Source organism: Lissotriton vulgaris, chromosome 9 (genome assembly GCF_964263255.1).
Source record: "Lissotriton vulgaris chromosome 9, aLisVul1.2, whole genome shotgun sequence".
In the NCBI taxonomy this organism is placed as follows: Eukaryota; Metazoa; Chordata; class Amphibia; order Caudata; family Salamandridae; genus Lissotriton; species Lissotriton vulgaris.
Genome location: NC_141697.1, coordinates 70258443 through 70835158, shown reverse-complemented (window position 1 = coordinate 70835158; position 576716 = coordinate 70258443). Strand labels below are relative to the sequence as shown.

The 576716-nt window shown below is 46.9% G+C and overlaps 2 protein-coding genes across 2 annotated transcripts; one reads left to right on the top strand and one right to left on the bottom strand.

Annotated features, from left to right (window-relative positions):
• Positions 1-6482: 6482 nt before the first annotated feature.
• Positions 6483-7459, top strand: LOC147689620 (large ribosomal subunit protein eL42-like). Its single transcript, XM_086939429.1, has 2 exons — positions 6483-6501; positions 7155-7459. The coding sequence occupies exons 1-2, from the start codon at positions 6483-6485 to the stop codon at positions 7442-7444; spliced, it is 309 nt and encodes a 102-aa protein (XP_086795555.1). The 3' UTR covers positions 7445-7459.
• A 108665-nt stretch (positions 7460-116124) lies between these two features.
• Positions 116125-451027, bottom strand: DCAF5 (DDB1 and CUL4 associated factor 5). The gene is made up of 9 exons (XM_086937046.1): positions 450311-451027; positions 386649-386792; positions 332707-332743; positions 331724-331863; positions 300943-301072; positions 235111-235324; positions 167758-167824; positions 123509-123636; positions 116125-118656 (listed from the first exon to the last, which is right to left on the bottom strand). Exons 1-9 carry the CDS (start codon positions 450516-450518, stop codon positions 116824-116826), a joined length of 2901 nt encoding a protein of 966 aa, XP_086793172.1. The 5' UTR covers positions 450519-451027; the 3' UTR covers positions 116125-116823.
• Positions 451028-576716: the final 125689 nt, after the last annotated feature.

Sequence of the window (576716 nt, the reverse complement as noted above, 5' to 3'; positions counted from 1 at the left end):
AAACACTGTTTCGCCTTGGGGATACATTTGAATTTAATTATGTTGACATGCGTTATCCCCAAGCTGTCAAAACATGGGGGCTCATCACAGAAAACACAACGTTTAACAATGTAAGAATTAACGTGTGTTTCCATGGTTATTGCTTAAAATGGGTCAGAAATCTTCAGACGTGAAGTTTAAATGAGGATAGGGGCCCAGAGGAAACCTGCTCAGCCTTAGGAGACAGACAGCATCAAAACAGCGGGTTTGAAATGGAATCCCAAGATGGCGCCCGTAGGACATGAAGCCAGCTGAGGACGTGTGGGCAGGCTCCCTTTGAACATGGGGTGGTCCCACTACTCTATGTACATACAAACCACCTTGGTGTGTGTATGGCATGACTGGACCTCTATTTATGGGGCGGCCTCACTATACATATAAACCAGCTCCCTATATGCATTGAGCGGCATTCGCATATTTATGGTATGGCCCTTTAGTATGTATGGAAGTACCTTGCAGTACATATTAACTAGCTCTGTCTATTTATAGGATATGTCTGTACCCAGGGGATGGCATCCCTTTATTAATGGGACAGCTTCACTCTACATATAAACTCTGCCTTCCTAAATCTAAAGGCTGGTGTCCCTTTATCTCTAGGACAGCGTTACTGTACATAGGAGCCGACCACTAGAAAGTAAGTAACCAAGTAAGTCTATATAATATATATATATATATATATATATATATATATATACTAATATAATAAAGAGAGAGCCCAAACCTTTGAGGTGGGTAATCACAGGAACCATAGCACCAATCACAACACCCAATACAGCGTTGGAAAGGGCAGTTGCAGCAGAAGGACATAGCTATGCAGACGCCCACCATATACATTTAAAAGGTAAAAGAACCGTGCCAGCAAAGTAGTCCCTTGTGGTCGTGTCTGCGTTGTGCTGTGGTCGTGTGTTGGGGGCGTGACAAATGCTGGGGGCGTGTGGTACGTTCCGCGCTTCATGCCAAGTCTCATATCATGTGCTAATCCCACCCTGCTCCCTTTAAATACCCCTGCACCCCATAAACATAACCCACCCTTTCTCCTTAAAATACCCCAACACCCTAAAACACTAACCCATCTGAACCCTATAAATATATCCTGTACCCCAAAACCCAAACCTATCCCTAAACCCTAAAAATACCCCTGTACCCCAAAACCCAAACCTAGCCCTGAACCCTATAAATACCCCTGTACCTCAAAACCCAAACCTACTCCTGAACCGTAAAAATACCCCTGTACCCCAAAACCTAAACCTAGCCCTGAACCCTAAAAATACCACTGTAACCCAAACCTACCCCTGAACCCTAAAATACCCCCTGGACCCCCAAACCTAGCCCTGAACCCCTAAAATACCCCTGTACCCCAAAACCCAAACCTACCCCAGAACCCTAAAAATACCCCTGTACCCCAAAACACAAACCTAGCCCTGAACCCTAAAAATAACCCTGTACCACAAACCCCAAACCTACCCTGAACCCTAAAAATAACCCTGTACCCCAAAACCCAAACCTACCCTGAACCCTAAAATACCCCTGTACCCCAAAACCCAAACCTAGCCATGAACACTAAAAATACCCCGTACCCCAAAACCCAAACCTAGCCATGAACCCTAAAAATAACCCTGTACCCCAAAACCCAAACCTACCCCTGAACCCTAAAAATACCCCTATACCCCAAAACCCAAACCTAGCCCTAAACCCTAAAAATACCCCTGTACCCCAAAACCCATACCTATCCCTAAACCCTAAAACTACCCCTGTACCCCATAACCCAAAACTATATCTGAACCCTTAAAATACACAAACACCCCAAAACAACTTCCCTTTAACACCCCTAAATCTAGTATTTAGGTGGCACCCCCAGACCCTAAAGACAGATTCCAATGACTTACAAAGAAGAGGACAAAGAAGAGCCATGCAGCAGCGAAGACTGAAGACATCAGTTGACTTGACCCCAGTCCTACCGGCTTGTCTGCAGCCCTCAAAGACCCTGCTGAAGAAGATCAACTCGTCCCGCAGACCAGCGACCTCCAAAGCTCTGGGAGGAATGCCTCTAATAAAGATCATGATCTTCCATGGACAGCGGACCGGTCTGGAAGAAACCATCTGCAAAGAAAAAGAACTCTGCCCTGAGGAACCGCAAACTCGCCTTCGGATCCACCTCTGCACCAGACGCCCTGGCCCGAGTCCAAGAGGCCAGCCGGTCCTGTGAAGGTTCCTCAACGCTTCTGAGCCAGAGTCTACAGTGGGCTGACCCTTGCCGGACTCCACCTCGACACCTTCAGCAACGCTGTGTTGGTACTCTGCACCTGGCCGCTCATGTGCCGCTGAGGGTGTAAGTTTGGTGCTGCCTTGTGGCACCCCCGTACTTACCTTAACTCCAGGAGATCAACCCCTGACACCACTTTACTCACCTGTGAGCAACGCAACTTCGTGTACCCCCAGTCTCCATGATTAACATTGAGTCCCTGACCTTGAATTCGCCCTGTGCACCCGGCCGCCCCTGTGGCACTGGTGGTGCACTCATGGTACTGATTTGAACCCTGCCTGGTTTTGATCAAAGACCTAAAAAACTGAAATTGTAAGTCGAGCACTTACCTGCAAAAACTGGATGTGTGTTTTCCTCCCATAGGTTCACGTTGCAAAGCCTGAAAATTGGACTGTGTCTACTTTTTAAAGTGTAAAGTATTTTTCCTGAAAAACGTACTTACCTTTTTGCGAACATCTTGGTCCTAAAATAAATCTTGAAAGAAGCTTATTTTTCTAAAATTGGTGTGGATTCTCCAGTTACAAATAGGTGTCACCCACATGATGGTGCACAGGGGTGACTGATGGAGGCCCTCAGTAGCTCTATGCAAATGTTAAAAAGAAAAACAAATGAAGGGTGGCATGCCTAAATGTATCTCAAAATTATATATTATTTTGTGGTCCTAAGCATTTGACACCACTGATGCACAATTTGTGTCAGACAAAGTTTTTAAACAAATAGAGCTAATATCAAACAGTAATAAAAAGAGAGAGCAATAGCAGGGTGTATGGAAAAGTTCTGTTTGTTTTAATTATTCACAAAACAAAAATAAAATATACATGGGTATACCATTTGTTGCAAAAGCTACAATAGGAGAAAATATCAATAAAACAGCCTTTGCAGCAATTGTTGTAGCTTATCCACCTATTTACAAGTTATATCATTAAAAGCAGTGGAATAAGCGCAGTCGACGTTTCGGTCTCTAGACTTGCGTTATGGAGACCATCCTCAGGACAGACAAATCAAATCATGAATACCCTAAAAAACAGTAAAAACGATAATTAAAAAACTGTTTTATTCCCATTCAAGGGATTTGCATATATTATCCAAAAAACCCTAAGCTCTCTACATGATTTAATAACAAACTATATTGCTTTTTGATTCATAATATTTCATTCAATGACACCTTAATACTCAGAAGAAAGGAGATTGTCAACATAATTCAAGACATATTGCGGCATCATTATCTTTTGTACAGATTTCATTATTATTTTTTCATTCTTGATGGTATTGTCAGTTAACCAACAACATTGTTCGGTTATACATTGTAACACTCGATTCATCATATAGTGGATATGGTCTGCATAGAAACACAAAACAATCCAATTGCAATTAAGAAATAAAATTCTAATCCATTTAACCTGGTCACAATTAGTAGATTCGGCGGAAACTTTTACCTTTCTTATAGATAAATGAAGCTCATGGAGTTTTAATGGGCCTCAAATTCAAGTAGATGGTAGCGATGAGTACAATCATCTGTTTTCAGAAAAGCAAAAATAAACCATAAGTTGTTTATAGAGCATATATTATATGTAACCCTTGTTCATGGTAGAACAAATATCAGGATAGACTAATTAATGCATTCATATCGATCCTTTAATTGAAGTGTAACTTGAATGCATTATTTGAAGATTAGGGCCAAACTATTGCTGATAAAAAGTTATTTTATTTTTATTAAAGTTGAATGAAGGAATCAACACATTAGATTCTCAAAAAAATCATATTCTTGGCCTTATTTTCTATTTACTGCAACAAGGGTATGGCTACCTCTTGACATTATCATGTGTGTTTGGTCGACCATATATTACATTCTGGTCCAAAGGATCTTCAATATTTGTCACATCTGTTTGTTATGGTGGGCAAACTGATTACATATCTGTATACATATATGAAACAACAGTGTTGTTGCTGTAAGAGATGCAGAGATTCTCAACTGACACATACGGCTCACATTAAAAATTATCATGTCAGCCATTAATTATATCAGCCACGACATGGGGAACAAAGGTTTACCTGTAAAGACAGGAATCGACTGATTTTATATCTCCCTGTGTGACTTTGGAAGTGGCGCTGCTGATGAAAACGCACAGATAGTCTATACTTCAGTTTTCTAATGTAGATAAATCAAGGAGAACTTGTCACATATCATTTCAACTAAGACTTTTTATCTCAAATGTTAAAGTTACCACATACGGAAAACTAGCCTAGTAAGATATCGATGTTAGAGGACTAACATACCTGTGTATTTAAGCGATTTGCAGGCCCTTGATCACTTTTAAATGAAATTCACTTAAAACGGGGGGGGGGGTGGAGGGGGGGAGTCGACAGACGACGGAATAGGTTTTATTTATTTAACTTTACCAATTACTTCCCCTCCTTTCTACCCCGCCCCGCTTACCTGCACTGGCCGCCGCTAAAAGGTAACTTACACTTTTAAGTAAGTTTACACGTTTGAGTAAATTTACAGGAATAAGTTAACACTTTTGAGTAAGTTTACACTCTGGAGTAAGTTTACACTTTGGAGTAAGTTTAGTACTTTTTAGTATTCACAACCTGCACTTTTGCTTTATAGGCACTTTTGCAATCAGCCCAGCATTACACACACACCATTAGTACTTCAACACTCTTCCATAGAAAGTTGTTGCAATGGAATATCAGTAGATGTAACGGGGGTAAGGCCTTAGTACAACAGTATAATTTGCTACTAAAGTGCAGTTTGCGAATAGCGCTTTGTAGTGGGTTCTGTAGCGCTACTCTATACATGTGAAACACCGGCCTCACGTCTCCATCATGCCCACATTTTACGCACGCCAGCCTATTACGCTGTGATGATCGGCAGCACGCGCGCGTTGCTCGCCACAATACCCACAGCCTCTCAACAGAGCCATCCGCATGGATGGGGCGCAGCATTTCATCCGTCTCCGAACGTGTCGCACGAGTGAACGCGGCCGCACAAATCACACCGAGCCAGGGGTCTGGACAGGACACATATGCCCCGCTCTACACCTCCAGCATAAATAAACTCTTTAATTCCAGCCGGATTCCCAGACAATCACACTGTCACCATCAATCGCGCGCACACAGAAAGTGGGCGGGTCCTCGGCGACCTGCTGCCCTTTGCTCTTCTCCAATAGCACTAAAAAGAAGGGATGCATATGGTCGGGGTTCAAAGGTCAGGAATGGATGCTCTGGCGCGGCGCTGCTCGGAGGGGCCTCAGCTGGTGAAAGGCTGCGTGTTTACGGCGCAGCCACCTTAAAGAGGGGTTTAGGGGTGTGAGGCGCGAGCTGCGGTGACGTCTCCATCAGCACCAACTACATCCCTGACGTCGAACGCATTATGAAACTCACGAAATCATTTATTTGTATATATTACATGAATATTTCGCCACAGTTGACATATAGAAAGATGTTCTCTTTTCAAACAGGATATTTACTGGAAACAGAGAGTTGAATGCTGGCCTATGCTGATAGCTTGTCCATGTTTAAACAAGCATTGGCAATGATCACCTATTTATTGCAAACGCCTGCTGGTCACAATGATTTGAGAGCAAGAGCAGGATTCTTGAATCAGAGCGAGAAGAGTTCCGGCCATGTGATTCGCTGCACAATAAAATGTAATGTAATTTGTACTTGTAAAGCGCACTAAAACCCCAACTGGGGTGTCCTGGGGCTGTAACGCATACCCCTGTGGAACCCTTCCTGGCTTTTCCCTGTGAGGCACCCCCAAGGCCAGGCATCCTCAGCGTTGTGGGGGCCGTTGTGGAGATTAAGCAAGCTATTGCCCAGAGTTGCAGAGTGGCACAGAGGCGAGAACTATCAGGTCCGAGGAAATTGAGCCCAAGACCCTGCCGCGTCGGGAATTGAACCCTGGTCCCGGGCCAGACCACTGCATCAGGGTCTGCCGCTCTAACCATTGAGCCGCACTTCTCCAATCAAGTGTATTGTGATAAAGAGTTATTTGTGCTGGAAGCCTGCTCAGTCAAATGTGCTGAAACTGAACTGGTGTGGCGTCCCAAAGCGAGATGTCTTGCAGAAGATTGCTGTTTCCGTCTTGTTTGAGTTACACTTGGGCAGGGCTTTAAGTGGGATGAAAAAACAGGCATTGATGCATTTTGTTGCACAGAATGGAAACATTGCCGCCATGGTGCACTGCATCAGAAGTCTGAGACCATTTTTTTCAGATTGCTGTGGAGCAGTTACAAGGACACAAAGCTGCTGTTCACATTATTCCTGACACGTGAAATAACGATTTACTTGACTGTATATTGGACTTGAAAATCAAAAGCAAACCCGAAATGCTGAGCCATGCTTGTTCTTTGGCCTGGAAATTAATTAAGAAAAATCCACAGATTTCCTACTGGAATGCATTGGAAAAAGTGAAAGATAAGTTCATGTGTCTTAGTTTGGCCTGGGGAGAAACGCGGCCTTTTTAAACATGTACACGTTTCCTAAGTTGCCTTCTCTTTCACACGATGACTTTTAACACACATTTACATACGTGGGTGACAGTGCAGGAATAGTTTCTCTGAAACCACATTGCTTACAAATTCAACTTTGTAGGAACACTATCCCGACACCTTGAACATCCCGTGCAAGGTCTGAACATACATTGTACAAATGCAGTTGCTTGTTATTCGTCCATGAGGCAATGCAGCTATCAATAGATCATAAACAATGGCGGCCTCGGGGCATAGCAAGAATGCTTTTTGATTTAACTAAACAAGCATTTCCGGGTTGGGGCAGAGGAGCACTTGGCGCCATTGCAAAGTCACTGCACACTGACACCTCAGCCCAGCTATACTCCGATCCACAGAGAGGAATGTAATCCAGGATAGAGGTCCCCACAAAGTAACTCAGTACAAGAAGGGAAAGGATTCACTCTATGCCCAGGGAAAGAGAAGATACGATCGTAAGCAGAGCGGTTATGGTGGTCAAACGAAGCCCATTTTCCGTAAGAAGGCTAAGACCACGAAAAAGATTGTATTGAGATTGGAGTGCGTTGAGTCGAACTGCAGGTCCAAGAGGATGCTGGCCATCAAAAGATGTAAACACTTTGAATTGGGCGGAGACAAGAAGAGAAAGGGCCAAGTTATCCAGTTCTAAGTTCCGTCTTTGTTCTCTGTGCAATAAAATAACTTAAAAAAATAAATAAATAAATAAATTAAAAAAAAAAAGTAATCCAGGATAGAATCCTCTCCAACTCCCGCAACTCCATGGAACTCTTCCACATCATACAAGAATTCACCAGATCCCACAGTCAAACCTCTGTTGTCCCTCCCTCCAGGACCTCTGCAACAAACTCGGCTCCTTCTTCCATCACAAGATCAGGACTCTCTACGACAACTTCAACGAACAGAACCAATGCACCGACCCAACACCGGCCACCAGCAACGCCATCCAGCCGACCATCACCACCTGGATCCCTGTCACCACAGAAGACACAGATAAAATTATGAGGAGTATACACTCCGGGGCTCCCACCGACCCCTGCCCGTGGCACATCTTCCACAGGGCCGCCTCCGCCATAGCACCTGAACTACGAAGAACAATCAACTGCACCCTCGAAACTGGCACTTTCCCCGATATATATATATATATATAGTTTTTATGTCCCTGCGTATACACATTGCCTTAGCAAGATGGTGGAACTGTTCATTCTGTTCACTCTCCTTATATTGCTAATCACTTTTATCTGCTTCATCACAGCACATATATTCCATACAAGAATTATGATGGTTCAATAAATAGTGAAAATGCCCTCTGTGTACTTCTTGTATATTTCTTCAAGAGAGCACGAGTGACTGAGCGAAAGGATTCTAGATCTGTTACCACGATTCCAGGGTGGAACCGGGGAGTCAGGGTGGTCATGTTCATGTTCAGTTGTTGCCAAAGCCATTTGCCACCTGTCTAGACGTAGGGGTGCTTATGGTGGCCCTGTGAGCTACCTGGTTTCTAGGACAACATATCCTGCGGGGTGCTTGGAATCAATCCGGCACCATCTCTTCGTTTATGTTGCCCAAGAAACGTGCAGTTCCTGCTTGTAAGTGGAAACTACATGACAATATTCCGACTCCGGCTGACGATTATTGGAGAGAAACAGGAGCATGAATGTACTTGGTAAAACGAGGGACATTTACTGTTCCTGGCTCCCACAGAGGCACAGTGGGAACAACGAGGACACGTGCAGGCTCGCCATTGACAAGCAATGGAGCATCTTCAAATTCCGACTGAGCTGCATCACGTGCAACAAGGTGACCTATTGGCTTCTCTTTAAACTCAGGTGCTTTGTTTAACTGTTGGATAAGATCAGATGTGCCCAAGATCACACAGAGAGTCCAGAGATTTGGACACCAAGCGCTGTCACTGCTTTTGTTCATACACTCGCTTGAAGTTGTTCCCGAGATATCCGTGCGATAGTCATTTATAAACATATTTAAGTTGTAATTCATCACCTAATAAAATGTCCCTCATTCCGGGAAACTGAAACTGTGCTAATTTTAAACTCCTAAAACTAACAAGTTTCACTTCTTTGCCCCACAAAACACACGTCTTTGCTAATTTTAACTTGGCACCAAAAGTTATTGTTTGGAAAATTTGAGCTGGACAGTAAAATGGTGGATCGGGGCACGAAAGGCTTCCTGTAAACCAGAGCGCTAGCGCCTCGCATCACTATATAAATATTTAACAGAACCCCTGGGGGCTGTCATACACAGCATAAGTCTCTTTGGCAGCCATAGAAACAAGTTGTAAATCACTGTCGAGTGATGGCCAAGGATGCATGTGCGTCTCAATGTTGGAAAATATAGGGATCTTTGCAGCTGGGGTGCTTTGCAAGGAGACCTTTGGATTGGAGTGAAATGGGGTGGGGCCAGGGACTGGAGGAGTGGGGGTCTGTGTATTGGTCTGGAGCAATGATCATTCCTGTTAGTGGAGCATTCCCAGAGGTCATGAAAGGTCACCACATACAAGATGGACTCCTCATCAGAGGTGGGCCAGCCTACAGGAAAACTTCCAGGCCGGCCTCTGTGTGTGGCAGGGCTGGAGCAGAGCCAGTCACATGTAAGGCGGAGCTTGAAATGAGGCCCCAGCATTTGGAGAAATCATCCAACTTACAATGCAAAAATCAAACTACGTATAAAGTATTAGATGCCCAGGGGCATTCGACAGGCGGATACATAGAAGCAATGCTCGAGTCAGGGTACCACGAGGGTGGACGGCGCCCCCTACTTATTTTACGGGGTTTTTACAGGGTGGACGCCTTACCCCCCTGCCCAAAAGCTGGACTTCACTCTTTGGCCTCTCTGGGGCAAGATCGGAGCTGATTCAGAACGTCTGTCTACCTGTATTCACTGCGGGGGGATTAAACGCAGGCACCGGCAGCCCCCGCGAGGCAGGGTGCAGACCACCTTTCATCTAAAGGCATATTAATACATATGAGATTCCTGCCGTGATGTCACTTCCGGTGACAGCATCCCCCCACTTCTTTTGTAAGGACTTGTGCCCTGCATAGAAGTGCTAACAGAGCAGGATGGCCCCCAGCAACTTAAAGAAAAGTAGTGTTTTCATTCTATGCCAGCAGTGCAGGCCTGATCCGAGTAGGCAATACATGGAATCCACCATCCATACTTTTTGGGTAGTCACTGGAGGAGGCCAGGCCTCAAAATTCACAGAGAGTGCCACGCCGTAGCTGCCCAGAGGTGTGACCTATTGCAAAGAGCACAGCCACTGAAAATCTGTTTGAACTGTGACTGATGACAGGCAAATATATTGTAAGAATATTTCAAAGTTAAAAAAAAATCTTGACATGTGTGTTTCAATGTGGTACCTAACTGTTAGACGGACCGGGAGGGTCGGCCGAGGATAAGGGGAGAGGTCTCCGGGGAGAGCCGTCTCCAGCGATCGTACAGACAAGTAACTTCCCCCCCACAGACGGACACCACACAAGGGTAAAGTTCAACAAGACTTTATAGGCAATTCTTTAAGTACGATGGAATGGTACAAGGAGGTCTGGACTCCGGGGTCCCCTCGATTCTGGTCTCTGGTTTGGGAAAAGGGTAGCGGGACAGTCTTGTTACCAAAAAGGTGGAAATAGCTCTCAATCCTCGAGCTCGGCGTTCTAGATGATCGGGCCGCGGCGGAGCCAGCAGGTCCCGAGATGGACGAAGGAAACGACGGTCCGCGGCGGAGCCAGCAGGTCCCGATGAGATGATGGTTGCAAACGGTCCGCGGCCACGCCAGCAGGTCCCGACGACGATGATGAAGGATCGGAAGGTTACGAAGGTTGCGGCAGCGCCAGCAGGCAGGACGAAGGTGCACAAGGCAGAGCTACGGCAGCGCCAGTAGTCCGTCAAGGATGAGTTCTTCTTTGCGTCTCTCGACTCCAAGATACAACTGCCCTCCTGCTCTGGAGCTGCCCCAGTTATAGGGCTGATGTTCTTTGATGTCCGGACCCTCGCACCTGGAGGTCGGGAGGTCCGGGATGAGGGAGTCCCGACACCCAGCAGGGGGGTGGAGCCAGCGCCCGGGGAGGCGATGGCCGAGCGGCACTTGGCGGGGGAGAGCCATCGACACCTCTTTCTCCCATTGACTTGCCAAGTAGCCCGCTCACCTCCTGGGTGGATGGTGGTGCCGGGATGTCTGAGGCCTGGCTAGGCCCAGGGTTGAGGTCGATCGGGGGCCAGGCGGCCTCGTGGTGGAGTGTCCAAGATGGCGCCCTGGATGGGCGCGCGGGCCAGCAGTGGATCGGGCCCACGAGGTCGATATGTTCGAAGGCAGGGGTCCCTGAGGGGACGGAGGACGTGCAATGGTGGTGTGTGGTACTTGCGTGACCGGGCTCGGGCCTGGTCGGGCCGGGGGAGAGCGGCCCTTCATGTGGCCTGTCCAACATGCGTCCCCCCCAGCTGAAGGCGGGGAGAGTTACCCATCCTCTTGGGGACTCTCCTCGTCGAGGCGGAAAAACCGGGACAGGCCATCCGCGTTGGCGTGATCTGGCCCAGGCCGGTGTTCAACAGTGAAGTCCATCCCTTGTAGGGAGATGGACCAACGTAGTAACTTCGGGTTTTCCCCCCGCATTTGCATCAGCCACTGCAGGGGTCGGTGGTCGGTCTGCACCCGAAAGTGTGTGCCAAAGAGGTAGGGCCGGAGCTTCTTGAGGGCCCATACCACAGCGAAGGCCTCCCTCTCTATGGTGCTCCAGCGTTGTTCTCGTGGTAGGAGTCGTCTGCTAATGAAGGCCACTGGCTGATCAAGGCCTTCGGTGTTCACTTGAGACAGGACTGCCCCAATGCCATGGTCGGAGGCATCCGTCTGGACGACGAACTCCCTGCTGTAGTCGGGGGCCTGGAGCACAGGGGCGGAACACATGGCGGCTTTCAATTGTTCGAATGCTGTTTGACAATCTGCGGTCCAGTTGACTTTCTTGGGTTGACTCTTGGACGTGAGTTTGGTGAGGGGCCCCACTATAGTACCATAGTCTTTCACAAACCTTCGGTAATAGCCCGTGAGGCCCAGGAAGGCTCGTACCTCGGTCTGGGTGATGGGGGGCTGCCAGGACTGGATGGCGGCAATTTTGAGCTGCAGAGGGGCCACCAGGCCGCTTCCCACCTGGTGTCCGAGGTAGGTTACCGACCCTTGACCAATTTGACATTTGCTGGCCTTGATCGTGAGGCCAGCTTGCTGAAGGGCTTGTAGCACTGCCCGGAGGTGGTGGAGGTGCTCGGGCCAATGGTGGCTGTATACAGCGATGTCGTCTAGGTAGGCGGCGCTGAACCCTTCGAGCCCCGCCAGGACCTGATTGACGAGCCGCTGAAATGTTGCGGGAGCATTCTTCATGCCGAAGGGCATGACCTTGAAATGGTAATGGCCATCGGGGGTGGAAAAGGCAGAACGTTCTTGGGCCCGGGGTGTGAGGCCGATTTGCCAGTAGCCCGCCGTCAGGTCGAAAATACTGAGGTAGCGGGCAGCTCCCATGCGGTCAATTAGTTCATCTGCCCGGGGGATGGGATGTGCGTCTGTTCGGGTGACCGCATTCAAGCCCCGGTAGTCAACGCAGAACCGGAGCTCCGGTGTGGTGCCTGGGGCGGCCGCTTTGGGGACCAGTACTACAGGGCTGGCCCAGGGGCTGTCTGAGGGCTCGATGACCCCGAGCGTGAGCATTTTTGCTACCTCTTCCTGGACGCAGGCCCGTACCCGATCTGGCACGCGGTAGGCCCGGTGGCGGATAGGGGGGCTGTCCCCCGTGTCCACATCGTGCACACACCAGGAAGTGACACCTGGGGTGAGGGAGAACAGGCTGGCGAACTGTGACAGGAGGACTCGACACTCCTGGCGTTGCTCTCGGGTGAGGGCCTCTGAGAGTCGGACCCCCTCCACGGAGCCGTCTTTCTCCCGAGTCCGTAGGAGGTCAGGGAGGGGCTCGGAGTCTTCTTCAGCCCCATTGTCTGTGGCCATCAGGAGGCTGAGTTCTGAACGCACAAAGTGGGGCTTCAGTCTGTTAGCGTGGAGGACCCGGAGGGGGTTCCGGGAAGATTCCATGTCGATGAGATAGGTGGCAGGACCCTTGCGCTCGACCACTTTGAAGGGCCCCGTCCACTTGTCTTGCAGGGCGCAGGGTTCGGTGGGGGACATCACCCATACCTGTTGCCCAGGTTCAAATTCGATGGAGGAGGCATTCCGGTCATACCACTTTTTCATGTCCTCTTGACTGGCCTCTAGGTTGGCTTTTGCCAGCTCTCTGAACCGCCGGGTCTGGTTGCGGAGGGTTAGGAGGTACCGGAAGACATCTGGTGGGTTCTTGAGAGGGGGCATCTCCCAGCCTTCCTTGACTAGGCTGAGCGGCCCCCGTACTGGGTGTCCATACAGCAGTTCAAACGGGCTGAAGCCCAGGGACTTCTGGGGGACCTCTCGATATGCGAAGAGGAGGCACGGCAGCAGCACATCCCACTGGCGACGGAGGGGCTCTTCCAACCCCCCGATCATCCCTTTGAGCGTGCGGTTGAACCGCTCAACGAGTCCGTTTCCTTGAGGGTGATAGGGGGTCGTGAATCGGTAGGTAACCCCGCACTGTTGCCAGAGGGACTTCATATATTTAGAAATAAAGTTCGTGCCTCTGTCGCTGACGACTTCTCGGGGGAAGCCCACACGGGAGAAGATCCCCATTAGAGCCCGGCCGACTACCGGGGCTGTCACAGTTCGCAGGGGAACAGCCTCGGGGTAGCGGGTGGCGTGGTCCACTAGCACCAGGATGAATCGATGGCCTTGTTTTGTACGCGGGTCCAGGGGCCCCACGATGTCGATCCCGACCCTCTCGAACGGGGTGGTGACCACGGGAAAAGGTTGCAGGGGGGCTTTTAGTTTGCGGCCGCTCTTTCCACTGGCTTGGCACGTGGGGCAAGATCGGCAATGCTGGTGTACATCGTCCCTCATTTTGGGCCAGAAGAAGTGGGTCACCAGACGACTGTAGGTTTTATCTTGACCCAGGTGTCCCGCCAGGGGGACATCGTGGGCCAGGTTTAGCAGAAAGTGTGGAATTTTGACTTGCGATCTGAACATCATCTGCGCCAGCTTGTCACCTATGTACTACATGCACGGCAGCTATTCTAGGCCACCTATGTATTACGTGCATGGCAGCCATTTTAGGTATCATGGTCTCCCTGTCCACGATCGATCGCCAGCACGTCCCTCTGACTCAGCAAGCATCCTCCGCGCACCCCGGCTCCCCCTCCCTCCTCCTCCTTACGAGCAGGACCCTTCTGCATGACCCTGTCCTTGGGAGTCACGCTAGCGCCTGACCAACACCTCCTCTCCTCCCATGAATGCCCCTCTGTTGACAACCCTCCCTCCTGCGCTGGATTGTCCACGCGGCATGAATACCACTCCATTGATAGCCCCTCACCCCGTGTCCGACTGTCCACACAGGTCCGAGGCCATTGCCTAAGCCGGGAGATATCATTTACTGCCCTTTATTGTATGAGGTCGCTCTCCTTCAAAGGACCCTCTATTGATCCAGGCCTCCCCACCCCCTGTGATATGATCAGGCGCACACATCCTAAGACTCGACGGAACCCTCAGCTGCGTGATGGTCCCCTCCTCTTATCAGCAGGTTGAGAAACTCTATTGTGAAGGTATATGGGGGTGGGATTGACACTAGGATTACGGGGATGTCCTTTTCTTGCCTCACAAGGATCTGATTGTATCAAAAGAAGGTCACATGCCATAAACCAGTGTATAAGAGGCCAGGCCTCCGAGAGGCTGTTAGAGCACCTCAACATGATACCTTGTTGTCTGATCTGATGTGTTCTGCTCCGTCGGAATAAACTTCTGTTTCCTGCCTTCTGGTCTCCGGCGCCTGCCTCATTGCTTGGTAAACTTGAATGGTACAAGGGCGGTTAGCGCCGGGCAAATCTTGAGAAAGGTCCTAGCCCTACCTTTTTCTACAATTTGGCGTCCCAAAGCGTGGGGCCCATCAGCGACACGTGGATCCAGTGGGAGAGGTCCCGATGACAGAGTGAACGACTGCAACGATCGGGAAGAGCTCGTGTCCGATAGACCCTCGTCTGACAGCCGATCATCCGACCTTCACTAGTTCTGAACAGACCTCTCTCGAGTGATCTACGGTCCTGACTGGGAACCATCAGGAGTGCCGCGAACAACACGAAGGAGAGAGGACGATCGGGCGCTGGATCCAGAGGACAGGAAACCGTCCATGCGGTCCGGGTAAGGTCGTGTAAACACGACGAATTGAGGAAATTGTTTTTGGATAATACTAGTATTACGCTTTGTTGAAACCCTCTGGAGATTCACTGTCTGCAAACGGGGAAAAACAAACAGGCTCTCTCTTTGCAAGCAGTGAAGGATAGGTAACGCAGACTTTTGTCCCCATTGTAATCCGTCGTACCTATCTTCCTCCCCCACTGTTTCCCGAACTATCGTTCGTGGATTATTGTCTGGAGATTCTTTGTCTGCAAACAGGGAAGAACAAGGCCTCTCTTTGCAGGTAGAGAAAGAGTGGGTAGCGATAATTTTTCGTGCCCACTTATTCTCCCCACTGGATTGTTTGATTGGCCGATTATTCGGTATTGGTTCTTTTGAGGTATTCACGGCCTCCAAACAACGTAGAATAGAAATATTCTGTCTAGTCTTTGTCCGCCGTGATAAGATAGGTAGTGCAGACTTTTGTCCCCGGTGTAATCCGTCATGCCTGTCTTCTCCCCACTGGTTGGTAGCCTGTTTAGCCTGGACCGCTTATTAGAGATGAACCATCCAGCTCCACTGGAGGGCACCCCTAATAAGGACATGTTCACTAAGTATGGACTAGTCGCTATAGCTTACACTAAACTATGGCATAAATATACGAAAAAGAACCTTGAAAGTCAGTGGCCACTGATAGGTTCCTTTGACGAAAATAAAATAAAAACATTAGAAATAGCGCTCCAGAAGAATAAGACCACGCCCACTATGCTCGACAGTATCGGCATGTGGCGCAAAGAAACGGAACAACGAAAGAAAAGAGAAGAAGCAAAAATAGGGAAAGAATTACGAAAGGCAGCCCACCTAGCCGCAAAGCAACTAGAAGAAGAAATAAAAGAAAGAAAGGAAACTATGCAAAACCAAGAATCAGGGTCGACAGGCCAATGTCCTGTTAGGACCCCCTCTGCGCTCTACCCTGAATTGCCCTCCAAACAACGAGCGAACGACGAGCTACTACTAGGTCCCCCAACCATCTACATGCCCCCTCCATATGCCCCTGCCGACAAAGCTTCCACGCTCCGAGTGTGAGCGAAAGCGATCTCAGCGCTAGTGCACCAGCCCTCACGGCCTTTGCACCAGCCACATTAACAACCTCATCAGACGACCCCGAGTCTAGCAAACAATCATCGGCCAGACTAAATAGGTTGAGCAAAGATGAGCGGGATGGGATCGACAAAATAGCAAAGACCTTAGTAGAACGAAGGGAGAGCGAAGATTATACAATGAGCGTATATAATTCACATGCCGACAGTCACAGACGGCATTTCATCTTGCGATTCAGCTACTACACCCTGAACGCGTATGAAGATAGGTATCAGAGTAAGGGACCCGCTAAATTAACAACGCTGTATAGGAAAATTGATGTTGGAGATGGGACTGAACGTGAGGCGACGGAGCTCTTCATGCAAATGCTTGAGGTCCTCCGCCACCTCACGGAACAGAAACCAGAAGCCAAGGTTACGGTCCCTGAAGCAAGGTTGGCAGAAGTAGCCAATACTATGATGCCTATCAGAGAAGCGGCTCCTTACTGGATCCCGCCACGGGGCCAGGGAACGAGCGATGATATTAATAATGAAAATGCAAAGGGAAGGGTTGTGTACAATTGGGTATACCAACCATGGGACCGACAAGATATCCTAACCTTTAAGCAAACCCTGCCCGACTTAAGAAAGAACCCGACAGCATTTTATACCGAATTAGGCACAGCCTTGGGTTCGACAATAATGACTTTAGCAGATATTGACTTGTTCTTTGGGCTATGTCTGCCAGCCGACGTGTGGAAGCAAATCCGGAAGGCTGACCACACGGATCTGTTTGGACATACCTGGGACCAACTCGGTAAACTAGACAGACAGCGAGAGCCAGGGAGTAAACCAGTGAAGGACATACTGGAACTCCCAGATAAAATAGTTCAGAAATTAAAAACGCTGGTCCCGGAAAGAAAAGTAGACTGGTCGATAGTCACGGCCTGTCGGCAGAAACCCCAGGAAGATGTGTCAGAATACTTCTCCCGATTTGAGACAGTGTTCTCCGACTACAGTGGCCAGGACATGACCACCGCAACCGGACAGCACCTGTTTGTGCAAAATTATGTAAAAGGACTAACTCAAGAAGTCTCCCAAAAACTACAGACAAGTGAGAGTAGTTGGGGGGCCTCCAAACCCGCAGCTATCCTTCAGATGGCTCAGTATTACGAGCACCAAAAGAATGAGAATGATAGGGCGTCCGAGAAAAAGAAGAAAGATTTGAAGGAAAGGGTAATGATAGCCCAGATACAGGGTATAGCTCTGGGACGGGAACATCAAAGGGGGAACTACCAATCAAACGCCCCCAGAGATCTACCTCCTAAGGATCACACCCCGACATCCCACCCTGGACGGAGAGACGTTAGCAATGACCAATGCGCTTTCTGCAAAGGACTCGGCCATTGGAAATTCCAGTGTCCGGTTTTGCTAGAGATGAATAGAAATAGGGATTCCAGGGATGTGGCAGGTGGTCCGAGGAATAGAGTACAGGGACGAGGGAACTCCAACGACACTAACAATGACAGATCAGGAAGACTGAATACATTTGACCGTCCCCGACAGAATCAATATCAGCTATCCGAAGGTGAAAATGCCCCTGATTTTGCATAGGACTGCCAGGGGCAAGGGAGGGATCCAGTCGAGCTCTGTGTTGACCAGCAAGGTCCTTATGTCACCGCTAAGGTCTTGGGTACAGAGTCTCCATTCTTGGTAGACACTGGGGCGACACGTAGTGTGTTATCAAAACGACTGATTCCAAGGGCACCCTTGTCTGGCTCACACATAACGTCGATAGGTTTCGATGGGACGCCCTCCACTAACCCCCTGTCCGTACCTATTACCTTTGACCTAGAAAGCAACACTACTGACGCGACATTTCTACTCTCCTCCAACTCCCCTGACGCCATTATGGGCATTGACTTACTGAAACATTTTCGAGCTACCATTAGGTGTTCCCCAGACGGAATACGAGTCATTCTGTACGACAACCCAGACATGCCCAGATCCCGTCCCCCACGACACATGTGCCCCATAACTGACGCTGACATGTCCTTGCTTGACACCCTGCCTCCGTACCTGTGGGCCAAAAATGACTCTGATGTGGGGCGAATGATGATTGACCCTATTCATATAACTGTAAGACAGGACGCTATGCTCCCGAAACTCCCGCAATATCGGATATCCCCAGAGGGTGAGAAGGCACTGGTAGCGATCATTCAGTCTCTGGTAGATGCAGGAGTGGTTGAAGAAGTGGTTAGCAACGTCTGCAACAGCCCAATCCTACCTATTGTTAAGAAACAAGGTGAAGGAGATGAGAAAGCGTACCGCTTCATCATCGACTTACGAGAGATTAACAAAGTGGTTGTACCCCAATATCCTGTGGTCTCTGATATCACCACCATTCTGACCCTCATCCCGTCCACTGCCACCACCTTCTCTGTTATCGACCTTAAAAATGCATTTTTCTCTATCCCCATCCACCCAGACAGCCGTTATCTTTTCGGCTTCACTTTAAAATCTCGCTCGTACCGATTTTGTAGAGCTCCCCAGGGGTACACTGAAAGTCCCAGCATTTACAGCCAGGCTCTCAAAAGACAGCTGGATGCCTTCCAGCTACCAGCGGGAGTGGTGTTGATCCAATATGTCGATGATATCCTTTTGGCGGCCGACACCACCCCGCTTGCAACGACAGCCACCGTCCAACTCCTACACTTCCTTGCAGAAAATGGCCATAAAGTCTCCAAAAAGAAACTACAGTTCTGCCAGCCACAAGTAACTTACCTAGGCCATCTTCTGTCCAAGGAAGGGAGGAAACTTACCCCTGACCGAATCCAAACTATCCTAGACACCCCCATCCCAAAAACGCAAAAGCAGGTCCGCTCTTTGGTTGGCCTAACCTCTTTTTGCAGACAGTGGTTGCCTAATTACAGCCTCATTGTGAAACCATTACTTGCCCTGCTGACCAAAGATGTCCCCTCCCCGCTTCCTTGGACCACTGAGTGTCAAGCCTCCTTTAAGGAATTACGGGATGCACTCTGCTCAGCACCCGTCCTCGGAACGCCGGATTACTCCAAACCCTTCTCCCTCTTCACCCACGAAAGGGAGGGATGTGCATTGTCTGTCCTGACTCAATCGATTGGCCCTAAGCAGCGCCCTTGTGCCTACTTCTCCGCCACTCTTGATCCTGTAGCCAGAGCCTTACCTGCCTGCCTTCGAGCAGTAGCTGCCGCTGCTGTTTCCATCCGTCAGAGCGAGGGAATCGTACTTTCCAACTCCCTCACTGTATTAGTGCCCCATGCAGTTGACACCCTTTTGAACCAGACAAAGACCCAACACCTGACTAGCGCACGACTGACAGGGTACGAGTTGACTCTGCTTGCACCCCACATCACACTTAAGAGATGCACGACTTTGAATCCTGCCACATTGTTACCCTTGCCTGAAAACGACCCCGACGTTCCTCCCATACACGACTGTGTGACCCTCACAGACGAACAGACTAGGAGTAGGGTTGACCTCCGAGACACTGCTTTTCCTGACCCCGATGGAGAGCTATGGGTAGACGGCTCATGCATCAAACTCCCAGATGGCACCACTTCAGCTGCCTATGCAGTAACGACAGCCCAAACAGTAGTTGAGACAGCCTGCATCACACAACGATCTGCCCAGGCAGCGGAGCTGATAGCCCTCACCCGAGCATGCATCATAGCCGCAGGGACCACCGCGAACGTATATACGGACAGCCAGTATGCCTTCGGGGTGGTCCACCATTTTGGGCTCCTGTGGAGGGAGAGGGGATTCCTGACGTCCCACGGCACCCCAATCCTCCACGGAGATTTAGTGTCCGCTCTGATTGAGGCAGTTCTCCTCCCCAAACGATTAGCGGTGATCAAATGTCAGGCACACAAAAGAGTGACAGACTTAGTCGGACAAGGGAATGCATTAGCCGACATCACCGCACGAACCACAGCTGAGAATAGGACAGTGACACGCATATATGTGACTAGGTCACAAGCAGAAAAATGGAGTGACACAAGGGAAATGATCAAAGACATACAGTCGGCCAGCACCCCTCACGAATTGACTAAATGGGCAAGGGTGGGTTTGAAGGACGAAGAGGGTTGCTGGCGAACAAAAGATGCAAACAAATGGTTGCTGCCCGACTCATATCTGATTCCCATACTGACAATGGCTCACTCCCCCGCACACATAGGATCTGCACCCATGATCGAACTCATTTCCAAAGTCTGGCATAACGACAAAATCCCCGACTCGGCCAGACGCCTAGTTCAGCAGTGCCTCATCTGTCTGCAACACAACCCCGGGAAAGGGACTGTAGTACCCCGGGGAGGGTTCGGGACCCCCAATCACCCCTTTGAGGTCCTTCAGATGGATTACATCCAGCTAGAGAGATGCCAAAACCTGAAGTATGTACTAGTCATTGTGTGTGCCTTCAGCAAATGGGTGGAAGCCTATCCAACCCGTGACAACACTGCCATGACTACTGCCAAAGTACTACTGAAGGAATTCTTCCCTCGCTATGGCCTTTGTCGAATTTTATGGAGCGACAATGGCCCCCACTTCATAGCTGAGGTTATCCAATTAATCCTAAAAGGGTTGGGGGTGAAGCAACGATTTCATGCGGTCTTCCACCCCCAATCCGCTGGTCTAGTGGAACGCCATAATGCCACCCTGAAGCTGAAACTGGCAAAAATAGTGGCCACCACTGGACTTAACTGGCCGGATGCCCTCCCACTGGCCTTGTTATCAATGCGCTCCACTCCCACCAAGCACCATTTGACCCCCTACGAGGTCGTGTTTGGGCGTCCGATGAATCTCTGGACTGCTCCCAAACCGACCTCCATACATGACGTCCCGGACGTCCTACTATCTGATTATTTGTGCAAGTTAACTAAAACATTGTCTGTCATCCATCAACAGGTGCAGCAGGCTATCCCCGATGCTTCCAGGGGCCCCGGCCATGACATCCAACCGGGAGATTTCGTGCTGATACGAAATTTCCAGCGAACCAAGAGTCTGGAACCTCGGTGGACGGGCCCCTGGCAAGTGCTGATCACCACCCGAACGGCACTCCGAGTGGAGGGGAAGAGGCATTGGCTGCATGCGCATCATTGCCGAAAAGTCTCTGCAAACCTGGCCACGACAGAAAACGTCAGCACCCAAGAAGAGCTCCTGAGCAAAGACCGACCGATATTGGACTGTTATCCCGATACTGGGGCACTCGAACTTGCAAAATTCTCCGATCCCACTGTGCCGTCCAGAGAAGGGTATTTCCTGCGTCGAAAGGGGGGAGTTTCGGCTAAGTAGGCCACGGACTAAGTTAAATCTCAGAACGGTGACCTAAACACAACCAAAGGTTGCCGGGAGAGAAGCTAAACGAAGTCTGTGGTTCTGCCCGCTACCGAGCTCCCTTGAAGGTGATGGAAGCGCCAGATAAGAAGATGATGGAAGCGCCAGATAAGAAGATGATGGAAGCAACAGGAAATACCCAGTATAGAAATCCAAAGACTGATAACTTGCACAAATCAAAGACAATCGCACTCTTCATTGTCTTCCTCTTCTGCCTCCTCCTCATGACCTCCTTCTGGATTCTGGAAGAAAGCACACCGGCTCATGAGGCATTGCTACCTACTGTGCAGCCGACCCCCCTGAAAGAACATCACCTAATCTCTCTGTCGCCTCAGCTCCGAGAAAGGCGCAGGGAATTCTGGAACAATTCCTTTGTGCAACTGTTGCACCAACACAACATTGCTGCCAATGCTACGAACTGTTGGATCTGCGGGTTGCTCCCGCATGCCACCGGACACTCTATTCCCTTCATCCCTACACCCTTCTCAGTTCACGGCTCTTGCCTCGCCTGGCTGATCCTCATGCAAGAGAGCCACAAGGATAACGCCACCTCTGGCCGGACAGTGTCACACTTCTACTCTGGGTTCTGGCTGAACAGAACCGGAAAGACTCCTGCTGCCCTGTGTCCTGCGCTCACAGGCGCCACCTTCATCAAAAACATTCCAGCCAAAGAACGAGTCGAAGTACAGGTGCTCCACAATCCAGCCAGGACCACCTTTTCTCATCTACAAAAACAAACTACCGCGACACTGACTGTGGCTCTGTCTGTCATCAATGTCACAGGTCTTGTGTGTCTCGAAGGCCGTGGAACACAGCTGGTGGGTCACAGCGCCTGCCAGACCACCAGAACATTGGACTCAGCTGACCCTCCTTCCTTTGTTGCTTCTCCAAACATGTACTTTGTGTGTGGCACCAAGGCCTACACCTGGCTCCCGAAGGGTTGGAAGGGTACCTGTTACATTGCCTTCGTTCTCCCACCCACATATGTAGCCCCTGCCAACCATCACAGGCAGAGGCGTGCAGATGACCTTGGGCAAGCCGACTCCACCGGAGCACAGTTCCTAGATGCAGCAAAGGGACTTGTTCCTCTGTGGGGCCCAATGGCAAACAGCCGTGCTATCCGGCACCTGACCCAGGCAGTAGAAACAACGATCAACATCACTGCCGGTATCCTCGCCAACAACACTGCAGAACTTCAGGCAGTCCGCCTCGTGACCCTCCAAAATAGACTTGTCCTAGACGTGGTCCTAGCCGACCGAGGAGGAGCATGCCGCATCATCGGATCCAGCTGCTGCACATACGTGCCTGACAACTCGCCTTCAGTCTACAAAGCCATTGAACACCTCCACAGACTTTCCTCGGAGGTTCACCAAGAACAAGAAGGATGGTCGCTTGGGAACTGGTTTTGGGACACTTTGAAGAATTGGGGTTGGAAGTTGTTTTCCTTCGTGCTGATACCTGTTGTGATCTTATGTGGGTGTTGTTTAGGTATCCAATGTCTGCCACCTTTGTGCGGCCTTGTTTCTAACTGTATGTGCCCAAAGACTTTGGACTTCCGAAATGAGCACATGAGCCCCCTCTATGAAGTAGAAATACGTGGCCTTATGGGGATAAATTCAAACTGACAAGTTGGCGAGATATGTTAAAAGGGAGGACTGTGGAATTTTGACTTGCGATCTGAACATCATCTGCGCCAGCTTGTCACCTATGTACTACATGCACGGCAGCTATTCTAGGCCACCTATGTATTACGTGCATGGCAGCCATTTTAGGTATCATGGTCTCCCTGTCCACGATCGATCGCCAGCACGTCCCTCTGACTCAGCAAGCATCCTCCGCGCACCCCGGCTCCCCCTCCCTCCTCCTCCTTACGAGCAGGACCCTTCTGCATGACCCTGTCCTTGGGAGTCACGCTAGCGCCTGACCAACACCTCCTCTCCTCCCATGAATGCCCCTCTGTTGACAACCCTCCCTCCTGCGCTGGATTGTCCACGCGGCATGAATACCACTCCATTGATAGCCCCTCACCCCGTGTCCGACTGTCCACACAGGTCCGAGGCCATTGCCTAAGCCGGGAGATATCATTTACTGCCCTTTATTGTATGAGGTCGCTCTCCTTCAAAGGACCCTCTATTGATCCAGGCCTCCCCACCCCCTGTGATATGATCAGGCGCACACATCCTAAGACTCGACGGAACCCTCAGCTGCGTGATGGTCCCCTCCTCTTATCAGCAGGTTGAGAAACTCTATTGTGAAGGTATATGGGGGTGGGATTGACACTAGGATTACGGGGATGTCCTTTTCTTGCCTCACAAGGATCTGATTGTATCAAAAGAAGGTCACATGCCATAAACCAGTGTATAAGAGGCCAGGCCTCCGAGAGGCTGTTAGAGCACCTCGACATGATACCTTGTTGTCTGATCTGATGTGTTCTGCTCCGTCGGAATAAACTTCTGTTTCCTGCCTTCTGGTCTCCGGCGCCTGCCTCATTGCTTGGTAAACTTGAATGGTACAAGGGCGGTTAGCGCCGGGCAAATCTTGAGAAAGGTCCTAGCCCTACCTTTTTCTACAAAAGTCTCTAAAACGGAGGGGCACCACTAGTACTCGGCTGGCCCCCAGCTCCGCGATTCTTTGCTCACTGTACAGCAGATCATTGTCCCAGTAGATCCAGTGTGTTCCGGAGGTATCCCCTGCGCTTTGGGCGAGCGCTTGCTGGCGGAGTCCCTCGAGGGAGGGACAGGTCTTCTGTTCTTGGCGAAATTGTTCTTGCGTGGGCCCCCCCTCTTGAGGCCACTGGTCGAGGTTAGCGAGGTCTGGAGGTTGAGCTGGTTCTGGGGGGACGTCACGGTCGGTGGTTTCGGCCGGGGCGACCGGAGGCGGCGGCGCCGGCCATTCGGGTTCCTCTGGGCGGGGGTTGGCACGGGCGGCCATGGACCGGGTGGTGACACACGCCCAGTCCGGGACGCCTAACATCCCCAGGTGTTCTCTTCGTTCTACGGCTGCCCACGGAGAGCTTTCAAGGTCATTCCCCAGGAGGCAGTCTACGGGGGCATCGTCTCGGACCGTTACCTTCAACATGCCGGCGACCCCTCCCCATTCGAAGGGGACGCAGGCCATCCGGCACAGACTTTCCGAGTTATCGGTGGAACGTACAGGGCAGAGAATGTTTGGTAGATACTGTTCGGGGGTCACCAGGTGACAGCGGACGGCTGTTACACTGGCCCCGGTGTCACGAAGGGCTTCGGCCCGGCGTCCATTGATGCTCACCCATTGGCTGTACTTCTGGGTGTTAGCGGGTAGGGGGACCCGCGGGACCATGTCTTTCCCCCCTAAGCAGGCTAGAGCCATGGCGGCTGGCTCCCATTCTTGATGTTCCTGTTCATATTCCTCTTGTTCCTCTGAGATCTGTTCCTCCCCCAGAGCAGCAGCGGCTACTTGGCGGGGTCTTGGGCTCTGGTACTGGGGGCAGTTTGGGTCGTTTGCATAGTGGCCGACTCGTTGGCATCGATGGCACGTAACATTGGCTCGGTATCCCGGTCGCGCCGGGGTGCTGGCCCGGTGGCCGGGGGGGTGGTGCTGGTAGCGGGGGCGACCGGGGCGTTGTCTCTTCCTCGTCCTTGGCCCCCTCCTCCTCCTCGGGGACGGTGCTGACCATTGTTGTTCCGGTTCTGTTCGTAGGACCCATTCCGGCCCACTCTGGTGATTTCCCACCGGTCAGCTTCGGCTGCGAGCTGCCGGGGATCCGTTAACTTGCTGTCGAGGAGGTGCTGGCGGAGTTCAATGAAGCAATTGTTCGACAGGTGCTCCCATACCATAAGATTGAACAGTTGTTCGTAGGTTGTGACCTTGCTTCCTTTGATCCAGCCCTCGAAGGCTCGGCTAAAGTAGTTTACATAGTCCACCCAAGTTGTACCCGGGATGCGGGTGCAGTCTCGGAACCTCTGACGGTACATCTCGGGTGTGAGGCCATAGCGAGTGAGGAGTGCAGCTTTCATATGGTCATAGGAGGTCATCTGGTGGTCCGGGAGCTGTAGCAGGGCGTCGCGGCCCTCATTGAGGAATCTCCCCCATAGACCGGCTCCCCAATCGCTTCTATCGATCCGGTGTGCAGTCATAGCGATTTCATAGGCTTTAAACCATTGCTGGATGTCGTCCTCTCGGAAGTATTCTCGAACGACATCCTTAGGAATGTGTACCTTTTTCTCTGTTGCCCCTGGGGTGTGGGGTTGCTCGGACACCCCTACTTCTTTATTCTGCTTGCGTAAGTCGATCTCAGCTAGTTTTCGCTCGTGTTCATATGCCAGCTTCTTTTCCTCGAGCTCCCTTTGTCTCTGTTTCTCCTCTCTTTCTTCTCGGAGACGCAGGTGCTCTAAGTTGATTTTTTGTTCGGCCAACTTAAGTTCAATGTCCATTTTGAGCCGGGCCATTTCTAGCTCGTGTAGTCGGGTTTTTTCTCGTTCCTGGATCTCGTCTTGCGAGAGACCCGTTCTTTGCTCTTCAGGGGCCGTGGTGGTTTTTGCTGCGATGCTTTGATCGGGGGTTCCGGCAGCCCCGGTTTCTGCCCAAGATTCTAAGGCATGCTTAAAATCGTCTTTGGTACTTAGTCCGGTGGTAGCGATACCAAGTTCGATGCAGAATTGTTTTAGTTCACGATGGCTGTACTCGTCCAATTTCTCCATCTGGAATTTCTCGGTTGCTCCGCTTTCTTTAGTTGTCATCGTGATTTCGTCGTGGGGTGAGCTACTCTCTGTACGATTATGCGGTGATTCGGATCGCGCCGCTGGCCACCAATGTTAGACGGACCGGGAGGGTCGGCCGAGGATAAGGGGAGAGGTCTCCGGGGAGAGCCGTCTCCAGCGATCGTACAGACAAGTAACTTCCCCCCCACAGACGGACACCACACAAGAGTAAAGTTCAACGAGACTTTATAGGCAATTCTTTAAGTACGATGGAATGGTACAAGGAGGTCTGGACTCCGGGGTCCCCTCGATTCTGGTCTCTGGTTTGGGAAAAGGGTAGCGGGACAGTCTTGTTACCAAAAAGGTGGAAATAGCTCTCAATCCTCGAGCTCGGCGTTCTAGATGATCGGGCCGCGGCGGAGCCAGCAGGTCCCGAGATGGACGAAGGAAACGACGGTCCGCGGCGGAGCCAGCAGGTCCCGATGAGATGATGGTTGCAAACGGTCCGCGGCCACGCCAGCAGGTCCCGACGACGATGATGAAGGATCGGAAGGTTACGAAGGTTACGAAGGTTGCGGCAGCGCCAGCAGGCAGGACGAAGGTGCACAAGGCAGAGCTACGGCAGCGCCAGTAGTCCGTCAAGGATGAGTTCTTCTTTGCGTCTCTCGACTCCAAGATACAACTGCCCTCCTGCTCTGGAGCTGCCCCAGTTATAGGGCTGATGTTCTTTGATGTCCGGACCCTCGCACCTGGAGGTCGGGAGGTCCGGGATGAGGGAGTCCCGACACCCAGCAGGGGGGTGGAGCCAGCGCCCGGGGAGGCGATGGCCGAGCGGCACTTGGCGGGGGAGAGCCATCGACACCTCTTTCTCCCATTGACTTGCCAAGTAGCCCGCTCACCTCCTGGGTGGATGGTGGTGCCGGGATGTCTGAGGCCTGGCTAGGCCCAGGGTTGAGGTCGATCGGGGGCCAGGCGGCCTCGTGGTGGAGTGTCCAAGATGGCGCCCTGGATGGGCGCGCGGGCCAGCAGTGGATCGGGCCCACGAGGTCGATATGTTCGAAGGCAGGGGTCCCTGAGGGGACGGAGGACGTGCAATGGTGGTGTGTGGTACTTGCGTGACCGGGCTCGGGCCTGGTCGGGCCGGGGGAGAGCGGCCCTTCATGTGGCCTGTCCAACACTAACCTTTGATTACGTTAGGGCATTGAGAAACGTATTAAAATTCATAAGTTTTAGAAATTAACTTCGAGTCATCAAGTGATCTTTGCAGTAAGCCAAGAGATAGTGTTGTAGTTTCTCCTTTAATAATGCACATTCCCTGCCTAGAATGTGCCTATGTCATTGCTATAGAATGTGTTGTGTGGGAGTTAAGTCAGTTATTCCCTGGTCGCTGTTTGATCAACTTGCCTCCCTGTTGGGTCCCAATAAACCTCTACTTCAACATCTGCTGTGTCTCTGACTTTACATCACTGGCGACGATGGACCCAACAGGTATTAAAGAACCCTGCATGATTTTTTTTTAAAGAACTTCTTTTGTGGAGAATTTTGTCAAAACGATCTAAACCTTATTCTAATTGGATTTGACTATTGTGCGAGCGCAACGAGAGAAGTAACATCATCCACTGAGCTACGAAACCACTCCTCGGCAAACCACTCCTCGGCAAGTATTTTCTTTCTCTAAAGTTTATTTCTGCCCAGTGAGTGTCTTGCTGCATTTTTCAAATACCCCGCGAGCTACCTCGAGCGCTCTGTGACGCATTGTACCTTGAGCGCTGTGTGACGTGAAGCTGAAGCGGTGCTTTACGTGAGCCGATGTACTCTTCCTTTGTTTTGCTGACGCGCTGAACTGTGACGCGCACGCAGCTCACGAAACGACATTTGTGACACGCTGGAAGCTGGCGCATATGCACACGACGTTCCTGTCTCCACGCGCATGCCCAAGAGTGACGCGCATGCCGTTTTACACGCATTCAGCGTGTATTTGTTAATGTTCTTTCGTTTTTGTTTATCTGAGGCAAGTTTCTGGATGTTCCTGCGCATTTTCGACCAACGAAACGGAAAGTGTGGAAAAAGGATTAACTTTGAGGTATGCAGAATTTAAAGAAGAAGGAAATACAAATTATTTTTTCTAAAATTTTGTAGGAATCAGTACTGTGTGCCAAGAAAAGAAGTACTACGGATCTGAGACTATTTATTTGGTATTTAACAAAAACAGACTCCATTTCTTTATTTTTCCTTCATTATTTTAGTTTGTTGTGTTAGCTTGTTTAGTTAATTTTTTCCTTTTCAGGATGTCGTCTTCTGCAAGTGGGATGAACCAACCACCTCAGTTTTTGAGTGAACAGGGTGAACCAATTTTGCCATTGAAGAAATGGAAGCCAATTTTTGACTCTTATCTATTAGCTATTGGTGGTGAAAAGTTTTCCGCAGTCAGAAAACAAGCTGTTCTGTTAAACAATTTAGGTATTGAAGGAAGGAATATCTATGATAGTTTGGATCCCATACCTATAGGTAGAGGTGCTGGTGAACCGCCTGATGTATATGAAATGAGTGTACTACTTTTGAAAAACCATTTTGGTGCTCGAATGAATGTTGTCATGGAGAGACACAAGTTTTTTATGCGCATTCAAGGAAAGACTGAAAGAGTAGGAAATGACGTTGCTGCTCTTAAGTCTCTTGCACAAACTTGTGAATTTGAATTGTTAACTGACTCTCTCATCCGGGACCAACTGGTTCGTTGCACCAATGATTTGAAGATTCAGGAAAAACTTTTGTCTAAAAATCCTAATTTGAAGGAGGCCATACTTATCGTTGAGAGTATTGAGCACACTTCCACTTGGGTCAAAGAGATTAGAAAAGGTCCTACTCAGTCTGATCCTGTTTCTAATATTAATAACGAAAATCGACAAATTGTTCAACCTGAAATGAGTGTGGCTGCTGTAAGTAAAACTCCTTCAAAGCTGGAGAAACCATCTTTTAAGACTGAGAAGCCCAGACAAAACTTCAATTCGAATAGAGAAAATAAATTTAGATGTCCAAGATGTGGAAGTGAGAGACATGGACCTAATTACCCAAACTGTTTCGCTAAAAGTACTGTTTGTAGAAATTGTGGTAAGAAAGGTCATTTTGCTAGGATGTGTAAGAACAGCAAAGTCAATTTTGTAGACGAAGATGAAGAATACTCTCAGGATTCTATTCATTGTATTACTGATTCACAAGATGATGTTGTTAACGGAGTGAATCTAGTTGATGATGATATTGTTGTCATGCCCTCTTGTAACGTTCACATTGCCAACAAAGTTGCTCCTGTGCTGGCTGATTCTGGTTCTTTATAAACTCTTATAAGTGATACATTCTCGTTCTCTAATTTTGATGGGAACAAGATCAAGCTTTTAACCCCTGACATTAATCCTGTGGGGTATGCTAAACAAAAGATTGAGTTGATTGGTTACTCCATCCAGACCATTGCTTTCAAGGGTAGAGAAACAGTTGGTAAAGTCTATGTTCCAAAGAGGGGGGATAATCTTTTGGGTTGGCGTCATCAAAGGAACCTGGGTATCACCTTAAATCCCAATGCTCCAGAACAAGTTATGTTAGTATCTCAACTTGGAGATTTTTCTGACATTTTTGAAAAATTTCCAGAAGTGTTCAGTGATGATTTGGTTCTTCTTAAGGGATTCAAGCATAAGATTATTTTGAAAGGGAATGCAAAACCTGTTGTGCACAAAGTTAGGAAAGTGCCTAACCTCATGATAAAACCCCTCCAAGATGAAATTCACAGATTGTTGAAGTTGGGCGTGGTGGAGGAAATTGAATGCTCAGAATGGCTCGCACCAATTGTTTTGGCACCTAAGGACAAGGGTACCAAGATTAGGATGTGTGTGGACCTCAGGAGTCTAAATGGTTCAATTTGGGTGGACAGGCAACCTTTGCCAAACATTAACGAGATCTTGACTAGATTAGGTGGTGCTACTATTTTTAGCGTAATGGATTTGTCTGCGGCGTATCACCAAGTTTTGTTAGATGAAGGTTCCAGACATCTAACGTCGTTTGTTACTCCCATTGGTGCTTATAGATTTATCAGGATGCCTTTTGGGTTAGCCAGTGCTGCTGCTTGCTTTCAGCGGGTCATGAAGAATGTCTTATTGGGAATTGATTCTGTTTTATTCTTCCAGGATGACATTCTTGTGTATGGTAGTGATATTGTCAGACATGATGATGTTCTATTTTGTGTTTTGACAAGACTCAAGAAATCAGGCCTGACTTTAAAACGTGAAAAATGTAAATTCAGGGTCAAATCTGTATCCTACTTAGGGCACAATATATCGGGGGAAGGTATCAGTCCTAAAATTGATTTGGCGGAGGCCATTCTTGAAGCCCAAACCCCCACTAACAAAGATCAAGTAAAGACTTTTAAGGGTTTGTCTGAGTATTCCTCTAAATTTATCCCTAATTTTGCTAGTGTTATGCAGCCTATTAGACTACTTTTAAAGAAGGGCGCAGTTTTCAATTGGGACAATGAATGCTCATCAGCATTTGAAACAGTTAAGTCTCAGATTGCAAAGATGCCTACTTTGGGGCATTTTGATGTACACAAGAAAACGATCCTGTCCACTGATGCGAGCTTACGTGGTTTGGGGGCTGTTCTTTCTCAACTGGTGGATGGTTCAGAGAAGGTCATTGGTTTTGCCTCCCGTTCTCTGAAGGGCGCTAAAGGAACGCGATTCTGTTATAGAACGTGAAGCCCTTGCTTGTTTTTGGGCTATCAGGCATTTCAGGTTCTACTAATGGGGTTTACCTTTTGTTGTCAGGTCTGACCACAAACCCCTTGTGCAGTTATTCTCTTGTAGGAATGTAGAATGTACCACTCCAAGGATTAGGAGATGGGTTGAAGGACTTATGGAATACAATTTTTGTGTGGAGTATTTACCTGGACTCAAAAACATCCCTGCTGATTTCCTCTCTAGGTCACTCCTTGATAAGTTAGCTTTGTGTGATCCTGAGGCTCCTGTTGTTTCATGGGTGAGAGAATCTGCGTTGAATGAAGCAGAATGGAAAGAGAGTTTTTTGTGTGACCCGGCCAGAGATTTTGTAATGGAATTCACGGTCAATGGTTGGCCTACTTTGAAGGAGGTTCCTGAAACTGCCAAGGGGTATTGGAATGTGAGGGACGAATTAAACATTGTCCATTGTGAGTTGTTCAGAGGTGACAGGTTGGTTCCTCCGCTTGGAATGAGAGAGAAGATTATACATTTGGCACATGAGGGACATCTTGGTCGTAGCCTCACCAAGGCTAGAGTCAGAGAAACTTATTGGTGGCCTGAGTTAGACCGAGAGGTTGAAACAGTTGCAAAGGATTGTAGTATTTGTGCTGGCAATGATAAGTCTAGGAAAGTCAGTGTTGCTCCTCTCTCCCCTGTTGCTATTCCTGAACGTCCTTGGTCTAAAGTAGCTGTGGACATCATTGGACCTTTTGAGAATTTGGCTCCTTCAGAAAGGTTTGTGGTTGTCCTGGTTGATTACACATCGAAATGGTTATCTGCTTCGTGCATGAATTCTGTTTTGAGTAGAAATGTTATTGAATTTTTAAAAGATGCCTTTACCTGTGAAGGTGTTCCCGACATTTTAGTTTCGGATAACGGTGTTCAGTTCACCTCTCAGGAAATGTCCGATTTCCTAAAGGATTTATCTATCACTCATCATAGGACTACTCTTTATTCTCCGCAGGCTAATGGTCTTGTTGAGAGCATGAATAGGCTTATTAGAGCTTGTGCTCAGTCTGCCTTGGAGAGAAGGCTTCCGCTGAAACCTATCCTCAGGGAAAAACTATGGGCGCACAGGAACACTCCTAATAGCGTGACTGGTGTTTCGCCTTTCAAGAAACTGAAAGGTAGAATTGCTGGTTCTAAACTGAATCCTTTGTGGCTTTCGGTTAAGGACAGAGGTTGTGTGCTTAAGGATGTAAGAGTGGAGAGTTACCAGGAGGAATACAAACAAAGATTTGATTCCTTAAAAGGTGCAAAGAGTGTTTCCTGGAAAGTTGGTGATTTTGTTTACATTAAAAAAGCGATTTGGTCACCCAAGGGTGAATCAAAGTATTTTGGGCCTAGACGAATTGTTAAGGTCATGAAAAATGTTGTTATGCTTGCTGGTGGAGATGTTTGGAGTATGTCTCGTTTATCGAGGTGTGCAGAGGGGGATGGTATTGTGGAATCTGGTTCTAGCGGATCTGCTGGCGGATCTTTTCCTTCCACAAGTTCCTCTTCCTGTCACTCTCCTCAGAATGTTTCTTCCAATTTCTTAACTCAAAATGTTTCCTCCCGCAGCACAAGTACAAGAGTTAGAAGGTCTCCCCTGTATCTTCGAGATTACTGTTCAAAGTGATTTGTTTTATCTTACCATCTTTTTGCTTTGTACTTTTTGCCTTTTTCTTGTTTTGCATTCTTTGTTTTCCTTTGTTTCCTTTCTTTGTTTTTGTTATTATAATAAGGGAGATGTGTTGTAGTTTCTCCTTTAATAATGCACATTCCCTGCCTAGAATGTGCCTATATCATTGCTATAGAATGTGTTGTGTGGGAGTTAAGTCAGTTATTCCCTGGTCGCTGTTTGATCAACTTGCTTCCCTGTTGGGTCCCAATAAACCTCTACTTCAACATCTACTGTGTCTCTGACTTTACATCAGATAGTTTCATATTTAGTGCACAGTGTAGAGAGAGTAAAAAATGTGCGTGAAACATAACAGTCTAACTCACGTTTTAACGAATTGTGTTTTTGTAACATAGTCCATGAAGAGAATTATCTTTGACTGCCCGCAAACATTTCAAGAAATAAAATGAGGACAGTGCCAATAAGTGAGTTTCCCAGGAGAAGTCAGTCTGGCCAAGTTGGAAAGAGGGATTTGAGCCCTGGTTTCCGGTCAGGTGACCTGGACTTCGGTCACGTGGCCTCCTCTCCTCGCCTCTGTAGTTTCCCAGGCAGGGCCAATGCTATAGGCAAGATTGTGTTTCATGAATTTGCAGCATCTACAAGTTTCATCATAAACTACCTGCACTAAATAAGAAACCTAGAAACAGAGTGGGACTCGAGCACAAAACGATCAAGAGCTAAAAAGTGAATAATTCTTTGAAAAATCAGGCTACGCAGTCCATCCCAGCGGCGCAGCCTGGGTTGCCAGCGACTGGGGCAAGGCAAGTATCCTTCCCCTTTTCTTTTAAAATGTTGCACCCCTATTCAAATTTTGCACCCTTAAAAATGCCCCTATGAATTTTGCACCCGGGGCAACCACCAATGTGGCCCCGACCCCCACGCTACACCACTGGTCCATACCTACTACATGCGTGTTGTTCCCCATCATATAAAAACAAATGTAAGCAAAAAGGAACCGTTGTTCATGTGTTGATGTCCCCAGCGTCCCCATACCTAACAAACAAAGCTATTTCCAAAGGAGAACTGCCCTTCAAGAGCGGCACTAATAAATCGCACCCTGCTTTTGCGATACTTGCTCGCACTAGCTCGGGTCTGTTAAGGTCAGTTTGGCGGCAGACATTTTCACTTCTCTGTTTATGATTGTTTTTTAAACTGTAATCTTAGTGGAAGCAGAAACAAGCACATCTCATATTTGATTTACACATATAATGCATTATAAGTCTGCCCTGCAAGTACCAGGATGCTGGTGGCCTCTTCTCAAAACTACATTAACCCCTTCCATGCGGCCGCAATTCTGCGCCTGTGCGGCAGAATCGCGAGTCGGCGGGTTTATGACGGCCCCCAGCAGTCATCAGCACACGAGCACCGTAGTGCATGACGGCTGGGGGCAGTCATAAGCATGCAAGGGGTTAAGGAAGAGAAAGAGAGGGCAACATGAACTCGGTCCTAGCTCGTCATTCAAGTGAGACCCAAGGTTGGACTGGGACAGAAAACAGGGCCCAAGTCCAAAATAGAAGTGGCCACCATTATTGAACTAGATACCTAAAAAGGTGGCCCATGTTTGCAAGTTGGGGAAGTTTTAATCACTCTTTATAAGTGTTTTGCAAGGTATTTGCTGCAGGCGATGTTTGCTTTTATATCGGGGAAATCAACAGTAAAAACCAGCCCATCTGGCCATTAAACAGGCCCACAAACTGCCCCAAAACGTCCCCACAATGATCTGTCAGACCAACTCATAGTGCGCTGCCTGATTGCCGCACCGGCCAATCTAACTTGATGTCCAGCCTGATGGGACCCTGAGCCGTGCCAATGCTAGACAGCTGCCCCTTTGGGGTTGACTTTGCTAGCCTGCGTCCAATGGTCAGTGTGCTTGTTCAGGGACAAAGATCAGGCGTTTCCTTTCAAAACAGGCTTTCACTAAGCCCAAAAGGGCTGGTTTTTATGTTCAGATACAAGCCACCTATTGGTTTTGCCAGAGCCTCATTTTTAGGTCTCGCCTAGGGAGTGCTTGCGCTGTCTCTTTGAGACATGTTACATTCAGAATATGGGCTTTAAGCTCTGCCCAGCACTTCTGGTTGGTTGGTTGCCCGGCCTTTTGAAAATTCCTTCACTGTGGTTGGTCAATAGTGTTCATCTGTACAGCCTTTGGGTGTTTGGTTCCTTCCCACAGGCTATCACCGATTGTTTCTTTTGGTTGGCCATTTCTGGCCACCTTGCCTCCTGCCTCGCAGAAACACCCCCTCCCTCCCTTTATTGCTGCCTTCCTTTCTGGTTTTCGACGCACATTTTTTCCGATTTATTGACTTTTGTGGCAATGGAAGCACGTTGCGCTTTTGCTTTAACCATGTAAAGCTAAAGCGGGGCGTGCGCCATTGGTACAAATGTCAATAAATAAAAAAACAAAGGCGGGTGGACGCTGCACTTGTATTTACTTTTATAGCAATCGCAGCACGCCACGCTTTACTTTTAAACATATTAAGGTAAAGCACGGTGTGCCGCAATTGCTACCAAAGTAAATAAATAGAAAAAAATACAGCAGCTACACAACTTTTTTTTCTAATGATTAACTTTTGTGGCAATGGCGATACACCATGCTTTAGCTTTAAACATCTAAAGGTAAAGCGCGGCGTGCCGCCATTGCTACAAAAGTAAAAAAAAACACAAAGGCAGGCGGACGGGCGGGCGCTGCATTTCTTTTCAATTTACTTATATAGCAATCGTGGTACACCGCGCTTTACTTTTAAACATATAAAGCTAAAGCATGGCCTGTCATGATTGTTACTATATTAAAAAAATTGAAAAAAAAAGGACGCACAACAATTTTTTTTGTATTTATTAACTTTTGTAGCAAGGGCGGCACGCCGCGCTTTAGCTTTAAACATCTAAAGCTAAAACGCAGCATGCCGCCATTTCTACAATTGTCAATAAATACCAAAACAAAGAGAGGAGGACACAGCATTTCTTTTTTATTTGTAAAGCCAATAGCTCTACATTTAACCAAGGCGAGACCTATTGCATTGCAAATGCTTGTTTCTATTTTTTCACTGCAACTCACATAGGTTCACTTTATAGCAAATCTAATGAATTCCTAGTCCCCTAACTGTTTCAATTTGACTCTCTGGCGTCCCTAGCACCCTCATTCTGACGTTAATAGGATTCAGCTTTCCTGCACCACCCTGCTCCTGTTGCTGACAACTGCTGATGTACAACTTCAAAGTGCCTGGAGGCTCAGGCAAAACCAATGGGTGGCTTGTAACTGAACATGTACACCAGACCTAATGGGCTTTGTGAAATGTGAGGAAGTGTTCAGACAAAGGAACCTTGCCAGCGAGGGCGGTATGTGTTTAACATCTAAAGAGGGACAGTACTACTGGTGGGGGTGGACTAGGTGACATGCACAGTACAGGGACCCCTTCCAGGAGACAGTAGCTAAGCGGAGGCTGCTCACTTGCTGCCCCTTGTGGGTCACCCACTCAAGGGCACTCAAAGCAACCACTTTCGTTTACATAGTAAGACAATTAGAAATCCCCTCCTGTTTTTTAAACTTCACAAACTTTGTACTTTGTTTGCAAAAAATGATGAGAAAATTACAACGTTTTCTGGTTCTCATGTTATTTTATGTTGAGTGCAGGGAGTGCAGCAGCAGCCCCCCCCCCCCCCCACATTTTTTATTTTTAATGTCAGCAAACGTTTCTTGGCCATTGAATGTATGACCTCCCAGGAGTTGTTACCCATTATTTTAAAGCCTTTCGAAGTTGGAGATTTGTACTCTCAGGATCTGGAGTGTTGGGACCCTTTATGGCGGGTACTATGGCTGCATTATGTGGCCTGTCGATTGTGAAGAAAGACTTTAACACACATACTGTATTGAAATCAAATGCTTTATTGATTAACATGGGTATTCAACAATAAACGTTTACCTTTACAAGGAATGCTTATGACTGGTAGTACTGTTTCACTTCATTTAAATGGTGGTGTCTTATTGAAACCTGATATGTGTCTGATTTTATTAGTATGATGACACCCCGATAAAGTCAATGGGGCTGCCTTATACATACTATTCTATTTGACAGACGTATAAAGGGAATGGCTACCCTACCGTGGCTTTCCAGCTTTGTCTCGACTAGCAAGAGTATGACTTCCTGAGGAGACTGAAGGAAAAGATTGGTTTGTAACATCTTTCTAAAGCTCAGGAAGTTCTCTTCCACTCTCAGGTTGATGGGCAAAGCATTCCAGAGTTTGGAAACAAGAAAAGAGAAGGAACGACCGCCACTCTGTAGAAAGTAAAACGACAAATATGAACATTGCCAGCGCCATCTTACTTAGTAAGGGCCTTTACATGCGCGTAAGCAGCAACCATTTTAGACATCACGGCCATTTCATACTCTGCTGGTCACTTGTGAATCACCCCGACCTCGCTATCATCCCCCTGCGCTCTGACCAAGCCTGAACACATGTACCAGGGCCGTAAAACCTTGTCAGCATGACAATGCCCCGGAGTCACTTCCCTGCACCTGGCCACTCAATCCGGTCCTAGGCACTAACCGACCCCTGTGGACATAGTTTATTACCCGCACACGGCAGGGCTTGTTTCACCAACAAAGGGGCCTGATCTAATCAAAGACACGAACCCTTAGATCTGACCGATCCCACATACTTTTAGATCCTGTCGGAATGTCCAGCTGCAGGATAGCGATCATCTGTTAGATCTGGGTGGGGACGATTGCTGCTGGGTTTGTGTGGGAACTATCTTGAGGCGGGGATTCCAAGGATCTTTGACTATGCAATAAACTGATGCCAGGAATGTTTGACCATGTAATATACTGACGAAAAAGCATATGGAAGGCCATGCCACAGAGATGCAGTTAGAGCACCTCCTGACGATAGCCCCGGTGTCTGATGTGATGTACTCTCCTCTAGAGAAATAAACCTATTCTTCGCCTTCCAGTTTCCAGGGCATGCCTCGTTATTTTGATCACTAAATCTTAAGGTGAATTAGAGGTGGTTTGCACCAAGTGGCATCGAAAGTCTTGGGAGTCACGCTGCTTTTCATCAACTCCAAGCTCTTCTAACCCTAGGAACTGTAAGAAGGTCCCAATTATTAGACCTCTGAGCTTTATTGGTCGAGTGGGTGCTGATCAGCTGCTGCAGAATCTGTGGGCCGCCTTTACATTTTGCTTGATGTGTGCCTTGAATTGTACTCTACGGTTAATTGGAAACCAAGGAAGAGACCCAAAGGCTGCTCTAGCTGATCTCATTTTAGGAATCCCCAATGGTATCCGAGCAGCCTCGTTCTAAATGACCTGGAGTTTTTGTAACTAATGTTTGTCTGTCCAAGTAGGGTGAGTTCCCATAGTCAAGGCGCGAAAGGATCATCGCTCAAATAACAATTCTTCGATGCTCCATCGGGAGCCATTTCAAGGTCTTTTTCAAAGCTCCCCATATAATATTTTACAGTGATAAAGTATAACGTGGTTATTTATATTAATGTGGTGACCCGATGAATAAAGCCGAAGGCTTCCTTATTTAAAATAACACACCTTCATATTATGTTGCATCTGGTATAGGTAGTGGGTATTGTGTTTCTGGGGTCAGGACCAATATGGGTGTAATATGATATGACAATAATAGTGAATGTTGTTGTTGTGTGCCAGCGAATTGGGATTGCTAGCCCACACTACCTCCGCAGAGCCAGCCTTGGACGCTGTGCTGTGCTATCCTGAGAGAGTCAAGTGCTACAATGGGGTACTTGATTCCCAGTAACAAGACAACTATGGACATCTTACTTGTGGAGGACGTACATCCTGCTCAAGTAACAACCCAATTTCTGACAGTGATATAAGAAACAATTATTTGATACTCTTCCATTTCACATTTAATATCTCACTATCCTTCCATTTAACCAGGTGCTCTGGATTTTTATTTTCACATGTAAAAATAACTTATGTTTTCCTAAGTTCCCTCTTATACAATAATAACTCTATGCACTCTCGGGGTGTGGCTGTTGCTTACCTGGGTAGGCTTGGTATGCCATTGCACAGCGGATGAATCTGTGATCAACTCTTCACCCATCACTAATGAGCTAGAAGTGAATTATCAATTGTGGGTCGCAATTCCCTTTTTGCTGATGGATGCGTGATAAAGGTGACCCTCTGTAGGCGCCACACTACCATCCTTCAGGATTCCTGGATGGACAGAGGAGAGCTGGTGAATAAGGTACTAAAGAAAAAATAGGAAACTTTGTAGAAAATATAATCTGTGTGAACAAAGCAATAGACACACGTAGGAGAGGAGAAAGCAAGAATGGATAAAGAACCTCTCACAAAAACAAATAAAAGACAAATTAACATCATGAAAGTGGCTAATTGGATAGGAACTACCAATAATACCAAAAACATATAAGAAAAAAAATGAAATCACAAATATGAATTCCTGAACAGAACAGATATTTAGGACTGCGGGAGAAAAGGGCGTGTAACACAACAAACCCTCCACAAAACAAGAAGAGACACCCTTCTCTGCCGAAAGGGACAGGGTAAGTATAATACTAAAAACACAATTCTTTCCCTTTTGTGCCATGACTTTACTGGAGCACAAGACTGCTAATAATCAAAGATATGAAGAAACACTAATCAATGATATAAAACATGAAAAATGCCTAAATCCGAACAGGTCATGTCAAATATTCTTTATTCGGCTCTTTTTGCAACCATAAAAGAGAACATCAAAAGTTAAGACAAGAAAAACAATATATAATAACATTCATAATAGGCAGTGTCAACTAGAAAATAAGATGGTATTTCATCACGTAGCAGCAAATCACAAATTTCCAAATGTGGACAAAAGTTAAAATGTTGTAACAATGATCATAAGTCAGTATACATACAATACAAATATAAATGCTAAAAATAGCGCTGTGTCCTCATAAGTTCAAAAGCTGGAGATGATACAAGGCCGGCCTGCACTTCCTGATATTTAGAAATCTTAGTAGGGGATAATAAAATCCCTTCTCGGTTTAGTGTAAAGTCGACAGAAGAACAAAAAGTGCAACATGTTCTGGATTGATTTTGAGTCACACGGACATGGTTCAAGTTCGGCATCACAATAAACTTTACGAGGATAAGAGACCAAGAAATGGGTGATTCTGAACCAAAATCTACTAAGTTAAAACCTTTTAGAGTGACAAAGGAAAAAGGAGAGATAGGGCTCTACACATGGAGAGCAGACTAAAGGCAAATATTCCAAAACTCTCTTCTTCCCAATCTCCAGATGCTCACTGGACGTCTTTAAGAAAGATAAAAGATCCTGTTTCAACTGTTTTTTAGAAGTCTTGGCAATGTGTTCAGGGTTATAAAAACCAATCTACCATCCCCACTGTCTCCAGCAGCCTTTTTATGTAGCTTACCCATGGTATCTTCTGCATATGATCCGGCTCATCTTTTGACAATACCGAGTTCCCTAGCAAGGTTGGAGCAATTTGTATACAGTGGCTTAGAGGAGCCAGCCCTAGTTCCTTGTGACAAAGAATAATTGGGAGACTGCTAGGGGCCGTTAGTAATCATCTGAGGGAAATATTCTCAACTGCCTAAAGGCGAGACAGATTGCAAAAACCCCAGACTCCAGCCCAACGGAAGGTTACAGAGCACGAGCGAGCCTTAAAGATGTTAATAATTGAACCAATAGGTCTGGATCCTAATTTCTTTGTAAACCGGAATAATGCCTCCAGATTGGTTGAAACTAGGGTTATTAGTTTCAATCGCAAACGATGCCAGGAACCAGTGCTTAATTTGTAAAATATGAATTGCAGGTGTTCACAGTCTTTAACGAGGCCACACCCACTTCCCGAGCTCCACCCACTCCCTCCAGTGGCCCCACCCACTTCCCTTTTTGGCTCCACCCACATCCACAAGCCTCAACACATGGGAGTCACCTCCTCCCTTATTGAGTTCCGCAAGAAGATGAAGGGCTGGCTCTTCACAAAAGTAACTCAGGCACCTCACACCTACACACCTGCCCAAATCCCTGGATACCCTCCTGGGTGATTAGTGCGCTATACAAATCAATATATCATAATTTAACATATTGGAAGCCTATGACAAAAACTTAAAAGTGAACTCAAATTAGAGAAAGGTCATTTGCGGACTTGAGGAAGCTTTGCAAACAAAAGAAAATGTGCTTGCAATGCGCTGTTTAAAAGAAAGAAAAGAATGAAGGAAGGAATACATTAAAGAAGGCAGTAACACATGCAGGCAGGAAGCGGAGCATTGGAGTAAGGAGTAAGGAAATAAATAAGTAATGGATGAAAGAAGGAGGAAATAAGAAAAGAATGTGAAAGTAAGAAATGAAGGGCTAGAGGGAGAAACACACCCTGTATGTTTGTAAAGCACATATTCACTGGAGGGGGCCTTGACACCAAATTAAAAATGGTGTGATCCAGCACAATTGCACTCATTTTATCTACAGATGAAAGGCTGAGTGGCCACACCAAGATTTCAATTTATGACCCCGAGATAGAACACAGATTCCTGGAGTAGATGTAAACATTTGTGCAAGAAGGAAAAAATGAAAAGGGAGAGTGAGGGAGGAGGAGAGGTCTAAAGGCAAAGATAGATGCAGTAGACAATGTGAAGAGAAATGTGGAAAGCAGAGTTTGGGATTGCTAGATTGGAGTGGAACGAAATGAACAGTGTGTAGCGTGTGAGAGTAGAGTGGAAGGGAAAGATGGAAAGGTGAACAATGAAAAGCATTTAATGATGGGAGGTGGCGATTAAGAGAAAACGCAGATGTAGGGCAAAAAGTGAAGTAAGATTGAAGAGAAGTGAATGTGTGAAGTGTGAAGGGGAGGAAGAAAAGCAGAAACTGGATAGAGCAAGCAAAGAGTACACCTCTGCTTTATTAAATATACAGTCATTAATTATGTAAAGTTGAAAGGTGACATGAGTATCATTCTTGGCCTGTCTCATCAATGCACAGCAGTGTTGTCCAAGACACACAATAGCGATTCTTTAACTGTGTTAAGTTTTAAGCCATAAAAAGATGTTTGGTTACGTCACAATAGGTTTTCCTGATAAAACATAAAAAAGTGTCAGTTATACCATTGGGATTACGCCTTGATGGAGAACCACACTCCATGCTTCAAATAAATAGTTCTATTACATGATCAGACTATAAATCACAAAATCCCACTGCCACCTATTTTCAAATGAAGTCAGACATTCAACTCCATTCAGACAGGCTTCCACGCATACTTTTTAACTAATAAAGCACAAAATTCAACTGAGTCTGTCGCCTGTGCTATGTTAGGAATGTAATTTATGATCAGCGAGTAACAAAAGGCCGTCTGTGACAAAAAACAGAAACCCACTGAGCTATTCACATAATATTGTTACCCTTCTGTGCCACAGTCAAAACTTCAACTAGACAAAACTCTGATCTCTCTCCAACAGGGACATGAGGCTGTAAGTATGCAGCAGGGGTTTACGGGACATGGGTCTTTGGAGGTGAAGAGAAGGTGTGGGCCGGTAGATCTCAGTAGGCTTGTGGGGGTGGGGGGGATGTACAGAGCGCCCAACACAGCCTAGCCCCTCTGATAGCACGTTTCGAATCAATGCTATTTTTCTGTAGGTCAAAGCTGAGAAATTCCCTGGGTATCCTCTCGCTGGTTAGGGGGTAATTGGGAAAGCCTCCTGGTTCAAGTGGCCAAGACTGGGAAGGGCTTCGGGGTCTCAGGTGCAAACTCAAAGTATGGATACTCAGGTCCCAGTGCATGCTTTATCACGAAGCGATGGTGGGGAGGGGTGCTCTGAGAGTGAGGGAGGGAGCCAAGGGGTACTGTAACAGTAGTGAGCGAGTGTTGTTGCAGGGAGGGGCATTGTGATACAGAGGGGAAGGGGACTGTAAGCAGAGGGGCACTGAGATACAGGTGAGAAAGGCACTGTGGAGAGAGGGACACTGGGATAGTGGGTTAAGGCCACTGTGGAGAGAGGGGCACTGTCGGAGGTAGCGGTGGGGCACAGTCCCAGTGGCAGGGATGGGAGGTGTTCTTCAAGGTGCTTGTATCGATGGTGTCCCACGGCCAAGCACTATTCTGTCACCTGTAGGATAACAGTTGTGTGTAAAATAACGCACACACAACTCACCTAACCTTGCTGCTTTGGCTACACTGGAAAGCGCAGACTGCTGGGTAGCGCAGCTGAAATTATGCTCCCAGTTCATTGTTTGTGCAGTTTATACTGCGCATGACACAACACACCTGCCCTTCCCCCACCCTGAGGACCAGGCAATGGTGCGCGCCAAAGCAAGCACACTAGCAGCATGCACCAAATCTGAACGTACAGCTGCACAAGCCTCACTCGAGGCTGGGGCTATAACCTCTGCACAGTGCTGACTGTGCATGGGAGAAAAATTCAATAGATCCGGCCCTGAGAAATAGGTTTTGGTGCTCAGCACCTGAAAGCACCTGCACAAATTAAGCACTGCCAGGAACCTTTTTGGTCAAAGGGGACACCCAAGTATGAAAACATTGGAACATAAGACATCCTCTCATCATTGATAAAACATGATTTTAAAAGGAGGGGTTACCTACCACCATGGTAAAAGATTTGGCCGTATTGGTCATTAAATCTAGTAACAAGCGTTTGCAGGCCCACACCAGTTCTAGACATCAACACACAATCATTGGCATAGAGTAACGCCAGAGGATTTCTAGTACCTATCTTGGGTACGTCAACATGCCCTTGGTTAATAAAACTTTCCAAATCATTAATATAAAGACAAAATAAAAAAGGGGCAAGCACACACCTTTGGCGTACTCCGCGGTTCATTTTAATGGGAGAGGTAAGGTCCCCATGCGCCCCCATACCTGACCCTTCCAGTCACATCCTGATGCATCTGTGCTAGGAAATGAACTAGAGATGTGTCAATGCCCAAATCCAGAATTTTTGTTCCATAGTTTCCCCCTCTCCACCCAGTCAAATGCCGATGTACGGTCCATAAAAAGCAGATAAAGGGAACCGTTCTGAACTGTTGTGTACTTGCTTATGACCAGGTGGAGGTTGATACACTGATCGACAGTTCCTAGGCCCCTCCTGAAGCCAATCTGTATATTGTAGAACTTCCCACTTTCAGTTACCCGGGACTCCAGGCGGTCACATGTGCAATCAATTAATGAGATTGGGCGGTAGCACCTCGGGTCAGACCTGTTTCCTTTTTTAAAGATGGGTACTATGATCATAGTGGCCCACGTTTTGCAGGGCCCTGGGAAGCTATACAGCATAACATATTGGCCAAATGTGGGAGCCAAAGGACAGGATTGACCAGGAAGAGGTCGCCGGGGATGCCATTCGGGCCATCAGCCTTGTTCTTTATGGTTTGATTTAAGGCTTTTTTAACTTCCTCAAGAGTCGGAGCCGCCAGCTCTGAAGGCCCGCACCTATTTGCTTGTCACTGTGTTTTAAAGTACAATAGTGCTCACCCTCATTGCTAAATAGGCTAGAGGAATGTTGAACCCATGCATCAGGCATAATTGTAGCATCAATGCTACTATTGTGGCAACTTTGAAAAAAATTAGAATTTACAGTTTTCCAAAAGAGTTGAGGGTCTTTATTGAGATAAGCTTCATGCAGTTGTTCCCACGCCTTATTTTTTATGGCCATTTCAGGTTTCAGGATAGCCTGTTTATATTAATCTCGGAGGTGTCTCACGACTAAGGTATCTCTAGGTTTTTCTTTTAGCGCTTTGATGATGTTGCTGTGAGATCGTGAGCAATCACTGATAAGCCATTTATGGGGCCTAAGGAGTCTCAATTTCCTATCCCCTCATAATACAACATGAATTGTCTCAGTTATTTCAGCAAAAGCCATTAACAAAGACGGTGGATGTATTCAGCTTTCTAGACACTCCAAAATGTGTGCCTTATTGGCAATCAAAATCTGTTGAAGGACAGAGTCTGGGTCCATCAAGGCCCACTTGCTCAGGAGACCCTCATTTTTATTGTAAGTTAAGGGATGTAGTTTTGATTTCCCAAGGGAATGACCAACCTGGGTCTTCAGACGAATGGCTAAGGGGAAGTATTCGCCGAAACAGACCTTTAGGATAGAAAAAAACACTGAATGATGTTTATAATATTCAGAGAGGGCAATAAAGTCAATGAGGGTACTTTGGCCTCTGCCCGTATAGGAACATGGTCTGATCCCACTTAATTAATGAGATCTACTGTTAAAAAAAGAGAGAATTTGTAAAGTAAAGAGCTAAAAATGTTCCCACAAGGGTTATGCTCAAAGTGACAGCCACCATCATCATTATTCCCACCTTCCAGGCTGCTTGCATGCAGACTGCTTTGATAAAGCGCATCGTCTACAGTTAAAATCCACCCCAAAGTAGGACAAAATCTGTGTTGAGTCCCTGTAAGTCATGAAAACAACAGAGGAGTGTATCAACAATAAAAAGAAGAAGAGCAAGCACGTATCCACATTCACGGTAAAAGTTACATGTGAGTGAAACCAATTTAGGTTATTCAGAAGGCCCTCACTCACCAACCTAGTTGGTGACATGCTTCATCATCGGGCCCACCCAGGAGTGGCCAAATGCCACCCTAGTGTGCTGCAATGCCAGTTTACTGCGGAGCTGGTTAGGTGATTTGTGAAGTGTGAAATAAGTGAATTTAAAAATGTCCAAATTGTGTCAAAAAATATATAGTTTATTGGTTTTGCCAATTAGACATGAATAAAAACAAAAGTGTAGGATAAAGGACCAAATTAAATGTCCAGTCTTTATCCCGGAGGTGTGGTCAACATGTTTCTGCCTATATATGAGCAATTTGTCAGGCTTTCGTCAGGACCAGTGTAGTGTAGTGATGAACCCCGGCTATATGGGCGCGCTAAGGCCCACCCTAACCAATGGTTACTAGTGTTAAAAGAGTATTATAAACACTATGTGGATTCCTTCAAATTGGAGCGGAACCGAGTTTATAAAGAGGTGCAAACAGTCAATGCACCATGGGTCATCGGGGTCAGGTAAAGTGAGGGAGTTTCCCAGGTTCCGAACGGGTGCCTAGCGTAAAGGGCGGTGTGCCAAATCGCTACCATCCCCCTCCTGAGACCCATGGTGGTGATAGTAGCAGTTAATGGACGATCCTTGGTGGGAGGCATGACAGACTTTCACTTCCCTATCTTCTTACCTTATGTTGGACAGGCCACATGAAGGGCCGCTCTCCCCCGGCCCGACCAGGCCCGAGCCCGGTCACGCAAGTGCCACACACCACCACTACACGTCCCCCGTCCCCTCCGGGACCCCTGCCCTCGAACATATCGACCTCGTGGGCCCGATCCACTACTGGCCCGTGCGCCCAGCCTGGGCGCCATCTTGGACACTCCACCACGAGGCCGCCTGGCCCCCGATCGACCTCAACCCTGGGCCTAGCCAGGCCTCAGACATCCCGGCACCACCATCCACCCAGGAGGTGAGCGGGCTACTTGGCAAGTCAATGGGAGAAAGAGGTGTCGATGGCTCTCCCCCGCCAAGTGCCGCTCGCCCATCGCCTCCCCGGGCGCTGGCTCCACCCCCCTGCTGGGTGTCTGGACTCCCTCATCCCGGACCTCCCGACCTCCAAGTGCGAGGGTCCGGACATCAAAGGGCACCAGCCCTATAACTGGGGCAGCTCCAGAGCAGGAAGGCAGTTGTATCTTGGAGTCGAGAGACGCAAAGAAGAACTCATCCTTGACGGACTACTGGCGCTGTCGTAGCTCTGCCTTGTGCACCATCGTCCTGCCTGCTGGCGCTGCCGCAACCTTCGTAACCTTCGTAATCCTTCATCGTCGTCGGGACCTGCTGGCGTGGCCGCGGACCGTTTGCAACCATCATCTTCATCGGGACCTGCTGGCTCCGCCGCGGACCGTCGCTTCCTTCGTCCATCTCGGGACCTGCTGGCTCCGCCGCGGCCCGATCATCTAGAACGCCGAGCTCGAGGATTGAGAGCTATTTCCATCTTTTGGTAACAAGACTGTCCCGCTACCCTTTTCCCAAACCAGAGACCAGAATCGAGGGGACCCCTGAGTCCAGACCTCCTTGTACCATTCTATCGTACTTAAAGAATTGCCTATAAAGTATCGTTGAACTTTACCCTTGTGTGGTGTCCGTCTGTGGGGGGGAAGTTACTTGTCTGTACGATCGCTGGAGACGGCTCTCCCCGGAGACCTCTCCCCTTATCCTCGGCCGACCCTCCCGGTCCGTCTAACATTGGTGGCCAGCGGCGCGATCCGAATCACCGCATAATCGTACAGAGAGTAGCTCACCCCACGACGAAATCACGATGACAACTAAAGAAAGCGGATCCACCGAGAAATTCCAGATGGAGAAATTGGACGAGTACAGCCATCGTGAACTAAAACAATTCTGCATCGAACTAGGTATCGCTACCACCGGACTAAGTACCAAAGACGATTTCAAGCATGCCCTAGAATCTTGGGCAGAAACCGGGGCTGCCGGAACCCCCGATCAAAGCATCGCAGCAAAAACCACCACGGCCCCTGAAGAACGAAGAACGGGTCTCTCGCAAGACGAGATCCAGGAACGAGAAAAAACCCGACTACACGAGCTAGAAATGGCCCGGCTCAAAATGGATGTTGAACTTAAGTTGGCCGAACAAAAAATCAACTTAGAGCACCTGCGTCTCCGAGAAGAAAGAGAGGAGAAACAGAGACAAAGGGAGCTCGAGGAAAAGAAACTGGCATATGAACACGAGCGAAAATTAGCTGAGATCGACTTACGCAAGCAGAATAAAGAAGTAGGGGTGTCCGAGCAACCCCACCCCCCAGGGGCAACAGAGAAAAAGGTACACATCCCCAAGGATGTCGTTCGAGAATACTTCCGAGAGGACGACATCCAGCAATGGTTTAAGGCCTACGAAATCGCTATGACTGCACACCGGATCGATAGAAGCGACTGGGGAGCCGGTCTATGGGGGAGATTCCTCAATGAGGGCCGCGACGCCCTGTTACAGCTCCCGGACCACCAGATGACCTCCTATGACCATATGAAAGCTGCACTCCTCACCCGCTATGGCCTCATACCCGAAATGTACCGTCAGAGGTTCCGAGACTGCACCCGCATCCCGGGTACAACTTGGGTGGACTATGTAAACTACTTTAGCCGAGCCTTCGAGGGCTGGATCAAAGGAAGCAAGGTCACGACTTACGAACAACTGTTCAATCTCATGGTATGGGAGCATCTATCGAACAATTGCTTCATTGAACTCCGCCAGCACCTCCTCGACAGCAAATTAACTGATCCCCGGCAGCTCGCAGCCGAAGCTGACCGGTGGGAAATCACCAGAGTGGGCCGGAATGGGTCCTATGAACAGAACCGGAACAACAATGGTCAGCACCGTCCCCGAGGAGGAGGAGGAGGCCAAGGACGCGGAAGAGACAAAGCTCCGGCCGCCCCCGCTACCAGCACCACCCCCCCGGCCAACCGGGGCAGCACCCCGGCACGACCGGGATACCGAGCCAATGTTACGTGCCATCGATGCCAACGAGTCGGCCACTATGCAAACGACCCAAACTGCCCCCAGTACCAGAGCCCAAGACCCCGCCAAGTAGCCGCTGCTGCTCTGGGGGAGGAACAGATCTCAGAGGAACAAGAAGAATATGAGCAGGAGCATCAAGAATGGGAGCCAGCCGCCATGGCTCTAGCATGCTTAGGGGGGAAAGACATGGTCCCGCGGGTCCCCCTACCCGCTAACACCCAGAAGTACAGCCAATGGGTGAGCATCAATGGACGCCGGGCCGAAGCCCTTCGTGACACCGGGGCCAGTGTAACAGCCGTCCGCTGTCACCTGGTGACCCCAGAACAGTATCTACCAAACATTCTCTGCCCTGTACGTTCAGCCGATAACTCGGAAAGTCTGTGTCGGATGGCCTGCGTCCCTTTCGAATGGGGAGGGGTCTCCGGCATGTTGAAAGTAACGGTCCGAGACGATGCCCCCGTAGACTGCCTCCTGGGGAATGACCTTGAAAGCTCTCCGTGGGCAGCCGTAGAACGAAGAGAACACCTGGGGATGTTAGGCGTCCCGGACTGGGCGTGCGTCACCACCCGGTCCATGGCCGCCCGTGCCAACCCCCGACCAGAGGAACCCGAATGGCCGGCGCCGCCGCCTCCGGTCGCCCCAGCCGAAACCACCGACCGTGACGTCCCCCCAGAACTAGCTCAACCTCCAGACCTCGCTAACCTCGACCAGTGGCCTCAAGAGGGGGGGCCCACGCAAGAACAATTTCGCCAAGAACAGAAGACCTGTCCCTCCCTCGAGGGACTCCGCCAGCAAGCCCTCGCCCAGAGCGCAGGGGATACCTCCGGAACACATTGGATCTACTGGGACAATGATCTGCTGTACAGTGAACAAAGAATCGCGGAGTTGGGGGCCAGCCGAGTGCTAGTGGTGCCCCTCCGTTTTAGAGACTTTCTGCTAAACCTGGCCCACGATGTCCCCCTGGCCGGACACCTGGGTCAAGATAAAACCTACAGTCGTCTGGTGACCCACTTCTTTTGGCCCAAAATGAGGAACGATGTACACCAGCATTGCCGATCTTGCCCCACGTGCCAAGCCAGTGGAAAGAGCGGCCGCAAACTAAAAGCCCCCCTGCAACCTTTTCCCGTGGTCACCACCCCGTTCGAGAGGGTCGGAATAGACATTGTGGGGCCCCTGGACCCGCGTACAAAACAAGGCCATCGGTTCATCCTGGTGCTAGTGGACCACGCCACCCGCTACCCCGAGGCTGTTCCCCTGCAAACTGTGACAGCCCCGGTAGTCGGCCGGGCTCTGATGGGGATCTTCTCCCGTGTGGGCTTCCCCCGAGAAGTCGTCAGCGACAGAGGCACGAACTTTATTTCTAAATATATGAAGTCCCTCTGGCAACAGTGTGGGGTTACCTACCGATTCACGACCCCCAATCACCCTCAAGGAAACGGACTCGTTGAGCGGTTCAACCGCACGCTCAAAGGGATGATCGGGGGGTTGGAAGAGCCCCTCCGTCGCCAGTGGGATGTGCTGCTGCCGTGCCTCCTCTTCGCATATCGAGAGGTCCCCCAGAAGTCCCTCGGCTTCAGCCCGTTTGAACTGCTGTATGGACATCCAGTACGAGGGCCGCTCAGCCTAGTCAAGGAAGGCTGGGAGATGCCCCCTCTAAAGAACCCACCAGATGTCTTCAGGTACCTCCTAACCCTCCGCAACCAGACCCGGCGGTTCAGAGAGCTGGCGAAAGCCAACCTAGAAGCCAGTCAAGAGGACATGAAAAAGTGGTATGACCGGAATGCCTCCTCCATCGAATTTGAACCTGGGCAACAGGTATGGGTGATGTCCCCCACCGAACCCTGCGCCCTGCAAGACAAGTGGACGGGGCCCTTCAAAGTAGTCGAGCGCAAGGGTCCTGCCACCTATCTCATCGACATGGAATCTTCCCGGAACCCCCTCCGGGTCCTCCACGCTAACAGACTGAAACCCCACTTTGTGCGTTCAGAACTCAGCCTCCTGATGGCCACAGACAATGGGGCCGAAGAGGACTCCGAGCCCCTCCCTGACCTCCTACGGACTCGGGAGAAAGACGGCTCCGTGGATGGGGTCCGACTCTCGGAGGCCCTCACCCGGGAACAACGCCAGGAGTGTCGAGACCTTCTGTTACAGTTCGCCAGCCTGTTCTCCCTCACCCCAGGTGTCACTTCCTGGTGTGTGCACGATGTGGACACGGGGGACAGCCCCCCTATCCGCCACCGGGCCTACCGCGTGCCAGATCGGGTACGGGCCTGCATCCAGGAAGAAGTAACCAAAATGCTCACGCTCGGGGTCATCGAGCCCTCAGACAGCCCCTGGGCCAGCCCTGTAGTGCTGGTCCCCAAAGCGGCCGCCCCCGGCGCCACACCAGAACTCCGGTTCTGCGTCGACTACCGGGGCCTGAATGCGGTCACCAGGACAGACGCCCATCCCATCCCCCGGGCAGACGAACTAATCGACCGCATGGGAGCTGCCCGCTACCTCAGTATTTTCGACCTGACGGCGGGCTACTGGCAGATCGGCCTCACACCCCGGGCCCAAGAACGTTCTGCCTTTTCCACCCCTGATGGCCATTACCATTTCAAGGTCATGCCCTTCGGCATGAAGAATGCTCCAGCAACATTTCAGCGGCTCGTCAATCAGGTCCTGGCGGGGCTCGAAGGGTTCAGCGCCGCCTACCTAGACGACATCGCTGTATACAGCCACCATTGGCCCGAGCACCTCCACCACCTCCGAGCGGTGCTACAGGCTCTTCAGCGGGCTGGCCTCACGATCAAGGCCAGCAAATGCCAAATTGGTCAGGGGTCCGTAACCTACCTCGGACACCAGGTGGGAAGCGGCCTGGTGGCCCCTCTGCAGCTCAAAATTGCCGCCATCCAGTCCTGGCAGCCCCCCATCACCCAGACCGAGGTACGCGCCTTCCTGGGCCTCACGGGCTATTACCGAAGGTTCGTGAAAGACTATGGTACCATAGTGGGGCCCCTCACAGAACTCACGTCCAAAAATCAACCCAAGAAAGTCAACTGGACCCCAGATTGTCAAACAGCATTCGAACAATTGAAAGCCGCCATGTGCTCCGCCCCTGTGCTCCAGGCCCCCGACTACAGCCGGGAGTTCGTCGTCCAGACAGATGCCTCCGACCATGGCATTGGGGCAGTCCTGTCTCAAGTGAACACCGAAGGCCTTGATCAGCCAGTGGCCTTCATCAGCAGACGACTCCTACCACGAGAACAACGCTGGAGCACCATAGAGAGGGAGGCCTTCGCTGTGGTATGGGCCCTCAAAAAGCTCCGGCCCTACCTCTTTGGCACACACTTTCGGGTGCAGACCGACCATCGACCCCTGCAGTGGCTGATGCAGATGCGGGGGGAAAACCCGAAATTGCTACGTTGGTCCATCTCCCTACAAGGGATGGACTTCACTGTTGAGCACCGGCCTGGGCCAGATCACGCCAACGCGGATGGCCTGTCCCGGTTTTTCCGCCTCGACGAGGAGAGTCCCCAAGAGGATGGGTGACTCTCCCCGCCTTCAGCTGGGGGGGACGCATGTTGGACAGGCCACATGAAGGGCCGCTCTCCCCCGGCCCGACCAGGCCCGAGCCCGGTCACGCAAGTGCCACACACCACCACTACACGTCCCCCGTCCCCTCCGGGACCCCTGCCCTCGAACATATCGACCTCGTGGGCCCGATCCACTACTGGCCCGCGCGCCCAGCCTGGGCGCCATCTTGGACACTCCACCACGAGGCCGCCTGGCCCCCGATCGACCTCAACCCTGGGCCTAGCCAGGCCTCAGACATCCCGGCACCACCATCCACCCAGGAGGTGAGCGGGCTACTTGGCAAGTCAATGGGAGAAAGAGGTGTCGATGGCTCTCCCCCGCCAAGTGCCGCTCGCCCATCGCCTCCCCGGGCGCTGGCTCCACCCCCCTGCTGGGTGTCTGGACTCCCTCATCCCGGACCTCCCGACCTCCAAGTGCGAGGGTCCGGACATCAAAGGGCACCAGCCCTATAACTGGGGCAGCTCCAGAGCAGGAAGGCAGTTGTATCTTGGAGTCGAGAGACGCAAAGAAGAACTCATCCTTGACGGGCTACTGGCGCTGCCGTAGCTCTGCCTTGTGCACCATCGTCCTGCCTGCTGGCGCTGCCGCAACCTTCGTAACCTTCGTAATCCTTCATCGTCGTCGGGACCTGCTGGCGTGGCCCCGGACCGTTTGCAACCATCATCTTCATCGGGACCTGCTGGCTCCGCCGCGGACCGTCGCTTCCTTCGTCCATCTCGGGACCTGCTGGCTCCGCCGCGGCCCGATCATCTAGAACGCCGAGCTCGAGGATTGAGAGCTATTTCCATCTTTTGGTAACAAGACTGTCCCGCTACCCTTTTCCCAAACCAGAGACCAGAATCGAGGGGACCCCTGAGTCCAGACCTCCTTGTACCATTCTATCGTACTTAAAGAATTGCCTATAAAGTATCGTTGAACTTTACCCTTGTGTGGTGTCCGTCTGTGGGGGGGAAGTTACTTGTCTGTACGATCGCTGGAGACGGCTCTCCCCGGAGACCTCTCCCCTTATCCTCGGCCGACCCTCCCGGTCCGTCTAACACCTTATCTGCTGGCTGTATTTTGCAGGAGAACCAGGGCCGCAATGCAAAGCCAAGAGATAGGGCCCAGCCCAGCCTTGTATGGCAGCTCGCAGATAGGCCCGCCCTTGGCCTGGGCTTTGCCTGGGTACACCCATGCACATCCCGCTCTGCTAAAGAGTGCCTCTGTGTGCGAACTGATGTGGTCCCATGCAGCCGCGGGTATTGCTGGGGCTTGTAAGCTCCTTCCACTTGCCAAACACCAAAAGAACTGGGCTACTCACGCTGCAGAAGACCAATGCAGCTAGAGAGCGCCTCTGGGCATGAAGTGACGTGGTTCTGTGCGGCAGCGGCCACGGGCGTTGCTGGGGCTTGCAGGTTCATGCCCCCTCACCAAACACCAAAAGTACTGGGCTCCACGCGTTGCGTTGGAGACCCACGCTGCTAAAGAGCTCCTACGGGCACGAAGTGACGTGGTCCCGTGCGGCGTTGCTGGGGCTTGTAGGCTCCTGCCCCCTCATCAAACACCAAAAGTACTGGGCGCCCTAAATCCGAACAATTATTCGCAGTTCTTAAGAATTACAACATGTTTCACTGCATGTATTAAATACATTCAATTTGTATTTATTACTATCAATTAAAACATATCCTTTTTTATGTAAACATTATTATGTATATAGTAACAAATTCACATTTAATACACAGTCCACATAACATTCATTAAAAGATCTTCTTGTAACCAAATGTTTACAACACACTATTAATATTAATTTCTCACAAACACATATTAAAAACACTTATAAAAAATGTTTTTTCTGTTGATGAGGCGTTTTGGTGGTACATAGAATAGTTCACCCCACCTTCTTGAGGACATATTACTACATATTGTCAAATATCTAAAAGACCAAAAAGCCAGATTCACTATTTTTCCACCTATATTTCACATCCTTATAAATCCAACTGTATATATACATTTTCATTCAGTGCAAATTCTATCACCTCATGATTATATTAGAGACATTGTGTGTGTTCAAAGATATACCCAATTCATGATTCCACGTTTGCAATTATTTGAAACCCGGTACCCTTTATTTAAAAAAATACTCAGGTATCCATTTTATATTTATTCTTATTAAATACTCCCTTTTCAAGATCTCTCAATTAAGGGTTTAAGAAACCTAACTTGTCATGGGACTATGTTGAGGCTTTTTGTTGTGCAGACATATCCCCACAGGTTTCAGATCCTAAATAAAGTAACCAAATTGGATACTACATCTACATTAATAGTTTTGGAGCATCTCACACTCTAAGTATCATGCGCAAGTTTATGCCACTAGAGCTCCATATAATTGGGAAAATATTTTGGAAACAAAAAGTACAGACACTTAATTCAGATATCACCATCAAGGAATCATGTTTTATTTATATCAATATCCACTTACCATCTCTTTATATAGAGTCACCGCAAACCCAGGAAGTTGCAACTCAATAGTTTTGGTGGAATTAAAGAAGGTATTCCTGAACTTTGCAGGACAGGTTTCAATTAAAACTGCAAGAGAACCACAAAACAACGGGTCGTGTGGTTCTTATTTCGAATGCCCGTATTTTATCAAAAACATCTACTCCCCATTTGTATTCATCCTCTTACATCCATCTACTTTCCGCTTCCTATATTGGCGGCTCATGGATTAAGTCAATATTCATTTGTTATGCTCTATGTATATGCCATAACAATAGGATTTTTTTTTTTAATTGTATCCTGGTACCTCATTATATGCGGTTCAAGTATTGCTTTTTGTATGCAGAGCAAACTGGATTTATATACTTTTTTATGTCATCTTATTACTCATGTGACCCCCATCTTTTTGTTTTTATGTATATTCCATTTGGCACAACGTAAATCTCTTATTTTCCTTATCAACTACTGGTGCCTCACTTCAAGTTACATCAATGAGGGTGTTCACCATTCTTCCGTGGTCAAGCTGGATACTTATATTCCACGTGACGGCAAACTATTTTAACTCCCCGGGTCGGCTCGATCAATGCGGGCTGTCCCTATCTTCACTTAACATTTCGACCTGTCATTCGCTTTAACATGCAGCGTTTCCACACTCTCCTCACCTCAAATCTGCATATTCCATCAGTCAAATTCGAGCTGGAAAGCCTCCATCTACATTGTTCCACCTTTATATGCATGTCAATTGCTCCGCATGTGTGTACCCATTTGTCGTCAGCGGAGGCGATATTATCATCAGGCAAACAGTGATGTTCTATAAAAACCCTGCTTTCAAACCCCGAGTATTCAGGTGTTCATTTACTAAGATCATTTTCCATACTACTATTCATATTAGGGATACCTTCTGCTGGGTGATATTTGCAGAAATGTAGTATATACACATCGTGCTACAAACACTGGCCTTTATTATCCCCATATTCCTCATTACTACTACCTAATCTTGTTACATCCCATTATCCAAACCACTAGATATTTGCTGTTTAGTGTTTACTCAGACAGACCATCCACAGGCAGCTTATATTTCCCATTCTATACCTATTCTGTGATATTAATACCGAATCTGTCATATTTGGGTGCCATTTTGAGGTCAGGCTATCCTATCCGCATGGTTTTCCTGTTATCATTTCATCCATCCTATACGTCATAGTGGCCTGCGGAGGGAATTGGTCCTATTGAGCATAATTCTTTCCTTCTCTATATTTGCTTTTCTATCCCTCGCATGATCTATTCTCCATGTGTCCATAGATCTTTGTCACTAATTCAAGACCCCCTCACCTCGATGGTCCTTTCCTCTATACTAGACTACATCATCAAACGTTCCCATTCTTCTTTGTTGTTCAACCCATATTAGTAGGTACTGAATTAACACACATATAGGATTGTTCTCTCCTATTTCTTCTGTTGTAAACATCACCGCCCATTTCCACAATACACCATTTCCACAATACACCATTGTAGTTCACTCTCCTTATGTTTTTGCTCAAGCCAATGTTCACCAGGGGTGCACTTTCCTTCATAGTTCCTATTGACGATCTAGGCTCATTCAATCTTCCTGTTATTTCTCTGCATCTTTCTCCTATGTAGCCTTTTTTTACATGGGCAGACAATTAGATATATTATATTTTTAGTTCTACATGAAATGGTAAGTGATGTGGATTGTGTATTAAATGTGAATTTGTGTTACTAAATACATGAATGTTTACATTGAAAAAGGACATGTTTTAATTGATAGTAATAAATAAAAATTGAATGGATTTTATACATGCAGTAAAACCTATTGTAATTCTTTAGAATTGTGAATAATTGTCCGGTTTTAGGCCTCTTTCATGTTTTATATAATTGATTAGTGCAGCTTCCGATCCTTGATTATTAGCAGTCTTATGCTCCAGTAAAGCCGCAGCACAAAAGAGAAACATTTTTGTTTATAGTGGAACATAACAAAGACAATATCACGAGCATTACAATGTGACACTTGAGTTTCACCACTTTTTATACTGCCCAATGTTGATGATGTCCATTAAAACCTGGAAAGACTTCCCCACCATCTTGAATTGGGATTCGCGCATAGAAAATACTACTTCCTGTAATGGCTTTTTGAAGTGTGATGTGGTCCTCCCTCAACTTGTTGTTGCACAAGAGCAAAGTTGTCTTTTCCTGTTTGCCAATCACCTCTGCCCAAGCACCTGTGAAGACCAAGAAAGAGAGACTCTTGCTCCTAATCTTCTATTGGTAGCATGTCCAAAGTCCATGCAACATGAGGAAGAAAACAGCTGGACCCCTCAACGTACATACGCCATCCTCTTTCCTCTCACAGCCGGAAATGGAACCTCAGAAAAGCGTAGGTTTGCGCCTGCGTCGATGGAGGTGGGGTCCTAACAGCTCTCGGAGCCTTCAGCTAAATATTCACTGCTTTTATCAGGTCAGTACACTTGAAAGCAGAACTTCTGTCTCATTTGTACAATGTAGACTGGCTTCTCAAAATGGGTCTGGTCACTTGAAAGCCTCCATCACCCACCAGGGTATTCTGTAGGAAATCCAAATGTTACGCTACAGGCGAGATTGATCACATCCTTGGATGAGCTCTGACTGAACCCCTAAAAGGTCCAATAAGCTGACCCCAAAATGTAATCCGGTTTCTGTGAGGAACCCTTGGCTTACACCTGGCAGCTTAACTCAGGAAGAAAGACTTTGCAAGACAATGGTGCTTTTGAAAGAACTAACCACAACAACATTACGGTAAAGACATTTTGGAACCTAAAAGGTCTAAACCAATTAGGATTCAAAAACACAAACGTCTTTAATAAGTACAATGCCACAAAAATTAAGCACTTTATTAAAGAGCTCAAAACATATAGCAAAAAAAACCACACATTTTTGTTTTCATGAGTAAAAATCAGCTTATGGTCAAAGTACACCAGTTATTTCCTCAGGAGCTACCACAGTAGGGAACAGTGCATTTGTTTTTGGCAGTGAAACTACACAGCGAGCCACCATTAGATTCTTCCTATGAAAGGTAGGTTTGGTTAAGAACAAGTTCTGCTTACCTATAGTATAAGTTTCCAACTTTATGACAAATGTTTTTGCTAAAAGGTAATTGATAACAAGTGTCCATATCTACGCAACTAGTTCCTCAGACACCACCACATGTGTTTTTCGGTAGCAGGAGGCTTTATGCAACATTCTAGGTTCCCTACAACATGTTCTCCTCCATAGGGTCTTTGGGATTCCTCTGCAGAAGCACCAGCTTCCTTTGTCCATGGGACTTCACGCACTCCCCTGAGACGGGGTGAGGTTGACGGGAGTAGGCTGGAGAAATGTGTAGTAGTAACAGGTCAACTGCTTTTTGTCCGGTTGGCAGGAAACCACTTCTCTATTCCAAGACCTTCTTCAATCTATAGCCATAGGAAGGAAGGAAGTTCCAGAGGGATAAACAGGTGTAACCAAACCCCCAGTGTTTTTGGACGTCTGGAAAAAGTTTAAATTATCACGGACAAGTGGTAAAGGTTGTCCTTCATGCATGGATCCCATATCTGCATTTTTTAGGATTGTGGAACCTCTCTGCATATATACAGGTGATTTACCTGCCAATGTAGGCTAAAATGGTTGCCTTTTTTTAAACAGAACATGTGTGTCCGAACTCCTCTAGGAAGCTGTAGCCACTGCAGAATCAAAAACACTGGATTTGCAGAATGGAGAAAGTATGAAAACCCAGTAAAAATTTCGAGTTCCTCTTACCTTTACCAGCAAAGCTATTTTCCCTTTTAGCTCCAAAGTCCTGATGATCTAAAGCAGATAGGTAATTTTCAAACAGCTGCCGCCAATTCTCTCTTGGTACCGGAGACTCTACATATGTTTGCAAAGAAACAGATGTCGCAAGTTCTGCAAGCCCCTCGATGTGCAGATACATCTATGTTTTAGTGATACACTCTCCCATTTGCAAAGAACCTTGGTGCAAGACTGTGGCCCTTGGCTAACTGCATACACCACAGGCAGTGTGTAGAGTGCAGTCTAGACCCCCAGGTCCACATGCCACAGAGGCTGCATGTTCATGAAGATGATGCGCTCTTTGCGGTACGGCTCGGTTGTGCGCACCTAGGATTCATTGCCCCACACCGGCAGCACTCGAGTAGAGGGTCTTCACTTGCACAAATGTTTAATCCTCCACATCTTTCTCTCCTGGGGACCTGATGCGGCAAAATGTCTAATCCTTCTGAGGCAATGCCTCAGCCTCCAGATCTGGCTCTACCGGCAGAACCCAGGGTCATCTGCAAATAGAAATCCCGTTGAGGAACATTATGACCCCACGCGCTCATTTTCTTTATGTTGCAACCTGGCTTGGGGGGGTCACAATGGTTCTCAAGGACTTTGTTTGCCCTGCTGAATATTGCCACATCTTGCAACAGATGCTAGTGGCCTTGTCAATCAGACAAAAGCACACACCCTCCTGCGTTCTAATGACATACGTCAAAGGCTGCCTCATATCCTGCATCTTGGGACCAGTGTAGACCTGTGGCCCCCATGCTTCTTCTGAGCAAAGGTAAGACGGTGGAGATCTCATTGGCTTTTTCTAATCAAACTTTCAATGGATCTTTAAAGTCCTGATGGAGTTTCAAAGGAGAACACACAAGTGATGTTTTTTCTTTGCTGTGGTATAAGGACTCGCCCCCCCCCCTCCCCTTCATCTAAGAATACAGAATTCGAGCGAGAACACTGCTTCCCTAAGGACATTTGACATTTAGTCAGGAATTAAATGACTATTTGAACATGTAGAAAGTAAGAGGAGTACAGCAGATATTCATGTGTAATAGCTAGCTCTTTCTTTAGAATAAAGTTAACCCTCAGGCAATCAGGCTCCTGGTAAAAGGAATATAGAAACAATGCAGCATCTGTTCCTTTTCTTTTTTTTAAATAAATACATCTTATTTCATGAGGTTAACATGGGTAGAAAATCTGCTTTAACAATAAATGCACTGCCTTGTACACCATAAGAAAATCAGGAGAATTTGAAGATATTAAATATGTGTTGTACATTTACATTGTGCAGCATACCTACAAAACCCTTAGGTGTTCACATTAATACATGGAACTGTACGTTTAAGTGAGGGGCAGTGCCTCTGGAAAAACTGGTGGAGCTGGGGAAGAATAAGTCAGATATTAGACGGGTAAAAATATCTGGAAAAAATTACTCCCCCCTCCCTGTCTCCCCTTTAATTTTTCCATCTTCTTTCAAAGGCCAGCTGTTTCCATCGTCAACCTTTTGTTGTTTACATACTTAATACACAATTTGGAAATCATTTTGCTTTGCTGGAACATCCTTCTCAAATTGCTGTTTTATTATGTTTAATTGTCTTTTTATATTGCCTACTAAATTTAGAATGCTACAGCAATGCTTTCACCTCTCTGCCCAAGGTGAGCAATCCCTTTTTAGTGCAGTTTCTGCAACCAGGACGTCTGTGTAGATCTAAGGTGCTCTGAACCTTTTTTTAGGCATATATTTTAAACCTCAGATTTTTTTCCTAATCCCTGAATGACAAATTCCCCTTGACATTAAATCTGGGTAAGGCAGTGTGAAGATTTAGTTTTAAAACTGGACTTCATAGGTCCACTAACTCGCTTTCCAGTCTTTGCATTTCTAATGTTGAGGTTGCTGCTCCATACATCAGCCATTTGTTGCGGGTGAGTTAGTGTTAGTTGCTCCCAGATGTAGCTTGCATGTCCTCCTTGGCTCCTCCTTGACACACTGCATTAAATGTCGTTGTAAAACCCGGCTGTGTAGAACCACATATTTTCCACCGCTTTGTCCATCTGTTCTTTATCATTGAAAACAAAGTCAGCAGGGTAGCGCCGAGAGGCGATCTAGTTCTCCTTGCGTGCTCTATAAATTGGCAAACTCACATATAGTGCCAGAGACTTGTCTCTGTGCAGCTAATGCACCATTTTAATTGCATCCCAGCACAGTTTCTTTCAACTATTATGGGTGTGCATGGGTGATGTTGGTAACCCAAGTCACCTTGGTGTGCTAGGCCAAAGAGAAGCGCGCCCCCCACACCACGTGACAACAGGGGCTGGGAGTATACAAAGACAACTCCAGATCTAGGGAGGCAAGATCTTGTTTTTAGTTTATTTCTTTCTTTATGTATAAGAAGTAAATAAAGGTGGTGATGGCATTTACTGTTGATAGCTAAGATTGACACAGCCCGTGCTACCTTCCTTGTACCATGACGACCCACTGTAAACGACAGATTCACCAGTCACCCAAATAGTGGTACTCCGATAGTGAATTCGGGAGGATGAAGGGCTGAGTTGTTCTTGCCAGGACTCAAAGGTGTGAACGCAGGCCAGCAGGGAGCGCTGTACTCACAAAGGCGCTTCTGTTTGTGAGAGTGACAGATTTTCCCAATGTTTGCTTAGAGAAGAGAAGTGAATTCTCCCCTGTGGAGGTCATCTTTCACCCATGTGAGGGTAAATGTGAACCCAGTGACAGTCCACCATCTTTACTTTTGCTAGGTTCCTGGGAAGCAAGATGAAAAACCCAGTGTGAGAAAGACGTCTTCTGCATGAGTAAATCTTTTTTCTTTGTAATAAACTTGTTCTTACCAAACATCTTTGCTAATAGTTCAAGTGCTGCAAAACTCTAGCTTACCTTCCCAAATGATGCCCGGGATCACAGGCCTCATTAGGCGAGGCCTGTTAATTCCGATGGGGCCAGTAGAGGGCGTTACTGGGCCAATCACAATTGTGAGTTTTGGTTTTGCACATGGACCGGATTGGAAATCTACGTGAAACTCCAGAAGAACGCGTGCAGGTATCAGCCCCGAAACACAGATTCACCAAAAACACATGTAGTCCCTGTTAATTCCCCGTCATCAGAATATCTATACTACTATAATAAAGGAGAAACTTGCAGGCTTTGAGGCAAGTAAACGCGGGAACCACTGCGCCAATCTACACACCCGATACACCGTAGAAATCGGCAGGGTGTGTAGATGGTTATAGGCTATATAAACTTTAAAAAAACACCTTCTTTAAAAAAATTAATTTTAAAATAAAGTAGTCCCCCCAAAGTAGCGCCGGCCGCGACGTGCGCGCTCACGTCGAGGAGCGGCGTCAGAGCGGCGTCAGAGGACCGGCGGACATGGCGCGGGGAGGACCGTTCACGTGAGCTGCAGCGGACAGGCCAGCGGCGGTGAGAGACCAGCGGAAAGGCGGACATGGCGCGGGGGAGGAGCGGCGGCGGACAGGCGGTGAGGAGCAGAGCGGCGAGGACCTGCACTCAGGAGCGGAGAATGAGGTAAGCAGGCGGGTGTCGGCCCAGGCGGGGGACGGGGGGTTACTAAAGGCAATGTCGGGGCAGGCGGGGGTCGGGGTAGGAGGGGGACGGGGACTAACACCTCCAGGCGAGGGTCAGGCCAGGCGGCAGGCAGGGGACGGGGCGGGCGGGGGCACAGGCTGCTGGGCAATGTCGGGGCAGGCGGGGGTAGGGGGAAGCCTGAAAGCCCCCGGACAAGGTCGGGCTGCTAGTATTTTATATTTTACTTCTGCTTCATTATCTTTTGCTGATTTAACTCATGTTTGTACTCTTTTTTAATCATTACTTTATATAAACATATTTGTACCTTCAAAGAATTAGGATCTCCCGTGTTTTTTGTGCTTATTAGTCTCATTGGCTGAAATTGTCTTATGACACATTAGGGGTTGTTCCAGTTGGACTAATCCGTGTAGTAATCCCACATTCATTTAAATTCATTGCAAATAAAATCCCTTGTTGGTACCCATTACCTATTATTGTAATGCCCAAGCCTCCAAAGGTTTATTGGGTTTCCCAATTCATTTACTATACTGTTGTTGATGCAGCAGGTACTCCCAGAGGGGCCGCCTAATCGGAGGACATATGCTCAAGCCTAGGAGTTATGGATACCATACTCTACGTGCCCAATCGGGAACCAATAGGATGACTTGGGCATGGTCTGTCTTGATCTCCTTGATAACGTAGGGCAGGAGTGGATTCGGCAGAAAGACATGCAGGAGTCCCGAGTTCCATTCGAGGAGGAGCGCGACTGAGTGAGAGGTACCTTGGAAACTTACAAGCAGAAGTGCTCACATTGCGCACTCTCAATGGAGGTGAACCAATCGTGCCAAGGATCCCCCTATTTGCGGAAGAGACCTTATGCCACCATCGGGTACAGCTGCCATTCAGGTTCTTTTAGACCTTGGCGGCTTAGCTCGTCCACCCTGGCATTCAATGATACTGCCAAGTGGTTCATGACCAGGAAAATCCCTTGATGGTCCAGCTATTTCCAGATCTGTAAGACCTCCTGGCACAGTGTCCGTGCTGTCACCCCGCCGTTTGTTGTAGTACCACATGGCAGTGGTGTTGTCGGTGAGCACCTGAACCAGCCTCCCTTTGATGGACGGCAGGAATGATTTCAGTGTCAACCGGATGACCCAAACATTGTCCCGTAACCCCCCCCCCCGGCAGACTGTTTGCAATCTCCTTCGAAATCTGAACATGGTTGGAGAAGTCCCCCTGATGTTGAACCTACTGGGACTTCAGATCCCACTACAGACCTTGCATGTCACCTGGCGTGCTTGATCACCGGCTGCAGGAGGCAACCATACCCAGCAACCTCAGACTCGACCTTACTGAAATCCAAGTCCGAACCATGTCGAGAACGGCTTGATAAGGGAGAGTCTGAGGAGTCAGGTGTGACTATGGCATATTGATAGTAAACCCCAAAGATGATAGGAGGTTCACCACAGTCGGGAGAGGGCTGAGAACCTCCTGGATCGTGCCCACCTTCCACAGACAATGGTCGAGGTAGGGGGAAGCCTGGCACTCCTGACCTCTGAAGGTGTGCTGCCACCATCACCATCACCATCTTGAACACCTGAGGCATGCTGGTGAGACCAAAGGAGCGGGCAGCAAACTGAAAATACTCCTCTCCCTCCACGAGCGCAGATGGGCTGGCAGGACGGGAATTTGTAAATAAGCATCTTGCAGGCCCAATGCTACCATCCAGTCTCCAGGGTTGAGGGCAGACAAGACCTGTGCCAGGGTATGCATTTCGAACTTCTCCTTCCCGAGGAAGACATTGAGAGGGCACAGATCTGTGGAGAAGTGTGGCTCAATGGTTAGAGCGGCAGACCCTGATGCAGAAGTCTGACCAGGGACCAGGGTTCAATTCCCGCCTCGGCGGGTCTTGGGCTCAATTTCCTCGGATCTGATAATTCTCGCCTCGGTGCCTACTCTAATCATGGGTCCCACGCTGCAACTCTGGGCAATAGCTTGCTTAATCTCCACAACGGCCCCAACAGCGCTGGGATGCCTGGCTTCTCCTTGGGGGTGCCCAGGAGTGGACATTTCACAGGGAAAAACCAGGAAGGGTGCCACAGCGGTGTGCGTTACAGTGCCAGGACACCCCAGTTGGGGTATTTGTGCGCTTTACAAGTACAAATTACATTTACATTACAGATCTAGAATAGGTTGAACACCTTCCTCTTTCTTGGGAACCAGAAAGAAGCAAGAATAACCATGGCCAATTTCTGCTACCGGTATCTTTTCGACAGCCTCTTTGTTCAAAAGGGATTGCACTTCATGCTGAAAAATTGAGAGACTGTCCTTCATCAGTCACTGAAGAGACAGTGGACGGTGCGGCAAAGAGAAATGGTAAGGCATAATCCTTGTTAACCATCTGAAGGACCCACCTTTCCAACATGATTGCTTGCCAACCCAGTAAGAATCAGTGGATTCTGCCTCCCACCAGGTGGCTGTATCCCTGCAAGGGCATGCTAAAGAGGTGTGGCAGGTGTGCCGACAAGCTGGTTGACACTCCGACATTGACCACAGGGAAGTGGGCACCACAGCCTCTACGGTGAAACCTCTGAGTTCCCTCTTAGGGTTGTATGGGTTGGAGGTAGGTCATACCTTGGCCAAAGCCACAATTGGAGCATTGGAACTGTTGCAGTTGGCGAGGCAGGCAGAAAGGCCCAGAGTGTGAGCGGTAGCCCTGCTCTCCAAAAAGCACTCAATAGCAGAATCAGCTATATTCCCCAACAGGCGAGTTCCGTCTAAGGGTACATCCATCAGGGAGAACTGGACCTCTCTGGAGAACCAAGTTGATCGCAGCCACGCACGATGGCAAAATGCAACATTGGTGTCCATGGCCTGCCTAATCAAATCAGTGGTATACAAGCCACCAGGCGCGCAACACCCATTGGACTCACCGGGCTTCACCCCCCCCGTCGTGTGTGGCAGCCCGGGATTAGACAGAGCCCGGGCACACACAGAGCCGCACCCGAACGTTTCACAGGTCTGTAAAAGACCATTTAAATGTTAATTAGGCCTTGCAGTTGTTTCACCCCTTCTAAGAGCCCCTGCAGCTCTTCTCTGCCTACTGATTAAAGGTTCAGCCCCCCCCCAAAAAATATTTCTTAGCCCCCCCCGAAATTCGGCTCTAGTTGCGCCTCTGCAAGCCACACAAAATTGCGAAGTTGGCAGTATCACAATCGTCTTGAACTGGCTGGGATAGTATAGGGCGCAGGTCTTCAGACACACCATGGAGGACTTGTGCCAAAGAATTCCAAAGGGCATTGGAGTAGCATCCCAACAAAGAGCCGGCATTAACAGATCAGAGAGCCAAGTTGGTAGAACTAAATACACCCTGCTGAATGTTTTCATTTGCTTAGATTCCCTATCCGAGGGAACCGGGAGAAATGTTTTTGGATTGGAGAATCTGGTGGACGCCTTCACCACTAGGTTTTCTGGCGAGTGGTGGTGGGAAAGAAAATCTACGTCACCAGGCGGTGGCGCATGGCAATTTGTCCATTGACTGGAAACCAGAGCAAGGTTTGGCCCAAGCCCCCTATGAAGTATCTGTTAACACTGTGTTAAAGGGAAGAAGGGCCACAGAAGATGTTTGCCCTGATTGGAAGACTTCAAGCAGAACATTATTTTTAACCTCGAAGGTGGGCAGCTGGTGGTCAAGAACTTTGGCCACCCTACGCATCACCATGGCATATGAAGCAGATTCCTCTATGGCTGGCCCAGGGGAAGAAAAAAGAGCTACCTCTGGGGAGATATTGGAGGCCACTAGGCTCTAGTACATGGGTACTCACAAACTTTATCTCGGGGGCCAAATTTACAGTGTGGTTTGTGGCCGAGGGCCGGACTGGTGGGGGCGGGGTCAGAAGGGGAGGGGGCGAGGCTAAAGCAAAAGGAAAACTTGTGACCATGAGGTTGCATACAGGTCCCTGCAGCAGATGCCTTCATCCACTGAGCTACCAGACCCAGCATACATACATCTCTCTCCCTTCTGCCCTCCCTCTCCATCTCTCTCTCCTGCCCTCTCTCTCGATTTCCCTCTCCCTCCTGCCCTCCCTCTCCCTCCTGCCCTCCCTCTCCCTCCTACCCTCTCTCTCAATCTCTCTCACTCCCTCTTGCCCTCTCTCTCCCTCCTGCCCTCCCCCTCTCTCTCGATCTCCCTCCATCCTGCCCTCCCTCTCCATCCTGCCCTCCCTCTATCCTGCCCTCTCTCTCCATCCTACCCTCTCTCTCTCTCTCTCGATCTCTCTCGCCCTCCTGCCCTCTCTCTCGATCTCTCTCTCCATCCTGCCCTCCCTCTCCATCCTGCCCTCCCTCTCTATCCTGCCCTCTCTCTCCATCCTACCCTCTCTCTCTCTCTCTCGATCTCTCTCTATCTCCTGCCCTCTCTCTCGATCTCCCTCTCCCTCCTGCCCTCCCTCTCCCTCCTGCCCTCTCTCTCGATCTCTCTCTCTACCTCCTGCCCTCCCTCTCCATCCTGCCCTTCTCGCCCTCCTGCCCTCTCTCTCGATCTCTCTCCCTCCTGCCCTCCCTCTCCCTCCTACCCTCTCCCTCGATCTCCCTCTCCATCCTGCCCTTCCTCTCCCTCCTACCCTCTCCCTCGATCTCCCTCTCCATCCTGCCCTCCCTCTCTATCCTGCCCTCCCTCTCTATCCTGCCCTCTCTCTCCATCCTACCCTCTTCTCTCTCTCTCGATCTCTCTCTCCCTCCTGACTCCTCTGTCGATCTCTCTCCATCCTGCCCTCCCTCTCCCTCCTGCCCTCCCTCCTGCCCTCTCTCTCTATCTCTCTCTGCCTCCTGCCTTCTCTCTCGATCTCTCTCTCCCACCTGCCCTCCCTCTCCATCCTGCCCTCCCTCCTGCCCTCTCTCTCGATCTCTCTCTCCCTCCTGCCTTCTCTCTCGATCTCTCTCTCCCACCTGCTCTCCATCCTGCCCTCCCTCTCTATCCTGCCCTCCCTCTCCCTCCCCCTCTGTCATCTCACTGTGTGTGTCTGTCTGTGTCAGCCTACAGCCCGGGCTGAGACAGCTTCCTCAGCGCGCACACAGACAGCCCACCATTTACATGTTTTTGAGGCTTTGTTGTAGCGCCCCTGCATCTCCACTCTGTCAATCACCGCTCGCTCGGCCCCACAGAGCAGAGGCTTTGTCTATTTCACCTCTTAGCGCCCGGCATCTCCACCCTGCTCTGTGGGGGCCGGGGGAGCAGTTAACAGTCTCTGAGTCCTCCGAGTCAAGCGCTGCTGCAGTGGTGTTTGCTAACACTAATACATAATTTTTTTAAGCCTAGGTACGATTGTCTGCAGGGTCCGCGGGCCGCGAAGGAAGGCTTGCCGGGCCGACTATGAGTACCCCTGCTCTAGTAAGTCCTTGTACCAGTTGTCAACTTTGTAGGGCTGAGTGAATTCATCACCCAGACCACACATTATCTGAATCAGTCCTAAGAGAGAATGCATAGAGGCAGTCTAGAACAGTAGATCTGCTAAAATGAGGATGTCGGGGCACACATCAGTGCATCCCTGATAGGCCAATGAAGAGCCACATGGAGCAGAATGAGTAGAATCCCCAGCACCGTGCCAGCTTCCGATACCGATGTTCTTCCAGTGCCATCAAGAAGATGGGCAAGGGATTGAGGTGGGTCGTCTGCTTTGTACTCCTAGTCTGGCTCCTCATTGGGAATCGCGGCTTGCAGGTTTCAATGTCCAGCACTAAGTGTCTGCTCTGCTGCTGCCACTGAGCCCTGGAGTTTCCAGCAAAGAAAGTAAAAAAACAAAATCTAGTGTTGATTCTCTGGGCATGTGTGAGTGAATGTGTCTGTGAATGATTGAGAGAGAATTAAATCGACTGAGAGTGCATGAGTTAGTTTATTGTGTTTGAGTGTCAATGAGTGTTAAAGTGAATGAGAATCAATGAATGAGTGAGAATAAATATGAATAAGTGAAAGTGGGCAAGTGAGTAAAAGAGTGTGACTGAGTTAGAACGAATGAGTGGAGATTGGGGGAGAGAGTGTACGTGAGCCAGGGGCGCATCTATCAATGTTGCAGTTGGTGTAAATGCTCCAGACCAGGGCCCAGGCGCTTGAGGAGCCTCCAGAAACCTATGTATTGAAGCTGAGCACCTGTACAACCAGAGTTCAAATTAGAGCCCTCTGTGCACCAGTACCTGTGAGTGAGGGTCAGTGACTGTGAAAATGGGAGTGTGCGTGAGTGCGTTTGTTAGTGAGACACGCGGAGTGTGTGGGTATAGTTGCGTGGGAGTGACAGTGAGTAGGAGTCAGAATGAGTGATAGTGAGTACGAGCGTCTGCTTGCGTGTTCTATGCGTGTGAGTCTGTTGCTGGCCAGGGCATACTTGAGATCATTCGTGGCTTATGCGGAACCCAATGTATCTTGCAGTTGCTGGCATATTTGAGGTCATTCTTGGTATAGGGGAGGACAAGCGCTCAAACATGCAAGTCCTGACATACAGGAAGCAATTCTTGGCAAATGGGGACACCAGGAGAAAAAAAGCAGGTGTCGACATACTGGTGGTAGTACTGGTAACCAGGGCATGTTGGAGGTGGGAAGTCTGGTTGGATGGAAGTAAACCCAGAGAAAACGTTGGCTGTGACATACTAGGGGTAATGTTTGACCTAGGGTCCTCTATGGTACATGGGCATCGTCATTGGGAAACTCTTTTAGTGACATTTTGTATGTAATTTTTGGCATAAGGGGGTATTCATGGAACAAATCTGGCTTGACACACTGGAGGTCATTCTTAGCATTCGGGGTGCACCCAAAGGAAACTTTTAAAACAAGGAGGTGAACCCGAGGCAAGTATTTCGTCCACCACTGTCAAAGAGTTTCAGCCTCTATCCCATAATTTTGGAACACAAGCTCCTTACGCAAATAATGGAGGTTAATAGGATCTAAATGAACCCACAGCAGCCACATTTACTCTGGTCTGGAAATACTTTGGAAAGACTAAAAGTTTATGAATGGAACTAGAACTATGAGTTATGAAAACAAAGTGTAAATATTTAATAAAGTGGATTAAGTGGTAATAAAAGAGAGCCGGTCACATACTTTACTGTCATGACTTGCACATAAAACTGAGTGAAAGAACTGGCTTAACCATAAATCGAGCAACAAGTCTGAGACATTCATGCATGCCTTCTGGCCTGCTGCATACCCCACTGATGCATCAGGTTCACTCAGCAGGAGGATGTTTAGGGCACACTAGTGGATCAAAAAGCACACTGCTGAGAACATATTGCCATTGCAAGTTAGCAGTTAACACAAGCTGTTTGCACGAGCACTGGTGCCAGTATGCCAGCTGCGATGATTGTGTTCGATCTCTTCCCCCACCCCATTGCCAATTTTCAGGGCATTCCTCCCTTCTTCAGTTCCAACAGCTTGATGGGCTAAAGCCAAACAACATTTGGCAGTGCTTACAAAGAACGTTTGCCTCTTCAGGGCAAGAAAAACCGGTTAGAGTTTCAGAGTTGGCAGACCTGGCACTTTCAGGAAAAGTCTAAGTGACACTGGATGGACTGGCTGGCGTTTACGTTAGGTACAAACACAAAAAGGTATTCTATAACCCTGCTCTTGATCCACAAATTTGGAGTAAAGTAGAACCCAAGAGCAACCTCTATTTAGTTGGTTTTGAGACTCCCACCCACTCTATTTGTGGCATGCTTCACCATCGGGTCTCATTCTGGTCCCTATAAATCCATGATGTGCTCAACCATATTCCAGGGAGAACTTTTAAGAACCCCGAAAGGGTTTTTCGAATAAAAAATAACTGAGGGACATCACAGATTCCCTCTAATATTATGGTTAAAAACTATAAACCGAGGTGTTTAGGGGTTTGAGTGTCCCTATACCCTTTTCAAAGTCATCCTGGGGTGTACCGGATGTTAAAAGGTGACAAGTTATATTTAGGTAGCTTTGTATAGCAAAATGAATTCTGCCCATTTAATCCGGACGGATTTTTTTGCTTTTGGGTTTGTTTTTTTACCATGGGTGAGACTCATTACTGGTGGCTCTCCCTTGGGAACTGGAAAAACTATTTCAGTCGGTTATAAGGCAGTTGTGACGTAGCAGGGGTAGGCAGTCCTTGGTTGGTAGCACATGAACATGTGTACAGGCTACACATACGAGACTACAGTTGTGTGCTGCCAGGTAACTGTGTACAGATAGCCTAGTGCAGAGGACACTCTGTAGGGTTGGATATTGACCTAGGTAGGCCTTACACCATTAGTGGACACTCTTAGGAAAAGCCAGTGTGTTTTACTGTTTTGTCTGCAGTGACACTTTATTATACACATAGGGGGAAATCTGCCCTAGAGTGCAGTTTCACTTTCCTTTGGCCTACAAAGTCCAGTGAGATATCAAACTAGGGTGAAAAGTATGCACCAAGATCAAATAGGCATGTCCCAAGCAGATGTATGGTCACCCAATGGGTCATCCAGAATTGTCATATTTTTTTGGGCTGAGCTAAAGATCAGAGCCCAGGCCTTTTGTTACCCTGCTGCCAAGTTAATTACATTGCTCTACAGCACACAAAGGGAAAAATTAACAGTGCTTCACTCCTGAGGAGCAAGAGGTGGGGAAGAAAATCTAAATCCATTCATTAGCTGCCACTCTGTACCAGGGTTGGGACAGCCCAGGCCCCCTGAACACAGGAGGGAGCCCAGACCTCTGGATCCCACAAATGAAGAGACTCCTCTTTGAAGTTTTGGTGGGAAAGGCCCTGTCAGTGATGGTAGCTAGGGCCGGAGCTGAGGCCCCCACAGAAGATATGGCCAGTGACTCCTGGATGGCACCATCTTGAACTGTCCCAGCATCCTGTGCAGGAGGGTGAGGACAGACATGGAGAGGTGATGTGGTACCCTAGGATTGGCCAGGGGTACCTAGGCCCCTGACTTAACTAGAGGAAGGGTCATGCGGCTGCACTCCTCAAAGAAGAGGAATTAGGCCCGGTATCCCATTTCTGGGCTGCGGACACCAGGAGTAGGGGGAGCGCAACCATGGTCCACCCAGCTGTGGTGTCTAGAGGGAGCAGGGCGGCCACTACGAAGGAGGGGCACTCTGCCAGTTGGGCAGGTAGTCGCCCAGGGTAGCTCCCCGAGCTGCTCCTCAACAAAAAGGGGCTATACAGGGTGCCCGTGTGGGGCCAGGCACTCACAACAAAGTGAAAACAGTGGAAAAAGCAACAAAGAAATGCGTCCGGAGCCGCCTACTTAACATGCACGCAAGGGAGATCCCCCATAACGCTCTGCAGAGCTAACACAGCCCAAAAGGTTTTCGCAGGGACTGCCAACAACTTTAGATGTATACCCTGCGAGTGCAGCAACCTTTGTTGGTTGGTGTTATGGCCACATGTTTGTGGCCCAAGTGGATTAAAGAAAGACATGTTTAATGTCCCCTCTGTGCCAGACTACGTGTGCACAGTTACTGGGCTTTGTACGACGATAGTCTCAAATGCACAGCCTGCATACGTGTTTATGTTTACCAACCAGGTACCCATTACACTTTCTGCATCACAGTAGCCTAATCATAAAAGGTAGACACTGGCAGGAAATACATGCAGTCTGTTTACTATGTGCTTACTTTGGGTGAGTCACCAGTTGCGAGGCTCACTCACAACAAAAAGTCCAAAACCAGGTGATCCAAAAGCTAAAAAGTCCAGTTGGGTTGAATGGGCTAGTTCCACTTCACTACACTTTCTTACGGCTCTAGAACCAGAGATGGATACTTTTTAACTAAAGATTTTAACTAAAGGCTTCAAACATGGTCTAGGTTCTTAGGGTGGTAGAGGTTCAAAATGGTAAAATGCAATTTTTGTGGGGCTGCCGACATGTTCATACCGGAGCAGCTTCTGGGTGCATTTTTCTTACTGGTGATGTGATCCAGCAAGCTGTCACTCGTGAAAGTGCTAAAAGTGTATGAACAAGTGAAACTTCTATTAAATATGTTGCAATATAAGTTGCTCTTAGAAACATAAGATGCAAGACAGACTGGGCAGAGTGCACTCAACAAATCTCTTCTTTCCTCAGCCCACCTTTGAATGCCACATTTCACATCTACCCCAATTCTAGTCTTCTGCTCACCTTTGCTCTCTCCAGCTACCTTGAACCTCCCTCCTCCTATCCATCTTGTCCCATTCCCCAAAACTAAACCTTCTGAGTCCTGTGAGTCCATTCATCATACCCACCAACTCTTCCAAATCCTGTGAAATTCCTACTGCGCCTTTTCAAGCTAGACATTGATCCAAGTGGCATTCCCTTTCCACTGTCTGGCCCTCCTACTCCGGCATCTCTCTCATTTCTAGAAATGTATTCTCTTGCAAACTCCTGAATGCAAGATCAAGAATCACCTGGGCATCTATGGTGGTCTTTCAGACTCCAGTCGTGACCTTCTATTTATCATAGCTTTCAGACTCCAGTCGTGACTCTATTATCAGTAGAAAGGCGTAACTAATTCAACTACAAAATGCTACGCTAAACAGCCAGAGGTTAGGAAAGGCGTAGAACGCATTGCAAGATGACAAAGCATTGCTGAAGCCATTGGACTGACCCAGAATCAATATACTCAAACAATGCCATCCCTCTCCAACCTTCATATCCACATTTCTCATGACAAAAGAGCTGGACCACAGCAACATCATACTTTGAAATCTCTTGGACCACACCAGCCCATCATTCTCTGAACCCTCTTGGATCACAGCAGCCCATCATTCTCTGAACCCTCTTGGACCACAGCAGCCCATCACTCTCTGAACACTTCTTGGACCACACCAGCCCATCATTCTCTGAGCCTTTGGGTCACACCAGCCCATCATTCTCTGAGCCCTTCTAGGACCACACCAGCCCATCATTCTCTGAACCCTTCTTGGACCACACCAGCCCATCACTCTCTGAACACCTCTTGGACCACACTAGCCCATCATTCTCTGAGCCTTTGGGTCACACAGTCCATCATTCTCTGAGCCCTTCTTGGACCACACCAGCCCATCATTCTCTGAACCCTTCTTTGGCCACACCAGCCCATCATTCTCTGAACCCTTCTTGGACCACACCAGCCCATCATTCTCTGAACCCTTCTTGGACCACACCAGCCCATCATTCTCTGAACCCTTCTTGGACCACACCAGCCCATCATTATCTGAGCCTTTGGACCACACCACCCCATCATTCTCTGAACCCTTCTTGGACCACACCAGCCCATCATTCTCTGAGCCTTTGGGTCACACCAGTCCATCATTCTCTGAGCCCTTCTTGGGCCACACCAGCCCATCATTCTCTGAACCCTTCTTGGGCCACACCAGCCCATCACTCTATAAACCCTTCTAGGACCACACCAGCCCATCATTCTCTGAACCCTTCTATGACCACACCAGCCCATCATTCTCTGAACCCTTCTTGGACCACACCAGCCCCTCCTTCTCCGAGCCTTTGGACCACACCAGCCCATCATTCTCTGAGCCCTTCTTGGACCACACCAGCCCATCATTCTATGAGCCTTTGGGTCACACCAGTCCATCATTCTCTGAGCCCTTCTTGGACCACACCAGCCCATCCTTCTCTGAACCCTTCTTTGGCCACACCAGCCCATCATTCTCTGAACCCTTCTTGGACCACACCAGCCCATCATTCTCTGAACCCTTCTTGGACCACACCAGTCCATCATTCTCTGAGCCCTTCTTGGACCACACCAGTCCATAATTATCTGAACCCTTCTTTGACCACACCAGCCCATCATTTTCTGAACCCTTCTTGTACCACATCAGCCCATCATTCTCTGAACCCTTCTTGGACCACACCAGCCCATCATTCTCTTAACCCTTTCTCCGAGCCTTTGGACCACACCAGCCCATCATTCTCTGAGCCCTTCTTGGACCACACCAGCCCATCATTCTATGAGTCTTTGGGCCACACCAGTCCATCATTCTCTGAGCCCTTCTTGGACCACACCAGCCCATCCTTCTCTGAATCCTTCTTTGGCCACACCAGCCCATCATTCTCTGAACCCTTCTTGGACCACACCAGCCCATCATTCTCTGAACCCTTCTTGGACCACATCAGCCCATCACTCTCTGAACACGTCTTGGACCACACCAGCCCATCATTCTCTGAGCCTTTGGGTCACACCAGCCCATCATTCTCTGAGCCCTTCTAGGACCACACCAGCCCATAATTCTCTGAACCCTTCTTGGACCACACTAGCCCATCATTCTCTGAGCCTTTGAGTCACACCAGTCCATCATTCTCTGAGCCCTTCTTGGACCACACCAGCCCATCATTCTCTGAGCCCTTCTTGGACCACACCAGCCCATCATTCTCTGAACTCTTCTTGGGCCACACCAGCCCATCACTCTCTAAACCCTTCTTGGACCACACCAGCCCATCACTCACGAACCTTTCTTGGACCACACCAGCGCATCATTCTCTGAACCCTTCTTGGACCACACCAGCCCATCATTCTCTGAGCCTTTGTGTCACACCAGTCCATCATTCTCTGAGCCCTTCTTGGACCACACCAGCCCATCATTCTCTGAACCCTTCTTGGACCACACCAGCCCATCATTCTCTGAACCCTTCTTGGACCACACCAGCCCATCATTCTCTGAACCCTTCTTGGACCACACCAGCCCATCATTATCTGAGCCTTTGGACCACACCACCCCATCATTCTCTGAACCCTTCTTGGACCACACCAGCCCATCATTCTCTGAGCCTTTGAACCACACTAGCCCATCATTCTCTGAACCCTTCTTGGACCACACCAGCCCATCATTCTCTGAGCCTTTGGGTCACACCAGTCCATCATTCTCTGAGCCCTTCTTGGGCCACACCAGACCATCATTCTCCGAACCCTTCTTGGGCCACACCAGCCCATCACTCTATAAACCCTTCTTGGACCACACCAGCCCATCATTCTCTGAACCCTTCTATGACCACACCAGCCCATCATTCTCTGAACCCTTCTTGGACCACACTAGCCCATCATTCTCTGAGCCTTTGAGTCACACCAGTCCATCATTCTCTGAGCCCCTTCTTGGACCACACCAGCCCATCATTCTCTGAGCCCTTCTTGGACCACACCAGCCCATCATTCTCTGAACTCTTCTTGGGCCACACCAGCCCATCACTCTCTAAACCCTTCTTGGACCACACCAGCCCCTCATTCTCCGAGCCTTTGGACCACACCAGCCCATCATTCTCTCAGCCTTTGGGTCACACCAGTCCATCATTCTCTGAGCCCTTCTTGGACCACACCAGCCCATCATTCTATGAGCCTTTGGGTAACACCAGTCCATCATTCTCTGAGCCCTTCTTGGACCACACCAGCCCATCCTTCTCTGAACCCTTCTTTGGCCACACCAGCCCATCATTCTCTGACCCCTTCTTGGACCACACCAGCCCATCATTCTCTGAACCCTTCTTGGACCACACCAGCCCATCATTCTCTGAACCCTTCTTGGACCACATCAGCCCATAATTCTCTGAACCCTTCTTGGACCACACTAGCCCATCATTCTCTGAGCCTTTGGGTCACACCAGTCCATCATTCTCTGAGCCCTTCTTGGACCACACCAGCCCATCATTCTCTGAACTCTTCTTGGGCCACACCAGCCCATCACTCTCTAAACCCTTCTTGGACCACACCAGCCCATCATTCTCTGAGCCTTTGGGTCACACCAGTCCATCATTCTCTGAGCCCTTCTTGGACCACACCAGCCCATCATTCTCTGAACCCTTCTTGGACCACACCAGCCCCTCATTCTCTGAGCCTTTGGACCACACCAGCCCATCATTCTCTGAACCCTTCTTGGACCACACCAGCCCATCATTCTCTGAACCCTTCTTGGACCACACCAGCACATCATTCTCTGAGCCTTTGGACCACACCAGCCCATCATTCTCTGAGCCCTTCTTGGACCACACCAGCCCATCATTCTCTGAACCCTTCTTGGACCACACCAGCCCCTCATTCTCTGAGCCTTTGGACCACACCAGCCCATCATTCTCTGAACCCTTCTTGGACCACACCAGCCCATCATTCTCTGAACCCTTCTTGGACCACACCAGCACATCATTCTCTGAGCCTTTGGACCACACCAGCCCATCATTCTCTGAGCCCTTCTTGGACCACACCAGCCCATCATTCCCTGAACCCTTCTTTGGCCACACCAGACCATCATTCTCTGAACCCTTCTTGGACCACACCAGCCCATCATTATCTGAACCCTTCTTGGACCACACCAGCCCATCATTCTCTGAACCCTTCTTGGACCACACCAGCCCATCATTATCTGAGCCTTTGGACCACACCACACCATCATTCTCTGAACCCTTCTTGGACCACACCAGCCCATCCTTCTCTGAGCCTTTGGACCACACCAGCCCATCCTTCTCTGAGCCTTTGGACCACACCAGCCCATCATTCTCTGAGCCCTTCTTGGACCACACCAGCCCATCATTCTCTCAGCCTTTGGGTCACACCAGTCCATCATTCTCTGAGCCCTTCTTGGGCCACACCAGCCCATCATTCTCTGAACCCTTCTTGGGCCACACCAGCCCATCATTCTCTGAACCCTTCTTGGGCCACACCAGCCCATCACTCTCTAAACCCTTCTTGGACCACACCAGCCCATCATTGTCTGAACCCTTCTATGACCACACCAGCCCATCATTCTCTGAACCCTTCTTGGACCACACCAGCCCCTCATTCTCCGAGCCTTTGGACCACACCAGCCCATCATTCTCTGAACCCTTCTTGGACCACACCAGCCCATCATTCTATGAGCCTTTGGGTCACACCAGTCCATCATTCTCTAAGCCCTTCTTGGACCACACCAGCCCATCCTTCTCTGAACTCTTCTTTGGCCACACCAGCCCATCATTCTCTGAACCCTTCTTGGACCACACCAGCCCATCATTCTCTGAACCCTTCTTGGACCACACCAGCCCATCATTCTCTGAACCCTTCTTGGACCACATCAGCCCATCACTCTCTGAACACTTCTTGGACCACACCAGCCCATCATTCTCTGAGCCTTTGGGTCACACCAGCCCATCATTCTCTGAGCCCTTCTAGGACCACACCAGCCCATCGTTCTCTGAACCCTTCTTGGACCACACTAGCCCATCATTCTCTGAGCCTTTGGGTCACACCAGTCCACCATTCTCTGAGCCCTTCTTGGACCACACCAGCCCATCATTCTCTGAACTCTTCTTGGGCCACACCAGCCCATCACTCTCTAAACCCTTCTTGGACCACACCAGCCCATCATTCTCTGAGCCTTTGGGTCACACCAGTCAATCATTCTCTGAGCCCTTCTTGGACCACACCAGCCCATCATTCTCTGAACCCTTCTTGGACCACACCAGCCCCTCATTCTCTGAGCCTTTGGACCACACCAGCCCATCATTCTCTGAACCCTTCTTGGACCACACCAGCCCATCATCTCTGAACCCTTCTTGGACCACACCAGCACATCATTCTCTGAGCCTTTGGACCACACCAGCCCATCATTCTCTGAACCCTTCTTGGACCACACCAGCCCATTATTCCCTGAACCCTTCTTGGACCACACCATGAACGTTTCTTGGACCACACCAGCCCATCATTCTCTGAACCCTTCTTGGACCACACCAGCCCATCATTCTCTGAACCCTTCTTGGACCACACCAGTCCATCATTCTCTGAGCCTTTGGGTCACACCAGTCCATCATTCTCTGAGCCCTTCATGGACCACACCAGCCCATCATTCTCTGAACCCTTCTTGGACCACACCAGCCCATCATTCTCTTAACCCTTCTTGGACCACACCAGCCCATCATTTTCTGAACCCTTCTTCGACCACACCAGCCCATCATTCTCTGAACCTTTGGGTCACACCAGTCCATCATTCTCTGAGCCCTTCTTGGACCACACCAGCCCATCATTCTCTGAACCCTTCTTCGACCACACCAGCCCATCATTCTCTGAACCTTTGGGTCACACCAGTCCATCATTCTCTGAGCCCTTCTTGGACCACACCAGCCCATCATTTTCTGAACCCTTCTTTGGCCACACCAGCCCATCATTCTCTGAACCCTTCTTGGACCACACCAGCCCATCATTCTCTGAACCCTTCTTGGACCACACCAGCCCATCATTCTCTGAGCCTTTGGACCACACCAGCCCAATATTCTCTGAGCCTTTGGACCACACCAGCCCATCATTCTCTGAACCCTTCTTGGACCACACCAGCCCATCATTCTCTGAGCCTTTGGACCACACAGGCCATCATTCTCTGAACCCTTCTTGGACCACACCAGCCCATCATTCTATGAGCCTTTGGGTCACACCAGTCCATAATTCTCTGAGCCCTTCTTGGACCACACCAGCCCATCATTCTCTGAACCCTTCTTGGACCACACCAGCCCATCATTCTCTGAACCCTTCTTGGACCACACCAGCCCATCATTCTCTAAACCCTTCCTGGATCACACCAGCCCATCACTCTCTGAACCCTTCTTGGACCACACCAGCCCATCATTCTCTGAGCCCTCTTGGACTACACCAGACAGCCGATCATTCACTGAACACTTCTTGGACCACACCAGCCCATTTTTCTCAGAGCCTTTCCTGGACCTTGTTTTGGGGTTCACCTTAAAACATCCCAATCTCTTTATGCCCGAAGACATCATTGCCTGATTGAGCAAGCATGAGCTATATCCATCTAAATTCATCCAATCTACTATGGAGTCGATTAAGTTTCATTAACTGTTTGCTGGGCCGATACATACATCTCATGATGAGATACCAGGGCTGAATTCTCACATAGCTAGGCTTCTCCTGAAAGGTTCATGAGACCATTGACTTAGTACTTTCTCACCTCGGCTAAACCAATGAATTATGGAGCCTGACTCTTCCTACTTTGCATGCTATTGAGAATGCAGCATGAAGGTGCCAGACGGCTTCTCGGATCACCTGTTCGGACTCATTAAAACAGGACTCAGATCCCTAGACTGTCTGCTGGTGCAGAGGTCCATCAGCGTTGAAGCATATGTAGTGCACATGGACCCTTCTTATGCTGCAGCCATAAAAAAACATACCACCATCCTCTTAGTTGGGCCCTCTTTAGGAGCATCCCCCCATTAAAAAAAAGCCAGCAACACCTTCTCTGTGTAGAGGTTTAAGATCTGCAGCACCATTCCTGCAAAAATAGGAACACAGTCACCTAGACATTCGGAGAGCACAAAAAGCCTGGCTTTTCCCAGCCACATACGCATGATACAGATAAAGAAACAAAAACATAATGGTTGTCATGTGCAATGGTGTCCACTCGCCCTATCTGCAGAATTCCATGCTTGAGTGAAATAGGTTTGCCGCATCATGTTTGAAGCACGTCACTGAGCCTTACTCAACATCCCTCTTACAACCAACCATGTGCTTCGATAGGGTGCCAAAGGCATTGATTAAAATCTGTGCGCTTTGCAGCCTCATCAGGAGTATGATGTGCCAAATGAAGTCTACAACACAAACTACAGCTTTCATACAACAAATATTTGGAATTGGATACCACAACGGATTAATTCACCTCTATGTACTGTGAACTTTTATATGCTAGGGCATGATTAAATCAGACATGTCAAGACGTAACTGCTGCGTGGTACTCTTCCAATTTAAATGACCTCATGTATGATTTTTCATTATCTCCATTCCATTTGTCGACCGCAGTGTCACTCTTCTTGGCTGCCTCCCAATTGGCTAATGGAGGCGTAGGCGGAATGGAGGTCTACGGACACTTCCACCTTGTGTTTTTTTGCTGTTGGTCCTTGTGAGGGAGACGTCTGAACATGCTCCAACGTGTAAGTAGCTGTTTGACCTGGCATCAGGATTCAGTAACTTGAGGCAGGTACATTTGGGGGGCATCACTCTGGCTGCAGCAACCGTTGGCTGTCTGGAAGCAGGTGGTGCGCATGTACACAGAGAGAGCACTGTGGATAGTGGGATAGGGGCTAGGTGGTATCCTGACCCCTTCAAACAACATAACCTGCGGTAGATTAGTCTTGGCATTGATGCCATGAGATGCCACTATGCCAGTTTTACTGCTTATCATTTCAACTCTACTGAAGGGCTGCAGCTTCATGCCAACCAAACTCATCATCAATCACCCTTTTATGGATAACGGTGATTGTACTGTTGCCTACAGTAACTCCTTTAAACTAACCCCAAATCTTCCAGGCAATTCACATCAGTTCATCCCAAGCCATGTTACCCAGCAGTCCATATCTACACATAGGGTTACATCTTTAAGGCATGTGTGCCTTGCTTATGAAATACCACACATCACATCTGAATTTAGCTACAGAGGAATGGATGACTTCTCTCTTACTGGGCCACAGATCTAGTAAACACACACTATCTATAAGAGACCTTTGCTATACTCCGCATTCCACCTTCCCGACACAGCTACACCAAATAGTTTCTCCTTCATATGTCCAAACACCATTACTTCCAAAAATACGTCATTCCATTAAAGAGTAACCCCAACATTCTCACTAGTATAAAATATGGAACAACCAAAATAAACCTCCAATTCTTCACCCACGACCCGCGCCCTGGAGAGCCTTACAATGTACAAGCTGAAATCAGAAGAAAATATCATAAGGTTTCGAGTTCTACATATTATCTAAGCTAGAACTAAAAAGTATCCAAAATCACACAAACAATGGAAGATATAGAAGTTAATCTCAGATGTTTCCAAAAAACTCTTCTTCCAACTTTGATAAGTATAAGATAAATAAAGCTACCAGCATCAAAAAAATCCATATCAAGTGAGAGTTGACACTGACATCCAGTTAATAAACCAGGTCTATAAATTATATCTCAGTCACCCAGTCTCCATAGCACCATCTCACGAACACACCATTTTTCTCCACCAGCCAAGCCCAACAGCCAAACAAGCATTGGCAAAGCGAAATAGGTCTCGCTGGGAGAACTACTGGCTTTGCCACTTTCTTTCAGCCATGGGATTATTCTCTGCCTTCACAAAAAAAGTTTAATTAATTTTAAATTCGAGCTGAAGATCACTGCGTTGGCTGAGCATAAAGACCGCTCCAAAAAGACCATGCGGACCAGGAAGTGAAACACTGTCTGGGTCTTTGCTGCATCTTGAAACCCGTTGGTGCAAATTTTGGGCACTTTTTTTCCTGGCAGGATGAAAGGGGCAAGAAACAAAAAAGGGAGGCTGTTTGGGGTGGCGGAAGGGGCAAGCAACAACAGGGGAGAGGGGCAGACTTAACATGCAACAGTGCAGGAGGAGGGTGGGTAGCAGGGCAAGCAGCAATGCAGAAGGGGGAGAGAGGAAGGGGTGTAAGTAGAAGGAAAAAAGTATGTCTGAAAGCAGCCAATAGCAGAAGGACAATCGTAAAGGGAAGCAGCACTTAGGCCGATCTTTAGGGTAGGAACAAAAATACAAAGAGGAAGTGAAACCAGCACTTGCTGACCAAAGAGATGCAGGGAAATGAGAGTGATGATGAAGGCAACCAATGAATAGCAATGTGTGGGCTTTAAGCGCTATGTAAGTGTGATACGATCCCGCTATCCACCCCGCCAGGACTGGGCCCTCTCAAACACTCACCGTTATCCTTCCCGCCAGGACTGAGCCCCCTCGGACATTCCCCTATTCCAGGAACGGGTCCCGAAGCAGAAACCATGACGATTAGACCCCCGCCCTTCTCTGTCTTACAGGAACCAATCGGAGGAAGGTATAGACGGGAAGTACATCCCTCTGACCCCGGAAGTTCCACCCCCGTGGCAGCACCAGAACTAGGAAAAACCGGGAGCAGAGACCAGAACGCCGTCGGAGCATCGTGGCAGGATACTCGGACTGGAGCTGAAGAAGGATAGCAGGCGAACGCTGAAGAAGACGTGTGGACGGAAGATTGGTGGAGTCCCCAGGAGGTGGCTGAAGAGCGGCCGCGACTCACTGGAGAGTTGCGGCGGACCGTGTGAGTACCCGTATTTCCTTCTTCAGAGCACGTTAGGTGCTCGCTGTAAATACCCTGTAAATGTCTCTCTTAGCCACAAGCGTCGTGATAACTGAACTGTATAGTAATTGTAAAGCACCCTTCACTGTATATAAAGCCCTCCCCCTCACGTCCCTACCAGACACTCTCTCGCTTCATACCTACCCCTTCCCCCTCGATACCTTGCCCCTTCCTCACGGTCCTCTTTTCATCCCCCACTACTCCGGGTGAAGGTAACTGGTACATATACTCACTAGAGTCCCAAACAGGACTAACGGTACCTTTTTGTTTCTTTCCTCTTATTGCCCTCCGAGGATCCTCCACGATTCTGGACCTCCCCCACCTACTCTCGAAGAAAGGAACCCGGACCCAAGAGCCGAAGAGGACCCGGACACCCTCCTTTGGAACTCTTTTGTTTGTGACATAACTGTTTTCTGCCTTGTGTGAAATAAAACACCGGCATAGCCCACTATATCCGGCGTCCTTGCCTGCATAGCCCACTATATCCGGCGTCCTTGCCTGCTTTTCCAGCCTGGGGCACCCCCACGATCACAGTAAGTAAAAAAATGTCTTGCAAGCGACTGTCCTGGCACGGACCTAAAGCAACAGCCCATGCAAGACCTAAAGCATAGCGTGTGGAGGGGGCAAGCTGTCAAAGAGGCGAAGGTCCCTGCCAAACATACTGAAGGGCATATAACAACCAACAGTGCCTCCAAAACATTTAGAGGCACTAGGGTGAAGGCATGCAAGTGTTTAAGGAAGGGGGGATGTTTCCTGTCTGAGGGGAAATTGCCTTTACCACACAGGACCTTCACCATGCAGGACCTTTATTACACAGGTAAGTAGTAGATATGTAAGTATTTGCACCTTTACCACGCAGATAAGTAACATACTTTTTATGTTATTTACAAAAAGTGATATCAATGATTTTAGGGTTCTGGGTGGATAGTGAAAAAGGGCACGGAGAGCACCTTCAGGGCTAAGGATGTTAAGACGGCAAAGGTGATTTGAGGGCTCAGGGCTGGGTAGAGTTAAAGGGAAGCAAATTTCACTTGAGGGCTCAGGGGTGCGTAGAGACAAAGACAGGAGGGTGACTTTAGGGCTTGGTGGGTAGATGTAAAAGGAGGGGAGGGTGACTGGAGGGCTTGGTGGTGGTGACTTGAGAACTCAGGTGTTGTGAACGTATCTAGGACCCTAATTAAATATTCTCGATTTATGCCCTTTTGTGGTTATAACAAATCATATCCTTATAAAGGCATAAGAATCATATCCATATTTAGTCATAGCCAAGGCAGTCCAAATATGGCAAGGCTACTTCCCTTGACTCCTAGAAAGTACAACGCGTTCTTTAAACAAACCAAACCTCCAGCAGCCCGGGAATTCCCCCTGCTTCTGTTTTGATTTGTCCTAGAACTCCTGAGAGTCCTGAAAGAACTGCCAGTTCTTAGTGGCGTCTTATGTCCAACCTTACGTTAAACACGGCACCTTCCAGGTATAAATATACCAGCATTTGTCTTAAGCAAGCACACAGTGGTTTGGAGCAGAGCGGCTATCTACTTACCCAAAGCCCAACTGATGCGAGTGCCGAAGGAAGCCGAGTCATCGAGAAAGCTGTCAACAACCAGCTTGCCGCCTTCCTCGAAGCCAACAAATCCCTCGACTCCTCACAGTCCGGCTTCCGAGCCAAACACAGTACTGAGACCGCACTCATCGCAGCAACAGACGACATCCGAACTCTACTGGACAATGGAGACACAGTCGCCCTCATCCTCCTCGACCTCTCCGCAGCCTTCGACACAGTCTGTCATAACACCCTGTTACAACGACTTAGAAACATCGGAATCCAAGGAAAAGCACTGGAATGGATCACTTCTTTCCTTGCCGGAAGAACTCAGAGTACGCCTCCCACCATTCAAGTCAGAGGCCACTGAAGTCATCTGCGGCGTGCCACAAGGATCTTCACTCAGCCCCACCCTCTTCAACGTATACATGAGCCCCCTCGCGACCATCGCACGCCAACACAACCTCAACATCATCTCCTACGCTGATGACACTCAACTGATCCTCTCACTCACCAAAGACCCAAACATCGCCAAAACCAACCTACATGAAGGAATGAAAGAGGTAGCCGAATGGATGAAGCATAGCCGTCTGAAACTGAATTCAGACAAAACAGAAGTCCTTATCTTAGGTACCTCCCCCTCCGCCTGGGACGACTCTTGGTGGCCAGAAGCCCTTGGAAAAGCACCCATCCCAACGGATCATGCACGGAACCTAGGCGTCATCCTGGATTCCTCACTCTCGATGACCAGACAAGTCAACGCCGTCTCCTCATCTTGCTTCAACATTCTTCGCATGCTCAAAAAAACATTTCGCTGGATCCCCGCCGAAACTAGAAAAACGGTCACCCACGCACTGGTTACAAGCCGCCTTGACTACGGAAACACCCTTTACGCCGGTACAACCGCAAAACTTCAGAAAAAACTCCAACGCATCCAGAACGCATCAGCCAGACTCATATTAGACATCCCGCGTAAAGAACACATTTCTGGTCACCTGAAAAACCTCCACTGGCTCCCCGTCAATAAGAGAATAACTTTCCGCCTCCTCACCCACGCACACAAAGCTCTCTACGAACTTGGACCCGAATGCCTCAATTCACGTCTTTCCTTCTACACCCCCTCCCGCCAGCTGCGCTCTTCCAACCAAGCCCTCGCTACTGTTCCCCGCGTCAACAAAACCACCATGGGAGGAAGATCATTCTCCTACCTAGCGGCCAAAACCTGGAACTCACTTCCCATGCACCTTCGCCTCACTCAAAACCACCTAGCATTCAGAAAGCAGCTTAAAACCTGGATATTCGAGAAGTAATTCCCCACCCCTCCTCAAGCGCCTTGAGACCCCCTGGGTATGTAGCGCGCTATATAAATTTATTGACTTGACTTGACGCACTGAGAGAGACACTGCTTTTTCTCCTGCCGAGAAATCCAGCTCTAGTGTTTCCAGTCACCCTTGCGGGTTGCTGGGAGATCGAGTCCTGAGAAAGAGATACAAGACCTCCTTCATTTTATAACCAAGGTACGGAGCCGATTAGATCCTTAGAGAATTCTTGATTCAGATTCTTGGCAAAACCAACTTAACTTAAAATACAGCTCACTTACTCCTTCCCACGAACTAGGCTTAGGTTAGGTACACTGGGGTAGGCGTATTTTAGAAGCACCAGTTGAGTACGTTTAGTCAACTTTTATCATTGTATGTATGGTATATATTTTATCCGTTTTAAATATATGGCTCAGAAACCATATAAATGCTTTTACAGTATTATTTCATAATACTCCTTTTACTGTACGCACTTTAGTTTATGATAAGTATTGCAATTGTGGCAATTCATTTCTCTTGCATGAGAAAGAAGACTGCTCAATAAATAACTTTTATTGAAAACGCCAGTCTCTCTATTTCTCTGCACTCTGGTGAAACTAAGCATGCACGATTGACTGAGTGAAATAGCTATCTATTGTTTTCTCACGACCCTGGAGATATACTCCTTATTCTGGAGGGAGCAAAGTTGTCATGTTTGTGCGGTTGTCAGAAACTAATCCCTTCTTGTCTAATCAGGAAAGTGAACTCCTTCCTGTTCATTCGAGAAAGTTTCTAGTGACCTCTGAGCTAGCTGGCATACCTAATTAAGTCTAATATATTCAGTAGAGACCTAGTCGACCTCAGTCCTACGTCTAAACTACCGTTTGTTATTCCAATGCGCAGGGCCTATTGGGAATATAGGAACTACACTACATGGCGCCCAACGTTTGGTAAGGCGATAATCTAACGCAAGATACTAGAGTAACTCAGTTGTGCTTTTCACACAGACCCCCTTTTCCTGTAAAAACTCCAATAGACGTCTGGAGTGTGTAAAAGGTTAATATCCGCCAGAACTTAGTAGGAAGAGATTCCTATGTATTAGTTTTTGGTTTAGTCAACGTTGAAGGATACAGTGTTCCAAAATATTGTGCACCTAATCTTTGTTTCCTTGAAACGTGCTCTGCAAACTTTCATTAAACAATGTCAAATAACGGCGACAACAACAAAACCGGTGCAGCTGCACTAGATGCGAATCAACCGGGTTCAAACGTTACAGGGGTTAATGAAGATGACTACCCGAATGCTATAATAATCCCGGTCAATATAAGAAAAACCATAACTATAAAACTTATAGAAAATGGAGTATCATCAAGAGGTGGTACAGTCGTATTTGTGGTAGAGGCCCATGAATATTCGCAGACAGAGGTATTCTATTCCTGGATAACTTTTCCAGCAGCACATGCTGTGACACGCGAGTTCCACTACTACAAAATAGAGGATTCTCCAGAGGAATACTCTCCTTTCGTGGAAGTTGAAATTCCACTAACATACCAAGAGCACCTGCTCTGGCTTAATGGCGCCCTAAAACATCAAAATCACATTACCAGGCTCGGTCCACTAGGTAGACCAGGAGCCACATGGCCGGTTCTAGCCAGCTATACACCACACCCCGACATTGAAAAAATGTCAAGCGAAGAACTCTTAGTTAAAATAAAAGAATTAACAAAAGCATATAGAGATTTAGTTCAATTAACAGTTGAAGGTACAACCTACCGATTAAAAACACTAACAGAAAATCCTGAAAAAACGTTCATTAAAAATAATCTCAATTCTCAAAAGAAGAAGTGGGAGAGTAATAAACAAACCTCTCCCAGAGAAAAACAGTTTCAGACCAGTGGAAGGTCACCCCAACGAAGAGAGAGATCTCAGAAAGGGGGGAGCAAGTGTCCACAACGGGAGCCCTCTGAAAAAAGATACAACCTTAGAAATAGGGACAATTTGAGAAAACCTGACAGATATCAAGATATTGATACACGTCCCTCTCGATCTTTTCAGTCTTCCTCACAGAAATTGGAAAGAAGAGGACAGTCCGAACATAAAGAGGAGCACGGCAAGTCCAAAGACAAGGAACCTGCACATTAAAGTAAAAAATTACAATTTCCCAGAAAGAAGGTGTTGGACCCGGCCCTTTGGGCAGGTTCACCCCCAGACTTTTTGCTTTTTCCTAGCCTGTTTCTGGAACCTGGTTGTGGTGATTTTAGGCCTCTGCGCACTTTTTCACTGTGGTACAGTGTAAAGTGCTTGAGCTCTCTGTGAATGAGTGGTGAGTGACCTGCCCTCCCATAGGAATGAATGGGGAATATGTATGCCCATGGTAGTTCCTGATGTGTGGGGAGTGCAGGGTCGAGTTTGATATGTACGAACTCGTGAGACGAGTTTGATATGTACGAACTTGTGAGACTGAATGCTGCAAAATGGTATATGCGGCATGAGTGTGTCTAGTCTAGAAGTGCCTCTTTTAGAAGTTGGCATATTTGTGTAATTTGTGTCTAGCGTGTGATTGGCTGGTGAGCCTGGGTCAGGAGTGCCTGGGCCTGCTTGTGGATTGACTGTCTGGTTTGAGGGTGACAGGGGCTGGAGAGCCCAGGAGGTTGTCTGAGTCAGCCCATGGATGAAAGGCAGCATCTGCTGCCAGGTAAGTGGGAGGAGATGGCACCTGATAGTGAAGGGCTGTGCCTGCCTGACTACACAGCTGGCTCCACCTCCCGCTGGGCGACTGTCACCTCTGTCCCTGATACTGAAGGGACTTCCCTATAACCAGTTCTAGCTGGTTCTCACACTGAGACTTCAAAGACTTTTCACTGTATAAGAAGGGGCTGTGTCCCCTTCCAAAATGTTCTTGTTTCTAACTTGAATCTGCCAGGGGCATGCTGCTGCTGGGGCTCAGGGGAATCCCTGGGCCCTGCCCAGCCCCTGATGGACTTTCCTGGACTCCTGGGGGATCCCTCTGCCTCGCTGGGCTGAGGGGGGGACTTTGCTGGACTTTCTGCTCCCCTAAGCACCTGGAAGTGCTTTTTCTTCGCTATAGCGCTTGGGAGCACTGGATTTGTCCTTCTTAGCGCCTGGGAGGCGCTTTCCCTTGGATGTGCCCGGTTGCTGGGGCTCTGGTTGCTGATGGGGCCATCCCTGGGGGCCTGCCTGTGCCCCTACGCTTGAAAGCTCTTTATTGTGCCCCGCAGCGCCTTGGGAGCGCTTTAGTGCTTGAAGCCCTGGAAGAGCGCTTCATTTTCTGCCCGTAGTGCTGTAAATCGTATTTAGCGCTAAGAGCGCTTTATTGTTGGGAGCCGGTGCCCACCCAGCGTGGATTTGCCCCACTAAATTGTTATTTAGTCTGCGAGTGCCCACCTCGCTTATGTGCCGTTTTATTTCTACTTCGGCTGCCCACGCCGATATTTGGATTGCCTTGCCGCCTGCCTGTCTGAAAACGAGCCGCCGCGCTGCCCGCGGCGAACCGGAAGCTCTTGGCCGGCCGGCCAATCCGCTCGCGGCCAACCGGAAGTCCCGCCTCCTGAGGTCCGGGAGAAGAAGGCCTGCTGGCGCATGGAGCACCCTGCCGGTCCTGGGTAGCCAGGGTCCCCAGGAGGGGGCCCGGGGAGAAGGAGGAGTGTGGCGCCTGTTGCGGGGCTCCTCTGACCTGAGGGAGCCCCGATCGAGAAGAGGAGTCGCGGCGTGAGGAGCAGAGCGCGAGAGGAGCCCCGCCGGAAGAGAGCAGCCGGTGAGTGGGGCCCAGGGCTGATGTGAAGGGAGGGGGGCGCGACGGGGCACATTGCCGGTGCCCGGCCCCCCCCTCCAGTGGTACCGAGTCCTTGCGGGGGCCCGTGAGGTCCCCCATTGCTGCTGGTGTTGCCAGTGGGAGCGGCGAATGTTGTCCGCTCCAACGAGGAGAGCCAGGGCTGCCCCGGTTGCCAGTGGGCCGCCCCAATGCAATAGAGAGCCCATGAGAGGCTCAGGGGGCATTTTGTGAAGTTAGAGTCCCCCGTAGGGGACTCCACTGTGAATGGAGAGTCAGGGCGGCCCAGTTTGCCAGTGGGCCGCCCAACGCGATAGAGAGCCCATGGAGGCTCTAGGGGCCCCATTGTTATTTAGAGCCATGAGAGGCTCTTGGGGGCCATGTTAGTTAAGAGGGGGCGTCGGGGCACATTGCCGGTGTCCGCCCTCTCCTACCTGCGAGGAAAGTGTTTCAAGAGCCTGTGAGGCTCCAACGTTTGGGGACATGTGCGATGTAGAGCATGTTTGGCGGCAGCAGTGGGCGCAGTTTGCTCCTGAGGGCTAGTGAGAGCCCTGCCGCAGTTCCGATCCCCAGCTGCCCAGCAATTAGTGGGCAGCTGCACCATTTAGGTTTTGGGATGATTCCAGGTGCCCAGCAAGTAGTGGGCACCTGCTACGTTTAGGTTTCGCGCCATTGGCGCACCCCTGGACTGGCGCTGCATGGCAGCGCACCCTAACATTGGACACAGGGCGTCTGAGCCCCAACAAGGCCAGTTGGCCTAGGGACTGCCACAGGTGATGGCTTATGTAAGTTATGCGCAATGTGATTCCTATGTTTTTAATAGTAATTGCCTACTGTGTGTTTTTGCGCTATTGTGTTCTGGCACCTCTGAATGTTTTAGGCATCATGTGTCTTTCTTTCCATGCGCTGCACCTCTGAATGTTTTAGGCATCATTTGTCTTCTTGCGCTGCACCCCTGAATGTATTTTATTGCATCATGTGCTTTATTCTTAACACCTCTGAATGTTTTAGGCATCATGTGTTTCTCTTTATTACTCCTCTGAATGTGTTTCATGCATCATGGGTAATGTGTTCTGGTATACCCCTAAATGTATTTTATTCTTAGGTGGTTGTCCTTTTTAGTACAGGTGGTCCTAGTAAGGTCCTGGTTCCTGTTACCAGTGGATACTGGTTGTGATCTTTGTGATTACCATTTTATGTTTATTATTTCTTATTCTAGAAGTACTATATCTGATTCTGACAGTGGCCCATGTGGCCCTGTCTTGTAAATAATCCCTTATGAATGTTGCCCGTGCCAGTTGGCACAATGTACATGTGTGATGTTTATCTGATATGTGTTTTTACAATACAAAAGTTATTTTATAATAACCTTGTGTGGAGTTCCTTTTGTGGTGTGCCTAGTATGTTGTTGCTGTTGTGCGCTGACGCAAATGCTTTACACATTGCCTCCGAGTTTAGCCTTACTGCTTGTGCCAAGCTACCAAGGGGGTGAGCAGGGGTTATCTTGGCGTGTGACTTCCTTGCCCTGACTAGAATGGTGGTTTCTGCCTGGCTTTGGCGTCAGCCTTAACCTACCAGAAATAGCCAGTTCTAACAGAAGGTAGCCAGTATTAAATTAAAACATGCCGAGAATTCTGAGGACACAAGTGAAAAACGGTGAGTGGGCCCAGACAATGCTAGACAGCCCAGCAGAAGTGACCATAGCTCGCAAGATCCTGATGAATCTTCTGGAGACAGTGGACACGAATTAATACATTCAAGTGGAAACTGCAGACACCCGAGTTAGCGTGCCCCATAAACTATATGAAATAACATTACATATAGAGGAAGATAAAACTAGGAAAATAAGAGGTCTCTTTTGGGAGAATCTATCTAAAGGCTATGATATCCTTCTAGCAGAAAAAGACTGGCCACCAGAGTTTGTCAGGGAGTGCCCACATGGCGAAGAAATGATATGCCAATTCCAATTCATAAAAAATACACATTTGCAAGAAAATGGGCAGTGGCCCAAGCTCCTGCATTTTATAAAAGTCATGTAGGATGGGATGAGGATTCTCCTCACCATAAAATCCAGTTAAAAAATCAACCTACTGCACAGAGGCAGTATCCTGTTAAGCAAAAAGCTAAAAAACAAGTCAGAGAAATTTTAGATCAACTTGAATATCAGGGGGTGATTGAAACATGCACCTCACAAATGAACAATCCTTTGTTTCCTGTCTCCAAGCCAGACGATTCATATTGTCTAGTTTTGGACTACAGACACCTAAACTCCTGCTGTAAAACTTTTGCAGTACAAAACTCACACAGTGCAGCACTAATGAATAACATCGTGCGCAAGAAATATAAAAAGTCTTTAGATATTCCAAATGGGTTCTTCTGTCAAAACATAGCACCTGAATGCAGATATTTGACCGCTTTCTCCAGCATGGGGACCAAAAAACAATTTTGTCGTCTCCGACAGGGATTCAAGAACAGCCCAGGATTATTTTCACCCAGGGTAACAGAGTTACTACAAATATATGATGATGAGGCATTATTTTATGTCAATGACATCTATCTTACAGACGATGACCTGGAGACTCACTTGAAAAGAGTGAACACCATCATACTTGGGTTTGCATCTGAAGGGTACAAATTTAACTTTATAAAATCACGAATTGCCCATCTAACTTTCCTATTTTTAGGATATGAATTATCAAGTGAAGGCAAAAGCCTAGCATACAACTTCTTAGAGAAGTGTGCAGTACTCCAAGCTCCAAAAACGCTGAAAAACTTACAATCAACTCTAGGTTTCCTGAATTTCGGAAGAACATACATTCGAAATTATGCAGAGAGGGTTAAATCTCTCTACGAACTAATGAAACCTGATTTTAAACCAATTAATTGGACTCAAAAACACACAGAAATCTTAAGATCATTACAGACAGACATGTTAACTAAAACAAAACTGCAAACACGCGCAAACGAATGCAACCTTGTAATCCGAGTCATCCCAAGAAGATGCGGATTCACATACCTGACCTCTAATGAGAGAGAAACGGTACCAATAGCTTACAAATCACACTTGTACACACAAGCTGAAATGAAATTCAGTACTACTGAAAAAAAACTAACTGCGGTTCACAATGCTGTAGCAAAAGAAAGAGCCCTAGCCGAAGGAAAGAGAATATCTGTTTTAACAGCAGTATCAGCCCTTGAGGCAGTAACAAGACCAGGCATTCTAAATGCTAAAGCTCTAGATCCAAAATGGATACAATGGGAAAATTCTCTTGCTACAAAAGACGTGAAACACGCTTTTGATCCGAAAATGAAAAAACTAGAAGATCTGGAATACGAACATGAATGCCCTCTGTCAACCGAAATTCTGCCTCTCGAACAGTACACCTGTGTAATCTACACGGACAGATTTGCACAACACTACGTTGTGGAAAAACAAATTTACAATGCAGCGTGCGCGATTGTTAAAGGTCCCTGGCGCTTAGGTAAATTTAGACCGATGGTCACTAAAACTGAATCACTCAGAAACTGTACAGCTCAGCGAGCTGAAATAAGATCTCTAAAGATGGCGCTTGAAAATGCCGATCGCGAATTCCCCACACTAATAGTGCACGATTCGCATTACTGCGTCCGGTCTTACAATAATTCCATGCAGACTTGGTTACAAAGATGAGACAGGTGCCACAATAAAGCATAAAAAACTATGGGAACAAGTAGTTCTTTTGCAGAAAGAACTACGAAAGACTCACGTGATACATACGCAGAATATTCAACGTGATGGTGTTCCCGTTGCAGGGAATTCCTTGGCTGACAGAGCCACAGCAGCAGCGGGTCAACCGGCTTCCTTAGCCACAAAAAAGCGTTCTAAAAAACAAATAGATGGAGAAACGCTACTAGCAGTGAAAGACTCACTGGAAGGCAATTATGCGGCGTTAACTCTAAATTATCTACTTGGAAATACATACATAATTGATGCTAACTCCGCTCCGTTTTCTCAAATCCATGGAGTGAGGGATAGAGTAATTCCAAACACGAACCGAAGAGTCTTCTTGATTGAAGAAGCACACATGGGATTGGGTCTGAGGCACCAAGAGATCCTGAAATCTCTAATAGAATTACAATCAAAATACTGGTGGCCGGGGATGAGCGTGCAAAATTATAACTTTGCAATGAATTGTCAGGACTGCAACAGAGATCGCAGTTGTGAACCGGACCAGACACCTGCCCAGACACCTCTATTAGACAGCATCAGGCTATCTATACGCAGACATCCGGACGGAAGAATGCGATCCCATAATTATTAAGACGAGATTCATTTGGATGTGGCCCCAGCGCTCGGCTGACGCCAGAACTGTTATAAAAGATTTGCGAGTCTTTATCCGCACATACGCAATTGGCATGCTACATTCTGATCAGGGTCCTGCGTTTAGCTCTCGGGCTTACAAGGAGGCCATGGCCAGCATGGGCATTGCATTGCGGTATTCTAGTCCATTCCATCCTGAGGGAAATGCGGTAGTGGAGAGAAAAAAACGTGACATTAAGCAATCTATAACAGTGAGGGTATTAGGTTCGGGTGACGGGTGGGTCAAACATCTAATAAGTGTCCAACGTAGTCTTAATAATATGCCAAGAAATTCTCTAGTCACTCCGTACGAACTTTTGTTTGGTACAAGAATGATCATTCATGATCGATTGTCACACTTCAGTGGTGAAACAAAAAACTTTTGATATCAAAGATAGTTTGGCTGTTTTACAGGACTTAAATGAAACAAGAAAAAGTCTAAATAACGAAAAGCAAAAGCCAGCGACCACTGAAGAAAAACCACCTGTCCCAGCAAGACTTGTCTGGATTCCAAAGATTGGGGATTTGGTCAGAGAAAAGATCGCAGTGATGAAGGAATTTGAGCCTTCTTACAGAAAAGCAGTACCTGTCTTAGCTGTCAGCGGAACAAGATCAGTAGTGAAACCACAACCATGTGGCCAATAATAAGTAGTAGGCCCAGTGGACTCCCAAGAAATAGCAAAAGACCAAATCTTGCTACAATCCAAGAGGTTCAAACTGAGAGACTAATCACATTTGATAAACCTGCAGTGAATAAAAAAAGGACTATGCAACAAAGCTATGGAACTTGTGCCTCTGGAAACCCAAATTGCAACAGTTCGTCAAGAAACACCTGTCTACAATGATGTAGCATCTGAACATACATATCCAAAGATAAATGAAAATCCGGAAGCAATTCCACCAATTGACAGAACTGCATCTGGCTACTTTATCAAATTTGATTACTTTTCCGATGATCCAAGTGACATGAAGAAATGCCAGCAACAAAAACTTTCTAAGAAAAAATTACAGAGTTCTTTCATCAACTCGGAAAAACATATCTGATTTCACCATGGATTAAATTATGGATTGTGTTAGGTGTACTTTTCCTCCTTCTGTGGCTCATCTTGGTTTTAAATTTGGGTAGAGTTATTGATGGAAAATATAGTACAATGGACACAGCAAGTCAGAACATTAACTTGGTCCTGAAACCACACAGATCTTCTCACATCGAAAAAAGAGAACTATCATCAGTGAACATCACAGCCATCCCTATACCTGGTGGTATAGCATGGGACAAAACGGACTATTAAATCTATGGCCCGGTTGAGCTCTTGAAATATCCACACCAATTCAAGGTCTCTTTAAGTGACTTTGTATCACCTAGTACTTTCTCTGATGATTGGGACTTTGAAAATATTAATAATATGATGTCAGATTTAGAAATGTCAGCAAAATTTCCAGAACATGATTATTTACAGGGTTCTTCAATTATGAAGAAATGTATTGCTTCAATCACTTTGGGCATCATTATCTGCATAAATCTGCTAATCCTAGAAATGTTTTCAGTTATAATCAGTGGGAACATTGTCCAACTCGGCAAAAGGCAGTTCAAAAACATTTTATGAGAAATTTCCATACTTCTCAGGGTTTAATTACACTAATACAGAAACGTTTTATTTCAAAATGTTAAATAAGACAGGAATGAAAAACATGTTGACAAATACTAAATTGATTTATTCTGAAAAGTTTTATGAAAAAAGGTCTACATTTGGTTTTGAATTTTGGAAAAACAACACTGAGCCAAAACCATCTGGGGTACAAAAGAGTGGCAGGTACAAGGTTTAGAATCATTATTTAGAGCCTGCATGATCCCAGAACAAATAATGTTCCTGAATGACACCATTCAACAAACAACCTGTCTTGGCCTAGCCAAGATAAAAGATTTAAACAACCCGTCTATACCAAAGCCTATGCCTGTTAGAAACACCACTACAGATGAGGGGTTAGACGTGTCCTATATTTTAAAACAAAACAGAACTATTCCTGATTGGAAAAAAAGGTTGATCTGGCCCACAGACACTAATAACTGTCAAGACAGATTCCTGAACAAAATACAGGGGTTCAACAGAATAGGCCAGACCCAAGATATTCCCAAAGACAACATCCAGGGATAATTACAACATACAGTGTAGGAAAACTATGCCTCAACTGGCTACAGAAATCCACACTACCCGAAATTAAGCAACACTTAACTTTACTTAAAGAAGGTGCTGACTTGCGAGATTTCATAATTGGACCTCCCAAACAGCGTCAAAAACGTTTCACATACGCCGGTATATACGCAGCTTACAATGAAGCTTGGAAAGTAACACACATTGAAACTGCAGAAAAAATACGAGAAATTGATCGTATTAATTTGGAAAAATCACTTTCTGTGGTGGACAATGGGTTAACGACTCTGTCCTCCAGAATTTATTCACTGGACAGCATTGTATCATCTGCTATTGATACAATAGAACAGGATATGCTAATGTTACAACATGGTCAGTCCCAATTACGTTCTATTGTACAGCTAGGCTGGATGTTACAAAACCTCCGTTCAGGCTACGTGCCCTGGCGTCTAATCAACACAACGTCATTATTTTCTATCTTTAACCTTACTGACAGACAAATCTCGTTGGCACAAAAAAGGAGCAGATTATACAGTGCTGAGCATTAAAAAGCTAGAAAGATTACCATTGACAATGTCAGAAAGACCTGTCATTGAATGGATAATACATGGCACCATTACAATCCCGATAACTTTTCAGTTTCAATACTGCCAAAAGTATATAGCAGCAGGCCTGTATGAAAGGTTGGGTAAAGGATACATCAAGTCAACCTGGAATTTACCTTCTACACATAGATGTTATAGTGAAGGGAAAAAAGAGGTATTTCTTAGTAGTAACAATTGTAAAAAATCACTAAGCGGTACACTTCTGTGTCAAGGTATTAACTTGCATGGAGCCTGCGAAGGTTCATTAAACAACCTTTCATGTCATCTGCACGGCACCCCTGCTACACAGATAGAGCCCTTTTTCAGACAACTTTCCAACGGTAGCTACGTTATAATAAGTGACCACAGCGGTTGTGGCATGATGCCAGGAAAAGCCTATCCCGTGAGCGTTACTTCCAGAGTCATTTGTTGTATGCAAGTATTGTATCCAAACAGCAGTCCAGACATGGAGGCAGCAATATGGCCTTCTGTGAATATCTCTTCTATTCAAATTGATACTTTAAGCAAAATGAAGTCTATTCTTTTACAGACAACTGTGCCTTTAACCTCGTCCAAAGAGACATATGAACTGCAATTTGCAAGGACAGCGGCAGAGATACATACCCTATTATCAACAAATTGCCCCGTGCATTTCGTAGAAATGTTAAGCCAAATCTTGAACATGTCAGATACCAGTGGCATCGCACATGTATTTGAGACAATTTTTTCGGGACTGTTAGCACCCTTTGAAACAGTTCTGGGCATCTTCCCGAATTTTGTGCATTCCTTTTTCAGTGGCCTGCCTCTTATTTTGGGACTCGTAGCAAGAATTCTATTTTTGTTCCTTCTGCTCCGATATGGCAAGCCAAGTCACAGACAAAACTCAGGCTACGATGGAAGAAACGATCCTAGCAATACGATACCGAGAACGTATCACTAAAGTTCTCGGATTGGCCCGGCTAAGAGATCTGAACACTATCTGGTTTCTTTCATTCAGACCAATCTGGCAAGATTGCATCTTACCTGTGCTTCGATGTCTGCTATGCGGAGAAGAATGCGTGTTGGAGGTCTGTCTTACACTACCATCAGCAGTACCAATAGATATCGATACTTTGCTTGGCCCGTTAACGACTCATGTAACGTGTTGTCCCCAGCGGCTACCTATTCTGATGACGGCATTCGTTGAGACTTCACCATTACGATTAGGTGGCGGTGATGTACGAGATGAAAGCGGCACCACACAGGTACAACCTTCCATGACCATTGCTGATCTAAACACCAATGATGGCAATGCATCGCATATATGCACTATTTCCACTTTTTCTGAGTTGGCCCAACTTTCACCTACTGTTGTAGACTAATTTTTTGCCGGCCTATCTGAAGTAATGTTCTCTCCTAACAACAGGAATAATATTTGAAATAGCGAGCACACAGTGTTCCCTGAACTCTGAATTCGGCCTTCAGTTTTTATAAACAACACTACTGAAAACATTTGGAACTATTGTTTCCCATGAAAGCGAAATTATTTTTTTCCCAGTTTCCAAAATATTAACTTTTTTTGGCACATGGTACTCTGCTTAAAGTAGAACTATTCTTAGAGAACAGATCTTCTGTTTTTAGAGACTCTAGAGACAATATTTTGAATCAGCCTCTAGCACATGTACAATCTTGTATGAATATGTGATGAAATGGTCTCGACCTTTTCTTCTGTATTAAGAGCCTTTTCTTCTGTATTAAGAGCCATTTCATAAATGTAAGTTTCGTGATTCATTCAGTGAAGATTATAATGCACTACAAAAATTTTATCTGAATGATACCACTGCTTGAAAACGTACAGTATAATACTCATTTTCGGGTATCTATACCATTTCAAATGCATTTGATGTATTTTGGGGTGGGCTGGAAAACACATGCATACTTATATGTTTATATATTGCTTAGTATTTAGTAATGATGGACATTATACGTGGAGTGGGTGTTGTGAACGTATCTAGGACCCTAAATAAATATTCCTGATTTATGCCCTTATGTGGTTATAGCAAATCATATCCTTATAAACCTGCTCTATTTGGGGGCCACAGGCAGGGTTATGGGCCGCCTGCAGGTTCTTCAAAATGCGGCAGCGCGGCTTGTACTCAGGCTCCCTAGGAGGTCATCCGCCAAACCAGCTTTACGGGCCCTCCATTGGCTCCCCATTGAGAGGAGAGTGGAGTTTAAGGCCCTTGCCACTTGTCATCGTATCTTGAACGGCAAAGCACCTCTTCCGCTCCAGAGCCTAGTATCTCATTATGAGCCCGCACGCAGTCTTCGGTCCTCGCAGACCGGGCTGTTAAAAGTCCCAAGAATATTCAAGGCTCGTATGGGAGGTAGATCCTTCAGATACCTTGCTCCCAAGCGCTGGAATAATCTTCCGCTGGAACTTCGGCTTGAACCTTCCGAGGTCCAGTTTAGGAAAAAACTTAAAACGCACCTTTTCAGCAGATAGCTTGTGTGGGAGGAGGGGGGACAGCCACTCCACTTGTCATAGCGCGGGGACACGCCAGTGGCGTAACCAGGCGCTTAATAAATGTCCATTAATAATAATAATAATAAAGGCATAAGAGTCATATCCATATTTAGTCATAGCCAATGCAGTCCAAATACGGCAAGGATACTTCCCTAGACTCCTAGAAAGTACAACGCGCTCTTTAAACAAACCAAACCTCCAGCAGCCCGGGAATTCCCCCTAATTCTGTTTTGATTTGTCCTAGAACTCCTGAGAGTCCTGAAAGAACTGCCAGTTCTTAGTGACAGTTCTTAGTGACGTCCTTACGTCAAACACTGCACCTTCCAGGTATAAATATACCAGCATTTGCCTTAAGCAAGCACACAGTGGTTTGGAGCAGAGCGGCTATCTACTTACCCAAAGCCCAGCTGATGAGACTGCCGAAGGAAGCCGACCCTCCCATTTGACGCACTGAGAGAGACGCTGTCTTTTCTCCTGCCGAGAAATCCAGCTCCAGTGTTTCCAGTCACCCTTGCAGGTTGCCGGGAGATCGAGTCCTGAGAAAGCGATACAAGACCTCCTTCATTCTATAACCAAGGTTCGGAGCCGATTAGATCCTTAGAGAATTCTTGATTCAGATTCTTGGCAAAACTAACTTAACTTAAACTACAGCTCACTTACTCATTCTCAGGTACTAGGCTTAGGTTAGGTACACTGGGGTAGGCGTATTTTAGAAGCACCAGTTGAGTAAGTTTAGTCAACTTTTATCATTGTATGTATTGTATATATTTTATCCGTTTTAAGTATCATATGGCTCAGAAACTATATAAATGCTTTTACAGTATTATTTCATAATACTCCTTTTACTGTACGCACTTTACTTTATGATAAGTATTGCAATTGTGGCAATTCATTTCTGTTGCATGAGAAAGAAGACTGCTTAATAAATAACTTTTATTGAAAACGCCAGTCTCTCTATTTCTCTGCACTCTGGTGAAACTAAGCATGCACGATTGACTGAGTGAAATAGCTTTCTATTGTTTTCACATGACTCTGGAAATATACTCCTTATTCTGGAGGGAGCAAAGTTGTCATGTTTATGCGGTTGTCAGAAACTAATCCCTTCTTGTCTAATCAGGAAAGTAAACTCCTTCCTGTTCATTCGAGAAAGTTTCTAGTGACCTCTGAGCTAGCTGGCATACCAAATTAAGTCTAACATATTCAGTAGAAACCTAGTCGACCTCAGTCCTACGTCTAAACTACCGTTTATGTTATTCCAATGCGCAGAGCCTATTGGGAATATAGGAACTACACTAAACAGGTGGGTAGAGGTAACGGGAGTAAGGTGACGATGAGTCGGGGTGAGTGGAGGTAAAGAGAGGCAAGGGTGAATTTAGGGTTCAAGATGGGTAGAGGTAAAGGGAGGTAAGGATAAATGTAGGGTTGGGAGTGAGTACGAGTAAAGGTAAGGGTGATACATACATGTTTAAGCGATACTGTGTTTGATGAGTAATAAAACATCCTGTAAATTAGATTGCAGGTAATCACCAAATAAGTAAATGTGACACAGCAGCAAATGTTAATTCAGAAAAACACAGTGCCAGGATACCGCCAGGGGGGATAGTGTGCTTTACAAATACACATAAGATAACATTACATAATCTAACATAACGTATTGCAACAGTTTCAAAGAAGGGAGTATGTTTACATATACATCACGATTAAAAGTGACATGCGGCCAAAACATGCAACAAAGTTTCCTTATTGCTAGTTGTTTGAGTTCAGGGAAGCACAAGTTAGAACTTTGATGGTTTTAAGTTGTCTTGCAAGCAAAAGCACAAAAAAATACCACCACCTGAGCGCAAGCAGCATGGAAGAAACCAATCAGTACATGCTCCAGGAAAGAAAAGCATTTCAGAAGGCACAGTGATAGCGACGTGCTTACCAATCAAAAAAGAAAAAAAAAGGGGACTATGTAGCCGACCAATGGTAAGTAACGTGTGGGCTACAAGCCCCTTTTTAATGCAAAAGAAAAAGAATGGATTGTCTAAGTGACTGTACATGGGCTGTCGCAGGTGAGACTTAACAAAACGCCATTGCTCCTCAGAAATAAACAATCAACGAGCAAACTTTGAACAATAAAACTCATCCTTCTGATCCAAACACCAGTCACCAAGTATAAACCAATCTATCACCAGCCCTCAACCTTCTTCTAAATCACCCACTAACTGAACCTGAGAGAGAAGTCCTTCAATCTTGTATCTCCATCCCTTGCAGAACCACACGTTTCACACTGACAAGACCTCTGAGAGGCAGACAGATCATATCCAAATTATCATTAGGAGTTCTTTCCTGGATTCTCCCACCCCACTCCTACAATGGAATAGATGCAAACCTCTCTTTACGAACGGCAGTCCCGACTGAAGATGTTTCTGATGCTGCCGCTGATCAGAACATCAGCCCTTCTCTACCTACACTTTTAGAAATACAGCATAAAGCCTGCTCTCAAAGATGGGGCTCGTGAATCCTCATTTGGCTCAGAAACATCATATCGGAGAACATGACCTCTTCACTGTTAACAATTGCTACAAACATGGTTCAACAAGAGTTCGGTCACAACTTTCAGTGACCTAACCCGGGTTCAAAATGATCCATAAAAAGGGAGAACATCAAAGTGCAATGACAACCTAAGCTGCTCCTTCATCATCCCAACTATATACAAGATGTAATCCTCATTTCAACTTTCCTGCTGCAAACCTTAGTAGCTAAACTGTTCCAATGTGAGATTTTATCAACTGGGTAGACAGACCCAAAACGCTCCAGCTGACCTTACTGACAACATGTGTGCACTGGTCTGCAGCAAGATTATCAAAAGTCCACACAGACAGCTGGACAAACTTTAGATTTAGTTTTCACCTACAGGATTACAATCAACAACATCCAGATTCTGCCCCAAATGTAGCTTTCATCTCCTACGCTAGTGGTATCAACCTCAATTTAAGATAGATATTTTCACGGACAGGGTACTAAGTGATCTCTCCAACACGTTTAAGGATCAAAGACTTAGTTAAACAGTAGATCGCATCTAAGACTTAGTTAAACAGTAGATCGCATCTCACGTTATAAAAAGCAACCAAAAGCACAAATATGGACAATGTACCATAACATCATCCCCGTTCTGAACAATCTAGGACCTCTAAAACGAAATAAATTAGGTGATATGTGGAAACTCAATCAATACCTTCAAAGCCAATCATATTTCTTATTAGCGCATTATTTATTCTTTGATGCAATTGTAACTTAAGACAAACACATCCAATGAATCATGTACCATCTAAATGGAAGCACTGTCAATCGTTTAAATCGTGCACTCAAACAAATTATTCAAAACTATTTATATTTGAAAATTAACATTTCCATTTCCTCTTTTATATTGCTTCTTGTTTGCTAATAAATCCCCAACATTGCGCTGATGAGCTGCAACCACCGCCATCACTTTCGTGAACACCCGTGGGGCGCTGGTTAGGCCGAAGGGGAGCACGGCAAACTGAAAATGCTCTTGGCCTACAGTGAATTGCAGGTAGCGCCGGTGTTGTGTCCCACGGCGGAGTGCGGGCTCGAACACTGTCTTGAGACATTTCCTTTGCAGGCATACTACAATTCCCAGGCTCCTAAGGGGAAGCGGCAGGTGACGTCATTGCGCAAATCATCATGAGGTAGCCGGGAACTGCGGAGCGCCGCCGTTGAATCTGCGTTCTTCAGGAAGTATCACGGATGGGGTGTTCGCCCCACATCTAGGCTTCCTTGTTCTGGGATCCATTCAATTGCCAATCTTGTTCCTGTTCCTTGTGGTTTCGTTTTCACGGCTTTGTGCTACAACAGTTCGTAATCCTGAACTCTGTTTGTATACATCGTTACTTGCGGAAGGAGCTCCGGTCCTCCAGCCTTGGGGAGGGAGGTTTTCTCCTTATGCAATTAGTGTGCCTCTCTGCAGTAAGAGGGTACTCGTGACTTTTTGTTTACTATGCCCGCCTTCGGGCACTGAAGTGGAGACTGTGGTGTGACTCTCTGCTGTAGAGAGTTTATGTGGTTTTGGATTACTGTGCTCACCTTCGGACACTTAGGAGATGACTTTGGAGCAACTCTCTGCGGTAAGAGAGTACTTGTGACTTTGATTTACTGTGTTCGTCTACGGGCACTGATGAAGTAACCTTGTTAGTTACTCTGTGCTTTTCATGGGATACTAGTTTCATTTTATATACTTCAGGGTGTGTTTAACCCGGAGAGCAATCATAATACTTGGATTAATGAATTACTTATTGCGCGATCTTTTGTTTCCTTGCAAAAGGGGTACTTGAGCTTCGCCTGGCAGGCTGTTTTCCATAGCCCCTGTTGAAACCTATTTTCATTAATTACTCGGTATGTGTTGCAATGCCTTTTGCAGTGATATGTCATTGATCTGTTGATATCAAAATAACCTGTAGTTCTTTGCATTTTAGACTTGTGACGTTCTCTGCATATCCAGATTGCCAGGCAAAGCACACATAATTTCCTTTACAGGTATTGCGGCTATGTGTTTATGTACCGAATAATAGTATGTAGCACTTGTAACTTATTTGTAAGGTGGTTGCAGTGTATGTGCTTGACTCATAGTGCCTTGTTCTCGTTACAGCTCTCTCTCCCTGCTGTCCCCATCCTACCCTTCCCTTTTTTTGTCCCTCGCTTGACCACTCCTTTGTGTCTGTGGTAATTCAGACCTAGGGGCTGTCTAGTGGTGGAACCCATTGAGCATCGTACGATCCTGAGGACCCCTGGACCAGACTGAATCAACGGCCCACGAATTATAGTCCTCCCGATCGTACAATACTATGTCTACCATAGAGGAAGTCATGGCAGCGCTAGCGCTAATGCAATCAGAGTTGCCGGCTTCTAGGGCTGAGACAGCTGCGTTACAAGCTCAGGTGGATAGGATGGCCCGTAATCCCTTTGATGCAGGTACACCAACAGCTTCTTCAGTGGTGGTGGAGGTTCCCGCTCCGATACCATTAGCCCCCCCGGAAAGATATTATGGGGATAGCAGTAAGGTACAGGTATTCCTCACTCAGGTTTTCCTCCACTTCTCCTGTAAACCTAAAGTCTTCAACACCAATCATGCCAGAGTAGCCTTCCTTATTTCATACTTAGCAGGGGATGCGGCTCAATGGGCAGTTCCTCTGGTAAAAAGAGATGACCCCATATTGCGGGATTGGGAGGCTTTTCTTGTAGACTTTGAAAAAACGTTCAATCGTAGGGCAGCCACTCTGTCAGCTGATCGGGAACTGTTGGATCTGAAACTGGGAGGCCGAGATCTGATAGCTTACCTCAATGATTTCCGAAGGCTCATCGCAAAATCCGATTGGCCAGAGGAGAAACGCCTTGCCATCTTTTACAAGGAGTTGAAGGATGAGATGAAAGACATATTGGCACAGATCGATCCTCAGCCCACCATGTGTGAATAAATGATTAGCTTGGTAATCAGGTTGGATCACCGTCTTAGCGACAGGAAGGGGGACAACAGGAGGAAGGAAAGGCCACCTCCACGTTATGAACAGTCTAGAATCCCCGAGGGGAATGCCGTGTCGAAGACAGAACCCATGGAAATCGGAGCGGTGAGATCTCCTTTAGCCTCTGAGGAAAGGGAATATAGAAGGAAGAAGGGATTGTGTATATACTGTGGAAAAAAGGGACATTTTATCAGGGAATGCCCTTCGAGGTCAAGGCCCAAATAAGAGTATAAAAAGGTATCTGTAGTAGCTTCAGACCATGTGGCGAGAAACGAGAGAACTTGAAGAAGGACGAAGGGACCCCTTCAAGTTGTGTGTTCATCCCTTCATTGGACGGAGAAGTGATAAAGGAAGGACTGCATTTCTATGTTGACATTCGGCTGAGAATACGGAATGAATGGTCAATGATCCATGCTATGCTGGATTCCGGAGCCACGGGATGTTTCATGGACAAATCCAAGGCTATCAGCTTAGGGCTCATATTGTATGAAAAGGAAGTTCCAGAAGCAGTATTTGCAGTGGATGGTAGAAAGTTAGATGCTGGACCTATACGGTTACAAACAGGGGACCAAGAAATCTTGTTTTTCAACATTATTCATGCCCCTCAACATGGAGTGATCCTGGGGCTTCCGTGGTTACGAAAACACAATCCCACGGTGGATTGGGAAGGCCAAACCCTTCAAGTCACATCGGACTACTGTCAGCAAAACTGCTACCCCCCAAAATCCAGTCCCGCTTCTGGTCTAGCCTGTATACATTATATTGCAACTGCTGTGGAACAGGACATGGAGCTTCCATCGGAGTATCAGGAGATAACGGAAGTCTTTCGTGAGGCTATGGCTGAAGTTCTACCGCCACACAGGCCATACGATTGTCAAATTGACTTGATTCCAGGGGCGAAGATACCAGTAGGGCGAGTTTATGCGCTTACCGAGCCAGAAACTTTACACCTGCGGTCATATCTGGATAAGTTATTGGAGTTAGGTTTCATCAGAGAATCCAAGTCCCCGGCGGCCTCGCCTCTGTTTTTTATTCCCAAGGCTAATGGAGAACTTGTGCTTGTGCGGATTACAGAGCGTTGAACGCAATCACTATAAAAAACAGATATCCGCTCCCTCTGATAAACGTGTTGCTGGAGCAAGTGAAGAAGGCTGTCATATTCACTCGTTTAGATCTGAAGGGAGCCTTCCATTTAGTCAGAATGCGACCCGGAGATGAGTGGAAAACTGCCTTTAAAACCCGCTTCGGGCTCTACGGGTACTTAGTGATGCCCTTCGGGCTATGTAACGCGCGGCCGCATTTCAATTCTTCTTGGATGACGTGCTCAAAGAATACTTGGAGCGTTTTGTTGTAGTCTATATTGACGACATTCTGGTTTATTCATCCACAAGGGAACAACACACAGAGCACGTGAAAACCGTCCTTCGAACATTGCTGGAACATCGTCTATATTGTAAACTCAGCAAGTGCGAGTTCAATACCACCTCCGTTGAATTCCTAGGGGTTATGCTCACCCCAAAGGGACAAGAGATGTCCAAAAGAAAGGTCATGGCAGTGAAGAATTGGCCTACTCTTAAAACAGTACGGGATATCCAGTGTTTCATCGGCTTCGCGAATTTTTATCGCAGATTTATTGAGAACTTCTCAGCATTGGCTACCCCTATAACAAGGTTGTTAAAAATGAAGGTGCCGTTTGTCTGGTCAGAAGAAGCCCAAAAAGGTTTTGAGAATCTCAAGGAGGCCTTTCGTCAGCACCTGTGTTAGTGCATGCGGACCCAGACAAACCATACATAGTGGAAGCAGATGCTTCAGACTCCGCTGTAGGAGCAGTCCTATCTCAACGCCATAGTGATACAGGCCAGTTGCATCCTGTTGCATATTTATCAAGAAAACTTAATCAGGCTGAGCAGAATTACATCATTTCGGAAAAGGAATTGCTGGCGATACGAATCGCATTCTTGGAATGGAGACATCATCTCATGGGAGCCCGTCACACAGTGACGGTGTATACAGACCACCGTAATTTGTAATTCATGGCCGCGGCCCGCCACTTAACACCTCGGCAGATGAGATGGATGATGTTCTTCGCTGAGTACGATTTTATCGTGACATACCGACCAGGGAAGGAGAACAAAAAAGCCGATGCCTTGACTAGACAGTCCGCCATGTCATGACTCAACGAAGTACACGAAGACTCTTTCATCAGCCCGGATAGGGTCATCGGTATAACATGTACCCAAACGTTTCTGCGTAGTGTCGCCAAGAACATTTTGCAGAATGGATGGAAGAAATGGCTAAAGGAGAACACAGAGTGGAAGGTGGTCCAGGGCCTCCCTATGCGCCAGAAACAACTTCTACTACCCATCCAGGCGTTAAGGAAACAGGCATTTCAGTGGTGTCATAGTGCTCCTTGTGCAGGACATAATGGGACCGTTAAGACATTGGAAAGGATACAGAGACAATTCTGGTGGCCTAATATAAAGAAGGATGTTGCTGCCTGGGTAGCTGAGTGTCCTATGTGTAGTCAAATGAAGAATCTACATACCAAACAAACTGGATGTTACAGCCTCTTCCTACTCCTGAGGTGCCCTGGGAAAACATCTCTATGGCTTTTGTGGTGGGCATGCCTGCCGACCAAGGGTGTACAGCAATCCTGGTAGTAGTTGACTATTTAACAAAAATGGCTCCCTTCCTAGCATGTAAACAGGTTCCTTCTGATAGTTTGTTAGCTCGTTTAATTCTAACACACATAGTGAGGTTACATGGTTTACCCAGGGTGATAGTTTTACAGCCAGATTCTGGAAGACCTGGTGTAAGGCCCTAGGAATAACCTCGAATTCTTCCACTAGTTTCCACCCCCAAACAGACGGTCAAACCGAAAGGGTTAATCAAACTTTAAAGCAGTATTTAAGATGCTATGTGGATGTTACGAAGGAGGACTGGGTAGACAGGTTGTGGTTGGCTGAAATAGCTTATAATAGTGCAGTTCATGGTTCCACAAAACATGCACCATTCTATAGCACGTATGGTTTCCATCCCAATTTCACTCCTTTCAAACACCCTGCATCAGCAACACTAGTTCCAGAAGTACAGGAAAGGGTACAGGCTATTCATGAGACATGGAAAGAGGTCAGGGATAATCTGAGACATGCCAAAACGATTTACAAGGCCTATGTTGACAAGCACAGACAACCGGCTCCGGTGTATAAAAAGGGGGATTATGTTTGGCTCTCGACCAAGAACATACGTTTCAAATGATACAGCATATTCAACCCAAAATACATAGGTCCCTATCGAATAATCAAACTCGTCAACCCTGTGGTGGTCAAGCTGGCCATCCCTTCCACTTTGAGGATACACCCTGCCTTTCATGTTTCCCTGGTCAAACCCACACGCTCTAGGAAGAGAATCAGCCCTGCATCGGTTACAATAGACGGTGAGGAAGAACATGAAGTGAGGGGTATTGTGGATTCGAAAATACACCGCACCAGATTGTGGTATTTGGTGGCTTGGAAGGGGTATGGCAATGAGGAAAACTCATGGGAGCCTGCAGCTGGTGTACATGCTACCAGGAATGTAAAACAATTTCACAACAGGTTCCCGCTCAAACCATGTCTCTGTCAGTGTTCTTCTGGGGAGGGATGTACTGTTGTGTCCCACGGCGGAGTGCGGGCTCGAACACTGCCTTGAGACATTTCCTTTGCAGGCATACTACAATTCCCAGGCTCCTAAGGGGAAGCGCGCGGCGGAAGAGGCAGGTGACGTCATCGCGCAAATCATCATGAGGAAGCCGGGAACTGCGGAGCGCCGCCGTTGATTCTGCGTTCTTCAGGAAGGGGTGTTCGCACCACATCTAGGCTTCCTTGTTCTGGGATCCATTCAATTGCCAATCTTGTTCCTGTTCCTTGTGGTTTCGTTTTCACGGCTTTGTGCTACAACAGTTCGTAATCCTGAAATCTGTTTGTATACATCGTTACTTGCGGAAGGAGCTCCGGTCCTCCAGCCTTGGGGAGGGAGGTTTTCTCCTTATGCAATTGGTGTGCCTCTCTGCAGTAAGAGGGTACTCGTCACTTTTTGTTTACTATGCCCGCCTTCGGGCACTGAAGTGGAGACTGTGGTGTGATTCTCTGCTATAGAGAGTATATGTGGCTTTGGATTACTGTGCTCACCTTCGGACACTTAGGAGGTGACTTTGGAGCAACTCTCTGCGGTAAGAGAGTACTTGTGACTTTGATTTACTGTGTTCGTCTACGGGCACTGATGAAGTAACCTTCATCAGTGCTTTTCATGGGATACTAGTTTCATTTTATATTCTTCAGGGTGTGTTTAACCCGGAGAGCAATCATAATACTTGGATTAATGAATTACTCATTGCGCGATCTTTTGTTTCCTTGCAATAGGGGTACTTGAGCTTCGCCTGGCAGGCTGTTTTCCATAGCCCCCTGTTGAAACCTATTTTCATTAATTACTCGGTATGTGTTGCAATGCCTTTTGCAGTGATATGTCATTGATCTGTTAATATCAAAATAACCTGTAGTTCTTTGCATTTTAGACTTGTGACGTTCTCTGCATATCCAGATTGCCAGGCAAAGCACACATAATTTCCTTTACAGGTATTGCGGCTATGTGTTTATGTACCGAATAATAGTATGTAGCACTTGTAACTTATTTGTAAGGTGGTCGCAGTGTATGTGCTTGACTCATAGTGCCTTGTTCTCGTTACAGCTCTCTCTCGCCGCAGTCCCCATCCTACCCTTCCCTTTTTTGTCCCTCGCTTGACCACTCCTTTGTGTCTGTGGTAATTCAGACCTAGGGGCTGTCTAGTGGTGGAACCCATTGAGCATTGTACGATCCTGAGGACCCCTAGACCAGACAGCCAGTGGGCCGGCAGGACGGGGATGTGAAAATAAGTGTCCTGCAAGTCCAATGCTACCATCCAGTCCCCAGGGTCGAGGGCAGTCAGGACCTGAGCCAGAGTCAGCATTTTGAACTTCTCCTTCTGGAGGAAGCGATTTACGTCCCGGAGGTCCAATATGGGGCGCAAGCCCCCCTTGTCCTTCTTGGGGACCAGAAAGTAGTGGGAATAACAACCACTCCCTACTTCCTGCCCCAGAACGCACTCGATGGCCCCCTAGGCCAAGAGGGTAGTGACTTACTGTCAGAGAAGAACCAAATGATCCCCCGACATGCGGTGGCACCGAGGTGGCATGGCCGGAGGGGAGGACTGAAAGGGAAGAGAGTAACCCCTGCGGATAATCTGCAACACCCACTTGTCCGATGTAATATCGTGCCAGTGGGGGAGGTGGTGGCGGATCCTGCCACCCACCGGCGTGGGGTGCTCCCCAAATCTCGGATTAGGAAGGTTTGGAGATAGAAGCAGCGGAGGTAGAGGTGGACTGACCCGCACGCTGGTTCCCAAACCCGCCCCTGCGGAAGCTGCGACCACAGATGTGCTGAGGCTGGTTCTGCACAGGCTTGTTGAAGGAACGTGCCTGGGTGCCCCTGCCTTGGCCACAAAAGGAATGAAAACCAGGAGTGGCCGGGTCCTCTGCAGAAAGACCAAGGACTTGACAAGGAATGTGGCCCTAGAGTCCTTAAAACGCCCTAGAGCACTGTCGGCCTTATCGCCAAACAGGCGGGTGCCATCAAAGAGCATATCCATGAGTGAGCTCTGGACATCGGGTGAGAACCCAGTCAAACGCAACCAGGCGTGGCGCCGCAACGCCACAGTTGTAGAAATCGCCTTGCCCAATGAGTCAGCGGTGTCCAAACCACACAGAATGGCGAACTTAGCCGCATCCTTACCTTCAGCAATCGCCTGAGAATGGACAGCCTGGACCTTCTCAGGACACTGAGGCAACACTTGAGCAACAGTATCCCACACTGCATGGGAGTAGCGGCCTAATAAGCAGGCGGTGTTCACCGACCGCAGTCCCAAGATGGCCGAAGAGAACAACTGCTTACCAAACTGTTCCAGTTTCTTAGAGTCCTTATCCAGCGGAAAGGCACTCTGCGATGTCGAGGCCTGGTTGACCAGACTCTCAGGCGTGGGACGAGTGGTTAGAAAGGCGGGGTCGCCAGGCACGGCGTCTGGCAATGTTCTTATCTACAGGGGACCCCGTGGCTGGCCGCGACCAAGTGCCCAAGAGGACCTCGGTAAGGGCGTCATTGAAGGGAAGCGACAGCTCCGACGAAGTAGACGCCGTCTGTAGCACCTCGGTGAGGAGTTTAGTTTTGATGGCCACTGTGGGAAGGTCGAGGTTGAGGGCCTCAGCCGACTGAGCACTATCGTGTAGGAAGCTCCTTCCTCCATCGTAGGGAGGGAGAAGCAAACCCCGGGTCAGAAGAGACATCGAGGTCGCCTGTGTCCTCCAGGTCGTCCACCCAGCCCTGCTCGGAGTCACACTGCCGGGCAAGAGGGTCCTCGGACCCCTTCCAGTCCTCCTCCGCCTCAGGAGGGGCTGGTCGCGGCGGCAGGGCTGGAGCCAGGGAGGGGACAAACGGCACCGGAAACAACACTGAGAACAGCGCTGGCTGGGGCCAGACCTGTGCCGCTTCCCAATGCGGATCCCAGGCAGTACAAAATGGTCCTGGAAACGGGGCAAGGGTGGAAGGAACGGCACCCACTGCGGCCGGAGCTGGCAACGCCGGACCCCGTGGCGCTGGAGCCGGAGCCAATGGTGTAGGATCCTGTGGCGCCAAAGCTGGATCCACCGTCGCCGCCGCCGGGCCAACAGACCTGGACATGGGACCGCGGGGCCCGAAGGCGCACCGGCCCGAGGCCTAAGAAGGCGGTCCATGGCAGCAAGAAACTCTTGCACCTGTTCAGGAGTCACCGACGGACCTGGGTAGGGCAGGTAGACCACAGGACTCCCAGGTTCCAGAGGAGCCGCAGGGGCAGAATCCCAGTCCCCCTCGTCCGCCTCCTAGGAGCGACGGGGGGACGTTGGAGAGTGAACACACTTCTTCGACTTCTTTTTATGACGTCGCTTACCGGAATCCGAAGGCGAAGACTTGGAGCCTGGGGAGCGACGACTACGGTCCCGGGAATGACCCCTAGACCCGGAGCGGCGGCGTGACTAATGTGGGACCTCCAGCAATTTCTGGGGCCGCTTCTTCAAGGCCATGGCTCGACAGTCCTGGGAGTCGTGATCAGTCTCCAGGCAGTAGAGGCAAACATCGTGGGGGTCCGCCACCGACATATTACGGCTGCAGGCCTCGCAGGACTTAAAGCTGGGCATCCCTACGTGCACCAGGAGAAACAAGGGGGAGACAAAAGTCTCAAAAAGCAGTAAAAAATGACTTGGGTACGTGCTCTATCCGGATGTGCACTTGCTGACACAGAAAAAGAAAGAACTTCAATACCGTTAGCGGACCGAGGGGCATCATGGTCTAAAACAGAGGCAAATTCCACTGCATCAATTCTATGCCAAGGTAGTGGAGTTAGGATGTGATGGCGAAAAAGTTTGGGGGTTGAACTGGCCTACATAAGTGTGCCTAAACTTATCGGAATGACAGTTTTTATCCACGGGGTGGAGTATTGGGTTGGTATGGGAGTTTAGAATCAAAAGCACTTGCCGTGTCTCTGGTCGACAGGCATGCCTTCGGCACGGCAGTTGCACACCCGCTGCACGTATGCGCCACAGTGAGAAAGGTACAGCCCACCCCAGTGAGTTGGTCTAGCTAGACCAATGATGCAAGTGCCTCAAAATAAGTTCATGACAGTAGGAGGGGAAACAAAAGAATTAACTGGAGTCGAGCGACTTCTGCTCCTAACTGAAGGATTCACTTCAGTGGATGGCTACTGGAAAAGTAAAATATATTTAAAAGAATTGTGACTAACTAAACGATAAAACAAGTAAAACGTCAAAGACTGTTCTAAGATGGTGACATAAAATATCAGAAAGAACAACCTGTAAAAGACAGATGCACCACTGTAAATTACAAGGAAAAACCAAGGCTCATCAGGTGAAGATACAAAAATTCATGGTACATGCTGTCCTGCGTTGGGAAGATTCTGCTGAGTGTATGCACCAAAAAGAGAAAGATGTGGCGTGCCTTAATGACTGACAATATGCGATAACTGACACATTGCTGGACCAAGGCATCCAAGGGACTCCCTTTACCTACATAAACCAATGAAACATTACAAATTACCATCACAAGGAACCACGTGATTGCGGAGAATTTGAGCTACGCCTGTAAAGAAAAGACTAATTACTAACAAAGATAGGTGTGTAAGATGGTACTGAAGTAGATGTGGGTGATAATAATGAAGCAGTAAAACACTCATTGGTCTGGTAAAATGATTTACGTCCCTGACCATTCCATGCTCATGGAAAACAATTAATTTTGAAGGGTTTACCAGACCACAAGAGGAATAGGATACGATTGTCATACATACCTTCCAGTGCAGAATGGGTTTGACCAACTTGTCCCTCACATCCTTGGTCAATGAGGCAGATCCCAAGTAGGAGGCTATGTCAAGTGTACAACTAGGTCACAAGTTGAGATGATCTATATATTCTAAAGTAGGGATTCATGTGGACGGTTGCAATGTAAGGACGTGGGGCCAGATGGGGAGGGCATACAGATGTGTCCCCTGAATAATTGATGTTATAGGCATTTGTTTGCATGCATTTAAAGGTGACTTTGAAATAGGAATTTAAAACGTGTTGTCAACAGAATCTTAGCAATGCAAAAGGTAACAGCAGCTAGTACAAGGGATATGCTAGATGAAAATAATCACGGCTGACGGAGTCATTAAAAACAATCTTAGGCCTATCCTTGGACATTATGGTAGTGATACTGACCAATGTATATCTGTCAGTAGGAGCTCACCTCTGCATGACAAGCACACTTAAGCAAAAGCAGCGATACAGTATCTAGGATCAGGAAAGCCAATGCTGGGACAGAATGGATAATGGTCTTGTGCTAATGCAATCTTTACAGCAGCTGGAAGACACTGGGAATTGAATAACCATTTCTAAGCATTGGAAGAAGAATCACAGGGAAAAACCATCCTTGTCCGACACTGGCAGCAGAATAGAATTTTATATAATGTAAACAAAGTCACATGACCTTAAGTAGGACTTCTGAATGTGAAAGCTGCAACATTTGCTCATATTCCCTGAAAGAGGATCCAAGACCAGTGAAGGACAAATTATTTCCCAGCCCAACAGTGAACGCATCCCTGTGAATTTTAGCAGGTAGGGCATGAAGGGGGTTAAACGTTATGTTCTACACATGAAGACACTGATGGTCTTCCCAATTCCTTTCAGTACAAAAAGAAAATCCCATGATTGTAGTACATGTACACCACAAACTTAACTACAAATATATTAATTTTGTCGTAACCTGAGCTTTAATCTCCCTATTGGGTAGGAAAGGGTTTATTTTGCGTTATTCATCTTTTGAGGTCAGGGTTGAAGAAGGTCAAATACAGAGAGACATCCTTGTTGAATATTTTACACGGAAATTTGTCAGGACTTTGATAGATCAACCGGACAGGGTACTATAGACACGGCTTCTTGGTCAATAACAATGAGTCCCTTACAGGCAGGTAAAACAGATACTTTGAGGGACAGAATTTGAGATAAAAGTGAGAGTCCAAAGCAAGGGTATGCACCGTCACTGTAGAGGAGTGCTTGGCGACAGACTCTCTGACCAATGCAGTTATACACAAAGACCCATCCAAGAGGAAAGAAAAGCAGGGAATTATCCAGACTACTGAATCTGGTAGACATGCAAAGCTTTTTGATTTTTATCCAAGTTTTACTTTCTTGTATGTTTCTAAAGTAAACAAGAATGAGACAATTCAATACAACATTTTGGCAGAACAGATATTTACATTTTTCCGAGGCTCTGAATCTCAGCTGCTCATTGTATGTAGAGGTTTGCATTAAACTCTCTTGTAGGGAGACTGCATGACCCAGGAAACCTTAGGACTGCTTCCAGCAGACTCGCTGATCTTAGAATGTCCTGACATCTTGCAGCCGGCCAGACAGGCAGTCACCTTAGGACCGGCGTGTAACCGCAGATGACGAAAGGTGACGTTACATTGATCACTGAATCAGTCAAGGTATGATAAATTACAAATGCATTTGTACACAAACAATAATGTTTCTGTGAATCAATAACTGTAATTTACTAACTGCTTTGTAAGTTTGGAACCCAGAGCTTCAAGAGTCCTAGGGGTTGGGAGTCTATTCCTCAGGGGAAGAATTATAATTCCAGTGACTACTCTAACCTCAAAATAAAGCACATATGACAATCCATAGAAGTTTCATAAATACTATTACACTGGGTCTTTGATAGAAATATTCAATTAATTATAGATCACTCCGAATATGGGGGCATATTAGCAAGGACCTTGTTAAAATTATCGCTGTTTTAGCGGCAGGAAACTGCCGCCAAAACAGCGATAATGGGCTTGCTAATATGCGTTATAGAAATCCTATAGAAGTCCAGGTTAGATGTCCTGCACATCTAACCTGGGCTTCTATTGGAATTCAATAACGCATATTAGCAAGCCCATTATCGCCGTTTTAGAGAGCACAACCAGCTCACTATCATTGATCAACCCACGCAATTGACCCATCACCTGGTTACATGCCCGTGTACGACTGATACTAGTTACAATGCTGATCCCGCCTAAGCTTCTGCCCAGCTGTGCAGAGGTTTCCTTTGTTCTGCTGGTGTATGGCAGGGTAAGCACCTGACTGCAATGAATACAGTCACTAGAGCAGGAATCAAGAGGGAGCGAGCGATCCTGAATGTAACGCTTAGTTCCTGGGAGTGAGGATGCAGCGCACATTCCCCGTCTGGACGCTTCATTTGTTACAGATCCTTCTATTACCTTCCCTAACACAAGAGAGCCTCATAGAGTGTGCGTAGACAGTCCAAAGCGGATAGGTAGTCTAAACATTTCATGCAGTTTCGGTACACACCATCCTGGTCGAGGCTGGGAACATGGTGGCTTCATCAGGGTGGCAGACAACCACCAACAACTCAATGTATACACAAACTTCTTGAATGAGAAGTTAAGGTATGTTCTCCTACCAGCAAGTCCAAATGAGTATATCTCAACCCACGTTCATTTCAAGATGGGTGGGATTCCAAATGCAGCTCCCCAGCCCTCTTTTGGATGATTTCATAACTGTGGGGTCACACAGAAAACTAACCACCAATATGTAGGACGTTATCACTGGCAGGATGTAGAGATCTCTACCACCAGCCAGGGATGCATGGGTCATGGAGCGAGTGAATCACACCTCAAATTACCAAAGGACAAATACTGATAAATTCACAAAGAGAAAAAACCTTAAGGGCACACAATTCATTTTCCTTTGGGTGCATCATTTTACATTTTACATTTTCACATGCAGGTTTCTTATTCACATCTGTATGTTTGGTGTTTTGCAGTTTTCCAGAATTATGAATTATACTGCCAGAAGGCGTTTCATGTCATGGTAACAACTGATCTGCACAGAGCTGGATCAATGCCCCATGCTCAGACCAAGATGCACGAAGGCAAGCAAGGATTGCATGCTTTACCGATACGCAGAAAACAAGAACGCCTCATCAATGGGCCAACTCTTTAATTCTCACTGTAACGCTTTCCTATACCCTTACGTTAGGAGTAACAAGCACTGGCAAAGCCAAGAGATCGGGCCCTTCGATACCTGTTGGCTCTGCTAATTAAGATTACTTCACGATGTGCAGCATCAAAGCAGATGCTGTACCGCAATTAAGGAAGGATAACTAAGAAATAAGTAAAAATAATGATACAGCAGCTTGGCCATCACAATTTGTAAGCATGCACATGAGTTATAATACACGTTTATGCATGCCTACAAAATGACATAGCCCACGGGCGTCACTGTGCTTTTTTTTAAAGATGTTAATTGGGTCAAGGGTCGGGGTAGTAGGCCAGGAACAGTAGGAGGCAGAGCCGTCAACGTGGAGACAGCATAGGGAGTGGTGGGGAGAAACACAAATAATCGAGAAAGGAGAGCGGGTGGGGCACAGAAGCACAGGGACGAACGAGCAACATGGTGATAGCACAGAAGCACACAGAAAAACAAGAGCAACATGGGTGGCACAAAAGCACACAGGTGAAAGAGGGCAACATGAGTAGAGGTGGCAGACAGGAGCATACGGGTGACCGAAAGCGACGAGGGGGAACACATGCACTCACACGAGAGAAGGTCAAATGAGTGTGGAGGGAGGACAGAAGCACACAGTTGAGAGAGCAACAAGGAGCATAAGGGGGGGCAGAGAAGCACACGAGGGAGGCAGCTGGAAAACATATCCATTATCATGGAGTGCTAGAAAACAGGGGCTCCCAAAATGCGAGCGGTGGAAGAACACACATACTTGAACCATGCTCCAGAGTAGGGACAAACGCAAGAAGAGGAAGTAAAGTCCACAGAGGAGAATGAATGAGACGCAAGCAAATAAGAGTGCCAATACAAAAAAACAATGGTAATTGATGGCCGGGCACTAAGCCCACAGTAAGCTAACAACATGTGTCGGCACAAACAACATATGCGCTGCTTTAGGCGAGAATTAAAAAGGACTTGATGGATGTTATTAACAATATACACAGAAGAAAAAAATTGAGCACAAGGACTATGTTAGCTTTGTACTTCTATAAGTAGTCTTTCCCAAAAACATTTCCTACGTAAGAAAACAGCATTTTGCAATTTCTGTTACTACCCAGTTCCGACAGATTATGAGCTGCTCCTCTATTGCTCTCAAATTATACTTTGCTTTTTTTTAACCTACTGTACAAGATTAGTTGTAGAATTAAATCAAACAAGTTCATCGGTGTACATTTTTTTTAATGTCAAATGTACTTATTGGATCATCAACAGTACACAGTCAGGGATGTCTTCATGAAATCACAGCAAACCAAACCCTCTAATTCTTTGAAAAGGAGGAATGGTACATTTTCTGAATTTGTTGATCAAAAACCCAACAAGCCTTACCAGAAATTTAATTTCGGAAAAGGTGTTTAACGAAAAACAGCAAAGCCTACTGGAAGGGGTAGCGAAAATCCTCAAAGCTGCAAATATTGTTTTTGCTTTTTGTTTTTTTGCAACAAAAAAAACCAGCCACTATAGTGGCTTAAAAAGCACACTGGTTCAAACAAGTTAACTATTTCAACAAAGGTGAATTGAACAAAACCTTGCGAGGGTACACTATACTCATGTGTTGGAACCATGGAGTTTGCTGGATTTGTAGACAACAAATTTCATGGTTTCTAAACTGACCAGCATCATCATTGTTGGAAAACTCCCAAACAGAATGGCTCATATGATCACAGACAACCAGATCTTGTTCTGGCAGAGGATGAGGTCTGCCTCAAATACCAACATTCTGTTTTGTTGGGGCTATACCTGCAGTGTGAAAAGCATCTCACTCCAGCACATAAAGGAGCTTTTGAAACAAGCGTGTTCTCACCCAGGCTCTACAAGTTTTAATACATATTTTGGTAGAGTTCTAAGCCATGGATTTGTTTATCATGTTCTTAATTTCTTTTCTGGGGAGGAGTTCTCAGAGTCCGAGTCTTCCAGCTCGTCTCTGTGCCTTTTCAGTGCTCCACGTGGTTGGGGATGCTCGCTGTCAACCGGGTGCAAAGGTGTGCTTTCTTCTTTAGTGCTGACATTAGCTGTGCTCAAGTCCAATTCAAGCACACAACAGTCTCTGTGCAATGGGTTGCAGGTCTCACCCATGCTGCTACGGTCTTTATTTGAATGCACTCGAGTGCTGGCGACCTCTACGTCTGGTTCACTACTGCTTCGTCCATTGCTGCTGTGAAAAGAAGGGTGTGGGTGTTGTCCATTGTTGTGCTTTACACAGGGAATCCCAAGAGCTATACCTTCGGGGGCATAAGTCTGCATTTTGGGGCAACTTATAGATTCATGGCGGACTGTGCTGGGTAAGGAGTCCTTTGGAATTACAGATGAGAGCTGGTTTGTAGACTGTTGGATTTTTTGGTGGCTCCTCTGATCGGCAAGTCCTGTTGTTAGACTGCACAGCTCCCCTGGGCAGCCATTTAACTCCTTACCAATGGATGTTCCATTGAGCATTTTCGCCTCCTGATTAGGCTCAAATGTACTAGAGCTGGTGTCTTGAGAAGAGCTTTCTTCAGTCTCTAGCCACTGCTTCCTCTCTGTCTCTTTGCACGGATTGGATGCATTACTGGAGCCACATCTAGTCACAGATTCCTTGCACCGACTGTCAGGATGGATGTCTTTGGTATTCTGGTGGCTTGCCGAACTCAAAGGATGTCCTTCCCTTACAGAAGGTGCCATTCCATTTTTCCCACTAGTCCCTGGTTTTCCCTCCTCATCATCTCGAGGTCCACCTGAAGTCTCACCACCTTTACTCGCTGAGTAGGTGATGCAGGAATACTGAAGCCACTTGTAGGCTTTGTAGATCTTTCTTTCTACAGATTCCATGTCTGCACGAGGGGCAGATTTTGCTCTGACAACCTCTACCTCGGTGGCGGTCCTTTCTGGTGAAGATATTGGAGAAGAAGACAGATCATCCACTTTGATCTGTGGATAGTCACATGTATCTTCACCGATGTAAGCAATTGCATTTCCAGCATTGGCTTTTACTTTCTCCTCCTTCTGAGGTTTCTGGCGACGTCGCATTGCATTGCGTTGCCGCATCTTAGTTCGCCGTGAATTGAGGTCTTCTTCATCCTCACTAGTAGTGCTAGAGCTGCTGCTGCTGCTAGAACTGCTGCTGCTGCTACTGCTACTAGAGCTACTCGACCTAGTATCCTCAGGGCTTGGTGACCGGGGTCGTGGGAAGAGGTCAGCTTCCATCTCAGTTTCACACGCTTCATCATAGGAATCGCTCTCATTGGTGCGGGTTTCAAGGCACTTATCTTTATTCCGTCTAAAATTGGCCAACCTCTGCTGTCGCAAAGTTAATTCTTTATTCGCGGCTGCTAAGTCTCTTGATAATTGAGACCCCAAATTCAAGCCAGTTTCATCAATTTCTTCAGCCGCTGGTAGTGGGGAGTGGGGCAATGAGGCAGAGGACTCTGAATCGCTGTAGCCGGAGCGCTCGCTGACACCAGTGTGAAGCTGCAGGAAGGTGCTATCACTGTCCGAGTCAGAGCTCCAGCCCTCAATCTCACGGCGAACTAGCGAGTCAAAGAAGGCCATCATGCGTGGATCTTCCTGGATCGACTCATTGGCATAGTCATGAGACAGGCCACGCCCACTGTTAAGAACTAGGCCGATGTACTCTTCATGAGTATATAGGCTACGAGAATCGTCTTCCCGCCTCCCCTCGAGGTCTCCAGTGCAGTCGGGCTGCTTATAAGGGCTCCATATCTACAATAAAACAGATAAGAAAATTATTAAGGCATTTAGTAATGCTGATGGATATTAAAGGAAAAATGTTTATGCAGGATATATCTATTTTAACATTGACGGATGCACTCCATGCAATAAGACACAATGGATTGTTAATGGTTATACTACATGGATTGGCAACACCTTAACATAACATACAGCATATGTTGTGTACAGGTAGTCACAAACACCTCCATATGATGTTTGTTGCTCCCCTAGGACACTTAGTTGGAAGTGTCGACAATCTTTCAGTGGTATTGCCTATTGCCTTCACGTTTACTTACCCTTGCAAAGCTATTTCCTACCGAAATGTCTTCATTACATCTCCATTTTGTTTGAATGTCTACATCTATTCAACCCTTTACATGTGCTTATGCAATTCCATTGCACACTAGTGTGTGCTACTCTTTGCCCAGCACTGTTATTTACCGGTGTAACTGGCCTTTCAGCTCACCCTCAACATCTGATACCCCATATTCTCATAACCTCCACACCTCAAAATCCCAATTCCTTCTTATGTCACCCTCTGAACTCCAGGCAAAGCACCCTCACTCAACTCATCTATGACTAAACGTCCCTTGACTCTTCACTATGAGATATCTCACGTTACCGCCCACCATCTCTTTCTGTTGTGGGAGCGCCTGCTTTGTCTGCACGTGCAACATCGAACACTTTGCCGCTCATCTTCCCGCCTCCATTTTACTGCAGTTTCTGAAACTTTGTTTGGTTCATACAATATAAGCATGTTTGAAGCTTTACACACCAAGTTTGCTAACTTTTCCAACAGAACTCACAACAGCCGAAAAGAATAAGACAGATGTGGGGTTGAGGAGTTAAGAGGCAATTATAAGTTTAATGCAACCACTCCCACCAATTATCTTGGAGCTTCTCCCTCTTCATTTGAATATAACTCCATTACACCCACCACTCCAATTAAAGCTCACACTGCAGTCATCTATCGTCCACACAGTTACTGGATTGGTCTGTTAGAACCTTGATTGGATATTAAAGCCACTTTCTCACAATACTCCTCTCAATTTCCGGGTGTTTGTAGACTCCACCTTGATAATTACTTGAAAGTAAACCCCCCTCCCCCAATTACCCATACCATGTCCCACACTAAGACACCCATTTTCTCTCCAAACAAATTTTATGGAAACCGCTAGAGATCTAATTTCCAAATCTCTCTCACAACTCCTCATCCACTGTTACTGCATCTCCCTCAGATCACACATTTTCACAGATTTCATTCATCTCACCTCATCACCCCTTCCCCTTCCCCTTCTGCATATACACACCTTAAAAGCAGAGGGAAACATCTGCCTAGGAGCCTGCCCTCATGGCTTATGAATTAGTCAAATTCTAGATCCTCTGTGTCCTTCAATAAGTTTAATGATGCACTGAGATGGGCCTTTGTTACAAATTATCCCATACATAGGTTCACTCCAACTACTCTTTCCACCCAACCCCGGATCTCTTACCGCATTCAGGCTCTGAAATGTAAAGCAACAGTTCTTCTATGGAAAGAGAAAATCAAAACCTCAAAGTCCATCAAGTAGACCTAAGTCAGTTTACAACTGGATAAAATATTGTTGAATCCAACTGTTACACTGAACTCATCACCTCTCTGCAGTCTCACCCAAAAACTTGCACATGCAATGGTCTTCTTTCTCCTCCTCAAATCTCAACCACTCAGTCCTACCTCACTGCTTATGAATTCTCTTCCAAAATTACTAAAACTAGAAGTACCATGAACTTACTGTTTTTTTAACAAATAGTCCTTCCTATTACCCACTTTGATCCCCCTCAAAAACAGTTAAACTAGACCCTGTGACACCAACATCTCCAGCTGAGCTAATTCATGCACTCAAACAGCTAACCCCATCTGTGAACGATCTGAAAATACCTTCAGCAGACAACTCCATTCCATCTAACTACGTTTCTCGAAACAAACAACCCTTTTAATTTGGCTTCTGTGGTCAAGACCAGTCGATGCTGAATGGTACCCTCAACAACAGAGAAACCTCGAGAACGAGGTCAGGACACTTGGAGCCAAGAAAATTCCGAATGACCTTCTTTGGCATTGAGGGTGCCTTAAAGCGCAAGTGTTCTCGGCAGGGTGGTGGGCATGAACTGTCAGGGGTTATTCGTTGGAGGTTCATCGACAAAAGACATGGTGCTCAACTGAAAGCGGAGACTCATCATGGAGGCAAGGCTCTTTTTAAAGTCGATACCAAGGGAGAAGATCCTCAGAATGTGGAGGACTTTGTTCTTTAGAAGCCAACGATGTTACGACCCAGTTGGCTTCGAAGCTGGAAACCTGAGGTGTGGGGTCCTAGTACTGGGTTTGGATTTTGTCAAGGGACCTGGAGATCCGTGGTCTCCAGGTTCTGAGATTTCAGAGGATGTGGATATTGGGGTCTGCTCCTACTGGCAACAGGAATGCAACTGCAACATAATGTACACACAGCCTGAAAAGGAGAACCAAGAAACATCCTCAGTAAGAGTGGCAAATACCCAGAGAAGGAAATACACAAGGATCCCGCTGTTGTAGAAGAAAGGACTGTAAAGAACTGAACACTAGTAACCATAACAAGGACTTGTGATCGTTATAGGAGGCATGATAGTAGGTACACATGCTACCCAGGGTTTATTTCAAATGGAAAGTCAGTGCTTTATAAGCTACTGATCTGCTCAGTGAACAGCCCAACATATAGGAAGATTATGGCACTTGGAACGGAGGCTAAACCTCTGACGGAGTGGCAAAACAGGGGCTTACCTCCCTAGTAAGACCTAACCAGGTAAACAGGACACCCTGCTGAGGAGAAAGCTCATGTGAAGGAGCTTACATTACATAGAAGGGAGTCAAAACATCTGTCTCAGTCCTGTCCAGAAAATGCATATTCACCTGGGAGACAGGAAGCATGGGGTGTGATCTTTCTTAAAACAACTTAAGTTCCCTGAACCACCTCACGGAAACCATACTGGTCTGTATGCTTGGGGGAAACTGAAAACCCTCCTTCAAACCTTCTCTCTTGCGGATCTCATGGACATACTCAACTCCTCCAAAACCACCGCTTCAAAGCTCTCTCCAAAGAAGCTCTCACCCCACTCACATTTGGCAAAGGCTCCCTCATGCAAGCTACTGTCTGAGAATCTCTAAACACAGGGAAGATCCTCCCAGGTCCAAATAAACCTACTCTAGACTCTGATGATATTGCTAACTACCTGCCCATCACCTATCCACCCTTTATCAGCAAGATCATCGAAAAGGGATTCTAAGTTCAACTCCAAAATCACAACATATGAAGATGGCCCCTGGCTCATCATTTTGCTGTACTTCTCAAGCTGCAGCTAACTCTGTCCGTCATCCCGCCCTCATCCACACACTGAAGTTTTAAATTCCCTGCACCGGCTCTCTTCCTTCCTTTTCCGACTAAAACCAGTTTGATCACAGGGGCACATCCAGGTCCCAGAAGACTCCCTGCCACACGTGGAGTTCCCCAGGGTTTCATCCTTCCCCTTGTCAGCTTTAACCTCTACACAGAGCACACTGTTGACTCTCCTCACATATAACAGCACTAAAAGCCATCAATATGATGAGAATACACTCTACTCTACTGGATAGAATCCTTCATCACAAACACTGCGAATACTACCTGCCTCTGACCCACACCTGGATGTCCAGCGCCTACTTGAACCTGAACTTCACCAAGACAGATCCCCTGTTTGCCAAGTACAACAAGCAAGAAATAGTACAAACTGGCTCAATGACATGAACCTTCAGCTGCAACCCCAAAGTTTTACTGAACGCTAGGTCACTTAGATTCCCCTTAGACACTAACCTTCCCCTTAAAGAACACAGTGCCAAAAAACACAAGATGGCCTGGTACCAGTTCTCTCTGGTAAATAAAGTGAAAGCGCTTCTACAACAAAACAACTTAAGAACTGCTTTTCAAGCCTTTATTGATGCTCACACATCTGGAAATGCAAGCAATGGAAACACCCTTCTCCATGACCTCCCAGACTCCACATTGGCTCCATTAATGGCATCCTACACAGTGTGGCACATTTCACCCAGGGCCTGAGGAAATATTATAACATCGTCCCCTTCCTGATTGTGCAGCCTGGTAAGGAGAGTGACATTCAGTCTTCAAAACCAGCTACAAAATTTCCAAAGCCATCACCACCAGCACCCTCCCCTATCAGGCTGACAAGCTCATTATGGCAGGTACCTCTCGGCACACCAATAGCCAAGAGACGCCATCAGAGTGAGGACAAAGAAGTGTAAGAAAGAAAAGACAAGTCAGGCCTTTTCCAAGTGTGCACCCAGGATCTGGAACAACATCCCTGTATCCATCAATGCTGCTCCAATGTAGGGAAAAGGTGAAGATTCCCCTCTTCTGAGGTACAACATTCTGTCACCAACAATTCACTTCTGTCCCCAAAAACTAGATACCTCTCAAATCATTCTTGACTGTATCATTTCCTTTATCACTGTACAGCGCTCTGCTGCTTTTTGGCAAGGTTAGCACCATACAAAAATCACACATACATACATACATACTATGACCACACGGAAAATGTTTCTAATAAAAAGAAAAAGCACTAAACTGCTAAAATGAAAATAAACGGGATGTCGAAGAATCTCTCCTAGAGACCAGGGAACTTTACTTGACCCAGACATCTACATGTATTGGATTTAAGACTGCTATAGTTCAACTGGCTTGGGCCGAGCCAGCTGCAGCAAGATCCAAGTGTAACTGCTTCAATTTCACCAACACACTCTTGGGCCTCAACCATCCTGTACCATGCAGACTTCTAAACTCACCTTGATCACCTTCTCGACACCTGATGAGCAGATCATGTAGTTCTGGGGGTTGAAGCGCACCTGGTTGACAATCGACCGATGACCCTTCAGCACTAAGAAGGCTCCATTCACCACCCGCCCAGCTCCACCTGTAGAGAAGCAATGTAGCAAAGCAGGAGAAACGTGTCCATCAGTGAGGAGAAAAGGAGGAAGAGGGAGAAGGTATAAACTTTAAGCACTAACACAGTTTACAGATGACAGAAGAGGAGTAGCCCTTTAGAAACACGACCCTTAAGGTAGACATGCTAAACCGCATTCCACATAGATAAAATTGCTGATTAAAAATGTATTAATTGAGACCAGCTGTTTGCACATCATTGGTTAGTAGATCCTGGTGGGTCTTTGTCTTAACTTTTCAAGTCTCCAAACCACCCCCCACACACTGCAACTGCGCTGCTTGATAATCAGCCGCTAGACCTGGTACGCCCAAACCTTCTTCTTGTTATGAGCTCTACAGTGTCTCCATTTAGACACTACTATTTATCCTCCTCCACAATGGACTGTACATGGCTGTCCGTGGTAGACGCGTGGGATTCAGAGCACACTACTTTGGAATAGATCGAGGCATCTGGGCAGCACCATAATGTTGTCTATCGCTATTCCTCCTGCAAAGGACAATGGCAGAGTCGTCCAGAAGTCCATGGATTTAATGTCTCGTATTATTCATTTCAGATTCATGCATGCCGTCCCTTCTCTAGATTTGTGACCTTCACCACAAAGTATCTAAGAGTTTCTTGTTCCTCAAGGCTTTGCTGTATTTGGTAGTCTATCTCTTGGTACTTGCCCCAATCTCCCAAAGGCTACAACATGTAACAACCAACAAGGCGGATCTTATAACTCTAAGAACCAGGGCAGTCACAATCTATCAAAAACAGTGGCTAACTCTGGGCGAGGTAAAAGAGAAAGGTATTTAAAAATACAACAGAAAATTGTTGCATTACACAAACTGTTACCACGAACATTTGTAGCTCACAACACAAAATAAATAAAATAAAATAGAGGTCATACAGCTGTATAAATTATTCACAAAACTAATATTAGTCAAGAGATAGAATATCATTCTAACAGTGCAGCACTATAAAAGGAGTAAAACTTTCACAAACAATTGTCAGCAATTTTCATACAGCATTACATCTGATTACTCTATGTGAGCCATCAGAAACAACAACAATTTTGATCTATTTATGGGTAGCTCTGTCTGGTCCAGCTCTCGCATCCACCCAGTTATGACCAGAGTACTGAGTACTGCACATTCGGAAACAGCTGAGGAGAAAACCTTACAGTTACCAGTCGCTCTGTAATGATTCCTTCTACTTGATACATTGCTTTCAGAATGATTTTCTCTTGATGGGTTTACAGTTTTGGGAAATGCTACCTTTTCTACTTTCTCTCTCTCTCTCTCTCTCTCTCTCTCTCTCTCTCTCTCTCTCTCTATCTCTCGCTCTATCCCTCTCTCTATCCCTCTCTCTTTGTTTTAATTACCCAGTGGCGGTTGCCACTGGATAATTATAGTTAGGACCACGTTTCTACAGGGAAATTATTTTTTCATCTGCTTATAACTTTCCCGTCGTTTCACAAATCTTCACAAAACTTTTCAAAAAAGTGTCATCCACCTCAGGTCCTTAATGAAAAGTTTCAGGTTGATCCGTCAAGATTAGGATGAGAAAATGAGGGAGGGGGTGGTCCAAAAACCCATTTTCCCCATTCATTTTTCAATAGTAAAATTTAACAGCGATCCCACAAAAATTGCTGAACAGACTTATACCAAATTTAGCAGAAAGCTAGATATTGGCCTAGCATCTTTGTGATTTGGTGTGTATGTGTGTATTCAGTAGTTTTTGAGAAATTAGGTTAAAAAAACTTGGTTCAGTAGGTTTATTTCTTATAAAGGCACTGGGGAGGGGCATACAACCCCCCCCCCTCCCTGAGCCATGTTAGGCGCTGGGGACCCTACCCTGAGGGCCAAAATGTTTTTATACTATGCTGAGGGAGGCATACGGCCCCCCTCCCATGGCCATTGAAAGGCCCTAGGGAGCTCACCTCCACCCCCCCCCCCCCCACCCCTCCTCCCCGGCCTGGTAAGAGTGTGACATTCAGTCTAGGTCGAGCCTAGCGCAGCGTGCATGCGCTGCCCTAAGAGTTGACCTTTTGGAATCGGTCAGCTCTTTTTGTACACTTGTGCCTGTGGCGGCATCCAACTTGAAAGAGCGAGCAGCGGCGCGCGCAGGGGCCATCTGTTTTTCTACTACTTTCGTGCTTTTTCAAGCAGCGGCTCACGCAGGGGCCATCTGTTGTTCTAATTAGCTTTCACTGTCGTGCTTTTTCGAGCAGCGGCGCACGCAGGGGCCACCTGTTTTTTTTCAAATTTGCTTTCACACGTTAGTGCCGATGCGGGGACCGCGCCCCCAGCCCCCTACCCGTTGGAGCCCGCGGTGCTGCGGGAATCCCGGGGTGAAGTCTAGCAGCTGCCTCCATAAAGGCTTTCAACCCCGCCCCCCCCGCGGCACCCAGGCGCCGTCTATAAATGCCTCAGATGGGCTCTGTAAATCTGCTCTCGAGTGGCGCCTGCAGGGAGCCGCCCCCGCCCCTCTCTCTCACTCCTCCCAGGTTTATCAAACAAACCCTCAACATGTGCCTTCCTAATCTATAGGAGCGACAGGCCCAGCACCGGGCTCTCTTTATCAGTTCTCCGGCTACAGGCAGGGGCAGTTCAGCAACCTTTGTTCTCTCTACAGGCCCAAGATTCTTTTACATCACCTGCATCACATCCGGATAGACAGCCGGCTAGCGGGAGTGTGAATTCTGTTATAAAACGACCCTGGATTGTGCTGCAGAAGCAAGATGCTAAGAGAGTGTGAGCAATCTGCTGGGTAGAGTGAAGCCTATTTGCAGGTGCACTGCATCCAACACCACATCCTGCTCTACACCCTACACCACATCCTGCTCTGCACCCTACACCACATCCTGCTCTGCACCCCGTACTACATCCAGCTCTGCACCCCGTACCACATCCAGCTCTGCATCCCGTACCACATCCAGCTCTGCATCTCGTACCACATCCAGCTCTGCACCCCGTACCACATCCAGCTCTGCACCCCGTACCACATCCAGCTCTGCACCCCGTACCACATCCAGCTCTGCACCCCGTACCACATCTCGCTCTGCACCCTGTACCACATCCCGCTCTGCACCCTGTACCACATCCCGCTCTGCACCCTGTACCACATCCCGCTCTGCACCCCACACGACATCCCGCTCTGCATCCAACACGACATCCCGCTCTGCATCCAACACGACATCCCGCTCTACACCCCGTACCACATCCTGCTCTGCATTCAACACTACATCCCGCTCTGCAGCCCGTACCTCATCCCACTCTGCATCCCGTACCACACCCCGCTCTGCACCCTGTACCACATCCCGCTCTGCACCCCACACGACATCCCGCTCTGCACCCCACACGACATCCCTCTCTGCATCCAACACGACATCCCGCTCTGCATCCAACACGACATCCCGCTCTACACCCCGTACCACATCCTGCTCTGCATCCAACACCACATCCCACTCTACACTCCGTACCACATCCCACTCTACACCCCGTACCACATTTCACACTGCACCCCAACACCACATCCCGCTCTGCACCCCAACACCACATCCTGCTCTGCACCCCACACCACTTCCAGCTCTGCACCCTGTACCGCATCCAGTAGACCATTTTATGCGCCTCACCAACCTTAAACTACGCCGTATCCAATAATGTACGTTGCATGCATCCAACTACACACCTCATGTCATCCAGCAGAGCATCTCACCTTGCAGTCACTGTTAATTATGATTTACACAGCGCATAATTAGTCCAGTACCACAGCTGGGTGTCCGCAGCAACCGGAAAGCTCTGTGGCAGCTGGCCCATTTTGATATATTGGCCTGTGAAGTTTGATACCCACGCAAAGTGTTTGCGGTACCACCTCTCCTGCATCTTGTCCAGAAAGATCTTGTTCCTTCACTGGTCTCATCACTGCTCTATATCCCTCAGTGACAGACTACCAGACACTCAGTGTCCCACTACATCAGACATACAACTTTAAAGAACTGGACTTGAAACCCTAAAACCCCACACAGCATAACAAAGTGCAAACATATATCCTACTGGAGACCCCAGGGTGGCACCTCTGCCCCATTGACTGAACCTTTGTAAACAACCCATGATAAAACCTCTGAGCCTCAAGACGCTACCTTTAGTGAACCTAACTAGAATGATTGCGCATCTATTTGATAACATTGGCCATCAGGTTCCATGTTATTTTGTTTCAACTTAGCACTTACCTGCTGTGATAACACTTGGACTTTGGTAATTTGCCTAGGGGTCCTGGTATTTTATTGGTTTCCACTTTTGCCCTATTTCAACAACCCTAATTTCATTACCTTTAAGCTTAAGTCTGCTCTTCTATGACAATATTGCTCTGACTAAGCGAGCACAAGGTGATGGTGGATAAAGTGCTGAAACTTTTCAGACACTCACCTCCTGTCACAGATCTTGGTTGAATCCATCATCGTTCTTTAGCTCACTTCGCCACCCCGGTTCAGACCCAGCCATACGCAAATCAGTCTCGACCCTGTGCCTCATGGGAACAGTCCAGCCCGAACTACCAAGCCAGATCTTCCCTGGACCGGAAACAAACATCCTGGGTCCGGTTTCGGGGTAACACCCGCCAGGCTAGCTGGAATCCAGTGGCTCTGATTAACATTCAGTTTAATTTGAGATATTTACAGTGCCATTCGAGCGGTGAATTTTATTTCATCACTTCACAAGTTCACACTGACTTCTGTTGGATAGGTATGCCTGTGTTTATTTGGTGGTTCCTTAGGTATATATAACAAGCATTGGCATAGCCAATAGGTCTCGACTTTGGGACCTTATAAGTGTTTAGCCATGCAACTGTTGGTGTTGTTGCACCAAGGATATTGTGTTACTTAACTAAATACTTATAGGGTCCCAAAAGCGAGACCTATTGGCTATGCCAATGCTTGTTTAATTTAAGGGTGAGGGCACGTGTGCTCCCCGACTCCCCCAGTGGTCCCAGGAGCCCTATCCCCAGGAAAGTTTTTTACAGGGAGGGGGGGGGGGAGCATCAGCCCCCCCCCTCCACCCCCCCCTCACCTTGATGAATGTATTGGACTATGGTGTATGCTCGACTATGAAACCAGTACAGTAATCAGTCAGGTAACACTACTAGCTCCAATAAGAAATATACATTGTATCTGGTATACAGTATGGGAAGTTGAACATTATGTATTGTACTGTATGTAAGTAAACAATATGTATGTTTCCTAATGATAGGCCCTACTATAGCCTGAAGATGGTCCGCCGATCTTTAAAAGGAAGAAACATGTTGAGTGCTAGCAGAAGACAGCAACACTATATATATATATATATATCCAAGCACGCTGTGGCAAAGGTGTGTTGAAGAAATCTCCCCGAGAGTTTGGTTGTGTTTCGACACGCGAGCGTACATATTCTGAATGGAACCATCACCATTCTGTGACCACACCCGCCAGAAGAGTGCAGCCGCGCCTTGATGGTATCGAGCGAAGTAGTGACCCTGCATAAACGCTGAGCAACGCCATGCAGCCTCATGGAAGGAGCCGGCAAGGGCAAGCATCCAGCTCGTTAGAGATACGGATATTCATCCGTCCCCTACTCCACCACCGTGATGTCGCCTGGCTGGCGAGGGGAGACTATCCAACCGCCCCTGTCCACAGATGGGGCGTCATGAAAACACAGGACTTCCAGTCCCAACAGGCACTGAGACACTTGGACTGCCCATCTAGGGGCGTGCCATTGTTTAAAGAGGGCTGGCACCTGTATTCCCGTGATGAGTTCGCCTTTCCTCTGAAGAAGAAGGCGGGAGCCTTCGAAACGCGTCAGGAACAACACGGCGAACTGGGACCTGATAAACATTTTCCTGAGCCTCTTAGCTATCCAAGCACGCTGTGGCAATAAAGGTGTGTTGAAGAAATCTCCCCGAGAGTTTGGTGTGTTTCGACACGCGAGCGTACATATTCTGAATGGAACCACCACCATTCTGTGACAACACCCGCCAGAAGAGTGCAGCAGCGCCTTGATGGTATCGAGCGAAGTAGTGACCCTGCATAAACGCTGAGCAACGCCACGCAGCCTCACGGAAGGAGCCGGCAAGGGCAAGCATCCAGCTCGTTAGAGATACGGATATTCATCCGTCCCCTACTCCACCACCGTGATGTCGCCTGGCTGGCGAGGGGAGACTATCCAACCGCCCCTGTCCACAGATGGGGCGTCATGAAAACACAGGACTTCCAGTCCCAACAGGCACTGAGACACTTGGACTGCCCATCTAGGGGCGTGCCATTGTTTAAAGAGGGCTGGCACCTGTATTCCCGTGATGAGTTCGCCTTTCCTCTGAAGAAGAAGGCGGGAGCCTACGAAACGCGTCGGGAACAACACGGCGAACTGGGACCTGATAAACATTTTCCTGAGCCTCTTAGCTTGGCAAACTACCTGAGTGGGTCCGTGTTCGTTTTTCTGGAGTGACACAGAGGGAGAAAACGGAGTTCTTTGGATATATATATATATATATTCACAGAAAAAACCATAGGTTATAGTGGATATATAGTTAGAAATTTGCATTTAGAAAACCTTGAAAATTCAATGAAAAAACCATTGGTTTTAGGCCATATATAGTTAGGAATTAGCATTTACAAAACCTTATTTTACTCGCATAAAACCATTGAAATTCCATATATAGTTAGAAGCGCTAACTATATATCGCGCACCCGCAATCCACTGCTGATGATGTCACATATTACATCATTCATGACATGGTCAGTGACATCACTGATGACATCACTGATGACATCTCAAATGACATCACTGATGACATCACTGATGACAACACCCAGTGACTGTATGTTTCTGTAAAGTTAAAATATGTTTCACATATTGAAGAATGAGTGGATGTATAAGTGTCTGGATGAAGAATTTAGTAGGTGCATGACTGACTGTATGAGTGAGTGATTAAATGTGTCTCACTGAGTGCATGGGTTAGTGACTAAACTGTCTTAATTTGTGCATCAGTATGTTTGTTGTTGTGTAAGCTGCTGCATGTGTTGATCAGTAGCTATAAGAGTGGCCATATGGGTTATTGATTGGTTGCCCAAGTATTTGAATGGGAGGCTGAGTGTGTGTGTGGGTGGCTGGGAGGTGCGTGACTCTGTGCATAGATGTGTAAGCAGTTGATTCACTAGGAGTATGAGTTCAAGAGTGCATGTGGAAACAGCTATATGGGCGGTTGACTATGCATGGGTGTGTTGGTGAGTGAATGGATTTCTCATTGCTACATGAGCAAGTAAGTACGTATGTAAAACACAATACATGTGAGAGTTGAGATATATAAATAACTGAACATAAGAGCCAGTGAATGTGTGAGTGGCTGTATCGATCACTGTGAGCTTGTATCAGGGATTATATAAGAGAATAAATATGTGTTATTATATGTTTGAATAAGTAAGATGTGTATAACTTTATAGTTGAGGAAATGGAGGTGTGATTGATTCTTTGCATGACTGAGTAGGTGTGTGAGTAACTCCATGGATGAGTGACAGTCTGTGAGTGTCTGTTTATACTGAGTGTATGTAAGGTTATATTAGAGTCTGAAGAGGTTCATTGTATTATCACATAAGTGATGTGATCAGTGATGACAAATGAGATGTCATCAGTGATGTCATTTGAGTTGTCATCAGTGATGTCATCAGTGATGTCATTTGAGATGTCATCAGTGATGTCATTTGAGTTGTCATCAGTGATGTCATTTGAGATGTCATCAGTGATGTCATCAGTGATGTCACTGACCATGTCATGAATGATGTAATATGTGACATCATCAGCAGTGGATTGCGGGTGCGCGATATATAGTTAGCGCTTCTAACTATATATGGAATTTCAATGGTTTTATGCGAGTAAAATAAGGTTTTGTAAATGCTAATTCCTAACTATATATGGCCTAAAACCAATGGTTTTTTCATTGAATTTTCAAGGTTTTCTAAATGCAAATTTCTAACTATATATCCACTATAACCTATGGTTTTTTCTGTGAATTTCATTGGTTTTTTAATAGCAAATATGAAAAGCTTTAAAATGTCAAGTACGTGATAGATAAAAACATTTTCGTATTTATGCACGCTGATGTGCTTTGAACGCTGCACCCCCCCCCCTCCCCTCTTTTGTCTTAGTAGTACTCTCTCTTTGCAGATACTGAAGGGTAGTTAACGCAGGCCTTTACCCCCGTTGTAATCCGTCGTGCCTCCTTGTCTCTCCATTTGATTGATTGTTGTCCAAGCATTTACTGTTTTAGAATTGGTTCTCTTTGGATCATTCTCTATTTACAAACAAGCACAAAGTCGCAATACTCTGTTTAGTCTTTGCAGATAGTGAAAAATCGTGTAAAATAATAAAAGTAATCGAGCAAAATCAGTAGGCCACTAATTAGATCTCTTTTTGACCTCGCTAAAATAGAAATATTAGGAACAACCCTTCATGAGAAATACGAAAATAGTGAGATGAACTGAGCTCCACACCATGAGGACTGCAAGACAGCTCGGCTCCATCACCCATACCGCACAAAATAACGACAAACCCTATGCAAATATTAAAAATATAGACAACACACCAGCAAAGAAACAGGGTAAAACATTTTATTAAAAAACTATTTACATAACGTTGTTTTATAAGATGATGTCAGTAGTGGACCGATGTGTGAATAGATCGAAAACAGCACAAGGCTCCAAGATCCAGATGGCAAGCTCCTGGATGTTGGGTGCCATAGTTTAGAGTTCTGAATTTCAGCCTTTTTCAATGCCTGTGCTTTGTTGAATCAAAATGGCGGCTTGACACAAAGCTGACTCAAGCGTTGCTACTGATGCTATGCAGACCAAAACTGGTTTTCAGTTTGTACATTTTTCTAGATTTTTCAATCCAAGTTTGGTTGACTTTGTAGAACGATGGCTTCAGATTTTCAACATACGGTGTGGTGGCGCTGACTGGGAGGGGGCGCTTCGCTCCTGCCCCCTCCCCAAGTAAGATTTTCATACGTGAAAGTACGTTAATGGTTTTGGTCCCTGAGATGCTTCGATGTCACTACCATTCTCAAATAGCATAAGTTCTGGATGTTGGGTGCCATAGTTAAGAGTTCTGAGCACTGCTTGTAACACTGTCTGAAGCTTATTTCCACCTACTGCAGCTTCACTATTCTCAAAGTAAGTGAGTGTCGTTTGTGGACCTGACTGCATTAGAAAACAATGTGATATGTTACCTTCCTAAACAGCTTGACGGAGGCCCCTGAGGGGCGGTGTGATGGCCATGGACTCGGAGAAGACGCTTGGCTCCGACACCCTCCCCAAGTCTTATAGCACTGGTGTAGCCTGAGATCGCCCCGACATAGGCGGCCGGCTCCCGGGGTCCGGCTGAACTTTTTGCCTTTTGATGACTCTTCAATTCTGGACCTTGTCCCACAATCCGTTTGACCTGAAGACAAGCTGTAGTGGGGCGCCCCTTTATCGTTTTAGTTGCCATTCCGCCCGCTTTTGCTACACTGTGCCTCTTCCGCCATTCAGCTGTTTACCGCCCGCTCTTGCGACTACAGCGTCTCGCTCACCATGTAGTTTAGATGCGCCCGCTCTTGCGGTGCAGCGATAGGCGGCTGCCACAGGACTCTCAAAATGGCGGCCGGCTCTTCGGTTTTGGGCCTGGTCCACTAAAATGGCCCTGGGACACCTTGGAACTCGGACGCTTGTCTGCTAGGGCTTGGGTCCCATTCTCGAAAAGCGTCCCCTCAGCCGTGAAGATTCTACAAAAGTCTTGGGGGCCTCCGACTCCCGCAGGCTTCTGGTGGGGAGCGGCTGCCATGATTGCTCGTGGAATGGCCACGACGGAGCTACGAGATGGTAGTGGTCTCATGCTGACGCCAGCTTTAGTCTGAAACATCCAGAAACACTATAGACTACCAATTCGATCAGTTCCGGTAGCGCCCCAACATGACCCGGAAGAGAAGAACTTGCCCTCCCCTCTTTGACTGATGGTTCTTGTTGCCTGTCCCCTCTGTTGTCATTTAACAGAACTTTTTGGACTGCTGAAAGGGGTTGTGTTGTGAACGCTGGTTGGTGGAGACATTTTGACTATATTCTTGACCTACGTTGTCGCGTAATTCGTTTTATGACACGCCGCGTTAGCGCACCCGGAAGTGATCCGAGGCGCGGCGCGCAGCGCGTAACGTAAGCATAACAGGTCATGTGACTTGTTAATAAAACTTTTCATTGGTTCATTTTACTTTTGTTAATTTAATGATGAAAAGCTTGGTCATATGACCTAAAAATTACGCTTTTTATTATTTTCGAACAATATTTTTTTTTCAAACATATGTTATAATATTCCAGGCTAATGTACTTTCCCGGAAAATTTACAACTGTCTTGCAAGTAAAATATATTCCTTTTTCGAGAAAAAGGGCGTTTCTTCCTTCCATGACGGAGCCGTTGAGTAAAAGAGATTCGGCCTGCTGTCTTAGTCGCCGATACGCCTGATTATCAGATTCTTATCGATCACTTTATGTTGCAGGAGTGGAAAACACAACTGCCCTTGACCATTTATCTTTACTGCGTTCCTACATATTATACCTTTTTTCCGTCATGTAATTGGACTGCTTTATTTCACTTGCCTTTTACTGATTCGAAAACAGTCACTAAAAGTAAAAACTTTACAAATGTAAATACTACTACCGAGTTTTGTTTTAAAAACCTTTATTGTGAAAATGTCAGTATACAAATACGGGCCTATAACCACGTGGGCCGGCCACGGAGCAAACTGAAATCGTATATGATGAGGAGACATTTACACTGTAGAAGAACGTAACGAGCGGGCCATTATTTGACAAGAACAAAGGTGTCTAACAGTTGCGGAATCGGTGGACGTACATTTTGTAATTAAAATACGACAGGGCCACTTACAATAACATTTTCTAGATATACATTTGCGGGCAAGGAGTTACGAGTCCCATTTATACCGGCGCCATTTTGGGCGAGGCCGGGCAGGTCCAAGATATAGTCAAAATGTCTCCACCAACCATCGGCCAGACCAGAACCCCTTTCGGCCCTTTATGCTACAAGATGGTGTCTTCCATTCAGAAAATATTGGTGGCAGCATTTTGAAAGGAAACAGAAACAGCCGTTCTCGAGTTTCACATTGTTACATTTAGGAAGAATGTTGAAGAGTAGTATGTGGTAAATCTGAAGCCATTTTTCTACAAACTCTCAATCAGACTTGAATGGAAAAAAAAAACCTGAAGAATGTACAAACTGAAAACCAATTTTTGTCTGTATAGCACCAACAGTAACGCTTGAGTCAGCTTTGTGTCAAGCCGCCATTTTCATTCAATCAATAGCGTCCCCCTGCACACATTCAGGGACCTGGTCGTGTCTTCAGATGAAACGCATTGTAGGAAAAGAAGCAGAAAAGAAAAGGCAAAAAGTTCCGCCGGACCTAGTGAAGCTGCAGCAGGTGCAAATAAGCTTCAGACAGTCTTCAACTTACTCTGATTCTTATAATAAACTTCAGATAGTCTTACAAGCACTGCTCAGAACTCTCAACTGAGGCACTCAACATCCAGGACTTGCCATTCGGATCTTAGCGCCTTGTATTTTTGTTTTGTTCTTGATGGAGGGGAAACAACAAAAAACAGGCATTGAAAACGGCTCAACTGGAGCAAAAAAAAAATTACTTCTTGGGTGCATTAGGGCATTTATGATTTTCGAATGCCGTATTCATCAGGTTGATGCTCATGTTGCCATAGGACAGCATAGCATTCACCTTCTTTGATCCAGGAGGGATGGAGAAAAACTGCCAGATGAAACTTGAAACTTGGCCATCCAGATCTCGGCGCGTTCGACTCACTGTACCGCAACAGTGACCGCAACTCAGCTGGACACGCCGTCTTTCGGCGCAGCATTGTAGGATGGCCACACCAGTGCGGCAATTTGCTAGACACCACCTCGGTGCCATCCGGATCTCGGCGGGTTCGACTCACTGTACCGCAACAGTGACCGCAACTCAGCTGGACACGCCATCTTTCGGCGCAGCATTGTAGGATGGCCACACCAGTGCGGCAATTTGCTGGACACCACCTCGGTGCCATCCGGATCTCGGCGCGTTCGAGTCACTGTACCGCAACAGTGAGCGCAACTCAGCTGGACACGCCGTCTTTCGGCGCAGCATTGTAGGATGGCCACACCAGTGCGGCAATTTGCTGGACAACACCTCGGTACCATCCGGATCTCGGCCCGTTGTGCTGCCTTCGGCCTATTCGCACATCGGTCCGCTACTGACGCCGCCTCACGTGCCAACGGATTTTCTACGCTTTTTGTAGCCCTATGCCGCATAACAGGTCATGTGACTTGTTTATAAAACTTTTCATTGGTTCATTTTACTTTTGGTTTCCTAAAGATGGAAGGCTTGGTCATATGACCTAAAAATAACACTTTTCATTGGTTTAGAACATTTTTTTTTCCCAAACGATGAAAGCCCCACCTTGTTTCTGGATCATTCAGACTGAAGCTGGCGTCAGCATGAGAGCACCACCATCTCGTGGCTCCGTCGTGGCCATTCCGCGAGCAATCATGGCAGCCGCTCCCCACCGGAAGCCTGCGGGAGTCGGGGGCCCCCAAGACTTTTATACAATCTTCACGGCTGAGGGGACGCTTTTCGAGAATGGAGCCCAAGCCCTAGCAGGCAAGCGTCCGAGTTCCAAAGTGTCCCAGGACCATTTCAGTGGACCAGGCCTAAAACCGAGGAGCTGTCCGCCATTTTAAGAGCCATGTGGCAGCCGCCTATCGCTGCACTGCAAGAGTGGAAGCAACTCAACAACATGGTGAGCGAGACGCTGTGGCCGCAAGAACGAGCGCAACTCAGCTAGATGGCCGCCACCTGGGGAGGCCCGTTCACGCCGGCTCCCCCACGCCCCCCCCCCGGGCCGCCGCACGCCAATTTTCGGAGCAGCATTGTAGGATACCAAAACCAGTGCGGCAGTTTACTGGACATCACCTGGGTGCCTGTCGTACATGTTGTGTCAGCCATGTGACACTGGACACAGACCGCTACTGACGAGGCCTCCCCCCGCACCACCCGGGACGCCCCACGCTGTTTTTCTGTGCTGCATTGTAGGATCCCTAAACCAGTGCGGCACCCAGGCGACATCACCTGGGTGCCGTCCAGAACTCTGCACGTTGTGCTGCCTTGGGACTATTCGCACAACAGACCGCTACTGACGAGGCCTCCCCCCGCCCCACCCGGGACGCCCCACGCCAATTTTCGGAGCAGCATTGTAGGATCCCTAAACCAGTGCGGCACCCAGGCGACATCACCTGGGTGCCGTCCAGAACTCTGCACGTTGTGCTGCCTTGGGACTATTCGCACAAAAGACAGCTTCTAACCATTGTTGCTTTTTGTGTTAAGAAATGTTTAAATGTTTTTAGTTTTTGTTCTGTTCATTATCGTTAAAAGTTAATAAAGTTTTATAACCTTAATTTGTTGGAGTGTTATCTATTTTTTGAAAAACGGGTGAATGGGGCCTTGAATCGGGTTATTGTCATGTGTGGGCTTTGGAAGTGTGCTGCTGCAGGATCGGACATTTCAAACTCAAATGCGCGTTCTTTTTCTTACCTTTCCGAAGCATGGAGCGCAATAGCAGGCAGAGAAAGGGTGATGCACGTGTTGAACACTACCTGACCTGGCAAGTTGCTGGCAGTGCCCCCCCGCCCGCTCCTGAAAGAGGGCACACACACACCGCCGCCCCGAGTACTTCACAAATCTTTAAAAGACCATGCGCTTGTTCATGAGGCTTAAATGGTTTATCACCTCTTCTAGAACCCCTGCATCGACCCTCTGACGTTTCATGGAAAAATTACCATGTAACACAATAGCAAGCCCTGTCGGCTGAAACCCCCAAGGAATCGTGGGGCATATTATCAAGGGGGTTTATCTCCGCTTTTTTGGCTTTAAAAGCCATGAAAGCGGAGATAAAATTATCTCCCTATTACCAAGCTGTCGCTAACACCAGTTAGTGACAGCTAAAAGGAGATAGCGACCATCTTGGGCCCCGCTTTGCATGTCAGTGATATTTATCACTAATGACATGCAAAGTGGCGTGCCAAGATGTTAGCGACTGGAAACAGTCCCTAACATCGCTACCTTCTATTACCAACTTTTGGAGATATTCGCGCTAAGCGCGAATATCTCCAAAATCTAACACCTGCCCTGAGCAGTTCTTAGCCATGTTATCCAATGGGAGGTGGATAACATGGCTAACAGCATTAGGTCAATAATACATGAATATCGCTGACTTTTCTGCGATAATAGCAAGGTTTATCTGCGATAAAAATCGCCGATGTGCGGCGATAATTTTTGTCTCTAAACAAGTTAGAGACAAAAATTATCGCTAGTTGTTCGTAATATGCCCCCGGGTTTTTGCTTGCAGAAATCGGGAGGCGGGAGACTAGCACTGAAATCAGTAGTCACACGCCTAAATCAGGAGGATTGGCATGTCTGAATTCTCTACAGCTGGGGCCATAAACTACATCCGCAGGGTTAGGTGATATCCTGGGACCAGCCTGGCATCTAAAATGGCTGCCGTGCACGACAAAATTGTGCCATTCGAAAAAAAGGCAAGATGGCGCAGCCGCTGGAAGAGATGTATCAACATATATCAGCCTCCTCAGCCACCCTCAGGAAACATAGGGGATTAGGATACGTCTCCCGCACCCCCTTATACCTAGTAATTTAATTAACGAAGCACAAAATGGCGAATTCCCGTTTCGCTACCAGTTTGCGGCCCAGTTCGCGGCCCGTGAAGCGCTTCTACCGTGAAAAATCATTTTTTTTTTTATTTTCCCCACGGGACCCTTTAATAACCCCAACAACATTCCTAGGGGGTGAAGAGGGGGATACCTTGCCCCCTTTCATTAAATTCCCCCTTAGTTTTTCACCTTTTCTTCTCTCTCGATCCTACCGAGAGACAAGATGGCGGCCGCTCCGGACTGTCACGCAGCAAAAAAAAAAAAAAGCTCACGCACAGCCGCTGGAAGAGATGTATCAACATGTATCAGCCTCCTCAGCCACCCTCAGGAAACATAGGGGATTAGGATACGTCTCCCGCACCCACTTATAACTAGTAAGGGGATTAGGATACGTCTCCCGCACCCCCTTATACCTAGTAATTTAATTAACGAAGCACAAAATGGCGAATTCCCGTTTCGCTACCAGTTTGCGGCCCAGTTCGCGGCCCGTGAAGCGCTTCTACCGTGAAAAATCATTTTTTTTTTATTTTCCCCACGGGACCCTTTAATAACCCCAACAACATTCCTAGGGGGTGAAGAGGGGGATACCTTGCCCCCTTTCATTAAATTCCCCCTTAGTTTTTCACCTTTTCTTCTCTCTCGATCCTACCGAAAGACAAGATGGCGGCCGCTCCGGACTGTCACGCAGCAAAAAAAAAAAAAAAAGCTCACGCACAGCCGCTGGAAGAGATGTATCAACATATATCAGCCTCCTCAGCCACCCTCAGGAAACATAGGGGATTAGGATACGTCTCCCGCACCCACTTATAACTAGTAATTTAATTAACGAAGCTCAAAATGGCGAATTCCCGTTTCGCTACCAGTTCGCGGCCGCGCTTCTACCGTGAAAAATCATTTTTTTTTTTATTTTCCCCACGGGACCCTTTAATAACCCCAACAACATTCCTAGGGGGTCAAGAGGGGGATACCTTGCCCCCTTTCATTAAATTCCCCTTTCGTTTTCCACCTCTTCTTCTCTCTCGATCCTACCGAGAGACAAGATGGCGTCCGCTCCGGACTGTTTAGAATGTTGACAGACACCGGAGAGCCAATCAGCTTTCTGCGCGCAAAGTTCCGATAAGCGAAAAGTAAGCGGACCGGATCGCTGCCCAGAGCGCTGTTACAGATATATATCTTGGTTTGAACGTTAATTTCTCAAAAACTACTGGAGCACATATATTGAGACCTAGCAAAGGCACATCGGGCTAACAGTCCCTACAATTTTGCCAAGTTTCGTGCAAATCCATTCAGCCGTTCGAGCTAAAAGTGAGTCCAACCGCCCCATGGAAAAATGAATGGGAAAAACGCGTTTTGGGACCCCCCTTTTTTCTCGGCCCCCCCTTGACGAAACCCCCCCAAATTTTCAGGGGCTGCTCAGAATGAAAATGTGCCATTTTCCTGAAAATTTCAGCCGATTCCGTCCACAAACGCCAAAGTTATTAGACATAGAATTTTCAAAAGTCCCATAGAGAAAAAATTCTAACTATATATACCTACTGGCGATAGCCAGTAGGTAATATATATATATATATATATATATATATATATATATACATATACATACATACACACACATATACAACACACGCAGAGATGGCGTGCTCGAGCCACTTGGACGGCGGGCTCACGACGGGGTTCGCCGGCCCCTTAAATTCCACACACTCCAGGTTCGAGTTCCTTTGTAGAGAAAAACCAGAGTCGGAGCCCAAGTATAGGACGGTGTTTGTCAGAGTTTAATTGACAGAAGAAAACACCCTACGCGTTTCGAGATCAGCCGATCACTTGCTCTATATATATATATATATATCCACAATACCTCGCAGATAAGCCTCGCTGCGGCGCGAAATCACGAGCGTGGTCCCAGGTTGTAGTGCATTATTTTATTTCCTTCTGCAGAAGAGAGTCAAGACGCGTTTCGGCCGTCCATGCGGCCTTGATCACATGTATATACATACACACACCCACACATATATATACACATCACTGACTGTTGGTGGACATAATAAACTTTAAAATGAAATGTCCTCCATTTATTGGTAATTAATACAGGAAATAAATTGACTATTATTTCTATTTTAAAGCAAATATGCAACTTGTAAACGTAATGATTTTTTAATGCATATTACTAGAGCATAAATATTCCGTGACCTTGATAAATAAAAAGATTTCTAATAGAATAAAAATCAATGTTAAACATAAACAGTGAATATACTATTGGAGTTGCCCTTAATCATTCTCTATTCATAGGTCAGCACATGAAATAAAAAGAAGAAATTCTGTTTGCATGACTAATTATTGATTTTATAATTTTTTTGGTTTGTAGAGCGCATGATTGCCTAAGTAACAGGGTTTCCCCAGGCTTTCCACAAAAAAGAAGGTATTACCCAACAGAGAAAAGCAGAGAGAAGGGGCACAATGAGAAGTCGAAGTAGTAACCTATTTTGCAAAAAGCCAAGTTTTAAGCGGTTTCCTAAAGCAAAAATGATTCTGCGTATTCCTTAAGTCTGAGGGCAAACTATTGCAAAGACTCGAAAGAAACGGCCTCCTAGCCTCTTTCTTTTAAACCGAGGAATTGTTGTGAGGTTTGAGTCGGCTGAGCCAAGAGCTCTTGGAGGAAGATAGGGTTGCACGAGTCTGGAGAGAATGGGGGCTCCTGATACACCCATGATCTTATGCGCTGTACTTAGGATTTTAAACTGTATACACTTCGCAATGGGCAACCAGCGAAGTTTCTGAAGAAGCCAAGATGCGGAACAGAACTTAGGGAGAGAGAACAGTAATCTAGTGCTAATTCCACACTAGATAATACAATTATTAACCCTCTATTAATATTAACATTGATCATCCCAATTTTAGTGCAGGCCTTTAGGTACATCTCTACAATTGAGACACCATACATTGTTGTGATCATGGGAAAAGGTGGAGGTCAGAGTTGTATGTGAGAAGCAAGTCAGATGGGTAGAATGGCTAACATTTACATAAATAAGTAGTCTTTTTAGGTCTCGCCTAGCTATCCCGTAAGCGATGCTCTGCGAGTCATTTAGTGGGGCTTTTGGAAAGTGCTCCCAAACTCTGCAGGCTGACAAGAGCGCTGGAAACCGGATGCGGGCCTCACTCAGCTCTAATCTAGCAAGAGAATGCACTGCACCCTTTCGGTGCTGGTGCCGGGAAACTTGCACGCTGCTGTTTTGATGGCAGAGAGAAAAAGAGACATTTTGGAGGAAGGCTAGAAGTACAGTTAGCACAAATAGTTTTATTAGTTGAATAAAAAGGCACACACACTGTCAAGCTTTTTAACTAGAAAGCAAAGTGCAAGCTGTGTTTAAAGAGACGCGGGAGTAAAAGTGAAAGCGAAGTGAAAGCGATGACACGGCCGGGCGGCCGTGAGACGCGATCTGTGGTGGGGGAGGGGGAGGGGCGGTTGTGAAGGAATAGAGAAAGTGTAATATAAATCGAAGAGGATGGAGTAAGATACAAGTATGGAGAGAGCGGTAAATGAAGTAATTTGCAGGGAAATGTTTCTCAATGTTTATGAAGGTAGGCAGCACAGGACTGACGTAAGGCTTAAGAGGGTACAAGGTGTAGGAGAGTAGGGTCTGCAATCCTATGATCACCCAGATTTTTTTGCTTTTGTTTCACTGGTTTACGACTTTCTCTGGCTGTGGGCCTGCCAATCAGACCCACAGCCTGGCTGTTCTCTTTCTAAATTACCTCATGTACCCTAGGTGCATCTACCAATTGGTACTGGGCCACCTTATCAGACCCTGTAACTCAGGGCATAGGTGTACCCAGGGCTGCCAGGGGCTGCAGCACGTATTGTGCCACCCCTGGCTGGCCTCCTAAATTTGACACAACTGGCTGCATGACAGCTGGGGCAAAGTCGTGTAATCACCCTTTGCTGTAGGTGTAGTATACCTATACCTAACCCTAAAATGGACACACAGATTCCTATCAGTCACTCCTATGGCAGGCCTTGACAATCCTGAAGGCAGAGTGCTTGGAATCGTGTGAGATGGTGCTCTGGCATGAGCTGAGCCTGTCTGCAGCTTGCGGAATCAAGTCCTAATAGCTGTTCCATGATATCGCATACCATATACTCTTAAGTGCATTATAATCCTCGCGGTTAAATGCTATCTTTGGTATTGCTTTATCAAAACATGTCGAGTAAGGTGTCATACGAATTGGAATACTAACCCCTCGCCAATTCTGGCGACGGGGTTAGCATTCCACCCTTCTAGAGGGACACGACATGTATGTAACTGTGAACCCCGGTTAAAGTTAACTGAAGCCTCAGCTCCACAAAATGGATGCTGCCACCACAGACACGAGTCTGACCCCCTGCAGCTGGGAGTCCTTCCAGCGAGGGGAGCCTGGACAAAGGGTTTCCTGTCAGGGGCGGTGCTAGCACCGTCCCAGACATGGTTTTGTGTATCCTGGGTAGGCAGGGCTTTACAGGAAGGTGACTGCTGAGTGGCACCCCGGTGCTCACTACGCATAGGCCGGTCTGAACCAGTTCCAGGGGCACACCAGCCCCTGGCCTGGGGAAGTCCGGCATGGCTGAGGGGTGTAACCACCCCCCACCTAGTCCCACCCATAGGCAGGACCTAGTCACCGGGTCAGCCCCCTTTTTTAGTATAAAGATGGGAGCGGGCCCCCTGTTAAAATTAGATCATCTTTGGAATCAAGATACCACTTTCTTCGAAAGGACTTCACGATTTCTTCTTCAAGATTCTCCCTTGTGGCTAAGGAGTAGTCACCCTGCATCCGCAGGCACCATCCTAAAGAACACTGCGGTCTGCTGCAAGTCCTTCATCACGAATCCGACGACCCAGCTCGACGAGACCCGGCTTCCCTGGCACCTCTGACCTCTACTCACCTCTACAGCCCAGCTGAGAACCGTGAGTGCGACGAGACCTCAAGGGACCGACGATCGCCAAGACTGCACGACATCTTTACTGCAAGCCCACCGTGTCCTCCACTGGTGAGTGCTTTGGGGTCCGAGAAGCCCCGACCCTGCGCAGCTCCAGCACCCAAGATCAGCCCCCCTGCATCTCCACGATCTGCGTGGGGCCCTTCTGCTGTTTGCTGTGCACCGCGTTGTTTGGCTACTAGCCGGCTGGCTTGTGGCCCTCTGAACGACGCCCAACGACTTCACGACTGCTGGTCTGGTTGCTCCAGGCTGGCCTTTGCTTCCTTCTTCAAGAGAGGCACCCCGGACCCTCCTGGTCCACTCCAGACGCCATTTTAGGTCCACCGCGTGGGCTTGAATTTGCCAAGGCTTTGTTGCCCAATCCTGGGTCCAGCGACGCCGACAGCTTCTATCTTCGTGGGACAGCTCGATCCTCCATCCTGGTCGCCGACAACGCCTCCTGGTCCGTGAGATCTTCGAGTCAAGCGTCACCCACTCACCTAGTCGAGGTGGCTACCATCCGGTGCCCTCCTGGTGCCCACTGACTACTGGCTAGTAGTCTCGAACTTGGTCCCCTCTGCTTTCAGGTGTCATCTATCTTCAAGATCCAGGCTTGGATCCGACTGAACTTTCTTCACTGGTCACCGGCCAGCATCTTTTCTTCCGGCTCCTGGTCCGTCTACGAGGATTCCCGACGTCTTTTCAGACCTATGCAGCTGCAGCCCCTGGGCTAGGTAACTTCGGCATTTCGGTGCCCCAGCATAGCCTCACTATCCAAGGGTCAGAATCTACTTTCGTTTTCTCCCTACCAGGTCGGGTTCGCCCGAGAACACTAACTTTCTAATTCCTAGCTACCATAGACTTTTGTCCCGCATCTCGCGTGAGAGTGCACACACTGCACCCGAGTCCCCTAGGCCTCCTAGACATAATCTAACGATTCCCTAGTCAAGTCCTAGCGATTCCAAAAGCTATTAGTACTGTACTTACCTGCTAGGAATTTCGCATTCCACTTTCAGAGTATATGGTTTTCCGTGCCCCTCGGGCATTTGTATATACTGTGCTAACTTAAGTATTTTTGTAAGAGTTTTGGTTTGTGCTTAGTACCCTGTCCTCATAAAGAGTACAGGGCTGTTGTGATCTTTAAATAAATAACTGTTTATTTTCATAACACTTGTGTGGTGTCCTTTCACTTGGTATTCAAGGGGTATATGTGTGGTAAACAGCTGGCTTAACGCGCCCTCTCGAGTCTTTAGCCTTAGACTGCTCGTATCCACGCTACTAGGATAGCTGGTCTATAAGGTTGACTTACAACCAATCATCAATAAGGGTTGCTGGACTGATACATAGTGTTCACTAGAATAGTGAGCACTGCATATCAGGCCACCTTCTCACATTGGTGAGCAGCGGTTGGGATTTGAGCTTGCTGTTGTTTTACCACACGTATCCTAAGAATATCTTGTTGAAAGATCACATAAGTACTGTTAGGTACACATAACTAAAGCTTAGAATACTCTGAGTTCTACTGAACCAGCTGTTGTAGCTCCTCAAGGCTTAGCACACCTTGGCTGCAACTCTTAGCAAGGGATCAGTAGGTAAACACATAGTGTAGGTAGGTGCATCACTTACACCACACTAGAAACAGTATGTCGGACAAAGGAGGAAACACTGAGGTTCCCCTTGTGTCAGTTGACCCTCCACAGGTCATCCCTTCAAGATATACTGCGCTTAGCTTCCATGAGTTACGACAAGTGTGTACCTCTAGGAAGATTAAGCAGGGGTCTAACCCCACAACTGCCTTTCTGATTGGTCTCTTAGAGACTCATGATGCAAGGAGGGCTGGTAACCCAGACCCTTCTAATTCAGATGGCAACATGCCCTCCTTACAGGGTCCCTTTGATGCCCAGGACCATCCTCTTCAGGAAGCAGATGATGCTGATGATGAGGATGATGATTTGGTATCAGGGGATGAGGCAGAAAAGGAACAGGTAGAAGTCAGCAGACTAACCAGGTCCAACTTAAGCAGACATGAGATGGGCACTAGGGGACCCTTGGGGCCACTCTCAGGTCAGCTTAACATTGGGAATGGACGAGATAGATCTCTATCAAGAGGCTCTATCAGATCCCTTCATACCAATGGCTCTCAACGTTCCTCTCAAAGGGGAATGACATCTCCCCAGAGGAGAATGTATGAAGCTAAGGAAAAGGCAGCCAATCTGAGGATTGAAAGGGAAGAACTTGCCCTGGCCAAAGAGAGGCTTGCCTTTGCTAGAGAGCAACAATTGAGTGGGACAGTCCCCACTGGTGGCAGCATTGTACCTAGCAATAGGGAAAGGAGTTTTGATACAAAACACCTTGGTAAGATAGTGCCCCCCTTTAAACAAGGGGATGACATCCACAAATGGATTACTGCTTTGGAGAGGGCCTGCACTGTGCAAGGTGTTCCCCCAAGTCAGTGGGCAGCTATCTTGTGGCTCTCCTTTGAGGGTAAAGGAAGAGACAAGCTCCTCACCACAAGGGTGGAGGATGCTAATGATTACCAAGTCTTGAAAAATGCACTGGTTGATGGGTTTGGCCTAACCACTGAGCAGTACAGGGTGCTGTTCAGGGATACCCAGAAAACTCAGTCTCAAGATTGGGCTGACTTTGTAGATTGTGCCACTAAGGCTTTTGAGGGCTGGTTGCTGGGCAGTAAGGTTACTGATTATAAAGGATTGTACAATTTGATGATGAGAGAGCAAATTTTAAACAATTGTCAGAACCAGTTGTTGCATCAGCATCTTGTTGACTCAGATCTGACCTCTCCCCAAGAATTGGGAAAGAAGGCAGACAGATGGGTTAGAACAAGAGTTAAACAGAACCAGGGCCAGAATCAAGGTGGTCAGAAGAAAGCAGACCAGAAGGGTAAGGATTCGAAAGGGGAACAAAATGACCAGAAGTCTTCGACAGGTCCCCAACAACCCAAAGAGGGTGGGGGTCAGGCTCCCCAAAAGAAGAAAGAAGGCCAATCTAAAAGGTGGTGCCAATACTGCAAAAGTAAAACTCACTGGTTTAGTGAGTGCACCAAGAAAGGAGGAGGGCAGACTCCTGCCACTGCAGCCCCTAAGGCACCTGTGCCCCCTAGTACAGCCAGCAGTGGTAGTGCACCTCCCAAGGGTTTAGTAGGGTTAACCCTGGGTTCTGAGGGGAGTGACAACTTAGTTGGCACCCTCACTCAGGCTGTCCTTGTCAGTACAGGGGATATGGATATGTCCCCTGACATAAGTCCCAATACTTTGGGCAAATACAGACAGACACCTTTTATTAATGGAAAAATGGCTCAGGCCTATAGGGACACTTGTGCCAGTGTCACAATGGTGACACCTAGCTTTGTGGACCCTGGACAGATCATGCCAGGTACAGAATTCCTGGTGACCAATGCAAGCAATGTCACTACCAATCATAGTATGGCAATTGTAGCTTTCTCCTGGGGAGGGGTAACTGGCCAAAAGAAGGTTGTAGTTAGTTCAGACCTCCCAGTGGATTGTTTGTTGGGCAATGATTTGGAGTCATCACAATGGTCAGAAGTGGAGCAGAGGACTCATCTGGAAATGTTAGGTTTGCCAGCACATGTGTTTGCTGTGACTAGGTCACAGGCCAGAAGATGCCCCACTGAACAGGTGCTGGATCCTGGAACAATGGACCAGACACCTTCCAAGAAAAAGAGCAGTAGGGTTAAGGCTGTGCCTTCCCCCTTGCCCCAGGTTGTGGATCAAGTCTCAGAGGAGGCTGACCTGCAGGAATTGAGGGAAACTGAGCCTAGAGAGTTTGAACTTGATCAAGTTGAATTCTTGGGTTCAGGGGGACCCTCAAGGGAAGACCTGGGGAAGGACCAGTTAGGCTGCCCTTCTCTTGAACCCCTCAGACAGCAGGCTGCTGCTGAGGCTGCTGGGAACGCCACAGGTACCCACAAGGTATACTGGGAAGATGGACTCCTGTACACTGAGTCAAGAGACCCCAAGCCTGGCATGACCAGGAGGCTGGTTGTACCCTTGTCTCAGAGAGGTTTCCTACTTACCTTGGCCCATGAGATTCCCTTAGCAGGACACTTAGGCCAGACAAAGACTTGGGACAGGCTTGTCTCACACTTTCACTGGCCTCACATGAATGAGGATACCAAGGAGTTTTGTCGCTCCTGTGTCACTTGCCAAGCCAGTGGTAAGTCAGGTGGCACAACAAAGGCCCCCCTTATACCAATGCCTGTGGTGGGGGTGCCCTTTGAAAGAGTGGGGATTGACATTGTTGGTCCAATGGAACCCCAGACAGCATCAGGGCACAAGTTTATACTGGTGGTAGTGGATCATGCCACCAGGTATCCTGAAGCTATTCCACTTAGGACCACCACAGCCCCTGTGGTGGCAAGGGCCCTAGTTGGAGTGTTCTCCAGAGTGGGCTTCCCTAAGGAGGTTGTCTCTGACAGAGGTGCAAACTTCATGTCAAGCTATTTAACTGCTATGTGGAAGGAGTGTGGTGTCAATTACAAATTCACTACACCCTATCACCCACAATGCAATGGGCTTGTTGAAAGGTTCAACAGGACCCTAAAAGGGATGATTCATGGACTACCTGAAACACTCAGGCGTAGATGGGATGTCCTGATGCCCTGCCTTCTGTTTGCTTACAGAGAGGTCCCACAAAAGGGGGTTGGCTACAGCCCTTTTGAACTTTTGTATGGGCATCCTGTGAGAGGCCCCTTGTGTTTGGTGAAGGAAGGATGGGAGAGACCTCTCAAAAAGCCTGCAACCAACATAATGGACTATGTACTTGGTCTCCGCTCCAGGATGGCTGAGTATATGGAGAAGGCATCAGAAAACCTTAAGGCCAGTCAAGAACTTCAAAAAGCTTGGCATGACCAAAAGGCTGTCCTGACTGTTTATCAGCCTGGACAGAAGGTGTGGGTGCTGGAGCCAGTGGCCCCAGCAGCACTCAAAGACAAATGGTCTGGGCCCCACACAATCCTTGAGCAAAAGGGAGAGGTCACCTACCTGGTGGACCTTGGAACTCCCAGGAGTCCCCATAGGGTACTCCATGTCAACAGGCTCAAAGCATATGTCGACAGGAAGGACATGAGCTTGCTCATGGCCATAGATGAGGGACAGGAGGAAGAGAGTGACCCTCTCCCAGACCTGCTCACTCAGAATCCTGATGATGGGTCAGTAGATGGTGTTGTCTTTTGTGGCAGCCTCTCTGAACATCAGCAGAAAGACTGTAAACAGGTTCTTCAGTCTTTCAGACGTATGTTCTCTCTGACACCCAGTCAGACCAATTGGTGCACCCATGAGGTTGACACTGGTGACAGCCTGCCAGTCAAGAGTAAAATCTACAGGCAGCCTGATCATGTTAGAGACTGCATAAAAACTGAAGTGCAGAAAATGTTGGAATTGGGAGTCATTGAACCCTCAGATAGCCCCTGGGCTAGTCCAGTAGTTCTAGTGCCAAAGCCTCACACCCAAGATGGTAAGAGAGAGATGAGGTTTTGCGTAGACTACAGGGGTCTCAATGCAGTCACTAAGACTGATGCCCATCCAATACCAAGGGCAGATGAACTTATAGATAGATTGGCTTCTGCCAACTACTTAAGTACATTTGACTTAACAGCTGGGTATTGGCAAATCAGGTTAGCTGAGGATGCCAAGCCCAAAACAGCATTTTCAACCCCTGGTGGGCATTATCAATTTGTGGTAATGCCCTTTGGTCTGAAAAATGCACCTGCCACCTTCCAAAGGTTGGTGAATCAAGTCCTTACTGGGCTGGATGACTTCTGTGCAGCATATCTAGATGATATTGCTGTCTTTAGCTCCACCTGGGAGGATCACCTGGTCCACCTGAGGAAAGTGTTAGAGGCTCTGCAAGCAGCAGGCCTCACTATCAAGGCCACCAAGTGCCAGATAGGGCAGACACAGGTTGTATACCTGGGCCACCTTGTAGGTGGAGGCCAGGTTCAGCCACTGGAGAGCAAAATACAGTCAATCAGGGACTGGGCTCCTCCAACCACCCAGACTCAGGTTCGAGCTTTCTTGGGCCTGACTGGATACTACAGAAAATTTGTCAGGAACTATGGTTCCATTGTGACACCATTAAATGAACTGACAAGTAAAAAAATGCCAAAAAAGGTTCAGTGGACAGCAGGCTGTCAAAAAGCATTCGATGACCTAAAGCAGGCCATGTGCACAGCACCTATCCTTAAGAGTCCAGACTACTCCAAACCATTCATTGTCCAAACAGATGCTTCTGAGTTGGGTGTGGGAGCTGTTCTTTCTCAACTGAATTTTGATGGTCAGGATCAGCCCATTGCTTTTATAAGCAGAAGGCTGACCCCCAGAGAGAAGAATTGGTCAGCTATTGAGAGGGAGGCCTTTGCTGTGGTTTGGGCCCTGAAGAAGCTGAGGCCATACTTGTTTGGCACTCACTTCAAGATTCAGACCGACCATAAGCCCCTCTTGTGGCTAAATCAGATGAAGGGTGAAAACCCCAAACTGCTTAGGTGGTCCATTTCCCTACAGGGGATGGACTTTACAGTGGAACATAGACCTGGTACTGATCATGGCAATGCCGATGGGCTCTCCAGATATTTCCACTTAGAACAAGAAGACTCACCTGGTCAAGGTTAGCTTATTGTCCCAAAGTTTGGGGGGGGGTCATGTAGGAGAGTAGGGTCTGCAATCCTATGATCACCCAGATTTTTTTGCTTTTGTTTCACTGGTTTACGACTTTCTCTGGCTGTGGGCCTGCCAATCAGACCCACAGCCTGGCTGTTCTCTTTCTAAATTACCTCATGTACCCTAGGTGCATCTACCAATTGGTACTGGGCCACCTTATCAGACCCTGTAACTCAGGGCATAGGTGTACCCAGGGCTGCCAGGGGCTGCAGCACGTATTGTGCCACCCCTGGCTGGCCTCCTAAATTTGACACAACTGGCTGCATGACAGCTGGGGCAAAGTCGTGTAATCACCCTTTGCTGTAGGTGTAGTATACCTATACCTAACCCTAAAATGGACACACAGATTCCTATCAGTCACTCCTATGGCAGGCCTTGACAATCCTGAAGGCAGAGTGCTTGGAATCGTGTGAGATGGTGCTCTGGCATGAGCTGAGCCTGTCTGCAGCTTGCGGAATCAAGTCCTAATAGCTGTTCCATGATATCGCATACCATATACTCTTAAGTGCATTATAATCCTCGCGGTTAAATGCTATCTTTGGTATTGCTTTATCAAAACATGTCGAGTAAGGTGTCATACGAATTGGAATACTAACCCCTCGCCAATTCTGGCGACGGGGTTAGCATTCCACCCTTCTAGAGGGACACGACATGTATGTAACTGTGAACCCCGGTTAAAGTTAACTGAAGCCTCAGCTCCACAAAATGGATGCTGCCACCACAGACACGAGTCTGACCCCCTGCAGCTGGGAGTCCTTCCAGCGAGGGGAGCCTGGACAAAGGGTTTCCTGTCAGGGGCGGTGCTAGCACCGTCCCAGACATGGTTTTGTGTATCCTGGGTAGGCAGGGCTTTACAGGAAGGTGACTGCTGAGTGGCACCCCGGTGCTCACTACGCATAGGCCGGTCTGAACCAGTTCCAGGGGCACACCAGCCCCTGGCCTGGGGAAGTCCGGCATGGCTGAGGGGTGTAACCACCCCCCACCTAGTCCCACCCATAGGCAGGACCTAGTCACCGGGTCAGCCCCCTTTTTTAGTATAAAGATGGGAGCGGGCCCCCTGTTAAAATTAGATCATCTTTGGAATCAAGATACCACTTTCTTCGAAAGGACTTCACGATTTCTTCTTCAAGATTCTCCCTTGTGGCTAAGGAGTAGTCACCCTGCATCCGCAGGCACCATCCTAAAGAACACTGCGGTCTGCTGCAAGTCCTTCATCACGAATCCGACGACCCAGCTCGACGAGACCCGGCTTCCCTGGCACCTCTGACCTCTACTCACCTCTACAGCCCAGCTGAGAACCGTGAGTGCGACGAGACCTCAAGGGACCGACGATCGCCAAGACTGCACGACATCTTTACTGCAAGCCCACCGTGTCCTCCACTGGTGAGTGCTTTGGGGTCCGAGAAGCCCCGACCCTGCGCAGCTCCAGCACCCAAGATCAGCCCCCCTGCATCTCCACGATCTGCGTGGGGCCCTTCTGCTGTTTGCTGTGCACCGCGTTGTTTGGCTACTAGCCGGCTGGCTTGTGGCCCTCTGAACGACGCCCAACGACTTCACGACTGCTGGTCTGGTTGCTCCAGGCTGGCCTTTGCTTCCTTCTTCAAGAGAGGCACCCCGGACCCTCCTGGTCCACTCCAGACGCCATTTTAGGTCCACCGCGTGGGCTTGAATTTGCCAAGGCTTTGTTGCCCAATCCTGGGTCCAGCGACGCCGACAGCTTCTATCTTCGTGGGACAGCTCGATCCTCCATCCTGGTCGCCGACAACGCCTCCTGGTCCGTGAGATCTTCGAGTCAAGCGTCACCCACTCACCTAGTCGAGGTGGCTACCATCCGGTGCCCTCCTGGTGCCCACTGACTACTGGCTAGTAGTCTCGAACTTGGTCCCCTCTGCTTTCAGGTGTCATCTATCTTCAAGATCCAGGCTTGGATCCGACTGAACTTTCTTCACTGGTCACCGGCCAGCATCTTTTCTTCCGGCTCCTGGTCCGTCTACGAGGATTCCCGACGTCTTTTCAGACCTATGCAGCTGCAGCCCCTGGGCTAGGTAACTTCGGCATTTCGGTGCCCCAGCATAGCCTCACTATCCAAGGGTCAGAATCTACTTTCGTTTTCTCCCTACCAGGTCGGGTTCGCCCGAGAACACTAACTTTCTAATTCCTAGCTACCATAGACTTTTGTCCCGCATCTCGCGTGAGAGTGCACACACTGCACCCGAGTCCCCTAGGCCTCCTAGACATAATCTAACGATTCCCTAGTCAAGTCCTAGCGATTCCAAAAGCTATTAGTACTGTACTTACCTGCTAGGAATTTCGCATTCCACTTTCAGAGTATATGGTTTTCCGTGCCCCTCGGGCATTTGTATATACTGTGCTAACTTAAGTATTTTTGTAAGAGTTTTGGTTTGTGCTTAGTACCCTGTCCTCATAAAGAGTACAGGGCTGTTGTGATCTTTAAATAAATAACTGTTTATTTTCATAACACTTGTGTGGTGTCCTTTCACTTGGTATTCAAGGGGTATATGTGTGGTAAACAGCTGGCTTAACGCGCCCTCTCGAGTCTTTAGCCTTAGACTGCTCGTATCCACGCTACTAGGATAGCTGGTCTATAAGGTTGACTTACAACCAATCATCAATAAGGGTTGCTGGACTGATACATAGTGTTCACTAGAATAGTGAGCACTGCATATCAGGCCACCTTCTCACACAAGGGAAGCCGGATGCGGGCGGGAGAGCCTGGTGGGGGGCGGCGGGAATGCGAGCGAGGGGAGGAGAAGTGTGGCAGGCAGATTAGGGAGATGCGCGTGCTTGTATGGTCACGTGACCCGCTTTTGTGGTCACGTGACTCACATGCACTGTGAAGAAACCGCAGTGGTTTGACGAGTCGATCGAGCCCTTGAATTCTCGCCTATTACATTCGCAAGCGAATGATAATATGCGAAACCTAAAAACGTGCAAATTACAATTTCTCTTCTGCCGCTTCAACAGTGAGGTGCGAGGAGCATCCGTTTTCCCTGGTGGTCTATGGAGCTTTGAAGCAGGCTGGGAGCATTGAGGTTCACTGCTTGCCCTTCAACTCATGTGATAAAAGGAATTGCCAAATGTGTGTTGCTGATGGGTTGTTTTAGAAAGGAGAAAAATATAGAATATGTCCCTTGAAGGCTGCAGTGCTGGGCTGAGGAGTCACTCTGGAGCTCTATCCCAAAACTGTATAAGTACTCCTGCACCCATGGGTCTGCATTCTCACATCCCTGCTGCAACCGCACCCACCCTCACCCTGTACTCTAGGTCCTGTCCTAAGCACTCCGTGGCACCCATACGCACCCTGTACTCTTGACCCTGTCCTACGCACTCCGCTGCACCCACACACACCCACCATGTACTCTTGGTCCTGTCCATAGCACTCTGTGGTGTCCTCAGCCTTCTTGTCAGCCACTGATTCCAGGTTCTGGAAAGTGGTGAAGGTTGCCTGGCACGGTTTAAACGGATTGTTTCAGTTAACTCGGTCTTGCTGCTGGATGGAGTCTAAATGATTACAGCTACTTAATAAAGTATCTCTCTTCATATCAACTGCCTCCAGAACTTCATTATCAGAGAGACCTACTTCCACATTTTGGCTACGATTTACCCATGCGTCTCCTGAGACCCCAACAGCCAAAATGTTACTACAAAAGCTCCATCTCTACAAAAAAGAAGAGGGACCATCTTACCTGCCTGCACATCCCTCATTGCTGTTCCTCACCGCCTCGCTGAGCAGTGGTAACTCCTGAGCGATCCTGCCTTCTACTGAATCCTCCCGGCTAAAAAAAAAAAACATTTTGGAGGGTTCACTGAGTTCCTCACATCGAGGGAGGTTGGTGGCTCTGCGTGTGTGCACCACCAATTCATTGAGTCTTCTACCTCGAGGTATATCTGCTGCGCTTTATTGCCTCGTCTTTTGAGACGCCGCGCCTTGCTCTCTGGCCCCTGCCTGACGTGTGCATCCTTGCCTGACCTCTTGGGCCTATCTCTGGTAGTTCCTGCCTCAACGTCATCACGCACATACGCTGTGGCCATTTTGAGGTTTTGCCCGAGTTCCTCATAGCTAGCATGTCTGGAGCCTTTGTGACGTCAGTGGAACGCAACACCTCTCTGACTTTGACACACACGTTGTGTGCAGCGTCTTCCTGCTTTGTTCCTGGTTCCCTGGGCAACAACAATATTTACAGTTGTGCGTTATTACGCGCGGTGAGCTTTGAGTCAGCTGCTTTCCTTCCAACGCTTATCCGCAATACCCTTTTGAGATCAGCTGTTTTCTTCCAAACAACGACGTCGCTGACACGCACAGCTTTTATCTGCTCTGACAACGCTGACACGCACAGCTTTTGTCTGCATTCTTGGAGTGTCAGTGTAATGCTGGTGCATTTAACTCCTTACATTGTTTGTCACAACTCAAACATTGCTGACACGCACAGCTTTTGCCTACACATTCTGTGCGTCAGGTTTCCAGCTCACACCGTTATTTCTCCTACACTGACATGCACATCTGTGAGTGTATTGTAGCGTGTCCGCTGCCTTCCTCACAACGCTGATACGCACAGCTTACTTTTTTGATTTACGCATTGTTACTTGCATTTATATTTTGTGTGTGTACCATTTTTATTTCGTAGCATTATGCAAAATGTCACTGCTCCTCAGTTTTTCTTCTCATCTCCTAATCCACCACCCATACTTTGGAAAAAGTGGAAAAAGGTTTTTTCCCATTATGCTTGAGCTTGCGGCACCTCATTAAGCGCAGAGAGGAAAACTTCTCTTCTTATGCACTGTCTAGGTGCTGAGGGTCAGGAAGCTTTCGAACACCTTCCTGACCTTCCCGAATAGTGAATCTTCTTTGCCTAATGAAGATGAAATTTGTTAACAAAAATTAGATTTGCATTATCTGCCTAAGATTAGCGCTGTGCTCGAGTGCTACCACTTTGGTAGAAGGATGCAGAGACCGGAGGAATCGGTAGAGGAGTATGTCTCAGTTCTACCCAAGTTGGCTTCCAAGTGCAACTTTGGTCCAACGTTGGACGAACGACTTAGAGACTAATTCATGTTGGGTTGTGTTCTTGACAAGACCAGAGAATCCCTTTGGCAAAAAGACAATCCCCTCTTTTCAAGAGGTCATTACCGCCGTAAAGACCTATGAACACTCGAAAGCTTGCGTCGAGGTCATAAAAAAGGAAACTTTCACTGAGAACAAAGACAATCCTGAAGTTAAAACTGTTGTTGACCGATCTACAAAATTGAAAGCTGTTCCACTCCGAAAACTTGTCAATCAAAGGGTGTTTCAAGGGAAATGTTATAGATGTGGTGACTCTGGTCACATTGCTGATTTTAAAAGTTGTTCAGGGTGGAAAGTTTTTTGTAAAAAATGTGGGAAAAAGGGGCACGTTACGAAAAGCTGTAGATCTAGGTTGAACCAAAAATCTGTGAAATAAATTGACCTCTTTGATGATGAAGGGGAGGAGGTCATAGTTCGTCAAATTTTAGCTGATAGATCAGATGGCCCTTATGAATAAGTTCTGATCAAAGGAGCTTCAGTCAAAATATTATTTGACTCTGGGGCAAAAATTACACTGATCCCTAAGGTGTTCTATGAAAATAACTTACAAGGTAAAGTGTCCCTTTTGAAACCTGATGTCATACTGAAAGGTTATGGAGGGTTCTCATTGATTTGAGTGGCTACTTTTGTGGTTCCATCAATTTTAAGGGAAGGATTATATCTGGGAAGATATATATTTCAGCAAGGGGGGGGACTCGCTCATTAGTTGCTTTCACCAGAAGGAGTTGTATGCGTTTCTCAATCCTAATGAAGATCCCCAGGTTCCTCTGAAGAAACTGCCACTCATCGGTGTAGTTAACGAACTCGCTCATGATCTGATAAGAGATTTTCCAGGTGTCTTTGCAAAAGAACTTGTGTGTTTCAAAAACTACGTACATTGCATAAAGTTGAAGCACAATTCTATTCTTAGAGTTGCACAAGTCAGGGATGTTCCTCTCTTGGTAAGAGATAGTATAAGTCTGAATTTGAGAAACTTAAACTCATCCAACAAGTTGAGGCTACAGAATGGGTCTCTCCGGTTGTGATGGCACTTAAGGCCAATGGAGATGCCAGGCTCTGTGTTGACTTAAGAGAGCTGAACAGAGCTGTGATTGTTGACCACTATCCACTGCCAAATAGTACTGAGATGTTGTGCTCTCTGCACGGTGCAAAGCATTTCTCCTCCTTAGATTTGACCTAGGCTTACCACTAGGTCAAGTTACATCCCTCCTCACAAGATCTGACTGTATGTGACGCCTTTAAGCACCTTTAGATTCCTGAGGATGCCCTTCGGTTTCATCTCGGCTGCCTCTGTCTTCCAGAGAGTGATGGAGGGTATTCCTGGGGTTCTGAAGGGTGTTAAAGTCTATCAGGACGATGTGCTTAATTCCGCGTCCAATGAACAAGAACATGACACAAGACTCCGGTAGGTGCTACGTAAACTTCAATATGCTGGTCTCACCCTTCGAGCTGATAAGTGTAAGTTTAATGTCCAGGAAATTGAGTACCTTGGTCATTTTGTTTCAGCAGAAGGTATCAAACCTAAGGCAGGGATGGTAAACTCTATAATCAATTTGCGCTCAACTCCTACTGAAGATGAACTCATTAAGTTTTTAGGTATGGCTGAGTTTTACCATAAATTTGTTTCAAACTTTGCTGGCAGAACTTTAGCACTCAGATCGTGGTTAAAAAAGGGGTGCACGTTTGAGTGGTCCGATGGTTGTGAAAAGGAGTTCACAGATATTAAACGTCTGCTCAACAATGCACCTTCTTTAAGTAGTTATGACCCTTCCAAGCCCTCTTATCTCATGACCGATTCCAGCTCCACTGGAATAGGGGCTGTCTTGTTACAGAAGATTGATGGAGGTGAGAAAACCATCTTGTTTATCTCCAGGCCTCTAAGAGGCTTTGAATGTAATTACTCAGTCAGAGAAAGAAGCACTGGGTGTGTTCTGGGCTGTTCGTAAACTGCAAAAAAAAATTTATGGGGCAAGAAATTTAAAGTTTTGTCTGACCACAAACCCCTCAAGGAAGTATTTTCAAAAAAAGGCATTGATTTTGCCAGACACCGGATACGCAAATAGGTTGTAGCCCTTCAAGAATTTGATTTTGATCTAACATATCTCCCTGGTTCCAACAATGTTTTAGCAGACTGCCTCTCTAGGCTAGGTACTGAGATCGAGGAACCGTCTGTTGATGTTGAATGGTTTGGTGGTGAAGAATTAGAAGAGGAAGTCAATGTGTGCCTGATAAGTGAAGGTGTCATTATGGGATTTGAGTGGAAGCATGAACTTGTGTCTGATACGACTTTCCAAAATGTCATTGCCATGGTCAAAGGAACATGGTGTGAGAAGAAAAACTGAAGATATTCTCACGGGTTTCTGGCACGTCAAGGATGATTTGTCTGCTGTTGATGGATTCCTTTTGTGTGGCAGTAAGCTGGTACCACCTCTTGCCTTGAGGGAAAAGATAGTAAAGAACGCTCATGCCTCTCATATGGGCATTGCTAAAACCAAAGAGAGGGTCAGGGGAGCATATTGGTGGCCCGGGATCGACATCTATGTAGAAAGACTTGTTTGTGAATGTGCAGAGTGTGTGAATTGTGATAAGTCATTAAAGTGTAGGACGCAACCCATGGTGATTAGGGATCAAGCTACTACCCCTTGGTCAGACATTTGCATAGATATTTTGGGACCAGTAAGATTAAGCTCACAAGATCGTTATGTCATAGTCTGTCTGGATATGTTTTCACGATGGCCGGATATCAAGATTGTTAATTCTGTTAAATCCTCTGATTGAACTTTTTGAGCGGGAGGGCTTTCCTTGCACCATCCTGTCAGATAATGGTGTTCAATTTACATCTCATTTCATGGAGGATTTCTTGGCTTCGAGAGGAATCATTCACTAGAAGTCTTCCTTATATCATCCGCAAAGTAATGGCATTGTGGAGAGGTTTATAAAGGTTCTTAAAGAAACATTGCAACAAGCTAGGTCTTGTGGTGCTTGCTGTGAATGAGTCTTATGAAAAAAGGTAAGGGAGTATCGCTTCACCCCTCATTCTTTGACAGGTATAGCTCCATTTCGCTTCTTTAAAGGGAGAGTAGCCAATGTTGAGATGACTCCGTCCTGGATCTAATCTAAGAGGGCTTTGGTTGATGAGAAAGTAAACAACACAGATGGTTGGGAAGAAAGAGAGAAAAACTAGATGAATGAGAGAAAGATTCGTTATGATGAAAGAAAGGCTGTGAAGAGCACTATTGTCAAAGTTGGTGACCGTATCAACGTTAGGTTGCCTAGTAAAGGGGCAGGTACATCTAAGTTCAGTCAACCTATTCGAGTGATTAAGCTCTTTAAGAATGCTATACAGACAAGCGGTCACAGGATTTGGAATTTGAACAGCGTGGCAAAATGTTCCTATGCTCATTCCACCAGTAGATCTCCTCTGATGTTACCAGGACAAAGGGCTGAACATGTTGGAGCTTCTGGGAGCTCTAATAGACCTGTACATTTGAAACGTGCTCCCCTTCACTTACGTGACTTTGTTGCTGGATATGCAAAAATGTGTTCCGCAGTATTTTCTTTATGTTTTTTTTTCTTTCACTTCCCCGTTTCTTCAATATCCCATGCTTTAGTTGAATACTATTCTTATGTTATTGTTTTGTTAGTTCATGGATGGGTAGGTAATGTGGTGTCCTCAGCCTTCTTTTTTTTTTTTTTTTTAGCAACAGGGGAACGAAGGAGGACGATATTTAATGGGGTCCAGTGTACATGTCCTAAAGTAGAGCTTACAGCAGAGTACAAAGTTCCCCAGGGAGCGTGTAACAGTGTGGAGCAAGGAGTTGGTATTGTCAATACCGTGGCTGCAAAGGAAGGGTTCCCTAGTCGGAACTTAGAGAGCCTCACACACCCAAAGTAATAGGCGTGAAACACACCCTTACTGGAGGGTGTCCGGTGTCATCATCGACTCACTGCCCCTCGTCAGACCGGCGCTGCAATGTCTGACGGAGTCCCCAAAGGTACTCTTTTGACGGGGTTCTTTTGTTCCTTGCCGATGGTGGGTGTAGGTGAGGATGAAGAAAGGTGTAGTCAGTGCAATAGTGAGTGAAAGTAATAAAAAAGGTAATCAGTCCACTTTCAACTTTAATAACGTGGCTGATTCCTTAGTTAAAAGGGGTGGGAGGGGAGTTTAGAGACCGTAAAGGTATACAGAACAATAACTCTACCCCCTGGTGTGGTCAACATGTTTCTCGCCAAAAGGCGATTCGTCAGGACCTCAAAAAAGTACTACACAAAAACAAATGTGGACTCAATGCTCAATCTCTATGAAGCAAGCAAATACAACCTCGCTGGGTCGGAGGACAAGAGGGCCAAGGGGTCCTGCTCTATTTAGGCGACCTAGAGGTAGGGGAAAAAATATAAAACAGAAAGAACAAATCAAGTCAAATACAACATAGTGACTCAATGCTCAAATCGTGCAGCGTGACTCTGGTGACACAAGCTCCACACTGTGAGGAGTGAAGGGGGTAGTGTGGAAGGGGAAACAATTGAACCAGGAATTTGGGTGCAACGTCCCTTCTATGTCATACACAACCCAAATATCACAATTGGAGGGTTTCCATTGTGTGTTTAGGACAAAACTGTGGTATGTAGCCGAAGCTTCGGCTACATACCACAGTTTAGCCACGGTATTGACAATACCAACTCCTTGCTCCACACTGTTACACGCTCCCTGGGGAACTTTGTACTCTGCTGTAAGTCCTCAGCCTTCTTGTCAGCCACCGATGCCAGGTTCTGGAATGTGGTGAAGGTTGCCTGGCACTGTTTGAACGGATTGTTACAGTTAACTCTGTCTTGCTGCTGGATGGGATCTAAATGATTACTGCTACTAAATAAAGTATCTCTCTTCATATCAACTGCCTCCAGAACTTCATTATCTGAGAGACCTACTTCCACACACTCCTCTGCACCCACACACACCCACCATGTAGTCTTGGTCATTTCCATAGCACTCCTCTGCACCTACACCTACCCTTTGCTTGGTCCTCTCCTAAGCAATCCGCTGCATCAACACCCACTGTGTACTCTTTGTCCTATCCTTAGCACTCCGCAGCACACACAACCTGTACTCTAGGTCCTGTCCTAAGCACTCCGCAGCACCCATACACCCCCTGTACTCTTGGTCATGTGCTAAGGATTCCGCAGAACTCACACATGCCGTGTACTCTTGGTCCTGTCCTAAGCACTCCGCAGCACCCACACACACCGTGTACTCTTGGTCCTGTCCTAAGCACTCCGCAGCGCACACACACACACACACACCCTGTACTCTTGGTTCTGTCCTAAGCACTCCACAGCACTTACACCCATCATTTGCTTGGCCCTCTCCTAAGGTCCTGCCCTAAACGCTCCGCTGCACCCAGACCCACCCTGTACTCTTGGTCCTGTCTAACAAACAGTAGGTATTTAGGTAGAGGCCCTGAATCCCACAAGGCATCACTGGGCGGTAGTGCCCTTCCAGGGGGGATGCATAGCTGTAGGATGGGAGATCAGTACCCTCCACCCATGCTTGGTACACGGCCCCCGTTTCTAATCTCTACCAGACTCAACTATTGAGCCCTACAGCTAACTACTAACAGCAGGAACAACATTGGAAAACACAAAACAACCACCACCAATGGAGAGTTCCGCGGCTGCCATGGAAACTCTGCGGATCCCACAAGGCTTCACATCCACCTGGTGTGAACAATGACTGCAGGAGACTAGCTCGTTAAAGGGGCAGATGATTCTGTGACTGATGTTCGCACCATTATTTGCGCGGGTAGAGCAGGAGACGCACATCTGATATCAGCTGTGACAGCTTGCTTCATAAAAAGAACAATGACTGCTTCCCAGAAGGGCTCTGAGAACGTGGGCGTTTTGTGGGCTGACAGAAGATCCAATACTTACACAATCAATAAATAAGCTTGCTCATTGATTCTGGACTGGGGGGCGCCAGACTTGGCTGCTGGGAGGGAGGCGTGGGCGCAATTGGGCTCCCTGTCAGGGGGACCTAAGATGGCACTTGGCATCTATCAAAATTGTGCTAATGCCACCATCTATAACAGTTTGAAAATTACGTCACCTCCACTGCATCATGGAAGCTCTCAAGCACAGGTCATTGGTCTGTCAAGGCTCTGTCCAGTGGTGGGTACGGTGCAAACCGCTCTGTCGCAGATCTATCCGACTCCGGTATTGTGACCAGCACTGATCCCTCGGCCCCGCCAACCTCGGGGATCATGTCACACCCTGGCACAGTGCAGTGGTGGGTACAGTGTAAACAACTACGACAGTCTCCAGTATGGTGTCCAGCGCGGATCCCTCAGCCCTGCCAGCCTTGGGTACCAGGTGAGTCCTTGGCACAGTCTAATGTTGGGTCCAGTGTAAACAGCTCTACCGGTCTCCAGCAAAGTATGCATACCTCACCCCCATCAATTGCGGGCACCATGTACAATTGTATAAGTATTATAAACACAATAACAAAGGGGCGAGAGTTACCACTCTTCCCTTGTTCTCCCTCATGAATATCCTAACAAAGAAAAGGGAAAGGTGAAAACAAATCTAAGACAAACCCTCTCTGGGAAGCCCTCAGTGGTTTTAAAATTGCCCTCACCCACTAGACAGTAGCATGCTTCCCCGCAGGGCCTGCTACCACACTGTGACACAGAACAACACTCAGGGTGGAGCAAAGTGTGTTTAATGGAGCTAATGCCCAAGGTTTACAAGGGATCCACTATGCACAATGAAATTAAAACTACCTAAAAGGGTTCTCTCCCTACTTTAATCTGGCCCCCCCTTGGCAGGGTTAAAACTATGATTTGAGGTGTACCTGGGTAATTAGTTCCCTGTCCCTCTTTCAGCTGGAGTAGGAATTTGAGGGTTTGTCATCGTTTTACATTTATTTTCCTCTTTCCTTTATCTTTGTGTGGTAGGACAATTGTATAAGTGCCTAGCTTTGTGTGCTCCCTATCACTTTTTCTGTCTTTCTCAGGTATTGTGCCCACCCCAGCCCTATCGTTCCTACTTATAACATAAAACCTACTCCTACAAGGTGGATTGGTCTTAGGTACCATGGCATCCCTAGGCACAGTTCCCCCAGTGGCTGGTTATCGTGTGGGTCCCCAGATTAGTCTCGGGTACTGTTAGCACCACCTACGTTTACTTTCACTATGTCCTCTTATTTTAGTGTTGTCATTTCTATTAGAAGCAGGAGTGCGTAGCTGTTGTGAAGCCTAGGCTGAGCAGGACTATGAAAACCCTCATTCATCTAGACCTGCCCGAAGAAGCAAGCCTTGGTGGGACCCGATACAAAGCTTAAATCTCCCTTCCCGCTTCCCCACCAATCCCGCTACCTTGAAATGAAGTCAAGTACATGGTTTTAATCCACTAAGAGACCCAAACATGACTTTTTCTCCCACATCTACCTTTACACTTCAGATAAATATCTCACATGTACTCCAGGCGTAAAAAATTTGGGATTAGGTGGAGTGGTCTTTTTTTTTTAAACACTCCTAGAAACACTACATGACTTTGCTGAGTAACAAATGTCTATGTGAACCTACAAGGGAATTGTATTCAACTGTTTGATAATATTTGTGATGGCTAATGAAAAGATCAGGTTTGAAAAAAACTGTTCATAATTTCTAAATGTTACTGGCTTTCAAAGACCACAATTATATGAATAAATCCTGCATTGAGTACATCTCTTACTATTGTCTCATATTTTGTTTGCTTTTTTTATCCCAATGATTCCTTTGATTGGATCTATTTGGCCAATCATCCAATGCAATTTTTGAAAGGTTTTCTAAAATAATTCCTTAAGGAGTTTTTGTGTTGTTGACATATCGACAGAGATGGGTAACGGGCTGGAGATAACATGAACTCATCCACAAGTAAAATAATGGCACGCTCACCCAAAGGAGCTTACCGTCTTAAACGTACAAGAATGACTATCCACTGCAGGGAACCTGTCCTTGTAACATCACACAACATTAGGTTTCATCAGTCAAAGACTTTTAGGAGAAGTTCACCAAGTATGAAGCGCTGGATGTGGGGACAGACCAAGCCAGATGCAAAGGTTTGAGTGCACCAATTACAAAGGAGATCATGGTCAAACCTGGGATCTGCTCTGGAAAGCACATGAAAAGAGTAACAGCAACATTTTGTGCGAAATAACCATTTCTGCTTAAAACATCTTCTTGGTTTCACGGGGACATGACGGACGCTGCTGTAGCACAGGTGTAAAGAGCACAGTCTCAGACCCGGACCATTACCGGTTGGCCATCGTGGTACTCGGAGACTCAACAAACCATTCAGTCAGCCTCTGCTGGACAGATCAGGAGACCGAAATAAGAACACAAAGCGTTTGACCGCAAATACTTTGGGAATCGAGAAACCTGTTGCTTTAACAACTATAAAACATTGATTTTATTAATGGCAACAACTAGCCAAAGACAATGGGCCTGAACGCGACTCCCACTCAAATCGAAGACCCAGGGCATTTTTTTGACTTCAGCTTGTTCTATGAATCCCAAAAAAGGCAAACCGCCAATTTTCAACCCTCAATGCTCAGGAAGATCCTACCACTCCCACAGAGAGCCCATCATACAGAACGTACTACATAGGTGGTGATGGCTTGGTTGGCTTTTTGCTAAATTGTTCACAACGGACTCCAAATGCGTTATATTTGGACTGCAATGACTTCAGAATCAAGAAGTAGACTTTGTCTAAAACTAAAACGACAAGTTCAATGAATTATGATAAACTATGCCTCAACAGGGAACCCTAACCACCTTACATTCAACAAGCATCTTAGTATTCAATAAACGGGAGTGCAAACACTGCAGGCTACTGCATTCCCTCTCGTACAAGCTGACGCACATTATTCGGGGGAGACTATATATGCCCACCTTTCCTGTAAAGACTAAATCCTGTATCTACTTTTTATTGTACTTCTTTCTTTGGACTTCTCCTGATTACAGCCAGACTACATTCCCATTCACCACAGAACGCAACCCAGCAACAGCCCTCCGGAGTTATGATAGGGTTGTGAGGCAAATTGAGGGAGCGCCACTGATTGGAAAGGATCCTAAAAAGCCCTGCCATGTTTCCAAACTCCATGCGCGATGTGCTTCTCCAGTCCATGTTTATTCTTTGATTTCTGGTATTTGTTGTCTTATTTATTCAGTTAAAAAAGAGGATTACAATTCCATAATTTAGAGAAAAAACATATGGACTGTAGTAGCACATCACGCATGGACCTGGGAAACTTGGTAGCAATGCCAAAAGAAAATAGGAAGCAAGTAGGCTTTCCTAGTAAAACCAACTAAAAAGAAACAACCCAGAAGAAACTCTTGTTCAACAGTGCCTATAGTCACAAGAAAATCCGCTCCAAAATTTCCGAAATCAGCCATAAGGTGCACGTCACTCATCAATGCAAGAGACTTAGCAGCACAACACCTGGGTCTAAACTGGGAAATTAATTCAACAGAGGACTAGATCTGTAAGGCAAGAGATTTGACTACACTAGTAGGTGATGGAGTGGGCTAAAGTAGGCAGGGGCAAGAAGAGGACTGACCAATTCCAGTATCCCTGGGACATCACCCTTCATACTTTATTCATGGGATTTCATTTTTCTTTGGTAACCAAGATTCAACAATGGTCTGACCACACTACTTCCATGTTAGATTTTACTAAGTAAACTATGATTCATAATGGGTTCACCTGGCTCTACAAGGTAAATCCCTTTGAACCTTCTGCTGGCGTACACCCCAAATGTCTGCAAAACATCATCTGTAGGGGGTACATGTATTCCTGAAATGCGAAACGCCTTCTTCTGATGGAGAGTTCATGAGCTGCTGCAAGGGGTATCCCATCTAACTCCAGCATGGAACGGATCCAAACCTGATTTTCAGGCTATCCACTGGCTATATAAATTAGTTCTACTTAGAGTCACTGTACGTAAATGTACCCTGTGTGAATATCCTGAAAATCTGGGATGGGCTTATGTTAGACAATACCAAAACATCCCTGGATTACTAGGAAGATTCCCACTGGGAGAAAACATGAAGCACAAGTTTTCTCCTAATGACAAGTACAATTATCTGCTAGGATGACTTCGATCACATGAAGTTCACGTCGCACAACACAAGTTAGTGGAAGTGAGAAAGCAAGAGGAACTTTGATGCAAGCACAGCAGATTCCTAGAGGTTTGCCTACACAAGACTTTCAATCACCCAATGTCAGGCAGACGCACTGTCCCCCAATGTCAGGCAGACGCACTGTCCCCCAAAGTCAGGCAGACACACAGTCCCCCAAAGTCAGGCAGACACACAGTCCCCCAAAGTCAGGCAGACACACAGTCCCCCAAAGTCAGGCAGACACACAGTCCCCCAATGTCAGGAAGACGCACCGTCACCCGATGTCAGGAAGACGCACCATCACCCGATGTCAGGAAGACGCACCGTCACCCGATGTCAGGAAGACGCACCGTCACCCGATGTCAGGAAGACGCACCGTCACCTGATGTCAGGAAGACGCACCGTCACCCGATGTCAGGAAGACGCACCGTCACCCGATGTCAGGAAGACGCACCGTCACCCGATGTCAGGAAGACGCACCGTCACCCGATGTCAGGAAGACGCACCGTCACCCGATGTCAGGAAGACGCACCCTCACCAGATGTCAGGAAGACGCACCGTCACCCAATGTCAGGCAGATGCACTGTCCCCTAATGTCAGGCAGACGCACTGTCCCCTAATGTCAGGCAGACGCACTGTCCCCTAATGTCAGGCAGACGCACTGTCCCCTAATGTCAGGCAGACGCACTGTCCCCTGATGTCAGGCAGACGCACTGTCCCCTAATGTCAGGCAGACGCACTGTCCCCTAATGTCAGGCAGACGCACTGTCCCCTAATGTCAGGCAGACGCACCGTCCCCTAATGTCAGGCGGACGCCCCATCACCCAATGTCAGGCGGACGCACCGTCACCCAATGTCAGGCGGACGCACCGTCACCCAATGTCAGGCGGACGCACCGTCACCCAATGTCAGGCGGACGCACCGTCACCCAATGTCAGGCGGACGCACCGTCACCCGATGTCAGGAAGACGCACCGTCACCCGATGTCAGGAAGACGCACCGTCACCCGATGTCAGGAAGACGCACCGTCACCCGATGTCAGGAAGACGCACCGTCACCCAATGTCAGACGGACGCACCGTCACCCAATGTCAGACGGACGCACCGTCACCCAATGTCAGACAGACGCACCGTCACCCAATGTCAGACAGACGCACCGTCACCCAATGTCAGACAGACGCACCGTCACCCAATGTCAGGCAAACGCACCGTCACCCAATGTCAGGCAGACGCACCGTCACCCAATGTCAGGCAGACGCAGCGCCACCCGATGTCAGGCAGACGCACCGTCACCCGATGTCAGGCAGACGCACCGTCACCCGATGTCAGGAAGACGCACCGTCACCCGATGTCAGGAAGACGCACCGTCACCCGATGTCAGGAAGACGCACCGTCACCCGATGTCAGGAAGACGCACCGTCACCCGATGTCAGGAAGACGCACCGTCACCCGATGTCAGGAAGACGCACCGTCACCCGATGTCAGGAAGACGCACCGTCACCCGATGTCAGGAAGACGCACCGTCACCCGATGTCAGGAAGACACACCGTCACCCGATGTCAGGAAGACACACTGTCACCCGATGTCAGGAAGACACACTGTCACCCGATGTCAGGAAGACACATTGTCACCCGATGTCAGGAAGACACATTGTCACCCGATGTCAGGAAGACACACTGTCACCCGATGTCAGGAAGACACACTGTCACCCGATGTCAGGAAGACACACTGTCACCCGATGTCAGGAAGACACACTGTCACCCGATGTCGGGAAGACACACTGTCACCCGATGTCGGGAAGACACACTGTCACCCGATGTCAGGAAGACACACAGTCACCCGATGTCAGGAAGACACACAGTCACCCGATGTAGGCAGACACACGGTCACCCAATGTCAGGCAGACACACAGTCACCCGATGTCAGGCAGATACAGTCACCCGATGTCAGGCATATACAGTCACCCGATGTCAGGCAGATACAGTCACCCGATGTCAGGCAGATACAGTCACCCGATGTCAGGCAGATACAGTCACCCGATGTCAGGCAGATACAGTCACCCGATGTCCGGCAGATACAGTCACCCGATGTCAGGCAGATACAGTCACCCGATGTCAGGCAGATACAGTCACCCGATGTCAGGCAGATACAGTCACCCGATGTCAGGCAGATACAGCCACCCGATGTCAGGCAGATACAGTCACCTGATGTCAGGCAGATACAGTCACCTGATATCCAGCAGACACACGCTCACCAAATGTCAGGCAGATACAGTTGCCCGATGTCAGGTAGATACAGTCACCTGATATCCGGCAGACACACTGTCACGTAATGTCAGGCAGATAGTCACCTGATGTCAGGCAGACACACTGGCACCCGATGTCAGGCAGATACATTCACCCGATGTCAGGCAGACACACTGTCACCTAATGTCAGGCAGATACACTCACCTGCTTCCGGATTCGTGGGAATCTTCCACATGTACAGGTTGAAGTCATCCGAGCCGGAGAGGACATACTGTTAAAACAAAATATGAAAATGCTTAGTAACTGAAAATGTTGACAACTAGCATGCAATAAGTGCCAAATAATATGCACTCCTATTCTGGACACGTGACGTATCCTGACAGCAGCGTGTCTGGCTTAATCTTTGGTCTACTTAGCTGATGATACTTTAGAAAAAAAGTAATACAAACATTGATACAAAAAATATTTGAAAAGTAAAAGTTCACAACATTAAGTAACACTTACTGTGCAACACTTTGGCGCTTTACCAGCAAAATAATGTAATATGTGACATCATCAGCATTGGATTGCGAATGCGCGAAATATATAGTTAGTGCACCTAACTATATGTCGAATTTCATTGGTTTTATATCAATAAAATGTTCAGCTAACTATATAGGAGGAATTTCAATGGTTTTTTATATGTTAATTCCTAACTATATAAGGCCTAAAACCTATGTTTTTTTAGTGAATTTCATTGGTTTTTTAAAGGCTAATTCCTAACTATATATAGTGTATAACCTTTGTTTTTTTCAGTGAATTTCATTGGTTTTTTAAATGCTAATATATATATATATATATATATATATATATATATATATATATATATATATATATATTTTTTTCATTGGTTTTTTAAAGGCTAATTCCTAACTATATATAGTGTATAACCTATGGTTTTTTCAGTGATATATATATATATTTCGGAGTGCTCAATAAGAAGGGGCATAGTAGTAGAAAGGGTAGAAAGATAGAAGCAGCCCTGAAGGCTACCAAAGGCTCTAGCTGCAACGGACAGCCCTGCAGAGTCAGCCGCCGTCTTCCTTCTTCTCCCCTCGCGGCGGGGGGCGGGCGTTCCCGGCCGGCCGCGCTGGGATATATATATATTTCGGAGTGCTCAATAAGAAGGGGCATAGTAGTAGAAAGGGTGGAAAGATAGAAGCAGCTCCGAAGGCTCTAGCTGCAATGGACAGCTCAGCAGCTCCGGCCTTGGGAGCCCTGCAGAGTCAGCCGCCGTCTTCCTTCTTCTCCCCTCGCGGCGGGGGGGCGGGCGGTCCCGGCCGGCCGCGCTGGGATTGGCCGGCCGGCCCCAGCACTTTCGGGTCGCCGCGGGCAGCGCGGCGGCCCGATTTTAGGCAGGCGGAGAGAAAAATGAGCCGCTTCTCTTGCGAATGGGAGGGCTCCCTCCCATCACGGGAGCCCTGCAGAGTCAGCCGCCATCATCCTTCTTCCCCCTTCAGGCGGGGGCGGACATTTCCAGCCGGACGCGCAACACTTCCGGGTCACCGCGGGCAGCGCGGCGGCCCAATTTCAGGCAGGCAGGTGGGGACAGTGCGCGCACGCGTGCGCGCTTATAGATATATAATTGAATTTAAATGCAATTTTCTCAGCAAATACTGGACGGATTTACACCATTTAAAGAAAAGCGTAATCTGCGAACCAGTCTCTTCCATTTTACCAAATTTCAAATAATTCCGTTCAGCCGTTCGGGCTGTACCCGAGTCTAAAGGTCCTATTGAAATTAACATGGGGAAAACACGTTTTGGGACCCCCTTTTTTCTCAGCCCCCACTTGACGAATCCCCCCCAAATTTTCAAGGAAGGAGCGGAGCGAGCCATCTTCTTTGAGAAATTTGCGAAGATTCATCAACCAGGGCCAAAGTTATTCCCAATAGAATGTTGGGGATTTCCTATGGGAACACGTCCTAACTATATATATACCTACTGGCTACCGCCAGTAGGTAATGTATGTATGTATGTATGTATGTATGTATATATATATATATATATATATATATATATATATATATATATATATATATATATAGATACACTTTTTATCTAGCATGACAGCGCAGCTATCTGCAAAATGTGTTGATACCAATTTCCTTAAAGTATACAAGGTTGGCTTTGCTGCACCCAAAGGACTATTTCCCCCTTCCCTCTTGTTATTGGTTGTTTAGTGCATTATTCCCTCTTTTAGGAAGAGCTATCATTAGAAAGCACGAGAGACTATTTTACATTAGATCAGTACACTCAGTCATCAGGCTGCTTGTTACAATTCTCTATCACCTATTAGCACTGTTTACAGAATGCCATTTTTTTCTCATACTTACTTCCCAGCACTTGCAAAGCCACAGAGCAGGCTGTAATGGGACAAAGCATTGGTACATGCAAGGCATGTAAACAGCATTTGTGTCTGTGGTTACATGTGTTGGCACATTAAACCCCGATCTATTGCCATTGCTAATGTTTGCACAAGACAGGTGCCAAATTATGCATGACTATTCAAGTAGAGGGCTGGCATATTGGACAGGCAAGTTGGGGTAGGTTTGCCCTGGACTACAATAACTTAATGATGAATTCTTTGACACAAGTCCCGCATCAGTACCCTTGGGGTGGACAACTTTGGATGATAAATCAGTCGCCTGGACTACGGGAATGCTCTGCTAACATCAATAAACTACTCCTTGCTGACCAACTTGAAGGTGGTACAGAACACCACTGTAGACTCATGTCTAATTTTCCTTCTTGTTCTCCCTCCTGCCCTATGCTTCGGAACCTCCATTGGCTGCCTATGAGAAAACGGGTCATTTTTAAACTCTGCTGTCTGATACATAAGGCTCTTCACAAATTCTGCCCCAATTATTTGTCCATGTGTTTAAAACCATATCAAGCCGCGAGATGCCTTAGGTCTTCGGATAAGGCTCTTTTGACTATCCCTCGCATTTGGACCTCAATTCAGGGGGTAGATTTTTTTTCCTACACTGCCTCCTATCATTGGAACAAACTCCCGCTTAGTCTCTGCTTCAGCTCAGACATTATCTCCTTCTAGGCAAGAAGAGTTTGAATACCTAGCTCTTTTAGAAAGTTTCTCCCTTCTCAGCAGTGCAGCGCCGAGATACTCCTTCGGGAGTGATTTGTGCACTATATTAAATGTATTCATCATCATATCGAGCCATTAAACACAAAACTGCCTTCCTTAGAATCTCTGTGTCCACCATTTTGTCTCTCATTACTGGCAGACTTTGGGGGCGCAGGTAGACTACAGCCACCCGGTGCAGGCTTGTCACCTTAAATACACCCCACCATAATCTTAAAAACACTCCGGGAGGGCACGAGCGGTGCTATAAAGAAAGCCCTTGTTAGGACTTCATGTAATCAGTTTATATAAAACTCAACGTTTCCCAGAAGAGCATTTTACAACAATTAGAAACCAGAGATGGCGCCCAGAAACGTTCAGACAGTGATGGTTTTAGCACAAAAAGTTGAACATTCAAACCAATCAACAGGTTTATGATCCCAGGATCAATCGATGAAGCAGGTGTCTGCAAAAGATTTGAGAATGGCTCTGGGCATTTTTTAGTGCAAGCCGGGACGAGTTTTCCTCCCCAATTTAATGTAGTTTTTTAAAACTCAGAATGTGTGTGCACTTCATAAAGTTTGGAAAGAGTCACAAAAACCCAAATAACTGGCAAACACTTTCCATAAAAATAGGCAAAATCCACGACAACGCCTTTAGGGGGAGAATTCTCACTATTATGTTTTAGTTAAGAAATCTACTCCAACAAGCAGAGTTGGCCATAGCGTGTAACCTTCGCCCAACAGTAGTTTTTTCCTGATTTTTGACGGCGCTACGCAAAATGCTTTTTGAAGGGAAAACACATGGCACTACAATTGTAACACTAGAAAGGGTCGGGGTGCTAGAACGCTGCAGAGGAGTGTCGGGCAGATTTTTACTAATTATGAGTTTATAGTAAACAATAAATATGGCATTGATTGCCCAATGCAAATGGACCACCACAAAGAAACAACATAACCCACACACAGGAGCAGGGTGCAAAAAACAGAAATTACTAAAGTCCAAGGGTTCATTTCCTTCAACTCACAGCTGAGAAACACAATATTCTAAAAACCTGGGCTCTTGCACGTGACGCAGGAGTAAACAGGTAACAACATATCATGGAGAAGACATAAAAAGCCAGTAGTAGAGGTGACAGCAGTGATCACGCTTAAAAACCGTAGAAACAAGGGTCTTGATCATTTGAAAGGGTTTTCAGAAAAAGAGGATATAAAAGCAAAATAGCTCACTCAACAAACGATTACCTGATTTCAAGGTGAGATGCGCTCATCAATCTAGCAGTGAACATGGCAATGCGCCCCGCCTCTAATTCTTTACTTTTCAACAGGTCTCAATGTAAAATAAAAAAATCCTGCTTCAAACACACCCTGCATGCAGGCAAGAGCATTTGATGCTGTCTGTTCACGGTGAGTCGACATCCCCAGAAGCAAATGGGGGGTAGACGTGCTAGTGGCCCTGTGCATGCACACACTTGCTTGACTGGGGAAACCAGGGGCTCAAAGTTTGCACAAGGTTTGTCTCTGGGAAGCTTGCAGTTCCATCACAAATATGGTGCAATCACTCCTTGACCATATATCCCTTATGGGCCTCCCCCAATAAAGCGCAAACAGAAATCCCCAGTCATCTACATCACACAGGTTCACCCAAGGATCTTTCAGGAGAATAAAGCAGAGAGGCAGGCCACTTGGACTTCAGGGCGCAAAACTGAGGAATACTCAGACCTGAAAATCGAGGACAGAAACTTATTACCCCAGTTTCGGGAAACTCCTAAAAATTGAACCAACCAGATTTCAGAATTGGTGGAAGCGAGTGAGGAACATCGAACAGGGCGGGTGCCTCCTGGGCAATTGGACTCCTGATACAGCACATTCATGGACTTAAAAACTGAAGAGTGCTTTGAGTAGCCACAGGGTCATGTAAAAAAACAATGACATAAAAGGAGCTATAACTTTACTTTGTACAGGATGGAAACCAACCTACTCAACATTTCCGATAATATTCTACACACTATGGATAGAGGACCACCTGTTAACTACTTCTTTTAAACTTATCGTAGAACACTCTGGTCGGTTGGAGAGGTGGTCCCAGTGTTTTCCTATCGATTGTTCTACCGCAATCAGACGGGTAACTTTCTCCACCGGTTCCCACTATCAGAGACTGCGTGGTACCAGGGGGATCAGCTCTCTCCGTGCCTTCCTACAATCAGCATTTATCCTCTTTGGTAACATAATCCGGAGCTGATGATCCTCTTTTCAATAGTGATGAACGACGTCCAAATCTTGGTGGAATAAGGTGGACCGCCAACTCAATTAATTGGACATTTTCACCTCTTTAATCCAAAGTCAACATCTAAAATTTCAGATGGAAACGGGCAACATACAAATCCACCTCTGACAGGCAAACAATAGAAAATAGAAATATAATTCTACGTTATAGAACACAAATTGCACAAGAAAAAGTGGTCTCTGACTTAAAGGCACAAAACATGGAAATTGTTCTTTTGGGTGGAACACATAGCTATGCAATCCCATTTACATGGTCATCAATACCCAATTCCAACATCGAGTGTGAGGAACCTGGGTGTGACGCGCGATTCAAGTCCATCGGTAAATCCCAGAGAAATGTTATTGTTCAGGGTACCAGCTTCCAGCTAGGATTACACCGTGAGGTTCTACCACTCCTTCAATCTGGGTCTTGAGTGAAACTTACCAGGTTATAATGGGATGATTGGTTGCTGCAATGTTGTCTACACTGACCTTCCCAAAACTCACAGCCCACTTAAAACAAACAGCTGTCTATCAAAAACATCACTACAACTGACTTCACAAGTCACCAACCTATACAATAACTTCAGCGCCCAAACTCACTGCTCACATATCACTCCGCAAAAATACTGCATTCTACATCAGACTACTCCGCGTTGGTGCTTGGCACTTCCAAGCGGCTCATGGCTTACATAGGGCCCAGATGATGGGCACTAGCAGAGGCACACCCCTTCTATTACCACGCCAACACAGCAGCCAACGCCTGGTCACATTTAAAAGCATCCCCTCCGCATAAAAACCACACACAACAACTCATGATTAATTTATGTTGCAGTTACTAAGGATTACGGGTACATTAGAAAGAAAGGTGTTTACATCACCAGTCATAAACGTATGTATATTCCTGTACACAATTATCATCCATTGAGGCTTGATGCAGTTTATAAGAGGCGTGAGCCTAAAACAAATAAAGCCAGAAATTTGAAAGCCAGAAAATGTGAGCAACAAACTGCAAAGCCAATGGTAAGCAATGGGCGGAATGCATTCCCTGGCAAACCAAATAGCTGCGCAATCTGGGAGTCTTTAACCTAAAAACGGTGTGTTTAAAGGTAACGTGCCAGTGCAGGCAGGTTCACTGGAGAGCTCTAAACGACTCACGGAGGATAGTTTGAAATGAACACTACTGCAACTCAATCTACCAAGCCTGCTGTAAATGCTGGGAAAAGGCAGAGAGGAAAAGAAGAACTCCCACCGCAGCAATACAGAAAAATACCTACTGAACAGAGCAACTGGTGATGAACATTAAGATACCGACCACGAACGCAATCTGGGGTTCATCCTCCACTCAACACTCTCCATGACCAAGCAAGTCAATGCCATCTCATCCGCCTGCTTCAACACCCTTTGCATGCTCCGCAAAATCTACAGGTGGATTACACCGGAACTAGAACAACAGTCACCCAGGCCCTCGTCAGCAGCAGGATAGATTCCGGAAACGCCCTCTATGCAGCAGCCTCAACCAAACTCCTGAAACAACTTCAACGCATACAGAACGTCTTGGCACGCCTAATCCTCGACATCCCCCGCAACAGCCACATCACATTCCACCTGAGAGACCTGCACTTGCTCCCGTCAACAAGAGAATCACCTTCAAGCTCCTCACCCATGCTCACAAGGCACTCCACAACACCGCACCGGCATACCTCAACAGACGACTCACCTTCTACACCCGAACCGCCAGCTCTGCTCCGCCAACCCGCCACCGCCCCCCCATCCGAAGACCTACCATCGGTGGCAGATCGTTCTCCCACTCGCCGCCAACCCTGGAACACCCTCCCAATTCTCCTACGGCAGACCCAGGACCTTCTTACTTTCAGGAGGCTACTCAAGACCTGGCTTTTCGAGCAGTAGCCACCCCCCCAGTCACGCGCCCCTACGCCTTGAGACCTTCACAGGTGAGTAGTGCGTTTTACAAATGTGCTGCTTGATTGATTGAAGATACTGAGGAAAGAGATGGCAAGGAGGCGTCCTGGGATACGGCCCACTTACAGGGCAAGGCATCACTGGCCTACAGAGCCCCCAGATCACCCGCATCTAAGCAGGGAAGCATGTCTCCCTCCATCGGGGGTGAGGGATTAAGACCCTCCCTTGGCCTGCAGCAGTGGACAGGTGTGAGATTCAGGTCCACAGACCTATGGCTGATCTTGGGCAAATCTGCCTAATGATGTAAAGCGGATAAAAAACACAGAGCCGGTCTTAAAGAGTGTTCAGGGATTATGCAAGATGCTGGGAAAAGTGAGTGTGGGAGTCCGGGAAAAGTGTACAGGGATAAAATAACTTCACACACATTAAGCATTAGGTTGAAGTCCGGTTACAATGACCATTCCTAAAATGAAGGTTATCCAAGCCTGACTCCACGTTAGACATGATAAAGAATGGCTTAGGGGTCCAGGAACAGCTTCCTTGACTGGCCACAAAAACTCCAGAGGGTGCGTTTTATACCTCCGATTCCCTTACACTGGTCCCCTATAGAGACCACGAAGCTGTGCTTGGTGTGATCCAACATAAGACACAAGAACACGCTTTTGTACACTCCCAGAAAAACACAGGACTCCTCACTGTCAGAGGGCAACAAACTGGCAGCTGTGCAAATAATCTGTCAAAAAACTCTACGCCATCGGAGGACACTTCTGGTATGACCTTTAGGGGCGCATGACAACCCTCAACACCACATATCCTGGCATAGGCAAATGACCAGATTTACTAGACGTGCTCAGGTGGACAACTGTTTGTAAAATGTAAAACGATAAACATGAACATTGCTTAGCGAAGGCCTCTGCGTGCGCGTAAGCGGCAACCATTTTGTACACTGCTGGTCACCTGTGTGTCACCCTGACCTCGCTATCACCCCCGCGCTATGACTAAGCCTGAACACACATACTGGGGTCGTAAAACCTTGTCAGCATGACAATGCCCCGGAGTCACTTCCCGCGACAAACCCACTTGTCCTTTCATCCTCCACGCACGGGCAGGCCCCTTTGATAACTTCCTTCACTGCACCTGGCTACTCAATCCGGTCCCAGGCACTAACCGACCCCTGTGGACATAGTTTATTACCCACACACGGCAGAGCTTGTTCCACCAACAAAGGGGCCGGATTTAATCAGTGACACGACCCCTTAGATCTGAGCGATCCCACATGTTTTAGATCCTGTCGGAATGTCCAGCTGCGAGATAGCGATCATCTCTTAGATCTGGGTGGGGGACGATTGCTGCTAGGTTTGTGTGGGAACTAGCTTTAGGAGGGTATTCCAAGGATGTTGGACCATGCAATAAACTGATGCCAAGAATGTTTGACCATGTAATAAAGTGACAAACCTGTGTATATAAGGCCGAACCACAGAGATGCAGTTAGAGCACCTCCTGATGATAGCCCCGGTGTCTGAAGTGATGTGCTCTCCTCTGGAGTAATAAACCTGTTCTTCGCCTTCCGGTGTCAAGCGCCTGCCTCGTTATTTTGATCGCTAATCTTAAGGTGAATTAGAGGTGGTTTGCACCAAGTGGCATCGAAAGTCTTGGGAGTCTCGCTGCTTTTCATCAATTGGCACCCAACGTGGGGCCCATCAGCGCCATGTGGGTCCGGTAGAGAGGTCCTAACGACGGAGTGAACATCTAAACTATCGGAGTGCACCAGCCTGAAAGAGACCCTCGTCTGGCTGCCGATCAACTGAACTTCACAGGTTCCGAACGGACCTCTCTCGAGTAACCTGCGGTCCTGACTGGGACCTTACAGGAACGCCGCATTGTTGTTGTGAGAGGACAAACGGGCGCTGGAAGGGGACGACGAAGAAACTGTCCACAACGGTCCGGGTAAGGTCGTGAAAAATCGACTCTTACTTATTATTGATTGATTGACTGGTTGAATAAGTTTGACCGATTACTAGTATTCCCCTTAGTTGAGACATTCCCTGCGTGCAAACAAACAGAGATTAGGAATCCTCTCTTTCTTTGCAGACAGCGAAGGAAACGTAATGCAGGCTTTTTGCCTAAATTAATTTGAGATTTTTTGTTGACCTTTGTTACGTAATGCCTGTCTTCTCAAAATTGTTTGATTGTTTTTGGCCAGACCGTTTATTAGAGGTCAGTCATCCGGCACAGCCGGAGGGCAGCCCGGAGGGCAGCCCTAATAAGGACATGTGTGTGAAATATGGATTAGCCACTGTAAAGTATAGCGAACAATGGCATAAACGCACTAGGAAGATCGGGAAAATCAGTGGCCACTGACGGGATCTTTTGACCCCGATAAAATAGAAATGCTAGGAGTAGCCCTTCACAGAAAGAGAACTACGCCAGCCATGCTTGACCACTATGGTTTGTGGCAGAAAGAAGCAACTCAACAAAAGAAAAGAAACAAAGCTAGACTAGATAAAGAGATATGAAAAGCAGCTCACCAAACTTGTAAAAAGTTAGAAGAAGTCATAAAAGAAAGAGAAACTGATAGAAAAGAACAAGAATCAAAGATTTCAGGTCAATATCCTGTTAGACCGCCCTCAACTCTTTACCCTGAGTTACCAACTAAACAAAAAGTAGATTATGATTTGTCATTAGGTCCTCCGATCATCTACATGCCACCTCCTTATGCCCCCACTCATCCTGTAGTACAATGTCAGGAATCCCAAAGTGTAGTCGAAGGCAGCACCATTGCCTTGACTCCCATAGCCTCAGCACCAACATTGTCTCTTGTGCCTAGTGCCTCATCAAAAGGCGCGTCAGTAGAAGCTGAATCAAAAGAGAAAGGGTTGCCGAGGATCCCACGATTAAGTAAAGACGAACGAGCAAGTATCGATAAAATAGTTAAAACGCTCTTAGATAGGAAAGAGACCGAAGAGTATATAACCGACATATGCAACTCCTATGTCGAAAACCGCAAGCAACACTTCATTGTTCGCCTCTGTTATCGCACACTCAGTGCTTACGAGGAAAAGTACAAAGATGTACGGCCAGAGCGACTAATGGCTCTTTATTGAAAGGTAGATACGGAAGATAAAAATGACTGTGATGTAGCAGAACTCTTCTCGTACACACTAGAGGTATTCCGTCATCTCATAGAACAAGGACGTGTATTAAGGATAAGACATCCACAATGACAGGGCCCTCAATAGAAAAACCGGATACCATGATGCAAATAAAAGCTGCCCCTTATTAGGTCCCCCCTAGAGGACAAGGGAACAATGAGGACATAAACCACCAGGATGCAAAAGGAAGGGTGGTCTACAATTGGGTATATCAGCCATGGGACAGACAAGACATCCTAACGTTCCGTAAATCCTTACCGGATTTACGTAACAATCCCACCGCATTTTATACAGAATTAGGTACCGCTCTAGGATCAACCATTATGACACTCGCCGATATCATCATCATCAAAGCTTTATTCGAGAATTATTCTCATAAAAGCACAAACTTACATTTAAAATACATAGTTTAAATTTTTTTTCCCTAATTATACAACATTTTAAAACAATTGTACAGACATAAACAATAAAAATCTTTGATGTAGATTACACAAGAACCACAAAAAGTACTCCAATCAATTTACATTAGTAGAGATTGCCCTCCGTCTAATGGACCATGCCCACCCCAAATACTTTGCTGTTCCTAGAACAATAGGCATATCAGTGGTGGTACAGAGTATTCGTAGTGCCTCAACACCCCTAGATGTCCCTAGATTTCTACAGACAGGAGCTAACCATACTCTTCTCGGGGTGGCGTAAGCTTTGCATAAGAATAGAAAGTGGCCTATACTTTCATCTGCTGCACCACAGACTGGGCAGCAAGAGGTGGTCGAACTCCTCCACCTGCCTGTCAATGATCTTAGAGGAAGGACACCTGATCTTAACTGGAAGAAAAGCTTCCTATCCCCTGAGTTGGTGATGCTGTCCCAATATGGTTCCAATGCAGGATACAATTTGACGTCAAAGAAACGCCCGTCATTGTGTCAGATCTCGTTTTACTCCAGAGTCTTCCATCTACCCAATCCCAATATAAGCCTTTAATCATATTTTTGCTTGGGAAGGGTTCCCCAGATGGATTGTCCCATAAATTAGAGAGGCCAAGATCTCCTAATGCAGTCCTAAGATTTCTTAACCAGACTATCTTATGAAAAGTGTCAGCTTTAATTATGGCCAGAAACCCCTCTGCATAGTGCCGGATCTCCGGGGTAGTCCAGAGGCGTCTCCAATAGAGAATCGGGCGCAACCTCGCTTGGCTGCTAACTGATCTTCTCCCTAAATCAAGACCAAGTGGGATTAATGGTGTACTCTGCGGGAGTCCTGTGATTCCCCTAAGGAACCTATTCTCAGATATCTGCAAGGGGAGGAGATTCCCAAATCCCCACAGCTCAGCCCCATAAAGGGCAGACCCAAGAGCCTTGGCGTCATATACAGCCAAGATGGGTTTTATAGGCTTGGATTTCGACTTTTTGTGTTCCACCCTAAGCGCCCCCGAAATCTGTTGGTGCCTGAAAAAACGCCTTATCTATATGCTGGGACCATCTTGAATTATTTGCTATCTGTATCCCAAGATAGGTAAATACAGTAACCACCTCAAGCTGACAGTTGTTCAAAAGTATTTTTAGCCGGGGTCTACGTTTCGATGTAAAAGCCATCAGCTTGGTCTTTGCCACGTTGACTTCCAGGCCATGCTCCCCACAGAAGAGGTCGAAAATGTTTAGAGCTCGCTGCAGGCCAGCCGGCGTTTTAGATAGAATCAACGTATCGTCGGCGAAAATCAGGATCGGAACCCTGAGGCCCGCCAACGAAGGTGCGTCGACACTGGCTTCCAGCATCCGAGCCACTATCCCATTGACAAATAGGGAAAAAAGCAGGGGGGCCATTGCACACCCCTGTCGTACTCCTCGTTGAATCGGGAAGTCGGCAGATGATTCGCCATTCATACCCCATTGGACTTTGGCGAAATTACTTTCATGCAACCTCATTATCAGGGTAAGTAACTCAGCCGGAAGACCAATTTCGCTCAGAACTGCCCAGAGCTTTCTCCTTGGGACCAGGTCGAAGGCAGCCCGCAGGTCAACAAAGGCAACATACAGGCTGCCCTCGCCAAGCAACACCGTCCCCCACTACAGCAGAGCAAAACGAAACACCTGGTCGACTGTACTTGTAGCCCGTCGAAAACCAGCCTGATAAGGGGACAGGGCATTGTTCTCATCAACCCAATCCATTAGTTGATTAACCACCATTCTCCCTATCACTTTTTGGACGGTGGCAATCAAGCTTATCGGCCTGTAATTGGCCGGGAGGGACCGATCCCCTTTTTTGTATATGGGTATGATGGTTGCTCCCTTCCATAGTTCAGGGACAGCCGTTCCCTTCACAATAGCATTTCCCAGAAGGAATACATGCCTGGCCCACCTCGCCTTGTCGTTTATAAAAACATCAGAGGGTATCCCATCTAGACCCGGGGCCCTTACCCCGGGGGCAGTGCATATTGCGACCTCAGTTTCTTTAGGGGTAAATAAATTCCCAATAGGGAATACAGCTAAAATTGCTTCCACATCCCTAAACTCAATAGTCTCAGCATATTGGGGTTTGAAATAATCCACCCATGCACCCTCAGCGACATTGTCAGGTTTGTCTGGAGTTCCACCTCTACCCCACTTAACGATATTCCAGAATAACCTGGAATCCTTAGCCCCCGAAGCCTCATTTAGTTCTGCCCAATGCTTTTCGTCCCATATTTTTTTTTGCTAGGGATATACTAGCCTTGTAGTGCTTCCTAGCCCCACTAATCGCTGCTCTGTCCCTATTCCTAATTGCTCTTCCCAAGCTTAACCTGGCTTCCCTGCACTGATGGTTAAACCACCTAGCTAGTTTAGGTGGTTGTTTCTCATTTGTCTTGCGGGGCCTCAGTAAGTGCGGTTTTAAAAAGGAAAAGAGCTTGTCATGTATGTCAGTTATTTCCCTAGACCCTGGAATTACAGGGTTTGCAGCCTCCATAGCGGTGATTGCAATATCCACCTCAGAACTTATAAAGGACATAGATTCTGCATTAGCCAATACACTCGGCCAATTAAGTCTGCGCATGTCGTTGGCCATAATAGGCATTGGTCCATCACTCAGTTGAGGATTCCCAGATGTGGCCAACCACCAATTGTGGGTCACACAGAGAGGATTGTGATCACTCTCCAGTCTGCCCTCAATGTTCATGTCGCATACCAACTGCCACAGATTAAGGCTACAAAGGACATAATCAATCCGACTTTGGCTACGGCCATTGTCGAATGTACAGGCACCTTCCCTATCGCTCTTCGTTCTCCCATTTAAGGCTCTTAATCCTTGTGCCAGCCAGATGGCATTCAGTTGTAATATATCTTTCGTCCACCACTTGACCGGAGCCAGATTTAATATTGGAACGCCCCATTGCATATTCTCCTCTTGCCCCAAGGGGTCGTCCGAGCTGTCCAACGGTTCTAAAGTCCTGTTTAGGTCGCCAGCTACTACAACTTTATTTCCCAAGGACTGTATTTCCAGAAAAGTGGACAAAGCCTCTAGAATGGGTGAATTCCCTTTGGTACTACCCCTGGCATAGATGTTATAAATATCTATCCCTCCCCAGTTTTCTGATGCTATTCTTAACATTTGGATGTCCTGGCAACCCAGATCCACCACTTTGATTGTTATTTGTAGACGTTGCCGTATCCAGATTGTAAGGCCTCCCATCGGTCGACCCCTGCCACCTCTACTAGCCGGGATTGAAAAATTTAGATAACCAGGAAGAAATATAGGGTCGCAGGCCCATGTCTCCTGGAATAGACATACATACAGTCTATCCAGTTTTGGGATGCCAGCTTGCTACTCAACCCCGCGATGTTCCATGAAACCAACTTCCCTTAACAGTGGCCATCCATAGGTACTGCTCCTACAGAGGACATCCCAGAGTGGCTTGTTAGGATTCCTTCGTACCCCTCTCTATCTCGGTTTTTGCCTTCATTATTGTGCTCAACCTCCTGGGTGCCAACAGTACTAAGTGTAATTAGATCCTCATTATCAGATTCCCCAGAAATTGGAGTAAACTCCCCACATGTTGCCTCCAGATTCACAGTTTCCCAACTAGTTCTTACTTCATTTGTTTCCACATTTTCAGTCAAAAAAGTTAATACAGGCTCCCCACATGTATCCCAGAGATTCATATTTTCACAGTTGGTCGTGGAATAATCAAAGTTTGGTCAATGGACCCACCCCGGATCTGTCGTCACTTCAAAACGATTATACGTTGGTACATTACAATGGTTTCCCCGTTGTAAGGGTACAGCGAAAGGAACAAATCCTGGGGAGGGGAGATTGTTATAACAACCTACTTCAGTGACCGTGCCAAATTGGATACCTGTTGGTCTTGGATAGAAGAACGTGAGATCAACAACACCAATTCTACCACTACTTATGCCCCAATTTTGCCTCGTAATCAGACGTACCACCCTGGGATCTTGGAAATTGACAACTATACAGTCCCCCTCCAAACGCTTAGGAGTACAGCCTATCCAGTCTGTCCTTCTTACTCCAATAATCACCCCGTCCACTTCCCTGGCCAGTAGTCTGTTTGTCTTTAACCAGTGCATTGCCTTGTTTTTTAGCGTCTGGAAAGATTCTCTTTGCCCAACCTGCAAAGGTGGTACGTTAGTGAGGATAGCTACAAAAGGGTAAGGATCTGGGGGGAGATTCATAGGAGGTATCTTACGAGGTGCCCTCATAGGGAGTGTGTCAGGCAGACTAGGGGCAGGAACAACAGGACGGGATGTTGGAATGCTTGGTGGGGGTTGGGAACTAATCAATATAGGATTGCCAGTTTTGGAGCTATCTTTGGTACCCATAGCTACAGTATCGGGTTGCTTTTTATGTTTAGGAGTATTGCTACTTGGATGGTCCGATAAATGTAAATTAGTCTTGGGGATTTGTCCCGTCGACCGAGGCCTATTTGTAATAGTAACTACAGAGGGAGGAAGCTCAGCGGCGGACACACCGTTTACCTGCCCACTTGGTTTTGGAAGATTGTTACTATCCCCCGTCCTATGGTGGGACTTAATTAAGGATTTAGTGGAAAAGAAGTTATCTAGAGTAGCCTGCTCGAAATGGTCTAATCGATCAGCTAGTCTTTTGACTTGTTCCTCGATGGGAGTCAGGAGAGACCTCATCAGCCTCCCCAACTCGAGGAGCAGGGGTGGAGCAGAAGGTAGGGTCTCGGCCAATCCCATCGTTGGAGGGTCACTAAGGTTGGATACAGGGCTAGTCGGAATAACTGCGTCCTTAGGAATCTTGACCCTGTCAGAGCCAACCCCAGTAGGCTCGCAAGGCGGACGCAAGCCTATTCCAATTTTCCTTATTTTTTTGGGATGTTTAGGAAGATAGCATTTCTTCGGGGCAGCACTTCTTTTCCTTTTGGTGCACGTTTTGTTGGTAACCACGTGAGGTGACGCACTCGATTGGGCAGTGTTTACCTCACCAGTGGCTAAATCAGTTGGTATAGTAGGCGAGGTAGGGACCAGAATGGTCCTATCATCACACACAGAAGAGTCAGCCGATAGGCCAGATGACTGGGAAAAAGCATAAGGCGTTTCAAGTGCAGCTGGCAGGGTTAGGGATGATAAAAGGGGAACCAATGCCGGGAAACCCAGAGGTGGCCGTTTCTCCAAGGAAATTTTAAGGAGTTCAATAGATAGCCTACGCTCAGCGCGTTTCTCCGCCAAATCGACCTCTTTATCAATGTCTTGGGTTGCCCGACTAAAGTATTTATCTAAAGGACCCAAGATTGCTGACCCCACCTCGGGCTGAGGGGAGCTTTGGGCAGTGGTATTTGGAGGGGAAGGCATACTTAGCAGACAGTATACTTTAAGAGGGAAAATACTATGTAAGCAAAAAACCAAAATTCTCTAAACACAGGAACAAATTATGACAATAAATCGAAAGACACAATATCAGAGAGTGGGCCCAGCCCAGCCTCCTTCGGCCCCTGACGGCCACAGACGGTCCCGCCCTTGTCCCGGGCTTCTCCCGGCGCGCTCTCGCGCAGCGGGGATGATGCTTTCCCTTAATAGGGAGGTGGTGGGCGTGGCGATCAGGGAGAGCAGCCCAGGTGTTGATGATTGGGCTCACAGGGACTCCTGGACAGTGGAGTCCCTGCTTCCTTGCTCGCAGCCCCGATCAGGTAGCGGTCGTAGGAGGTGAGAGCAGCCCCTCCTCTTTGATGGCTCGCACAGAGTCTGGTGCGCTGCGGGACCCACGCAGCAGGTCCGTCGAGTTGCTGGCACAGATGAGGGTCAAAAACACCACAAAACCCGTCCGCACACAAGGAGTCTTTCCGTGTCAGTCAGTATCCCATGAATCAGCTCCAGGCGTCCGCTTTCACCTCCGTAGGCGGGGGGGCGTGGCGATCAGGGAGAGCAGCCCAGGTGTTGATGATTGGGCTCGCAGGGACTCCTGGACAGTGGAGTCCCTGCTTCCTTGCTCGCAGCCCCGATCAGGTAGAGCTCGTAGGAGGTGAGAGCAGCCCCTCCTCTTTGATGGCTCGCACAGAGTCTGGTGCGCAGCGGGTCCGGCGAGTTGCTGGCAGATAGGTGTCAAAAACACCACAAAACCCGTCCGCACGCAAGGAGTCTTTCCGTGTCAGTCAGTATCCTCGCCGATATCTATTTATTCTTTGGGCTATGTCTGCCAGCGGATGTGTGGAAACAAATTAGGAGAGTAGACCACACGGAGCTGCTCGGCCATACCTGGGAACAACTCGGTGTTTTAGATAAACAGCAAAACCCCGGACAGAAATCTGTAAAAGCCATACTGGACCTCCCCTACAAAATAGTACAGAAAGTAAAGACTATAATCCCGGAGAAAAGGATTGACTGGTCCATTGTAACCGCATGCCCCCAGAAACCACAAGAGGATGTCTTGGAGTTTTTCTCCAGATTCGAAACAGTGTTCTCAGATTACAGCGGACAAGACATGTCCACCGCAACCTGACACCACTTGTTTGTCCAGAATTATGTTAAGGGACTGTTACCAGAAAAATCACAAAAACTGCAGATCAGCGAAAGTAGCTGGGCAGCCTCTAAACCAGCGGCCATCCTCCAGATGGCCCAGTACTATGAACACCAGAAAAATGAAATTGATAGAGCTACAGAAAAGAAGAAGCAAGACTTGAAAGAAACGGTAATGATAGCGCAGCTCCAAGGAGTGAATAAAGGAAGGGAGCCATACAAGGGAGCATACCAACAGAATACCCCTAGGGTACAACCGCCTAGAAGGAATTCATCGACGCCATATACAACCGCCTAGAAGTAATTCATCGATCCCAATGCCCGATTCTGCTAGGAATCGGTAGGGGCAGAGGGGCGAGGGAAATAGTAAGCGGACAGAAAGGAAAAGGACGTGGGAGAGGGTACACGAATGAAGCTAACGAAGAGAGGCCAAGCAGAGCAAACACATTTGATCATCCAAGACAGAATCAGTATCAGCAGTCCGATTTCGACAACACATACGACTTTGCGTAGGACAGCCAAGGGCAAGGGAGGGATCCAGTCGAGCTCTATGTTGACCTTCAAGACCCTTATGTTACTGCAAAGGTCCTGGGCACAGTCGCCATTTTTGGTAGACACAGGAGCAACACGTAGTGCACTATCCAAACGACTGATTCCAAGGGCACCCTTGTCTGGCTCACATATAACCTCAATAGGATTTGACGGTACGCCCTCCACCAACCCTTTGTCCAGACCGATCCCTTTCAAACTTGAAAACAATGTTATCGACACGACGTTACTTCTCTCCTCCAACACCCCAGACGCCATTATGGGCCTCGATCTGTTGAAGCATTTTCGTGCAACTATCAGATGTTCGCCGGACGGGGTACGGGTCATCTTATATGACAATCACCAACACCAAAGAGATAATCCATCCCAACACATGTATCCCATTTCTGAGACAGACACATCCCTACTAGACACTTTACCCTCGCATCTATGGGCTAGGGCTGATTCAGACGTAGGACGAATGATGATTGACCCAGTACATGTGACAAGACGCAACCTTTCCGAAAGTACCGCAGTACAAGATATCGTCAGAGGGCGAGAAAGCATTGACCGAAATCATACAGTCAGTCAACACACTACTGAACCAGACCAAAACCCAACACTTAACTAGCGCACGACTGACCGGATACGAATTGACCCTGCTAGCACCACACATCACTCTGAAACGATGCACCACTCTCAATCCAGCCACATTGCTACCCCTACCCGAAAATTAGCCTGGTGTGACTCCACTGCACGATTGTGTGACCCACACTAACTAACAAACAAAGAGTAGAGTGGATCTCAGAGACACTGTCTTTTCAGAACCAGGTGGGGAACTATGGGTAGACGGCTCGTGAATCAAACTCCCCGATGACACCACCTCAGCCGCTTATGCTGTCACCACAGCCCGAACCATCCTAGAGACAGCCCGCATTGCCCAATGATCCGCCCAAGCAGCTGAGCTCATTGCCCTCACACGAGCATGTATTTTGGCAGCTGGTACAACAGTAAACATATACACCGATAGCCAGTACGCCTTCGGGGTGGTTCACCATTTTGGGCTCCTGTGGAGAGAAAGAGGGTTCATGACTTCACACGGCACACCCATCCTACATGGAGATCTAGTCTCCGCATTGACAGAAGCAATCCTCCTCTCCAAGCAGCTAGCAGTAATTACATGCCAAGCACATAAGAAAGTGACAGTTCTCATTGAACAGGGAAATACACTAGCCGACATTACTGCCCGAGCCACAGCCAAGGACAGAACCACGACGCGAATGTATGTGACCAGGTCACAAGCTGAACAATGGACTGACGCTAGAAGGGACATACAAACGACAGGCACACAAGATGAACTGACTGAATGGGCTTGGGTGGGACTAAAAGACGAGGAAGGCTGCTGGAGAACAAAAGACAGAAACAAACGGCTGCTACCTAATGCCTATCTGATCACCATATTGACCATGGCACATTTACCAGCACACATAGGGTCAGCCCCCATGACCGAACTGATCACCAGAGTATGGCATAATAGCAAGATAACAGAATCAGTAAAGCGCCTAGTACAGCAATGCATAGTATGCCTGCAACACAACACTGGGAAAGCGACCGCAGTACCAGAGGGAGGGTTTGGAGTCCCTGATCACCCCTTCGAAGTCCTCCAGAAGGATTACATCCAGCTGGAGAGGTGGCATGGTCTAAAATAGATTCTAGTGATCGTGTGTGCCTTTAGCAAATGGGTGGAGGCCTACCCCACCCGTGACAACACCGCCTTAGCTACTGCAAAGGTATTACTGAAGGAGTTCTTCCCCAGATATGGCCTTTGTAGAATTTTATGGAGCGACAATTGCCCCCACTTCATAGCAGAAGTAATAAAAAATATACTGAAAGGGTTGGGAGTAAAGCAAAAGTTCCACGCCGTTTTCCACCCCCAGTCAGTGGGCCTGGTAGAAAGACAACGCCACGCTAAAACTGAAGCTAGAAAACCACAACCACAACTGGGTTGAAATTGCCCAGCGCCCTCCCACTGGCATTGCTATCAATGCGCTCCACCCCAACCAAACATCGATTGACCCCCTATGAAGTAGTCTTCGGCAGGCCTATGAACATTTGGGCGGCACCAAAACCAACCTCCATTAATGATGTCCCGGACATACCAATGTCAGACTATTTGTACAAATTGACGAACAAACTAACACCTATCCACCAAAAGGTGCAGCAAGCCATAACAGATGTATCCAGAGGCCCAGGACATGATATCAAGTCTGGAGACTTCGTGCTGACGCGAAATTTTCAGAGGACAAAGAGTCTGGAACCCAGGTAGACGGGCCCCTGGCAAGTCTTGATCACCACCCGAACTGCCATTGGAGTGGAAGGAAAAAGAAACTGGCTTCATGCACACCACTGTAAGAAGATCTCCCAGGCACAGACAACCTGCGAAGAAGTGAACATCCAAGAAGAGCTCCTGACGAAGAATCGACCAACCCTGAGTTGCTACCCACAGACAGAGACACTTGAACTGGCAGAGTTTCCTGACCCCACGGTACCATCCAAGAAAGGGTACAACTTGAGATCGACAAAAGGAGAGTGCTCTGACAAGCAGGCCACTAACTGAGTCAAAAGTCTCAGATCGGTAGCTAACACTACAAATGCTACCAGGAGAAACGCTAGACGAAAGTATGTGGTCTTGCCAGTCGTCGAGCCTCTTGAAGATGATGGAAGAACCCGGATGACCGAAGAACTACCGCAAAGACTCCAAAATTGCTACAAAGACAATAGAACTTGTGGCAGCATCTCTCACCTGCCTCTTGCTAATTGCCACAGTCTAGATCGCTGAAGAGAGTGCTCCCGCTTACAGGACAATGTCGCCCACCATGGAGCCCACCACCAAGAAAGAACACTATCTGGTATCACTGTCATCACGCCTCCGAGAACGACGCAAAGAATTTTGGAATCATTCTTTTGTCCAGTTATTGCACCAGCACAGTCTTGCCGAAAATGTCACAAACTGTTGGATCTGTGGGTTGCTACCTCATGCCACTGAATTTCCATTCCTTTCATCCCTTCACCCTTTTCTGTTCATGGGTCCTGCCTCGCCTGGTTAATGCTCCTGCAAGAGAGCTACAAAGACAATGCTACATCCGATGGGACAATTAAGAAATTCCACAACAAGTTCTGGCTGAACAAAACAAGAAGAACGGCCGCTACTTTTTGCCCTCTCACTTCAAATGCAACTTTCCCAATGAATATCCCCGCCAAAGAACGAGTGGAAATGCAAGTGTTTAACAACCCGGCAAGACCTACCTTTTCCTACCTAAAGAAAAGAACTACCGCAACTCTGACAGTGGCCCTATCTGTGGTGAACGTCTCAGGCCTTGTCTGAATCGAAGGCCACGGGACTAAGATCGTGGGTCACAGCACTTGTCAAATCATGAGGACTCTGAGCACTGCCGAGCCCCCCACGTTTGTTGCATCACTCAACATGTACTTCATCTGTGGTACCAAAGCCTACACCTGGCTCCCAAAAGGCTAGGGGGGCACATGCTACGTCGCCTTTGTTCTGCCTCCAACCTATACAGCACTTGCAGACCACCACAGAGAAAGGTCCTCCAAAGACACAGAACAAGCAGACTCTGCCGCATCACGATTCCTTGATGCAGCAAAAGGACTCATCCCACTATGGGGTCCGATGGCAAACAGCCGAGCCATCCGGCACCTAACTCAAGCAGTTGAAACAGCCTTGAACATCACTGCTGGCATCCTCACCAACAACACAGCTGAGCTTCAGGCGGTCCGGCTGGTGGCTTTACAGAACCGCATTGTTCTAGATGCAGTACTAGCGGATCGTGGAGGAGCATGCCGCATCATCGGAGCCAGTTGTTGTACTTATGTTCCCGACAACTCACCTTCTGTTTACAATGCAATTAAACACCTCCACAGACTGGCAGCAGAAATCCATCAAGAAACAGAGACTTGGAAACTTGGAAGCTGATTTTGGGGCATTTTGAAAGAATGGGGTTGGAAAATAATGATGATCCTCTTAGTTCCAATCTTTGCAATATGTGGCTGCTGTTTGGGGATACACTGTATACCGCTCTTGTGTTTTCTTTGTCTGAACTCTTTGCGCCCTAAGACTGTGGACACTCGATTCGAAATAATGAAAGTAATATATGACAGGAGAGATACAGGACATTATGGACATTGAAGTGAACTGACAAGCTGGCTAGGATATGTTCAAAGGGGCGACTGTAAAATGTAAAACGATAAACATAAACATTGCTAGCGCCATCTTGCTTAGCGATGGCCTCTGCGTGCGCGTAAGCGGCAACCATTTTAGATACCGTGGCCATTTCGAACACTGCTGGTCACCTGTGTGTCACCCTGACTTCGCTATCATCCCCCGCGCTCTGACTAAGCCTGAACACATATACTGGGGTCGTAAAACCTTGTCAGAATGACAAAGCCCCGGAGTCACTTCCCGAGCCAAACCCACTTGTCCTTTCATCCTCCAGGCAGGGGCAGGCCCCTTTGATAACCTCCTCCACTGCACTTGGCTACTCAATCCGGTCCCAGGCACTAATCGACCCCTGTGGACATAGTTTATTACCCACACACGGCAAAGCTTGTTCCACCAACAAAGGGGCCGGATTTAATTATTGACACCACCCCTTAGATTTGACCGATCCCACATGTTTTAGATCCTGTCGGAATGTCCAGCTGCGATATAGCGATCATCTGTTAGATCTGGGTGGGGGACGATTGCTGCTAGGTTTGTGTGGGAATTAGCTTGAGGCGGGGATTCCAAGGATCTTTGACCATACAATAAACTGATGCCAAGAATGTTTGACCATGTAATAAAGTGACGAACCTGTGTATATAAGGCTGAACCACAGATATGCAGTTAGAGCACCTCCTGACGATAGCCCCGGTGTCTGAAGTGATGTGCTCTCCTCTGGAGTAATAAACCTGTTTTAAGCCTTCCAGTGTCCAGCGCCTGCCTCGTTATTTTGATCGCTAATCTTAAGGTGAATTAGAGGTGGTTTGCACCAAGCGGCATCGAAAGTCTTAGGAGTCTCGCTGCTTTTCATCATGTTCACATCAAAGACTGGGCCGTAAGCCCTCAGGCCCAACACTCTCGGACAACAGAACCAGCATGAGACCGCTGGCCATGCACGAGGGCACAAGGGAACCAACATGACTCCCACAATGTACGCATGAGGGCACAAGAGAACCAGCATGAGCCCACCACCAAGACATGAGGGCACAAGAGAACCAGCATGAGCCCACCACCATGGCATGAGGGCACAAGAGAACCAGCATGAGCCCGCTGCCCATGCACGCGGGAACAAGAGAACCAGCATGAGCCCGCACCCACGCACGAAGACACAAGAGAACCAGCATGAGCTCCACCCAGGCTCGAGCGCACAAGAGAACCAGCATGAATCCGTCACCCATGCACGTGGGCTCTAGAGAACCAGCAAGAGCCCATGAGGGCACAAGAGAACCAGCACGAGTCCACTACTAAGGCATGAGGGCACAAGTGAACCAGCTTGAGCCCACAACCCATGCATGAGGGCACAAGAGAACCAGCTTGAGCCCACAACTCAGACAGGAGAGCACAAGAGAACCGGCATGAGCCCACCTCCCACGCACGAGGGCACAAGAGAACCAGCAAGAGCCCATGAGGGCACAAGAGAACCAGCACAAGCCCACTACTAAGGCATGAGGGCACAAGAGAACCAGCTTGAGCCCACAACCCAGGCATGAGGGCACAAGAGAACCTCATTCAGCCCACAACCCGAGCATAAGGGCATAAGAGAACCAGCATGACCCCGCCGCCCACGCACGAGGGCACAAGGGAACCAACATGACTCCCACAATGTACGCATGAGGGCACAAGAGAACCAGCATGAGCCCACCACCAAGACATGAGGGCACAAGAGAACCAGCATGAGCCCACCACCATGGCATGAGGGCACAAGAGAACCAGCATGAGCCCTCCACCCACGCACTAGGGCACAAGGGAACCAGCATGAGCCCACCACAAAGGCACGAGGGCACATGAGAACAAACATGAGCCCACAACCCGGGCATGAGGGCAAAAGAGAACCAGCATGAGCCCACTACCCATGCAAAAGGGCATAAGAGAACCAGCATGAGCCCACTACCCACGCACGAGGGCACAAGAGTACCAGCATGAGCCCACCACCAAGGAATGAGGGCACAAGAGAACCAGCATGAGCCTACAACCCGGGCACAAGGGCACAAGAGAACCAGCATGAGCCTGCCACCATGGCATGAGGGCACAAGAGAACCAGCATGAGCCCGCCACCCACGCGGGCCCAAGAGAACCAGCGTGAGCCCACCACCAAGGCACAAGGGCACAAGAGAACCAGCATGAGCATACCACCCACGCATGAGAGCACAAGAGAACCAGCACGAGCCCACCACCAAGGCACGAGGGTACAAGAGAACCAGCAGAGCCCGGCGCCCACACACAAGAGCACAAGAGAACCAGAAAGAGCCCACAACCCAGGCACGAGGGCCCAAGAGAAGCAGCATGAGCCCAACACCCACGCAAGAGGGCACAAGAGAACCAGCATGAGCCCGCCGCCCACCTGAGGGCACAAGGGAACCAGCATGACCCCCACAATCTATGCAAGAGGGCACAAGAGAACCAGCATGAGCCCACCACCAAGGCACGCGGGCACAAGAGCACCATTATGAGCCCGCCACCTTGGCATGAGGGCACAAGAGAACCAGCATGAGCCTGCCACCCACGCGGTCACAAGAGCACCAGCATGAGCCCACCACCCATGCATGAGGGCACAAGAGAACCAGCACGAGCCCACCACCAAGGCACGAGGGCACAAGAGAACCAGCACGAGCCCACCACCTAGGCGCGAGGGCACAAGAGAACCACATTAAGCCCACAACCCGGGCATGAGGGCACAAGAGAACCAGCATGAGCCCACCACCCCGACAGGGGAGCACAAGAGAACCAGCAACAGCCCAAAACCATGGCATGAGGGCAAAAGAGAAAGTGCATGAGTCCACCACCCACGCACGAGGGCACAAGAGAACCAGCCTGAGCCCACCACCAAGGCACGAGGGCACAAGAGAACCAGCAAGAGCCCACAACCCGGGAATGAGGGCACAAAAGAACCGCATTGAGCCCACAACCTGTAGAGGAGGGCACAAGAGAACCAGCATGAGCCCGCCGCCCATGCACGAGCGCACAAGGGAACCAGCATGACACCACCAATCTACGCAAGAGGGCACAAGAGAACCAGCATGAGCCCACCACCCACGCGCAAGGGCACAAAGGAACCAGCACGAACCCACCATCAAGGCACAAGGGCACAAGAGAACCAGCAGAGCTCACAACTCTGGCCCGAGGGCACAAGAGAACCAGCATGAGCCCGCCACCCACGCACGAGGGTACAAGAGAACCAGCATGAGCCCACCACCAAGGCACGAAGGCACAAGGGAACCAGCATGAGCCCACTTCCCCGGCATGAGGGCACAAGAGAACCAGCATGAGCCCGCCACCCACGCACGAGGGGACAGGGGGAACCAGCATGAGTCCACCACCAAGGCACGAGGGCACAAGAGAACCAGCATGAGCACACCACCATGGCATGAGGGCCCAAGAGAACCAGCATGAGCCCACCACCAAGGCACAAGGGCACAAGAGAACCAGCATGAGCCCACAACCCACACACGAAGGCACAAGAGAACCAGCACGAGCCCACCACCAAGGCACTAGGGCACAAGAGAACCAACATGAACCCACCACCAAGGCATGAGGGCACAAGAGAACCAGCATGAGCCCGCCACCCATGCACTAGGGCACAAGGGAACCAGCATGAGCCCACAACCCACACACGAAGGCACAAGAGAACCAGCACGAGCCCACCACCAAGGCACTAGGGCACAAGAGAACCAACATGAACCCACCACCAAGGCATGAGGGCACAAGAGAACCAGCATGAGCCCGCCACCCATGCACTTGGGCACAAGGGAACCAGCATGAGCCCACAACCCACACACGAAGGCACAAGAGAAACAGCAAGAGCCTGCCACCATGGCATAAGGGCACAATGGGAACCAGCATGAGCCCACAACCCACACACGAAGGCACAAGAGAAACAGCATGAGCCCACCGCCCACGCATGTGGGCACAGTAGAACCAGCATGAGCCCACAACCCTTGCATGAGGGCCCAAGAGAAGCTGCATGAGTCCACCACCCACACACAAGGGCACAAGAGAACCAGCATGAGCCCGCAACCCATACAGGAGGGCACAGGAAGATCCTTTTGAAGAATCGTTAGGACACAAACTCCATTGGCTCCTCCAGAAAACAGAGTTTGTGTTTGGGCCGCCTAAACACACCACGCCTCTTCCAGGTCGGTCACTATGCATTGAAGAGCTGTACAGTGACCTCGCCTCGGTCTGGATAGCCATCGAATGCTCTTGCTACACACCCTTCCTCCCCAGGGTAAGTTCAAATGTGGTGCCCTTAACACCAATAGGTGAATAAAACGTCTGTGCATGGAAGGATGACGTCGCCCTTTAAATCTCGGGACCGGAAATGGAACTGCTGAGCGATGGAAAGCCCCGGAGGGCGCGCGCCAGCAGCGGCCGAGGGCTGATTCAGCAGCCTGCCTTAGAAGGCAATGAGCGCGGCCGGCCGGGCTTTCATCTCCGAAGACTCACGGGGCCTCAGAATGCCTGGAATGCGGCGATGCTGCGGCGGCGTCCAGATCCGGGTCAGGCCGGGCTCCCAAAACTGAGGGCAGCCTGGCGCTGGGCTGGGAACAAACCGCTCAGCGTGTGCCACACAGCACTAAGCAAGCGAGCACCGAGAGAGCCCAGGGCTTTGGGGCCCAGGAATGCGCACCACTGAGTACATACAAAGAACAGACCTGGAGGCACAGGACACCCAGACAATACACCAGAGAATTCATGTACGCATAGACCAACGCACCTGGAAGAAATCATGGATACACAGGCCAGCACACCTAAAGCCAACCAAACACACAGGCCAACCCACCTAGAGGCAACCAAGCACACACAGGCCAACCCACCTAGAGGCAACCAAACACACAGGCCAACCCACCTAGAGGCAACCAAGCACACACAGGCCACCGTTCAGGAACACAAGCATGCACACACAGGACAGCACACCTAAAGGCAACCAAACACACAGGCCAGCACATCTAGAGGCAACCAAGCACACAAAGGCCAGCACACCTAGAGTCAACCAAGCACACACAGGCAACCAAGCACACACAGGCCACTGTGAGGGGGCACAAGCATGCACACACAGGCCAGCCCACCTAAAGCCAACCAAACACACAGGCCAGGACACCTAGATTCAAACAAACACACAGGCCATAAGGGGAGGCAAGCATGCACACGACGACCACCGTGTGGGTAGGCAAGCATGCACACACCGACCACCGTGCTGGGAGGCAAGCATGCACACACAGGCCAGCACACCTAGAGGCAAACAAGCGCACACAGACCAACCCACCTAGAGGCAACCAAGCACACACAGACCAGCACACCTTGGGCAAACAAGCGCACACAGACCAACCCACCTAAAACCAACCAAACACACAGGCCAGCACACCTAGAGGCAAACAAGCACACACAGACCAACCCACCTAGAGGCAACCAAGCACACAAAGGCCAACCCACCCAGAGGCAACCAAGCACACACAGGCCAGCACACCTAAGGGCAACCAAGCACACACAGGCCAGTACACCTAGAGGCAACCAAGCACACACAGACCAACCCACCTAGAGGCAACCAAGGACACATAGACCAGCACACCTAGAGGCAAACAAGCGCACACAGACCAACCCACCTAGAGGCAACCAAGGACACACAGGCCAGCACACCTAGAGGCAACCAAGCACACACAGGCCAGCACACCTAAGGGCAACCAAGCACACACAGACCAACCCACCTAGAGGCAACCAAGAACACACAGGCCAGCACACCTAGAGGCAACCAAACACACAGACCAGCACACCTAGAGGTAACCAAGCACACACAGGCCAGCACACCTAGAGGCAACCAAGCACACACAGGCCAGCGCACCTAGAGGCAACCAAACACACAGGCCAACCCACCTAGAGGCAACCAAGCACACACAGGCCAGCACACCTAGAGGCAACCAAGCACACACAGGCCACCACACCTAAAGCCAACCAAACACATAGGCCAGCACACCTAGAGGCAACCAAACATACAGGCCAGCACACCTAGAGGACCAAGCACACACAGGCCAGCACACCTAGAGGCAACGAAACACACAGGCCAGCACACCTAGAGGCAACCAAGCACACACAGGCCAGCACACCTAAGGGCAACCAAGCACACACAGGCCAGTACACCTAGAGGCAACCAAGCACACACAGACCAACCCACCTAGAGGCAACCAAGGACACATAGACCAGCACACCTAGAGGCAAACAAGCGCACACAGACCAACCCACCTAGAGGCAACCAAGGACACACAGGCCAGCACACCTAGAGGCAACCAAGCACACACAGACCAGCACACCTTGGGCAAACAAGCGCACACAGACCAACCCACCTAAAACCAACCAAACACACAGGCCAGCACACCTAGAGGCAAACAAGCACACACAGACCAACCCACCTAGAGGCAACCAAGCACACAAAGGCCAACCCACCCAGAGGCAACCAAGCACACACAGGCCAGCACACCTAAGGGCAACCAAGCACACACAGGCCAGTACACCTAGAGGCAACCAAGCACACACAGACCAACCCACCTAGAGGCAACCAAGGACACATAGACCAGCACACCTAGAGGCAAACAAGCGCACACAGACCAACCCACCTAGAGGCAACCAAGGACACACAGGCCAGCACACCTAGAGGCAACCAAGCACACACAGACCAACCCACCTAGAGGCAACCAAGAACACACAGGCCAGCACACCTAGAGGCAACCAAACACACAGACCAGCACACCTAGAGGTAACCAAGCACACACAGGCCAGCACACCTAGAGGCAACCAAGCACACACAGGCCAGCGCACCTAGAGGCAACCAAGCACACACAGGCCAACCCACCTAGAGGCAACCAAACACACAGGCCAACCCACCTAGAGGCAACCAAGCACACACAGGCCACCGTTCAGGAACACAAGCATGCACACACAGGACAGCACACCTAAAGGCAACCAAACACACAGGCCAGCACATCTAGAGGCAACCAAGCACACAAAGGCCAGCACACCTAGAGTCAACCAAGCACACACAGGCAACCAAGCACACACAGGCCACTGTGAGGGGGCACAAGCATGCACACACAGGCCAGCCCACCTAAAGCCAACCAAACACACAGGCCAGGACACCTAGATTCAAACAAACACACAGGCCATAAGGGGAGGCAAGCATGCACACGACGACCACCGTGTGGGTAGGCAAGCATGCACACACCGACCACCGTGCTGGGAGGCAAGCATGCACACACAGGCCAGCACACCTAGAGGCAAACAAGCGCACACAGACCAACCCACCTAGAGGCAACCAAGCACACACAGACCAGCACACCTTGGGCAAACAAGCGCACACAGACCAACCCACCTAAAACCAACCAAACACACAGGCCAGCACACCTAGAGGCAAACAAGCACACACAGACCAACCCACCTAGAGGCAACCAAGCACACAAAGGCCAACCCACCCAGAGGCAACCAAGCACACACAGGCCAGCACACCTAAGGGCAACCAAGCACACACAGGCCAGTACACCTAGAGGCAACCAAGCACACACAGACCAACCCACCTAGAGGCAACCAAGGACACATAGACCAGCACACCTAGAGGCAAACAAGCGCACACAGACCAACCCACCTAGAGGCAACCAAGGACACACAGGCCAGCACACCTAGAGGCAACCAAGCACACACAGGCCAGCACACCTAAGGGCAACCAAGCACACACAGACCAACCCACCTAGAGGCAACCAAGAACACACAGGCCAGCACACCTAGAGGCAACCAAACACACAGACCAGCACACCTAGAGGTAACCAAGCACACACAGGCCAGCACACCTAGAGGCAACCAAGCACACACAGGCCAGCGCACCTAGAGGCAACCAAACACACAGGCCAACCCACCTAGAGGCAACCAAGCACACACAGGCCAGCACACCTAGAGGCAACCAAGCACACACAGGCCACCACACCTAAAGCCAACCAAACACATAGGCCAGCACACCTAGAGGCAACCAAACATACAGGCCAGCACACCTAGAGGACCAAGCACACACAGGCCAGCACACCTAGAGGCAACGAAACACACAGGCCAGCACACCTAGAGGCAACCAAGCACACACAGGCCAGCACACCTAAGGGCAACCAAGCACACACAGGCCAGTACACCTAGAGGCAACCAAGCACACACAGACCAACCCACCTAGAGGCAACCAAGGACACATAGACCAGCACACCTAGAGGCAAACAAGCGCACACAGACCAACCCACCTAGAGGCAACCAAGGACACACAGGCCAGCACACCTAGAGGCAACCAAGCACACACAGACCAGCACACCTTGGGCAAACAAGCGCACACAGACCAACCCACCTAAAACCAACCAAACACACAGGCCAGCACACCTAGAGGCAAACAAGCACACACAGACCAACCCACCTAGAGGCAACCAAGCACACAAAGGCCAACCCACCCAGAGGCAACCAAGCACACACAGGCCAGCACACCTAAGGGCAACCAAGCACACACAGGCCAGTACACCTAGAGGCAACCAAGCACACACAGACCAACCCACCTAGAGGCAACCAAGGACACATAGACCAGCACACCTAGAGGCAAACAAGCGCACACAGACCAACCCACCTAGAGGCAACCAAGGACACACAGGCCAGCACACCTAGAGGCAACCAAGCACACACAGACCAACCCACCTAGAGGCAACCAAGAACACACAGGCCAGCACACCTAGAGGCAACCAAACACACAGACCAGCACACCTAGAGGTAACCAAGCACACACAGGCCAGCACACCTAGAGGCAACCAAGCACACACAGGCCAGCGCACCTAGAGGCAACCAAACACACAGGCCAACCCACCTAGAGGCAACCAAGCACACACAGGCCAGCACACCTAAAGGCAACCAAGCACACACAGGCCACCACACCTAAAGCCAACCAAACACATAGGCCAGCACACCTAGAGGCAACCAAACATACAGGCCAGCACACCTAGAGGACCAAGCACACACAGGCCAGCACACCTAGAGGCAACGAAACACACAGGCCAGCACACCTACAGGCAACCAAGCACACACAGGCCAGCACACCTAGAGGCAACCAAACACACAGGCCAGCACACCTAGAGGAAACCAAACACACAGGCCAGCACAGCTAGAGGCAACCAAGCACACACAGGCCAGCACACCTAGAGGCAACCAAGCACACACAGACCACCATAAGGGAAGGCAAGCATGCACACACAGGCTACCATAAGGGGAGGCTAGCATGCACACACCGACCACTGTGCTGGGAGTCAAGCGTGCACACACAGTGCAGCACACCTAAGGGCAACCAAGCACACACACGCCAGCACACCTAGAGGCAACCAAGCACACACAGGCCAACCCACCTAGAGGCAACCAAGCACACACAGGGCAGCACACCTAGAGGCAACCAAGCACACACAGGGCAGCACACCTAGAGGCAACCAAGCACACACAGGCCATCACACCTAGAGGCAACCAAGCACACACAGGCCAGCTCACCTAAGGGCAACCAAGCGCACACAGGCCAGCACACCTAGAGGCAACCAAGCACACACAGGCCAGCACACCTAAGGGCAACCAAGCACACACAGGCCAGCACACCAAAAGGCAACCAAGCGCACCCAGGCCAGCACACCTAAGGGCAACCAAGCGCACACAGGCCAGCACACCTAGAGGCAACCAAGCGCACACACAGGCCAGCACACACAGGCCAACCCACCTAGAGGCAACCAAGCACACACAGGCCAGCACACCTAAGGGCAACCAAGCACACCTAGAAGCAACCAAGCACACACAGGCCAGCACACCTAGAGGCAACCAAACACACAGGCCAACCCACCTAGAGGCACCCAAGCACACACAGGCCACCGTGATGGGAGGCAAGCATGCACATACAGGCTACCATGAGGGGAAGGAAGCATTCACACACAGGCCAGAACACCTAGAGACAACCAAGTACACACAGGCCACCATGAGGGGACGCAAGCTTGCACAAGCGTTAAAAATGCACACACAGGCCAGCACACCTAAAGCCAACCAAACACACAGGCCAACCCACTTAGAGGCAACCAAGCATGCACACACAGGCCACCATGAGGGGGACGCAAGCTTGCACACACAGACCACCGTGCTAGGAGGCAACCAAACACACAGGCCAGTACACCTAGAGGCAACCAAGCACACACAGGCCAGCACACCTACAGGCAACCAAGCACACACAGACCACCATGAGGGAAGGCAAGCATGCACACACAGGCTACCATAAGGGGAGGATAGCATGCACACACCGACCACCGTGCTGGGAGTCAAGCGTGCACACACAGTGCAGCACACCTAAGGGCAACCAAGCACACACACGCCGGCACACCTAGAGGCAACCAAGCACACACAGGCCGGCACACCTAAGGGCAACCAAGCACACACAGGCCAGCCCACCTAAAGGCAACCAAGCACACACAGGCCTGAACACCTAGAGACCACCAAACACGCACAGGCCAACCCACATAGAGGCAACCAAGCACACACAGGGCAGCACACCTAGAGGCAACCAAGCACACACAGGGCAGCACACCTAGAGGCAACCAAGCACACACAGGCCAGCACACCTAGAGGCAACCAAGCGCACACAGGCCAGCTCACCTAAGGGCAACCAAGCGCACACAGGCCAGCACACCTAGAGGCAACCAAGCACACACAGGCCAACCCACCTAGAGGCAACCAAGCATGCTCACACAGGCCACCATGAGGGGGACGCAAGCTTGCACACACAGACCACCGTGCTAGGAGGCAACCAAACACACAGGCCAGCACACCTAGAGGCAACCAAGCACACACAGGCCAGCACACCTACAGGCAAGCAAGCACACAAAGGCCAACCCACCTGGAGGCAACCAATCACACACAGGCCAGCACACCTAAGGGCAACCAAGCAAACACAGGCCAGCACATCTAGAGGCAACCAAACGCACAGGCCAGCACATCTAAGGGCAACCAAGCAAACACAGGCCAGCACACCTAGAGGCAACCAAACACACAGGCCAGCACACCTAGAGGCAACCAGACACACAGGCCAGCATACCTAGAGGCAACCAAGCACACACAGACCAACCCACCTAGAGGCAACCAAGGACACACAGGCCAGCACTCATAGAGGCAAACAAGTGCACACAGACCAACCCACCTAGAGGCAACCAAGGACACACAGGCCAGCACACCTAGAGGCAACCAAGCACACACAGGCCAGCAAACCTAGAGGCAACCAAGCACACACAGGCCAGCACACCTAGAGGCAACCAAACACACAGGCCAGCAAACCTAGAGGCAACCAAGCACACACAGGCCAGCACACCTAGAGGCAACCAAGCACACACAGGCCAGCACACCTAGAGGCAACCAAACATACACAGACCAGCACACCTAGAGGCAACCAAACACACACAGGCCATTACACCTAGAGGCAACCAAGCACACACAGGCCATCACACCTAGAGGCAACAAAGCAAACACAGGCCAGCACACCTAGCGGCAACCAAGCACACACAGGCCAGCACACCTAGAGACAACCAAACACACACAGGCCAACCCACCTAGAGGCAACCAAGCACACACAGGCCAGCACACCTAGAGGCACCCAAGCACACACATGCCAGCACACACAGGCCAGCACACCTAGAGGCAACCAAGCACACACAGGCCAGCACACCTAAAGCCAAACAAACACACAGGCCAACCCACCTAGAGCCAACCAAGCACACACAGGCCAGCACACCTAGAGGCAAACAAGCACACACAGGCAAGCACACCTAGAGGCAACCAAGCACACACAGGCCAGCACACCTAGAGGCAACCAAACACACAGGCCAGCACACCTAGAGGACTAAGCAAACACAGGCCAGCACACCTAGAGGCAACCAAGCACACACAGGCCAACACACCTAGAGGCAACCAAACACACACAGGCCAGCACACCTCGAGGCAACCAAGCACACACAGGCCAGCACACCTAGAGGCAATCAAGCACACACAGGCCAGAAAACCTAGAGGCAACCAAGCACACACATACCACCATAAGGGAAGGCAAGCATGCACACACAGGCCAGCATAAGGGGAGGCAAGCATGCACACACCAACCACCGTGCTGGGAGGCAAGCATGCACACACAGGGCAGCACACCTAAGGGCAACGAAGCACACACAGGCCAGCACACCTAGCGGCAACGAAGCACACACAGGCCGGCACACCTAGAGGCAACTAAGCACACACAGGCCAACCCACCTAGAGGCGACCAAGCACACACAGGCCAGTACACCTAAGGGCAACCAAGCACACACAGGCCAGCACACCTAGAGGCAACCAAGCACACACAGGCCAGCACACCTAGAGGCAACCAAACACACAGACCAACCCACCTAGAGGCAACCAAGCACACACATACAGGCTTCCATGAGGGGAAGGAAGCATGCACACACAGGCCAGCACACCTAAAGCCAACCAAACACACAGGGCAACCCACCTAGAGCCAACCAAGCATGCACACACAGGCCACCATGACTGGGATGCAAGCTTACACACAGACCACCGTGCTGGGAGGCAAGCATGCACACACAGGGCAGCACACCTAAGAGCAACCAGCACAAACAGGCCACCATGAGGGGAGGCAAGCATGCACGAATACAGGCTACCATAAGGGGATGCAAGCAAGCACACACAGGCGAGCACATCCAAAGGCAACCAAGCACACACAGGCCAGAACACCTAGAGGCAACCAAGCACACACAGGCCACCATGAGAGGAGGCAAGCCTGCACACACAGGCCGCACACCTAGAGGCAACCAAAGACACACAGGCCACTATGAGGGGAGGCAAGCATGCACGAATACAGGCTACCATGAGGGGATGCAAGCTTGCACACACAGGCGATCACATCTAAAGGCAACCAAGAACACCTAGAGGCAACCATGCGCACACAGGCCAGCACACCTAGAGGCAACCAAGCACACTTCGGTAACCATGAGGGGACGCAAGCATGCACACGCAGGCCAGCACACCTAAAGGCAACAAAGTACACACAGGCCACCATGCGGGGAGGCAGGCACACGCTAACACACCTAGAGGCATACATGCACATATAGAAGAACTAATCCCCGAACAGGCCAACAAACCTAGAGGCATTCCTGTATGAGGCGCGTATAAACAACCAGCGCAATACACTTTGAAGCATCAAGGTCCCCACAGAGCACCCAAGTACCCACAGATCAGCACATACCCATCCATGGGCACAGATCAACATATCTACAGTCATCCGTTCACACAGGTCTGCACACATACCGACATCCACCAACCTACCTGCACCTAGAGGCATCCGTGCACATACCACAGCATAGCTCTCTGCGAAACAACCAGCAGAGGTCCACACAGGTGCAAGAGGATGCCGGCTCGGAAAAGACTTCAGGCCGGGGATAAGGCAAGTTCGGACTTGGAGGCCCGGACGGGGCAGGTTCCTCCTCTACCATAACATGGCTGTCTAAGAGACTACTGGACCCAGTGAGGTCCGACCGGGGTAGAGAGGTGGCAGGTTTCGGAAGAGCCGATGGGCAGGGGGGGCGGAGGGGGCTGCAGGAGGCGTTGACATAACGGTAGAGCGAGTGTAGATCCACATACGATGAGTGTAGACCTGGGTGCCTGGGAGGTGCCGACCACATCGGGTGACTCTGGGCCTGGGTGCGAGGATGGGCCCTCACGTACAGTGGAGTAGGCCTGCGTGTACAAGGTGGGCCCATCACTCAGGGTCAGGGTGGACCAGTCACATACCGCTAATGTGTATCTGAAGCCGGGTGTAACCCCCACCACACACAGTGAGTGTAGACACGCATGTCTGGTGTGGCCACACCACAGAGGTCGAGTGGAGACATGCTTGCCGGGTGTAGCCCCACCACACAGGGTGAGTGGAGACATGCTTGTCGGGTGTAGCCCCACCACACAGGGTTAGTGGAGACATGCTTGTCGGGTGTAGCCCCACCACACTGGGTGAGTGGAGTGTTTGCTGGGTGTAGCCCCACCACACAGGGTGAGTGGAGGCATGCTAGCCTGGTACAGCCCCATTAGACAGGGTGAGTAGAGACATGCTGGCCGGGTGTAGCCCCACCACACAGGGTGAGTAGAGACATGCTTGCCGGGTGCAGCCCCACTACACAGGGTGAGTGGAGATATGTTTGCCGGGTGTAGCCCCACAACACAGGGTGAGTAGAGACATGCTTGCCAGGTGTAGCCCCACCACACAGGGTGAGTGGAGACATGCTTGCCTGGTGCAGCCCCATTACACAGGGTGAGTGGAGACATGCTTGCTGCAGCCCCACCACACAGGGTGAGTGGAGACATGCTTGCTGCAGCCCCACCACACAGGGTGAGTGGAGACATGCTTGTCGGGTGTAGCCCCACCACCCAGGGTGAGTGGAGACATGCTTGTCGGGTGTAGCCCCACCACACAGGGTGAGTAGAGACATGCTTGTCGGGTGTAGCCCCACCACACAGGGCGAGTAGAGACATGCTTGCCGGGTGTAGCCCCACCACACAGGGTGAGTGAAGACATACTTGCTGGGTGTAGCCCCACCACACAGGGTGAGTGGAGACATGCTTGCTGGGTGCAGCCCCACCACACAGGGTGAGTGGAGACATGCTTGCCAGGTGTAGACCCACCACACAGGGTGAGTGGAGACATGCTTGCTGCAGCCCCACCACACAGGGTGAGTGGAGACATACTTGCTGGGTGTAGCCCCATCACACAGGGTGAGTGGAGACATGCTTGCTGGGTGCAGCCCCACAACACAGGGTGAGTGGAGATATGTTTGCCGGGTGTAGCCCCACAACACAGGGTGAGTAGAGACATGCTTGCCAGGTGTAGCCCCACCACACAGGGTGAGTGGAGACATGCTTGCCTGGTGCAGCCCCATTACACAGGGTGAGTGGAGACATGCTTGCTGCAGCCCCACCACACAGGGTGAGTGGAGACATGCTTGCTGCAGCCCCACCACACAGGGTGAGTGGAGACATGCTTGTCGGGTGGAGCCCCACCACCCAGGGTGAGTGGAGACATGCTTGTCGGGTGTAGCCCCACCACACAGGGTGAGTAGAGACATGCTTGTCGGGTGTAGCCCCACCACACAGGGCGAGTAGAGACATGCTTGCCGGGTGTAGCCCCACCACACAGGGTGAGTGAAGACATACTTGCTGGGTGTAGCCCCACCACACAGGGTGAGTGGAGACATGCTTGCTGGGTGCAGCCCCACCACACAGGGTGAGTGGAGACATGCTTGCCAGGTGTAGACCCACCACACAGGGTGAGTGGAGACATGCTTGCTGCAGCCCCACCACACAGGGTGAGTGGAGACATACTTGCTGGGTGTAGCCCCATCACACAGGGTGAGTTGAGACATGCTTGCTGGGTGCAGCCCCACAACACAGGGTGAGTGGAGACATGCTTGCCTGGTGCAGCCCCATTACACAGGGTGAGTGGAGACATGCTTGCTGCAGCCCCACCACACAGGGTGAGTGAAGACATGCTTGCTGCAGCCCCATCCTAGAGGGTGAGTGAAGACATGCTTGCTGCAGCCCCACCACACAGGGTGAGTGGAGACATGCTTGCTGCAGCCCCACCACACAGGGTGAGTGGAGACATGCTTGCCGGGTGCAGCCCCACCACACAGGGTGAGTGGAGACATGCTTGCCGGGTGCAGCCCAACCACACAGGGTGAGTGGAAACATGCTTGCCTTGTGCAGCCCCACCACACAGGGTGAGTGGAGACATGCTTGCTGGGTGTAGCCCCACCACACAGGGTGAGTGGAGACATGCTTGCTGCCGCCCAGCCACACAGGGTGAGTGGAGACATGCTTGTCGGGTGTAGCCCCACCACCCAGGGTGAGTGGAGACATGCTTGTCGGGTGTAGCCCCACCACACAGGGTGAGTAGAGACATGCTTGTCGGGTGTAGCCCCACCACACAGGGCGAGTAGAGACATGCTTGCCGGGTGTAGCCCCACCACACAGGGTGAGTAGAGACATGCTTGCCAGGTGTAGCCCCACCACACAGGGTGAGTGGAGACATACTTGCTGGGTGTAGCCCCACCACACAGGGTGAGTGGAGACATGCTTGTCGGGTGTAGCCCCACCACACTGGGTGAGTGGAGTGTTTGCTGGGTGTAGCCCCACCACACAGGGTGAGTAGAGACATGCTGGCCGGTTGTAGCCCCACCACACAGGGTGAGTAGAGACATGCTTGCTGGGTGCAGCCCCACCACACAGGGTGATTGGAGACATGCTTGCCGGGTGCAGCCCCACCACACAGGGTGAGTAGAGACATGCTTGCCAGGTGTAGCCCCACCACACAGGGTGAGTGGAGACATACTTGCTGGGTGTAGCCCCACCACACAGGGTGAGTGGAGACATGCTTGTCGGGTGTAGCCCCACCACACTGGGTGAGTGGAGTGTTTGCTGGGTGTAGCCCCACCACACAGGGTGAGTAGAGACATGCTGGCCGGGTGTAGCCCCACCACACAGGGTGAGTAGAGACATGCTTGCCGGGTGTAGCCCCACTACACAGGGTGAGTGGAGACATGTTTGCCGGGTGTAGCCCCACCACACAGGGTGAGTGGAGATATGTTTGCCGGGTGTAGCCCCACCACACAGGGTGAGTAGAGACATGCTTGCCAGGTGTAGCCCCACCACACAGGGTGAGTGGAGACATGCTTCCCTGGTGCAGCACCATTACACAGGGTGAGTGGAGACATGCTTGCTGCAGCCCCACCACACAGGGTGAGTGGAGATATGCTTGCTGCAGCCCCACCACACAGGGTGAGTGGAGACATGCTTGCCAAGTGCAGCCCCACCACACAGGGTGAGTAGAGACATGCTTGCCAGGTGTAGCCCCACCACACAGGGTGAGTGGAGACATACTTGCTGGGTGTAGCCCCATCACACAGGGTGAGTGGAGACTTGCTTGCCTGGTGGAGCCCCACCACACAGGGTGAGTGGAGGCATGCTTGCCAAGTGCAGCCCCACCACACAGGGTGAGTGGAGGCATGCTTGCCAGGTGCAGCCCCACCACACAGGGTGAGTGGAGAAATACTCCATCGAACTCAGTCCCCTTTGCACACGTGAAAAGGAGCTGGGTGTCGTCGGCGTATGATATTATCTGGGCCCCAAAGGACTCAGCCAGCACCGCCAAAGGGGTCAGAAAGATATTAAAGAGTGTGGGGCTCAACACGGAGCCCTGCGGTACTCCAACCTCCAGCGGCGGCACTTCGGCTGAGTAAGGGGGGGCCCAGACCACCTGCCGGCGACCAGACAGGTAAGATTGAAACCACCTCAACACCGTCCCACGCAGACCAATCTCATACAGTCTGCGGAGAAGACCTTCATGAGGGACGGTGTCGAAGGCCGCCGACAGATCAAGCATGACCAACATGGCCCTACCCCCTGAATCCAGCACATCCTTGATAGCCTCACTGACTTCGAGAAGCGCAGTTTCAGTGCTAAAGTTGGTACGGAAGCCAGACTGGGTGGCATGCAGCAGGCTATGTGACTCAAGAAAGGCAGAGAGGACCTTATGGACATGCTTCTCAACGATTTTGGCAAAAGCAGGTAGGAGAGAGATCGGGCGATAGTTAGCATGAAGGTCAGGATCAAGGCCCGGTTTTTTGAGAAGCGGAACCACCCTCGCCTCTTTCCAAACACCAGGAACAACGCCGCTGGTCAAGGAACAATTCAGCACAGGATTCACAAGAGGATTGACCACCACCGCCGTCCTTGCCAAAAACCTGGCAGGACACGGGTCAGCAGGTGAACCTGATTTAAGCTGAGAAAGCAAATCAAGCGACGCAGTGATCGATAAAGGTGGAAATTCCGACAAAGTACGCTCAGAATCTTCCGCCAAATTCCAGTGGATCTCCTGGCACATCCTAGTCCCGATGACAGGGGCTGGGAAAGAGTCCTGGATCAGCTTGATCTTATCATGAAAGAAGCTGGCCAATGCGGTCACCCACGGTTCAGAGAACTCGTGCTGAGATGCAATTGCTTTGGGTGACATAAACTCCTTCACAATGGCGAAGATCTCCTTACAGGAGCTAGAGGCTGACTCTATTCGGGCCGCGAAGTAGTGCAGTTTTTCCCGAAGAATGTCAGCATGATAGGCTTTTATAGCCATCTTGTATTCCGTCTTAGCCGCATCCTCGTACCTATGGCGCCACCGGCTTTCAGCACTCTTACAGGCGCGTCTGGAAGAGGCCAGAGCCTCGGTAAACCAAGGTGCAGAGGACCGCCTAGGTGTTTTACGAGGAGAGGATTCGGGAGCAAGTTCATTAAGTCGCTCCCTGATCCAAACTTGCAGCAGGACAAGGTCGGACTCCAGGTCTCCCGACAACCGGCAGGGATAGTCTAGGCAGGCCTGTCCTAAATCTTCAAGGGAGATCTTATGATAGGCTTGTCGGGTGCAGCCCCACCACACAGGGTGAGTGGAGACATTCTTGCTGGGTGCAGCCCTACCACACAGGGTGAGTGGAGACATGCTTGCTGCAGCCCCACCACACAGGGTGAGTGGAGACATGCTTGTCAGGTGTAGCCCCACCACCCAGGGTGAGTGGAGACATGCTTGTCGGGTGTAGCCCCACCACACAGGGTGAGTAGAGACATGCTTGTCGGGTGTAGCCCCACCACACAGGGTGAGTAGAGACATGCTTGCCAGGTGTAGCCCCACCACACAGGGTAAGTGGAGACATACTTGCTGGATGTAGCCCCACCACACAGGGTGAGTGGAGACATGCTTGCTGGGTGCAGCCCCACCACACAGGGTGAGTGGAGACATGCTTGCCAGGTGTAGCCCCACCACACAGGATGAGTGGAGACATGCTTGCTGCAGCCCCACCACACAGGATGAGTGGAGACATGATTGCCGGGTGCAGCCCCACCACACAGGGTGAGTAGAGACATGCTTGCCGGGTGTAGCCCCACCACACAGGGTGAGTGGAGACATACTTGCTGGGTTTAGCCCCATCACACAGGGTGAGTGGAGACATGCTTGCTGGGTGCAGCCCCACAACACAGGGTGAGTGGAGACATGCTTGCCTGGTGCAGCCCCATTACACAGGGTGAGTGGAGACATGCTTGCTGCAGCCCCACCACACAGTGTGAGTGAAGACATGCTTGCTGCAGCCCCATCCTAGAGGGTGAGTGAAGACATGCTTGCTGCAGCCCCACCACACAGGGTGAGTGGAGACATGCTTCCCAGGTGCAGCACCATTACACAGGGCACAGGGTGAGTGGAGACATGCTTGCTGCAGCCCCACCACACAGGGTGAGTTGAGATATGCTTGCTGCAGCCCCACCACACAGGGTGAGTGGAGACGTGCTTGCCTGGTGCAGCCCCACCACACAGGGTGAGTGGAGACATGCTTGCTGCCGCCCCACCACACAGGGTGAGTGGAGACATGTTTGCTGGGTGCAGCACCATTACACAGGGTGAGTGGAGACATGCTTGCTGCAGCCCCACCACACAGGGTGAGTTGAGATATGCTTGCTGCAGCCCCACCACACAGGGTGAGTGGAGACGTGCTTGCTGCAGCCCCACCACACAGGGTGAGTGGAGACATGCTTGCCTGGTGCACCCCCACCACACAGGGTGAGTGGAGACATGCTTGCCGGGTGCAGCCCCACCACACAGGGTGAGTGGAGACATGCTTGCCTGGTGCAGCCCCACCACACAGGGTGAGTGGAGACATGCTTGCTGCCGCCCCACCACACAGGGTGAGTGGAGACATGTTTGCTGGGTGCAGCCCCACCACACAGGGTGAGTGGAGACATGCTTGCCGGGTGCAGCCCCACCACACAGGGTGAGTAGAGACATGCTTGCCAGGTGTAGCCCCACCACACAGGGTGAGTGGAGACATGCTTGTCGGGTGTAGCCCCACCACACAGGGTGAGTGGAGACATGCTTGTCGGGTGTAGCCCCACCACACTGGGTGAGTGGAGTGTTTGCTGGGTGTAGCCCCACCACACAGGGTGAGTAGAGACATGCTGGCCGGGTGTAGCCGCACCACACAGGGTGAGTAGAGACATGCTTGCCGGGTGCAGCCCCACTACACAGGGTGAGTGGAGACATGTTTGCCGGGTGTAGCCCCACCACACAGGGTGAGTGGAGATATGTTTGCCAGGTGTAGCCCCACCACACAGGGTGAGTAGAGACATGCTTGCCAGGTGAAGCCCCACCACACAGGGTGAGTGGAGACATGCTTACCTGGTACAGCACCATTACACAGGGTGAGTGGAGACATGCTTGCTGCAGCCCCACCACACAGGGTGAGTGGAGATATGCTTGCTGCAGCCCCACCACACAGGGTGAGTGGAGACATGCTTGCCAAGTGCAGCCCCACCACACAGGGTGAGTAGAGACATGCTTGCCGGGTGTAGCCCCACCACACAGGGTGAGTGGAGACATACTTACTGGGTGTAGCCCCATCACACAGGGTGAGTGGAGACATGGTTGCTGGGTGCAGTCCCACCACACAGGGTGAGTGGAGACATGCTTGCCTGGTGCAGCCCCATTACACAGGGTGAGTGGAGACATGCTTGCTGCAGCCCCACCACACAGGGTGAGTGGAGACATGCTTGCTGCAGCCCCACCACACAGGGTGAGTGGAGACATGCTTGCTGCAGCCCCACCACACAGGGTGAGTGGAGACATGCTTGCCTGGTGCAGCCCCACCACACAGGGTGAGTGGAGGCATGCTTGCCAGGTGCAGCACCATTACGCAGGGTGAGTGGAGACATGCTTCCCTGGTGCAGCACCATTACACAGGGTGAGTGGAGACATGCTTGCCAGGTGTAGCCCCACCACACAGGGTGAGTGGAGACATGCTTGCCAGGTGTAGCCCCACCACACAGGGTGAGTGGAGACATGCTTGCCAGGTGTAGCCCCACCACACAGGGTGAGTGGAGACATGCTTGCCAGGTGTAGCCCCACCACACAGGGTGAGTGGAGACATGCTTGCCAGGTGTAGCCCCACCACACAGGGTGAGTGGAGACATGCTTGCCAGGTGTAGCCCCACCACACAGGGTGAGTGGAGACATGCTTGCCAGGTGTAGCCCCACCACACAGGGTGAGTGGAGACATGCTTGCCTGGTGCAGCCCCACCACACAGGATGAGTGGAGACATGCTTGTTGCAGCCCCACCACACAGGGTGAGTGGAGATATGCTTGCTGCAGCCCCACCACACAGGGTGAGTGGAGACATGCTTGCCGGGTGCAGCCCCACCACACAGGGTGAGTGGAGACATACTTGCTGGGTGTAGCCCCATCACACAGGGCGAGTGGAGACATGCTTGCTGGGTGCAGCCCCACCACACAGGGTGAGTGGAGACATGCTTGCCTGGTGCAGCCCCACCACACAGGGTGAGTGGAGACATGCTTGCTGGGTGCAGCCCTACCACACAGGGTGAGTGGAGACTTGCTGGCCGGGTGTAGCCCCACCATACAGGGTGAGTGGAGACATGCTTGCCGGGTGCAGCCCCACTACACAGGGTGAGTGGAGACATGTTTGCCGGGTGTAGCCCCACCACACAGGGTGAGTGGAGATATGCTTGCCAGGTGTAGCCCCACCACACAGGGTGAGTGGAGACATGCTTGCCAGGTGTAGCCCCACCACACAGGGTGAGTGGAGACATGCTTGCCAGGTGTAGCCCCACCACACAGGGTGAGTGGAGACATGCTTGCCTGGTGCAGCCCCACCACACAGGATGAGTGGAGACATGCTTGTTGCAGCCCCACCACACAGGGTGAGTGGAGATATGCTTGCTGCAGCCCCACCACACAGGGTGAGTGGAGACATGCTTGCCGGGTGCAGCCCCACCACACAGGGTGAGTGGAGACATACTTGCTGGGTGTAGCCCCATCACACAGGGCGAGTGGAGACATGCTTGCTGGGTGCAGCCCCACCACACAGGGTGAGTGGAGACATGCTTGCCTGGTGCAGCCCCACCACACAGGGTGAGTGGAGACATGCTTGCTGGGTGCAGCCCCACCACACAGGGTGAGTGGAGAAATGTTTGTCGGGTGCAGCCCCACCACACAGGGTGAGTGGAGATATGCTTGCTGCAGCCCCACCACACAGGGTGAGTGGAGACATGCTTGCCGGGTGTAGCCCCACCACACAGGGTGAGTAGAGACATGATTGTCAGATGTAGCCCCACCACACAGGGTGAGTGGAGACATGCTTGCCAGGTGTAGCCCCACCACACAGGGTGAGTGGAGACATGCTTGCCTGGTGCAGCCCCACCACACAGGATGAGTGGAGACATGCTTGTTGCAGCCCCACCACACAGGGTGAGTGGAGATATGCTTGCTGCAGCCCCACCACACAGGGTGAGTGGAGACATGCTTGCCGGGTGCAGCCCCACCACACAGGGTGAGTGGAGACATACTTGCTGGGTGTAGCCCCATCACACAGGGTGAGTGGAGACATGCTTGCCGGGTGCAGCCCCACCACACAGGGTGAGTGGAGACATACTTGCTGGGTGTAGCCCCATCACACAGGGTGAGTGGAGACATGCTTGCCTGGTGCAGCTCCACCACACAGGGTGAGTGGAGACATGCTTGCTGGGTGCAGCCCCACCACACAGGGTGAGTTGAGAAATGTTTGTCGGGTGCAGCCCCACCACACAGGGTGAGTGGAGATATGCTTGCTGCAGCCCCACCACACAGGGTGAGTGGAGACATGCTTGCTAAGTGCAGCCCCACCACACAGGGTGAGTGGAGACATGCTTGCCTGGTGCAGCCCCACCACACAGGGTGAGTGGAGGCATGCTTGCCAGGTGCAGCACCATTACACAGGGTGAGTGGAGACATGCTTGCCGGGTGCAGCCCCACCACACAGGGTGAGTGGAGATATGCTTGCTGCAGCCCCACCACACAGGGTGAGTGGAGACATGCTTGCCGGGTGCAGCCCCACCACACAGGGTGAGTAGAGACATGCTTGCCAGGTGTAGCCCCACCACACAGGGTGAGTGGAGACATGCTTGCCAGGTGTAGCCCCACCACACAGGGTGAGTGGAGACATGCTTGCCTGGTGCAGCCCCATTACACAGGGTGAGTGGAGACATGCTTGTTGCAGCCCCACCACACAGGGTGAGTGGAGATATGCTTTCTGCAGCCCCACCACACAGGGTGAGTAGAGACATGCTTGCCGGGTGCAGCTCCACCACACAGGGTGAGTAGAGACATGCTTGCCGGGTGTAGCCCCACCACACAGGGTGAGTGGAGACATACTTGCTGGGTGTAGCCCCATCACACAGGGTGAGTGGAGACATGCTTGCTGGGTACAGACCCACCACACAGGGTGAGTGGAGACATGCTTGCCTGGTGCAGCCCCATTACACAGGGTGAGTGGAGACATACTTGCTGCAGCCCCACCACACACGGTGAGTGGAGACATGCTTGCTGCAGCCCCACCACACAGGGTGAGTGGAGAGATGCTTGCTGCAGCCCCACCACACAGGGTGAGTGGAGAAATGCTTGCCAGGTGCAGCCCCACCACACAGGGTGAGTGGAGACATGCTTGCCGGGTGCAGCCCCACCACACAGGGTGAGTGGAGAAATGCTTGCCGGGTGTAGCCCCACCACACAGGGTGAGTGGAGACATGCTTGCCTGGTGCAGCCCCTTCACACAGGGTGAGTGGAGACATGCTTGCCGGGTGCAGCCCCACCACACAGGGTGAGTGGAGAAATGCTTGCCGGGTGCAGCCCCACCACACAGGGTGAGTGGAGACATGCTTGCCTGGTGCAGCCCCACCACACAGGGTGAGTGGAGACATGCTTGCTGGGTGTAGCCCCACCACACAGGGTGAGTGGAGAAATGCTTGCCGGGTGCAGCCCCACCACACAGGGTGAGTGGAGACATGCTTGCCGGGTGCAGCCCCACCACACAGGGTGAGTGGAGAAATGCTTGCCGGGTGTAGCCCCACCACACAGGGTGAGTGGAGACATGCTTGCCTGGTGCAGCCCCTTCACACAGGGTGAGTGGAGACATGCTTGCCGGGTGCAGCCCCACCACACAGGGTGAGTGGAGAAATGCTTGCCGGGTGCAGCCCCACCACACAGGGTGAGTGGAGACATGCTTGCCTGGTGCAGCCCCACCACACAGGGTGAGTGGAGACATGCTTGCTGGGTGTAGCCCCACCACACAGGGTGAGTGGAGACATGCTTGCTGCCACCCCACCACACAGGGTGAGTGGAGACATGTTTGCTGGGTGCAGCCCCACCACACAGGGGGAGTGGAGACATGCTTGCCTGGTGCAGCCCCTTCACACAGGGTGAGTGGAGACATGCTTGCCGGGTGCAGCCCCACCACACAGGGTGAGTGGAGAAATGCTTGCCGGGTGCAGCCCCACCACACAGGGTGAGTGGAGACATGCTTGCCGGGTGCAGCCCCACCACACAGGGTGAGTGGAGACATGCTTGCCGGGTGCAGCCCCACCACACAGGGTGAGTGGAGAAATGCTTGCCGGGTGTAGCCCCACCACACAGGGTGAGTGGAGACATGCTTGCCTGGTGCAGCCCCACCACACAGGGTGAGTGGAGACATGCTTGCTGGGTGTAGCCCCACCACACAGGGTGAGTGGAGACATGCTTGCTGCCACCCCACCACACAGGGTGAGTGGAGACATGTTTGCTGGGTGCAGCCCCACCACACAGGGGGAGTGGAGACATGCTTGCCGGGTGCAGCCCCACCACACAGGGTTATGTTATGTTATGTTATAGGGGGGTTTTGTATAGCGCTCAGCTACTCCAAAGGAGTGTCCCGGCGCTTTCAGACCAACAGGTCAGCAGCTAACAAACAACAGGAAATAGGACCGGCAAAAAAGAAAACAAAAAAAAACTAAAGACAGAACAACCAGGTTTTAAGTCCCTTTCTAAAAGCAAGCAAATTGGCAGTGCTGCGGAGTGATAAGGGAAGAGTGTTCCAGAGCTGAGGAGCAAGCCGTTTGAAGGAGCGTCCACCAGTCCGGGCTTTCTTCACCGCTGGCACCACCGCAAGAGAGAGAGTTTCTGATCTCAGGGCCCTAGTAGGTTTGTAAAAGGCTAGCCTTTTCCGAATATAGGTTGCTCCCGTAGAATAGAGCGCCTTGTGGGCCAAAGTAAGGGTCTTAAAGGCAATGCGCTTTCTGACAGGGAGCCAGTGCAAGGTGGATAAAAGGTCAGAGGCACTGGCACGGCGGGGAAGACCATAAATGGCGTGGGCCGCCGAGTTCTGGACTACCTGAAGACGCTGCAGCAGGTAGTCGGGCAGACCCAGGTAGAGAACATTAGAGTAGTCCAGCCTCGAGCCAATGAGGGCATGGACGGTAATTTTGCGATGGTCAATTGAGAGCAGAGTGAGAAACCTCTGAAGCATCCTAAGCAGGCCAAAGCAAACGCCCACAAGGCCAAGAACTTGGGCTTTCATCGTCAGGCCGTTATCAATTTTGACCCCCAGATTTTTCGCCACGGTGGAGGAAGATACCGGTGGAAACATGTCATGCGGCCACAACTCCTGCCAACTCGGGTCAGATTGGCACCCAAAAAAGAGCACCTCAGATTTTCCAGGGTTACACTTAAGACTATTACCCTGAAACCATTCAAATACCGCTCCCAGGCAACCACGAATACTCTCTCCATCGAACTCAGTCCCCTTTGCACACGTGAAAAGGAGCTGGGTGTCGTCGGCGTATGATATTATCTGGGCCCCAAAGGACTCAGCCAGCACCGCCAAAGGGGTCAGAAAGATATTAAAGAGTGTGGGGCTCAACACGGAGCCCTGCGGTACTCCAACCTCCAGCGGCGGCCCTTCGGCTGAGTAAGGGGGGCCCAGACCACCTGCCGGCGACCAGACAGGTAAGATTGAAACCACCTCAACACCGTCCCACGCAGACCAATCTCATACAGTCTGCGGAGAAGACCTTCATGAGGGACGGTGTCGAAGGCCGCCGACAGATCAAGCATGACCAACATGGCCCTACCCCCTGAATCCAGCACATCCTTGATAGCCTCACTGACTTCGAGAAGCGCAGTTTCAGTGCTAAAGTTGGTACGGAAGCCAGAATGGGTGGCATGCAGCAGGCTATGTGACTCAAGAAAGGCAGAGAGGACCTTATGGACATGCTTCTCAACGATTTTGGCAAAAGCAGGTAGGAGAGAGATCGGGCGATAGTTAGCATGAAGGTCAGGATCAAGGCCCGGTTTTTTGAGAAGCGGAACCACCCTCGCCTCTTTCCAAACACCAGGAACAACGCCGCTGGTCAAGGAACAATTCAGCACAGGATTCACAAGAGGATTGACCACCACCGCCGTCCTTGCCAAAAACCTGGCAGGACACGGGTCAGCAGGTGAACCTGATTTAAGCTGAGAAAGCAAATCAAGCGACGCAGTGATCGATAAAGGTGGAAATTCCGACAAAGTACGCTCAGAATCTTCCGCCAAATTCCAGTGGATCTCCTGGCACATCCTAGTCCCGATGACAGGGGCTGGGAAAGAGTCCTGGCTGGATCAGCTTGATCTTATCATGAAAGAAGCTGGCCAATGCGGTCACCCACGGTTCAGAGAACTCGTGCTGAGATGCAATTGCTTTGGGTGACAAACTCCTTCACAATGGCGAAGATCTCCTTACAGGAGCTAGAGGCTGACTCTATTCGGGCCGCGAAGTAGTGCCGTTTTTCCCGAAGAATGTCAGCATGATAGGCTTTTATAGCCATCTTGTATTCCGTCTTAGCCGCATCCTCATACCTATGGCGCCACCGTCTTTCAGCACTCTTACAGGCGCGTCTGGAAGAGGCCAGAGCCTCGGTAAACCAAGGTGCAGAGGACCGCCTAGGTGTTTTACGAGGAGAGGATTCGGGAGCAAGTTCATTAAGTCGCTCCCTGATCCAAACTTGCAGCTGGACAAGGTCGGACTCCAGGTCTCCCGACAACCGGCAGGGATAGTCTAGGCAGGCCTGTCCTAAATCTTCAAGGGAGATCTTATGATAGGCTCGTCGGGGCTGCCCCGATGGACAAGTGGCGACACACACAGGCTTACCGACCGCGACAATTTGAAAGGATATCAAAAAGTGATCTGACCAGAGCACCGGGATCGGATGGGCCATGATGAGAGGCAAAGTGGAAAACACCTGGTCAAGAGTATGACCTCTATTGTGGGTCGGCACAGCCAAATAGGGAATAAGGCCAAGAGGGGCGGTGACTTCCAAGATTTTAATCGTGTCACCCTCATCTCCTTGGTCCATATGAATGTTTAGATCGCCCAAGACCAGACAATGTTTACCCTTCAAACATAACTCTATGGCCCTTGCCTGTAGATCCTCATGAAAAGAACCAAGGGGCCCCGGGGGGCGGTAAACAAGAAGCCCCGTAAAGGATTGGTGGGCAGAGAGAGTTATAGAGAAAGCTAAGGCCTCACAACCCGGAAGGGGCTCTATCGGGACTACAGCACAAGTGGGTGGAGGGTGAGTAGAGACAAGCTGGCCGGGTGTAGCCCCACCAAACAGGGTGAGTGGAGACATGCTTGTCGGGTGCAGCCCCACCACACAGGGTGAGTGGAGACATACTTGCTGGGTGCAGCCCTACCACACAGGGTGAGTGGAGACATGCTTGCTGCAGCCCCACCACACAGGGTGAGTGGAGACATGCTTGCCGGGTGCAGCCCCACCACACAGGGTGAGTGGAGACATGCTTGCCGGGTGCAGCCCCACCACACAGGGTGAGTGGAGACATGCTTGCCAGGTGTAGACCCACCACACAGGGTGAGTGGAGACATGCTTGCTGCAGCCCCACCACACAGGATGAGTGGAGACATGATTGCCTGGTGCAGCCCCACCACACAGGGTGAGTGGAGACATGCTTGCCTGGTGCAGCCCCACCACACAGGGTGAGTGGAGACATGCTTGCTGGGTGTAGCCCCACCACACAGGGTGAGTGGAGACATGCTTGCTACCACCCCACCACACAGGGTGAGTGGAGACATGTTTGCTGGGTGCAGCCCCACCACACAGGGTGAGTGGAGACATCCTTGCCGGGTGCAGCCCCACCACACAGGGTGAGTGGAGACATCCTTGCCGGGTGTAGCCCCACCACACAGGGTGAGTGGAGACATGTTTGCTGGGTGCAGCCCTACCACACAGGGCGAGTGGAGACATGCTTGCCGGGTGCAGCCCCACCACACAGGGTGAGTGAAGACATGTTTGCTGGGTGCAGCCCTACCACATAGGGTGAGTGGAGACATGCTTGCCGGGTGCAGCCCCATTACACAGGGTGAGTGGAGACATGTTTGCTGGGTGCAACCCTACCACACAGGGCGAGTGGAGACATGCTTGCCGGGTGCAGCCCCACCACACAGGGTGAGTGGAGACATGTTTGCTGGGTGTAGCCCTACCACACAGGGTGAGTGGAGACATGCTTGCCTGGTGCAGCCCCACCACACAGGGTGAGTGGAGGCATGCTTGCCAGGTGCAGCACCATTACACAGGGTGAGTGGAGACATGCTTCCCTGGTGCAGCACCATTACACAGGGTGAGTGGAGACATGCTTGCTGCAGCCCCACGACACAGGGTGAGTGGAGATATGCTTGCTGCAGCCCCACCACACAGGGTGAGTGGAGACATGCTTGCCAAGTGCAGCCCCACCACACAGGGTGAGTAGAGACATGCTTGCCGGGTGTAGCCCCATCACACAGGGTGAGTGGAGACATGCTTGCCTGGTGCAGCCCCACCACACAGGGTGAGTGGAGGCATGCTTGCCAGGTGCAGCCCCACCACACAGGGTGAGTGGAGGCATGCTTGCCAGGTGCAGCCCCACCACACAGGGTGAGTGGAGAAATGCTTGCCGGGTGCAGTCCCACCACACAGGGTGTGTGGAGACATGCTTGCCTGGTGCAGCCCCACCACACAGGGTGAGTGGAGACATTCTTGCTGGGTGTAGCCGCACCACACAGGGTGAGTGGAGACATGCTTGCTGCCGGCCCACCACACAGGGTGAGTGGAGACATGTTTGCTGGGTGCAGCCCCACCACACAGGGTGAGTGGAGACATGTTTGCTGGGTGCAGCCCCACCACACAGGGTGAGTGGAGACATGTTTGCTGGGTGCAGCCCTACCACACAGGGTGAGTGGAGACATGCTTGCCGGGTGCAGCCCCACCACACAGGGTGAGTGGAGACATGCTTGCTGCAGCCACGCCACACAGGGTGAGTGGAGACATGGTTGCTGGGTGCAGTCCCACCACACAGGGTGAGTGGAGACATGCTTGCCTGGTGCAGCCCCACCACACAGGGTGAGTGGAGACATGCTTGCTGCAGCCCCACCACACAGGGTGAGTGGAGACATGGTTGCTGGGTGCAGTCCCACCACACAGGGTGAGTGGAGACATGCTTGCCAGGTGTAGCCCCACCACACAGGGTGAGTGGAGACATGCTTGCTGCAGCCCCACCACACAGGGTGAGTGGAGACATGGTTGCTGGGTGCAGTCCCACCACCCAGGGTGAGTGGAGACATGCTTGCCAGGTGTAGCCCCACCACACAGGGTGAGTGGAGACATGCTTGCTGCAGCCCCACCACACAGGGTGAGTGGAGACATGGTTGCTGGGTGCAGTCCCACCACACAGGGTGAGTGGAGACATGCTTGCCTGGTGCAGCCCCACCACACAGGGTGAGTAGAGACATGCTTGCCAGGTGTAGCCCCACCACACAGGGTGAGTGGAGACATGCTTGCTGCAGCCCCACCACACAGGGTGAGTGGAGACATGCTTGCCGGGTGCAGCCCCACCACACAGGGTGAGTGGAGACATGCTTGCTGCAGCCCCACCACACAGGGTGAGTGGAGACATGCTTGCTGCAGCCCCACCACACAGGGCGAGTACACGCTGGTTCAGGATGGGCCCCAACCGAGGGCGGCTGTAGATCTGGGCACCATGGATGAGCCATACACACAGGTTGTGTCTCGCAGTCTCTTACATGTGTAGCTTTGAGCTCCAGGCCAAGGCTCATTATGGCGCCTGGATCCCTCTGCATGCTAAGAGACGTGTGACCTGGAGCAAAGCGAGAGCCACCAACAAGGAGCCAACAGTGACATCAACGCCCCGCCCCTGCAGAATTCACCATCATCTACAAACATTACCCTACAAACGACGCACCCTTCCTACATACACTCGCCCCCGACGACACCAGCAATGGTCCACTATCCCCGTTCGCAATAACTCCCATCGCCCCCGTCGTGTTCTCAGCCCCTTGTCGGACCTCGACCTTTGCTCTCTCCTACGCTCTTATGGCCCAGGTCCGGTAAAAGGTTTTTCCAATTCGCACATCCCCATACCCACAATTCCCACAAACGCTCTGAGGCTCCCAACACTCAACAACAGAGGCTCCGTCCCTAACAACCTCAGGAAAGTTCCCCTCACACTAGAAAGCTCGACCACCCTTCTCTCTCCCAAACTCAAATGCATCCTACTAAACTGCAGATCGGCCCAGAGACATTCCTCCGACATCGCGGATCTTGTCTCAAATAGGGAGCTAGACCTAGCCTTTCTAACGGAAACGTGGCTCACTGAAGCCTCTACCCCGATTATGGACATACTAGTCCCCCCCAATTATCACATCATTAGGCTGGACAGGTCTCCTGGCAAGACGGGCGGGGGAATTGCATGCATTGTTAAGAGCAACCTCTCCGTTACTCAAGTCACCTCACCCTCCCTCTCCTCCTGTGAACTCCTCTGCCTAGACATCATCAGTGAGGGCAAACAAGTATGTACTCTACATCTCATTTATCACCCGCCTGGTGACAATCTCATATTCACCCAACAAGTCATGGACCTGATCACTTCCAACGCCGGTCGGCAGACCACTCAAGTCTACCTGGGTGACTTCAATCTCCACTGGAACGATCAGAAAGACACTTCAGTGAATAGTCTAAAAACTTTCCTCAATGCGCTTGACCTCACCCAATTATGCGATAAACCAACACACGACAAAGGCGCGATACTCGATCTCATCATTGCCAAAGAGAACGCTATTCAACTGGAAGCGATTCTACCCTGCGATTGGTCAGATCACCACATTATCACCTTCTTTATCAACGAAAAAGTTAAACCTAACCCTACTCAACCAATCAAATCCAAAACATGGAAAAGGGATTTGAAGAATCTTAACCCCTCCACCCTACCTCCCCACATCGGCAACCTCCTCCTTCCCCCTTCAGGTGCCTCAGATGTTCAATCACTGACTGACCACTACCTTGACTCTATGAATACAATAGTCAATGAAGTCGCCCCTCTGCAACTGAAGAGAGTCTCCACCAAAATTTCTAACCCCTGGTATGATGACAGTCTCAATGACGAAAGGCGTAATATGCGAATGGCAGAGCGCACCTGGAGATCGGACCCTTCAGCACTGCATCTCAAAAAGCTCAAGAACAAGAGAAATGCCTACTTTAGGAAAATAAAGCGCACAAAGTCGGACTTCTTCAGCCGCCAGTTGGACCAAGCGAAGAATAGGCCAAGAAAACTGTTCGAGCTAATCAAGACCCAAACAAAGGCACAACCCACACAATCAAATAGCACAACAAAGGACACTCCACACTGTGAAGCCTTCTCTGCTTTCTTTAAACATAAGACTGACAACATAAGAAATGACCTCATCATGGATGTAAATCGATACTCCAACTACACCAGAATGGCTGACACTCAACCTAAAAACAAGGCATCCTGGCAGTACTTCGACACCTATTCGGAAGAAGCTATACACAAACTGCTCTGCACTTTGAAGCCCTCTAATCACCTCACAGACCCTCTACCTGCTAATGCTGTAAAAGACTTTATCCCCTTGCTCCTCCCTCTCTGGACCAAGATCATTAACAGCTCTTTGCAACAAGGACACATTCCAGACTCCCTTAAGGTGGGGCAAGTCACGCCTATACTCAAGAAACCTACAGCTGATCCGTCTGACCTAAACAATTATCGGCCCATCACCAATATCCCCACCCTGGCCAAACTGTTGGAGAAATGTGTCCAACTCCAACTAACAAAACACATTGATCAATTTGACCTCCTCAACCCTCATCAATCAGGTTTCAGAGCGAAACATAGCACGGAAACAGCTATGACACACATAATTGATGACGCCCTCCAAATTCTGGATCGGAATGAGTCCTGCCTCCTCATCCTTCTTGATCTCTCGTCAGCATTTGACACGGTCAAACATGAGAACTTGTTGGAGCTGCTAAGTACTAGGATGGGGCTATCGGGAACTGTTCTCAAATGGTTTTCGTCTTTCCTTCACAACCGGTCTCAGAGGTTCAAGATCGACAATGTACTATCTACACCTGTGCCTGCAGATCTAGGGGTTCCACAAGGATCCACCCTCTCTCCTACACTGTTCAACCTCGTTATGGAACCCCTCGCCACCTTGCTTCAAGCATCCAATGTTCAATTCCATATGTACGCTGATGACACACAACTCTACCTAAAGTTACAGTCCCCGGAAGATATCAAACAGCTGAATTCCACGCTTATTAACACCCAATCCTGGCTGGCCGATAATCACCTCAAACTGAATGCTCTAAAAACTGAGTTCCTACTCATCTCACCTCCGGCGAAAATCTCCACCACCCAAACCTGGCTCAACAACCTAACAGCACTCAATGTCCAACCTACCATCGTGGACTCGGCGAAATCCCTAGGCATCACACTCGACGCCAAGCTCGACATGCAGCAGCACGTCAGCAAAGCCACAAAAGCAGCTAATTTCCAAATTAACACGCTGAGGAAAATTAAACCCTTCCTCCCGGCCAAAGACTTCCAAACTGCTGTACAAGCTCTAGTCATCCCTCGAATAGACTACGGAATTACGACCCTCAGCGGTCTCCCACTATCCACAACAGCACCCTTAAGAGCCTCCCTGAACGCTGCCGCGAGACTCATTACTGGCTCTAGAAAGCACTCGCACATATCCCCAGACCTAAAGTCTCTAAAATGGCTGCCTTTTGAAGCCAGAATACAGCTAAAAATTGCAACTATGACACACGCGGCCGTGCACCACAAGGCACCCAACTACCTCGCTCAAAAGCTGTCTATATCAGGAGGTTCGAGATCCAATAGGAGTACTAAAAATCTACTCCTGAAACCTCGTAGATTTCGGAAAGCGAAAACTTACAAACGCTCCTTCTCAGGAATGGCACCCAGGATCTGGAATGCGCTCCCTCCTGAAACAAGGCTAATCACCTCCACTGCACTCTTCAAGAAAGAGGTGAAAACAATGCTTCTGGCCAAGATCTCCTGATCGCTACAGATGTTGGGTCAGAGACTCTGCATTGCTTGTACCGCTGCTCTGCCTATCCCCTGGCACTATACTCGACTTGTTGGGGGCACTATTACGCTACTCTCTTACTACCGACCAAGATATGATACACGTTGGTTTACTGATCCACCTGTACGCCATTGTAGTCGGATCAATGACCTGTGTTGCTCTATACTACTCCCTTACCTTATCATATATGGATTGGTTTTATGTTTGTTTTTATCATCCATGTTATTACCATGTTACTTACCATGTTATTACCATGTTATTACCATGTTATTACCATGTTATTACCATGTTACCATGTTATTTACCTGATCATATATGGATTGGTTTTATGTTTGTTTTTATCATCCATGTTATTACCATGTCACTGACTATTATACTGTTCCCATTATCTCTGTTTACTCCTATTGCCCCTTCCCTGTCTTTGTGAAGCGCTCTGATATCTGTAAGGATCCTGTTCGCGCTATATAAAACTTTGAATAAATAAATAAATAAGCTACCCTACAGCAAGGGCAATATGTATGGGCTTTATGAAGGCAGAGAGGGCGGCACGCATGCGCAGAGCTGCTTACAGCTAGATGGAAAGCAGAGCCTGTGGCAAGGGCTGGCGGGTTCAAGGTTGTGTTTGGAGGGGCGAGGACAGTCCAGGGCAGGAGGAGGCCTGAATGCCGGCCCTGTGCACCGTGTGCAGCCGGGCTTCACACAGAGCCGCCTGCTTCACAGGGAGCCCAGCGGCAGCAGCGGGTGGGTGGTAAATTCCACACTGGCTTGTAGGAGTGTAGTATCAACAGAGGGGGCCGGGTGATGTCATGTCTGGGGGCACGCCGTCCGCGCGGGGCTTTGTGCGAGGATTATCTTAACCCCTTCAGAGACAGGAAATCTTCACTTAAGCCTCGCTCAGGGCCAGCAACGAGTTTTTGTTTTTAGTCATAAAGAGTGAATGCGAGGCTGCAGTAGGCCTGCACAGTAGAGTTGCCAAGAAGTTCAGAGCCTCACCTAAACTTTGCACGCGGCCGCTCCCATTCTTCATAAAGCACTAATTGATAACATTGTTTTGGAAGTTATTGGCCACAGCTTTATTTCAAGGTTGCACAATATCTGACCTCTCAACTTTATTGTGGTCACAAATCACCCGGCATGACTGACTGTCTTGGCGACGCCTGTCACTCAGTTTGTATCATAAATCACGGTTATAAATCAACAACAAACAGTAGGACCACTGGCTTGTCACCAGGTCATAAATTATGCCATAAATCAATTATATAGTAATATTGTTACCTTATGTCACAGTCATAAATCCCTATGACGCTTCTTGTAGTCAGTTGTAGTCTCTGAGCTGGAGTTTTTTCATTTCTGTGTGTGTGGGGGGTTATTCCACAGTCTTTTTAGGCCCAACTTCGATTACTCAGTGTGGTCCGCCCACCGGCGGCCTGGGCTGCGAGTGCCGTGTTCTGTGACCCCCCCTCACTGGCCGCCTTTCCCTGCCGTGAGGCATCCCAAGGTAAGTACCTGGTCTGCCACCCCGTTGTGGTTGGGTGTGGACTTTAGGCTCTTTCATGTACTCCTTTACTGCAGACTTTTGTTGTTTGCTGCTGCAACAGTTCAGTTTGTTAGGTGTGGGTGGGTCTTTTAAAACGCTGGGCGTAGTTCGCATAGTAGCGCTATGTGTAGCTACGCGAAGTGCACTTCGCAAGCTGCGCGAACTGCGTATTGTGGAAGGGAAAATGCTTTTTACACTGATTGCACAGTGCTGGATGCTTGTTCGCACTATTGCAAACCGCATCTTGCACAGTGCAAGCGGTCGTTTTCTGCAGCTGAAGTAGATTTGTACTCTAGCTGCAGCTTTCTCAAGGCGGACTGGTAGTTTATCATCGCCAGCGGTCGCGAGGTTACGCGAACACTCGCAATGAGAAATCTGACCCCTCCACATTGAGAATCTCGCCGGGAGGTTTGTTTTTCACGCTCGCGATCGGTAACTTGATGTTGCTGATCGCGAATGAGGAAAAAGTCTCGCTGGGATGTTATTTTGCTCGCGCACGGTCGCCAACTTTACGTTGAGGACCGTAAGCAAGCAAAAAATGCCAACTACGCTACACGTTTTTGAACTGTTGCACTGTGCTACGTGCAATTCGCGTAGTTGCGAAAACTACGCACGCTTTGTGAGCGTAGCGTGGTTCTACTCCCAGGGTTAGTCTTTTGCTTTGCTGTGTTGGCCTGCAGAAAACAAGTGGTTGGGCAAGAGGGCCTTGTTTACTTATATGGGGCTCAAATGCTACCGGGGGAATTTCAAATCCTGCCTGGCCCAGCCATTGGCCGGCGGATTGGGACCTTTCGCTAAGTTTTGCCGCCATTTTGCTCGGTCCCTCCTTTTGGACCTCTTGAGGGGGCGGGGGTGCTCCTTCCGGCCCTATTGTCCCTTTTGGGACAAAACTCCTCTATTCTCTGGCCTGGTCTCCATTTAACGTGCCGGCCCCTTATCCCCCTTCAGGAGCGGACCTCTACTCAACATGGAGTAAGGGGAGGAGTCAACACTCCTGCCAGGTAATTCCATGTCACGCTTGCAATCTTTGGCCATTCTGGTTTTCAGCCAACTGAACTCACCGTTGCTACCTGGGACTTGCTGCACTTATGCATCATACCCCAGGGTGCCAAGTACATCCAGTGCAAAGCAGGACAGGCTGAAGGTGCCGCACATGTTATGGGCTATGTGTTGGCAGGTACCAAGCATGAGTGCCATGTTTTACCTCCTTACTCTAAACTGACATGGGTGAAAGAGCTTGGCTTCTCGTTTCACTTAAAGCAGTAGCTACACTCAGTGGAATGTGCGGGTCCTTTCATCCCGGATGATAAAGTGCTGGACCTTGGGCGCCTTCTGTGCAGCATCTTAAGACCGCAACATGGAAGGCTCTGGCTGGAGTGGCCCTGGATGTGGCCTCAACCAGGTAACTATGGACTGTTCCATCAGAAATAACTTCCTAACAAGTGAAAGCCTCACCGGGGCAGAAGACGCGGTCTTGAAAAAGGTCCAGATGACGGCTTACAAGGTGGAAACAAGCTGAAGGCTTCTGTGGTTTTGACATCACGGAATGGGCACGCCAGGTAGGACATAGAGACAATTGTTCAAGGTCAGAGGCAGAGGAGTCCTCGTCTGTATCAATGCTCTCTTCTTCTCAGGATGCGGAAAGGGGCAGACAGCTCCTCTGCAGCCAGAAATGGTTGGGATGCCGCAAAGGTGGGCTCCAGATGCAGCCTAGTGAGTACCAGAGTCTGGTGCAGGGGTGTTCTTCTTATGCAGATAGCATGGTCATCGAGCACAGCTGCCACACTTCTGTTATGCTTATAGCCAGGCTAGCTGAGGATTCCGGCCTCACGCCGCCTGTAAAAGACTTCCAAGAGGCGGCTATGTCTCATACAAACATGTGAGGCGCATTGTATAAAAGATGCCATTGAGATGGCACCTGGTGAAATCATATAGAGGATAAGCACTACAGGACTCAACCTGTATATTTATTAAAGTACATGGGAACTTAGAATGAGATCAGAAAAAGACGACTGGCCAAAGAAAAGGAGCCTGTAGTGCACGCAAAGAAGAACCACAATCATCTGAGAAATAGAGTGTTAAAGACCTGGCCGCCCCCTTCCCTCACTGTCTAGCAAAACGACTTACTAGGGACTTAGAAAACTGAAGTCCGTCAAAGACTTCCTCGGAATCAGAAGTCCCTACAGAATATCCCAAAAATATACAGCCTGTTGGCAGAGAGTACCGAAGGCCAAACCCTGCTGGACCCGAGATGCACGTTTGTCAACTGCAAAAAAACGCTAAACCTGGGCAACACAGAACAGAAGACGACTCCCACCCTCTCTTCCTTCACACAGCGCCTCCACCCCTCTGGTCTCAAACTAGCCTGCCCTTCCTTCACACACCGCCTCCACCCCCTCCGGTCTCAAACCAGCCTGCCCTTCCTTCACACACCACCTTTACCCCTCTGGTCTCAAACCGGCCTGCCATTCCTTCACACACCGCCTCCACCCCCTCCGGTCTCAAGCCAGCCTGCCCTTCTTTCACACACCGCCTCCACCCCCTCTAGTCTCAAACCAGCCTGCCCTTCCTTCACACACCGCCTCCACCCCCTCTGGTCTCAAACCAGCCTGCCCTACCTTCACACACTGCCTCCACCCCCTCTGGTCTCAAAGCAGCCTGCCCTTCCTTCATACACCGCCTCCACCCCCTCTGGTCTCAAACCAGCCTGCTCTTCCTTCACACACCGCCTCCACCCCCTCTGGTCTCAAACCAGCCTGCCCTTCCTTCACACACCGCCTCCACCCCCTCTGGTCTCAAACCAGCCTGCCCTTCCTTCACACACCGCCTCCACCCCCTCTGGTCTCAAACCAGCCTGCCCTTCCTTCACACACCGTCTTCACCCCCTCTGGTCTCAAACCAGCCTGCCCTTCCTTCACACACCGCCTCCACCCCCTCTGGTCTCAAACCAGCCTGCCGTTCCTTCACACACCGCCTCCACCCCCTCCAGTCTCAAACCAGCCTGCCCTTCCTTCACACACCGCCTCCACCCCCTCTGGTCTCAAACCAGCCTGCCCTTCCTTCACACACTGCCTCCACCCCCTCTGGTCTGACTCCCAATCTGCCCTGCCTCCATTCCCTCTGGATTGAAACCAGCCTGCCCTTCCTTCACGCAACACCTCCACCCTCTCTGGTCTGAATTATCTGTGGAAAAGGAACATCTGTAGTGGCCGACCGTGTTTTTAAGCACGGAATATATCACCAGGTCTTTCCTGCTGCCAATGCATATGCCTATTAAAGCTATTTAAAAAATCCAGCTTGAGTTGTTAAATCTAAATGAAGAATGTGCGAAGATGCCACGGTTGCAGAGGCGGTCGGATATCTAAACTTGGAAACAGATCAATCAACATCACAGAACAGCTTTGAGATATGTACAAACACCGTTTGAATTTTGTGTTGTAGGAGGAAGTTAGCATATATGGCAGAACACTAGTTTCATGGCCTCAATTCTACGATAAGGCGGGATAACCAGCTAACCCTGAGATCTGCCTAGGAATAGAATTTTAGCAGCTACTGATAACATTACGATACCTGCCCCCTGCCTATAATCAACTCAAAAAGTAAGGCAAAGCACAGGAGAACTGTAGGCAAGATATTCATGCATTCTGTGGAATTTCGAGTCTCCACATGTGCTGCAGAGAAGAAGTAACGGAAATGACCTCAGACCACAAGTCATGCCAGGATACTCCCTTACCCAATCACCCGAAGATGGTAGGAATACCAAGGGGTCCTTACCTCTACCAACTCCAACTCCTTTAAAGCCCTGCCACAACTTCCCATGATATGATTGAGCACCTCCAGCACAACAACAAACTTGGGTCAAGACTGATTTGCATATGGCTGGGTTCAAACTGGAATGGCATGGTGAGCAAAAAAACGATGGATTTAGGCCCAGATCTCTGTACTGTGGTGAATGTATGACACTGTTCTGCATTCTGTCCATCAACTGTTGTTTTTGCATTTGTCACCCCGAGTGGGACAGGTATGCTCAGACGTGAGTCCCGTGCTCGCCATGCCACTGGAGTCAAGCTATCCTGGCTGAAGAGGGCTTAAAGTCCGAAACCGGTCCTAGGATGCTTGTTTCCAGTCCAGGGAGGACCTAGCTTGGCAGTTCGGGCTGGACTGTTCCCATGGGGCACAGGGTCAAGACTGATTTGCATTTGGATGGGTTCAAACTGGAATGGCATGGTGAGCAAAAAAAACGATGGATTTAGGCCCAGATCTCTGTACAGACATTGTTCTGCATTCTGTCCATCAACTGTTGTTTTTGCATTTCCCACACAGGGCACTCTATAAACCCAGACTCTACCAACCACGCACACTCATGGGACAACCTCTTACTCGACCACCTTGATGTCTCCTTCCGGGTAGGAGGAGCTGCTGAAATGGCACAATAATATGCGTTTTAATCCAAGTTTCGCTTAACCTTCTTGTGCACGTATACATTTTTTAGACGTACGACTCTCGGTACGCGCCATGGGATAATCATCAGGGTTTATTATCAACAAACAAACCAGGCATGGCGCTGACTGGCCTGGGCACTGTTAAACCACTGAATTCCATCCCCAGGGTCCGAACTACTGTTGTGCACCTTTTAGCACTGGATGTGGCATCCCTGTACATCCTCTCATGCTGATATCAGGCAAGAGCGGGTGGACGGGGGAGAGGGGTTCGTGAGGATGTAGCTAAGCTAGCATTACCTTACAATAAGCCTTATTAGTCAACAATGGTAAGCAGAGCTTTGGAAAAAACGTTGACGTAAATCCTGATTTTTGAGGAACAATCCCTACTTTTTGGGGTAAACATACTACCTTAGCCACTTGTTTACATTACTTGAATTTCAGCAGTTGATTAACTGATACATGAAGTGGAAGGTGCCCCTTTGTGACACTTGCTACACTTTGTATCCTGTCTGGTGACTTTGGGGGTTGGTGGGAGGGGGTCAGGCAGAGGTTGCTGGAACCACTGGATACTCCTTCCAGTGTATTCCAAAAATTGAACCTTTTTGTTTTTGAAACAGCACCTGTTCCTTTAAGGACATCATGAATTGCTATGGAAAAAAGTGTCATACTTAGGAATGTAAATGCATGACTGTGTATGTCACGGTCCCTACATTTGTAGCCAGTCACACAGAGTGTGCTGTCACCTGATCCTTTTCATTCTCCAATTAGGCGCCATCACCACTACTCCAATGCTGTATTGTTATGTACTGTTTGACTATTCTATGACCTGATTGCTGTATTGTTTTTTTTCCTCTCTGTTTGACCCCGCAAACCCTCACCTTCTACCACCTTAACGCCGTATTGTCTTTTTTTCCCTCTCAGACGGTTTGACCCCCTTGAACACTCGCATGTAGCTATAAAGTGCTCTGACACCTTCGGGTCTAGCTAGCTCTATATATAACTCGTAAATAAATAAATAAATATTGAGCTGTCTAATTAGTATCCATTAAGCAAGTCATGCGACTGGAGATTTTGCAATACGACCTCTTTAATACATAGATTGCATTGCAAAATTAAAGATTAGTCACAGAAAGTCAGTGTGAAACTTACAACCCCCTTCTGAAATCAGTATTTTAGTATGTATGTATGTATGTATTGGTGCTTTTATATAGCGCAATGACTGTCACCCTTCGGGTATCCTGGCGCTTAGAGTTAGATGATACATACACAGTGTTTAGACAGTTGCATGGCTTGCAGAGAGGGGCTTTAACAGGTTTTGGGAAACACGACCCTAGGCTTTTTTTCTACTCCTAATCCAAATGGAGCTCTGATTTATGAATGAAAAAGAGGCTTGTGAGAAAAACTTAGAACCCCAAAATCGCCGGGGCTTGAAAGTGGGCTCTTTGGTTGAACTCCTTTAGTGCTGAGGCTCCTCCCAGCACCATCACACCCCAGAGGGCAGAGCCCTTTATTTTCTTATATTTGATGCAGTTTGCACTTAAGGCTTTATAACTCTTTTTTTCCCAAAAAAGATCTCTGGGCTAAATTAGCATTCTTTGTGCCCACATGTTGGAGATTGTATAGGTGTTCAGGGGTTGTGTATTGATTGCACTTTTTTGTGGGGGGGGGGGGGGGGGGGGAATGGGATAAGGTGCTGTTCAAGTAATCGCATGGTTTTCTATCTTATGATGCCATCAAGAAAAGGTTTCCAGGGCTATGCTCACCTTCTTCCCAGCTTTCAGAAGTAGGTGGTGGCTAACATTTCCTATATATGGAGTTTCTACTTAGTTGTTGACTGTAGGAGAAAGAGGTGTGAAACCCATGGGTGAAACTGGGAAGCAAAGTGGACAACATTTCTGGATTCAGCAAGGCGTCATCTGTGCAGACCGCTCTTGATTTTACAAAAGAAGTGAATTGTTAAAATAATTAAAAAGTACATAGCAATTTTTAAAAAATATTTGACAATGTAGTCATCTCTAATCTTTTGTAGTAAAGGTTAATTGCAAAAGTAATATGCCGTTACATCTTTCAGCTTCGGACACAGAGATACATACGGCCTGATTCACAAAGGTAAACTAACACTTTTGTTGAAGTTTATGATTGTCTACTATTTAAAAGGTATTTTTCTAGTGGTAGCTTTACCACTGGGACAGTCCTATCTTTTTATGTGCGGAGACTCCGTCGTTGTAAAGATACTACTGGTAAAATACCTTTGTGAATAGCAAACAATTGTAAACTTAGATAGAAGTGTAAGTTTACCTTTGTAAATCCGCCTATAGTGTGAGTTGATAACCAAAAATGTGCAAAACCCGCAACCATCAAACAAGCTACAGCTGAATGATTTTTCATTGTGTTTTGACAATGCATACATTCAGAAAGTAAAAGCCAATGAATAAAAAATGGGTATGTAAGAAAGCTATGCATTTTTTATGTGTGCCCAAGAATTTGTGTTTAGGAATACGGGTTATTCGTACCACCACAAAATCAGGGTTCCCGATAATAACAGGTAATTTTGAGAGAGTTTTACAAAAAATATGGAAATGCAATAAATAATAACAAATGTCATACTGTTCGGCATAAAGTGTATTTGGCCTGGTTATGAACCAGGACACCAGTACGCACTACTCAATTCAATTTGAACGTTAGTACATTTGTTTAATTTTCACAGAAGATCAACATAAATCATCATTACATTCATATTCATGTTTCATTTGTTATGAAGCAAATGCTTTGTCAACATATAAAATGCTATCTTTATGCATAATCCATACAGTTCAATATCAATACATTTCATCTACACCCAATGCATTTCGGGGCGCGAGCCCCTTCGTCAGGGGTCTGTATGTAAAGAAAAGAAAAGAAAAGAAAGGAATCTTATTACTATTGATGCACCAATGCATAGGGAAATAGATCTCTGTGCTGTGTATATTTCTTACCGCAGGTAGAGCAGAATAAAATGTAGGTTGCAATAAACCGGTTGGATATTGAAATAGCCTAGACGAAAAAGGGGAGTAGAATCTAAGTTTGGACACATGCGGTTGATTAGGTAGGTATATTATACAAAAGTCCTCTATAAGGAATGTCATGTTACCTGTGTGCTTGACTGTATAAGGTCTGTAAATAGAAATAAAGAGAGGGGAGGGGGTTCGAAGGGGTGGAGGAAGAGGTTTATTTTGTTATTACTCGGGAAACATAAGCTAATCTAGCTTTGTGTTGCAATACATAATATCGGTGCTCACCTTATTTATGTTGACTTTAAATCAGGAGCCTATATGGAAATGCAAAAGTTTTCGTCAGTTGTGTAAAAGCTAATATGTGTTTAATTGTGGCTCCATAACTTTAATGTTGGAGTTTACCTGTGAGTCCTGCATGGTGGGCGTCGGACTCAGCAAGTGCTCAAAGTATGGGTTAACCTGCCAAAAAAACGATATCTCTTAGAACGCTGGCCAGCGTGTGGTGAGTTTAGTAAAAAAAACGATGCGAATAGTTATGAGCAGTCCTTACCGGAGCAGAATGCTCTGCAGACCCGTCGCGGCGTTTTTCCGAGTGTCAGGATACAAACGCTTAGTCCTTCTTTTAATGTAATGATCGCTATCTGTGCAGCTATCGAAAACGGACTCCCGCTTAATTCAGATTTTGACGAGTTGTTACTATCGCGGATATTAAATATTAGCGTCATGGTGAATGTGACTCACAGGTAAACTCCAACATTAAAGTTATGGAGCCACAATTAAACACATATTAGCTTTTTGCACAACTGACGAAAACTTTTGCATTTCCATATAGGCTCCTGATTTAAAGTCAACATAAATAAGGTGAGCACCGATATTATGTATTGCAACACAAAGCTAGATTAGCTTATGTTTCCCGAGTAATAACAAAATAAACCTCTTCCTCCACCCCTTCGAACCCCCTCCCCTCTCTTTATTTCTATTTACAGACCTTATACAGTCAAGCACACAGGTAACATGACATTCCTTATAGAGGACTTTTGTATAATATACCTACCTAATCAACCGCATGTGTCCAAACTTAGATTCTACTCCCCTTTTTCGTCTAGGCTATTTCAATATCCAACCGGTTTATTGCAACCTACATTTTATTCTGCTCTACCTGCGGTAAGAAATATACACAGCACAGAGATCTATTTCCCTATGCATTGGTGCATCAATAGTAATAAGATTCCTTTCTTTTCTTTTCTTTACATACAGACCCCTGACGAAGGGGCTCGCGCCCCGAAATGCATTGGGTGTAGATGAAATGTATTGATATTGAACTGTATGGATTATGCATAAAGATAGCATTTTATATGTTGACAAAGCATTTGCTTCATAACAAATGAAACATGAATATGAATGTAATGATGATTTATGTTGATCTTCTGTGAAAATTAAACAAATGTACTAACGTTCAAATTGAATTGAGTAGTGCGTACTGGTGTCCTGGTTCATAACCAGGCCAAATACACTTAATACTTTATAGTTTGCAGGCTACATACCAGCACAGCACACATACCGAATAAACGCTTTAAAAATTCATTTAATAGAGTGCAGCTACCCTCCCTAATTCATTATTTACTATACTGTTCGGCATATCCACACTTCTCCCGATAAAAAGCGGTACTTCACGTGTTCCAACAGGAAAGGCCACCCAATTCAAAGTGGAAATATCATGATTTTTCCTTTGACATTCATTCATTCATTCTGGGCATTTAGGTAGCTGCCAAATTTAGCCCCGAGGTTGTCTTTTCACCCAGGGAAACCAACAAAGCTCAGACATTTTTGCAAAGTAGACACCCACATGCGTCCAGGGAGCTTGCCCACATGGATCCAAATACTTATTCTTACCCAGACCGCCCTGCAAACACCAAACATTGGCCAAAATCAAATATTTTCCTCATATTTCTGATAGGAAAAGCTCTGGGGGGATCAACAGAAGTTCAACCTCCTAGCATTCCCACAATTCTCCCTTAAAAAGGTATCTTACTTCTGGATGGGTTTATTGCCTGCAACAGGAAGGGCCCCATAAGGCACTGTCGAAACATAATTTTTCCTTTGAAATTTTGTAATTTTGAGGAAGTGAGTACCAGTGGTGTTTGGGCCTGGGGTGAGCTTGCCCCACAAAAACCTAACAACTCTATAGACGTTTCTGAAAGCTAGACATTCGGGCGTGTCTGGACGAGTGGGGCTTGCATGGTTTAACTAGGTTTTCTTACCTAGAATGCTTTGCAAACATTTATATGCCTAAAAACACCAACATTCCTCTCACGGTCTATGGGGGAGGGCTTCCGTGTTCTGGCCAAGGTTCAGCAGACACCCACAGGACCCTATCAACCCTGGGCTTTTCTGAAATTTGGAGACCCAGGGGAATTCAGATTGGTATGGCTCGTGTGGTTCTCACTTTCTTAATCAGAATGTTCCACAAAAGTCAAAACTATGCCTGTAATATCCAATTTCCTTGCAGGTTCAAAAGGTGGATGCTGCTATTTTGGTCCCGGAGTCAGCAGGCACCAAGAGAAATCTACCAACCCCAGACGTTTCTGAAAACTAGACACCAGGGGGAGTACAAGATGATGTGGCTTGCATCAATCCAACACTCTGTCTTATAAAGCATGCCTTATAAATGTAAAAGAATGACTTAGAAAAGCTCAGTTTCCTCATACTATGGGACAGAAAATATTGGAACTTGCAGCCTATAGTAAAGGTCGAAATAAACTCACCATCCTGCAGCCAAAACCTTCTAGCTGACCGTCGGAAGCTTAGGTGGGTTTGATGACTGCTTGTCTCATGACATGTGAACACTCAAACGGTCCCTGATAAATAAACCCTAGAGGTCCCTTGGTTGCATGGCAAGGTTGGCCATGCAGTATCTGTCAAAAGCTCTTTTTGTGTGTCAAGGCTCCTTACCTGGTCGCGGTCCCCTGCAAAACAGCAGCTCTTCATGGTGCAAGAGTTGAAGTAACCCTGGTTGTCAAACTGGAACACTGGCAGCCGGGAGTGGATGTCGTAGAGCACCGGCGGTAGGCGCCGCCGCAGGGCCAGCAGCTGGGTGCCGCTACTGTTGAAGCGGACACTCATGGCGCTCTGCAGAGACAGGTTACCTCCGTAGCGTAGCAGGGAACTGCAAAGAGACAGAAGACCGAAATCAGGTGTCTTGAACCACATGGAATGGAAGTAAGAGAAATTATGAGCCCTGGGAACACTTGATAAGGGAAGAAATGGAATCGGGCTTTTAGGAATTTATCAATATTGGGTTGTGGAGATCTCTAGACTGGGAAAAAAAGGCACTTATGGATGTTCAAGGAATACACCGAACTGTAATCCAATCCATGGAAATTCTGTAATCAGGATCATGAGAACATTGCAATCAAGTTCACATACATGTTAAAATAATACCTTTGGAAAACTGAAATCAAGTTCATGGGAATGCTGAAATCAGGAAAACTTAATAAATTTAAAAGGAATACAGGTATTAGAACAGGACCAAGTGCCTCGCGGTCATAGGAATACTGAAATCAGAACAAGCATACACTGCAACAGGTATCACTAGAATAATGAAATCATGGCCTTTGAATACTGAATCAGTCCTATGTAAATACTGCCTGTCAAGAAGTGAATGGGAGTACTGCACTAAGGGCCGTGTGACTGCTGCAGTCAGGTTCAAAGGCATCCTGATGTACGGTCAATAGAATACTAAAATCACACACATTAGAATACTGAAATCAGGCTTATTGGACAACTGGAAACAGGTGCACTGGAATACTGAAATCAGGCACATGTGAATTCTGCAATCAGGGCCATAAGAATACTAGGGGTGGACGGTAATCTCTGCTCTGCCGGAGGAATTTTGGCCACTCCAAGTTATGCGTCTTCTAGCATGGTTTTCGGTCGCTAGGAGGACACGCGGAAAGATTTCCTCAACGCAGTCAGTCGGGCGATCGAGACTGTTCACCCTTAGAAAGCTGCAACTCAAGTAGAAAATCTACTCGAGTGACAGCAAAATCAGCTCGGGAAGCAGCGCCCTCTGAACGCAGCATGGTGCCATTTGCGTGTATTTTTTAGCGTGGAAGGAGCTCCTGGCAATAAAAATCAGCACGAGCAGCGAGATGTGCCGAATTCCACCTATTCGCTGAACTCCACGGGATCATGCTGAGTTTTCCTGAGCTCAACCCCTGGAAGCTATTGTACAGAGCAGAAAAGCTTAACTTAGAGGTAAGGTGTAAAGTATTTATGAAGTACCAAAACAGTAATACACCACAATCAACTTCCTAACTAAGTTATAAAAATAGAGTATATTATAATAAATGAAATAACACCAAAATGACGAAAATCCAAGAAGGGGAACCATAGATGTGTATTTGCTTAATATTAGATCTTATAAGGTAGAAATGCGCTGCCTACAGCAGTTCGGCTCTGCAGAAGTCCGCTCTGCAGTCATTAGTTATAAAAGAGGCTCTGTAAACACGAGGAAAGGACACAAAGCTTCTATTTAAAAGAAGGTAGTCTGGTCCTATTTTCTTACCTCAGATTACATTAAATGTTTTAAGTGCTTTAAGTTTTAACTTAGTCTTTATTAAATGTTTTAAAACCTCTATGAATTATGTGGTTGCTTTATCATTGTTGGTTAGTTTACTGTACTTCTCACCATGCTAGGAACTTAGCAGAGTAATTTAATTTGATAGGAGCCCACCGCCCACGCACCAGGGCACAAGGGAACCAGCATTACCCCCATAATCTAGGCGAGACCTAAAAATGTTGCCTAAATTCACGGTCCAAAGGGCATATGCCTCGTACGACCTTGTACACATTAATAATTTTTTTTCTTATCCATATTTTTATAATAGTACTCAAGATGGTCATGTATTTTTGTTCAATAGGCGAAACCAAAGGCAACTCAATGTGACCCTGAGTCACGATAATCACTTCTACAGAAGCAATGTGCTAGAAAGGCCAGCCAACCACTGATGTTCAACGCAGAAACTCAGATGCCTCTGCCATGCCAGGGGTGGCATGTACCATGAATCCTCAGCTCAAGTACATGCATAGAAAGTTAGTTAAAATAACCAAAAACGTAGGCACTAGGTTCCTTCAGTGAACTCGGAGTCAATTGGCAGTACATGGTGTGATAAGTCTTAAGCCAGAGGTGTTCTTTTGTTATTCAACTGAGTCACAATTTGTACAATGGTGTCATCATTTTGGAACAGTGCCTTGATGGTATTAAGACAAGTTTAAATCAAGACTATTGTTAGCAACATTCTTACATTGTTTATGCCGAAACATGTATAATGTGGTTTATTAGGCGCCGTGAATGTGTAATCCAAGCATTGTTTTGATTTTAAACCAAAAATAAGATGTTAGTCATGTTTATTATATCATGATTACCAATCTGTTGTTCTTTTCAGGCATAAGCTGCTTTTCAACTGAGTTCCCAGCACATTTGTGCCTAGCTAAATGGAAAGCATCTATATGACCTATGTCAGTTTTATTCCAGGAAGCAACCAAGTTCAATCTCGTCATTCATGCCCCTTGGTGTTACGATACCCATTTGGTTTATCCAAACGATTTTTCTTTGTGGGAACCTAGTAGATTTGTCCACATCAAATGACATCTGTTGTAATAATTCTAGCACTTGAAAACGTACCTGTGCCTGGTTGTGTCCTTATTTGGTGAAGTGGACTACTACACCCGATTTCAGGTTTACTTTATTCCTAATTGTACTTTTGTGCTCTGATATCAGATTTTCCCTTCAGTTTTTCCCACCTACCCCAAAGATCAGGGGCATATTAAGAAATATGTACAAAACAGGGTGTTGCACGCAGTGGTTCATCTGAGTTTTATATTTCCAGATGTTCGTGGATGGTGGGCAATTGAGCCATTCATGATATTGCTACAATTAGTACAGTTGTGGAAGGTATGGTACCTTTGTGTTTCCTTGGATTCTCTTTTGGTGGAAATTATTTCTTTGATATTCTTGCTAATAGTTATGAAATCAGAGGGCAGGATTTGTTTTACATTTTCATCAGTTTTAATGCGTTTCCAATGTTACTTTATAATTTCTCCTATTCGCTTGCTTTGTTGTGAGACTTGTCACTAGAACCGATCTTGTTTTTTCCTAGGTTTATATTTTGAAAGCAAGTTTCGGTCCACGTTGTCGACCCAGTTACATGCTTTTATTAAACACCGTATGCATATCCATATTGTTGAATCTTTTCATCCTGTTATTTTTTTCAAGATTCTCAGTTTGGGAAATATTACTTTTAATTCTATTGAGTTGTGAAAATGGCAAATTCTCTTTTAGTTTTCATGGGTGAAATAATTGATAATGTACCATTTTGCTTGTCTTCTTGTCCAAATCAAAAATGGATCTTAAACACAATTTCAGTCCTGTCATTTAATGTCCTTATGTGAGACTATATTCATGTTCATACTTAAATATGAGGATATCTGCATATGCTTAAACTGTTAAAAAGATGTTGGAGGTACCCAGGAGCTGCAGATAAAAGTTGTCCTCATCATCTCGGAAGTTGTGTGTAGTGTAATAGTTCCAACAGGACTATATATGAAGTGCCCTGGGGTGGATCATTTAATAAAGCCAAATGTAATGCTTCAATCCTCTCCAGATGGGGTGTGGGGGTATAAAGCAAATTGACCTTCATCGTGGGCAAAAAATACTGTTCATTTCCCAATATTATAATAGAACGTAGATCCTGTGGTTTCCAGGCTCATGGGAATACTTCAATCAGGGTCCTGGGACATGGAAGTACTTCGATTGGGCGCATTGGAACACTACGATCAGGTGCATGTTATGTATATTTGTAAAGTGCCCACTAGGCTATCCTGGCACTGAGCAGGTGTGTATGCCTAGTGCTGCCTATGGAAGGTTGGTTATTTGAAAAGACAGGTCTTCAGCTTCTTGCGGAATTCAAGCAGGAGGAGGCTCTGATTTGGAGTGGGAGGTACTTCCACGCTTTAGGAGCGATATAAGTGAGCACCTGGCCTCCTGATTTTGTTCTTCTAATACATGGGATGTATGCAAGTAGGAATCCTGCAGAGCGGAAGTGTCTGGCTGGTTGGTGGAAGGAGATGTGACTGTTCCGGTAGGTAGAGCCTGAGTTGTGTAGTGCCTTGAGTGTGTGCGTCAGGAGTTTGAATTGAGAGCGTTTGTGTATCTGGAGCCAGTGTAGTTCCATAAGGTGTGGTGTGATAGTTGTGTGGGAGATTGAGGATGAGTCTGGCTACCAAGTTCAGTATGGTTTGAACTCTTCTAGTGAGTGGTTTGGTGATCCCGGCGTAGAGGGTGTTCTCATTGTCCAACTTGCTGGGTGCGAGTGACAGTTTTTCTAGCGTTGCTTCAGAGTCGTTTGAAGATCTTCCTCAGCATCTTCCTGGTGTGGAAGCAGGCTGCAGTGACCGTGTTGGCGTGTGCAGTCATGTCCAGTTTTCTGTCCATGATTATTCCGAGGTTCCTGGCGTGGGTTCTGGGTGTGGGTCCGAGTTCGGCTATCCACCAGTTGGAGTCCCGCGGTGAGGTGCTCTTGCTGAAGATCACTACTTCTGTCTTGTCAGTGTTGAGCTTGAGACAGGTGGCTTTCAACCACGTGCAGATGTGACCGTTTATCCATCAAAAACACCTTTTTTGTCAGGATTTTCATTGGTTTTCATAACTTTCTAGCCTGCTAGTATGCACAACTTGGAAATCATGGTGCAGAGCCATCGTTGCATTCTATACATTTACAGACCTGTCACTGTGGATCCAATAGCATAATGAATTACTCGTGTTCAATGACAGATCAAAAACACCTTGTTCTGATTGGTGGATTTCTTTTCTAGAATCCATCTCGAACTGATACCTCTCCGCTTGACTTCTAAACGGAGCTTTGGTTTACTGAAGGACCCGGGCAGCACCTCTTAAACACAGACACTACTTAATAATGCCGCAGTTTACCACCTGAGGTACATAGGGATGTCAGCAGAAGTTATAGCTTTAGTGAACACTTGCAGACCCAGAGGCCTCGTGGCACTAAGCCAAAAACAGAACAGGGTGTGCCACAAGGTGAACACATGTTGGGCAGAACCAGGTTTTCCACAGATTGCATTTCCTGAAGAGTTTCCAGGGGGCATCTGTTAGAGAAGGCAACAAGATGTGGGCGTAGAACATTCCAGAGCCTTGAGCAAGGGTCGCATGTAAGCTCCGTCCCCTATGTGGGATCGAAAATGACGGCCCAGAATTAGAATAATCTTAAATGAACACGAGGAAAAGTCTAATGAAGCGGCTTCTCCCTGCACTTCCATAGTTAAGCACACCACTGGCGTTTCCCGGCCTCTGTCCACAATTTATATATCATTGAGTGCGGATGAACGGCCAGGAATTTGGGCAGGCGCCCGAACACAGGATGACGACTGGCATTACAGCTGGCAGCCAAGGTCGAACATTTTTTTTTTTTTTAAAGTTACGTTGTGGAACCAGGAGATCCGGGCTGCAACGCAGTGCCTGCCACGCTACTTGGTCACACACTGTGTGACCTTGGGCGAATTAGTTCACTGCACCGCGCCTCGGTTTCGCCATCAGTTAGAAATGGGGTGCTTAGAAACCGGTCAACCACAGTTGTAAGGAGACAGCATAAGTACAAGGCTTGAGTGTCACGCACCTGTCTCGGAAGGGACATAGTGGTCAGGGCCGGTGCCTGTGAGTATGTGAAGTGTGTACCTAGCAGGAGAGAGAGAAAAGTGACACACTGATGAGAGGTAGCACTGAACTGAAGTTGGTGTGCGCATCTGTGCATGTATGAGGGGGTGTGTGCGGACGCACGTGTGTGTGAGCATGTGCGTGTATGAAAGACTATGTTCACATTTGTGTGTGCTTGTGCATGTCTGTGCGTGTGATGGTGTGGACATGTATTTGGGTGTTTTTGTATTAGAGCATGTGATTCTGTGTGTGCTTGTGTTTGAGCGCGCAGATGTTTCTGTATGTGTGCTTATGTCTGCGTGCGATGATGTGTGCATGTATTTCAGTGTTTTTGTATTAGAGCATGGGTTTGTATGTGTGCTTGTGCGTGTGGATGTTTCTGTATGCTTGTTTGTGTGTGCCCTCTGTTCACATATGAGAGTGTGTGGGCACATTTGTGTGTGTTTCTGCATGTCTGTGCGTGTGATGGTGTGTGTGTGTGCAAGTATTTGTGTGTACGTGCTTGGGTATATTTGTTCTGGAGCATGTGATTGTATGTGTGTTTGTGTGCGTGTCTGCGTGTATGAGGGTGTGAGCGCATTTGTGTGTGCTTGTGCGCGTGTGTGCATGTGATGGTGTTTGCGTGAGCATGTATTTGGGTGTTTTTGTATAAGAGCATGGGATTTTATGTGTGCTTGTGTTTTTGATTTTTCTGTATATGTGCTTGTGTGAGTGTGTCTGTGTGCATTTGTGTGTGCTTGTGCATGTCTGTGCATGTGATGGTGTGTGCACGCTGGATTTGTTATTCTTTGGCGGCCGCTGTCCTGGATATTGACTTTAACCCCTTTGATGCTCATGACGGAGTGGTTCCGTCATGAGCGCCGGTTGGGCTGTGCTAATGAAGGAACTACTCCATCATGGCCCCACCCGCTCAATAGAACCTTCAGCACAGCACAAAAATTTGCGCTGCGCTGAAGAGGTTAACTGCCTGACCTTAGGATGGCCACCAGTGTACAGTACAGTCCCCTGCCTGACCCCAATGATGGCTTCCATAGTGGTCCCCTACACGTTGTGTTTACTTCCACCTCCCCCTCCCCCCCACCTGCCGTCACCTACCCAGCCGGACCTTGGGCAGATTTTCTCCTATCTTCCTCCTACCCCTTCACCCTAACCCCTTACCCTTCATTGCTCCATTCACCTTGTCCCCTATGTTCTTTAAATGCTTTTTTTGATACTTATGTAACTTTTAACTGATGTAAATTGCAACATTATTGTTCCTCATGTAAAGCGCTCTGATTCCTTTGGGTCTAGCCAGCGCTATATAATTACTCCTTAATTATATTTGTTCCAATTTAGTACTCTTTCTCTCTTCGTCTACCTCCCTAGCTCCTATCCCCTCTCACCTTGCCTGCTAGTCTGCCTAGCCCCCTGTCCATTGTGCCCTTTGACTAAGCACTCCTTCTCCCCTTGTTGGGGAAAGATCCAATATTTATACTCTGGAATCTCAGCGAACCCGCTGAGAGAGTCCACTGTGCCAAGGGAGCCACTCACAGCTGAGGTATGGTAAGCACTCCCTCTCCCCTTTTTGGGGAAGGATCCAGTACGTAGGCCTTGGAGTCTCAGAGACCCCTCTGAGAGAGTCCACTGCGTAAAGGGAGCCTCCCGCAACAGAGACAGGGAAGTGATACCACTTCCCTGGGATCACTGCTTACTGGACTTTGGACGTTGCTTTGACTCATCTACCGGGTTGTGTCCCTGTCGTCCTTCCCCTCCTATGTTCATGCGGTGTCCTTCACCCTCCCCTCCTCTTTCCCTCCTTCATTACCTGTCTACTTCCCAAGCTCCTTCCCCCTCCCTTGAATCTTTCCCATTACCTGCTTTTCCCCTTATGTATTTGTGCTTATTGTTTATCTCGACCTTACAAGTAACTATGTTGCCATGCTCTAATAACTGTGTAACCTTTGTAACGATGTAACTTGTAACTAGGATCGGATGCTCATGTAAAGCACTCTGATACCTCCGGGTCTAGCCAGCGCTATATAAAACCTTTAAATAAGGTAGACTGAGACCGGCTCTGTCCAGACGGGTTGAGTGCGCATGCGTGGACTAGTCCTCACGCCTGCCATAATCTGCTGGTGCGCTCCCTGCTCCCCCAGGGCTCCCGGCACTGACAGGGTTTCTGACTTGAGGTGGCATGGTCTCGCCTGTGTGCGGCTTTATATAGCACCGAACACCCCTCTGGCCATCTCAGAACACTATGTCCATGTTCAGTACACGTAGGCCTCAGTAGCTTTAAATCATGGATAACTTGGCGGCCAGGGTAGGACAGGGCTTTTCACCTCAGCTGCCGTGTTCTCGATCTGGTTAGACTTTGACAGATGGAGCTTGCTCTAGACGGGGGCAGGGCGGGTACCAATGGAGTCTAATGAAATCTTTAGTGAATACCTTCACCTCATTCTTAAAGGAAGCACAAGACGTACATTTTTACCTGGATGGCGAAATGCTAAACAGGCGCCGGGAGAGTGCCGAACAGGTGCAGGGAGAGTGCCAAACAGGTGCAGGGAGAGTGCCAAACAGGTGCAGGGAGAGTGCCAAACAGGTGCAGGGAGAGTGCCAAACAGGTGCAGGGAGAGTGCCAAACAGGTGCAGGGAGAGTGCCAAACAGGTGCAGGGAGAGTGCCAAACAGGTGCAGGGAGAGTGCCAAACAGGTGCAGGGAGAGTGCCAAACAGGTGCAGGGAGAGTGCCAAACAGGTGCAGGGAGAGTGCCAAACAGGTGCAGGGAGAGTGCCAAACAGGTGCAGGGAGAGTGCCAAACAGGTGCAGGGAGAGTGCCAAACAGGTGCAGGGAGAGTGCCAAACAGGTGCAGGGAGAGTGCCAAACAGGTGAAGGGCGAGGGTCAAACTGGTGCCGGGGGAATGCTAAACCAGCGCCGGGGGAATGCTAAACCAGCGCCGGGGGAATGCTAAACCAGCGCCGGGGGAATGCTAAACCAGCGCCGGGGGAATGCTAAACCAGCGCCGGGGGAATGCTAAACCAGCGCCGGGGGAATGCTAAACCAGCGCCGGGGGAATGCTAAACCAGCGCCGGGGGAATGCTAAACCAGCGCCGGGGGAATGCTAAACCAGTGCGGGGGGAAATGCTAAACCAGTGCGGGGGGAAATGCTAAACCAGTGCGGGGGGAAATGCTAAACCAGTGCGGGGGGAAATGCTAAACCAGTGCGGGGGGAAATGCTAAACCAGTGCGGGGGGAAATGCTAAACCAGTGCGGGGGGAAATGCTAAACCAGTGCGGGGGGAAATGCTAAACCAGTGCGGGGGGAAATGCTAAACCAGTGTGGGGGGAAATGCTAAACCAGTGCCGGGGGAATGCTACACCAGTGCCGGGGGAAATGCTACACCAGTGCCGGGGGAAATGCTAAACCAGTGCCGGGGGAAATGCTAAACCAGTGCCGGGGGAAATGCTAAACCAGTGCCGGGGGAAATGCTAAACCAGTGCCGGGGGAAATGCTAAACCAGTGCCGGGGGAAATGCTAAACCAGTGCCGGGGAATGCTAAACCAGTGCCGGGGGAATGCTACACAAGTGCCGGGGGAATGCTACACAAGTGCCGGGGAAATGCTACACAAGTGCTGGGGAAATGCTACACAAGTGCCGGGGAAATGCTACACAAGTGCCGGGGGAATGCTACACAAGTGCCGGGGGAATGCTACACAAGTGCCGGGGGAATGCTACACAAGTGCTGGGGGGAATGCTAAACCAGTGTGGGGGGAAATGCTAAACCAGTGCCGGGGAAATGCTAAACCAGTGCCGGGGGAATGCTAAACCAGTGCCGGGGAAATGCTAAACCAGTGCCGGGGGAATGCTAAACCAGTGCCGGGGGAATGCTAAACCAGTGCCGGGGGAATGCTAAACCAGTGCCGGGGGAATGCTAAACCAGTGCCGGGGGAATGCTAAACCAGTGCCGGGGGAATGCTAAACCAGTGCCGGGGGAATGCTAAACCAGTGCCGGGGGAATGCTAAACCAGTGCCGGGGGAATGCTACACCAGTGCCGGGGGAATGCTACACCAGTGCCGGGGGAATGCTACACCAGTGCCGGGGGAATGCTACACCAGTGCCGGGGGAATGCTACACCAGTGCCGGGGGAATGCTACACCAGTGCCGGGGGACTGCTAAACCAGTGCCGGGGGACTGCTAAACCAGTGCCGGGGGAATGCTACACCAGTGCCGGGGGAATGCTACACCAGTGCCGGGGGAATGCTACACCAGTGCCGGGGGAATGCTAAACCAGCGCCGGGGGAATGCTAAACCAGCGCCGGGGGAATGCTAAACCAGCGCCGGGGGAATGCTAAACCAGCACTGGGGGAATGCTAAACCAGTGCGGGGGGAAATGCTAAACCAGTGCGGGGGGAAATGCTAAACCAGTGCGGGGGGAAATGCTAAACCAGTGCGGGGGGAAATGCTAAACCAGTGCGGGGGGAAATGCTAAACCAGTGCGGGGGGAAATGCTAAACCAGTGCGGGGGGAAATGCTAAACCAGTGCGGGGGGAAATGCTAAACCAGTGTGGGGGGAAATGCTAAACCAGTGCCGGGGGAATGCTACACCAGTGCCGGGGGAAATGCTACACCAGTGCCGGGGGAAATGCTAAACCAGTGCCGGGAGAAATGCTAAACCAGTGCCGGGGGAAATGCTAAACCAGTGCCGGGGGAAATGCTAAACCAGTGCCGGGGGAAATGCTAAACCAGTGCCGGGGGAAATGCTAAACCAGTGCCGGGGGAAATGCTAAACCAGTGCCGGGGGAAATGCTAAACCAGTGCCGGGGAATGCTAAACCAGTGCCGGGGGAATGCTACACAAGTGCCGGGGGAATGCTACACAAGTGCCGGGGAAATGCTACACAAGTGCTGGGGAAATGCTACACAAGTGCCGGGGGAATGCTACACAAGTGCCGGGGGAATGCTACACAAGTGCTGGGGGGAATGCTAAACCAGTGTGGGGGGAAATGCTAAACCAGTGCCGGGGGAATGCTAAACCAGTGCCGGGGGAATGCTAAACCAGTGCCGGGGGAATGCTAAACCAGTGCCGGGGGAATGCTAAACCAGTGCCGGGGGAATGCTAAACCAGTGCCGGGGGAATGCTACACCAGTGCCGGGGGAATGCTACACCAGTGCCGGGGGAATGCTACACCAGTGCCGGGGGAATGCTACACCAGTGCCGGGGGAATGCTACACCAGTGCCGGGGGAATGCTACACCAGTGCCGGGGGACTGCTAAACCAGTGCCGGGAGACTGCTAAACCAGTGCCGGGGGACTGCTAAACCAGTGCCGGGGGAAATGCTTAACCAGTGCTGGGACACTGCTTTAGCACTGTTTGAGAATGGCAGTTCTTGAGAGAATGGTACACCCTGTTCCTGGCACAGCCCCAGAGGAGGATAAGCTCAGAGGTTTTTGTTTATGGTATCTTGGGTTTTCTAAGGTGAGAACCTGTTTGTTCCTTGACTCTCTGCCTAGGATATTTCGCTTGTGTTAAGTATTTCGAAATAAGATGTTATAGTGATCTGTATGTGATGCGCACAGTTCAGGGAGCGCAGTGAGATTAGACGCCAGGGAGTCACTGGGGGGGGGGGGGGGGGGAGGAGAGGGGGGGGAGGGGGGGGGTTATAGTAACTCTGTAGCAAAATACATTTAACCACTTTAGAACAAATCATCATGGCCCCACGATCTCAATATATATATATATATATATATATATTTTTTTTTAGCGAAACGCGTCTGTCGGGGGTGCTGGGGGGTTTGGAAATAAAATAATTGAAAGATCACGACATCGGAGTGCTGGCCGTTTCTTTCCGGACAACATTGTTTGGGAGCGTGTGGCGATATATATATATATATATACACATACACACACTTATTACTATCATCTCTAAAACCACGCTTAATTATGTTAACACATCTGTTCTCTGCCCATACATTGCAGGCATCTAAATGCCAATGTCCTCACTCCAAAGAAAGAACAATTCAACAAATTAAACAGGCACTGGCAAAGCCAATAGCTCAGGCTTCAAAGGAATGTTGTACGATAAAGTGAAGCATTACCTGTAAATAGCACGAGAATAGAGATGTATTTGTGTGGAAACAAAGAAACGTAGAATAATGCAGGTGTAGGATAAAACGGCTGCACCGTTAAGCCAGACCTAAAGATCCATGTAAGTTAATGATTGCCCTCATCTCATCTGTGCTGCTCCCAGAGAAAAAAAAAACATAATTTATCTAGTTATCCAAGACATGAATAGCAGTACATTCTCATGGGTAAGCCCCTTAAAGTTCAAGCTCAGGCAGCTGGATTAAAAAACAAAATGGTCACAGCTGTGTACAGGGCAAGCACTTTTTTTGTGGAAGCACACAACTTCTGCCCAATCAAACATGTACTCTTGGCTCCCACAATGTGGGTGGAGTCACAGCCTCTCTCTAGTGAAGCTCGCATAATTGTCTGAGGACAGCTGAGCTGTAAAGCCAGATCTTAAAAAGTACCACTGTCAGGGTAACAGACTTTCCCAGATATTCCTTCAGCAACAGAGTCCAGCACCAATTAAACCTGCGTCTTACTCCTATCTGTATGGTAAAGCTTGGAGATGCCCTGCTTGGTTAAACCCTTGCTGCTGCCATCTGCGGTGACCTGCAGGGTATACATTTGAAACCAGCGAGGCAGACTCAAGCTTGGCCTTGCATCCCCCAGAGATTGGCAAATTCACAATGAATAAACTGGGCAAGAGTAACACCTGTTTTGAGGTGTTAAGGCACTGTAAAACAAGTTATGTATCGCTGTTTTCTCTATATGTTAGATGGAGGTTTTTTCCTTATTGTACCAAAAGCCTAATTTGGCACATTTGTATTGGGCTTTATGGCTGAAAACACATAAGTTACCTATCTTCAGCAATGCTCTTTCAGGTGGATACTCTATCTACCTGCAGGCTCCTCATCTTCTGAATCCCTCCAGGGGCCAGACTGGATCCAGAAAAGCTTTCACTGCTGCTACATATCGGTAGGTGATTGACAAAAAGTGGTTCTGTCGGGTATTGTGCAATCTCTTTGGGTTAGGCTGCAGACAGCTCTAAAACACAAACAAGCAAAACTCTCTGATATCCAAAGTTTTTATATATATTAAAAACAAAAACCAATGAACCAGTAAATTGGAATTACTTCATTCCACTATATTGTTATCAAACATAAGTGCAGTGACTGTAGTGAATCCAGTGACAAAAGTGAAATACGTAGTGACACTTATATACAAGGACGTTGAATCAATACACTTTACAAAAAAGGAGAAGGGGAAAGGGGGAAGGGTAGCACGATATGTTCTTTTATCGTTTTGTGGCCAGTTTCATCCTAGTAAAAGTTCCAAGGAAAGCAAGGAATTATTGTCCATATTCCTGGAATTATCTTGGCCAAAAGGAAAAGCGTCGACGTTTCGACCCTGGTTGCGCCCCAGTTGGTGGTCGCGGCGGGTCTTTATCAAGACAAAGGGGGGATGGGAAATGTTCAACAATTAATGTAATCCAGGTTGCCTGGAAACGAGTACATTTACCGCCCTGAGACAAGCCGCTTAGTACGAGCGTTTTCACCCAGAGAGCTCGGTTCTGGCTTTCACGGTTGGATCGCTTTTCCACATCACGGAAGCACTGACGCTGATGTCTGTATATTGAGGGTTGACCAACGGGCTACCTTCTGGATTACATTAATTGTTGAACATTTCCCATCCCCCCTTTGTCTTGATAAAGACCCGCCGCGACCACCAACTGGGGCGCAACCAGGGTCGAAACGTCGACGCTTTTCCTTTTGGCCAAGATAATTCCAGGAATATGGACAATAATTCCTTGCTTTCCTTGGAACTTTTACTAGGATGAAACTGGCCACAAAACGATAAAAGAACATATCGTGCTACCCTTCCCCCTTTCCCCTTCTCCTTTTTTGTAAAGTGTATTGATTCAACGTCCTTGTATATAAGTGTCACTACGTATTTCACTTTTGTCACTGGATTCACTACAGTCACTGCACTTATGTTTGATAACAATATAGTGGAATGAAGTAATTCCAATTTACTGGTTCATTGGTTTTTGTTTTTAATATATATAAAAACTTTGGATATCAGAGAGTTTTGCTTGTTTGTGTTTTAGAGCTGTCTGCAGCCTAACCCAAAGAGATTGCACAATACCCGACAGAACCACTTTTTGTCAATCGCATATACCCAGGTTCTGAGGGACACAGGGTTACCCCATTTTGTTAAAATAAACATATTGGTAGGTGGCACCCCTGGCACCCACAGCAACTCTGTCCCACTCAGGGCATAAGGGCACAGAGCGGTTTATAGCCACCATCCCTGCACGCTAATGTAAAATGTTCACCTTTTTGCTACACACTCGGACACCGAGACAGGAATGAGACAACTGACGTGAAACAGACAGGAAGCAAAATCTAACGGGGGAGGTTATTAATTCCTGAATGTCCACTCATAACGGGGAGGAAGGCAATGAGTAATTAACGTGAAAAGAGAGTGATAGAAGTAACTTATTCTTCTGATACTTCTTTCCACAGATTCCTCACCTCCTTGCAGGAGAAGGTCTAAAGAATGAACTTCTACCAGTAAGTCTGGGCAGGCTGAACAGCCAAAAGAACGTTTCTTGAGGACCTGCGAATCAATGCAGTATTGATCAGTGAAAGTATGGATAGGTGCCCACGGAGCAGCCTGGCAGATGCTCAAAACGGGCACACCGCGTGCTAGAGCTATAGACACAGCCTTTGCCCAGGAGAAATGAGCCCAAGGACTTCCAGGGGAGCCTTCTTGGCCAAGGTATCACACAGCTCAATAATAGTTTTTGTTTTTTTTAAGGTTTAAAAGAATATATATATTCATTAAAAAAAATAAGTACCATTACAATTCATTAACTTGTCCCTCCCCCTCGACAAGGATAGAGATGTGTGTCACGCCATATGCAAATAAAAATAAATCCATGCATAACTTTGGTTCTCTTAAACGGCATAATTGATACTATCACATTACAGCAGATCAGCATCACAGACATATCTAAAGAGCATTAATCAACATTCCTCTCGACATCTTGTCCTGGTTCAGATCACACAGCTCAATAGAAGAAACATTTCAGGGAGACAAAGTTCGCTTCTGGGCGCTTTTCCTTTCTTCACATTAGTGAATGCAATCAAGAACTGATCTTCAATGTGACGCTCAATAGTCCCACTGTTATTACTAAAGGCACAACACAGGTCTAAGTGGTGCAGCCTTTCCTCCTCCTAGAATAGGTGCACAGGAGAGAAGAACACAGAAGTGTAATTGGCTGCCCCACATGGAAGTGTGACACCACTTTCGGAAGCAAGGACGCATGTGCTCAAACAACCAGCTTGTCCGGGAAGAAGGTTGAATGAGGAGCATGAACCGACAATGCTTGAGCTCGCTAACATAGGGGCTGAGAAGTGATTGCAAGAAGGCATCTAGTTTTCAGTGTAAGTAGCTTAAAAGTGCAGATATGTAAAGGGTCGAAAGCAGCACGCGTGAGGAAGGGCAAGACCAAATTGAAGTCCCACTGTAGCGTAAAAAAGGAGAAGCAGGAAGAAACGCATTACAACAGGTGATTTGAATATTGAGGGCTGATCAGGGAAACCGAGAAAGGATGCAGGGCCAACAAGTAACTTTTAACTATGTCCAAGGCAAAACATTGCTAGGTCAAAATAAGAAACAGTATCTCTGTCTACCTTGCCTATAAGACTTTCTACACACCATGAAACAAAGTTTGCCCAACAACCGAAGCATTTGGACTTGGTGGAAGGGCGTTGCACAGCCAGAATGTCATACTCCACTTCTGCCGGAAGGTCAAAGCTTCGCCGTTGCTCGTGCTCAATTGGCACACATGAAGTCCAGATAGTTGAGTTTCAGATGAAACACTATATCTTGTTGTAGAAACCTTAGGCCACCCAAAGTGGAGTTGTAAAGGAGGGTAAATGCACAATGTAAGGCGATCGGAGTTACAGCCTTGGACTACTAGAATTATCTGTGCTCCTTCCCAAACGTCCTCAGAACAAGTGTGATAACAGGCAACAAAAGAAGCACTTCCCAAGACAAATTCCCATCCAAGGCGTGACACATCTTCGGAACCTCAAAGGGGGAACCGAAGAGTGCAAAACGTGGGTTACTGAAAGTTTTTAGACGTGACAAAAAGTCCAGCAAGGGCGTGTGCTGTTGGGCGAGGATTCTTTGAACTTCTTCCAGGTGTAAATGCCCTTCACGGCTGCCAAGATGACAAATGCTGAGCTTGTCTGCCCTGATCTTGTGGGAACCCTCTAGATGACTTGCGGACAGTGAGATTTCTTGGCGCACAAGCCAACGCCACAACTTCAACGCCTCTACTCAGACAGCGCATGAGCCCCTGCTGCCTGCTTTTTGTAGTAACACATGGCTGTAATGTTGTCAGTGATCCTCTTAATTGACTTGCCCAGATTAACCAGAGAAATGCCTTCATAGTCAATAGTATGGCATGGAAGTCCAACAGATTTATGTGGCAGTGCTGATCCCAGGGGTACAAATGACCCCAGATTTTAACTTCCCGAGGCCTGCCCAGCTGATGCATCGGGTACCAAAGTATCCCCTTGCAGAAAAAGGCAAAAGAGCCTGCCACAAGTCAAATGATTATCTGTCATCCATCACAACAGCTCTCAAGAGGTCTCCTTGGAAATGTGGATCTTGTAGGAAATGCACCGCAGAGTTGGACTCATTACAGGCACAAGTTCCACTGGCGAGTCTAAGTTCACCAAGCAAAAAAAAAAAAAACAACAGCTTTGTAGGAGGCTAACAGGTCCAGCAGCCTCAAAACTGTTTAGGCAGGAAGAACAGATTTCAAATGAAACATCGGGATCATAGACTGAGAATCTTCCAGACTTGCTGCAGAGACAGAAATACCTTTAAAGTGATTGTACCAAAGATGGCCCCAATGAAGTGTGACCTCTGAGGGTTGGACGCGAGATCTGGATTAGTTGATGGAGAATCGCAGGTCAAACAGCAACAATATCATGCTCCACAGGTGGTAAAAAGCACAAGCATCCCTGACCAGCAAAAAGGGGCTGCAACCACCAGCATGACCTGTGAAGAGACCCAAGGCACCAATGTAAGTCAAAACAGGGGGACTGAAAATTGGTAGCAAGTGAACTCTACCACAAAATGCAAGTATTTTCTGTGGGACAGCAGGATCGGCAAATGAAAGTAAAAATGCTGGACGACTATGGGCACCATCCAGTCCAATGGGAAACACATACAGGACGAAACATTTTATAAAAAATTTAACTCAGCATTCCAATAAAAAAAGAGCTACAGGAAAAAGGAATAAATTCAGATAAAGCAGTTATTTTGAATTTTCCTAATTTCTTATTCCAGTTTCGCTCCTTAAAGCATCGACGCGTTTCGGCGGTATATTTAGTATTTGACCGCCTTCATCAGGACATTTGAAATAAGTGTTTCCCAATGGTTCTGAAAATTCAAATGGAACCAAACTTATTTGTACATAATAATAGCGTATCATATTATTTAAAAAAACACAATGTAAACATTGCAATGTTTAGTATATGTTTTTATGTGCTGTTTTATAAATGTATTGTTCGTGTTCTCTAACTAGGAAGCAATGTCAATATATGTTTAGGGATGTAACACTATGTTTACATTGTGTTTTTTTAAATAATATGATACGCTATTATTATGTACAACTAAGTTTGGTTCCATTTGAATTTGTATGTGTTTCCCATTTTTAACGAAATACAATGTATGTGAATAAATTGTCTTAAATTTAATTTTATTAGAGTGTTTTCACTTCTATTAATATTTGTATATTGTTTCTATTGCTTCCTTGTTATTTCTTGTCATTATTTGATATTGGTGAGTCTAAGTGTTTGTCTGTAAGAACCTATGTGTCTGCGATAATTCGCCCAAAGGGAATTATATTTTGACTTGTGTCAATTGTGGAACCCTATCCCTTTGGCTTCGGGGTCCCTCTCTCTTTTATTAGGGACGTTGATAGAGAGCAAGGCCTCTGGAGTAGCCTGAAAACTTCTATTACTGCTGATGGAACTGCCACACTGGAGCGATCAGGCCCAGTGAGGGTACCATTGTGACTTAGCTTAAAACTCTTCTAGGGCACAAGTGGCTTTCTTACTTAATAACCAGTTGCTACTGAAAGACACATCCATAAAATCCCTTAGAGAGAATCCAGGCAGGACTGTGAATGACTGCACTATTTTCAATTGCACAGGCAACTGAATAAGAGGATTTCAAGCCAGGGCACAACATTTGCTTAGCCGTGTCCTGGCCATCCTGCACAATCTGGAAAAGGAACACTAACAAATCTTCTGGCAAAGCAGGTAGGACCTCATGTGCCAAACCACCAAGGGTTTTCAGAAGAGTTAAAGATAGCCACAAAAAAACGCGTCAGACAGAACGGAAATGGCGAAGAACGTATCTGATAGAAAATAAGGAGCTTTTTAAACAAAGCATGAAAGATTAAAAAAAAGCTATCCTTCAGGCTAAAATACCATACTTCTCAAACAAAGTTATAAACTCTCAAAATAAAACAAAAGACATATTCAACACAGTGGAGGAACGATCAAACCCAGATCGAGTAACACTACCGGTCACATCCAAACAGAAATTATACGATGATCTAAACTCTTCCTTTGTGGACAAAAATAAAGGAAATACAAGACACTATCCCCTCCAAATGTTACACATGAAGACCACACAAGAAAATAGAAATCACACTTTCATCTCAACCTTCTCCCACATCAGTCAAGATCATCTAGCTGAACTACCAATAAAAGTGGAATCTGGCTCCCCGAAAGATGCATGCAACCCCCCCCCTATGAATCGAACATATTTTTTTTTACCTCCTTCTTAGAAACCGCCTCACCAGTCTTGAATCAATCCTCATGCAATGCCGTGTTGCTCAATCGTTTAAAGATGTCGTAGTAATCCCATCACACAAAAAAAACTGGCGAGGATTCGCGGCTGCTAAAAAAATTACAGACCAATTCCTCTTCTCCTCTACCCAGCTAAAATCTTAGATGCGCACTTAGCAAAACACCTCTGCTCATTTTTAGAAGATACTAAATACCTCGACCCACACCAAGCAGGCTTCCGCCCCTCTCATTCAACCAAATCGGTCATCCTCTCCATGGTGGCCGACATGAGAGACAGGGCAGACTAATGCAGTACTCTGGCACTGGTCCTAATACATCTATCCACGAAATTTGCCACTGTAGATCACAGGATTCTGACTGATCGAACTGCAGCAGCAGTATTAAAAGGGACTGCCCTAGACTGGATGAAATGCTTTATTAAAGTCTGCAATCCTTTATTAAAGACTGCACCCAATCATTTTGCCTCTTTACTTAGTGCTCAGCCAAAGTTGGTTTGAACAGTGGAGTACCCCAAGGATCTTCTCTATCCCCTCATCTTTTCAACCTCTATATCCGCCCCCTGATAAACACTCTTCAGCAGAAGGGGAAAATATATAATTATGATGATGACATGCAGTTGATTTTCACCATGGATGACACATCAGATTCGAGGGAGTTCTTCCAGAACCCCATGCTATACATCAGAGACTGGATGAACAGCAACCAGTAAAAACTCAACTCTGATAAGACAGAGATTGTCTTAACTAACAACAACAACAAAAAGAACTGAAACCCCGCTTATTGGCCAACTGAGATGGGCCTACCCGAACCCCTAAGACAGCCGTAAAAAGTCTAGGCGTTCAAATTGTCGAGAATCTGTCCATGAAATCTCCGATAGGTACCGTAACGTCTTCATGTGTCTTCAAACTCAGGAAAACCAAGAGATCCGTTTCAATGGAAGCAATCATTCGAATCATCAATGCACTAGTCTCAAGCGTCCTCTACCTTTGACACCCAAAAGGCCTAGAGCAAAAACAAGCAGCAAGAATTGTTTTCCAACAACCGAGACACTGCCAAGTTATGCCACTGATGAAGAAGCTACACTAGCGTACCATATTTAAATCAGGATGCATCATCTTTAAATCTCTCCATAACAAAAGCCCAAATTACATATCTGCGAGAATCCAGAACTACACTCCGAAGCGCAACCTTAGGTCAGCCCAAATGAACCTCCTAATGGATCAGAGATTTAAACAAAAGAGGCTGGGAGGGATACGTTTTTCAGTTCTAGGTCCTCAGGTCTGGAACTCATTCCCAACTGCAATCAGACTAGCAGAAAGCTACATGTGCTTAAGAAGCATACTGAAAACATGGCTGTTTTCACATGCATACAGTAAGTACCGGACAGCTCCATGACCCAGCACCAAGAAACCTATTGGTGAACGTGCGCCATACAAATTGCCTAAAACATTGCATAAGACAGTAGTGAGCTAGAAAGCAAGAAACATTCAAGAAGCCCAGTGCAAAAGTACCTGAAGAAAATACCTTCGTGCCCATGGAATCAATGTGCTCTGACTTCCTGTCCAGATCAGTTAACCAATTAAAATGAGTTTGGAGTAAGTTATCAGGTGAAACCTGGCACCATTACACTCTCTGGTGACTGGTGCGGTGTTACGAGCCTGGGATTAATAGGGGCTGATCTAGGACGCCCTGCAATGGGCCAGCTAACAGCTGGAGAATTAAAGGGCCTAAACCCCACGCCAGAGTAGGGTCACTAGGGCCACTTGTACCACATTAAGGGGGTAAAAGAGGCTCTGAACCGGAGGGGCCAGGATGGAACATTTCAGGAAAACATTTGGAGTTGGTTACCTTTGACAGGAAGGAATTTCAGCACCTCCACGGCTCTGAAGAGGTATCTGACTAGCATCAGAATCAGAACCACAGATGGCCCGATCCGGCCTCTGGTGTCACAGAAGATGGGCCACCAGTAGATCATCTTCAAAAAAAGGTGGCACATTTGCTAAGGAATACCGCAATGTAGGGTAAACTCTTGGGAAAAATTGATCCAACTCTGCTGACACCAGTGGACTTGGAACCGAAGCCATTGACAGTAACTGTGGGACAACAAGCGACGAGATCTTCTGCAAAGGATGAAGAACACATCTCTGTGCCGAAGCAATACAGAGCAGGCTTGGAGGGTGGGTGGATTTAGTTGCAATAAAGGATAAAATCACCAGAGGAAGTGGGACGAAAGGTAAGGAGGACACACGAGAGGGAATGTTGGACAGGCCACACAACAGACTTGCTCCCTCCCCGCACGACCAGGCCCGAGCCTGGCTCTCCAGGTGTTACATGCGACAACCACCCGTTTCCCGTCTCATATGGGACCCCTACCCCATGGCATCTCCACATCATGGGCCCGAATCACTACCGGCCCCCGCGCCCGGCCTGGGCGCCATCTTGGACACAGCACCACGAGGCCGCGTGGCCTCCGATCGACCCTAACCCTGGGCCTGGCCAGGCCCCGACATCCCGGCACCACCATCCACCCAGGAGGTGAGCGGACTACTTGGCAGGTCAATGGGAGAAAGAGGTGTCGATGGCTCTCCCCCGCCAGGTGCCGATCGCTCCCAGCTCCCCCAGGCGCTGGCTCCACCCCCCTGCTGGGTGTCTGGACTCCCTCATCCCCGACCTCCCGACCTCCAAGTGCGAGGGCCCGGACATCAAAGGGCGCCAGACCTATAACTGGGGCAGCTCCAGAGCAGGAAGGCAGTTGTATCCTGGAGTCGAGAGACGCAGTGAAGAACTCATCCTTGACGGACTACTGGCGCTGCCGTAGCCCTGCCTTGCGAACTATCGTCCTGCCTGCTGGCGCTGCCGCAAACCTTCTGAAACCTTCATCGTCGTCGGGACCTGCTGGCGTGGCCGCGGACCGTTTGTAACTACCACCTTCATCGGGACCTGCTGGCTCCGCCGCGGACCGTCGCTACCTTCAACCATCTCGGGACCTGCTGGCTCCGCCGCGGCCCGATCATCTAGAACGCCGAGCTCGAGGATTGTGAGCTATCCACCTATCACCATATCTACCAGAGTGGTAACAAGACTGTCCCGCTACCCCCTTTCCCAACAAAGAGACTAGAACCGAGGGGACCCCTGAGTCCAGACCTCCTTGTACCATTCCACCGTACTTAGAGAATTGGTTATAAAGAACGTTAAACCTTATCCTTGTGTGGTGTACATCTGTGGGGGGGGGAAGTTACTTGTCTGTACGATCGCTGGAAACGGCTCTCCCCGGAGACCTCTCCCCTTATTCTCGGCCGACCCTCCCGGTCCGTCTAACATTGGTGGCCAGCGGCGCGATCCGAATCAACGCGTAATCGTACAGAGAGTAGCTCACCCCACGACGAAACCACAATGACAACCAAAGAGAGCGGATCCACCGAGAAATTCCAGATGGAGAAATTGGAAGAATACAGCCATCGTGAGTTGAAACAATTCTGCATTGAACTAGGTATCGCTACCACCGGTCTGAGTACTAAAGATGATTTCAAGCACGCCCTTGAGTCATGGGCGGAAACCGGGGCCGTCAGACCCCCGGACCAAAATGTCACAGCAGCAGAGAAAAACACCACGGCTCCCGAGGAGCGAAGAACGGGTCTCTCGCAAGATGAGATCCAAGAGCGAGAAAGAAGCAGACTACATGAACTAGAAATGGCCCGGCTCAAAATGGATGGCGAACTCAAACTAGCCGAACAAAAACTGAACCTAGAACATCTGCGGCTCCGAGAAGAGCGGGAAGAGAAACAGAGACAAAGGGAGCTCGAAGAGAAGAGACTGGCGTATGAACACGAGCGCAAACTAGCAGAGATAGACTTACGTAAGCAGAGCAAAGAATTAGGGGTGCCCGAGCAACCACGCACCCCGGGAGCAACAGAAAAGAAAATACACATCCCCAAGGATGTCGTTTGAGAATATTTCCGAGATGACGACATACAGCAATGGTTCAAAGCCTACGAAATAGCTATGACCTCCCACCGGATCGATCGAAGCGATTGGGGAGCCGGCCTATGGGGGAGGTTCGTCAATGAGGGCCGCGATGCCCTGTTACAGCTCCCAGACCATCAGATGACCTCCTATGACCACATGAAAGCTACCCTCCTCACCCGCTATGGGCTCACACCTGAGATGTACCGCCAGAGGTTCCGAGACTGCACCCGGATCCCGGGTACAACTTGGGTGGAGTACGTGAACTATTTCAGCCGAGCCTTCGAGGGTTGGATCAAGGGAAGCAATGTAACGACCTACGAGCAACTCTTCAATCTCATGGTATGGGAGCATCTATCTAACAACTGCTTCGTCGAGCTCAGACAGCACCTCCTCGACAGTAAACTAACGGATCCACGGCAGCTCGCCGCCGAGGCTGACCGGTGGGAAATTACCCGAGTGGGCCGAAATGGGTCACATGAACAGAACCGGAACCACCAAGGTCAGCACCGTCCCCGAGGAGGAGGAGGGGGCCAGGGACGAGGAAGAGACAACGCCCCGGCCGCTCCCGCTGCCAGCACCCCACCTCCGGCCAACCGGGGCCACACCCCGGCGCGCCCGGGGTACAGAGCCAACGTCACGTGTCACCGATGCCAGCGAGTAGGCCACTACGCAAGTGACCCGAATTGTCCACAGAGCCAGACTCCGAGACCCCGCCAGATGGCTGCCGCCGCCCTGGGGGAAGAACAGATCTCCGAAGAACACGAGGAATGTGAGCAAGAACACCAAGAATGGGAACCAGCCGCCATGGTTCTAGCGTGCCTAGGGGGAAAAGACATGGTCCCGCGGGCCCCCCTACCCGCCAACACCCGGAAGTACAGTCAGTGGGTGAACATTAATGGACACAGGGCCGAAGCCCTACGTGACACCGGGGCCAGTGTAACAGCCGTCCGCTGTCACCTGGTGACCCCAGAACAGATCCTGCCGAACGTTCTCTGCCCTGTACGTTCAGCCGACAATTCGGAGAGTCTATGTCGGATGGCCTGCGTCCCCTTCGAGTGGGGAGGAGTCTCCGGCATGTTGAAGGTGACGGTCCGAGATGATGCCCCCGTAGACTGTCTCCTGGGAAATGATCTGGAGAGTTCCCCGTGGGCCGCCGTAGAGAGAAGAGAGCACCTGGGGATGTTGGGCCTCCCGGACTGGGCGTGCGTAACCACCCGGTCCATGGCTGCCTGCGCCATCCCCCGACCTACAGAACCGGAATGGCCGGCACCTCCTCCCCCGGTCGCTCCAGTTGAAGACACCGACCGTGCCGTCCCCCCAGAGCAAACTCCCGAGGGGCTCGCTCAGCCTCAGGATCTTTCCGACCTGGCTCAGTGGCGGCAGGAGGGGGGGCCTACCCAGGAACAGTTTCGCCACGAACAGAAGACCTGTCCCTCCCTCGAAGGACTCCGCCAACAAGCCCTCGCCCAGAGCGCAGGGGATACCTCCGGAACCCATTGGGTCTATTGGGACAATGACCTGTTGTACAGCGAACAGAGAATCGCAGAGTTAGGGGCCAGTCGAGTGCTAGTGGTGCCCCTCCGCTTTAGAGACTTCTTGCTAAACCTGGCCCACGATGTCCCCCTGGCTGGTCACCTGGGTCAGGACAAAACCTACAGTCGCCTAGTGACCCACTTTTTCTGGCCCAAGATGAGGAACGACGTACTCCAGCACTGCCGGTCTTGCCCCACGTGCCAGGCCAGCGGGAAGAGCAGCCGCAAGCTTAAAGCCCCTCTGCAACCTTTCCCAGTGGTCACCACCCCGTTCGAGAGGGTGGGGATAGACATTGTGGGGCCCCTGGACCCCCGTACAGCCCAAGGACATCGGTTCATCCTGGTACTGGTGGACCACGCCACCCGCTACCCCGAGGCTGTTCCCTTGCGAACTGTGACAGCCCCGGTAGTCGGCCGGGCCTTGATGGGGATCTTCTCCCGGGTGGGCTTCCCCCGAGAAGTCGTCAGCGACCGAGGCACAAACTTTATTTCAAAATACATGAAGTCCCTCTGGCAACAGTGTGGGGTCACCTATCGATTCACGACCCCCTATCACCCTCAAGGAAACGGACTAGTTGAGCGGTTCAACCGCACGCTCAAAGGGATGATTGGGGGGTTGGAAGAGCCCCTCCGTCGCCAGTGGGATGTGCTACTGCCGTGCCTCCTCTTTGCCTATCGAGAAGTCCCCCAGAAGTCCCTCGGCTTCAGCCCGTTCGAACTCTTATATGGACACCCTGTGCGAGGGCCGCTCAGCCTAGTCAAAGAAGGTTGGGAAATGCCCCCCCTGAAGAACCCTCCAGATGTTTTCAAGTACCTCCTGACCCTACGCAACCAGACCAGACGGTTCAGAGAACTGGCAAAAGCAAACTTGGAGGCCAGTCAGGAAGACATGAAAAGGTGGTACGATCAAAATGCCTCCTCCATCGAATTTGAACCCGGCCAACAAGTATGGGTGATGTCTCCCACCGAGCCATGCGCCTTGCGAGACAAGTGGACAGGGCCCTTCAAAGTGGTCGAGCGCAAGAGCCCTGTCACCTATCTCATCGATATGGAATCTTCACGGAACCCCCTCCGGGTCCTCCACGCCAATAGACTAAAACCCCACTTTGTGCGCTCGGAGCTCAGCCTCCTAATGGCAACAGACAACGGAGCCGAGGAGGACTCCGAACCACTACCTGACCTCCTACGGACTCGGGAGAAGGACGGCTCCGTGGACGGGGTCCGACTCTCGGAGGCCCTCACCCGGGAACAGCGCCAAGGCTGCCGAGACCTCCTACTGCAGTTCGCCACCCTGTTCTCCCTCACCCCAGGGGTCACCCCCTGGTGCTTACACGACGTGGACACTGGAGACAGTCCCCCTATCCGACATCGGCCCTACCGCGTACCAGATCGGGTACGGGCCTGCATCCAAGAGGAGGTGTCCAAGATGCTCACGCTCGGGGTCATCGAGCCCTCAGACAGCCCCTGGGCCAGCCCAGTGGTCCTGGTCCCCAAAGCGGCCGCCCCCGGCACCACTCCTGAGCTCCGGTTCTGCGTCGACTACCGGGGCTTGAATGCGGTCACCAGAACCGACGCACATCCCATCCCCCGAGCAGATGAACTGATCGACCGCATGGGAGCTGCCCGCTACCTCAGCATCTTCGACCTGACAGCGGGCTACTGGCAGATCGGTCTCACACCCCGGGCCCAAGAACGATCTGCCTTCTCCACCCCTGATGGCCACTACCACTTCAAGGTCATGCCATTCGGCATGAAGAATGCTCCAGCAACCTTTCAGCGGCTAGTAAACCAGGTCCTGGCGGGACTCGAAGAATTCAGCGCCGCCTACTTGGACGATATCGCTGTGTACAGCCACCACTGGTCCGACCACCTCAACCACCTCCGAGAGGTTCTGCAGGCCCTCCAACGAGCCGGCCTCACGATCAAGGCCAGCAAATGCCAAATTGGCCAGGGGTCCGTGACCTATCTCGGGCACCAGGTGGGAAGCGGCCTGGTGGCCCCGCTGCAACTCAAGATCGCTGCCATCCAGTCTTGGCAGCCCCCCATCACCCAGACCGAGGTCCGCGCCTTCTTGGGACTCACAGGCTACTACCGGCGGTTCGTGAGGGACTATGGCAGCATTGTGGGGCCCCTCACGGAACTAACATCCAAAAACCAACCGAAGAAGGTCAACTGGACCCCAGACTGTCAAGCGGCCTTCGAGAAGCTGAAGGACGCCATGTGCTCCGCCCCTGTGCTCCAGGCCCCCGACTACAGTCGGGAATTTATCGTCCAAACGGATGCCTCCGACCATGGCATTGGGGCAGTCCTTTCCCAGCTGAACCCCGAAGGACTTGACCAACCAGTGGCTTTTATCAGCAGACGTCTCCTGGACCGAGAGCAACGCTGGAGCACTATCGAGAGGGAGGCCTTCGCAGTGGTGTGGGCCCTCAAAAAGCTCCGGCCTTATCTCTTCGGTACCCACTTCCGGGTACAGACCGATCATCGGCCCCTGCAGTGGCTAATGCAGATGCGGGGGGAAAACCCGAAACTATTGCGTTGGTCCATCTCCCTGCAGGGGATGGACTTCACTGTGGAACATCGACCTGGGCAAGACCACGCCAACGCAGATGGCCTGTCCAGATTCTTCCGCCTCGACGAGGAGAGTCCCCAAGAGGATGGGTGACTCTCCCCGCCTTCAGCTGGGGGGGATGCATGTTGGACAGGCCACACGACAGACTTGCTCCCTCCCCGCACGACCAGGCCCGAGCCTGGCTCTCCAGGTGTTACATGCGACAACCACCCGTTTCCCGTCTCATATGGGACCCCTACCCCATGGCATCTCCACATCATGGGCCCGAATCACTACCGGCCCCCGCGCCCGGCCTGGGCGCCATCTTGGACACAGCACCACGAGGCCGCGTGGCCTCCGATCGACCCTAACCCTGGGCCTGGCCAGGCCCCGACATCCCGGCACCACCATCCACCCAGGAGGTGAGCGGACTACTTGGCAGGTCAATGGGAGAAAGAGGTGTCGATGGCTCTCCCCCGCCAGGTGCCGATCGCTCCCAGCTCCCCCAGGCGCTGGCTCCACCCCCCTGCTGGGTGTCTGGACTCCCTCATCCCGGACCTCCCGACCTCCAAGTGCGAGGGCCCGGACATCAAAGGGCGCCAGACCTATAACTGGGGCAGCTCCAGAGCAGGAAGGCAGTTGTATCCTGGAGTCGAGAGACGCAGTGAAGAACTCATCCTTGACGGACTACTGGCGCTGCCGTAGCCCTGCCTTGCGAACTATCGTCCTGCCTGCTGGCGCTGCCGCAAACCTTCATCGTCGTCGGGACCTGCTGGCGTGGCCGCGGACCGTTTGTAACTACCACCTTCATCGGGACCTGCTGGCTCCGCCGCGGACCGTCGCTACCTTCAACCATCTCGGGACCTGCTGGCTCCGCCGCGGCCCAATCATCTAGAACGCCGAGCTCGAGGATTGTGAGCTATCCACCTATCACCATATCTACCAGAGTGGTAACAAGACTGTCTCGCTACCCCCTTTCCCAACCAAGAGACTAGAACCGAGGGGACCCCTGAGTCCAGACCTCCTTGTACCATTCCACCGTACTTAGAGAATTGCTTATAAAGAACGTTAAACCTTATCCTTGTGTGGTGTACATCTGTGGGGGGGGGAAGTTACTTGTCTGTACGATCGCTGGAGACGGCTCTCCCCGGAGACCTCTCCCCTTATTCTCGGCCGACCCTCCCGGTCCGTCTAACAGGGAAGCAGCTTCATGTTGAAAATTTGAAGCAAGGCGTCTTTGGAAGCTGCAACCTGGCCACCGATCAGAAGACGGCCCGAGGAACTCACGGGTATTTTTTCTCAAGACTGGAATGTGCTCAGAGGAAGATGATGCCACATTCGGATTATGTGAATGCAAACTATGCAAACAACATGACCTACCACGAGAACGGGAACATCTAGAAGCCAAGGAGTCCCGTTTATGGTGTTTAAGTAGGTTCTTTATTTGTAAAGTCTTGTCCTTTGGTGTCAACTTCCTCTTACCTGAAGAGGGTGGTGGGGAGCAGGAACGCCCTTGATTCGTGAGCTCCACTGTGCATAGCTTGGCATCCCACTCTTTAATCATTTTAAAATGCATAAGGGAGCATTCATCATATGACTTGGAGTCATGCTGAGGTCCCAGACACCATATCATGTGGGACTGTAGCCGACTTCTGTTTGGGACACGTACAAAATGGTTTAACCTGTAGTCTTTAGTAGCGACATCCCTCCTACACCGACAAATAACTTGTTCACGAAAAGTTGTTTAGAGTTGAATGAAAATCTGAGGAATAGAACACAACATTTAATTTGCTTCAAGGGACCTACGTTTGCAAACAGCATTGACGTCTATTTTTGGGTTCATGTCGTCATGTCCGGGCATGGTCATAAACACAGGGGGGGTACCAATGGCTTGGAGAACCAGGCCCATGGAGTGCATAGAAGCAGGCCGATATGAAGTGTTCATTAGATAACAATATTTATATTATTTCCAACAGTGCTATAGAGGTCAAGGGTTATATGGTTATAGCATCAGTCACCCCACCCTATCCACTTTACGCTCCTGAATAGGGCGATATCACACTGATGGCCAGACAGAAGCCTAGGCGCACTTCTCAACAGGGCTGCTATTAAATCTAAAGGGTAAATTGCCAGCGCTTCCAAGCTGAACTTGTATGATTATTGGTGAATTGTAAATGCGTCTAAGCCCAGCATCTACAGTTTTAATGGGGCAGAATGAGTACTTCTCAGTAAGGGCGATAACACGGTTTCTCAGTAGGTCTCTTTCTTTCACGGCTGAAGGCCTTTAATAGTAATTCTCAAAAAGGTTGCTGTACGTTTCAATGGCACAGCACCAGGAATAGTACACAGTCACAGCTGAGAGGCCAAGAACTCAATGGGCATTAACTTAACTCCCACCTCACCTTACACATAACGTATGACAAAAAAGAGTTTGCTGTGTGAATAGATTGGACAACAAGTTGGTATTCTAAATCAAGCAACTTTCATGGCCTTTCCTATTCCTGACAAATGCATGGTTGTCACTAGGCAAACTCTACCAGTCTTTCACAAGTAACGCCCGCTCAGGAAACTCCACTCCAGATTCCAATATGGAACAGTCCTTTGACCAGCCTATTGGGCAGGGACAGAGTTATCACAAGTTAGGGACGACTTGCATTTAGCGGGCTATTGTTCCAACCTACAGCCTTTCGGGGAGCACTGGCTTATTGTGAACTATAGCAGTGAGACCACACATATGGCCCAGAGATCTTTAGATATGTTGTTAGGTTAATGTGCCTGCTGCAGTGGTCTTAACATACCCTAAACAGACAGTAGTGCGAATCAAAATTGACCAAACGTAGCCTTTCATTTCATGCATTTTAAAATGTACTCATGAAGTTTTTTGAAATTCAGCTTTTTGCTTTTAGTAAAAGAATATCTAATGTGTATGGTCATAACAAATAAAATATGAGGTGTATGTTCTAAAAAGTTAATACGTGGGGTCTGATGTAACCTAACAGATTTGTAAATAACATGTGTTCCCTTGCATACACGCTTCATCACCTTCCAAGTTCCCATAGAGTGTGAACTGCACATTCCATTTCTGAATTGATGGTAAGGACCCTAAACTAGATTGACAGAATTTCAAATTTCTATTGGGAAGATTCCCGAGTTTGTCCCTTTAGGGGGGAGTAATTAAACCCACCACATCCATGCAGCCGGATATCCCATCCAACAAGAATGGACAACAAGTTGTTGGGATTTCATGGCTGTGTTGCACTAATCTCTTCGTTCCCTGATCCAAGGAAACCTCTCCCTAGGACAAGAGGCCAACCATCACATGGAATAGCACAGCGGCCAAGCAAAAATGGCTGTGCACAACCAAGAGAAAATTACAGCTGCCGTACATGGACTGAGTCTTAGGCTCAAGTTGAGGACAAGCGTGAAACTCCAGAGGCCGGCTAAGCCTTGCTTTAGGACTCTATCAACTAAGTTACCTTTGGGCTTAATCTACTTTTTGGAAGTCAAAATTGTTTGGGGGGGGGGGGGGATTGAAGGTGGAGTCTGACTACGTCCATTCGTAGTTGGATACCTGTTAGCAGAGTTTCCACTATAGCCATTGGCAGGAAAAGCTCCAAGCTGGAAAATTAAAAGTTCATCCCCAGTTAAGTCTTATTGTCAGCTGGATATGTTTCGCACCTCCATTCGGCTGAGATTTCTTCGTTCAGACTTACGTTTCTTTTTAGAGCTCAAAATCCTCTAGCGGGCTAGTCTGGAAGATGTATCCAACTAAGTCCTCTCAAAATCAGATACCTTTTCTGCAAGGTTTCACTGAAAATCTTGGAAATCAAAAAAATGCACAAGCCCCACGTTTTCCAATAGTCTGGGGTAACCACTCTTAGTTACTTCAATGGCTTGCAGCACATTAGGGTGAGCACTTAGAGAAAGGATGCACTCCTGCAGAGGCCTCTACAAGGGTCCAGTCAGGCTCCATTTGAAACTGGGCAACTGATCAGTGCAGGAAAAAGGCCTCTTGCAGCGTTTGTTGTTTCTGTAGTCCCAGGAGGTCGGCCAACTGACCCATGGAGTCCACTCCTTAGTCCTGGGTACAAGTGGGAGCAGGTCCAGCTGTCCTGGTCTCCACATGGCTTAGAGACAGCAGGGTCAGGCCTTTTGTGTTCATCCACAGGTCCCGAGGTGTTCTGAAAAGCTACGGATGAGGGTCATCTTTGTACAATTCACTAACCAGAGGGTGGAGTTACTCCTGTCCACTGCAAACCAATGGCTTAAATGTTTCCAGAGAGACACCTTGCAAATTCTGCAGCAAACCATTCTCCGTCTGGAGAAGGCTGGTGGTCCACTCACGGTAGAGCCACGTTACATTGGCAATCCCCTGTTCCTCAACCACACCAAGCCCATTCTGGGACCAGCCCCCCCCCCAACTGAGCAGGAGCACGAATGGCTGCAGGGTGTCATTCCATCTCCCCCAGGCCTCTCTTCACACTTAACTATGAATGAGCAGACCTCATCCTGATGCCTTTCAGGTTAAGGAAGCCGATGAGAATGCTGTGAGCGCCCAGCCTTAATGTTGGGCCACTGTCGAGAGCCACTGTACCCCAAACATACACTTCTGGCCTGTGTCCAGGCCAAGGCCAGGGTTGACGTGGACGTGGACGGCGCCACTTTCTGGCAGGAACTGTGCAAGCTCTTCCGGATTCAGTCTGGAGATTTAAAGAAGGCAAGAAACCTGGAGACAGGAATATGCATCAGAAACTATTTCCATGCCATCTCCCCCTCTGTTCTATTTGCAAACAATTTGGCTTGCTTCTGCTTGCCTGGCGCCCTTATGGGCACTTACAAAAGTTAAAAAATAAACTGAATAGGGACAAATGACAGTACAATATTGTGTCCAGCAGGACAGAGTGTGTTCGCCCCCGTCGGCCTCCAGGCAGCTTCCAGCCGCGGCTCGCTCGTCTGGAGGGCTTAACAAACGAAAATGTGCAGGGCAGCTTTTGGAAGAGAGCCCGGACTGCGCTTTGAGGGTCCATGATTAGTGGGGAATAAAGGACCCCTGTCCCCTGTGCGAGGAGGCTGCAGCCCCCCAGCCTTAGCCAAACACGGCCACAAAGGGGACATTCAGGTCCCACCTCTGCCCCATTACTGTAAATAAACGACGCAACTCCAGCCAGGGCTAAGGCTGACCACGGCTAGGAGCCCCTCCCGTCAAAAAAGGATGCGAGACACAAAAACACCCTCGGCAACTTCACCAAGCGGCCTTACTGCACCGTCTGAGGTCTTATCATACATGACTCTGGCCAGCTTAGAAGCACCGCCTACTGGGAACCAATGCCAGGGAGAGGAAGTAGCTTGCACAGGATCACACAATGCAGTCAAGCAAGAGGGGAATCCGCTTTAAGTTGACCTTTTGGTCAGCAGTCCTTACTACTAGCCCAGCTCTTTGCCACTTTACCATTAGAGTCTCACAGGCGGCCCTGCAGGGATTGGATTATATAGAGGGAGGGCCATTATAGCTATTAATGTCTGATCAGTGTTGTAACTAAACTGGAGGAGAGTCACAGCACAGGATTCCAGACCAATGAGGGCACAACCATTCCTCATTTGCTACGTTCACGCTCTAAAAATAGGTGCATTCATACAAATCAACAGAAGAGTGACTAAATAAGCCAGAATAGGACAAGAGAACAAAGCAAAAGGCAGTAAAATCATAAATTAACGAGATTACTACCAAATAGGCCAAAGTATTAGACCCAAAAGAACAGGACTACAGTGGGTTAGGCATGCATAGTGTAGAAAAAGAACCCTCAGGCACCAACTGAAAAACAGTTGCCAGTTGTCTTCATTGGGTTCTTATATGGAAAAATTCTCTCCAATAGTGATGGGAAGTGAATTAAAAGGAGCACAAGTGGTATTCAGCGACGACATCACAGACTTCGTCACCCCGCACGCCCTCGCCTCAGAGAACTACATTCTTCTAGGAGACCTCAACTACCACCTTGAAAACTCACTCGACAGCAACACCACCACCCTTCTGGACAACCAGGCCAATCTCGGACTCAAACAACTTGTTGACACCCCCACTCACACAGCCGGACATCCGCTCGACCCGATCTTCACCTCCAGCAAGTACATCTCCTTCGATCGCACTACAGCCCTCCACTGGACGGATCACAGCTGTGTTCACTTCAACTACATAACCACCTTGACCCACAACCGCCCACAACCCATTCCCCGGAGAAACTGGAACAAAATCACCACCGACCAACTCCTCACATCACTCAACCATAACCCTCCCACCCTCTCAATGGACCCAGACCAAGCGGCCACCAACCTCAGGCAATGGATTACCCACAGAGCGGAAGAATTAGCACCCCTGAAAAAGCACCAGCTGAAATCAGCCAGCAAAAAGGCTCCCTGGTTCAATGATGAACTCAAAAAATCCAAGAAGCTATGCCGCACCATGGAGAAGAATTGGAGAAAAAACCCAACCTCAGACAACATGGCCTCCCTTAAGACAGCCACCCGCAAACACCACCAACTGATCCGATCCGCCAAGAAATCAGCATTCAAGGACCGTCTCGACAACAATTCTCATAACAGCAAGGAACTCTTCAATATCGTCAAAGAATTCACTAACCCCACCGCAGCATCCAACGACATCACTCCCTCCCAAGACCTCTGCGACGCGCTATCCTCCTTCTTCTACAACAAAATTACCGACATCCACAACAGCTTCAAGAATACTCCCAGTGATCAACCCGCCCCACCCCCTTCAGATCCCACTCCTCCAACCAACAACCTCAGTGCCTGGAACCCAATCACCACTGAAGACACCATTCGCCTCATGAACTCAATCCACTCTGGCTCGCCTTCTGACCCCTGCCCCCACCGCATCTTCAACAAAGCTGACTCCATCATCGCACCCCAACTCCGCGACGTCATCAACTGCTCTTTCAACTCTGCCACCTTCACAGAAATCTGGAAACACGCCGAACTCAGCGCCCTTCTGAAAAACCCCACAGCAGATCCCTCAGAACTAAAAAACTACCGACCAATATCCCTCCTCCCTTTCCCGGCCAAAATCATCGAGAAAGCCGTCAACAGCCAGCTCGCCGCCTTCCTTAAATCCAACAACTCCCTTGATTCTTCCTAATCGGATTTCGAGCCAAACACAGCACCGAAACCGCCCTCATTGCAGCGACCGACGACATCCGAGCACTCCTGGACAACGGAGAAACAGTGGCCCTCATCCTACTCGACCTCTCCGCCGCTTTCGACACAGTCTGCCACAGCACCCTTATACAACGCCTCAACAACATCGGCATACAAGGAAAAGCCTTGGACTGGATCATCTCGTTCCTAGCTGGAAGAACCCAGAGAGTCTGACTTCCCCCATTCTACTCAAAGGCCACCGAAGTCATCTGCGGCGTACCACAAGGATCCTCACTCAGTCCCACTCTATTCAACGTCTACATGAGTCCTCTCGCCTCTATCGCGCGTCAACACAACCTCAACATCATCTCTTACGCCGACGACACCCAGCTAATCCTTTCCCTCACCAAAGACCCCAACACCGCCAAAACCAATCTTCACGAAGGCATGAAAGAAGTAGCCGAATGGATGAAACAGAGCCGCCTAAAACTCAACTCAGACAAAACGGAGGTGCTCATCCTTGGATCCTCCCCCTCAGCTTGGGACGACTCTTGGTGGCCTTCCGCTCTGGGCACAGCACCCACACCCACAGACCATGCACGTAACCTTGGCTTCATTCTAGACTCCACCCTCTCAATGTCCAGACAAGTCAACGCCGTCTCATCCTCCTGCTTCAACGTCCTTCGCATTCTCAAAAAGATCTTCCGCTGGATCCCCCTCGAGACAAGAAAAACTGTTACCCATGCACTGGTCACGAGTCGTCTGGATTATGGCAACACACTTTACGCCGGAATTACAACAAAATTACAGAAAAAACTCCAGCGCATCCAAAATGCGTCAGCGAGACTCATATTAGACGTCCCTGGCCAAGATCACATCACCGGACACCTAAAAGACCTCCACTGGCTTCCCGTCAACAAAAGAATCACTTTCTGCCTCCTCACCAACGCACACAAGGCCCTTCATAATCTAGGACCCGAATGCCTCAACAATCGATTGTCCTTCTACAAACCCACCCGCCAACTAAGATCATCCAATCTAGCCCTCGCCGCAGTCCAGCGCATCCGAAAATCCACCATGGGCGGCAGATCGTTCTCCTTCCTGGCTGCCAAGACCTGGAACTCACTCCCCACCCACCTCCGCCTTACACAGAACCACACCTACTTCAGAAAAGAACTGAAAACCTGGCTATTCGACAAATAATGAACCCCTCCTTCTAGCGCCTTGAGACCCTCTGGGTGAGCAGTGCGCTATACAAATGCCTGAACTTGAACTTGAACTTGGATGCGTATACTAATTCCAGCTTCCGCCGCTGGACCAAGCTCTGGGCTATTAAGAAATTCATCCTTTGACGTCTGTTCACTTATGTGCAAAACCATAGCGTGCATAAGACAGATCAACTAATACAGCTCAGAGGGTTCGTTCACTTGCTGTAGAGATTTTGCACAGAACTGGATTTCGGGGATACAATCTTGGCAGCCGATTCAGCATTTCACCCATCAGAGGTGAATGAAAAGAGCACCAGTGCATTGGGAAGGAACATACTTCATTATAGCGCTTTGACACTACTGATCGAGGGCTGTAGGAGCTATCGATTACTAAGGTAGGTGGTCAATGTGCCTGCATGATCACCCCTGTCTCATAGCCCATACCCTCCACCAACGTATTGTAAAGCGCTCTGATACACTTCGGGATCTTGTTCGCGCTATATAAAACTTTATAAATAAAATAAATAGAATAGTTTTTCAAATTACCTGTACAGGCACTGGAATTGTCTAAATATGCAGTGAAAAAGCGTTACATGAAAAATATATATAGCGCTATTATCCTGCACTCCAAGAAGTTAGATATCAATTTTTATTCAATTCACCACTGAACCGAGAGTGAGACAGAGGGCGAGAGAGAGGTGAGGGGTGAGAGGAGAGAGAACGAGAGAGAGAGCAAGCATTGGCAAAACCAAAAGGCCAGGTCTTTGCAAGCTCGTACGCTGGTTGTTTAATTTCTATCTTTCAATGCACATTTATGTCACAAAATAAAAAATAGAGACATTACACCACCTAAACGTGGTGGTCATACGTTTGAAAAAAACTTGTTAAAACCAGAATAAGTAAATTTTTAGATTCGTAATGAGAACACACAAGCCCTTTGTGTTCTGTAGTGTGTAAATGTGGTTTCAGCCTTTTCCCCCAAAATTAAACTAATGCAGCAATAAAACATTACAAATGGATGGTAAAATCTCTACATTTCATTAGCATTTACATAGCGCTTACGGTCCCTGAGGAGGCGCCATATAACAATAGCACATAAGCTCTATCGCAGCCAGCAAAAGGCTCTTGCGAAGAGGGGTGGGGTCCCAAATCTTTTCTGGAGTCTGCACGAAATGTAACTTTTACTAGAGAAAGGCGCCTGAGCTCCACATCAGGCCTATTAACCGGGACTCCAGCTACGGGTCAAGGCAAGGGTCAGAAATAACAATCAAGGCGTGCTGGAGACACTTCAACCACGAGCTCAGGCTAAAGGTCACGGCGCTCTTCGAGGTCACAGGGCGCCGGGGTCACGGAGGGCACAGGGCAAAGGGGCGAACCAGCACGGAGACAAGCCCCTCCCTTCCTGTTAGCATTCTGTCCACGCCCCGGGTATTAAGGGCCAGTCTTGGCTACTTGTAAGCGAGAGAAGGGGGTATCTCACTTTATGACCGTTTTTCACGTTATGCGAGCTGTCAGCATCCACAATATAAAACAAGCATTGGCAAAGCCCAGAGGTCTGGCATCCGCCACCAGACTTTTGGGATTTGTCAGCGTCCGTTTTGTTTTGTCTTTTCTTTTTTGCAAAGCTTGATTGTTGGGGCAACTGCCCGGACCTCAAGCGGAAAAAAACAAAATAAAGTAAATTCTTTTGGGTCCAAAAAACACTCATGGCCGTTCGTCCTTGGCACTGTTACACAGTGAAGTCTGGCAGAGGCTGGAGTGGGGTGACCCAGTGTCCCATGCTGCGGGAGAAGAAGAAAATGTGATTGACAGAAGAACAGACCAATGTCTGGCGTGGGTTGGTGGAAAACCCCTAGAAGTACATTTTACATGTATTTGTAGTACACTCTTGGAAAATACAGACCTAAACAAGAAACAATACTGGACAGTGCCCTCTGCTTATACAGCACCGCACACCATATCAATGTAGTGTTGCTGACAGTGGGGTGTACCACTGCAGCACACGCCCCCTCTCACTGTTCCTGTCTAATTTGCCCCTCGAGCGTAAGGGGACTTTGGTTGAGTCCAAACGTAAGCGTGGACACGCACTTCAGTTAATAAAAGGCCCAGGGCTCTGGGCGTGGTCAGTTTAGTTACCTGCCACCAACAGCATCACAAGTGTCCGGTGTCCCTTACTTCCTAGGCCCAGACTAGGACACCACAATCAAGACTCGCGGCCTGAAGTACCAACGTTTTATGCCTGGTCTAGAGACCGCTTTAGCTGCCTGTCCAGAATCATCAAAAAATACCTTTAGAGGGGCTTGGAGTCACCCCACTTCATCCACTGGTCTGCTTTGCTTCCCCATCACAGCACACAGCAGAGGGCTTGGGTCAGGCCACATCATCCACTGATTCTCTCGCCAGGGCTGGTGAGCCAATAATTTACTTTCCCGATGTTTTTTTCCCTTTCTTAACTTTATTCTTTTTTTTGTTATCCTTCTGTTTGAATTACTGCAACCTAAAGAGACATTTCAAAGCCAATAAAAAAAAAATTCTTTGCACCAATAAGAAAACTAATTTCCTGTGCAGTAAAAATTACAACGGTTTTATACCTTTATGTGTGATGGTCAGTATTTTTTAATTTTAATTCTTTGATTGCGAGCATATGGCTGCCACATGTAGGGGGCAGATTGTTTTCTTTTTATTGTGCCACAGGCTTGCCAAGGTCAAATGTATTGCTTTGGCATTGCTTCCTGCAGTCGCTAAGGCTGCGATGTGTCATTTGCTAGTGTTTGCAGTAGCAAACACTCAATGTGCTGTGTAGTAAATTGAGACGGTGAGCTGCACGGTGCCAACACAGTGCTTCCTTGCAACTGGCACTGAGCAAATGGCGTGTGATTTCTTGCAATTCGCAATGAAAGGTATCGCTGGTTCGCAAGCGCTACCTTTCGTTGCAAAGCACTGAAAGATGAGAAAGTCGAGAGTTGTCGGTATCCATTCCCACACTGGAGCGGTTTTGCACGGGCAGGCTCACCAGACGAAGCGGACAGTCGCCCATGTATGGCTGCACGCCCCTCCCCATGCCAGATCACAGTATGACAAATATTATAATCATTACAAGTCCACTACATCATTCCTGCTTCTTGTATTCGACTTAAGCATTCTTAAAGTCCTCCGCACTGAAATCATTGCTTTGGGGGGGTACCTTGTTAAATATTGTGCTTGTGCGGTCCGGTGTATACGCATACAGGCAGAATTTTCAACGTATTTGATCTTTGCCCCATGTATAGCATTTCACTGTGGAAGAAATGCCATTTATGTACAAGTGCACTGTTCACCAATATGGTTTTGGCTGAGAAAGCGGTCTGCTAGGGAGGGTTCTGTGCACATCTGTAATAACGCAGTTACAGCAAGTACAAGGCAGTTGTTACAGGCACTAATGTGATTTCCTGCTGAAACTCATGCTCTGCAATGCGCAATGGATAGAACTGCCCCATCCAACACCTCTTAAACAATGAGAATTTCTTTATGTGGCATTCCATTCCTTCTCTGCCATTTAAAAGGGGACCAAACACTTGTAAATCCATGAATGCCCATCCCCAAAAAAGAGCTGTGCAGCCTGAACTACTAGGCCACATGCCCTCAAGCCATGTCTTGGCTTCTGGGGCTTCATCAGCTCCAGTCACTACATCCAGCCAGGCTGAGGTCCACTTCTGGGCAGACTCCTTCTGCTTACTTTACTCTCAGCTGAAATAGACCTGCTGGGCGTGGACTGTTCTTAAGTTATGGAGAAGATTGGTTGGTGCGGCCGGTACATCACTATCCCCCTCGAATGAGAGGAAGAGAGGGGGAGAGAGAGAGGCGCAGAGATGGAGAAAAAGGTTCTTACGCTGAGAAATTCTCGTGATGAATGAGGGAATGTCTGCAAGCAAAGCCTGTGAAACAGTTTTAAGAATACTTTCTCCATGAGATTGAAAGACATTTTTAGGTTTTGCCTCGCCAAAGATGCGCTCTGCGCATCTTTTCGGCGCAGGCGAAAACCTGATGAGAAGAATAGTGTGGCTTGGTTCGGCCCTCGTCGTTGATTGGCTGGCTCCGTAAACGGAGCCTTGCCATTGGACGAGGGGCCTGTCCGTCAATGCCGGACCAGACACGGGGGCGTTCCCGACATTCTTTGGCTTTTGCCGACGTCACGGGACGCCGGGAACGCCCCCGTGTCTGGTCCGGCATTGCCGGCACTTCTGCGAGGCTCCCGAGCGAAGGAGGAGCCCAGGGGAAAGAGCAAGTCCCGCCTCGGCCCCGGAACGAAGTCCAGGTGAGTGCTTTGTTTGCTGGGACTAGGGGAGGCTCCCTCCCGCTACCCGTGTGTCCGTTCCCGCCCCCGCACCCCCCCGCCCCCTCTCCGTGTGTCCGTTCCATGAGTCAGTGTTGGTGTTTGCTCTCCAAAGCTCCTTCCTTGTTATGACATTTCCCTGCTTGAACACAGTCGGCTAGGAGGCGTGCAAAACGTGACTGCCTCGAACTCCCGTAGCCTCAATTTTAACCCATGCGCCGACATTATTATTGAAAACCACAGAGACAACTGAGTACAGCAGTGAGGTCGTTCTCTTCAAGATGGCGTTCATATCCCGGGCTCTTTTTGTGTGTGTGAGTGTGTGCAGAGCGCGAGTCCCCCGCACCCCCCCCGCCCCCTCTCCGTGTGTCCGTTCCATGAGTCAGTGTTGGTGTTTGCTCTCCAAAGCTCCTTCCTTGTTATGACATTTCCCTGCTTGAACACAGTCGGCTAGGAGGCGTGCAAAACGTGACTGCCTCGAACTCCCGTAGCCTCAATTTTAACCCATGCGCCGACATTATTATTGAAAACCACAGAGACAACTGGGTACAGCAGTGAGGTCGTTCTCTTCAAGATGGCGTTCATATCCCGGGCTCTTTTTGTGTGTGTGAGTGTGTGCAGAGCGCGAGTGCGTCCTGTAAGCGGGCGCGAGCGGCCGGTGTGTGATCGAATGTGGTAAGTGCGCCCGTGGAGGTGGCTGCGGTGTCCGTGCAATACATACACACATACACCTCCCCTGGATGTCTCCCGAAAGAACCGACAGAAAAACCCCTTAAAAATCAAATAAACCTGGAAATAAACACTGGATCTCTCTTGCCGAAGCTGGTGAGAGGCATGGAGTGGGGCGCGGGGCAGCCGGGTCCGTGTTTCCGTTGGCCCTGCTGACGATCCCAGACCCCCCCCCAGTTCAGCCCGCCGACGTTGCCGAAGCTGGTCAGAGGCATGGAGTGGGGCGCGGGGCAGCCGGGTCCGTGTTTCCGTTGGCCCTGCTGAAGATCCCAGACCCCCCCCCCCCCAGTTCAGCCCGCCGACGGCCCTGCTATCACCCCCCTCTTTAAATCCCATCTTTTCTTTGAAAAGAGACCACTCTCCGGACCCTTCTGTCCCGAAGACGACGATGGGGACTCGGGTTCCCTAACACGGCGAGAGAGGATTAAAAACATTAATATAAAGGGGGAAAAATAGATATTGTTTTTAAAATCCCCCAAACCAAAAAGGATGGCAAACTCGACTGGGAAACCTCAAGAGTACCAGCGGAGGAAAGGGCAAGCTTTCCTGGACGAGCTGAGGCAGTTCCACCACAGCAGAGGGTGAGAAGACCCATTTAGCCATAAACCTATAAGACACGGGGGTGGTGGAGGGGTAGCTTTGCCAGGGATCCGGTATCGCCGGCCTCATCTGTCGGATCTCTCTAACAATCTCTTTGTGCACAGGTCCCGGTTTTGAAAGCTGCCGGCTGTGGCGTGCAGGGAGCTGGACCTGCATGCTCTCTAGACCCGGGTCACTACCCTGGGAGGCTTCTCTAAGGTGAGCGGGGGGCCACGCCGGCAAACTTCCTTCTCCTCCTGTCAAACACTTTTTGGATTTCCCTCGCTGCTGCTCTGGACTGCGTCCGGGTAGAGAGGGGCGAATAAGGTCCTTTGCGGAGAGAGGCCTGAGGTGTCCCAGAGCCTGCCAATATCGCTCCATGTACTATTCAAAAGCAGTTGATTTTGAGTTTCCTGGCTTAGGCAATTGTCATTGTAGGTAGCTAGATAGTTTGGGCAATGTATAGCAAAGAAGTCCTTCATTCGGCTATGACGGGTGAGAGGAGACTGGGTAGCCCAGGGATGGCCTGTGTTCATAAGTATACAAATGTACAATCTATTTCGTACTCACGGGTGCAGCCGATGGATCCCCCCCCCCTCCTGAGAATGTTAACTGGCAACTTGCTGCTCTGCCGTTTGGGAAGCGGCAGGGTGAGCGCGAGGAGGCAGGAGAGACGTTACGTCACTAAATAGGGTGTTTTGTATGTGTAGGATCGCGATCCCGGCAGGGAGACTCTAAGTAACGTCACAAGAGAGTACGTGCACTAACCCAGGGAGGTGTTGGAATCTTTTATGCACAGGACTGTCCCGTCTAACCCGCCGGAAGTACTTGCCAGCAGCACAGGTCACCCGAGCGTTACTTTTTGAAGCGGACTGTTTGCTCTGCAGCTGAGCGAAGGTAAGTGTAGATGTGAGTTAGGTGATGGGGCTTTCATCTGCACAGGGTCATTGGGGAAGGTACGCCGGCAGCTGGCAACACTCGTGTAGCGCGATGTCTTTCGGAGGGTCTATTGATGTCACTCGCTCAATTTACAAACGTTAGCGGAGGCAGGCAAAAGTGCAATTGTTACCACTACGATTCACCTGCTCAACAAGATACCTGCGGTGTAAGTGGCTGCGGTGACCCTTTGTACAGCAGAAATTCCCTGCCTCACCACTGACCGGCCACTCAGACACCATGCACCCCGTGGCTCCTAATGAGGGGTTGAAGTGGGAGTATTTATTTGTTTAATGTAAACACAGTCGTGAGGTGAGCGATTTTAAAGGGGCGGGGGGAGTGAGCATGAAATAAACATTTCATTTTTAAAAGACAGTTTATATACACGCTTTTTGTAGTTTTAAATTTGGAAAAATGAAAGATGTAACTTACCTTTTTATAAGTTACTTTTTGAGGCAGGCAACAACCACAGTAGATTGAGAACTTTCCTACGGCCATTGCGAATGTTGGCATTGATTTTATATAGTGTGGACATGGCCTGGAGGTATCAGAGCACTTTACAAGAAAACAGTCCCCAAACAGTTGTATGAGCACATTACAGATACAACCTAGGAAGGATTACAAGCAGGTGATCTACAGTACGTGGGTTATAGGCGGTATGCGACTACAGTTCCAAACAATCCATACAGGAGTAAATGTGGGATCCAATAATGGAAAAAATGGAAGGATATATTTTTTAGAGCTACCGGACAGGCTTCAGACACAGAGAATTGCCTCTGGTTTCAGGGATCCAAGCACTGCTTCCCTGGTCTTATAGGGACTGGTTACAGTTATGAAGTACTGGCGTTGGTTTCAAGGATCCCTGTGCTGTTTTCCCAGGCCAGCTGTTTGCTGCCCTCTCCCAGCCTGCCCTCTCCCAGCCTGCCCTCTCCCAGCCTGCCCTCTCGCAGCCTGCCCTCTCGCAGCCTGCCCTCTCGCAGCCTGCCCTCTCGCAGCCTGCCCTCTCGCAGCCTGCCCTCTCGCAGCCTGCCCTCTCGCAGCCTGTCCTCTCGCAGCCTGTCCTCTCCTGGCCTGCCCACTCCCAGCCTGTTCTCTCCTAGCCTGTCCCCTCCCTGCCCTTTCCCAGCCTGTCCTTTCCCAGCCTGTCCACTTCCAGCCTGCCCTTTCCCAGCCTGCCCTTTCCCAGCCTGTCCTCTCCCAGCCTGTCCACTTCCAGCCTGCCCTCTCCCAACCTGCCCTCTCCCAGCCTGTCCTCTCACAGCCTGTCCTCTCGCAGCCTGTCCTCTCGCAGTCTGTCCTCTCGCAGCCTATCCTCTCGCAGCCTGTCCTCTCCCGGCCTGCCCACTCCCAGCCTGTTCTCTCCCTGCCCTTTCCCAGCCTGTCCTTTCCCAGCCTGTCCACTTCCAGCCTGCCCTTTCCCAGCCTGTCCTCTCCCAGCCTGTCCACTTCCAGCCTGCCCTCTCCCAACCTGCCCTCTCCCAGCCTGTCCCCTCCCTGCCCTCTCCCAGCCTGCCCTCTCCCAGCTTGTCCCCTCCCTCTCCCAGCCTGCCCTCTCCCAGCCTGTCTCCTCCCTGCCCTCTCCCAGCCTGTCCTCTCCCTGCCTGTTGTCGTGTCCCGGCGGCAGCAGGCAGGAGCGTGCACTGCGTCCCCGAAGTAACAGCCCTAAACCAAGCAAGATGTACGCCCCCCCTCCCACCAATCCCTGTTAGGTAGTGGAAACTGTCCAAACTGGGGTGCAGACAGCCCCTCTCACCTTTCGGCCTGGTACCACTGCACCAACCGCACTACTTCCCTACTGACCGTTCTCCACTTCAGCCCTGTCTAAATTACAATTCATGCTTGTGACCCTTTTGCCTGCTTGTGCTTGTTTTCATGACCCTGTTGCCTGCTTGTGCCTCCGTGTGCCCATGTTGCCTGCTTGTGCCTCTGTGTGCCCCTGTTGCCTGCTTGTGCCTCCGTGTGCCCCTGTTGCCTGCTTGTGCCTCCGTGTGCCCCTGTTGCCTGCTGGTGCCTCCTTGTGCCCCTGTTGCCTGCTTGTGCCTCAGTTTTCGTGCCCCTGTTGCCTGCTTGTGCCTGTTTTCGTGCCCCTGTTGCCTGCTTGTGCCTGTTTTCGTGCCCCTGTTGCCTGCTTGTGCTTCCGTGTGCCCCTGTTGCCTGCTTGTGCCTCCGTGTGCCCCTGTTGCCTGCTTGTGCCTCCGTGTGCCCCTGTTGCCTGCTTGTGCCTCCGTGTGCCCCTGTTGCCTGCTTGTGCCTCCGTTTTCGTGCCCCTGTTGCCTGCTTGTGCCTCCGTTTTCGTGCCCCTGTTGCGTGTGCCCCTGTTGCCTGCTTGTGCCTCCGTGTGCCCCTGTTGCCTGCTTGTGCCTCTGTGTGCCCCTGTTGTCTGCTTGTGCCTCCGTGTGCCCCTGTTGCCTGCTTGTGCCTCCGTGTGCCCCTGTTGCCTGCTTGTGCTGTGTGGGTGTGTGTGGAGGGCTCTGTGTGGCTGTGTGTGTAGGAAGCTTTGTGTGGCTGTGTGTGTGGGCGGCTCTGTGTGGCTGTGTGTGTGGGGGGCTCTGTGTGGCTGTGTGTGTGGGGGGCTCTGTGTGGCTGTGTGTGTGGGGGGCTCTGTGTGGCTGTGTGTGTGGGGGGCTCTGTGTGGCTGTGTGTGTGGGGGGCTCTGTGTGGCTGTGTGTGGGGGGCTCTGTGTGGCTGTGTGTGGGGGGCTCTGTGTGGGGGTGTGTGTGGGGTGGCTCTGTGTGTGTTTGTGTGTGTCATTTGCGAGAGATAAAGCTAGTGGCATTGTAAATGACAATGCCATTTATTTATGTTAAAAAAAACATAAATAAAAATAATGTCAAGAGCAATGCTAATTGCTCTAACTTTAACAAAGGCAAAACCATTGCATTGTAAATGCTTGTTTTGCAGTGGGGGCAGCATTCTACAAACCCCTTTCAATAACAGGCCCAATGGTGGTGTCCAGCCACAGACAGGCAGACCAGCTTCGGTTCAGCATCCATTACATGTGGCCACTGCGCTCGACTACCATTCGACTTCGATAGTGGACTTATAGCTGTATCCTAGAGAGAGACGTCAGACACATCATCAGTCACATCACGTCAACCGAACAAACCCTGACCCTAGAGTAAGACAGATGACAGGAGGCAAAGCGGGCTCACAGAAAGGGCACTGTCCAATCACCTTAACTACAGGTAAATGAACATCTGTAATTGTCCCTTCACTGTGATCACAACTTTGCCATCCTGCCCTTTTCTGTTTTTTTATGGCTTACCCTGTGTGGTTCTCTAGGCCCGACTGACAATCTGAGCATCTACTGAGGGTGTTCCAAATTTTCTTTGATGTTCGACAGAGCCTGAGTGTCTGTGCCCAAAAACTACCATCTCCCACAGAAGGGTGGCGTTGGTCAAATCAAAGTAGGCTTTGGAGAGACAGACAGACAATTTGTGTCAGCTGAGACACCTATTAAGGGGCACGGGTCTTTATACCTGCATCCGGAGTGAGCAGGGTCCTTCTACATGTATGCCTGAGGTATATGTGATGTGCAAGGGCACCGCTTGCAGTAGGACTGCTGGCCTCTAGATGGAGCTATGACAAGCACCATATAAAGGTGCTTTCCTGAGCAGGGCAAGACCTGAAGCAGGCCCTATCAATCAATCAATCATAGCATTTGCAAAGCGCACTACATACCAGTGAGGGTCTCAAGGCGCTAGGGGGGGGAGGGAGCTGCTACTGTTCGAAGATCCAAGTCTTGAGGAGTCTCCTGAAGGTTAGAAGGTCTTCGGTTTGTCTGAGGCGAATGGGAAGGGTGTTCCATGTCTTGGAGACGAGGTAGGAGAATGATCTGCCGCCGGTGGTCACTTTTCGGATAGGGGGTACGATGGTGAGGGTGTGGACTGCGGAGCGGAGCTGGCGGGCAGGGGTGTGGAGGTCGAGTCGTCTGTTGAGGTACGCTGGTCGGGTGTCGTGGAGTGCCTTGTGTGCGTGGGTGAGGAGCTTGAAGGTTATCTTGATGGGGAGCCAGTGCAGGTCTTTCAGGTGGGGTGTGATGTGGCTGCGGCGGGGGATGTTGAGGATCAGGCGTGCGGAGGCGTTCTGGATGCGTTAGAAGTCGTGTCAGAAGTTTGGCCGGGGCTCCTGCGTAGAGTGCGTTGCCGCAGTCCAGTCTGCTGCTGACGAGGGATTGGGTGACCGTCCTGCTAGTTTTGGTGGGGATCCACTTGAAGATCCTGCGAAGCATGCGGAGGGTGTTGAAGCAGGAGGAGGAGACGGCGTTGACCTGCTTTGTCATGGAGAGTGTAGGGTGGAGGATGACCCCTAGGTTTCGTGCATGGTTCCTGGGTGTGGGGTGTGTTCCTAGTGCCGTTGGCCACCAGGAGTCGTCCTAGGCCGAAGGGGTGGAGCCGAAGATGAGGACCTCTGTCTTGTCTGAGTTCAGCTTCAGTCGGCTGTCCTTCATCCAGTCGGCCACATTCTTCATTCCTTCGTGGAGGTTGGTTTTGGCGGTGTGGGGGTCCTTGGTAAGCGAGAGGATCAGCTGGGTGTCGTTGGCATAGGAGATGATGTTTAGGTTGTGCTGTCCGGCGACGCGGGCAAGTGGTGTCATGTAGACCTTGAACAGTGTTGGGCTGAGAGATGAGCCTTGGAGTACGCAGCAGATGATCTTGGTGGTTTTGGAGCGGAAGGGGGGGGGAGGATGACGCTCTGAGTTCTCCCGGAGAGGAAAGGAGGTGGTCCAGTCCAGGGCCTTTCCTTGGATTCCGGCATTGTGGAGGCGTGCTCTTAGTGTGCGGTGGCAGACTGTGTCGAAGGCTGCTGGCAGGTCCAGGAGGATGAGGGCAGAGGTTTCTCCATTGTCAAACATGATCCTGATGTCGTCAGTGGAGGCGATGAGGGCAGTTTCCCTTTGGGGTGAGCCAGAGATTCTACTGCACTTCCACCCCTCTCCGACATCTGCCTGCAATCAACATTCACCAGAGTCACCCCTGAACTGAAGACTGACCACAAGCAGTCCTGCTACTAGGCACCTCTGCCTGCAGATCACTCAGGATGTTAGCAGACCTCTGGTTATGGTGTCCAGCTAGTGTGCCTTGAGCTACACAATGTTTTCTCCTCTGCTCCTCCTATCTTAATCTGTCAAGGGCTGTCTGGAAATCACATTTTACTCCGCGCGGACCAGGGCCTGGCTGGGAGTCTCCGCGCGGACCAGGGCCTGGCTGGGAGGCCACCACCCAGGAGCCACAAGGATCCTGCAGGCCAGCTTGCCAGACCAACATTAAGATGGTTGAGGGTCTGGTGGGCACAGTGCAGGACTGCAAGCCGGGTGAGTCCTGGCCCATGCCGTTTTCCGACTGTGGAAGTCCAGAGTCCAGGTCACACCTTTCCCAGCCAGAAAGGCGCCCGAGGGTTTTCGCCTCTTATTCCAGGTTTCTGGAAAGTTACAGTCAGCTTGATACAGCATGCATCTAAAAGTTCGCTGTCACAAAAGACTGCAATGTCCGGCATGCCTGCAGGAGCAGTAAACTGAACTAAGCAGTTTAGTGCAGAAAAGCTGCAACCTGAAGACGAAACAACAAACGTCGGACCTCAGATTCTATCTTTCAAGCTCCAGCCAGACAGAAACATCTCGGAGGGGCTTGCTGGGCGGGGCACCGACTTTAGAACTAAGACCTGCACCTTTATCACTAGTCTAGAACTTAAAACTGTGATCTTCGGCAGCAAACCAGTCTCGTTGCGTGTTTCTGCAAATGGGCTTACTTCACTCAAGAACCTGGCAACCCGTTGCTGTCAAGTGTGCAGGGGAGGGGCCGGTGGGATGATAAAAAGTCTATTCAAAGGTGATTTCCCCTTTTAAGGTTTTTCATGTCAGCGCGTGGGAGGTGGGAGTCTGTCCTAAAATACATAACCGCTGGCCTCCCCTCCTCACTGGTGCTTTGCGTCCCTCTTCTGAGCTTCCAGCGCCCTGAGGCCGCTGGCCGATGTCGGAGGAGCTGCAGACGGACAGGCAGCCCCATGGCATCGCATGCCTGTGGTGCAGATAAACATCACCGCAGCTTTTACACCCAGGAGGTGGCGCCTGAACTTGTCACCAGAAAATGTGTGCTCGAGATCCGCACCGTGATTATGGACGTCAGACCAAAACATCAGCCGAGCACGCAGGAGAGGGAGGCGCGCTCCCTGGGCGGAGGCCTGGACCGCACAGACCTGCGGGCTGTAGACACTCCTCCTGGCTAGGGTGACCAGGCATCCCCGTTTTGCCAGGACGGTCCCTGTTTTTAACCAACTGTCCCAGCAGATTTCAAGAAATTTAGCTCATGTCCCGGTTTTTAGAGAGGGTCGACTAAAAACGGTGGGGGGTGTTTTCCATATTTTACAAAGCAGGGATAGGTAGCAGTTGCTTCAAGAAAGCAATTTAATTAACAGGCTAGCTACTGGGTTTAAACATAGCATTATAATTAGGTTCTTACTGCCTGTTCTGTAATTCTCTGCTGAGGAGCGCTCTCATCGCTTGAAGTAAAATTGCAGTCCTTCTATTTTTGTGAAATGTCCCTGTTTTTTAATGAAAAATTCTGGTCACCCTACTCCTGGCCCTCAGCTGTCTCAGCAGCACGAGTCGTCTGTCACTGCGAAAGAAGCCTGTCTTTGCCTCACTAAGGAGAGCAGGATGTGGCGCAACGGTCAGAGCTGCCGACTTTGGATCCGGGAACCAGGTTCGAGTCTCGGCATCGGCTCAACATCACATATTGCGATTCTGGGCAAATCACTTAATCTCCCAGTGCTTACTAAAAAGTAATGTGTCCTTCTGTGATGTAACATGGTCATGTAAAGCGCACCAATATCTTCGGGTCGAGTTTGCGCTACACAAAACTGCAGAAATAAACAGAACAATTCCTGGGGCAGGATACGTAAAACTATAAGTCTCTGGCTGCTATGAGTCCGGTCCGCAAAAGGCAAAGGGAGCGCACCCAATGCCCCACCCACATTAGATGTTGCACTCAGCTGCTGTCTCAAGTCCAGTGCTTTAAATGGGCTGGTACTGTCCGGTACTGTCCGGTACGGTGTACCGGCGCTTTATTTTTTAGAGCGAGAGTACCAGCACTTCTCAAGGGAAATGCAATACTTTAATAGGAGAATACCGGCACTTCTCAGAAACAAGCAGGTACTCTGTTACAGAGTACCTGCACTTTTATTTTTCGATTTCAAGCCCTGGTCTCAACCCAACATGACTGCTCTGTAATCACGTGGTTTCAGGCCCAAAACGGATGCATAAAGGAGCCCGTGGAATTATTATGTTCACTAAAGAAACCTCACTTTTTATCAAGCTAAAATCGTGATAACCTCGTTTCCTACAGAGCAGACTCGGAGTAAACATCCCTCGAGGAGGCCCACCAATCACAGACGAGGCCGTGGCCACGTGCAGCGACATCCAGCCATGTCGGCTGAATAGGTTTAATGTCTCATTTACATTCATGGAAAGGCCGCTCCAGCTGCACTTAGCGCGGCTGTAAATGGCACGTTAGCCCTGCACCATAAACCACAAGGTCAAAGGTTACCTCAGACTGCAGCTAAACGACAGGAGGAAGGGATGTATTTCAACAATGCCTGCAGTGTATTTCAGGAGCGCCGCAGCTCTCCGGCTGACAGGCTTCAGTCGATAAACTCTAGTATTAGGGCGCAGGGCGGTAAATTATTGTATTATAAATACTGTGCTTTTATAAAATGGGTGGGGAAATCACGTCAACCGATTGGTCCTGCGGGGTCACGTGACCACCCTTCATTGCATGTCTCTAACAGAATTCTGATGTTCCAGTGCTGTATCCCTGCATCAGAGCCACCGGTTACCAGCGCTAGTTCACCTTTGGGAAGAACACACCATAAAGGGTCTTTTCTTAACATTTTGGAAGTCATTACAGTCCTCAGACTTCTCAATACTTCTCCACTTAAAATGAATTACTTCCAGAGCAAAAATAAATACCAGTCAATACTTGGGAGGGTGGGTGGGTGCAAGCAGAGATGTAAAATCCTGAGTCTATGGTTAGTTGCAAGCAGTTGGTCTCCCTGGCACAGCCCTTGCTGCCCTTGGTCTGGGGTGGGCACACGGAGACAGTGGGCAGAGCAGGAGGTAAAGAGGCTTTACGCAGTGTCGTCTCCTTGCTCTTCACAGGCCGCTCAGCAGGAAAGAAGATGGGGAGAGGCGGGACAAGGAGCGAGCCCTGTGATGGCGCGCATCTTTTTAACCTGGATGACGTCACAGCCGCTACCCCTGGCAGTTTGTCGAACCACCAGTAAGGGGCTCAAGGACATTCTAAAGCTTATGGAATTCTGAGCCTACAACAGAAGGCCAAATGAGGGTTCCTGGAAACCTTCTTTCTGCTGACGGTAAGCTGCATGAACGCAACTTGACCACAGGGAGAAGGGCCACAAAGCGGGAAGCAGCAAAAGGGCTACAAAGCAGGATTTCTACATCTTTTGCAAATAGAAGCATACTCACTCTTCTCCATTTTTAGGTCTTGCCTGGGGCATTGTACATGCACTGTTGCCTGCAAGAGATACTGTATACAACACGGTGTTTGGAGCCCGCCCATTGTGTACCATTCGCTGGGTTCATTGTCACTCTTACTTGCGGTCTCCTAATGGCCAGCGGGTGCCAGCCTCACTTCCTCTTCTTTTGTGTGAAGCATGGACCAAGTACTGATTGCTTCATCTGAATAAGTGTACTTCTGCCGCTTGCTCTGTGATTGAGCCACTATTGTTCTTTCTGCTTTTTCTGACGTGGCCAGTCTTGGTTGAGTCATTGCACTTTTTTTGAATGCACTCATTTTTAGGTCTCGCCTGTCGATGCGCATGCGCATCGAGCAAGCGAGACTATGGGGGCTTATCCACTCTTTATCCACTGCAAGGAATCGTGGCGATTCCTTGCAGTGCCCGTGACTTTTAAGCTCAATGCGCATGCGCATTGAGCTTAAAAGCGCGTGCACGTCCGTCTTGTTTTACCCGCTCCGCCCCCTCCCATTCCCGCCGTGTCGCATTTCTCATCCCCCCTCCCCTCTCCTCCGTCCGTCTTCTTTGTTTAATTTAACCCGCTCCGCCCCCTCCCCTTCCCGCCGTGTCGCATTTCTCCTCCCCCCTCCCCTCTCTTCCCTCCGTCTCGTTCGCATTTCTCATCCCCCCTCCCCTCTCCTCCGTCCGTCTTCTTTGTTTAATTTAACCCGCTCCGCCCCCACACCTGACATAGTAGTTCTCGATGCGAGTGCCCCCTCTTTGAATTTTCTGAGGCACATGGAACCTTGTACTGCATTTGTTGCTGTTGTGGCTGTAACCGCTAGTGCAGCCTCAGTGTTGGGTTTATTTGCTCTCGTAGCTCAGGGCAAGTTCTTTGGAGCCATCTGTAAACCACCGTCCCGTGCAGGGTCTGCACTCAGCTGCAATCCAGGTCGTATCCAAAGACCCGACCAGCCGAAAACCGGCCCGCCGATCAGCCGCGGTATAAGGTGTCGGGCAAGCAGTAAGTACGAGCATAGCAGCCTCTGCATCCGTCTACCGTTTGAAAATGTAGTTATGCTCCCTGCTATTTTATAAGAAAGTTTGCAAGCTCGCAAGTCTTTGGGTCCAACCGCGGGTTCACCGGCCGGTTTACCGGCCCGAATACGGTCACAATATATCTCACATCTCCCCTCGCAGCCGCGTTTTGAAAGCCCTCCTCGTTTTCCTCCGCCTTTCGCTTGTCGTCTTCTTTTGTTAGCTCGCCGGCTGCAATCGCCTTACATAGATACAAAGTAACTGCTAACTCCAACAGTTACATGTGAACAAATGTTTTTTTGGCTGCAGCACCATAGTATATCTTGTAAGCCAAATCACGCCATTTCGGGTGGGATTGGGGAGCTCCCACTAGGCACTACTGCTCAGCGGCGTCCTCAGTCCGCCATCTTGACCGGAAAACAATTAATACCATTTACTATTTACAATATTTTTGCTTTCCCAGAATGTGCTCTGCCTGCAGAGGAAGCTGGTTCCCAAAAAGCAGAAACCAGAGCCTCTTAGACCCCTCCAATATCCGCGGGAAGTATGGCCAACTTGCTATAGGTAAGTTGTTCACTGTAGTGGCGCAGGTTATCTGCTAAACTGGTCAAAATGATAGAAGACAAAACTTTTTAGTAGCCGGAGTTTTAAATGACTAACATATAGCCTCTTTTACTGAAGCCACAATGTAGGCGTGCAGAACAGTGTACATGCCAGCTGGACTCCGTTATATCACTTTTCGAAGTGAAAGAACATGCAGAGTCTGCATCGTTGTTCTCGCGAGATCTCTATATAACAGAAAAGTCAAAGAACGCTGTAGCTATGTATTCTCTAAGCATCTCCGGACGTATAGTTAAAGATGAAGGGAACTATTGTTTTATGACCCTCATGTGACTAAAAAAATGGAGGCGCTGTTTGCTGTCAGAGACAAATTGACAGAATACAGAAAGCCGGATTGGGTACTAGATTGTACGTGGGTAATGTTCCCAATTGATTCTGAGTTATCATAGACATAATATTTTAAACGCCGGCCAGCGTCCTATTTTGCAAATAATTGTTTTCACGGGTTTTGTCCAATTGGCTCATTGAAATAAATGGCTAATTCCCACAAAGTTTTAGCATACTTGCTAAGACAGTAACAACAACACCCCTCACACACCCCCTCACTCACGCTCTCACACACCACCTCACACACCCCCTCACTGACCCTCTCACACACACCCTCACTGACCCTCTCACACCGCTCAGCCTCACCCTCACTCTCCCTTACACTCCCTCACCCCCTCACCCTCCCTCCCCTCACCCTCACCCCCCTCACCCTAAACTCCCTCATACTAACCCCCCTCACCCTCACCCCCCTCACCCTCACCCTCACCCTCCCCCCCTCACCCTCACACCCCTCACCCTCACACCCCTCACCCCCACCCCCCTCCCCCTCCCCCTCACCCTCACCCCCCTCACCCTCACCCTGACACCCCTCACCCCCCTCACCCTCACACCCCTCACCCTCACACCCCTCACCCTCACACCCCTCACCCTCACACCACTCACCCTCACACCACTCAGTGCTACAACACATTTTGGGTTACAATATGTGTCAGATTTACGAAACATATAACTATTGGCATTGTAAATAACAAAGCAATTAGTTTCGCAATTTAAAAAATAAAACATCCTCACCCTCAAACTTTCACCCTCAACACCTCACTCACCCTCACTCTCACTCACCCTCACTCAGCCTCAACTACTCCCCCTCACCCTAACTCACCCTCACCCTCACTCACCCTCAACACCTCACTCTCCCTCACCCTCACTCACCCTCAACACCTCACCCTCAACGCCTCACCCTCACTCACCCTCACCCTCACTCACCCTCACTCACCCTCACCCTCACTCACCCTCACTCACCCTCACTCTCACTCACCCTCACTCTCACTCACCCTCACTCTCACTCACCCTCACTCTCACTCACTCACCCTCAACACCTCACCCTCAACACCTCACCCTCACTCACTCACCCTCAACACCTCACCCTCACACAGTGCAATAGGTCTCAGACCATTTCAGTTAGAGCTTTTAGAAATGTTTATGGCTTTTTTTATTTGTAATTCTTTAGCATTGGCTACAGGAAACAAAAATGCTAAACATTTACCAAAAAAACCCATAAACAATTCTAAAAGCACTAACTCTAATGGTGCGAGACCTATTGCATTTCCAATGCTTGTTTTTTTTTTTAATAACAACAGATCTTGCTAAGTGACAGCACATGCGCTGTCCGAGGCGAGGCGTACCCAGAGCGTCCGGGGCAGGCAGGATGTTTAGGATGAGTCTTAGTTTTAACAGGGATTTCAGCTTGGAAGCGGCGGGACTGCGTTTTATTGGAGAGGTTTGTTGGCTCCAAGTATAACCCCATGATTCATTTCTAGGACCCACACATTGGGTAGGGGTTTTTTCCAATACTAATCTTGAAACTCATTGTCCAAAGCAAAGTCTGTGCTCGTGTTGGCCCCAAAATGATCCAGACATAGCTGTGTGGCACTTGATTGGAAGTTCTGGTGTGCAAACTTATTTCCATTGTTTTTTACATTCTTTAATATATTTAGCGACGCATAATGTCCAGCAGATCGTTCGTCTTTTTCAGCTCTTGCCCCTAACCTCTCAAAAAACATTCCTTCAACGGGGGCAAGTTGTATTGTTTCCAACATTGTTACACTGTTGCCTACTTGAGCGAGAAATCTGCTTGTCGAGACCATTTTTTGAGCTCAAACAGTATCATATATCAAAGCGCATTAAAAAAAATATATATATTTTTTGCCATGCTGGACAGCAGTAAAGGGTGGCTAAAAATAACTGTGAAAGCCAGTAGCCCTTATAGGTGAGATCTACCGGTTTCCCAATGCTTGTTATACATAGGGGAGTGGGGACTTCTATGGCTGAATTCAATAATAACACACCCATGCAAAAATCCCGACCCCGTTTTTTGGCTGGTGACACCATTTTACTTTCTAGGACATTAATGGGGTTACTAAGCAAATTCCTGCAGCTGGTGCAGTCTTTCCATTAACTTATCCATTTGACCAGCACTCTCATAGAACCCTTAAACTCAACCCCGTATAGAAGACCCTCCCAATTCCCCAAACAGGTATATAATAAGCGAAGATTTAAGCTGGGTGAATCTTTTGGACTAAACTAAAGCAACCTCCCATTGACTCCTAGAAGAATATCCTAGTGTGCTTTTGAGCCCAATATGGAGTGAATGTGAGCTCCTCATTTCTGGAGGTTTGGAAGATGCACGCTCGGTCGGCTGCCATTTTTAGTTCGGAAATTTGGGGATGCTCAAATTGCTCCAAACCAACAACTGCTGATAATATCTTTTCAAAAGATCCCCGGACTCCTATCTGGCACCCTGCCAATCCCCTGCTCATGGAGGATAGAGAGGATTGCTTCTTTTGGCTTTTTTCAACCCCCCTTCTGCATTGTGCACGGGCTTGGCTAGCGTTACCCTGGTATAAGCAAACTTATGTCACTTTACCCAACATGAGATGTTTGCCTGGGCGCGTGGCAGAAGTTCAAACTACATCAGGGATAAAGTAGGTAGACTACATACGGTTCTCTGACTGAATCGAGGAATTCTCGTGACTAATTATTTTTCCCTTTACTACATTGCCTGGCCTGGCCACCTATGTACCTTTGTTACCTTACATTGTTCTCTATTGATAACCTTCTGCTCTTCTTTGCACAAAACTCCTTGTTAATCATTCTTTTGTCTTTTTATCCTAATTGTGTGTAAAGCGCTCTGATATCTGTAAGGATCTTGTGCGCGCCCTATAAAACTTTCTAAATAAATAAATATTTAAAAATTAAGGCCCAGATGCATCAAGCTGAAATCCGCTCGTAAAGGGGTAGATTCTCAGAATCTGCCCCTTTGTTACCGGTATTTTTGCATTTGGGATGCATCATCCCAAATGCAAAAATCGCAAATTAAGGAAATCGTAAAATTGTGATTACTTGTATTTAAGGAATCTCAAATTGAGATTCCTTAAAGGCAATGCATTAAAGTTTAAAAAATAGCGATTTCGCTAATAGGGCTCGCAAATTACCATGAAGTTAAACTTCATGGTAATTTGCAAAAACTTTGAAAAATGCACTAAAGTGTATTTTTCAAAGTTTCATGTTGCGCACACACCTGTTTCATGTGTGTGCGCAGTATTTGTGCACAGATCAATTTCAGGGGTGCAACAGGGTGTCCTTTGGACACCCCTGCACCCTTAATCGCATTCTCAATTTGCGACTCGCTAATTGAGATTCGTAAATTGAGAATGTCTTCCCATTCATTCCTATGGGCCTCTAGGCCTATAGGAATGAATGGGGAGGTATTCCTTAATTGCGACTCGCAAATAAGAAAACGCAATTTTTTTGTGATTTCTTCATGAATTGCATTTTGCTATTCCTTAATAGCAAATCGTTATTTTGCGCTATTAAGGAATAGCAAAATGTGTTCTTGATGCATCTGGGGGTTAGTGTCAGAGTTTGAAGGCTAATCACCTCTAAAAACAGTTCTATTGTTAAAATACAGATTGAGCATTCTCCCACTGGCTGTTTTACTTTTAGGTGGATTAAGGCGATCCCCAGCGCAAGACGGTGTCCTAAATTTGTCACGATCAAGGAATTTCAAATTTAATTTTGCGCCCCCTTCGTATTACACAATATAAAAAACAGATTACCTGCTTATAAGAAGTAGCGAGACATGGCGGCCCAATTAGCCACAAAACCGGTGCCCATCCACCAGCTACCTTCTGCAGTCTCCAGATATTTGTTACCTCGGTTGGCTCGGCAGAAGACCCTGAAATGGTTCTGATAATAGTCTTTTATATCTGACACCAGTAAGTTCACAAACCTCACTGCACACTTAATATGTGGAGCCCCTATTGTAAGTAAGGCTGCTGCCTTGCGGTTTATCTTCTCTAGTTGTGTATCCCAGTCCTGAAATATTCCTGGACCCCTCTGACATTTCCCACTTCGAGGCTCCAAACTCATCATCTTATGCATGTTTGCATGAACTCCATTTATGGGACTGCAATAGGATTGTATTTTTGTGACAAGTTTTATGAACATTCAGACCCGAAATAAACTTCTCCTGGTTCTGAAAATAGAAGGTTGAGCAGCCAAATTATTGCGTCAGAGAACCACGCTGGCAGGAAAGAGATGTGCAGGCAGAAAATGAAGCTCGGCCAGCAGAAGAATACTCCAGAGAGCGCTAAATTTGATGTCATTATTTAAGCACAACACAAACTATGGACGTTTTCAACTTCTTGGCTCATATTTTTGGTGCGTGAAATTTACTGTTAAAAAGACACAAGCTAAATTAAATTCTCTAGAATTTCTCCGGTACTCTCAGTGGAAGGGGTCTTTCTTAATTTTAGGTATTTTGGTATTCTTGTGCAGCGCGAACAAACCGGAATGGTTTATGTGGTTTCAAAAAGCCAGGGGAAGACGTTATACGTAGCACCTTCTTAATGTGCATGTTGTGCACGCCTCGCCCACACTTCTATGCGCAAGCCGCCAATGAGATTAAAAGAACAGTCTTTGAGCAGTCTTTGCCGTAAGTGAAAGGTCTCAAAGAGAGGTTGTACCTAAAATGTTACATAGTTGTACGGCAATTAAGCTTTCATTTTTGAGTGAGGTCCTTCCGCTGCCCAACCCTGGAACCAACCAGAAGACGGGTGATGTGCGTCCAAGAAGCTGGTGTCCATGCACACAGTCGAGTGCGCTTGGAGCGCGCTACTTAAAAGATAAAGAAATGTAAGCGGGGCCTAAAATCTGCCGTGCGAGGCTGGTGTCACAGCTTCCCACCATCACTGTCTAGAGTGGAAGTCACCCCTAAATCATCATACCTTTTACAGACCAAGCCATTGCAAAGGTGAACTCAAGCACGCTGGGTGGTCACAGCATCACCCAGCGTGCTGGAGTATTACACGTGTGCGTATTTTATATAAAAGTGCACTTTCAGCCTTGGCGCTACCCTATGATGGAACAATGCTCGTCATGGCGGCGCCGATTGCTCATAATCAAACAAATATTGGGCTGCTTCCAGCATATTCAATTCGTTGACCAACTGATGGGCCTAATTTATAATGAATCCTGAGGAATTGGCTTTAACAGCGAAACATGTGCCAGCTGCACCAACAGGTTAAGAATATAAACTTTTTTGCAATATATAGGAACACTGATTAACAATCATATAGGTGTTGCATAACTTTTTATTCATTTTGGAAAAAAAAATTATACAGATATTTTTGATTGATAGATTAATTGAACAAACGGATGGCAGGCTCACACCACCAGAAATTCCAGAAACCTAGGTATTGTGAGATTCCTATTACAGAGCACCTTGTAAAGTGCAAGTTCCGAGAGGTGCGAAGGACAGCAAATGCCGTCAATTAAGCACTCAAAATTATTTAAAATGTACACATTTCAACACAATTTAATTAACACCCAGGGACCATGGTATGCAGTACAGATAGCTGGGGCGCTTCTTCAAAGGTTCACTGCTATGCCCTTGTTAATAAAGCATTGGTACATTTTTAAAGTGGCCCTTTGGGGATCCTTTCAACATTCTTATAAGAGAAACGTAATACGGAGGACAAAGTGAGAAATAATGCAACTTATAGCAATATATTTTCTGGAAATTCATATGCCCCCAGCCAAAAGGCCTGCAAACCTAAACAGAAGTGAACCTCGACCTGAGAACTAAACCCAACCACCTAAAGTTCATCAAATTCCTAAAAATGTTGTATTTTGACTCGCCCTGAAGTATGATATTCTAGAGACAAGGACTCTCACCCCCATCCTGAATAGACGCTAACTTCCATTCAAATAATTAACTGCTCCAGCCACCTGCAAGTGCTCTGAAGTTAACCAATCCAACACAAGGCGCTATTCAAGATCTCCATACTAAATACATGAAAGATGAAAACAATTTTATTAGCCAAAAAAGCAAAATATATTGGAGTGCATTTTGACATTTATTTACATACGCATTAGAGGGAAAAAATAATCACAAGTGCCCGACACATATATTTGTTTATTTTCCTAGTTTATAATCTTTTGGTGGCAGTCCCAACACCTCTGTACACAAGCCCCAAAATGTTCGATCCACAACAGTCTGTGTTGCTACGTCTACACTCTATAGAAAAGACATGTTTCTGCAGATTTACCAGTTAGTTTACTATGGCGTTAACGGAGCAGTTAGACGTTTTTAAGTATGCCTAATTTTACAACATAATAGTCTGAGGCAAAAGAAGATAAAGTGATTAACCAGGATTTGATCAAGTGGGGAAGCCGGGATTAGGGCTCTGATCTCCTGCTAAGGACGAGTTTAGACACCCTTGAACACACTTTCTCCAAGCTGGTGCCATATTCAACACCCTCTCTCTCTTCTCTTGCACCACTAGAGCCACAACACCCCTGCAAGACAATAAACTACAACATTTCTCCTTCTCCCATGCACTGCGGATTAGGGATTGGGCTAAGTGCCATCTACAGAAGGGAGGTATACAAAAATTGATTGGTAGAACGCTTGACAATCTTGGCCACAGGTACTTCAACAGGGTGCATCCAAGGCCATCATTATTTTGCTCACCATGTAACCTTACTTTGGAACCAGGCATATGCAAAACAGCCTGGACCCTGCTCTAATGGGAATCGTCCAGACCAAACTGCCGGGCCAGGTCTGGTCTGAACCGGAACACGAGCAACCAAGTACTGGTTTAGCCCTAGTTGTGGCACTTCAGTCAGATGTAGCTTGGCACCAGTGGCACGGTGAGCACAGGATCCACATCTGGGCATGCGTGGCGCATTTAGGGCGTTGCACTGAAGTACACAAAAAAAGTGATGGGTGGAATATATAGCAGGGTATCTAAAGCCCAGCAAGAGGAAACCTTGTCCGGCTGTTTCATGGCAGCCATGTGGTAAATATGCATAACATATGTTAAGGCTCTGTAGACATTGATTAAACTTTCTTTGACAGATTCCTCTTGAGACCACTCTTGAAATGTATACACAGCTCACTTCTCAATCCTGTGCAATGAATTGCAATAACAATAGGCCTCATCGTGGCACACCTCGACTACTGTAATAACATTAACTTTGGCCTCCCCAAGAGAATTCATTACAAGATCCCAATGATTCCAGGAGCAGGCAGCCAGAATCGGCCTGAACATCCTTGAGTGGGACCACATGATACCTGCTCTCACAGCAGTTCACCAGCTTTCAGAGGATGCAGGGAATACATTCAAGGTTCAGTGCACAGAGCATAAGCAAACTGAGGCAAAGGCCCAGAAAACCTCCCAAAGAGACAACTCACTAGGCCCATACCAGAAACTTTTGTTCAATGTCCACTCATCATATCAACCAGCAAACCTTCAAGAGGATGAAACGCAGATGCAGCTCAAAGGATGTTCAGGGCTCAATAATGTGAAACATCCTTAGTCCTACCCTGAGTAATGATCTGAACATGGGTTACGCCTGAAAAAGTATCAGACACAGTTGCTCCATACCAAACTCTAGCTTGCCCCTCTCCTCAAGGGGCCAGATCCAGAATGCTCAAGCCATGCACCAGAGGCATGCTGATGAGCATGGCCCCTGAAACGCCCAAAGGCATGTCCCTATTGGTCTATGGAAAAGACACTTATTTATTCATTTTATATAGGGCCACTCAACCCGTGTTCGACATCCATGCTGCCCTCCCTTGAACCCAGAATGCAAAACAAGACCTAAACAAGAATTGGCAAAGCCAACAGGTGGGGCTTTGGCATGTTGGTGCAATGATTCGTTTCTTGATTCCTTTTTTATTGCAAGCATATGCCTCAAAAAAAAGAAAACCTACTACCACTTAAATGTGTCCACAATATGCTTGCAATTATAATGTTACGTTTAAAAAATTCACTGAGAAGATGGATTTATTATGGATTTTTGTCCAAGAAAAGCAAGTTTTCAAATCAAATCAAAAATACTTTATTTCCAAGAAATACATTCTTACAGAAATATTGCACATTACCCAGTTCATGTGTAAACAATACCGAATGTCAATATAAATTAATTGTGCGCAGCACTCATTTGAACGAATTTGACCAACGTGACATTGGCTAATAGCCGTTTAAACACTTAAAATTTCAGCCGCTAAAAGACAGCAGATGGTCGACAACCCAAAGCCCCACATATATTAAGAATACATTTAAAAAACAAAAAATGCTGAATCAGCCATTAACTTGCAGTTCATTTTACTCTGGAACAACATGGTCAAGTGCAGTTTGCATAGCAGCTTATCACAATCACATGGGTACTCTTAATCAATCTTGCTACAGGTCGCATTTCCCTTCTCACGCTAGGCCGTGCCAGATCATCCTCTTGATGCAAACAGGACTGAGATCTTCAAATCAGCCCAGCACAAATTAAAAACTCTTAAAAAGAGAGATAATAAAAAATAACCAACAGCTTGCGACACATTGCTTGCCAAGTCAAAACACTACTCTGCCAGCTTAAGGGCGTGCCGACCTTTATCTTAGAACACTAAGAGGAAGAAATCCTAACCAGAGGTGTTATCATTTTTCGCAGGTATTGACTGGTGGCTATGGCTACATCCTGGTATCTAAAATCACACAGCTATTTTAAGCCCATTTCTCTCGGATGTATCCTGAACTTTTTTAATACAGGTTGGAAAATCGTTTTCCTTTCATCAAGTAAAAAGACTGAATCCATCAAAAGATGGATCACTGAATATTTCATACCCTGCTTACCGGGGCACCGACCATGGCACTCGGCAACTTTGGTTTTCAACCCAGATATTCAACGACCAGGGTTGATTCCCACCCTCAGCCGCAGAATTTCATTCCATAAAGCCTCATCAGAATTGCATAGAGATACATGAAGAAATCCAATCTCTCCTGACCAGCTAAAAAGGTGCTAACTCTTAACTTTGAGATACGGAAGGTCCTCTATCCAACTGGTATCAATAGCGCTCTTTATGTGACTTACTTGAGCTACTGTCCCTGCCTCAGTGCCCAAATCATGAACTTCCAGGTGCTCTAACATTTCTATCACAGGGTTGGTTCCTCCTAGTAGGGAAGGTTGCCAGTACCTCTGGTAAAATTATCACGGACAATTTATCCCCAGGGACCCCGCTTTTAATAGAGAAACAGAAGCGCATAGCTTGGGCGTCTGCCAGCGCAGTCCAGGCTACTGTTCTCAAGTCCCTTCCGATGGCTGGTATCAGAGCATTGTTTTGTAAATCTAGCAGTAGTTTCAACAAATTATCTTCCAAGCCAACTCAAGCAACCCGCCTATCCATTGCCAACACTCTGCACCATAAAGAGCCTGAGGTATTAAGTTGCCTAGTATCACAACTTTACTTAGTGGCTCAAAGGAATAGCTACCAAACTTGTGGTCAGAATTCTTCAGGTCTTTACTTCGGCTGAAGTGCAAGTCTCCGGGCGGCCACATGTTTATCCCACCTCAGATCATCATAAAAAGTCATGCCCAGATACCTATTCTCCCAAACCTGCTCCAACCACACATTACCTAGCAACAATTTTTCTTTCTAGGGTAAAACAGAGTTTTTGTTTTATCAACATTTATCGTCAATTTGTTTTCCAGACAATAAGCACGAAATATTTAAAAAAAGGATAGAGGAAAAAATTAAATCACCATCTAATCAGGCACCTATATAGTTCAAGCAAAACAAACTGCAATTTAGTACCATAAAACGTAAAGCACAGCTTTAGTGGCGATACATATATTGGTGTTAAGCATACTCCGTCGCTAAGGCAAGAAAAAATTCTTATTGTCAATATGATTGTTCATCCATCAAATTTAGATGCAGACAAACCATAGGTGTAACCATGGCAGGCACTCCTCCGTCTCTGCCAGGGCAACCAGCCCTCCATCGCAAGACGGAGTAAGGACCGTTGGAGACTGATCTCTATGTTTAACCACCTAATTTAGATGGGCGGACATATAGGGCAGTTTTCACTGCCCGCCACCAGCTGGAAAACCCTGGCGGTAAGGGGTAGAAAAACTGTCTAATGCCCCCCTCGCCATGGGAGATAACTCCATGCGAGTGGGCATTTTTTTTCCAAAAAGAAAATCCCTCTTTAGGATTTTCATTTTGAAAATAAAAACTATGTTTGGTAGGCGGCTACCTCATGTTTTTGGAGACGTGTGTCAAACTTTAATAAGCATTGACCGGAGCCGCTGTGATGGGGGCTCCTGCTAATGCTTCAGAAACTACCTCCGTCTTGGCGGTCATTTCTAAATTCAGAAGGTGCTTACTCCATCAGGGCGACAGAGTAATTTACTCTGTCCGCCCGAATATAAATCACCCCTTTAGTCACTGATGAGAAAGGGAACTGTTGAAAGAAGATGTGCACAAGCTTGGTACGGTCATTCAAAGTGAAGGGAGCCAATGGGGAGTGCGGGCTGCTTTACTGTCCCAAGATGCTGTGGGGGCGGTGAAAGCAAAATGTGACTGACAGTTCAACACATCAAAGGGTAAATGAAGCCTGCTGACCAACCTCCCCTTTAAAACCTTGCCTGCTTATGACGGAACCACGCCGTCATGATCCACGGGCGGCGTGTGCTCATGGCGGTGTGGTTCCGTCATGCAGCTGCCGCTCCGCCTACGAGGCATTAATGAGCGGGCGGGGCCGTGACGGAACCATGCTGTCATGAGCACACGCCGCCCGTGACTCATGACGGCGTGGTTCTGTCACGAGCATGGCAGCGCCGCGCTCAACCCTCAGTGCCAAAATGTGCGCCTCTGGAAGGGGTTAAACTTGTACATTACATATGAATTTCTTGGTAAACAAAAGTCTAGCGAGAAGCTAACGTTGCCTCAAAGGGCAGGTCTACAGGAAGGGGCTAATTTTATGACAAGGCCCGGAGAACAATATTATGCATTATCCTCTTTATTGCGACACACACAGCAGCAACAACAACTAGAACTTTTAGCTTTTAGAATTAGAATACTAGTAACATTCTAAAGAGTATAAACGTGCACTAATGTCACTTTATAGCAGGGACTGCTGTAACAACCTGATCATACGCTCCTTCTGACGGCGAGCTGACGTAACCGAAAGAGCAGAGACGCGCAGGATGTTAAAGAAAAAGCCTTTACTAAATGAATAAGACATTTCAAACACGTGAAGTGTAACCCAACTTCTATGCAGTATTCCTAATTAATTATCTGGACTCCTTGCTTCTCAGGAAGAATTAAACATGTAAAATACTTTCAAATAAAAAAGAAAATATTTTACGGGAGGCGAGTTAAACAACTATGCCCTCATGTAAAAGAGACTATCCTTTGAGCAGTCAGGGTACAAAAATGTGAAGAATTTAAAAGTTGTGGGTGAGTCAATCACACGTGTCCGAGCCCGTTGGGAGCTGCATTTCACAGGTGGAGTTGTCGGCTCCCGTCGGCAGCGTGGGGCAAAGCTGCAGAAATCTGGAAAAAGAAACTGCAGCACGTCATGCCACACTAGCTCCCAGCGACACCCAGTGGCGACAAGGCATAATGGCAGGTAAGAAGGAAAAGACATCACCACGCAAAGAAATGCAGAGGGATTAATTTCCAAGGAAGCAGTACCAGGGTACTAGGAGAGGGCGGGAGCAAGGAGGACAAGAGTAAGAAGAAGGGCAGAGGGGGACAGAGGCGGAGCGCCTGCCCCTTGCTAGCGACTCGCTGCACTTGTTCGACACGGAGACATCCGGTATCACTTTATAATTACGTCAGTAGTGACCTATATTAAGAACATATCGGTAGCCTATGGGAGCCATATATATTATTTTCACTGCTGCAACACTCGTCTTGTACGGGACAATCAAATGGAATGAACGTTTTTTTTACTTCATTTTTAATTTATTTTCATTATCATCTTTGCGTCATCATTATAAATAGTGTCATCGGTCTTTAAACCCGCCATTTTACCAATTACCCTTTTCATACCTCAGCTGTGTCAAGTGAACGACATTCATCTTTTTTAGTCAGCGCCAAATCATTTGCGCCGCTAAATTAAAAGGCTGTGTGTGATCTGGATTTAAGGAGAATGGTTCGTGGCCACTGGGGCACCGCACACTGCAAACTGAATTTCTCAAAGCATCAATACAGAAACAACAGTACTTACTCTATCGAGTTTCGAAAGGTACACGCCTGAGTCAGCCCACTGGGATTTAAACATTTGATGTAACATGCACATTAACCCACTGAGCTATTCAACTTGCTACATACATAAACAGCTTTCCAATTCAATGTGCACAAATGGCATCCTTCCCACCAAATTAAACGCATTATGAAAAATACATTTTACTAGTATCGCAATAAACTTTCTCCAAGACAGCACACCTTGTACAAAAAAAAAAAAAGAACAGATGAGATACCGACAGGAGACTTATCTGAGACGAAAAAGCAGTATTTGTTCAATAAGAAGATGAACCTTAGTGACACTTTTTTCCACTCTCCAAAAATCGTTTGCGGGCAAAATCACACAAAAGTTCCAGGCATACAAAATGGCAGAAATTCCAAACATTTTGTACAAAGCGAGATACATCAGATTATACTAGCGCAACAAACATTTCACAAACGCCAACTTGCCACCAAGGAGTCCCATGCGCACACCTCCGAAAGGACACAGCTCAGCGAATCCTGTGGGCACAGCTCAGGTAACACCCCAGCTGCTCACCTGGAGGTTGTGCTGGAAGACCGCTATGGGAGAAGTGATAGCTGCACCTCATGGGCTCAGCAGTACGCTGCACCTCATGGGCTCAGCAGTACGCTGCACCTCATGGGCTCAGCAGCACGCTGCACCTCATGGGCTCAGCAGCACGCTGCACCTCAGGGGCTCAGCAGCACGCTGCAACTCATGGGCTCAGCAGCACGCTGCACCTCATGGGCTCAGCAGCACGCTGCACCTCATGGGCTCAGCAGCACGCTGCACCTCAGGGGCTCAGCAGCACGCTGCACCTCAGGGGCTCAGCAGCACGCTGCACCTCAGGGGCTCAGCAGCACGCTGCACCTCATGGGCTCAGCAGCACGCTGCACCTCAGGGGCTCAGCAGCACGCTGCACCTCATGGGCTCAGCAGCACGCTGCACCTCAGGGGCTCAGCAGCACGCTGCACCTCAGGGGCTCAGCAGCACGCTGCACCTCAGGGGCTCAGCAGCACGCTGCACCTCAGGGGCTCAGCAGCACGCTGCACCTCAGGGGCTCAGCAGCACGCTGCACCTCAGGGGCTCAGCAGTACGCATTAACACTGAGCCGCCTGCTCACCGGGTGGGTTTATAGACAACCCAGAGAGCGCTCTCATGGGAGTGGATTTATGGCTGAACTTCACGGGTTCAGCACCCAGCATAAACACAACACCAGCTGAACGTGTGAGCCTGCGGATGTCCCATGGAACGCGGTCATGGAAGTAAACTGCTGGTTGAATCCCATGGGCAAAACACTACGCACAAAGAGTGCACTAGCTGCTCACCTGATGGGTTTACAGACATCCCATGAAACGCTCTCAAGGGTGCCGACTGCCTGGTGAATCTCTTGGGCACAACTCTCTGCAAAACTACACCAAACGCCATTGGCTGCTCACCTGTTGGGTTTGCGGATGTCCCACAGGCCCACGCCTTCTTTCGAGTTAGCGGTCGCCAACAACCGGGGCTCCACAGGGTTGAACATCACGCTGTGAAAGGCCGAGGGGTAGTTTGCTAAACAGAAGGGGTCTGGTGGAAACAAAATTAAATGGAGCATGAGGCAAAAGAGTATCAACCAATGACCCAACAGCACGCCAACCAAACACACAAGTGATGTCTCAACAACACGCCAACCAAACACACAAGCGACGTCCCAACAACACACCAACCAAACACCCAACAATGTCCCAACAACACGCCAACCAAACGTACAACAATGTCCCAACAACACACCAACTAAACACACAAGAATCTCCCAACAACATGCCAATTAAACACACAAGCGACGTCACAACACACCAACCAAACACACAAGAGAATGGAAACAGTGCCAATGCACAACACTTCAGGACGAGATACAGTGATAAAACAAATTCACCCAGATATAAACCCATAATCATTAAAGTATTACTGGTGAATGTACGGGTAAGGTCCTCTAACTTGAACCTGGTCCAAGGACTAAAAATGCAAAACCCACAGAAGGAACTCCAGGCTCCACCAAATAGAAAACCTTTAAAGCTCTTACAAGGAAGATCGTCTTGCAGGCCTTAAACTACCAGATAGAAAAATGAAAAAGAAAAGCAAGTGGCGCCTTCTTCTCGTCTCATGGTACTGGAGGGACAAGCTAGTCCTGCACCTGTTACCAGGAAGACCAAGCTGGGCACCCAGCAGGATATTCTTAATTATGTTATGTTGTATGTTATATGCTGTTTTGTAACGCGCACAATTACTACCGGAGTATCCTGGCGCGGTATACCGCTGGGGAACCCGTCCTGGCTTTCCCTGTGGGATGGTCCCTACTGGGAGTCCCCAAGGTGGAGCCAGGCATCCCCAGCGTTAATGGGGCCGTTGTGGAGATGAGGCAAGCTAATGCCCAGAGTTGCCGAGTGGGACCGCTGGTTAGAGTAGGCACCGAGGCGAGAATTATCAAGTCCGCTGACCCTGGTCCACGACCCTGCCGCGTCGGGAATTGAACCCTGGTCCCAGGCCGACTCCTGCTTCCGGGTCTGTCGCCTCTAACCAGTGAGCCACACCACACCACATCTAAAGAACCTGACGCTGGTTTTGAACGGAAGCTCAAATTAATCAAATTTATTTTTTTTAATACAGAAAGTGCTTCCTCCTGCAAAAGTATAGAGGGTTCAATTGTGTTTTTCCACTCATGGTCACCTTTAAAAAGAAACACTTTACAGATTGGAATTATTATCATAAACTATAAAAAGCTACTAATATTTAGATTTCTCAAGTCGCAGAAGTCACTCTTAAAAGAAAAAAAAGAGATCAGAATGTCAGCTGCAAGTGTCCATTTTACTATGATAATGGATTTTTGCAAAACACTGTCAACGACAAATCTTGGCTCTCCATAGGGAGATGGCGAATGGTTTGAGAACAAAACATAATTTATTTGAACAGTCTGGATTTTAGAAGCACACTGGTAACAGAAGAATGTTTCTTAATGAAAGAAAGGTAAAAGCGATTGTGACATAAGGTTAACCCAAAAGGTGGTGGATGTATCCCAAAAAATAGGAAATCAAAAGAATGGAGTCCACGCAGTTTTAAGAGAATATTAGAATTCCAGTCAGATGGAAGCTTGATTGTGACTCTGTATGAATTGCAGGAAAATATGTAAAAGGAGAGAGATAAACATTTACACCTGCACGAGCCCAGGCAGGTCTGTAGCTTGACCTGGCTGCCCCAGCGCGTGCCAGCACTCCAGAGGGCTGCAATCTTAGAGGCTTTCATAAAAACAAGTTTACAGCAGCAGTTTGGATCTCTGCACACACCACAAACCCCTGAGGAACTTGAAGCCCAGAGCTAGTGGTAGTACAGTCAAGCTGAAAGTAGGCACCACGTGCACTGGAGTTGCTGTGGTAAGACACTCTTTCTTACCAGACTACATCTGCTTTGGGTTATCAGATTTTGGGACATCATTACGAACAAGAGTGAAGTGTTCACAGCACACACTAGTGCAGGCTCCAAACAAACAGGCCCATAAGAACAGCGTTGCCAAACGGAGCATCCGCTCGAGAACTACCACCCACTAGAGATGATGGTTCCAGAGGACATAATGGCCTCGTCCTGGACAGGTCTATGCAGAGCTATTTACACTGCGTTGGTGTAAAGGGTCGACCTGTGTATAAAAACAGCTCTATTTACCCAGCCCTGCACCTCTAACAATCACCAAGAGAACGTGGCTTTGTTTGATGACGTCTGGCTGGACGTAGACATCTAGTGTGACGTCATTCGCCAGACGGGCCCTTTAAGCCGGGGGAGCGTGGACACCACCTGGCCGGGAAACATCATTTACAACGAAGTCTTTTCCACGCATGACGTTATCAACGATCCACTTACCCCGCAAACGTCTCTTCAACGCGGGTGCCTTCCACGACCGTCTTTACCACGCAAGTGGTATTCCTTTTGGTCGTCCTGCTTGTAAGTTCTGCGTGGCCTTGGGGGGTTGGGGGGGTCTCTCCCCCATAAAAAAATAAAAAATAAAACGAGCAGGCTACATACATTAAAAAAACGCACTACAGTGTCATTTAAAAGTAAAAGAAAAGAGCCGCACCAAAGACGTGGCGTGTACGTCATAATTGTAGTCCTTTTTTAGTTTTGGTAGACGTGTTTTGACGCTTATTTCCATGGTGGATGGAAGTAAGAGCTGCTGAACGTAACGTCTTTTAAATGCGATGTTAGAACTTGCGTTCTAAAGCTGCGTGGTAAAGCCACTTGCGAAGTAAAATTCGCGTGGTAATGCCATGCGGAGTATTTGTATTCGTGGTAAAGTCATATATTCTGTCCATAACAGGAGCTCTGGCAGCAAGAAGGGCGTATTTACAGAACAACTGGGTCTGGGCATCTCTCACTGGAATGAGGGGTCTTTAGTGAAGGCAGATGACGCCTGTAAGAAGCACTACCGAACCGGAGATTTTAACCTTCACAGTGAGATCTGGGTGAATAGCTGCTTGTAGGAAAGTACATTTCTCAGGTCTTGGTATTTCTCCCGTTGGCAGTTGGCGCCACCGTGTGGATGGACAGGATAATGCGTCTCACAGTCGACCAAAACTGAAACACTATTTACAGTCTGCAATGCCCTCTTCGGTCTGTGGGAAGGCCCTGTGTGGCCGCCCACCCGGGCCATGCACGGCTGCGGGTTGGCCCTTTAAGATGCGTCCGAAGAAGTACAGCAAAGAAATTGGCAAAACAGAAGGCATCTGCAGAGGAAGAGGCGCCCACAGACACCAGCTGAGAGAGCCGCCAGGAATGGATCAGTGCTCAACAGCGTCTGATTGGTAACGCGGGCATTCGGGCAATGCCCGAGGGGCTGGTGTCCGAGTTCCTGATGTGGGCTGCTTTTTTTTTAGCAGTCTGGGGCCGATTTGGGCGCTGTCTCTATTGTTCGAATACAGCCAGCGGCCCAGTGGGTATCGGAGTGGCCTTTCTATAGGCAGATGGGCGCTCGTTACCTCCTGTTTAGCAACGGGCAGAGGTATCACTCCCTTTGTCTCACTGGCCGGCCCATTAACGTGTGCACATACTGAGAGGGGGCAGGGGGGCTGAGGCCTGAGTAGAAGTGGCCTCACTGGTTTCCAGGTGTGTTTCAGCAGTGTAAACTAACGTGTGCATTTTTTTTTTACCACCGCCTTTTTTTAAATAAAATTACGTCGAAGCAGTCATTTGAGGAAAGGCATTATGCAAATGTGGGCCGATTTTTTTTTGCGTGCCCGGGCCGATTTTCAATCCCAATCCAACCCTGGTGCTCAAGGACGCGCCTAGGAGCTTTCACCATAAACGTGCGCTATAGAAGGGTGATCTCGTACCAGGGTTGCATTGGGAATGAAAATCGTCCCGGACACGCAAAAAAAAAAAACGGCCCACATTTGCATAAATTCTCCTCAGATCACTGATCTTATAAAAAAAACTTTAGGGGGGGGGGGGGGGGGGGGGTAAAAAAATGCACGCATTAGTTTACACTGGTGAAACAAGTGAGGCCACTTCTCCTCAGGTCTCCTGCCCCCGCTCAGTATGTGCACACATTAATGGGCCGCCCGAGAGACAAAGGGAGTGATACCTCTGCTTAACGGAGGTAATGAGCGCCCATCCGCCTCTAGAAAGGCCACTCAGACACCCACTGGGCCACTGACGGTATCAGAAGAACAGAGACAGCGCCCAAATAGCCCCCCAGACTGCTCAAAAAAGCAGCCCACAGAAGAACTCTGACACCGGCCCCTCGGGCATTGTCCGAATGCCCGCATTACCAATCCGACGCTGTCTCCTACTCAAATATTTACAACAAGGGGTGGTGAGGGACAGAGTCTCTGAATTAAACAGAATACTCTCACCCAGTCAAGAGATCAGGGCTAGATCCAACACCGTTTTTTAGCTCACTGCACCATCCCAGTTTCAGAACCTGGCTGTATGCAAATTAGTCTGTTCCTGTCCCAGTGCATGATGGGAACAGGGCAAACCAAACTACAAAAGCCAATTCTTACACTGGGAAGGAAACAAGCTACCGGGGACCGGTTTCTGGCATTTCAGCCTCTTCGGCCCGGCTTGCTTGAATCCTGATGGTGCAATGAGCAAGGGACTCACATCTGAGTAAACCCTAGAATTGGCTTGGTAGTTTAGTCTGCCCTGTTCCCATGATGCACTGGGCCAGGGACAGACTGATTTGCATATAGCCAGGTTCTGAGCTGGGATGGGGCAGTGAGATAAATAACGGTGATGGATCAAGCCCTGATCTTTGGACTGGGTAAGAGTGGTCTGTTTAACTCAGACACTCTGTTCATCACCACCCCCTTTGCTAAATCGTTTTTGGCCACTATAGGTGTGGCAGGGTATACTCAGACATGAGTCCCTTTCTCACTGCTCCATCAGGATTCAAGCAAGCCGGGCCGAAGAAGGCTGAAATGCCAGAAACCGGTCCCCGGTAGCTTGTCTCCTTTCTGGTGAAGAATTGGCTTGGTAGTTTAGTCTGCCCTGTTCCCATGATGCACTGGGCCAGGGACAGACTGATTTGCATATAGCCAGGTTCTGAGCTGGGATGGGGCAGTGAGATAAATAACGGTGATGGATCAAGCCCTGATCTTTGGACTGGGTAAGAGTGGTCTGTTTAACTCAGACACTCTGTTCATCACCACCCCCTTTGCTAAATCGTTTTTGGCCACTATAGGTGTGGCAGGGTATACTCAGACATGAGTCCCTTTCTCACTGCTCCATCAGGATTCAAGCAAGCCGGGCCGAAGAAGGCTGAAATGCCAGAAACCGGTCCCCGGTAGCTTGTCTCCTTTCTGGTGAAGAATTGGCTTGGTAGTTTAGTCTGCCCTGTTCCCATGATGCACTGGGCCAGGGACAGACTGATTTGCATATAGCCAGGTTCTGAGCTGGGATGGGGCAGTGAGATAAATAACGGTGATGGATCAAGCCCTGATCTTTGGACTGGGTAAGAGTGGTCTGTTTAACTCAGACACTCTGTTCATCACCACCCCCTTTGCTAAATCGTTTTTGGCCACTATAGGTGTGGCAGGGTATACTCAGACATGAGTCCCTTTCTCACTGCTCCATCAGGATTCAAGCAAGCCGGGCCGAAGAAGGCTGAAATGCCAGAAACCGGTCCCCGGTAGCTTGTCTCCTTTCTGGTGAAGAATTGGCTTGGTAGTTTAGTCTGCCCTGTTCCCATGATGCACTGGGCCAGGGACAGACTGATTTGCATATAGCCAGGTTCTGAGCTGGGATGGGGCAGTGAGATAAATAACGGTGATGGATCAAGCCCTGATCTTTGGACTGGGTAAGAGTGGTCTGTTTAACTCAGACACTCTGTTCATCACCACCCCCTTTGCTAAATCGTTTTTGGCCACTATAGGTGTGGCAGGGTATACTCAGACATGAGTCCCTTTCTCACTGCTCCATCAGGATTCAAGCAAGCCGGGCCGAAGAAGGCTGAAATGCCAGAAACCGGTCCCCGGTAGCTTGTCTCCTTTCTGGTGAAGAATTGGCTTGGTAGTTTAGTCTGCCCTGTTCCCATGATGCACTGGGCCAGGGACAGACTGATTTGCATATAGCCAGGTTCTGAGCTGGGATGGGGCAGTGAGATAAATAACGGTGATGGATCAAGCCCTGATCTTTGGACTGGGTAAGAGTGGTCTGTTTAACTCAGACACTCTGTTCATCACCACCCCCTTTGCTAAATCGTTTTTGGCCACTATAGGTGTGGCAGGGTATACTCAGACATGAGTCCCTTTCTCACTGCTCCATCAGGATTCAAGCAAGCCGGGCCGAAGAAGGCTGAAATGCCAGAAACCGGTCCCCGGTAGCTTGTCTCCTTTCTGGTGAAGAATTGGCTTGGTAGTTTAGTCTGCCCTGTTCCCATGATGCACTGGGCCAGGGACAGACTGATTTGCATATAGCCAGGTTCTGAGCTGGGATGGGGCAGTGAGATAAATAACGGTGATGGATCAAGCCCTGATCTTTGGACTGGGTAAGAGTGGTCTGTTTAACTCAGACACTCTGTTCATCACCACCCCCTTTGCTAAATCGTCTCCTACTCAAGGCACCAGATGCCCCAGAACGGAAGGTCATCATTAGCACATCTGGACACAGGCTGCGGTCCTACAAGCACCTTGTGCCTCCTTGTCACAAGCAAGGAAAAGCCAAGCAATGTTTTGAGCAGAGGTCGTTGTAGGCATGGCAACGGAGAAGCGACGTTCCCAAGCTTGAATAATTGGATCAAAACCGTTCCTGTACTTTTTACTTAAAAAAACAACAGTTCTTGAGTTCCCCCGGGATCGAAAGGGGAGAAGTGGCTTCTCTACTGTCAATCAATAAGGGGTTTGTAGAGCGCACTACTCATTGTTAGGGTCTCAAGGAATCTTGGAGGAAAGGGGTAGGTGTGCAGCTCCATTGGGGTCATTCAAAGAGCCAGGTCTTGAGGTCTTTCCTAAATTGGTGTAGTGTCGGGCTTCACCGGAGATGAAGGGGGAGCTCGTTCCAAGTCTTGACTGCGAGGTAGGAGAAAGATCTTCCACCTGCTCTGTTCTTATAGACACGTGGGACTGCGGCTAAGGAGAGGTCAGCAGAGTGGAGGTTTCTCTTGGGGGTATGCAGTTGTTGAGGTATTGTGTTCTGATGTTGTGGAGGGCCATGAAGGCATGCGCAAGCAGCTTGAAAGTAATTCTGCTTTCGAAGGGAAGCCAGTGGAGGTTACGGAGGTGTTGGGTGAAGTAGTTGTGCCGTGGGATATTATTGATTAGTCTGGCTGCAGCGTTCTGGACGGCCTGGAGTTTGCAGAGGAGTTCTTGGTTGATTCCAGCGTAGAGGGAGTTGCCGTAGTCCAGTCTGCTCGTGATGAGGGCGTGAGTGACCGTTTTCCTGGAGTCGGAGGGTATCCATTTGAATGTTTTACGTAGTTACGGAGGGTGTTGAAGCATGCGGAGGAGACGGTACTGATCTGGCGATTTATAGAGAGCAATGAGTCCAGTATAATGCAGAGGTTACGTGCATGGTCTGTCGGGGTGGGTGGGTTTTCGAGGGCAGGGGGCCACCAGATGTAGTCCCATGCGAAGGGGGTGGAACTAAGGATGAGGACTTCAGTTTTTTATGAGTTAAGTTTCAGGCAGCTGCTCGTCATCCAGGTTGCAACTGCTTTCATTCCTTCTTGGAAGTTGTGCTCAGTGATGTTGGATTCCTTGGTGAGAGAGAGGATGAGTTGGGTATCATCAGCGTAGGAGACAATGTTGAGCCCATGGTTTCTGACGATGGTTGAGAGAGGGGCCATGTAGATGTTGAAGAGGGTGGGGTGGAGGGAGGATCCCTGGGGTACTCCGCATCTGATCTCTGTTGGTTCTGAGAGGAAGGGCAGGAGTCTTAATCTCTGTGTTCTGCCAGTGAGGAATGAGCGTATCCAGTCTAGGGCCTTTCCTTGGTTCCCAGTGTCATGGAGTCTGGTGGCTAGTGTGTGGTGAGAGACGGTGTCGAAGGCTGCTGATAGGTCCAGGAGGATGAGGGTTGCCATTTGGCCTTGGTCGAGGAGAGCGTGGATGTCGTCTGTGGTGGTGAGGAGGGCAGTCTTGGTGCTGTGGTGCCTGCGGAATTCTGATTGGGAGGTGTCTAGGATGTTGTTGGCTTCGAATAAGTGTGCTCGCTGGGTGTTGATGGCTTTTTCGATGACCTTGGCTGCGAAAGGAAGCAGCGAGATGGGACTGAAGTTCTTGAGGTCCATCGGGTCTGCAGTGTAGCTTTAGGAGGGTATTGACTTCGGCGTGCTTCCAGTTGTCGGGGAATGTGACGGTCTCGAGAGAGCAGCTGATGGTTCGACGTAGCTCGGGTGCTATGGCTGTGGAGGCCCTGTGGAAGATGGGTTGCGGGCATGGTCTTTAGGGTGTCTTATGTCGTGAGTGGGGTCCAAGTAAGTAGGGTATGTTGGGTGGCGTCACTTGGGGCGGTGCAGAGGTCTTGGTCGTCGAAGTTCTCGTAGAGCGTCTTGATCTTGAGGTGAAAGAAGGAGCTGAGTCTGTTGCAGACATCTTGGGAGGTAGGGACGTCCGTTATTTCGCTGTAGGGTTTGGCAAATTCCTGTGTGATGAAGAGTTCCTTGGAGTTGTGGGCATTGGAGTGGACTCATGCTTGGAGAAAATTGTTCTTTGTGGATTTGATGAGTTGGTGGTGTGCAGTGGTGCCTGTTTTGTAGGCGGTGCTTGTTTCTAGAGTTTTGCGGTTTCTCAACGTCTTTCCATTCGTCAACAGGAGTGCTTGGATTCTTGGAGTGCAGTGGTGAACCAGTTTGCTTTCTTGTTGTGTCGTCTTGCAGTCTCTTGGGGTGGGGGCGAGCGTGTTGGAGCAGTTGGCGATCCATTAGTGGAGGTTGCTTGCCACAGTGTTCACTTCTGTCGTAGTTGGGGGTGGAGTTCAGGAGAAGGCATAGGTGAGGTGTTCTTCTGAGACTTTGTTCCAGATTTTGCATGGGTGGCGGCACACATGCTTGTGAGAGGTAGGTTTTCTAAAAGAGGTGGATGCAGTGGCGGTCAGTCCAGAGCAGTTCTGTGGTGTGGCTGAAGATGCTGCTGTTTCCTCCAGCGAAGAAGGGTGTTGAGTGTGTGTCCTGCTGTGTGAGAGGGGACAGAGAGAAGTTGCTTCAGTCCTATGCTGGGCAGGTTCTCTAGGAGGGTGGTGGTGGTGTTTGGGTCGCCGTGATTGTCCAGATGGAAGTTTAGGTCTCCGAGTAGTACGTAGTCTGTGGAGGCAAGAGCCGATGAGGTCGGCGATGACGTTGGTGAATGTGGCGCTGGGCCTAGCGGTCTGTAGACGAGGGTTCCACAGAGCGTCATTCTGGGGTTGGTCTAGATCTGAAGTGAATGTTTTCCATGGAGATCGAGGCGCCATCCGAGTCGGTGGTTGTGGTATGGAGCAAACTTTTGTGGATGGGGGCGAGGCCTCCTCCTCAGTGGGTGGGTTAGTCTTTCCTCAGGATCTTGTATCCATCGGGGATAGTGGTTGCGATGTCGGGTCCAGAGCTGGCAGTGGTCCAGGTCTTTGTGAGGAAGGTGCCTTCGAGCATCTGAGTGTTGAGGAGGTCCCAGATTTCAATGGCGGGTCAGTTTAGGGAGCGCACATTGAGGAGGATGCAGTTCAGTGGTTTGTGTATGCTGGCGTTTGGTGGGCTGGGGCTGCTGCTGGGGTCGGAAGGTGAGTGAAGTTGCAGCGGCAGTGTCGGCAGGGGATCGGCATTGGGTGTTACTCTGCGTCGAGAGCTGGTCGCTGTTGTTGCATCCGGGGTTCAGAGCATGGAGGATGCTGGGGTCGTAACGGCAGGGTGCCGGGGGACCAGGGTCCCTGGAGCTGGTCTTGGTCGGGTCACGAATGGGCGCAGATGGGGTAGTCTTGGGCACGGCCGCACAGCAGCCGCCATTAAGTAGGGGTCGGGGGGAGGGCGATCAGCTGGGAGGTGGGAGCGACACTGGAGGGGAGGGGCGTGAAGCAGCCGCGGCGGAGAGCGCTGGAAGAGCGAGAAGGGGAAAAGAGGGAAAAGAGAACAGAGGACACAGAACAGAGCTGAATAGCAGAAGAGCAGGGTGCTCTTCCACTTGACCACCTGCTGTGAAGTGAGAAATGGGAGAGACTGCTGAAAAAGAAACAAGCCATCACTTCAGGATACCTGTTCCCTGAAAGAAATGTAAATAGGTGCAACTAACTAACTAATCAGCAAATCTAAAGGCTGCCTGGGAGCCAATAAAGGCTTTTATCGAAAGAATCTAGAATGTTTCCTTTTAATGGTAAACCGATTAAAAAAAAAAGCCGTACACTAGGTACAGTTAGCTTCTCACTAAAACATAACTTTTGAAAGCACAGTAAACATTTAAACCATATTTTTGCACACTTTGAAACAGACGATTTATAACGTGTGCAACCTTTTACTGTAATATATTTATTAAACTAATGACAAATATTCACAGCATTTTCTGTCACAAGATTAAACCTCTTAGCACTGTAAATACATAGCAGTATTTCCCCAACAGGATTCAAATCGGTGACCATCCGGTTACATTCACAGGCCAAACATGTTTTTCTACATTTTAGTTGCATTTACTTTTCAAATGAGATGTGTGCATTATATCCGATATGCAGTTACCAGTAGGTCAGTGTACAACAAAATAGTTAATAAATAGTTAATATTTTAATCTTTTTAGCCATTTATGTGACTCTCCCACTCACTGCCCACCTCCCCAATGTACTCAGGATCACAGATCCCATATTTTTCCTTAAGCACTTTGACCTATGGTTTTGAGTACCGAAGTCATCCCCCATCACCACGCCCCTATTGACTTTTGTTTAGGGAACTGGTAAACTCAGGACTTTAAGTGGGTTAAAAACGTGGCCTATGTAATTAAAGGTGTGGCTTAAACATGTAAACTAAACCTCTATAGTGTGCCAACCGGACCGGTATTTTGGTGCCTCTCTGAGCTTTCTATTATTGCATCTGTAAATAACACAACTGCCGTAAACCTTTCACATCAATGTATGACCTGCTACCAGAATATTGTTAATGTTGAAATGATGGGAGAGGTCTGTCCATCCACCTCATGAACATGTGGATTACTGTATCCTATACAATTTGTGGTGACTCTTACTTAAATGCCAATAAAGAAATCTGAGGGGAAAAATGATTGAATACATGAAAAGGTGTCAGCAAGAAGCCACCCTTTTCTGCAACACTAGTTTGTTTGAGAAAAAGGTTGATCATGGCAGATAAATGGACAGAGCCTGTGGCTCACTCATGCAACCGGAGGTTAACAATCTGAGGAAGAGTGTTTGTAGAGTAAGTAGACACAAAGGACAGCTGTGCATGGCTCAAATTGAGTACACACAAGGAAGGTGAAGTCCAAATTAAGGCCCTATTGTGGCATTAAAAAAAGCTTGGGTGGATCAGACCTTTACGAAATCTTATCACACCATGTGATCTGAATAAGGATTGCTGAACCGGTAAACACAAAAAAAGCAGAAAGGGCGGACAAATAACCTATATTAGTGCCCACTGCAAGGCCTTGCTGGATCATAGATAAAACAAAAAGTAACACATCTAACAACTTTTCCTGTAATGAGTCTGTATGGTGGAAATAACACCAGCCCGATTTTTGGATTAACTTCTGGCAACTAGAATGACCTTCACTACTTTGGAAGGGAGAGTGAAAGCAGTCGACGGTTGCTGCTCATTCTCCACACATGAAGGTGGGTTGCTCCGGCCAGGACTCAGGGCCCTGCCCTGCTTACTGGTGCGACCGAAGATCCTCCCAAAGCAGCAGCCTGAGTGGAGGACAGAAGCTCAAGCCAAGGAGTACCACTCTCTCCTAAACCCAATCTGGAGCCACTAGGATGACTTGGGCCAGGTCATTCCTGACCTTCAGAACTCAGAGCGGAGATGTAGAGATAGGAAAGGATACAGAGGTTCCAAGCTCCACTCTAGACAAAATGTGCATCAAGGAAGAGGCTTTTTGAGAACTCCAGCATGCAAAAGTGTTGACATTACATTCTCTCTGTGGTGGTAAATAGGTTAAGCACGGGTTCTCACCACTGGTGAAAGACACCATACACCACCTCAAGGTGTAGCTGCCATTTTTGATCCGCTAGGTGTTTTTGGCTGAGTTTGTCCAACCTGGTATTTGAAGATGCAGCGGGAGATGACCTACTGACTCAGTCAGGTCCAGAGCTGCAAGGCCTCCTGGCATGGAACAAGGACCCTACTCTGCTCTGCTTGTTGCGGAATCACATGGCAGTGGTGTGAACTGTGAAGACCTGGACCAGCCTCCCTTTCCCTTCAATGGATGGTAGGAAGGTATTTACGCCAAGTGAATGGCCTACAATTTCAACAGATTGATAGAGTCAAGGCTCTACAGGAGAACAGAGTCCTCTGGCATCTCCTAGATGGCCTCAATAGCGACATGTCTGTCACCCCCATCAGTTCTAGGTAAGGTGCTGGGAGGAGTGTGATGCTGGTCCAATTGCAGCTGAACAACCGCCACTGCAATTCTTTTGCAGTCTTCTACGAAACCTGATGGAATCAAACCGCTTCCCTTTGTAATGAGCCCATGGACACGTCGGATACCACTGCAGAGCCAGAATGTGTCATCTGGTGTAAATGACCAGCAGGATGTCACAAAGTCTCAGAGACTCTCTCACTAAGACCCAGGACTGAAGCAGAAGTATCAGGATCATAGTCCAAATGTCCTGGAATTATTAAACCGGAGGAAGGGAGTTTATACAAAGGAGTCAGGTGTGACTTCAGCACGTTGGTCTAGAACCCCACATTTGTTAGGAGGTTTGCCATAGTCTGGAGGTGTTCTAAGACTGACTGGTGAGCACCTTGAATAGCCACTCGTTGAGGTAGGGGCAAGACTTGTATCCAACCTCCAAAGATGTACTGTAACTATCACTTCCATGAACATCCAAGGAGCACTGGTAAAGCCGAAGGGGGGCACGGACAACTGAAAATGCTCCTGGTCCATCTTGAACCATAGGTAAAGCCTGTAGGACTGCAGGACGAGAATGGGAAATTAGGCATCCCGAGGGAACTGCGCTACCATCCAGTCTTCCGGGTCCAGGGAAGATAGAAGTTGGGCCAATGTCAGCATCCTGAATTGGTCCTTTTTCAAGAAGAAATGAAAGGGCGAATATCTAAAATAGCATGACGGCCTCCATTCTTCTTCGGCACCAGGAAATAACATCCCCATTTCCGATGCTGGAACCCTCTTGATGGCAGGCTACCGTAATGCATACCTTAATTTCCTGGCTCTGCTTGTCAAGTCACTCTTGCTTGCAGACCTCTTCACTCACTGATTATATCTCCAGCTTCTCCTTGACTGCAGCAGATGCCACAGACCATCATTGTCTGGATTCTCCCCTTTGCTACCAAACGCCTATCTCTCGACCTGGCACTTCATCACGGGAGGTTGAAGAAACAATCTAATTCTGGGGAACCAAGACTCAGCCAGTGTAGTAAACAAGTATTTGCAATGCAATAGATCTCACATTTGCAAGAGTTTAAGCTATTGGCATTCTAAAGGACAATGTTTTTTATTTATCGGTTTTGATAATTAACACATATTTATGTGTAAATGACAATGCATTTTATTTAAAAGGCATTATCATTTACAGAGCCAATAACTCAAATTCCTGTAAATGAAAGACCTATTTCACTTCATGGAAGTAGCAGCCCTTGTCCCGGGCTTCTTGGAACGTTAAAGCGTGCATGGCACGTTGAATGTTGCACGAAAGCATGTCGTGCCTGCAGTAGGAGAAACTCATTAAAGAAAATAGTGCTTAGACATACCGTGTAACAGAAGTAAAAGGGCCAGTCCTCATGGGGGGCTAAAAAGAAGACAAGGTGGTACTAAGGGGGGATTAACAAGCCTATTAATGAATCAGAAGCCAGCATTTACGAAGGCCAATGACATAAGTGAATGACAAATATGGGCAGAGTGTGGGCAGGGCTTCAAGTCCAGACTCTAATACAGCATGCCTCGAAGAGCAGCACATGAGCGACCCAGGCTTGACCTACAAATAATGCAAGGACGTCCCCCAATTTCAGGAATGTGCTTCATGCTGTCAAAGCAGGGACAGCAGTGAAGCAACACAACATGCATGCCTTACAACAGAAGGAGAAGGAAGAGGACATCCAGGCACAAAGGAGATAAAAAAAATCACTCCTCCAGGAAATGAGCTCAGAGATCACAGTCTTCGCTTGCCATTTGTGTGGACCAACTAAATAACGAAAATAATCTATAGTAGATGCTTTAGATTCTGTAGCAGACCTATCACTTCACCAACTGGTTCATTTTCCCCCCAGATTGTGTGAGGTACTTACCTTGAATGTTTGAATGTGAATGTTTGAATGTGAGTAGGTTGGATGCGATATGCTTGATGACTAACGAATGAGAGTATGGATGAGGTTTTATCTTCACTTTTTTCGTGTCTTGATGTCCTCTATTGTTTAATAAATGTGTTTTGAACTTGAGCACTAATTCAAATTCGTGCATTGCTAAAATATGTTTTTGAATAAACAGCTATTTAATAGCAGTCCTGAGTATTGAACTGTCGTCTGTACTCTGCATTCAAATATTTTTCTAGAATTGAGCATCAGTACTGGCATTTATTTGCGTTATTTAGTTGATCAGGCTCAGACTTACTGATTAGAGCCAACCCCATTTGTTACTAGTGTTGATAGCGGGAATTGTCTTGCAAGGTTTTCCTTGTTGAAGCCCTACTAATGAGGGCGGCTAGAGGATTTTTCACCTCTTCCTTCTAGGTGGTGGTTGTTTTATTTCTTTCTTTCACCTGATTTGACTTTATCTATCATTTAAATCTTTTCTGTTCTGGACATCTACCACAACTTTTCTCATAGTAAATTTGTGTAGAATATGGCAGAGAAGGATACCTTTGCCTATAGTGAAGATCATATCAGGAGTCTTCTGAGCGCTCCACCGGTATTCACTTCAGTTTCCCTCAGCGTATCAGCAACTTCGCAGAACGAATCGGACAAACTTTTGCGATTGAAGAAAAAACAGATTCGAACTGACTTACATGGACATTTTTTACTCCAACATCTAAGGGATGGGACTATCCCAGGCGGCCTCCAAATAAAAAGTATTCCGGTAATTTTTACCGAAGACCCCCTCTTCAAAAAGGGATTTAGTTGCATTGAGACAAAGTGCAGCCGGGACCTCATGGTCCTAACTGTTGAAACAGCAGCTAGGATTTCTCAAAAAGAACTGGAGGAAATTGCCCGGCTTGAATCAGAAATAAGCAGCAATCAAACAATAACAGATTCAAAAGCCTTATTGGACAAAGTAGACAAAGAAATCCAGGAGTTTAAAGACTATACTATCAAGCAAAAAAACAATCAGTTTGAAAAGGACAAAAATATTTTTTCATTAGAAAACATATACCCTTTTCTACAAGCGAACTTTTATACAAAATCAGATTCACAACGCTATTTATCAGATAACCGTGGTAGATCACGTAATCAATTTATCACCTTCTCTGACACATCCTCTTCCTCTAGGGGTGAAAGTGATAATAGCAATAGTAGACCCAATAGGAATCGCAAATGGAACCAGCAACAACAACCTCAGGGCCAAACTCCGAAGTTTTTTTTAGGGAGAGGCCAACCCAGTTCAAGAGCAAGGGTAAGATACACACAGACATGGGAGATGACAACCCGCCGTCAGCATTACAAAAACTAGCGGTATCACCCATTTTCAACTTATTTAAAAAGATTCTGACTGAGGTTGACGAAAGTGTCCTTGTCAAGGGATTATCTTTTGTGCCATCGGAAAAAAACGGATTTTGTGAAAATAAAAACAGAGTTCATTGAATTCTGTCGCAAACTTAGACTATGTTTTTTGCGGACAGCTCAGCTAAAATACCAGCTGAAGTAACAGGACTTCGTAAGAAATCAACCTTTTGCCCTCCAGGAAATGAAATACCTAAAGAAATGTTGTTGTTTGAAAAAACTGTTCTGTCTGCCATTGCAGACATGGAAAAACAAAAAAAGTTTGTAAAATTTAACATCTCTAAAGAACAGACTAATGCTTTAACCGCTCTACGAAATGATTCTACTATAACCATTAAGCAGGCGGATAAAGGCGGGTCGATTGTCATCTGGGACACTATTGAATACACTGCTGAGGTAATGAGGCAGTTAAATGACCCTGTGTGTTATCGTAAAATCGCCAAGGATCCCACTGCTGACCTACAAAATCAACTTTTCTCCATTTTGAAGGAAGGGTTCGACCAAGGCTTCCTGGGACCTAAGGAGTTTGATTTTCTACAAAACAAACTCCCAAGACACCAATGTTATACATCTTGCCAAAGATTCATAAGAATCAAACAAACCCGCCCGGAAGACCTATTGTGGCTGGATGTGATTCATTACTTGAACCAATCGCCAAATACGTGGATTGCTTCTTGAAGGAATTTATGAATCTTATGGCCTCCTATCTACAAGACACCACGACTTCATCAATAAACTCGAATTGGTTAATTTTAATAAAGGGAAGGATTTATCGGTCACATTGGATGTGACATCCCTGTATACCCAAATTCCCCAGGATGAAGCAGTGGCAGTGCTCTCACATTTTCTAGATCTAAGAACCAGACCAGTTCAGGTGCCTACACAATGTTTGGTGGACTTAGCATCATTTGCCCTAAAAAAGAATTATTTTTGCTTTGGCAAAGAATTCTTCTTTCAAATTAAAGGAGTGGACCCAGTATGTTAGTTTAATGCGTTCTACCATGTAAGTGCAACAAATGTTAATTAATCACACGTTTTGAATAGAGATTCTTAGTAATGTTTAGATCGTAAACATGATGATGAAAAGTTATCTTGGCATACATTGTTTAAAATGATATATTTGTTTACAATTGTAGATGTCCCTGACGAAGGGAGGTTTCCTCCCGAAATGCATTGGACCATTGTAATAAATCGTGACACGGAATTCACCCCATGCCTCTGAGTGCTTTTTAGAATGTGGAAACGACAGATTGAATAAAATGAATTAAACTCAAGAAAATGGTTTAAACGTAAGGAGGAAAACTCAAAAGAAGTTAAAAATGAAGAATGAAAACGAACTTGATTAATTGGATTTAATCCAGAACTTGGCTGTGCGACTTTTGTGTATCCGTAAATTGGGTCCACCGTTCTTGTAGATATTGTTAGTAGCGCAATGAGACGAGCGCGGAAAAAGTACCGCACGCCGCTAATGTTGAAAATGACAAAACAAAGGGATAAACATAATGGAGTAAAAAAGGTGTGCATCTCATACCCAATAACTCATAAACATGATCTTTTTCGTCTCTCCTGAGATAGCACCCACGGAGTAAATCATTGTAGAAATTTTGTTTAAAATGGTAGTAAGGTTTAGAAGACATTTAGCAAACAACAAGGTTACTATAAGCATGGGAATGACCACGTGCCACGTTAAAACATGATTTATTTATTTAAATTTGTAGGTATCATAGTGGTGTTTGAAGTTTGGTTTTGAAGTAATTGTGCCAGATAATCGAAGGAATTATGTGCGAGTATATCAGCTGTAATCACATGTTGTTGGGTTTAAATATAACAGTCGTGGAAAACACGTCATTATGAAAGAATCTGGAAGTACACGAGTTTAATGCACTCTGGGAGATCGAGGAATCCTTATACCGTAGGGACCAAAGAGGTTAAGGTTTGCATATAATATCACCTGTTGATCATCAAGGAGGGCAGGAACACATTTAAATGCAGAGCGAGAGACTTTTTGTAATCAGCCCATTAGAACAAGGAAGATGGTGGCGATGGTACGCCAGACTAAACGAAAAGGAATGATGACTGATTTGCGCCGAGATGGTTGAACGGGGATGCTCCCCTTTTTAATAACATGATATATTTTCTATCACGGTAAGCGGAGGTCTTGATTATATGTGTCCGTATTTTGAAATTAAGTAGAATACAGCTTAATGTGGGATCTCTCATAAAGTATTGAGTGAAAGTTTGTAAGGGGAACTAGAATACTCAATGTTGAAAAAGTGAACCCAGTATGTTAGTTTAATGCGTTCTACCATGTAAGTGCAACAAATGTTAATTAATCACACGTTTTGAATAGAGATTCTTAGTAATGTTTAGATCGTAAACATGATGATGAAAAGTTATCTTGGCATACATTGTTTAAAATGATATATTTGTTTACAATTGTAGATGTCCCTGACGAAGAGAGGTTTCCTCCCGAAATGCATTGGACCATTGTAATAAATCGTGACACGGAATTCACCCCATGCCTCTGAGTGCTTTTTAGAATGTGGAAATGACAGATTGAATAAAATGAATTGAACTCAAGAAAATGGTTTAAACGTAAGGAGGAAAACTCAAAAGAAGTTAAAAATGAAGAATGAAAACGAACTTGATTCATTGGATTTAATCCAGAACTTGGCTGTGCGACTTTTGTGTATCCGTAAATTGGGTCCACCGTTCTTGTAGATCCAAATTATGTGAACATGGTTACCCAAGGAAATTCGTCCGCAATTCTATGAAAAGAGCTAGATGGACCCCAAGGGAGACTCTCTTGGAACGTAGAAGTAAACCACAACTAAAACGGCAAGTCTGTGTTACTACTTTTTGCCCCCATGCTAACAAACTCAAAAAAATCATTGGGCAAAATTGGCACTTGATAAAAAATTTGGATGAGAGTCTTCGGGCACCCCCGCTTTTGGCTTTCAAGAAAGAGAGCAGTATTGCCAATCATGTGGTTAGAGCGGCAGCCCCCAGAGAAGTCCAGCCGACCCTGAGACATCTAATGGGTCTAACTCCCGTTGTAGGTCATCACAAAGGTGGTACGTGCCTCTGCTGCGATCGGACCATGGAATGTTCACTTTTTAAACATAATGGTATCTGATGGAAACATGATTCCTTTAGTAACTGCAAGTCTAAATACGTAATCTATGGAGTTTTATGCCCATGTGGACTTCTGTACATCGGTAAAACCAACCAGGAAATCCGCCAACGAATTTCACAACATAAATCCAGGATTAAGAACAAAGTGGAAACGGCGCCATTGGTTAACCACTGGACTAGAATGAAACATCAAATCAGTGATCTAAAATGGACTGTAATCTCAAAAGTCGAAAGAGACCTACGTGGAGGTGACTTGGACTTAAAATTGTCTAAAAGAGAGGCACTCTTGATTGTTAAGTTTGACACGGCGGTGTCAGGCCTCAATGAAATTTCAGAGATTTATAAATTATAGATATCTTCACATTCTAATATGTCCGCTTGCTTTTCAGTCTGGTCCCGTTTCAATTTGCTAATCTACGGTTGCTGTCAACCGATTTGTCCAATTTTAATACCCCTTTCACCTTAAGTGCACTTTCTTCGCTAACTTAGCTCACTATTAAATGATTCTGCCTTCTTCTTCAACAACTTGTTTTGCTAAGTTTAGATATGGTAGAAATTCCTGCAGTGTTAGTCCGTGGAATGAAACCACCAGTCCCAGCATTCCCCTGACCTTTGGATTCATCGCACTTTTCTGCTGGTTAAGCTTTCCGGCCACTGGGGGCACCAATCTGCGTCATGACGCACACCGGACTACATTAACCAGCACCGGTAGAGCCCGCGCATGCGCAATGCGTAGAGTGCTCCCGATGCTGATTGGATACTGAGAACGCGGCAACGATTCCGTCGTCCCAGGTAATTCTTTCCAACTTTCCTATTGTGTGCGCTGTGTTAAAACGCTGACACCTTACATCACCCACCTCAGCAGCCATCTTGAGCGAGGTAGGGTGGCGGTCTAGTCGCTCAAACCCCAACGCCCTCCCAGTCTTTTTAAGGAGTGGAGAGCTAAGCAACTAGTAATTCCATTTGTTTCACTTCACCCTTGAGGCGGAAGCCGGGGGTTCTCTGCCTCTCTTGTGCCCTTAATTTCGCTGTGATTAGCAATAGCGGGTTGGTACTGTTATATCTGACTTTCAGGAGCATATTAGACTCTTACACTGTGATTACTATATCGCCTTTTTAAAAATTGTAAATATTTTAATTTGTGCTTTTTAATTACCGCGCTCACCTCGGAGCGAGAGTAAAGTCGCCTCGAGGTCCAAACAGGCTCCAGGAACACAGAGACCTCAGCGCTGTGTTAAAACGCTGACACCTTACATCACCCACCTCAGCAGCCATCTTGAGCGAGGTAGGGTGGCGGTCTAGTCGCTCAAACCCCAACGCCCTCCCAGTCTTTTTAAGGAGTGGAGAGCTAAGCAACTAGTAATTCCATTTGTTTCACTTCACCCTTGAGGCGGAAGCCGGGGGTTCTCTGCCTCTCTTGTGCCCTTAATTTCGCTGTGATTAGCAATAGCGGGTTGGTACTGTTATATCTGACTTTCAGGAGCATATTAGACTCTTACACTGTGATTACTATAGCGCCTTTTTAAAAATTGTAAATATTTTAATTTGTGCGTTTTAATTACCGCGCTCACCTCGGAGCGAGAGTAAAGTCGCCTCGAGGTCCAAACAGGCTCCAGGAACACAGAGACCTCAGCGCTGTGTTAAAACGCTGACACCTTACATCACCCACCTCAGCAGCCATCTTGAGCGAGGTAGGGTGGCGGTCTAGTCGGTCAAACCCCAACGCCCTCCTCCCATTTTTATGTATAAAAGTAACCGATTTCCTCGTCCGCACAGCGGGCGGGCGCAGCGGGCGCGCCGACGGCGCGCCGAAGGCAAGCCCGTCTGTGCCCGTCCGCGCCGGGACTGGGCCGAGGGCCATACCCCCCGGCCGATTGCCATGGCCCATAGACTTAGCCCACACGCACACAAAGCTACTACAACTTAGACCACCAGCTAACGCGCTTTGCTTGCGACGTGATCCCGCCAACGAGGGACATGACCTTGGTATAGCTTGCTCACATTGCAATTATTCCATCCCTCTACATACGGCCACTGAGCACGCTAAACCTCTGACCATTACTAAAGAGGAATCATTCTTAATAGCACTAATTAATGCCCGCTCACTATGCAAGCACAGTCAAGAAATAGCCGATCTAATCACGGACAACAAACTTGACATACTCTTTGTCACGGAAACCTGGACAAATGAGTCATCAGAGCCAGATCTAGTTACCGCCGTACCTAGCGGTTATAAAGCCTATCGGCAGGCTAGAGCCAGGAAAAAAAAAAGGAGGCGGTCTAGCGATTATAGCTAGAGACAGCCTCACTGTTACTATCACCCCCATTCCCTCCATCCATTGCGAGGTCCTCCAGTTCAGAATAAAGCTCTGCTCTCTATCTAGTTTTAAGGGATTATTGATCTATCGCCCCCCTGGGACAAAAACCGGCTTCCTGGCCAATCTCACGACTATGATGGAAACGCTAGCTACAGAACAAACGCTAACAGTTTTAGGTGATTTTAATTTTCATTTAGACCAGGCTGATCAATCTGATTCAGCCTTTCTCATTTCAGATATGGCAACTTTGGGGTTGAAACAATTAGTTGCGCAGGCAACGCACGTAGCGGGTCATACGTTAGATGCTATATTTTCCAACCTAGATGGCCTTCAAATAACGGACATCTGCCCAATGCCGTGGACAGATCACTACGCCATATTTGGTAAAATTATTACAAAGTCCTTACGTAACAAGAACTCTGCCACAATAACCCATGCGCCGTTTAAAGACTGGAAGAATATTAACCATACTGAACTGAAAACACAACTGGATAAAACCAGTCTAGTAATTTCTACTGATCCGGATGTAGCTACACAACAATTTTATACATGGATTGCCCAGGCTACTGAGAACACAGCTCCCATCAAAACTGTGTCTAAGAATAGGTCAAAACCAACTGCCCCATGGTATTCCACTGAGCTAAGACAACAAAAACAAATTAATAGGAATTTTGAAAGTTGTTGGAGAAAAACATATGATACAGCAAGCAAGAAAGTTTATAAAGATGCCTTAGGACTTTATAAAGACATGATTACCAAAGCAAAAAAGGTATATTACACCAACCAAATTGAGCAAGCAAAAAACTCTAGTAGACGGCTGTACGAAATTACCAAGACATTGGCAGGAAATGCCCCTGACATTATTCCCCCTTCTTCCCAAGCCCTCTGCGAGGAACTGGCTAAATACTTTTTCACTAAGGTGGATGATATCTTTCAAGCCTTCACAACCAAATCATCTAGGACGAATGGCGTGCTTTCAGGTCCACAACAGACTATTGCTTTCTCTAAATTTGATGTACTGTCAGATGACCTTACATCGACCATAGTCTCTACAATAAAATCCGGCTCTGCTCTGGACCCTTGTCCGTTGTCAGTGTTATCACCAGTATGGGATTCGATTATACCAACACTGACACAAGTTTGCAATACTATTCTAGCCTCAGGAATCTACCCCAAGCTATTAAAGAAAACCCTACTAAAACCCTTATTAAAAAAACCTGGCCTCGATAAATGCGAACTTAAAAATTACAGACCCATAGCGAGCCTACCTTTTTTGGCCAAAGTGACCGAAAAAGCGATGAATATTCAACTTACAGATTATATTGAGAAGCATCGTTTGCTGGACGACTCGCAATACGGCTTCAGGAGATTTCACGGGACCGAGACCGCCCTTATTAAGGCTGCTGACGACATTAGAGCCATAAGGGATCAAGGTGGGACTGCAATTTTAGTCCTACTTGATCTGTCAGCAGCCTTCGACACGGTCGATCATAATACCTTGATCGATCGTGTCGAAAGGCTAGGCATTGGGCAGGCTGCTAAAGACCTGCTTGCCTCCTTTCTTGCGGAGAGAACTCAAGCAGTCTCCCTTGGACCATTTCAATCCACTCAATTCACGTTGCCATGTGATGTCCCCCAAGGCTCATCCCTTAGTCCGACACTTTTCAATATCTACGTGTCGGACCTTGCAAATGTCATCAGAGCATACGGGATGGGCCTAACATCTTACGCGGATGACACGCAACTGGTCCTGGCCATTAAGGGGGATGGAAAGCAGGTAGCCCATAATTTTAAAAATGGAATGACAGCAATAAGTGCATGGATGGCCACAAATTGCCTAAAGCTCAATTCGGAGAAGACCGAGGTAGTCATCTTCGGTTCTCTTCTCCCAGAATGGCCATCCGGCTGGTGGCCTATGGATCATGGATCACCCCCCATCCCAGTCACAAAAGTCAGGAACCTAGGAGTCATTTTTGACAATGGGCTCAGCTTTATGGAACATGCAAATAAAGTGGCAACAACGGCTCATTTCAAATTAAAAATGATAAGGAAGATTAGACCTTTCCTACCAGAAGCATTAATTAAAACATTGATTTGCTCTTTGGTCCTGTCCTCCCTGGACTATTGCAACGGACTCTTTCTTGATGCCCAGGTCAGAGTCATAAACAAGCTTCAGTCTATACAGAATGCGGCAGCACGTTTGCTGTCGGGGATTGCCAAGTTTCACCCTATTGCTGAAACAATAAAGCAATATCATTGGCTCACCATTAAAAATCGAATAAAGTTCAAGGCCGTATGCATTGTCTATAAAACCCTTAACAACCAAGGTCCCAATACCCTTAAGGAACATTTAAAACCTTATAATCCCAGGAGACACCTGCGATCATCGGAGCAGCATCAATTGGTTGTTCCACGTTCAAAAACGGTGTCATGGGGAGACCGCCGTTTTCTTGTAGCAGCATCCAAGCTATGGAATGCACTCCCCCTCCACATTAAGACGAGTTCCTCTCTCCTTCAGTTCAGAAAACAAGTAAAGACATGGCTATTCAATCAGTGAAATTATTTGCATATTATGGAAACAAATTGAACGGTCTAGCGCCGAGACGCCTTAGGGTATTCGTCGCGCTCAATAAATGTCATAAATAAAATAAAATATTGAATCCGGGACCCGACCTTCAAGCATCCGTCTTCGATTCAAGTCTAGACCAGACACAGGGCTAAACTCCACGTTGTTTGTCTTTTTCCCCTTAGTGTGGTGCCCCCGATTTACTCACCTGCCCAGGCCCAGCCCGACAAACAATCTCCTTCCGTGTTGTGCTACAAGGACTTGCAGGGTAAGAACTTGCTGGGTACACTGGCTTTCTACAACTCCCCCTTACTTGCTGTCGATTACAGCTCGCTTCCCTTGTTTGTTTTTTACATTAGACCCTTCAATTAACCTCCAGCGAGCTGAAAAAATGGTACAAACAAGCTGAGGACACGGCGTCAACTGGCAAAGGTAACCTTGCCTAGAGGTTTTTACTTCTTAAACGCCGCTCGCTGTAAGAACACTCTGCTCATACAAAAAACTTTCTTCTCTCTTTTCTTTCTTTTTCCTCACTTCTATAGGAGGCCACCCTTTGGAATACTTTCCACTGGTGAAAGAAAGACCAGTAAGCTGGAGTGTTGCTTAGGTGTAGTAGTGCTCTGAAGTATCCTTGGTTTTAGATATTAGATACATGGTTTCTTCGGTTTTCTTTTTTCAGAGACGTTAGGCCCTGAAGAGAATCCTGTCATTCTAAGGGATTCAAGTCAAGTCAAGTCAAATAATTTATATAGCGCACTACATACCCAGAGGGTCTCAAGGCGCTTGAGGAAGGGTGGGGAATTATTTGTCGAAAATCCAGGTTTTAAGCTGCTTTCTGAAGGCTGGGTGGTTTTGAGTGAGGCGGAGGTGAATGGGAAGGGAGTTCCATGTTTTAGCCGCTAGGTAGGAGAAGGATCTTCCCCCATGGTGGATTTGTTGATGCGTGGAACCGCAGCGAGGGCTTGGTTGGAGGAACGAAGCTGGCGGGAGGGGGAGTAGAAGGATAATCGCGTGTTGAGGCATTCTGGTCCAAGTTCGTAGAGTGCTTTGTGTGCATGAGTGAGGAGGCGGAACGTTATCCTCTTATTGACAGGGAGCCAGTGGAGGTCTTTTAGGTGACCGGAAATGTGGTCTTTACGCGGGATGTCTAGTATGAGTCTGGCTGATGCGTTTTGGATGCGTTGGAGTTTTCTCTGGAGTTTAGCGGTGGTACCGGCGTATAGGGTGTTTCCGTAGTCCAGGCGGCTTGTAACTAGTGCGTGGGTGACCGTTTTTCTAGTTTCGGTGGGGATCCAGCGAAATGTTTTTTTGCGCATGCGGAGGATGTTGAAGCAAGATGATGAAACTGCGTTGACTTGTCTGGTCATCGAGAGAGAGGAGTCCAGGATGACGCCCAGGTTCCGTGCGTGGTCCGTTGGAATGGGTGCTTTTCCTAGGGCAGCTGGCCACCAAGAATCGTCCCAGGCGGAAGGGGAAGTACCTAAGATGAGGACTTCTGTTTTGTCTGAGTTCAGTTTAAGACGGCTGTGCTTCATCCATTCGGCTACTTCTTTCATTCCTTCATGTAGGTTGGTTTTAGCGGTGTTCGGGTCTCTGGTGAGGGAGAGGATCAGCTGAGTGTCATCAGAGTAGGAGATGATGTTGAGGTTGTGTTGGCGTGCGATGGCCGCGAGGGGGCTCATGTATACGTTGAAGAGGGTGGGGCTGAGTGAAGAGCCTTGTGGCACGCCGCAGATGACTTCGGTGGCCTCCGACTTGAACGGTGGGAGGCGGACTCTCTGAGTTCTTCCGGCGAGGAACGAGGTGATCCAGTCCAGTGCTTTTCCTTGGATTCCGATGTTGTTGAGGCGTTGTAAAAGGGTGCTGTGGCAGACTGTGTCGAAGGCTGCGGAGAGGTCAAGGAGGATGAGGGCGACTGTGTCTCCATTGTCCAGTAGTGTTCGAATGTCATCTGTTGCTGCGATGAGGGCGGTCTCAGTGCTGTGTTTGGCTCGGAAGCCGGACTGTGATGAGTCGAGGGATTTGTTGGCTTCGAGGAAGGCTGGTTGTTGACTGCTTTCTCGATGACTTTGGCCGGGAATGGTAGAAGCGAAATGGGGCAGTAGTTTTTGAGTTCGGTGGGATCAGCTGTGGGTTTTTTCAGGAGGGCGCTGAGTTCGGCGTGTTTCCAGCTTTCCGGGAAGGTGGCGGATTTGAAGGAGCAATTGATGACGTCTGGGAGATAGGGTGCTATGATGGAGTCTGCTTTGTTGAAGATGTGGTGAGGACATGGGTCTGTGGGGGATCCTGAGTGGATGGAGTCCATCAGGCGGATGGTGTCCTCAGTGGAGATTGGGTTCCAGTCATTAAGGATGTTCAAGGGGGGTGAAGGTACGGTAGAAGGTTGGGTGGGTTGGTCTCCGGGTTGGTTGTCGAAGCTGTTGTGGATGTCTGCGATTTTGTCGTGGAAGAACGAAGCTAGGGAGTCCCAAAGGGTTTGAGAGGGAGTGATGTCGTTGGAGTTGGCAGTGGGGTTGGTAAACTCTTTAACGATGTTGAATAGTTCCTTGCTGTTGTGGGCGTTGTTGTCTAGTCGGTCTTTGAATGCAGCTTTCTTGGCAGTTCGGATCAGTTGGTGGTGTATGCGGGTGGCGTTTTTGAAGGAGTCTCTGGTGCTGGTGTTTGGGTCTTTTTTCCAGGCTTTCTCAAGGGAGCGACAGAGTTTCTTGGATTTCTTAAGATCATCGTTGAACCAGGGGGCGTTTTTGCTGCCTAGTTTGATTTGACGTTTTTTCAAAGGTGCTAGGTTGTCGGCGCTGTTGGTTAGTCATTGAGTGAGGTTAATGGCTGCTTGGCTGGCGTTCGATGAGTGGGCAGGGGGGTTTTGAAGAAGCGATGAGGAGATCTGGTCGATGGTGATTTTGTTCCAGTTTCTTTGCAGAGTAGGTTGAGGATGGTTGTGGGTTGTGGTCTTTTTGTAGACAAAGTGAACGCAGCTGTGGTCCGTCCAATGGAGAACTGAAGTGTGACTGAAGGAGATGTGTTTGCTGGAGGTGAAGATAGGGTTGAGTGTGTGTCCTGCGTTGTGGGTGGGGGTGTTAACTAGTTGTTTGAGTCCGAGGTTGGCGAGATTGTCCAGAAGGGTGATGGTGTTGCTGTCGTTGCTCTTTTCCAGGTGAAAATTGAGGTCTCCCAGTAGAATGTAGTCCTCGGAGGGGAGGGCTTGTGGGGTGATGAAGTCCGTGATGTCTTCACTGAATTGTGCACGGGGTCCTGGTGGCCTGTAGAGGAGTGTGCCTCTGAGTGTGGTCTTGTGGTCGGTGTGGATCTGGAAGTGAAGGTGTTCGGCGCTAGCGAGGTTGTCGTCAGAGCTGGTTGAGATGCGGATGGAGTTCCTATGGACGATGGCGCTGCCTCCTCCTGTTTGGTTAGTGCGGTCCTTTCGGATGATCTTGTAGCCTTCTGGGATGGCTATGGTGATGTCCGGAGCTGAAGAGGCGTTCATCCAGGTTTCTGTTAGGAAGGCGACGTCTGGAGAAATGGTGTCTAGTAGATTCCATAGGTCGATGGCGTGTCTGTGGACCAAGCGGGTGTTGAGCAGGATGCATTTTAGGTGGTTAGTGTCGGATCTCTGTTTGGTGTTTGTGGATGTGGAGTTGGTCTTGGTGCCGTCATACTTGCAGGAGTTGCATGTGAAGGGTCCATGGGTGTGTCCAGGTGCGGCTTGGGCGCAGTTGGGGAGTCGGCCGGGGTTTAGTGCTAGGAGGGTGGAGGCGTTGTATGTAATGCGGGAGGGGTGGGTGGTGCGGGGACCAGGGGGTCTGGCGCTGGGCGCGGTCCAGGCGCGGGCGGGCGTAGACGGGCTTACCTTTGGCGCGGCTGTAGCGCGTGGACGCTGCGCGTTGGGACATCTGCCTTAAATGGATAGTGGAGGGGGGGCGGAGCATGGGAGGGGCAGCTGGGAGGCGGTATCGGGGAAGGAGAGGCGGGCCAAGGGAAACCACAACAACAAAATGGAGGTCAGAGGTAAATTTAAACAGGGGCAGCAAATGTGCAATAGCACCGAGTGTGCAGTCAATGTTACCAGTGTGTAAATATGAGCCTGAGAAATTATGCGCTATGCAGAGCAGAGAGTGCGGCGCTGCGTCTCAAAGCGCTAGATTATGAGACTTTGATTTCCGCAAATTACATTTAATTAAAGCTGCGATGTTAAACACCAATACGATAGAAAAGTTACAGCTGGCAGAGTGAACGATACCAGATCCGGCAGCAATTCGATTCAGCTGTGTGCGATGCGAGCAGCAGGCGATGTTAGGCACGATGAGAATATGGGGTCAGGGACCGCGTAGGCCTTTGGGTCTGCTATTTTCATCTTGGTGCTTATTAGTTTTGCACCTTGATTTGTGTTTACACTTAATGTTGTTAAATATGATGAAAATCCCTCTGATTTAACCACATTATCAATAATGTATGATTTAGAACATTCTAGAATGCTTTAGATTCTGTAGCAGTCCTATAACTTCACCAACAGGTTCATTTTTTCCCCCAGATTGTGTGAGGTACTTAGCTTGAATGTTTGAATGTGAGTAGGTTGGATGTGATATGCTTGATGACTAACGAATGAGAGTATGGATGAGGTTTTATCTTCACTTTTTTCGTGTCTTGATGTCCTATATTGTTTAATAAATGTGTTTTGAACTTGAGCACTAATTCAAATTCGTGCATTGCTAAAATATGTTTTTGAATAAACAGCTATTTAATAGCAGTCCTGAGTATTGAACTGTCGTCTGTACTCTGCATTCAAATATTTTTCTAGAATTGAGCATCAGTACTGGCATTTCTTTTCGTTATTTAGTTGATCAGACTCAGCCTTACGGATTAGAGCCAACCCCATTTGTTACTAGATTTGTGTGGACCAGGCCACATTTATGAATGAAGATGAGAGATGTTCAGCAAATCAAATGATGGGATGAGGACCTAAAAACTTCAATGACAGACCAGTCAACAAGTGAACGAGTAGGCAGGGCTGTCGCAACAGATCAGTTCTGGAGGTTCATCAACAATTCTAGACCTGAAGGGAAGCCACTGAATATTGTTCCTGGAGAAACACCACATATATCTGGGGGAGGGGTGTACGGGGGAGAGTCTGCTGAGAAGAGGGGCAGCATGGCGTGAAAGAGAACATCTCAGGCATGTTCACTGACCGACTGTGGGGCACAATTTCATTCCAACATATCACCTTGGCAACGGAGATACAATATTTGATGAAAACAGGTGCGACCAGTGGGGCAGGGGTGCTCCTTAAGAATAGGTGAGACCGTGCATCTATTTAAGAGGAAGGGACAAGAGGGACACTTAGCGTGTAAATCACATAGTCATCAGGAAAGTAATCATGCACTTGTAGAGCTAAAACGAAGACATCCAAGTGAACTGCAGAGAACAGCAAAGACTAAATCTGGCCCCGCGGTTACAACTACTAGCACTGGAACCTGGAGACCAGCATTATGTGATTCAGGGAAAATCACTATATCTGCCTGTACCTAAAAACTGTAATGTGTGAATTCTATTTCTGCTATCCTAACTTTATATGCAGGATCTAAGAAGGTTTTCACCTGCCCACTCCCAATGTAATATGCAGCACTCTAGCTGCTTCTTAGATAGGCTTGTGCTAGATCAATACATATGCGCACACACATACACACAGGTACTTACAGGTACTATGAAATACAAAATTACCATTACCATTGTGAAGAAGCTGTATGTTTTGTTATGTTATATATATTTCTAAGCGCAACAGTTACCCGAAGGTGTCCTGGCGCTGGCTACGACCCTCTGAGCACAGATTATTATGGAGATACTACACGTTAAAAAGCCAGGTCTTTAGTCCTTTCCTAAATGCCATGAGGTCAGCGGCAGTTCTAAGCTCGAAGAAAAGTTCATTCCAGGCCCCTGCGGCACAGGTGGTTAAACTTCTCCCTCCTTATGTGGCTTTTTTAATGTGGGGTACTGTCACCATCATAGCTCCTAGGGAGCGGAGAGTTCTTTTAGGAGTGTACCATTGAAACCGCTGCTTCAGATATTCTGGTCCTATTCTTTGGAGGGCCTTGAAAACAGTGCATAAGGATTCAAAATGCACCCGTTTCCAGACAGGTAGCCAAGTCTTGATTTCCTTAGAAGCAAACAAATTTTGGTGTGCCGGTAATCAGACTTGCTGCCGCGTTTTGCAAAAGTTAAAGTTTATTTAGAGATCGTTCTTGAATGTTAAGGTAGTGGCAATTGCAATAGTCCAACTTTGATAAAATAAGAGATGTAACAACTGGTCGTTGACTATCCTCTGTCAGAAACTGCATTATTTTCTTCTTATCGGGTTTAGGGAGAGTGCCTAATTCTTCCGGCCACCGATCGGGGGTCCAAAAGTTGCCATTGTTTCCAATAATGATGATCTCAGTTTTGCCTGAGTTAAGCTTCACTGTGTCATCCACATCTTGACTGCTTCCGTACAGTCATGAAACCTCTTACTCTTTCCTGGCTCCTCTCCTGGCAGCAGAGACAACAATTTGCGTGTCCTCCGCATAGGAAGTAAGATAAAAGACAAAGGATCTAATCAAGGCGGCCAAGGACGATACGTAGACATTAAAAAGAGTAGGGCTGAAACTGAAACAAAAATGAAAGAGTAGGTAAGACAGCAGTAACTGTCACAATTGTAGGAGTGTGACGTTATTAGTTGTGGTGTTACTGTAACAGCAGCAATGTGCGGTGCAAGCAGAAGTGACCTGCTGAATAGGGCGTGGACATTTATTTATTTACAAATTAAGCACTGCTAAGTTGCCTCACTTCACCAGGAGACAGTGTCCCGGGCAGGGAGGAGTCCTTTCACAGGGGTTCTACAAGTCTGTGGATCTTACCTGAACGCGGAGGCTCGCGGATATCCCAAATCAGGACCCGTCCATCATCCGACGAACTGGCAAAGACATTGTCATTCACAGGGCTGACAGAGAGCCCGTACACAGCGTCCTCGTGTGTGAAGACATCCGCCGTCTGGTCGCTAGCGGGTGGGAGACAAGAGAAACAAAACATTTATTTCCATGCATTGGTTTGTCACTCATTATAGTAAACAGGCATATGATGGCACCACATTAAACCAATAGGACATTCTGAGACTACCGGGGGCCGCTAACGTTACCTCTAATCAAGCCTAGACTGGCTCAATTTTCCCCATTTAACAAATCTGTAGATAAGCCGAGCAAGCGTTGGTGGCAATACATTCCCAACCCCAACCATCAATCCCAAAAGAGCCATGGAAACTCAACCAAAATAATAGTTTTTTGGTACAATCCTCCTGTCCTGTGGAGGTCTTAGAAACAATCAGCATTTTTGTAACATTCCATTTCTGCATTAGATGATAGATGGGAGTGCTGGCGCCCCCTTCTTTTGAAGTTTAGACAAACTATAAAAAACAAAACTGAACATATGCACAGAATAAGTGTAATTCTAATTTATACCAGATTTTTGTTAAACTTTAGTACTGCAATAAAGGAAGAAGACGAGTGCTCCAAAGGCCAAGTCTGACCAATGCTCAATGAAGCCTCTCTTTATGGGGGTTTTGGGGGGATGGGCATTACCCAGGCACAGCATAAAGTAAGTTAATCTAGAGCTGGCAGAATCATACAATCAACAGCTTTAATGGGTGGCACTGGTAAGGGGAGCTGACCTATAAGGGGTGCGAGGTAAGGTAACAATAGGGTGTTGTCCTTTCATAGACACCTGCTGGCCCACTATACAACACTTCTTGTAAATGTTAAATACGGAACAAATAACTTGCACCCTTTTAAACATGCAGTCTAAAAAGGGGGAGATAAGCATTTACAAAATCAATGACTTCACATACCTTTCGATGTCATGCAGAATCACTTGCTCGTCATTTCCTAAAGGGGGAGAGAATAAAGACATTTAGTAGGGTCACTCTTCTGGACGGTGGGTACACCTTTGGTGAACCAGGGCTGTAAATTAGAGATGTGGTGCAGCGGCCAGGGCAGCTGACTTCGGAACACTGGGTTCACTGTTGTATCCCCGGCGCTGTAAGCAGCTCAGCTCAGCACCATGTGACTCTGGGCAATAGCTCACCTAATTTCCACGACGGCCCCAAGCTCCTTGAGACCCGTAAGGGTGAGTAGCTCGCGCTTTACAAATACGGATTTACAATTTACAATCAGAGAGCACGGTCCTGCTTAGTGACAATGGGCCCACCCACCATGCCTACATTCAAGAAGCATAGTCCTCATAGGAAAGCCTCGACCAACAATCAATCAATAATCAATAAATGCAATAAGTTTCCTCTTATGTGTCGAGTTTATGTCACAAAAATCCACTGCACTGCTGGCGGAGATGTGCAAAACTTGTAGATTTACACCAGCGCTGCGCATCGAGGCATGGGTAGAGGTTCTCAATCTGCATGAATATCTACAGCCAAAATATCAATTTTCACATGAGTACCCCCACCTCGCCCCGACAACCACGTTAAATGATTAAATATATTAAATATTGGAGGTTCCTTTCCCCTCTATGTATTGCACATTTACCCTCCTTTTGCAGGGATCTGTGCACATCCAGAGTTGGAAATGCCACAGAAAACATTTGTAAACACAGGGGCAGCTCCGTCGCCCCACTGCTCTCAGAGCAGAAAAAAAGAAAATAACATTGTTATCTTATTTTTCGCAGGTTTAAGGGGCAGGGCTGATGGGGCGGGGCTGATGGCACAGGGGGAGGAGTGGTTTGCACACTCCAACTACACATGACGGTTTGGCCGGCTGTCTTGGGACGGCCAGTCATACATACTTAACATGTTCCTCACCAGGCTTTAATACATAGCCTGGAGCCTGGTGAGGAACATACCCAGACTCTCAATGCCTGTCTGACCGCCGAACCATGGTGCTCAGCCCAATCACAATGCTGCTTTGAAGCATTGTGATTAGCTATGGGGAGCCTGGGTGCTTCCTGCTTCCGGGACTCGCCCGAGAAGGAGGCACGACGGTGGAGAGACAGTCACGGCGGCTGTGAGGAGGTAAGTGGACTTTTTGTTTTTTCTTTCGTCCCCCCCACCACCTGTGCTGCTCCACCCTCGTTCCATGCCAGCCACTACTGTGTAAACATCCACAGTTACAGGTTTTCAGGTATTTACTACAGCTTTCAAGACACTCCATGGCCTCCTTTAACTCACCTTTCCCCTTCTACAATGCCAAAGTTTTCGAATAGAAAAGATCTTTAAGTAGGTACCCATTGGTGAAACTACTTAAATCTTAATTTTGCAAAACAGATTTGCTTCTTACAAATGCAAATCCAACTTTTTATGCATCTTAGTGACTCCTATTTCTGACACTTAGAGGTGCAAAGGGTTCGTGAATTAAGCTACATTAATTGCTAAAACCATACTTTATTTTATCAAATCACCCAATCTGGTTATCCATTTTGTCAAATCTGAACACCAAAGACTCCTTGCCTCCATCAGCCCCTCCCTACTGTAAGGCTTCTCTCTTAATGTTCATTCCCACCCTGTGCAAACAGCGCACATCTCACGTGCCACCTCCTCAACAACCGCTCCCTTGTCGAACATGCCAACACAAACTCTCTCCAGACCTCCTATTCCTCACAGAAACCTGGCTTAACCCATCGTTGGCCCCTGACACAGCAGTGGCCACCTACCCGGGTACAAAATCAAGAGACAAGACAGAGACAACAAACCAGGAGGCAGCATAGCCATCATCTACTGCAAAGAAACCTACTGCACCATTCCTCAGCGGACACCAGCAGCTGGCTGGAACACTTCACATTCAAAATCATCACCCAGATCCCCCCCCCCCCACAACTCTAGCAGGAGGACTTTTATACCACCTCCCACCAGATCTTACTTCAGCACCTCCCTCGTGGACCGCGGTTGGATTAGCATATTCCTAATTAGTATATTTAACTTACCTTGAAGTCTCTAGTATATGGTACAAAGTCCCCGAAGAGCTGTATGTGTAATGCCACTAGTGGACTGCAATACCTACTGTGCCATCCACTATATTGGCAGTGCAAATATGGCTCCAAGCCTACACTCTAGCCTGACATGATGGCCCTATAGGCGCAGTGCAGACATGGCTCCAGGCCTACACTGTAGCCTGACATGCAATGCAACCTCGCAAAATAAATCCTTCTGACAGAGGAAAACCTTCATCTTAAATATTAGTAAGCCACACCTATGTAGACCTTGTAGCCCAAAAAGCAAGGTGCACAGAATTTAAAAGTGGGACAAGTATGACATGTAATATTATCATGTCCCTGAAGGTACAAGTGCAAAACAGCTATTTTGCTGTGGCAGGCCTAGCTGTCCTATGCAGAAAACCAGAGTACAGAATAAAATACTTGTACTGTAGTTCGGGAAAGGGACCAGGTACAAAAATCGTTCAAGAATGAATTTGAATAGTTATTAAAAATCCAATTTAAAGTTGGAGCGGGAGTTTAATAAATACTAAGGAAAAGCAACTTTTCTAAAAGATGGCGGGTGACTAACTGCGCCAGTCTCCTCCATCTCCCCGATGGATCAACGTCTCTGTGAGTGACTGCACAGCCTGAGCGTGCCGGCGGACAGCACAGCCTGCCACTGGTGGCGGGAAGCACTGGAGATCGCGCTGCGGCTTACAGATGCCACGGTTGTGAATCTACTCTTTGACTGATGAGTCTGAAGCATTTGAGCAGGAAGACTGGTCATCAAGCAGAGAATCTCTTTCATAAAACAGCTCTAGCTCCTCAGCCCAATCAACACAAAAGAAAAAAAAATCAAAGATTAAAAAGAAAAACAAGAAAAAAAGTCTTTAAAAAAGTATTAGAATACAACTCTAATGGGATTATTCCGACACACAGATATATCCCCAAAATGAGGGACGAGACAAGCCAGTCAGAACTAAAGAGCCTTCCCTGCTTACCATCGTTGCATCAATCTAACAAGTGCAGGAAGAAAACAGAAACGAAGGACGAAGAGCAAGGATCGCCGCAAACAAAGTCCAAACCGGAATCCGCAAGCTGAATAACACCTGCGGGGTAATTCGGATCGTTTGACTTCGGTCGAGATGTGGACAGAGGCACTGGAAGTTGATATGGAATCCATAAAGGCACAAGGTATGGAACAAAGCGTGGCTATGATAGATGTCATGACCAAACAGGAAGACTATGAAAATTGCCAATGGAGAAATAACCTGCGCTTCTTAGGGATCCCGGAAGGCCTGGAAGGGAACGACCCTAGAAGCTATATGGTAAATCTTCTAAAGGGCGCATTTTCTGAACAAACAAACTGGGATTGGGATGTGGAAATACAGAGGGCCTAACGCTTTCCCTTGTTCCGGAGGAAACAAACACAAGATGCTGGCGAAAAACCCAGAGCAATGTTGGTTTTCATCGGAAACTTCCTGCCGCGAAATCCAATATTCAAGAAAGTCTGCCCTAATGCTCCTAATGCTCCAAAGATCAGCAATGGGGTCTCGTTCTTTGTGCGTCCAGACTTCGCACATGCAACAGTTGAAAGAGGGTGGTGACTATGGCAACTCTTCTCTCCTTTTCAAAAATTGTAGCAGAGGTCTTCATGCAAAATCCAGCCAGACAAGATAATATTTGGAGGAACCACTCACAGCTTTACCTCTGAAGTGCAAGCACAGGAGTACCTAGAAGAACCTAGAAGAAATAAGGGAAAAAAGGCAAAGGGAAAAGACCTAAATAAAAGAGGGGGGGAGAAAAACTGGCGCACCACAAAACTCTATGACCAAGACTGGGAATAAAAGAGACTGAGCAGTCAAGAAACTAGGGTGCGATACAATCTTGGAAGAAATCAATTAAATTTTTAAAGGTACGCTCAGATGGGTTAGGTCGATGGGTAATTGCAAGCGGGAGGGCCTCAGAGCTTCCTAATTTTACTCTATGTATATGGCAGCAATGTGGCTTATCCGTTCTTATTGGAATGGTTAACTAACAAACTGGCACATTGGCCCCTGCCGTTAAGTGTGTGTAGAGATTTTAACATAAACCTTGATTCCAAATATAGACAAGATCAGAAATAGAAGGGTAGGAAGCCAAGGGATTTTCAAGCGCTATGCAACCTATGTCAGGCACACGGCCTGGTGGATGAATGGTCTTTAAAGAGTCAAGTCAAGTCAAGTCATAACACTTATATAGCGCACTACATACCCAGAGGGTTTCAAGGCGCTTAGGAAGGGGAGGTGGATTATTTGTCAAATATCCACGTTTTAAGCTGCTTTCTGAACGCTAGGTGAGCATGGGCCAGAGGAGCATGGGTTTACATATTATTCAGCCCCACACCAGACGCACGTCCGACATGATTATTTTTTTGCCTCTTCTACACTCTTGGGAAAAAGTAGAATCGACCAACACCCCAGAGTGATATCAGACCACAGCCCACTGGTATTGCAGCTAGAGCGGGGAGGATCTACCAAGAAGGTCCCTGCGTGGACCAATCGAGAGGGCCCTGTTATTAGACAAAGATTATGTAGGCCATTCAAAGGAGTGGATTCCTGACTTTCTACAGAGAAATATGGGTTTGGCTGAGTTCACAAATTATTAAGTGACTATGTATCAAAATATATGACTGCAATGTATAGATTGATAGTTGTTACATGTTATGCACCTGGCATTTTAAATCCCATAACTATTTACAAAGTACCTTGCACTTTGCATTAAGCACTCTTGTGGGTCTGTCCAAGCTGTCACCTTAAATACCTATGCTGCTTTGTAACAAAAGTTTGCAACTTGAAGTATAGATGATTTGCTTAGCGCACTTTAGCACTAGGCACTTTAAACCGGTTAATTGTATAATGAAATACTGGTGAAGATTAATGCACCATCATGGGATTGGAATAAGATATGGATGAATATGGGCCGGGGTGGGGGAAGCAGGGGAAAAAACGAGGGGGGAAGAGGAAATTGGTTTCTATGTCTCTCAAATAAAAATGTGTTTAAAAAAAAAAGGAAAAGCATCTTTTAGAAAGTTACCTTTTCTCCTTGCTTGGCATTCCTGAAGCTAGTTTGCATTACTCTCTAGCTTCTTCTAGCCAGTAATTAGACCGGAATGGGTGTGGAATGCTTCCCAGGAGCAAACAATAGGTGGATCTGAATGGGCAGAGAGGACTCCAGGGAATATGCAATGTGTGTGAGGGGGGGGCGTTGTGTGGGCATCCTTTTTGACAGTAGAGTGTCAAAACCTGCTTGTGTGTCAAATCCTGCTTGACATATCTGCTGGGACACATTTAAAAGGGGTGAGAACAGGATGCCAAGGCAATTTTCGTGGATCAAAACTCTTGTTGCTGAAGGATTCTGCTTTTATCCGACAAGATCTCCGTCAGTGGGGTTTTTGTGGGCACAGTAGATGCCTCAAACTGGATTTTAGTGTTACATGTGAGAAGGCACTAGGATTAGCATGGTACTCTCCCCAAACACAACCAACCCAAAGTGCCCAAAATTAGCATAGATGAAGACTTTCACCATAGTGAAAATGTCCAAAAAGTGTAGGGTTGGCTGTGGCAAATTTTGCCCCATTGGTTAAGGTTTGCCCAGAAATCATTTCCACCACAAGCTAGTGTCTGGCATGAATGTGGCACCATCATGGCATTCACTTCAGAACACGTTCCTGCGGAAAATCAGAAGAGGACTGAACCTGTGGTCTGATCTGAGAGGAGCCGTGAAGGGCTGGATCTGCTCCCTCTTGTACCAGCACAAAGAAGTGGACACTGAGGGTGGACACAGCAATTGTTTGAATATAAAGAGCGCACTGATACTGTTCTTAGGCTCCTGGGATTATTTACATGTTTACTGTTGCAGTCAGAGGTGGCTGCTTCTTCTGGATGAGGGAAGCAATGGCAAGGACTGATTAACTCTGAAAAGTATCTTTTACCTGGACATCTGCAGACTACTGACTTGAAGTGATAATTGCACAGTGTAACATTACACCATAGCAGGTTGGACAGTAGATGCCCAGAGATCATAAGTTTTTCCAGTTCAAATGTTGCCTTTGAAGTTTGAAAATGTTGGATTCTCTTGATGGGTCGGCCTCACACCACTCAAACCAAAGTCACTGCAGAAACGAATACATCAGATAATCAAGAGAATTACAAATATTGAAAAGGGGGTTAGAATCCGGCTATGTGCCAGAAATCACTCTTTCACAAAGACTGCAACATACCAATTAGCAAGGCTCCCTTTTACATATGTGTTAATGTTAAGAAAAATAATGTGGTTAGCACAGCTGCCTATCCGTAAAATAAAAAACGTAAAAAAATAAATCAGTGGGACACTGTGCCAATCAGAACACAGCTCCGGGCAGTGTATGAAAGAGTGACGGCACCATCCGCTAATTTAGGTTCTAATCAGCCTTACACCATAGAGCCTCCCTTCTCAGCCGCCCTTGACATGACAAAGAAATACCAACTTGTCTCAATACTCTGTTGCCAAGATACAGCACACTTCATTTACTCTTTTCTGTATTTCCACAAAAACTGTGCTAAAAGAAGCTTTGTTCCCCTCAAGTAAGCAAAAGAAGACTGGAAGTGATGCAGACCCAGACCTGGCAGGGCTCAGAGTTAGTCCTTCACTGGCTCTACTTCGCTCTTTCAGAAAGTGGATCTTTGCAGTGCTGCACCATCCACAAGAGGTTCTAATACTGTGAAACCAGCATGATTCAATCTGGGAAGTGGACAGAGTAGATGATCGTAGACATGAACAAGAATGACGGGCTAATGATCCGTCAATCATCCGATCTAGAGAGCACTTGGCATGTCCACCATCCACGATAATTAAAGGAGAAAAAACAAACTTGAAATGTATACATCATGAACAGAGGAATATCTGTGCGGCAAAGCATCACAAACAAACTCCTCCAGCTTCCTTCGACTTTAGGAAATACTGGCATGAAGGGCAGACGCAGGTTTCAATTCTTTCAGGCGGATCAGACGCGGGGCCGTGGCATGGATGATGATGATGGTGGTGGTGTGTGTTGTATTTGTTCTAAAGCTGTGTAAACAATAACCTTAGACATCAAGTAAAGCCTCCTTTACTCTTCTGCAATCACTTTGGGTTTGAGGACAAAGCCCTCTTTTTCTTTCGACAACGCTGATTACAGAGCCTCGCCACCACATTGGCTCTTCGCAGCAACCTAATCAGTTTTACCTGAGAGGCATGGTTTGAAATAAAGTTCATTTACAGAACTGGCACCACCATGAAATAATAATGTCAGAGCGATAATACAGTATATATATATGTACAAACTGGACTGAAAATATCAACACATTCCAGGTTATTTCACCAAACACATTTTCTAATTGAACATGGGTTCGCCTATTTTTGGGTGATCAACTGTCTATTTTAAACATGCACTATCAAAGCCAACAGGTCTCACACGGAACTATGCTAATAGAAACCTATTGGCTTTGCAAATGCTTTTTGCTGATGCTATTTAGCACATATTTCAATCCATTCAATGTATGGGTTGTTGCCCTGAAGGCACCCACCTCTATCTACTACATCCATTGAATGAACATCTCTTCAGAGATCTGGGAGCATTGTTTTGCCTTCAGATTCCTACTCCGTGGTGAAATTGTGTGTAGAGGGGGTGCAGAGATATTAAGGTGAGAAAATGAGTGTACAGCTACTATAAGGCTCCTTAACACCCCTCTGGAGACACCAAAGGGGGTACTTGCTAGTCACACAATGGGTAACCAGTAGCCACCAGCACGTAATGGTGTGCGCCGATGCTGGACAACATTGACAAAAAATAATAAATAAAAAGAGATGATGCAGCTTATGTTTTTTTATTTTATTTAAATTACCAGTTCCAAAGTGACAGATGTCCATCTTAGAGTCCTAATTTTTGTTTTAGAAAAAGAGCACCCTGGCAAAAATTTAAGTTGAAGGGCTCTCTGGAAATAAATAAATAAATACATTTAAAACAAACTTTGAGCGGGGAGGCCAATGACGGAGCAGGAGTGGGAGCTAAATGCTGATGAGACGGGTGGGGGTTATAATAAAAGGGTGACAAAAACTGAGCAGATTGAGAGGGACTTGGACAGAAAAGGGCGATCTAGGGTTTGAGGTGAAAGTAACATGAAGAGCACGGTGTGGGGATTTGAGTTTGGGAGAGAATAAGAAAACAAACGCACTCCCATAGAGAGCAGAGCAATAAAGAAAAGATATACTTCACTTAAGCTACGTAGTTGAAGGACGCAACTCATCAAAAGGATCGTAAAGAAGCTATGCTCTATGGGAGGGACAAACAGAAGAGGAAAGAAAGTCGCTGAATAAGAAGCAGGCAAATTAGGCTGACAGGAAAGCCAGCCAATGGCAAGCAGCAGGTGGGATTTTTGCCCACTGTAAATCTTTGTATGTTCTACAGCAGATTAAAGCGGTTTGTAGAGGATACCTCCATTGCTTGTGTATTATATTGTAAAATAAAAAAATTTCTGTTTTTGCAACTACATAATGGTTTGAGTCTGTTCTCTAAAACCCATTTCGGGTCCATCCCTTTTTAATCTCTATGTCCAGCCTCTCGCAGAAGTGGCAAAAGAGTGGGACCTTACGCTGGTGTCGTACGCTGACGACACGCAGCTGGTCATCACTCTGACTGAGGGCCCCTCAATTTCAGCTGCGAAATTTAGGGATGGCCTAGCGGCAGTTGCGCAATGGATGACGCGTAACTGCCTACAACTGAACGCTGGGAAAACAGAGGTGCTGCTCCTTGGAAAAAACCCCTGCTACTGGAGCGAACATTGGTGGCCGTCCTTGCTTGGCCCCATTCCTTCGCCCAAAACTGTGGTGAAGAATCTGGGTGTCTGGCTGGACTCCTCCCTTAATTTTCAGACCCACACAAAGAAAGTGGCAGCTACTTGTGTGGGTCTGTTGAGGAGCCTAAATCCGATACTTGGCTTCTTCGACCCCAAAACGCGCCAACTGATAGTTCAATCAATCATCCTGGCTCGATTGGATTATGCCAATGTTCTATTCTTAGGCGTCAATAAAGCAGAGATGGCACGGCTGCAACGGGTACAAAACTCAGCAGCAAGGGCTGTGGTGGGCCTTCCCCGCAGGTGCTCTGCTGGAGCTACCATCCAGAAGTTACACTGGCTGCGTATTGAGTCTCGAGTTCAATTCAAGACTCTCACCACTGCCTTTAAAATTCTCAGATCAGAATGTCCTGGACTCCTACGCTCACTCCTGGTACCCTACATTCCCCAGAGCGCCCTACGCTCCTTAGGACAGCACCTTGTGGTTGTCCCTCGAACCAGGATCAGCAGAATGGGTGGCCGCTCTTTCAAGGTTTTGGGGGCGAAACTTTGGAACTCCCTGCCGTTTCACATTCGCTCCATGACAAACCTGACGGCCTTTCGCAAGGCAATCAAAACCTATCTGTTTTCCCTGATCTAATCTTCCTGTTGTTTCACTCTCTCCCCTCAGGTATCTTTTATGGTTCAGCGCCGGGACTTCTCGTTGCTGGGGCAGCTGTTTTGCGCTATAACACATTTTTAACATAACATAACATGTAAAACAGGTTTATGGACTACTGCACCTCCTTTTTGAATGACCTAGAATTATTATTTTCGAAGTGATTTACCCTACAGAATAACTTTTGCTGTGATTTATTTGTACCCATATTATCCTTGGGATATTGGTATTTACCGTATTTTGTAACTTCCTGTCCCTCATGCATGCCACCATCATTCCAAGAGAGTCAGATCCATTTCACATGCTCAAAACAGAATATTTAAACAGGATCTGTATACATTAAAAGGATGCAATTTTATCTGTCTTGGATGTCCCCAAAATAAGGCAAGGATCCGGGTCTCCCAAATACATTTAGGACACGTCTGCTCTAAATCACCACCAATAAACACTGCAACTATTACACCACTGCACTTGATCACATTTTGTTTTTAATACGCATCTCGTCTACACCTAAGAAAAGTAGTGCTCCCGCCACATGGACGCCTTGCACGGACTGCTCCCGCTTCTTGCACTTTCATTGTATCGCTCCCTCTTTTTTACAGCGGTTTTGTTGCGGTTTGCTAGGTCTGTGGCTTATATGCACCTACATATGGATAGTGATGCTTTATGGAAAATATGTTGTCTCTTGGCGAGAGCTGCTGACTTTGGAACTGGGGAACCAGGTTCTAGTCTTGATGTATGCTCAACATTCATCGATTATGGGCAACTCACATAATCTTCCCCCGGCCTTAAAAATTAAAATGTGTATTGTAATATGGACAGCCCTCTAAAGCTTTTGGCCAAGTTTGCAGAAGACAAAAATGCAAAAAATACAATATTAACTATGTGAACCGTGAAACCTCATCACTCCCCGATAAAGTATACAAACTCTGCATAGTGTGAGCATAAAATACTTTTTTATTAGTTATTGATCTGCCCAAGCCCTTACCCCACAACCACACTGGTCATTGTTGTTCTTTGGTTTAGACTTTACTATCAATTATTGCCCAGGGCCTTAATAGTTATTAATAAAGCCATGTTAGTAACAAGTCTGTGTGTGCTTTGTCTGAATCATCAGGCCCCCTAGACTGGCTTAAACTTCCCATACAACGGATCTTACTGCCAGTCAGGGGACTACTTGTGCTGTGTAATGACTCGGGTCAGTGACCACTCGGCAAGCTGCAGTCAGCCTGTGAGCACCTCCTGTATGTCTCTGCACAGGCTACTGGTGCCTGTACCCTTCCGCCAACAGGATGCAGAGGTGGGAGGAAGCTTCAGTGAGTTGGGTTTACCAACTTCCTTTAAGCACTTCGAGTCACACTTCTGAACATTCATTGTAACGCACTGCAGCCTGGCAGAGAGGGAAGTGTGCTAAGGCACAGTGTGGGCTGTGGACAGCTGCAGTGACTTACCCTGTACACTTTGATTTACTCAATTCTAGTAAACTGGAGCGCTCAGTTAAAGCCTGGAGACTAACCGCGAAGGACAGCAACAATGCAACACGCCAGGTACACCATGAAAGAGTAGAGGAACCTAACCAGTGTGTCTTAACACTGGGCGTCACTCATAGGAGGAGTTATTTCCGACAAGCCACCCCATGTCTAGACATGAACTCTATTTTAAGGAGAACACTCACTCTGCAGCGATTGGAAACACTCAGACCCATGAGGAAGCCAAAGAAATTTGTATATAGCTATGTTTTACACTATACATCCGTAACAATTTCAAGAACAAGAAATGTGGATATTAAAACACTTCTAAAACACCCCTCATATGGGAAGGAGGCAAAAATGTATAAAAACACATGCTTTAGAACGATAACAAAATACCTATTCAAGTGCAGAGAAGCCCTGGTGAATTCAAAGCACCCCTCTACTTAACCAGCACCACAATTGCTGGGGACCTTCTTTGAGAGAGTGGCACTCCGAGCCCCGCTGCCTTTCTTCTTGCACAGAACATGGTGCATGAAGCACCGCGACAAAGTGGACCAGTGTTACACTCCATCTGACCACACCCGCTGTACAATGGATTATGGAGTGGAGATGTGAAGAAGAAGCTGGACACCCACTTATGACTTACATGGATCCTTTCCCATGGTCCTTCTCCTCATGCCCAGGGGAAAAGTGTGAAGGGCCCAGCGTCTACACTGCCCCTCATTGTACAAATGCTCAGTGTTATTTTTATTATTATTATTTGTGACTTGTAGAGCGCCTAGCTGCCCTAGGGCTTTTCAGCGCTAAGAGACAGGGTGCAGGTTGAGGGTAGACAGAGATGAGAGGTATTGCTTAAACAGCCACGTTTGGATTGCTTCCCGAAACTCCAATTCTTTGTCCAGGGTCCGATATTCCAGTGGTAGAGAGTTCCTGACTTCGGGGGTAAGGTGGGAGAAGGATCTACCTCCCCACCTCGCCTTCCTGGCACTTGTTGGCTTTAGGAGTCCCTCCCAGCTTGATCTCAGATTCCTATTTGGGATACATAGGGACACCAGATTTCTGATTTTCCTAGAGCTCTGTGCATTATGACCAGTGCCTTAAATTTGACTCTGGCCTCCACTGGGCGCCAATGTAGCCATTTGAGGTGCTTTTTTGCCAACTCCCATGCTGGGACTTTGCACAGTAGCCTTGCTGCCGCATTCTGGATCACCTGAAGTCTGTAGGTCACGTATTTCGGCGCCCCTAGGAATAGCAAGTTTCCGTAGTCCAGACTCGAAGTGACCAAGGTGTGGACTACCGTCTACCTGAGCTGTATTGGGATCCGCTCTAGTGTTGTCACTTTTGATCGCATCCAGTCCTGTATCCACCTTGTGATCTCAGATCTTAGCCCGCTAGCACCAAGGTGGCTGCCAACGACCTCTCAGAACCAGCAGAGCGTCAACAAGAGGACAACCGCTATCATGATGTTATGTTATATGTTATGTTATGTTATATATTTCTTATAACGCGCACTGCTAGTCGAGACTGTCCTGGCGCGAGAGAAGTTCAGTGTCAGAAACGAAAGAGATGCCAAGAAAAGACATGTGGATTACGTGACTTGCTTGAATAAAAAGGTTTTTAGGTGTTTTTTAAAGTATGTAAGGTTTGTCGTATGTCTCAGATGGTCAGGGAGACTATTCCATAGCTGGGCGGCTCTAACCGTCATGGATTTTCCCCCCAGACGGGCTCTCTTAAATCTGGGAGTGACCAGATGTCTGAGGGAAGCAGATCTCAATTGACGCGGGGGCTGATAAAAGGCAAACCTGGCACTGAGGTATGGTGGGCATGGACCGTGTAAGGCCTTGAAAGCTAGTGTTAGGATTTTGAAGCGCACTCTGAGGGCAACTGGAAGCCAGTGGAGTTCCGCAAGTTGTCTTCGTACACTATGGCATTTGGGGATGTTGTATAGGAGCCTCACTGTCGCGTTCTGGACTACTTGCAGTTTGCGAAGCAGAAAATCAGGAGCGCCCACATATAATGCGTTGGCGTAATCCAGACGCGAAAGAATGAGTGCTCTAGCCACTGTTTCCTTCGCTTCCTGGGGAAGAAGTGGAAAGAACTTCCGGAGGGTAATAAGGGTACCATAACAGGTTCCCGCCAATCTCGAGATCTGATCTCGAAAGCACAGATCGGCGCCAAACCAGATCCCTAAGTTTTTAGCAACTCCGCAATTTCCAGACGGGCACGGCAATCCAGTGGGCCAGATGGATTCCCTGAATCCCGCTGGGAATTGGCCATACAAGAGAATCTCCGACTTGTCCTCATTGCATTTGAGGGCAGCCTTGGCCAGCCAGGCAAATACTGAGGACAGGCACAATTGGACTCTCATTGTATCGAGGTTGTTCTTGTCCCACGTGAAGAGAAGCTGGGTGTCATCGGCGTAGGCCATTATTTTAGCACCCAGACTCTCTGCAAGATGTACAAGGGGGGTCAGGTATACATTGAAGAGCAGGGGGCTTAGAGACGACCCTTGGGGGACTCCAGTGTCCACCTTGCTAATCGATGACTGGTAGGGAGGGAGCCAGATTTGTTGTGAACGGTCTGTGAGAAAGGACTTGACCCATTTGAGAGCCGCGCCAGTGATGCCAATGTCCTCTAGCCTAGAGATCAGCTGGACATGTGGAACCGTGTCGAACGCGGCAGAGAGGTCCAAAAGAATTAGGGCCGCTCTGCCGCCCCCGTCCAGACAGTCTCTAATAGCCTCGGTGACCTCCACTAGCGCGGTCTCAGTACTAAAGGAGGAGCGGAAACCTGACTGGGCAGGGTGTAATGCCCCCGTGGATTCCACGAACCTCTCAAGTTGACGAAAAGCCACTTTCTCACAGACTTTGGCTATTGCAGGGAGCAGAGAGATGGGTCTGTAGTTGGAGGCAGCCAGAGGGTCTGCGGAAGGTTTTTTAATTAGTGGGAGAAGTTTGGCTTGTTTCCACTGAGATGGTACGTTACTTGTTAAAAGAGATTCGTTAACCAGGTCAGTGACTATCGGTGCAATGATTTCCGCCACTCCACTCAGAACTCTGGCCGGACAGGGGTCCGCCGGGGAGCCTGATTTCAGCGCCTTTAGAATGGTCAAGACATCCTTCACCTCAACCTCTGTGAAAGAACACATTACTTCTTTGGTCTTTATGTCGATAGAAGGAATGAGGAGGGGGGGAGAGATGTCCTGTTCTTGTGTGGCCTGAGCAGGTGGGGGATGGGCAAAGCCAATGATCTTAAGGCTGTCTTGAATTTTCTTTATTTTATCGATAAAGTAAGTAGACAGTTTTTCACACCACTCCTCCGAGGGGGGGGCTGCCTGAGTTTCTGCAACCGGGGACGTGAAACTTTTTACTATGGCAAATATTTCTTTACTATTATTTTTAGCTTTAAAGATCCTATCTGCGTAGTAGTCTCCCTTGGCTTTCTTAATTGCAGCATAGTAATCTTTTTGCCCTGCTCGGAGTTTTGTCTTTGCTAACGGGCAATACTCCTTTCTCCACAATCTTTCCAACATTTTACAATTTATTTTTAGATTTTTAAGCTGATCCGTATACCAGGGGGAAGCCGGGGTGGCTCGTGGGCGAATCTTCGCTTTGGTAAGCGATAACCGGCTTGCGGAGGTGCTGATCCATGACGAGAAATTCTCGACAGCTTCTTCGAGATTTCCCGATTTGTCCGGCAGGGTGTGGGATAGGGAGGTTGCCAGGGCTGGGATACTAATCCTAGGGGGGAAGGGGGCTGATGTTTATCCGCTGTGGCGCGAGCCCTATCCGTTACCCAGGAAAAGTTCACCAAGAAATGGTCCGACCATGTAACTGGGGAAGGAGTTTCGATGATAGCACCAAAATTGGAATAAACCAAGTCGAGGCAATGGCCTCCACAATGAGTAGCATCCGGTCCTTGCATTTTTAGCTGTGCTAAGGTGCATAATTCCACAAGGTCACTAACCCCAGGGGCTGAAGGGACATCCGTGTGTATGTTAAAGTCCCCCAGGAGCAGGAACCTAGGGAATCTCAGCGCTCTCTGGACCACTAATTCCTCCAATGATGGAATAAAGGAGCCCAAGGCGCCCGGAGGGCGATAGATGAGAAGCCCACCCAAGGTGAAATTAGGCGTGAGGGCAATTGAGAATTCCAATGCTTCCCCATCCTCGATGACCCCAGTACATTCCTTGGTTAGGGACCATCTATCTCTATAGATAACTGCCAGTCCTCCTCCCCTACCAGAGCTGCGATCCACCCTAGTAATTTTGAAGCCCCTGGGGATAGCTAACTCAATAGTGGGGGCACAATGAGTGTGCAGCCAGGTCTCAGTCACAAATAAGAGGTCAAGCGAGCTGTCGAGTATCAGCTCGCGGACCTCTTCCGTGTGTTTGACTAGGGACCGGGCGTTAATGAGAGCAGCTCGGATTAGGGGATCTCCCACTTTTTTCCCCGGGTCGTATGGGGAGGGAAGGTCCGGTTTGATGATGTGAAACATACAAGAATAAGAGCTTAACCAATCCCACAATACACTTTAACTCCTCATGGGAGACTGTTCTGCTGCTTACAGAACAGCAACACTGCACACAGGATTGGCATTGGTGGGCGCCGGCTGCCTGATCATACACAAACTCAACAACCCACTGGAGACTGGGTGATGGCTTCTATATCACCACTCTCTCGTTCTGCGAGACACTCCGATGAAGCCCCAGCGTCTCCTACCCAGCCCTGGACAATAAGTGGCATAATAGGTCTTTCCCAACACTCACTCCCAGAATCACCTAGTTCTACTGCTTGCCCAACGACAACCCAACCGGTCTCAGTGCAGGAGTACACATAATTAAAAACATCTCAAGAGGCAAAGCTCAGAAAGGTGCCTCATATACAGCATAACTGTTCAAAAGTTTCAAGAACTGTAATCAGACATTAAAGGTATTGTTCCAATAATTTTCTCCAACAAATTGTAACTCACAGCTATGCAGGCTTACTGAGAGGTGTCAGAACATAATCTTAATTAAGTGTGTATTGTGTGTTCCTCTAATATTCAGTAAAACCAATCAATGATGTGCCTGCTAGGATGTCCAGCTTTTTGTTCACTCCATATACTTGCAGAGTTGGCTGTATGCATTAAATATTCACTGAGTAGAAAGAAGTCTTAATTGGTTGCGCAGGGGTTCTTGAGAGGATTAAACATCTGTTCAAACAGGGACCTGCAGACAATTCACATGTCAGAGGCCCACATCGTAGCAAGTTCACAGAGCAGACTCAGATGCTCCCCCTGCCCGGGTTTGGGCCAGGGTAGTTATTTGGTAAACTTAGCAGATCAACAAGTGTACTGGCTTTTTAACCACAGATATTCCTATCAATTGGTATTCTTTTTTGGTTCTTTCATTGAAATAAAATCCTGTTCAACTTTTTTATTCGTCCCCTGAGTGTTCTTTGCGAATCAGAATTAAAGGCTACTTCCGCATACTCATTTACATATGAAAATCGAAATTTCAGAATGTCCGTTTCTGGTAAATACATTAGGTGTAACTTGGAAGGACATTTCTGTTTTAGGATGTACGTGTAGGAAGGCCCTGGATTTTGTCCATGGGAGGAGTAGATTTAGGAGTATTGATGCCTTTCGTGCCACTAAGCATGTCACAACACAATTCCAGTGATGCAGGGTCTTATTGGCCCCGACTAGTTTTCAAATTATTCTCTTTTCTCAGCCAAAGGATTAACTTTAGTACTATTGGATACAGCCTCTTCTAGCCCTTGCCTAAAATATACTTTGCCCACAGTCGAGGGGTATGAAACAACAAGCACAGCAAATGCCAGAAGGATAAATGCTACATATGGAAAGTTCAAAGTCTAAAACCACCGACGCATTCAACTCTTGCAAGACAAGTTGGCGGTATGATGCAATGAGACATAATTGAAGCACATTAATAACCTAACTATTTTGAAGACCTCCAAGAAATGGATCACCACTGAATCCTGGGAAATATGCAGATAAAACATCCGCCCATCCACTAACCACCATTGCACACGTATTTCCTTTCCTCTAATCAGACAGAAGACTGCGCAGGAGGGAGGAACTGGCAACACCCATGGGCAATACAATTACTTAAGCATGTTTGCAGGATCCTGCTTAAGGACATGAGAGTCTAAGAACTCTAAGAATTAGACAATTTAAGGAACACTTTCAATTGTATTTCTATATTGGTGCAGAGAACTGCCAAACTGGGGGTTTGTATTTTATAAGCAGCATTGGCGAAACCAATAGGTCTTGTCTATTGAAGCGCGATTGGCTTTGCCAATGTGGTTTAGCCATGTACTACACCAGTATGGCTGCTGTTCAGTATTGACTAAAAGTGAGTGGTGTGGAGTGGAGAGGAGTACAGTGAAGTGGAGTAGAACGGAATAACGTGTCTTACAGCGGCTTTCAGTGTAGTGTTGTGGAGTAGAATCATAGTGTGGAGTGGCGTAGAGTAGAGTAGAGTAGAGTCAGATTGGAGTAGAGTCAAAGAGTAGAGTACAGTCAAAGAGTAGAGTGGAGTGGGGTGGTGTAGGGTGGGGTGGTGTGGAGGAAGCATGGTGTGGTAGCGCAGTACCATTTTCAATTGAAATGACCATTACATTTGCACATAAATTTTTACTAAGAAAACTATAAAGCGCACAAACAATAATGTACGGAAATGGCATCACCAAGTGTACTGATTTGATCATATTAAAATAACTGTTTCCACCACACTTCCGAATTGCAAAAAAATGTTCTTCATTTGTGCTTTTGTAATTCGATATATATATATTCTGAAATATTTTCACAGTTCATTTACAGACATTAACATTTTGTTGTGTGCTAGAAAAATAACTTTTCTTTCCCAGTATCCGACAATTTTGTTTCATAAATCCTCTCACTTTGAAGTCCAAGAAAGAAAAGAAAACACCAAGCTCTCTCGCAAGACAGAGCTTGATATTTGACCTCTGTCTTTGAACACACATAGCAAATGTGAAAAGTTAAGAACAAAACGTAAAAGGCTTTTTTACAGAAAGCAAGGACTCGTGGAAGAATACAAGGCACGATGGTGAACAAAGTTTGCTCCACGGGAGTGAGGAAAACATGCTGGAAAGCCTAAAACAAATAAAGTCAGCAAATAGAAAGCCAGAAAGTGAGAGTTACAAACCGCAAAGCCAATGGTATGCAATGGGTGGAATGCATTCCGAGGGAAGCTTTCAGAATGCCCACAAGATGTCTTTTCGCAACCAGAAGGTTTTGTGCGATGTGGGAAGAGGTGTGGCGCAGCGGCCAGGGCGCCTGACTCCGGACCACTGGGTTCACGGTTCGATCCCCGGTGCCGGCGGCAGATTAGTCCAGCACCATGTAACTCTGGGCAATAGCTCACTTAATCTTCCCGACGGCCCACAGCGCCTTAACACCCTTGTGTAATTGTGCACTTTACAAATACTGGATTTCAATTCATTTCATCTGGTAGGGTTCGACCTAAAAAGGAAAGGAAATTATATAGACGTGGCTCCAAGGTGCATCATCGTCTTTGTAGCACATTCTGATGACCAAGTTATAGATAGAGCCACACAACCCAGTGTGTTCTGCCATTTATTGCAGCTATATAAAACTTTATAAATAAAGGTAGTATTTACCTGTTAATTAGTACATTTACTACAAGTTAGGGTTTTATGTAAACCAGTTTTAACATCTGGACTTCTGTAAAGACAAAGCGTTTACGCTTCTGATCCTCAAATACAGGACTATTACTCTGCTATTGTATTTTACCAACAGCAGCTGTGCGCCAAGGATGGGGATGCAAAGCGCCCTCTAGAGACATTGGAGCCTTTAAGTAGTTTTGGCTCCTGGAAAGAAGTGCTCATGAGAAACTATGTGGGTGCTCCTGGACATATGGCCGAGATACCCGCCACCCCCTCTCAACACAATCCCCAAGAATTGGGAAACCGGAAACAGTTCTTGAACTTTTGGAAGGCGGGAAGGGAGTCACCCTTCCCGGCCGTATTTATTAAAATATGAAACAAAAGAAAACATTAAAATAACAGTTTCATATAATGTACAATTTCATTTCCACATTACGATGTTTGGCTAACCTTAACAGATCTCTAATACAAAGGTTCTCCTAGCCGAACTAACATCCTACAAAACATTTGACTTGAAATTGTACATCCTAACGTTTAAGGGCCAACGGCAAGGTCGTAACCGGTGTCAGATCCCTAAACCAGAAATACCCCCCTCACTTGTGAGAGGAGCGACCGCACAGAGGCGTACCTCAAGTGCATCTACCAATTTCCCTTTGTACTTGACGGGGGCCCCAATAAACTCGACGCCATTTAACGGTCGTTCGAGGACTCGTGTGAGGTGTCTAAAAAGGTAGCGTAAACCCCCTCCCGCACCCCACACAACTTACCCATGTGCCGTCGCAGATGTCCTGGCCCCGGGAAATTCCCCAGGAGGGGCCGTAGCCCCTCCTATCCAGGAAGGGGCCTTGACCACCTTTCCTTTCCTTCCGGCGGCCTCTCCTTAGACAGGACCGCCTCCCCGTTGAGGGGCCAATTGGCCACCTCCCCCGCGCGCTCCCATCCGTAATGGGTGACGCCCCCTCATAGGGATCTTCGAATTACTGCTCACCGATCATGACCTTACCGCCACAGGCCGGATAGTTGACCGGCTATCCGGACCCCCCACAACACTCCTGCCTAAAGGTCATTTCATAAAGTCTTTAGCCAGGCTATCAGGTCTCCTATGAGTAACTCGTTCCCCATCCGGGACAAATGAACACCATCCCCCGAATACATACTGTCCCCTTTAATACAACCATGCGAAATAGAATGCAGTGTACTTGAACGGAACAGTCTACTCACTTTATTATTAATCTTCCTTACTGAATGATTCACCGCAGAAACAGAAATAGCCCCCCGCCACACTTTCCGTGGGATCATATGGGACCATGCAATTGTGCACCCTGGAACTCTTCTCGCCAACCAACTTACCGTGGAAAGCATCGCCTCAAGAAGAAGTCGTCTACCAGTGGTCATCAAATCATTGCCCCCAAGATGTACTATGACTACAGACGGCGGTGACCTTGTCCGCCCTAACAAACCCTCGAAAAATGATCGAAACTGGTCAATACAGAGCCCGCCCTTTCCGTAGAAGGACACACTGTACCCGTATTCCCCAGCCACGTGAATCATGTCACCTGCTTTGAATACGTCCGCGGCACGCCTCACGTATGAGTGGCCCACGACCCACACCTCCTTTTTCACAGCCGGTAATGTCTGACCGCTGGCCCCCCGGTGTCGGGTCGACTGGACAGTCCGCCCCGCCTCGTAGGCTTGCGCAACTGAAAACCAAACAAAAACAAGAAGCGTGAGTACATCATTACAGCTTCACAACATGTGCAACCGCACATACCTCTTATAACAGTTCGAGGACCAACGCCCCACACGTTTTACTTGTTCAACATTCAGACCCCTGGCTGTAGCTTCCGTAGCAGCCCCTATCCGAAAGGAATGGGTCCCAAAGTCGCCGGGGTTCAAGCCCGCGGCAGAAATCGACATCGCAAGCACCCGCTGAAACTGAAACCTCGTCAGTGGGGTGGCGTCAGCGTGTCTTAACAAGGTCCCCCCCCATGCTGCCACCCTCTGCGCTAAATATTCCTCTACGCACCCAACAGGGCACATGGCAGACCCGGGGATCCTCTGGATGATTACGCAGTCCCCGATTGCATCCTGATCGGATTTGGACCTGACAAACGAGACCGTCATCGTCTCCTCCCTGACCTGAATGTGTTCCCGGCACAGTCCCCCCATCGTATCCTGCTTGTTCTTTGCCACTAATTCGCTTACCCGCATAGCCCCATGGAATGCTAATGCAAATGCGGCTCGGAACAACACTGCTTCGTACTGGGATGAACATGTTACCGGTAGCACGGAAAATAACAGGGCCAACCTATCCAGACCTATCGGGTGCCTATCGTCTACTCTGCGACCCTCAAGGCGTTGCCACCCACGTAGCGCCTTCTGCACAACGAAAGACGCTGTCGGGTCCTGGATCCCATGAGCCCTTGCCATGAAGGAAATGGCGGCCCGATGCCTCCGGGCCGTAGCTACTGACTTGCCTGCGTGACGTAAAGAGAGCAGGAATCTCACTACACACTCTTCCAGACCCCAAAGCTCCCTCCCGGCAGTACCCAAAAAGGCCCAATAGGAACGGAACGCCCCTTCATATGCCTTCCTCGTCCTGGGTGCTAAACTCTCTCCCACGAGGTCTTGTAGTTCGGGGCACCGAGAGACCAGAGAGCTTCGGGAAAGGGTGCCGCCACCGGGTCCGCTGTGGGCAGAAAACCCCAGAAGGCCTGCATACGGAAACGAGAGAGCGCATCAGCCGCTTGGTTCATCACCCCCGGCACGTGTCGCGCCCTAAACAGTACATTCAGTTGCATGCACAACAACACAATTTCCTTGAGCAGTCTCAAAATCAGTTTGCAACGTGCTGCCTGACTATTGATACACTCAACCACGGTCATGTTATCAGACCAGAACACCACAGAGTGATCCCTAAACCCTTCTGGCCATGTTTTCAAGGCCACCAGAATAGGGAACAGTTCGAGAAAAGCAATGTTACTCGTCAACCCGCACTCATGCCACCATGACGGCCATTTTTGAGCCGACCATTGTGTACCCAGTATGGCGCCAAAACCCATACTCCCCGCCGAGTCTGTCCATAGCCCCAACTCCTCGGAAGACACTGCTGGTTTATTCCAGACAATTCGACCATTGAAATCCGCCAGGAATGCAATCCAAATGCGCATGTCCTGGCGAACCTCTGCCGAGAGTCTCGTACGATGATGTCCTTCCTTCAAGCCGACCATGGACTGTGCAATCGAGCGGGAAAAGGGGCGCGCCATCGGCATTACTCTTAGGGCAAAATTCAACTGACCCACCACCTGTTGCAATTGATGCAGGTTCACTTTCGTTGCACGAATACATGCCTCAAGGGATAACCTGAATTTTAACACTTTTTCTTTAGGTAACCGAAAACAACCTTCCACCGAGTCGAGCTCGATTCCCAGAAACTCGATCGAGGTCGAGGGGCCCACCGTCTTACCTGGCGCCAATGGCACACCGAATTGATTCATTAGGACACAAAATTCATGTAAGGCCTGTCCACACTCAGAATCCCCGGCTGCCCCCAGAAACAGAAAGTCATCGAGATAATGCATAACATGTTGAAAACCTGTCTTCCTCGTGAATACCCACTGCAGAAAACAACTGAATTTCTCGAAATAGGCACATGAAATCGAGCATCCCATTGGCATACATTTATCCATGTAATAGCGACCCTGAAACCGAAAGCCAAGGAGACGCTGATCGTCTGGGTGTACCGGGAGCAACCGGAACGCTGACTCGATGTCCGATTTGGCCATCAGCGTCCCGGGCCCCAGGCGATTCAACATGGCAACGGCCTCATCGAAAGATGCGTACCGCACCGAACATACTTCCGGGTCTATCGCGTCATTCACGGAAAGACCACGTGGGGCTGACAAATTATGTATCAGCCGAAACTCACCCGGGTCCTTCTTGGGAACCACCCCTAGAGGAGAACACACAAAATTAGCAACTGGTGGCAAATCGAATGGACCGGCGACACGACCTCGAGTCACCTCTTTCCCAATTTTTACCTGCACCACTGCCGTGTGCTGTAAGACCGACATTTGATTCTTACAGTCCGGTACCCCCTGAAAATCCCCCACTGGGATGCGGAAACCATATGAAAACCCGTTCCGTAACACCCCAGCGGAAGCATGATCTGGGTATTCGCTGAGCCAAGGGATCATTGCCATGGTATCAATCGGGGTCGGTAAAGGCACCCCTCGGACTATATTAGACCTGTTTGGCGCCTCCCTTACCACCGTTATCACCCGTTTTGGCTCTGCACATGGACTCAGGATGGGATGGCTGCCCGCACCCCCCACACTCATGTCTGAATTTGCATGACCCCTGGGGCCTGGTACATTTGCCCCTGTTAAAATTCCAACAGATCCCCCTTTTACCTGTGTTGCCACTCGGCTTCGTGTGGAACTCGTTACCTGCACCCGTCCGAAAGGGCGTCCCAGAGTTTTGGCGGGAGGATTCCCCCCCGCTACTCCCCACTAATGGCACCTTCAACATCCCTGTACTCTCCATTTTTTGCCAAGACACAGAGTCGTAACAGTCCCAAGACAACAACGGGTTGTGTTCTTTAGCTTTTCTAAACAGATTATCATAGCAGAACCACTGATTGCCCCCATATGCCACAGAATACTCCATAATACGTGACTGATAAATGGGTAACTCAGTCAATAACTCAGGCCTGCGCTCCCCCATGATGGAAGTAAAAATTCCCCACGCTCTGCCCCAAGTACCAATGGTCTCGTCGACCTTAAAGGCGGCCATTTTTGCGCGCCAAACACTCGGATGCATGAGCTCCTTTTGACTCTTTACATGCTCGATCTCATAATGGTCGGTAAGCAATGAAAACATGTTTACATATTTATCCGCCCAAATCAATTCCTGGACTTCTAGTGGGACGTGCTGGGCAATCTTCTCCTTTCGAGAAGGTGCAGACTCCCCCCCCGCAATCGGCAATGGCCGCTTACCTGAAGTAGACCCCACGCTTGTCGCCGAACTTGGGCCTGCTGTACTTCCAACCGCCGGGACCTGTGGGGGAACCGAAGATGGCGTCTTCGCAGCCTCCCTAGATTCCCGCAGTTGCCTCATCACTGCCCGGGCGTCGTCAGCCGTGGCGCCCTCGCTATCGTTTCCCAACCACGCTGCCAATTGTGCCGCTAACTCGGGGGGCATATCCTCCCTGTTCGCAGGGGTGACCACCACCGGGATTGGATTCCCCTCCTTTGGCGCCGGGGTTGGCTCCTCTCGTGGGGCTTCGGGAACCGGGGTCTCCCCCCCAAGTGCTCCCCTTCTGGGCCTCTTGCTTTTTCCACCGGGAATTGTTCCCTGTAAAGGCCGTTTCGGTCCTCCCTCCCCGTCCTTAGCCTCAACCTTTCTCTTCAGATCGGCTATCTCCTTCATGAGTATGCGGAGCATCTCCTCGGTACCGACCCGCTTTCCGACCTTCTTGGGCATTCTTAGACGGGATATCTGTAAGACAAAAAGAGGGATTACAACGCTCAAAATTGCTCTTCGTTCCGTCTCGAGCTCACGTGCAGCGGGGAGGTGCAGCTTCAGAGCACAGGAACAAGAGGATGCTTTCTTGGCTTCCGCTCCTTTTATCCGTCTTCAGGGTGGGCGTGAACCCGCCCCCGCCTGCCTCCGAGGGCGTGGCCGGCCGCGTTGGTGTCTAGGCCAGCCCACTCTAGGGCGGGAAAAAGGCGCGCCCCGGCTACGCCGCTTCGGGCATACCAGCCGAGACTCGCCTCCCGCCCAAGATGGCTTCCCGGGGGGATCGTGGTACTCCACCATACGTTCGGGGGGACCGATTGGTCGCCCCTTTCCATTTGTTCATGTGACACAGCCTGAGACTGCTGACAGCGCTCATTCTTCCACTGTGGAGTTGACCCCCGTGTGCCATCAAACACGTGGCCCCTGGTGTCTGGTACCTTGCCCCTACTTCTGTTAGGTTATATTAGAATTTATAGAGCGCCCATTTACCCTGAGGTGTCTTGGTGCTAAGTGCACTTGAGCACGACCTGAAACGCTTTAATTTCAGAAAAGCCATGTATTAAGCTCTTTCCTAAAGGCAAGTAGGGTAGGGGTGGCTCTAATTTGAGGAGGCAGAGTGTTCTAAAGTTTGGTTGTACCGGTGACAAAGCTTCTTCCACCCCAAATAGCTTTCCTGAATCTGTGCGTCGTGAGAGTTTTGGCACCGAAGGAGCGCAGTGGTCTACTGGGGATGTACCACAGCAAGATGCGTCTCAGAAACTCGGGGCCTGCGTTGTGAAGTGCCTTATTTATTGAGTTATATATAGTGCCGACTTGACCCAAAGGTATCAGAGCGCTTTACAGAGATATCACAGCAGCAATAACATAGATACATGTGGATTAATTAAAAATACATAGCGACACCATATAAAAATAGAATACAATATATGGTAGGATACGAGTGCAAATACTTTGGAGGTAGTTACGGTAGGGTGTTACATAATTGGCGGGAATCGGAAGCACAGAGCTGGCACAGCAGTAATTACATAAGTTACATATGGAGTAAATGAAAATACATAGTAACAGTATATAAAAGAAGAATCCAGTAGGAGTAGGACATGTGAACAAGGGCAGTTACCCTCCTTCTGCACAACAGGTTCCCCTTTGGAATAGGCCATAGTATAAGTCCAGTGGAAATGTACTAATTTCAGCTTCATTTTGCCCCAAAGGTCGAAATAAATATGGATAATGGCAGATAAAATTAGCAAAAAAGAAATATGTATAACAACAGACGGAAATGTAAAACATATAAATACCATAAAACCGGGAGCCCTAGTAATACAGTAGTGACAGGTTTGAGACCCTCCTCCACATTTAATTCTTCTAACACAATGAGAACTACAGAGGTACTTGAGAACTTCAGAGCTCTTAAATGGGAACAGGGATTTTGTCCAGTGTGCCATGAGCCTTGAGGGCTGACAGTCCCTAGGTGCCTTGAAAGAAAGGAATACAAATTACCATCACACCTGCTGACACAGGAGGAGGCTTTGCAAATCAGGATGCATTTTATTACAATTAAAACATATGTCAAACAACTGACATGGAAGCTAGGTACAAAGGACAGCACATCCAAAACAGTACGTTATTACCAACTTGGTGCACACTCGGTGCAGTACCAACAGCTAGTAGTTCTGCTGCAAAGCAGAAGATAAGGAAAGTATCTGGGAGCACACAAATAAATATACAACCATTGATATGTCCAATAAGGACAGTAATATTTCTTATTTCTTCTTTAATAATTTACAAAAATGTTGACCTTGTTGCATAGAATCAATCACCCCACAGTCACAGTCAACACGTTTGTACTGAACTTCCTCAGGGCCTAAAATAAATTAAAGAAATTTATATCGTCCAAATACCTTCCTGATCCGTGAACATTGTGGTCTACATTCAAGACCACAACCACCAAGCTTTTTTATTTAGAATAAATAATTCCCAACCATCAACCGTATAATAATGAAGGGGTATACGACATGCAGATGTACTTCACTTTGCGACTCCATGTATTGGGGGAGTGGGGTGAATGATCCATCCTGGACACCGGAATCCGTGTCCTATTTCAAAGGCGGCACATGGCGTTCTGAGAGAAACAAATCAAGACCAATGGTGCCAGCTAAACAGACCAAAAAATGAACGTGTTTAAGCAGATTTGCTTAACAAAGGGCTTAAAGTTAATTTTCCATTGTAATTCTGGCCTCTTGATGGATCGTATCTAGAAGCGCTGTAGTCAGACCTGTGTGGCAGATTATTCTGAAAATTAAAATAGGAATAGGCAAACAAAGGAGCAGAATCCAATGTAAGGTAGTAAATGCTCAGCTGGTGTTACAAAACACTGAGAAACACGACCTAAGATGGAGGCTCATGGATGTGGCAACCAAGCTGCCAAAAGGGGTAACTTAAACGATATCCTACGTTGCCAGAAGTGCAGATGGATCCAGCGGTGCAGATCAATTGAAGAAGACCAACTATGGACGTATTGAACTCAATCATGAAGAATCAAGGGTGCTGCCTCCGCGGCTGGTGACAATAGAATACAATAAACACCAAATACAGTATTAGCGTAGCATCCTCCCAAGAACAATCTTGATTATGGAGTATCTTCTGACTGTAAGCGTTATTGACTCATTGCACATAATTCTTGAACTACTTGCAAGGTAACATTTAGCATAATGCATAGGGTTTTTGGTGATCAGCTAAAACAGATTATAACTAATAAATTAGCAGCAATGGAATCTTTGCTTTTTAGCAGAAACTGCAAAACATTGTATTGTGCTGCACTTTTATTTCTGTGCTGCACTTTTATTTCTTTGCTGTCCTTTGATGTCAAAGCAGTGCAAATGCAGCCTTTAAATCCATGCACTTTTCTATGATGGATGGTCCCGCTATGACCGACGTAGTCCACAGTAAGCCTTTTAATATACCCTTGTGACCACCCGAAGGCCCTGAAACCTCAGGGCTTACTTCTAACTCTGGTTTTGGGAACAGCGCTCATCTGATAAAATTAGTCTCTCTTCACTGCGCATTGCTGTGTAATGGCCAGCAGGTTCACATCTAATCTAGGAGTAGGGTCTCCATCCAGAGTAAGTGCCATCGCAATGATGTCACCTCCCTTCACTCAGTGAGAAAGCGCTTTGCTTTCTAAAATCTCAGGGAACAGTATTGTGAAAACAAAGATCACTCCAGAATCAATGTCCTCCCATAAAACAATACACCCAGCACACCTGTTCTTGGTTTTACATCGAAATTGTCTGAAAAGTATCCCATTTGGAGCCACATCCCGTCTTACAGAAGGATCTTGGACCACCTCATGAACCTATACGGTGCCCATGCAAAGCCACAGAAAGGATCATTTCATCTGATCTGCAGACATTGCGCAACCTAAATTTGCTCAGAAGATTTAGAAATTAGTGTACAAGATGTACACGGTAGAGCTCAGACAAAGGAACAGGCAACAACTGCTTTGTTTCTCCTAGTATCTACTTCAACAAAAATAGGTACATAGATCTGTTCTGAGTTTACCACTAACGCAGAACATGTTTCCTCAAAGAGACGCAACATAAACAAGTTCAGCATTCATCCCTACAGCCTCAACACCACAAAGCTTGGAACTTATGTTGCTGAAGCAAGGCTTGACGCTTGGCAGCATCACCTATACAAAGCACTAGGACTGCAGGGAACGTGAACATATTGAGCTGGGCTTCTTCCCCCTCCCCCCAAGATAGAAAAGGCACTATAACACTACACGCTGCACAGAACACAAAGATCATGTGCGCTGTGCAACTCTCATGCATTCCCCGGAGAAGCACAGCCTAGCACTGCTTTCAAATTAACACAAAAGCCCCCGGGCCCTGCACTTCTTTTAAATTAAACACAAACTCCCATAAGCCCAGCACTTATTTCAAATTAACCCAAAATCCCATAGGCGTAGCTCACAATGTAAAATAAACTTCATTCACGGCGTGAACTGCAAAGGCAAACAATCCAAGACTTGTTTCAGATCATGAAGGTTCTTTACTACCTCAGCTGCTGCTTCATACAGCAGCACGGTTTGCTGTCACATTTCCAGTAGCTAATAGCATGCGTATTAATTCCTTAGAAGGCTTCTACTCCATGATGAGGTAGAGCAGCTATAGGTCTAGATTACGCAGCTATAATACATTTATTAACTCACTCCCTTCTTGGGATTGTGAGACAAAGAACAAGGCAGCGTGGCACTGGCATCCATAGCAGAGTACTGAGCACCTCTTGATCTATTAAATAAAATATATGGAATAAATGTTGAAATTCTTAATTCAGTGGATCTTTGCAATTTGTTTCATAGTGTAGAAAAAAGATGTATTAAATGCCCAACATTAACTTTTTGACCTATTGTATTCAAATCTGAAAGAGGTGGGGGCGAAGCATAGCCGTGCAGCAAGATGGCCAATCACTAGAGAGGCTCTGCTGACCTGATTAAAAATCTGTCAAAATCCTTGACACAGACACTCACAATTCCCCCTTATCGTAGAGAGGGAGATCGAGGCTTGCAGCTGTGGCGGATGAGTGGCGGTGTAGAGCTCCGACAGCCTGGGAGTAAGACAGGATCGCCGAAGCCTCAGGAGCAGCCTTCGAGCCAGAGAGATCAGAAGCAACAGGGCGCGGCTGCCAATCAATGTGCAGAACGGACCAGTTGAGGCAGGCAGAGCGCTGGAATAGCTATGGATCATAAGAGTGCCCTGAAGAGCAGGCGGACTACTGGGTAGGATCGGCTCACCCGAGGGATGCCATCGTGATTGCACCTGACACACCTGTGGAGGGTAGTCGACCCAACTGATAAGGCAGGGATCACGAATGGTCAGACGGCCAACAGGGAGTAGAGTGTGCCCTCCCTGACCTAGTCGGGACTGCAGTGGTGCTGTCCATGTGCGAATTAGGAGGCCGCGGCGGTCTCCTGAGCATACCTGCGCACATTGGCTGACTGCAGTCCGCCGTGGATGCAGGTACGCGCTGGCTGTATTGTGCATGCTCCTGAACGTTCTGGCTGCGCTCGGAGACACCGGAGGCCCCCAAGCCATTGACTCCATCCCGGCGGGGCCATGCTGGCTCCCCTGGGGTCCCAATGCCAACACAGTGATCTTGGGATGGTCATTTGATGAGGGGACGGGTCTTGGTTCCAGGCCTGGCCGTGACAGATTGCTGCAACCTGTCACATCAACCAAGAAGCATATTTAGAGCCAAATCCGGAGCCCCCAACGTGTGCTGACTTACAAGAGGTTGATCTTAAAGAACTGCTAATTGCTGTCAAAACTATCCTCAGAGCCATCGATGCTAAACTGGTCATACTTCCCAACACGCTAGACCATATGAAACCAAGTCGATAAACATGACACTAGAGTTGACCAATTGGAGAATCGCATCTCTGATATACAGGATACCCAAATGGAATCAAAGGAACATATGTTGCATAGGGACAAATTCCTGGATCTCATTAAAGCCAAAAATAGGACCTTGAAGCGCTGTCACAGCGCAATAATCTTGGAATCACAGGAATTCCTGAATCAACTGCCATCACCACCATGGAGGGCTTTGTGGAAACACTCCTCCGAGATCTCTTCAGAGAGGCCCTGTCCCTGGTCTTCATCGTAGAAAGGGCGCATCACTCTTTGGGTCCGCTTTCTCCCTTTTCCCCTGCCGCCTTGGGCTTGCCAGCGCGGCCCATAGTGGCACACCTACTGAATTACAAAGACAGAGACACAGTACTGCACCTTGCCTGCGAGCGTCAATCCATTAGCCATCAGGGAAACTCCCTATCCTTTTATCCGGACTTCACAATAACTGTTCAAAATGCCAAAAGAGAGTTCATCCAGGTTAAAAGCTTTCTTCAGAAAGCTAAAATAATATATGTGCTCCCATATCCTGCAAAGATACGCATATCACAGGACAGCAAACATTTTCACTGACCCTAAGTCAGCTTTCAAATTTGTAAAGCACTTTATCAAGTGACATGATTCCAGACTGGATCACCACATCGTTCTACAGATGAGCCCCTCAATGAAAACGACTGAACTCTCTCCGGCTGCAAGCTCACCTGGCTGTTCGGCATGGACACCATCGTTCCGGGTTGTGCGGCACTAAGGGCTACCAGCTGTGGCCTCAAGCTGTACACTGAATCACTGTTCCTATACTGTTTACTGGGTCATAATATTGGGTTGTTATACACTACGGTCACCCGGTCTACATGGCAGAGGTGTAAGTTTGGCTTTGTTCTGCCTTCAGGGATGCTTCCAGTTTCTGTGGCTATTGATCTGTTGAGCAACCAGGGAGGGGGTGGTTTCTTGATTCCCAAACATGTTTTTGGGGTTGTAGTGGGTAGTGAGTGCTCACGATCCTCATACATGACAATCATTTGCATGATATATGGAGACAGACACCTGGGGAGAAGCAAGAGGGCACCTGCTTTTCCTCCTACCAGAACGCCTGATTGAGAACAGATTACTGACTGGTGTTCAGGGATGTTAAAAATGTGGCGTCAAAATTACGCACCTGACCCGTACACTACTCGATCATGCCTAAGTGCTGCTGGAATTGATGATTCCTCAAACCGCAGGACAGAAGGAAGATCATTCTGACAAAACGAATAAATATCAAAAGGATGGTAATTTGAGCAAAATTCTTTATACACACTGGAAAAACACCAGCCTCAAGATTCTTTGCAGAGCTAAAAAAAAAAAGAGTAAACACTGATTTTTTTTTAAAACACTGGTGTGCACTGAAAAAAACACCAAATACAACAAACCGATATAAGGGAAGTCTAAAGTCTAATGATGAGTTATGCCATTTGCTATTAAATAAGAGCAATGATTAATAACCAGGCATTTATTTGAGAGGATGAATGGAAACATGAAAAGTTTTGTCATGAGAGATCCTGCATGTTTATGTGTCCAAAGGGTGTGTAATTTAATAAAATATCTACTTGTCCATGGGGCAGGTTGCTTCATAAATCTACTCGTCCTGTAACAAAGTCCACTTGCCCCTTTGGTGCCATGTAGTGCAGTGACAAATTAAGGCAGCAATCTCATTATATAAGATATCTGATATAGCCTCTCTGATTATGCCTGGGCTCATACCATAGTAGTGTTTGAATACTTGCAATACCCTTATGTTGCCACATTACTCCAGATCTACATACTTGGGCTGAAGGTAGTGGTAAGCAATAGTTCTAGGGTTAGAAGGCCCTTTTGAGTCTGTGCAAACCTACTAACTTGCATGTTTTAAGGGTTTTCAACAACTCTTCTCTAATCTTTTTCCATACTGAGAAATTTTGGAAATTTACTCCTGACAACTGCAAACGTAAACCTTCTTCCGGAGTTGGGTAAAAAATGGTTGGAGGGAAAGTGAGCTTGCAAACAATCAGATTTTCGTATGAGCAAATCTACACATGCATATTTGCTCATGCTAAAATGCAGTTCACAAATATTTTTTAGGAGTACTATTTCGTGTCCTACGTCTGTAAATTCTTGGGAATTAATGCAAGGACATATACCATGGGTGCACTTTTGAGAATTTCTTTAATAATTGGGCCCCTAATTTGGTCTGGCATTGACCGTGACCTTTTGGGTTTATTAAAATTCTGTTTTTCTCTCTCTCTGTGTATCGGCTGGTTTCACTGTCAGTGCGAGCATTCTGCTCTTTCCCAAGAAGCATATCGGCACATAAAGTAGTTTTGTTCACTGCAAGTAACTACTGTGGCAATGTGTGCTTTTGGAGATCAAAAAATAATGTTTGCCTTTGCCAAGGTTTGTTATAATGCTTGGGGACCAACAGCTCCCACACCAATATGGTTATACAAAACTTGCTTGTTTATTTTTGTTTCCCATAATCTTATTGAAACTGGTTAAACTGATTTTTCATTATGAATATTTTTGGAAAATACTAGCATGCATCAACATGTTACTAAATGTTGCTGCAAAGAAATGGTACCTGAAATTTTACGCTAGTTTAGCGAAATGTTTTATGTTCCTGCTCTCATTTTTTTTAACATTTTATTTTGAAAGCAAAGAATCTTCAATCTTGCTTTCAAGCTTCTGCAAATATTTGCATCAAATCAGAGAGCATTTTGAAAGAATTATACAAAGCCTCATAATGCTAAACTTTGAAAACGTGTGTACACATTTTTATACTGGAACCACTGTCAGTAGTGCAGTCAGAGCTTACAACATTTACTTAGAGCGCTCACTCCAATAATAAAAGATTTCAATTAATGAATCGTACATACAAGTTTGAACAGCAGTAACATAAGGGCTAAAATATTACCTTAACTGCAGGCAGTGCTCTTTCCTGATTCATAATGTGGTACTGCAAACTTGAAGACAAGGGATTTGTGCTGCAGGGGGTTGGGCATACTTGTTCCAAGGACGATATACAAATGAAAACTTGTCCCTCTTGACCCCAAACAATATGTTCTGGGCGTTGGGCTATAGGAATTCCACATCCCTGCTGCCCACAAAAGTCTTTCCTCTCTTTTCCAAGGAAAGACTCAGATGCTTTTATATAATTTATTTGAATGAATTCTCTTGTTCTGAAATTATTTTTAAACCTTTATGTTGTCCTTCTTCTACATTCTGTCAGTGAGGCAAGGATTTTTTTTTTTTGCCACACACATTCTGCTCACATGGATACCACTCCCGGGGAGTGACCGTTTGTACTGCTCAGTACTCACTATCTTGAATTTCCATAGATATCATTTGGACCCGGGTGACTTTTTGAGTACAAAGCGTTCCATCGTAAAGCTTATATTTAGGATTACAATATGATTAGTTTAGTAAATGTTTTTGGGTCATTAAATTTTATGTCACAAAATATAGCTACAGTTTATACTAATTTATACTAATTTTAATTTCATTCCTTATTTTGGTATTGAGGTTCGGTTTAGAATAAAATAATTAAGCAATTCAATTGCTTTTACAATGAGGATTAGACACAGTCTTTTATAATTGAGTCCAATTAAAATAACATGCATTTAAATAATCAAATTATGTCTATTAGTGCCTAACTTCCGGTGGCACAACCCACGCCGCCATCTTTGTCAGCTATCTAGTTCTGCCGCGGCTGCCATAAAAAGAGCAGATGGAGCCGACGTGCAGTCTAGAGAGAAGTAGCTAACACGGAGCCTCAAAACTGAATTTTAGCAACTCGATATATTTTTTAATTACTTGCATTTTACTGTGTTTATTTGTGTTAACTTGGTGTGGTCATCGGTATCTGCCTGAGCAGAGACACACTTCGGGGGCACTTTTAAATTGTGGGTCCTTCTATACTTGCCTACCTTTCGCCGCATCCCGGTCACTTCTCCCTGGTCCACCGCAGCTTGAGGTGCGGTTTGTGTGGAGGGAGTGCAGAGTGACGGGTGCGGTCTGCCTAACTTCCGATGGCACAGCCCACGCCGCCATCTTTGTCAGCGCTCTAGTTCTGCCGGGCCTGCCATAAAAAGAGCAGATGGAGCCAACGCGCAGCGGGCACACTGGGGGGGGGGGGCGCCGTTTCGGCGCGCCAAAGGAAAACCCATCTGCGCCCGTTCGCAACTGGCCGGAACCAGGGGCTACAATCCCTGCTCAAGCATTGAAGTATACGCCTGAGACTTTATGGGCACTCAAAGCTGATGACTATGGGTTTGAGGACAATGTACGTTCAGTACTCCAAGCAGAATCCCTGCTGGTGAATAGTCACTGGGAGAGAGAGGGATGGGACCCCAGGGGTCACCGAGGCAGCCCCAAGCCCTCCTAGGGAACGGTATGAAGATAGCGCTTCTTAACACGCGCTCCTTGCAGAAACATCCCCTTGAAGTGTTCTCCCTTCTACAAGAAGGTAATATCGATATCCTGGCTCTTACTGAGACGTTGTTGGGAGACACTTCTACGCCGGACATGGTGGCAGCCCTGCCTGCGGACTATGATGCGATCTGGCAAAATAGGCCTGGTATCTGTAGGGGAGGGGGAGTAGCGGTCTTGTTTAAAAAGAGTCACACAGTGACCAAAATACTTGCGGATAATTGCGACGCCCTGATATTTTGGCAGTGAAAATCTTTTTGAAATCATCCTGCTTTTTACTAACAATAGTATACCGTCCCCCAGATCCACCCCAGACTTTAAGGAGGGCTTTCTGGAACTCTTGTCTGATTTATGCTCCAAATATAAACACATCCTAGTAGTGGGGGACTTTAACTATCATTGGGATAGGCCTTATAAAGATTCGGCGGAATTTGTATTTGAGTCAAGCATGAACTCTATGGAAATGGTGCAGTTAGTAAAAGGACCCACTCATACTAAAGGGCACACGTTAGACCTAATCTGGTCCTCTAAACCCTTGGCACAGATAAACAACATCAGTCCTTGTGCCTGGTCGGACCACTCGTTGTTGAGTCCCTATGGACAGTCCACTTCTGCGACTACCACCTCTGTGGAGGTTAGTTAGACTATGGAAGAATGTCGAGGCAGATTTCTTAGTCACCTTGCTCCACTCCATTCCAGTCCCTGTGCTAAGTGAGGATAATCTGGACCATAAATGTGCAGCCCTATTCTCCCGTTTAGTACAGGCCTTTGATGCCTTAGCACCTGAACAGAAAGTAAGGGTCAGAGATAAAGGGAAAGGTGCCCATTGGTACCACGCGTCCTCAAGGGAGAAAAAACAAATCCTCCGTCAAGCCGAGAGGAAGTGGAGACTTGGGTATGAACCTTTAGATCTAATGCATTATAAAACCATCCTTGACACATATAAATCAGCTATCCTAGAGAAAAAGGCAGCATTCTACGAAACTAGGATTAGTTCGACAGGAAATAAATAAAAAGAGAACTTTGCAATACTGAAAGAACTGAGCCAATTCGGGGACAAAAAAATCACGGGAGACTTGCCGACCTGTGATAGGTTTCAGGAATTTTTCATTGAAAAGGTTCGGGATATTGTCTCAGAAATTACTGCAAATCCCGTAGACCACAGTCTCCTAGACCAGTAAGCTCCATCACACCTTTCCTGCCGGAGTAGTCAGTTGACCAGCTTTCCAAAACTCGACCAGGTCACCTTAACCACCGTGGCCAAACAGACCAAATTAGGTTCAAGAATGGATCTCTGCCCGCTGGGCATTTTTCAAATGGCCCTGACGGGAGTGGAAAAGCAGGCCCTGGAACTACTCAATGAGTCCTTAGATCTGGGCTACTTACCAGAAATGCTGAAAGAAGCAAGGGTTACTCACCTGTTGAAAAAACGAGGGGCGGATGCGTCAGACGTAAAAAACTACAGACCAATCTCACAGCTCCCTTTCCTTGCTAAAAAATTGGAACATCATGTCCTGAAATCCCTTTCAAAATATCTAGATGACCACCATGTCCTACACTCTAGACAAGCGGGTTTCAGGACACATCATAGCGCTGAGCCGGTGATGGTGTTGGTTCTGGATGAGCTTAGATGCAGGGCCGATCACAAACACCAGAGTGCCCTGATTTAACTAGATCTGTCAGCGGCATTCGACAAGGTCAGCTATGACATCTTGCTGTGCCGATAGTCGAGTGCAAAAAAAAAAACGATGGATTTAGGCCCAGATCTTTGTACTGGGGTGAATGTAAGACATTGTTCTGCATTCTGTCCAACAACTGTGTTTTTTGCAATTTCCACCCCGAGTGAGCTTGGTATGCTCAGACGTGAGTCCCAGGCTCTCCGCATCACTGGAGTCAAGCTATCCAGGCTGAAGAAGGCTGATAGCCAGAAACCTGTCCTTGGATGCTTGATTCCGGTCTATGAAAGATATGGCTTGGTAGTTCGGGCTGGACTGTTCCCATGAGGCACAGGGTCAAGGCTCATTTGCATATAGCCATTGTCTGACCTAGGGTGGTGTGGAGTGCAAAAAAAACGATGGATTTAGGCCCAGATCTTTGTACTGGGGTGAATGTAAGACATTGTTCTGCATTCTGTCCATCAACTGTGTTTTTTGCGATAGTCGAATCTGGGCATAAAAGGACATGTTCTCCAGTGGCTAAGATCCTTCCTGACCAACCGTACCCAGAGAAATTAACCCGGACAAAACTGAGGTGCTTACTGTCCCAGTTCAAAACAGCCCTTGGTGCGAACTGTTCTGGCCTGCGGAGTTAGGTGGGTCACCAACCCCAGTACCAGTAGTAAAGAGCCTGGGTCTGAAGATCGACTCCGACCTGTTGATGTCTAGCCAGGTATCGACAGTAGTGGGTACATGCATGAGCCTACTCAGGCAACTACGGAACTTGTCCCTCTTCTCTCCACCTCCGTCCTACAATCAATTGTATCAGCTACGGTCATCTCCCGGCTTGACTATGGGAATGCTCTTTATTTAGGCATCCCACAGAAGCTACTACGGAGGCTGCAGGCTGTTCAAAATGACGCAGCTAGGCTAATGTTTCGCCTCCCTAGGCGCAAAAGAGCTACCCCCTTGCTGCATAAATTGCACAGGCTGCCTATAGAGCAGCGGGTCCACTTTAAGAGCCTATGCATAGCCCACAAGGCCATACACGGAGATGCGCCAAAATACATAAAACAGAGTACAAAAGTATGTGCCGGGACGGGCTTTGCGTTCTTCAGAGACCTGCAGATTAGCCTCTTCTAGTTACAACCTTAAGACCAAAGAGGGCAGAGCGTTTTCGATTCTCCTGCCACGGATCTGGAATGACCTACCAGAGTCCTTACGTGGGGAACCAGCCTTGCTCCCCTTTAGAAAGATGCTAAAAACACATCTGTTCAGAGCAACACTGACATCTGTTTAGCCCGCCGCCCTGCAGTCTTGCAGTGCCCTGCTTCTCCTCTTAAGCATTTAGAACCAGTGGTAATTTGCGCTACATAAAAATAAAATAACATTAACATTAACATAATGATTGGAATGTAATTGAAATTAGAGTTATAGTAATAATTAAGTGCAACTTAACGAAACCTAAATATTTTAAACACAATTTATAAAATTAGTATTGCTGCATGGGAATAACAAAATGATGAGAAAATATTTCAATTTAACTCAATTTGGCTTGATAAAAATAGGATATATATATCATACATACATACATATATACATCCACACACATACATACATACATATATCAGCAACTCCTTTCGCTCATATAACGAAGAAAAACTTGGCCACACATGCGTGCTTCACATAGCCAATTTAATGGCAATCCGACGCGTTTCTGCTTTACGCCTTGCCGTGAACAAGGCGGAAGCCAAAACCCAAATAAGGAGAAAGTTAAGGTGGTCGAAGTAAGGAAATGCAGCAGAAGAAACACTGAAAATACTAATGGAAATCCTTTACGACAAAGGCTGCTTAAAACAGCCCTTATGATCACCACTCGACACAAGCCAACAAGTGACAGTAGTCGTTCAGGAGATTGCTTGCTACTCCAGAAGAAACCCAGCAACATCCTGAAATCTGGGACCGCCGCAAAGACTTTCTGATGGGATTTCCACCCACAAGAGGAACAGAAAGCATCTTATGAAAGTGTTCTAGGCTGCACACTTCAAACAGGAGAAGCAAGTATCTTGGCATCAGGGAGCAGGGCCTTTCAGTAGCCTTTAATTCTACTGACCACAGTGCAGCAATTTATTCATGGCAAATTAACATTTGTGACTGTCATTAATGGTAAAGCACTGAAATACTTCCAGGGCTTCAGCTAGTGCCTTAAACAATTCCCATTCAATCCACCGCATAAACGTACAGACTGCCCAGAGACTCCATGCTCATGCCTTGCCAATCCATATCTGAACAAGGCTAGTGCCAAATCATAACACATTTCAAAATACAAGTGCATATACAAGGTGTTGAATTTCTGATTCAAAGATCCTGAGAGAGGTGGACGCTCGTGTAACTACAAGATTCTGCGGAGTGGGCTTTAGCATCCCTACCTGCCTATTCCCAAAGGTGACTTCTCAGATGTGAGAGACAATATACTTGAACTCACTTTATGGTGACCCTTCACACAAAACACACTAGATTAAATTGTAGGGACGGCATGCGCCTTGTCCTCAATTCCCTGCAGCAGCTATAAATAAAACAAACACCAGTGCAGGATATTTTGCACCGTACATGACATCATATATTGCTGGGCAATACCTGCCACTTATGCCTACTAAGCAAGCATCCCGGAGGTCACCCACTGAAACTACAAAGAAAACATAGCGCTAGTTTACGAAGGATTACACATCCAAAATCGCTGTTTATTATCAACTTGGTGAACACTCTGTGCAGTACCAGCTGCTAGTAGTACTGCAACAATGCAGTACATAATAAAAAACAAGAGGCCACACCCAAATAAATATACAAAGACTGAAAAGTTCAATCCGGGCAGTAATGTTTCCTATTTCTTCTTTATTAATTTCCAAAAATGTTCTTCTTGTTGGATAAAATCAATAACTGCCACAACCACAAGTTTTGTTTTACTGAACTTCCTCAGGGCATATTAACTGTAAAGAAATCTATACCTTCAGGAAAACATGCCAAAGACTTCACTAGTCTATCATCTTCTCTCATAACATCATCCTGCCAGTGCTAAAGGAAACAAGCATTGGCATAACCAATAGGTCTTGCCTTTTGGACCTTATAAGTTTTTAGCCATGCAGCATATTATTCTGGGTGGTTAACATTTACAGGTTTTACTACGTGTTGCAAAAGGTGGGATACGGAAGTTTATGGGGTCAGTCATTGGATTTTGCAGGGGAGCCCCATAATTTTGAGTTATGCAACGAAGGGCAGTAACTTAAAGGTTGCTCCCCTGTCACTGGAGCAGTTCTGCCCCACTGAGAGCATGCGGCCAGGTGCAGCAATGCTAAGATAGGCCCCCCTCGTGTGCTCCTTCTGTAGGAGTCTCTATGCTACACACACAGGCTGTACAAATGATACCCGCTGACATCTAAAACCAGTGCTTCGGCTGAGCATAGACATCGGAAGTGTTATTTCCATTTCTCAGTGCTAATGAGTAGCAGCCACCCCAGCTCCAGCTTCCAGCATCAGCTTCAACATCTGATCCTACATATAAAAACTGTAGATATCAGATTCACAAACTTTTTTTTTTTTTTTTAAACGCGAGCCCTCGTCAGCATCACGGACCCCTCCTTCATGCACTGGACCACAGGCACAGAGGAGGGCACGCGCTGGCTGGCTCCGCTGGGGTTTGAGGCAAGGGATGCGTTCAGGATCATGTGCACTGTGCGTACTCGTGGCTCAGCCCCGTGCCTGGAGACGGTGAGGCTTACGGGGCTGGGGATGGATGAGAAAGAATGAGCACTGGCAAATGCATTGGGCCTAGTTGACATACTGACTGATAGACAGATGTGCAGGATGGCAACTCTACAGGCACATCAAAACAGATCATACATGCAGGCACCCAGAACCAACATGCATACAGGGAAGCGCACATACACCACGACAACTAGACACACACACACAACACTGCGAGCCCAGATGAAGATAAACACACCATTAATTAAAAACAAAACATGTGACTGGAGCACAGGCAGCGAACTCGCAAATGACAAGTGGGAAGAGGGATGACACCTTTCATACATGAGCATTCAGGGACACGCACCAATAAGCGACAAACACATGTGAAAAATGAACAAGCACAGACAGACAACACGCAGCACAGTCACAAGACGCTGTCTGTTTCATCGTAGGTGTTTTATGTATGTTCTCTACCTCACATGTTCACGAGAACAAGCGAACACAGGCTGAAAGACTCACCTTCGGAGAGGGGAGACTTAAAAAGAACACGGACGTCCGTGATAACTTGAAACAGATGGCCCAAGCGCACCTCTGCGGGATTATACCTTTCATACACGAGCATTCAGGGACACGCACCAACAAGCGACAAAGACAGGTGCAAAATGAACAAGCACAGACAGACAACGCGCAGCATGGTCACAAGACGCTGCTGCCTAGGCGAGACCTAAAAAAGGTGTCTTCTCAATAACTTGAACTAGTCCATAAAACTGCAGGTGATAAGAACACAACGGGATCCCAAGCTCAAATCATGGCCACAGACACATAGGCGAGATAACCTGCCCTAAAAAGACTGAACGCGCATAGGCCATTTTAGAACGCTCTGCAGCTATCTTGGCATCTGCCATGCCACGTGGTCGCCTCGGAGACTTCCCTCCAGAAGTAAGGTCACCAAGAAAGTACAAACCACAGAAATGTTAAAAACCAACACAGCTTTTGCATACCAGCACTAGGAAAGGACAAAGAGACAGAGGTTAAAAAAACAATTCATTTAGGAGATTTATTTTCCCCATTAACTTGCATTTAAAAGGGGGTAATTTCAGGCAGGAGAAAGCTAAATGAAAGACATTCTTGGCTTTAAAAATCAGAAGTCTAAAGTATGAATTAGGTCTGTGGGGATGTATGTGTGTAAGAGCAGGGTTCTGCACAAAATATTTTATTTTCCAAGGGCCTAGCTATCAATAGTGCAGCAGGTGCAGTGGGACAGGGGCCTGTGGGGAGAGGGACCTATTGAGCTGCAATGGTTGATTTCAATTGCTAAAAACACCTCTTCACACCCATAGCTGGTGCTTATCCAACCAGACCTTAAGGTATTTCCCCTAACAGGGTAGAATTTTATTTAATGTATTCTGCTACAGTATGCCTGAAGTAAACCACCTTGGCATGAAACCAGTGCTGTCCTATAGGTGGAAGTAATTTTCCAATGACTAATCATAAACTGGAATATGGTTGCAACAGGCCCAAACTTTGGCAGTTAAGAGTCTACAATGCACAAATAAGGGTACATACATTATAATTAGCATTTTATTTCATTATTTCCAAACACTGCAACACCTGTAATTCAAAGTGATTTTGCACCCACGAATAACAAACAGTTCTTGTGGTGGGGTTTTACTAGGGTGACCAGGTGTACCGAATTTGCCAGAACGGTCCCAGTTTTTTACCTGCTGTCCGAGCAGATTTCGAGAAATTTAGCACAAGTCCCGGTTTTTGGAGAGGGTCGACTAAAAACGGGGTAGGTGTTTTTTATGTTTTACAAAGCAGGAATAGTTAGCAGTTGTTCCAAGAAAGTAATTTAATTCACAGGCAAGCTACTGGGTTTAAAAATTGCATCTTATTTATGTTCACACTGCCTGTTTTGTAATTCTCTACTGAGGAGCGCGGTCATTCTGTGTGCTCGGTTGACGTAAAATTATAGTCCTTCTATTTTTGTGAAATGGCCAGGTTTTTTGCTTTAAGATTCTGGTCACCCTAGGTTTTACGCTAGGGGCGTAACGCAGGTCCTTGAGGCATAGGGGGGCCACACCCTTCAGGGTGCACAAATGTCTACGATTGTAAAATATGGGAGATTAAGGAGCCCCTTGCCACATTCTTCAGGAGGGCTCCACCATTTTGAGTTTAACTCACCCTGCCATATTGTCAACTTAATTCATGGGAATTACATACTTTCCGTGAATCATAGATTTAAAACCACTGGGACGTCTCAAATGAAGCACCAGGGATAGGGAATTCCTATAGCCCGACGCCCGGGACATATTGTTTGCGGTCAAGGGCAGCAAGTTTTAATGTGCATTTTGTCCTTGGGACAAGTAGGCCCAACCCCCTGCAGCACAAACCCTTTTGCTGCCAGTTTACAGTACCACATTGTGGCTCAAGGAAGGGCATTCTCTACAATTAAGGTAAAGTGTGTGTTTATATGTAATATGTGTGTTAATGCTGTTCAAACTAGTATATATGGTTCATTAACACAAAGCCTTTATTATTAGGGTGAGCATCGAAAGTAAATGTTTTAAGTTCAGCCTGCACTACTGACGGTGGTTCCAGTATAAAAGTGTAAACACATTTTCAAAGTTTAATAATATGAGGCTCTGTTTAATGCACCCAGAATGCTCTCCGATTATATGCAAATATTTGCAGAAGCTTGAAAGCAAGAGTAATGATTCTTTGCTTTCAAAATAAAAAGTTCACAAAAAAATGCATGTAAGAAAAGGAAACATTTAGCTAAACTACTGTAAGATTTTAGGTACCATATCTTTGCAGCATCATTTTTTAACATGTTGATATTTCCCAAAAATATTCAGAATGGAATATCAGTGTAACCAGTTTAAATACGAATATGGGAAACAAGAACAAACAAGCATTGGCAAAGCTAGTGGTCCGAAATTGATGGTCAGCCTTTTGGTTTTGTCAAGACGTGACTTGTTTAGGCATGGGTTTTGTAAAACCTTAAGTGTGGGAGCTGCTGGGTCCTCACCATTCTAACAAACATTGGCAAAAGCAAAACAAAAAAATGTTGGTCTCCGCACACATTGTCACAGTGGTTCTGGACACTGAACAAAACTACTTTGTGTGCCAATATGCTTCTTTTTTTTTTTAAATATCTTTATTGGGTTTTATTTTTTTCCAAACCCCCCTCCCTCCAAGTCAGACAGGTTCAAAAAACGAAAAAAAAACCAAAGATTATTTCACATATAAAACACAGAGAAATAAAGGAAATAGGATTCATAAATCATACATTAATGGCTAAATAAATTAATTTAACAAACAGCCAGAACATTTCCATTCTATTTGGGGAGATACAGCCAGCATCTGGGTGAATATAGATTTCGAACAGTTTATAACCATATCAAAGTAAATTTTTAGCATTTATTAACTCACGCTGGTTATTACCTTATGTTACAGGGAATTACCTAGGGACTGGGACCACTCAATTAAGGGATTCCAAATTTTTAATCCCCTGGACCTCAGTCTTCTGCCTTTCCTTTTATATATAGCCATTTCTAAGTTACATATAGCTAACAGTCTAGAGAACCACTGTTGGAAAGATGGTGGATTAGGGTTCAGCCAGACGGAGGCAATACAGATTCTTAAAACCGCCTTGGTGACAAATACTAGTTCATGTCCAGGCATTGGTTCTGTGCGGTTAGTTGCCCCAAGCAGAATCATTTCATTAGAGAGGACTATTTCGATTTTTAGGACACTAGTTAAAAACCGTTCAATGTTCAGTTTTAAGGAGGATAGGTTTGCACAGGAGGAAAATATGTGTACGCTATCCGCATTAGACAATGTACATCTAAAACTGCATGTACCCCTCCCGCTCCCCCATTTAGCAATTCTATCAGGGGTATAGTACATAAAGAAGATGGTTTTATAAAACTGTGTTTGCAGTTTAGTTGACATAAGGATAGTTTGGGATAGATTATAGGCATAATTAAATTCTTCTGTGGTGATTGCTAATTTTCCCTGCCACTTCTGTGCGGTTTTCTCAAGATTGTCCGGAAGGAGTGATAGCAAGAGAGAGTACATCTCACCAATTGTAAATTTTTTGGTTTCTTTTAAGGTTTCTGCTATCAATATTTTATCAAATGAGGTGTTTTCCCTTATCCTTCGTGTTAAAAAGTCTCTAATTTGCAAATATTTTAAACAAAATCCCTCCACTCATATTGATATATTTACCCTCAAGGTTTCAAAAGTGTAGCCCTTCATTTGAGAAAAGACATCCAAGATGTGTGATTCCTGCCATAGTTCATCTATCAATACAGTCTCCTCTAAAGATTTCAGGGAGGGCCGGATTGTTGTCTAGTGGAGAGTAGAGCGAGAGTCTCCCTATGCCCAATAATTTCCTCACGGATTTCCACGCTTTAAACCCCCCCAGTAAGGTCTTTAGGTGGATCTTTTTGTGGTAACTGTCATAGAGGAATCGCCATAGATAGCCTTTACTCTTGTTACCAAGTACCAGCTGATGAATTGATGGTTGATCTTCCCTGAGACCGTCTCGTTATTATCTAACAGAAAAAAGAGCTCATGGTTATATGAGAGCATACATGCCCAGTAATAAAGCTTAAGGTTAGGTAGGGCTAAACCTCCTTTTTCTTTGGAAAGAGTCAAGAGCTTGTAGGCTCTTCAGGGTTGTGAATAGGACCAAATAAAACTAGAAAAGGTGCGCTCCATCAATTTAAACCAATATTCGAAAATTTCCAGATTAATTGCTCTAAACATATAAAGCAATCTAGGGAAGTACACCATTTTTAATGCATTTACACGGCCAACCAAGGATAAGTGTAGGTTATTCATACAGCGAAGATCTTTCTGCATTTTATCTAGCAGGGGGCTCAGATTTAATTCGACCACTTTATCGAGTTTGGAGGAGATATATACCCCTAGGTAGGTCGCTTTTGTTGTCACACGAGGATCAGCCATAATGCATTTATCATTTAGGACTACTTGGGTTTTACTCTGGTTGAGAGCGTAGCCGGCCACATTGCCAAAGTTTTTGGCCTCGGTTTCAATTGTAGGTAAGGCTGATACTGGATCTGATGTTACTACGGCGATGTCATCGGCATAAGCAAGAGTTTTAGTCATATAGCCTTGAGTCAGTATAGGAATAATACCAGCATTAAATTCCAGGCTGCGAATAAAGGGATCAATGTAGATAGCAAACAGTAATGGGGAGCATGGGCATCCCTGCCGAGTTCCCCTTGAGATTGTTAGTTCTTTAGAGAAGTTGCCATTTACCATCACTACAGCTTTAGGGTCGATGTATAGTTTTTGTACCGCCTGAATGAATCTTTGTTTAAAGCCCAGATGTTCCATTGCCAGCCACAGAAATGACCAGGAGACCCGGTCGAAGGCTTTTTCGGCGTCTAAGAGAATAAGCGCCATTGGGTCTCCCGTCATCTCTGTGCTGTCAAATAGTGTAAGCACTCTCTGAATGTGATCTGTGGTTCCTCTTCCAGGTACAAACCCGTGCTGGGAATTTGAAACAAGTTTGTGGATTAATGGTGCCATACGATTCGCTATCAATTTGGAATATATTTTTGAGTCCACATTGATTAAGGTGATGGGTCGATAGGAACCCATCTGATCCGGAGGTTTGTCTTTCTTCAAGAATACTACTATTTTGGCTTTTGACCATGACCTTGGTGGTTGTCCCCCGTTAAATATGTGCACACATAAATCTAAGAGGATCTCTTTGATTTGATCTAAAAAAGTGATATAAAACTCTAGAGGGATAGAGTCCAGGCAGGTTGCCTTTCCTCTAGGCAAAGCATTCACTGTCTCTAGAATTTCTTTCAGGACTGGTGTCTCCTCTAGATCATCTCGATCTTCTTCAGCAAGTCTACTGGGTGTTCCTTGAATTAGGTATTCTCTCATACTGTCTATATCGACCCCTCCTTCCTCTGAGTATAAAGTGGTGTAGAAGTGCCAGAATGCCTCTCTAATTTTATTGCTTTCTGAGATTACGCCTTCCGCTGGGTCTGATATTTCCCGTATGAGGTTCTGAGATGTTTGTTGCCTCATGCGTATAGCCATCTGGTGGCCAACTAATTCGCTTACTTCGTAAGTTTTCTCGCTATGAGCGGTGACTTTTTTAACCGCTTTAGTGGTAAATGTATTCATAATAGAAGCCTTATCAATTGCCACCTGATATTGAATTTTGGTGAGCTCTTCTATAGTTAGAGAATCATGGGTTGCTCTGATGAGTTCTTCTTCAGAGCCCTGTAATTTTTCCGATAGCGAATTATACAGGTCTCTGGCTAATTTATTAAACCTAATTGAATATTGTGTAGTTTCTCCTCGGATTCCTGCTTTTAAAGCGTCCCACACTATCTCTATAGAGGTGCTCCCTACATTATGTTCTAGAAAATTGGGAGTCCATGCTTGCATGTGATTACAATAATCTTCTAGGAACAGGGATTTCTCGAAGGTCCAATTTCTTATGCTTCTTCTAAAAGAGCAAAATACTGTCACTTACAGGGACGCTAGCAGACAGACGGAGAGAGACAGAATAAAAAACAACAAAAAAAAGGTCATGGCTAAAGCCAGGCCTAATTAGAGGCCCAATTATTAAAGAAAGTCTCAAAGGTGCATCCATGGTACATATCCTTGCATTAAGTGAATATGTACAGTTTCCATGAATTCACAAGAATTTACAGAAGTAGGCCAAGAAATAGTACTCCCAGAAAATATTGGTGAACTGCATTTTAGCATGAGGAAATATGCAGGTGTAGATTTGTTTATGTGAAAATCTGAATGCTTTCAAGTTCTCTTTTCCCCCAACCCTGGAAGAAGTTTTAAGTCTGCCACTGTCCGTAGTAAATTTCCAACCGTTCTCAGTATGGGAAATGATTAGAGAAGAATTGGTGAAAACCCTTAAAACATGCACGCTAGTAGGTTTGCACAGACTAAAAAGTGCATTCCAACCCTGGAACTATTGCTTACCACTTTTACTTTTATAATCATCTTACATCTTTCACCTCTAACCATGGTCACTCTGGGTCTATCACACTATCTCTTGTTATATCACTGAACTTTGTGTTTATCTACTTTCTCTTACATACATTTTCACTGTCCATCACTTATGATAATCATTCCCACTATCACCACTTCCTTAGCCCTGTAACATATAAGGTCTACACGATATTACTCTCAACTAACACGCTATTCCTTTTGATTATCAAAATTCCTCAATTCTATTTAACTCCATCTATCCCTAGCCCCCCCTCCCCTTTTTCTAAGTTCTATGATCTACCTTTCTATATACGCTTTTAATACTTTAATCTTCTCTAATTCTGACAAATCCATGAAGGTAATACATATACTCATTAATTTTTGTCATGTGTATGTTATTGAAGACAATAAACATGACAATGATTAGGTTTACTGTATATGCTGACTGCCCATGTACTGGAATTCTGAAATAGATTATGTTATTTATGCATTTTAGGAATATTGTGGCCTACAAAAAAAAAATCTCCTGAAGTAGGCGTCCTCACACGCCGAAACGCGCGTCGAAGAATGAGACACTAGCTCAGCCACAACCTTTTTATTGGATTGATCGTATATACATTTTTTTAACTCATGATTATTTTTATGTATTGTATGATTTGCACATTATCGTGATTATTAATCAATTTTATATGTATACTTTTTTATAAAATATCTATTTCAAGAATTACAATAAATATATTTTCCTGTACATGTTTTTGTTAGTTTGAAAATTTCTATTATCCTATTGTTTATCGCATTGTACACTGTCTAGGAAGATACCCACATACTATTGCTTACCACTACCTTCAGCCCCAGTATGTAGACCTGCAGAAACATAGCAGCCTAGGGGAATTGTTAGTATTCAAACACCACTATGGTACGAACCCTATACGTAAAAAACAATATCCCAACAGGTATCAGTTCAAAGACAATTATGCATGAGTGCAGAAAGCATTACACAAACAGGAAACAAGGAGACTCAATTGGTTTGTCTTAAGGTTGTTAATCACCAAAATATATCAAACAGTTACATAGGGATATACAGTTAATGCAGCACTGTATAGAGAAAATCATATGACAACCCGAAGGCACTTGGTGTATAGTGATATATACAAGTGGAAACAGGTGACGACGCAAGGGATCAGAGTGAACAGCGTGAGCGGCGCAAGGTGAAAAATGGTGGAGAAAAATATATACAATGGTGGCTCAAAAGAATAACAAATTACATCAATCGCATTCATTATTTTCCATTTTTGTCATGAGCCAAACAGAAGAAATACGTCAAAAAATTCCGCTGTGGTGTCGATTAACAACCTTAAGACAAACCAATTGAGTCTCCTTGTTTCCTGTTTGTGTTTTGCTTTCTGCATGCATGCACAACTGTCTTTGAACCGATACCTGTTGGGATATTGTTTTTTACGTATATTCTATACCCAATCCCGACGTGGTTTATGGGTCCCACTCCTGTTTTGTTTCACTATGGTAAGAACCCTGGAATAATCAGAGAGGCTATATCAGAACTCTTATATAATGAGATTGCGGCGTAATTTATTACCGCATTGCATGGCACAAAGGGGACAAGTGGATTTTGTTACAGGACAAGTAGATTTATTAAGCAGTCTGCCCCATGGACAAGTAGATATTTTATTAAATTCCACACCCCTGGTGCTAAGCACGCAATGTAACATACGTAAGCAGTAATCACTTAATGTCTAATGAGGCCCTTTTGTGTTCAGAGGACTGTTTTTTAACTTTACGTAACAGGGTAACCAAGCTGTGCCGTGTGAGAGTAGTTCATCCCATTTTATTTTAAGGACTAGGTTTCGACAACACAGCTGTGAAATAGACCTACAGCTTACAATTATATATATATATATATATATATAAAAATATATATATATATATATATTATTCACTGAAAAAACCATAGGTTATAGACCATATATAGTTAGTAATTAGCATTTACAAAACCTTATTTTACTCACACAAAACCATTGAAATTCGCATATATAGTTAGTTGCACTAACTATATATCACGCACCCGCAATCCACTGCTGATGATGTCACATATTACATCATTCATGACATGGTCAGTGACATCACTGATGATATCACTGATGACAACACAAATGACATCACTGATGACAACATCCAGTGACTGTATGTTTCTGTAAAGTTAAAATAGGTCTTACATATTGAAGAATGAGTGGATGTATAAGTGTCTGGATGAAGGATTTAGTATGTGCATGACTGACTGTATGAGAGAGTGATTAAATGCGTCTCACTGAGTGCATGGGTTAGTGGCTAAACTGTCTTAATTTGTGCATCATTATGTCTGTTGTTCTGTAAACTGCTGCATGTGTTGATCAGTAGCTATATGATTAACTATATGGGTTATTGATTGGTTGCCCAAGTATTTGTATGGGAGAGTGAGTGTGTGTGTGTGTGTGGGTGGCTGGGAGGTGTGTGACTATGTGCAAAGATGTGTGAGCAGTTGATTCACTAGATGTATGGGTTCAAAACTGCATGTGGAAACAGCTGTATGGGTGGTTGACTGTGTGCATGAGTGTATTTGTGAGTGAATGGATATCTCAGTGCTACATGTCAAAGTAAGTACATATGTAAAACACAGTACATGTGAGAGTTGACATATATAAATAACTATGTATAAGAGCCAGTGAATGTGTGAGTGGCTGTATGGATCATTGTAAACTTGTATCAGTGATTGTATAAGAGAGTAAATATGTGTTAGAATATGTTAGAATAAGTAAGGTGTGTATAACTGTATAGTTGAGGAAATGGAGGTGTGATTGATTCTTTGCATGACTGACTAGGTGTATGAGTAACTCCATGGATGAGTGACAGTCTGTGTCTGTTTACACTGAGTGTATCTAAGGTTATATTAGAGTCTGAAGAGGTTCATCGTATTATCACATGAATGATGTAATCAGTGATGTTATCAGTGATGTCATTTGAGTTGTCATCAGTGATGTCATCAGTGATGTCACTGACCATGTCATGAATGATGTAATATGTGACATCATCAGCAGTGGATTGCGGGTGCGCGATATATAGTTAGTGCAACTAACTATATATGCAAATTTCAATGGTTGTGTGAGTAAAATAAGGTTTTGTAAATGCTAATTACTAACTATATATGGTCTATAACCTATGGTTTTTTCAGTGAATTTTCAAGGTTTTGTAAATGCAAATTCCTAACTTTATATGGTGTATAACCTATGGTTTTTTCAGTGAATTTTCAAGGTTTTGTAAATGCTAATTCCTAACTATAGATGGTCTATAACCTATGGCTTTTTTCAGTGAATTTCAATGGTTTTTAATAGCAAATATCAAAAGCTGTAAAATGTATTCTTCTTTTAAAGGAAAAATATATTTTATATGTATTTATTATAATTTTTTTATGCATCTGCCAAACCCTGACCACTTAATAGTGCACTGTGGTGGAAATGATTTGGGCACTATGACTGGGGTTGGTCTAGAAATGCTTTTAAAGGACACCTTTCATCCACTGATGACACTTTTCCCCAAACTGCCTTGGTATATTCCAATATATGCCAAAGATTGAAATGGAACTGGTCCAACCAATTTTGTCCACAATTTGAGAAAGCACGGAAACATGTGAATAAATCTGTTTCTGCTTACATGAGAGACTTTAGAATGGGTTCAATAAACAACAATAACTTGCGTTACAACATGCAAGACATCTACAGAGGAGATGGTGTGCACTTCTCAGTTGAGGGGAATAGAATATTCCTCCTGAATTTAAAACTGTGCATTGGAACCTACTTGTAGGTAGCTAAATCAGCCACAGAACCCAATAGCTCTTTTCAGAGCTACCCTACCTCTGATCATTCTAAACGTTTATCTTTTTCTAACTTTTTTCACGATTTTTCTCCAAAGTACGCTCCCCGGTACGCTTACTGGTGCGCGTACCGGGCACTCCCCACGTGAAATTTAATTTTTTTTTTTTTTTTTTTTTTTGCCTATATGAGCGTCCTAAGCCCCCCTCAGAAAACCTAGAGGGTCAGGAAGTGTCTTCCCTGCCCGCTTCTACCCATTCCGAACATTGTTTGCCCTCCATCTTGTGTCTCAATTCTACCGAAACACAAAATGGAGGACTCCCGTAACGCTGCCGGTACGCGTACCGGGGCGCGCACCGGTAAGCGCTCGATAAAAAAAGGTGGGAAAGTAATTTACAGAAAAACCACTGGAGACACTTTCATCAAATATAGAATAGGCCCTACTACATAGCAGTCCCTACCATTTACCCAAATTTGGTGGTATTCCATTGAGCCATTTGGGCTGTAGCCCTGTCTTAAATATCCTGAGGTACATTACATGACAATAACACATATGAAACTGTTTGAATTTTCAACCAATTAAAATGTTACTTACGTTTTGTACTTTTATGTGCTGACATTTGATTGGTTAAGTACATGAATATATATAAAAGATGAGGGAAACACAGCCATTTTGACTAACACTACTTAAGGTACATTTGGAAAAGAATTTGACAGAAAACTTCAACTACTTTGAAGAAGGTAAGTTGTTCATTTGAAAGGAGAACTATGTTATGCACTTTAAGTTAATTTCGTAAAACGTTTTCAGATAGTTATATACTGTCCCTCTATAAGAGTTAGACATTGAGAAAGGCTTATTTATTTAAATTATTGATTGAGTTAGGCTGCTGTGGTATAATTATGAATTTACTTAGGCTTCATCACAGGCACTTTTTAATAGTTCTACTTCCTGCCTGAAACCATACACTGCCCAAAGATAACTTCACTGTTAAAAAATCACAAGTACCTGTCTGAACTTAAACCCAACAGTGCCCTATCTCTACTGATATATTTATTTTTTATGCAATTTACAGCAAGAAAATGGAAGCACAACAGAATGAAAATAATATTTGATTTCTAATAAATATGGAAAACAATCCTAAGGAAGACCAAGAAGAAATAGACTTTATGGATGACACTGTAGACCAAGACTTAATTAAATGTGTTGAAGAAATAGAATCTTGGAATGAAAAGGAGGACATACCAGATGAATTAATGTTGCAAATTCTTTTGGATTTGGAAAAATCACAACAATAAATTTAAATTTAAAAAGTTAAAATTGTTTGAGACATTATTCTTTTTTAAATGAGAATTATGAAATAGTACCCAAAAAGATATATTTTAAAGTGAGACTTAAAATATACTGTGCAACTTTTGTGTGTTACATAGTAAGTTTGCTCATAGTTACTTCCTTTCTCCAACTATATTATCTCCAATGTGTATTTAACATCTCTTTATCATCGCCTGCCTCCATATTGTTTCTGCTTTCCTGACAGACTATGGTATGAATTCCATATACCACAATAACTTCTGAAACAACATGCAAGATATCTACAAAGGAGACGGTGTATATTAAATTTTAGACTCTGCATTGGTACCTACATGTTGCTACTTAACACCTTGGCTGCTAAGGCAATTCCCATCCTGTGCTGGAAATTGCTGTTCTTCTCTATTCATGACGAGCTCAGCTCGTCATAAGAACAGCTCCAGTGTGCCTCATGACTAGCTGAGCTCGTCATGAGCAGGGAAGGGGTTAAATAAAAAAAAAAAGAACAATCAATAAACATACAATATTTGAAAAGTCTATCATTCTTTTTTCCCCATAGTAAGCTCCCCGGACCGCTTCCCTTCCCGGTGCGCGTACCGGGCGCTCCCCCCGCAAAAAAACGGAAATTTTTTTTAATTTATTTTGCCCCGCTGGGCCCTTTTAAAGCCCCCACATCAAACCTAGGGGGTCAGGGAGGATCTACTCTGCCCCCTTATGGTCATTTCCCCCTTTGTTTTGACCACCTCTTGTGTCTCGATCCTACCGAGACACAAGATGGCGGCCGCTCCGGACTGTTTAGAATGTTTACAGACACCCAAGAGCCAATCAGCTTTCCGCGCGCAAGTCGCGTAGCGCGCCCGGAGCACTCCCCGGTGCGCGTACCGGGGCGCGCTTACAGATATATATATTTTTTTGAACCTAAATTACTCAAAATCCACTAGAGCACATATCTTGAGCCCTAGCAAAGGCACATCGGACTACCAGTCCCTACAATTTTGCCAAGTTTCATAGAAATCCATTCAGCCGTTCGAGCTAAAAGTGAGTCCAACCGCCCTATGGAAAACTCAATGTTAAAAACACGTTTTGGGACCCCCCTTTTTTCTCGGCCCCCACTTCACGAAACCCCCCCAAACTTTCAGAGGACGCTCAGAAACAAAATGTGCCATTTTCCTGAAAATTTCAACCAATTCCGTCCATCAACGCCAAAGTTATTCAACATAGAATTTGCAGAAATCCCTATTCAAAAAAATCCTAACTATATATACCTACTGGCGACCGCCAGTAGGTAATATATGTATAGAGCTTCGGATCAGACATTGGCTTTCTTTGGCCATCCTCTTTCAGCCAGTGGCCAGAGACCTTGCCATACACGTTTTGCCAAATGGAATATTAAGATCTCACCTACTGCTATTGGCTGTCTGTGTGTTTTACCGCTTCCCTTTGAGTCCTCCAATTAACTACTTGATGGACTACTTTACAACTACAGTACTCGCTGTCCACCCTGCTAGCTCCCTCCCTAATCCTGATCCGTTCGTTTTCTGTATCTCCTCTGTTCCCTCCCTTCTTCGCCTGGGTGCTCCTCGTTACTGCTGCATGCGACAATCTCATATTTAATTTTTGCTCTCCCTCTTGTGTGCACTTACTGTTACCCCCCGCCAAAATCAACCACCCTCGGCAGCTTCTCAAACTTGCCACCTGACGGGTTTTTACTGTTTCTCCTTGTTTCACTGAAATGAAAGGCTGTCGATAATAAAGGTTCCTTTGTCTTCAGTACTACCATCTTTTAGCTTCTGCGCCAAAAAAAATGTAAGTCGCAAAGAGCCTTCGTTATGCCATTCTTTTATTTTCATGTCAATAAACTTACAAGAGGACTATTTTGAAGGCTCCCTGGGCACAGAACCTTTATTTCAATTAGAAACAAAAACTGGACTGTCTCATAGGCCAAGAAGCCTTTAATTCAGTCCACCTTTTGCTGCTTGTCTGGCTTTAATGTGTACGCTACATGTACTCGTATATCAAATACAGGCTTCTTGGCTTTGCCTTCGCTTTATTTTTCTTGAACTCCGATGATTGCAGTCTTGTGCTTTGAAAAGCTTAAACTAGAGGTAAGAGGATGCATATTAAGATGCAGAAATGGCGTAGCGACTCACAGCGGAGAGGTGACAGCCAGTACTCTCAAACAGTGATCCAACGATTATAGTCAAGATACAAGTGCACTAGAAGCTGTCAAGCTGCAACACCCTCTTATACATCCTAAGCTCGCAGCTGAGCTGGCCTCTGGACACTGAACACTTACCTCCTGAGAACACCCTTGTGTTCCCGCTGTTGAAGGCCAGGCAGAAGATATTGGAATGGTGTTCCCCTTTCAGCTGAATGGGGTGGACTCGTGAGTGAATGGCTTGCTCCATGTGCCAAAGTAGGACCCTGCGGTCATCTCCACCTACAAAGGGGAAACACGTACATTAACATACAATATAATTTTCAAATATTTGATAAGTTACAATAACCACCAACCCATCTAGCAGTGTCCTGAAAAAACAGCTGGTCTAATCTTTAGAAATTAGACAAGTACTCACAGTCTAGTAATATACAGGAATATGCTCATTTATGACCCGCTTGTAATTTGTTATATTATATGCAACAATATCTCCACATGAGTGGATCTGATAATAGCTCAACTGCAGAAGACCTTTAAAGGAGAACTATTCAAAAATCACCAGAAGAAATCGCATCTAACATAACTTGGAGGCTGGCTCCAGTAAAAATACCAGTATTGTTTAAATTATATAATTTTATTAGAAATGTATTTTTGTGTTGTAAATATTGTGTTATTCATTCACATCCATTGTGTATTTTGTATTGTTCCTACACTTTTTACTTTCAAAAGTAGGGGAACTTTTCAAGTAAAGTGCATATCCAAAATTAATTCTTGAGGTTGAGTTCATTATTTCTGAAAGACTGGCATGGGGAAACTAACAGACACAAAATATAGATCACAGAAAATACAACTTATAAACATTTTTTTAAAAAAGATTTGGCAGTGATTTCCAAAGAAACCAATAAAACTAAGATACTCATGACTAGGAGGGGGAATCAAAAAGGTAAAAGTCTGGAATAACCGTAAGTGCACTACACCTCCTCTTACTCTCCAAGCTTCAAATTGGCTGTTGTCCAACCCTCACTCGCTGTGGATGTGTCCAATCCTGTGAAGTACTGTCCGTCTCACAAATCTCTTCTAGAACATCTTGGAGTGTATTGTTTTTAGCCACCTCATTGCATTTCTTATTTTCCATAAGCTACAAAAACCCTTCCAATCAAGCTTTAATGGTGTACTCTCTACTGAAATTGCACTTCTTAACATGTGTACACCATTCAAAAAGTCAATTATACTAGTACTGCTTTGGCCCCTGCAGCTTTCAGGACCACAAACCACTCTACTCTCCTTTCTGTTTTCACAACTCCATGCGCAACAAAGAGAGCACTCAACTGTTTTGTGCTGCTGTCGCTCTCAGACAGCCCCATTCAGTCCTGGAGTTTAATCGCTAGCCCTATTCAGTTGCCTCAAGGGTTCTTTTCAGGGTGGATTCAGGGAGGTCTACGCTACTCTTTAAATCCTATCTCTCGGTGATATTACCAGGGTTTCTCAGGTCATCTACGCTCCTATGAAATAGATTTTCTCCTTCTGAGCATTCATCTGCTAACTCCAGTCCAAAGTCTCAGCAGGACAGCCATTGGATGGCTATCCATTCCCTTATGCTGAACATCTCAAAATCAGAAATTATTTCCCTTCTAAATCTTTTTCTATTTCCTCGCAACAAACTCACCCCCACACTTCAACCGCAAACCTCGACTATAAAGGCCATAGCATCCCTCTTCCCACAGCATTTGATTGGCTACCACTGCCAGATACAAGTCCACAAAATCCGTCTCCACATCCCCTTCCACAGGCAAAAAAATACCCTATACACTTGTTATGAGCAGCTTGGACTAATGCAACAGCCTAGTGGTCAGACCTCCTCCACACGCATGGATTACATTGGACAAAGGGCCAACCTTTGCGATTAGAATCCTTTATAAACACCCTAAGCACACCCTAACCTCCAACTATTGGCAGTAAAGCGCATGGTTACCTGCAAAAAAGACAGCGCTAACTAATACTATGAATTCTTTTTTTTAAACTATAAGTAACCTACTCACATTTACCCAGCTTGGATGCTAATGAACCTACATACCTTCTCGCGACCTTCGCTCATAGTACATAAACATTCTTGCAGTCCCTAAATCTCCCTACTCTGATTTCCGGTTCTGCTCTTTTGAACTATTAGGTGCAAACTATCAAAATTGACTTCCAGTTGAAAGGTGCTCCCATCTATTACCTCATGCATTTGACACCGTCTTAAAGACTTAACTATTCATGCGTAAACGTAGCTACACATAATGCTTACTCAGTCTTGCACCCCTAGATCCACCCTTTACTTTCTGTAAATGTTTAGATATACCAAGTTGCAAAGCCAATTATGATCAACTTGTCCTGCTTGTATTGTCTTTCCCTCAATTAGCATCCATTATTAGCTGTTAGCACCAAAACTGTATGTGACCTTTTAAACAGCGGTCATGTTGCTATAAACAGCAGCTCTTGAGGAAATGTGCATCTTCTGCCTAATAAATATATAGATAAATAAATGATTCTGCTATAACAGGCTGGGAGATGAATGGAGATACTAGCAGACCAGTGGCACAGGAATATGCCGCGTTACAACGGATGCGTTTAGAACGGATGCCATTACAACACTGTCATTACAACGACCGCGTTATTACATCGCACACCATTACAACGCAAGTCACTACAGCAATTTGCTGTTGGGGGGGGGGGGGGAGGGCAAGGGGGGGTGCTGGATGTTGAAATACTATAATTTACTATTCCAACTCCAGTCTGTGCAACAGTAGGGAAGGTGTTGGATTTAAAATCCAACACCTTCTGCCCCCTACTGCACGTTGTTGTAATGGCATGCGATGTAACAACGCGGTCGTTGTAATGACCGCGTTGTAATGGCATGTGATGTGTAAACATCGTTCTAAACGATGTTTACCATGGCACGGTGCTGAACTGTAACAAGGACAATATCCAGAAACCAAAATCATACCCTGATCCAACAGAAAATGCTAAACAGAATATACTGAACCCTGGTCAAAATGCATACACGTGAACAGGTGATGTAGATTAATGCTCTGAAGGTACTCCATTCTCTCACCAAACGAGTCAAGTCGACTACAGATAAACCTTTGGTCTGAAATTTGAAAATACATTACAAAAAGCAAAAACTACAATGGGAAAAATGATCTTCAAATCCGAAAAACTCAAAAATCTGTTTTGATTTGGTTAAAAGAAGAATTTTCTCTTAAGGGCTCCAAAAAAGATGAAGTGACTATCTTTGTACAGCACAGAGTGTGCAGGGAGGACAGCTGAATAATAAATCCGGACACAAAATTGAATTTTGCAATCAAAACTTAATGCAGAATAATAATAGTAACTTTCTTGTTCCAACATAACACTTCAGCTGTTTATAAGCACTGCCAAGTGGGACCACTACCCAATACGTGGCCAGATGCACAAAGGTATTTTGTGGTTGCAAATCCTGAAAATTTCAAAATCACGGGGTTTGAGCCAGTAAAATATGATTTTACTAATTACAGATGCTCTTTTCCACGTAAAGGGGCTTTTGCAAACCCAGCCAAACCATAAATATGAGAGGACGTGAAAGATGGGCCCCTGCCTATCTGCGATTCAAATAAGAATGCGTCAATGGTTTGTGACTGTAATTACGGTAGCGAACCACTGATCAGATACAGACATCTCAAAGTGGATGGTTTCTGATTAGCAAAGAAGATAAACCACGGGACATATGCCCCTTTGAGAATAGTGACAGCGGCCTCAGCGACGAGTAGGCAGTAGTCCTAAGGACAACTGAAGCTATTCCCAGAAGTCTACCCAAACGCAAAACTTTAAAAAATTTTTTTACAAAAGCATCATTTGACCTTTCTTTTAAAAAATAAAAAAGGTTTTCCATCAAGAAATGCAAATAAAGGGACGGCAGTCTGTGGCCTCCATCCCTGTATTTAAACCCAATCACAGGGCGTTGTAAATGATGACATGCCTAATTAATAATATTCATTAGGGCGGTCATTATGTGTCCCTTGCAAACATATCATTTATTAGTATACAGGCTGCGTTGCAAATGGCATTTCCATTCGCCAACAAGTCAGTGTGCAAGATGGCGGCGGCCTGGGAAACCTCAATTAGAACCATGGTGAAACAGGCGCCTTATACCCAGGAGGCCCCGTTGTGGGAGGTGACACCATTCAAATGTATAGGTCATACCATGTCCATCAATAAATGGACGGAGGGTGGTTGTCGCATGATGGGAGATATGTATTCTAATAAGCAATTCCTTACAAGGGAGGAAGCAGAATTTATGTTTGAGCTGGGCAGGGGTACAATACCTTCAGTATTCGAAATGTTCGGCAGTGGCTCGTGAGCTGTGGCAGATGTTTCCACAAGAGCCACTTACATCAGCTACCCTGTGGAATATCTCGACCTTAGCGGGAGGCAATAGACTAGTTTCTCACATCTACAGGGCACTCGGGAAGGACATCACCGTTGAACCCCTCTCGATTCACACTAAATGGGATGCGATAGTAGAGGAACCCCTTACAGCTTCGGAATGGAAAAGGGTACATGCAGGGGTCACGCAAATTAGCTCCAATCCCAGGTTTAAGCTCACTCAATTTAATATTGTCCACCAAACCTAACTGAGATGAGTATTGCATAAAATGTACCCAGACCGCCCTGCCCAGTGCCCCAAATGTGGCTATATGAACGCATATTTCTTACACATGACTTGGGACTGTCCGGATTGGAGGTCCTTTTGGGGGTCGGTGCTAGACCGCTTACAGGGGGTTACTGGATGGGTACTGCTGCATTCGGTCAAGGAGATACTGCTGGGACTCCTTCCTAGACCTAAAGGGAAAAAGCTTACTAGGAAATTCCTCCAGCTGGGGTTGGTACTGGCCAAACGGTGGATAGCAAGAAGATAGATGAGCTCGTCGCTCCCTACGATGGAGAGTTGGGCCACTGACGTACGGGAGTGGGCAACAGCAGAGCTAATCCGCACGAAACGTGTTAGGAGAGATGAAAAGCTAGAGGATGATGCAAGGTTCTGGTATGCCATGATTACAGAAGTCCACACGAATGTGGTCTATACCCCGCAGGAGCTGGAGGGGACTCAGCTAGACAATACTGGACCCGAGGTGGTGGTACTGTCAGAAGGTACCGGGAATTAGAGATGGCAGTAGATATACAACAATAAGAAGCTGTAGTCCGACTTTAAACACATAAGTAGGGAGGTTTTTTTGTTTTATGCAGTCGACCTTGGGATGGGGTTGGAGGTGGGGGTTGTTAAGATTTTAAGGTTATGATTTATATCCTCCAGATCCGTATATTTCCTAAAGCAAGTTTCATTCAGTAACATGTTCAACGTTTAATGGAATGTATTGACAGTTCTGTGTAATCTCCAGCGTTGTATGACTACTGTTATGATTCTGTCATGATGATTCTGGACACCAATAAATACAATAAAAATTGAGGGGAAAAAAAGTAAGTGTGAAAGATGCACAAGCCTGGTTTGTGAATGTAAATAAAACATCAGGCTCATACTGAAGTTTTCATGAGAGATTTTTCTAACTGGGGAAATGTATAGAAAGATATGCTAACTTCCCATGAAAAACGACACCCTTGCGATACTTAGGGCCAGACTTTGAGTCCCGGTTAAACAGTATTTATCAGATTCAATACATTATGATTCAATTATCAGGTCCCAAGTGTCACATCTGATGGTTGTGAAGCCTTCTGTGGCACCAACCACAACAGGGATGGCAAGAGACAACTTGATTTCTTAAAGATAACAAGCATTGGAAATGCAATAGGTCTCGCACCATTAGAGTTAGTGCTTTTAGAATTGTTTATGGGTTTTTTTGTAAATGTTTAGCATTTTTGTTTCCTGTAGCCAATGCTAAAGAATTACAAATAAAAAAAGCCATAAACATTTCTAAAAGCTCTAACTGAAATGGTCTGAGACCTATTGCACTGTGTGAGGGTGAGGGGTTGAGGGTGAGTGAGGGTGAGGGTGGGTGAGGGTGAGGGTGAGTGAGGGTGAGGGGTTGAGCGTGAGTGAGGGTGAGTGAGGGTGAGGGTGAGTGAGGGTGAGGGTGAGTGAGGGTGAGGGGTTGAGGTTGAGGGTGAGGTGTTGAGGGTGAGTGAGGGTGAGGGTGAGTGAGGGGTTGAGGGTGAGTGAGGGTGAGGGTGAGTTAGGGTGAGGAGTTGAGGGTGAGTGAGGGTGAGGTATTGAGGGTGAGTGAGGATGAGTGAGAGTGAGGGTGAATGAGGGGTTGAGGGTGAGGGGTTTAGGGTGAGTGAGGGTGAGGGTGAGTGAGGGGTTGAGGTTGAGTGAGGGTGAGTGAGGGTTGAGGGTGAGGGGTTGAGGGTGAGTGAGGGTGCGTGAGGTGTTGAGGTTGAGTGAGGGTGAGTTAGGGTGAGGGGTTGAGGGTGAGTGAGGGTGAGGGGTTGAGGGTGAGTGAGGGTGAGGGTGGGTGAGGGTGAGTGAGGGTGAGTGAGGGTGAGGGTGGGTGAGGGTGAGGGGTTGAGGGTGGTGAGGGTGAGGGTGAGTGAGGGTGAGTGAGGGTGAGGTGTTGAGGGTGAGTGAGGGTGAGGAGTTGAGGGTCCCAACACATTTACATGCATTGTATTGCTTACTCACTTTTGAATTTAATCTATGTGTAATACATTTTGTGATTTCAATAAAATCCTCTTTAAACTAAAAAAAAAATAGTTTGTGCACAATGGGGACAGAAACTTTCCAAACCCTCGTCTTCTGATCTGCCCCATACTGTGAAAGATCTTAGCTTCATGGTCCATGAACTAATCTCAGTATTAGTCGAGGGGCCATAAGAAGATGCGCTCGAGCTGCAGTTCATTCATGGGAGTTCAAGCTGTATCTGCAGTCCTGGTGCTAGCAAGTTTTACAGGTGCAGTTTAGCTACATTACGAGTCGCTAAAATCATTCAAGCTAAAGTGCCAAAGAACGGCTTTTAGCAGCAGCGTCTTGCCTAGCGCCACCAACGTAAGTCATCATTATTTAAAGCATTAGGACCATACAGTGTGAGATGCATTAAAAAGATAAAGCTGTGTGCGCAATGATGACGGTATTAACAGCGTTGTGGTGGACCGGGCGTCACCTCGCTATTAGTCTCAGTGCCACGAAAAACATGCTTTTTTTATAACGAACTTTATTGAAGATTTCTGCGGCAAATCATATAGAGTCACATTTCAAGAATGTTCGGTGCACATGGGCAATATTACAGCAAGCCCAGTCATTCACATTGCAAAACATCACTGGGTCAAATCGGCAAACCATAGTAGCCACCATGTCCCCCATATTCGGCTACGCTTCTGGGGGCAGCCAAGATGCGCTCAAGCGAAAGTGCAGTCAGAAAGGTGCAAGCTGCACTCGCCATCCTGGCACTGGCAGATATTACCAATTCAGTTTGCCAAAACTATGTCTCATTGAATCATTCAAACTAAAGTGCAAAGGAAATATAGATAAAAGCTGTGCACTCATCAGGCTGCTTTGCACAGAAGTGCTCCAACATCATCATTCTGTCTCAGGGCTATAAATAGGAGTAAGTGCACGAAGAGAACCTGCTAGGATGGAGGGGGGGTAGGGGGGAGCAGGGTATGCATTTATCTTTGTGATTTTCCATTGCGCGAACAGGGCGCCAGAGAGCTTTACAAAACAATCAGCGAACTCAAACCAATGCAATAACAAGAGAAACACCGAGCACGGCGTCAGTGTTGGAATTGCTGGGGGGTAGGGGGTAAGTGGTGATTTTTAAAAAAATGCGACACGGCGGGCAGGGGAGGGGGCGGAGCGGGGAGAGGGAACAGACGGAGGGAAGGCCAGATAAGGGGAGGGGGGAGGAGAAATGCGACACGGCGGGCAGGGGAGGGGGCGGAGCGGGGAGAGGGAACAGACGAAGGGAAGACAGATAAGGGGAGGGGGGAGGAGAAATGCGACACGGCGGGCAGGGGAGGGGGCGAGGGGGGAGGAGAAATGCGACGTGCGGATGAGGGAACTGATGTGCACGCGCTTTTAAGCTCAATGCGCATGCGCATTGAGCTTAAAAGTCACAGGCACTGCAAGGAATCGCCACGATTCCTTGCAAGTTGGATAAAGAGTGGATAAGCCCCCATAGTCTCGCTTGCTCGATGCGCATCGACAGGCGAGACCTAAAAAGGAACAAGTACAATTGCACCATAAAATCCCTATTCTAGCCCCAACTAGTTTAAGTGTAAAAAAATGTCCAAAGTACAAGCCTAAAACAACTGTGGTTTGCTCCAGCTTACAAATCGGCTGAAGGGTCACTTAGGGTTCAGGACACAAACTAACAAATGCCATCAGAAGGGTCCATCTAGGTTCCAGATGCAAATGGTCTCCTAGACTCTAGGAAAAAGGCCTTTGGCAGCTTTTGGTGTACCTGTAGCCCCACTTCTTAGCCCCGAGCACAAGTGGGAGCAGATCCAGATCCATGCAGGTCACAGACAGCAGGTTTATTCCTCTTCTGTTCATCCACCGGTCCAGATGTGTTCTGGAGGAGCTGGGTCAAATTTGTACAATTCAGCAGCCAGTGGGAGGGGATGGCTCCTGGACACCTGCTAACCACTGGGCACAAAGTTCAGAGCCTCAATCTCTTCCTCTTTAGCAGCACATTCTGTTTGCCTTACTGTAAACTATCAAAAAGTGTACTGTGTCTAGTGAAATTCAAGACAGTCCAAGACAGCAGATCTTCCTGTTCCTGGAGGAGACTGGTGGTGGACCAAGGGGCATCTCCAGAGAAATGAGAAATCCCCTGTTCCTCAATCACACCATCTGGTTCGGGGACCAGCTCTCCCTACCAATGGGACGGCTGTAGCGTGCCCTTAGATCAAAAGGCTCCTTCTCCGCAGCTCTAACTTCACACTTGGCGATGAATAAGCAAGTTTCGCCATAGTCCCTTTCAAGTTAATTAAGTTCCTAAACCCTCTTTAACTGTCCTTCCAGAGAGAGGATTAGTCACATACCTCACATGTCTAGGTCTACCTTTCAAAGGTCCCAAGCCATGGGCTCTGCTCTGGGAGTATAGTTTTCACACCTCATCATGAGAAAGCGCTGACAGGGAGGCTAACTTCAGGCAGGGTAATGCAAATTAGCCAAATGGAGCTTCAGACAGGATAGGTATAACTTAATAATAGTTTTCCTGTAGATGTATCAAAAATCAAACTTAGCTATTCAACTAGATATCAAAAACAGTGATTGAGTGGACTCTGTAGCTTAGGGTTAACTTCAGTTACATTGTCGATTAATATATATTTTAGTTTTTCTCATAGAAGCAGCAACAGACTTATACAGTGATAATAGCTTCTGGGGGCAACCAGTGTAGGAACACGCTAAACTTACATTCTCACATGCTCTACTCGTAAATGCTAGGCACCCTGCCTTTTAGGCTACTAGGCTTTTTTGGGGGTAACTGGCTTAATATTAAAAGTGTGGTTCTGTTGAGCCAAAAAGGGATATTCTTATAGGTCTGCCTGCAGGGTTAAAAGCTGCAGCTGTTAAACTAAACACATAGGCCTGAAGCCAAGTACTTATTAGCCTAGTGGAAGACACAATGTGTGTTTTAGTCTACAAGTGACATTTAACTCCCATGCCACTGGTGTATTTCCTGCACCATATACTAAGTCTTTACTGGAAAGTTTAATATGGTTTAATATGACAATTGTGGGCTTTTGGGGCAGAGCACATACAATGAGGACTTGTCAGCAGTACCCAATGTGCACCGTCTTCCTCATGCCACTCAGATCCACATGGTCTCTCCTTGACCTCCTCGCCCTACACTCAACCACTGACCCTCCACTCTTCAATTAGTCACAAGCTTTGGACTGCTTTGCCCTGCTCCATTCTTTCTGCCAGTGCACGGTCCTCCTTTCACGCGCTTCTTGAAGATCTTCTGCTTTATTCCTTCATTCTTGCAATGATGATACTCCTTGCTATTGTTTTATTGTTGGAGTAACTTACTTTGTAATTATCCACAACACAACACTTGATGCCTTGTAATGAAAACAGAATATCTACAGTGGAGTGTGAAAAATCTTGCGTAAGAGCCAATTCCTGTCCTCTAACATGCAGTGTCTACTGTAATCCACCACATCAGCTTATTTGGACTGGTCTGCCCTTGTCTCTAAATCAAATAACATTCCCACTCCACCAACAAATCACTAAATTGATCTGCATGCAGAGCACAAATTTTAAAATGAGACCTTTTGAGTAGGTACAACCACGTGCAAAGACAGGTCATCTCTTGTTACCACAGCAAGTGATGAACTAAAGTGTAACAAACCTATGCATCTTCTATGATTTAGCAGTCGAGTCACACTATTGTTTTTATGAAATGATCTCTGAAACCTCAATACTTATAAATTCATTAGATTATGCTCTGCAATTAATAAACGGGGGTAAAAAGGGGGTATTGCTGCTTGCTACCGTTTAACAAAACAGTGGTGGTCTAACCTGTTCTGGAGTGCTGCTTTTGCTTAGCTTATATGTGTACAGCACCTTGGAGCTTGCAGTCAAGTAAGCCTTTGGCATTGACTCTTACCTTGTTTGGTGTTACTTTGGCTGTTTATCCACAAACACTGAGGGAAGTTATGTTTTATTTCACCTTCAGGGCAGTTCCTTCTGTTGCCACTGTTAAAGCATTTATTATTTTAATATTGGTGAGTGGGTTGACATTGTCTGGGTGTGTTTGTAAGCTGTGATGGTTGGAACTAGAAAGAGACCCTTCATTTCCATACCCAGATTGAGTTGTAGAATATCATTTGTCAAAGGAGTTCTTTGAAGAAGAATAAGTGTAGACGGAAAATGCTAATTTCCAGGTGCCACCAACTTCAGATGAGTGGCACTGCATATACAGAAGTATCCTCCTTTCACAAGACAATGGAATCACGTTTTTATTCACTTTTGCTCTCAATACGAGTCTGTTCCACTGAATATAAAGCTCTGTAATTTAGTGATCAACACTTTCCCCCAGCCTCTCTTCCTCTATTTATCAACGTAATCACCCATTCACATTCTCATGTCTACACCCTGGTCTAAAACTCACAACCAGGACCCATTGTCCACCATCTCTCGCTTCCTCTTATTGTTATTGTTATGTTGGATTTATAACGCGCCAAATCACCTACAGGTCTCTAGGCGCTCGGAAATCGATGGAATTCATACAATAACTACATACAACACAGAGAAATAATGCAGCAGCCAACCTATACTATACCCAAAAACCCTTCCAAACAACAGTGTCTTTAAAGACTTTCTAAATCGCAGGATATTCACCTCTCTGCGTAGCCCCTCGGGTAGCTTATTTCAAAGCTGAGGGACCAACACAGAGAAGGCTCTCCCTCCCTTGGTTACCAGTTTGTACCGAGGGCAGATCAGCAACTGAGAATCAGAAGATCTGAGTGTTCTTTTTGGGCTATACACTTCCAGACGATCTCTGATGTAGACAGGTGCATGGCCATAAATTGCCTTATGGGCCGTGCATAGACTCCTGAACTCTACCCTCTCCCTTATAGGGAGCCAATATAAGCTCTGTAATAAGGGAGAAGCCTTGGTCCTTCTGGGGAGTCTAAAAATCAGTCGCGCCGCGTCGTTTATCACGACCTGCAACCTGTTAGTCAGCGTTTTAGGGAGATCTAGATAAAGGGCATTCCCATAATCTATTCTTGAGATAATGGTCGCCGCTACAACTGTTTGCAACATGGACTGAGAAAGAACAGGGGCTAGCTTACGTAACTGCCTGATGATATTCGTGCAGCTTCCAACAACAGAGGAGATTTGGCTGCACATTGACAAGTCACAGTCCAGCTTAATCCCCAGACTCTTTACATTTGCACTCGGCTTTGGAGTTGACCCTAACTCCTGTGGCCAGTAGAGATCGCTCCAGGGTGAGGTGGTAGATGGAATTACCAGTACCTCGGTCTTATCCGGGTTGATCTTCAGCAGATTTTTAGTCATCCACCCGACCGTATACCTCAAGATGTTCTGCGCCTGGGATTGCGCGGCCTCAGTGTTATCGATGCTCAGCATAAGCTGAGTATCATCAGCGTAATTAAAACCTCTACAGCCCATACTGGCCAGAGATGCAATCAGAGGTTGAAGGTAAAGATTAAACAGTAGTGGGGACAATGCGGAGCCCTGAGGCACCCCACACTCTAAAGTCCCCACATCTGAAATCAAGTCTCCCAGCTGTATCCTCTGTGTCCTTCCCAGAAGAAAGGATTTCAGCCAGTTAAAGGCCACGCCCTTGACCCCGAAGTCGTCCAGTCTTTCCAGGAGCAGGAGATGGCTGACATTATCCTCGTATCAAACATCCCCACCCTAGTGTTCACTCTTGCACCCCAGTCCCTAAAGTAAAAGTAAAATAAACTAGGTTTATTAGGAATCTCTGCTTGGCTTACACCCCATTCTCCTCTCAAATCACTGAGTAAACAATTACAACCTGTCCCTACCTTGTGAAAGGACTGGTCTTTCTACCCTACAGTTTTGGTCATATTAGTTTTCTGTGCAAGCTTAGTGCTATACAGTGAAAAACAACATTAAAGCACTACAGAAATGTATGCATTCGACACTTTCACATTTAAATCGTTTTGGTAAATCTAAATACAAGTTTAAAGAGCCAGACTGACTTACAGGGCAATACAGAGATTGCACAATGGTGACTACCTCTAACCGGCAAGTGTGGCTGGGCGGAGTAGGACACATTCCTGGCTCTACCCAACTTATTGATACATGCTTCAATAAAGTACGATATGAATTTATCATGCTTGTCCTGGTGTAGATTGTAGGGACTACAAACAGTGTGGGTAACACTTTACATGTGTTTGGGCTGAGAAAAGTCTCTTGGTAATAGCAGCTGTAATGAACTGATCTTGATTTGTGTACACGGTTGTCTACTGCAACTTCTTTGCTGGGATGTTTGTAACATTGTGAGAAGTTCGCTTTGAACCATAACTGACTGCTGCAGGCACCTGCAAAGAGTGGGGTTTCTCCGACTTCTGCTGCATGAAGGAGAGCGCTCCCACCAAGCAGTGTTGAAGAATTAATAAAACCTTTGTAAGCGCACACATTAGTGATTCTAAATCCCGCACTCAAACCTTTTCAGCAAAATGCTCCACGAGGACCTGTGGTTTATGCATTTTCAGTGGCAAGTCACTCCCTTCCCTCACTCAACCTAGTCCACACTCCTGAAAGCTTCATGCCAAGCAGAAAGGTTCAGCTGTGGTTTTCCAGAGCTCATGTGCCTACCACCTGGCTTCTTAACCCTACTCAGGCATCTACAAGATGACGCCTACCTTGGGATGTATCTCATGAAAATTCAAATAAAGCAACACTGGGGAACAAGACTATATTCTTGGCATGTTATGTAGCTCGAAGTATGGTCAGGAACACTCTTGACACTGTAACTCTTTTTTGCCAGTCCATTTGTCCTCTGATGAAATATGCGGATAATAACTGGTAGCCATTAAAAGGGTTATGAGAAACTGTTAAATCCACAGGAAATAGAGTAGAGCGCATACTAGCACATAAGATACAACAGTCGAAAGAAACATTAAAACAAGCATTTACAATGCAATGGTTTTGCCTTTGTTAAAGTTAGAGCTATTGGCATTGCTCTTGACATTATTATTTTTTTTTTTTAACATAAATAAATGGCATTGTCATTTACAATGCCACTAGCTTTATCTCTCGCAAATGACACAAACACACACAGAGCCCCCCACACACACACCCACACAGAGCCCCCCACACACACAGCCACACAGAGCCCCCCACACACACAGCCACACAGAGCCCCCCACACACACAGCCACACAGAGCCCCCCACACACAGAGCCACACAAAGCTTCCTACACACACAGCCACACAAAGCTTCCCACACACACAGCCACACAGAGCCCTCCACACACACCCACACAGCACAAGCAGGCAACAGGGGCACACGGAGGCACAAGCAGGCAATAGGGGCACACGGAGGCACAAGCAGGCAACAGGGGCGGATTCCAAGCCCCATATACTATACTAATTCGTTTTTTCCTAGCACATGCGTACTTCGTACGCATTGGCTAGGCAAAACCTAAAAACTGCTTCTCTCGTGGTATTTACAGGTCATTGAGTTTCTATGGCCTGTCTTTTACTTTCTTCTCCAGAGCTTCATTTTTAAACAAAGAAGCAGTTGCTTCTGCTGCCTGGAAGCAACAGTGGGGCGAGGGGGGGGGGCGGGTGGCGGGGGGGGAGATGCGAGGGTGGAAACCACTGGTTCAAATTAAGCACTGCTCTACTCCCTCTTTCCATCTTCGCTCATCTATCCTTCTTTCACGTGGTCTCCTTCCTATCGCTTCATGTGTCTCTTCCCCTTGTGCCTTTAACTCATTCTTATCCCCTCCCGCCCTTTCTCTCATTTTTCCATCCTCGTTCGCCTAAACTCTCATTTGTTTCTCTTTCTGTTCATTCTGTATCCTTCCTCTGATTCCTATATCTTGTCTTAATATTTCTCTCCATCTTCCATCGTCTTCCTCTTGTTTATTCTTTCCCTGCCATCCTTATTTCTGGTTCTTCCCAATCTCAATTGCTAGTTCTGTTCTCCCTTTCTTTTTTTGACACTTGTTTCTCTTTTTTCCACCTTTCCTTTAACTAATTTGCTCTCATATCTCGTTTCTGAGATATGAGAGCAAATTCTCCTATAAATTGGTCTGTTTTCCAAAATCTGCATTCTCCCTTCTAGTGTGAACTGTCTTGGGTGTGATCCTCACATGCCACAATGTTGGCCTGGTGGATTTTTTTCCTAAGACTTCTTTTGGTTCTAGGTCTGGTGGTGTACATTTCTCATCCCACTCGTTTAATACGTTTTGTTTACCTTCGTGGTGAGAGGCGGAGTTGGCTTGTGCACTGGAGGATGGCATTGATCCCTTGGCATACCAGAGTAGATGGAAAATAATTGAACATAGAGGTCAACAGGACAATTATGTTGTCAGATAATCTTTCAGCATCATCTCTTGCATTAGTGTTGTGACCACCGTCTGTACTGTTTTAAAACACACATACCTGTAAAACAAAACCTGAAGCCTAAACAGCCACCACGCCCGTTTCCCTTACCTTTTATGATACCAGTAAGAGACCTAGACTCTCCCCTCCCTTTTTAATCCTTCTAAAAGTTACAGACAGAGGAGAGCTAACCTTACATGTGCAGTTATAAAATAACATACCTGGAAACTGCGTTCAAATGTATTTCCAAACCTATGTTTTTACAACTGGAAAGGTTATTCTGCGCCAGCCTTTACTGGGGAATTTTGAGGGCTGGCTGATGGCTTGCGCCTCTACTGACATCCTAAAATGGGACCACGGTGGTGGCCTCCAATGTTTTCCTGTAGATGAAATGGCCCAAAGATTAGGCTAATAGTTATACTTTTAAAGTACAGGTGTAGGCCACAAACGCCAGAAACCTTATGACTATAAATGGTCAAAAAGATAGGGTATGGTGGAAAATTATTTTGAATTAGCATAGAAGGTGCAGGAGCTGCCTTAGGAGATAGTACACATTTATTGATCAGTTTGTGTCTAGGAAAGCCATCCTAGGTTTGCATCAACCAAAATTAAAGCCTGCCTCGCCTTTTTCCGGGATTCTGACTTGTGGTCTTCTAAATGGCACATTTGTCAGCGGCAAATATTCAGCTACCTGAGCCACCCTGTCTTTTTCTATGACTAGGTATATATTAATGGTCTTATACACAAAGGTAAATTCAGTCTTAAACATGTTTAAGACTGAATTGACCTTTATTTACGCTTTTCCGGAGTTCTCAAAAGGATTACTGGTAGGAATAATCCCATGGAGAAGTAAAAAAAGCATTTTTAACATTTAGTATGTTGTAGACTGTGCAAATCCAGGTAGGGAAATAATATGATCAGAAGAGTTGTGATTTCCCTCAAGGGGTGTTTTATTCCCTATTAACAGTGTTACAAGTTAATGTCTAGCAGTTCACAGAAGGGGAAGATTAAATAAAAGGAAAGGAAGTCTGCTTCGAAGAGTTGTTCAGGGTCAGACCGTAGGCAAGGCCTTCTTCTCAACCTTTTACCACTCATTGCTCGGAAGTAAAAGAATTTACGTTGATACTGGAAACCCTGCTGTGGTGTCTCGGTAATGCCGAACATGTGGAAAATGTTGTGCAGCCGGGTCTAGCTCCCGGATTGGGACACCCACTGGCTATCCAGTTTTCTGAATGTTAGCTGCTGTAAAAAGAAATTACATAGGAAATCCTGCCTGGTTTTCGTGAACTCACACATGTGAATCTATAGCCTGGGCGTGTTCAGTAACTCCCCCAGGCCTTACAGATTCGTGGTTCGCGATTCCCAGCGGTCGTAGAACGGGCATGTTATCCAAAAATATAAACATTTCGACCACAGTCATGGCATTACAATTTCTAGCAATAGGCAAGTTGCCTCTGGAAGGTTAGTCGGTTACCATTATAAATGACTACGGAACCTAATTTCAGCACTGGTCTCGACCCCACAGCAGCTGCTTTACAGAGATGCTCCCTTCTATCTAGGCCCGGTGAAATTTTAATTATGCAGGTGTTAATTTGCATATTTTCACATTATGCTTCTAATGGGAAAGTCCCGTAATTGCACAATTACGGTACATGCGCTACATACGCTAAAATCGATGCGAGGAATCATTTTGCGTTAAAAAAAGAATTGTTGCAAAATCAGATGTTTGCTTTTCACGTTCATTCTTGTAATGTAAAAAAAAAATCATATAATTTCGCAAAAGCGAATATCACCCCAGTGGCGATAATGCTCGGCCGCACGGCTCACTGCGCCCCCGCAGGGTCACAAGGTCACCCCCATATGAACAAGCCGATTACTGCAGAGAATGCGCCCGTCCATCAGGGGCTGCCTGCCCTCCTGGGGCTCTAGGGAGCAAGTCACAGTGGCCCCGCACCGCCGTGGCATGCCTGCGGGCCAACCCGGCCTTTATGTGACACCCTGATGCGATTCATGCTGCCCTGGGTAGGGCACAGGCTGGCCTCGAATTACGAATCTCGTAAACAGTGGTACAATGCACAGCCTATTGTCGTACATTATATAAGATACCCTACAACCAGAATTCTGTATTAATCGTGCGTGTGCGTGGCTATCAAAAGATTAGCAGGTGCAGTGGCACCGGGGCCTAGTGGTGTTTAAGGCCAACTGTGGCCCAGTTACAACGGATTTATTGCCAAATCAGTTCATGCTGGCCTATTTTCCCTGGCAGCAGCGCCAGCCCATCTCTGCAGCAGAGCTTTACAACCGCTCGCCAGTCCGGAAGCAAAATGAGGTGCAGGCCGCCCCTTCTTTGCAGGACACCCAGGAAAGGACTCCATGGGCGGCTCAAGCTAACGGGTACTTGTCCTGCCAAAGGCCTCTGGTGCAGGTTTCTTGTTAGACCAGCACAAGTTTAAACCAGAGAGTGCCCACATATGCGTTTGTGCCCAGCCAGGGCCCCAAATAAAGCATGTTATTTCAAACCTCTTTAAACACTGTAGCCTGGGGTTAATTGTGGCGTTCGAAAGTTTATCGTGTGGATAAGAGACAACACACACAATACAACAGATTTAAAAAAAAAACTTAAAAGGGACCACATTACGTCAAATTCCATCAAAACCCCCTTATTGGCTCACATGTACTTTACGGAGGAAGGGTTACTCACAAAGGCCTAGTCAGTGTAATTTCAACACGGACTTAACTACTATGTACTGGTTATGTAGAAATTACATTGTTTACAACTTTTACACTTGAATAAGTACTATGACATAGCATTCATGATACATGCAGATCAGCTGAGTGTAATAAGCCATTTATTACTATTAATAAGGCAGGGGGCATAGGGATTCATAGCGTATACGTCCGCACACATCTTATTTATATTTCAAGGCGCACAAATGTGCAATTATAATAAAACTAATAAAAACACTTTCACACGTCTTTCACAATACGGTCATTTCCGCATTTAGGGATGGGTCATTCTTCCTAACATTTAGTCCAGGAGACGCCCAGAAAGCCTCTTCCTTGGTCTGATTTTCCCACCAGATAAATTACTCGCCAATGTATTTCAATATTATAGAGAAAAGTAAATACATATTAAAAACACCACAGCTCGGAACTAACCACCTTAAGTAGCAGCTATAAAAGTCGGTCTACAAGGTGGCCCATTGTCAGCGTGAACATTATGCGGTTTCTAAACATTATAAATAACAGTTCAAAACTTGCTGAGATTTCACTTAGGGTTTTCAAATCTACCTACTTGTCAGCAACCAGCATGGAACTTAAGCTGGGGAATCCCCCTTACAACCGCCCCCCCCCCCCCCAAGAGAAACGTCATCGTCAACACACAGGGAAACCTACTTGGAAAGTACACTCTTACTTGCATGTTTGCAAAACACTAAAAGCATAATTGTTGGGCCAGCATACAATACAATTATTGACGTGTATCGTGTTCGTGTAAGATGAGCCACGGGACTGGTGACTTTTCACAGATACCCTCAGATTGCCCCTGCGGTTTACAACGTTAATTCACGGGCCCCATAAAATACACCTATACACCCTGTATCAGAAAGGGACAACCCCCCAACCCCCACTAAACACTTCGAGAAAGCAATATATTGACATCATTTCACCCGAAAGGTGTCGGTAAACATGTGACACCCCCTTATATATATATTTTTTTTTAATTGGACCGGTCTCAAACTGCCCATTAATTTACACTTCAAACAGCAAGCGTGAATTACAACCAACCCACTGGCTTCCCTACAAAACACACATCAGCCCGGATATAAATGCTTCTGTAAAAATTAAACATTCAGCAATTGAGAAGCTACTCTCTATCGCCACATATGCATGCCAAAGTGTAATGTTTGTCGAGCCTTCTTTTATGGGGCACAGCCTAGCAGAATTCAGTGGGGTTGCCCCCATGAGGTGGGTTTGGATTTTTAGAAAGCCTTGAGAGGCGCTACAGGAGGTGGTGGGTAAAGTTGCGAGACGGGGCTGTATACTGCCCACCCCGCTGCAGCCGCGGGAGAGGAGGCCCCGGAGGAGCAGGCACGCCGGCTTGCCTTTCAAATGAACCCACGCAGGCAGCAGCCGTAAAGTGCCCGAGCTCCGCCGCCGCCTCCCCCATAATGAGCGCTTTGTGAGCCGAGCGCCCGGCGGGGCCAGCAGCTGTCACACTGTTTGCACTCCTTGTAAACAGGCCTCGCACCCTGCGCCCGGCGGGGAGGGGGCGCCTTGGGCACGGGGGAGGGGCCCGAGAGAAGTGCCAGGCACGAGGTGCGTGCAAAGCGAGGGGGGCACTAAGGGTGTCAGGCACTGTGCTTGGGGGGGGGAGGGGGGTACAGCTGTACAGGGGCGGAGAGGGGCCAGGCATTGCCCCCGTGCATAAGGAGAGGGACAACATGGTACAGCTGTACAGGGGCGGAGAGGGGCCAGGCATTGCCCCCGTGCATAAGGAGAGGGACAGCATGGTAACGGGTACTATGCACGCAGAGGTGCCAGGCACATTGTGTGCCCGTAGATAGAGGGGGCGGAGAGCGGGAGATGCACGCACACAGTGCCTGGCGCAAAAGGACAGGAGACCATAAGGTGCCAGGCAATGTGCACGCAGAGGGGTGCCAGGAAAGGCAAAAGGGCTACCGAGAGAGGTTCCATGCTTCGCATGTGTTAGCAGAGGCACACTGGGTGGTGGTGGTTTGGGAGAGGGGTGCTAGAGCAGTGCATGAGACAGTAGGGGCAAGGGGAAAACTGGCCTAGTGAGAGACGGAATGAGAATTGTGTGCCGAAGGCACAGCGTGTAGGAGCAGCGGGCACCAGCAAGGGGAGCCACGGGGGTGCCAGGCAGGGTGTGCCGAGCTGGACACGGGACCGTCGGCCTAGAGAATGCCGGGCACTGAATGTCAAACTGCTGCTGGCTGCCCATAAGCGCTGCCAGCAGCAATTGGAGGGGTGCCGAGCACTTTCACGTGCCTTTGTATTCCTGCTGTACCCAGTTGTCTCTGTGGTTTTCAATAATAATGTCGGCGCATGGGTTAAAATTGAGGCTACGGGAGTTCGAGGCAGTCACGTTTTGCACGCCTCCTAGCCGACTGTGTTCAAGCAGGGAAATGTCATAACAAGGAAGGAGCTTTGGAGAGCAAACACCAACACTGACTCATGGAACGGACACACGGAGAGGGGGCGGGGGGGGTGCGGGGGCGGGAACGGACACACGGGTAGCGGGAGGGAGCCTCCCCTAGTCCCAGCAAACAAAGCACTCACCTGGACTTCGTTCCGGGGCCGAGGCGGGACTTGCTCTTTCCCCGGGGCTCCTCCTTCGCTCGGGAGCCTCGCAGAAGTGCCGGCAATGCCGGACCAGACACGGGGGCGTTCCCGGCGTCGCGTGACGTCGGCAAAAGCCAAAGAATGTCGGGAACGCCCCCGTGTCTGGTCCGGCATTGACGGACAGGCCCCTCGTCCAATGGCAAGGCTCCGTTTACGGAGCCAGCCAATCAACGACGAGGGCCGAACCAAGCCACACTATTCTTCTCATCAGGTTTTCGCCTGCGCCGAAAAGATGCGCAGAGCGCATCTTTGGCGAGGCAAAACCTAAAAAGGCAACTCCAACCAGTTCTCACATTGACTGACCACATCCAGCACCACAGAAATGTTATTTCTTAGGGCACAAAGGGGCTTGCTTCATCCTCAGGTCTGCTCCTCATTCCGACAAAGCTGGTTATCGTCTAAATGTGCTCCAAGTACTGGAGTTCACAAGAAGATCTTTTGATTAAAACAAACTTTAGGGATCTATTTAACTAAAACGGGTTAAAATTACCGCTACGTCAACCGCAAGATATTATATTCCGATAACTTACAATCAGATTAAAATCAAAAGCTCAGCAGAATGTTGAGGATGGTAATTCACCTTCGCATCCCGTGGTTGACGCGTTTCAGCCACCGTTTTGAAGGCCCACGCAGATGCTGTGGCTTTCTTCAGGTTCTGGACCCCTAATTGCACTAACTTTACCTTAAAGCTGATCTAACAATCAAGAAATGCAATGTGCATGTGCTAAAATCTCACATGAAAAAAAGTGAGTATGAATACTCGTGGCTACCTTTAACTCAAATGACAATACAAGCTGGTGTAATCAACACAAAAAATGACAGACAAGTAGAGGTTAAAACTATAGTCACATGATAGCTGTTCTGTGATGCTCAAAACACTCACGGTTTATAGTGATTATGAACAACATGCCACTGCACTCCATACATTTACCACTCTCAATGAACGTTTTCTTTTTTTTTTAAACCGGTATCAATCAATGCCGACCACTTTATATTTGGTGCAAACAGCTCTACTCTTATGCACAAGGTGAATGGATTAATCTGCTTACCCTTTCGTAGGAACACATTAGGCCCCATGCAGGGTCTCCATAGTAATCCTCTGCAGTTGCACACTAAATTAGTGAAATAATACCCCTGGTTATTCATTCATTATTCTTCTCATTATCCGCTTGGACCACCACCTCGCACCTGCTTTTGACCTACCTCATCAAGAGGAATTACTGGCTGGTGAACCTAATGACTCAGTGCTCCCTCCGAAACAAGAATATGCTTTACTATGATCATCGTTTATACAGATCAGGTAAGCTGTGAATGTTCATGGAAGCAGTGCCACTCTGACATCAGAGCAGGACCCACAAAGTCACTGCACAACATCCCCATACAGCCAATGATTGATGGTTTAACTAGTTTCAATTAAAAGGATCTCTAGAGTTAATTTCAACCAAAAGATCGCCTTTAGAGCTCCAAGTAAGTAAGTAAATCCAATCTTTATTCAGCTTTTAAAGCCATAAAAGAATACACAGCATAAAATCCAGTGATCCATTTTGTGTCAAAAGGAACCCACAAATATACAAAGAAACTTGTTAACATTAATAGAATGGGATTTCAAGTTGGTAGGGCTTGGCCACAGACCATGGTGTGCGACTTAGCAATGTTGATCGTTGGGCTGCTCATAAGCAAAACAAAATTTATTCAGCAACCTCTGGAGACCCACACCAGTTCTCAAGACTAGGACACAATCATCTGCATATAACAATGCATACATTCTTCTAGATCCGCCCTGGGCGCAACTGCCTCCACAAGTGGTTAACATGCGTCAAGGTTATTAATATATAAACAGGAAAGAAAGGGGGCCAGCACACACACCTGTATTGCCCCAAATATAATCTTGATTGGTGGAGTGCATTCACCATAGGAGTCATATCCAATACACCCAGTCACATCTTCATGTATTTGGGCAACGAATGAAAGCAGTCGAGCCTCCATTCCCATGTCCAGCATTTTCCCACAAAGCTTCCCTCTATTAACGCTAGCAAAAGCTGAGGTCCATGAACTCTAGGTGCAAGCAACTCTTTTTTGCCAACGTGCATTTACTCACATTTAAATGTAGGTTCAGCCATTGATCAACAGTCCCAAGACCCTTCCTGAACCCATACTGAACTGAAGAGAAAAGACCTTTATCCCCAACCCAGGCCTCCAGCTGGTCCAATAAGATTCTGATAAATATTTTTGCTGTTGAATCGATTAAGGAGATAGGTCGATAACAACGGGGTCAGTTCTATCGCCCTTATAAATTGGGACCATAATAGAGTTCGACCAGGACAGCGCCTTAAGACCCTTACAGGTGATATGCCGCGCTTTTCAAATCTTGATTGGTTGACTTAGGTAGACTTGTAGTAACCGCACTGCTTAATACATTGACAATTAAAAGGAGACCATAGATCAATATATTGTCATGAAAAGATCAATGGCCACTTCATCCGGACCTGGGGCCTAGTTCCTTGTATTCCATTTTATTGCAGATCTAACCTCCCCAGGGGTAATCTGTGCCAACTCCAGGGCGCCCCTTTGATAATTGGCCACTGTGAGGTCACAATAACAGTCTGGTACAGTACTACTATCATACACCTTTGAAAAGTGCTCCACCCATTTAAATCTTGGGACAGTAGTATCCAGGGCGTCGTTATGACATCTCTACAATAAGGGGCATTTATTGTTTTCCAGAACAGGTGGATATCATTTTTTGTACTAGCATCGCTGAGCTATTTCCTAACATGTTGCATTATGGCTTGCTTCCTTATGGTGGCAGCCTGCTTGCAATTCAGTCTGAATAACTTCACTTCCTCCACTTCCGTGAGTACCCGCTTGAGGGAATGGATAAGATTTCTACGTGCCTGCGAAAGGGTGCCATGGAACCACTTCTGATTAGAGGACTCCCTATGGGACTTCACAAACATTAGCAGTTCAGCTACAGTATTACAGATCTCTTTATAAGCCCTTAAGATACACGAGGGATCTGTCTCCACTTCCAGGCACATACCCTATCAACTGCCTTCCCTTTTTAGGTAAAAGTTCAGCTAGTAAGAGCTTGGAATCCACCATAATCCAGTTGCAGAAGATGCCCTTGTTATGGTTAACCTCCATTTAAATGGAACACACAGCAGATAATTGAACATTGCCCACAAACAGGTAGAGTGCCATAGGGTTGTGATCACGGATTTCTGGAGGCCCTCCCTCCAGAAATCAGACTTATCTCATCCAAGGCATCCTTCAAAAAAAGAAGTAAAATCGCTCCTCTTAGCTAAGTTCACATGAATATAGACTAAAGAAATCTCATAACTCATTATTTTTCCTCTCATGACTTTGTCCAGCCAGACCACCTATGCACCATTGCTACCTTACCTTGACTCTATTGTTATCCATTTGCTCATCTTTGCACATAATGACTCGTTTAATTATTACTCCTTTGTCTTTTTATCCCATTTGAGTGTAAAGCGCTCCGATATCCGTAAGGATCTTGTTCGCGCTCTAGAAAACTTTCAAAATAAATAAAAAATTATAGATAAGTTAGCAACCTTAGGTTTATATTTCTCTGAAAAAAAAACAATTAGAGTACAAGAGCATTGGCCAGTAAAAGTAATTTGTTTGCGGGTTGGGGCAGAGATAAAATCTAATGCAAGCAAAAGAGAATGCTTACTGATGATTGTAATAAAGGTATCAACACATGGGTAATGCTCAAAGTGGGAATATCCCTCACTGTCCCATCCTAATGCATCACAGATAAAGGTTCTGGAAAGTTAAAATCTCCCCTCCTTCCCCCAGGATACGATAAAGTCCTCCTTTTACATCATTCAGAACCTTACCTTGCTAAGGGTTAGATCGAGAGAATCTACTATCAGGGGTATGGAATTTAATAAAATATCTACTTGTCCATGGGATAGGTTGCTTCATAATTCTACGTCTCCTGTAAAAAATAAATCCACTTTTCCCTTTGGTGCAGCGACAAATTATGGCAGCAGTCTCATTATATAAAATCTCTAATATGAGCCTTTCTGATTATGCCAGAGCTCATACTATAGTAGGGTTGGCATTCTAGCAATTTCCTTATTTTGCCCCCTTTCCACATAAATACATACTGGGGCTAGATGGGGCATTAAGAAATAGTTTCAGGGTTGGAATGCCATCTTTATTCTGTGCAAACCAACTAAATTGTATGTTTAAGAGTTTTTTTCCAGCTCTTTCCCAAAGAGAGAGGTTGTCAATTTAGTCCGGACAATGGCAGAAGTAAAACGCCTTCCAGGGTTGGGAAAAACTGGTCGGAGGGAAAGTGAACTTGTTACCTTTCAACAGATTTCCACATGAGCAGATCTACACATGCATATTTGCTTGTGCTAAAATGCAGTTCACACATTTTGTCTAGGAGTACTATTTCCTGCCCTATATCTGAATTCTTGTGAATTCATGAAAGCCGTAAATCTACACTGATAAAAGGGCATATACCATTGGTACAGCGTTGGGACTTTCTTTAGGACTGGGCCTCTAATTTGGTCTGGAGTTAACCATGGCCTTTTGTTTTTATTACAATGCTCTATCTAACCATCCATCCATCGATTGGCTTCCGCTGTTTCACAAGGAGCATATCGGTACCCAAAATAGTTTTGTTCAATGCCCGGGACTACTGTGACAATGTATGCTTTCTGAGAGAAAACAATATTTCTTTTTTGCCAATGTTTGTTTAAATGGTGAGGGTGTGACAGCTCCCAAAACCCATATAAAGAAAAGACTAGCATTGACAAAACCTAAAGGCTGACCACTAATATCAGACAAACTGGCTTTGCCAATGCTTGTTTATTTTCACGTTTCCTATTATCTTGTTGAAACCGTTTGCACTTATATTCCATTATGAAAAGCTTTGGGAAATACTAGCATGAATCAATACGTTTTACTAAATGATGCTTCAGAGAAATGTAACCTGCAATTTCAGTTAGTTTTCTTCCTAGTTGCATTTTTTGTGAACATTTTATTTTGAAAGCAAAAGATAATCAAATCTGCTTTCAAACGTCTGCAGATATTTGCATCTAATTAGAGAGCATTCTGGGAGCATTGTATGTAGCCTCATATTGATAAACTCTGCAAACGTGCACACATTTTTACACTGGAACCGCTGTCAGTACTGCAGTCCGAGCTTACAGCATTTCCTTAAAGCACTCATCCAAAAAAGAAAGGCTTTGTGTTAATAAACCATAAATACAAGTTAAAAAGTTATTGACATATGGACACAAATATTACCTTAACTGTAGATAATGTCCTTCCCTGATATATAAGGTACTGTAAACGGACAGCCACAGGCTTTGTGCTGCAGGGGATAAGGCCTACTTGTCCCAAGGACAAAATAAACAAGAAAACTTGACCCCAAACAATATGTACTGCCAGTCGGGCTATAGGAATTCCACACCATTCATGAGTTTCGCCATGCCATAGGCGCAGAAAGCCGATAGCTTCCTCAAGCCTGTTGATAAATGTAGGCAATGCAAAGACAAATTAGACAACTATACATATTGGGGGGGGGGGGAGTTTAAATGCATTATATTTCAGAGGAAAACTAATTAATGCCGATCCAAAAATATTTCACTACGCTAAAAGAGATAGAAAATTCACCAATCAATCCTGCTAAGCTCATGTGAAAACAAACCCAACAGTCATCCTCAACAATGTCTGATTCTGTACGAACATTTTTAAAGAGCCTGCAAGCCTAATTGCTTATCGCTGCACTTTGTTTAAGAAAAGAGAAACCGCAGGGGAGATCTACTAATGGGAAAATAAAACAGAAAACGTCTGCAATGCTCACTGCTGCAATCGAGTGGTGAGCATCCTGTCAAGTGCCTGAATCTCAGCAAGACAGACTCAGCCGTCCATCCTCCTAAAGAGCCATTAATTGGGTACCATGAGTGGGAAATAGTATCTACTGTTATTTACAGCAGTTCTAAGTATTGTGTTTTATTGTAATCACATTTACATAGAGCTTGCTATAACCGAGGAGGCCTTGAAGTACTTTACACCAGGAAGAACAAAGCTCTCAAACCCAAGGCTAGTGGTTAGTCCAGAAATTACTGGTTATGAATAGGTTTTGGGATCAGTTGTGTGCGCTCAAGTAAACCATTCCATACATTAATTCCAGTTGCTTTGTTGTAGATTAAGCTAATAGGCGTTAGGTGTGATCCTTGGAGTGGGAGGGGGGTCATAAGTATCAAAAGTGCAGTATAAGTTGCTATTATAGGAAACAAGCCATTACCGTAGTTATCTAAAGCCAACATTATCTCTATTTCAGTGTTAAATGCTAGGGTCAAACAGCAAGAAGGGGTGTCTGGTCTTTTAAGGCAGAGCAAACAATGAAAATTGTGAGCATGTATTCTAAGTCAGGGAAGAGTTAGGCATATCGGCAGCAATAAGGACACACCAAATCAAGCAATGTGTATATCAGGCTGATGTTTTGACCCTTGTGCTCTTGGTGCAGTACAGTCCACCCAACAAAAACAACCTATCGGTTTCTGATGACTTGGCTGGGATTTTCTTTTATGATCATCCATACTTTCAGGGCTAGTCTGAAAACAAATGGAGCACACAATATGGTTGGGGCAGATCCAAACAGAGTCCCCCAAAGAGCAGCATAGTGCATGGATATGAGCATTGTTCCTGTACAGTAATGTTGGCGCCGGTTTGTTCTATGGTGACCTCTGTTTGAAAGTAATTTACGAATACAATAATATTAACGTGGAGAAGCATGTAAGAGTAAAACGTAAAGCAGTGGTATCAAAAGGTAATAGCAGCAGAGGTTCAATCTTGAATAGTAATGAAGACAACCCAACACAATTCGACTGAAACGTTTTGAATAGTGCAAACATTGCCAAAGCTTCCAAGTGGCAGAATTTGAGTGGAAGTGAACTTAAGTATCTCCACTAGAACTAGCAGGCAGAGCCCCTATGGATTCATTTTTAAAACCAACCTCTTTAGAAATGATTAGTGAACACATTCTAAGTACAACAACAGCTGCTCAATAACACAAATTGTAATAAAAGGGAAATTAGTGAAATGGCAATTGGCTAAACTGAGCCAAGGTTTGGTATTCCTCTAGAAGATGCAATGCAGAACAATTTAAAAAGGTACAGGAAGAAACATACCAACAAACCACAGTTAACTTTCCATTGCTAATACAAACAAAGCGAAAGACAAACGGTAAAGCTGAATAATACCACATAAAAGCACCACACACCAACCCTTGCAGTTTCCCCGTGAGCCCGTTCCATTGATCTCTAGGAGCGCTACTGCTCTAGTCTAGAACTCAGCCCAAAGCACAGGGCATTGACAAGTCCCACATATCGCTCAGATGCATTATAAAACTAAGAAGCAAGCTAAAATCTCAGGAGTTTTGAGTAATTAACACAGAAACTGATACATTACAATAAACCAGGTGTGATCTTTTCTCCAGGGTGTATATTTTCACTGTTTCATTCTTTCTTTACTAGAGGTTTTGCCACATTTCCATTTTCTGTCCACGATCACCCATCCCACCGTCAGCATCAGCATCTGCTCCACAGCTACCCCAGTTTGAATCTTTAACTGGTCTACTGACAAAATATCTCCTGTGGCATCTTTAATGCAGCTAATTTTCAAGCAAAAATGATTTAACATCTACAGAATCCCACCACATGTGGAAAAGGTTACTGTCAATCTCATCACATTTCCAGAGGCATAATCCCAGAGAATGTTCAAGTATGTTAGGTAAGTATCAGCATTCATGATACTCATCCCGATAAGGATTTATCGTGATAGGACCAGCTCTGCACGAAATGGATGAATATGGTCATTGGCTGTGTGCAATGATCTTGTCTGAATTATTGGTTCAGTTTCATCAGGGCGCGTGAAATCGCATATATGACCCCCCAGTCCACTCTATGCATTGAATGAGTGTAAGTGGCTTCTCTATAGTATACCAAAAGACACACAATTGATGGACGGAATGCAGAACAAATCAAAACATTCACCCTGCCACCTGAAGGACCTGCACTGGCTCCCCGTCAACAAGAGGATCATATTCAGGCTCCTCACCCACGCACACAAATCTCTCCACGACCTGGGCCCCAAGTACCTCAACGACCGCCTGACCTTCTACACGCCCACCCGCTAGCTAGGTTCTACAAGCCTCGCCCTCACCGCCGTACCACGCATCCGAAGAGCCACCGCCGGTGGCAGATCCTTCTCCTACCTGGCGGCCAAGATATGGAACTCCCTCCCCATCCATCTTCGGCTGACCCAGGACCATCTCGCCTTCAGGAGACAACTCAAGACCTGGCTGTTCGAGCAATAGCGGACCCCTTCCCCAAGCGCCTTGAGACCCTGCCGGGTGAGTAGTGCGCTATACAAGTGTTATGATTGATTGATTGATTGTCAAGAGATCTGGGTTAAATCCATCATTCTTATGCTCACCATGCCACCCCAGTTTAGACCTGGACATATGCAAATCAGTCTTGACCCTGTGCCTCATGGGAACAGTACAGCACGAACTGCCAAGCCAGGTCCTCGCTGGACTGGAAACAAGCATCCTAGTACCGGTTTCGGGGTTTCACCCCTCTTCAGCCAGGATAGCTTGATTCCAGTGGCACAGTGAGCCCAGGACCCATGTCTAGGCATACCTGGCACACTTAGGGTGAGGAAGCAAAAGACACACAATTGATGGACGGAATGCAGAACAAATCCAAACATTCACCCCCATTCAAGAGATCTGGGTTAAATCCATCATTCTATCTCTATAGGATAGGGTAAGGCTGTCCATCGTTGGATTAGATGAGCTGGACAAGGTTGATTGACAATTTGCTTTTATAGATGGAAGGATCCTAGGATCCTGTGCCTCTAGGAAGCGGAACACTCTTCAGGAACATCAAGCATCCTAGGGAAAGCCCACCAAACTTTCACTTGGTTCACAAAGTCAAGGCCATGACTAAGTTCTTCATTCAAATAATAAACAAGATCAGGTAGCAAATCCACATCACAAGCATGGCATACCCATACTCCAAAGTCTCACACAACACACCAAAATGAACCTCCATTCTATTATTCCACATACAGAACTTGAGGACCTCCCCAATGTCCTCAAAGCAACCACATACAACATCACCCACCCGTCAACAAAGTGTTTTTTGTTATACATTCAGACACCTCTTAAAATGTATCCAACCTGAAAACCCGATCTACACACATATAATTGTATAATTTCTCATAAAGCAAATCAAGAGCCGATGCAGACCAACTGCAAGACCAAAATAGTATCAATTATTCCCTATATAAAAATTTAAGAACACCTCATAAATAATGTAGCAGTTACAAATCATACTATATCCTGATACAGAGATGACATCTAATATACCAAATGGATGCCACACATAGATTAGAGTACACCATTAAGTTACTGGAAGGATTTGACAGATTTTCGGGCCTGATGGTCAACTGGGCCAAGATGTGTGTCTTTCTGATCCGATCTGCAGAGCGTGACACACAATCCCCAGATGGGATATCACTGTTGAAATGGGACCCGCATATAATAAAGCATTTGGGAATTCAAATACATCATGGAGCCCAAGACATTGAGGGCAATACTGCCAAAGTGCTAAGATCCCTAAGGCACAAGGGGCTACCACGGGTAGAGAAGCATTGTTGAAAACTGTAATGCTGCCAAGCTTGTTCTAATAATCTGCAGCATATTCTGCACACCAAGATATTTAGGGAACTGGATGCTCTGTTACTGCAGTTAATTGGGGGGTGGAAGAAGGCTCAGAGGACACTGAAGATGGCAACGCCATAGGAAGGTATCAAGTCCCAAACTATCAGCTCTGTTACTTAGAGGCACATGTACAATGTTTGCTAGATAGTTTGTTGAAGTTTCCCCTCTAGGAATCAAATGATTTCAGCAAGACCTGGAAATGCGTGATATAATGTCTGTTACCTCATTCCCAAACAAGCGAGTTTGGATCACACCGCCCAGAATTATGCAGGCCATTAGGCAAATGTGGTAGCAAATACATCGGAAATGCAATAACAAGACTGTATATCCCTCCGACATTCCTATCAAAACACAAGAGCCATACAAGAAGCACAGCAAACTAGGAGCAGTAAGACAGTGAATCAGTCGACAACCTATATGAGTCCCGTACAATAAAATCCTTCACTAAGCAGGACAATTGTTAAACAATGGCATATTGGTGAGATACATGCTAAATGAGGACTAGCAACCATCAACAAATTTCTTAAAAATCACACATTGCAAGCTGAACAATAGGAACAAAGTGATAATCCAGATTTACGGAGCACTTCAATTGGACAAAGTGGTTGACTTGTTAAATGTCTGAGAGAAGAGGAGCCTGGCTAAAAAATACCAGACCAGGAATCGAAGGGCCTTTGAATACACAAAAACAGTATCTAGAAAGTCAAGGTTTAAGCATCAGCAAATTGACTTCTTACATAGGCTGAACTCCCACCTGTGAAAATAGATATACCCCAAAAGCACCTTCCAGGTGCATGAGATGCAGCAAGGAAGAGGCAGGACGACTTCCCCATATGATTTGGATGTGCCCAGTTAGAGAATAATATTTGAAGAAAGTGGCAACAATGCTGGACAGGAAACTCGATAGGCAAGGGATGCTAGAACAGAGGTGCCTGTTGGGTTTGTTTCCACACACTAAGAAGAGGAATGTGGGTACAGATTTCTAGAACTGGCATTAGTCCTGGCCAAAAGATGCAATGCACTCCCATGGAAATCGATACACTTCCATGCAAATCTATGCAATGAATCAATGGGTCAAAATGTTTTTTCCACCTACCCATCTGTCCCTTCATCACTATCTTTTCTCTTCATCCTAACCTCATCTGTTGTTCTCTCTTGCACCCTTCTTGCCATTCCTCTATCCTCCTCTCCATTTAGTCCTTCCACACTTTCTCCATCCATATCTCTAGCCTTCACTAAACCCCTTACTCCTTTGCACTGAAAGAGGTCATGTTTATGAGCATGCTGCCGTCCACAGTCCCTGATCAAAGTCAACAGAGCCATAAACAACTTCAATGCTTCATATTACACAGAAGTGCCCAAACTGCTCAAGTGACAGGAGTTAATGACAGCCCTGCTCTCACACATAAGCCAGTGTTGGTAATACCAATAGGTTGTCACAATAAATTAAAGTGTATGGACGCTTCATATTTGCAATCACTCATTCATCAGTGCATGCACTCGGTAACTCAGTTTCAAATACCTATCTATTATCTAGTATCTATTCCTCCACATATAAACTCATTTTGCATTCACCCACTCATCCATCTACAATACTACGTACAAAGTTGCTAATGAAGGAAGAAGCACTTTCTGTTATCAGGCAACCCTGCTCACTTTCCTGCTAGTTTGTGAGGAGTGTGAGAGTTCAGTCTGTAGTGTGTGAATGCTAATCTGTGGTCGGTATGAGTACTGTCGGAAAAGTGTGACTGCTAGTGTGCGAGTGGTGTGACTACTTCTCAGAAGGGTGTAGGTGTGTTGTCAGCAGTGCGCTGCTGCTAGTATCTGAGGGATACAAGATGGCTTCTAGTAGCGTGTACATGGTACTCTGCAAAGGTTGCAAGAGTCTTGTCCGTATTTAGGGTGTTTCAATTTTCCACTACAAGGACCTTACCACTTCCCCTCATGTCTTCTTTGAGGCCAAGGCTGAAGTACTTTAAAGATGAAGGAGGATTACTCTTGAAACAACGCTGCAGCAATTGTCCTTAAGCAAAGTCTATTTTCTCTGTGTGTGAATCCCTAGCAGTGTGCTTTTCCCAATGAGGCTACCCAAAGATTAGGAGGCATTAATGACCAAGGCTGCCAATTTATTTTCACTTGATAACCCCTGCCCAAAGATCATTTGGTATAGCAAGTAGGGGTGGACGGAATTTGCGTAGTCGCGCTCCGCAAAACTCTGAGAAAACGGTAAAAAATCTCCGCGAACACGCGGAACTGCTGGTTCACGATGCTTTTTCCTGTTTGCGTGCTCGGGGAAAAATATCTTGCGACCATGCATTTTGAGAACGCGAACAAGCAAAAATTCCACGTTCTCCGCAGAAAGCGAAATTCCACAATTCTGCGAGCGGAACGGAATTTACCGCCTAGGCCTAATAGCAAGGACAGCAGGAGGGAGGTCAGTAATACAAAGCATGTAAATAATAAAGCCTCCCTACACAACAGATTATGACTGATCTATTTAGTATCACAGAAACAAGACATTGTGCAATACAGTCTAGTAATATAGAATGTCGAATATTGTATATGTTCTAGGAAGTAAAAACTGTTAATTCATCAGTGGTCACTCTTCCGCCGTGAATAAAAGGCACACGTGGACACACGTGTAAAATGATTTAACCCAGAAATGCCATCACTTATTAACAAAAGCTAAAACTTTGTTTATTTACTCCTCTCCTTCAAAGCTAAATCCTGAACTAAGTCATTGATGATGGTATGAGCCAACCCTTTCAATATCAGGACATAAACAGTATCCCAATTGAAACTTATTTAACTTATTTTGCCCCCTCTTTAATAAGCATTGAAGGACACTCGTCATGATGAAGACTCCTGTAGCTATCCCAGTGGATCGAAATGCAAAATACTGACTTACAAAGTCAGGAGGATCACTCCGGTGAACAAAAAGGAACCTCGAGACTAAAAACATTGGCTGGTCTAGTGACTACTTTGGAGTCCATCTCTGACCCCTTCAAAGATCCCTTGCTGGAATGCTTTTAATATATACACTCTACTCTCCTGGTCTCGAACTGACAATCCTGTAAAACAGGACTCCCTTTACAGGGGCCCTCAAGGTATCCTTCGTTCACACAAGAACTGCGTTTTGAGAATAAATGTTTGCAGTCATGTGTGAACGTGTCCCATTTGTTGCCCCAGGTGAAGGGGTGTAGTCACACTGTTTGATGAATTAATCCAAAGGGGAAGAAGTTTTACTTTAATTTAGTTGATTACTGTCGGGCAGCCCCCAACTGCCCTGCACAAATTACTGACCCCTATATCACATGTACAACCCGCTGTACTTCATCAAGCACCAGATATACCAGCAAACAAGCACTGTCTCCTCCGCCCTGGACAACTTAGTGGTGCTTCCAATCAAAATCCCTCAATGTTAACCTTTTGTGCGTCCAATTCAACAGCCCATCCATAACTTTAAACCAATTTTACTTCCTCGTTCAGATCTATACTTTTAACCCTCGTCCTAATCATAAATGTAAAAGACTATTACACCAATATATGTTACCTTCCCACTTTCTTTCCTTGTAATGTTTTTGGTCTCTCCCTTTCGCTGTCCTATTTTTTAACACAAGGTTTTGAAGTTTAGGCCTACACCCCCGTCCCACCCCCACCCCACCCCAAAGAACAATTGCACCTATGATGTGATGTGTTCGTTCAGTTTCAATGCATGTAATTCAGGACTTACATGCATCTGTTTCAGTGTATGCAAGTCAGGGCTGGAAATATGTGGAGGGAAGGAATAAATTATGCAGTGAGGTTAACTAAATTATGCAGCAAGAAAAGGCAAATTATGTTGTGTAATGCAGCAAATTTTGTGGCAGTATTACTTTTTATAATGTTAACACTGTCCGGGCAAAGTCTGCACCACGTCAGTATTGATTTAGCACCTAAATGCAGCAATCAGCAGAAGAAAGGTGACAGGTCACTATACTGTAAGGGCATACTACTGCACTGCAATGGGTCTACAACTGTGTGCCAACACATGTGGTGCATTTGGGTATACTTTTGAACCTTTTGAGTGGGAAACACATTTTCGGTTTAAATTCTGCACATTACGCAGAAGAGGATGTGTTATTTGAGGAGTGTGGCAAACCAATAATTATACAGAAAAAGCCACAGAATCTCAATTTCAGTGGCCCTGATGTAATTTTACAGGCTACCAATATAAAGCTGACAATGCTAGTGTTGATTGTATAGAGCATTATTTATAATAAAAGCACTTGCATAACAAATACCCGTCGTTGAGCCAAAAATGTACATTTTGGCACTAGTTTTAAAATCTAGTTAGGAAAGATTTACAATTAGGTACATATGACACTCACTTTTTGTGGTCATGCATTCCCTGTGCTTTTGTGTGTGTGTACATTTAACGTAACCACCTGTGTGCTTCTTCTATTTAATATGTTGACTCTTGTTTACACTGGTGCATGGGAGCTGCATAATTTCACATATTTATTCGTGTTTGCAGCATCCACATAGTCTCTGCTGCAAAAACTGAACTCTAATCAAATTACTTAAAGACTTGAGCACCTTTGCATCACCACGAGAAAAGTTCAAACACTCAAAGAAGCCAGACAACTACATTTTTATAATGTCTCATACACCTTAACCCCTTGGGCGTGGCCGCGATTCTGCGCGGCACATTCCGATCGTGGGTGCGGTCATGCCGGCAGGGAGCTATCATCAGCACACGAGCACTGTGTGCCATGACGGCTCCCGGCCATCATCAGCATGGAAGGGGTTAAGCAAGCCAAAATGTGGTCCTCCAAGATGGAAGTCTCGAAATGCCTCAGCGGGCCACCCTGAAGCAGTCCTAGCTAGTTCACTCACTTAACGCCAATACTCTTACACTAAACCATAAAATACTCTGGACAGCACTAGAGGGATGGCCGGCATTGCAAAAACCTCTTAGAAGAAAAGTTCATCTCACAAATGACTACTGATGCAACACCCTAATCCGTATTAGCAGAGAAATTATAAAAAACCTTGCTACAAGTGGAAAATCTGTTGAGAAAATGTTATCCTCAGGATCAACTAGGTGCTTATCTGATCCTTCCTGGATTACCTTTCTGCATCTAAAGCAAATTTATTACCACAAAAACAGAAATGAGCAATGCCTCTACAATAGAAAAGTAGATCACACAACGCGCAAACTCGTACCAGTTGGTCATAAATAAGCCAATTAACAACCCTACAAGTTTTACACTAGACAATTATTTTAAGAAATTAGTGGAGAGGACCTTGGTCACATGGCAATTGATTACTCCACATAAATCAGGAAATATTTGAACCCTTGGCGTGCAGGACTCGACAGAAGCAGCATTAATGTTTCGATAGCAGCCTCTGGCCAGCTCCTTGTATGTACACGAGATGATGCGAGGGAACAACTTGCATCCCTCATATCTGAATATATCCGATTTGAACAATATTTGGGTCAGAGTATAAACTGGGATAAATCAACAGTGTTTCCCCTAACGCAGTGTACTGAGTGCCCCACATTTGATTTTACTTTAGAATGGTGCACAGAGCCCGTCAGATATCTGGGTGTGTGGGTGCATAGGGATCCTGAAACTGTTGTACGACAGAATTATGGCGCTTTCCAAATTAGTAGATCAGCTGGCTCGTTGGATAAGACTTCTCCTTAGCTGATAGAATAGCGATCATAAAAATGGTTGTCCTCCCCCCCGCCCCCCGTTTTCTATATCTATTCATCAATATCCCGATCACTCCGGCAAAGGCATTCTAGAAAACTATCAGACATGCATGATAAAGTTGTCCTAGGAAGGGAAAGAACCCAGATGAAAGTGGGAAACATTCACTAAACCATACGGACAAGGAGGATTTGGTGCCCCGGATAAGTAGCTACACTATTTCTGCACACAGACCCACTTTGCCCATTAATGGTATTTCCATATTGCATTTACCACACCTGGTGATAGAAGGTGACGATGCTCACCCTATATTGCTCAGAGCAATTCTACCACAGACACAGTTACACGTCACTAGACTGGGAATCAACACGATACATAGTACGACCAGGGCATGGCAGGGATTGGGTGACAGTCCATGTTGTTTGTACCAACATTGATATTCTTATAACACCCGGCTATCTGGGTCACTCAGGAACCTAAGACTCTCTGATGAGAGGCCGGGGTTGAGACATTTGGGGATGTATATCCAGAAAGACCTTTTATTTCGATAGATGCGTTTGCGCAGATGGGGCGCAGCATCCCATTATGTTATTCCATATACCAATGCCTTCGGGAAGCACTGAAGGCACTCTATCCCCAGTTCCCAGAAGCACCACTCTCATTGGAAGCATTGCAGATAATGCTTGCTAGCAGCTTCTAAAACAAGCATTAATATTGCAATAGGTCTCGCCTTTCGTGAAGTTAAAGCCATTTGCTTTGCTAATGGTATTGTATAGCAAAGTAAATGGCTTTAACTTAATGAAAGGTGAGACCTATTGCATTTTCAATGCTTGTTTGAGATGCTGCAATAAGGGCAAAGTCTAGAATTTGTTTGTAATTCCGTTCGGCGGGAACTGACCAGCACTTGACGTTTCAGAATGTCCGTTCCTGGTTATGGTGACAAAAGTGAAGGAGAATTGGTGTCCTGGCAATATTTTTTTACCTCTTAACTCACTTTCATCGGTCCAGATGGGTCCCCCTCTGGACCCATCTTCTAACCAGAGAACTAACTTAGGACAGACTTCAATGGGATCACCAGCCCGGAAAACACTCTTCACCCGCCCAAAAACATGTTTGCATCGCCATTAATTTTACAAGAACACATATTCCTCCAAAGCCATTTACACTCACTCTCCTAGGAGATTCAAAGGATGAGAGGCACGGCCATTAAACTAAGTAGCTCCTCCTATTGTTTCTATACACAGCCTCGTGATTGTTTTTTTCCCCCGATTGGCCATACTGCAGAATTCAGTACATATCTGACCCCATTAATCCTCCCTACAGTTTTACATATTACCACACCAACTTAATGCATCAGGCCACCCTCCGCGCATAAGAGAAGGAACATAAGGCGTTTCTATCCAGATGTACAAATTTCTCCTTATAGGATTCTGAACTTTAGAAACACACAAAGGGATTAATCTAGAAATCTGATAGCGCTGATATTTTGAGATTCTATGACAGATTTTCTTTTTCTTTAAAAAAAAGCAACAGTGCACCAAATACAACTACTTATTAAAAAAAATGAAAACAAAAATCGCTGAAATGAGTACTTTTCAGCTGACCAATGAAAATGGAAATAATGTATAAAGCGTGATCATACTCTAGACATCTCGGCACTGGAAACGGATCTGTGCATTACTGGATTTCTGCACTAATCATGCATTGCGCTGCCTGGGGCGCAGGAAGCTAACTAAACAAAAAACTGTTCCGAACTGTAAAATGCGGGAAAGCCCAAGTAAATGACAAATATTCAGGAAGATCCATTCAATGGATTAGCCATTTTACACATCCAATGCAACCCCTGCTCTCTCGTCAGTGCAGCTCTTCCGCAACTTAAGACCTCTCTCACTATCACGAAACATACCATGAGCTCGGCTGAGTCGTAACAGCAGGCAGACGTGGAGCGGCATTCCTAGGAATGCAGTAACCCTCACGTGGTGTTATTATAAAACAAAACAAGCAGATGTGTCTCTGAGAGAGAGAGGGAAGAGTCTGCTCGGGGAGACAGAGGTAAGGGGAAACAAATAGTGCTTCCCCAGTAATTAAAGGTCAGTGTAACGCCGCCAGTAAAAGATCCAATCCCTGTGGACGGGGCCAAAAGGAGACAAGGCGGCAACAAGGAGGGACTAAGAAGCCTCCTTTATAATCAGAAGCCAGCGTTTTGCTTGGAAGATGACGCGAGCGAATGAGGAAGATGGGCGGGGCTTCAACTCCGTCTCCGAGAGCTTCGGAATCTGTATTGATTCCAAGAAGCCCTCGTATGACAAGAGCAGCGCATGCACTGCTTTCGCCAGCCGAGATCTAAAAAGCGAATGACAAGGTTATATATAGAATACAGCACAAAGAGACGTACTGGTGGAAAAGATGAAACTCTTAGACAAGTGTAAGGCTATGCTATATTCTCCATTAGCCCAAGAGGACTCAATCAGTCATTTGTAGAGCGCACTACATACCCGCGAGGGTCTCAGGGCGCTGGGGGGGGGGGCTACTGATCGAACAACCAGGTCTTGAGAAGCCTCCTGAAGGTCAGCAGGTCTTGGGTCTGTCGTAGGCTCAGTGGGAGGGTGTTTCAGATCTTGGCGGCAAGGTGGGAGAAGGATATCCCGCCGGTGGTTGTTCTTCAGATGCACGGGACGGTGGCGAGTGCGAGGTCGGAGGAGCGGAGTTGTCGGTAGGGGATGTAAAAGGAGAGTCGTCTGTTGAGGTAGGCTGGGCCAGTCTTGTGGAGTGCCTTGTGTGCGTGGATGAGGAGCTTGAAGGATATCCTCTTGTTGACGGAGAGACAGTGCAGTTCTCAGGTGAGGGGTGATGTGGCTGTGGCACGTCGAGGATCAGTCGTGCTGAGGCGTTTTGGATGCGTTGCAGACGTTTGATGAGCTTCGTCGGGGCTCATGCGTAGAGGGTGTTTCCGTAGTCGAGCATGCTGCTGACGAGGGTCTGGGTGACTGTTTTTCTTGTATCGGTCGGGATCCACCTGTAGATCTTGCGGAACATGCGGAGGGTGTTGAAGCACGAGTAGGAGACGGCGTTGACTTGCTCGGTCATGGAGAGTGTTGAGTCGAGGATGATTCCCAGGTTGCGTGCGTGGTCGGTGAGTGTCGGAGCTGCCCCCAGTGCCGTTGGCCACCAGGAGTCGTCCCAGGCTGAAGGGTTGGAGCCGAGGATGAGGACCTCCGGTTTGTCTTTGTTCAGCTTCAGTCGGCTGATCCTTATCCAGTCGGCGACGGCCTTCATTCCTTCGTGGAGGTTGGCTTTGGCGGTGATGGGGTCCTTGGTTAGGGCGAGGATCAGTTGAGTGTCGTCGGCATAGGAGATTATTTTGAGGTTGTGCTGTCGGGCAACGTTGGCGAGCGGGGCCATGTAAATGTTGAACAATGTCGGGCTGAGGGAGGATCCCTGGGGAACGCCACAGATGATCTCGGAAGCTTTGGATCGTAATGGGGGGAGGGGGACGCTCTGGGTTCTGCCGGAGAGGAAGGAGGTGGTCCATTCCAGAGCCTTGTCTCTGATCCCTACGGCGTGGAGGTGTGTGCGTAGTGTGCGGTGGCAGATGGTGTCGAAGGACTGGGGGTACTGCTGTGCACTCACAGACCACCCCACAGGTAATTTCAATCTATATATATATATAAAAATGAAAGTATGTCTGTCAGTCTGTTTTGCCTTTATGCATTACTACACCATTCATCCGATCGCCATGAAACTTTGGGAAGTTGTTGAGTACACTCCAGCGAAGGTTTCTGTCAAAAAATGTTTTTTCAAATCAGCCCCCCAGGGCCCTCATAATCTTTCGAATACTGAAATAGACAGCGAATTTGCGAGCATCATCGACAGTTATGACCCCCAAACGGAAATCGATTGTTCAATCTACATCAGAAGCACAAAAGATAAAGGCATTACGAGCTTCAGAAACAGACGAGCAACGGGAAGCAAGATTAGAAGCTGTTCGAATACAAACTGCTCAAGCCCGTAATTCTCAAACGAACGAGCAACGAGAATCAAGATTGGAAACAGATCGATTACGGACTGCTCAAGCCCGCCCAAACGAAACAGGAGAGCAACCAGAATCAAAATTGGAAAACGATCAATTACGCCCTGCTCTAAGCCGCTCGAATGAAACAGGAGAGCAACCAGAATCAAGATTGGAAGCCAATCGAGGACGCACTGCTCAAGCCACACTTAGAAATGTTTTAAAAAATAAAAATGAATAAGTTTCAATAACAATGACACAATGTAAATTTAATGTTATCGTAACGAGTTTCCTTCAATTTCCATTCTTCTGAGATTGCAGCAATGTGCGACGGGTAAACTAGTGTATTTATAATACATTAGAAATACCTGCAACATATATTATACTCCACTCTAATTGTAAGGTTTGGGTTCCGTGAGCACACTCGCTGTGTGCAATGTGATGCTCCAGATGTGGACTTCATGCACGTGGCTTGGTCCTGTGACTTAATATTTAGATTTTGGATACAAGTGACACAGGCCTTGTCAGGCATGATAAGGAACAAGTGGTTTGTAATCCACGTACCCGTCTATTAGAACTTGTCAAAACCCTGCAGACGGCCAACCGTAAATTGGAAACTGTAACCTTGTTGCTGGCTAAGAGAAGGGTATCTCTACACTGGGAGTAAAGATAGCTTTTAAGTTTGGTAAATGATTGCCCAATGTAAGATATTACAGATAACAATTGAATATTTATGCAGAAGGGTTGCCAACATCATCAAAACCCAGGAATATATGGGTGCCATTTCAGCCTATCTTTTGTCGACAGCAATCACTGACTAGGCAACAATAATATGCGTATTGTACATTGAAATATCCTGGTGTAATGTTATGTAATATGGATGAATACAGTGTATCTGGGCGTATGTGACCAACTTGGAATGTGATGTAAAGTCTGGTACAGTGAATGCAACGTTACAGTGTTGTAATATCATATTGAATAAAATACAAATAAGAACTACACTAATAAACTGAAAGAACTTGTAAACTAATTTGCATTTCATACAGATTCTGAACAGAAGAGTTGATCTGAAAGGAAGGTATATTTGGGTTAAGCCGAGATCCTCAGGTACAGAACTATACAAAAAAGTGATGGTGGAATGCTTGAATTAAACTCCGCTGCTAGTAATTACTAGGGATTGCATTCCAGTACATTGTTATTTGGACATCATGTCACCTCAGTTTGGCTCAGCCACTGGCAACTCAGTCTTGACCTTGTTCCACAGAGAACTGTCCAGCTCAAACTGCCAGGCTAGGTCCTTCGTGAGCGACACCACAAGCAAACCAAGACTGGTTTTGTGCTTATTGGGGCTAGTCAGTCAGGTGTAGCTTGGTTCCAACGGCAGTGTGAGCACTGGATCACCTTCAAGGCTTAATCGTGGACTTTCGGGTGTCGCGTTGAAGAATATAAAAAAAGTGATGAGTGGAAAGCTTGACTAAATGTCAAGCACTGGTAATTACTTGGACCGCATCTCAGTCCATTGTTATTTTGCACAAACTGACACCTCAGTTTGGACCAAATAATATACAAATCAGTCTCGACTCTGTTGTTATAGAACCAGTCCAGCCCGAACTGCCAGGCAAGGTCCTCCATCAATTGGAACACAAGCAACGCAAATATACGTTTTGCCAACCTATATTCCTAATTGTGCATATGCTTTAGATTGGGTTGCAACAACAATAAAATACATATTTCTTGCTCATTACGAGCTTCACAGTTAACTCAAACTCGCATGCAGATGTTGAATTACTGCACAAACTGCTGAAGGTCACAGGATGTCTCAAAGTAATATCTGTAGTGATTTATATTGAAAAAAACATAGTTCAAAGAGGAATCATTTCAGTTTTGCCAGTCAGTGAAGCTGAAACTATATGTAACTCAACATTCTGACCTAATAACTTAAGAGTCCGGCAGTATTGGCCAGGACATCCTTGGAGTGGTTTCCCCCCCCAACATTTTGCCTACCCTCCTATTTTTGCTGACTTCGTTTTTGCTGGCTTTAGAACTCTGCGCACTTTACCACTTCTAGCTAGTGCTAAAGTGCTTTTACTCACTCCTTTAAAAATGGAGTCATTGGCTTACACCCAATGGGCACAATTATTTTACTTTCAAGTCCCTAGTAAAGAGGTACCAAGGAACAAGTTGAGAGTGGACAGTAGTACAACACTAGAAGGTTCCCTCATAGCCTATATACTTTACATATTCGAACATAATTCATGTCCTTTTCGTAAACCTTCAAAACACTACAATGACACATATGCTTTCCTTGATTGTACTTTTTCTTATTTATTTATTTTATCATCAGTTTTTATCTCTTACTTTCAACTTATTATATTCTTTTTTCATCTATACTACTATTATAAAGAGAGAACTGTTTCCTTTGAACCAGGTAAACTCGAAAAGTACACCACCAATCCAAACACCCAATACATCTTTGAAAACGTCAGGGCAAGCAAAAGGACATAGGCTATATAAAAACAAAATATATATGTTAGAAGGGAAACGTAATTTTTAAGGGAAAGTAGTCCCTTAGAAGTAGCGCCAACTAACGACGTGCATGCTGACATCACGGGGCGCGGAAGCCGAAGCAACGCCCGGCGAGGAGCGGACAGGAGAAAGGAAGCGACACCCTCCAAGGTCCGGAGCACGTAGAGGAGCGTCAACATGCCCAGGGGAGTGCAGAGTAAGAGCGGACAGCAGAGTCGGCAGAAGCGGCCAGGACCAAGAAAACGAGCGCGGAGAAACAGCAGAAGCGACACCCTCCAAGGTCCGGAGCGAGTAGAGAAGCGTCGACATGCCCAGGGGAGCGTAGAGTAAGAGCGGACAGGAGAGTCGGCAGAAGCGGCCAGGACCAGGAAAACGAGCGCGGAGAACCAGCGGACACGAGCGTGGGCAGAAGCGGCCAGGACCAACAAAACGGGAGCAAGGAAACACTGTAAGTACACTCTGCTGCTCCCGGCCGCTCTGCTGCGCCTCTCCTGCTGCGATGCTGCCGCCAGCCCCCTTCTGCCCCGAGCGATGCCGGGGCGGGCTGCTAGTTTTTTTTATAAATATAACATGTAAAAAATTATTTTAGTACATAGTTTATCACAATTCCACATGATACATCAATTTATCAAAAAAGTTTGTATAACAAAAGCAGAATTAATTTTAAAAAAGGGGAAAAGAAACATATACACCCCTGGTTATAGAATACCATAAATACTATCATTCTACACTCACTCAGATTCATACACTTTCACAGCAGCCATATACATCCGGTATCTGTACACATTAAGGTATAATATATGGCAGGGAATGCCTCTGCCAAAGTAAGAACCACAGAATGTTCTATAGGGTTCCACGCAAGGTCGACGCGCGTTTCGGTGGGTTTGGTATTTTTTTTTTTAATTTCAAGTTTATTTGTTTGATTAATTAAAATCTTACAAAAATACATTTTAAAAATATCGACAGTAAAACGCGTAAAACACAATGGACATAGTTATTCTAATATTATATCATTAAAAGAGTAAAAAACCTAATTAATGTTTTCCTTAAGGTTTTTGCCAATCACAGATAGAAATTTTACAAAAGCAGAATTCATTAATACATCATTCGGGTTTAGACATGCCATTAGTGCTTGTCTGCATGTTCTTACTCCTCGAGCATTAAATAATCTCTTAAGGATAGCTTTCCTTTCCACCTCTATTGCAGTGCACAGATATAGCAGATGCAAGATTTCTTTTTGACCACCTTTACATAATCTACATATCGTATTGTCCTCAATAGTTTTCCATAGTGGCCGATGGCACATGCCTGGCCAAAGACCGAAACGTACTCTTATAAAAGTTTGTTTACTTTGCTGTGACCAAGGAGTTTCAAGGTATTTTTGAACTTGCTTTTTTGTATCCATTTATAATTGGCCATGCGTGCCTTCTTTTTACCAATAGTTCCTTGTCTTTTATCAGAGACAGATGAATAGTCAACTTATTAATTGTTCTTTTGAAACTTTCCTGGGTAATTGTGTTCTTCCAAATTGGTGTTATTCCAAATTCTTCTTTTGCTTCATTTAAATATGCCCAAGCTTGCAGTTTCCGGTTGTCTTTTACTTCTAGCCATAATTTGACATAATTGATTGTCAACGTAATTTTTTATACAATACCAGACTTTCAGAATTTGACCTTTCCGGGCATATTGCTGATTATTTATCCCAAACTCCAACCTCACCTGTGCTTGTGAGGCGTTTTCTGGTAGGTGGAATAATATCTTGTAAGTTTTCGCCACTGCGTTGTTGATTATCTGTGCATCTTTACCATTTAAAACTTCAGAGCCATATGTCAAAGTTGGTAATAATTTAGCAGATATGATCTTTAGTAGAGGACCATATGACAGTGTAGTTAACTTCTTTTGTATGGTTCTAAATGCTGTAACTAAACTATTTGCTTTCCTAGTGATATCTTTCCTCTGTGGGAGAAAACTACCACTATCATTGAATAAGAGGGGGCGTGGCTTGGGCGCCGATGGCGATGGTCGCCTGAGAGCTCGGCTCCGGGACTGAGCCCGGGATTATCCTGTTAATCGGAGGCCGCGGGGCACCCTAGCCCCCGCAAATCGTAGCTCGGCCCAACTGGACCCCACTGAGACGACCGGCGCGGCCTGGACGGGTGGTGATCTGCCCGAAACACGAAGTTCGCGGTCCCGGGGAGAGCGACCCAATATGGCGCCCGGACCCCTTTGTCCCCTTGGACGGGGCCATTAGCCTGGATGAACGCCGCTGAGCATAACGTGCCCTTTTCTCATGTGTTTTCCAGGAGAGTGAGGAGTTGGACTCTGCCCTGCTGAGACCCTGGTATTGATGAAGGCGCCTGGGCGATCGGAAGCTCCCACCATAGTAAACCCGGACGCCTGGAGGTCCCGGCGGTGGTGACGACCCCCGACGCGGCGCCTGGTTGCATCCCCCGATCGGCCTGATCCCATGGGAAGCATAACCCCCTGGTGCCACAAAGTCTCTGGAGGAGTGGGTGGCCCTCGTTCCGGATCCTCGTCAACCAGACGGCCCTACCCGGCCTGGCGCCGAGTGTCTCCGCCTCCTCCTCAGCGCTCTCAGACGACACGGTGGTGGCGTGAGCCGAACCTGTGGAGATCCACCTGGCCCTGGAGAAGAGGATCACCGGCCTTCATCCCGAGGGCCTCCATTCGGGAGAGTTGTAGTCGGAGCCCGCACTCGGGGGCACCTTTATCTGAGCCCACATTGTGCGCTTCCCACGATATGGGGAAGCCGAGAGGGGCCAAGGGGCCCACCCCGGCCGCCTCTGACTCGGAGACCCCAGACAAGGAAGGCAGCGGCAACCCGGGGGACGCTGGTGGCACACCGCTGCAGCAACAATTTGATCGCGTCCTGGAAGCGATTGCGACCACACGCTCGGCCCTTCAGCAGGACATTGCCCAGGTGGCGACGAGTCTGGGCCTTCTCAGGGCGGATCATGGCAAGCTATCGGACAGGGTCAAAGAAGTGGAAGGCTCGGTGAAAACCTTGGAGCCGGCACAGCGCACCTTGGCCGCGGCAATGAAAGATGCTCTAACCCGGATTTCTGCCCTGGAACAGCGAGCGGAGGATGCGGAAGGCCGTAACAGGCGCAACAACATCCGAGTGGTAGGCCTGCCGGAGAAGATCGAGGATGACGACATGGTGGCCTACTTGGAGGCCTGGCTCCGAGACACGGTAGCCCCGGAAGGCCTATCCTCTTTCTACACACTTGTACGGGCTCATAGAGTCCCAGCACGGCCACCGCAACTGGGCCGGGCGCCACGCCCGGTGGTGGCGCGCCTCCTGCATTTTCGCGACAGAGACCTCATCCTCAATGCCGCTAGACATAATGGCCCTTTCAAGGTGGAGAACAGCCAGGTGAACATTTTCCCGGACTACACCTATGAAACCCAACGTAGGCGGTACTCATTCTTGGCGATTAAGCGCGAGCTCCGGAGCGAGGGCATTCAATACTCGCTCCTATTTCCTGCAAGGCTCCGCGTCATTGTGGATGACAAGACTCAATTTTTTGATACCCCGGAGGATGCCTGTAACTGGCTTGAACTGTATAGAGCTGGGAAGGATGGCTTCGCCCCCACATCTCAGACAACGGCGGAGCCGGGACAGCGACGGCGGTCCACGAGGGTGCGGAGTCGCCGGGGCCGTTCAGGCGGCCCTACTACTGCAGAGACATCGACGGAGCGGAAAGGTGTATTGGAGGTGTTGTCTGCCCTTTCTGGGGCAAGAGAGGATGCCATCGCAGAAGAAGAGAACCCTGGTGACGAGGGAGCGTCGACGGACTCAGAGAACTCGGTGACGGATAGTACCAGCACACCGGTGATTACACCGAAATCGGTTGAGGACCTTCTTGATGGACAGGGTTGACGGGGTGAGCTGTATCCTTTTGGGTGGGGGCCCGTACCGGGGGTGGAGGGAGCCGATGGTTCAACAGGACCGCAGGAGAAGCGGGGGGTGGGGGGCCCTGCCTTTGCCCCGAGGGTTTCCATTACTGTTTAGGGCTTGCTTTAGTCCTGGCAGCCTGAGCATCGAGGGCCCACTGCCACCGCCCAGCCCGCACCTGGCCCCTAAGGCCTTCCTACGGTGACGACTGTAGGATTAGTTGGGGAAGAGGGGAATTTTGGAGGGCATGGTTTGGATGGGAACTAAATGGAGTTGTTTGGGTCCTGTTCTGGGGAGGGTGGGCAGGGGTTTGGGTAACGTAAATTTTGTTGAGTTTTGGTTGAGGGAAATGGCCGCCATCAGTGTTGGGGGGATTGTTGTTTGCCTATTGCCGGGACCCAGATGGGGTGACTTTGCATGCACAGTATGGGACAATGGCTGACGTTGCTAATGTGAAGTGTATTACTTGGAACGTGCGGGGGCTTCATACCATGTCTAGGCGGCACAAAGTCCACGCTTATTTAGTGCGTAGGGGAATACAAATGGCGCTACTGCAGGAGACCCATCTGAACAAGGCGGAAGGGGCGGCGCTACAGCGTAGATGGAGGGGACAGGTCTTCTACACGTCGTACTCAGCGTATGCCAGGGGGGCGCTAATCTGGATCCGGGCTGGGGTTCCCTTCCAAGTCACAAACTCAGTGGTAGACCCCGAGGGGCGTTACGTGGCCATCTCTGGCACTCTGGGGGGGAGGGACCTGAACGTTTGCTGTGTTTACGCACCTAACATGGACCAGATTGCCTTCCTTTCTAGGTTGTCGGGCTCGTTAGCCCACTTTTTCACGGGGCCCCTCCTGCTCGGTGGGGACTTCAATTCAGTGGTGGATGTGGAGACTGATCGCTCGCACCCGCCCCTCCCTGATTCTCCGGTCCGCCGCGTGGCCAGGGGCCGTGGCGACTGGCAGACACGGTGGGGGTTGACGGATATATGGAGAGCGCAACACCCCGACACTAGAGATTACTCCTATTTTTCGGGCCTCCACGAGTTGCACGTTCGGCTGGACGGGTTTCTTGGCTCGACTGAACTGGTTTCAGCGGCCGTCCGTTCCGAATACTTGACTAGGACCATCTCGGACCATAACCCCCTCCTACTGGCCCTTCGCTGGTTTCCGGGGGCGCCGGCGGTGCCCACCTGGAAGTTACGCCCTGAGATGCTCGAGGATATTGTCTTCAGAGCGGACTTAGGTGATAAGATCGAGGAGTATTTCGCGTCCAACGGGGGCTCTGCGAGCTCGAGAGCGCTGGAATGGGACGCTTTTAAGGTGGTGGTGAGGGGTTATTGCATCACCAAGAAGGTAGGTATGAGGCGGGTTATCCTCGATGACTTGGAGGTGGCCGATCGGAAGCTTCGGGAGTTGGAACTCCGCCGCCCCGGGCACCCTGAACTCCAGGGACGCACGGCGGAGGCGAAGGAAGCGGTGGCAGCTGCGGTCGAGCGGCTGCGCTGCTTCGACTACAAGGCCTATACGGTTCGGTCCCTTGCAGAAGGGGATAAAACGAGCGCATTGCTGGCTTGGCTGGCTAACCCTACGCGCCAGACCTCACTGACGACATCCATGCGTATGATGGACGGGACCATGGTGCATACTCAACCGGAGATTCTAGGTTGCTACCGGCACTACTACGATCAGTTGTACCGCAGTTGTGCTGTCAAAGACCCCGACCTTCTTGAGGACTATTTGGGATCCCTGGAGCTCCCGATGGTGGAGCCTGACGTGGCGAAAGCCCTGGGTTCCGATATCGAGCTGGGGGAGATCCGCAGCGCCATCAAAAGGATGGCGCGGAACAAGACCCCGGGACTAGATGGTCTTCCGGTGGAATTTTATGCGACCTATGCCGACCTCCTGGCTCCGAGACTGGTGATTGTTTATAGAGAGGCGAGGAGGCTTGGCCGACTGCCTGGCTCGATGCGGGAGGCCTTGGTGGTTCCCCTCCTCAAGCCGGGGCGAGACTCGTCCGATCCGGCATCCTACCGGCCCTTATCGATGCTGACGGTCGATTATAAGATTCTGAGCAGCATCCTGGCCTCGAGACTGGTTGGCCACATGGCCTCCCTGGTGCATGAGGACCAGGCCGGGTTCATCCCCAAGCGCAATACGACAATGAACATCCGCAGGTTGTTCCGCTTGCTGGGTGAACCGCTGATGGATGCTCCATGCCCAGTGGTCCTGTCGGTGGACCTAGAGAAGGCGTTTGATAGCCTGGAATGGGACTACCTACACACGGTGTTGCGACGGTTTGGCCTCGGGGAGGGCTTCATCAAATGGACCGCGGTCTTATACGCCTTCGTATCGGCCAGGGTTCGGGCGGGCCCATTAATTTCCTCACAGTACCCGGTAGAAAGGGGCACGAGACAGGGCTGTTCGTTATCCCCACTTCTCTTTGCGCTGGCGGTGGAGCCCCTCGCAGTGCTACTCCGGTCGGGGGCGCATTACAGTGGCTTCTGGACCCCTTCGGGCACGCACCATGTTTCGTTATATGCCGACGACTTGTTACTCTTTCTGGAGGACCCAGTCGAGGCCCTACAGGGAGCTAAGACGGCGCTTTCGGCGTTCGGGGCGGTCTCGGGCCTACGGGTAAATTGGACCAAGACGTGCCTCTTCCCGGTCCGTAGAGGCACCCCTAGTCCAGTCCTTAATGGGGGACTTAGATGGGAACCTGACTGTTTCAGATACCTGGGGGTGTACATTTATCATAATCCATCTGACCTCCTGGACGGAAACATTGCCAGGTGCAGTCGAGCTCTACGGGGGAATATGGACTTCTGGGCTACACTGCCGCTTTCGCTGGCGGGGCGGGTCGCCCTCCTCAAAATGGTGGCTCTCCCCCGACTGCTATACTATTTCCGGGCGCTGCCAGTTTGGATCCCGCCGGCCACGTTTAGGCTTCTACGGTCGACGGTGACTGGATTCCTTTGGGGCTCGGGCCGCCGTAGAGTGGCCCTTAAGACCCTGATGAGGCCGAAAGCCGAGGGTGGACTTGCGGTGCCGGATTTCGAGAAATATTATTTGGCGGCGCAGCTCCAGACCTTCACCCAGGAGGTTGCCAGGGAATTCCGAGGCCCGGAGGACAGGAGAGGTACAGGGATGGCTAGGCATGTCCTATCTTTCATAGCTCTACGCCAACGTTTGACCTTACAGGACCTAACGTTGGAGGAAAAGACCATCCGACTGTGCTGGAACCGGGCTCACGCCAGGGGCCAACTCCGGATACCGTATGCGCCGGAAATACCATTGGGGATGCTGACGGCGTTGCCCCATGGCGGGGATTGGTCACGATTGGCGGACTGGGAGGACGCGGGGTTGCAGTTGGTGGGGGATCTTTATGAGGCCGGGGTACTTTTGCCTTTCCAGGAGCTCATTGATCGTTTCGAGATTCCCCCAGGGGACTTCCTGTTGCACTCGGCCCTGGTACGTGCGATCCAGGCGCATTGGAAAGGCGGACAGGAGGAACCTCCTACGTCTCCGGTGTGCCAATACGTCATGATGTCTGCGGGCACGGTGAAGGCGGTCACCTGCCTCTACGGTAGATTGGTCAATGAAGGGTTGACCCCCCTTACGACCCTTAAGGGCCGTTGGGAGGCAGACATAGGCAAGGAAATCCCGGAAGCGACCTGGTCTCAGCTCGTGCGGCGAGCGTGGAAGGGGACGCGTCACGCCCGTTTTCAGTTGGTCCACTATTATGTACTCCATCGAGCATACCTGACCCCGGCAAAAATCCAACAGTATTTCGCTACGGACTCGGCAGCTTGCCCCAGATGCCCGGCGCCAGAGGCAGACCTCCTCCACATGTTGTGGACCTGCCCGGGTCTGTCCTCCTACTGGGCGGAGGTGGAGAAGACCCTGACGGAGGTGACAGGGAGACCCCTATCGCTTGATGCGGCGGTGGGTCTGTTGCATTGGTTTCCACATACCCCCAAAAACAAAATTTCCAGTAAATTTATTGATTTAGGACTTCTCTTGGCCAAACGAGAGGTGACCAGGAACTGGAAGGCACGCGCTGGTCCGACTGGGGGCAGGTGGCATAGCGAACTATTGAAGTGGGCGGCGGGGGAAAGTACGCTGAGGTATCAACTGGCTGGGAGACAACGTAGCGAGCGAGCACAGGAGACAGCGCTGGAATGGGAGACACTAGTGCAGGCCCTCAGAGACTATTGCGCCCCCAGCGACTCTGATAGTGAGATAGAAGCGCGCCCTGAGTCCCGATAGGCGATGGTGTTTTCTGTTACTGATACGCTCATCTTGGGTCCTCTCACGAATCCTATTGCGGTTGCTACCATACACTGATGGCGGAGTTGGGTGGGGGAGGGATTTCTTTGCAAGTTAGTGTTTTGTGGGTGGGACTTTCTTTTGGGTTTGGGGGCTTGTTTAGAAAAGCAGATGACGGACGGTGGATTATCCGGACCAGCCTTTCGCTCCTGCTGAACCCCCACTGGATTTTATCGCCCTACTTTTGAACTGTGGGCCGGATGATGAGGTGTAAAAACGTGCTGCGGGGGGTGATCGGGAGGCAGTCGATTGATTTCAGTGTGTTTTGGATACTGGTCATATTTGTAACAGTTTACTGATTCCTGCAATAAAAATATATTTCAAAAAAAAAAAAAATCATTGAATAAGACGCCGAGATACCGATATTTATCAATCTGCTCTAGTTTATTTTTCTCCAGCATCCATTTATTTTTTTGTTTTCTATTCTTTGTAACTACCATTATTTTTGTCTTTGCCTCATTTATTACCATTTGATTGTCTTTTGCGTATCTCGATGTTCGATCAATTAGTCTTTGCAGTCCCACTTTGGTATGACTCAGCAGCACAACATCATCCCCATACAGCAAATTTGACATATGTTTTCCTGCTAGCCTCGGTGGATGTGAGTTAACTTCATTTAGTGCAATGGTGAGGTCGGCTATAAATAGGTTAAAAAGTAGTGGGGCGAGCACACAGCCCTGCTTTAATCCTCGTGTCACCGGTATTTTATTGGATAATGTTCGGCCATTGCCAATCCTCACCCTGACCCAGTTTCCGGAATATAGTAATTGGATAAGGTTTAGTAGTGAGTCCGGAATTCCATAGACCTTGAGTTTTTTCCATAGAAGAGTCCTATTTACAAGATCAAAAGCGGATTTCAAAATCGATGAAACAAAGATAGAGAGACTGTTTTGCTAAAAGCGCTTTATCCATTAATACAGATAGGATTAATATATTTGTTGAGGATCCTAATCCTTTGATGAACCTGGTTTGGTTTGGGGGTAACATTTGTCTTCCTTCAGTCCAACCTGATAAATTTGCTAATAAAATACCGGCAAATAGCTTTGCGTCCGTGTCCTGGAGAGTAATCAAACTGTAGTTTTCGGGTAGTTGCCAACTACCCTTTTTATAAATGGGAGATATTAATGATCCTCTCCAGGATTCCGGTATTTACCCTGTTCGGACAACTACATTATACACCTTTGTCAGATAGTCCCTTCTCATGATCTCAACAGCTTTCCTCCTTTAGATCTCACCAAGCTGGAGAAACTTATGGGACAGGTTAAATCTGGATCACCTACCGACCCATCACCTCCCAGTACCCTCACCCAGATTACTCATCTGATCTCGCCCATCATCCTAGACCTGCTCAATTCCTCACTCCATACTGGTATTGTCCCTCCTCTATGGAAGAGAGCAATGGTCAGAGCTCTATTAAAAAAAACCTAATCTTGACCAATCTAACCCCGCCAATTACCGTCCCATCTCCCTCTTACCATGGCTCAGTAAACTCCTCGAGAAGCATGTCAAGTCCGTTCTCACCGACTTCTTAGAAGCCAATAACATCCTAGATCTCTCCCAGACCGGCTTCAGGCCCCATCACGGAACGGTCCGGCACTGATTGCAGTTACGGAGGAGGCACGAAGGATCTTGGACGATGGCGGATCCACGGCCATCGTCCTACTTAACCTAAGTGCCGCCTTCGACACTGTCAATCATAATATCCTACTCCAGCGTCTTGAGGGAATAGGACTGTCGGGGACCGCTCTCAGCTGGATGAGATCTTTCCTGACTGACAGATCCTTCAGGGTTTTTGAGAAGGACTTTTCCTCTGCCAGTAGACCTCTTAATTGTGGAGTTCCTCAGGGCTCCTCCCTGAGCCCCACCCTTTTTAATGTCTATCTGCGCCCCCTAGCTGATGTTGTCTGCCCATTTGGTGTGAAAATCGTCTCTTACGCGGATGACACGCAGCTAGTGGTATCATTGGACCCCCCTAAACTCTCATCACAGCCTACACAAATGCCTGGAAGCAGTCGCCACCTGGATGTCCGGCTCTGGTCTCAAACTTAACGGGGACAAAACAGAGATAATGCTCCTTGGAAATAACATCGCAAAAACCATTGATTCCATCTGGCCTCTCTGTTTAGGTAATCCCCCGCAACCCAAGGAGCAAATCAAGAGCCTAGGCATCTGGCTGGACAACACCCTCTCCTTCAACCATCAGGCTACCAAGCTAGCTGCCACTTGCTTTGGGTTGATAAGACTGCTGCGCAAAATTCTACCTCTCCTCCCATTCCATTCGAGACGAATTATGGTTCAAGGACTGATCCTCTCCCGTCTCGATTGTGGAAATGCCCTATACCTCGGAGCACCCCAATCCACACTCAACCGACTCCCAGTTATTCAAAACTGTGCGACAAGAATCCTCCTGAACGTTCCTCGCCGAACCTCAGTAAGAGCCAGACTGAGAGACCTTCACTGGCTCCCGGTGAGAGCCAGAATCGAATTTAAGAGCATGTGCATTGCACATCGCTCTTACTGGGGAACAGGCCCCCTCATCAATTCCCCCATGGTGGAAGCCTATCAGCCCACCCGTTCTCTCAGATCTGCGACCTCGCTTCAGTACCACGCATCAGGAAGGCCAGATGTGGTGGTCGAGCGCTCTCCTACAATCTAGCCAGGATCTGGAACTCCCTCCCTCTCCACATCAGATCCGAACCTAGCCTCCTCACTTTCGGGAAGACTCTCAAAACCTGGCTATTCAGCAAAACTTCGGCTTAAAACCTCACTCCGCCTTCCCCTCCCGCCTCTCTCTGAACCAGTTCAAGCTCTCTACAGCACTGGGACGCCTCTGGGTAGCCAACGCGCTCTACAAATCCTCATTCCATTCCATTCCATAGGTAGCCCAAGAATCAGGATCCTCCTTGTAGAGTGCAAACGGAATTCCATTAGGTCCCGGTGCTCCATCCTTTTGTCTCTTTATTAAACTAACTACTTCAGTGTTCGAGAAAGCATTTACCAGTACAATTTCTTGTTTATTATCGACCTTCATTGTCAGTTTGTCATCCGGATGTATGGGTTTCAAATCAGCGCCTAGGGTCTTTCTGAGGAATTCTGTCCAATCTTCTTCCGTTATTGGGGAAGCTACCACAAGTTTATTGGGTCTATTCAAGGTTTGGTATATTGCAACCACCTTCCTCAGGACCTATGCAGATACGCACTCTTCACTTACAAGAGCCAGGGGATAAGGTACAATAGTTTATAAAAATCCATATTAAAACTCCAATTTTGGATTAAATACTGTCGCCTGACCGGATCATCCAAAAAGTAATCACTCTGTTATCCTAAATTCTTTTACAGATATTGTGAGGTCGAAGTTGTATTGGCAGGTATCATTTTAAGTTATTCAGGGCAGATAGGTGAGCAAACACGAAATTCTTCACATAATCTCTCCTATTTTCCAAAAAACGATTTTTCTTCCGCCATTAAATGCAGTCTTCAGATTATCTGGCACCAGTGTATAGGTTGCCTGTTATACCTTGATTCCCGGAAGATATAGTTCCTGCGTCCTAACTGCCCGATGAGTTCCACGGGACTCATCGGGCAGTTTGGACGCAGGAACTGGTAGTAAATATTGCTAAATCACATGACCCGACTATGGGATTACGTAAAAATAAAGTCAGAACCTTTTATTGTAAAGGGGCAAAGGTCACAAGGGTGAATGTTTTTACGTATCTGGGGGTCTTGTTTGATGATAGATGCTCTTGGGCCCCCCAGTTTTTAGCAAAAAGAAATAGTGTAGGAAGATCCTCATCTGCCCTATTAAGTTTCGCCTGACGATTAGGAGAAAAGCCCTATGAGGCTATTCTCTCTATCTACAAGGCGAAATGTTAACGATAGCGACATATGGTGCAGCAATATGGGGGTACAAGCAAGCGGAGGGGGTACAGAAGGTTGAAAATACATTTTTTCGTTCACTTCGGTCTATCCCCCAATAGACTCCAACTTTTGCCATCCATCAGGAGCTGGGGATGGGATATGTTTCCGACTTGATGAGCATGGCTCCCTTAATTTACTGGATAAAAACATGGCTGAATCCTGAACTTACTCTAAATCGCCAGATCTTAAAAGATTGTGTCATTTTAGATAAAGCTACTGATATACCGTGGCTCTCTTATAATAAGGCAATGTTTTCAAAACTTGGGCGCCCAGAAATTTATGATACACCGGAAGGAATTGTCAAAGGTGATATTAGTTGGGTTAAAGAACATTTCCAGAGTTTAAGGGTACAGGAACGGGAGAGCGAGGAATTAAATAAACCCCTGGTTAGGGCTCATTTTTTATTAATTACATCTCCATCTATTGAGCCCTACCTAAAGTTAGTAACAAAGCCTCTCCATCGCTGGCTACTGATAAGATTTCGTTTTAATATGATCCACCTCTTATTTGGGAATTTTCATGGCTGGAGAAAGCCAGAGGATACAGCACTTTGTGTTTGTGACCGCAGCTCAATTCAGGATACTGCACACTTCATATTATTTTGTGATGTGTATTCTGATATCAGAAAGAAGTTTATTATTCCACTTTTACGAGGTAAGGGGTTTCTACAGGTCAAACCCGCTTTATTGTACCTGCAACTAATGGATAACCCCTGGAATATTTTTAATATTGCACATTTTTTGGTAGTGTAGTGTAGTTTCTATTTTCCCAATAGGCTCTGCGCATTGGAATAACATAAACAGCTGTATAGACGTAGGACTGAGGTCATCTAGGTCTCTACTGACTATGTTAAACTTAATTTAGGTTTGCGCCAGCTAGCTCAGAGGTCACTGGAAACTTTCTTGAATGAATAGGGAGGGACAAGCTCCCCTGGCTCAGACAAGAAGGGATTCAGTTTCCGACAACCGCATAAACATGACAACTTTGCTCCCTCAGAATAAGAGTATATCTCTAGAGTTGTGTGAAAACAATAGACAGCTATTTCACTCAGTCAGCAGTGCATACTTAGTTTCACCAGAATGCAGAGAAATAGAGAGACGGGCGTTTTCAATAAAAGGTGTTATTTATTAAGCAGTCTTTCTCATGCACGAGAAATGAATTGCCACAATTGCAATACTTAAAGTAAAGTGCGTACAGTAAAAGTAGTATTAGGAAATAATACTGTAAAAGCATTGATATGGTTTCTTAGCCATATGATACTTTAAAATGGATAAAATATATACATACATAAATACATTGACTAACGTACTCAGCTGGTGCTTCTAACTAAGCCTACCCCGGTGTACCTGACCTAAGCCTAATACTTGGGAAGGGATGAGTAAGTAGCAGTTTAAGTTAAGTTGGTTAAGATTATTTTGCCAAGAATCTGCATCAAGAATTCTCTTAAGGGTTTAGTCAGCCCCGTACCTTGGTAATAGAATGTGGGAGGTCTTGTTCAAATCAAAACAAAAGCAGGGGGGATTTCCCGGGCTGCTGGAGGCTTGGTTTGTTTAAAGAACGCGTTGTGCTTTCTAGGAGTCGATGGGAGTAGCCTTGCTGTGCGTTGGACTGCATGGGCTATTACTGAATGTGGATCTGATTCTTATGCCTTTATCAGGATATTATTGATTATAGCCTCATAAGGGCATCAATCGGGAATATCGAATTAGGGTCCTAGATATAAACACAACAGTAGCTGCTGTTCGGATGAGAAAAATAAGATGCCCAGCAATGATTGCAATATGAATTTTACTGTATTTTTAAAAATCATGAAATTGTTTTAACCGAGATTGTTTTCTCATCTTTGTATCACCCTATTATATTTTAATGATATGTGATTCTTATGCGAACTTTTATGATTTTAATTTATCGAATAAAGTGGTTTTGACTGACTGACTGACTAACAGGCATGGTGATTTTTGACCTCGAACCAAAGCACTGAGAGCTGCCACCTGCCCCCGCGCCCCCAACCTCAAGAGTCCTCTGCCTTTTGTTGCAACACTTTACATATAGATCCAAGGTGGATGGTGTCACTACCTGGTGTACGTCTGGAAAACAGAGTTTAATGTTTTTTTAATTTCAATTCTTTATGCCTTCCCCACCCGCCCCCCAGTCATTCTTGTGTGTTTACACTTGGTCTTCAGGTTACGCTAATTCAGAGCCAATAACACTTTCTCTGTGCACCAATAAGAATCAAATATTCCTGTGATATGCCTAAAAACTAAAAAGGGCGTTTTTGCTTTAAATATTAATCGTAACTCTACAACCGACATGCTTATTTTTACTTTTCCTTTTTGTGGTAGATGCTTGAAAAAAAGAGTAACCATTGCAGCAGCTTGCAAAGGCTAGTTATTGGCTTTGCCAGGTGTGGAGGCCCCCAAAACACCACAACGAAACGTTACGGGGTTAAACTCTTTATTCACCGGAGCGCCGGGAACAGCTTCTGAACTTTCCCGCGGTCGCGCCAACTACCTAAAATGGCCGCCTTCCGCTTCCGGTCCCGCCCTTCCGTTTCCTGCCTGCGTGACGCTAGACCGTCACCACATATCTCCCCCCTTTTATGCAATGACACAACAGAAATTCTAGTCCTTACTTGTAGTCCATATCAAAGTCCTTGAACTTTACTGGAACCTTTACTGTCCTTCCCGCTCTCGTCTTCTTCGCTCCATCTCCTACTTTGCCACTCTGCATCTCTCGGTCACTCCTTCCACTTGCTTCCTCCGTAGCACTCTTCATCACCTCCTTGTCCGATCCTTCCTTGCTCCCGCCTTCCGTTCCTTCCTCTGCTCTGTCTTCTCCATTCCCTTCCGTACTGCTCTCTCCTACTTGCTTCACACCTTCTTCTACATTTCCCTTGTTCCTTCGTTACCTTCTCATTCTCCTTCATTCTCAGTGTCTTCCTCCGTCTCTACTCCCCACTTCAGGATCTTGCTGCATTTCGCCATTCTGTCCTGTGACCACACTTTACCGTCACTGAGTAAGGCCGACCGGGCATAAGGCTCTATTACTCGTAGGGGCGGTGAGAACTTGCTCTCCCCTTTCCTTTTTAAGATGGCTGACTTCACTCTGACCCAGTCGCCTTTCTCCAACTCCACTCCTTGCACATTATGTCTCTTGTTGAAATGCTCAGTGTACACTTCCTGTGCTCTCTCCAGGTTCTTTCTGACCACCGCAGGTGACCATTTACTTTGCACCACCATTTTTCTCCACGCCATGTTGTCCTTCGTGAAGGCATCCCCTCCTCTCAATACTTTGAAGGGACTGTACCCCTTGCTGCCCGGGGTTATGCGGTACCCCCATAACATCTTCAGTAATTCTCTCTCCCAGTCCAGTCCATCATCAATAGCCGCTTGGATGGTGCCCATTATCACTCGATTGAAGCGTTCAACTTGAACGTTGCCCGCTGGATGATAGATGGGGGTGTGATTTACCACAATGCCATTCCTGGATGTGAACTCTTCCCACTTCGCAGACACAAACTGCGGTCCGTTGTCGCAAGTGATGACTTTAGGGATTCCTTCCCTGATGAAAACGTTGCGTAGAAAGTCTACCACCGCCTCTGTATCCACTTTCTCCTTTATAACCACCTCAGGCCACTTAGAATACCCGTCAACCAGGACGATGGCGTACTTCTGCACTCCGTCCTTGTTGAGGACGGGTCCCATGATATCAACTGACACCATTTCCCATGGTCCTTCCGGCACTGGGAACTTCCCTAAAGCAGGTCTCATCACGCTCTAGGATTTGTCGGCCTTGGCACACGACTCGAATGCTCTCACATGCCTTTCAACTTGGGCATCAATGGCCGGCCACCAGTACGCCTGTCTGGCCAGGGTCTTGGTTTTGATGATTCACTGGTGCCCTTCATGATGAAGTACCATCAAGAGTTCAATTATGCCTTGCGGTGGAACTACTTTGTCGCCTCTTAGAAGAAACACTGGATTCTCTGCCAGAGACAGCTCATCACTTACTTCCCAGTACCGTCTTAGTGCCTCCTTTAGGTGCCTCTTTTCCGGCCGTCCGTGGGTTACATATTCCTTGATTACTTCCATGTCTTCATCTGCCTTGTAGGCCTCTTCCCAGTCTTGTGCGCGAATCACCCTTTCCATGTCCTGAATGGTGGCCACTATGTATCCTTCCCACTTTGGGCGCACTTGCTCGTTCGCTTCCTCCATGGCCGCCGCTCGACTTAAAAAAATCGGCTACTTTGTTCTGCGGTCCTGGTATATGTTCAACTTCATACACAAAGTCTAGCAGACGCAGTGTCATTTTGGCAATCCTCGGGGTGGCGTGCGCATGCCCGCTGGACGTCATTACCTTGACCAAAGGTTTGTGATCTGTTCTCACCAAGAATTTTGCACCCCACAGATACTGCCTAAATCTCTCCATCGCCCATACGACAGCCAGCATCTCTTTCTCAATGACGCTAAACTTCTCTTCGTTAGGCGCCAGAGACCTTGAGGCAAAACAAACTGTGGATATCTCCCCACTCTCCGACCGCTGCATTAGCACCGCTCCCAGGCCACGGTCACTCGCGTCTGTTGTTAGTATTGATTCTGCATCCGGGTCAAATCCTTTGAGGGGGATTGCTTTGCTCATCTCTTGTTTCAGAGTCTCGAATTCATTCTGTTCCTCCTGGTTCCACTGAAATCCATTCTTTTCCTTCAAAAGTTGCCGTAAGTGATGAGTTTTTGTGGCAAAGTGGGGAATGAATTTGCTGTAAAATTCAGCCATTCCCAGGAATGGCCTGACGTCTTCTTTCTTGCTCGGGCTGGTGCGCCCAGGATGGCTTGCATGTTGGTTCTTTTTGGTTCAATCCCCTTTCCGCTCACTTCGTGTCCCAGATACGTGACAGATTGCACCCCGAACTTGCATTTTGACCACTCCGCCGTCAATCCATTTTCTTGCAGTGTGCGTAGTACCATGTGCAGCTTCTCATCGTGTTCCATTTTTGTTTCTCCCATGACCAGAATGTCGTCCTGGAAGAACTGGACTCCCTTTTCTTTCCGAAATAGCCTGTGCATAAGTTTTTGGAATACTGCAGCCGCTGAGGCAAGGCCAAACGGCATCCTTACAAACTCGTAACAGCCAAAGGGAGTGATGAACAACGTGAGGTGACTGCATGAAGGTTGCAACTTGACCTGGTGGTAGGCAGATGACAAGTCTATTGTGGAGAACCACCGTTTGCCTTTGGTCTTTGCCGGCATCTCGCTGATGCGGGGTTAGGGAAACTTGTCGACCAGGATGTTTTTGTTGAGTTCTCTGAGGTCGACACATAGCCTTACCCTCCCGTTCGGCTTCTGTGCTACTACCAGAGGCGAAAGCCATTCCACACTCTCGATGGCTCTTATGACCCCTTCTTTTTCCAGTCTGTCAAGTTCTGCTTGTACTGCTTCTCTGCACCGGAACGGGATGTTCCTCACTTTGTGGACGACAGGGACCGCTCCTTCCTTCAGCTTTATGAGGTGTCTGTACTTGATCAGTTCTCCTATTTGTCAGTTGAAGACCTTGGGGTATTCCTTATGCCAGGACCCTCCTTTGTCATCTCCTTCCATGTCCATAAGTAAGATCTTCTCTACTCCGCCTGGATTCAACAGTATGCCCAGTGCTCCTTGGTCCTTCCAGCTGAGCACTGATGGCCCCTTCTCTGCAATGTATAATTTGCAGTTTGCCTAGCGTCCTCTGAATTCAAACAATAAGGGGCAATACCCTAACATTGGGATCCTTTGCCCAGTGTACGTTACCTGCCTCAAATCCATTGGGTGCAATCCTTCTTCTCTTTGTGCCCCAAACTTCTCTTCCCAAACCTTCCTCTGGATTATGGAGATGGGTGCTCCACTATCTGCGATCATTTCCATCGACACCCCTCCGATGCTCATTGTCAGCTTAGGTTTGTCCATCTCTTCACCTTCCATCTCTAGTACTTGCACATCGATGTAGAGGATTTCCTCCAGATCCTCTTCTTCTTCCTGGCCCTCTACTTCTCCTTGTTGTTCCTGGTCCACGTATTTGATCATGGCTCCTCTGGGTTTTCGGCGGCACACCTTCTTGTAGTGCCCGAACACGCTGCAGAATGAGCATTTAGCCCTGAATGCGGGGCACGATTTGTCATTTCCCAAATGCGACATGCTTCCACATCTATAGCAACTCGGCCGTCCGCCCCTGTTTGTCCTCTGGTCAGCGTGGCTGGTTTGGGGTGTCCGTTTTCCATCTTGGCCCCTTTGTTGGTCTCTTGTGGAGTGGTGTGGCTCACTGGTTAGAGGCGGCAGACCCGTAAGCAGAGGACGGCCCGGGACCAGGGTTCGATTCCCGGCGCGGCAGGGTCGTGGACCAGGGTCAGAAGGCTCGACAATACTCGCCTCGGTGCCTACTCCAGTCAGAGACCACACTCGGCAACTCTGGGCATTAGCTTTCCTCATCTTCACAACGGCCCCCCCAGACCGCCGGGGATGCTTGGTCGCACCTTAGAGATACCCATTAGGGACCATCTCTCAAGGTGAGCCAGGACGGGTTCCCCAGCGGTCGAAGCGCGGAGATACTCCTCCCGGAGTCGATCCTAGCGCTATATAAACCCGCAATTAAATTAAATTTAAATTAAATTCTTGGTCTCGATTTCTCGTTCCTTCCTGGTGTTGTTATCTTACATACGGTTTGTGTTCCTCCTGTCTCTTTCCCGGCCGCCTGCGCACATCTCTTAGAAGTCTCCGCCTATTTCACCATGGCCCATACTTCCTTCAGGGGGCGTCCCCATTGACCCACAATTTCTCCTGAATGTGAGTGCTGGACGTGTGCATAATGATCTGGTCTCTTATAAGGTCATCGTGCAGCGTGCCAAACTTGCATGTCAAGGCCTAGGTGTTAGCGTTTGCTGACTGCCCCTATGGTCTGCTTCACTTGCTCTTGACCCTTCCCCGCGTGGTTGCCGCGCCGCCAGCGTGCTGAGCTGGGCCTCTGATCAGAGGTGAGGTTCGCTGCGATGCAGTGGGGCTCCCTTATGAACCTGTGCTTTTACTCGCTGTGTGCAGCAGCCCCCCTTTAACGCCGTGCTGCTTTCTGCGATCTCTCACTGTGGGCGCACTTCTGCCTCTGCGTGTCCGCTGGCCTGCTAGTACTGGCTGGGGCTTCTGATGAAGGCTGCCTAGTGTCCTCTGCCACGCTCCGGTGTGTGTTTTTTTCGTCCGTTTTTCCGATTTTTTTTTCCGTTTAATTTCGGTGGCTGGGGGCGGGGTTTACATCCCAGTCCTCGTCGCCATTTGTGGAGGCCCCCAAAACACCACAACGAAACGTTACGGGGTTAAACACTCTTTATTCACCGGAGCGCCGGGAACAGTTTCTGAACCTTCCCGCGGTCGGCGCCAACTACCTAAAATGGCCGCCTTCCTCTTCCGGTCCCGCCCTTCCGTTTCCTGCCTGCGTGACGCTAGACCATCACCACACCAGGGCTTGAGGAAACGTGTGTGGCTAGAACTGCTAACAGCGACTGCTCCATGAATCATGCATTGGCACAGGATGCCTCCTTACTGAATGTTGCGATATAATGTACACTGTGGTAACCACTGTAAACAAAGTCATGAGATATTTTTATGATGATGTCTCTATTTTGCTAATCAGCAATTTGAAAACCCAGATAATCCATGGAATATTGGCAAGTATGATAATACATTGGATTATGGGCAGGCCCTCTTCAAATGTTAAAAAAATAAAATAATACAATAAAACATTGCAGAACAACAAGAGCAAATGTTCAACCTTGTCGATCCAAGATATTTGACTAAAGACCCAAGGGGCTCACTGCATTTAATCTAAAAGTTCTACCGTTTGAAAACAAGACTTAATTGTTTGACTGCAGGATACCTGCCAGGCTATATGACAGATATGTGATAGTTCCTCCAACCATAAAATAAAATAAATAAAAAGAACATTAGCAAGTGTCGTCGCAGCTTGGCATATTTAACAATACTGTTGCGAGTGTATCTAGTACCATTGAAAAACAGTTTAGGGGGTCCATTGAAAACAAATGACATCGAAGTAGCATGTAATGAACTTTTTTGTAGACAGTGCAGACAGAAGCAATCGATTGCCAATTAAAATTGGGTAAAGTGCCACAGACCGAAAATGAAAAAGATATACGTGACAAACTATTTTTCGGGAAATACACGAAATGATACAGTCAGTAAGACCACTCCTGGGGGCAGGTGGTACCCAGGGTCCATGGCCGTCGGCTATCGATTAACCAGCCTGTCTCCAAGTGTCAGCGATAGCGCGGCCTGGACACCCGCCTACAGCCGCGGCCTCGATTTATAACCCCTGCCGCCCCGGGCCCTCCATACCCGGCCAGTCTGCTCTGCGCCCACTCGGTGCCCTCTTACACCCACTCTTTCCACCCCGCGGCCTGGCACCCTCCACCCTTGATGTGGAAACAAATCCCTGATGCAGGAACAGGCCGTGCGGAGTGAAGGTTGAAAGAAAAAACACAAGTTGCGTAGCAAGTCTTTCCAAAAAACGTCAATGCCGCCACCCCGTTCCGGACTCCTGACAGTTGCCCCTGGGCACTCCAAACACCAAGGGGATCCAAAATTAACCAGCCCTACGTACGGAGGGTCTAGTTTTATTTACTTGCATTAAGTGTAACCTCTGCCAACTCCAACTAGTGTGTGTACATTTTTATGGGAGTCGAAACGAGACACTAAAAATAATGTATCCTTCACTATGAATGAAATTAAATCAAAAGCAGCCCCCTGTGAAAAATACGTGTTAAAGTGACTTATTTTATTTTAGTTTCATCGTTGATGATGTATATTTCTGGGTGTATTTTTCGACTCCCTCTCCCCACGAGTTGTCTCCATGATACAACATCGTCACCCGTTCCAAACAGAGACATTTTTGGTTTGCCTGCACCGGCCCCGCTCACTCGTCATTCCCCCAGTCATGCAAATGGTGGAGCAGCAGCCCTCTTCAACTTTACACGCCCCTCCCCCTGCATCCTCAAACCTGTCAACCATTTTAGGTCCCTGACAGGGGCAAAGGAGCAGCATTTACATGTAAATAGGCCAGTGACAACATTCCAGAGCACCCCAGCACGTGCACTGCAGGGGGCAGCAGGCAGGGGAGGGGTATTTCCAGAGGTAAACAGTGGGTGGGTGGGGAAGGGGCGGGGTTACAGGGGAGTACCAAGAATACACATTATAGACTTACCTGAGACCAGCATATGGCCCCCATGGTTGGAGAACTCAATGGCATTCACGCAGCCAAAGTGTCCCAGCAGGTCCTTCTTGTAGAGGTTCTTGCAGCCCAGCAGCCTCCTCCTCTGGAAGTCCTCCTTCACCAGAGGGTCTCCCTCCAGGCCCCTCTGGGACAAGAAGCCCAGCACTGATCTCATGCCACAGCCACGCTTCCTCTTCATGCTTCCAGCCCCCTCCTCCACTAAAAATATTTTAAAAATAAAGGATCCGCCCGAGGTAGGTTCCTGGATCTGTGCAGTGCCACTCCTGCTCCTCTTCCTGTGCCTGCTGCTGCTTCACCTCACCCAGCCATGGCAGGCAGGGATGTTTAATCAGTTTGCATTTGGTGCTGCTCAGCCCCCTCCACACCTCCTCTGTGCGCTCTCCCCTCAGCCCCCTGTGACTCCTCCTTTCAAGCAACTAATCCACAGCTGCAGCAGTTTCTTTCCTGGATGCAACAAGGAAGTCCTCCTGCCAGATTCTAATACATACATATTTTTTTGTTATTCTTATTTTTTTCCCTTTTATTCTCCGGGTTAATTAACACTGACAGCGGGCACGGGGACTTGGGGAGCCAGGTGCCCTCCCTCTCCCACGGGAGCGATCTTAAAATTGTCAAATAAACAAATTAAGAATAGTTTTCGGTGCTCTTTTTTTGCTGCCTCAATCTACTCTTGACTTCCTGGGTGGTGATGAGATCCCCTCCCCTCGGCCAATCAGAAAGCTAGGACTTTATGTAGTCTCTGCTGCGTCATAATAAGCGGACTCTGAAGGGAGGGGGCTGCCCAGGCAGGTACCCCTGTGCTGTCATTTGCAGCCGCGGGGGAGGGGTGTTGTTGCTGTCAATGGCAGCAGCAGTGCAGGACTTTTCATCCACAGGGCGGAGTTTTATCATTTTTATGAGTAGATCCGCTTCCTATTGTGACGGGGATAGGGGAGGGGCGCTGGATCTTTTTATTTCTCTCCCACCTGCTGGTTTTTATTATATCCGACACAGTAACTTTTTGGATAAAATGGAGAACATGTTTCTTAAATGCCAAGAAATCATATCAGGGATCATATTTTCATCATATATCGAGGATATATAGTGGAGCCATTTGAGGGAAATAGCTTAGTGTGCTAATGCGCCTGCTGCGAAGATGCAGCTTTCATATGAAACCTGCAGATTGCATTTCCTGTCCGGGCAGACGCTGTCTTTCTTAGTTTAAAGTTTCTTCGCTCTGGACGTCCTTTATGCTTAAAAAATACACTTCATTTTGTAGAGGAGCATTTATAAATTGTTATGAAAATACTTTATTCTTTAGATATATATATATCACAAAGTAACTGGAGTAAATGCATGTCATTTTTTCTTGAGAGCTACCTCATGTATTTTGGTTGCTCACTAGTGTCACTTTTGATCCATGTAACTTATTGTTTGCATTTGTATTTTGTTCCTGTATATCATTATTGGTCCTTATGTGAAGCGCTCTGACACCTTCAGGTAAAGTCCGCGCTATATAAAATTGCATAAATAAATAAATACATAAATCCTTAATCACAATACCTACTGGATTAACCAATAACCAAGGGGTTAGCGTGGTACTCCTCGTAAAGCGCTTCAACGCCTCGTCACCTCGTCAGGGGTTGTAAGCGCTATATAAATCCAATTACAATATATTTGTTATCCTGGGAAATACATTTGGAGTTCAGATTTCTGTTATCAAAGTTTCATCTTTATGTTGTACTGGTATTTATGTAGTGCCACATGTAATAACTTCGGAATGACGCTTGATTTGGAATATAAAGGAATATGACACAAGCGGCGGCTCCTCCGCAGGGACAGAGGATCATCGCCACACTACTTGTCTCAGAGCCCACAAATGAAAAATAAATATGTTGTAGCATTTTGTTTTATTTTTATTGCCGCCTGTGAACCAGCACTGTAGGGAGGGGCGGGCCGAGGCATGGGAGGGGGAAGAGAAGTTCTGCTGCATCAAGACCCACTCTACAACCACAAACGCCAAACTGAGCTCCAATAACAACCACTTGAAGTGCTTCCTGCTCAACACCCGCTCGGTCCACAGACACGCCATTGAACTTTGGAACCTACTCAACACCACTTCGCCGGACGTCGCCTTTCTCACGGAAACCTGGATGAACGCCTCATCAGCGCCCGACATCGCTATAGCAATCCCGGACGGATACAAGATCATCCGAAGGGACCGTATCAACCAGACTGGAGGAGGCATCGCCATCGTCCACAAGAACTCCATCCGCATCACGACCAGCTCCGACGACACCCTCAAATCCGCCGAACACCTTCACTTCCAGATACACACGGACCTCAAGACCACACTCAGAGGCACCCTCATTTACAGACCCCCTAGGACCCCGCGCACAATTCAGCAATGACATCGCTGACTTTGTCAGCCCACACGCCCTCCCCTCCAATTACTATATCCTCCTAGGGGACCTCAACTTCCATCTGGAGAATAACAACGACAACAACACCACCACCCTGCTGGATAACCTCGCTAATCTCGGACTCAAACAGCTGGTGAACACCCCCACCCACTACGCCGGACACACGCTCGACCCAATTTTCTCCTCCAGCAAGCACATCTCCCTCAATCACGTCACGGGACTCCACTGGACAGACCACAGCTGTATCCACTTCAGCTTCAGAAAGACCACGAACCACCACCACCCGCAACAAGTTCCCCGCAGAAGCTGGAACAAAATTACCAGCGATCAGCTCACCACATCCCTGAACCAAAACCCTCCCACCACATCAAAGGACCCAAATCAAGCAGCCATCAATCTCGCACAGTGGATCACCCACTGCGCTAACGAACTAGCACTCTTGAAAAACCAGCCCAACAAGCCAGGAAGCAAGAAAGCCTCCTGGTTCAACGACGGCCTCAAGAACTCCAAAAAGAACTGCTGCACCCTCGAGAAAGCCTGGCAAAGAAACCCAACCACAAACAACATGACCGCCCTCAAGAACGCCACCCTCAAACACCACCAGCTGATCCGCACCACCAAGAAATCAGCATTCAAGGATCGACTAGACAACAACGCCCACAACAGCAAGGAACTCTTCAGCATCGTCAAAGAACTCACCAATCCCAGCGCCGGCAACAACATCACTCCCTCTCAAGACCTCTGCGACTCTCTAGCCTTGTTCTTCCACAGCAAGATCGCAGACATACACAACAGCTTCGGCGACCATCCCACTCCCCTCTCCACGGAACCGAACCCCCTCACCACTACCCTTCGCGCCTGGACCCCGATCAGCACCGATGACACCATCCGCTTGATTAACTCCATCCATTCCGGATCGCCAACCGACCCTACCCCCATCACATCTTCAACAAGGTCAACTCCATCATAGCACCCCAACTCCGGGACATCATCAACTGCTCCTTCAACACCGCTACCTTCCCGGAAAGCTGGAAACATGCCGAGCTCAGCGCCCTCCTGAAGAAGCCCACAGCTGACCCCACCGAACTTAAGAACTACCGCCCCATCTCGCTCCTCCCGTTCCCCGCCAAAGTCATAGAAAAGACCGTCAACAGTCAGCTCGCCGCTTTCCTCGAGTCCAACGGTTCCCTCGACCCCTCACAATCCGGCTTCCGAGCCAATCACAGCACCGAGACTGCCCTCATCGCAGCCACAGACGACATCCGCTCACTGCTCGACAACAGGGAAACAGTGGCCCTCATCCTCCTGGACCTCTCCGCAGCGTTCGACATGGTCTGCCACCGCACACTTGTACAACGCCTCAGGAACGTCAGGATTCAAGACAAAGCACTAGATTAGATCATCTCGTTCCTCGCCGGAAGAACCCAGAGAGTCCTTCTCCCCCCTTTCAGATCAGAGGCCACCGAAGTCATATGCGGCGTCCCACAAGGATCATCGCTCAGCCCCACCCTCTTCAACGTCTACTTGAGTCCCCTCGCATCCATAGCACACCAACATAACCTCAACATCATCTCCTACGCAGACGACACCCAGCTGATCCTCTCCCTCACCAAAGACGCAACCACTGCCAAAACCAACCTACACGAAGGGATGAAGGACGTAGCCGAGTGGATGAAGAACAGCCGCCTGAAACTGAACTCTGACAAGACGGAAGTCCTCATCCTAGGATCATCCCCCTCTGCCTGGGACGACTCATGGTGGCCCCCGGGCCTAGGCAACGCACCCAAACCAACGGACCATGCTCGCAAGTTGGGATTCATCCTTGACTCCTCCCTCTCAATGACCAGACAAATCAACGCCGTCTCATCATCATGTTTTAACATCCTACGCATGCTCAGAAAGATCTTCCGTTGGATCCCCACCGAAACAAGGAAGATGGCCATCCAAGCACTTGTCACCAGCCGTCTGGACTACGGAAACATCCTCTATGCCGGAACAACTACCAAACTGCAGAAAAGTCTTCAACACATTCAAAACGCCTCCGCTCGACTCATCCTAGACTTACCTCGCCACAACCACATATCTGGTCACCTAAGAGACCTGCACTGGCTCCCCGTCAACAAGAGAATCACGTTCCGCCTCCTCACCCACGCACACAAAGCCATCCACGACCTAGGACCCAAATACCTCAACACTCGCCTGACCTTTTACACTCCCGCCCGCCAATTGCGATCGTCCGACCAAGCCCTCACCGCGATTCCACGCATCCGAAGAGCCACCATGAGAGGAAGATCCTTCTCCTACTTGGTGGCCAAGACCTGGAACTCCCTCCCCACCCACCTCCGTCTTACACAGAACCACCTCTCCTTCAGAAAACAATTCAAAACCTGGCTGTTCGATCAGTAACGAACCTGTTAGACGGGGACCCGGAGGGTCGGCCGAGCAAGGGGGAGAGGCCTCCTGGCGAGGGCCCTCTCCGGCAATCGTACGGACGAGCAACTTCCCCCCCACAGATGGACACCACACAAAGATAGGTTATGTACACTTTTATCGGTATTCTTAGGCAGGTTAACTGGACGATACAGCAGAACCAGGATACGACGATCCCGTCAATTCTAGTCTCTTTGGGGAAGGAGGTAGCGGGACAGTCTCAGTACCGGTCCGGTACAGGGGTAGCGGGTGTGTAGCTCACAATCCTCGAGCTGAAGGGTTCGCAAGTCGGGGCCGCGGCAGCACCAGCAGGCCTTCAGGATGGTTCACGAAGAGGACGAGCCGCGGCAGTGCCAGCAGGCCTTCACGGATAGTTCACGATGAGGATGAGCCGCGGCAGCACCAGCAGGCCTTCAAGATGGTTCACGAAGAGGATGAGCCGCGGCAGCGCCAGCAGGCCTTCAAGATGGTTCACGAAGAAGATGAGCCGCGGCAGCGCCAGCAGGCCTTCAAGATGGTTCACGAAGAGGATGAGCCGCGGCAGCGCCAGCAGGCCTTCAAGATGGTTCACGAAGAGGAGCCGCGGCAGCGCCAGCAGGCCTCCAAGGATGAGTTTGTCTCGGTGTCTCTCGACTCCAGGATACAACTCCCTTCCTGCTCTGGAGCTTCCCCAGTTATAGGTCTGGCGCCCTTTGATGTCCGTACCCTCGCACTTGGAGGTCGGGAGGTCCGGGATGAGGGAGTCCAGACACCCAGCAGGGGGGTGGAGCCAGCGCCCAGGGAGGATGGGGGCAATCGAAACCTGGCGGAGGGGAGCCATCGACACTCCTTCTCCCATTGACTCGCCAAGTGGTCTCTTTACCCCCTGGGTGGATGGTGGTGCCTCGATGTCGGGGCTTGGCAGGGCCTGAGGCTGAGGTCGACCCGAGGCCACGAGGCCTGGTCGTGGAGGGTCCAAGATGGCGGCTGGGCCGGAGACGGTGGTTCGGGAAGGGACCCGGGCCAGCCGAGAATGTTATGATCATGAGTCAATGTTCCGTCGGGGAAGAGCTGGGTGTTGACCCGGCGGGCTGCAGGTGTGGTTCTTGTCCGGGGAACAGGGGTAGCAGTGGTCCGCGACCCGCCATGCGGGGAGGGGTCGGGACTGCCACGAGGCCTGTCCAACAGAACCCATCTCCCTTAAGCGCCTTGAGACCCTCTGGGTGAGTAGCGCGCTATATAAATTCCTAACTTGACTTGACTAGGTTTCAGTGCGAACCCTCCCGCAAACCCTCCACTCGTCCACCACACTTTGTTTGTGGCGGCTGCCACTGTATGACACAGCAAAAAGAGGACTGAGGATGAGGGGCATTATCAATTGGAAGCTTCTCTGAGAAAATACATTTTAATGACTTAGAAATGACTCCCATGCCCAAATTAGGTATATTTTCATGGTAGTTTGATATTGGGACTTAGTGCTCTTGTGATGTCCACATTTGTACACACATCTTGAACAATTCGGTCGGTGAAAAATCTGCAACAATGGGACAACAGGTTTTTGGGGTTGTCCCATTATTGTCAGTTATCATCTGATATAGTATAAAATAAGTCAAAGCTGAGATATATATATATATATATATATATATATATATATATATATATATATATATATATATATATATATATATATATATATATATATAAACACGATCTCAGCTTTCTCTCGCCAGGAGCCCAATTTCCGGATACCAGCAGCGCAGAAGAAGAGAAGGAGACCCAAGTGCAGGTGAGCAGTGATTTATTCAATCAAGTGGAAGGCACACCTCGGCATAACGTTTCGGCCTGCACAGAGGCCTTGGTCATATATATATATATAACCACCACAGGGATCCCCATTCCCTGGGGCCAAATACAAAATGAAAGAAAGGAGGATACAGCTCCCACCCAAGCCTCAAAAGGGCCTGGGGCCCCAATCTGGTTGACACTCTGTGTCCCGGGAGGGCCAATCCCGGTACACAATAGGTTCTCTGCCTGAAAAAGCCCAAGCAGGGAACACTTGTCTGCTTCAACCTAGTGGGAGCTTTGAAAATGCCCCAGCCGGGTAGGAGCAGACATTTGTTTCCCTGCCCGCGCTATTGCGGGCAGGAAAACTCAGATTGCTCTTGTCCGGCTAGAGCAATGCTGCCTCCCGATGCACAAAGGGTGAGTGCATATAGAGAGCCATCAAGGCCACGGGGGCCCCCATGCGGCACCCAACATAGGTCCTCATTACAATGCCAGTCAGACGAAGGTCCGACTGACATAATTTCTGGACCGTCCGACAAGGAGGCGACGGTCCCTACCTCCAAATTACAATCCAACTGCTGTCTAGGCGGCTGGAAATATGCCTTTTTGCATTGAGGCTTGTGCTGTGGCTCAGAAGTGAGGCTGCAGTAAAAGCCTTACTGCAAAAAGGCATGTTTGGAAACATCTGTGCACCGTGTGGCAGGCACCATGTGGTGCCTGCACAGGGTGCATGGATGTTTCGGGGGGCACCACAGGTGCCCCCCTGGCCCAATAGTGGAGGCCCAAGGGGCACAGGGGCCTGACTAGGGGTCCCTAAAGTTCCCTTCCAACAGCCTTCGTATGGTGGTCAGACTGCCATGGAAAGGCTGTAGGAAAGGTACATCATAATCACTCTGGCGGTTCCTGAGCAGGCACTGCGCCTATTGTAGGGTATTATGCTCCATCAGACGGGCTCCATCGGAAGCTCCGGTCGGTCCCTCGGTCCACATCATAATGCGGCGGTCAGTCCACGGTACCAGATCTTGGATGGACTGCCACCGACAGGAAGTCAGTTGCGGTCCGTCCGACAGCGTTATCGGGCCCTTTGTGCTTGTGGGTGCTCTGGGTGAGCATTGGGACACCCAGTTAAGACTCCAGGGGACGGGATCCCTGATGTCACTATTGGCTCGGGTAGAGGGCCCCCTCCCCTTAAAAAAATGAAAGGCCATGGGGGATTAGATGGGGCCCTGGGGGCTGTAGTGGCTCGGGTAGGGGGACCGCTACCCCCTTAAAAAAAGGCTCCAACGGTTGGGGACCCAGGGACCGTAAAGGCTCAGGGAGGGGGGGCCGCATGCCCCCCTCTAAATAAAAAAAGAACAGGGGATGAAGTCCCCAGCTTTAAAGGCTTGGGGGTTGCACACCCCTCCTCCTAAAATAAAAAAAGGCCCAGGGTCCCTGGGTTCTGTAATGTTTCAGGGGTGGGGGGCACATGTTCACTTCCCTTTTAACAATAATACGGCCACAGGGGGCTCGGGTTTCCAGAGCCAGTAAAGACCCAGGGAAAAGGACTGCACGCCCCCTCCACAGTAATTATTTTTTAAAAAGGGTGTCCCGGGTGGGCACCAGGACACCAAAATGAATAATAATTGAGTGCAGGAGCCGCTCATTTATTATTCACTGCTCCTTGAAGGAGTGCCTCATAATCCCTGGCAGGGTCTTTTTTGTTTATATTGTTTTTCTAGGTTGGTGGGGCTCCTAGAATAGGGAGGGGAACCCACAAAGCCTTTTTTAATGGCGTGGTGGGCTGCAGGGAGATCAGCAGGCCCCCAGCAACATAAAAAACAGTACGTCTCCTGGGTCATTAAATCCATAACTGAGGAGAACTTACCCTATATTTTTTAAAGCACTCCTGGCTGGAGCTCTATGTTCTTCAACTGGAGTATAACAGCATTTAGTGGATGTTTTTATGATCACATTTTGTGGGCTTAAATATGTTAAAAGAAAAAAGACTCAGATATATGCTAGTTTTATTTAAACAAAAAAAACCAATATGTGTCTGTATAATACTTGTAAAAATTTCTTTTCAGCTCTGAAAATGCAATAATAAAAACCATGCTATAAGAAAGACTCACAGCCATGTTTTTTGATTAAAACTTTATTTAACATTTTTATAATAATCCCTAATATTAAACATTCAATTGAGTGAAGTACTAAAATATATATTAGAATAAAAATATTGGTGATCTTAAGAGAAAGAGGACCGATCTGCCTTATATATTGATATGCTGAGCCCTTGATAAATCCTTTACGCTCACTTTTTATATTTTGGTGTTGTGACGCTTTGAGAAAGTCAGTAAGTCTGCCTGAGAGCAGCCATAACCTGCAAAACCACCCGCACGCAGCACATGCCTGAAGGCCATGCGTGAAATGTTTTTGCTGCTTCCAATGGTTTGGACGCTGGTCCTGGCTACTATAGTAACTTTGCCAAAAAGTAGCTTGCACCCCGCAATACACAGTGTTGTTATCAATGATGCCATTTTAGATATCAATAGGGATGTTGTTGTTGCAGTCACTGATTGTTTCATGATTGATGTAATATGCAAGGGTAGAAGCAGTGAATGGCAAGTGCATTAGTTATAGTTACTTAACTGCACAAGTTCAATTTCAATTTCAATTTCAAGATAGCTTTATTCGGTATTTTGACAAAAAACCATAAAAGCATGACATACAAATACAAGACAAAAAACAGACTAAACGACTTTTCTCATATACAAAATTTCTTACAATAAAACATATCATCAGGATAAAATAGATAAAATAGAACAAATTCATTAAATATGCATGTATAAAGATTCTAAAATTCATTTACAAGACTCTTGGGGTTCATACAGTCTACTGCTGTATACGTATTATTCGGTGTTTATAAGGAACATTATAATACGAATTTTCAGTTTTGTGTTTATCCAAGAAGTCCTATGCATTTCCCATAGACCCCCTGCATTTTACGGTAAACGCCAGGAATTTTATCGCTGTCACTATGGTAACTTCGTCTTGCAACATATATAATCTAAACAGTGCAGTTTTACAGGTTCTTACACCCCATGACTTTAGCAATGGTAACAGGTATCTTTTTCTCCCCCACTCATAATACTTACAAAAGAATATACAATGCAAATTTGACTGTCTGGATAAGTCATCACACGGGCAATTTTCCATAATTACAGACCAATTGTTTGTAATGGGGAAAGATACAAGCCTATAGAACGACTCCGTCCTCATTCGGGTCAGGAGCATTCTATGGTAACACGAGTAAATTGGTGCTAAATAAGCATGGATACCCGGACCGTGTAAGATATTACGATGTGCTACTATGGTGGATTTGTGCCCATCTAAATACCATCTTCGTTCCGCCAGTAAATCTAAACACGCCATTTTTAAGGATTTTTTTGATATTTGTGAGCATGTTGTGGGGTTTGAATAAAGATCTGGTTTACTAATAGAAAGAAAAAACTTTTTCACATAAGCTAGCCATGGTTGTTTGGTAGACGCAGAGTGGTTTAAACAGTCATTTATTACTTCCCTATTGAACCCTGTATCCTCACATGTCCAAATCTTAAACCACAGCATTACTGGTGCTATTTTTATCAGGTCTATAATATGGACTCTGTCCAGTTCGTTGTGGCACACAGTAGTAGACGTGGAGCGGGGAACTGAGAGTAGATATCTAAGGAAAGCATTTTCCACTGTTTGGATCTGTGTGCTATCTGCTATGCCCCATATGCCCGCCCCATATACGGCGGTAGACACGCATTTAGCAGCATATATCTTCAGCAATATGTTCACAGGTTTCCTACCCAGTCTCTTAGCAAAGTGTTTAAGAGCGCCTATTGTACGGGCAAAGGCTAAGTTCCTCGAGGTCATTGCTGGTGACCATGTACCCTTGTTATTAAATGTAATTCCTAAATAGGAAAAGGTTTTGGTCATCGCTATCTTACTGCTGTTAACAAAGGTTTTGCAGTCTGGTATGTTTTTCCGCAAGGAGCAAGACATTGTAAATGTTTTTCCCTCATTTATTTTTAAGCCTCTCGTGGTCATAAAAGATGAGAAACCTGTTATGGCTTTCTGAAGACCTATCTGTGTACGAGCCATAATCACAGCGTCGTCTGCATACAATAATAAAGATACTGGGGTACCATTTATTTTAGGATAATCAACTTTAAGATCATTTAAAACATCTGCTATCTCGTTGATGTATAAATTAAAAAGAAATGGCGCAAGGATGCAGCCCTGACGAACACCCTTCGCTATAGGGAATTTTTTTGTTCGCTCACCATTTTTGCCATATCTAACCGCTGCACCCGCATCTCTGTATAGTTCCTGTATAAAATGTAGAATATTTATATCTATTCCCAGCTTTGCCAGAGTTTTCCACAGCACCGCATGATCGAGGCAGTCAAAAGCCGAGGATAAGTCGACGAAAGTAAGGAAGAGATTCCCTTGCTTCTTACTAATGTACTTGTTTATTATTAAATTCAAATTTAAACCCTGCTCTACAGTGCCAACTCCAGTTTTGAAGCCGTACTGTAATTTGGAAAGAATCCCTTTGTTTTTGGACCAAGTTTGTAGTTTAGTTAGCAATATTCTGCCTGCCACTTTCATTAGTGTATCCAGCAGGGAAATGGGGCGGTAGCATTTTGGGTCCTGTCTGTTCCCCTTTTTAAATATTGGAATGATTATGGCTTCATGCCATGAGTCAGGAAATCCCATTGTGCTATACGCATTTAGTACATTTGCTAATAATGGAGCCCACAGTTCTACATTGACTTTGAATAAGTCAATGGGGACTCCATCTGGGCCGGGTGCTTTTAAATTTGCGCTCTGTGAGATTGCTAATTCAACCTCAGCAGGGGTAAAAACTATATTTAGAGGGAAGCTATCTTGGATCACCGGTTGTAGTTTCTTCCTATTATGGATGTTATGTTCTGGGGTCATATTTATTGCCTCTTTTTTATATAAGGAGGTAAAATGGTCAACCCAGGCGTCTTCCATTATGGCTAACTCCATCGAATCTGCCTTGTTGTCCGAGGAAAGGAAAGGAGCGTTGATTTCCTTCCAAAAAGAGACATTGTCCCTTGTGGAGCTTGCCTTTACTAAAGCTTCCCAGGCCTGATTTTTGAGTTCATCCTGACGTTCGCGTAGCGTCTGCTTATAGACACGTCTTGCTTGCTTAATCGCACTGTTATCCTTGGGAAGTGTCTTTAGAGCCTGTAATAGGTCTTTGTGGGCTTTAGAGCAGGCGGGAAAAAACCAGCCATGTTCTCTCTTTGCTATACCTCTCCTTAATTTTTTTGTTAGTTTATCATTTATAGTGGCAATTATGCTTCCATATGCCACTATAATTTGCTGAGGGGTGGTATTAGATTCTAGGCAGACCATGAATTGGTTCATTTCTTTCTGCACTAGGTCTTTTAGAAAGGTTGTAGCATCAATTTTTCCCCACTTTATAGCATACCCGTTCTTTCTTGCCAGTGACACCGAGTGACCATGAAGGATACTCGGTATGCTTAGCTCGGGGCACTCGTCTTTCTCGATAGAAATTGTGGTGCTGATCGGGAAGTGGTCGCTTAATGCCAAATCTTCCGTATTGAAAACCCCCAGGCAGCCTTGGTTCTTATTGGTCACTAGGATGTAGTCAATTGTGGTACCTGACCCCCGCCCAAAGAATGTTGTCTGGAAGGCTACATAAGGCTCACAAAGTTCATTAGCGAACCCCATGTCCCAGTCATGCATTAGTTGATTGAGCATATTCCCAATAATGGAATGTTCGAAATGTGTGGTGGGGTCCCCTCTTAAATTATAAATTCCGCAATTTTTTGTGGCGCTATAGGGGCACAGGTGGCAATTATAATCTCCTACTACCAGGATGCAGTCTGCGTTCTGGTCACCCATCAAGAGCATTGCGTTAAGCTCCGCTATTAAGGCTTTGGGCTCTACTTTGGGCACGTTTATGTATATATTCACCAAGAAGAGGGACCACCCCTTTGCTTTGACTGTGAGTCCTTGCAAGGATCTGGCCACCTCTACATTGGATCCACTCGGGACATATGTAGATAGTTTTGTATTACTCAAATTGGAGGTATAGATGCATAGGCCCCCCGACCCTCTGCCTCGGTTACCCTGTATCGCCGGGATGTAGTGGGTGCTAAAACCCTCAATATGGGTTTCCTCCTGATCCCAACATTCCTGTAAGCATACTATATCCTGTTTTGCCATAAATGATAGGAACGGGTTGGCCCTTGCTTTGTTACTCAGCCCTGCAATATTCCAGGAGGTAATTTTCAAGTTTAATTTATGTCGGCTGGGTTCTGTTGCCACTACCTGGGGGGTTGGGCTCTCTATGCCCTCTAAATTTAGTCCTTGCTCCCTGTGTGTTTGGATAGAAATCTGTGGGGTTATGGGGGTACGAAGTATGTTCCATGGAGGAGGATCAGGCGTATACCCTACTGGTGGTCTGTTAACAGTAACAAGCTGCTCTTCACTATTAGAGGTTTCTACAGGAGTGCCTAGATTTGTAATTTTGGGGTTTGTTGTCATTATTGGTCAATCGACCATGTCCAAGCAATCATACCTATTCCTCATGGGGACCCCCCTCCAGTAATCAGGGTGTGCGTTCTCTCTTCTCAATGGCCAGGGATGATTATCCCACCCTCCATTCCAGTGGTTTTTACTGTTCCTGTTCCTATTTCTGTTTCCGTTATAATGCCCCACCTGTGTCCAAGTCCAATCCTGTGCTTCCTCCCAACTGTTTGGGTCGCCATAATTAGGGATATTTAGAGGGGGGTAAAAGAAGGAAAGACGTTGTACATCAACGCCCCCCCTTTTTTCTAAAGCTGGCCATGAGGAAATATAATCGGCTGTATCGGGGTCCTCACAATTAAGTACGATACAATCGCCCTTTAGAGTTTTTTTGGTTTCGCCAATCCAGAACACTCTCCTCATGGATACAATTCTGCCATGGTTGTATGGATGAAGAGGTCTGTTTTGGCTTAGCCACTGTAATACCTTGTTTCGGAGGGACCAGGGGGGTTCATCCGTACCATCAGCCAGCTCTGTGACCCCTGTAAGTATGACAGTATACGGGGTCGCCTCAGGCGGGAGATGTATCGGACGTCTATACCTTGGAGCCCTCCTCTCATTAGCTTGTGACTGAGATGGTTGGGTTTTTTGAGATGTTGGTAGGGTGTCCTTTTGTTTTACTATTTGGCTAGTGGACTCCGCAGGAGCTGGAGTTTTTTGGGAGTTCTCGATAGGGCCTTTCCGTTTCCCCGTCCCTTCTGTTATCACGGGATTTGAGGTGGTTTGTGTGTTTTGCCTGTCAGTTTTTTGAGTTTTTGGGCGGATGAGGCTTGGACTGAATGCCTGGTGGGGTTGGGCGTTGGACCTGCGTGTTTGTGTTACTTACAATCCCAGGGCCCTTAGCAAGTGTACCCAGTGTGTTTTGCTTAAATGCTGGGGCATTTAATTTGGCTAGTTGTTTCTCTATAATCATAATACTCTTCTCTAGGGGTTGCAAGTGATGTTTTAACAATCGCCCCATACTATTTGTAATAAAGTCGTGTAATGTTATGCATGCGGAGCATGGCTTCTGTATGTCAACACCCAAAGTTTGTGTCCCTAGCAGCTCTCTAGGGCAGAGGTCATGGGGTGTCGCTGTGCAATCAGCACCGTTATTAATAGAAGTTGGTTGCCCTGGCAGATTGATATCAGTGGTGGATTTAAGAGAGGTCTCGGTGTTTTGCAAAACTGATGCTGTCTCATGTGGGGTCTTATCCATATTTATGTTTGACCTCTTTGCTATGGCACCCTCCAGATTACCCGTGGGGTCGAGATCTACAATGTCTACGCTATCCTGTTCGTTATGGGAAAATTGTAGGTCTGGTGTAGTTTCCAAGTCCTCACAGGAATTGGACCCCAGAGAGAGTTGGGTAGCGGATAAATCAACGCTATTTGGGACTGTATGAATTAGTACATTCGTATTGTCTACCTGCTTAAGCAGGGGGGCAGTTGGACCCTTTTGAGGAGTTTGTACAGAGGCCAGAGGCCCCATGGACGACCTTCTTGCAGCCTCCAATTCATGGGATACCCTGCGTTGTAGTATCTGTATACTATTGTCAATGACCTCATGGGTCTTAGTGATGAATAGGTCTAGTGGGCCGGTGATGTCAGTTAGGCTGGAGGTCTTTTTACTTCTAGTCCGTTTGTTCATTTTTGAATAGGTTCGAGTGCTACAAAGCTTCAGATGTATATGGGGCTAATACAATGGGAGTATTCAACAATATATCACAAAAAGAGATGATGTATAACTGTAAATGGAAATACCGTGGCCCAGTCCAGTCCTGCACAGTCTGTAACGGGCTGAAGCGGGCCCGCCCTTGGCCCGGGCTTCGCCCGGCGTCCCGCTCGCGTCCCGCGAGGCGGGGGTGACGCTGATTTTAAGCGCCTCCTGGCGCGCAAAGGTCTCGGTATGCGCCGCTAGCGCTGCTGGGATCTGTGGTCCTTGTGCCACGCCCACGCTCCACACAGCGGCCGGACCTCCAAGGTGGCTGAAGGGGTCGGGCGGCTGGGGGCGGGCGGGCTGCAGAAAAGCAGGATGCAGTGAAACAGGTCAGTGATGGCAGCGCCTGTGCTGCGTTGCGGGTCGCGGTAGATTTGGCTGAATTAAGGTTCACCCCCTCGGTCGGGGTGACGCTGATTTTAAGCGCCTCCTGGCGCGCAAAGGTCTCGGTATGCACCGCTAGCGCTGCTGGGATCTGTGGTCTTTGTGCCACGCCCACGCTCCACACAGCGGCCGGACCTCCAAGGTGGCTGAAGGGGTCGGGCGGCTGGGGGCGGGCGGGCTGCAGAAAAGCAGGATGCAGTGAAACAGGTCAGTGATGGCAGCGCCTGTGCTGCGTTGCGGGTCGCGGTAGATTTGGCTGAATTAAGGTTCACCCCCTCGGTCGGGGTGACGCTGATTTTAAGCGCCTCCTGGCGCGCAAAGGTCTCGGTATGCGCCGCTAGCGCTGCTGGGATCTGTGGTCCTTGTGCCACGCCCACGCTCCACACAGCGGCCGGACCTCCAAGGTGGCTGAAGGGGTCGGGCGGCTGGGGGCGGGCGGGCTGCAGAAAAGCAGGATGCAGTGAAACAGGTCAGTGATGGCAGCGCCTGTGCTGCGTTGCGGGTCGCGGTAGATTTGGCTGAATTAAGGTTCACCCCCTCGGTCGGGGTGACGCTGATTTTAAGCGCCTCCTGGCGCGCAAAGGTCTCGGTATGCGCCGCTAGCGCTGCTGGGATCTGTGGTCCTTGTGCCACGCCCACGCTCCACACAGCGGCCGGACCTCCAAGGTGGCTGAAGGGGTCGGGCGGCTGGGGGCGGGCGGGCTGCAGAAAAGCAGGATGCAGTGAAACAGGTCAGTGATGGCAGCGCCTGTGCTGCGTTGCGGGTCGCGGTAGATTTGGCTGAATTAAGGTTCACCCCCTCGGTCGGGGTGACGCTGATTTTAAGCGCCTCCTGGCGTGCAAAGGTCTCGGTATGCGCCGCTAGCGCTGCTGGGATCTGTGGTCCTTGTGCCACGCCCACGCTCCACACAGCGGCCGGACCTCCAAGGTGGCTGAAGGGGTCGGGCGGCTGGGGGCGGGCGGGCTGCAGAAAAGCAGGATGCAGTGAAACAGGTCAGTGATGGCAGCGCCTGTGCTGCGTTGCGGGTCGCGGTAGATTTGGCTGAATTAAGGAATTTTGGTGTTGTGACGCTTTGAGAAAGTCAGTAAGTCTGCCTGAGAGCAGCCATAACCTGCAAAACCACCCGCACGCAGCACATGCCTGAAGGCCATGCGTGAAATGTTTTTGCTGCTTCCAATGGTTTGGACGCTGGTCCTGGCTACTATAGTAACTTTGCCAAAAAGTAGCTTGCACCCCGCAATACACAGTGTTGTTATCAATGATGCCATTTTAGATATCAATAGGGATGTTGTTGTTGCAGTCACTGAACGTTTCATGATTGATGTAATATGCAAGGGTAGAAGCAGTGAATGGCGAGTGCGTTAGTTATAGTTACTTAACTGCACAAGTTATAGTTACTTGAGATAACGGAAACTGAAGAATTTATGTGGTTTTCAGTGGGCCTGATTTAAATCCTGGCGGACTGCACGTGGGTCCGCCAGGGCAACACAGTAAATTACTCTGTGACGGTGGTTTGTGGCAACGCATTTTACTCGCTGCTACGGGGCTGCAGCAGCAGAATGCAGCCCTGTAGTACAGAGTATTTGATTTGGCTTTTTAAAAGAAAACATATAATGCTCCCCTCTCCATTGGAGCCTTCTCCTATGGCGGGGGGAGCATTATAAGGATTTATTTGTCCCTTACCACCAGGCTTTACCTGGCTGTCAGGAACAGTAAAAAATGACTTAATGTCACCAAACTAAATTTGGCGGGAGAACATGTAGCCATTCTATGACGGCCCCTACTCCCCTAGGGTTGTCAGAGAAGTTTGTCCATGGTGGAGACAGAGTAGTGTTCACCATGGCCAAACTGAGGGTCCGTGCGCGTTTTAACTGAGTAGGCGGACCTTCATATTGGTGGTATGTATACTCCGTAACCATTGCAATGGAGTATACATACCACCAATATATAAATCAGGTGAAGTTTGTTTTAACTGACATTTTCACCTAACTATAACGTACTTTTAACATTTGATTTTTAGAGAATTTCTAAGGTTTTTTTTAATTAAAAACTAAGATACTATTACAATTCTTAACTATAAGGCCCGATTTTTGTATTTTTCAGTGCATTTCTATGTTTTTTAACATAAAGTAAATAAAGTTCATTCCTGTATGTGGTAAGGGGTTGGGCATTCAACCCCCCCCACCGTGTGCGTCATGGGGTTGGCTGCAGATCCTGGCCTATGGCCAGGTAGTGCGCCCTACACCCAGCAGGCATGTAAACCCGTTTTTTATTTTTTTTGGGGGGGGTTCAGGGAATCTTCGGTTCTGCCATGATGCTTAGAGCAACACCCCTGGGGATTCTATCTGGATCCACAGATCCACCACGGAGCACAAGCGTGTTGCATTGGGACTGAGTTCCTCGAATCCTTAGGTGGTAGCCACAACTTTTCCTTCGGGTTGCACCTAGCCAATTACACTGCGTGGTTGAACTTGTGGATCCTACATGGCATGAAATATACAACCCTTTTTACCATTACATACTCAAAAACTACTGATCGGATATACACCAAATAACAAAAAGCACGCTTTCAGGTCCAAGATCTAGCTCTCTAGCAAATTTGGGGTAAATCTGTGCAGCTGTTTGGGCTCTAGCTGTATCCAAATTTCATTGGGAAAAGTGCATGTCCCACCCCCCTTTTTTCACCGTCCCTGCTTGACAGATCGCTCCGAAACTTTCAAAGAAGGAGCTGAGATGGAAGAACATTTATTTTGGAAAGCTGTGTAAAGATTTGTCAAATGACACTAAAGTTATTAGGGAAAACAAAAAATGCTTTTCCTATAGAAACACGATCCTGACTATAAATACGAAGTGGCGCAACTGCCAGAGGGTAATATATATGCAGAAAATATGTATAAAAATGATAACGATAGATACAGCTCGCACTCCAGGATCGCGTTTTAACCTTAATGTTTGTTGTAGCAGCAAAGCGTTTTGACCTCGTGGTCTTTTTCAATAATAGGTTTTGAAAAAGACAGAGAAGTCGAAACGCGTTTCCGCTAAAATTAACATCTAAGGTGAAAATGCTATCCTGGAGTGCGAGTTGTATGTATTGTTATCATTTTGATACATGTTTTCTGCATATAGGCAAATGGGCCTTGGCACCCGTTCCTCGCACTAGCCCACTGAATACTGACTACTGACTATATATCATAAAATCACTTAAAAAACCAAAGGTTACAGGGACATTATAATTAGGAAAAAACATTTTTAAACTCAGAAATTCCCTGAAAAAAACAAAGGTTATGGGGACGTTATAGTTAGGCTAAGATTTCACTTGTACAAAACTAGTGAAATTCAGCTGCTATAGTTACCTGAGCTAACTATAACTTTCTCCTCCGCAATGCTCTGCTTATGACCTCACATATTACATCACTGATGACATGGTCAGTAACATCACTGATGACATCTCAAATGACATCAATGATGACATCACTGATTAAATCATCCACAGAACCACTCACACCACCATCCAAACTCTCGTATGCCCACTCACACAACCATTTACATACCCATGCCAGTATTCACATACCATCTCACTCGCCTATAGAGGCACTCACACACCAACTCACTCACTCGTACAGTCACTAACCCAACCAATAACTCACCCATACAGCCACTCATACAACCAGTCCCTCACCCATACAGCCACACACTCACCAATACAGCTACTCACTCACCCACTTATTTACCTATACAGTCACTCACACACCCACGGTAGTGCTATAGGCACTCCCATGTATTGGGACCACTTGATGACCTTCCATTGTTTTAATTGACATTAGGTGTTTTCATTTACTCTATCTTGAATGTACTATATCTTGCTTTCTGCATGTTGTCTTAGGAGTTCTTTTGTGTCTTCATAGTGGGAGTGTTTCACAGAGTAGAACAGCCTTGCCAGGACCAGAATGTGTGGGATGGGCATTTGAAAGCATGACAGAGAGAAATGTGTGGAATGTGCTTCTCTGTCTTGGGGTGTAGTGTTAAAGGAAGTGGTGCCCAAATGTGCTTTATGCTGTACATTGGGAAATGAAGTGTGTGATGCAATAGGCAGTGGTGCACAAATGTGCATTATGTTGTGGGAAGTTTTATGAAGCTTACTTTTGGCTGTGACATGCTATAAACTCCATATTGAATTCTGACTCTGTCTAGGTTGAGCTCTGAACACACACGCAGGCCCTCAGTTTACTCAAGTTATTTAGGCTATTCATGTTCTAGATTGTCTTCTAAACTTTTAGAGATGTTTTCTACTTTTGCAAGCTTCACTAAGATAAGGGGCTGGAACGTGTGGGAGCGCAGGAGAATACGTGAGAACTCCTCTGCCTTTGGAAGGCTTGCATTGAGTTCGGCCAACTCCAGTAAATTTCCTCGGTGCAGAGGAGGCTTTCTTGGAAACTGCTAGTGCATTGAGAATATTATACAACTGGGGTCTGTTGACTTGGAAGCAGGATTTTGTCCAGAGGGACGTGAGCGTCTACTCAGTGTTGCAGTTCCCGGCTTAAGGAGTCTCTTGACCCTAGTACTGTGATTTGGAATTCCCCAGTCTTGTGTGGGCTTAGATAAAGATATTACAGACGGTGAGGTATTTTTTTCTTATTGGTATTGTGAGGTGTGAGTTTGTCTGTGTTCACATTCAGGTAGTCAGCGGTTCTTGGTTATTGGCATTCATTTATATATGTGTCATAATCATCTGATGTATTCTGTGTATATATTTTATACATTTCCATGATTTTCTTTGACAGGGTTTATTTCATATTTCTTGCATTGGACATCCAGTATTATTATTATTACTTGTGTGTGCTCTATTTCTCTTGCATTTGATCTATCAATATTCCATTAATATAATCTGCATACATATATTATTACTTGCTTGTGTTCTATTTCTCTTGCATGTGATCTATTAATGTTTCATTATTATAATCTGCTAACATATATATATGGATATATAAATATGTATATTTGCATGCTGCTTGTTTCATTTGACAAATGGGAAAACCTTTCTGTTAGAGAGTGTTGCACTAATAAAACCCCACACTTTATTCTGAAAACTGCCTTTTGATGTGCCTAATTTGGCAAGGGTGAAGCCCTTTTCAATGTGTTTTCTTGCAGTATGTGTGAGTGCCTCCTGTTTGGGAGGGCTGAATTTCTTTTATTTGGGAGCATAAAGCAGGACACTCAGTCACTCACCAATACAGCCTCTCAACACACAGATACAAGCACTCATACATTCACTCACACACCCATGCAACCACTTACATACCCATTCATACATCTGTACACGCACTCATACATCTGCTAATTCACCCATACAGTGATTCATACACACTTACTCTCCAATACAGCCACTCACACACCAACTCACTTAAACAAACACCCACTCAAACAGCCACTTCACACACCCATACAGCCACTTACACACGGAGTCTCTAACTCATACAGACATTCAGACACACACTCACTATGCACCCACTTACTCACCCGTAGAGCCACTCACATCGCCACTCACTCACCCATTTAGTCACAGGCACACCCAGTCACTCACCAATACCACCACTCAGACAGAATCTTATCCCCACAGCTACTCTCTGCACCCACTTATACACTCATACATCCACATACACACTCATAAACACAAGGATACAGTCGCACAGTCACTCACATAATACATGCTAGAAGTAGTATCACTCAGTAGTAGTGCAACTAGTACAGTAATCTAACTTTTGTAGTAGGTTAGTATATATGTTTACCATCAATAAACTCTTAAAAACACTTACACTCACTAGATGATGCCATCAGTGATGTTATCAGTGATATCATTTGGGATGTCATCAGTGATGTCACTGACAATGGCATAAGTGATGTGATATGTGTGGTCATAAGCCGTGCATTGCAAGGGCGTAAGTTATAGTTAGCTCAGGTAACTATAACTGCTGGATTTCATTTCACTGGTTGTGTATGAGTGAAATCTTAGCTTAACTATAATGCCTATAACCTTTATTCATATCAGTGAATATGTATACACACACATGCACAATGTGACAGTACGTGTATCTTAAGAATATGCACCACTCCAAAATGGCGGATGTAACTAGGTTAGGAGTGACCAACACTAGTCCTCTTTCTATGTACATTGTTTTGATATGTAAATAGCACTTTGCATTGATCACTTTCACCGTGACCAAGCCTTAGTGGCGAAACGCATCGGTAGAGAGCTGCTGATTTCGTGCCTCGAATAAATTCACATTGAAGCATCCAGAAAGCAGCCTGTGTATTTCTTCTTGTGGGGAGAAATTTGTTCGCATAATTAAGGGTGTCCGGCACCCACACAGGCTCGCCGTGTTATGAGACGAGGAACAGCCGGGAATGGTTGTTTGTTTATGTTACTAAATGTTCCTCGTTTCCTGCAAACGGACTCCGCGTCAAGAACCTCAGGAGCAGTGAGCGGTTAAGACATTTACCTGAGGCGGCGGAGAGCAAGTTCGGAGTTTTGGGAACGTTGAATTGCAAACGTACCAGTGAGACGGCGGCGAGACCCGGAAAGCAAACTCCACCTCGGCAACTTCGCGGTGAGCAACGCGTAAGGTGCTTTGACAAGGGGACCGGGCACGCTTGGAACTTGTTCCGTTTGCGGTAACGGAGTAGACTTAAAGCGGGATTCTAACTGCTTTTGTTTACATCTGGATGCTGTACGCGCTGGGAGCAGCGCTATAATCAGAGGCGGGCACGAAGGATGGCAGCTCGCTTTGAAGCAAAAAGAAAGAGATATCAGACCGGTTATTTTTCACTGACCCCATTACTGGAACTAACGCTGAAGGGCAACCGCAGGGGGAACATGTACTATTAACCAATGAAGTCAAAATTCAGCAGTTGTTTGACAAACTAGACAAACTGCATCGTAAAGAGGTGGCCAAGTGGTGGGAAGCAGAATCATTACAGAAATACTTAGATGTGCAACGAGTACCAAGAGGCTTAAGAATTTATACCATCCCCACGTTTGAAAATCCTGACCCTGAGATGCTAGAAGAATGGTCATGTAATTCGAAAGACTGCTCAGCGACAATGATGCGAATCCTAATTAAATATGCTATAAAGGACAGAGCTAAATTACTAGAACAAATTGATGAAGTACTGTCTGATTTAGCTAAACTAACTACTCAGGAGAAAATTTAAGACTTCATGACCAAGCTAGAAGGGCGTCTCAAAAAACTTGAAGATGATATAACAGCAAAGAAACAACGCAAATTTATCAGAGATTTCAAAGATTATCAAACGGGTAGAACCCTGACATTCCACAAAAAATATGATTATCTGTTTCAAAAAGCGAGTGCTAATTCAAATGGAAATACTAAAGCCAATACTACAGTGGAAGGGGATAGTACTGCCCCTGAAGACAGTGACACGTCAGATGGCAACCTTTCAGATGCAGCAGGGAGCGCAACAGGGACACCAATGCGTGGAGTGGGCAGAGGCCGGATTAACTTCCTGACACAATTCCAAATGCTGAATAAAGCCAAACAAAATAAACAAGATGGGCAAGAGGACCAGGATTTTCATAGGGGCCGAGGACGAAACTTTCGAAGCAAATCCGGAGGATTCAGAGGAACCAAAAAGCAAGGAGAAGAAAGAAAAGGCAATTCCAACACACCCGCACCTATGCAGACAAGAGCAAGAAAAGGGACAAAATGACTGTAGTCAATCTCTCCAAACGTGAGTTGAATAATTTTGAAATTGACTTATTGGCTTTGGTTTGCCCTATGCGCAAGATGGACTATGTACAAACGCGCATAGATACATTTTGTTTTATTCGCAAACTAAAATTATATAAATGGTTTCAATTCCATGCTCCCAATTTGGCAAGAGATGTAGAAGTAGACCCTGTAGAAAACTTGACTGTATCTAACATGGAAACCATACATAGTGCATCAGGGCTAGATGTAGCATGTGATCCTATTTCTAATTTTGACAATGGAGAATTGATAACAGATGAACCGTGTAAAAGTGGTTTTAAACCAAAATCAACATTTGTACCGGTGATCCAAAGTGATGCCATAGATGTTTTTGAACGGAGTGTCACCAGAGACTTGAAAAAAATACGTTACTGTACCAAAGGCTTAGCAAAACAGAATTTATCTAGAGAACAAAGTGAGGCACTCGACTCCCTTAATAATGATGATTCTATTGTAATTCGTCAATCGGATAAGGGAGGTAATGTTGTGGTGTGGGGAAAGACGGAGTATATAACTGAAGGCCTCAAACAGTTAGGAGATACACAATGTTATCGCAAAGCGACTGTTGAAGAGTTACAAATTTCACATGAGACATATGATGAAATGCTTTTGAATTGGTATGAAAGTGGTATTTTGGAGAAGGGGGAATATATGGGACTAAGCTGTAAATATCCGAAAACACCAGTCCTATACCTCCTACCCAAACTGCACAAAGACCCACTAGTTCCACCAGGTAGACCCATTGTGTCCTCTATGGGGTCACAATTGGAAACAACATCTAAATATATAGACTTCTATTTGAGACCATTTGTAATGTCTTTACCTGCATATCTCAGAGACACCATGCATTTCCTGAATCTGATCAATGATCTAGCCTGGGAACCTGACTACCTACTGATCACCATGGATGTGACCAGTTTATATACATCCATTAAGCATGAAACTGGTATTCTTGCAATAAGGCATTTCCTGAGAGCAAGATCAATCAACACTTTAACACATACTGAAATGTTGGTTGATATGACACACTATTGCTTAACTAACAACTTTTTCTATTTTAATGACCAACTGTACAGGCAGACACAAGGGACGGCGATGGGCACCTGCTTCGCTCCCAGCTACGCGAATTTATTCATGGGCTGGTGGGAGGAGCAGGTGTCCAGCAGCCAAGGTGACCAGGGTGAGAGGGTCATACTTTGGACCCGTTTCATAGACGATATCTTCTGCATTTGGAAGGGAGATGACACAAGTGCCAGGAAATATATTGCAGACCTCAACAACAATGAATTAAATATTAAATTAACATCTCAGATCAGTAAGGATAAGGTCATATTTCTTGACACACAGGTGGAGGTTAAAAATAACAAACTAACCACTAGTCTCCACAGAAAAGAAACTGCTGGAAACAGCCTACTATTTGCTACCAGTGCACATCCTTACAGCCTCATTCAAAGTATCCCTCATGGGGAATTGTTAAGAGCTAAAAAGAATAACAGCAGCAGTACAGAATTTGAAGCCGAAAAATCAGTGATGATAGACCGCTTCAAAGAAAGGGGATATTCTGACAAAACTATCAGACAAGCTGTTGAAAGAGTTGACAAGGTAGTAAGAACAGATCTGTTAGTTCTCAAGCAGAAATCATTGAATGAGGAAGATGAGACAGTAAGGTTCATCATCACATACTCAGGTCAAGCATACAGGGTGCGTAAAATACTGACCAAAAACTGGCCAATTTTAACCACTGAAACTTTTCTAAGTAAACATGTGAAAGAACATCCACAGATTACTTTTCGTAAAGGGAAATGCCTGAGAGATGATCTGAGCAAAAATATGGTTTCATCCAGAAAAGAATTACAAAATAAGAGTCTTGTTGGTTTTGAGTGCTGCATGAAATGTAAGGCCTGTAAGGGAAGTTCTAACTGTAAAAAAGTTAAAGTACCTAACAGTTCCAGATTGTTGACCATCACGGGTCCCTTTGACTGCAATACCGAATATTGTGTTTATTGTCTTATCTGTCCCAGTGGGAAATTCTACATTGGGAGTACCAAACACAGGGCCAAGATCAGGATATTGGAGCACAAACGAGCAATCAGAAACAACAACGAACAATATCCTGTTGCTCGACATTTTAAGACATACCACAATCAAAATGACAACCTATTGAAATGTGTTGTACTGGATGCAGTCAAGCAAACTTTAAGAGGGGGCGATAGACTGCATCAGTTGAGAATTTTGGAATCTAAATTCATCATTGATTTCGAGACATTACATCCCATAGGGATGACTTGTAGTGAAGAACTTGCAGTCCACTTATGAAAATGTAAATTTTACTGGCCTGAATATCTCGATTTTTTGTTTTAACATGTAAATAATTTTGTTATATTTGGTTTTAAAACACTATTTTTCTTTTTACATAGGAATGCAGGTCCCTAAACAACCGGAGACATCTAATCCAATTTTGATTAAGTACTGTCACTTAGAGACATTTTTTCAGCCCACTTGAGCGAGACTAACATAATCATGTGAGCAAGATTTTGACATTAATTTAATGGACTTAATGATGTATCAGCCCACTTGGGCAAGACCTTTTTTGTTTAAAACATGCACAATGTGACAGTACGTGTATCTTAAGAATATGCACCACTCCAAAATGGCGGATGTAACTAGGTTAGGAGTGACCAACACTAGTCCTCTTTCTATGTACACTGTTTTGATATGTAAATAGCACTTTGCATTGATCACTTTCACCGTGACCAAGCCTTAGTGGCGAAACGCGTCGGTAGAGAGCTGCTGATTTCGTGCCTCGAATAAATTCACATTGAAGCATCCAGAAAGCAGCCTGTGTATTTCTTCTTGTGGGGAGAAATTTGTTCGCATAATTAAGGGTGTCCGGCACCCACACAGGCTCGCCGTGTTATGAGACGAGGAACAGCCGGGAATGGTTATTTGTTTATGTTACTAAATGTTCCTCGTTTCCTGCAAACGGACTCCGCGTCAAGAACCTCAGGAGCAGTGAGCAGTTAAGACATTTACCTGAGGCGGCGGAGAGCAAGTTCGGAGTTTTGGGAACTTTGAATTGCAAACGTACCAGTGAGACGGCGGCGAGACCCGGAAAGCAAACTCCACCTCGGCAACTTCGCGGTGAGCAACGCGTAAGGTGCTTTGACAAGGGGACCGGAGACGCTTGGAACTTGTTCCGTTTGCGGTAACGGAGTAGACTTAAAGCGGGATTCTAACTGCTTTTGTTTACATCTGGATGCTGTACGCGCTGGGAGCAGCGCTATAATCAGAGGCGGGCACGAAGGATGGCAGCTCGCTTTGAAGCAAAAAGAAAGAGATATCAGACCGGTTATTTTTCACTGACCCCATTACTGGAACTAACGCTGAAGGGCAACCGCAGGGGGAACATGTACTATTAACCAATGAAGTCAAAATTCAGCAGTTGTTTGACAAACTAGACAAACTGCATTGTAAAGAGGTGGCCAAGTGGTGGGAAGCAGAATCATTACAGAAATACTTAGATGTGCAACGAGTACCAAGAGGCTTAAGAATTTATACCATCCCCACGTTTGAAAATCCTGACCCTGAGATGCTAGAAGAATGGTCATGTAATTCGAAAGACTGCTCAGCGACAATGATGCGAATCCTAATTAAATATGCTATAAAGGACAGAGCTAAATTACTAGAACAAATTGATGAAGTACTGTCTGATTTAGCTAAACTAACTACTCAGGAGAAAATTTAAGACTTCATGACCAAGCTAGAAGGGCGTCTCAAAAAACTTGAAGATGATATAAAAGCAAAGAAACAACGCAAATTTATCAGAGATTTCAAAGATTATCAAACGGGTAGAACCCTGACATTCCACAAAAAATATGATTATCTGTTTCAAAAAGCGAGTGCTAATTCAAATGGAAATACTAAAGCCAATACTACAGTGGAAGGGGATAGTACTGCGGGATCCATTGTCTACAGTAAGAAGTGAGGCCTATAAAGGCCCGTACCTCTTTTTGTGTCTTGGGTTGTGTCATGTTTACAATTAACTGGATGCGGTCAGGTGTTAGCTGTCTCCCCCTCTTGGACAGCAAGTGCCCAAGGTACACCACTTGCTGGGCACAGAATTGTAGCTTCGAAGGAGACACCTTGTGTCCCTTGTCAGCCAGGAAATACAGGACTGTCAGTGATGCTTGTTCACAATCTGGTTCACTTCGGGCGGTGATCAATAGATCATCGACATACTGTAGTAGGGCGGTGTTAGCAGGCATGTGAATACTGTCAAGCTGTCTTTTCAATGCTTGGCTATAGATGCTGGGGCTTTCTGTGAATCCTTGAGGTGCGCGTGCAAATTTGAAGCTACGGCCATTTAAACAGAATCCGAAAAGATATTGGCTTTCCGGATCAATGGGGACACTAAAGAAGGCGTTCTTCAGATCAATTACAGTAAAGAACGTTGCCTCAGAATCAATAGCTGTCAATAAAGAAGAGATGTCTGGAACCACCGGGTACTGCGGTACTATGCATTTATTCAATTCTCGCAAATCGATCACTAATCGATAAACTGGAGGTGCATTCGGATCAGTGCGTTTAAGAATCGGAATGATAGGGGAATTACAAACGTTGGAGTCGGTTTCTACAACCACTCCTTGTGCAATGAGCTTGTCAATGATTTTCAGTAAAGCCACTACAGCATCAGGTGGTAACTTGTATTGTCGGATTCGTGGTAGTACCACTCCTTGTTTGAGTGTAACTCGATATGGTGTAATGTGCATACAACCTACATCAGTGGGGCCTTGTGCCCATAAATGTGCAGGAACATTCTGTAATCTGGAATCAATATCTCTCAACACATAGTGACCCTTAAAGTCACGCAGAAACAGTCTTACTCCTTCCGGAGAACAACAAATTACTGCTCCTAGAGCTTTCAGTGTCTTGATACCTAACAAGTTTTCTGGACATGATTTCGTGAGCAACAAATCTGTAGTATGTGACAATGGACCAACTGCAAGGGGAACTGGTTTTGAAACTTCATTAACAATGGGCCTTCCTGAAAATCCAAGGTAAACATTCTGTGAGCCTGAGAGGGGTGCCCCTGGAACCTCGTCGTGACTGATTGTCGTTCTGCTTGCCCCTGTGTCAATCAAAAACTTTCTATCCTTTCCTAATACTTGACTATGTACATAAGGACCCTCTTGATCTACAGGTACCTCAATAAGAGGCAAGCCAACCTCCCTCTCTAGGCTGTTTCATGTGTATCGCTGATAATCGGGATAGTCGGATTGTGCATATTGGTACATCTGCTGGGTTGCATGTTGTGTTTTAGTCAGAACCAATGGAGGGGGCAGATTTTTCGGTGTTTCCGGGGTCGCCTTGGGCATGCCCTCGGCCAGGACTGGATACAATCCTGTCAAAATAGCATTACTCCGTCTATCGTGTTGTTCCATTCTAACTCGTTCTCCTTCTTCTAAGAGTTCTTTTTCTTTGGCTTTTTCAGAATCCTCTCTGCTTTTCTCTGTCTTTCTGAGTGCTTTCTCTGTCCGTCTATGTGATTCTTTACGCCATAGTTCGATGGCATCTTTCTGTGACTGTCTGGCTTTCTTTTTCCACAATGCTTCTTCTACTCTCATGATGCACTCGGCATCCCATGTCCCTGTAACGGGCCATCTCTGATTCTCTGCTAAGTCTTTAGTGTAATCCACCCACAAGTCGAGATATAATATGGCATCTAAGCCATGCTTGTGGTACATAAAATATCCGGGAGTGTCCCTGGGTGGGATGGGAACAGCTTCCTCAAGTATCCCTTTCCTAGTTCCTATCTGACGTAGTTTAGTAAACAGTGGCATTCTGAACCTTGATACTTGATACTTGATACTTACTCGGACTTGGACACAACTAATACAATAAACACAATAATGAAGATCAAACAATCACTCATACCACGACATTAAAACACATTTAAACATTTCAGAACGAATAATAACTAGATAACTGGATACTGGATATACTGCTAAACAGTACAGATACACTGCTAAAACAGTGCAGACCGGGTCTGTGTACCCAAACCCGTCTTGACCGGATACAAATTAATGCACCCGTCTAGATGCGTCCCCAGCAACGGTACTCACCGGGAAGCACAGAGCGGAAGGCCTCGGAAACTCGACACGACTGGACCGGACTGGACTCGACTCGACACGTGACGTAGGTACTTCGGAACTGGTGGGCCTCTAGACACCTCGGACCTTGCTCTCTCGGCTGGGCTCTGGTCGGGATCCTCCGCACTCCTCACCGCCTCGTCTGGATGTCGATCGCAGTCTCCGTCACCTCCGTAGGCCTGAGGGAGATACAGGAAATCCTGCGGGTACGCGTAGTTGTCCGTCACGGCTGTGGCAGGCGGCAAGGCCTGCGACGCATCGCCGGCGTGTAAGGTGGGGGAGGGGTCCCTATTCGGGCGCCAAATTATGTGGTAAATAAATATTTACCGTATACTGAATTTCTATGCGGTATAAATTCAATAAAATAGCTCAATCAAATGAGAGGCAGAGTCCGTGGCATCTGAGTTTATAAGGGTTTTATTCCATGTAATGGAATTGTTCGAACAATGGTATCGTGTTTCTTTACCTCGAAGGTTCAGGAAGGGATAGACAATGCTTTATTAACAGTGCACAATATATATAGTAAATGCATACAATGGTGATGGATACAGAAGGCGTAACAGCTGAAAGAAACGAGATAAGAACACACGCGCGTAACAGGAGGCGTGCACGAGGGCGTACACGGAGGTGTGTGCTAGAAACGTCACATGAAAGTGTCACAAGTGGGTGGATTCATAGAAGAATCCTGCAGTGTCAGCAGAAATATATGGCTGGATGCGCCCGCAGGCAACATGACGTGTGATTGACGTGGAACTGGAGGGTGAAGGGGACTTGACATTTAGCACTATAAGGGGAGACAGAAGTCTGGCGTGTCAGAACAACCTAAACCCAAATCATATCTGATATCTTGTGTTTGGAGAACTGTTTTATCTAGAAGGAAAGGTCTGTCGGGTAGAGGCTATTCTATACTGACTGCTAGTGCGTGCATATGTGTCTACATATCTACGTGTCTACGTGTAATGAGAGGGGCCATGGGCCTACCATGGTAACGGGAGCTATGAATTACTTGCACGGAGACAGAAAGGCCGGGCCCTTTGCTCTGCAGCTGGGGAGGTGTTTACCTAAATCTCTAGACAGGAATGTATTTCGAGGAGCGGAGCAGATAACTTGAAGGCTGAATACTGTCTTGGCAGGCAAGCAGGCCGAGCCGGGCACCGCTCGCCACGCAGGGAGTAAGGCAAGGGTCATGGATGCAGATCCAGGCTGCAGCTTTCAGAGGCAGAAAGCAGAAAGGGCTCGATGGCAGAAATCAGGGCCTAGCTCGCTAGAGCCAGGAAAACGTGAAAGTGCACCATGTAAAGACGGTGGCACGGCATACTTAGGAACTGAATTATCGATCCATTCATGGTGGATCTGAAAGAGGACTTGTTAACGTTGGAAGCAAATGTATTTGCGTCTTCATATCTGGTCATGGAGGGAAATTACATGTACTTGAAGCACGTACACGGAACTGTTGGGGTACATAGTAGGGGACACAATTGACCATAAAAATTCTATTACCTCAATAGAAACACATACTTATTTAAACAGGAACTCTTACAATCTGTCACTCTCACCTATACTCACTTATATACATGAATACTCACATATACAAGAATAAAACATATGTAGTTACTGATAAAGACACTAGTGAGACAGTTATTCACTCACTAACACACACATATACACACACTCATCCACCCATACAGTCCTGCACATATGCTGTCTTCAAAACACATACAAACAGTGAGTCAGTCATTAATGCATCTATGTGCTAAGTAATACCCCCACCAAACCATACAGATACTCATACTGATACTAAAAAAAACATCTAATAACCCATACACACACACATGTAGCTACTCACCAACCCATGCAGCCACTTATACACAAAGTGAAACACTGACAGGCTGCAGCTTTCAGAGGCAGAAAGCAGAAAGGGCTCGATGGCAGAAATCAGGGCCTAGCTCGCTAGAGCCAGGAAAACGTGAAAGTGCACCATGTAAAGACGGTGGCACGGCATACTTAGGAACTGAATTATCGATCCATTCATGGTGGATCTGAAAGAGGACTTGTTAACGTTGGACGCAAATGTATTTGCGTCTTCATATCTGGTCATGGAGGGAAATTACATGTACTTGAAGCACGTACACGGAACCGTTGGGGTACATAGTAGGGGACACAATTGACCATAAAAATTCTATTACCTCATTCCCTCCTTGTCCCCTACGGACCCTTCATGATATATCAATCTTCATTAGTTCATCAATTTGTTCATATAGCATCATTTGCTCTTCCTTTTTCTGCCGGGATTTAGAACGTGAACTTGGATGGGGAATGCATGATGTGGCGCACAAGCCGCAAATCGCTGGCCCACACTGTAAACATAGACAACAACTGAATACTATGAGAAGGGCTATTCCGAGGAAGGATAGGACTTTCCATCCCCAGGCTGATAACACGCTCCAGAGCCAACCGGACCACGTCCAGGTGCCTGGATTCTGGTGTATCTGACTTGCAATCTTATGGAGACGGGTTATGGCTCTATATACTGATGGTGCGTTTTCTGGAATGAAAATACAGCAACTCGATCCGATGACTCTACAAGCTCCGCCCCTATCGGCCAGGATGACGTCAAGAACGAGACGATTTTGAAGAACAAGTCTCATAGCAGACTGTTCCTCTGTTAGGTTGCCTAAGGCGGAAGTAGTTTCATTTACTACTGCTTCAAGGGTTCTGGTTAATTTACGTATCAATTTACTATTCGAGACAGTACCTAAATAGGGAAAAAAACCTTTATTGAAGTCTGTATACTGCTCCCATGCCGTTTCAGTATAGTCGACAATCGGGAGATCTCTCTTGGATCTACTGTGTACTAGATGGGAGTCCCTATGATAATCAGGGGGGGAGAGGAAAACAGGTGGCAGAAGGAATGCAATGTAACAAGTACCATCCCAATCTAGAGGTAAGCGTATATAAGCTGTATGACCACAAATGAAATAGGAATGGCGGGAAGCTTTGAATGTAGACTTGCCTTTATCACTGAATTCGATCACAGTAGTACATTCACTATGACCTAGGTGTACTGAACCATTCTTTCTGACACATAATTCACCTTTGACTGGCAATACTGACATGGCGGGTAAGTCTGGTTTTGTATCGGACTGGACATTCAGAATCATGAGGTTAAGTGTAAAGTTACCTAATCCATATACTTTGTTTTCTAGATCGGTCCCTGTCCATTGTGGAAGACCCTCCTTGTCAGGGAAACATGCTTTATGCATAACTGTGTTCAGATTTCCCCATACCCAATTGCCCTGGTAAACTATGGAATCAGAATCTAGAGAATTTATTAAACTAAACCATGCACCACAGGAACCATTGTGTGTAAATGGATACGGAAAGAGGGGCAGAACTCCCTTGTATTTCTGATAGGGAGGGAGTCGGCCACATATCCAACAATTGGTAGCGTTGCTGGTCTGATGGGAATGATGTAACATACTGATGAAGGTATTGTTGCGCAGCGCAAGTCGATATGATAACTCGTGAGGGGGCAATTCACTGAAAGTATGCTCGACAGTGTCATTTGAGGAAGAATGTGCACGTATGGAAATAGGAAAGTACATGTGTAACAATAGGCTTGTAATAATAATCGTAAGACTCAGAAAAAACATAATCAATAATGTCACAATGCAGTGGCTGCGGAGAGATTTACAATATTTTTGTTTCTTGATCTGTTTCTGTCTATCTCTCTCTCTATTGGGGTCTAACTTGTACATGTCAGGAACCTGTCTAACCGCTTCACCTAGGGGAGGACTTAAACAATTAAACTGTCTGACTTGCTAGACCTTAATTTCATTCGAAATTCTTGGGAAGGAGTATTTTCTACCAGGGGGAGTTTAGTATCAGTCTCTGGAATGGGGCACGGCTGGGAGTCTGTATTTGGCGGAAGTCCATGGCATTTCTTGATGTGACTCGGGTGGAGCCAGCCTTTGCGGCCCTCCACTTTCACTGCTGTCCTTGTAGTTAATAAAACAAGCTTCGGCTCCTGCCAGCGGGGCTCCAGCGGACTCCTCCTATCGAAATTCCGGATGTAAACTAGGTCTCCAGGGACGATCTCGTGTGGCTTCACCTCGGTGTTGTCGGGAAAGGCTGCAGCTACCTGTGAACGACATGATTGTAGTGCAGACATCAAGGAGGCAAGGTAATCTGTCAGCATATTACAGTCAACATCTGTGATCTTACGAGGCAGAGGCGTCCCCCACATATTCGGTGGCCTGCCAAAGACCACCTCGTACGGGGATAGCCCTGTTCTTGAGTGTGCTATCATTCTCATATAAAAAAGAGCAACTGGTAAGGCTACTATCCAATCTACGCCTTTCTCTTTACACACTTTGGCGAGATGTGTTTTCAGGGTCTGATTGTGTCTCTCTACGAGACCTGCTGCCTCGGGATGTCGGACACAGTGGAACTTCCACTGATATCCTAGCAGGAGTGATACCTGCTTCATAAGCTTGGACGAGAATGGCTGACCATTATCTGAGTACACAATACGGGGCAAACCATACCGTGGAAGAATTCACGTACCAGCTGCTTGGCAGTGGTCGGAGCAGTGTAATCTGGGACTGGATATGCTTCTGTCCATCGGGAAAGTGCACATACAACTACGAGGACATACTTGAATCCTCGACAACGTTCCATCTGGATATAATCCATCTGGAGGACTTCAAAAGGGTGATCGGGAGGATGAAATCCACCTTGCTCTACGGGAATGCCTTTACCTGGGTTGAACTGACAACAGATCATGCAAGTACGAACTTTCTGTTTTGCTGCTGCTCGTAAATGCTTATTGAACCAAAGGTTTTGAATACTGTCTAACATGGCTTTTTCTCCTAAATGTGCAGGACTATGTGCTGTGTTAATGATAACTTGAACCATAGAGTCGGGGAGAAACCATGTGGCTTTTCCCTTCGTCACCCATCCTTGTTCTGTCTGTACCCCTCCTAGTTCAGTCCATTTCTTGATTTCGTCTGGTGTAGCATGTGTCTGTATGTCAATTACATCTAGGGCGGGATCCCTAACTGTCATGCAATGTGTCGGTGTCTGGACTACTGTCTTTGTCATATCAGTTGTGTGAGTATGAGTCTGAGCTGTATGTTTGGCTGTTTGATCTGCCAGGTCATTACCCTGGGAAATGGTATCTGTAACTTTCGTATGTGCTTTGCACTTCATGATGGCTATAGCTGTAGGCAAATGTATTGCTTCTAACAAAGCTTGAATGAGGGGACCGTGCTGGATCTTGGCACCGTGAGAGGTCAAAAAACCTCTTTCTTGCCAGAGTACACCAAAGTCGTGTACGACTCCGAATGCATAACGTGAATCTGTGTATATGTTAACTCTCTTATTCTTTGCTTGCATACAGGCTTGAGTCAGAGCAATGAGCTCTGCTGCTTGGGCTGACAAGGTGTCAATGCGATGTGTTTCTATGACTTCTGTTTCTGTCGTGACTGCATATGCGGCCACTAACTCTCCTGTACTTGTTCTCATACATGAACCATCCACATAAAGTGTCAGGTCTGGATCTGGTAATGCGATATCTGTCAAGTCTTGTCTGGGTTTCGTCGTAATGGTAATGACTTCAACACAATCATGTGCCAAAGGGTCTGTCTCACTTAATGGCAAAAGTGTTGCAGGATTCAATGTATTGCAACGTCTGATTTCTATGTGTGGCTGAAACAATGTCAATCCATAACCTGTCAGTCGGGCTATAGTCAAGTGCTGAGTCTGTGTTCTGTTTAAAAGAACTTCCACGGAATGTGGAACTTGTACTGTCAATTGGTGTCCTAATACTATGGAATCGCTTTGTCTAATTGCTAGAGCTGTTGCTGCTACAGATTTCAAGCACGCACGCAGAGCCTGGGCTACTGGATCTAATGTACTAGAAAAATAAGCACACGGTTTGTGTGAACCTGCTTGATCCTGGGTGAGTACTGACAATGCAGTACCTTCGCGTTCTGTGACAAAAAGTGTAAAAGGCTTGCTGTAACATGGTGTTGCTAAAACAGGTGCTTGACATAAGGCTTTCTTTAATTCATCAAAAGCTTGTGTATGTTCCTGAGTCCAAGGGAGGACAGTCGATGTCGCTGCCTCCTGAGTTGTCAACTGTATGAGTGGCTTGGCTAGAAATGCGTACTGAGGGATCCATTGTCTACAGTAAGAAGTGAGGCCTATAAAGGCCCGTACCTCTTTTTGTGTCTTGGGTTGTGTCATGTTTACAATTAACTGGATGTGGTCAGGTGTTAGCTGTCTCCCCCTCTTGGACAGCAAGTGCCCAAGGTACACCACTTGCTGGGCACAGAATTGTAGCTTCGAAGGAGACACCTTGTGTCCCTTGTCAGCCAGGAAATACAGGACTGTCAGTGATGCTTGTTCACAATCTGGTTCACTTCGGGCGGTGATCAATAGATCATCGACGTACTGTAATAGGGCGGTGTTAGCAGGCATGTGAATACTGTCAAGCTGTCTTTTCAATGCTTGGCTATAGATGCTGGGGCTTTCTGTGAATCCTTGAGGTGCGCGTGCAAATTTGAAGCTACGGCCATTTAAACAGAATCCGAAAAGATATTGGCTTTCCGGATCAATGGGGACACTAAAGAAGGCGTTCTTCAGATCAATTACAGTAAAGAACGTTGCCTCAGAATCAATAGCTGTCAATAAAGAAGAGATGTCTGGAACCACAGGGTACTGCGGTACAATGCATTTATTCAATTCTCGCAAATCGATCACTAATCGATAAACTGGAAGTGCATTCGGATCAGTGCGTTTAAGAATCGGAATGATAGGGGAATTACAAACGTTGGAGTCGGTTTCTACAACCACTCCTTGTGCAATGAGCTCGTCAATGATTTTCAGTAAAGCCACTACAGCATCAGGTGGTAACTTGTATTGTCGGATTCGTGGTAGTACCACTCCTTGTTTGAGTGTAACTCGATATGGTGTAATGTGCATACAACCTACATCAGTGGGGCCTTGTGCCCATAAATGTGCAGGAACATTCTGTAATCTAGAATCAATATCTCTCAACACATAGTGACCCTTAAAGTCACGCAGAAACAGTCTTACTCCTTCCGGAGAACAACAAATTACTGCTCCTAGAGCTTTCAGTGTCTTGATACCTAACAAGTTTTCTGGACATGATTTCGTGAGCAACAAATCTGTAGTAGGTGACAATGGACCAACTGCAAGGGGAACTGGTTTTGAAACTTCATTAACAATGGGCCTTCCTGAAAATCCAAGGTAAACATTCTGTGAGCCTGAGAGGGGTGCCCCTGGAACCTCGTCGTGACTGATTGTCGTTCTGCTTGCCCCTGTGTCAATCAAAAACTTTCTATCCTTTCCTAATACTTGACTATGTACATAAGGACCCTCTTGATCTACAGGTACCTCAATAAGAGGCAAGCCAACCTCCCTCTCTAGGCTGTTTCATGTGTATCGCTGATAATCGGGATAGTCGGATTGTGCATATTGGTACATCTGCTGGGTTGCATGTTGTGTTTTAGTCGGAACCAATGGAGGGGGCAGATTTTTCGGTGTTTCCGGGGTCGCCTTGGGCATGCCCTCGGCCAGGACTGGATACAATCCTGTCAAAATAGCATTACTCCGTCTATCGTGTTGTTCCATTCTAACTCGTTCTCCTTCTTCTAGTAGTTCTTTTTCTTTGGCTTTTTCAGAATCCTCTCTGCTTTTCTCTGTCTTTCTGAGTGCTTTCTCTGTCCGTCTATGTGATTCTTTACGCCATAGTTCGATGGCATCTTTCTGTGACTGTCTGGCTTTCTTTTTCCACAATGCTTCTTCTACTCTCATGATGCACTCGGCATCCCATGTCCCTGTAACGGGCCATCTCTGATTCTCAGCTAAGTCTTTAGTGTAATCCACCCACAAGTCGAGATATAATATGGCATCTAAGCCATGCTTGTGGTACATAAAATATCCGGGAGTGTCCCTGGGTGGGATGGGAACAGCTTCCTCAAGTATCCCTTTCCTAGTTCCTATCTGACGTAGTTTAGTAAACAGTGGCATTCTGAACCTTGATACTTGATACTTGATACTTACTCGGACTTGGACACAACTAATACAATAAACACAATAATGAAGATCAAACAATCACTCATACCACGACATTAAACACATTTAAACATTTCAGAACGAACAATAACTAGATAACTGGATACTGGATATACTGCTAAACAGTACAGATACACTGCTAAAACAGTGCAGACCGGGTCTGTGTACCCAAACCCGTCTTGACCGGATACAAATTAATGCACCCGTCTAGATGCGTCCCCAGCAACGGTACTCACCGGGAAGCACAGAGCGGAAGGCCTCGGAAACTCGACACGACTGGACCGGACTGGACTGGACTCGACACGTGACGTAGGTACTTCGGAACTGGTGGGCCTCTAGACACCTCGGACCTTGCTCTCTCGGCTGGGCTCTGGTCGGGATCCTCCGCACTCCTCACCGCCTCGTCTGGATGTCGATCGCAGTCTCCGTCACCTCCGTAGGCCTGAGGGAGATACAGGAAATCCTGCGGGTACGCGTAATTGTCCGTCACGGCTGTGGCAGGCGGCAAGGCCTGCGACGCATCGCCGGCGTGTAAGGTGGGGGAGGGGTCCCTATTCGGGCGCCAAATTATGTGGTAAATAAATATTTACCGTATACTGAATTTCTATGTGGTATAAGTTCAATAAAATAGCTCAATCAAATGAGAGGCAGAGTCCGTGGCATCTGAGTTTATAAGGGTTTTATTCCATGTAATGGAATGGTTCGAACCATGGTATCATGTTCCTTTACCTCGAAGGTTCAGGAAGGGATAGACAATGCTTTATTAACAGTGCACAATATATATAGTAAATGCATACAATGGTGATGGATACAGAAGGCGTAACAGCTGAAAGAAACGAGATAAGAACACACGTGCGTAACAGGAGGCGTGCACGAGGGCGTACACGGAGTTGTGTGCTAGAAACGTCACATGAAAGTGTCACAAGTGGGTGGATTCATAGAAGAATCCTGCAGTGTCAGCAGAAATATATGGCTGGATGCGCGCGCAGGCAACATGACGTGTGATTGACGTGGAACTGGAGGGTGAAGGGGACTTGACATTTAGCACTATAAGGGGAGACAGAAGTCTTGCGTGTCAGAACAACCTAAACCCAAATCATATCTGATATCTTGTGTTTGGAGAACTGTTTTATCTAGAAGGAAAGGTCTGTCGGGTAGAGGCTATTCTATACTGACTGCTAGTGCGTGCATATGTGTCTACATATCTACGTGTCTACGTGTAATGCGAGGGGCCATGGGCCTACCATGGTAACGGGAGCTATGAATTACTTGCACGGAGACAGAAAGGCCGGGCCCTTTGCTCTGCAGCTGGGGAGGTGTTTACCTAAATCTCTAGACAGGAATGTATTTCGAGGAGCGGAGCAGATAACTTGAAGGCTGAATACTGTCTTGGCAGGCAAGCAGGCCGAGCCGGGCACCGCTCGCCACGCAGGGAGTAAGGCAAGGGTCATGGATGCAGATCCAGGCTGCAGCTTTCAGAGGCAGAAAGCAGAAAGGGCTCGATGGCAGAAATCAGGGCCTAGCTCGCTAGAGCCAGGAAAACGTGAAAGTGCACCATGTAAAGACGGTGGCACGGCATACTTAGGAACTGAATTATCGATCCATTCATGGTGGATCTGAAAGAGGACTTGTTAACGTTGGACGCAAATGTATTTGCGTCTTCATATCTGGTCATGGAGGGAAATTACATGTACTTGAAGCACGTACACGGAACCGTTGGGGTACATAGTAGGGGACACAATTGACCATAAAAATTCTATTACCTCATTCCCTCCTTGTCCCCTACGGACCCTTCATGATATATCAATCTTCATTAGTTCATCAATTTGTTCATATAGCATCATTTGCTCTTCCTTTTCTGCCGGGATTTAGAACGTGAACTTGGATGGGGAATGCATGATGTGGCGCACAAGCCGCAAATCGCTGGCCCACACTGTAAACATAGACAACAACTGAATACTATGAGAAGGGCTATTCCGAGGAAGGATAGGACTTTCCATCCCCAGGCTGATAACACGCTCCAGAGCCACCCGGACCAAGTCCAGGTGCCTGGATTCTGGTGTATCTGACTTGCAATCTTATGGAGACGGGTTATGGCTCTATATACTGATGGTGCGTTTTCTGGAATGAAAATACAGCAACTCGATCCGATGACTCTACAAGCTCCGCCCCTATCGGCCAGGATGACGTCAAGAACGAGACGATTTTGAAGAACAACAAGTCTCATAGCAGACTGTTCCTCTGTTAGGTTGCCTAAGGCGGAAGTAGTTTCATTTACTACTGCTTCAAGGGTTCTGGTTAATTTACGTATCAATTTACTATTCGAGACAGTACCTAAATAGGGAAAGAAACCTTTATTGAAGTCTGTATACTGCTCCCATGCCGTTTCAGTATAGTCGACAATCGGGAGATCTCTCTTGGATCTACTGTGTACTAGATGGGAGTCCCTATGATAATCAGGGGGGGAGAGGAAAACAGGTGGCAGAAGGAATGCAATGTAACAAGTACCATCCCAATCTAGAGGTAAGCGTATATAAGCTGTATGACCACAAATGAAATAGGAATGGCGGGAAGCTTTGAATGTAGACTTGCCTTTATCACTGAATTCGATCACAGTAGTACATTCACTATGACCTAGGTGTACTGAACCATTATTTCTGACACATAATTCACCTTTGACTGGCAATACTGACATGGCGGGTAAGTCTGGTTTTGTATCGGACTGGACATTCAGAATCATGAGGTTAAGTGTAAAGTTACCTAATCCATATACTTTGTTTTCTAGATCGGTCCCTGTCCATTGTGGAAGACCCTCCTTGTCAGGGAAACATGCTTTATGCATAACTGTGTTCAGATTTCCCCATACCCAATTGCCCTGGTAAACTATGGAATCAGAATCTAGAGAATTTATTAAACTAAACCATGCACCACAGGAACCATTGTGTGTAAATGGATACGGAAAGAGGGGCAGAACTCCCTTGTATTTCTGATAGGGAGGGAGTCGGCCACATATCCAACAATTGGTAGCGTTGCTGGTCTGATGGGAATGATGTAACATACTGATGAAGGTATTGTTGCGCAGCGCAAGTCGATATGATAACTCGTGAGGGGGCAATTCACTGAAAGTATGCTCGACAGTGTCATTTGAGGAAGAATGTGCACGTATGGAAATAGGAAAGTACATGTGTAACAATAGGCTTGTAATAATAATCGTAAGACTCAGAAAAAACATAATCAATAATGTCACAATGCAGTGGCTGCGGAGAGATTTACAATATTTTTGTTTCTTGATCTGTTTCTGTCTATCTCTCTCTCTATTGGGGTCTAACTTGTACATGTCAGGAACCTGTCTAACCGCTTCACCTAGGGGAGGACTTAAACAATTAAACTGTCTGACTTGCTAGACCTTAATTTCATTCGAAATTCTTGGGAAGGAGTATTTTCTACCAGGGGGAGTTTAGTATCAGTCTCTGGAATGGGGCAGGGCTGGGAGTCTGTATTTGGCGGAAGTCCATGGCATTTCTTGATGTGACTCGAGTGGAGCCAGCCTTTGCGGCCCTCCACTTTCACTGCTGTCCTTGTAGTTAATAAAACAAGCTTCAGCTCCTGCCAGCGGGGCTCCAGCGGACTCCTCCTATCGAAATTCCGGATGTAAACTAGGTCTCCAAGGACGATCTCGTGTTGCTTCACCTCGGTGTTGTCGGGAAAGGCTGCAGCTACCTGTGAACGACATGATTGTAGTGCAGACATCAAGGAGGCAAGGTAATCTGTCAGCATATTACAGTCAACATCTGTGATCTTACGAGGCAGAGGCGCCCCCCACATATTCGGTGGCCTGCCAAAGACCACCTTGTACGGGGATAGCCCTGTTCTTGAGTGTGCTATCATTCTCATATAAAAAAGAGCAACTGGTAAGGCTACTATCCAATCTACGCCTTTCTCTTTACACACTTTGGCGAGATGTGTTTTCAGGGTCTGATTGTGTCTCTCTACGAGACCTGCTGCCTCGGGATGTCGGACACAGTGGAACTTCCACTGATATCCTAGCAGGAGTGATACCTGCTTCATAAGCTCGGACGAGAATGGCTGACCATTATCTGAGTACACGATACGGGGCAAACCATACCGTGGGAAGAATTCACGTACCAGCTGCTTGGCAGTGGTCGGAGCAGTGTAATCTGGGACTGGATATGCTTCTGTCCATCGGGAAAGTGCACATACAACTACGAGGACATACTTGAATCCTCGACAACGTTCCATCTGGATATAATCCATCTGGAGGACTTCAAAAGGGTGATCGGGAGGATGAAATCCACCTTGCTCTACGGGAATGCCTTTACCTGGGTTGAACTGACAACAGATCATGCAAGTACGAACTTTCTGTTTTGCTGCTGCTCGTAAATGCTTATTGAACCAAAGGTTTTGAATACTGTCTAACATGGCTTTTTCTCCTAAATGTGCAGGACTATGTGCTGTGTTAATGATAACTTGAACCATAGAGTCGGGGAGAAACCATGTGGCTTTTCCCTTCGTCACCCATCCTTGTTCTGTCTGTACCCCTCCTAGTTCAGTCCATTTCTTGATTTCGTCTGGTGTAGCATGTGTCTGTATGTCAATTACATCTAGGGCGGGATCCCTAACTGTCATGCAATGTGTCGGTGTCTGGACTACTGTCTTTGTCATATCAGTTGTGTGAGTATGAGTCTGAGCTGTATGTTTGGCTGTTTGATCTGCCAGGTCATTACCCTGGGAAATGGTATCTGTAACTTTCGTATGTGCTTTGCACTTCATGATGGCTATAGCTGTAGGCAAATGTATTGCTTCTAACAAAGCTTGAATGAGGGGACCGTGCTGGATCTTGGCACCGTGAGAGGTCAAAAAACCTCTTTCTTGCCAGAGTACACTGAAGTCGTGTACGACTCCGAATGCATAACGTGAATCTGTGTATATGTTAACTCTCTTATTCTTTGCTTGCATACAGGCTTGAGTCAGAGCAATGAGCTCTGCTGCTTGGGCTGACAAGGTGTCAATGGGATGTGTTTCTATGACTTCTGTTTCTGTCGTGACTGCATATGCGGCCACTAACTCTCCTGTACTTGTTCTCATACATGAACCATCCACATAAAGTGTCAGGTCTGGATCTGGTAATGCGATATCTGTCAAGTCTTGTCTGGGTTTCGTCGTAATGGTAATGACTTCAACACAATCATGTGCCAAAGGGTCTGTCTCACTTAATGGCAAAAGTGTAGCAGGATTCAATGTATTGCAACGTCTGATTTCTATGTGTGGCTGAAACAATGTCAATTCATAACCTGTCAGTCGGGCTATAGTCAAGTGCTGAGTCTGTGTTCTGTTTAAAAGAACTTCCACGGAATGTGGAACTTGTACTGTCAATTGGTGTCCTAATACTATGGAATCGCTTTGTCTAATTGCTAGAGCTGTTGCTGCTACAGATTTCAAGCACGCAGGCAGAGCCTGGGCTACTGGATCTAATGTACTAGAAAAATAAGCACACGGTTTGTGTGAACCTGCTTGATCCTGGGTGAGTACTGACAATGCAGTACCTTCGCGTTCTGTGACAAAAAGTGTAAAAGGCTTGCTGTAACATGGTGTTGCTAAAACAGGTGCTTGACATAAGGCTTTCTTTAATTCATCAAAAGCTTGTGTATGTTCCTGAGTCCAAGGGAGGACAGTCGATGTCGCTGCCTCCTGAGTTGTCAACTGTATGAGTGGCTTGGCTAGAAATGCGTACTGAGGGATCCATTGTCTACAGTAAGAAGTGAGGCCTATAAAGGCCCGTACCTCTTTTTGTGTCTTGGGTTGTGTCATGTTTACAATTAACTGGATGCGGTCAGGTGTTAGCTGTCTCCCCCTCTTGGACAGCAAGTGCCCAAGGTACACCACTTGCTGGGCACAGAATTGTAGCTTCGAAGGAGACACCTTGTGTCCCTTGTCAGCCAGGAAATACAGGACTGTCAGTGATGCTTGTTCACAATCTGGTTCACTTCGGGCGGTGATCAATAGATCATCGACGTACTGTAGTAGGGCGGTGTTAGCAGGCATGTGAATACTGTCAAGCTGTCTTTTCAATGCTTGGCTATAGATGCTGGGGCTTTCTGTGAATCCTTGAGGTGCGCGTGCAAATTTGAAGCTACGGCCATTTAAACAGAATCCGAAAAGATATTGGCTTTCCGGATCAATGGGGACACTAAAGAAGGCGTTCTTCAGATCAATTACAGTAAAGAACGTTGCCTCAGAATCAATAGCTGTCAATAAAGAAGAGATGTCTGGAACCACAGGGTACTGCGGTACAATGCATTTATTCAATTCTCGCAAATCGATCACTAATCGATAAACTGGAGGTGCATTCGGATCAGTGCGTTTAAGAATTGGAATGATAGGGGAATTACAAACGTTGGAGTCGGTTTCTACAACCACTCCTTGTGCAATGAGCTCGTCAATGATTTTCAGTAAAGCCACTACAGCATCAGGTGGTAACTTGTATTGTCGGATTCGTGGTAGTACCACTCCTTGTTTGAGTGTAACTCGATATGGTGTAATGTGCATACAACCTACATCAGTGGGGCCATGTGCCCATAAATGTGCAGGAACATTCTGTAATCTGGAATCAATATCTCTCAACACATAGTGACCCTTAAAGTCACGCAGAAACAGTCTTACTCCTTCCGGAGAACAACAAATTACTGCTCCTAGAGCTTTCAGTGTCTTGATACCTAACAAGTTTTCTGGACATGATTTCGTGAGCAACAAATCTGTAGTACGTGACAATGGACCAACTGCAAGGGGAACTGGTTTTGAAACTTCATTAACAATGGGCCTTCCTGAAAATCCAAGGGAAACATTCTGTGAGCCTGAGAGGGGTGCCCCTGGAACCTCGTCGTGACTGATTGTCGTTCTGCTTGCCCCTGTGTCAATCAAAAACTTTCTATCCTTTCCTAATACTTGACTATGTACATAAGGACCCTCTTGATCTACAGGAACCTCAATAAGAGGCAAGCCAACCTCCCTCTCTAGGCTGTTTCATGTGTATCGCTGATAATCGGGATAGTCGGATTGTGCATATTGGTACATCTGCTGGGTTGCATGTTGTGTTTTAATCGGAACCAATGGAGGGGGCAGATTTTTCGGTGTTTCCGGGGTCGCCTTGGGCATGCCCTCGGCCAGGACTGGATACAATCCTGTCAAAATAGCATTACTCCGTCTATCGTGTTGTTCCATTCTAACTCGTTCTCCTTCTTCTAGTAGTTCTTTTTCTTTGGCTTTTTCAGAATCCTCTCTGCTTTTCTCTGTCTTTCTGAGTGCTTTCTCTGTCCGTCTATGTGATTCTTTACGCCATAGTTCGATGGCATCTTTCTGTGACTGTCTGGCTTTCTTTTTCCACAATGCTTCTTCTACTCTCATGATGCACTCGGCATCCCATGTCCCTGTAACGGGCCATCTCTGATTCTCTGCTAAGTCTTTAGTGTAATCCACCCACAAGTCGAGATATAATATGGCATCTAAGCCATGCTTGTGGTACATAAAATATCCGGGAGTGTCCCTGGGTGGGATGGGAACAGCTTCCTCAAGTATCCCTTTCCTAGTTCCTATCTGACGTAGTTTAGTAAACAGTGGCATTCTGAACCTTGATACTTGATACTTGATACTTACTCGGACTTGGACACAACTAATACAATAAACACAATAATGAAGATCAAACAATCACTCATACCACGACATTAAAACACATTTAAACATTTCAGAACGAACAATAACTAGATAACTGGATACTGGATATACTGCTAAACAGTACAGATACACTGCTAAAACAGGGCAGACCGGGTCTGTGTACCCAAACCCGTCTTGACCGGATACAAATTAATGCACCCGTCTAGATGCGTCCCCAGCAACGGTACTCACCGGGAAGCACAGAGCGGAAGGCCTCGGAAACTCGATACGACTGGACCGGACTGGACTGGACTTGACACGTGACGTAGGTACTTCGGAACTGGTGGGCCTCTAGACACCTCGGACCTTGCTCTCTCGGCTGGGCTCTGGTCGGGATCCTCCGCACTCCTCACCGCCTCGTCTGGATGTCGATCGCAGTCTCCGTCACCTCCGTAGGCCTGAGGGAGATACAGGAAATCCTGCGGGTACGCGTAGTTGTCCGTCACGGCTGTGGCAGGCGGCAAGGCCTGCGACGCATCGCCGGCGTGTAAGGTGGGGGAGGGGTCCCTATTCGGGCGCCAAATTATGTGGTAAATAAATATTTACCGTATAGTATACTGAATTTCTATGCGGTATAAATTCAATAAAATAGCTCAATCAAATGAGAGGCAGAGTCCGTGGCATCTGAGTTTATAAGGGTTTTATTCCATGTAATGGAATGGTTCGAACCATGGTATCGTGTTCCTTTACCTCGAAGGTTCAGGAAGGGATAGACAATGCTTTATTAACAGTGCACAATATATATAGTAAATGCATACAATGGTGATGGATACAGAAGGCGTAACAGCTGAAAGAAACAAGATAAGAACACACGTGCGTAACAGGAGGCGTGCACGAGGGCGTACACGGAGGTGTGTGCTAGAAACGTCACATGAAAGTGTCACAAGTGGGTGGATTCATAGAAGAATCCTGCAGTGTCAGCAGAAATATATGGCTGGATGCGCGCGCAGGCAACATGACGTGTGATTGACGTGGAACTGGAGGGTGAAGGGGACTTGACATTTAGCACTATAAGGGGAGACAGAAGTCTGGCGTGTCAGAACAACCTAAACCCAAATCATATCTGATATCTTGTGTTTGGAGAACTGTTTTATCTAGAAGGAAAGGTCTGTCGGGTAGAGGCTATTCTATACTGACTGCTAGTGCGTGCATATGTGTCTACATATCTACGTGTCTACGTGTAATGCGAGGGGCCATGGGCCTACCATGGGCCTACCATGGTAACGGGAGCTATGAATTACTTGCACGGAGACAGAAAGGCCGGGCCCTTTGCTCTGCAGCTGGGGAGGTGTTTACCTAAATCTCTAGACAGGAATGTATTTCGAGGAGCGGAGCAGATAACTTGAAGGCTGAATACTGTCTTGGCAGGCAAGCAGGCCGAGCCGGGCACCGCTCGCCACGCAGGGAGTAAGGCAAGGGTCATGGATGCAGATCCAGGCTGCAGCTTTCAGAGGCAGAAAGCAGAAAGGGCTCGATGGCAGAAATCAGGGCCTAGCTCGCTAGAGCCAGGAAAACGTGAAAGTGCACCATGTAAAGACGGTGGCACGGCATACTTAGGAACTGAATTATCGATCCATTCATGGTGGATCTGAAAGAGGACTTGTTAACGTTGGAAGCAAATGTATTTGCGTCTTCATATCTGGTCATGGAGGGAAATTACATGTACTTGAAGCACGTACACGGAACCGTTGGGGTACATAGTAGGGGACACAATTGACCATAAAAATTCTATTACCTCAATAGAAACACATACTTATTTAAACAGGAACTCTTACAATCTGTCACTCTCACCTATACTCACTTATATACATGAATACTCACATATACTAGAATAAAACATATGTAGTTACTGATAAAGACACTAGTGAGACAGTTATTCACTCACTAACACACACATATACACACACTCATCCACCCATACAGTCCTGCACATATGCTGTCTTCAAAACACATACAAACAGTGAGTCAGTCATTAATGCATCTATGTGCTAAGTAATACCCCCACCAAACCATACAGATACTCATACTGATACTAAAAAAACATCTAATAACCCATACACACACACATGTAGCTACTCACCAACCCATGCAGCCACTTATACACAAAGTGAAACACTGATACATATATTTAAATATTTAAAAGTTACTCGCTAATATTGTATTCACTAAGATACACTTAATAAGCCAGTTAACCAATCAATTTTTTTTTTAAAACATCCATTTAGACACTTATTTAAAAATGTATTCTTCCATCGACCTTTACAAATACATATACAAAACATTTATTTTACAGAAAGACACACATTCACTGGATGGTGTCATCAGTGATGTCATGAGTGATGTCACTGACCATGTCATGAGTGATGTAATATGTGACGTCATCAGCAGTGCATTGCAGGCGCGCAAGTTATAGTGAGTCCAACTAACTATAACGTGGGAATTTCAATGGTTTTATGTCAGTAAAATTTGCAGCTAACTATAACTGGTGTGAAACCTATGGTTTTTTCAGTGAATTTAATAGGTTTTTTAAATGCAAATTCCTAACTATAACTGGTGTGAAACCTATGGTTTTTTCAGTGAATTTCATAGGTTTTATAAATGCTAATTCCTAACTATATATAGGGCCTCAAATCTATGTTTTTTTCAGTGAATTTCAAAGGTTTTTTAATAGCAAATTTCTATAGCTATGAAATGTAATCTTTTTTATGATGAATCCTATATTGTATATTTATGTAATACTATTTTTTTAATGTATATTGTTCATGGTTTTTACATTTATTTTGTTGCCCTGGAGCGCTCCCGGTGCGCGTACCGGTGAGCGCACCGGTAAGCGCAGTCTTGCGGAGCGCCCCCGTGCGCGTACCGGTGAGCGTCCCGTTAGCGCTATTGCCGCGAACGAAAACATCATCTTGACGTATCGCGTAGCCGCGTCCGCGTGATACGCACGGCGTAAGCGCACCCGGAAGCACACGAGCGCATACGATCGCGCTACATAAGCATCTGTCTGCGCTTACGCTGCGCGCCCCTGGTCGCGCCCCAGGGCGCGTAGCGTAAGCGCGTCGGGTCATGTGACCTAAAAATAACACTTTTTTTTGGTTAAGGACAGTTTTGGTTTCCAAATGATGAAAGCCCTGGTCATGTGACCTGAAAATAACACTTTTCTTTGGTTCAGGACAGTTTTGTTTTCCTAATGATGAAAGCCCCCACCTTTTTACCTCATTCACACTTTGTACTTTGAGTGAGGAAGACCTGTTTCCAGAGCTATTACTACCTTTTTGTACTCAGTAATGGCTACAGTAGCAGCAGCAGCAGGAGCATATCAGCCACCACCACCATCACCACCACCAAGAGGACCACCACAACACCACAGCGGTGGAGATGAAGAGGAGGAGGAGGAGGAGAGGAGGAGGTTCCTACCTGAGGATACTACCCCATATAAGCCAAAAGAGCACATTATCTGGGAGTTTTTTTCAATCCCAAAGGACCTCAAGAAAGTAAATGCGCCAAGGGTTACTTGTCTAATCTGTGGCACTGTACTTTCCAGGGGGAACCATAACAAAAAGTACTCTTTTGGCAATAACACCATGCTTCGCCACATGCAACGCCGGCACCCTAACAACTATGCTGCAGCAGAGGTCCGAGAAATGACCAGAAACCCTCCCCAATCTTCACCCAGCACCTCCAAAAGTAAGCAACCCTCTCCATCGGGTCCAGGAACAAGGGAGATGGTCCCAAACATACAAACCCAGTTTGGACAATACAAAATCAGTTGTATATTTTGTGGAAAAACAATTACCTATGGTGAGCAAAGCATTAAACTCATCAACCGTGCTGGTGACAACCACAATTGCCCCAAAAAACCTTAATTTTTTCCTGATTTTTTTTGCTCCAGTTGAGCCGTTTACAATTCCCTGTTTTTTTTTTGTCCCCATAAAAATAACAAAAAAAATATAAAATTGTTCATAAAAGCCAAAAAAAGTACAAAATGTTCAAAAAAACAATAAAAAAATATAAAACAACAAAAAGAAGAAAAAAACCTCCAATTTATAAAAAAATGCATCATTGTTTAAAAACTCTGTCATTCTTTTCCCCCCCATGGTACGCTCCCCGGTTCGCTCCCCGGTGCACATACCAGGTGCTTCCCCCGTGCAAATCGGAAAAAAAAAAATTGTTGCCCCGCGGGGCCCTTTCATGGCCCCCACATCAAACCTAGGGGGTCGGGGGGGGGGTCTACTCTGCACCCTTTTGGTCACTTCCCTCTTTTTTTTGCCACGTCTTGTGTCTCGATCCTACCGAGACACAAGATGGCGTCCGCTCTGGACTGTTTGGAATGTTGACAGACACCTGAGAGCCAATCAGCTTTCCGCGTGCGAGCTCGCGTAGCGCGCTGGTACGCGCCCCGGTGCGCGTACCGGGGCGCGCTTATAGATACATATATATATTTTTTAACCTAAATTACTCAAATCCACTGGAGCACATATCTTGAGACATAGCAAAGGCACATCGGGCTACCAGTCCCTACAATTTTGCCAAGTTTGGTGGAAATCCATTCAGCCGTTCGAGCTAAAAGTGAGTCCAACCGCCCTATGGAAATTAACATGGGGAAAACACGTTTTGGGACCCCCCTTTTATCTCGGCCCCCGCTTGACGAATCCCCCCCAAACTTTCAGGGAAGGAGCGGAGCGCTGCGAGGCAAATTTCAGGAAATTTTCAGGCAGATTCCTCAACCGGCGCCAAAGTTATTCCCAATAGAATGTTGCGGATTCCCTATACAAAATAATCCTAACTATAACTACCTACTGGCAACCGCCTATATATATATATATATATATATATATATATATATATATATATATATATATATATATTACAGCTCCCATGTTACTTGAACATACCACACTCGCGGGGGTTATTTCAAACGGCGTTTATTAACAGCAGCGTGCTTGATAGCAGCAGCGTGCTTGATAGCAATCAGGTCCATGAAAAGCCTCAAGAAAATTCAAAAGGCTGAGAGTTCGTCTTGGTGCTTTCTTGCTACTATCCGACGCGTTTCAAAGGTCCGTGCCTTCTTCCTCAGGGATAGACGAACTTGGCTATTGTGCCGCAGCTGTGAGTCCACTTTTAATGAGATGACACGCCCCCCAATGGGCAGTGCTATTGCCGCAGTGTCTTGTGGAACTTGCATGCTGTCTTTAATTAATTGCGTGATGCATTTCTCCTTCAGGTCCTGTGCCGCTGTTAGTTGACCCCTATATATATATATATATATATACACATATACATATATATAAATAATATATATATATATATACATATATATACACACATATATATATATATATATATATATATATATATATATATATATATATATATATATATATATATATATATATATATATATATATATATATATATATATATATATATATATATATATATATATATACCACAATTCTTCACAGCCTGAAGAATACATGGCTCGCACTCCCGTGGACTTTTGCCATTTTTATTAACGTATTATGTAAACATATCTATGCATATTAGGCCTTCAGGGAAAGGATGAATCAGCAATTGAGTTAAAGCTAACAAGACCTGCTGCTCAGCAGGGATAGCGGGGAACCACTCTGTCATAGAATGTTTGAGTTTAAAGTATAAAAACAATATCCAGAGTTGAGACACCCCACTTCTTCTTGCAGCCACACGGTATCATGAATTTCCCTTTCGTGAATAAATCCCCTAGTTTGATGAATGTTAATCAACATGGGCTTATTAAGGACTGGTAAAGGAGGTGGGTACAGTCTCGCCATGTTGGCTATCCACCTTGGGTGTACATAGTGAAGGCAACCGTATTAAACTGGGACCGGGGTTTAGGTGTAGAGCGCCCTAGAACCATGAATACTAGCGCAGGAGCATCTATATCACGTTCTTATTAGTAGGATGGATGTTGGTGTTTAGTGTGATACCAACTAAAAGCATATTTTGGTTTGGAGTCCCAGTAGTAAAGTTACAGAATAGGAATGGCAAAACTGCCTCAGGAGTTAAGGGGTGCCAGTGTGTCCCAGCTTACTCTAGGTCAGTGGTTCCCAAACCTTTTTAAGAACCACCACCCTCTTTTTATGACAACAAACTTTCGCAACCCACCTACCTTTAATGGAAATGACGGGCTGATTTTTTAATGTAACTACAGCATCATTTTGTAGCGCATTGTCATTTACTGACAGTGCATTTTCCATTTAAATGGCCACTAAATTTGCACAGACATCCAGTTTTACTGTTAAAACTAAATAGCACACAAATGATGAAATGAAATTTGATTTGTAGAGCGCATGGCTGCCCGAAAGCGTCCCAGCGCTTGCTTATGGAACCCGTCCTGATATTCCCCTGCGAGATAACCCATTACTGGGCATCCCCAAGGTGAAAGCCAGGCATCCCGCTGCGAGGGGCCGTTGTGGAGATTAAGCAAGCTATTGCCCAGAGTTACAGAGTGGGACTCCATGATTGGAATAGGCACCGAGGCGAGAATTGTCAGGTCCGGGGAAATTTGAGCCCAAGACCTGCCGAGGCGGGGAATTGAACCCTGGTCCGGGCCAGTCCTCTGCATCAGGGTCTGCCGCTCCAACCACTTGAGCCACACTTCTCCACAATGATAATGTGTAGAAGTCGGGTTTCTGTGAATATCTATCAAGTAAGTGTCTTGATTTGTTTTGATCCTATTCAAATCTCTGTTTCCATCACTCTTCAGAATTATTTTTAAAAGTACTTAATGTTTGCTATACCAACTGCTGGATGAATACAGTTCATTTACAGGTGTTTACATTTTGGGCATTGCAAAAAACAGCACTCTACATTGTCATATAATTCACTTTAAAAACTCCTCTCACTTTGCACTCAGAGAAAGAAAAGTAAACACCAATCTCCATGTTAAAAGAATAAAGCAGCCTGACATTTGACCTCTGTCTTTGCATCACCGAAAATGTGAGAGAACACAGAATTTAAAGGCATTTTTATTCATTGCTGTCACTTTCCAACCCACCAAAAATAAAAAATAAAATTTCATTTTTTTTCTGTTGTTTACAAATGAAAGTGAGGATTTGGGACAACCTTGCTTAGTTCCTCTCAAAATTTAGATGGGGAAGACATATGCGTTTATCCGAATCAGAGTAGTGGGGTTGGTGTATAATAAAAAGATCGGTCCCACTTAAGGTCTCCAACATGTTCTGTAATAAGAACTACTTATGTTCCGTAAAACTCACTAAGAGCTACTAATATTGTTAGTGTTCTAATAGTTACCACTTCAGACAGGATGTATGACGTTTTCACGCACGTGTTTACTATGCATGCCTTTACAACACGGGCAATACAACAACCGCATCCAACTCCAGATTGTGCAACAGTAGGGAAGCTGTTGATTTTAAAAATGAGTTTCCTAAAGCAAGTTGTTGTAATGACTTGCGTTGTAATGGAACGCGTGGTAACGACACGTTCGATGTAGTGCCTTATTATTATTATTATTATTATTATTATTTATTTTTGTAGAGCGCATAGTCACCCTGAGGTATCCCAGCGCTAGGAACCCTAACTCTACAGTACAACGGGCCAGGGGCATAAAAGGGGAGGGGGGGGGGGGGGGACAGAGACTCAGAATAAGGGGAAGGCAGAAAACATTAGGGAAAAAGATGAGTCTTTAGCTGCTTCCTGAAGCGTAGGTAATGTGATTCGAGTCGCAAGTCGCGGGGGAGCAAGTTCCAGAGGCGAGCAGCTTGGACCGAGAAACGTCTTCCTCCTGATCGGGCTTTCCTGAATCTGGGGGTGGTAATGAGGTTTTCTGTGTCTGAACGGAGGGATCTTGTGGCTTTATAGGGAGTGATGAGTTTACTGAGGACTGGGGGACCTTGATTTTGCAGTGATTTGTGGACTAGGCATAAGGCCTTGAATTTGACTCGCTCCCTTATGGGGAGCCAATGGAGGAGTTTGAGAGCAGGTTTAGCGGAGGTTCTGGCAGGGGTATTTGTGATGATCCGGGCAGCGGTATTCTGGATTCTCTGAAGCTTGTTGAGGGTTGCTTCAGGAGCGCCTAGATAGATTACATTACTGTAATCAAGCCTTGATATTATTAGGCCTTGTATTAACAATTTTTGGGAATTGAAGGGTAAGAGGGGCAGGACTTTCCTTAGAGATTTCAGGAGCCCCAAGCAGGTCCCGGCTACCTTTTTTGCCTGTACAGTGAATGAGAGGTCGGTGTCGATCCACACACCCAGACTTTTTACCTCTGTTTTTGGGTCGGGGGGGGGGGACCCAGACAGGCTGGCCAGATGTTCGGGGAGAGTGAGATTCCTTTCGGGCCAAGAAGAAGGACTTCCGTTTTCGTCCCATTAAGTTTTAGAGCTGACCTATTCATCCAACAGTGGACCTGCGTAAGGCAGTTGAATAGATCAGCTGTTTGTTGTTTGGGGTGGGACAGAGACACCACTAGTTGTGTGTCGTCAGCATAGCTGACGACGCTCACTCCGAATGGGGTGATGACCTCCTCCAATGTGGACATATAGATGTTGAATAATGTTGGGCTCAGGGAGGAGCCCTGAGGCACACCACATTGGAGGGGCATTTCGGAGGAGCGGGCATTCGTCTCCCAGATCTGGTAGGTCCGTTGGGCTAAAAAGGATGAAAGCCAGGATAGGGCTGAGCCTTTCACACCAACTCTTTTGAGTCTTTTGATGAGGAGTTGGTGGTTCACGGTGTCGAACGCCGCACTTAGGTCGAGGAGGATCACTGCCACTGATCTTCCCCCATCCAATAGCGCTCTGGCCTCCTCTACCGCTGCCAGGAGGGCGATGTCAGTGCCCTGTCCTGGGCGAAAGCCCGTCTGGGAACTTTTTAGCTTGTTGTTGACCTCCAGAAACTGAGAGAGTTTCCTATTGACCAATTTCTCTGCAATTTTGCTGACTCCTGGGAGTAGGGAGATGGGTCTGTAATTAGCCAGATTTTCAGGGTCGAGGGATGGTTTCTTTAATAGGGCTTTTACGACCGCCGTCTTCCAACTCGGGGGTACAGCTCCCTGTTGGAGTGAAGCGTTGATTAGATGAGTGAGGGGGGGAATGATCGTGGGGGCTACCTCCTTGAGGATCCGGAGTGGGGCGGGGTCCCTGGGTGATCCGCTCTTCATAGATTTAAACGTGTTTCCTACCTCTTCCGTTGTAACTTGGCCCCATGAAGAAAGACAAGTGGGTGATGTGGAGTATGGGAGAACGGTTTCTTCGCACGGACTCGAGGGGGGAATTGAAGCCAGAATTGTTTGGATTTTATCATGAAAGAAATTAGCCAGTTGTTGGCATTTCTCCTGATCAGCTTTAGGATCGGAGGGGAGTCCCGGTTCCTGTTCTGGGGTTTTTAGAAGCTCTTTAAGGATGGCATATGATTCCTTACTGGAGCATCCAGCTTTCTCTATTCTCTCCTGGAAGAAAGCGCATTTGGTTTTTCGGATGGCGGTTTTGTAGGATAGAAGAGAGGTGGAGTAGATGTTTTTGCTAATTTCCGATTTATCTCTTCTCCAGGAGCGTTCCGTTCTCTTACACTCCTGGCGCAGAGCTTTGAGTTCCGGGGAGTACCATAGAGCAGGAGATAGTCTTTTAGAGTGTTTAAGGGTCGCAGTTTTTGGAAGCAGTGTATCTAGGGAGGAGGTAATCCACTCATTAAACTGCTTGTCAGCCAAGGCAGGGTCAGAGGAGAGCTCGGGGGTGGAGTCTGTGAGGGCGGCGGCCCATTTCTCAGGTGCCAGTTTACGCCATCGTCGGTCGGTTACCTGAGTTTTAGAAGTTCGGGTGTTCGTAATGGGAATTTCCCAGGAAATAGGGACCAGAAAATGGTCCGTCCATGGAAGGGTCACGGGTGGTTTGGTGGTGATGGTTGCTATATTGGTGAAGATGGGATCCAATAAGTGTCCCTTCTCATGGGTGGGCTCGTTGTTCACCAGTCGAATATTTAGTGATGTTAGGTCTTGCCGAAGGTCGGAGGCTAACCGATCAGTAGGGTCCATGAAGTGGAAGTTTATGTCACCTAGCATAAGGAAGTTAGAGGTGGACGAAGCTAGTTGTGACACTGATTCGATGACGATGACGCACTGATGCGTTGTAATGGCACTTCATTGCTCTGACTGTGTTGTAAACACTGTTTCCCCTTTCAGAGAAGATCACATTAGTTGCCACCATATGCCACCAGCAATTACTAAAATGCATCAGAAGCAGTTGCCAGCACTATTGTAAAATAATTGTCAATATGGAATGTTTCTACATGGGTAATACATAACAGCCATAGCTGCAATGCCCTTGGCACCAAGGTAATAACATTTGTATTAAGTCTCCCCAATGCCATGTGATTTCTCACTCAAATAGCGGCTTAAATATATTTTGGAAATTCAGCAATTTTTATTCAAATATTAGCTTATGCGTTCTAAAAAAATAACCATATTTGTATCTTGAATACACACTCTCAATGTTGGTATACATATATTATTTCAACCAAGCAAAAGCTTTTAATTTAGTAGGCAGCACTGCACACAGTAAAGCTACTTACAGGTAACTGGAGAGCTACCAGTAGCTCACGAGCTGCTGTTGGAAAAGCCTGCTAGACTTTTCCCCAAGACCACCTGTCTGAGTACAGAAAGCAAATGTGGCCATAGCAACGAGTCAAGCGTCTTACGAGCGGCAACCAAAAGTGCTGGCCAAGTATCCTTCAGATCAAGTTGGTGATTGAGGGAGAAGAATGTGTGCAGCTGTCAGACTTCGACCGGCTTGGAATAAGCCCTACCTGTTCCGAAAGCACCAATCCTCGGATATGTGGCAGCAATCGATTGGCCACTGCCTTCAAGAGTATCTTGGTATCTATATTAGTTAAAGAGAGTGGTTTATATGACCCACAGCCAGTGAGAGACTTACCAGACTTCAGAACAGACTCTTCCCTCATTCATGACTGTCAATTCATCAAAATGCCTGGAGTGGCCATTTAACCTTTAGTTTCACTCGCACACGCATGCTTACACATACACACACACACTCACACATACAGATATTCGCTCTGACTTAAGCACACTCTCACCCACAAGCAGGCACACAACATACATTAAAAGCATTTTTTTTTACTTAACCTCAACTCCCAGGGAGAGACATATTCCAGGTAATTAGGTAATTGTAACTCATTCTTTATCACATTGATAGTGAATAATAAATCTTATTTTCTATTAGTGTAATAAAAAATTGACAGAAAACAAGGAAAGTGTAGTCCTAACCAGCTGGCCTTGTATTCCAGATTCTGATTTGGCCACCTCGAGGCCAGGGGTCACAAAGGCAGTGCCAGGGGGTCGCAAAGGGCAAGCCAGGGGTCGCAGTTGCAACTTGCAACCCTTAAATAATTTCCATGCCCTTAGTGTAGGGGATTGGACACCACTTTCTCTAGCTTCCCAACAAAGATTCAGGAGTTAGGGGGCCACAACATCAGCATATTCTTTAAACAAACTATCCATCCAAAAGTGTGTTTGACTGGAACATCCAGGGGCACCTGTTATGACAGGGGAATGCTCTGAGAGTGAGCGTGATCCTATATCTGACCCTCGTTCTGAATGCATATATCCCTGTCTGTCAGCATTCGCTTATGCAGGAGCATGCGTCATATACTGACGTGTTGAGCAAACAGTGTCTTTGTTCCAGGTAAAGGCAGACACAAGTAATCTAGTAGAGAATGTCTTGGCATAATTCTGTGTATGTCTTGGGGGACAATGGGAGAGGAGGAATTCTAGAAGACCTCCCTTTTGCAGAGTCTAACTGGTATAGTTCTGAAGTTGCCTCCCTAGAGTATTGTATAAATATATAATTGTAATTGTATCTATTTAGAGCTTGCTACCCCCTGACAAGGCGTTGAACTGCTTTTCGGCGAGTAGCACGTTACTACGGAACCCAAAATGTATTAGTAATTACTTTTAAGTTGGCACATTGTTGGATTAATCACCCGACAAAAGGCTGGCTTATCAGAATTTGACCCATATGAATTGATCAGGGTCAGAGGTTCATTCCCAATCATACTATGTACTGTCGGAGTCAGCTGAGGCAAAGCACTGGTGCATTCCCCACCTCCTACATGCAAATATTACCTCTGTTCTTGTAGTTAAATGAGTCTATCAATGTTGTGTCTTCTTAAGTGGTCTGGATTCCCAGGGGCTTCTCAACTCTTCTATATTCCCAATTATTAGTTTAAGTGTAGTAGTAGTGTGGCTCCATAAACGTCTTCCTTAAAAAAAAAACCTCATAGGCCTGTCACCCTTAGTTCACCTCCTCTCAGACCTAAAGATCACAAAATGTGCTTGGTTGGCACCTATTTATGTCTCCGTAGATCTACAGGTAGCACCAGAGTGCCATCAGTCATTTCCATGTAGGTGCTGCGATTTTGGAATACAATGAGACGAAATTGGTATGTTCTTTCGGAAGCTCATCACTGCATTGGGATGCATAAAAAAATGTTCACTGTCAAAATATAGAAACACTCAATATCGAGTCAAAAATATTGTCACAAAAAGTGAGTTTTCCTTATAATGTAAATGACAAAAATATCAAAAACAAAAATATTGTCGTACACTAATATCAAATACAAAAATATCCTATTTTAACACATATATGTATATATATATTTAAACGTTGTAAACATTAAATATATTGACATGTAACAGTAAAATAATGTGATTTAAATATTTTGAAATAATTTCCAAATATATAGAAATGTTATACTTATTTTAAAAAAACATGTGTGTCTATTTATTCAGACATATAATATAAACTATTAAAATAATTTTAATTGAGATTATATTACATTTGTATCTATCTATCTTTCTATATATATATACATATATAACATATATATATATATATATATGATATATATATATATATATATATATATATATATATATATATATATATATATATATATATATATATACATATATATCTCAGTACACTCCCCCGAAGAAAGAGAAGAGGCCACAATACATCTTTATATATATATATATATATATATATATATATATATATATATATATATATATATATATATATACACACACACTCGATACATTATAAAACAATACCAAATTAACTGCAAAAAATTAAAAAACATACCAATTTAATTACACATAAAAAAGTAAACAGTATAAAAAAGTACATTTTACTAAAAATACACTCCATATTACAAGCATTACTAATTAACCCCTTTGATGTGGGTGACGGAACCATTCCGTCATCAGTCACGGTTGAGCTGTGCTGATGACGGAATGGTTCCGTCACGGCCACACCCGCGATTGGAATGTTTAGCACAGCGCTGAAATTCCGGCGGCAGGCAAGGTGTTAAAAATAATATCATTTCAAATACAAAGAAACATCATTATAATATAAATGTAAACAATGTAAACAAGACTATAATATTGTAGCAATAATAATTATACTATTCCCATTCCACTCTGTGTAACACTAGGGAAAGCTTTGGGCTCAAGAGCGGTAAAAATTAATATTCCCACTCAGGGCTGGACAGGCCACAGCGGGCACCGGGCATTTCCCCGGTGGGCCACTAGGGTAGGGGACGATTTTGGGCCCCTGGGGGCAGTTTTTGTTAAAGGGCTGTTTTTGCATCACAGGTGAAAAATCGGCCCTATAACAAAATCGGCCGAAACCAGCCCCGGAAAACGGCTCAGCCGCTCCCAGGGGTGCCGGCCAAGCTCTTTGCCAGGGCCAGTTTTGGTTCCCAGTCCAGTCCTGTTCCTACTCCAGTCGGTGCAACAGTAGGGAAAGGGTTGGACTCAGGAGGGTTAAAAATGTACTATTCCCACTCCAGTCTGTGCTACAGTAGGGAAAGAGTTGGACTCATTGGGGTAAGAATTACTACTCCCACTAAAGTCTGTGGAACAGTAGAGAAAGCGTTGGACTCAGGAGGGGAACAAATTACTATTCTTACTCCAGTTGTTGCAACAGTGTCAGGGACAAGTTTTCTTCAGGGTTTGCGTGATACTAGAAGGGTCCACCTCCAGGCAGCTCCAAGTCTTCTGATTGCAATTATGGCACAGACTATTAGAGTGGCCAAGTGGGGGAAAGGGTGTTGAGAAGGGGACCGCAGGGAAGGTGATCTGTAACGAAATCAAAGCTATGAGTTAGACTAGCTATTCTCAAAGTGTACCTTAAAACCACTAAACAATGAATAACATATTCACCTGCAGGTTGTCGTAAAAGCTTTAGCGTGAAGTGAGATACAGAAGCTATAAGACAAAACATGTGAATATTTATCAACGATGGGTCAGGTTTACCATAGGCATTTACAGATTCTAACGTACAAGAATTGAGCGATTCTACTAAACCTACCATAGCTTTATTCTCTTTCTTATTATATGGCGCACAGCTCCCAGTTATAGCTGTAAGGCAAGAAACATGAAGGACAACTGGTTATGACCGCCTTCACAGTACTATGTTACAATATTCCTGCTATGGAGCGGGACCAGCCACGCAACTTTATACATGAATAGTTTCCTTTATCAAAAAGTCCTTTTCTTTTTAATATACAAAGTCAGTTTTTTTGTAAGTTTGTAGCTTGGTTCACAAAATGTTCAAAAATTATCATTCGAACGTTGTTCTAAAAAAACATTAGATTTTCAAGAAAAGAGAATTGGAATTAAAGCTCTTAAAAAGTAACAGCTGAGCGTTCTCGAATCCCCACCTGGATCAAGTTTGCATCAATGTATTCTTACTGCAAGTGGTCACGGTGTTGGACGACCTCCGAATCGTGATCTCCGAAGCTGTAGACGCTGCGAGACTCCAGCCGCTTCCAAGCCCATGAAGCAGGAAGAGAATAAGGAGCAATCAATCAGGGGTGTGGCTCCTTTTTATAGAAGAGCCCCACCCATGATGGCTGCCACGTTCAGTGACATTCTGTAGGTGGGGCCAGATGAGGATACTTGTGACAAACGGGCAAGCAATGATAGGAGAAAGACTGTAATTCAGGGGGGCATAACATATGTGTTTAGGACTGCTCAACACTTTGGCACTTGTTGGGAGATACAATTACCGTATTAGAGATGCATAATAGATACTCTCATTGGTACTGGACGTCTGGTAATGTTAGTGATGACAACGCCACCAGTATCGTGCCATGAAAGAGGCGCAATGCATTTTGTCACAGATAGGATGTGTCACAGCACATCTGTGCATGAGGGTGCAGCGCTGATGATAAGAACCACTACCAGCTGCGGCAGAACCAACGGTGGCAGTGGTGCCCCTAGAGCCGCAGCCCATACCCATGGCAGTACTCCTGCCTCCCAAGTGGACTCTAGGGGCAGGCTTACGAGGGTAGGAGTCATGGAACTGACGCACCAACTAGGGTGCATTAACGTTTTCAGCAGGCTCCCAGGAATCATGTTCTGGTCCATAACCCTTCCAGGACACTAAATACCACTATCAGGAACCCCTTCTGTGGAAATCCAGGATACGATGGACTTCAAATTTTTCCTGTCCATCAATCAACAAAGGTTCCGGTGGTGAGGTACACAGTTGCGTCACAGGTTTCAACAAATAGGTATGAAAAACTGGATTAATTTTTAACTGTGGAGGCAGTTGCAATTTGTAAGTTACTGGATTGATTTGCTTGATCACCACCTATACACAGATACATTTGGGAGGAAAGGCCTTTTTGTGTCGAAAGTTGATATTTTTCGTAGAAAGCCATACCTTTTCTCCCACAACATACTGAGGACCAGGACTGCAAAATTTGTCTGCTGTGGCCTTATATTTGGCTTTTGTCAATTCGAGTCGCTGAATTATTTGAGAATGCATATTCTGGATTTGTTTAATCCCTGTTGCGATGGATGGAAACAACATCTGATTTTTGGGGAGGTCAATTGACAAATAGTTGGGATGAAAACCATACGTTGAGTAAAATGGGGATGTTTGTAAAGATGTATGGTGAGCTGTGTTGTAAGCTATTTCCGCTAACCAAAACAATTGTACACTTGTGTCTTTTGCAGAGGTGACATAACATCGAAGCTCCTGCTTTAAAGTATGGTTAAGTCTTTCTGTTTGACCATCTGTTTGTGGATGGTAACTTGTGAATAAAGCAGTGAGATTTGTAGAGGTTGACACCATTGTGACCAAAATGTGGCGGTAAATTGGGTGTCACGGTCAGAGTTGATCTTTTTTGGGATTCCGTGTAAACGTACGACATGAAAAAGGAGTACGTTAGCTAGCTCTCCAGACATAGGTTTTTTTTACTAGCCACAAAATAACCTAGTTTAGAAAAACTGTCCACTATTACCAAGATACAAGTAGGACCTTGATCACATGGCAAATCTGTAATGAAGTCTATTGAACAATGTTCCCATGGTCTTTGTGGAGTTTGTAAGGGTAATAATAAACCTTTTTGTTTTCCATGATCGCTTTTGTTGCGGGCACAAATTTCATATTCAGTAACCCATTTTTTGACGTCATGAATTAGTGTGGGCCACCAAAAGTTTAGTTTGATTGCTGTTATTGTTTTTAGTCTTCCAGGATGCCCGGAACATGGATGATTGTGATGCCAATCAAATACTGCCTTACCTAATTGTTCTGTAGGTAAAAACAAAGCTGTTCCATGAAATGGCAAATCTTGGATGGTTTGTCGGTTAGCAGCTTGGTCTAACCAGGCCTTCCATGTTTGGCTAGAAAAATTGTCTCGTACTGAGTCTAGGATATCTTCGGTTGAAACAATACTAATAACATTTTCTGAATCAATTATAGCCTGAGGTTTTTCTGACAAGGGCAATAATTTTGTATCTTGTCGTGTCATTGCATCAGCTTTTTAATTCTCTGTACCTGGACGAAAGATGACTATAAAATCATATTCTGAGAAAAATAGCATCCACCATAGTTGACTTGACATTAATACTCAAGCTGTTTTCATAAACTGTAAATTGCGGTGGTCAGTAAACACTGTTATGGTATGCTTCGCTCCGAGTAAGTAGTGCCTCCATTCTTTAAATGAGTCTCTAATTGCCAACAATTCTTTTTCGGCAATGGTGTTATTCTTTTCTGCAGGGGACAGTTTCTTTGACATGAAGGCTACTGGATGCAATTGTCCTGTGGATACATGTCTCTGTGAAAAGATAGCGCCTAATGCGATTTCTGAGGCATCTGCTACGATAATGTATGGTTGCTCCGGATTCAGATGTACTAGAATGGGCCCCCATTGGAATTGAACATTTTTCCGCAGTAAATTAGTGTAGGTGCTATTGTTTGTGAGAAATGACCAATGAATCGCCTATAAAAGGTAGCAAAACTTAGGAAACCTTGGACATCTCGTACTGTTTTTGGGTTAGGCCAATTACGCACGGCTTGAATCTTCCTTTGCGCCATCTGGAATCCTCCAGGAGTTAATATCACACCGAGGAATTCCACCTGGGTGACATGGAAGTCCCATTTACTTACTTTCAGTAAAAGCCATGGGTTTGTAAAGTTTCCAAAATTACTGTGACATGCTGTGCGTGAAGACTGTGGAATTCTGAATAGATTAGAATATCATCTATATAGACAATACCATATTTATTTATAAATTCCTGTCAAATGTTGTTCAAGAAAAATTGAAATTCAGCAGGGGCCTTGTAAAGTCCAAAAGGCATCATGGTATATTCAAAAAGCCCGTACCTGGGTTTAAACGCTGTTTTCCACTCATCTCCTGCTCTCATTCGTACTAGGTGGTATGCACCTTTCTGATCTAATTTTGTAGAAACCACTTCAGATTTAATCTGCTATTAGAACCGGGATGAGTGGGAGCGGATATTTGTTTTTAACTGTGATTTTGTTTATTGCTCTATAATCAAAACAGGGGCGCAGTACGCCATTAGATTTTGGTACAAAAAATAAGGGAGAGGCTGCTGGAGATTTAGGGGCTGATTAGGATGGAGGATTCTCCGCATCCTCCGGGGCCTGCCACCGCCGGCCTGGAGGATGCGGAGAATCCTCTGCGGACCCACCAAGACCCACCGCCACATTAGGATGGCTGGTGGGTCCTGGTTTCCGTCCGCAGCTTTTCCTCCGCGGTTGGCTTACAACCGCGGCGGAAAAGCACTAATATGGTCTCAGACACCGTCAGCCAGATTAGGATGTGCTTGAAAACATGCTTTTCCGCTGTGGATTTTCCGCCGTGGAAAAGCATGTGTAACTTCACTGCAGGGGCCCGTTGCGGGCCCCCTAGGTGAAGGGGGGGGTGGGGGGTGCACATGGGGGTACCTATGGTACCCCCTGCATTTGTATGCAGTAAGCGGCAGGCACCGCGCGGTGCCTGCCACTTTCTACATACAAATGCAATGCGTGCATTTTTAACATCGCTGCAGTGCAGCTTGAAGCTCCACCCGCCGCAATGTTAAAAATAGAGGATGTGACCGCCACCCTGGCGGTCACATCCTAATCCGCACAGAGGGAACGCCGCAGCCCATGCGGACGTTCCCTCCTACTCAGGCGGTCGCGGACGGACTCAAATCCGTCCGCGATCCTAATGACCCCCTTAGATGGTTGGAAAAAAACGTTGGCCAAATATTTGTCTAGATATTCTCTCAGGTGTTTGTCTTCTTTTTCAGCCAAGGCATTAATGTGACTTTTGGGAATGACAGCACCTGGTAGTAACTCAATCTGAAAATCGTATGTCCGATAGGGTGGTATAGTTTCCGCTTGTCGTTCATTAAACACTTTGTGGATTTGTTCCTATTGGGATAGCAAAGAGGTATCATTTTCTTCTGCTGTGCCCAATGCATGATCTTGAGCTTTTCCTCCACAGAATGAAATAACACAGTTATTTTTACAAAGATTTGAGAGGTCCGTGATTTTTCTTTTAGTCCAATCTATTTTAGGGTTATGGAACTGTAACCATGGCATCCCTAGGATGAACCCATACTGTGGGGCACTTATAAGATTGAAAGAGATTTTCTATACATGTTGCATGTCAGCAACTTTTAATTCTAACTGCATGGCCACCGTTTGTTTCATAATAGGGCCGGAGGTTAATGATAAGGTCTTTGCGAGGGCGGCATCCACACAATTGCCTGTTGCCCCTGAATCAAGGAGAACAGTAATAGTTTGTTTGGTCTTAGATGGTATTAATAATGTCATATCCAGAGTAAGATGAGCCACTCAATCACCAATAGTAGTACTCAAGGAAGGGATTTGCCAAGCACTCAAAAGATCCCCCTTCATATCTTTTGAGCTAGTCAGTTTTCCGATGGAGTAGTTGTGGTACTAATTGTATTTGTGAAGGAATTTGTTATTTTGCCTTTTGGTTTGGTTGGGCATTCCTTAACAAAATGGCCTTTTATGCCACTGTATAAGCATAGTCCATTGCGACGTCGTGTTTCTTTCTCTTCTTTTGTAAGAGCAGGATGAACTGACCCAATTTCCATGTGTTCACTATGGGTGTCTTGTGTCTGGGTGTTCATAGTGGTTTTACTTCATTCAAAACAATATCCAGTGCGCTCTGTACAATGCCGATCTCCTTTTTCGTTCTGCTGATCTATGATCTAATCCCAAAGTTAGGTTGATAACTTCTGTGCTTCCATGGGGTTGAGTATCTATCTGTGCTAAGATATTTTTCATGTCGTCTCATAACCCTTGATGATATATAGCAGTTCTTTTGTCCTCTGGCCAACTTGTTTCATATACTATACGATTGAAATGTGTCAAGTAGGCAATTACATCTTGATTGCCCTGACGTAATTCCATTAGTTCTCGATCCGCCAAAAGAGTAGCTGCTCTTCTATCAAATATTTTTTCAAACTCTCGGTCAAAGGTCTTCCAATTGTACAAAATGGATTTATACCCACAAACCAATGGTACTGCCCATGCAACTGCATCGCCTATAATAGGAAATCAAAAAAGTTACTCGAAATTGAGCATCCAGGAAAGAGGTTGGCCTACAGGTAAAATGTAGCTTAATTTGCGTGAGAAAAATTTTCATTTTAGTGGGGTCACCAGAAAAACATTCAGGCGCAGCTAAGGGTATTTGAGGTGGGATTTAAATTCAATATATTTTTCCAGGCACGTTGGAGTTATGCCACCCCCTGTAGCTCCTTGACTAGTTGTATGTACTACACTTGGATATTTTACCAATGGAACATCAAAGGGGTTCCTTTCTGCCTTTTCTCGTATTTCTAGCTTCTGTTGTAACATAGAAACACTGTCTGCTAGTGCTGTGGTACGTGCTTTGGAGTCTAATAACTCCTGTTGCACCTGTCCTAACGCCTTGAGGATGTCGTCTAACGTAGCCATTCTAGGATCGAGCCAGCCGGGAGAAAAATAATCTGCGGGCTTGTTATTCTGTCAGGGACCATTTTTCCTCAGGGCTTGCATGATGCTAGAAGGGTCTACCTTCAGACAGCTCCAAGTCTGATTGCCGTTATGGCGCAGACTATTAGAGTGGCCAGGTGGGGTAAAGGGTGTTGGGAAAGGCAACGCAGGTAAGGAGATCTGTAAAGAAATCAAAGCTATGAGTTAAAATAGCTATTCTCAAAGTATACCTTAAAACTACTAAACAAGGAATAACATATTCACCTGCAGGTTGTCGTAAAAGCTTTAGTGCAAAGTCCGATAGAGAAGCTATAAGACAAATCAAGTGATGATTTATCAACGATGGGTCAGGTTTACCATAGGCATGTGCAGATTCCATCGTACAAGAATTGTGCTATTCTACTAAACCTACCATAACTTTATTCTCTTTCTTCTTATATGGCGCACAGCTCCCAGTTATAGCGGTGAGGCAAGAAACATGAAGGACAACTGCTTAAGACCGCCTTCACTGTACTATGTTAAAATATTCCTTATATGGAGCGGGACCAGCCACGCAACTTTATACATGCATAGTTTGCTTTATCAAAACTTCCTTTACTTTTTAATATACAAAGTCAATTTTTTGTATAAGTTTGTAGCTTAGTTCACGAAATGTACCCCAAATGTCCAAAAATTATTGTCTGAACATTGTTCTACAAACGTTAGATTTTCAAGAAAAGAGAATTGGAATTGACGCTCTTACCTGGTAACAGCTGAGCGTTCTCTAATCCCCAACTGGATCAAGTTTGCATCAAATTATTCTTACTGCAAGTGGTCACCGTGTTGGATGACCTCCGAATCGTGACCTCCGAAGCTGTAGACGCTGTCAGACTCCAGCCACGTCCAAGCCCATAAAGCAGGAAGAGAATAACGAGCAGTCAATCAGGGGTGTGGCTCAGTTTTATAGAAGAGCCCCACCCAAGGTAGCCCCATGTTCGGTAACGTTCTGTAGGTTGGGCCAGATGACGATACCTGTGACAAATGGGCAAGCAATGATAGGAGAAAGACTGTAATTCAGGGGGGCATAACATATGTGTTTAGGACTGCTCAACACTTTAGCACTTGTTGGGGGATACAATAACTATATTAGAGATGCATAGCATCTATGCTCTAATCAGTACTGGACGACTGGCAATGTTAGTGATGACAAAGCCACTAGTATTGTGCCATGAAAGAGGCGCAATGCATTTTGCCACAGATAGGATGTGCCACAGCACATCTGTGCATCAGGGTGCAGCGCTGATGATAAGAACCACTACCAGATGCGGCAGAAACAACTGTGGCAGTGGTGCCCTTCGAGCCGCAGCCCATGGCCGAGGCAAACAGTAAGGAAAGCGCTGGCCTCAGGAGGGGTAAAAATTACTATTACAACTCCAATCGGTGCAACAGGAGGGAAAGTGTTGGATTGCGGAGGAATAAAACTTACTATTCCCACTCCAATTGGTGCAACAGTAGAGAGAGCACTGGTCTCAGTGTTGTAGACTAATCTAGGGCTCCAGAGTAATTTTCCCGATTCATGCCCTTATATGTATAACTCATCATATCCTTATATAGGCATCGGAATCATAACCATATTTAGACACAGCCAATGTAGTCCAAATACGGCATGGCTACTTCCACAGATTCCTAGAAATCACAAAGAGTTCTTGGAGAGACCAAACCTCCAGCAGTCCGGGACTTTTCCCTGCTTCTGAATTGATTTGTCCTAGAACTCCTGGAGTCCTAAAAGAACTGCGAGTTCTTAGTGACGTATTATGTCCAACCTTACGTCAAACTCAGCAGCTTCCAGGTATAAATATACCAGCATCTGCCCTAGCAAAACACACGGTGGTTTGGAGCAGATCAACTGACTACTTGCCCGACGCCCTTCTGTAGCAAGTGCCGAAGGAAGCCGACCCTCCAGCTGACGCACTGAGAGAGACGCTGCCGAGAAATCCAGCTCCGGTGTTTCCCAGTTACCCTTGCGGGTTACTGGGAGATCGAGTCCTGAGAGAGAGATACAAAACCTCCTACATTCTATAAACAAGGTACGGAGCTGATTAGACCCTTAGAGAATTCTTGGATAGATTCTTGGCAGAAACTATTTAACTCAAAGTAAATCTCACTTACTCCTTCCCATGTACTAGGCTTAGGTTAGGTACACCGGGGTAGGCATATCTTAGAAGCACCAGTTGAGGATGTTTAGTCATCTTTTATCATTGTATGTATTTTATCCATTTTAAGTATCTTATGGCTTAGAAACCATATAAATGCTTTTACAGTATTATTTCATAATACTCCTTTTACTGTACGCACTTCACTTTATGACAAGTATTGCGATTGTAGCAATTCACTTCTCTTGCATGAGAAAGAAGACTGCTCAATAAATAACCTTTTTATTGAAAACACCCGTCTCTCTATTTCTCTGCTCTTCTTGTGAAACTAAGCATGCACGATTGACTGAGAGAAATAGCCATCTATTGTTTCTGCGACTCTGGAGATACATTCCTTATTCTTGGGGAACCAAGTTGTCATGTCATATGGTTGTCAGAAACGAATCCCTTCTTGTGTTTTCGAGAAAATTTCTAGTGACCTCTGAGCTAGCTGGCATTCACAAATTAAGTCTAACATATTCAATAAAGACCTAGTCGACTTCAGTCCTACGTCTAAACTATCATTTATGTTATTCCAATGCGCAGAGCCTATTGGGAATATAGGAACTACACTACATGGCGCCCAACGTTTGGTAAGGCGATAATGTAACGCTAGATACTAGAGTAACTCAGTCGTGCTTTTCACACAGACCTCTTTCCCGTAAAAATTCCAAAAGATGTCTGGAGTGGGTGAAAGGTTAATATCCGCCAAAACTTAGTAGGAGGAGAATCCTATGTATTACTTTTTGGTTTGCTCAACGTTGAAGGATACAGTGTTCCAAAATATTGTGCACCTAGTCTTTGTTTCCTTGAAACTTGCTCTGCAAACTTTCAGTCAGTAAAATGACGGAGAGTGACGACGAAAGGGAGAGAGCTAGAATAGCAACTCAAGCATTCTTAAATGACACAGCTCTCCAACAAAATCACCCGGATGCTATATTCATCCCTGCAAATATAAGAAAAACCATAACTATAAAACTTATAGAAAATGGGGTATCATCGAGAGGTGGGAAAATTATATTTGTGATAGAGGCACATGAGTTTCGGCAGACAGAGTTATTCTATTCATGGATATCTTTTCCAGCAGAAAATGCTGTGACACACGAGTTCCACTACTACAAAATAGAGGAACCTCCAACAGAATACGTTCCTTTCGAGGACGTTGAAATTCCACTAATTTGCCTGGAGCATCAGCTCTGGTTTAATGGCGCCCTAAAACATCAAAACCACATTATCAGGATCAGTCCACTAGGTAGACCAGAGCTACATGGCCAGTTCTAGCCAGCTATACACCACATCCTGACGTTGAAGAAATGTCAGACAGAGAATTTTTAGCTCAACTAAAACAATTAATTAAAATACATAGACAATTGGTCCAATATGTCATGCGGACTTTAACAGTCCAACCTACTATAAAAATTCCACAGCACACCCCTCACCAGGGGAATACAAACACAATTACACCACAGACTATACAATCAGTCATTGGTAAATTACCCGCAAAATGGGAACAAATTCCAATTCTGGTTGGCTCAAAAAATTACTCAAATAGAGGCAGTATTCCCTGATAGTACACCTCATGAAAACACAGAATTCTAACAATCTGTTTACCAATGGGGATCGCACCACATGTGGAAGACTGTGACACTTGGGGAACAGTCTTTGCTTCAATCTACACAAAAACCCATGGTGTTCCGTCTATGGCGGGTATACCAGACGTACTAAGACAGATTCAAAATGAATACGGTCCAGAGCCTGCTTTAAATCTAGGTATGAAATTACTGAAAGACTTTAAGCAAGTCTCGGCTATACTACTAGCCAACATAAGAGGAGAAGCAGCATCTGTGGCGATCCGCCAACAATTAAAAGAAACAGAAATAGCAGACCAGGCTTTTGAACTTGCCAGAATAATTGAAAAGTGCTATAAATAATTAGGTAGAGATAGTTTGGGTGGAAAACCACTAAAACCACAACTAACAGAAAATCCTGAAAAAACTTTTATTAAGAATAATCTCACTATTCCAAAGAAGAAGTGGGAGAGTAATAAACAAACTCTTCCTAGAGAAAAATATTCTCAACCCAGAGGAAGATCTCCTCATCAGAGAGACAAGTCTCCCCGAAGGGAGCCCTCTTAAAAGAGATATAACCTCAGAAATAGGGATAATTTGAGAAAACCTAACAGATATCAAGATAATGATACACGTCCCTCTGGATCTTTTCAGACTTCCTCACAGAAATCGGAAAAAAGAGGACGGTCAGAACATAAAAAAGAGAGCATCAATTCGAAAGACAAGGAACCTGCTCATCAAAGTGAAAAATCACAATTTTCTAAAAAGAAGGTAGCTAGCATAAAGATAAAAAATGCCGAGGATCCTTAGGACACAACTCAAGAACGGAGAATGGGCCCAGACAATGCTAGACAGTGCAGCAGAAGTGACCTTAGCTCGCAAGATCCTGATGAATCTTCTGGAGACAGTGGACACGAATGAGTACATTCAGGTGGAAACTGCAGACACCAGAGTTAGTGTACCCCATAAATTATATGAAATAACATTACGTATAGAAGGGGACAAAATTAGGAAAATAAGAGGTCTCTTTTGGGAGAAGCTATCTAAAGGCTATGATATCCTTCTAGCTGAGAAAGACTGGCCACCAGAATTTGTTAGGGAGTGCCCACATGGCGAAGAAATTATTATGCCTGCCTTCTCAAATCACATTCCAATTCATAAAAAATACACATATGCTAGAAAATGGGCAGTGGCCCAAGCCCCTGCATTATATAAAAACCATGTAGGATGGGATGAGGAATCCCCTCACCATAAAATCCAGTTAGAAAATTAACCTACTGCACAAAGGCAGCATCCTGTTAAGCAAGAAGCTAAAAAACAAGTCAGGGAGATCTTAGATCAACTTGAATACCAGGGGGTGATTGAAACATGCACCTCACAATAAACAATCCTTTGTTTCCTGTCTCCAAACAAGACAATTCATATCGTCTAGTGTTGGACTACTTAAACACTTGTTGCAAAACATTTGCAGTACAAAATTCACACAGTGCAGCACTAATGAATAACATTGTGCGCAAAAAATATAAAACAACATTAGATATTTCAAATGGTTTCTTCTGTCAAAACATTGCACCAGAAAGCAGTTATTTGACAGCTTTCTCCAGTATGGGGGCACAGATGCAATTTTGCCGTCTCCCCCAGGGATTCAAGAATAGCCCGGGGTTATTTTCAGCGAGAGTAACTGAGTTACTACAAATGTATGATGATGAGGCATTATCTTATGTCGATGACATCTATCTAACAGACGATGACTTGGACAGGCACTTGGAAAGAGTGAACACCATTGTACTTGGGTTCGCATCAGAAGGGTACAAATTAATCTTTAAAAAATCGCGGATTGCCCACCTCACTGTCCTATTTCTCGGATATGAGTTATCAAGTGAAGGCAAAAGCCTGCAGCCAATTTCTTAGAGAAATGTGCGCTGCTCCAAGCTCCAGAAACGCGGAAAAACGTACAATTAATTTTAGGTTTCTTGAATTTTGGAAGAACTTACGTTCTGAACTACGCAGAGAGGGTTAAACCTCTCTACGAATTAATTAAACCTGATTTCAAACCAACTAATTGGACACAGAAACACACAGAAATTTTCAGTTCAATACAAACAGACATGTTAGCTAAACCAAAGCTGCAAACACGCGTAAACGTACGCAACCTTGTAATCCGAGTCATCCCAGGGAGATGCGGATTCACGTACCTGACCTATAATGAAGGGGAAACGGTACCAATAGCTTACAAATCACACTTGTACACACAAGCTGAAATAAAATTCACTTCTACTGAGAAAATTCTGACCGGTTCAAACTCCTGTAGCAAAAGAAAGAGCCCTTTCACAAGGTAAACGTATAATAATCGTTACACCTGTACCTGCCCTAGAAGCAGTGACAAGAGCAAGCATTCCAAATGCTAAAGCTTTACATCCGAGATGCATACAATGGGTTAATTATCTTGCTGCATCAGATGTAATTTACGAATTTGATCCTAACTTGAAAACACAAGAATTTCTCCAATACGAGTATGAATGTCCTCTGCCGACCAAAATTCTGCCTCTCGAACATTACGACTGCATAATATATACAAATGGATTAGCACAGCCCGCAGTTGGGGGTAAACAAGCTTATTGTGCTGCGTGCGCGATTGTTAAAGGTCGCTGGCACGAAGGTAAATTCAGGCCTATGGTCACTAAAACTCAAACACTCGGAGACTGTACAGCTCAGCGAGCTGAACTACAGGCTTTCAAGATGGTGCTTGAGAATACCAATCGCAAATTCCCCACACTAATAGTGTGCGATTCGTATTATTGCGTCCAGTCTTGCAATGAATACTTCCAGAACTGGGTTCAAAACGGTTTCAAAGATGCGAAAGGTGGCACAATAAAGCATAAAATGCTATGGGAACAAGTAGTTCTTTTACAGAAAGAACTACAAAAGACTCACGTGATCCATATACTGAGTCATCAACGTGATGGCGTTCACGTTGCAGGGAATTCATTGGTTGATGAAGCCGCGAAGGCAGCTGTGCAGACGGCTTCCATAGATACAATCAAGCGGTCTAAAAAAAGAATAAATGGTAAAACGCTAGTAGCAGTAAAAGCCTCAATGTATGGCAACTATGCCGCGTTACCTCTAAATTATCCACTCGGAAATACATACATAATTGATGCAAACTGCGTTCCTTTTGCTCAAATCCCTGGAGTGGGGGACAGAGTAATTCCAAACAGGAAACAGAGGGCTTACTTGGTTCAAGAAGCACATATGGGAGATGGTCTGACACATCAAGGAATCTTAAAATCTCTAATAGAATTACAAATGATGTACTGGTGGCTGGTGTCGAGCGTAGACTAATATCCAGGCAGAAACAAGGCTCCTCAGAAGCGTAGAAAGTGTCACTCTCCTTCTCCAAAATAGACCCTCCTCCGTGATACACCACACAAGGGGATGGTACTATCCTAAGAAAAGAGAGAGACCAAAACCAAGGTCTAAAGAAGAAATGAAAGGTCTGGCAGAGACCCAACGTCTTTGGGGGACAGTGTCCTGCAGAAAATAGAAAAGACAAGAACAAAAGAGAGTGTTCAATAATATGCACTCATGTGCTTTGTCACTATCTAACACATTACTATATAAGAAATATGCTGTCACGCGCTTACCTGCCTTTAAAGGAAAACAAACCCAAAAGAAGTCAATGAGCACACTGGAGCACTCAAACCATAAAAAGGATACTGCTCAAGTAAGAGTCTGCAGGTCTCTCTCCAACGAAAATGAAGGATCCGAAAACAACGTTCCCAAAAGTCTTCCTTTACAATGATATCTCCAGGTAAAGAAAGAATGTTCCACAAAATAAAGATGAGCGTTTTATCAGGAGAAAACGCTACCTCGCGTTTTCTAGCTCCAAGTTCACTAGTCTCTGGGAGGAAACGCTACCGCGCGTTTCTCGAGTTCCACGTTCAAAAGTCTCTGGGAGGAAACGCTACCTCGCGTTTACAAGAAAAAAGAGGAATCAAAAATATAGAAAAGGCCGCCGCCTTCTCGCACTGCCTTAACTTCACGCTCACAATCTGTTTCTTGGAAGCGCTTCCGAGCGCGGAAAGGCTCCCTGTCAAGGGTCACGGAGGGTGACGGGAAAGGATGAAGGGGAGGAGTCGCGAGGTTCAGACACTCCTCGCTGAACAGTGTAACACAGCGAAACACCAACAGGAACTTGGTAGAAGGTCAGGGTTGTTCACGGGGCAGGCTAGGAAAAGATGAGCAGCCACTCGCAGTAGGGGAACAGGATAGGGTCACGATCCAAACCTGAAAACACGCCGCAGGACTGGAGCCAGGAAAACCAAGCACCGCCATCTTGGAAGAGGAGGTATATATGCTACCTCGGGGTCCGTGATTGGTCTATACTCTCCAGTGTATTTCTGTTCACGTGTGTCTCCCCCGAGGCATTCTGGGAGACGTAGTACAAGCAGCGCGCAACAGCATATTCCTGCCTGTACATGTTCCCCTGAAGGAAAAGAAGGAGATCTACGGTCTACGTGTCCTAACAGCTGGGAATGAGCGTGCAAGTTTATAATTATGTAATTGATTGCCAAAACTGCAACAGAGATCGCAGTTATGAACCAGACCAGGAAACTGACAATAGCATTGTCAGTCCAGCCCAGACACCTCTGTTAGATAACATTAGACTGTCTACACGCAGGCGTCCCTACGGACGAATACGGCCCCACAACTACTAAGACAAGATTAATTTGGATGTGGCCCCAGCGCTCACCTGACGCCACAACTGTTATAAAAGATTTGCGAGTCTTTATCGGCAAATACGCAATTGGCACGCTACATTTTGACCAGGGTCCTGCGTTTAGCTCTCGAGCTTACAAGGAGGCCATGGCCAGCTTGGGCGTTGCATTTCGGTACTCTAGTCCCTTCCATCCTGAGGGTAATGCGGTAGTGGAGAGAAAAAACTGTGACATAAAGCAATCTATAACAGCGAGGGTATTAGGTTCGGGTGGGTCAAACATCTAATGAGTGCCCAACGTAGTCTTAATAATCTGCCAAGACATTCTCTGGGGGAAGCACGCCGTATCAACTTTTGTTTGGTACTAGAATGTTGATCGAAGACCTCGATCGTCAGACTTCAGTGGTGGAACAAAAAACCTTTGATATCAAAGATCGTTTGGCTGTTTTACAGGACTTAAATGAAACAAGAAGAAGTCTAAGTAACACTAAGCAAAAGCCAATGGCCACTGAAGAAAAACCACCTGTCCCAGCAAGACCTGTCTGGATTCCAAAGATTGGGGATCTGGTCAGAGAAAAGATCGTGGTGAAGAAGGAATTTGGGCCTTCTTACAGAAAAACAGTACCAGTCTAAGCAATCCACGGAACAAGATCAGTAGGAGCGGATATTTGTTTTTAACCGTGATTTTGTTTATTGCTCTATAGTCAATACAGAGGCGCAGTACGCCAATAGATTTTGGTACAAAAAATAAGGGAGAGGTTGCTGGAGACTTAGGCCTAGATGTATCAAGATTCCATTTTGCGAATCTTAAATAGCGATTTTTTGCGAATCGCTATTTAGAATTCGCAAAATGGAATGTATGTAAAAAATTGCATTTTTTTTGCGATTCTTTATTTATCTTTATTTGCGAATTCACATTTTGCGAATTCGCAAATAAGGAATAATTCCCCATGCATTCCTATGGGCCAGGAGGCCCATAGGAATGATTGTGCAGTAATTCTCAAATTGCGAATTCGCAATTTGCTAATCGCAATTTGAGAATTAATTCAAGGGTGCAGGGGTGTCTCATGGACACCCTGCTGCACCCCTGAAACTTACATGTGTGTGCATATGGCACACATACATGCCCTATGGGCATGTATGTGTGTCACATGCCACCTTCAAAATAGTAATATTTTGTTTTTTAAAAGGATTTCGCAAATTAACACGAACCTCAAATTGGTGTTAATTTGCGATTCCTTAACCCAAATTCGCAATTTTAGAAAGTTTCATACATGCCATTTAAGGAATCGCAAAATTGCGATTCTTTAAATGCATAAGCAAAATAAGGAATCGCAATTTTTTGCGATTCCTTATTTTGCTAATTTCTGATACATCTCAAAAGATGCTAAATGTCCGTTTGCGATTCCTTAAGGCCGAAATTCTGCGAATTTCGGCCTTAACGAATCGCAAAAGGCTTGATACATCTAGGCCTTAGATGGTTGGAAAAAAACAGTGGCCAAATATTTGTCTAGATATTCTCTCAGGTGTTTGTCTTCTTTTTCAGCCAAGGCATTAATGTGACTTTTGGGAATGACAGCACCTGGTAGTAACTCAATCTGATAATCGTATGTCCGATAGGGTGGTAGAGTTTCCGCTTGTCGTTCATTAAACACTTCGTGGATTTGTTCATATTGGGATAGCAAAGAGGTATCATTTTCTTCTGCTGTGGCCAATGCATGATCTTGAGCTTTTCCTCCACAGGATGAAATAACACAGTTATTTTTACAAAGATTTGAGAGGTCCGTGACTTTTCGTTTAGTCCAATCTATTTGAGGGTTATGGAACTGTAACCATGGCATCCCTAGGATGAACCCATACTGTGAGGCACTTATAAGATTGAAAGAGATTTTCTATACATGTTGCATGTCTGCAACTTTTAATTCTAACTGCATGGCCACCGTTTGTTTCATAATAGGGCCGGAGGTTAATGATAAGGTCTGTGCGAGGGCGGCATCCACACAATTGCCTGTTGCCCTGAATCAAGGAGAACAGTAATAGTTTGTTTTGTCTTAGATGGTATTAATAATGTCATATCCAGAGTGAGATGAGCCACTCAATCACCAATAGTAGTACTCAAGGAGGGGATTTGCCAAGCACTCAAAAGATCCCCCTTCATATCTGTTGAGTTAGTCAGTTTTCCGATGGAGTAGTTGTGGTACTAATTGTCTTTGTGAAGGAATTTGTTATTTTGCCTTTTGGTTTAGTTGGGCATTCCTTAACAAATGGCCTTTTATGCCACTGTATAAGCATAGTCCATTGCGACGTCGTGTTTCTTTCTCTTCTTTTGTAAGAGCAGAATGAACTGACCCAATTTCCATGGGTTCAATATGGGTGTCTTGTGTCTGGGTGTTCATAGTGGTTTTACTTCATTCAAGACAATATCCAGTGCGCTCTGTACGATGCCGATCTCCTTTTCGTTCTGCTAATCTATGATCTAATCACAAGGTTAGGTTGATAAGTTCTGTGCTTCCATGGGGTTGAGTATCTATCTGTGCTAAGATATTTTTCATGTCGTCTCATAACCCTTGATAATATATAGCAGTTCTTTTGTCCTCTGGCCAACTTGTTTCAGATACTAGACGATTGAAATGTGTCAAGTAGGCAATTACATCTTGATTGCTCTTACGTAATTCCATTAGTTCTCGATCCGCCAAAAGAGTAGCTGCTCTTCTATCAAATATTTTTTCAAACTCTCGGTCAAAGGTCTTCCAATTGTACAAAATGGATTTATAACCACAAACCAATGGTACTGCCCATGCAACTGCATCGCCTATCAAATAGGAAATCAAAAAAGTTACTCGAAATTGAGCATCCAGGAAAGAGGTCGGCCTACAGGTAAAATGTAGCTTAATTTGCGTGAGAAAAATTTGAATTTTAGTTGGGTCAACAGAAAAACATTCAGGCGCGGCTAAGGGTATTTGAGGTGGGATTTAAATTCAATATATTTTTCCAGGCAAGTTGGAGTTATGCCACCGCCTGTAGCCCCTTGACTAGTTGTATGTACTACACTTGGATATTTTCCCAATGGAACATCGAAGGGGTTCCTTTCTGCCTTTTCTCGTATTTCTAGCTTCTGTTGTAACATAGAAACACTGTCTGTTAGTGCTGCGGTACGTGCTTTGGAGTCTAATAACTCCTGTTGCACCTGTCCTAACGCCTTGAGGATGTCGTCTAACGTAGCCATTCTAGGATCGAGCCAGCCGGGAGGAAAATAATCTGCGGGCTTGTTATTCTGTCAGGGACCATTTTTCCTCAGGGTTTGCGTGATGCTAGAAGGGTCTACCTTCAGACAGCTCCAAGTCTGATTGCCGTTATGGCACAGACTATTAGAGTGGCCAGGTGGGGGAAAGGGTGTTGGGAAAGGGACCGCAGGTAAGGAGATCTGTAAAGAAATCAAAGCTATGAGTTAAAATAGCTATTCTCAAAGTATAACTTAAAACTAGTAAACAAGGAATAACATATTCACCTGCAGGTTGTCGTAAAAGCTTTAGTGCAAAGTCCGATAGAGAAGCTATAAGACAAATCAAGTGATGATTTATCAACGATGGGTCAGGTTTACCATAGGCATGTACAGATTCCATCGTACAAGAAGTGAGCTATTCTACTAAACCTACCATAACTTTATTCTCTTTCTTCTTATATGGCACACAGCTCCCAGTTATAGCTGTGAGGCAAGAAACACGAAGGACAACTGGTTAAGACCGCCTTCACTGTACTATGTTACAATATTTCTTATATGGAGCGGGACCAGCCACGCACTTTATACATGCATAGTTTGCTTTATCAAAACTTCCTTTTCTTTTTAATATACAAAGTCAATTTTTTATATAAGTTTGTAGCTTGGTTCACGAAATGTACCCCAAATGTCCAAAAATTATTGTCTGAACATTGTTCTACAAACGTTAGATTTTCCAGAAAAGAGAATTGGAATTGACGCTCTTACCTGGTAACAGCTGAGCGTTCTCTAATCCCCACCTGGATCAAGTTTGCATCAAATTATTCTTACTGCAAGTGGTCACCGTGTTGGATAACCTCTGAATCGTGACCTCCGAAGCTGTAGACGCTGCCAGACTCCAGCCACGTCCAAGCCCATAAAGCAGGAAGAGAATAACGAGCAGTCAATCAGGGGTGTGGCTCGTTTTTATAGAAGGGCCCCACCCAAGATGGCCCCATGTTCGGTAACGTTCTGTAGGTTGGGCCAGATGACGATACCTGTGACAAATGGGCAAGCAATCACAGGAGAAAGACTGTAATTCAGGGGGGCATAACATATGTGTTTAGGACTGCTCAACACTTTAGCACTTGTTGAGGGATACAATAACTATATTAGAGATGCATAGCATCTATGCTCTTATCAGTACCGGACGACTGGCAATGTTAGTGATGACAAAGCCACTAGTATTGTGCCATGAAAGAGGCGCAATGCATTTTGCCACAGATAGGATGTGTCACAGCACATCTGTGCATCAGGGTGCAGCGCTGATGATAAGAACCACTACCAGCTGCGGCAGAAACAACTGTGGCAGTGGTGCCCTTCCAGCCGCAGCCCATGGCCATGACAAACAGTAAAGAAAGCGCTGGCCTCAGGAGGGGTAATAATTACTATTACAACTCCAATCGGTGCAACAGGAGGGAAAGTGTTGGATTGCGGAGGGATAAAACTGACTATTCCCACTCCAATTGGTGCAACAGTAGAGAGAGCACTGGTCTCAGTGTTGTAGACTAATCTAGGGCTCTAGAGTAATTTTCCCGATTCATGCCCTTATATGTATAACTCATCATATCCTTATATAGGCATCAGGATCATAACCATATTTAGACACAGCCAATGTAGTCCAAATACGGCATGGCCACTTCCACAGATTCCTAGAAATCACAACGAGTTCTTGGAGAGACCAAACCTTCAGCAGTCCGGAACTTTTCCCTGCTTCTGTATTGATTTGTCGTAGAACTCCTGGAGTCCTAAAAGAACTGCGAGTTCTTAGTGACGTATTATGTCCAACCTTACGTCAAACTCAGTACCTTCCAGGTATAAATTTACCAGCATCTGCCCTAGCAAAACACACGGTGGTTTGGAGCAGATAAACTGACTACTTGCCCGACGCCCTGCTGTAGCAAGTGCTGAAGGAAGCCGACCCTCCAGCTGACGCACTGAGAGAGACGCTGCCGAGAAATCCAGCTCCGGTGTTTCCCGGCTACCCTTGCGGGTTACTGGGAGATCGAGTCCTGAGAGAGAGATACAAAACCTCCTACATTCTATAAACAAGGTACGGAGCTGATTAGACCCTTAGAGAATTCTTGGATAGATTCTTGGCAGAAACTATTTAACTCAAACTAAATCTCACTTACTCCTTCCCATGTACTAGGCTTAGGTTAGGTACACCGGGGTAGGCGTATCTTAGAAGCACCAGTTGAGTATGTTTAGTCATCTTTTATCATTGTATGTATTTTATCCATTTTAAGTATCTTATGGCTTAGAAACCATATAAATGCTTTTACAGTATTATTTCATAATACTCTTTTTACTGTACGCACTTTACTTTATGACAAGTATTGCGATTGTAGCATTTCACTTCTCTTGCATGAGAAAGAAGACTGCCCAATAAATAACCTTTTTATTGAAAACGCCCGTCTCTCTATTTCTCTGCACTTCTGGTGAAACTAAGCATGCACGATTGACTGAGTGAAATAGCCATCTATTGTTTCTGCGACTCTGGAGGTACATTCCTTATTCTTGGGGAACAAAGTTGTCATGTTATATGGTTGTCAGAAACGAATCCCTTCTTGTGTTTTCGAGAAAGTTTCTAGTGACCTCTGAGCTAGCTGGCATTCACAAATTAAGTCTAACATATTCAACAGAGACCTAGTCGACTTCAGTCCTACGTCTAAACTATCATTTATGTTATTCCAATGCGCAGAGCCTATTGGGAATATAGGAACTACACTACATGGCGCCCAACGTTTAGTAAGGCGATATTTTAACGCTAGATACTAGAGTAACTCAGTCGTGCTTTTCACACAGACCCCTTTCCCGTAAAAACTCCAAAAGACGTCTGGAGTGGGTGAAAGGTTAATATCCGCCAAAACTTAGTAGGAGGAGAATCCTATGTATTACTTTTTGGTTTGCTCAACGTTGAAGGATACAGTGTTCCAAAATATTGTGCACCTAATCTTTGTTTCCTTGAAACTTGCTCTGCAAACTTTCAGTCAGTAAAATGACGGAGAGTGACGACGAAAGGGAGAGAGCTAGAATAGCAACTCAAGCAGTCTTAAATGACACAGCTCTCCATCAAAATGACCCGGATGCCATATTCATCTTTGCAAATATAAGAAAAACCATAACTATAAAACTTATTGAAAATGGGGTATCATCGAGAGGTGGTAAAGTTATATTTGTGATAGAGGCACATGAGTTTCGGCAGACAGAGATATTCTATTCATGGATATCTTTTCCAGCAGCAAATGCTGTGACACACGAGTTCCACTACTACAAAATAGAGGAACCTCCAACAGAATACGTTCCTTTCGAGGACGTTGAAATTTCACTAACTTACCTGAAGCATCAGCTCTGGTTTAATGGCGCACTAAAACATCAAAACCACATTACCAGGATCAGTCCACTAGGTAGACCAGAGCTACATGGCCAGTTGTAGCCAGCTATACACCACATCCTGACATTGAAGAAATGTCAGACCGAGAATTTTTAGCTCAACTAAAACAATTAATTAAAATACATAGACAATTGGTCCAATATGTCATGCAGACTTTAACAGTCCAACCTACTATAAACATTCCACAGCACACCCCTCACCAGGGGAATACAAACACAATTACACCACAGACTATACAATCAGTCATTGGTAAATTACCCGCAAAACGGGAACAAATTCCGTTCTGGTTGGCTCAAAAAATTACTCAAATAGAGGCAGTATTCCCTGATAGTACACCTCATGAAAACACAGAATTCTGACAATCTGTTTACCAATGGGGATCGCACCACATGTGGAAGACTGTGACACTTGGGGAACAGTCTTTGCTTCAATCTACACAAAAACACATGGTGTTCCGTCTATGGCGGGTATACCAGACGTACTAAGACAGATTCAAAATGAATACGGTCCAGAGCCTGCTTTAAATCTAGGTATGAAATTACTGAAAGACTTTAAGCAAGTCTCGGCTATACTACTAGCCAACATAAGAGGAGAAGCAGCATCTGTGGCGATCCGCCAAGCCAAAAATTAAAAGAAACAGAAATAGCAGACCAGCCTTTTGAACTTGCCAGAATAATTGAAAAGTGCTATGAAGAATTAGGTAGAGATACTTTTGGTGAAAAACCACTAAAACCACAACTAACAGAAAATACTGAAAAAACTTTTATTAGGAATAATCTCACTACTCCAAAAAAGAAGTGGGAGAGCAATAAACAAACTCTTCCTAATAATAATAATAATAATGAGTTTTGTAGAGCGCGAACAGCTACCTCACATGGAGGTGTCCCTGCGCTGTGAGAACAGACTAACCATATGCCCGGTGACAAATCTTAGCGTAGTGGAGTGAAAAGCCAGGTTTTTAGCAGTCGTTTAAAGCAAATTTCGGAAGGGGCCTGTTGTAGGGTAGGAGGGAGAGAGTTCCATAACCCCGCCACATTGGTCGAGAAGGTTCTTCCACCCAACCGCGCTCTTCGCGCTCGAGGGACCACGAGCTGCACCCGCCCATTGGAGCAGAGGGTCCTCGACTGATGATACCTGGGTAGCCTGGCTCTCAAATAATTGGGACAGGTGCCATACAGGGACCTGAAGGCCAGCGTCAAGGTTTTAAACTTGATCCTACTGGCCACTGGAAGCCAGTGCAGTGCTCGAAGATGCGGAGAGACTGGGTGCTTAAAAGGAATACAACTCAACAGTCTCGCAGCTGCATTCTGCACCGTCTGTAGGCGCTGGATTAAGTATCGGGGAAGACACAGATAAAGTCCGTTGGCGTAGTCCAGCCTCGATGTTACTGTGGCATGGACTACAGTCTTACGGCACTCTTCTGGTAGAAGTCTCAGGATCTTGCGCAGGTTCCTCAGCTTGGATAGACAGCATCCTGCTACCTGCTGAATATGAGAAGCAAAGGAGAGACTGCTATCCCAGCGGACTCGCAAGTTTTTTGCACTCTGGCTCGGCGACGGGGCCTCCCCATTTCCACCGGCCACTAGAACTCTGCAGGGGGGGTGGTGATCCCTTACCAAAGAAGATGACCTCTGTCTTCTCAGCATTCAATTTGAGTTTGTTTGCGTTCATCCATCTGGCCACATCTCGGAGGCACCCCTTAAAATTTGCAAAAGCGCCTTCCGACACCTCCGAGTATGGGAACACCAGCTGGGTGTCATCAGCATAGGATATTGCCTTGACCCCCCCAGTTTGCAATGAGTGTAAACAGAGGTGCCAAGTAAACATTAAATAGTAGCGGGCTCAGAGCCGACCCCTGGGGAACACCGCATTTTATCTTGGTGGGTTTAGACACAATATGACCCAATGCCACCTTCTGTTTTCTTTGTGACAGGTACGACTGAATCCATCCCAGTGCTTGGTCCTTTAGCCCTATCTCTGCCAGCCGTTGTAGGAGCCTACCATGATCCACCGTAACGAAGGCGGCCGACAGATCCAGGAGAACCAGCATAGCTGACTCCCCGGCATCCATCGACCACCTCACTGATTCTGCTACTTCAATGAGTGCAGTCTCCGTGCTAAAGCCCGGTCTAAAACCTGATTGAGTCTCATGTAAGACATCATTGTCCTCAATAAATTTGTTAAGCTGGCGCTGGAGAAAAATATTCTCAACCCAGAGGAAGATCTCCTCAACAGAGAGACAAGTCTCCCCGAAGGGAGCCCTCTGAAAAGAGATATAACCTCAGAAATAGGGATAATTTGAGAAAACCTAACAGATATCAAGATAATGATACACGTCCCTCTGGATCTTTTCAGACTTCCTCACAGAAATCGGAAAAAAGAGGACGGTCAGAACATAAAAAAGAGCGCATCAAGTCGAAAGACAAGGAACCTGCTCATCAAAATGAAAAATCACAATTTTCTAAAAAGAAGGTAGCTAGCATAAAGATAAACCATGCCGAGGATCCTGAGGACACAACTCAAGAACGGAGAATGGGCCCAGACAATGCTAGACAGTGCAGCAGAAGTGACCATAGCTCGCAAGATCCTGATGAATCTTCTGGAGACAGTGGACACGAATGAGCACATTCAGGTGGAAACTGCAGACACCAGAGTTAGTGTACCCCATAAAGAATATGAAATAACATTACGTATAGAAGGGGACAAAACTAGGAAAATAAGAGGTCTCTTTTGGGAGAAGCTATCTAAAGGCTATGATATCCTTCTAGCTGAGAAAGACTGGCCACCAGAATTTTTTAGGGAGTGCCCACATGGCGAAGAAATGATTATGCCTGCCTTCTCTAATCACATTCCAATTCATAAAAAATACACATATGCCAGAAAATGGGCAGTGGCCCAAGCCCCTGCATTATATAAAAATCATGTAGGATGGGATGAGGAATCCCCTCACCATAAAATCCAGTTAATAAATTAACCTACTGCACAAAGGCAGTATCCTGTTAAGCAAGAAGCTAAAAAACAAGTCAGGGCGATCTTAGATCAACTTGAATACCAGGGGGTGATTGAAACATGCACCTCACAATAAACAATCCTTTGTTTCCTGTCTCCAAACCAGACAATTCATATTGTCTAGTGTTGGACTACTTAAACACTTGTTGCAAAACATTTGCAGTACAAAATTCACACAGTGCAGCACTAATGAATAACATTGTGCGCAAAAAATATAAAACAACATTAGATATTTCAAATGGCTTCTTCTGTCAAAACATTGCACCAGAAAGCAGTTATTTGACAGCTTTCTCCAGTATGGGGGCACAGATGCAATTTTGCTGTCTCCCCCAGGGATTCAAGAATAGCCCGGGTTTATTTTCAGCGAGAGTAACTGAGTTACTACAGATGTATGATGATGAGGCATTATCTTATGTCAATGACATCTATCTAACAGACGATGACTTGGACAGGCACTTGTAAAGAGTGAACACCATTGTACTTGGGTTCGCATCAGAAGGGTACAAATTAATCTTTAAAAAATCGCGGATTGCCCACCTCACTGTCCTATTTCTCGGATATGAGTTATCAAGTGAAGGCAAAAGCCTGCAGCCAATTTCTTAGAGAAATGTGCGCTGCTCCAAGCTCCAAAAACGCTGAAAAACGTACAATCAATTTTAGGTTTCTTGAATTTTGGAAGAACTTATGTTCTGAATTACGCAGAGAGGGTTAAACCTCTCTACGAATTAATTAAACCTGATTTCAAACCAACTAATTGGACACAGAAACACACAGAAATTTTCCGTTCAATACAAACAGACATGTTAGCTAAACCAAAGCTGCAAACACGCGTAAACGTACTCAACCTTGTAATCCGAGACATCCCAGGAAGATGCGGATTTACGTACCTGACCTATAATGAAGGGGAAACGGTACCAATAGCTTACAAATCACACTTGTACACACAAGCTGAAATAAAATTCACTTCTACTGAGAAAATTCTGACCGGTTCAAACTGCTGTAGCAAAAGAAAGAGCCCTTTCACAAGGTAAACGTATAATAATCGTTACACCTGTACCTGCCCTAGAAGCAGTGACAAGAGCAAGTATTCCAAATGCTAAAGCTTTACATCCGAGATGCATACAATGGGTTAATTCTCTTGCTGCATCAGATGTAATTTACGAATTTGATCCTAACTTGAAAACACAAGAATTTCTCCAACACGAGTATGAATGTCCTCTGCCGACCGAAATTCTGCCTCTCGAACATTACGACTGTATAATATATACAGATGGATCAGCACAGCCTGCAGTTGGGGGTAAACAAGCTTATTGTGCTGCGTGCGCGATTGTTAAAGGTCACTGGCACGAAGGTAAATTCAGGCCTATGATCACTAAAACTCAAACACTCGGAGACTGTACAGCTCAGCGAGCTGAACTACAGGCTTTCAAGATGGTGCTTGAGAATACCAATCGCAAATTCCCCACACTAATAGTGTGCGATTCGTATTATTGCGTCCAGTCTTGCAATGAATACTTCCAGAACTGGGTTCAAAATGGTTTCAAAGATGCGAAAGGTGGCACAATAAAGCATAAAATGCTATGGGAACAAGTAGTTCTTTTACAGAAAGAACTACAAAAGACTCACGTGATCCATATACTGAGTCAACGTGATGGCGTTCACGTTGCAGGGAATTCATTGGTTCATGAAGCCGCGAAGGCAGCTGTGCAAACGGCTTCCATACCTACAATCAAGCGGTCTAAAAAAAGAATAGATGGTAAAACGCTAGTAGCAGTAAAAGCCTCAATGTATGGCAACTATGCGGCGTTACCTCTAAATTATCCACTCGGAAATACATACATAATTGATGCAAACTGCGTTCCTTTTGCTCAAATCCCTGGAGTGGGGGACAGAGTAATTCCAAACAGGAAACAGAGGGCTTACTTGGTTCAAGAAGCACATATGGGAGAGGGTCTGACACATCAAGGAATCTTAAAATCTCTAATAGAATTACAAATGATGTACTGGTGGCTGGTGTCGAGCGTAGACTAATATCCAGGCAGAAACCAGGCTCCTCAGAAGTGTAGACAGTGTCACTCTCCTTCCCCAAGGTAGACCCTCCTCCGTGATACACCACACAAGGGGATGGTACTATCCTAAGAAAAGAGAGAGACCAAAACCAAGGTCTAAAGAAGAAATGAAAGGCCTGGCAGAGACCCAACGTCTTTGGGGGACAGTGTCCTGCGGAAAATAGAAAAGACAAGAACAAAAGAGAGTGTTCAATAACATGCATTCATGTACTTTGTCACTATCTAACACATTACTATATAAGAAATATGCTGTCACGCGCTTACCTGCCCTTAAAGGAAAACAAACCCAAAAGAAGTCAATGAGCACACTGGAGCACACAAACCATAAAAAGGATACTGATCAAGTAAGAGTCTGCAGGTCTCTCTCCAACGAAAATGAAGGATCCGAAAACAACGTTCCCAAAAGTCTTCCTTTACAATGATATCTCCAGGTAAAGAAAGAATGTTCCATTCCATTTTGGCGAAGAAAAGACCAGCCAAACAATCCTGGACAAGTTCTATTGGCCTGGGATTTACCAACGTATCAAAAAGTATTGTAAAGAATGTCCGGTATGCCAAAAACATAGCAGATACCGACCCCCTAGGGCGCCGCTGCAACCCCTTCCCGTCATTGACGTCCCATTCAGCAGAGTGGGGATGGACATAACAGGGCCCCTGTTACCTTCCCGCAGTAGTTGTCGCTACGCCCTGGTTATTGTAGACTATGCTACCCGCTTCCCTGAAGCCCTACCTTTGCGACAGCCCACCACCCAGAACATTGCCAAGGCCCTCATTACAGTATTCACTAGGGTAGGGTTTCCCAGAGAAATATTGACCGATCAGGGTACTCCTTTTGTCTCTGCTCTGATGAAACAGGTATGCTCCCACTTAGGAATCAAACAGATCTGAACCTCGGCATACCATCCCCAGACCGACGGGCTAGTCGAAAGGTATAATGCCGCCCTGAAACAGACCCTTAAGAAACTGCTGGGGTTGGAAGCCAAACGGTGGGAGGATATGCTACCCCTTGCCCTGTTTGCCATCCGATGCACCACCCAGAGTAGCACCGGGTACTCGCCCTACGAGTTGTTATATGGGCGACCCCCTCGTACCCTGCTAGACATGGCCCAAGAAGCCTGGGAAGCGGATATTTGTTTTTAACCGTGATTTTGTTGAGGGCGTGGCCAAGAGCCAATCATGGTGGACGTGTAGCTCCAGTGCTCCGTCCTTAGCCCGAATTACCAGCGAATTATCCTGCAACCCTGAACTGCAACCCACCTGCACACGGTGCACAGAGACCCCGGGAGTGAGCGGCATGCGGCGGTGGGGTGCTGCTCCCCCCGGACCTCGCCGGTGAAGCGCCGTGACCGTGGTGCCTGCTGCGGCCTGTGGTGCTGAGTGAGACCTCGGCCTCGATTTGCGGCCTGCCCAACCTACCCCTGGTCGCTGACTCGCTCCAGGCGGGACCCCGGACCGGAGGTGCGGCAAGATTTCTACCACGACATCGGGGCACGCAGAAGGGTCCCCCCGCTCCGCCTATAGCCTCGCTGCTTCCCCCACCAGGCTGCTGAACACCCGCTGGCTTACCCCGCTGCGGGACCCGCTTAGCTGCGGGGGACCCGGGACCTGCCGCCGCCCGCCTGAATCCTACTGAGGCATCCACGCCCTCGACCCCAATGGTAAGGAGGACCGGTCTGGTGGGGTGCGGGACCCGCCGTCGGCACTGTAGACCCCGCTGTCCGTTACCTGCACGGCGCGCCCTTTTGTCTACACCCCGGAGTTGAGACCGGGACCCCGGGATATTGGCCACGGCAACCTGCTCACTCCGGGCTCCCGCTGCAGCGGGCATTGCGCAGCGGGAGAACACGAGGCAGCGCACACCCACGGCCAGTAAACATTTACATTGCGGTGGGGCCTGAGACCTCACGTACCTGAGCTGAGAGAAACAAGCACACAGTGGAGGAAGAAGTCGCGCGCTGCGGAGCCCTGCTGCCACGCTAGAAGCCCGGCGCCTTTTGCGATCCCGGTCACTAAAAAGAGATTCCTCCTCGCCATCACCTGAAGCCTATGGACTCCCCCTACACCTTGCAAGGCCAGGGCACTAACAACTCGCAGGAACCCCAGCGGAACGCCACTCCACCCTACAGCAACGCCGCAACAAGCCGGCCAACGCCATCCCTGCACAAGCTGACCAACGCAATACCTGGCTGGCCTAGGGTCTGCACCGCAACTGCCTACATCCAGTAGAACCTGGATACGCCGCTATTACAGCCCGGCACCCTTGAGTGGACACGTGCGGAGGGGGAGGCCGGCGGCCGCAGCTACTCAGGCGTCGCCCTGCTTACTAGGTCAATGGGTAGGCACAGGGGCAGGAACCAGGACCTAGGCGCTCCAACGGACATGCAGTCCACGGGCTCCGAAGACCCACTGGCCTCTTCAAACGCGGACATCATCCCGCCGACTGGAAAGGGCTCCCAGGACGCCAAGTTGGACCTCATCCTCAACGAAATACACGCCACACGCGAGGTGTTAGAATCACGCATAGACAGCATGGCGACTGGCCTATCCCTACTGCGGGCTGACCATAACAAGTTGGCGGAGCGGGTCTCGGAACAGAAGATAGCGCTGAGTGACCTCATACCCCAGCAGACGGAGCATTCCATGAAACTGGAGACCGTAGAGAAACAGCTTAGGCAGCTATGGGACAGGGTGGACGATGCGGAAGGACGTGCCCGTCGCAACAACGTCCGCATCCTGGGTATTCCAGAGAGAAGCGAGGGGAGGAATCCCACCCAATTCGTGGAAGACTGGCTACGGAAACTGGTGGGCCAGGAAGACCTTACGGCCCTGTACAGTGTGGAACGAGCGCACAGGATGCCATCGCGGCCCCCGCAACTGGGGGCACCCCCTCGTCCACTGATCGCGCGCCTACTCCACTACAGAGATCGGGACACTGTTCTTAGAGCGGCCAGGGAGAAGGCACCAATACGCTTCGAGGATAAAAACATATCGGTGTACCCCGATTTCACGCCCACGGTACAAAGAGCCAGGTCCACCTTCATGGGGGTGAAGCGCAAACTCAGAGACAGAGATATGAAATATGCGCTTTTATTCCCTGCAAGACTCAAGATATTGCATGACAACAAATCTCACTTCTTCGACTCACCGGAAGAGGCGGAGGAATGGATGGAAGTCACACTCACCCCTCCAGCCTCCCAAGACCCATTCGCAGACGGCCGCAGTGGGAGTCGCAGGAACCCGCGGATCAACGGGACTATCCTTCCACCTCCAGACAACACCCCTCACAAGGCGCGCCGATGAACACTCAACCGCCGGGGGACCAGACGGCGGGTCATTCACCACCACAGACGAGACTAACGGAGGAGGCACTGGCCGCTCACGACACGGGAGCAACCGGGGACAGGATCACCGTCACCACCGACACCCACACCGAGGTATCCGGGTCAGTGGACAGTCTGCAACTGTTCCCAAAGATCACAGCCCAGATGGCTGCGGAGTTCTGATTGGCGACACACTCGATCCTCTCCGTGTGGTAACGTATAACCGACCCCCTTCCTCATAAATGGTGGGTTGCATAAGGGCTCACCCTGTTAAGGGCTACCATGCCAAAGCGGGCCATCAAGTGACAGTCACCGGTGGTCTACTCCCCCTGTTATGAACATGGAACACACTGACTTGTGCCCACGTTGGGCACCCTTGTTTGGCTCCCGAGCCCATTGGCCTGGGGACCTTATAGTTAAGGGGATATATGTTCACAAGGCACTCTTACCTAGTACCAAGACGAATCTGACATGGTCACCCATGTGCTCCGCTCTACCACCACACACAGATGGTTATGGGACCTCTTAATGTCTATCATTTGTGCACCTGGAATGTACGGGGCCTGGGCTCGGTACACAAACGCCACAGAATTCTAGCTCAACTCAACCGTAGAGGGACACAGATAGCTTGTCTACAAGAGACACATTTGAACAATGCTGAAAGCGTGAAGATACGCAAAAAATGGAGAGGGCAGCTCTTTGCTACCTCCTATTCTGCGTTCTCCAGGGGGGCGGCGATCTGGCTTCGCAACTCTGTCCCCTTCAAGATGTTAGAACAGAAGATTGATAAGGAGGGACGATATGTATTTGTGCGGGGTTTACTGGATGGGGATGCCATTGTACTAGGTTGTGTGTACTCACCAAACACAGGTCAATCGGAGTTTTTGTTAACCTTGAATGGGATACTTGCTGATTGGGCTGACCACCATTGGATCATTGGGGGGGATTTCAACGCTGTACTCGATCTTACACTAGATAGGTCACACCCCCCCCTGTTGGCCACTGAGAGCAGGAAACAGGCAGACGCTCTAGCACGATGGGCTGAGGGCTGGGATTTGGCAGACGCATGGCACAGCACACATTCACAAGAACGGGAATATACCTTTTTTTCCCCGCCCCACCAGCTCCACACCAGAATCGACCATGTCTTCTGCTCCCGCTCCCTGACAACTTCAATTGTCCAAACCCAACACATGGGGAAAACCCTGTCCGACCACAACCCCGTTGAGCTCAATTGGCAGTGGGGCAGACTGTTGCCCCCCATCCCGGCTTGGCGACTACCCCCCGACCTACTTGAAGACACAGTCTTCCGATCGTCCCTATCCGACACTATAGAAACCTACTTCACCACAATTGCGAACACAGCCAGCACCCATCAGATAGAATGGGACGCGTTTAAAGTCTGTCTCAGGGGAGAGGCGATGGCCGCTCGAGTGGGCAGAAAGAGAGAGGTCATCAGTCAATTGAAGGAAGTAGAGGGTTCACTAGCGTCCCTGGACAGTGAGGCAGCGGGCACCAATGCACATTTCACACCACTACAGGAGGCTCACATTAGACATGCAGAGCTACTAGAAGACTTGAGGCTCCTAGACTACAGAGAACACACGAATAGGCAACATACGCAAGCGGACCGATCTGGCCCACTCCTGGCCCGTCTCCTGCGTGATTCCCCACCTTGCCACCCAATCTTAGAAATTTTGGACCAAACAGGCATTCCGACCACCACCCAAATAGGGATTAACACGGCGTTCAAAGACTATTATACCACGCTGTACATCCCCCCCCCGCCCCTGTCAGAGACCGCCTATGAGGCCTTCATGGGGGAACTGGACCTGCCCCAACTCACCGACATGCAAAGCAAAGACCTACAGCGCAACATCTCACTAGCCGAAATTAGACAGGCAATTAGAACCCTCCCTAGGAACAAGGTCCCTGGAACCGATGGCCTCCCAGCCGAATTCTACACAACGTTCATTGATCTCCTGGCCCCACGTCTACACGCTGTCTATTTGGAAGCCTTATGGTCGGCCTCCCTACCAAAATCATCCATGCAAGCGTTGATCACATCCCTCTTAAAACCAGGCAAAGACGGGCTACAGCTGGTCGACTACAGACGCCTGTCCCTCCTAAATACTGATTCAAAGATCTTGAGCAAAGTGCTGGCGACGAGACTAGTGCAATATATACCTCAGTTGATCCATCCAGACCAATGTGGTTTTGTACCGGGCCGGAGCACGGCCATGAATCTCAGACGCTTGGCCCAGCTGATGCTAGGAAACCTGGTGGGCGCGGGCTCGGAGGGCTGCATATCACTGGACCTGAAACAGGCGTTTGACTCCCTTAGATGGGACTACATGTTTGCCACACTTTTGAAATTTGGGATACCGCCCGAATTTGTCGCCTGGGTCAGACTTCTGTACACTCTCCCTACAGCCAGAGTACGCACTTCCAGGCATATTTCGGGACCCATAGCTATAGCGAGGGCCACCCGACAGGGCTGCCCACTCTCCCCTCTCCTACTTATCCTTGCCCTCGAACCATTGCTCTGCAGACTCAGGGCGGTGGCCCCCCGCTATGGTATTCAGAGGCATGGGACGGCGCACATTGTATCCGCTTATGCCGACGACATCATATTATACCTTTGGGACCTACGGGGCGACCTGGGCCCTATACCCCAAATATTTGAGAACTTCAGGGTGATCTCGGGCCTTACCATAAGCGAAACCAAATCTTATGGATTCACCTTCAGGAATGCAGACTCATCCACTCCCCTACCCTTCGCCCCACACGAATTCCAGATAGCGGGAACCACCTTCCGATATCTTGGGATGCACATCTACAGGGAAGCTGACATGATGATTGACGGCAACCTTGAGAGGACCATGAGAGCACTGAAATCACAAATTCAATTCTGGCTGACGCTGCCCCTCTCTGTTGCTGGCAGAGTGGCCATTTCCAAGATGGTAATGCTCCCTCGCCTCGTTTACCACTTCACCAACCTGCCATTCCTGATCCCAGCAGCGACATTTAAACATCTTGACACACTACTCACGGAACTTGTATGGGGACACGGGCGCAGACGCATAGGCCTCGCTAAACTGCAGCTCCCCTCATGCTCTGGTGGTATGGGCCTACCGGACTTTAGGGCATACAACTATGCGTGCCAGCTACAATGGCTGGCCTACTGGGTGGCAGGCCGCAACCTACACGAGATCGACATGTCTGAGAGGGAGCATGAAAGAGGGGACATACACAAGTTGCTTCTACCCAAATCGGACTTGCCGAGAGATGCCCCACCGCTCCTCCGGCTGGCGGTGACATATTGACGGAAGGCAGTGAAATACACTTCCCCCGCGACATCATATGCCCCCACGATCCCGCTTTTGGGTATCCCGCTGGGCTCGGGAACACTCACGACGAACAAGCTAATGCCTTGGCAGGACACAGGTGTGACACATGTGGGCGACCTGTTCGCAGAGGGGCGCCTACTGTCCTTTGAAGACTTCAGGGCTGCACATGGGGTTCCTAGGGGCTCATTCCTTTTACACGCAGGCCTTCGTCACTATATAACGCACAACTGGGCACCTGAAGGACAAGAACCAGCTATAAACCCCCTATTAACAATGCACTACCTCATGGGCACGGGCGGCCATCTGACCAAATGGCTCACTGCTAGTATCAAAACGGGGAGGGCGGTCCCTCTATCGTCACTCAGGACAGCATGGGAGGGAGATGTTGGTAGGCCACTGAGGGACAAAGAATGGGAACGCATTCTCCAGTTTCCCAAGAAGGTAGCTAGAAACCCCAAATTCAAATTTATTCAGCTGATGTTACTACATAGAGCCTACCTGACCCCACATCGCATACACATGATGTTCCCCGACGCGAGTAGCAACTGCCCCCGGTGCGACACTGACGACGCATCACTAATACATATGCTATGGCAATGTCCCAAGTTGGGTCATTACTGGACCACCATCGCTGACTCGCTTGAGAGTGCTGGCACCCTATCCCAATCGCTCACCCTAGAATATACACTATTGGGGCTGGGACCGTCAGCACACACGAGGACCGTGGCGACACGTTTCACAGACTTGGCCCTCTTACTAGCGAAGCGAGCAATCACGATGAGGTGGAAATCCCCCAGACCACCTGACCCGGATTTATGGAAAGCAGAGGTAATACGATGGGGCAAGGCAGAATGCGAAGCGCTACAGCGAGAGGAACACAGAGGTCTCAGGAAAACACTGATTTCCCGGGACTGGTTCACTGTACTGGGGACATTCGAAGCTGGGGATGAGGGGCATGATAGGGATACAGATAACTCAATACATACAAGATGAATGGGTCCAGCCCTTCGGGACATTCACGATGTAAGGTGCACTGTGTTGAGGTGCGGAGAACCCCGTACCATTGGCAAATCTATCCCAGCCTGTCTGTGAGTATGGGAAAAACTGCAATTTACGGAGCAACAAGTGACCAAGATGTAAATATCACACTTATACACATGTTGGAAGAGTGTCGGGAGGGATTCTAGAGGGTGGGGGAGGGTGTGGGAATATTAGGGGATTGTTAAGTTGCAACGGTTCCGGCCGAAAATGAAAAATCAATGAGACTAAGTACCTGTAAGTACTGAGCAAACATATGAATTAGACATTCTGATTATTGCTGTGCCCGAATATGTATGTAACTGCTCCAATTACTATGCTAATAAACAGATTTTCCAAAAAAAAACGTGATTTTGTTTATTGCTCTATAGTCAATACATTGGCGCAGTACGCCATTAGATTTTGGTACAAAAAATAAGGGAGAGGTTGCTGGAGACTTAGATGGTTGGAAAAAAACGTTGGGCAAATATTTGTCTAGATATTCTCTCAGGTGTTTGTCTTTTTTTTCAGCCAAGGCATTAATGTGACTTTTGGGAATGACAGCACCTGGTAGTAACTCAATCTGATAATCGTATGTCCGATAGGGTGGTAGAGTTTCCGCTTGTCGTTCATTAAACACTTCGTGGATTTGTTCATATTGGGATAGCAAAGAGGTATCATTTTCTTCTGCTGTGGCCAATGCATGATCTTGAGCTTTTCCTCCACAGGATGAAATAACACAGTTATTTTTACAAAGATTTGAGAGGTCCGTGATTTTTCGTTTAGTCCAATCTATTTGAGGATTATGGAACTGTAACCATGGCATCCCTAGGATGAACCCATACTGTGGGGCACTTATAAGATTGAAAGAGATTTTCTATACATGTTCCATGTCAGCAACATTTAATTCGAGGGCGGCATCCACACAATTGCCTGTTGCCCTGAATCAAGGAGAACAGTAATAGTTTGTTTGGTCTTAGATGGTATTAATAATGTCATATCCAGAGTGAGATGAGCCACTCAATCACCCATAGTAGTACTCAAGGAGGGGATTTGCCAAGCACTCAAAAGATCCCCCTTCATATCTTTTGAGTTAGTCAGTTTTCCGATGGAGTAGTTGTGGTACTAATTGTCTTTGTGAAGGAATTTGTTATTTTGGTTTGGTTGGGCATTCCTTAACAAAATGGCCTTTATGCCACTGTATAAGCATAGCCCATTGCGACGTTGTGTTTCTTTCTCTTCTTTTGTAAGAGCAGAATGAACTGACCCAATTTCCATGGGTTCAATATGGGTGTCTTGTGTCTGGGTGTTCATAGTGGTTTTACTTCATTCAAGACAATATCCAGTGCGCTCTGTACGATGCCGATCTCCTTTTCGTTCTGCTAATCTATGATCTAATCACAAGTTTGGGTTGATAAGTTCTGTGCTTCCATGGGGTTGAGTATCTATCTGTGCTAAGATATTTTTCATGTCGTCTCATAACCCTTGATAATATATAGCAGTTCTTTTGTCCTCTGGCCAACTTGTTTCAGATACTAGACGATTGAAATGTGTCAAGTAGGCAATTACATCTTGATTGCTCTTACGTAATTCCATTAGTTCTCGATCCGCCAAAAGAGTAGCTGCTCTTCTATCAAATATTTTTTCAAACTCTCGGTCAAAGGTCTTCCAATTGTACAAAATGGATTTATACCCACAAACCAATGGTACTGCCCATGCAACTGCATCGCCTATCAAATAGGAAATCAAAAAAGTTACTCGAAATTGAGCATCCAGGAAAGAGTTCGGCCTACAGGTAAAATGTAGCTTAATTTGCGTGAGAGAAATTTGAATTTTAGTGGGGTCAACAGAAAAACATTCAGGCGCGGCTAAGGGTATTTGAGGTGGGATTTAAATTCAATATATTTTTCCAGGCAAGTTGGAGTTATGCCACCGCCTGTAGCCCCTTGACTAGTTGTATGTACTTCACTTGGATATTTTCCCAATGGAATATCAAAGGGGTTCCTTTCTGCCTTTTCTCGTATTTCTAGCTTCTGTTGTAACATAGAAACACTGTCTGCTAGTGCTGTGGTACGTGCTTTGGAGTCTAATAACTCCTGTTGCACCTGTCCTAACGCCTTGAGGATGTCGTCTAACGTAGCCATTCTAGGATCGAGCCAGCCGGGAGGAAAATAATCTGCGGGCTTGTTATTCTGTCAGGGACCATTTTTCCTCAGGGCTTGCGTGATGCTAGAAGGGTCTACCTTCAGACAGCTCCAAGTCTGATTGCCGTTATGGCACAGACTATTAGAGTGGCCAGGTGGGGGAAAGGGTGTTGGGAAAGGGACCACATGTAAGGAGATCTGTAAAGAAATCAAAGCTATGAGTTAAAATAGCTATTCTCAAAGTATACCTTAAAACTAGTAAACAAGGAATAACATATTCACCTGCAGGTTGTCGTAAAAGCTTTAGTGCAAAGTCCGATAGAGAAGCTATAAGACAAATCAAGTGATGATTTATCAACGATGGGTCAGGTTTACCATAGGCATGTACAGATTCCATCGTACAAGAAGTGAGCTATTCTACTAAACCTACCATAACTTTATTCTCTTTCTTCTTATATGGCGCACAGCTCCCAGTTATAGCTGTGAGGCAAGAAACACGAAGGACAACTGGTTAAGACCGCCTTCACTGTACTATGTTACAATATTTCTTATATGGAGCGGGACCAGCCACGCACTTTATACATGCATAGTTTGCTTTATCAAAACTTCCTTTTCTTTTTAATATACAAAGTCAATTTTTTATATAAGTTTGTAGCTTGGTTCACGAAATGTACCCCAAATGTCCAAAAATTATTGTCTGAACATTGTTCTACAAACGTTAGATTTTCAAGAAAAGAGAATTGGAATTGACGCTCTTACCTGGTAACAGCTGAGCGTTCTCTAATCCCCACCTGGATCAAGTTTGCATCAAATTATTCTTACTGCAAGTGGTCACCGTATTGGATAACCTCCGAATCGTGAACTCCGAAGCTGTAGACACTGCCAGACTCCAGCCACGTCCAAGCCCATAAAGCAGTAAGAGAATAACGAGCAGTCAATCAGGGGTGTGGCTCGTTTTTATAGAAGAGCCCCACCCAAGATGGCCCCATGTTCGGTAACTTTCTGTAGGTTGGGCCAGATGACGATACCTGTGACAAATGGGCAAGCAATCCCAGGAGAAAGACTGTAATTCAGGGGGGGCATAACATATGTGTTTAGGACTGCTCAACACTTTAGCGCTTGTTGGGGGATACAATAACTATATTAGAGATGCATAGCATCTATGCTCTTATCAGTACCGGACGACTGGCAATGTTAGTGATGACAAAGCCACTAGTATTGTGCCATGAAAGAGGCGCAATGCATTTTGCCACAGATAGGATGTGTCACAGCACATCTGTGCATCAGGGTGCAGCGCTGATGATAAGAACCACTACCAGCTGCGGCAGAAACAACTGTGGCAGTGGTGCCCTTCGAGCCGCAGCCCATGGCCGTGACAAACAGTAAGGAAAGCGCTGGCCTCAGGAGGGGTAAAAATTACTATTACAACTACAATCGGTGCAACAGGAGGGAAAGTGTTGGATTGCGGAGGGATAAAACTGACTATTCCCACTCCAATTGGTGCAACAGTAGAGAGAGCACTGGTCTCAGTGTTGTAGACTAATCTAGGGCTCTAGAGTAATTTTCCCGATTCATGCCCTTATATGTATAACTCATCATATCCTTATATAGGCATCAGGATCATAACCATATTTAGACACAGCCAATGTAGTCCAAATACGGCATGGCCACTTCCACAGATTAAGCATGGGCGGAAAATCCGTTACGCTTGCGGATTTTGCGGATTTTCGGTAAATTCGCAATCCGCGAGATTCGCGAATTTCCCGCAAAATCCGCAAATCCGCGAGCAGCGGATTTTATGGCTTGCTCGCACTGTTCGCGTGAGTTCGCGGCTTCCCAGTTCAACTTCGCGCCCCGCGAATAAGCCCTAAATTGCAGAAATACGATCTTAGCAAAACTGAAACTACTTACCAGGTTCAAAAGTTCAAGCTCATCATTAGTAGCCATTTCCTGTAGTGCTTCCTGAGGGGCCCCTCCAGAGTTCAGTTGCCTACTTGCAACTATTATGTGACCCTGCTCTGACCCTCAGAATAGTTACACAAAGGTCCTGAATTACAGCTAAGGCAGACAAGCAGGAGCCAGGCTGGAAGTTCAAATCCAGTGACACATTAATCAGCCCCTAATTCATTATTGTCAGTTGGGGCAGGGCAGGTGTTGTAACTAATTTTGCAACAATGAAAGCACTTAGCAAGTGCAAAAGATCACTAATCAGGAAGCACTAAGGAAGCAGGTGCCAGCTAAAAAAATATTCTGTGACACATTAATCAGCCCCAAATTAATTCAGGTCACTTGAGGCAGGGAAGGTGTGCTTTGCTTTGCCACAATAATGTACACTGGACAACCAGAGGGTACTGTGATGAAACAGAGGGTGGCATGGGTGGGCCAGAGGGTGGCATGAGTAGTCAGAGAGTGGCAGTGGTGACAGAGAGTGGCAGTGATGAAGAAGAGTGTCCCAAACAGGCTGGACACGTAGAAACAACAAGTTCGCAAAACTTGCGACCCGACAGGTAAGTTTGCGTTTGCGAAATTGTACAAAACCCTTGCGAACTGGCAGAAACCCGCGCGAACACACACAAAAAAAATCCGCAAATTCGCGAGAATTCGCAGATTTTGCGGATTGCGAGTTCGCAAATCCGCAAAATTCGCGAACGCGAGATTCGCAAAATTCGCCCATGCTTACCACAGATTCCTAGAATTCACAACGAGTTCTTGGAGAGACCAAACCTCCAGCAGTACGGGACTTTTCCCTGCTTCTGTATTGATTTGTCCTAGAACTCCTGGAGTCCTAAAAGAACTGCAAGTTCTTAGTGACGTATTATGTCCAACCTTACGTCAAACTCAGCACCTTCCAGGTATAAATATACCAGCATCTGCCCTAGCAAAACACACGGTGGTTTGGAGCAGATCAACTAACTACTTGCCCGACGCCCTGCTGTAGCAAGTGCCGAAGGAAGCCGACCCTCCAGCTGACGCACTGAGAGAGACGCTGCCGAGAAATCCAGCTCCGGTGTTTCCCGGCTACCCTTGCGGGTTACTGGGAGATCGAGTCCTGAGAGAGAGATAAAAAACCTCCTACATTCTATAAACAAGGTACGGAGCTGATTAGACCCTTAGAGAATTCTTGGATAGATTATTGGCAGAAACTATTTAACTCAAACTAAATCTCACTTACTCCTTCCCATGTACTAGGCTTAGGTTAGGTACACCGGGGTAGGCGTATCTAAGAAGCACCAGTTGAGTATGTTTAGTCATCTTTTATCATTGTATGTATTTTATCCATTTTAAGTATCTTATGGCTTAGAAACCATATAAATGCTTTTACAGTATTATTTCATAATACTCTTTTTACTGTACGCACTTTACTTTATGACAAGTATTGCGATTGTAGCAATTCACTTCTCTTGCATGAGAAAGAAGACTGCCCAATAAATAACCTTTTTTATTGAAAACGCCCGTCTCTCTATTTCTCTGCACTTCTGGTGAAACTAAGCATGCACGATTGACTGAGTGAAATAGCCATCTATTGTTTCTGCGACTCTGGAGATACATTCCTTATTCTTGGGGAACAAAGTTGTCATGTTATATGGTTGTCAGAAACAAATCCTTTCTTGTGTTTTCGAGAAAGTTTCTAGTGACCTCTGAGCTAGCTGACATTCACAAATTAAGTCTAACATATTCAATAGAGACCTAGTCGACTTCAGTCCTACGTCTAAACTATCATTTATGTTATTCCAATGCGCAGAGCCTATTGGGACTATAGGAACTACACTACATGGCGCCCAACGTTTAGTAAGGCGATAATTTAACGCTAGATACTAGAGTAACTCAGTTGTGCTTTTCACACAGACCCCTTTCCCGTAAAAACTCCAAAAGACGTCTGGAGTGGGTGAAAGGTTAATATCCGCCAAAACTTAGTAGGAGGAGAATCCTATGTATTACTTTTTGGTTTGCTCAACGTTGAAGGATACAGTGTTCCAAAATATTGTGCACCTAATCTTTGTTTTCTTGAAACTTGCTCTGCAAACTTTCAGTCAGTAAAATGACGGAGAGTGACGACGAAAGGGAGAGAGCTAGAATAGCAACTCAAGCAGTCTTAAATGACACAGCTGTCCAACAAAATGACCCGGATGCTATATTCATCTTTGCAAATATAAGAAAAACCATAACTATAAAACTTATTGAAAATGGGGTATCATCGAGAGGTGGTAAAGTTATATTTGTGATAGAGGCACATGAGTTTCGGCAGACAGAGATATTCTATTCATGGATATCTTTTCCAGCAGCAAATGCTGTGACACACGAGTTCCACTACTACAAAATAGAGGAACCTCCAACAGAATACGTTCCTTTCGAGGACGTTGAAATTTCACTAACTTACCTGAAGCATCAGCTCTGGTTTAATGGTGCCCTAAAACATCAAAACCACATTACCAGGATCAGTCCACTAGGTAGACCAGAGCTACATGGCCAGTTGTAGCCAGCTATACACCACATCCTGACATTGAAGAAATGTCAGACAGAGAATTTTTAGCTCAACTAAAACAATTAATTAAAATACATAGACAATTGGTCCAATATGTTATGCGGACTTTAACAGTCCAACCTACTATAAACATTCCACAGCACACCCCTCACCAGGGGAATACAAACACAATTACACTACAGACTATACAATCAGGCATTGGTAAATTACCCGCAAAACGGGAACAAATTCCGTTCTGGTTGGCTCAAAAAATGACTCAAATAGAGGCAGTATTCCCTGATAGTACACCTCATGAAAACACAGAATTCTTACAATCTGTTTACCAATGGGGATCGCACCACATGTGGAAGACTGTGACACTTGGGGAACAGTCTTTGCTTCAATCTACACAAAAACACATGGTGTTCCGTCTATGGCGGGTATACCAGACGTTCTAAGACAGATTCAAAAAGAATACGGTCCAGAGCCTGCTTGAAATCTAGGTATGAAATTACTGAAAGACTTTAAGCAAGTCTCGGCTATACTACTAGCCAACATAAGAGGAGAAGCAGCATCTGTGGCGATCCGCCAAGCCAAAAATTAAAAGAAACAGAAATAGCAGACCAGCCTTTTGAACTTGCCAGAATAATTGAAAAGTGCTATGAAGAATTAGGTAGAGATACTTTGGGTGAAAAACCACTAAAACCACAACTAACAGAAAATACTGAAAAAACTTTTATTAAGAATAATCTCACTACTCCAAAAAAGAAGTGGGAGAGCAATAAACAAACTCTTCCTAATAATAATAATAATAATAATGAGTTTTGTAGAGCGCGAACAGCTACCTCACATGGAGGTGTCCCTGCGCTGTGAGAACAGACTAACCATATGCCCGGTGACAAATCTTAGCGTAGTGGAGTGAAAAGCCAGGTTTTTAGCAGTCGTTTAAAGCAAATTTCAGAAGGGGCCTGTTGTAGGGTAGGAGGGAGAGAGTTCCATAACCCCGCCACATTGGTCGAGAAGGTTCTTCCACCCAACCGCGCTCTTCGCGCTCGAGGGACCACGAGCTGCACCCGCCCATTGGAGCAGAGGGTCCTCGACTGATGATACCTGGGTAGCCTGGCTCTCAAATAATTGGGACAGGTGCCATACAGGGACCTGAAGGCCAGCGTCAAGGTTTTAAACTTGATCCTACTGGCCACTGGAAGCCAGTGCAGTGCTCGAAGATGCGGAGAGACTGGGTGCTTAAAAGGAATACAACTCAACAGTCTCGCAGCTGCATTCTGCACCGTCTGTAGGCGCTGGATTAAGTATCGGGGAAGACACAGATAAAGTCCGTTGGCGTACTCCAGCCTCGATGTTACTGTGGCATGGACTACAGTCTTACGGCACTCTTCTGGTAGAAGTCTCAGGATCTTGCGCAGGTTCCTCAGCTTGGATAGACAGCATCCTGCTACCTGCTGAATATGAGAAGCAAAGGAGAGACTGCTATCCCAGCGGACTCGCAAGTTTTTTGCACTCTGGCTCGGCGACGGGGCATCCCCATTTCCACCGGCCACCAGAACTCTGCAGGGGGGGGTGATCCCTTACCAAAGAAGATGACCTCTGTCTTCTCAGCATTCAATTTGAGTTTGTTTGCGTTCATCCATCTGGCCACATCTCGGAGTGTCATATGGTTACTGCGTTTCTATATATTGTGTTTAGTTAGCATGAGTTTATTAAATGTTTAAACGACATATTTTCCTTCGGCTTCAGTTTGCACACGACACCTAATTGTTATTGTAGCTTTCAACCTAGACGAAAGATGTGATTTATTTGAGAATAATATGTTATTGCTCTGATATCAGTTGTGCTTGGTACAACTGTCTGCACACTGAGAACTGCACCCTCTAAGAATAACCTAACACAAGGTTGCTGAAAGCCTGATCCTCGCACCACATTAGACATAACACAAATAATGTTGCTGCCAACATTGGGCTCTACGCGAGTTTAAGATAGAGTTACAGGGAATGAATCAACACACTTGATGCTTCGCATGCAGAGAGCTGGTAGCTGTTGATGTGATCTGCTCCTACTGACCATTAGAGGTATGGGCCCGCCCTGCTAAAAACTTAAATGAGACCTTCTTAGATATAATATAATATGCTAAATAGGGTGCGCGAAATATAGGTGATACAAACTTTATATAGATTTTGCATTATAATATGCTATCACCATTCGCTTACTATGGATTAGTGACTATGCTGTTAACTCTAGTTTTTATAATATGTATGCTGATGTTATATAAGATACTCCGTTTGAGAACATTGCATTGAGAAATAAATATTTCAAACTTGCACGTGTGTTCTTTGACTCCCAGTTTTTGTTTGTAATGATTATATAACGAAAGAGTGTTCATGTGTTCCACGATACCTGAGGTACCCTAAGTTCATGTTCTGGATTGTCTAAGTCATTGGAAAGTTATAAGTACCAATGAGACACTGTAGCTAGCTAGGTAAGGGGATTTCTGATACTAAGGTGAGTTTTGGGTCACCCTAACTCACCCAGGTTCTAGATCTCTGTGCACAGTTCTGTGGGAGAACGGAAATCCTGCTACAGGAGGCACCCCTTAAAATTTGCAAAAGCGCCTTCCGACACCTCCGAGTATGGGAACACCAGCTGGGTGTCATCAGCATAGGATATTGCCTTGACCCCCCCAGTTTGCAATGAGTGTAAACAGAGGTGCCAAGTAAACATTAAATAGTAGCGGGCTCAGAGCCGACCCCTGGGGAACACCGCATTTTATCCTGGTGGGTTTAGACACAATATGACCCAATGCCACCTTCTGTGTTCTTTGTGACAGGTACGACTGAACCCATCCCAGTGCTTGGTCCTTTAGCCCTATCTCTGCCAGCCGTTGTAGGAGCCTACCATGATCCACCGTATGGAAGGCGGCCGACAGATCCAGGAGAACCAGCATAGCTGACTCCCCGGCATCCATCGACCACCTCACTGATTCTGCTACTTCAATGAGTGCAGTCTCCGTGCTAAAGCCCGGTCTAAAACCTGATTGAGTCTCATGTAAGACATCATTGTCCTCAATAAATTTGTTAAGCTGGCGCTGGAGAAAAATATTCTCAACCCAGAGAAAGATCTCCTCAACAGAGAGACAAGTCTCCCCGAAGTGAGCCCTCTGAAAAGAGATATAACCTCAGAAATAGGGATAATTTGAGAAAACCTAACAGATATCAAGATAATGATACACGTCCCTCTGGATCTTTTCAGACTTCCTCACAGAAATTGGAAAAAAGAGGACGGTCAGAACATAAAAAAGAGCGCATCAAGTCGAAAGACAAGGAACCTGCTCATCAAAGTGAAAAATCACAATTTTCTAAAAAGAAGGTAGCTAGCATAAAGATAAAACATGCCGAGGATCCTGAGGACACAACTCCAGAACGGAGAATGGGCCCAGACAATGCTAGACAGTGCAGCAGAAGTGACCATAGCTCACAAGATCCTAATGAATCTTCTGGAGACAGTGGACACGAATGAGTACATGCAGGTGGAAACTGCAGACACCAGAGTTAGTGTACCCCATAATGAATATGAAATAACATTACGTACAGAAGGGGACAAAACTAGGAAAATAAGAGGTCTCTTTTGGGTGAAGCTATCTAAAGGCTATGATATCCTTCTAGCTGAGAAAGACTGGCCACCAGAATTTTTTAGGGAGTGCCCACATGGCGAAGAAATGATTATGCCTGCCTTCTCAAATCACATTCCAATTCATAAAAAATACACATATGCCAGAAAATGGGCAGTGGCCCAAGCCCCTGCATTATATAAAAATCATGTAGGATGGGATGAGGAATCCCCTCACCATAAAATCCAGTTAAAAAATCAACCTACTGCACAATGGCAGAATCCTGTTAAGCAAGAAGCTAAAAAACAAGTCAGGGAGATCTTAGATCAACTTGAATACCAGGGGGTGATTGAAACATGCACCTCACAATGAACAATCCTTTGTTTCCTGTCTCCAAACCAGACAATTCATATCGTCTAGTGTTGGACTACTTAAACACTTGTTGCAAAACATTTGCAGTACAAAATTCACACAGTGCAGCACTAATGAATAACATTGTGCGCAAAAAATATAAAACAACATTAGATATTTCAAATGGTTTCTTCTGTCAAAACATTGCACCAGAAAGCAGTTATTTGACCGCTTTCTCCAGTATGGGGGCACAGAGGCAATTTTGCTGTCTCCCCCAGGGATTCAAGAATAGCCCAGGGTTATTTTCAGCGAGAGTAACTGAGTTACTACAAATGTATGATGATGAGGCATTATCTTATGTCGATGACATCTATCTAACAGACGATGACTTGGACAGGCACTTGGAAAGAGTGAACACCATTGTACCTGGGTTCGCATCAGAAGGGTACAAATTCAACTTTAAAAAATCGCGGATGGCCCACCTCACTGTCCTATTTCTCGGATATGAGTTATCAAGTGAAGGCAAAAGCCTGCAGCCAATTTCTTAGAGAAATGTGCGCTGCTCCAAGCTCCAAAAACGCTGAAAAACTTACAACCAATTCTAGGTTTCTTCAATTTTAAAAGAACTTACGTTCTGAATTACGCAGAGAGGGTTAAACCTCTCTACGAATTAATTAAACCTGATTTCAAACCGACTAATTGGACACAGAAACACACAGAAATTGTACGTTCAATACAAACAGACATGTTAGCTAAACCAAAGCTGCAAACACGCGGAAACGTACGCAACCTTGTAATCCGAGTCACCCCAGGAAGATGCGGATTCACGTACCTGACCTATAATGAAGGGGAAACGGTACCAATAGCTTACAAATCACACTTGTACACACAAGCTGAAATAAAATTCACTTCTACTGAGAAAATTCTGACCGGTTCAAACTGCTGTAGCAAAAGAAAGAGCCCTTGCACAAGGTAAAAGTATAATAATTGTTACACCTGTACCTGCCCTAGAAGCAGTGACAAGAGCAAGCATTCCAAATGCTAAAGCTTTGCATCCGAGATGCATACAATGGGTTAATTCTCTTGCTGCATCAGATGTAATTTACGAATTTGATCCTAACTTGAAAACACAAGAATTTCTCCAATACGAGTATGAATGTCCTCTGCCGACCGAAATTCTGCCTCTCGAACATTACGACTGTATAATATATACAGATGGATCAACACAGCCCGCAGTTGGGGGTAAACAAGCTTATAGTGCTGCGTGCACGATATTTTGAAGGTCGCTGGCACGAAGGTAAATTCAGGCCTATGGTCACTAAAACTCAAACACTCAGAGTCTGTACAGCTCAGCGAGCTGAACTACAGGCTTTCAAGATAGTGCTTGAGAATACCAATCGCAAATTCCCCACACTAATAGTGTGCGATTTGTATTATTGCGTCCAGTCTTACAATGAATATTTCCAAAACTGGGTTCAAAACGGTTTCAAAGATGCGAAAGGTGGCACAATAAAGCATAAAATGCTATGGGAACAAGTAGTTCTTTTACAGAAAGAACTACAAAAGACTCACGTCATCCATACACTGAGTCATCAACGTGATGGCGTTCACATTGCAGGGAATTCATTGGTTGATGAAGCCTCGAAGGCAGCTGTGCAAACGGCTTCCATAGCTACAATCAAGCGTTCTAAAAAAGAATAGCTGGTAAAACGCTACTAGCAGTAAAATCCTCAATGGATGGCAACTATGTGGCGTTACCTCTAAATTATCCACTCGGAAATACATACATAATTGATGCAAACTGCGTTCCTTTTGCTCAAATCCCTGGAGTGGGAGACAGAGTAATTCCAAACAGGAAACAGAGGGCTTACTTGGTTCAAGAAGCACATATGGTAGAGGGTCTGACACATCAAGGAATCTTAAAATCTCTAATAGAATTACAAATTATGCACTGGTGCCTGGGAATGAGCGTGCAAGTTTATAATTATATAATTGATTGCCAAAACTGCAACAGAGATCGCAGTTATGAACCGGATCAGGAAACTGACAATAGCATTGTCAGTCCAGCCCAGACACCTCTGTTAGATAACATTAGACTGTCTATACGCAGGCGTCCCTACGGAGTAATACGGCCCCACAACTACTAAGACAAGATTCAGTTGGATGTGGCCCCAGCGCTCGGCTGACGCCAGAACTGTTAGAAAAGATTTGCGAGTCTTTATCGGCAAATACGCAATCGGCACGCTACATTCTGACCAGGGTCCTGCGTTTAGCTCTCGAGCTTACAAGGAGTCCATGGCCAGCTTGGGCGTTGCATTGCGGTACTCTAGTCCCTTCCAACCTGAGGGTAATGTGGTAGTGGAGAGAAAAAACTGTGACATAAAGCAATCTATAACAGTGAGGGTATTAGGTTCGGGTGACGGGTGGGTCAAACATGTAATGAGTGCCCAACGTAGTCTTAATAATCTGCCAAGACATTCTCTGGGGGGAAGCACTCCATATCAACTTTTGTTTGGTACTAGAATGTTGATCGAAGACCTTGATCGTCAGACTTCAGTGGTGAAACAAAAAACCTTTGATATCAAAGATCGTTTGGCTGTTTTACAGGACTTAAATGAAACAAGAAGAAGTCTAAGTAACACAAAGCAAAAGCCAACGGCCACTGAAGAAAAACCACCTGTCCCAGCAAGACCTGTCTGGATTCCAAAGATTGGGGATCTGGTCAGAGAAAAGATCGTGGTAAAGAAGGAATTTGGGCCTTCTTACAGAAAAACAGTACCTGTCTTAGCAATCCACGGAACAAGATCAGTAGTACTACCGCCCCTTACTGGAAAAAAGGAGAACAGAGTTGTATCAATCGACCTGGTAAAACCACAACCATGTGGCCAATAATAGGTAGTAGGCCCAGTGGACTCCCAAGATGTAGCAGAAGACCAAACCTTGCTACAATTCAAGAGGTTCACACTGAGAGACTAATCACATTTGATAAACCTGCAGTGAATAAAGAAGGACTATTGGGGGGCGGGGTGGAAGGGGATGATTAACATGACGTGGTTGTGCCGCAATAGTTTGAAAGTTTGAATGTTTGCATTAACGGTTAGATTACTGTCATCTCTGTGTGTAAGTATACAGTAGTGGGATTCACCTCATGATTATGTGATTATGTTATTGTGCACAATTGGACTGGCAGGAAGCCGTGCAACTCTCCAGAGGACTCCGGGTCACAATCCTGTGTGTATATACCGGGACACAGCGCACGCACAGCTCAAATGTTTTAGTGTAAGCATGGCCTCAGGACTGTACAACAAGCCGATCTGTGGATTCTTGGCAATGCACTGGTGCGCCTGAATTGTCCTGTTATAATATCTGAATATTGCACTGTCTTTCGACTACTATAAAATGCTAATAAAACAGATTTTACAAGAAAAACATAAAGAAGGACTATTCAACAAAGCCATGGAACTAGTGCCTCTTGAAACCCAAATTGCAACAGTTCGTCAAGAAACACCTGTCTACAATGATGTAACCTCTGACTATACTAATATGACGCAAGAAGCAACTACAAAGATTAATAACAATCATGATGCAATTCCAACAATTGACAGAACTGCCTCAGGCTATTTTTTGAATTTCGATGACTTTTCTGAAGATCCTAGTGAACATGAAGAAAAACCAGCAAACAAAACTTTCAAAGAAAAAATAACAGAACTCTTTCATCAACTTGGAGAAACATATCTGATTTCACCATGAATTGAATTGTTGATTGTGTTAAGTGTACTTTTCCTCCTGCTCTAGCTCCTTTTAGTTTTAAGCTTGGGAAGAACGATTGATGGAAAATACAGTACAATGGACACAGCAAGTCAGAAAATCAACTTGGTTCTAAAGCCTCACAAATCTTCTCACATTAAAAAAAGAGAACTGTCATCAGTAAACATCATAGCCATTCCTATACCTGGTGGTGTAGCATGGGACGCTACTGATTACGACATCTATGGCCCGGTTGAACTCTTGAAGTATCCACACTAGTTCAAGGTTTCTTTAAGTGACTTTGTCTCACCAAGCACTTTCTCTGATGATTGGGACTTTGAAACTATTAATAACATGATGTCAGATTTAGAAATGTCAGCAAAATTTACAGAACATGATTATTTAGAAGGTTTATCAGATTATGAAGAAATGTATTGCGTTAATCATTATGGGCAAGACTATTTGCATAAATCAGCGAATCCTAGAAATGTTTTTACTTATAATCAAAGGGAACATTGTCCAACACTGCCAAAAGGCAGCTCAAAAAATATTTCATGACAAATTCCCATACTTCTCAGGGTTTAATAACGCAGATCCAGAAACGTTTTATTTCAAAATTATGAATAAGACAGGAATGAAAAACATGTTAGCAAATACTAAACTAATTTATTCTGAAATTTTTTATGCTCAATTGTCTACATTTGGTTTTGAGTTTTGGAAAGACAACATTGAGACAAAAACGGTCTGGGGTACAAAAGACTGGCAGGTACAAGGTTTAGAATCATTATTCAGAGCTTGCATGATCCCAGAACAAATAATGTTCCTGAATGACACCATTCAACAAACAACCAGCCTAGCCAAGATAAAGGATTTAAACAAGCCATCTATACCAAAGCCCATACCTGATAGTAATAGCACTACAGATGAGGAGATAGACATATCCCATATTTTACATCAAAACAGATCTAATCCTGATTGGGAAAAATGGTTGATCTGGTCCACAGACACTAATAACTGTCAAGATATATTCCTGAACAAAACACAAGGGTTCACAAAGAACAGACCAGGCCCAAGATATTCCCAGAGACAACATCCAGGGATAATAACAACATACAGTGTAGGGAAACTATGCCTCGATTGGCTACAGAAATCCACACTACCAGAAATGAAATAACACTTGACCTTACTTAAAGAAGGAGTTGACTTGCGAGATTTCTTATTGGGACCTCGCAAACAGCGTCAAAAACGTTTCATATATACCAGTATATACGTTTACAACGAAGCTTGGAAAGTAACGCAAATTGAAACTGCTGAAAAAATACGAGAAATTGATTGTATTATTTTGGAAAAAACACTGTCTGTAGTGGACAATGGGTTAACGACTCTGCCTCCAGAATTTATTTTTTGGACAGCATTGTATCATCTGCTATTGATATAATAGAACAGGATATGTTAATGTTACAACATGGCCAGTCCCAATTACGTTCTATTGTACAGTTAGGCTGGACGTTACAAAATCTCCGTCCAGGCTACGTGCCCTGGCGTCTAATCAACACAATGTCATTATTTTCTATCTTTAACCTTACAGATAAATAAATCTCTTTGGCACAAAGAGGCGCAGACTATATGGTGCTGAGCATTGAAAAACTAGAAAGATTACCATTGACAGTTTCCGAAAAGCCTGTCATTGAATGGATAATACATGGCACCATTACAATACCATAACAACATTTCAGTTTCAATATTGCCTAAAGCACATACCAGCGGGCCTGTATGAAAAGTTGGGTAAAGGGTACATCAAGTCAACCTGGAATTTACCTTACACACATAGATGTTGGAGTGGGGGGAACAAAGAGGTATTTCCTAGTGGTAACAATTGTAACAACTCACTAAGTGGTACACTTCTGTGTCAAGGAATTAACTTGCATGGAGTCTGCGAAGGTTCATCAAATTACCTTTCTTGCCACCTGCACGGCACCCCAGCCACACAAATAGAGCCTTTTTTCAGACATCTTTCCAACTGCACTTACGTTATGTTAAGTGACCACAGCTGTTGTGGCATGTTGCCAAGAATGAGAGTAAATACGAGAGGTACCCCTTAACTGAAATCAAGGGAAATAGGGTTGGCTAACCAATAAAACAAAGTGTTCCCTTGAGCGTAAATGAATAGGAAGAGCCGGAGGGTCAAGTAAAAAACAAAAATGCAAATAAATATAAAGAATTCTTGCAATTTATTAAAGATACAAATGTTAAAAGAAGAGTGGTCAGTGGTCCCGATGGAACCCACTCAACACAGATAAAACAATAAAAAAAAATTTCGACATTCAATTTTGCCAGCAAGATTGAATCACAAGGACAGAAAGGACTGTAAGACATGGAATTTGTACAATACTGGTTGTATATTCGGACTCTATTAACACCTAAGCTATGTGCACTTGTAATACAGTATATCAGCAAAGATGTCAAGAACATGAATTATACTGGGTGAAGCGCCAACGCGTTTCGGTGGTTTTCCAAAGTTTTGTCCACCTTTATCAAGACACCATATAGTTTCTGTCGAGGTATTGGGGTCAATATAATTGCCCTAAAAGAGTGAACATACAATTAGGTTTAATGAATCCATGATGATTTACATTTATCATACAAAACACAATTTATAACTTAACCTGTAGCAACTGATACATGGCTGTACATATGTATAACTAATTTTATACTAACTGGTTAGTTTTTCAGGGTGTACTGTTTTCTTCACTGGAAGAGGAAAATTCACTCGCTGCACAAACCATTATAAGTCTTCTTGCAGTATCTTAAACAATGAATCAACAGTTCTAGTACATGTATGTAAAGACATCGGCTGTATTCATAACTCGTCAATGATGGTTAATCCTATTATTAACAATTTGTTTGATTCTATATCACTCTATCTACAGGGAGGGGCTATTCTGTTTGCTCAGAATGCAACTGGGGAAGACGATTATAATCTTAATCCCTGGGGGAAACATTGGTCGAGATCTTAAAGAAATCTTTTATTGTATATTCCGCCATCTACCTTTGTGGTGGGGTTGTTCTGTTTGGCCAGATAATTACGGCCTATCTTGTTAGTGTTACATCCAGGGTCACTTGCTGTATGCAAGTATTGTATCCAAACAGCAAACCAGACAAGGAGGCAACGATATGGCCTTCATTGAATATCTCTTCTATTCGAATGGATACTTTAAGCAGAATGAAAGCCATTCTTTTACAAAAAACTGTGCCTTTGACCTCGTACAGAGAGACGTATGATCTGCAAGTCGCAAGGACGTCAGCAAAGATACATGCATTATTATCAACAAATTGCCTCGTGCATTTCGTAGAAATGTTAAGTCAAATCTTAAACATGTCTGATACCAGTGGCATCACACATGTTTTTAAGACAATTTTTTCGGGACTATTATCATCTTTTGAAGCAGTCCTGAGCATCTTCCCAAATTTCGTGCACTCTGTGTTCGGTGGCCTGTCTCTCATCTTGGGACTCGTAGCAGGAATTTTATTTTTGTTCCATCTGCTCTGATATGGCAAGTCCAGTCACAAGCAATACCCAGGTTACCATGGAACAAACAATCCTGGCAATGCGGTACAGAGATAGGATTACCAAAGTCCTCGGCTTGGCTCTGCTAAGAGATCTGAATACCACATGGTTTCTTTCATTCAGACCAATCTGGCAAGATTGCATCCTACTTGTTCTACAATGCCTTCTCTGCGGAGAAGAATGCGTGTTAGACGTCTGTCTCACACTCCCATCAGCAGTACCTATGGATGTCGATACTTTGCTTGGTTCGGTACCGGCTCATGCAACGTGTTGTCCCCAGCGGCTACCAATTCTGATGACAGCATTCGTTGAGACCTCACAGCAACATGCTGGCAGTGAGGTACGAGATGAAAGCGGCACACAGGTACAACATTCCATGACCATTGCTGATCTAGACAACGATGACGGCAATGCATCTCACATATGCACTATTTCTACTTTTTCGGACATGGTCCAACTTTCACCTACTGTTGTAGACAAATTCTTTGCCAGCCTATCAGAGTTAATGTTCTCTCCTAACAACGAGAATAACTTTTGAAAACACGAGCACACAGCGTTCCCTGAACTTTGAATACGGCCTTCAGTTTTGATAAACAGAACTTCTAAAACTTGGGAACTATTTTTTCCTCAAACGAAATTATTTTTTCTCATTAACAAAATATTTACTTTTTTATGGCACAGAGTAATCTGCTTAAAGTAGAACTATTCTTAGAGAACAAGATTTCTATTTAAAAAAAAATCTAGAGACAATATTTGAACTCAGCCTTTAGCACACGTACAGTCTTGTATAAATATGTGATGAAATGGTCTCGACCTTCTCTTCTGTATTAAGAGCCATTTCATGAATGTAACTTTTTGTGATTCATTCAGTCAGCATTTCAAATGCAAACTATATGCATTGTTTGAATGATACCACTGCTTAGAGAAAGTACAGTACAATACTCATTTTTCACGTACAAACCATTTCAAATGCATTTTATGTATTTTTGGGTGGGATTGTAAACACATGCTTAGATATGTTATACTTGCTTTAGTACTTTAGGCCTTCCTTTCTGTATTTTCTTAAGTTTTATATGAATTTTTATTAATGTTCACTATGAGTTTTTATCTGTGCTTTTGTGATTTTTCTAACCAAATCGAATAAAGCTATTTTGATTGATTGATTGATACTTAGTAAAGATGGACATTCTACGTTGAGTGGGTGTTGTAGACGAATCTAGGGCTCTAGTGTAATTTTCCGGATTCATGCCCTTATATAGGTATAACTCATCATATCCTTATATAGTCATCAGAATCATAACCATATTTAGACACAGCCAATGTAGTCCAAATACGGCATGGCTACTTCCACAGATTCCTAGAAATCACAACAAGTTCTTGGAGAGACCAAACCTCCAGCAGTCCGGGACTTTCCCCTGCTTCTGTATTGATTTGTCCTAGAACTCCTGGAGACCTAAAAGAACTGCGAGTTCTTAGTGACGTATTATATCCAACCTTACGTCAAACTCGGCACCTTCCAGGTATAAATATACCAGCATCTGCCCTAGCAAAACATACGGTGGTTTGGAGCAGATCGACTGACTACTTGCCCGACGCCCTGCTGTAGCAAGTGCCGAAGGAAGCCGACCCTCCATCTGACGCACTGAGAGAGACGCTGTCTTTTCTCCTGCCGAGAAATCCAGCTCTGGTGTTTCCAGGTTACCCTTGCGGGTTACTGGGAGATCGAGTCCTGAGAGAGAGATACAAGACCTCCTTCATTCTATAAACAAGGTACGGAGCTGATTAGACCCTTAGAGAATTCTTGGATAGATTCTTGGCAGAAACTATTTAACTCAAACTAAATCTCACTTACTCCTTCCCATGTACTAGGCTTAGGTTAGGTACACCGGTGTAGGCATAACTTAGAAGCACCAGTTGAGTATGTTTAGTCATCTTTTATCATTGTATTTTATCCATTTTAAGTATCTTATGGCTTAGAAACCATATAAATGCTTTTACAGTATTATTTCATAATACTCTTTTTACTGTACGCACTTTACTTTATGACAAGTATTGCAATTGTAGCAATTCACTTCTCTTGCATAAGAAAGAAGACTGCTCAATAAATAACCTTTTTATTGAAAACGCCCGTCTCTCTATTTCTCTGCACTTCTGGTGAAACTAAGCATGCACGATTGACTGAGTGAAATAGCGATCTATTGTTTCCGCGACTCTGGAGATACATTCTTTATTCTTGGGGAACAAAGTTGTCATGTTATATGGTTGTCAGAAACTAATCCCTTCTTGTGTATTTGAGAAAGTTTCTAGTGACCTCTGAGCTAGCTGGCATTCACAAATTAAGTCTAACATATTCAATAGAGACCTAGTCGACTTCAGTCCTACGTTTAAACTATCGTTTATGTTATTCCAATGCGCAGAGCCTATTGGGAATATAGGAACTACACTACATCAGGAGGGATAAAAATGACTATTCCCACTCCAGTTGGTGCAACAGTATGGAAAGCATTGGACTCAGAAGGGGTACAAATAACTATTCCCACTCCAGTCAGTGCAACAGTAGGGAAAGCGTTAGACTGAGGAGGAGTTAAATTTACCATTTCCACTCCAGTCTGTGCAACAGTAGGGAAAGGACTGGACTCAGGAGGGGTAACATTTACTAATCCCACTCTAGTCATTGCAACAATAGGGAATGTGTTGGATTGCAGAGGGGTGATATTTACTATTCTCACTCCAGTCTGTGCAACTGTAGGGAAAGGGTTGGACTAAGGAGGGGTAAAGATTTACTATTCCTACTCCAGTGTGTGCAACAGTAGGGAAAGTGTTGGACTCAGAGGGGTAAAAATTACAACTCCCACTCCAGTCTGTGCAACAGTAGGGAAAGCGTTGGACTCGGGAGGGGTAAAATGTACTATTCCCTCTCCAGTCAGTGCAACAGTAGTGAAAGTGTTAGATTGCAGAGGTGTAAAAATCCCCACTCCAGTCAGTAGAACAGTAGGGAAAGTGTTGGACTCAGGAGGCATAACATTTTCTATTCCCACTCCAATCTGTGCAACAGTAGGGATTAGTTCACTTCAAACAAATTTAATATTTCAACAACTATATTAAATAACAAGAAATATATAACGATTTAAATATAAACATATTTATCAGTTAAAAAAAAAATAAACAAATTACATTTTTATTTTAATGTTTAATAACTATTATACATTAAAACAAAATAATATAACTATAATTAAAATACCACAGTATGTTCTAGCAATCATAACAACCAACAAATTTAATGTTAATTACAATTAAAAACCATAACACAATTAACACATTACATAATAAATAACACATGTTTTTAGTGAATGAATAACTATTTTTACATTTATTAGTACTTAAATAACTTCCCACTCTTTATTTCTGCAAACTAAACAATACACACCTAAAACATATCTTTAGATTTGTAAGGATTACACATTTTTTATAATTAATTATCAATTAAACAATTAATGTTATTTAACTAAAAATAATTATATTTAATTAATTTCCCACCTTTATCCCTACAAACCCAACACCCCACACCTAATATACAACTTACAAAATATCTTAATTAATAATTCACATAATTATCAATTAAACAATTAATAGTAATTAACTAATAATACATTAATTTGATTTAATTAACATCCCACCTTTTACCCCTGCAAACCCAACAATCCTCACCTGATATATAACTTACATTACTTCTTAATGACACAATTTACATAAATAATTATCAATTAAATAATTATTAATAATTAACAATAATTATTATAATTAATTTCGTTCCGACCCTTTACCCTTTCAAAAACTACAACCTGCACGAAAAATACGAATCAATTAAATTAATTACACAATGTACATAATTAATCAGCAATTAAATAATTAATATTGAAACCAATTAATTATGAATTAATTAGAATTAATTAACTTCCCGCCATGTACCCCTATAAACTTCACAACCCATTATGACACTTAAAATTATAGTAAGTTATTAAATTGCATTAAAAAAAACAAAAATATATACTGAAATACATATAAATTATATAAAAACAATATTATTAACAGCATTTTTGTAAATGATATTAAAAACATAGATATTCTTAACAGCCATATTAACAACATAGGTATTTTTGTAAACAATATTAACAATATAGATATTTTTGTAAACAATATTAACAACATAGATATATTGAGCATCAATATTACTTACCTTAGAAATCAATATTCTTGTAACTATCTTTTTTGCGCACAATATTTGTACATCACAGTAGTTACAACCTCGACATTTCTGCATCTCGATATTTTTTTCTCAATATTTTGTCCAAACACCATAAAAAATGCTTTATGTTTGACCTTCAGTTTGGCAGGTTAGAGCATTGCATACTTGAGTCCCATTTGTAGTAGGCTTTTCTTGATAGGCAGAAAAGAGTGTCTCACCACCTCAGTAGCTATGGTGGAGTTCATGCATAAGGACAGGGAGGATTCTTTATGTGCCGAGCCAGTCTTATTGCTATATCCCTAACCTGGTAATTTAGGATCCTTGCAATTATCGGCCTGGAAGAAGCTCCAGGAGGCAGTTACGCAGCCAAGGATCGGTGGGCGCATTCTACCACAAAGATAGAAGAGAAACTTGTTTTGCCAAACAGCTCCTATAACATTGCTTGGCTCAGGCTAAATACTTGTCGATCTAGCAGGGGGATTTGGTGTTTTGAAAAGCAACATGAATATTTGTGAGCCAATGTGATTTGCCTATAATAGAACTGTTATTACTTATTCAGACATTACTGCATAGGAATGCATTGAGGTGAGGGCTGGGTTCACTTACAGAACATTGTGTACTTTAATATCGAGTGACTCAATTATTGTGTCAAAACTATTGTTAGCAAAAATATTATGGTCGTTTACTTATAAGGGAAACTACAAAAATATTGTGTCAAAAATATAATTGACAAGAATATCTAAAATCAGCTCTATCTCATGAGCAGCGGGTCCTCCGCTAAGGCGAAGTAGCGTCAACCCACTCCTCAAAACAAAAAAAATAAAATAATAATAACATATCATTATATTAATTTAATTTTGCCTATTGCAGTCAGGGGCAGGCCATAGCAGGGGGCAGAGTGGTTTGCATTCCCTAAGTGCCCATGACAGTTTTGCCGGCCCTCTTGGGCTGGCCAAACAATCATGCGCAGTTTGCATGTTTCCCACCAGGCTGTATTACACAGCCTGGTGAGTAACATGCACAGGCTCCCTGTCGTCATCTGAGCGCCGAACCATGTCGCTCAGACCAATCACAACGCTGCATTGCAGCATTGTGATTGGCTCAGGGGAGCCTTGAAGCCCAGGTGCTTCCCTCTGCCGGCTGAGACTGGAGACAGAAAAAAGGAAGATGGAAGAGGATGGACAAGAGGTGGCGTCCGGTCCATACAGGTAAGTCCTTTAAAAAAAAAAGAAAAAAAGTCCCTCCCTGCCTGACCACCCCCATTCAGTAGCAACCGCTTCTGCTCAAGAGAATGATCATCCTCTATTACTACTCTTTATGAAGCCAACTTCATTAATGAAGAGGTTTTTTCCCCTCTGGTCTCCTTTCACATTGATCATGGAGATGTATATTGCCCCGTAAGGACCAGATTAAGGATATTATTTAGCGCTAGAGTCTCCGGCGCCAGCGGCACAGATCAAATACCTATTACTGTAATAAAGCTGGAAGAAGATCTCTGATTAGGCTGCTTGATTTATATATTGCTATCTCACCGGAACTGTTCCTACCTTATGGAGAAAAAGCATTATTTTCCTCCTACATAAGAAAGGTTCATCCAGTCTTCCTAGTAATTATAGGCAGATAACATAGCTTCATGCGATGGGGAAATGTTTCACCCACAGCATTTTAGATCATCCACAAAGTTGGGCAGATGACAATAACATTAAATCATGGGAACAGTTCAGTTTTAAAATAAATAATTCGACTCTGGATAATATTACAGTTTTGCAGGTGATTTTGGAGAAATATGTGTTATTACAGAGTATGCCTATCTAGACGGCGCCTATCGACTTTTATATTGTGTTTGAATACATGGACCTACACTGTGGGAAAAGTTTGGAGATCTGAAACTTCCTGAGCCTCTCCTCAAGTTATAATAGCAAGTTACTCTTTTACTTGGTGTCCTGTATTACTTTGAGGCGATTATGGGCTATCCTCAAAAATATTAACGAATAATGCTCCTAAACAAGGTTGCTTATTAGCTCCTTTATTATTGTCTCTGTATATTTAGGGTTTACCTGTGTACCTTTGAATGTAAACGGAGGAGATGCCACCGAAACTAGGCTCCCGCTTTATGGCCGTGTTGCCATATGCAGATGATATCATGATTTTAGACCTTACTTCTAATGGCTTACAAAAACGGTTGGATTGCTTGCATAGTTATGCCGAGAGCCGTCACTTGGAAATTACCATAAAGAAGAGTAAAGTGATGACCAGGTTAATTTGTACCTGTACTTGGAAAACGTTTTTTTACTCATTCATCAGATAAGAATCCTATCTCTCATCTTCAAAGCAAAACAATGGCTCAGGTAAATGCCCTTTCTTCATTTTATCGGCCTTCTGGACAAAGACATTTTAACCATTTAATTTCAGTATACAGTGAAAAGGTTCCAACTACCCTGCTTTACACCATTGAAGTTACTGACAATAGATACTGGAACTTTATTGATAAAATGGAGGGAAAAATATTTACCATTCCTACTTCACTCTGTGCAACAGTAGGGAAAACGTTGGACTCATTGGGGTCAAATTTACCATTCTCACCCCAGTCTGTGCAACAGTAGAGAAAGCGCTGGACTCAAGAGGGGTAAAAATGTATATTCCCACTCCAGTCGGTGCAACAGTATGGAAAGCATTGGACTCAGAAGGGGTACAAATTACTATTCCCACTCCAGTTGGTGCAACAGTAGGGAAAGCGTTGGACTCAGGAGGATTAAATTCAAAAGATCTTTATTTCGATCACATGATCATAAAAGATATACAACTCATCACATTATAAAAGAATTTTAAAAACGCATTAAACAACTTTAGTGATCAAAGTTAAAAAGGTATGTCAGGAATTAAAATCTGTCCTGAGTCTCCAAGTCTCTTAATACAGCGAATTCGTGCGTACCACATTGAAGTTAAGAATTTGGATAGTGCAAATACTGTGGTTGGGGCTAGGTCTGTCTTTAGGACTCTGTAAGCGGGTAAAAGAGTTCTGAACCCCACATTCTTAAGCAAGGGGACTAGCCAATGTTTCCTGCTCCTCTCGTAGGCCTTGCAAAAGAAAACCACATGGACATCATTCTCCTTTGAGTGGCCGCATGCGGGGCAAGTTTCTGTGGGGGAGCGACAAGACCACGATGCTGTGAATGATGCCAGGGGAAGGGTTCCGTATCTCCATTGGAGGAATAATTTCCTGGTTAGTGCCGGAGTCATGGCATCTAGGACACTTTCCAGTTGGTAAGAGTCTTTAATTTTTATGAACAGGTTAGTTAGTGATCCCTCACGAGTCCCTTCAGCAGCTCTGAAGAGCATACGATCCTAATAGGCTCTCGAGAGCACCTTTCTAGGGGTCCTGGCGCTTGTATTTGCTGGATCCAGCCATAGTTCAGGGAGTCCAATTGCCTCACAGGTTCTCTTGATGTAATTCAGCCAAGGTGTTCTTGTGGCGTTGGGCAACTGTAAGAATTCCTGTAACTCGGCTCTGTAGGTTGAGAGATCTGGGCTGCTCCATAGATGCTGCCAGAATGCTAGAGGTTTGAGCCCCAGCTCCTCCGTTATGGGCCGGAGGCCCATGTCCAGCCTGAGAGGAAGTATAGGAGTGCTCTATGGGAGAGCAACAATCTGTCTCAAAAAGTTGTTCTCAGTAGTTAGTAATTTTGGTGATGGAATATGACCCCACAGCTCGCCCCCATATGTGACACCCCCCCCCCGGGCCTGTGCCTTGTAAATTTGAATGACAGGGGTAAGCGGCCGGTAGGGTGACTTATTCGCTAGTCTCATGGTGCCCCCCACCAACTGTACCAGTTTGATGTTAGCTTTTGACTGGTGGGCCGACGTTAAGTTTTCATTGAGGGTAATCCCCAGGTATTCGATTGTGTGGACCTGCTCCAGTTGAACTGTTCCCAGCTTTGGCGGTGGGTGGTTGAGGGGCTTGGGGTTGAGAATCATGTATTTTGTTTTCTGTGGGTTAATTTCGAGTCCCCTCTCTGAGCAGAAATCCAGAAAACCATCCAAGACTCGTTGTATGCCCATTGGGGATTTAGACAGCAGCAGGGTGTCATCCGCAAACATAATTGCGGGCACCCTGCTGCCAGTCAGTTTTGGGGCATCAGTGTTGGGAATCCTGGTCAGGTGGGCGATTACCCCGTTCACGAAGAGGCAGAACAGGGTCGGTGCGAGCACACAGCCCTGTCTTACCCCTCTGCGAACGGGGAACCTTCCGGTTAAATTGCCACCTCTGCCACACCTAACGCGGGCATAGTTGTTGTGATGTAATCTCATCAGGATTGTCAAGATATCTCCCGGGACATTCATCTCCTCCATGACTTTCCACAATTTTGCTCTGGGGACCAAGTCGAAGGCGGCACGCAAGTCCACGAAGACAGTGTACAAGGTGCCGCCCTCCATTGTTGCTGTCCTCCAGTATAAAAGATTCAGCCTGAAAATTTGGTCTATTGTAGAGACCCCTTGTCTAAATCCCGCCTGATAGGGAGTCAGGATGTCTGTCTCCTCCATCCAGTTCTGTAGCCGGTCCAAAATCAGTCTTCCAAAAAGCTTTTGGGATATATCGATAAGACTGATCGGACGATAGTTGGCTGGGAGCAAAGGGGAGCCCTTTTTAAAAATTGGAACCACCTCTACTCCCAGCCAAGCATCCAGCACCTCCATCCCCCCAGGACAGCATTAAATATCAGCGTGAGGTATGGGCCCCATATCCCTGGTTCCTGCTTAAATAGGTCGCCGGGTACCCCGTCAAGACCAGGGGCTTTCCCTGTTGGCAACCTGGCTATAGCCACCCTGACCTCTTTTTCGGTAAAAGGTTCTCCTATTGGACCAGACACAATCATATTATTTGATGAATTCGGAGCCCCTACCTCCATTGAATACAGTGACTGAAAATTTCTCTGCCATATACTAGGAGCTATGTTAGGCTCTATTGCTGAGGATAAGTCCTCTGTTCCATTGGACACTATGCGCCAGAATTTACTTGAATCTTTGATGGCAAGTGACCTTGAAAGTTTCTCCCAGTATTGTTGGTCCCACTCAGCCTTGGCATTCGCCAATAGCTTCCTGTAGGACCTTCTCCTGGTTTGAATTTCTTCCCTGCCTTTGCGCCCCTTTATTGCAAGTAGCAATTTGGTTTTTGAGTCCCGGCATGTGGCATTATACCACGTCCTCTTGGTTATGGAACCTGTTTTAGCCCCTCCTTTTGAGAATAGGTCCAGCTCCAGGGTGCTAATTAGGTCTGCATGGATTTGCCCCAGCTTTTCTCTATTTCCCCCTCCTCCTATATTTGTCCCTATCAGGAATGCCCTCTCTAAAAGCGGGGTAATTCTTGTATATAATTTTGGTAACTTATCACCGCTAGTGGCAAGTTTCTCCCACCTGACTCTTCTCCGGTTGTTTTCCAGGAGAAGGCCTGACTTATCTTTGTTCGGACCATGAGATATATCCTCGTTGCCCGGAAGGGCGTAGTAGAGTTCCAGGGCATTGTGGTCACTGTCCCTTCTCTCAATGACTTTAAAATCAACTATTTGTGACCACATTGCTAGTTTGACAAGGAAATAGTCAAGTCTCTATTCACTACTGGGTTTGTTATAGTTGCATATGCTTGGCATGTCTGATTTACAACGGCCATTACTGGCCCTTAGGCCTTGATTTAAAGTGAGGGCAGTTATCTGCAAGGCGAGTGGAGACCAAGCTCTAGGCGGGGGCGCCACCGTGACCGGCACTAGCCATCATGAATCTTCCTCGAAGGAGGCTCCGTCACGAAGGCCTGGTAATGGTTCATAGTGAGAATTTAAATCACCTCCCACCAAGTAGTGGAGTTCCCATGGGATACCATCTAAGAAGTTCCTCTATGGTGTTGGATTCTCTTGACATGAGTACCGGTCACGAATATACATTTACTACGACGAGTTTCGTGGAGTTTGGCCACTCTAATAGGACAGCTAGAATATCGTCGGAATCTGTGTTCATACAGCTGGCATGGCAGCCTAGATCTGATGCTACCCAAATTGCCAATCCTCCAGATGGCCTACCCCGTCCCCCCCACTTAGCTGGTTTGGAGAATACTGCATATCCCTGAAATGTGAGATCTTCCCGGGCCCAAGTCTCCTGAAAGAGGCATACACTTTGTGAGTTGATAAAGGAAACCCACTCCGAACAATCAATTTTGCTGGCTAATCCAGCAACATTCCATGAGATCAAGGTCATGGAGTGTGATTTGATAATAGATTGCCCAGTGTCGGAGGTATTAACACCATGAGTCTCCTGGGTGGCCGTCGGGAGGGGGGGCGAATGCCCCCGAGCGACCTTATACTGGTGTCAGTCACAGGTATGTCCACTGGGACAGGCTCCAGGACTTGATACGGTGTTAGTTCATTCAGTGCCCTTGTGACTAGTGTTTGTTCCAGGGGTGTGCTATTCCCTGTCCAATGGAGTGAGAAGTTCTCTTTCCCCTGAATCTCAGGATGTCAATCTACCATTTCAAGACTACTATATCTGTTGTAGGTGGGAAAATAAGCTGGATAGTGCATTCTGTGGGGCCCCGGAATTCCTCTCATGCTTCCCCCCCCTCCGCCCCTCCTCCTGATGTTGGACTCCCAAGCCACCTCCTCCCCATACAATAGGAAGTGTTCAAAAGGTCTTCCCCTCTGATGATATGGGTCACTTCTCTCCCTAGGGCAGTTCTCCCAGTCATCCAACAGCTCCTGGTGTTCGCCCCATCTCTGATCCTCCGAATTATATAGATTTGAAGGATAAAAAAATGAGAGGGGGAGGGCTTGGATGTTACTGCCTTGGTCTTCAGAAGCCCAAGCACAGATGCAAGAGGCTGTGCCTGGCTCTCTGAAAGTGACCAAAACACAGTCTCCTCTGATTGATTTTCTGGAATGTCCTACCCAAGGAGCCCGCCTAACCATGATAATGTCACTGGTTGTGCCTCGTGGGAGTGGTCTATATATGGATAACCAGCTAATAACTTTGTTTTTGAGGGAGGAAGTTGATTCAGTTATCGTAGATTTTAATTCAGGGACCCCTGCCAGGATCGCAGTATAGGGGGACGCCTCTGGAGAGAGATTAACAGGTTTAGGTTTTCGTGGAATGTTTTGTTTCCCCCCCAGAAGAGTTGGTTCACTCTTAGTGTCTGTCGGGATTGTAACAGAATCTTTAGATGAGGAGATGATAGTGGGAGTTAAAATCGATACCTGCTGAGTCTTTGGAGGGGCGGTGTTTATGTTGGGGTTGGGGTGGGCCAGGGATTGGGGGGGTCTTTTTTTGGTTAGGTTGTGAATTTTGAGTGTAGGTAGCTAAGGCCTTTTTCTTTGAGGTTGAAATAGATTCACTTCCCTTATTAGACTTTGGGTCTGGGCCCCCTTTAGCTCCTTTCAGTTCGAGTTTCATCGAATCAGCTAGTTGGACGGTAGATTTTTTAATATTGACCAACCTAGCTTCGATCTTAATCAAGCGAGCTTCGAGGGGACTCAGTAAGGACCTGAATAGTGTACCTATATCCGCCAGTGTGATATCATCACTAGAATTATCCACTAAGGTGTCATTTGTTGCGGCTGGCAAGGCCGTATGGATGGGGACTAGAGGTGAAATTGATATACTGGGCTTGTCTGAGTTACTATCCATGGTGCCTACTTTCGTACCATTTCGCCTCGATGGATTAGATTTTGGTGTTTTTATCTTACTACCTACTTTATTTTGCCCCCCCCTTCCTCTTTTTTTGGATTGCACCTTCCCTAACGCCCCTTGCTCGGTCGGGGCTAGTCTCTTTGTCATTAACTACCACTATATTGGGTTCAAGTGTCCGTGGCAGGATTCCAGGTGAAATTTGGGGTGTTTGGGTATTGGGCAGGGCCATTAAGCTCATGTCCTCGTGGTCGCTGGGGGGCCTCGATTGTAAAGTCTGGGTCAGTAGTTGAAACACTAGGTGGCTGATTTTCTCCTGTATCCCTCTGTGCACTGTTTGTGGGATGGGACCTCCCATCCGGGGTTCTAGCTTGGGCCATTGGCCCCATTGAAGATCTCCTGACCCAGTCTATTTCCTGGGAAATTCGTCTCTCCAAAACTTCTATTTCCTCTACCAAAAGTGATCCGGCTTTGACGAAGTAGTTGTCGATGGTATCTTTAACGGCTCCAGCCGCAGCCAAGGAAGATTTGCTCCTGGTTTCTGTGGTGCACATTGCTCTGTTATTTGAATGGAATAAAATAACAAGGGGAAGGGCCCGGCCCGGACTCTTCTGTCCTCGAACGGCCTCAAACGGCCCGCTCTTTGCCCGGTCTTAGCCCCGGGCTGAGTACCGCGCGCGTCCCGCGTGCGCGGGTATTACTGAGGATATATACGTGTGTGTTGTGGGCGTGCCTTGCAGGGAGAGCGGGCCAGGTGATGGTGATCGGCCTCGCGGGGACTCCTGGTTGCTGGAGTCCCCGAGTCACGCTCGCAGCCCTGCACGCCTCGCAATTAGCACACAGGTGATGGCCGGGTGAAGCGGGACCCGCGGAGCGGGTCCGGCGAACAGTTTTCTCTTTATCCTTTCTCCGACTGGTCAGCTTGACAGGGATCTCGGTAACACGCACTCCGTTACTTGCACACAGCAAGAGTCTCACCAGGTCCGCAGGAAGGGCAGAGTCTTAACAGCTCCGGTGTGCTATGGGCGTGCCTTGCAGGGAGAGCGGGCCAGGTGATGGTGATCGGCCTCGCGGGGACTCCTGGTTGCTGGAGTCCCCCGAGTCACGCTCGCAGCCCTCACGCCTCCCAATTAGCACACAGGTGATGGCCGGGTGAAGCGGGACCCCCGGAGCGGGTCCGGCGAACAGTTTTCTCTTTATCCTTTCTCCGACTGGTCAGCTTGACAGGGATCTCGGTAACACGCACTCCGTTACTTGCACACCGCAAGAGTCTCACCAGGTCCGCAGGAAGGGCAGAGTCTTAACAGCTCCGGTGTGCTATGGGCGTGCCTTGCAGGGTGAAGGACTGGGTTACTTAGAACCCAGCGGTGCCAGGGCACAACACCTGAAACCTTCGTGGGTAACCTGCTCCGGCGTACGAATCACAGAGACACGGGACACTTCCTTCGACGTCAAAGATTCAAGGTTTATTTGCTGCAGGGAACACAGATATCACAGGAAGTACATCGAGTGTAATTCGGGGAGACTGCTTCAAATTGGTTCTGTGGATCGCTCCTTTTATACAGTTTTTACCCATAAGACAACATGGTACACAAAGGTTTACAACCCGGTTCCCACCATCATCCCCCAGAGGGGTCGCTTTGGTCACTTTGAAACACATGAGGTCCGGAACATAAGTGCGGAAACATTTGGCGGTTCCCAACTGTAAAAACCCATCTTCCCACCATTAGCAAATTCCAATCAGCAATAAAAACAGATCGAAATAGGAACAAGGACAGGTGCAGAGGAAGACGGAGACAGTGGGGAGATCGGAAAGGGTGTAAAAGGGGAGGTATCGGGAAACACGAGATACAGGCATCAAAGGGACGTGCCTAATGAGATGCACGGCTGAGACAATAAGTCCGTGCGGCAAGATGAGCCTCGAGCGGCGCCATCTGCCTTACAGTAGCATCCCCCTCGTCATAAAGACATTTACAAAGGACATGTGTCTTCCGCAAATATCTTGGGAGTCCCAGGGTCGCGAAGCGGACAACGTCCGTTCGCTGGCTACTTGAGGGCAAGAGACAAAATGGATGCCGTATCTAAGATGGAACCCGTGGGTACAGATAGAAATACCCACGTAACAGACGAACGGTTTAGGTTAGCACAGCGAAACTGCGTACACCCACTAAACTCTTCATTTGCGGTTCATAGATACCAGACTCGACTATATTCGTGCGAGTCGAATGCACCACTTACAATTGTCACGGAACCTCAGACGCTCCTTTTGCCCTCATGTAGGCAAGCACTAGTCGGAATCATATTCGATATTCATCAGACCATCGAGATGTTGCTGTAGCATAGCTCTGTCCAACCGAGTCCCATTGGTAACAGGCGGCTGTCTCATACACGTTGTAGCACAGAGGCCACATAAGGCAGGACCACACTGCACACAAAGGCAACACGTGAACAGGAACACTACAACAACTCCGATGATCATCAGAATCTTCCAACCCCAAGTCGACATCAGGCCCCAAAACCATCCAAGTAGCGTCCAATCCCCTACATCCACGTGTATGGATTCGGAGATTTTATGCAACCTCAAGATGGCTTGATAGACAGTTGGAGCATTATCTGGAATAAAAATGCAGCAGGTCGAATGGATCACCTTACATACCCCACCTCGATCTGCTAAGATGACATCTAAAACCATACGGTTTTGTAACGTCATAAGTCTATCCGCCTGCAGTTCTGTGGTAATATTACCAAGGGCACCTGCAGTAATATTAGCTGTCGATTCTACCACTCGAGTCAACTGTCTCAGGTTCCTACTATTAACCGTAGGTCCCCAAAACGGGAGGAAACCCTTGAAAAAGTCTCCTGCCTCTTGACCGGCAGTATCCTCTTCGCTAATTACGCCTCGTACAACTCTAGTCTTATGATAATCGGCATCTACAGTGAACGTCGGAGGCAACAGATTTGCAATGAAACAGGTGCCCATGAAGTCAGCGGGCAACCATGCATATGCACGATCATAGCAGATAAAGTATGTACCCTTGGCAGCCAGAAACACAGGGGACGAGACCATCGGCAGCATGTAATTTTCAGTGCAAGCACTTGCTCCAAGTCGGGCTTGTGATCTTCGGCCACGACCCATGAGACAAAGATTACCAGTGTGGGGTACGACCCATATTGGAGGCGAGCTTTTAAGCTGCTTTTCGCTGGTGAACGCACTATATTCACCTCTACTTAGGACCCTATAGGCTTGTACCTCTTCCTCAGGAATAAGCGAGGGATCATAGATATCACTATCTAAATCCTCTATTGCTATCGACAAAGGTTTTTGA

What these genes read in the sequence shown, in the direction of transcription:
- DCAF5 (XM_086937046.1), bottom strand. Translation starts at nt 450,518, where the DNA reads ATGAAGAGGAAGCGTGGCTGTGGCATGAGATCAGTGCTGGGCTTCTTG. An exon ending in GACATCCGCAAACCCAACAG is followed by an intron (nt 235,325 to 300,942) that starts GTGAGCAGCCAA and finishes GTCTCTTTGCAG; the next exon opens with TTCCCTGCTACGCTACGGAG. An exon ending in TTGCAGGGGACCGCGACCAG is followed by an intron (nt 167,825 to 235,110) that starts GTAAGGAGCCTT and finishes TTGTTTTAACAG; the next exon opens with TATGTCCTCTCCGGCTCGGA.